This window comes from Mus musculus, chromosome 18 (genome assembly GCF_000001635.26).
Source record: "Mus musculus strain C57BL/6J chromosome 18, GRCm38.p6 C57BL/6J".
Taxonomy (NCBI): domain Eukaryota; kingdom Metazoa; phylum Chordata; class Mammalia; order Rodentia; family Muridae; genus Mus; species Mus musculus.
In genome coordinates this window covers 25,821,057-26,397,772 of record NC_000084.6, presented here as the reverse complement: position 1 = coordinate 26,397,772, position 576,716 = coordinate 25,821,057, and the positions used below count along the sequence as shown (strand labels likewise).

The following is a 576,716-nucleotide window of genomic DNA, read 5'->3' as shown; positions in this document are numbered from 1 at the left end:
AATTTTTAATGATTGCTTTTATTTCTTTTGGGCTCATGAGCCTGTTTAAAGAGTTTACCTGATCTTGTTTTAACTTAGGTAAGTGGTATCTGTCTAGAAAATCATCTATTTGGGTATGATTTCCCAATTTTGTGGAGTATAGACTTTGGAAGTAAGACCTAATGTTTCTTTGAACTTTCTCAGAGTCAATTGTTATATCTCACTTTTCACTTCTGATTTTGTTTATTTGGAAACTGTCTCCCTGTCTCTTGGTTAGTTTGGCTATGGGCTTGTCTGTATGATGATTTTCTCAAAGAACCAGCTCTTGGTTTTGTTGATTATTTGTATTGTTTTCTTTGTTTCTAACTGACTGATTTCAGACCTGACTTTGATTATTTCCTGCATCCTACTTCTCTTTGGTCTACTTGATTCTTTTTTCTTTTCTTTTCTTTTCTTTTTTTTTTTCCTAAAGCTTTTATATGTACTTTTAAATTGCTGATAAGAGACCTTTCAGGGCCGGGCGTGGTGGTGCATTCCTTTAATCCCAGCTCTTGGGAGGCAGAGGCAGGCAGATTTCTGAGTTGAAGGCCAGCCTGGTCTACAGAATGAGTTCCAGGACAGCCAGGGCTACGCAGAGAAATCCCATCTCGAAAAAAACAGAAACCAAAACCAAAACCAACCAAACAAACAAAAAAGAACTTTCTATTTTGGTTGTTTGGTAGGTTTTTGGGGTTTGGGTGGGTATTTTTTGTTTAGTTGGTTTTCTTTTGTTTTTTGGGGGCCACTTAGTTCTATGAACTTTCTTCTTAGCACTGCTTTCATTGTGTCCCATAATCTTGGGTGTGTTGTGCATTCATTTTCACTGAATTCTAGAAAGTCTTTGGAAAATCTTTAATTTCTTTCTTTATTTCTTCCCTGACCCAGAGATTATTGAGTAGAGAGTTGCTAAGTTTCCATGTGTGTGTGGCCTTTCCAGTGTTTCTGTTGTTGTTAAAGTCCAGCTTTAATCCATTATGGTCTGATAAGATAAAAGAACATACAAGACATTATTTCAATTTTCTTTTATTTGTTGATGCCTGCTATGTGACCCAGTATATGGTCAATTTTGGAGAAGAATCCAGGAGGTGCTGAGAAGAAGGTATATTATTTTGTGTTTGGGTAAAATATTCTATAGATGTCTGTTAGGTCAAATACAACATAGTTATCAATTTTCTTTATCAATTCTTTCTATAGGAACCTGGGATGATACCTAGTTTTGGCCCTTAGAAATAGTATCACAATAAAAATAAATGTCCATTGATATAGCTGGGTGGTATATTTTCTCTCATATGCAGAATCAATATTTATATGTGAATATATATTTATATAAATAATTGACATGGAAACAAAAAGATTTGAGAGGAAGATGAAGAGCTTTTAAATGAAGTATTCGTAGCAGTGGATAATGGAGGAACCAATGAAAAATACATTTTGTTAAATTTGCTTCATCTAACTGTCCACACAAATGTAAGTGTATATACTGACATGTAGCATAAGAGCTGGATTTTGGGGAAGGAAAGAGACCTCCATGAGATAGGGAGAAGGGACAGTAAGAGTACAAAATAGTAAAATATGCACAAAGCACAAAAAGAAATATTTATTAAAATGCTAAAATTAAGCTCCATTTATTGTTTACCAAAGTTTATTTTTAAAATGTGGAACTTCATCTTTTTTCCACTTCAAATTCTTTCTTCCAAGTTTATTAGCATGAATACCATTTCACTGATCAGATTAAAATACATCACTGTTGGTGAATCAGTCCACAAGCCCAGTACACACTAGGCAGATGCTTACAATTGAACAAAATTCCCAAAATTTCTCATTATTGAATTCTTCTTGGTCATACACAGCCCAGTAAGAGCTTTGTGATGTTTTTATTTCTGATTGGATACTTATTTCTTTGAGAGAAAAAGCACCACACACAGGTACACGCCTATGTATAGAACAGCTGCTCAAAATATCTTCATTGAATTGATAGAATTAAACTGAAGTCAAGAAAGTTCTACACAGGAGGAGGTCTTAACAAATAAAGAAGCTGAGCAGCAGCTGTTGGGAGTTATAACGTTAGCATCGATCTGAAGGTTGTTTGGAAGCTTCTTTCGTTTTATTGCTAATGGCATTAGGGGCTCTGCACCAGATAACAGGCGCTGACATCAAGACCTTAATCCAGGCAGTCTGCAGAAGCCTTGACCTTCTAGGAGTGCAGACATTGATCAGCACAGAGAGGGTGGAGGGTCAGAGATTGAGAGCCATACAGAACTGAAAAACACAAAGCTGCTGACCCTCTACCTTAGGGAGAGCCATATTCAGTCAAGCTTCTGAAGAGATACGTGCAGAGGTGGCCTGTGGAAGAGCTACATCAACACCCTGGATCATCTCTTGAAATTTAATGAGACCTCGGCGTCTTCAACATCAGGCCAGCCCTATCATAGGGGAATCAGACAAATACTATGATACCACATTAAATCTTTCCATGCTTATCCAATATTTTGTTTCTGCAGGTGTGAAGTAAAAAATAAACAATTGGATTTTAGCTTTTAAAAATTTAAGTCATTGGAACTTAATTAGCTTTTATGAAAAATTGTCTTTGCCCAGATTTCCTCCTTAGACTTTCCTTTACATGGACCAGACTGTCTAATTTAGTGATTCTTTCTTATTAATTGTTTTTCTGTGTCAGAGAAGCTCACAGAAGAAGGGGACTTCCTGCTATTTCTTTTGAGATCCCTGTTATTAATTGTAATTTTCTTTGTCAAAGTCTAACATCCCTACTAAATCTGAAAGGCCTTCATTTTAATTTACTAAGGTAATAGAGTACACAGGTTGAGGAATTATTCCCAAAGAGAGAATGTCATTGATAAATATTATTTCTAAGAAACCAAGACCATGGAAAAAGTAGAAATCTAATCTGAATGTCTATTGCAGTTGTTGCATGAATATGTTACTTATATATTAACATTTAATTATAGAATAAGTAGTGACCCACATCAAATATACTTCCTTTCAACAAGCTGTGGATATTTTGATAAGGTATCACATAATAATAATAATAATAATAATAATAATAATCACAAAGTCTTACTAGACAGTAATGTATATTTTTCTTTATTGCATTCTCTCACACACTCACACATGCACACATACACACAGACTCCTATTTATTTAGAATATTTAGATAAGATTGTTGTTAAATGAGCCTATACTGAAGGCAGAAAGAAAATAGTTATGGATTTATTAGAGTATTTCACAAAAGTAGCATATTTAGGCAAGCCTTGTTTTGTGTGTGTGTGTGTGTGTGTGTGTGTGTGTGTGTGTACATAAAAGTTTACAAACAGTACATTAAACAGAATACTGCTTAATACTCCATTTGAGCCATGGTCAGTATATAAGAACCAAACCCATGAGAGTTGTGATGTTTGGGAAAAGCAACAACTAAAAGGTAAATACAACATAAACAAATTAGAGAGTTCACCAAATTGTGTTAAAAACACTGCTAAATGAGAATCATCACATTTTTAAAATAAGAAAGAAATTGTATTGATTGGTTATAAAAGCAAGGCTTAATAAATATTCCTTTTTGAGAAACCCAAATTTATTTTAAAAACACACAAAGCTAAATGGGTCAAGCAAAGTTCACCCCAAATCAAGAAAAAGTCCTGACTTAGCAAAGAATATTGTATAATGATAAATAAATCAGTGAAAGACCCGACAATCACAAATATATGTTTTTAATAGTTTCTTAGCCATGATGTTTAACACAATTTACAACACTAGACCTGGAATTTTCAGGATTAGGTAGCAAAAGGAATCCCACCTAACTAACTTCTAAATGCTATGCTTATGCCCATGGACAAATTGTTACTCTCAGAGGAACTTGTCTTTGTAGCAAAAGACAGCAAATGCAGCTGCCAAAGATAATCAGTGTAAGCAATGGTCAGAAGTTCAGCTCTAAACAAGTTGTTCTTATCACATCTTTAAGTATCAAGAATGGGGAAGAACATGTCCCATGCTCTGAAACTCAAAGAATCTTCTTTGTCCAGTGCCCAACATATTCACTACAGAGCCTAAAAACTGAACAAAGAGATGAGAATAAATACCTATGAGTACTCAACAGTAATTGGGACATCTGGGGCTGGAGAGATGGTTCAGAGGTGAAGAACACCAACTGCTCTTCCAGTTGCCATAAGTTCAAATTCCAGCAAAAACATAACAATATATAATAAGGTCTGGTGCTCTCTTCTGACCTGCAGGTATACATAAAGGCAGAGCATTGTATACATAACAAAAAATAAATATTTTTTAAAAAATAAATGGGACAAAGTGTCCACACTTTGGTCTTCGTTCTTCTTCTTAGAATTGGAAGGAGTTACAGAGACAAAGTTTGGAGCTGAGATGAAAGGATGGACCATCTAGAGACTGCCACACCCGGGGATCCATCCCATAATCAGCCTCCAAACACTGACACCATTGCATACACCAGCAAGATTTTGCTGAAAGGACCCTGTATAGCTGTCTCTTGGGAAGCTATGCTTGTGCCTGGCAAACACAGAAGTGGATGCTCACAGTCAGCTATTGGATGGATCACAGGGCCCCCAATGGAGGAGCTAGAGAAAGTACCCAAGGAGCTAAAGGGGTCTGCAACCCTATAGGTGGAACAACAATATGAACTAACCATTTCCCCGGAGCTCGTATCTCTAGCTGTATATGTAGCAGAAGATGGCCTAGTGGGCCATCATTGGGAAGAGAGACCCCTTGGTCTTGCAAATTTATATGCCTCAGTACAGGGTAACACCAGGGTCAAGAAGTGGGAGTGGGTGGGTAGGGGAGTAGGGGGGCAGGGTATGGGGGACTTTTGGGATAGCTTTTGAAATGTAAATGAAGAAAATACCTAAAAAAACATGTATTTGTGGTATATGTGTATATGCTATATAATATACATAAAATAATAAAAGCCTCTATAAAGAAAGTCTACTACTAAAAATAAATAAATCAATAAAAAATAAAAATAAATGGGATGTCTGAATCAATTCCTGCCCAAGAAAAGCTTAGGAATACCTTACAAAAGGGGAGTAGAAATGATGTAAGATGTTGAGGCTGGGGAGGACTGTTTTGGAATGCTTTCTTCTGGACATGACATGGCTATTGCATTTATGAACTCACTGATTTTTGGTTACCTAAGATCTCTACAAAAGTAATCCCATCAACATGCAACCATAGAAAGGAAGGGCAATAGCATGGTTACACTTCAAGATAAAGAGTTACTGGCAGTTAATAGTACTTGGAGGAGAATCAATTTTCTTTCATTTTATTAGGCTCTTGTCAGCAAGTTCTTGTTGGCATCCACAATGTTGTCTGGGTTCGATGGTCATTTATGGGATGAATCCCCAGTTTGGGCAGTCTCTGTTTGGTCATTCCTTCTGTTTCTACTCCACAATTTGTCTCTGTATCTCCTTCCATGGGTTTTTTGTTCCCCCTTCTAAGAAGGATCAAAGTGTCCACACTTTGGTCGTCCGTCTTCTTAAATTTCAATGGTTTTGCATATTGTATCTTGGGTATTCTGAGCTTCTAGTCTAATATCGACTTATCAGTGAGTGCATAGCATGTGTGTTCTTTAGTGATTGGATTACCTCAATTAGTATGATATTCCCCAGATCCATCCATTTATCTAAGAATTTCATAGATTGATTGTTTTTAATAGCTGAGAAACATCCCATTGTGTAAGTGTATCACATTTTCTGTATACATTCCTCTGTTGAGGGACATCTGGGTTCTTTCCAGCTTCTGACTATTATAAATAAAGCTGCTATGAACATAGAGAAGCATGTGTCCTTATTACAAGTAGGAGCATCTTCTGGGTATATAACCAAGAGTGGTATTGCTGGGTCCTCAGGTAGTACTATGTCCAATTTTCTGAGAAACTGCAAAACTTATTTCCAGAGTTGTTGTACCAGGTTGCAATCCCACCAGCAGTGGAGGAGTGTTCCTCTTTCTCCACATCCTCTCCACCATCTGCTGTCACCTGAGTTTTTGATCTTAGCCATTCTGACTGGTGTGCGGTGGAATCTCAGGGTTGTTTTGATTTGCATTTCCCTGATGATTAAGGATGTTGAACATTTTTTTCAGGTACTTCTCAGCCGTTCAGTATTCCTCAGTTAGGGAGTGGGTGGGTAGGGGAGTGGGGGTGGGTGGGTGTGGGGGACTTTTGGTATAGCATTGGAAATGTAAATGAGCTAAATACCTAATAAAAAATGGAATAAAATTAAAATAAAAAAAAGAATTCTTTGTTTAGCTCTGTATACCATTTTTAATAGTGCTTTTTGGTTTTCTGAAGTTTAAATTCCTGAGTTCTTTGTATATATTGGATAATAATCCCCTATCGGATTTAGGATTGTTAAAGATTGATTCCCAATCTGTTGGTTGCCTTTTTGTCTTACTGAGAGTATCCTTTGCCTGACAGAAGCTTTGCAATTTTATGCGGTACCATTGTAGAGTCTTGATCTTACAGCACACACAATTGGTGTTCTGTTCAGGAATTTTCCCCCTATGCCCATGTATTCAGAGCTCTTCCCCACTTTCTCCTGTATAAGTTTCAGTGTCTCTGGTTTTATGTGGAGTTCCTTGATCCACTTAGACTTGAGCTTTGTACAAGGAGATAAGAACTTATCAATTTGCATTCTTCTACATGCTAACAAGCAGTTGTGCCAGCACCATTTGTTGAAAGTGCTTCCATTTTCCCACTGGCTAGTTTTAGCTCCTTTGTCAAAGATCAAGTGACCACAGGTGTGTGGGTCCATTTCTGTGTCTTCCATTCTATTCCATTGATCTACCTTTCTGTCACTGTACAAATACCATGTAGTTTTTTGTTTTTTTTTTCTTCACAATTGCTCTTTAGTACAGCTTGAAGTCAGTGATTCCACCAGAGGTTCTTTTATTGTTGAGAATAGTTTTGCTATCCTAGATTATTGGTTATTCCAGACAAATTTGCAAACTGCCCTTTTTAACTCTGTGAAGAATTGAGTTGGAGTTTTGGTGGGAACTGCTTTGAATCTGTAGATTGCTTTAGGCAAGATTACATTTTGACTATATTATTCTTACAAAATCATGACCATGGGAGATCTTTCAATCTTCTGAGATATTTGAATTCTTTCCGCAGAGACTTTAAGATCTTATCATATAGATCTTTCACTTGCTTAGTTAGATGCACACCAAGGAATTTTATATTATTTGTGACTATTGTGAAGGGTGTTGTTTCCCTAATTTCCTTCTCAGTTGTTTATCCTTTGTGTAGAGAAAGGCCACTGATTTCTTCAAGTTGATTTTATATCCAGCTACTTCACTTAAGTTGTTTAACAAGATTTAAGAGTTCTCTGGTGGAATTTTTGGGGTCACTTATGTATACTATCATATCATCTTCAAATAGTGATATTTTTGACTTCTTCCATTCCAATTCATATCCCCTTGATCTCCTTTTGTTTTCTAACTGCTCTGGCTAGGACTTTAAGTACTATATTAGATAGGTAGGGAGAGATTGGGCAGCCTTGATTTTAGTGGAATTGCTTCAAGTTTCTCTCCATATAGTTTAATGTTGGCTACTGGTTTGCCTTATATTGCTTTTATCATGTTTAGGTATGGGCCTTGAATTCCTGATCTTTCCAAGACTTTTATAATGAACAGGCATTGGACTTTGTCAATGCTTTCTCAGTATCTAATGAGATGATGATTTGGTTTTCGTCTTTGAGTTTCACTATATAGTGGATTACATTGATGGATTTCTATATATTGAACCATCCCCGCATCCCTGGGATCAAGCCTCCTTGATCATGATGGATGATCGTTTTGATGTGTGCTTGGATTTGGTTTACCAGAATTTAATTGCCTATTTTTGCATCAATATTAATAAAGAAAATAGGTCTGAAGTTCTCTATCTTTGTTGGGTCTTTGTGTGGTTTAGGTATCAGAGTAATTTTGGCTTCATAGAATGAATTGGGTAGAATACCTTCTGCTTCTATTTTGTGGAATAGTTTGAGGAATATTGGAATTAGGTCTTCTTTGATGGTCTGACAGAACTCCCCACTAAATCCATCTGGTCCTGGGCTTTTTTTTGGATTGGAGATTATTAATGACTGTTTCTACTTCTTTAGGGGATATGGGACTATTTAGATCATAAATCTGATCCTGATTTAACTTTGATATCTGGTATCTGTATAGAAAATTGTCCATTTCATCCAGGTTTTCCAGTTTTGTTGAGTAATGGCTTTCATAGTAAGATCTGATGATGTTTTGGATTTCCTCAGATTCTGTTGTGATGATGCCCTTTTCATTTCTGATTTTGTTAATTAGGATACTGTCCCTGTACCCTCTAGTTAGTCTGGCTAAAGTTTTATATATCTTGTTGATTTTCTCAAAGAACCAGCTCCTGGTTTGTTTGATTCTTTCTATAGTTCTTTTTGTTTCCACTTGGTTGATTTCAGCCCTGAGTTTGATTATTTCCTGCTGTCTAGTACTCTTGGGTGAATTTGCTTCCTTTTGTTGTAGAGCTTTTAGGTGTGCTGTCAAGCTGCTAGTGTATGCTCTCTCAAGTTTCTTTTTGGAGCCACTCAAAGCTATGATTTTTCTGCTTAGGACTGTTTTCATTGTGTCCCATAAGTTTGGATATGTTGTGGCCTCATTTTCATTAAATTCTAAAAGGTCTTTAATTTCTTTATTTCTTCCTTGACTAAGGTATCATTGAGTTGAGTGCTGTTCAGCTTCCAAGTGTATGTGGGCTTTCTATTATTTGTGTTGTTATTGAAGATCAGCTTTAGTCCATGGTGATTTGATAGGATGCATGGGATGATTTCCATATTTTTTTATCTGTTGAGGCCTGTTTTGTGACCAATTATATGTTCAGTTTTGGAGAAAGCACCATGAGGTTCTGAGAAGAAGGTATATCCTTTTGTTTTAGGATAAAATGTGCTATAGATACCTGTTAAATACATTTGTTTCTTAACTTCTATTAGTTTCACTGTGTCTCTGTTTGGTTTCTGTTTCCAGGATCTGTCCATTGATAAGATTTGGGTGTTGAAGTCTCCCACTATCATTGTGTGTGGTGCAATGTGTGGTTTGAACTTTAGTAAGGTTTCTTTAATAAATGTGGATTACATTGCATTTGGAGCATAGATATTCAGAATTGAGAGTTCATCTTGGTAGATTTTACCTTTGATGAGTATGAAGTTCCCCTTCTTGTCTTTTTTGATAACTTTCAGTTAAAAGTCAATTTTATTTGATATTAAAATTGCTACTCCAGCTTGTTTCATGGGACCATTTGCTTGGAAAATTGTTTTCCAGTCTTTTACTCTGAGGTAGTGTCAGTTTTTGTCTCTGACATGTGTTTCCTGAATGCTGCAAAATGTTGGGTCCTGTTTACATAGCCAGTCTGTTAGTCTATGTCTTTTTATTGGGGAATTGAGTCCATTGAGATTAAGAGATATTAAGGAAAAGTAATTGTTACTTCCAGTTATTTTTGTTGATAGAGTTGGGATTCTGTTCATGTGGCTATCTTCTTTTAGGTTTGTTGAAAGATTACTTTCTTGCTTTTTCCAGGGCAGAGTTTCCCTCCTTATGTTGGAGTTTTCCCTTTATTATCCTTTGAAGGGCTGGATTCGTGGATAGAATCTTACTACCAGAAACCAAGACCACTCAGCATCATCAGAACCCAGTACTCCCACCACAGCAAGTCTTATGTTTGCCTTTCGCCATCTGGTAATCTCTGGTGTTAGATGTTCTAGCTTTCTCTGGTTGGAGCTTGTTCTTCCTGTGATTCTGTAAGCCTGTGTCATCCCTTCTGGGAGACCAGCTCTCTTCTGGCAAGACCAGTGCATAGAGTGCTGCGGAACAGTCCGACCTTCTGGCTGCAGATATAGATCCATAGGACCCTGTCCCAGCTGCTCTGCTGCTTCTGTGGCCTGTATTCTCCTGAGTAGACTGACTTTAGAGAGACACCGGAGAGAAAAATAGTGATTTTTCCCTAAGTCCCGTGGTCAAGTGCAATTCCTGGAGGCAAGCTCTCCTTTGGCAGGGAAGGTACACAGAGGACTGAGGATCAGCTCCCCTTCTTGGCTGCAGATGTAAGCCTGTTGGACCCTGTCCAAGAAGTTCTATTGCTTCTTTGGCTGTGCTCTCCTTAGTGGACCATTCCTATCTCCTTGTACAAAGCTCAAGTGCAAGTGGATGTGCACAGGGGAAAACTTTCCTGAACAGAGAGTCAAATTTCTTTGTGAGTGAAGTCATTGGTCTGTAGACAGGTTGCCCATAACCTAGTGGATCACTCTACATTCATGTGAATATGAGCAGCACAAAGTAGATAAAGAGGGAAGAGAAAGGAGAAAGTAGGAGAGATGAAGTTAGAAGAGTAACATGATGGCTGCCTATGAGGAGCTCGAAGGGAGAGCTGTGGGGTAGCTGTGACAAAAATAAACTCATACCCATAAGGTATTCTCAAAGACTAGATACAAGAGAAAAATATACATTCACACAATAAAGTTTACACAAATGTTTATAGTAGCACTATTTTAAAGCCCATAATACAACTGATAAATAGGAACAACAAAAGCACTTGTTAATTAATTAATGACAATTAAACTCTGTCGTATTTATTCAGTGAAATATTGTTTGGCAATAAAACTCATGATTTAATTTACATAATACAATATGGATGTGATTGAAAAAATGTTTGCTGTGTGAAAAAACTGTTGTAAAATATTGAATACTACATACTTTGGATCAGGTGGAATTGAAGGAACAGGCTATATCAACAGACGCAGAAGAAAAAGTAGCAACTGTCTATGGCTGGAGACTTAGCAAAAGAAAATAGTGAGTGACTCACTGGTAATGAAGGTGTGTGGTGTGTGTGCATGTGTGCGTGTGTGCATGCATGTGTGTGTGTGTGTGTGTGTGTGTGTGTGTGTGTGTGTGTGTGTGTAATGTAGATGGTAGGGATGTGAGAGGTACATATATGGTGGTGTGCAGGTATGAACAACTATGTACATATGTGTGGAGACCATAGCAGGACATCAAGTGAAAAATGGTCTGTTTTTATAGTTAATTATGTATGAGTACTTTTTTTAATTCATCATTTTATTCATTTACATTTCAAATGATTTACCCCCTCCTGGTTACACCTCCACCAGTCCCCCATCCCATGTCCCCTTCCCCCCTCCCCTTTGCCTCTATGACAGTGCTCTTCCACCCATTAGTACACCTCTGTCTCACCCCTCTAACATCCTCCTATGCTAGAGCATCAAACCTTTCTCCCCTCCATTAATGTCAGCTAAGGCCATCCTCTGTTGCATATGTATATGGAGTCCTGGCTACCTCCATGTATACTCTTTGGTTGGTGGTTTTGAGATCCCTCACTGAAGGAGAAGCTGTAGTTTTCAGCTAGGCTTGGTGGCCAGAGAGGTATCAGGATATAATATTATAGTATGCGTAGCCATGCCTAGTTATTTAAGTGAGTGGTCAGGATTCAAACCTACGTCTTTGTGTTTACAGTGTAAAAGCGTCCACTGAATCATTTTCCTTCCTCCAAATGTAGCATTTGAAGAGGGGATTGTTTTGGGCTATCACACAGTCCTGGAGCACTAAAAGTCAATTAGTTATACACTCTAAATGGTAAATTTGACTATATGAACATAAATCTAAAACATACAAATTTTATCATGTTATACCTTAGAAATAAAAATACAAACATTATAGCATAGTGAAGCATAAAGCATTAGAACTGTAGCTAAAATATGCATAAAGCTTACCTCTGAAAGTACTGTGACTGCCCATGTGGAATACTTTACATTCTGAAAATTCTAACTCTCGGAAAAAAAAAAAACTGTGTTTGATTCAATCTCAGTTACAGTCATTTATCAAATGGTGAAATTGACTCAAATTTTTGTGGATAGGTTGATGAAATTCTTGAAAAATTCCAATATTTATAGTTATAAGATAAAACTTAGTGAAATAAAGTAATATGAAATAAGTGTTGAAAGCTCAGGTTAGACCATCCTGAGATAGGAATGCATGTCCACATTCCATTGATTTCACACAGGCTACGCTGGTGAAATGGATCTCTCATAGGCCTAGAGCTACTACATGCCAGTTGTAATGCACAAATATTAACAACTACATTTGTCCTAAAGACAAAGTCCACAGATACTGGACTGGAAACTCTGACCAGGATAGACATAAGGCTTACAGTTCTGTAAGACTTGACTATCAAAATGTTCTATAGGTATTTTAAATAATTCAACCTAGATTATCCTACATATGGGTGGAAACAATCTTCACATGGCAACTTACAGAGAGCACCTACTATGGAGATATAATGTCAATTATATATCATAAAATATTTTCGTAAGCACATATTAACATTGAAATAAACAGAAAAGGATGACAAGGAAATAGAAAATAAAGCAAAACGTAAAATGAAAACGTTTAACCAGATTTTATAACAAAAAATTAATGACCAATAAAATCATAATAAATTGTATGGATGGGCCCAATTAAAAAACTGAAGGTTAGGCAGAAGTTAAACTGATGGTAGGAATGATCAAGTATTAACAATAGAACAAAAAGAAACTTTCAAAAATTAACAAAGATAGTGGTGGCTCAACAGTTAAGAGCACAAATTGTCTTTTCAGAGGACAAAGATTCCAGTATAGAACCACCATATTGGCTCACGACCAACCACAGCTCCAGTTCCAGAAGATCGGAAAATGTCTTCTGCCCTTTGCTTCTGGTGCACATATCTACCTGTGTGAAAACAGTTAAACATAAGATAATTTTAAAAGATGAATCTCTAAAAATAAGTAAGCAAGTAAAAATGAACATATTACCAGCAGATGCATCTTTGGGGGTGCAGCAAATAGATCCAGTAAATATATTTAAAGTAATTTTTGTAGAAAGTTTCAAAACTTGTCATGAGGCATAAAATTATAGATCTGCAGAGTTGAAATGGGCAGTTACAGCATTGTGGAAGTGAGAGCAAGGGGCCTGTGGACTGGTGAGCTTTAAAAGGAGTTTTACATTGCATTTGAATCCATAAACTACTGACTATAAACATGGAACTTGTGTATTACAAAATCTAGAGCACTCATTAAAATAAAGTCTAAGAAATATAGCAACAAATATATAACAACTAAAGCATTAAATATGATTCCAAGTAACGTTAAAACACACACACATACAAGAAACAAAAACAGGAAAAATTGAAAAGAAAACCACTAAAGCAAATGAAAGAACAGACAGAAAAAATACGTAAATCTAAACATCTTAATTAATATATAAAATATAAATTATGTAAATATACAAAAATCACTCAGTAGATTAATATGCTTATCTGTATACCAACCAGAAATCTACCAAAATTAATAAAAAATGACAGATAACAAGGTACATGCATAAACACAAAGAAAGAGAGAGAGAGAGAGAGAGAATTTGCATGTAAACATAAAAGAAAAATAAGTTATCAGGAAAAAGGGGACATTATTTAATATTTGCAAAAGCAAGTCACAATCCTAAATGTATATGTACCTATCAAGAGAGCTTAAAATCATATAATGTAAAATACAAAAGAAATGTGGGTCACTCTTAGCAACAAAAAAGTAATAAATAAACAGCCCATGTATGAATAACACCACTATCTAACAGACACTAAAACAAAGTTCAACTGATCAATATAATATACTTGAAACAACTGTCATAATTGGTTGTATCGTAAATAATTTAACAAACCTTAGAAAGCTACAAAATTGAAGAAAAAAACTACTTTTTATAAAAACAAGATAAAATTTGAAGTCCATGTCAGAACGTTAAGATGATAATCTGTATGTACTTGGCAATTAAATATTCTGATCATAAATTATAAATGGTTTAAGGAAAAGCAGACAGTAATTTAAACAATGTTGTAAAAATATAAATATAACGTATCAAAATTAATTTGATGCAGCTGAACACATCATTGGAGTACTTGAGGACAACAGGTGTTTTGATTGGTCAACAGCTGCCACAATACAGATATGCTGGTTCATACCAGCCACCCACACGGTTGGGAAGCTGCGGCTGGAGAACTAAGAGCACCAGCCTGGATTCACAGTCAGATGGAAGAGGAGGGGCAGGGAAAAGAGAAGGAGGAAGAGAAGAGAGAGAATTGATGAAGAGTATCAATCCTAGAAATGAAAGACTGCTAAAAGCATCTTTCAATGAAAGGCTGTGTAAACCACCTGCAAATCAACACAGAGGAAGCCTCTGCAACAAAAGGAAATAATCTTGCCTGAGCAAAAATTTTTTTATAGACCCTATCAGGAGTAAAGTCAAAGTTACTCTCAGTTTCAAAGTAATATCAATGCCCTACATACGAGTCAAAAATAAAGCACATTTTCATCTTTTAGATGATCATGTCTTACTTTTCTCTCCAACTTATTACTATTTTATTTTTGTATTAAAAAGAAAACCAATTATTTTTTGTTTTTGTACTGGCTGGCTTTGTGTGTCAACTTGACGCAAGCTGGAGTTATCACAGAGAAAAGAGCCTCCCTTGAGGGAATGCCTCTATGAAACCCAGCAATAAGGCATTTTCTCAATTCTTGATCAAGGGTGGGAGGGCCCATTGTGGGTGGTGCTTATTAGTTTGAAATATCCTATTTTTCTTTAGATTTTTATATGCTATCTCAAACAAATTACAATTTTTTTATTATTTGCCTTTTAGTTTTCTAAAGGAAGTTTCTGCTGATTTAAATGGTTTTTGACTCATCTAATTCTTTGGTATTTTCTGATATCTCTGTGTTTATCCCACTTGAGGTGACTTTCATACATCAGTTGTGTCACTGGGGTTTCCAGCGTCACTGCCAGCACTACTAGTATGCTTACACCTGTGCTGATTTCCATACTTTGGTTTGTTTCCTATGGGCTGCCTTTAATGATGTAAATATGGAGCCTGACTTTTCTTCCAAATGAGCTTGCAAATATCCTGACATTCTTTTACATCTTTTTACTTTTCCATGTGTATTCAAAATAAGAGTTGTAACTAGACAAATGTCTGCAGTCCTGAGGCTAAGGACTTCCTCTTCCCCTTCCTCTACTTGCTTACTTTATACCTATATGACTCATGTCCATCAAAGCTGTTTAACAAGTGTGAATATCAGGAAAATTAATTGACCATTCACGCAGTCTGCAGTAGATGGCAAAATTCCCTAGGCAGGAGGTCCTGCGCTGTATAAAAAATTACCTAGTACTATGTCCAGTTTTCTGAGGAACCGCCAGACTGATTTCCAGAGTGGTTGTACAAGCCTGCACTCCCACCAACAATGGAGGAGTGTTCCTCTTTCTCCACATCCACGCCAGCATCTGCTGTCACCTGAATTTTTGATCTTAGCCATTCTGACTGGTGTGAGGTGGAATCTCAGGGTTGTTTTGATTTGCATTTCCCTGATGATTAAGGATGTTGAACATTTTTTCAAGTGCTTCTCTGCCATTCGGTATTCCTCAGGTGAGAATTCTTTGTTCAGTTCTGAGCCCCATTTTTTAATGGGGTTATTTGATTTTCTGAAGTCCACCTTCTTGAGTTCTTTATATATGTTGGATATTAGTCCCCTATCTGATTTAGGATAGGTAAAGATCCTTTCCCAATCTGTTGGTGGCCTTTTTGTCTTATTGACAGTGTCTTTTGCCTTGCAGAAACTTTGGAGTTTCATTAGGTCCCATTTGTCAATTCTCGATCTTACAGCACAAGCCATTGCTGTTCTGTTCAGGAATTTTTCCCCTGTGCCCATATCTTCAAGGCTTTTCCCCACTTTCTCCTCTATAAGTTTCAGTGTCTCTGGTTTTATGTGAAGTTCCTTGATCCACTTAGATTTGACCTTAGTACAAGGAGATAAGTATGGATCGATTCGCATTCTTCTACACGATAACAACCAGTTGTGCCAGCACCAATTGTTGAAAATGCTGTCTTTCTTCCACTGGATGGTTTTAGCTCCCTTGTCGAAGATCAAGTGACCATAGGTGTGTGGGTTCATTTCTGGGTCTTCAATTCTATTCCATTGGTCTACTTATCTGTCTCTATACCAGTACCATGCAGTTTTTATCACAATTGCTCTGTAGTAAAGCTTTAGGTCTGGCATGGTGATTCCGCCAGAAGTTCTTTTATCCTTGAGAAGAGTTTTTGCTATCCTAGGTTTTTTGTTATTCCAGACAAATTTGCAAATTGCTCCTTCCAATTCGTTGAAGAATTGAGTTGGAATTTTGATGGGGATTGCATTGAATCTGTAGATTGCTTTTGGCAAGATAGCCATTTTTACAATGTTGATCCTGCCAATCCATGAGCATGGGAGATCTTTCCATCTTCTGAGATCTTCCTTAATTTCTTTCTTCAGAGATTTGAAGTTTTTATCATACAGATCTTTCACTTCCTTAGTTAGAGTCACGCCAAGATATTTTATATTATTTGTGACTATTGAGAAGGGTGTTGTTTCCCTAATTTCTTTCTCAGCCTGTTTATTCTTTGTATAGAGAAAGGCCATTGACTTGTTTGAGTTTATTTTATATCCAGCTACTTCACCGAAGCTGTTTATCAGGTTTAGGAGTTCTCTGGTAGAATTTTTAGGGTCACTTATATATAGTACTACCGGAGGATCCAGCAATACCTCTCCTGGGCATATATCCAGAAGATGCCCCAACAGATAAGAAGGACACATGCTCCACTATGTTCATAGCAGCCTTATTTATAATAGCCAGAAGCTGGAAAGAACCTAGATGCCCCTCAACAGAGGAATGGATACAGAAAATGTGGTACATCTACACAATGGAGTACTACTCAGCTATTAAAAAGAATGAATTTATGAAATTCCTAGCCAAATGGATGGACCTGGAGGGCATCATCCTGAGTGAGGTAACACATTCACAAAGAAACTCACACAATATGTATTCACTGATAAGTGGATATTAGCCCCAAACCTAGGATACCCAAGATATAAGATATAATTTGCTAAACACATGAAACTCAAGAAGAATGAAGACTGAAGTGTGGACACTATGCCCCTCCTTAGATTTGGGAACAAAACACCCATGGAAGGAGTTACAGAGACAAAGTTTGGAGCTGAAATGAAAGTATGGACCATGTAGAGACTGCCATATCCAGGGATCCACCCCATAATCAGCATCCAAACGCTGACACCATTGCATACACTAGCAAGATTTTATTGAAAGGACCCAGATGTAGCTGTCTCTTGTGAGACTATGCCGGGGCCTAGCAAACACAGAAGTGGATGCTCACAGTCAGCTAATGGATGGATCATAGGGCTCCCAATGGAGGAGCTAGAGAAAGTAGCCAAGGAGCTAAAGGGATCTGCAACCCTATAGGTGGAACAACATTATGAACTAACCAGTACCCCGGAGCTCTTGACTCTAGCTGCATATATATCAAAAGATGGCCTAGTCGGCCATCACTGGAAAGAGAGGCCCATTGGACTTGCAAACTTTATATGCCCCAGTACAGGGGAACACCAGGGCCAAAAAGGGGGAGTGGGTGGGCAGGGAGTGGGGGTGGGGTGGGTGGATATGGGGGACTTTTGGTATAGCATTGGAAATGTAAATGAGTTAAATACCTAATAAAAAACTAACAAAAATAAAAAACAAAAAAAAATTACCTAAATATGGACCAGTGAACCAGACAACAAGAAATGCTCTTCTACGGCTTCCACTGTCCCTGTACTGTGCGTGAGTTCTCCAGTTAGAGGAAATGGTGCCTGGAGTACTAAGCAGATATATCTTCAAGTTCCTCTTTGACCTCATTTAATTTCCTTCCCATCCTTCCTCCTCCTCCCACCCTCCTCCTTCTCTCCTTCTTATTTTATTATATGTTTTAACTCTTATTTATTTATTTATTTATTTATATTGGTTATTTTATTTGTTTAAATTTCAAATGTTTTCCCTCTTCCCAGTCTCCCCTCCACAACCCGCCCCATCCCATTCTGCCTCCTCTTTGCCTCTAAGAGTTTGCTTCTCTGCCTACCCACCCAGTCCCACCTCACAGTTCTAGTATCCCCCCCATGCTGGGGCACCAAGGCTCCACAGAACTATGGTCTTCCCCTCCCATTAATGCCAGATAAGGCAGTCCTTTGCTACATACCAAGCTGGACCAATGGATCTCTCCCTGTGTACTCTTGGTTTGGTGGTTTAGTACCTGGGAGCTGGGGTTGGGGAAAGGGTTAGGGGCAGACATAAGGTGAGTTGATATTGTTGTTTTTCCTATGGGGTTGCAATCGCCTTCACCTCCTTCAGTCCTTCCCTTAATTCTTCCATTGGGTTCCCCATGCTCAGTGTGATGGTTGGCTATGAACATACACATCTGTAACAGTCAGGTGCGGGCAGAGCCTCTCAGGGGACAGCTATACCAGGCTCCTGTCAGCAAGCGCTTCTTGGCATCAGCAATAGTGTCTGGGTTTGGTTTCTGTAGAAAGGATGGATCCCTAGGTGGGGCCGTCTCTGGATGGCCTTTCCTTCTGTCTCTGCTCCACTTTTTTCTTTGTGTTTCCTTTAGAAAGGAACAATTCTGAGTTAAAAATTTTTGAGATGGGGACTGCCTTCTTTTAATGATACGTTGTATCATGTTGGCAGAAATACTCTTTCCTCTCCTAGGCTACTTTCCGTCTTGGCATTTTTCACAGCCAACAGACTAAAACTAGAACATACAAGCTTGCAGACTTGTCAAACTCAGTAAAAATGTTAAAGACCATTAAGTTTTTTCTTTGACAGTATAAAATTTTTATACTAATTTGGGGAATCAGCATCAGTAACAAGTCCCAACTTTCATCCATCTTCTTGGACTTGGCTTTCTTGGCTGATCTGTTATTCAAGTACCTGCCCTTTCCCCTAATACAGAAGCTGTCATTAAGGCACTTGCTACATTTTTATGGTCCCTCCCACTGTTATAAGGGTGTAATGATGACATTATCTTTCTCTTTCTAAAGCCATTAATAACTCATAGGTATCACACTCATCATTAATTACTATAAACTTCATAATATTTCACACCTAACAGAAACACTAGTTCAATAACCATGGCTTTAATTGGGAATGAGAATAGTAAGTAATCAGAGTAGGATTTAATAACGGAAAAGCTGTACTTGTGTTCCATGTGTATAAATGGAGTGACATATGAGGTAAGAGAAAAATACTTAAATACTTAAGGTCTAAGATTATATGAACTTTCACGATCAGCCTGGCTTCTTATACTTAAATCAGTATTTCAAAAAACAAACACTTTTATTAAGCGATCTCTAACCGAAATGGAATTATATAATTATACCATGCATTTCCTCCCTTCAGCCCCTCCCATTCTCCCAGTCATCCTCCTCAAAATTCCTTTCATTTTCCAATAAATCACCACTCTTTGATATTTGTTTCATGTATCTGCATATATATGTACACATACACACACATATATCTATACCTATATCCCCTGTTTAATCAATTTTTGTTGAACATATATATTGAAAATGCATTGAACAATTTTGTTTAGTATATATATGAAAATATATACTCGTGCATGCAAATATATATATATATATATATAACTGGGGTTTTATCCCTCATGAACTGTTGATCTAGACATTTTGTCCACTTGTGGTTTTCTATGATGGTCTCAATTTTATTTAAAAAGAGGCCTCTTTAATGATGAGTGGTAGCTACACTTACTTGTGGATATAAGAATAAGATTTAGAATATACAGTAAAGAATTATGCCAATTTAGCCAAGTGGCAATAGTAAATTCTTTTTAAAGTCCATGAGAACACTAGCTCTGGGAAGCTGGCTAGATACCAGTAGTGGGCATACTTTCCCGTCTGATAACTGAAACATAAGTTCAATTAGACAGCTACTGGTTGCCAACTTCATATGAGTGCAACATCTTATGCTTTTATGAATATCTCATATTGCTGGTAGTATCTATAGTTCATAGGTATTATACTTGGATATTAATCTAATTATTTTTAGTTGCTTCCCAACATTGGCAACTTGTATAGTGTTATATTCACTCCTGAAGTGATTGTTGGAAAGAAGCTTTCAGATCCAATTAGAATCACGTATTCTAAATATATCTGCTTCAATGTGGGCCTACCCTCATCCTTAGAGGGGCAACCTAGGTCTATGTGATGCTTTGGAAAAGAATGCCTCATATAAACTCCTATATTCAATTGTTTAGTCAACATAAAGTGGGACTAGGATATGTGGATTTGTTGGAAGGAGTGTGTCCTTGGATGTGATCTCTCTCTCTCTCTCTCTCTCTCTCTCTCTCTCTCCCCCTCTCTCCAGATCTCAGCGACTGCTCCAGCATCATGTGTTACACCAGCACCAGCATGGCAGTGCTCTGCCATGACAATAATGGAATAACCTGCAATTGTAAGAAAGCCCCAGTTTAAATAATTTCTTTTATAAGAATTGTTTTGATGTCTTGACCCTGCTGAGTTTTCACAGCCATAGAACACTGACTAAGGGAGTCGTTAGTAGTCACTGTTCTACACGCCAATCTACAATTCATACTGTTTCAGGTAACACTTGGAATACACAGTTTCAAAAGAAAATCACTATGGAGAACCCTCAAGAAACTAAAAGTAAAAATTGTACCATAGGATTCAGCTATGCTACTTCTTGGCATATGCCCCAAGGACTTGATATTCTACTCTACAGTTACTTTCTCAGCAATGTCTATTGCTGCTGTTTTCACAGTATTCAGGAAATGTAAACAACCTAAATGCCCTTTAATGAGAAAATAGATAATGAAAATGTGCTATATATTCACAATGGAATATAAAAAATGAGGTTAAGGAAGGCACACAGATGCATATCTGTGTGGTTTTGGTAAAACGTCTCTGAGACTGTGACTGAGATTGTATGATCATCAGTTGGCAATGGCAGGGATAAAACTTGTCCCTAATCAGCAATGTTGCCATACCAGTGGACAATGTGGAGATGGGAAATCATGGCCTCCATGTTATACAGATCCTCACGAGAGAGCTGCAGCCTGCATTGACAAGCCTGATGCTGGTCTGCCTTTCAGCTTGCTTTTTCCAACTGAGTGGCCATGAAATGGGATGACTGAGTTCTAGGATCTACAACAAAAGTTAGAGCAGATTTCACTTAGTTCTCCAGGGAATGCTCTAGCCGATCAGTGTGAGTGCTGAAGGTGGTTAAGGAAATGATAAGAATCTTTAGGGACAAAGAAAAATCATTATCCAGGTCTCAGCAATGTGCATGAGGACATCATAGACATCTCTACTGTGCTAAGTGCCACCTGCTGACTTTAACCAGAAACAAGTCTAAGTTTTGGTTATTTGCTGTCTTTGAACTTGAGACTGGTTCATGCTTTGTAGCTCTGCCTGACCCTGAATATACAACATTCCTGCCTTCATCTTGTGAGTTCTATAATTATACCATTACAAAAGTACAATTAATGTTACTTCTCATTTTAAAATTAATTTAAAGGAAAAGCAAAATATTAATATACTTCAAAATAAGTAGACATGTGCTAGAACACCAATTCCATGTGGTTTTCAAATCATGATTAAATTGCAAAGAAATACACATAACCAGCCTTATATCCCTCTAATCCAAGGCCTATTACATACCATCTCTGTGTCCCAGCGCTCTGTGTCTCACCTCTTCCCACTGATCTCAAGGAGATAAAAATGCTTTTAATTAAAAATTAAAATGTGAAATAAAATGAAAAGTGATAAATTCTATTTTTAAAATTTTGTGGTTTGTTTTTGTTTTGTTTGTTATTTTGTTTGTTTGTTTGTTTGTTTGGTCAGGTTGGCACAAAGAGCCATTTGGGAAAGGAGAAACTCAATTGAAAAAAATAATGCCTACAGCAGATTGGCTCATAGGCAAGTCTGTAGTTCATATTTTTGATTAATGGTTGATGTGGGTGGGCCTAGACCTGTGGGCAGGTAGGCCTGGATAGTTAAAAGAAAGGCTGAGCAAGCCATGGAGATCAAGCAAGTGGCCTCTGTTTCAGTTCCTGCCACCAAGTTCCTCTCTTGAATTCCTTCCCTGCCTTCCCATGTGATGGGATGTTAACTGGAATACTTAGATGAAATAAACACTTTCCTCCTCAAGTTGAGATTTGGTTTTGTTGTTTGATCATGGCAATTGAAACCTCACAAAGGCATACACTGTTATCTTCCTCTGTATGTGGTTAAATGTTAAGAGGTGCTATTGGGTTTTGATAATCAATGTGCAGTGAGTCAAACATCGGTGGTGGCACATGCCTTTATTCCCAGCACATGGGAGGCAGAGGCAGGCAGATTTCTGAGTTCGATGCCAGCCTGGTCTACAAAGTGAGTTCCAGGACAGCTAGGGCTATACAGAGAAACCCTGTCTCACAGCTAGTTCTGAACTCTGATATCACTTCTACCTAACCTGCAAAGGAACCATTTTAAGCTGTTCACATTAGGCAGCATTGGCTGAACTTGCAATGTTCATAAACACAGCCTTATAGAATGACAAAAAACCTAAAACAAGTTTGCCTTTCTCCCAGGATCGTTTCTGAGCTCTATAGTCCATTACTGGTGTAAGGGTCCAGGGTGAGGTCTATGCCTGATAGAGTGCCTATGTCCAGCCACAGATGCCCTGTAACTCTCCTTGCTGGGAGAGTCACAACCACAGCTACCTTTTCCATTCTGTTCCTTCATTATCCTCCTTCCCTGATTTGTGCTTCCTCTTCCCCCAGTTTCTTTCTCTGGACCTCATTTTCTGCTGTCGTAACTTCCACATTTAGTTATGCACATGCTCCATCAATAAGTCTTTCCTGCTCATTTATCTCTCAGAGTATCTCTGATTCCATTTCTCCAAGTCTCAACTCCAGGAAGCCCTTCTTCCACGATGTGTTTTGATGTCCAATGGAAATTAAGTAAATGCTATTTCTTTCCAATAGCCAACTTGTATATGCTACTTCTAGTAATAAACATATTAAAGAGAAGTCACATAAAATGACAAAATCAACTATGAGGAACTTCCATAACAAGAATTCTGATGTGGGTTTGAACCCAGCCAATCATTTTTATAAAATATATACAGATCTGGTGTTGGATAGTTAGATTAGGAAATTGCTCCCTTTTCTGCTGTCATGGAATATAGTTGCTGGCCAGTATGTCAGAGATGAGGCAGTGAAAATCTTCATACATTTTGATTCTACTAATGGGACAAATTTAAACAAATTGCTTAGTTGTTGGGCTTCTTTCCTGGACCCAATGTCAAATTCCAAAAACAGACTTCCTGAGGCAATGGAAGTTCCTGGAGATAGGTGGAAATTGTACTGGTGAGAAAGCTAAGCTTTTTCTCTAGAGAGACTGTGTTAGACAGACAGACGACAAACAGACAGACAGAGCTGCAGGAACTCCACCTGAGAGTGTGGGTTGTAGAGTTGATTTGTCCCACCTGTAAATTGAACATGATCTTTCATGAAACACAGACACACGCACAAGCACACACACATGGCCAAGTATGTATCTTGTCTCCTCTCAGTGTTGCCTTGTATACCACACCACCATCAATCCTGCTGTCCAAAATGCCTTTAAATATTTCTTAGTATTTCTTTTGGACTCCATTTATTTCCCAAGCAGCAGCTACTTCCCACTACCTACCTCACTGCATGGAGTTAAAGAACATGGAAATCATGGCTCACTCTCAAACATTCCAGTCTTGATCATCTTTCACTCTTTGTCTTCCTTCATAATCTACATAGCTTAACTTCCGAAGAATTTCATTATGCTCCTTTGATGAAACCCTAATTCGTCTGCCACTCATGCCAGAACTACTGCTAGAAATAGTTGCTGTCTTTAAAACTCACATTGATTGTTATAATGGGGTTAAAATTGAAGCCAACAGGTGTTCACATTTTTGATGGAGAGGTGGATGCCCTGAACCAGACCCAGGTTCCAGGCCAGCCTGTCCTCCTAGCATCACTCTGTTGCTGAAGGGGGAAAAAATCCAAATAAAAGGATTTTATGTTTTCAGGGCCACCACTTTTATGAATAGAACTATCCATTATAATAATATAGAGATAAATGAGTGGGTTTCATAGCATTTGGCTCCTCATGTCCTAGTTTTTCTAGCCTTCCCTTCTTCCTCCAAGAAATGTGGAGCATAAGACATATCCAAGCATTGTACTTTTAGACTTGTCAGCTTCAAGGAAAGAGCAAAATAGAATTGCATTTATTATAAATTGTTCAAAATCCAGCATTCTGCTAGATCTGCAGAAAAAAAAGTCATTAGCATTTTGGGCAAACTGTAATCTAGAAAACTTATCTAGATTAACATATGATTTTTTTTTTGAGACAGGGTTTCTCTGTATAGGCCTGGCTTTCCTGGATCTCACTCTGTAGACCAGGCTGGTCTTGATCTCAGAAATCCACCTGCCTTTGCCTCCCAAGTGCTGGGATTAAAGGTATGTGCCACCACCGCCCATTGTGAACTATTTGTTACTGGATATTTTATTTACTTACATTCCAAATGTTATCCCCTTTCCCTGTTTCCCCTACAGAAACCCCCTATCCCATCCTCCTCTCCCTCCTTCTATGAGGATGCCTCCCCACCCTGGCATTTCCCCACACTAGGGCATCGAGCCTTCACAGGACCAAGGGTCTCTTCTCCCATTGATGCCCTACAAGACCATCCTCTGCTCCATATGCAGCTGGAGCTATGGGTTGCTCCACCTGTACTCTTTGGCTGGTGGTTTAGTCCCTGGGAGCTCTGGGTTGTTTGGCTGGTTGATACTGTCTAACCCACAAGAAACAATCTGGGGAAGAAGGATAATTTTTGTCACCAATTTGGAAAAGACTTTGGCATTCTCTTTAAACGTGTGTCTTCTCAGAGAGGTATCCATTTGATTCTTAGGTGAATAATCTAGAAATGGTATCTATTCACCAAGAGATAAGCAGGTGAATGGCTATGGAACATTTTTGTAATAGCCTAACCAGGGAAAATCCACCCTGCAAGTAGAAACAAATAGATTACAATTCTCAGCAACAACACAAATATCGCAAATAATTACCATGTGGAACAATGTTAAGTCAAAAGGGAACATGTGCAATACATTCACAGTCTAAAGCCAGGCAAAGTGAGCAATATTTTGAGTGTCTACTCAGAAGACTGAGTGCAGTTCATGAAAGGGAAAGAAATGAGTCTATATAATCATTGGAAATATCAAAATCCCATTAGCATCCTTATTGGTTTCAATGTAGTATATGGCACACTTAGTAGGTGTTCAGCCCATGGCACAGATGGTACCAGATTTATCTAATTTTCCTATTTTAAGTTGAATGCACAGCATTCCTCCATTTCTTTTCCAACAAACCACCAACATCTTTCTCTTCCTATCAGCTCTGAGAGACTAAGCATTAAGCTGACTTGAAATTTTCCTTTAAAAAAGTCATATGTTTTAGTTTTTTCGATAAATTAAACCCTCCATAGAATCCGGGGTGCACAACCCTACCACACACACAAGCAATCACAAACACAGAGTGAATTTGAAATGAACAATGCTTAGGTCAGTTTTAGCTGAGTTGGTAGAGTAAGTGGTTAACATGCACGAGCCCATTGTTCTATGGTAGAACCATGGCATGGTGGTACATAACTGTAATCCCGTCTCTCTGGAGGAGGAGGCATGAGCAATATAAATCCAAGTTTGAGGCCATCCTCAATTATACAGGAAGTTCAAGTGTAGCACACTTGAGGACCTGTCTTAATGAGAAAAGTGTCGTGTGTGTGTGTGTGTGTGTGTGTGTGTGTGTGTGTGTGTGTGTCTTTTCTGAAATGAGCAATCAGAAGAGAAAATATTTCCCCCTAGACATTTTTATTGTTTTGTTTTATTTTAAAGTGTGTATGTGTGTGCATTGGTGTGTGCATATGAATGAGTTCAATCAGCCAATGAAGGCAGAAATCTATGTGTATCCAGAGTATATAGTTTTTTGGTACAAGATGGTAAGAATACTGTATTAACTATTTTATTTTTCTAAGATCTTTGTGTACTTCTTAAGATTATTTTAACTTTTAAGTTTAATGAACCAAACTCTAAGTTGTTTGATGAGCTCCTGATAAGTAAATTATTCATAGATTTTTAAAAAATAATATTGAAAAACAAAGATAAAATTTTCATGCCTACAGGAGAATATAAAGATGGATGCCATGTTTGGGGAGTTTGTCAAATAGTTAATCAGCTGCTCATGGACAATGATCTATGAATTTGATTTACATTAATTTCCTAACTTCCTATTTTACTAACTTCTTGATATAAACACACTTTCTGACTTTTCCCTCTTCTCTCATAGATAAAGAATCAGCTCTTTGATTAGGGATCACAGCTCATTTCATCCTATTTTAACTGAGGCTCTTTGTGGTGACTATTCCTGGTTGTCAATTTGACTATATCTGGAATGAACTACAGTCCAGAATTGGAAAGTTCACCAGTGATCCTAATCTGGAGGCTGGGAGATATAAGTTTCTGACCTGGATCCTGGCATGGAGATCTAGAGGCATAGTGGCAATGAATTCCAGAAGGTTAAGACAGGAAGATCTCTGAGTTCAAGATCATCTGGGATTAAAGGTGTGGTGGGCTCACACCTTTAATCGAGGCTATACCTTCTGCTGGAGACCTACATAAGGACATTGGAAGAAGGAAGATTCTCTTTTCTTTGCCTCCTTGCCTTGGGGGACTGAGCAACTGCTATATCCTTGGACTTCCATTCACAGTTGCTGCTGACCATTGTTGGGAGTTGGACTACAGTCTGTAAGTCATCAATAATTCCCTTACCCATAGAGACTACCCATAGATTCTGTGACTCTAGAGCACAGTGACTAATATACTCTTCTAACAAATAAACGGTAATCCACTCTCCCAACAATATCTTTGAAAGCACAAATCTTCCATGGTTCTTGGTCAAGACATGTGAAACTTTAATGTAATAAAGGTATAGTGTTTGATCATAGTTAACTCTCCCCAAAAGGCCTCAGCTCCTCTGATATCCCAAGGTGGAACTGCCAGCAGTGATGATATACAGCAGCTTAAAACATATGTAAGTAAAATTTGGTATGTTAAAATGCCTTTAATTCCAGCAGCAAAGAGGTGTTGCAGGAAGATAGAGGGTTCAAGTAGTAGTTATGAAAGGCACCTAAGATCCATTCATAATTTGTTTTGTGATTTTAATGTTTTTGCCAGTCCTCACACATAGGACCGATGCTGGATTTCATAAATGCCTTCATCCAAATGTGTAAGGTGCTTTAACTCATCCATCCCCTTTTCTCCACCCACCATGTGTCTGCTGTTTCCCCTCCTTCCAGCAGAGAGTTTCTTTCTACCTCGACACCATTTGTAGTGTGTGTGTGTGTGTGTGTGTGTGTGTGTGTGTGTGTAAATTGAATTAAATGTGTATCAAAACTTGAGTTTCCAGCTAACACCAGTCAGAATTGCTATCAAAATAAAGAAATAATAGCACATGCTGTGTAAGATTCAAGAGTTGGGTTTGAGAAGCCACACACCAATGAGTCCAGGCACTATGGAAATGGATGTGAGGGTTCCTCACAGTATTTGAAGTACAACTAACATATCTTCCCTTTAAGCAATCTGGGGAAATATTTCAAGGATTTTGGAAGAAAATTTTGAGTCAACCCATCAATGTATGTGTGTGTGTGTGTGTGTGTGTATATATATATATATATATATACATATATATATGTATATATATATATAGTACATTACCACCTCATACCCATGATCTCACTCTTTTTGAAGTGACTCAGAAATGAGCAACATTTAAATAAAATTGCACCTACGTAATGGGACCTTGCTGATATATAGCAGCTTAAAACATATGTAAGTAAAATTTGGTATGTTAAAATGCCTTTCATTCCAGCAGCAAAGTGGTGTTGCAGGAAGATAGAGGATTCAAGGCCAGCCTGGGATACACAGTACGATGCTATCTCAAACAACCAAGAAGTAGATTGTCTATAGTTGATCCAGTATTAGGAAGAGAACATGAATAACAGAACGGTACGTCAGAGAAGCTGAATTGGGGGTTGGAGAACTTGGGTGGAAAACATGACTGACAATCTTTACTAAGATTTTTTAAAATGACAAGAAATTGCATTATCTTCTCAGAGCTGCAGTTTGCAGAGTGGAAAGGAAAGCTGGGTAGCAAATTTGTGAATGTAATTGGCTCTGCAGTTATGGACAGGGGCAAGGGCACCTCAGGTGGGCGCCATAATGAGCAGGATTTGTGATTCTGTGCAGGCAGGTATTCCTGATGGGTGAAGTTTAGTAAGTGCACATACTCTCTGGTGTACAGCCAATTAGAAATAAGAAATAAAGTCTGCCTCTTGACTTCCCTGTGTCCATTAGAACTGAAAGATTAGAATGTATTAGTGTGATACTACTACTGCTTTAAAAAAAAAATCGTATAAACTTTGCTCAGACGTCATTTTATTTTGATTGTAAAAAATAACAAGCTAAGGGGGACAAAATAAAACCACAAAACTTCAACATTGGTTTCGCTCTACCAAGCATTCTTAAAATGATTTCTCCTGATAGGAGATTCTAGGATGAATGCACAGGCCCCTCAAAGCTACTGATGACCACCAAACCCAAGGTCAAAATACAAAATTATGCAGTGTCTTTCCTAGTGGTTAGATTTACTTGAGAGTATTTTGTATTTTATTTGGGATTCAGGGAAATAAACTGCAGTCTGTAGCAAGAGAGGGGTGACTAAACTATTTATATAAGTCATCATTTAAGCAGGGACATGGTCCGTTGGAAGTTAGCCACTTAGGCAGCAGGCATGGGTCACTTTTGTTTTGAAATGTCTGGAAGTGTTTTATGGAGTCTGTAAAAGCCCATCACTGCTATCCTTGACTTGGTTCCTGTCATTCAAAACACTAAGCGTTTATATACCTTGCCTTTTATGGGTATTCCGTCCCTGTTCATTGAGTGGTTGCATGAATGAACACATGAATAGATAATAAAAAGCAAAGCCCTGGGACCTAATCAAGCAGATAAGCAGACTACATGGAAACTGCCTTTGGTTGATAGTCTGTTTGGGGTGAAGAATCCTCTTCTCTCCCCGAGGTTCCAGACTCACTGAAGGAACATGATGCTCTCAGCTTCTTGGCTTCTTCACAGGAATATGGGAGTTCTGTGGGTTGTTAAACACACAAAAGAAATAAAGGCATCAAATCGTGTGCAATGACCTTGTGTTTCCACTTTCCTGCTCAGATGGAGTTGTGTTTAACATCTACCTCTCAATAAGCTACAGCTGGCTGCAGGCAGAGTTCCACTGGTAAAAGGGAATTGAGCTCAAATTCAGCTCGACCTGGGCAGGCCCGGGCATGTCTTTTCGGGGTGGGAAACCGTGAATATAACTTACCTCGGTGTTTGTCTGGGTTTGAAAAAGAAAATATGGAAAGGGAAGTGGAAAGAATAGTTTAGATTTACACAATGAAGAAAGGGACGCTTGAGTACTGTACCAGTCAGGGGTCTCTAGAATCACAGAACTTACAGAATGTTTCTATCTTGTAAGGGAGTTTATTGTAATGACTTCCAGGTCACATTCCATCTAACCCAACAATGGGTGGTTGTAAATGGGAAGGAAATACAAAATTCTAATAGTTGCTCAGTACCACTAGGCTAGTTGTTTAAGCTGGTCTTCTGTATAAGCTGAAAACTTGAAGAGGTAGGTTCCAACAGGCATGCTGGCAAGTGTAAGCTAGAGAAGAAGAGGGCGTTTTCCTTCCTCCAATGTCCTTAGGTAGGCCTCCAGCAGAAAGTGAAGCCCAAATTTAAGTGTGCCGTCATGCGTGGATCTAAAACTTGCTTTGTCCCAGGCTGACCTGGAACTCAGAGATCAGCTTACTTCAGTCTCCTAAGATTAAAGGTATGTACTACCTTGCCTGAGCCCAAGCTTTTCGTGGCCACTGTGCCTCAAGATCTGGATCACAGTTGTGCCATCCATTTCTGGATTGCAGTTCATTCCAGATATAGTCAAGTTGACAACCAGTTATAGCCATCACAAGCACACAGACCTGCTGCTGTCTTTTTGTTTAATTTTTATTAGATATTTTCTTCATTTACATTTCAAATGCTATCCCAAAAGTCCCCTATACCCTCCCTCCATCCTGCTCCCCTACCTACTCACTCCCACTTCTTGGCCCTGGTGTTCCCCTGTACTGGGGAATATAAAGTTTGCAAGACCAAGGGGCCTCTCTTCCCAATGATGGCCAACTAGGTCATCTTCTGCTACATATGTAGCTAGAGATACGAGCTCTGGGGTACTGGGTAGTTCATATTGTTGTTCCACCTATAGGGTTGCAGACCCCTTCAGCTCCTTGGGTACTTTCTCTAGCTCCTCCATTGGGGGCCCTGTGTTCCATCTTATAGATGACTGTGAGCATACATTTCTGTATTTGCCAGGCACTGGCATAGCCTCACACGAGACAGCTATATCAGGGTCCTTTCAGCAAATCTTTCTGGCATATCCAATAGTGTCTGTGTTTGGTGACTGATTATGGGATGGACCCCCAGATGAGGCAGTCTCTGGATGGTCCATCCTTTCGTCTTAGCTCCAAACTTTGTCTCTGCAACTCCTTCCATGGGTATTTTGTTAGCTATTCTAGGAAGGAATGAAGTATCCACGCGTTAGTCTTCTTCTTCTTCTTGATTTTCTTGTGTTTTGCAAATTGTATCTTGGGTATTCTAGGTTTCTGGACTAATATCCACTTATCAGTGAGTGCATATCAAGTGACTTCTTTTGTGATTGGGTTACCTCACTCAGGATGATATTCTCCAGATACATCCAGATACATCCATTTGCCTAAGAATTTCATAAATTCATTGTTTTTAATAGCTGAGTAGTACTCCATTGTGTAAATGTACCACATTTTCTGCATCCATTCCTCTGTTGAGGGACATCTGTGTTCTTTCCAGCTTCTGGCTATTATAAATAAGGCTGTTATGAACATAATGGAGCATGTGTCCTTATTACCAGTTGGAACATCTTCTGGGTATATGCCCAGGAGAGGTATTGCTGGATCTTTTGGTAGTAGTATGTCCAGTTTTCCGAGGAATCACCAGACTTTCTCCCTACCTATTCAATATAGTACTTGAAGTCCTAGCCAGAGCAATTTGACAACAAAAGGAGATCAAGGAGATACAAATTAGAAAGGAATAAGTCAAAATATCACTATTTTTAGATGACATGATAGTATATATATAAGTGACCCTAAAAATTCCAACAGAAAACTCCTAAACCTGATAAACAGCTTCAGTGTAATAGCTGGAAATAAAGTTAACTCAAACAAATCAGTGGCCTTTCTCTACACAAAGGATAAACAGGATGAGAAAGAAATTAGGGAAACAACACCCTTCACAACAGTCACAAAAAATATAAAATATCTTGGTGTGACTCTAACTAAGGAAGTGAAAGACCTGTATGACAAGAACTTCAAGTCTCTGAAGAAAGAAATTGAAGATCTCAGAAGATGGAAAGGTTTCCCATGCTCATGGATTGGCAGGATTAATATAGTCAAAATGGCTATCCTGCTGAAAGCAATCTACAGATTCAATGCAATCCCCATCAAAATTTCAACTCAATTCTTCACTGAGTTAGTAAGGGCAATTTGCAAATTCATCTGGAATAACAAAAAACCTAGGATAGCAAAAACTATTCTCAACAGTAAAAGAACCTCTGGGAAAATCACCATGCCTGACATTAAGCTGTACTACAGAGCAATTGTGATAAAAACTTCATGGTACTGGTACAGCAACAGACAGGTAGATCAATGGAATAGAATTGAAGACTCAGAAATGAACCCCCCCCCAAAAAAAAATGCTTACTTGTTCTTTGACAAGGGAGCTAAAACTATCCAGTGGAAAAAAGACAGCATTTTCAACAAATGGTGCTGGCACAACTGGTGGTTATCATGTAGAAGAATGCGAATTGATTCACTCTTATCTCCTTGCTGCTGTCTTTATATCTCTGGGTACTTTTCTTGGACTGTTCTGCTCCTCAGATGCAGAATTTATGACAGGACTTAGAGAGACATTTTGGGGGATCAACACTGACTCAGCAGCTGGATTCCATCTGGGGGCTACAATTTCCTTGTGTAACAGGAAACCAATCCATTGTACTATAGATGGTGATTATCGAATGAGTTTCCTATGGTGCAACTGGTCCTGATTTGCTTTGAAGGAACTCCATCAACTCCCTCTAGATCTGATCCAGAGACAGCTTTCTCTCCTTTGCCATTACTGAAGATTGAACAAGTTGCTTCTAACAAGTTTAAAAATGATACAATCCTCTGTGTTAGGTATTTTTCTCATCACTATGAACTAATCTATAGCAGTATATCATAAGCAGGGGAAAGGCTTGTCTTGGCTCATAGTTGGAGAAATACATTTCATCCTAGTGGGACAGACGTTGGTTGGAGGCTCCATGCAGACAGGAGCAGACAGGAGCTGGTCCCTCATGTCTAAGGACACTAGGAAGCAGAGACATAAAAGGAGGTAAGCTGTGGCTGCAAACCTTGAGATTAGCCCTCTTCTTCAAGAAATACACTTGCTCCAGCCAGGCCCCATTTCTCAGTTTTCTACAGAACCTTACAAATCTGTGGCATAAGCTGTAGTCTAGATTAAGCACAGGGTCCTATGACAAATATTTCATATATAAACTCTGGCACTGTCCAGATGACCCTGATGTCACAGACAAATCTCACAGGAGCATCTTGCTTGTGGCTTCCTGTTCATCCTCATTTGATAATAATAAGTAAATAACAATTGAATGCTAAGATGGATATCTCATTAAAAACAGGCTACCTTGTACTCAAGCCTGAATAACTTCATATTACCTACAAACCAGTAAGTTTTTATACTATAACATTGAAACTACCCTGTGTTCTGATATTGCTCTTATGACAACCTATCATTTCAAAAATAGAAATAAGGAGTGTGAACTCTTCAGCAATTATTAAAATAGCAGAAATCACATCTGGACACTTGACTCTTAGACATCATAGCTCAGTATGACCCGAAATAATGTTTATTTATGGCCAATTCTAACCAGGGTAATATTTTGTTTCTCTCTGTGTGTCTCTTTGTCTCTCTCTCTTTCTCCTCCCCTCTCTCTTTTTCTCTCCCCCCTGCTCTGCATTAATGTGTATGCCTGTGTGAATTTAGGTATACTCTTCCAAAATCATGCATGTAGAGGTAATAGGAAATCCTCAGGTGTTGGTTCTTATCTTCTGCCATATTTAATAACGATGTTCTTGTTCACTGACATATATGTCAATTTGACTGGCTGGCAAGCTTCCAGGAATTCTCCTGACTCTGCAACTTTTCTTACCATAGAAGCCCTTAGATTGCCAGACAAAGCACTGCTGTGTGTCATGTTAGAATTTGAACTCTGTGTGTATATACTTGCATAACAACAGTAAGCAGTTTTAGAAGAGATCCAATGTCAGTGATACTGAAGAAAGTTAGATTATTTGGCTCTCAAAAAGCCAGAGGTTTCATGACAGCAAAGCTCTTCCTTCCACTCTCATCTTCTTTGAGATCAAATATCAACTCCTACAGAAACCCAGGCAATCTCAGATGGAAATGCATTATGCAAACATACCAGGGAAACAGTTGTTCTATCTTCTTGTTATTGACTAAGGATTTGCCAAGTTTCACTAAATGTATATCCAAATAAGTAAAGGCATAGTTGGGGCATAAATGTGACCTCATAAAATGCCAAATTTCAGGATTCTGTGGCACATGTACTAGTTTGTTTCCTGTTGTCAGGATAAGCACCAGACCCAAGGAAAGTAAGAAGGAGGAAAAGATTTATCTCAACTTAGAATTTGTAAGAATTCTAAGAATTTGTGCCATCAAGGGGCACAAGTGCAGAAAACACTGAGAAATGCTTTTTTTGTTTTTGTTTTTGTTTTTGTTTTCTTTTCTAGGCCTGCTTTCCCTGGCTTGCTCAGCTTTCTTTCTTATACAACCCATGCCTACCAATCTAGGATTGGTACTGTTCATGGTAAGCTACACTCTCCTACCTCAATTCGAATTAAAGTAAATGCCTTCCCACAGATGCATGCAGGGCAATCTGATGGAGATAATTTTTCAGTTGATATTCTGTCTCTCTGAATATGTCAAGCTAATGATCTGATATTTCTTAAGAAGGTGAGTACATAGATTGAATCACCCCATATCTACCTTCTTTATATAACTAGTCACCTGCTGAGGATTGGCACTGCCCATAGTGGGCTACAGCCTCCTAACTCAATTAGAATTCAAATTAGTGCCTCTGCTCCTCTCACTCTTAAAACTGTGGATCATGTCACATTACTATCTAAATATTACCATGTTATAAACTAGAGTCTTCTCTCAATCTCTGTTGGTTCAGTCACCAACACTTGAAGTTAACCTTGCTTGGTTGTACTACGAAAAAGAAAGGATATGTTTGCTCTAACCTACAGCACTCAGTCTCCCAAAGTTGCATACTAACTCTTGTGAGCAGATATCCTTCAGTGTCATATCTGTCTTCTGTTCTCTACAAGAACCTGACATATGAAGACTATGTCTCTTTCTCCTCTTTTTGTTCTATCCATCTAAGCTTTGAGCTTGGGACATAGATGACCTGCAATGTGCCAACTGGCATGAAATTACCCTTAACAATATGAAAACTAAGCTCGGAAAGCAAGCTCTTTGTCAACTTAGTTGTTCCCGACTTGTCCTGGTTGATTCTAGCAATAAGTAAAGGCACTCAGCATTGGCTGTAGAAGGCAATGGGAAGTAATGGACAGAGACAGAACTGTCCTTTCTTTATTTTGTTATAAATAAACTCCCACAGTGGAAACTTGTTAACCTCCAGTCCTTGCCTTCACATCTACTTATATGCAAGACCTCCCTCGACAAATCAATCTTTACACTGCAGTGGCAGTCTCTTGACAAGATATGTTTGGCTTAGCTACTGTTGATATTTGTTCTGGAAATCTCAGTTGTGTGGTGTGGCACACTCTAAGAGCTCAAATGGAGATGCTTAGTTGATATGCACGGAGGACATGCAAGATGCAAACGGAAAGAGACGGTCCACAGCAGGGCAGCCAGAATGGCTGGAGCTGAGCAGCACTTAATTCCTTGTGATGTATTGAATCTACAAGACACTGTTCAATACCTAGTCAAAGTAAATTTAGAAGGACACAAGAAAAGGATTTATTTCTCATCATTGAAAAAAAATGTTCATTATTTTCTATGTTGTTGGTCACAGTCCAGTGGTGTCCTTTTGAGGTCCAGGTGCCCTTAGACACCTAAACATTCCCACAGACAGAGTCAGGTGAGGTTTGCTCAATATGTATTCAAGTCCCCAGGAAGTTATGGCTTTATTGTTCTTTGGGATTAGCCTTGCCTGCTGGATTTTGTTCTCTGAAAAGAATACAGTAATAAGCTTGATACTCCCCAAAGTTAAATTGCTCCATCTTTTTTGTTCCCTTTTAGTGTATAGTATGATGGGAGCATCTCCTAGATTTGGCTTAGATGATTTACATAGAGGTCTGTTTGTCTCATCACACTGCACTTGAAGCAGATTAGGCATCTTTTTCCTTTATGTTTCCCAGAAGAGTGGCCCAGTGCGAGCACATAGGAAATACTCACAAAACGTTTGCTGCACTAGAAATATTCATATCCATGAAAAATTGTCAATGTAAGAGAGGAAACAAAAAGGTAAACAAAAGCTATTTTGAGCCAACATGAGGGAAGCACAGATCCTATTAGATTATTAATTAAATTTTAATTTTGCTGGAAGTAGTCCCCAGAGAAAAAGCTATTCAAGTCTTGTGCTCTAGAGCAACTACCATGTAAACATTTCCCAGGGGGCTAGTTTGATGCTAGATTTTAAAGCAGAAAATTTAATCAAGTTCACTATGACAATAGGAAGACTGGACAATAAGGACAGAAGATTGGGACAAGAACCCACAGTTTTAGTGAGGTGTGGCAAATCAGATGGAGGAGTAGACACAGGATGTATTAAAAGAAGGCAGGATGGAACACAGTCCCATGAGTTACTGGCATTAGGGGGAGCTAAGAAGTTCATTGCTCTGAAGGCCTAGTTGATGGATAACTGTGGGTTAGCATAAATTGACTCATGCTGCTACTTTATATGAGATTAGAAGAATGGGAGATTTCTTTGTCCCTGTGAAGGAAATTCTCTTTGGTGCTTGTGGAGAATCCTCAGGCCATCGAGGTTCTCTTCTATGTTAGAGTGGACAAATTGGCTAAAGGGGAACAGATGGGCATGGTGGTGCAAGTCTAAAATCCCAGGATTCACATCGATAAAGGTGGCTTTTTATGGAGACACTGATTTTTGAAATATGTAAAATATTCTTCCCCTCTTAATTTTGTTCATATTTCCCAATCAGAAATTATTAGAATGCACTTAAGCATTTAGTCATGCACATTTCAACATAGAGAGCAATTTTATCCATAAGTAGAAAATGGTGCAATCTATTGAGGTAATAACTATGAGTAAAACACGGTTTATGGCAATTGCCTTTGGCCATCAGTCTTTCAACTTGGGAGGTCCCCAAGCCAACACAGGTAGAAGAAAATTCAGCTATCATGGAAGAAATATGACATAGTTATATGCCTGATTCAGTATAGACCTGTTGAAACTGTTCAAAATAAGCCAAGAGAAATAAAAGTAAGGTGTGGTCAGAGTAAAATATGTCACCAACCTCACCATTCAAAGGTTAGAAAAAATGTGAGGATGAGAATGAAACCAAGATCGAAGGCTTCTGTAACTCACCTCTACACCATCAAGAGAATGAAACTTTACAGGAGATGCAAAAATGTATGTCATTTCCTATAGAATGTCAGGTATCTAAAAAATGAAGGGAACAATGATTAATAAGATAATATGGATGACTATGTTCTAAACCAAAGTTAAAAAGCACAGTGCAACGTGAGAAGAAAACAAGTGATCTTTAATAGTCAACATGTGATGGAAGATGCTTGATAAACTGCCACAGACGGCAGTGATTAGATCTGAATGACACCTTGTCTTAGAGAGGGAATCCAAGACATATGCATGCCAAGAAGGTTTAAAAAGGCAAAGAACAATGAACACAGATTAAAAATATGAAAGACAACCTGGAAGGCAAGTCATCCATCAACACAGAAAAAAACAACAACAAAACAAAAACAAACAAACAAACAAACAAACACAAGTACTTTTATCAGTCTACAACTTAAAAAAATTGTGAAAAAATATGTTTAAATCCACATCTAGCACATCGTGTCTTAGTTATAAAACTAAAGAATAGTAGTAAATGTAAAATGATCAACATTCAAAGATACAATTTTTTGTTGCCATTAAGTTTATCATTTCTAAAGAAAAGTGTTGAAGATAGGGTAACAAGGGTACATTCATACTACTGTGATTTTTGAGAACCCCCAAATTCACATGCCATTAGGTTTTCTTTCATTTGTAAATGCCCTGTTAACCAAGCATTTCACCTCTCTGGAAAGAGTAAACAATACTTAGAAATATGACTATTGAGGGATTTTAAATGGAAGAAAGGAAAAACCAAAAATGTTTTTAAAAAATGAAAGTAAAAAAGTAAGCAAAGGGAAGCCATTTAAAGTGAAATTATTAGAATTAGTAACAAAAGAGATCCCTGATATTACTAACTTGACTGATAATAGGATGAACAATATTAAAAAGATCTTTAGTAGGTATGATTAATTTGGGTGCTTTAACAAAAACCTGACCAAGTAACTCAAATGATAGAATGAATTTCTTGCAGTCTTAGAGGTGGAAATCTGAGATTAACAGTCTGTATGGATGGATGTTGAGCAGTATCTCTTCCTGTTACAGACTGACCCCTCTTCCTTCCTTATATGTGAATGTGTATAATAGCTTCCTAGGCAGGGACCCTACCCTCATGACCTAATTTAACCTTAACTCTATCCTAAAAGCCTTATCTACCAATACAGCTGTAAGAGAAGTTAGAACTTCAACATGATAATTTTGATGAGAATACAATTTTGTGTGTACCAGTGTAAAATCCTTTAGTAAAAAAGACTGAATGAAAACAGTTTATAACTTCCAAGGGGTGAATAACTCATGCCTTTTCTTGTTTAATTATATACCATAGAATAAGATGTATTAAATAATAATTTCATAAAAAATAAAAGTCACTGTTATTTATTTATGGTTCCTTTACTGCAGGAACTGGGAAAACCTTTGGACTCCCTTCCCAACATTCCATTGGATCTCAAATAGCCAGATGTGACACTGTTTCTTTCTCATTGGCTCGCTCCATTGCCTGATCCAGTATCAGTGGTCTTTAGCCATGCCAGAAGATACTTGGTTGGCTCAGGGAGGAAGCATCAGTGGTGAATGTGCTAACATTGTGGTCTGGCCCACTTGGCTAAGTTCCCGCAATAATTTATGCTCAAACATTCCAAAATACATGAAAATTTTTATTATTTTGTTTTTGTGGTTATATTGTTGTTACGTCTCTCATTTTCTCTTTCCTCTCTTCATACCCATTCTTATTCTCCTTCAAAGTCATGGTCTTTCTTCATTAATTGTTGTTACATGCATGTATATGTGTATATAATTGTTTTTAAATATAACCTACTCAATCTGCATAATGCAATTTTATTGGCTTGCTTTCAGGGCTTAGAAGGAATATATAACACACCAAAGTTTAAGAACAAATAAATAGAAAAGTACACAGACAAACAACCTAGACGAACTACCAATGAATTTAAATACAATTGACTTAGATCAAACATGTAATCATAATACTGAAGAAAACTTTTACGTGAAAATAGATAATGTATGCATTTTGTATTATAATACTTATAAAAAAAGATGCATCAATGTTAAAAAGCAAGAAAGTATTTGAAGTTAAAAGGATGAGCAAAGGCATATGTAGTAAATGGAAACAAAGTGAAAGGAAGGGTGAGATTAATCAATTCGACCTCAAAATCAAGAGATTATTTTATTGTAAAATGCAATTCACTTTGAAGATACACTGGAGGGGAATTCATATGCATTAGAGTAGGACTTTGACACATATCAACCAAATTTCCAAATTGCAAGAAATATTTTACAGAAATGCAGGTGTCTTGGGAGAGCTTAACAATATGCACAATCTTTTATATATCCAAAGGGCAAAATAATACAAAGAAGATCTAAAAATCATAACATCTGTTTCAGTGAAAAGTACTCATATACCAGTCACAAGAAAGGGAGATGTGCTAGCTTTCAAACAAACACTGAACTTTGTAAAAGCCAACGATGACTAAGAATCATAATGTGGTGATTTGTATTGGGCAGAACCACAAAATGACAACATTGGTTATCATATCACCAGTAAGCAGTCAGTATTCAGAGTGTACCAGTAAATTCATTAAAGACTTTATGTATATCAGGTTATTTTTTTTCTCCTAGCAACACTTTTATTGAGATTGTGCTATTATCTGTCTTATATATGACAGCACACTGATTTCAATTATGCTTTTCCCAGGGTTGCATGGATGGTCACAGATAATTTCTTTGGCTATCAAACAGGGTCCTATGGTGGGCTTGCAGACTTCACACCCAGAGGCTCTAATTCAGGAATGGAGTGTTAGGGAGACATAGCTTGCATTTCTAGCAGTTGCCAGGTGACGCTGATATGGATGGTCCAGGACCCTGAGCACAGAGAAGCTTTGGCCAAGGTGATGCTAAGTACAGTGCCTTTATCTCTTATACTGCTCAGAAACAGAAATTTCAGAAGCCAGGTTCTGACAAAAATGCAATAAATTTAGAAATTTATAATTAGCAAAGCTAAAAAAAAAGTGGTGCTTGAAAATTTAATTAAAAATAAAAAGCAATCATTGCCAAGTTAATCAATTTAATGCATTTCCAATTAAAATTCCAATTGGATTTTTTTTTCTTTGAACATGACAAAATGATTCTAAACTCCATGTGGTTGAATATAATGGAAAAAATAATAACCAAGACAAATTAGAAAGGAAGAGTATTTGGGGGTGACTTATTTCACCATATAATAAGACATTATAGATTGCCATATAAGATTGCATAGCCAGCAAATTTTCATTTCATGCTTATATGAAATCTCCACTGGAAGAAAGCTTTGCGGTGTGACAAGGAATATGTCAACAACACAGATGAGGAAGGGGCACATCAAAGACAAGAGAGTGTAGAGTCTTATGGAAGAAGAAACTGCCTAAAAATGCTAACAGGTAAAATCAGATGAAGGAACCCTGTGTGGCCTGAGTGAAAGTACATGGGGATGCATTGTATGGAACCTGGTCAACATATCCAATGCTGGAGAAAGAACTGGAGAATCAGAGGTGCTTAAGTACTTTGTAGCATGTGGGAGAAATAGAGCTGACAAGAATAAAGTTCTGTGAATCAAGGGTATGAATTAGATAGAATTTCCACATCTGACTTTCTGACTTTCCTTTTCTCTATTCTTCTCCTTCTGTATGTCACAAGCAACCTGATACTTGTCTCTAGAAACAATATAAACATGTGTTATTTTTGTTTTTGTTTTTAGCCAATCAATAGGGAAATGCGATGCTGAAAGCATTCATGGGGGCGATGGATGAATCTTGGACTCATTTAGGGTGCATTCTGACAATGTAAGGGTCTTCAGTCTCAGAATAAACGCTCGATTTGTTCTCAAGGTTGTCTGAAAAAGTTGACAGTATAAGAGGCAAAGCATCACATGTTGTCAGGGAAGTTTTGTTTTTTTTTTTTAATTGACTTTTTTACACCCCATAACCCATTCAAAAAATGGGGTATAGAAATAAACTGAGAATTCACAACTGAAGAATCTCGAATGACTGAGAAGCACCTAAAGAAATGTTCAAAGTCCTTTAGAGATCAGAGAAATTCGAAGCAAATTTCCTGATTCCTGAGCTTCCACCTTACACCAATCACAATGGCTAAGATCAAAATCTCAGGCAAATGACCTCAGATACCTAGTTACTACTAATGGAGGATGGAGAGGCTGATAAAAACTGAGCTCTAAATCCCATTTGTAGTAGCAGAAAATGATTGGATAGTACTTAAAATCATTATACTATAAACAGTAAAGATATAGTTTCTAGGCTAGAGAGATTAATTTAAAATATATGTTAGACTCAGTTGCTAAGTTCCTTGACACACCAGCCTAAGAACTTGAATTCAGACTCCAAGATCCACATATAAGCCAGGACCAGCACCAGATGTCTCTAATCTAAGAACAGCCGAGGGAAGTAACATTGGCATTTGCGGATCTCATTGGCTAGCCATCCTACTTGAATTAGAAAGCTTTAGATTCAGTGTGATTCAGTGCGAGAGTCTATATCTTTAAAAAAACAAAAACAAACAAACAAAAAAAAAAACAAAGGGGGGGGGGAGAAAGGTGGAGAGAGAGAGAGAGAGATGGATTCACACTTAGGTGCTTATCTGTATCTTTCCTCAGTCACAGCTTTGTATACAACACACATACAAACACACACACACACACACACACACACACACACACACACACACACACACACACACACTGCTTTAAAAGTACTCAAACCAACTGTTTGCAGAAACCAGAACTGGAGGGACTAAAAGTGACACCAGAGTGCGCACACACACACACACACACACACACACACACACACACTGCTTTAAAAGTACTCAAACCAACTGTTTGCAGAAACCAGAACTGGAGGGACTAAAAGTGACACCAGAGTGACTGGTTGTAAATACTGCTTTTTAAATGCAATGTCTCCAACTGTTCTGTTTCCCTTAATGTTTTCATGAAAAGCTAAAAGCCCATGTGGTTAACAAATCATGTTGTATTCCCATTAGCAATATGTTAAGTTTCAATTCAACATAAAAAGTGTTTTGGGTTTATGGTTGTGAGCAGTTCTACCTCAAAATGACTTTCCATGTCTTTAAGCCATCTTTTTCAAGGCCTTGGAAGATTTTTGTTGTTTCTATAAAGAAACACATGGGCATTTGAATGAAAACAGAAATAACATGATTAAGAGTTTGTACAAATAAAATGGCAAATCAATGACCAAAATGGATCTGTTACTCTCAGTAAAGTTTTTGTTTGTTTGTTTGTTTGATTGATTGATTTTTTTGTTTTGGTTTTTTAAAGAGTAAGTTCAGAGGACCTGAAGAGATGTTTCTAAGCTTTAGAAGCTCTGCCAGAGGGCCTGTGTTGTTTCCTATACCCATGCCCATCATCTGTCTTCTCCTAACAGATCCAGAAGAAGCAGAGACAGGTTCTCTGTCCTCTGAGAACACCTGAACTCATATGCATAAACACACACACACACACACACACACACACACACACACACACCTTTTTAGGAAGCCAGATAAGTTCAATACTTTCATTGTTAGCAGAAAACACCCTCTTGCTTTAGATGACAAAGTCTCAAGGTTCTGCCTACACAGCAGGCATTGTTCATAAGAGTAGATATGTGGAGTTCAAGGCAAAGACCATGAAAGGGGACAAAACTGAGCATTCTTTGGTGGCTGCATAAGAAACATACAGAAAAACTTGAAAGTTTTCTTTTGTCATGCATAGGCATGAACAAATACACTCACAACATTCAATGAACTGTGGCTAAAATTAACTTCTTAGCAGGATGCCCTTGCTTTCAATTCAGTGGACCCATGCAACTTCTTGACAAAATTGCAATTGCTCGCTCCCAAGCTCAGTAGGACCACCCACTTGGTCACTAAACCCTGAAGAAGCCCTGCGTGACCATACCCATGGTAACCAGCATTTATGATACAGCTTTCCTCGTTTTTACTAATTCAATAAGGATTAAAATGATAGTTCGTGTTCTGTGTTTTATTTTAGACTTACTGCTTCTAATAAATCTGGGTGTTTTAATAATTACTTAGCTCTTTTAGAATATGTAGTATCTCCAAATTCTTGTCATTGCCTAATAGGATTAGAGTTTTAAATTTCATTAAGAACATATTATTAGCATCCGGCTTTTTGTTTGAATTATCCTGTAGACATCATTCCAACACTGTATGTACCTGTCTTTCATTTTGAAATTTTGAACAGTTTTGTATTTTTATATTTGAGATTATAATATTATTACATCATTTTCCATTCCCTTTCCTCCACCCAGAGCTTCCCACATACCATTCCTTGCACTCTTTCAAATTCATAGCCTTTTATTTTTTCTGAATTGTTATATACATGGAAATATGTATGTACACACACACACACAGACATATATATATGTAACCTGGTTGGTCTGTATATTTTAATATTTGGTATTGGATAACCAATTGGAGTGCTGATTCCTGTGGAAAATGGTTTCTTCCATGGGGAATGCAGATTCCTCAATTTCTAGGGGTTTTCTGTGTGGATTTGAGGTCTCCTGGACTTTTCCTTGGCTACTCTATCGTGTTAGTCACGTTTGATCAATCATATAGGTGAAACTTGAAACTTTTATGAGTGTAGGTTCTCATGTTACTAGAAGATACAATCTCGGAACAAACTCCCTAGTCCTCTGACTCCTATAATCTCTCCTCCTCGTCCCCAAATTCCCTGAGACTTAGGTGTTAGATGGTTTGGTATACACATCTATACTTTTGGACTGGACTCCACAACTCTGCATTTTGATTGGTTGTGGTTTTCTGTAATGATCTCTGTTTGCTGCAAAGAGTAGTTTTCTTTATGATGTGTGTTAACTACATTTACCTTTGGACATAAGAACAAATGTTTGGAATATAGTTAGAGATTATACTGGTTGTTGGTTCTCTTCTGAGATAAATGGCTTTACTAGCTCAGAGTATTTGTTGAAGTTTCCAGTTACCAGGCATAGTTTTCCTGTTTTCGTCTGGGTCTTAAATCCAAATGAGAGGTAGTGGTTACTACCAATGAGTCATACCAATACTATACCATTTGGGTTGCCATGCCATACTGGTCATTGCTGTGATTTGTAGGGATCAGATTGGTATGATTGTTGTTTCCATCATTTGGAGGCTTTCATGACACCTTCTGGTACCAGAAAAGCTAGATCTTAGGGGAGGAAGCAATCAGATCAATTCCAGCTCAGGACATCTCAATCTAGGTCTATAGTGGGGCAATAAGTGCAGTTGCTTCAGCATAATGTTTTGGGAGTCCATTGTCAACTCTGCTAACTCAAGAAGAGGGCTGGTTTCTCATGCCTGGCATAGGGATTTTTGTTAGGTGGTCTTTGGCTCGTAAAATGTGGCAATGTCAGTGCAGTTGAAAACATTTCATTTAAGCTTTACATATTTATACTCTAACATGAATTATGAAAGGTAACTTTTAGATAAACAGCAAATAGCATGATTCCTCATCAAAACTTCAAACATCCTTATGCTTGTTTTACCTTTCCCTATCCTTTTTCTGTGTTTATCTCCATTCCCCATCCCTAAAGAGCCATACCTTTTCCCATTTCCACGCCAAGTCTCCTATACCCTGCTATTTCCTTCAAAATTTCTCCCCAACCCCTCTACCTAGCAATGACCTCAGCTTACTCTCCTGCTTTCTGTAGTCATTCCAGAATATATACTCACATCTGAAGATTTGGAGTTAGAAGCCTCTGATAAGTGAAAACATGCCTGAATTGTATTTCTGGGTCTGGGTTATCTCAGTCAATATAATCTTTCTAAGTTCCATTTATTTCCCTGCTAAAGTCACGATTTCATGACTTATATCTGAAGAGTTTTTGGAGAATATATGAACCACATTTTCATTATTCGTTCACTGCAAGAAGTAAGTTTGTGGTGTTTCCATTTCCACTGTTGTGATGAGAGCAGCAATGAACACGGATAGGATGCCATATCCTTTGGTCATATGCTAATGAGTAGAATACTTAGGTAGGTCATACGGGAGATTTATTTGCAGGTTTCAGAGAACTCTTACCGATTTCCATGGCAGTTGCTTCAGTTTGCAATCCCACCTATAGGGTAAAAGGGTTCTCTCTGCTATGCATCCCCTCCAACATCTGTTGTCAGAGGTTCTGTCACTCTTTGCCATTCTGATGGGGGAAGAAGAAATTGCTTTTATTCTAATTGCTGCATTTTTTCTAATTGCTAGGACTATGAACAGTTATAGAGCAATTTGAGAACACTTTCTTCAGGTTGCAGGCTCATTTTTTCAAATGGATCATTTTTCAATTGGTTTTTATATATTTTGCTGTTTTTTTTATTTTTTCTGTTTCTTTTTAATTAGATATTTTCTTTATTTACATTTCAAATGTTATCCCCTTTCCTAGCTTCCCCTATAAAAATCCCCTATCCCCTTCCCCCAACCCTGCTCACCAACCTACCCTTTCCTGTGTCCTGGCCCTGGCATTCCCCTATACTGGGGCATAGAACCTTCACAAGACCAAGGGCCTCTCCTCCCATTGATGACTGACTAGGCCATCCTCTGCTGCATATGTAGCTGGAGTAATGAGTGCCACCATGTAAACTCTTTGGTTGATGGTTTATTCCCTGGGAGCTTTGGGAGTACTGGTTAGTTCATATTGTTGTTCCTCCTATGGGGCTGCAAACCCTTTCAGGTCCCTGGGGATTTTCTCTAGCTCTTTCAATGGGTGACCCTGTGCTCAGTCCAAATGATGGCTGTGAGCATCCACTTCTGTATTTGTCAGGCACTGGCAGAGTCTCTCGGGAGACAGCTATATCAGGGCCCTGTCAGCAGGCTCTTGTTGGCATCTGCAATACAGTCACCAAACTCAAACACTATTGTGTTTTTATTTTTGTTATTTGACTCTCTCTCTCTCTCTCTCCATATATATATACATATATATATATATATATATATATATATATATATATATATATTCCCAAGAGGCTTAATATCCTGTATATTTTTTTATTTAAATATAGTACAATAGGATCATGGAGGTGTATAGAAGCAACAGAGAAGAGAATATCAGAGAACAAGTAATCTAAAGGAGAAAATGGGAAAATGCAGGCATTCTAATTATGGAGGTGAGGGAAATAAAAACACCAGGAGAGAGGAGGATAAAATAACAGTGAGAATGTCTGGAAAAATAATTTTTTAAAAAAGCATGTTATTAACAATCTGGCTCAAAAAGAAACCTATAATACATGTAAACAGGTTTACAAGTAAAAGATACATAGTTTAAAAGAAATTTTTTTATTTGTAAATGTTCTATTGCTACTTGAGACTGATGGTGATTCTTCTCTCATAGCAGCCTTCTGTCATAATGATTAATAGCTAGTAAAACGGAGTTACAGTTCAGTTCCAGCTTGACCTCTCTTTAGCCTATGATAAAGATGCAGGACCTATCTAGTTCTGAGGTACAATGAGGAACACTGGCATTCCTTTGATGACCCTTCGTTTTGATTTGATAGGGTCCTTTAAATGAGGATTTACAAAATTTATGCTTGGATATGTGCCCTCCCCCAGCCTTGAGCAGGCTAGTTCAGACCTTGTTTGCCACAGTAAGGAGCCCACCTAGGTTGGAGTCTTCCAACATAGGTGAAGTCTATTGTCCTGCCACATCTGCAGCTTCCTGCAAGAAGCCATTACCTGCTGAACAGTTGAGCTTGTCTTCCTGAAAAAGCAACAAGACCCTGGCAAAGTGGGGGATGGGTTTCTCCCTTTAAATTCAGGCCCTAGAATTAAACACTGGGCCTGATCAGAGAACTTTGTTTTGGCTCATTATTTCTCTTGTTGTCCTTCCCATCCATCCCCAGCTTTCTTTTCAAGAACCCAGTAACCCGTGGCCACTGGCGGCTACAGGATATGCTTACTTTTCTATGATAACATTTGGAAAGAGCATATTTTTGCAGTTTTATTATAAAACAGTTCATTCTAGACAGTATCTCCACAGCAACATGTCATGTGACATCCTGTTGTCGATTAACAGTGCACTTGTAGCTCTTACATTTACATTTATGAAATATTTTAAGTAAAATCTTATATGTGTTGTGACATAAAGGCCAAGATTCTCTTTACTAAGGAGACAAACCTAGGAATTCTAATTTTCTTTGTCTTTCATCCTTATGTTCATTACTCAGGATATTCTTCCAATGTCGGCATATGTTCATGTATACAAATAGAAGTTGTTGCTCAGGCTTATATACATATGAAAATATTGTATATATTTAGCCAAAATGCATATGTATGGAATATATATATATATATATATATATATATATATATATATATATTTATATATATCTTAGTCTTTACCAAAACCATCAGATTCTTAATCAGTACAGGTTACAGTAAATTTGAAATCAGGCAGATTAATGTTCTAGTAGAGCCTTTTGTTAAAATCTCTGGGCTACTACAGGTATTTTATATGTTTATACAAGATATTAACTGTGTTGTGGGCAATCTGTGCATAGCTCTGTAGATCATACACTTCTTCTTTTTAATTTTTTTACTAGATATTTTCTTTATATACATTTCAAATGCTATCCCGAAAGTTCCCTCTACCCTTCCCCCACCCTGCTCTCCTACCCACCCACTCCTGCTTCTTGGCCCTGGCGTTCCCCTGTACTGGGGCATATGCACGTCTTACCTGGGTGGGATCTGCTAGTCCAAGAACACAGTAGGACTTCAGATCTGAGTTTTCCTTAATATATTTTCTTAATTGTTGCGGCCGACCAGCAGCTCGCAACAAATGGTTCAACTGAGATGGCAACTCGGGCTGAAAGAGAGGAACTAGACGGGCGGAAGAAAGAATGGAGCCAAGTCAAAGTCACTCTGATCAAAGCTCAATTTTTACTGTTCTGACACTCAGTTATGAAGGAAGGGGGAGGGGACCCAATTCCCGCCAAATAATCTCGGAGTCCAGTAGCAGGGTGAGCACATGTGTGGCTCCAAACAGCAAAGCAGCACGGTCCAGCAGTGGGTGTGGCAGAACGAATGAGCAGGAAGCTCCACCCCTGAGCAAGTAGGTTTCAGGCTGGGGGAGGGGAGACTACACTTATTATTATATCTGTTTGAGTGTTTGTAAGCTTACAGATATATGATTAATTTTTCCTGAAGTATGAACCTTTTAATTTTAAGGATTCATTATTGATTTAATTTTAATATTTTGTTGAGTAAATATATAGAAATCTAGGTGGTATTTATATTGATGCAGTATTCCGAGACTGAGATAAAATTCCTATACTTGGCTTTTGTGTGTTTCTAGGATTTTGTAAGTGAGCAATCTGTAAGCAGGCAGCTTAACCCCTTCCTTTCTCATGTGAATGTTGCTTATTCTGTTTGCATGCTACACAGTAGTGATTAGTACATTCTCTACAATATAAACATCAGGTCCAAAGAAGTTGGCATTCTTTGCTGTCATCTATTGTATTTTCTGGGGATTTTTCATATTGTGGATGATCTCTTATTCCTGACATACAAAATTTGTAATACAATATCTATCTATCTATCTATCTATCTATCTATCTATCTATCTATCTATCTATCGATTTATCTATATATGTAAATAAAATTATATATAATAATAGAATATATAATCACTATATATAACCTAATATAATATCATATATAATTATTATATGCAATATATAATTATTATGTAATACATATATATAATTTTGAGTGTTCAACTAACAGTAACTTCTATAAAATATCTCTATGTAGTCATAACTTTATTTTTATCTATATTTTTTCTTTCTATCCACAGTGGTTTATGTTCTCAAATTCTTGTTTCTGAAGTCACTGTCAAATATAATCCAGCAATAAATAGACCTGTATATTGTAAATGTCTTTTTTAGAAATGGGTGGTAGAGATAGAGCCTAGATTCTCACATATTAGGCAAGTTTTCTCCACTGAGCTACGTTTGTACACCTAATGTGTTAATAAACATGTAGCAGCTGTCTTCTGCTATGTTCTCATTTGTTTTTGTGCATATGATAAACCAGATTAACATTTTTTCTAGCTTTTTTCAGATGTTTTGTGATGAGATTCCCACAAAAAGTGCTTTGTCAGACTATTTTGTACTTCTTAAAAGAAAACCATTTTATTTTATTATTTTGCTTATGGCTTTGTGTTATCTCTTATTTTCTCATGTGAATGCATGTAGGGTTTTTTTCTGACTTCACATAATTCTTCCTGATTTTTTCTCCTTTCATTTAAATTTTGTATAAAATGTATCCAGTTAAGGAAAATCTAACCACATATTTAAGGGTAATAAAACTATAATTATAAACTAAATGAAGGAATAGCATATATATATATATATATATATATATATATATATATATATAATGTTTAATTACTTCATCTAGAATTATAGGTTTTTCATGTATTGAGATTATCTTCAGTATACTTTTTGACATTCTAAGTTTTCTGATAAGTGATAATACGATATGATTGAGTCTAATTCTTACATACTTTAAAGGTTTTATTACTATCGGGGATTGTATTTTTCTTTTTACCTATGATTTCTGATTGGCTGTTGCAGGTGCTATTAAATTTCTACAAGTACTTAAAATTTACCTTATGTTAAACATTGTCAGACTTGCTTAAAATGATGGTTATAGGTGTTTGTTCAATGGCCTTTTCAGAACGGTAAGCATCTCATCTGAAAATAATGACAGTTTTATCTTCCCTAATTTCCTCTTTTTCTTTCCAATGCATTAGCTCCAATCTTTAAACTTTTCTCAGTATCCTTTTACCTGCTTCTGAACAGTCTTGTTTAAACAAGCAGGACTCAGATCAGTAACTGAGTAGTCCATCCTCCATCCTCACCTTATTGCAGATTTTCCTCCCTGCACTGAGTACAGTCACTGCCCTTTTTTTTGCATGCTATCTTCCTGTCCCAAGAGTGTTAGATGTAATCATCTTTCCTGCTTTCTGGGATCTCTGGATCCTTTGCTAATTCTCTTCTCACATCACAAGTACCTGTTAAGTGTCTCCTCATTACTCCACTGACAACCTTTTTGGTAACTAAAAGAAGTGTTATTTAAATGGGTAACCCTCAAATATATTTATGAAATCACTTGTGCCCAGAAATTTATGTTTTAAATTTTCAAATGAATGATTTTTTAAATTGGACAGAGTAACCACGTATACAATTACTTTTGAAATGTTGAAAAACATAGCACGAAACATATTATGTTCTAGATCTCTTTTGAGATGGGAGTGAACAGATATCTCATTTTCATTTACTTTGCCAGACACAATCTTGCCTTCTTCTAGGCTCCCATTTGCATTTAGTTGCTCTCCTTTATAGCCTCTACCATTTACACTCTTGGACCCCAGATCAGGTTCTTTGTCAAATGGGAGACACGGGTCAAAGATCAGCTCATAAAAGGCTCATTTCATGCTCCATCCTCACCTTATTGCAGATTTTCCTCCCTGCACTGAGTACAGTCACTGCCCTTTTTTTTGCATGCTATCCTCCTGTCCCAAGAGTGTTAGATGTAATCATCTTTCCTGCTTTCTGGGATCTCTGGATCCTTTGCTAATTCTCTTCTCACATCACAAGTACCTGTTAAGTGTCTCCTCATTACTCCACTGACAACCTTTTTGGTAACTAATATTTTAGGTGTAATAACAATTTTATGATGATCTTTTTAAAAGGATAATTTACTTATTTGTATTTGTTCGTGTTCACCTGTATGTCCATTTCTATGATTCTGTGAGTATTTGTAAACCTATGTGCGCAATCATATTTGCTCATATACATACAAGGAAGCTGGATATGATGTTAGGTGTTCTCTTCTACCAGCCTCTGCTTCTCCTTTAAGTCAGGACCTTTGTTTAAATTTGAAAATCATATTTCCTTGGCTAGACTGGAAACCAACAAGCCCCAGTGATCCCCTGTCTTTTCTTTTCTCAAAAGTTGAGTTACAGCAATGAGCTGGACACCCAGCTTTTTATGCAGATGCTGGGATTCTAACTCCAGTCCATTTGCAAAATAAGTTCTTTTAAATGTTTTCTCTGTTCAATCTTCTCTGGCTTCTTTTCGTCTTAACACCAGGTTCCTTTCCAAGCTTCTGTGGGCTCATGCTTCTCCTTCTAAAGATCAAATAATAATAATAATAATAATAATAATAATAATAATAATAATAATAATAATACAAGCCATGACATGAAAATTGAGAATTACTAAGAGCTTAATTTGAAACATTGCTGAGTATGTGTGTGTGTGTGTGTGTGTGTGTGTGTAAGAGAGAGAAAGAGACAGACAGAGTTCCACCAGCTCTCCACTTAAACCTTAAGATTGTACTACACATGTCCCAAGCCCCACACCTTGGCCTTGACAAGACATTAAGCCACCAACATAGAAAACATGCAACTCTCTCTGCTGTTTGAGTTAACATGATATATATGAAATCCTAAGAATGGCCCTGTGTACACTTATTGGCCCAATCCATTCCTCTAAAGTCCAGTATTCCTGTGGCTCATTTGATCTGTTTATTGCCTCTTCTTACAGCCATATTTTGATACAATGATTAGAACTCAAAGGCCTTTGGTCCTGTGAAGACTCGATGCACAAGTGTAAGGGAATGCTAGCACAGTGAGGTGGGAGTGGGTGGGTGGGGGAGCATCCTCTTAGAAGCAGGGAGAGAGGGGATGGGATCAGGGGTTTGTGGAGGAGAAAATGGGAAAGGGAATAACAATTGAAATATAAATAAATAAAATAACCAATAAAAAGAATTCAAAGTGTCACAGCATTAGAGCAAAAGAACTTGGTAGGAGAGGGTTGAGAGAAGAAAAACATTATAGGACATTATAGTCTGCTTCCAAGGTTTTCACCAGTTGCTTCTTAGCAGACCTTATTATTGAACATTTCATAATGTATGCAATAAAATATGACCATATATGCCCCTCATTCACATCCCAACTCCTCCAATACTCCACAATTCATCTGCCCCTCCCCCCACCCCCCGCCCCGCCACCAACTGCATGTCTTTTTGATTTTCTTTGTTACTCAAAGGGAAGACTGGATCACTTAGATTATGAAAATATATTTGTCCAAAGGTTTACAATGGCTCTGAATTTTCAAGTTCATTTGCCCATCCATGAAGTCTTCATTTAAACTACAGATGGGGCTGAAGAGATGGCTCAGTAGTTAAGAGTGCCTACTGCTCTTCTGAAGGTCATGAATTCAAATCCCAGCAACCATATGATGGCTCACAACAATCTATAATGAGATCTGATGCTCTCTTGTGGTGTGTCTGAAGACAGCTAGAGTGTACTTACAAATAATAAATAAGTAAATCTTTAAAAGAAACTACAGATGATGTTCTTGCCCAGTCAGTGCCCTGGCTTTGTTTTATAAGCCAGCTTTGGGGTCTTTTTCAACTCTAAAACATGTCCCTTCAGACGTTATTTGAAGATAGCATGGTAGGGCTTCCAGATTTCTATTTAGTCTTAAATGAGAGCTATGCACATATTTTTAATTTTTATTATATTATAGACCTTTCAATGTAGTTGAGCATCTGCCAATGCTATGCAATCATAATTCATTCTTACTGTAATCTCATCCACTGAATCTTTAGTAACTGACCTTCTACCCGCAGTTCACTTCATCTTCACCAATGATATGAGCAACTAAAATTACAGATATGCAGTGCCCTCACAGAAATTATCTATATTACTGAAAACTGTGGACAAACCTACTCCAGAATTTATCTTTTAGAGTATGGATGATACTAATATACACAGCACCAATAACTCTATTGGGTCTCCATAGAAAAGCAATGGCATATTGTGCTGTCAGAAAGGTTAAATATCAACAAGAGATGACCAAACACGCAGAAAAGAAGATGGGAGCTATGTAGGGAATAAAGTGCTAGTTACTAAAAACTAGTGAAACTGAGACAACTCTTCCACAGGAATCCTTTGTTTAGAAGAATTCAGTCCTGGTAGTCCCATAAAAGAAAACAGAGATTAAGAAGAAAACCTATGTTGACATGAAAACTCAGTCTTTCTCTATCAAATCTCTGGTCTCCTATGTGTTCCTCTTCCAATGGTGAGATTTGGCAAATAACGTGTGATGAAGGGAACTAAGTGGTCACTAACTCTTATGTCTGCTTCTAAGGATACTAAAAAGACAGAACTGGCATAAAGTAGGCATCGATGGAAATGGTCTCTGTTTGTTCATCCTTTATGGTAGAATTTGATGGCCTCTGTTAGTGATATGTAAATGTATTTAGTATTGGAAGCAGTTAGTTACCACCTATAGCAGTGCCATATATCTAACAATCAGGCTTCTGAGCAACATATGTCCAGACAGGTATTTTTTACTCTACCTAGACATTCCCATGTACTCATTATTTGATTTTCTCCTTTCTTAAGCTTCAGTGCTCACAAGGCAATTTCACTGATGTCTAAGATTAGGTGATTTTGCAGTGTGACCAACAAACTTGCTTCTGTAAAGCACCTGGCTGATGAGCCTGTAGGTATGTGGTATAGTTTGAATGAAAAAGATACCCATTGGCTCATATAATTGAATATTTGTTCTACAGTTGGTAAAACCGTTTGAGAAGAATTAGAAGGTAGGACCTTGTTAAAAGAGGCATGTCACTGGGAGTAGGCTTTGAGGTTTCATAATATTTGTACTATTTCCAGTCCCAGTTCCAACATGCTCTCCTTCTTCCCTACCCCTCTCATGTTCCTTCACTCCCCATGACCTATAGTTATTTATGAATATGTAAATTATTTTTTGTTTAAACAATTTTTATTATATATTTCCTTCATTTATCCCGAAAGCCCCTTATACCCTCCCCCTGCCCTGCTCCCCAACCCACCCACTCCCGCTTCCTGGTCCTGGCATTCTCCTGTATTGGGGCATATAATCTTTGCAAGACCAAGGGCCTCTCCTCCCAATGATGGCCAATTAGGCCATCTTCTGCTACATATGCAGCTAGAGACACGAGGTCAGGGGGTACTGGTTAGTTCATATTGCTGTTCCTCCTATAAGGTTACAGACCCCTTCAGCTCCTTGGATACTTTCTCTAGCTCCTCCATTAGGGTCCCTGTGTTCCCTCCAATAGCTGACTGTGAACATCCAATTCTGTATTTGCCAGGCACTGGCATAGCCTCACAAGAGATAGCTGAAGCTCCAGTACCATAATTCTATGCCTAAAGCCATGTTCCATGACACAATGATCATGGACACCAACCCTTTGAAATTGTATGTCACAAATTAAATGCTTTCTTTTATAAATTGGCGTGGCTTGGCTTGCCATGGTATCTTATCATAGCTATAGAAAGGTAAAACAAGGTGATTCCATCAGCACAGTCCTTCTTTGTTGGCCCTACTTCTGTCACAGAAAATCTGATATTTTACTTTCAGCCTCTATAGGAGGACTTCCTTAGCATGTACTCCAGTATATTCCATCCAAATACATCTCCATGTCTACCTTCATTGATGTACTGATATTGTATTTTGACACAAATTTCTTCCCTCCCACTTTTTACCAATGATAAATTGTGGTATGTGTGTGTGTGTGTAGTGATGTGTGTATGTGTGCACATTATTTCTAGGAAATATTTATTTAATAGTATTTCTTAGAATATCCTTACTATATGATCTATATACTAAAGGCCTCTCCTAAAATTTGGTTGTAATAAATGTAACTTTTAAAATCTCTTTTTGTTTATGTGTAAATTTCTTTTTGTATGTACACAACCAGCATGTATGGAATTTCCATGAGAGTCCAATAGAGGGCATTGGAGCTCCCAGAACTGGAGCTGCAGAAGGTTTCTGAGCCACCGTATGGGTCCTAGAAACCAAACACAGGTCCTTTGCAAAATCAGAATGTGTGCTTAAACACTGAGCCATGTCTTTAGTACCATAAGTCTGTAACTTGGCCAAAAGACAAATGGCCCTGTTCACAAAACAAAAACCCTATGATCAGAACACACACTCTTCAAACTCATAACTGTCATTTTTGTCTAAGTGCTCTTTTCATGCTAATTGGAAGCACATCAATAAGGGACATTGTTAACATAAAATGAGATCGCCTCGTAGAACTAGTACTTTTAACAACTACTTGTGAAGCCATGTGCTGACTGGATAGAAGGTGGCAATTGCTTTACCCTAGAGCAATTCAAGTGGGAGATGATAATGTTTTGTTAAGCAAACCTCTCAGGGGACTAAATGTTTCATAACCTTAAAAATATAGAGTGTGCATATAAAGTTTAAGGTAATCTGCTTGCTAGCATAACTTTTTACAATTTCTAAAGCACATGTGGGCAGTTAGTTTGTCACATTCATTATCAATAATTAGGACAGTTTCCCATATTCCAAAACCTATTGATAATAAATGTAAGATTTTTTTGTAGATACACTAATAGCCTGTCAAGAGATGTTGCATATCTAACAGCAATAAGTCCACTGAAAGGTGTTTTTTCTATTCACATTTCCCTCCCTGAATACCTATATATGATTCAGGGTTGCAACAGATACCTACATTGTAATCCTCATTATCTTAGGAATCAGAGATAGAAACAAATTCCTATAATATAAAGTCTTAGAAAGTGTCAATGGAAAGTGCACATCTTGTTACATTCTTACTTCAGATGCTTCTTCATAATTGTCTAGGACAACTGACCAAAAGCTTCTGTTCAGGAATTTCTAGATGCCAAATACAATTTCAAAACTATCACTACTTTCTGCTGATGATACACTTCTTGGTTGTGGCATGCCAATACTGTGTAATTCTTTGTATTATTGTACCTTTCACAACTTGACATGATTATCTTACATTATAAACTTCTGAAAAATAATCATACAGCACCTGACATACTGACTGTATACAAGAATAGTCAAAACGCAATGAACCATCTAGTTCTCTAGATTACAATCTTTAAGAACTTTCTCATCTTTGCTTCTACTCTTTCTTCTACTACTATTCAAAGCTTTAGATGGCAATTGAGATTTTCACTCTTTAACTGCAGTATTGGGTTATTGTCTCCAAAGACCTCTTAAGAGAGTCAACTTTTACTTTTATTTACATTCAGTACAATTTACCATAAACTCTGCATTTCTAGAATCTTCCACTAAATTATCAATAATTAATTTGATCATTCTTTCATATCTGAGATATTGAGGAGTTTTTGAAGAAAGGGAAGTCCTCCCACTTCCAGGGGTCTCATTTTTTTACCTATCAGATATTGAATACGGGGTAGCAGTTATTTTCCTTTGCAATTTGGCTTGCATTTTATATTCTACTCAAAGGTACTTGATGGTGTGAGACACAGTCTCACTATGCAGCTTATGCTTGCATAGAACTCATGAGCTTCCTTCTTTAATTTATCTAGCCCTAAAATCAGAGCCATATAACACTACTCTTAGAAGATGCTCAAAATTTTATTAAAAATATGTTAAGTTCATTTTGAATGTTTTGATTTAGTTAGTGTTAAATGTTTCTTGATGAGTCGAAAGTCTCATGTTGCATTTATTCATTTCCATTGACTCTTCTATACTCACTTTAAATATGTGGATTAAAGGGGAGCAATACTAATGCATAAGTACACATTGTCCATAACCAATGCAATAGAAGAATTTTTCAGAGAGCACCTACAGATTCATTTTTAGTGAATATAAATTCTGGAGAAACTGTATCTACAGTGACAGGGTTACCAGTTTTCTATGGTATTGAATAAAGAAATCTACTCCTGCCTTCATTCCTTCTACCTTTTCCTTCTTTTATTGGATCCTTCCTGTTGTCAGGAAGTCACACTCAAGTAGACATTCATATGGCTGAAGTTTCTGCTTTGAGGATCATAAAATTGTCATCCAAATAATTTAAGGACTTCTTTACAGCTATTTGGCCAAAATATGTAGTTTGATTAATAACAAAAGGGATGCTTTTTTCAGCGGGAAAGAATGTGAGAAAAATGGGAACATGGGCATTTGGGGGTTCAGAATCATTGTAGATCTTTATATAAAATGACTTCGTATTCTTTCTAAAACTAATCTCATAGTCAACAAAGGCATGGTGTTGTGATGAACAAACTCACATAAAGAAAGCTATTTATCCAGAAAAATGGGATTTTCTAAGAACCTGCCTTCTTGAACCTTGCTATAAACACACTGTTCCATGAACACACAGAGGTCACCATGCCTAGGAAATAGTTCGTGATGGTGAGTCAAAAGCACAGGCTTCTCACTTGCTAGCCAGAATATTATAGCCAAAGCCATGCTTTTGGGATTTTAATTAGTTTTCCAAACATACGACAAAACTAAATTGAATAAATCAAACTGACCTTTAAATTTCTAGAGTTATAGCCTATTTAAATGTCCATAATGTTGTGATGATAACCCAAGTTAATAACCATTTCACTCTGCTACCAAAGAGACTCTGGGGTGATACAATGTTATTAATTTTGGCATGATTACAAATTATTCCTATAGTTCAGGTTTAATGCAGTATTGATGCTGTTATTAATATGGATTTGTCAGTAAAGATACAAAACTGAGTTAGTCTCAGCTAATGTCAGTTTTAAGACTGAAAAATAAAAAGTTTTAAAAAATCCACTTTATATGCAGGCAGCTAGGCCAAACCTTTAAAACCACAGCTTCATTTAAAGGATTTTTACTTCATTCTAAGAAAGAATTCAAAATGATAAAACAGAAAAAAAATACCATAAATCTGTCCGTTAACAGATAACATGTTGTAAAATTATATATTTGTCATGTTTATATACTTTTAAAATTTCTTAGGGGACTGATAAACCTCTCCTGATAACTTCATGAAGTTTATATAAGGGAAACTTGAGTTAGTATTCTGCATTTGATGAAGAGTATAATTTTGTGTGAGAGTCATTTCTTTTGGAAATTTCCCAGGTAGCATTTCACTGTGGACTAACTATTATGTGTGTTCTGTAGAGAAAGAGATCAATCACCATGTGTAGAAACTGTTGTGGCAAAGCACTTTAGCACCGTGGTGGAGAGTTATGGCTGGACTCCAGTGTGACCTAAAATTTAACTTGCCTATCTGTTTGCCTGGTTTAATAATTGCTTCGTATATTTATACTGAATATTTCATCTGAGGTATCATATTAAAACATTATTTATCTGAATGTTTGCAATGGGCATATGAGAGGACACATGAGATGTGTTCAATGGTGTAAGCACAGGGTCAGTGCTCAGTATGCATTAGCTTTAGTTAATACATGCAATGGACATGATAGCTTTCTCATGCAACTCCTATACTCAGAGAAATAATTTCCATAAAGACTCTCAGCTATTAAGCATTTGTGATGGGATTAGAGCCACATTGCTTTTAGTTACCCAGTCAGTCATCAGGCTGGTCAAGCTGCTTAGGGTATTTTCTGAGGTAAGATCCTAAGTAAAGGCTCAAAGTAAGTCAAATTTTTTGACATAAAAATTATTTCTCCTAGAATTTTGCTTTCAGTAATTTGAGTAAATCCTTAAAATAAGACAAATAGAAAAGTTGGGTAATATCTCCTGAACCTTTTATTTTAATTGGATATTTTGTTTATTTACATTTCAAATGTTATCCCCTTTCCTGATTCCCTCCCCAATCCCTCTATCTCATCACCCCCCTGCTTCTATGAGGGTGTTCCCCCATGCATCCACCCACTCCTGTCTCCCTGCACTGGCATTCCCTACACTAGGGCATCAAGCCTTCACAGGACCAAGGGCCTCTCCTCCCATTGATGACCAACAAGGCCATCCTCTGCTACATATACAGCTAGAGCCATGGGTCCCTCCATGTCTTCTCTTTGGTTGGTGGTTTAGTCCATGGGATCTCTGGGAAGTCTGGTCGGATGATATTGTTGTTCTTCCTATGGGGTTGCAAACCCCTTCCACTTCTTCAGTCCTTTCTCTAACTCCTCCATTGGGGACCATAGCTAAGTGCTTATCCATGGACAAGGAGTAATTCAGAAAGTCCAAGGAAACACTGGTCCTTGACTTACCATTACATATCTCCCCTAATGTCAGAGGAAATGGGTAAAAGTATACTGATATGAATTTTTCAATGCATCTATATATTGAAATGTTTCTTAGAGAATTTAATTTTTTTTGAAATTAACATATGGCAAAGAGAATAGGTGCTTCTTATAACATCTCAGCCTCCCCTTCCTGTTCCACTCTTACTGTCTAATCTCTGCCAGCCCCTGTTTGCTTTCCCTGTTGATTGTTCAGTATTAAAAGGTATTTTCCCTTAGGGGATGAGAAAGTGGTGTAGCCACCAGAAATTCCCAAATGCCAGGAAAGCAAGAGGCTCCGAGGACTCTACAGAGTTGACATTAACTGAAATACCCAACAAAGGGGAGGGAGAATCTATAGAGATCATATCCAGAGGTTAGGCAAGACCCTTGGTTGAGGGATAGGGCCACCCACTTACCTCCAAATTTTTAACACAGAATTGAACCTATCTAAAGGAAATATGGGGGCAAAGTGTGGAACAGGGCAAATAACAGGGAAATAACAGGGCAAAGTGTGGATTCAGAGACTGCCACTCCTAGGGATCCAACCCATATACAGACACTATTGCTGACGCCAAGAAATACTTAATGACAGGAGCCATATATAGCTGTTTCTGAGAGGCTCTGACAATGCCTGAATGATACAGAGGTAGATGCTCATAGCCAACAATTGGACTGAGCACAGGGTCCTCAATAGAGGAGTTAGAGAAAGGACTGAAGGAGCTGAAGGGGTTTGCAACCCCATAGGAAGAACAACAATATGAACCAACCAGACCCCCCAGAGCTTCGAGAGACTAAACCACCAAACAAAGAGTACACATGGAGAGACTCAGGCCTCCAGCTGCATATGTAGTAGAGGATGGCCTTATATGGTGTTAATGGGAAGAGAGGCCTTGGTCCTCTGAAGACTCGATGCCCCAGTGAGGGGAGTACCCTCATAGAAGCAGGGGGAGGGGGATGGGATATGGGATATGGGGTTTGTGGAGGGGGAAACGGGAAAGGGGATAACATTTGAAATGTAAATAAATAAATATCCAATTTAAAAAATCCTCCAAATTCACTTGGGTGAGATAATCCTTCCAAAGAAAGTGATCTCAGTATGGTCACCTGTCACTATCTTTCCCTTCCCTGTCCAATGAGTATATTCTCTTTTATGTGCTGTGCATTTGCATACATACATGTATGTCACTCTACACACACGAGGTTTGGGAGTTGGAGCTTTGACTGTCTTGTGTTTTTATTCTCTTCTGAGTTAAGTTCTGTGAGGCTGAGAGCACACACAGGAACTCCATAGGGCAAATTACAAACCTGGGTGAATGGCTTTTGGAAACTCTTGTTAAAGAATTACATCTCAAGAATACTATAGTGACAACATTTTGGGACAAACAATAGACACAATCTCTTTGCTTTTGCTGAATTACATTCTTATTAAAGGATCTAGTTCATCTTTCACTTAAAATGTTTTCTTTGAGATGTTTGAGATATTTTCTGTTTTATATCTGCTCCTCGAAATGGTGTGAATTGGACAAGGTGGTTCCTACATTCTACATCCTAGGGTCACTTCTTATTCTTATGGTTTTGGTCTTTTAAAGGTGATTAAGTCACAGATATGAGGCCAACCAATGGAAATTGTTCCAAAGAACAACAGAACTACAATCATGGCTAAAGAAGGTAATGATTTCTTACTTATTTATTACTTACTTATTATTATTAATGATTTCTTTCTTATCATTGTCTGATATGAACTTTCATCTCCATCACCCCTTTTCTTCATTTGCCCCGTATCTGGACCAGATGACATTTGCTTTTTCCTTTGGATTCCATAGAATATTCAAGCAATGGATATACCTACATAGTAACATATGTGAAGCTCCATTTTTGTTCTACAACCACAATAAACCCAAAACTGATTTTTTAAATGTATTTTCAAAGCATCATCACAGCAGCTTGGAAATATGATCTCAAGAGAATCTTATCATGTGAGTATTAAACTTCTTGACACAATATATAAAACTCATCTCGATATTCAGTTCAAATTTTAGGGAAAGGATTTTCTATCTCATTCTCATCACATCATGAGAAAACTTGCTCTTGATTACCATAGAAAGCTTGATGGAGTCTAAAATACATTCATAGACTAGACAAAATTGTGCCTGAGAAGATGCCTGCTGGGAGCAACAGGTTCCAGACTAAACAAAGTATTTTACCCTGAATCCACTGAATTTAACTGACTGGGAAAGGACAGATTTGAAGTAGGACAATGTGTATGTTGATATTAGTGAGAGAAGTGACAACAAGAAGAATACAGTATGGAAAAATGACTTAGTGGTTAAAAGCCCTCACTTTTCTACAGGACTTGAGACTGACTCCCTACACCCACATGGCAGCTCACAACCATCTGCAACTCTAGTTAGAGTGGATCTGCTGTCATTTTCTGGCCTCCATTAGATACGGGGACCCATGTGGTACATAGACATGAGTACATAAAACAACCACACACATAAAAAGAATGTAAGTATATTCACACACAAGAGTGAGGAAGGGGGCTGCAAGATAAGAGACAACTTACTCTGCAAAGACAAGGTGGTTCAAAGGAATATTATGTGTAGGTTAGCTAGTGTTTCTTATATAAGAATGGGATCAAGAGAGTAGCTCAATTAGTTGTTGTACACAGTTTTAAGCATATCAGGTCCAGCATATATGCAATATATCCCATATAATGAACAGTAAGGCTAAGCAGAATCCAATTGGCTTTCTACAATTCAAAGACTATGTTCTGAATCCCCACTTTAAGGTTTATATCCTGCATCATGCCCAAGAATCCATGTAAGATAATCACTGAGGAAAGATAAGTACTTCACTAAAATGAACTAGACCAACAGAAGAGAAACTGAAGATGCATAATTAAGGGGTATTGGTAAACTTGCAAATCTGGGTGTTTTTAAATGCAGATAGTATTTCTGAAGGTGCAAAAAGTCATTAAAAGACTGAAGGTATAATAAGTTACTATATGAGTAATTTATTTTAACTATTATTTTAACTGTAACAAAATCAGAGTTCTGGTTATTAATTTTGACCACCAAGACATGAGTTCAGGAAGAAAGGCTACAGTTTGCAGGTTTTTTATTGTATTCTCCAAGATAACTGAGTAACAAGTCTTAACATTATAATTGGAGGGGGCAGGAGATAGGGGAGTTTAGGAGTGGAAACTAGGAAAGAGGATAACATTTGAAATGTAAATAAAGAAAATATCTAATAAAAATTTAAAATGAAAAATAAATAAATAAATATGTATGATTTCTACAAAAAATATAATTTTATAAAATTTCTTAAGATGATGTCTATCTATAGATAACTGCATCTATCTATCTATCTATCTATCTATCTATCTATCTATCTATCTATTGATTTATTTAACATAAAAACCACAAGTTTCTTGAACATGGCCTCTGTTATTATATCTTTTATGTTAGAAAAGATTTCATAGAATGGAGCAATGAAATTAGTCACAACTCCATGACACTGCTATTACTGTCACCTAATGAAAGAGGAGTCTCAAATAACCATTCCAGTATTCCTTTGCACTTATGGGAAGATAAGCATTTGCTAAGGTGCTAGTGTACATTCTACCAATGGATGCATTAATAAAGATGTCTAACAGAATAGTAAACCACAAAAATTTAAGCAAATACCTGTTTACCTTCTTAGTCACGGGAAAGCTGAGTACTGCTCAAGGAAAGACAAAGCTCTGAACTGAAAGCAGTCAATCCCTTGTCCTTCCCTCCAGGGTCACTGGTATATGGAGGAACTTCTGGTGTTATCTTCTTTTAAGACTCCATGCAAAGTCATGGATGGGGCAACTATGTCACATTATGTGGCTATAACAGAGAAATCCAAAGGCTTCCCGAGGTCTTCTTTGTTGAATCTTCATGTCTTTATCCACATATGAATGACCTAATTTGTCTGATGACCCTAATCAAAACTAGACTGTACTGAGGCACTATCTGCTATGGAAGTGAAAATGGAGAGTATTCTTTACACTTCCCTTCTCTGTGGCAGCCAATGCTTCAAGTTAAAAATTCCAAGTGATAAAAATTACTGTTACAATGGCTGGCCAGAATGAAGGCTAAACTGGGGCAGTGAGGCCTACATAGCTCCTCTCTTCAGTATCCACCATCTGCTCTGTCTCATATATATACAAATGAAGACAAATCTACACATTTTAAAATATCTTCTTAGAATTGGTGTTTTCTGTCCATCTTTCCAAGAATTAATGTCTGTCTGCTACCTTTGTCTGTCTAACTGCCTCATATTCTACAATGGGGTGCTGCTTTCAGAAAAGATAAAACCCTTCATTTTGCCAATAAGCATAGCCTCTTCTTAGGTTCTCCTACTCAGTCATAAACATCAACAAGCCACTCTGTTGTTCAAGAAACAGTTAACCAGTCAACATTATATATGTGTTCTTAGATATTCTACAGATATTCAAAAATATGCTTAGGTAACTAAATCATTAGAAGAAATAATATCGTACTTAAATATGACGCATAGTGGAGGAGATGAAAGGCTTTTTTCTTCCCCCTCCTTCAAAACCCAGCACCTATTAGACATTGAGTACTGTTCAAATCTCAGAATAAAGTTTCTGGGTACCATTAATTCACATTATTAATTTAAATGGAATAGAAAGTAGAAAAGAAGACCACAGTACTGTTGTTCATCTTTTTGTCTTCCCCAGTTCAATAATATATGGTGATCAAGGATCAAATGGGCAAATAAAAAATGAAAGTTGCTTTTTCTCTAAGAGCTGCTCCTAGTGGAGAGTTGAATGCCACCAACTCAGCTCAGGCTTTCTCTATACTTTCAGCCAATAGACATATGGGTTTCCCCTGAGATGCACATTGTCTTGGTGGTCTTGCTGGTGATTGTCTCTTTTGTTCTGATTATCATGGCTTGAACTAGATAATGGGTGCTCAGTTATTCCCAAGACCGTATGAAAGGATCATCCTATAGAGAAACCAATTTGCCTCTGTTTTCTCCAGGACAAGCTAATGAGTTTTACTGTTCTTCTATAAAATAAACCAAGTACAAGCATATGGGTAAAATAAAGCAGTTAAACCAATTATAAACACAAATACAGCTTCCTTAATAGCATCAAATGACTGAAGGAAAGTTGAGCTCTTGGCCAGCTGGCATGCCCTTAAGACTGCCACTGAGGCATTATTACATCTTGAAGTTTGTTGTTTGACTACTTTTAAATTGCACACTCACAATCTAAAGATGCTTAAAGGAACTATATTTTCTGCCATTCATTTAGAGATTTAGGCAGGAGTGATGGTCTCCTCGTGCGAGAAGGGATATTCTACAATAGACCTCAAGATTTCAGGAACCATTGTGTACTTTTTGAAGTCTAGTACATAGAAAAATAGAAAAGAAATGGTTCAAGCTATGCCCTACCTATGTCTCTGTCATTGCCTAACACCCCCATCTCATTAATTTTGCTTGAGAAAAGTAAGGAATCCATAAAATATTAAAAATGGCGTACTTTGAAAATAATTTCATGTAATAGCTTATATATACACCCCAATAATTTTACTCCAACTTGCTTGACACTCCTGGATACTTTTATTTAAACTCACATTATGCCTAGCTCCTTCCTCTCAACCTCATTTCTTTATATATCAGAATTTCTTTCTCCCATTAGCAAAAATAAAATCATGTAGGTGCAATTTTGTTTTCTTTATTCTTTGGGGACTAAATTTAACTAATTAACATTTTAATAACATTCCACCATTTGTTCTTGCAAAATTAGGGGACTTGCTGAAGATAGATTAAGATATACTCTGAGCCATCTGGAATTCAAGCAGCTTTGATTTTAAATAAGTTCTTGTTTCTCTATGTGCTCCTGGACATTTTGGAGTGATTAACATATAGGCCATAAGGTAAACTGTGGAAAGAATGAGATTTATTTATTTTTATTACACTTCTCACTCTCAAAAGATTCTGAATCGTTTCCCTAAATGAGATTTAGATATCAGTGTGTTTCCTGGCAGAGCAGACACTTGAGGTAAAGCTGTGTAATCTCTGATTCAGAGTCATCAGAGAGAGCTCAGTCCGTATGGAGAGGTTTTTGAATAATATGCTTGTCAAGAACAAATATTTTCATTACTTTTAAAAGTATATGCTGTAACTCAAAGAAGGTAAAGCATGGTTTTTGGCAGCAGTGACATGGCATTGGTTTAATGATTGACTCAAGGTTATTTCTGTGTAAAGTACATGTTGAGGACAACTGTTTGAGTGATGCAAACCTTTCCTAATAGGAAAAATGGCAAATATATCTTTGCCTAGATTGGAACAAAGGAAAAAAATCCTTGTAGGATGCTAGGGTATGCAAGCTACACATTAAATGAGTATGTTCCTAAGAAAGATGTCTAGAGTCACTGGACTTTAGACTACCAATTAGATTTTTTTTCATTACAAATATGACAGTATGGGGAAAAAAATGATACTTGTAGACACAGAGACAAAAGGGTTTCAAAAAAGCTGAGAGTATGAAAGGGTTCGATGAAATAAAATGTCAGTCTTATGAACCTATGTTCTGGGGCCTCTCCCAGGTTTACCATCATGCCAAGTCTACAATGGCAAATACGTTGAAACAAAATTCTACTCCCATGGATGGCTCAGAGCTGACTCCATGATTTCACGCATAGCTATGCTTCTTTAAGTCTCTCTGCTGATTCTTAATGATATGCTCAATGGTAGCTCTTTAAGTCTATCGTTAGCACACATCTCTAGGACTAAATTCACTCTTCCTCTCCCTCCTTTTGATGCCTTCAGGTTGCTCATATTTTCACTGTTTAGTTTACACCCTTGTCTGTCTGTGCACGATTGAAACCAGGATAATAGTATGTCCATGAGTTTATGTTTGTGGCAAAGCTTAATCTTCTCAATAACATTGAACTTACATTTTTTTTTTTAACTTTTGTCTCCATTTGTTACTCTTTTGTGTCTGTTTTGCCTGCATGTGTGTCTTACACCATCTGTAGGCTTGGTGGTGCCTTTGGACGTCAGAAGAGCTTGAATCCCCTGGAACTGGAGTTACAGATGGTTATAACCCATGATGTGGATGCTAAGAACTGAACCCAGGTCCTCTGAAAGAGAAACAAGTGCTCTTAACGCTGTGCCACCTATTAAGCCTTGACAGTTACTTTTACTACCCATTCATAAATTAAAAAAACAAAAAACTGAAGCCCAGCAACTTAAGAGTCTTGCATAATATTACAAGGACATTTTCTGATTCAATGTATTTGTACCTAGAAAAATATAATTCAGTATTAGAAGTTGTAAAAATAATTAACACCATCCATATTAAAGAATAAGTCTTCTAAAAATTTTAAAAGTAGATCTAAGGGTAACGGAGTTGTAATAATAGTTAAATAACAATGGACATATTATAATAATGACTCTTAAAAATTGCTCTATTGAAAATGTAATTGTAAAGAACACCAAAACTCTAAACCAGAAATGTGAATAAAATTTCTGAGCCCCTTCTTTTTCTTATTTATTATCTTTCCAAGCATAACTGTTTCTGTTGTAAAAAGGGATATGTTTTCAAAATAAAGCAAGGTGAATGGAGAGTTAGAAAGACCTCAATCTTAGTCTTCAAACCAATTATTCATTTGTTTCTGAGTGAATTGACTCAAACTTAAAAGGAAATCCAAATAACAGCCAATGGATATTGTAATGAAAATGCAGACGCTACCCTGCCTAGTGCTGGTTTCCCAGCAACAGCTATTACATCTCTCTTGAGTCAGAGATTCACTGCTATTTTAGTGGACTGGACCACACACTTTCTACAATGACTTACCAACCAAAGCATTCTGTTATGAAAGTAACCTTGGACAACGTAAAACTGACATTCAAACCTATGTTCCAATAAATCTTTATTTACAAAGAAGCCATGCTCCAACTCAGATTTAACTATAAGCAGGATCTTCTCAACTCATAACTTTACTCCATGTTTGAAAGGAATCTGAGACAAAGATAATATATGTGTTAGAGGGGTCTGGGAAATGACTCAGCCAGTGAAGTACTTACCAGACAATCATGATAACATGGGTTCAAATTTTCATGACTTACACAAGAATTTGAGTATGATAATACATTCCTATAATCCCAGTACATGGGAAACAGGCAGAATTCCAGGAGAAAACTAGTGAACTAGGCTAAATGAATCAGTGAGGGACCTCATCTCAAAAAATAAAAGACTAAAGAAGGTGTCTTGAAATCAACTGCTGGCCTCTATATGCACACATGCATATATACATCCATAAAAGCATGCACATTGACACACGTATATTGTATACATACATGCACATTCACACGTATGCACACAAGGAAAATGTGCAACAGAGTAGTGAAATTAGTCTCATCCCCAAATACACTTTAGCAACTCTCACTCTCGATATGATTTTAAAACACTAAGAATCTTTATCAAATGCCTGCCATTTTCTACTATAAATTAATTGCATCTGGGTTAATACAAACTACCCCTGATTCCCTTGACTTTAGAGTCAGTGTGATTAAAAAGGAACAAGAAATAAAGTGACGACAGCACAGGCTGTGAGTTAAGTCAGCAACTTTCATGCAGAGCCATCTGTGGACCACTTCCTAGCAACAGGCTAATGTTAGCAAATCTTTTCTTCGGAGGTCACCATGGAAAAGAATAATAAACACCCTCCATCTCCTACCATCCGCAAATGTGCCCCAGAGGATGGGAAGCTCTACCACACAACTTCATTAAGCCTGAGATGCCTAACCACTTCCCTCTCTAAACAAAAACCGTGTCTTAGGATTCAATTTCTGGTACAAAATATCTGACATAATGATTCAAGAAAAGGAGAATTTATTTTGGCTCACGAGATCTGAGTTTTCAGTCCATGGTTAGTTGGCAGCATAGCTTCTTTGTCACAGTGGAGGAAAACATGGTTGTATTGATCAAGTTATTCTAGAGAACCAAATGCATCAAATGAAAATGTATCAAAGGAGGATAGATTAGATTGGCTTACATGATATGGGCTGGGTATTCCAGCAATGACTGTCTGCATCCTAGAGAGACTGGAAAGCCAGGAGAACTCAGTGAATGCTCAATCCATGAAATTAGGTGACACAGCAGTCACAATCTTTCTAGATTCCACTAGTCTTCATTCCTTCCTGGGTGGCTGAGGAAGATGGGTTCCGGGGTACATGAAGAATGGTAATGGCAGTGTCATAATGTCACACTACAGGGCAGACAAATACCAGAATAAGATATAAGACAAGCAGAAAAAAAGAAACCTCAAAAGACTTTGTGTTTGTTTGTTTGTTTCAGATTCCCCTGTAACCGAGCAGTTTCTGAGAAGGTTATATTCACACTTAGTTTGGGTCTTCATTCTATAAATTACATAAGCAAGACAATCTTCACAGGTGTGCTCAGACATTTGTCTCATTGGGGATTCTAGCTTTTTTCAACCAATAAACAACATTACACAACAATTGAAGTGGCACAAGTGTTGTTTCTTAGCCTGTGGTAGCCAAGAAAGATAAGGGAGAACCACACACACACACACACACACACACACACACACACACACACACACACACACCAAAACAAACCAAACATGTTTAAAGACATGTTTGCCACTAGTCTTCATTTTAAAGACATGTTTCCCCTACACAGACAGCAATTTTTAAGTTTCCACCCCCTGCCAATTTTCTGTTCAAAATTTGAAGCTGTCAGTTGTTGATTGCACTAAGGAGGGCAGAAACCTGACTATTCAACCACTTTACAAAAGCCACACATCTAAGGACTCGGTGCATTAGAGACTAAGCTTCTGTACTTTTACTTTTGTAGGAAAATACTCTAATTTCCAGGAGTTATCATGTTCTTTATATCACATATAACAAATGTTGACTTACATTTTCTACAAGGGCATAACCTGCCCTTGCCCTGTAATATCACTGTCTAAACAGCACTGTTTTAATCCTTGGTGATATGTAGATGGTTTCAATTATATTCTATAAGTGCTGACACTCAAATTTAGCTTAAGGCAAGCATTTTGGCCACTTCCCTCTGCTTAGGTTAGGAATAGAAGCATGGCCTATCTTTCAAATAGCATTCATAGATGGAAAATGGTCTTCTATATCCTACTAGGGTTATTTTCACTAGCTCTGGTAGTGCTGAGACAGAGCCTAGAGGACACAAAGGTTCACAATTATCTCAGCAGTCACGATTGCTGAGATTACAACCATAGTTCCTAGCAGTGTAAGGAGAGAATAAGAATCTGTAGAAATAGTTTTGTCTCCTTTTAACTCATCATGAACAGGGAGACGCTCATCAGTAAGGCATCTAGTATTGAAGACAGGGGTATGCATCAGTGGCATCAACCCATCCATCCTATGTACACGTGAGGGCACAGATCAGGCTTGAGTTAACGTGGAGACTGGTATGGAGGTCTTTTTGTGTAGAGTCCACATGACATGAATGTGTCAATGTCTGGCTTTCCAAATAGTCTACTGAATGTACCTGTGTTTCCATCCTCTTAACCACGTCTCCCTTCAGAAAAGAATTTTGGTGAAAAAAAAATGAACTGTGAAGATTTCTATAAAAGTTTTAAGGCCTTGCCATTACAAAAGGAATGTTCAGAGCAATGACTTTGCCATCACCTATCCAACTTCATAATCTTAAGTAACTGCGAAAAGTGATTACCAAATTGTATTTATCAACACTTCTTAAAAAAATCAAAAGCCTTTCAACATTTTCTATCTTTGGTTTATTAAAGACCAAAAGGCAGTTGTTTTAATTGATAACTTGTTTTCATACAGTAAATTTGAGGTAAAAATATTATGTATACTATCAGATTCATACAGTAAGCATTAGAAATTATTTTAAAACCCTCTCCTCCTACTGAACTCATTAGAGGAAGTTTTCAACTTTCTCTGGGTATTAACACTTGATCTTTGGGTTGCAGGCATTCATAGTTACTTTGTTTAGTTCTCAGTATATACTTCCTAATTTCCTAAAGTACATTTGAGAACATTTCACAAATTCTCATTACTTAATTATAAGATTTTTTTTTCTTGGTATATGACTTTTAAATGTCTTACTTTATGTCTAATATTCTTTCATCATAGGTCAGGAAACTAACAGAGAGGAATTCCATAAGAATATCATTTTTTCTCCTATTTTAGAAGACTAGGTTTATTATAGATTCTATATGCTTAAAATATGTTCAGGTTATAAAACATCTTCTCTGGAAGGAAAAGTTAAGTATGTATGAAGGTTCTCAACCTTAGTTAAGGAATTACAAAGTATCTGTAGAGAAGGAGGAAGCAGAGGCAAGATACATTATTCACCTTAAACTTTAGACATGCCAATCATCTCATCTTGTGAAATACATGCAAATGCAGAGTGCTCAGAAAGCAAGTAGGTTTAGGAGGTAAGGAGACATAGCCCTTTGAATGAGGAAACCATGCATGGCAAGTACTGACTTTTATAAGATTCTCAAGTAATATGCATTCTATTACCTTCTGGGATGACGATACTCAGCGTGACAACTGGATGGCTAGTCATGATACTAGAATAGGAATCAGAAAGCTAAACAAGATAGATGTCTTCTAAGGTGGTCTTCATAACATATGCCCTAGAGAGGAAAGGGTTCTGAGCATCATCCTCCCTGCAAGTGTTCTTGGTCAATGAACTAGAAAACACCAGCTGCTACAGTACCCTCTTGAAGATTCAAAATGCAAACAAATGGTAAGCATCCTAAAGTAAAGAGTCTCAAGTATGAAAGGTGTTAAATATGAAAATGTGCATAATACTAAAAACAATCCCCTTAACACACACTTCAGATTAAGTAACACCATGCTTTCCTGTTTAAGATGCTTTTCATGAGGATAGAAGCTTTCCTGGTGCAATTGAACACTCAAAACAATCTTCCCAACCTTCTTCAGAGGCTACTGACTCCCAAACATGTTTACTCACAAAACTTTCCTTTAAAGTCACATGTATTAACAGTCTGTGGAAGATCTGAAAGGAGCTTACAGTTGTGAAAACACTAATTTAATATTCTTATCTGCTTTTTAAAAAACAAGCTAGTGATTCTGTTTCATCAGAGAGAAATAGGTCAGGAAAGAAATAAGCTTGGGGCCAGAATGTACAGTGATTCTTGAAGAAATGAAACCTGAAGTGTCAGAACTCACCTGGAGATGCTAGAGCACAAAGGATGAATTTTATGCGAAAATATGAAACATCCCTGATCCTCCCAGGGACGCACCAAAGATCCAGGAAGGCTTAGTCCATGTTGGAGAGAATATTCTAAGATTCATCTTCAGATAAGTAAGAAACAAATTCTGAGAAAAGGAAAAAAATAAAAACAACTTCTAGAACTAACAGCATCCTGAGTGGGTTTACTACAAGTAAACTACCAGGTCTACGATAATCCCCTACATAGACAAAGTTCCTGTGAGAGACTCAGTTCTATTGACACCTAAATCTAGGACATGTTTCTGTGTCCCTTTGTGCCCTCCAGAAACCAAGAATTTCTTCCATATTTCATGAAGCCTTAGTAATTTTGTTTGATGTTATTGGTTTGGATTTTTGTCCATCTTATTCCCTCCACAGATACAAGGAATTGGCCATCCCCATCCATCTCAACTGAGTCCAATTTTCTTTTACCAAATTGAAGGGCAGGGGAGCAATAATGACCGAGGTCTGCTGAGGGACTGAAGCTGAGTTACACTTCCAATAACTTCACACAGAGAGATGATATACACCCTGAGCTATGCCGTGCTCTTTAGATCCTTCTGAAACAGAGCCAATACAGTTGGTGTGGCTAATATATTCTCAGAAGTATGTTTTGGGAATTTGGGGTAGCTCTGTGGACTATTTTAACTAGCCCATCATTGGTATATGTGTTTTCCTCTAAGGAAAACACTCACTTAGCACTTCAAGAGTCTAGGGGTGATGGACCACTTTTCAGCTTTTTGACCCTAGAAAAGGAAAGCCCCTTTTGAAGATCACAAACTATCTATTTACGGAGAGGTACAATGAGCTAAGATGCACATTGCATGTGTCCTAGTATGGAGCAAGTTATTAAGCCTCAAAACTAAATATAATTTTTGTCTAGATATTGTTATAAATAACTGTGAAACAAAACAAAAGCAAAGTGTGATTCTTTTGAAAGGTTTTAAAAGAATAAAATCTGCTAGAAATATTTCCAGAGAGAAAACCCAAGTAGAGAACAATGAAAACAGACAAGATGAGCAAATATATGTGATCTAATAAGGTCAGGAAAGGGAGGAGCTGATATATATTTAATTGACCTTTCACTAGCCTAGAATAGATATGTAATTCCTGGATACTATCAAACATAGCTTATCCCAGATCTTTCTCCTCTCTGAAAACTCCTGCCCCACCCTCCTAATATGCTCCAATGCTATGGAATAATGAACTTAGGCCATAATCACACATTTAAAAGGAAACCACTGATTGCATTCCATTCAATACTCCACTGTTGGTGGGATTGCAAGCTGGTACAACCACTCTGAAAATCAGTCTGGCAGCTTCTCTGAGAATTGAACCCAGTATTACCTGAGGACCCAACCATACTATTCCTGGGCATATACCCAAAAGATTCTTCAACATATAATAAGGACACATATTCTACTATGTTCATAGCAGCCTTGTTTATAATAGCCAGAAGCTAGAGGGAACCCAGATGTCCTTCAGCAGAGGAATGGATACAGAAAATGTGGTACATTTACACAATGGAGTCCTATGCAGCTATTAAAAACAATGAATTCATGAAATTCTTAGGCAAATGGATGGAACTAGAAAATATCATCCTGAGTGAGGAAACCCAATCACAAAAGAACACCAATGGCACGCACTCAATGGTAAGTGGGTATTAACGCAAATGCTCGGAATACCCAAGATATCATTTGTAAACCACTTGAAGCTCAAGAAAAAGGAAGGCCAAAGTCTGGGTGCTTTGGTCTTTCTTTAAAAGGGGAACAAACTATTCACCTGAGCAAATATGGAGACAAAGTGTGGAGCAGACACTGAAAGAAAGGCCATCCAAAGACTGCACCATCTGAGAATCCATCCCATAAACAATCACCAAACCCAGACACTACTGTGAATGCCAAGAAGTGCATGCTGACAGGAGTCTGATACAGCTGTCTCTTGAGAAGTTCTTCCAGAGCCTGACAAATACAGAGGCAGATGCTCACGGGGTCTCCAATGGAGGAGTTAGAGAAAAGACTGAAAGAACTGAAGGGGTTTGCAACCCCATAGGAAGAACAACAATATCAGCCAGTCAGACCCTCCAAAGCTCCCAGGAACTAAACCACCAGCCAGGAGTACATATTGAGGGACCCATGGCTCCAGCCACATCTGTAGCAGAGGATGGCCTTGTCCGGCATCAGCAGGAGGAGAGGCCCTTGATCTCTGAAGGCTTAATGTCCCAGTGTAGGGGAATATGATCGAGGGGAGGTCGGAGTGGTTAGGTGAGTCAGGGGAATGCCATCATGGAAGCAGAGGGAGGGGAAATAGATTAGGGGGGTTCTGGGGTGGAACCGGGAAAGGGGATAGCATTAGAAATGTAAATAATTTATCCAATAAAAATTTTTAAAAAATAAATATTCTCTTTGGTTGCATATAAAAACTATTAACAAAGTCTTATAGTAACCAAGGAATGTATATCAGGGCAGGTTCAAGTGTTCTGGACAGTCCAGAAGCTCACCTTGCAGTGGCTCTGTGGATGCTCCATACACATCTGTCTTTCAGTATTCTGCAACTCTTGTGGAGCACTTGTTTAGCGTACCTATTTTTTGTTATTTATTTATTTGTTTGTTTATTTATTTATTTATTTGCAGTAGAATTTTATCTCCACCCTCACCCCAACCCACCCTCTGACTGTTCCACATCCCATACATTTTCCCCATTCCCTGTCTCCACAAGGATGTTCCCACTCCCCCAACCCCCACCTAACTGAACATCCAAACTCCCAGGGGCCTCCAGTCTCTTGAGGATTAGGTGCATCTTCTCTGACTGAACACAGACCTGGCAGTCCTCTGCTGTATTTGTGTTGGGAGTCTCACATCAGCTGGTTGGTGGTCCAGCATTTGAGGAGTCTCAGGGATCTAGGTTAATTGAGACTGCTGGTCCTCCTACAGGGTTGCCCTCCTCCTCAGCTTCTTCCAGAATTCCCCTAGTTCAACCACAGGAGTGATCGATCAGCTTCTGTACATTGGTTGGGTGCAAATATCTGTATCTGACTCTTTCAGCTGCTTGTTGGGTCTTCCAGATTGCAGTCATGATACGTCACGTTTTGTGAGTGCTCCATAGCCTCAGTAATAATATCAGGCCTTGGAACCTCCTTATTCTCTCCCACACCCTGTTTGTCTGAGATTATTCTATGCCACATTGTAGCATCTGTGCCCTGTCTTCTACCACCTCTTCACTGAGTCCATCAGTACTAGTGTAGGTAGTACTGACATGACCAGAGTAACCACAGCTGAGTGTTTAACACTTGTATTGTGCTAAGGTTACATGATAATTCTAGATGTGTCACCTTCAATGAGACTGTAAGGTCCTTTGGGGTACAAACCATGCCTTCTAAATTTCTTTAAGATGCTATCTTAAAAGTGAGCAGATGAAAACTAATAAATGCCAGAAAAAAAAAAAAGAGAATGCTTTCACAATCTAAGTTTAAAATGCACCTTGATCATTCTCTAGAGACATAAGTAATTTTATAGAAGTCCAAGTTCAAATGCATTTCACCTCTGCAAATGCAGTTTGGAAGGGTCTCCACTGCTGCTCCAGAGAGCTGTGAAGGTATCTGCCAACTGAGCATGAAATGTAGTGATGTCATTCAGATGGAAAATAGAATCACTTATGAGATCAGGGCTCATTGTCAATTCTCTATATATTTGCATTTATTGTGACAGATGCTGTCGAATTTCATCCTAGCTCTATTATTCTACAGAAATAGATTGGCCCTCGTGCTATACAATAATAATTAGAATAATATCACCCATTAACTCTCCATGCTCCTTTCTATCTTGAAGGCTCAGAGAAAGCTTTGATGATTTTAAGCCTAAACTCTATTACCAATTTCAACTGGACACTCACTTTATCCAAAAATTTCATTTTTGACTGAAATATTTCATGGGCTATTCACATCCCAAAGGGGATTTTTTTTTCAAACTTTAAGATAATGGGTTTCCTCCATCTTGACTTGGAGTAGAATGAATAAATGCATTTTCTCCACAGAAAATTCATAATGCCTTAAGGTGAGTTTGTGCCTATGACATATTCTTAACCACCTCCTGAATTGCTTTCTCTTCATTTCTAAGGTTAAATGGGATGTTGGCAGCTTCTAGGAGAATTCTACCTTATGTGCGGATGGAATTTTTTTATAAATACTAATAAAGAAAAAAATAGTATTATAGGTATTGGCTGCACAGAGAATACAATGAAAACTATCCAGCAATTTCCAATAAGATGCTCATTGCTTATTACTATCCACAGACATCTCACTTGCAAAATTAGATGTCCTGTGCCTTAAATATAAAATATTGTTTATTTTTCCATTTTAAAAGCATTTATATTTTAAGAACAAAGAAAGAATGAGTGAAGTCTGTGTTTTATCGAGAGCATTCTACTTGGAGGCATTAGGAATGTCGGAACATTAATCAGCCATGCAAGAGAAACCAGCCCATGCTAAATTGAAGAGGGTGGCCGGAAAATGTTGACTGTGTTTCAAAGGAAGTTAAAATAGCGAGCATATTAGGGGCTATGCCTTTAACATTAAATTAGTTAAAGGTGTTCACAACTGGGAACTTAACATTCTGACATCTTGAAAATTGCATTTAAGAATATTTTGCTGTCTGAGGAAAAAAAAATCTGGCCATGGATTTAGTCCAGTGATCATAGCCATCAAAAACTAAGAGGACTTAAAGGTGCCCCAGCCATTACTTTGCCAAGTAGTTTAAATATGAAAATGTGCCCTAATAACAAAAGTGAAAATTGACCCATGGGCATATGGGGGTAGTAGCCATGTAGAAACATCCTGTGAGGCCTAGAAGCCTCAGGTTGAGTTCTGAAGCACAACCAAACCATTACAGGTTAACTGATGAAATGCTTATATCTGGGGGCCTATGTCTAAGAAAAATGGCCAGAGCTGATGTAATTTATGGACCTTCCATTCAGGTATGAGTAATCATGCGTCTCTTTTTTTCAGCTCAAATGCTAGATTTTGCCAAAACATAAAGGCCTATAAGAATAGGGGTCATGAGGAATGATAAGATCAGCCAGGAGGAAAACTTTGGGTTCTGATAAACACTTGCAGCATGAGACATCCACAACGTTGACTTAAAATATGGACACTAAATTGTTTTTAACTCTTTATGAATTAATATTAGAAATATGCATTGATAATTTTAAAACACAAGCTATCTCAAACCCTTAAAGTAAATACTAGCTCGAATTTCTTCCCTCTGTCCTAGCAGAAATCCCGTTTTCTAGAAAAAATAATGCAGACTCTTTCCTATATATTGTTAATGTTATATATTTGAAATACTGTTCATGACGTCCTATTGCATGTTTTAATTTTCATGCATATTTTCAGTAATTAATGTGTCTCTGCACTTATGTATGTTGTTTACAATGTGTCATAGGTGTGGTTATCCTTCACAAGGAATGGGTTGGCTCCACAATGTCTCCCTCTCTTCTTTATCTCTTTACAGTGCAACTCTTTATTAAATTATATGGAACATACACTTGTCTTCTAGCTGACACCAGTGAATATTGAGTTCAAATTGTACCAGGCATATTGGTTACTCTATTGTTACTTCTTCGTATTCTTGATTTCTGAAAACTCTCATGTCTGGACATTTCTGACTGCGTTTATACTAAAGGAAAGATATGATCTAATGAAACTCTGGCTGTTATGTGGGGCTTCTCTTATGATAAATCTTTGGACTAAATTGGACAAGTTGCAAACATAATGATTAAAGGTCATTGCCTCCCCCGACCCCTGAGGGGGGGATATTTCTGTTCTCCTACTTGGGGACAATAAGGCAATTCATGTTACAGGAGGAGAAGCAGGAGAAACATGGTGAGGGTTTCTCACCCCAGCTGCCAGGCATTCAGTTTTCTAAAGTCTATGGATTTTGCTCTATTGGACATTTCAGTGTTCACATCTATCTCTCTGATGAATTTCTCCAAAGGCCAAAGATGAAAACTGAGTTCCTTGCCACATAAAGTAGGAGAGAAGCTGTAGATGAAGAAGTTCATCTCCACTAGTAGAAAGGAGCAGAGTTTGAGTGTTTCTTTGAGCACAGGGCATGTTTCTCTGTGCATAGGGCCTACTGGATCTGAGCTATTCTAGGGCTTTAGAGAGGGAATAGTTCCCCTACTTACTCAGTCCCTCTCACTAAGCACATGGTCATCTCCCCCTTTCCTCTATCATGCCAGTTACGGCTCTATTACCATATGCACACCCCAGTATGATTGTGAGAGTCAGTCTCTACTAAACAACAGCTTGTCATTTTAAAGAGAACTCAGGTATTTTCATAAGTCTATTAACCTCTTTTTATTTATTCCCAAACAGGGTATTCCTGGATGCACACTATTGACAGAATTGTTGGACATTATTATTCCCCAGAGATAATCTAGATTAACGTTTATTCTATTCCTTTTTATGTTTTCACGCTGGCATGAAAACAACTGAGGTCTGGACACAAGGTAGGGAAACTGTTCATTTCCCACAGATTAGGGAGTACCCTAGTTGATTCTATTTTGTTTATCTTCAATATCCTAACTGTGTAATGTTGTAGAGCTCATTCTAAAATAAGTTAGACTAGAAAAGTTTAGTCTGAAGATCAGAAAACCATGAGATGCACACTAGGTTCACAGAAGCTGTGAAGATGTTTGAATGCAAAAGGGAGGTCTATTTTAGCTTCTCTCAGTAGAAAGGCCAAAAGAGGTGATCATGTCTAAGTGTCAGCTGCAGTATTCCCGTAGAGCTGGATTTCATTCTGCCTTAATCCACTGTTGGCGTGATGTTCATTGGATCTTTTCTATGCTGTTGTTGTCTTTACATCATAGTTTGTGTATCTAGAAGAGTAGATAAGGACGTTACACTTTAAAGCCTTAATGGATTTCATTTTCATTGGAAAAGAAATGTGAGCATATTACTAATGGATCTGAATTCTTCCAGAAAAGAGGAATTAGATACTGCACAAATCTATATACTTTATTTCAACTAGGTTTTCAGAGTAAAAATTTTGTATTTATTTATAATGTTTATCATTGCTGTAATGTTAATTTAATCTCTTGGAGAAAAAAATTCTTCAGGCTGGTAATAAATGATATACTGGGAAACAGGGAATTGATAATACTTACTGATTTCAAACTGTCTGAAATTATAGCTTAAATTTACACTTAGGAATTATTTATATGCTCTTATGTCATCTCAATTTAAATAATATGTCACTCACTGGGACATAAAAATAACGCTAATATTAAAGTTTTTAAATGTTTGCTAATTGCATATGAAATGCTTAAATCCCCTGCATTTAGGGTGTTTTTTAATTGAATATTACTGTATTATAAAATCTATGAAGTTAAGTATGTTGAAATTATGAAATTTAAATATTGAATAATACAAATATAGTCCCTAAGATCCATCCTGAATTGTGTGTCTTGAATAAGCCTTTCTGACACAGGAGGTGTGGAGGTAGCAGGGAGCTGGTCCTGATCTTGTTGTTAGAGAAGAATGATTTACTCCCCTTTGAAAATACCAAATCTCCATTTAAATAGCCATTTTATTCATGAACATTGTGTTGCAGAATCAATGGTGTCATAGATTTTGCAAAACTCAAACCAAAATGAAATAAATCTTAATACAAGAAAGGTGAATCTGGTCCTAAAGGCATATATAGCATATATAGCAACTCTTAGTAACCTATTCCACATTCTTAGGTTGACTCAAATATTCAGAATTCCTCTACACAACTTAGTCAGGCGATTTGATATTGGGGCTGAGAGGTGCGCACAGAATGTCGTTTATGACCAGACATAACCACACAGCTGCCCAAGCTTTGTGGCCTTAGTACACTGTGAACCTTCTCTGAGTCTTGGCAGTAAGTGGAAGATGCTTCTAAGGTATATTTCATTCCCTAAAAATACAAAGATGATTGAAAGAATAAAAAAATTAAATGGGGGAATTTATACATGTGAGGACCTGAGTTTAATCCTCAGAATCCATGTAAAAATTGCCAGACCTGGGGAAAGATATTTGTAATCCTAGTACTGGGAAAGCAAAGCCGGGCATATTTCTTAGGCTCCAAGGCAGACATTCAAGCATATTTAGTGAGTTCCGTGACAATGAAAGAACTCTGTTTCAAAAAAAAAATAAGTTTAATGGCATTTTAGGAAGGATGACTGATGGTAACTACAGACCTCTACATATATGTACATACAACTGTGTGCACCTGAATCCACACACATGTTCAATCACAAACATGAGCTTACATACACACAAGTGCACACATGCTTGCACATTAATTAACATATATATAGAAAAGAGATTTATCAGAATGAGTTAAAGCTGTGGTTCAAATAATCCAACAATGGCAATGGCTGCCTAGGTAAGACAGTCCAAGAAGCCAGTTCAATCTATGAGGCTAGACGTTTCCACTGGTCTTCAGCATATTCCAGAATCTTGAAGAAGTCGGTTCTAATGCCAGTGAATGCATGAACTAACTAGTGAGAAGAAAACCAACAGGTCAAGATCAAAACTTTCCTCCTTATACAGTTTTCCAGCAGAAGGTGTCACTCAGGTAAGAGGTAGGTCTTCTCATCTCAAAAGATTGGTCTAAAAGGTATGTCTTCACAGCAGAAAATCCAAACATATTGGAGATGTCAGTACCATGGAATGACCATGAAGAACAACAGCAACAATGGACTGGCTCTATATGGAGGTGGGGTCTTGTTGGAGGAGGTTTGGCCTTATTGGAAGAAATGTGTGACTGTGGCATGGGCTTTGCCATCCTCCTCCTAGCTGCCTGAGGACAGTCTACTTACAGCTTCCTCTGGATGAAGACATAGAATTCCTATCTCCTCCAGCACAATACCATGCCTGCTTGAATACTGCCATGTTTCCTGTCTTGATGATAATGGACTAAATCTCTTAACCTGTAATCCAGGGCCAATTAAATGTTGTCTTTTATAAGGAAAATAAAGGTATGTCTTCCTACCCCAAAGATCTGGATTAGAAATGGATCTTTTTATTTCAAATTAAGTAAAAAGACCTCAGCACACTGCCCCTCCATTCTGGGTTATAGGTAATTTCATATATAGTCAAGTTGACAACCAAGAGTAACCAAAAAATGTGATTATTTCATGAGTGAAAATTTTTACTTACCCCATTATTTATTCATTAATTACTTATTCCTTCTCACGTATCAAGCATACCTCAAAGTTGGATTAAAAATTAGACTTTTGTTCTCAGTTGTAAGAAAGAAACAAATATTTTCATAGGTTTTGCTGCTTATGGATCTAAAATGGCCACAGTAAAATAATTTCAATCGCATTATATATCATTGTCACCTGTTCCTTCAGGTTTCTGGTTCCTGAAATAAAAATGTTCCAGCATCCGTAAAGAGCTAGTCATTCAGAATGGCTAGCCAAACACCAGTCTAACCAATTCTGTACCTGCCCTTCCCATTCCTACTTCTGTTGCACGAACATCCACACATAATATGGGGTTGATAGGTCTACACTTGACTTTGTTGAATCTCATGACAATACTCATTTTCCTGTTTGGATATTCCTTAAATTATGGAAAACACTCTCAGGTTTCTTAATCTCATTACGATATCCTCTGGATCACGATGCAGGAAAGACTCTGGCACCAGGTAAGTACCTTGTCTAGCTACAGTGTAGTCAAAAGCAGACAGATATTTTCTACTGAGGAAAGGAAGCAATATGCAAAAATAGAAATGCTCGAGGAAGATTATCCAAAGCAAGCAAGACTTGAAAAAATGCAGTCTGAGAATGCTTGTCCTGTGAGCATGAAAGCTTGAGATCAACTCCTCAGCCTCTGTGTAAGAAAGTTAGATATAGTGGCACACATTTGCAATCTCAGGACTGGGGGATGGGGGATGGAGATAAGATGATCACTGAGGCTCACTGGACAGATAGCATAGATAAGCTAATTGACTATTTTAAGTCTTTCCCTTCCCTTGACTCCAGCACACACACACACACACACACACACACACACACACACACACACACACACACACACATACAGAGAGATAGGGAGGGAGGGGGAGAGAGAGAAGGAGAGAGAGAGAGAAGGAGAGAAAGAGAGATGCACACAAACACACACACACAGAGGGGATCACAAAATTATGCAAACCAAGTTATAGGACACACAAACCTTTTTTTGAAACTATTTGGGGAAACAGGGAATGAAAGAATGGTTTTAGGTATCTGTATAAAATGGCAAAACTATATCTGCATGGAAGGTTGTAACAAGTAACTCTTTAGCATGAGTAATGGTGAGAGGATAATGTGAAACAATGAAAATAGAGGAAGGATAAATAACAGTGGTGGATATTGCTGAAGGTGGGTGATGCTGCTGATACTAATTGTAACCACGGTGATGATACTTACAGATAATGTTGATGATGAGGATGCCAATGCTACTGATGGTGATATTGATGATATTGTAATGGTGATGCTAATAATGTCAATGCTATTGGAGGTGTTGTTGATGCTGACAATGCTGACTGATGACTCTGATGAAGGAGATGATATTGATGTAGATGTTGATTATGCTGATAATATTAATGACATCAAATAGTACATACACTCTGGTTTAGCAGCAAAACCATACATTTCCAACATCAAAATTTATTTTTTTTACACAAAATTTGTGTAAAATAACTGTCCACAGTTCCTTTTATTATGCATAGGTCATATTTAAAGCACAATGTTGTAGTTATAGCTAAACTACTCTAGACATGGTTTTAGCACAATGGTATCCCATGATAATACATCCCACCCTTATTATTTGCTATTAATGCCACTAAAGTGACAGGGAAAGCCTTTCCAGCCATGGACTCTCTTTCTAAACTTTGTGTACTTTGTAAATTTTTAAACCCTAAGGACAAGAAAGGGACCAGGTCCCCCTCTGAGGGAGCTTCAGGAGCCAGGCCCCTCTCCTAGACCTCTGTAACTGTAATGGCATTGCCAGCCTCTATAATTTTCACAAAGGTCATCTCCAGCCCCTCAACAGAACCCTTCCCAGATTATGCTAATTTTATATAAAAAATCTGAATGAAAGTCCCCAATCCCTGAGTAGGAAAGCCCACCAATTCCTGATCTTCCCACAGAAATCCACCAATTCCTGAGCAAGAAAACCCACCAATCTCTAAATAGGAAAACCAACTAATACCAGAGTTCCCCCAAGCTCAGCACATAGAAATACCACCAACCCTCACCACAGAAAACTCTGCCATAGAAAGCACTGCCCCTCAAGAAAACCTGTATAAACTCTGCCCTTTGTCCAATTCCTTCCTGTTTTCTCCCTTCCAGGAGCAAGGGGCATCCATCCCTTGATTAGTCCCTCCTTTCCCTAAACCCTTAAATAAATCTATTTCATGAGATTTCCTGCCTGGTGTGACTCTCTCATCTGAGGAAGCCAAGAAGCAATGCAGAAAACAAGGGGTGGGACAAAGTGAAGAGGACAGTGCTGAGGCGCCCATGCTCCTTGGTTCACCTGTAGATATACTCCTCTGGGAGCTGCAACCGCTTTGTTGAGGTGGATTCCTCTCAGAGCTATGTGGTTCCTGGGTCCTCATGTCTGAGGAAGCCCTTCCGTTGGTACATGGTTCTGACTCAGAGCTATGTGGTTCCCAATCTCCTGTGTCTCAGGATACTCTTCCACTGGGACAGTGTCCAATTTCAGAGCTCTGTAGTTCCTGAGCTTCCAAGTCCCAGGACATCTTCCCATCTGAGCAAGAAGAGCAACACTTGCCAAAAGACATAGAAATTATGCCAGTCATATAGTGTGAAGCAGAGCTGACATGTCACTCCTTAAGAGAATGATTATCATTTCAATTTTCCTGTTGAGAAAATACTCATAGTATTTTACTATTGCAAAATTTATAATGTTGTAAATTTTATCATTGTTATAGTTTAACTATAGACTGATATTTCATATGTATGGCATTTGGGGAATCATACTGGCCCTACTCTCCAAATACTTCTATCTTGTAACCAAGACATGGGAATACATGTGATTATTAGAACATGGTTGAACAGTCAATGGATTAGACAATATCCCCTATGTGTCATTCCTCTCCTTAGATCCTACCTCGATGTCTACTATTCTCCAGAGATGGAATCACTTTCTGACAAAAACAATTATAATTTTTTGAAAATTTTGTACATGCACACAATGTATCTTGGCAATGTCCATCCCCATTACTTCTCCTCCAACATGTCTTCCATATCCTTCACATCTTTATGTCTTTGTTTATGACACACCTAGTCCTATTTACATTGGCCATATGTTCATGTGTACAAGGCCATCTATTGGGCTACCATCCACGAAAAGAACCTTCCCTTCCTCCTCAGGCAGTGGTGAAACTTCAGGAGCCCCTCACCCATACAGAAGTTTTTAACTCTTGAACATCTGGATTTCTTCCATGGGTAACCACTGTTGCTGTGATACTATGTGTTCCTGTATTTCGTAGCCATTCACATGCAGAGTACAGCATTTTACAATATTCCTTCCCCTCGGTCTTAAATACTTTCATCAATTCTTCCAATGTATCCTCAAGGCCTGGTGGTAGCAACGAATGTAGATTTCCACCTAAAATAGAATAGTCAGAATCAATTGTTCTCATAAGTTTGAACAGGTATGAGTCCTATGAGTCCTTACATAACCTTCATCCTTTCTAATAAGCAACTTCTCTGGTCAGAGATCAGAATAAAACAAATATATGGATACAAATATAAACATAGAATGGAGTTTGATTCCATGACCTTTGAGCTAAACAGCATCAGTAGGTTTTTCCCTAGGGCCTAAGACTTTTAACCATGTTCACACTTTCAGCCTTAAATTCCCTCCTGTGGAGGAAGCCTCAGAAACACCCAACAGGGTGAATGGGTACCACTGTAAATACTCTTACCTTCTTTTAACACCAGTGAGTACATATGACCTAGCAAGTTCATATTGTAGAATTGCATAGTGCTTCACTGGGTAAAACCATTGATGTCTTTTTGTCCTTGGTAGCCTAAATAGCACCTTCTAGAACTATGAAAGTTAGCAAGCAAGTAGAGACTTTTATGGCCACTTCAAGATTTATTTCTCTAAATCTTGCAACTGAAGTTTGTGGTGTCCTCAGCAACAGCATATTACAGTACAGTGATGATGGACAACCAGAAGCAATGACAATATGCTAATGTGTTGTGTGTCTCTGAGGCATTCTGACCAATAACTTATACGGAAATAACTTGTATTGGACACTGAGATTTTTCCATCTAATAACTGAATTTTGCGAGCAGTATTGTCTATCTATCTGGAATACTTCCTGCTTTTGAAATTTTTTTCTTTTATCAGTTTATGACCAAGTGTAATTTGATGAGACCTTTTCATAAACCCTCTGATTTACATCTTATTTTCTGCAACTCTCTGCCTCCATTCATACTTAAAACTTTAGGGCCCAGAATCTATTTCCCATTCTCTAGTACCACATGTCCTCTTTTAATTTAGTTTTTACTTTGATTGCAAAATAATTGCAACCCTGTAGATTCTTCTCCATAACTTACTTTGGGTAACTTATCTTCTTTCCCTGCATTCTCCTATCAACATTCTTATTCTCCCTGAACAAACTATTCTGTCTCTAGTATTCCTTTCTCATTCTAAGAAGTATTCTTAGTTTCTTGTGTCCCTGAACATTTCCAAGAAAAAGAAATCAAGTTGCTAAAACAGCTCAATAGTTAAGAGAATGTGTTTCTCTTGCAGAGGAACTAGATGTGATTCCCACAACCCATGTAGCTAACGACAACCACCTGTACTCCAGTTTCAGGGCATTGATATACCCTCTACTGGTCTCTACAGGCGCTTTATATTCATTGTGTACAACCATATATGCAGGCAAATACATGAACAAAATAAAAATGAAAATGTTTTAAAATAAAGAAAAATGATACACCTCATATGCTAATTTTGCTTATGAAAGATTACAAAAAAGAAATTCCTGGATATATAGCCCCGATAACACAATTATGTGGTAGCAAGATTATCATGTAAATGCCTGGGTAAAAAATGTTCTAGAACAGTATTTCTCAACCTGTGGGTCACAACCCCTTTGGGGATTGAATAATCTTCTTACAGGGGTTGAATAACAGACATCCTGTCTATCAGATATTTACATTATGATTCATAACAGGAGCAAAATTACAGCTATGAAGTAGCAACAAAATAATTTTGTTGTTTGGGATCACCACAGCATGAAGAACTGTATTAAAGTACCATAGCAAAAGGAAGGGTTAGAAACACTATTATAGAAGGTTAGGGGAGCTTTAGATGTTGGGAGATCCTTCACAATAATGATTCAATGAAAATTCAGCAAAAATATTACTATCAGATAGGAAAAATCTTTGTATCTGGAGAAGCCTGTGCCAATATTCCAAACAATAGAAAACAGAGAATGTCTGTCATGTTTAGGACAAGGTTGATGGCCATGGGTCTCCAATACTTACCTCTAGCAAGTGTATAATTATCATACCTTGAAATGTTCTTTACAAACAAAGAATGTTGCTACTATGTGTAGTAAACTATAAATTTACAGGCCATGTTGGATGAATGCTTTTGTTCTTTGAAACTAAGCATAGATTTCTGGCTAATAGAATCAAGCTCCTGAATATATACAGGGACAAATTTATAGTTAATATTTTTTAAATAATTTAATTTGGAAGGTTGTAGTTGACTGATGAACAGTAATGCCAGTTTAATAAATGCAGATATTGACTAACCAAGAAATCAATGGCCTCTTAATGCATTCAAAGAAAATACAAATATATCATACTTATTTAAGTAGATTATATATTTCTTTTAAATTACTTACAAAAAGTGAGATTTGTTAGGCAAGGAAAGAACACCAAATGTTTAATTAAAAATATATTATTAGTGCTGTCATCATTCAAAATCAACCAGAAAAAAACGAAAATGAGGAGAGGGAGGGAGGGAGGGAGGGAGGGAGGGAGGGAGGGAAGAGAAAAAAGAAAAGATGATAAACATATTTGCTTTTCAGCGGGGCTCATACAAAGATGATGAGGAATGCAGAGAAAGGCACAACAGAGTCTTCCCAGGACTGACAGTGCAGGTGACCCCTCATGGCAACATAGTGCAAAATCTTGAGAGCATGTATCTCTACACATAAACACAAATATTATGTAAGGTCAAATGTTTGAGTACTTTACCAATATATTAAATTGGAACTAGAAATTTTTTACTGCTAAATCTCAGTTTTCTGAAACACTGTTCTGAAACACTGCTGAAAAAACAAAACCTAACATCAAATTCAAAAAAGATCTAAGTGCAAAATGGATCTTAATATCTACCTGTTAATTAGTTTATCAAAATAATAGTAATCAAAATGAGTTATAGATTCAAAATTGATAGTGCAGAGGAGGAAATGCAACATTGAACCACATGTACATTTAGCAGACAATATGGCACCTAGTACATGCTGCTCATAAAGTCATTTATTTCAACATTTTGAGCCACACTTGATCTATGTCATAATATCATTTTATGTCTAGTATTCTTCAATGACTTGTAAATTTACCTCCAAAATGTAACTACTTTCTGATTGCCCCATTACAAACAGTACTGCCATCTTATCTTGGTGCCCGACTCTCTCTCTCTCTCTCTCTCTCTCTCTCCCCTGAATCTCATTTCCCACCAATCTATGCCCTGCCACACTCCATTCTATTTTCTGCTATCAATTATCCACACTCTCATCATTTATCATTTGGATTATTGCTTCCCTTCTTAATTTCATGCTGTCACCAGAATGATCTATTTAAAATGCAAATCAAGGAACTTTATTACCTTGGGAAGAAGAAGAAACAGTTTGGCTGACATAATAATGGTGGAGGGAATAATGATGGAGGTGGTAGAAATTTAAAGAGAAAAGTTAAACATCAGGTTTGAGAATTACCACATACAGAGAAATCATCAGCTGGAATTCCATACTGATGAGTTTGGAACAAACACTCAATGGAAGAAAATCACAATGGGCAAAATGTTCCCACTTGTGGGTAGCTGTTGATGTTCCTGAGACCCCGATTCTTACATGTCTGGGAAACCTGGACAGAGGCACTTGTGATGTAATTATAGAATATACTTTTGTCTTCCTATCTGCCAAGCCAAGCTGCAAATTAGCAAAAGTGGGCAGTTTTTAGAAAGAAAAAGTTGTTAGGTCTACAGATCAATATTTTCTAGAATAGAAGAAAAGAAAAAATCCAAACTCTATCTTGCTTTTCCTAAAGAACAAGACGGTGCTCAAGATTAAGAACTGAAGCCCCAGAGGAAAGTCCGAAACTTGGTACAGTCACCTGACTACTAAGAAATATGACACCAAGAATGCTACTCTACACTCTCACTACCTTGTAATGTTTCCTAATGTTTCCCTTCTTTGGTCTTTGGCAAAAAAAAAAAAAAAAAAGCTAGAAGATATGTACAGAGGGCTTGGGGGAAGGGAGAATAAAAAACCCAATGTTGTTAGTTATCAAACAGTCTCTATCCCCAGGCACCAAGAGCTACCACCCACTGAATGTTTATACCTCAAGTAGAGACAAGGACATACAGGAGTCCATTCTGATCTACTGGTAGTAAGCGACTCAGTTCCCAAAACAGTTATTCATGGTCTGGTTTTCCTTAGTAATTCCATTTACTATATAAGAGATTAGAAAGGTTAAGCATTGTCAGAATGAAAGAAAGATAGGAGTAAGGATGTACATTATTTTGAATATTAAGAGAAATAGTTTAATCTAGGCAAAGAAGACATAGTGGAAAGACTCTTTGGACACAACAATGTAAAAATCAATAGGCAGAAGGCATATGTCTAGGCATGTGGCATGATTGAAAGAATGGTTCCTGAATGAATAGTCTTCAAAAATCAGCCAGGAAGGAAGATACTAGATAGAGAGAATAAAATCAACATAATTTTAAAATTTTACACTTATATCCACAGATAGTTGTAGTCCTCATCAAAGAAACTTCTCTTTCCACACAGAGACTATTACAGAAAACTATGTCTAATCAAAATACAGAGTTGTGGAGTCCAGTCCCAATGGAAACATCTATAAAACATGTCCACACCTAAGGCTCAGTAAACTTTGCACAAAAGAAGCCAGAAAGGTTGTTAAGAACCAGAATAGGGAGATTGCTCTGAGGTTGTCTTCTAGGAATATCAGAAACTATATCCATAAATTCATCCCAACTGTACTCCCTAAACAGGAGCTGAACAAAACAACAATAGCCATTGTAATATGAATGGGGCAGAGACCTTAACCTTAGACAAAGAACCAATAAGGAGGGCTGGGTAGGATAAATAGCCTTCCCCAGTAAACTGAACACCAAATGGTTATCCAATACCTAATGGTCAGCCCTGAAAACATACATACAGGTAACATTATACATTCTGAACAGGTTGTCTTCACGAATATATAAGTATATACATATACACATATGCAAGTAACAACAACTAATGAAAAAGATTTGAAAGAGAGAAAAGGGGGTATATGGGACAGATTTGAGGGAAGAAAAGAAAGGGTAATAAGATGGAATTCTGTTGTAATCTCAAAAATAAATAATTTTAAAACCACAGGTTTGAGCCAGGCAGTGGTGGTGCATGCCTTTAATCCCAGCACTTGGGAGGCAGAGGCAGGCAGATTTCTGAGTTCGAGGCCAGCCTGGTCTACAGAGTGAGTTCCAGGACAGCCAGGGATACATAGAGAAACCCTCTCCCTGTCCCGAAAAACCAAAAAACAAACAAACAAACAAACAAACAAACAAACAAACAAACAAAAAGATAGAAAAAAGAAATAAAACACACAGGTTTTCTAGCTACCATCATAAATCCCAGAAAGAGTGACAGCAGGTTGTCCCTCTTAGAAGTGGTACCAATGGGCTCTGCAACCCTTACGTTCAGCCTATCAGCACTGGCTTTATCTTGAATGAGTGATGTCATCCCAACACAGGGACCCCCTCTACTTCATTCTGAACTCGCACATAAATATTCCAGCAGCTTCCAGTTATACAAAAATACCTCGAAGCCTTTATACTACTAGGCACAAAATGACTGAAGTGCTAGCCATAGTCCCGTGAGAACTGAGTTTTCAATCTCTCTGTCTAGGATGATGACTGAATTGAAGTCTATTGTCATGAGATGACTTCAAAGACAATAACAGCTCTGGTGTGACTTGTCCTACTCCAGTTTATTTCTTAATCTTCCCATTGGCATGTATACTTTGAGGTCATGTGTAATTCTTCTTTGTAATGAGAGTGTAACTTTCTCCTGTGAGGAGTCTGGGTTGGAGTGATTTGGGCCATTCATGTGTTGGTATATGAGGTACCAAAGAGCAGACACTGAGATAGGGACAGGAATCCATCAGAGAAACAGCTGAATGGAAAGCAGTGGTAGGGACAGAGAAGTCAGATGTCTTCTTTCGCATTCCCTGAGGAGTACAGCCATCTTATTCTTTCAGCACAGGGGCTTCTAGACTCATATCAGTTTATCCTGGTTAAATGGCAACATTTCTGTTAGACAAACCAAGAAGTTTGTAGGAGGAGCGCTTAGTCAATAAAATCAATATCCATAACTAAAATTTAGTTTAGTCATATATTTTACTTCAAATGTATATGGAATAATCTATCTCTTGGCATATAACCCCAGTCTCAGAAAGAGTAGACCATGACAAGACCTTCTCTCACACTCAGAGAAGCACAATAAAAATTTCATGGTCATCATACACCTCCTCGGCCTTCTTGGTTCTTTGTGGTTTTTAGCTTGTTTTACTTTTACAAACTAATTCTCACAAAACAAACATGAAGAACTCTAAACAAGTCATTAAAAGTCCCCATAAAATAGGTGATAGCCATGAAAACATGATTTAATTAAAACATGAATGAATTAATATGAAGGAGTGTTATAAAATATTTCATATCCTGACCATAACAAAGAACAATTATTTATGGTCTCTTATTACAAGCTTTTAAGCATCACCTCTTATCCAGATACCCAATGTGTTATCATCATGGAGAAAAAAAATAGTTTCATAAAATCCTTGACACTAAAGTGACAAGGAGCAAATGAATCAGATTTAATGGAGAATGCTGCTATCCAGAAAGGTGATGTTTTGGAGTTTGGATGACCCAGTGATGTCTAACTCTAATATACATCAGTTATGGGCTTGTATGCATAGCTCTCCAATTAATATTTACAAGGTTAGAAATTCAATTCAAACTTGTATGTATAGAAACTATTATATTTGTCTCCTGTGGCTAAAACTTTTCAAGGGTCAGAATTATTTTTGTTAGAGCTGTATCTAAGAGCTCAAAGCAGTCATTTATTCATTCCACAAATACCAGCTGAGGGCTACCATTGGATCTAGAGCGGTTTCGGGTGCCGAATATATAACTGAAAAACTGGCATGTCTCCAGATATGTCAGGGCAGAGATGAAAGAAATCATAGCTGATTAAGTACTTGTCATGTACTTGATATGGACCCGAGTTTGAACTCCAGGACCCTTGTAAAAACCTAGGTATGGTGGTATGTTTGTAGATCTGAGAAGACACAGTCTACATGAGGCAGTACTATTTCATGAGATAAAATCACAGACTGTATATAGATGATATCTCTCTCTCTCTCTCTCTCTCTCTCTCTCTCTCTCTCTCTCTCTGTCTCTCTCTCTGCATCCTGACTGTGTTCCAATGTAATTATCTGTCTCTTGTTCCCACTGTCATTCTGTGCTTACCTTAATGGACTGCATTTGCTTGAACAGTAAGTGGGAATAAAGTGTCCCTCCATTATGTGGCTTCTTGTCCAGGATTTGGCCACAGAATCATGATAAATAGTTAAAACAGATACATATCTAAAACTGGAAAGCAGAAGAGGAACTCAAAATGTCTATGAGAGGCCATTTTCATTATGACGACTTAGTTTGGCTCAACATTCTTTCTGTGCCTAGGCAAGGAAGTCTTTAGAAGAAACTTGTGATGACTTGTTAGACTGAGTAAAGTAGATAGACAATTGATTGAAGTCCTTTATAGAAAATAAATGGAAAGACTGAATCTTCACTCTGTCTGATTGGAGAAGCAGAGGTGTTCATTTCCTTTAACCTCAGTGTTCCTGCTTCTTATACATACTTTTTATGAAGTATCTTTTAATTACTTACACTCTGCCTTAATAACTGTCAGATCCACTACAAACTCCATTCTCTCTCCCCCTGACATCTCAACATGTCCACTACCCTACCATATTTATTATTTTTAGAAGCACTAAGTTCATGACTATTGAGAAGGGTGTTGTTTCCCTAACTTCTTTCTAAGTTCAGTTGGCACCACCTGCTATAACACTGACTGATACCATTGGGCTGACATTGTGCATGTAACAATAGCTACAGGCAGTTCACTAGTACAATGGCCATACCGTATCAAAATGACCTCATTTCACAACATATCTACCTGTCCTCTGAATCTCAGATTCTCTCACTATTCCATGCATCTTTTGGGGGATAATAAAGACCTCACATTTAGAGGTGAGTATATTTGAGTCGCTAATACTTAGCAATTTAATCTGTTTGAGTCTCTGCATTTTCAAAGACAACCAAAAAAAAAAAAAGTTAGTCAAGGCTAAGAATAGCACTAGACTGTAGACATAAACATGAATGTTTAAAAGATGGTCTGTCAGCACATTAATTTAGTAATTTGTTTCCCCCAGGGCCTTTGGCCTCCTGAACCACAGGCTTTTAACCAGGTTTATAACACAAGACATGAATTCTGTGAGCAGACCTTAGGTCTAATAAGTAAGTAAGTGGTTACTTGTCCCAGTAAGCTTCATGCCATTGTTGAGCTGGTGCTCACATATTTCCTGGCAGTGTTGTATTGTAGAAGTCATTGTCCACAGATGGATAATGCTATGTATCTCCCTTCCTCAAGAGAAACACTTGTAGAACATCCTCCAGCATTGTGAAAACTATTCAGACAAAAAGGGTATTTCCAGAGCAGCTCCAGTTACTCCGCTCTGTTCCATAACCAACATGTACTACGTCTTCACCTGTGGGATCCCACCATTTAGTTATGGTGGGCAACCATCACCAGTTGTTCTCAAACTCTTGAATAACCACAGGGGCTTTGATCATCTTCTGTTTCCCAAATGAAAGTGAAGAAACACATTAGCCACTGTAACTACATAAAATATGTATATTTCTTGAAATATATATGCATGTATATGCATAAGGAAATTGTACAGAATGGAACAAGGAAAAACACATTGGGGGAAGTTTAAAGTCATTAGTCCTTGTAAATCAGTGATGTAGGTTGTATTAGGCCTGCAGTTAGACAGTGTTAGGAGCAGTGTAGAAAAATAAAAAGATTACCTCATGGTACCTCAGCAGAAGAAGTGGGACCACAAAGGGAGAGAGTGATTTATCTGGCTTAAATATTTACTGAGAATAGATAATTTTATACAAAATTATCAGGAACATTCCAAACCTTGACATGGTTGGGCTTCTTTTTCACATCTCCTTCCTCACCTTGAAATACCATAGTACAATGTTCCAGGAGGCCCTAATCCTAATATTTAACCTATAATTCTCATAGGATTACTGCTGTCCCAGAATACCATTTCTATGTTTGCTTGATTCTTTGTTTTTAGATTTTAAGCATAGTATATGTATACAGGTCAGAGATCAACATGCCTGATTCAGCTCTTTTCTTCCACCATGTGGGTCTCAGGGATCCTAGGCTTGGCAATAATAACCTTTAATTGGTAAACAACTCACCAACTTCAGCATGGCTGTGTCTTATGTATGTACTCATAGGTCAGTTTGCATTTTTACCTCTGAAATACTTTTTCCCCTCACTATTCTACTAATCTCTACTCAGCAGCCCAGCACCTATCTCTGATTTGATTTTCACTATGTAAGGGGTAAAGTGAAAATATATGTTAAAGAGACATCTCAGAGACTCTCACATCCCATATTTGATGATGACTCTTCTCGGTCCCCAGTGAACCCACTCTTTGATAGACCTTAGTCCAAGGATAGAGTGGATGTAGCAGCTACATGAGGGGCTGAGCTAAGGCCAAAGGGAGATGAATAATCCCAGGCATTCTAGCCTAAATCCATTTATATTCTAAATGATCATCTCCAGTAAAGTCACCCTGGCACTTGTCAGGGAATGGATGGCTTGGCAACACATTGCAGTTTACGCTGTGGGTGATGACAATCGTTTTACATACCAGTACTATTTCATGACTATGGTGAATGGCTCTATCCAAATGGAAGGAGAAGGGTGTGATTCACAGTGAAGCATGGCCCAGGGATACCTACGGGACCTGTTCTGCTTCCCTCCTGCAAAACGTCTCCCCTGGGCTTGAAAGTGACGTTTATCTGCAAATAGTTATTATTACTGTTTTATTATTGCCTCAGTTAGCATTTATATAACACTTCATATTTTCAAGGTGCTTTTCAATCATTTTTATTAGTGAGAGAGGGCATATATCCAGGCACAGGTGGAAAGAACTAAGAGCCTGGATTTTCTTGAGTAAAAGAAAGACATTTCTGCGAGCAGACAGGCATTCTACTCTCTAAATTTGACTTTTCAAATGGTGGTTGTAAGAAACAAAAGTAATTTCTGCAGCAATTATCCATTAAAGAGCCACTAAGCCTTCTGAAACACCAGGGGACAAATTATAAATGCCATTTGGCTATGTAGTCCCTGGGAGAAAGATTCATGTGAGGACGCATACAATTTGGTCCTCAGAATTCACTAGAAAACTAATACTTTTCTTTCAGACACTGTCTAGGTACCACAAGACATGCAGAGAAGTCAACCCATTGCCTGGATACTTAAGGATTTTAAATTATTAATATGGAATATAAAACATTCCAATTAATTAAGAACATGAAATGAATAATGCCAATTTAAAATGCAGAAGGGTTTAGAAATGAATGATGGAAATGTTTGGGCACATATATTCAAACTGGGTTCCCCGAAGAAAACTGGACTTTAGTCAGTCTTCACAGGGTAAGTAGACCTTGTAGAACCTTCTGGACAAGGGAAGGCAAGAAGATGTGGGTTTTGTCACCTAAGACTGATCAGTGCAATCATGAGAAATATTCGTTTTCATTTCTAAAGAACAGAAGGGTTCTATAAGCAGCTACTGTGACTAGAGGGAGAGAGACCATTCATTAAGAGTTCAGAATAAGATGGTATCCAAACTAAGGTGAGTGTCACAGTATGAGACTGCTTTCTGACAAAATGCAATGGGAAAATGTTTCTAGAAAGAGAGATCAACACAGCTAAAGAACAATGTACTTATTTAAGCTTGTTTATACCCCTTTAGGAAGGAAATCTTCACTCAGTCATCTGAACAGGGACAAAATTCAAGATATCGAAACAACACATATATCCTGAGTGTCAAAAATTCTCCACTCATACACGTTCACATTCCTTTCAGCACTGCATAAAATTCTAATATGGAATTGTTCTGAAGACATACAATGGTCCAAACTAAATCTAATATTTGATATAAAGAAAGAGGCATTTATGCTAATTCACAGTCCTAGTCTCTTTAATACAACCCACCTATGAATATTTATCCATTAGCTTCTGTACTCCCAGTCTTGGGCTAATATCTGAAATAGAATTATGGGAAAAGACCACTTCTGGTTCTTAGAAAAATCATTCACTTGTAAGTGGCAGCTTACTTAGAGTGTCAAGAGAATAATATAAATGGCTCAAAGACAAAGAAAATGAGCCCAGGTATGTAGTGTAGTTGGTAAAGTGCTTACCTAGCATGCACGAGGTCCAATATTTGATACCTAGCATGACAAAAAATAAGATGAAGTGGTACATATCTATAATTTCATCACTTAGGAAGTAGATGTGGAAGTATCAGAAGGTGAAGGTTATCCTTGACTCTATAAGGAGTTAGAACAGTCACAAAGGGCTACATAATGTTCTGTTGCCTCAATAAGGATAGAGATAGAGATAGATAGAGATAGAGACAGAGACAGAGACAGAGACAGAGACAGAGACAGAGATAGAGATAGAGATAGAGATAGAGATAGAGATAGAGATAGAGATATATTGAGGTGGGTTTTCTAGGAGGAGTTGCAGGTAAGAAAGGGAAAAGAAAAATAATGGAATTAAATTATAGTGTCAAAACTTAAAACAGCAATCAAAACAACAAATAGTGAATGACATTGGAGAGTAAGGATAGAGAAGATAATAAAAGCCAAGACATCTACTGCAGAAAAAGACTCTTGGATGAGGGTTTAGAGATCCACTAGCATGTGGATATAGCAATAAGTCATTAGGAACACATTAATACTATGATGATTTAGTAGACTAATAGAAATACATTCACCTATAGGTCTTATAACCTGTCTACACAGATATACTGATCAGTATCTAAAGAATAGATACTGTGAAATGTACAAATATTAATATATATTATGTATTAATATGCATACTAAGACTCTTCCCATCTACATGTTTTGTCTCTTTCTCCCAAGGCTAGGGGATTACTGCAGCAGAAGAAGCACCCATATCCTAAGAACAAGAGGCAGTGTATGACTATGAGGAAACTATTTTCTACACAGGGAAATGCAAAACAACACAACACTGAGATTCCACCTCACACCAGTCAGAATGGCTAAGATCAAAAATTCAAGTGATAGCAGATGCTGGTGAGGATGTGGAGAAAGAGAAACACTCCTCCACTGCTGGTGGGATTGCAAGCTTGTACAACCACTCTGGAAATCAGTTTGGCGATTCCTCAGAAAATTGGAGATGGTACTACCGGAAGATCTGGCAATACCTCTTCTGGGCATATATCCAGAAGATTCTCCAACATGTAACAAGGACACATGCTCCACTATGTTCATAGCAGCCTTATTTATAATAGCCAGAAGCTGGAAGGAACCCAGATGCCCCTCAACAGAGGAATGGATACAGAAAATGTGGTACATTTACACAATGGAGTACTACTCCGCTATTAAAAACAATGAATTTATGAAATTCTTGGGCAAATGGATGTATCTGGAGGATATCATTCTGAGTGAGATAACCCAATCACAAAAGAAGTCATTAGATATGCACTCACTGATAAGTGGATATTAGCCCAAAAACTTAGAATACCCAAGATACAATTTGCAAAGCACAAGAAAATCAAGAAGAAGGAAGACCAACGTGTGGATACTTCATTCCTCCTTAGAAAAGGGAACAAAATACCCATGGAAGGAGTTACTGAAACAGAGTTTGGAGCTAAGACAAAAGGATGGACCATCCAGAGACTACCCCACCCGGGGATCCATCCCATAATCAGCTGCCAAACGCAGACACTATTGTACATGCCAGCAAGATTTTGCTGAAAAGACCCGGACATAACTATCTCCTGTGAGGCTATGCCAGTGCCTGGCAAATACAGAAGTGGATGCTCACAGTCATCTATAAGATGGAACACAGGGCCCCCAATGGAGAAACTAGAGAAAGCACCCAAGGAGCTAAAGAGGTCTGCAACCTTATAGGTAGAATAACAATATGAACTAATCAGTACCCCCAGAACTCGTGTCTCTAGCTGCATATGTAGCAGAAGATGGCCTAGTCGCCCATCATTGGGAAGAGAGGCCCCTTGGTATTGCAAACTTTATATGCCCCAGTACAGGGGAATACCAGGGCCAAGAAGTAGGAGTGGGTGGGTAGGGGAGCAGGGCAGGGGGAGGGTATAGGGGGACATTCGGGATAGCATTTGAAATGTAAATGAAGAAAATATCTAATAAAAAATTGGGGAAAAAAGCTTTGGAAAATATGAAAATAAAAGAGAATGTTTGCACATATGAACTTACTCCAATTGTGACAGCATCTACAAGACTTTTATAAGCTCAAGCCAGACAAGGAAAGGGGAGCTGGACACAAAGTCTTATTCCTATGTAATGAGTTGTTGGTAGTTGATACTTAATGGGTGAGGGAGAGGCAGTTTTCTTTAAGGGGTTGGGTCTTCATGGGTTGACTATTCTCTTGTGGAAGGCCACAAATCAAAGGGTGTATGGGTGTCACAATCTGGATTTGGTGTATTTTTAGAAAACAAGAGACTACAATGTTGGAAGTGTGGTTAAGGAGTGAGTCCAAAAGTTTGGGCAATGGTAAATATTATCAAAAGATGCTTCATGACATTTACCAGGAACTTGTAAAAATAAGGGGTAAAGCCAGTATGATTCATCCATGTAAGAATTTTTTGGAAAATGGAAACTTGGAGATTTTTTTAATGCTGTAACACAATGTGCAATAAAAAAGGTTATTTGAACACAAAAGGTAAGAATCAGAAAGCAATGCCTGAAAGAGAAATGAGAGGAGAGGGGAACAGAGTTAGGTGTTTCTCCTTAAATGAGTACATGCTCTTATTTCTTATTCTCCTTTTGTATAGTCTTTATAAACCCAGCACTGAGGAGCTGTGGCAACTACAATGCTCACACTGAATAAATGTGACTGATAGAGGCACTGAAAACTACTTGTAACCAATGTGTGCCATAGAAGGAATCAATAAATTGATAATAAGCACTGTACTCTGGTCACAACTATCCAGCACAGCTAATTTGAAGATGAAATAAAAATCTAGAAGCCACTAAGTGTCTTCTTTAGTACACAGTACCCACTCAACAATATTATACTGTGTTTCAAATTTATCCAAAGCTTATGGATTTTGCTCTATAAAGTTCTTTCAGAATTCTAGCACCTGACAAAATAATCAGAAAAATAGACCTTAAAAGTCACCGTCTACTAAATCTCTTGGCTATATTTACAAGGGCTTACATTTACTTGTTGCTCTTGCCTTTTTTTACACGCTCTCAGTCCAACATTGGGTGAATTCTGGAACCAGAAAGAAAGACAGTTTTCCATAGAAGTTAAGTAATTGACCAGCACAAATTTCTAAGTATTGCCCACACTTGAACTTGGGTCTTAGCTCTTCTGTAACTTTAAATACTGCCTACTGAATCTTTTCGTGTATTAAAATGGACTTGCTTTAGAGATGAGCGAGTCATATAAACAAGCCTTCCTTTACTTCTTGGGAAGGCATAGTTCTGCACAATGGAGCCTATGTTTATGACTCTAAGGAATGTGCTGTAGTCATTACAATTGCATTATTTTTTCAAGAAAAATGGAAGACATCATTTAACCAATTATTTATATACAGCAGCTTCTTTTGTAAAGTATGGTAGGCATTTGCCTTGTGCCGAGAGAGAACCTGGCTTTATGAAGGTCCTGGCCCTGTTCACAAGGAGAGGAGAGGGTTGAATGTGTGATCTTACCTGGGCCCAGGCATTTTGAACTGTTTGAAATTAGGAAGAATGAGTATCCCAGAAAGAAAATAAAAAACAACTGCTAACATTTCCACTTGAAAATTATAGTTATACTCCATGGGCCAATCAATAAAGTTGAGTAGAAGCCAGGAAATGAAGAATTTCTGTTTGCTGCAAACTTTTTGATTTGTTCTATTATCATAATTGATGACCTGAAATCAAGAACTCACTCAGTTAGAATATCAAACATCTCATTCTCGCATAGACAAATGCCTCTGGAAACCAATTAGGAAAATGTAGATTGACCTAGCTCCTCTCTTCCCAGGCAAATTCCTCTTTCGTTCTTTGCTTCTCCATCTGACTCGAGTGCTTGTCCTTGGGAGTATGTGTGTTGAGGAAGCAGAGTGCTCTGTTGGACATATTTTGCTCAGAAAATACTGCTTGTGTAGAGCAAAACTCATTGCCTCTATGAAGATCATAACCAAGATGAGCTGTTAAATATCCTTTGACTCAAGTGGGCTTCTTTTACAATTTCAGCAGAGAAGTTTCCTTATTCTATTGGTCAATTTGTCAGTTATAATAAAATACCCAGGACAGGGTAACTTTATAAAGAAATTAGTTAAATTTTTATGATGTAGATCATGGTTCAGGAAATTAAAGTGTATGGCCCCAGGGCTGCCAACCATCAGCTCTTGATGACAGATGATTTTACAACAGTTGGAACATGTGTGAGAAGACATTATATGTCCAAACATGAAGTTAGAGAAAGATGGATAGGGTCAGATTTGGCTTTAAAAATAAAACTATTTTGCTGTTAAATTATAACTGCAAATCTTGTTTATTTGTGGTATCCAAGGTGATTTGTGATCTATATATACTTTAAAGGAAAAGTTTGGTCAAGGCATTAGCATATTCATCATCCCACCAACTGACAGGAAGAAAATATCTACTCTTTCAGAAATTTTGTGGCAATCATTACCACTACCAGTGGACAGAATGTAATAGAACAGATGATTAAAACTTCTCCTTCCAGGCTACCTGAAAGCTGGACCATTTCATCAGTATGCCTTTCCTCATTTGCTCTCCCTCGGCTTCTGGCAGCTTCCTTTCTTCTTTGTTTGTTTGTTTGTTTGAGATCATCTCTTTCACATTGCTCACAGAAGCTGAGATCATGCAGTATTTGTCTTCTGTACCTGACTTAATTCATGTGTCATAATGTCCTCCAACTTCAGACTCAAAATGTTTTTAACAACTTATTCTGAGGCCAGCATTCCCTTCTAATGAGAGACTGCCAAAACCTGTAGCCTTCCCAGAAAGTCTCATTTGTTCCCAAGTCATCATACTGGGGACCATGTTCTCAATTTAGTCTATGTCAAGAGACAAAGAGCATCTGAATCAATCCTGACCTTGATAGCTACATTTTATCCATACACCATTTTGTTCATATGATGCTTTATGACTTTCTTAGTAGTTTTCGCTCTCTGCAATTTCTTTGTTGGCTCGCCTGTTGATGGTAATCTATTTCCCTGAACTTGGGCAGAAGTTACACAGAGGCAGACCTACTTGTGGACTTCAGGACCCATCCCCAGCTCCTAGAGTAGTGTATGACATAGAGAAAGTGTCATTTAACATTTGTGTAAGTGCACAAGCAGGAACAGCACCCCTGATTTGGTTCAACAGGATGTTTTTGCATATCTTTGCACTTACATCATGTTACTTTGAGATAATGATGATTTCTTTCATTAATTAACTCTTCTGAAATTTCTGTGATTTCTCTGTCTACTCTGTCTCACATGACAAATAAACATAAGACGAGAAAAGCAGAAAATGTGCAATTCAGATATAACCATCATAAATCGGACAAAACCAGTAGATAAACATTCACTTAGGAAAAGAAGTAATTTTTATTTTGCTGCAATTTAGTTGAGTGAATATGAAAAGAAAATGTACACATGGAAAATTGTAAGGACAGAATGTTTCTCCAGAATTCACACATTGGAGTTGAGTCTCTGATGTGATAGACTTAGAGCTGAATTCAGAGCATAATCAGGTCCAAAAGGTAGCAGTCTCTTGTTAGAACATGTATCTATGTTGGAAGAATTGGGACAGAGATTGCTTCTCTTTGCTTTCTGTCCTATCAGACAATATAATGTGAGCTCTTGTTTTATGTTTTAGTTTGACAAGAGCTCTCACTCAATTTCCCAGTGTGGTCTTCAACTCATCCAACAGCCCATTAATTTGTAATCCTCCTGACTCAGTCTTTCAGTAGCTGTGAGTCTAGGCCTGTATCACCAGCCTCAGTGATATAAATGGTAATTACACAACCACTCATTCTACTTGTTACTATAGATTAAAACTAAGAAGGTCAAAGACAAAAGCAAATATTCAAATGATTTCAGCAAGGAAGATTGCATGGCTGTAAGGAATCATGAGGATCATGGAAAACAAAAGAATGCACTGGGTCGCTGAGAAGGCAAAACTGAAGAATGGAAAGTTCTTTGACCCACAATCAGACGTCAAGGAGAACATCTCATTCCATTTGATACAGGAACAGAAAAGATTTTAGTTTAGAAATTTTGAACTCAAAACTGTGAGAAGCACAAGGAGACATACCTTTCTGAAATGGAAAATAAAGCCTGAACTAGTAATGAAGATAGTGATTCAGATTTGGCTAGCGGCCATCTTTGCTTCTATGAGAACGAGTTAATACGTCCAGAAAGAGGATGAGCGGTTGAAGGGTAGGGAGTCTTAGAGAACATGGCCACATATGGAATTGAGAAAGTCTGAGGAGTGAGAGGTGAACGAAGGTGCGATAGACACAGGACACAAGGAAAATACCATGGAACATAGAAAGAACACGTCTCTGTTTATTGAAAAAGGAGTTGTTTCCTTGACTGGAAAATAAAGGCTAGCTCCGAATGTGTTTGATTCTATGCTAAGTATTAGAGGTATGTGTTAATAAATTAATATATTTACTTAACTACTTTAATGTGTTTAGTTCTGTGAGTAAATGGATGTGTCATAAAACAAGATAACAGGTCCCTCATGACCTGTGTTCTCCCTACACCCTGGTACTTTTTTTAGATAGAACTATTTTGTTTCTGCCAACCCAATACTTCTCTATGAACTTTAAAAGGTAGAAATGTATAGTTTGGCTAGTTGGCTTATTGTGGCAGCAAATAATCTTATATTATAGGGCACATATGTCACTTGTGAAAAAAAAAAAACTTAAACATACATGTTTTGCTAAACTGTAGGGACACCCAAAGTGTAACAGGACAGATGCCTCTCTCAACTAGAATTTCTGTCCTCTGATGAATTTTCTATGCACATGTGTGATCTTCCTGCTTAGACATGCTGTAAAGTTCTAGTGTTAGCAAAGCTCCATCATCTTCCATTTCTTTCTTTAAACTCCCAGGGCCTAATAGAGGTAGACCGGAGAATAGGATGACAGAACTAAATGCTGACTGAATTAAGACCCCTGTAGCTAGTTATTTGCACAGGTCTTTCTCTCCATTTCAAATCACCAGCTCTAGATTTAATTGAAGGCTCAGAGGAGGTCTAGAGTGACAAATGTCAGCCCAGGTTTTGACCCACTGAGTGGCAGTGGTGGCCTGTAACCTTGGATCTACACTACTGATCACAAAAGAAAGCACAGAAACAGTTCATAAGAGAATTTGTGCTATTCCATATTGTTGAGCCCCCACAATAGGAAAGAAATGGTCTTCCTAGCCACTAACCCTAAAGGAATCACAGCACCAACTTGTCTCCTCACTGACACACTCACACATCCACCACACCCGGCACACTGGGACTTCCACTTGGTCTCATTCAGTCCATGTGGTGTTGTGAAAATATGTAAGCGGAGAATAAGACTCCACTATTTTCCTCTCCTTATGAAAATGGCATTTAAAATGAGGCTCATGCATATTCATTGTCTTCTTCTTTCTCTAAATGCACACCTATAGATTCACATTTAGTCCTACCCTTCTCTAGATCCTTGGTTTGAGTTGGAAAACCTACAATCTGAAATATTAACCAAATCATTAAGCTACATAGAACCAGATTCTCTTTGGGAGCCCGGAAAGACATGGAGACACTCTCCCTCCAAGTAATTAACAGCCACAGGAAGGCACTGATCTATAAACAGAATGTTTATGGAGAACAAGAGATTGATCTACGATGTCCAAGTTTTTAACTTAGAATCACACATCAAAATTCAAGCTAGTGAATTCTTGGGTCATTCCGGATTTTGCCAAAATGTCTTAGGAACTTCATGACTTATGTATACTGGTCCTACTGCACTCATATCCAAACAAGTCCAGTACAGATAAACTCTATCCAAAAAAAAAAAATCATTAATTTTTCTTTTTGCTTTTTCCTTAAAAAAATAAAAATAAAAAGAAAAGAAAAGAAACTGAGCAGGAAATCTCACTTAAACAAGCTGTCTCACGACATTTCTGGCAAACTCTGATTCCAACGAAGTTGAAAATATCTCAGGAGCAGCCTGTCACACAGAATTTCAGTGCTTCTTCTCCAAGGAAATGCAGAAATAGACAACATGTGGGATTCCGGGGATTTAGATCACTTAAGAAAAAACATCATAATGTCGACTTCAGGCTGCCCTGCTTTAAGCCAGAAGCATATGTCGCCCCCATGCATCGGTTAGCTTCTACTGCGTAAGAAATCACCCCTCACACACATTTCAGTGGTTTAAGCATCACGATTTTTGTTATTGTTGCTCAGAACCTGTTTACAGTTTGGGTAGGTAACTGTCTTGTCTTTATCTGGGCTCAGCTAGGTTCAGCCTAGTGAGTGAACTCTGCTGTCCATGATTAAGTGCTCTAGAACATTTGAGGCAACTTAGCTCTCCTCCATGTGGTCATTCACTCTTCATCAGACTATCCTACAATTGACTAGATTGTGACATCAGATACATAGTTACACAGCCTCTCAAAGCCTAGTCTTAGAAGTCCTATGCCATCTTTAACCCTCACTTTCTTTGGTTAGAGCGGATCACAATGCAAAGTAAGTCCTATGACAAAATAAACCAATTCCAAGTCCTGCTATAAAGCAACAACAAGTAGGGTTTCAAAAAAGAGAAGCCATCACGTAGGTCCATTAAATCCTCCACCCACCATACTTCACTTTTCTGGTTAACATCGTCTGGCATCCTGTAATGGTGTATAAAGTGTCCTTTGCAAGACTCATCTGCCACAGCCTCTTCATCAAATCCTCAAAACAACAGCAGCAAGCGAGATCTCTGTGTATAAACATTCTGCCTGCCACAATTTGGAGAATGGAAAATAGAATTTAAACTCTGCACTCTTGTGCTGAGAGCTAGGAAATCCACAGGAATTTACACATGCTGCCTCCCTGTTTCCCCCCTAAGCACTTCTGAAATGAGTGTTGAAGGAGCTTCCACCCATCACTGTGTTCTGTCTTCAAGCATGGCTGAAAAAACTGTATCATATCAGGTAAGTTCAACAAAGGGTTTTCAGAAAAGTACCATAACTCACATTCCTTTGTAATGCACTGAGTCAAACTCAGAGACACTCTGGTTGCCAACTGACACCACGAGAAGCATAACCATGTGGGCATCTGTGCCTGTGGTAGCCATTGGACCTGTGTTTCCCCTGACCCACAACAGTTATTGTCTTCTATCGTTTATGACATGATTCCAGAAATGTTAAAATGTGAATATAATGAGCGCATTTCAGTTGATATAATAACTGTGCTCATAGTATGCAAAAATATGTTTCCAGAACACACCCAGCATTTACATTGCATGCTCCCCAAACGGTTATATTACCCTGGAAGTTTTTCAGGATGAAAAGTATTCCTTAACTTTATCCATTTTTGTCTAATTACAGGATCTAATTAAAATGTAGTTTCTATTGTTTCCAAGGGGGATTGGTTTTCCTTACAAAGCTAGTTGGCATTACCGCTATGTGACATTGACTCTATAGATGAACAAATCCCTTCCTGAGAACTATTCCTTAAAATATTGGAAAGTATGGTTTAAGAAAGGACACACGGACATGGCACTCGGGGCACTTTCTGTCCTTTCACTATCATTACCTTTTCAATAAATTAGTGTCTCCAAGTTTAACCTTCATCTGCAATCCATCTGGGGCTCCGGCTCATAACTCACTCCAGAAGGAACATCAGTGGATCTGCGTTTTCTCCCAGGGATTCTCCCTCCTTCTGTTTTAAATCAAAAAATGCTTTTGCAAATTAGCCAAAGGAGACAGGCTATAAGCTTCTGTAAGAATCCTTCAGTGTGCCCTCTGGACTTTTTGCCTGCCTGTTCTCAGAAGTTATGCAAGTTGGGATGGACATTAAAATCTACATGGAACGGGTAAACAGCTCGTGTGGGACACACGACTTCCATAAAAACAACAGGCCTCTGCAGAGTGGCTGTTATTGAATCGCATAGCACACATGCTCACCAATCAGGAGCAAACAGCGACATTCTCATTTTATGATGGCAACAGCATTTAGAGACCATGAGAGTGCCATCCCCTCATTTTACCTAGGAGGAAGCGGAGCTTAATTATTTGTCCATTCTAAACATAATTATTAAGTGTCTACAACCAGACAGGAACTTTTTTAGCTCCAAAACACAGAAGAGCAAAAATCCACTGACTTATCAGCTGGAGCAGAATAAACTAGCATCAGGCCTACACTGGGACTGGAGAGCCCTGTTCCTTCTCCAGAATTCTAAGTCAGTACCTGTGTCTTTAATTGACTTAGAATATTTGGCAATAGGGACACAGAAACAAAAAGTAAATCTTAACTTCCAATGCCCTGACCAAATATTTGTTCTTCTCCAGTTATTCACTTACCTTCAAGAGAGCAACAGAGAGTCAGTAACACGGGGCTAAGTGGCAACCTCAGTAACAGAACTGCACTGCCAAATCAGCACCCAGAGGCCACTGCTCTGAAAAGGCACAAAGAAAATGTGTGTTTCATTCATTTGTGCCATAATTTCCACTGTACTGGCTTGGAGCAGAGTCCACAGCAAAATGCAAAAGGGACTATAAACCAGAAAGACGCAGCCCTGCTCCTCATAAAACTGCTTAACTACCCAACTAAAAACAACAAGAGCAAAAGGCAGCCTAACAATTAGAGGCGAGATGCATCGCAGCACATACCCATCTGTGCCATAAGAAGGCAGCAAGTTCAGGGTGGAGTGAGTCAGCAGCTTTCTGGAAGAGACCAGTTTCCAGCTTGTTCTTAAAAGTAAACAAATTAGTGAATAAAATGGAGAACTTTTGCTTTTGAAAAGTGTTCTCTCAGCTTCTTTTTGGGACTTTCAGGGTGGCAGTCATGATAGGTCCCTGTCTGTAAGGAGGACACAGTCACCAGAGCATTAGGAACAGGAACCTTGGGGCCTGCCCCTGAGCTGGATCTCAATGTCGGCCTGTCACTTGACCTCCTTTCCCTCAGTCGCTTCTCCATTTTTGTCCCTGCAGTTCTTCCAGACAGGAACAATTCTGGGTCAGAGTTTTTTCACTGAGTGTTACCATCCCTCACTTGATGCCCTGTATTTCTGGTGGAGGTGGGCTTCACAACTTCTCTCTCCCCACTGTTGGGCATTTCATTTAAGATCCCTCCCTTTGAATCCTGAAAGTCTCAGTACTCCTGGGTCTCTGGTACATTCTAGAAGGTCCCTCCAACTCCTATCTCCCAAGGTTGACTGTTTCCATGCTTTCTGCTGGCCCTCAGGGCTTTAGTCCTGTTCTCCCCTCCCCACCCCCCCACCCCATACATGATCTTGTTTTCATCTTCCTCTCCCTGTTGCCTTTTCCACCAAAGTCCCTCCTTCCCTCCCCCAACCCCCGGTCCTGTGATTGCTTTCTTCTCCCTCCCAAGTGGGATGGAGGCATTCTTACAAGGCCCTTTGGCTTGTTAGCCTTCTTGAGTTCTGTAGATTGTATCCTGGGACTTCTGTATATTTTGGGTTAATATCCACTTATCAGTGTGCACATGACATGTGTATCCTTTTTGGTCTGAGTTACCTCACTCAGGATGATATTTTCTAGTTCCATTCATTTGTCTGCAAAACCCATGATGTCCTTGTTCTTAATAGCTGAGTAGTATTCTATTGTGTAAATGGACCACATTTTCTGTATCCATTCTTCTATTGTGGAACATCTGGGTTGTTTCTAGCTTTTGACTATCAAAAATAAAGCTGCTATGAAGATAGTGGAGCACTTGCCCCTGTGGTGGGTACATATTTACACCCAACCAATGGACAGAAACTGGTGACCACTGTGGTTGAGTTAGGGAAAAGCTGGAAGAAGCTGAGGAGGAACGCAAACCTAGAGGAAGACCAGCAGTCTTAACTAACCTGGACCCCTGAGACCTCTCAGACACTGAGCCACCAACCAGGCAGCATACACCAGCTGATATGAGCCCCCGAGTACATATACAGCAGAGAATTGCCAGGTCTGGACTCAGTCAGAGACAATGCACCTAACCCTCAAGAATCTTGGGACCCCAGGGAGTGTGGAGGTTTGGTGGGGTGGGGGGTGGTGACATCATCTTGGAGATGAGGGAAGGGGGAGGAGGTGTGGGATGTGGAACAATTGGAGGTTAGACCGGGAGAGGGATAAAGTTTGGACTCTAAAAAAAAAGATCAAAGAATAAAAAAGAAAAGAAAAAAAAAAAAGAAAAGAAAAGTCTTCTTAATCTTTTCAGTTTTGTAAACTAGTGTTTACTTCCTTTCCTTCAGGGACAACAAATGCTTTACATTCAAAGCCATCTTTTCATTTTTCCCATCAATGGTTTTCATTCTTTCCAAATTCACCCTAATTAGTTTCTTTTGCTCACTGTTACCAATGAAGCTAACATCTATACATCCCAGCAGCTATTTCCTTTTTCTTTTCAACTTGGCATATTATATTACTCAGGTATTTCTGGAGGAACAGAACGTGTGTGTGTGTGTGTGTGTGTGTGTTTCAATGGAATATATAAGAGTGGTTTACCGGCTGTGGTCCAGCTAATCTAAAAATAGCTGTCTATCAGTAGAAAGTCTAAGAATACAGCAGTTGTTCTGTCTACAATGTTGGATGTCTCAGATGATCTTCAGAATATGCTGGAATCTCAAATAATGTAGGCTCTGATGCCAGAGAACTAATGACATTCCCTGCAAGGCAAAAGATCCTTTCTCTTGTTCCTTAGACCGTCAAAAGAATGTGTGATCCAGTTTAAACAAGAATCTTTCAACCTCAAAAATACTGTTTTCCAGAGGGTTTTCCTAGCTTAGATGATCTAAGTAAAAAGAATACCTCACAATACTAAGTAAAAAGAGTACCCAGTGCCTTGGGTTTTTAGCTAACTCCAGATATACTCAGGTTGACAAGCAATCATAGCCACCACATATGTGTTCCTTAGGTTTTCCTCATCCTTGATGCTCATGTACATACTTCATTTGAGTATAATTTTTTCCTTTTCTTTTTATGTTCTATGCCATGTCATGTGATCTCCACTTTTGCACAGAGGCAGCCTCTGTATCCCCTCCCTTGGTAAACTTCCCATGTGAGATCTGTTACATGGTGTGACTTTATGACATCTGTCACTTATATCATAACAATTGCACAATGTTGACTGTTTTTCTTCAGTTGACCAGGGACATGCTTTCTAGAACTTTGGGCTATGTGCATGAAGCATCTTGATGGCTTTAGAATTACCCTCAAGAAATTCTATGCAAGTTCACAGTAGCTTTTGGAGGGGGCAAGGTTAGTTCCCTTGCTTACTGAAGCAAGATTCTCCTGAGCACACATCCACAGATACATAAATTCTGAAGCTTTTGTCTGAGCTGGTAGGAACAGGAAATCTCAAGACACGCAGCCCAGACCTCTCATGCCTTCAGGAATTTTTCTGAGTTCTTTATCTGACCGTGAATGGTTTCCTCACAAAGACCTAGTCACTACTGCTGGGTTTATCATTCAAGGCTTGTCATCTATGGTTTTTCTCTCTAGGTTGACATGTTCCTAATTAATCCTCCCTTCAAACTTTTCCATCTTCCCCATGCTCTACAATAAGTGGAGTCCATCCACTAAGGCCCTCCTCTTTAAGCCATACCCTGACATGTAAGCAGTAATTCCACTAATACGTGAGGCTTACTTCATAATTTCCCATCTTACAGAGATCACTGTTAGTTGTTAAAAACAAAAAACCTCCATTTTAAAAAGTGTGCTGTTATACCTGAGGATGCTACCTCGTGTGGCTAAAATATCTGATTCAGAGAAATAAGAGCTCTGGTGTCATTCTTTGTTTAGCCTAAACTTGCTCCCTTCTACAAACATGCTTCTAACAGCAACCAGGTGAGCTCACCCTGATTTTGCTGCTTCCAGCAAGCATGGCAGGTTTCCTTATCAGAATATGATACTTAGACTGAACTCCTGTTTTCTGCCTTCATGGTCTGAGACAGTCCCTAGGAAAGTTTCGTCAGCATGCTGCACAGCTACTTAACATCATTGCATGTGACCAACCCTTTGTTGCGGGAGCAATACCCTTCCTCAGTGTGATGGAAAAAGTAGCAGTTTCCCTGGGTGGGTTGTTTCACATGCATTCCTCTTCTGTCCTCCTTTATCTTTGGGGGAAACCATTATGCTGAAAGATTTCCCTCTATCTGATGCTGAGCTCCCAGTGGGTGAGGATTGGAAGCCCAAATTCATGGAGTGAATTTTGTACCTGGCATGAAGTTTGTACACGGGGAACTCTTAAAGGCCATTTGTTAATGATGAAGAGGAGAAAAAAAAAAAAAAAAAACAAAAAACCCATGGATTATGTCTGAGAAAGAGGCAGAGAGAAGGATAAGGCAAGGCCAGAGCAGAACTAATGTAGTGAACAGATACAACCACTGTGGGCTTCAATTTAAATTCAGTCTAACTGCATACGATGAAGCATTGCAGTCAAAATATATACATTCTTAAATGTTTTAATAACAAACATTTACTAATGGCATGGCGCAGGGCCAATAGATGAAGGAAGAATAAAATACTGGCAGGAACAGGCTACGTAAAATGTGAATGTGACACATAGTGTTTGTTTGTATTTCTCAGAATCTCAATAAGAGAAGTAACTTTCTTTCTCACTGTTGCCTCTTATCTTGAACTTATGGAACACTCACTCATGAAAACAGAAATGAATCAAAACTTTGAAAAATGTAAGAATGTCCACTGCACTTAAAGAAAAAATATAATTACTTAGTCACTCTAATTACATATGCAGAGTGAAACAATTGCTTACTATTTACTGCTGTGTGCCAGAAACAACTTAATATTAATAAATATTTGTGAGAAATCACTTCATAAATTTTACATACTTAACAAAAGCAGTAAAATAATTTTTAATTAAAAATTATGTGTTCTCTAAGCAAAATGACCCTCTATGTTTCATTATATAGGCTTCTGCTGGAGCCACAGAACAATATTTCTGATCGCTAAACTATACAGAATCCATGAGAGAAAAAGTAGACTCAATATTGTGATATTGTCTTTGGCCAATGGAAAATTGAGAAAGAAAATTACTGAAGAATAAATGTTGGCAGGGGTTATATAATCCCCTCATTGCCTAATTCTCTATAAAGGTGAATCCTGTTTATCTATTCCAATAAGGTACAAAATCTACAGTTTTGATGTTTCAGAGGATAATTGATAAACCTGGTGTCCTGAAAGTGATGTTTCTCTTATTATTAACAGAACAGTCACTAAAGAACAAAATCCTCACAATTCTCAGACACTGTATTAGCCAATATTTCCTCAAGGGAAATTTTAGCTGGTTTGTGAAAATTAGGACTGATAATTTTTCTCAAAAGAAATACATATTTGTTTAAATCTTTAAAAATAATTCCTGCCTCTCATCAACTGCAACCAGAAATCAATAACGTGTAAGATAGAATGGAGGATAGTTCCCGGATGATCCCTCTGCCTATATCAGGTAACAGGTATCCTGATATTAACAGAATATCCTGTCTGAACCAGAGAGTCTTCACTCTTCTAGCATTCTCCATGTGGCTATAGGGACCACACAGAAATGCAGCTTCATTTCTCATTCAGGTAGGCCAAATTCTGCCCTTTGCTGATATGAGACAAATTCCCTTCATGATTAACACATAAATCTTTAGAATGGGCAAATTCATGTCTGCTATATGAGTTTAATAACTAGACTATCTGCTGCACTTTTTTTTAACTTCAGAAACCCTGGGGAAAAGTTTCCTTAACTCTTATTCTCTCTGATGGGTTCCTCTAACTTTTATTCTCAGGCTGGATCAAGTTTGCAAGGAACAAGGGAGGACACTCATTAAATATTTTCTGAGACATGATTCAATAAATGAATTCCTTGTACTTTAGTCCCCCAACTAATTTCAGTCTGAATGGGGAAGTAAGGTCAGACCTTACCAAAGAGTCACATAAGAGTCACTCCTCTGGAAGCAGAGAATTATTCCTGTAAGGAATACATACCAGGCTGAGAACTTCATAAAAAATTTAAAATTTACCTAATTACTAATAGTAGCTGATTCAAGATAAATAATTGCCACAACTCACAATATCAAATTAGAGGCAGTTGATGATCATTTCCATTAAATGTCTAAATCAGTTGAAAATTCCTTGTAGATTTCTTTCTTTCTTTCTTTCTTTCTTTCTCTCTTTCTTTCTTTCTTTCTTTCTTTCTTTCTTCCTTCCTTCCTTCCTTCCTTCCTTCCTTCCTCCTTCCCTCCCTCCCTTCCTTCCTTCCCTCCCTCCCTCCTTCCTTCCTCTCTTTCTTTCTTTCTTTCTTTCTTTCTTTCTTTCTTTCTTTCTTTCTTTCTCTCTCTTTCCTTCCTTCCTTCCTTCCTTCCTTCCTTTCTTTCTTTCTTTCTTTCTTTCTTTCTTTCTTTCTTTCTTTCTTTCTTTCTTCCTTTCTTCCTTCCTTCCTTCCTTTCTTTCTTTCTTTCTTTCTTTCTTTCTTTCTTTCTTTCTTTCTTTCACTTTTATTGGATATTTTCTTCATTTACATTTCAAATGTTATCCCCATTCCTGGTTTCCCCTCCAAGAAACACCCTGTCCCTATTTCCTCCCTCTCCCTCCTGCTCACCAACACACCCAATCCTGCTTCCTGGCCCAGGCATTCTCCCAAACTGGGACACAGAGCTTTCACAAGACCAAGGGCCTTTCCTCCCATTGATATCTGACTAGGCCATCCTCTGCTACATATGCAATTGGATCCATGGGTCCCACCATGTGTACTCTTTGGTTGGTGGTTTAGTCCCTGGGAGCTCTGGGGATACTGGTTAGTTCATACTGTTGTTCCTCCTTTAGGGATGGAAAATGCTTCAGTCCCTTAGGTCCTTTCTCTAGCTCCTTCATTGAGGACCCTATACTAAGTCCAATGGATGGCTGTGAGCATCCACTTCTGTATTTGTCAGGCACTGGCAGAGCCTCTCAGGAGAGCTATATCAGGCTCCTGTTAGTAAGCACTTGTTAGCATACACAACAGTGTCTGAATTTGGTGATTGTATATGGGATGGATCCCCAGGTGTGTCAGTCTCTGGATGATCATTTCTTCAGTCTCTACTCCACACTTTGTCTCTGTAAATCCTTCCATGGGTGTTTTGTTCCCCCTTCTAAGAAGGATCAAAGTATCCACACTTTGGTCTTCCTTCTTCATGAATTTCATGTGGTGTGTGAATTGTATCTTCGTTATTCAGACCTTCTAGGCTAATATCCACTTACTAGTGAGTGCATATCATGTGTGGTCTTTTGTGATTGGATTACCTCACTCAGAATGATATCCTCCAGATTTGTCCATTTGCCTAAGAATTTCATAAATTAATTGTTTTTAATAGCTGAGTAGTACTCCATTGTGTAAGTATACCATATTTTTGTATCATTTTCTCTGTTGAGGGACTCTGGGTTCTTTCCAACTTCTGGCTATTATAAATAAGGCTGCTATGAACATAGTGGAACATGTGTCCTTATTACAAGTTGGAGCATCTTCTGGGTATATGCCCAGGAGTGGTATTGCTGGGTCCTCAGGTAATACTATTTCTAATTTTCTGAGGAACTGCCAAACTGATTTCGAGAGTGGTTGTACCAGCTTGCAATCCCACCATCAATGGAGGAGTGTTCCTCTTCCTCCATATCCTTGCCAGCATCTTCTATCACCTGACATTTTGATCTTAGCCATTCTGACTGGTATGAGTTGGAACCTCAGGTTTGTTTAGATTTGCATTTGCCTGATGACTAAAGATATTGAATATTGTTTTAGGTGCTTCTCAGTCACTTGGTATTCCTCAGTTGAAAATTCTTTGTTTAGCTCTGTACTCCATTTTTAAGGGTTATTTGTTCTCTGGAGTCTAACTTCTTGAGTTCTTTGTGTATACTGGATATTATCCCTAAAGCAGGTATAGGATTGGTAAAGATATTTTCCCAATCTGTTGGTTGCCTTTTTGTCTTATTGACAGTGCCTTTTTCATTACAGAAGCTTTGCAATTTTATGAGGTCCCGCTTGTCTATTTTGATCTTACAGCACAAGCCATTGGTGTTCTGTTCAGGAAATTTTCCCCTGTGCCCATATAGTCAAGGAACTTCCCACTTTCTCCTTTATAAGTTTTAGTGTGTCTGGTTTTATGTGGATGTCCTTGATCCAGATGGACTTGAGGCCTATACCTAAACATAGTGAAAGCAATATACAGCAAACCAGTACCCAACATCAAACTAAATGGAGAGAAACCTGAAACAACCCCACTAAAATCAGAGACTAGGCAAGCCTGCCCATCTCTCTATACCTATTCAAGATAGCACTTGAACTCCTAGCCAGCAATTAGTCAACAAAAGGAGATCAAAGGGATACAAATTGGAAAGGAAGAAGTCAAAATATCACTAATTGCAGATGATATGATAGTATTCTTAAGTGACCCAAAAAATTCCACCCGAGAACTCCTAAACCTGATAAAAAACTTCAGCAAAGTAAGTGGATATAAAATTAACTCAAACAAATCAGTTGCCTTTCTATACACAAAGGATAAACAGGCTGAGAAAGAAATAAAACAAAAAACAAACAAACAAACAAACAAAAACCATCGTTCACAATAGTCACAAATAACATAAAAATCCTTGGTGTGACTCTAACTAAGCAAGTGAAAGATCTGTATGATAAGAACTTCAAGTCTCTGAAGAAAGAAAGTCTTCTCAAAGAAGATCTCAGAAGATGGAGAGTTCTCCCATGCTCATGAATTGGCAGGATTAATATAGTAAAAATGGGCACCTTGTCAAAAGCAATCTATAGATTCAATGCAATCCCCATCAAAATTCCAACTCAATTCTTCACCAAGTTAGAAAGGGCAATTTGCAAATTCATCTGGAATAACAAAAAACCCAGGATAATAAAAACTATTCTTAAAAATAAGAGAACTTCTGATGGAATCACCATCCCTGACCTCAAGCTGTACTACAGAGCAATTGTGATTAAAAACTGCATGGCATTGGTACAGTGACAGGCAGGTAGATTAATGGAATATAATTGAAGACCCAGAAATGAACCCACACACCTATGGTCACTTGATCTTTGACAAAGGAACTAAAATCATCCTCTTTGTGCTTTCAGAAAACACTTCCCAGAAGATGTCACCTCGATGATGCTGGTCTCTTCTTAATCACCGCTAATTTCTTAGCTCCAGCTAACTAGCATCAATAGTTCCAGTAATACAAAGGTTTTGCTTTAGTAGTTTTGGTATCTTGTTAATCATAGCTGATTCTTCAGACCCAGCTAACCAGAACCACAGAATCTTCACAATCAAAATATCAATGGCCCTGAAAAGAGTCTTTAATCTTCCCTCTAAAATTTCACAAGCCAGGCCTCCATCTTCTGCACTGTTCTCAACATTATCTTCCAAGTTCCTACACAACATCCCACAGAGCTCTTAACACCGAATGGATCTTCTGGCCCAAAGTTCCAAAGTCCTTCCAAAGTCCTCTCCAAACCATGGTCAGGTTGTTACAAGAATACCCCACTATGCTGGTACCAATTTGTCTTAGTCAGGGTTTCTATTCCTGCACAAACATCATGACCAAGAAGCAAGTAGGGGAGGAAAGGGTTTATTAGGCTTACACTTCCATACTGCTGTTCATCACCAAGGAAGTTAGGACTGGAACTCAATCAGGCCAGAAAGCAGGAGCTGATGCAGAGGCCATGGAGGGATGTTCTTTACTGGCTTGCTTCCTTCCCCTGGCTTGCTCAGCCTGTTCTCTTATAGAACCAAGACTACCAGCCCAGAGATGGTCCCACCCACAAGGGGCCTTTCCCCCTTGATCACTAATTGAGAAAATGCCTTCCAGTTGTATCTCATGGAGGCATTTCCTCAACTGAAGCTCCTTTCCTTGTGATAACTCCAGCTGTGTCAAGCTGACACAAAACTAGCCAGTACAACTACCTAGCCTCTTGAACCTTACTTAGATGTCCAGGACCCACAGGGAATACCTGGTCTTGGAGGCACATTTCTGTCACCTCAGCACCAGAGGCAGAGGGAAGATGATCCTGGGCTCCATGGACAGCCATGCTCATCAGATAAGTCTCTCAGGTTCCATGGGAGACTTTCTCAATAAACAACGTGGAGAAAAATAAAGCAAGATATTCCATCTCTGACATTCACACATATGCACGTGAACAATGCACCCTCACAGGTATTCCAAACATACAAATAAATGAAATAATTTAAATGCATTATTTGTGGCACATTAAGAGTGGGCTTTATCAACCCTTCTTTTCTCACAGATTTGGCACTAATTATTGTTAGACCAGGAGTGCACACATGTCCAATTTTTTTCTTTTTGGTATGAGGGCCTATAGAATTAAGAGTAATATAAGTTTCAAAAAAATGTTGCTCAAGATGGCTACATACAAAATGTCTTGAGATATTTGATGAAAACAGTGGAAAGAAATCAGGGAAAAGGAAACAAAATCTCATTTATCTTTTCTTTTGGACTCTGGATTTTGGAGAACAGGAAAAGGAATTGTATTATTTTTGTTTGTTTGGTGTGTGTGTGTGTGTGTGTGTGTGTGTATGTGTGTACACGCGCGCATGCACACTCGTGCTGAACTCTTAGGAGAGAAATATATTTATTTCCCCCTATGCATTATAGTCTATCATGATAAGAAGTCAAGGGCTGGAATATGAGGTAGAAACCATGGAGAAATACCAACAGCTTTCTTGTAGTCAGGGTCCTGTCAACTACCTTTCTTATAAACCCTCAGCCCACATGTGTGCCTGCTGGAAGTAGGATTGGCCTTCTCACATCAATTAGTTATCAAGAAAATGTCCCACAGATGCACCCACTGTGAAGATTGACAGAGGCAACTTATCCACTGAGGTTCCCTCTTGCCAGACATGTCAACATGAAAACTAAGATTGGTATCAAAGAAAATACATTTTTTTTCTCTATTCTTGAACTAAGAACATAATGTGTGTAGATAGCAAACACATGTGAGATAAGCCACAAATCATGGGCCAAGAGAATGTTTCTAATCATGGGAAAGTCCATAACTGAAGAGTAAGAGTTGGTGGTGAGGAGAATTATTTCAAGTGTTTTGTGAGGAGATCTTGGAGATTTGAAGGGTACTGAGGATTAGGAACAATGTATGAGGTAAGAAAAGTGGGAAACCAGATCAACCTGGAAGCATTACAGAGAAGCAAATACAAACACTCAATTTGTGCAGATCCGTGAGACAAAGCTCAGCCCCTACTTATCTCCAATTAAGACCCCAGTTGCACTTTGTGAAAAGTGAGGATGATGCCTTATTCCCCTGGCCCTTCCTTTGTCTGTTCTCCTAGTGCAGAGTCCAGGATGGACATCAGAAAGCAACGAGGTTAAGCCACAAAAGACTCCAGCTTGCTTAAGGAATTAGACAATCTTTATCCTATGATCCTGGAGGAGATGAGGCTCGCTCTGTGCTTGTACTATTTAGCTCCTGTGCCCTGTACTTGTCTAAGGCTTGTACTTTCCCCTCAAAGGACAATTACACATTCCACTTCAGCATGAGGAATTCTGAGGTTCTAATGGTTCTGCCTCTTGTCAATATTGAAACATGCTTCTGAAGAGAATCTCTATAACAATGCTGATATTTAGCACATTTGCACTAAGACAACATGTTCCTTTTGGTTGCCTTTCAGGAATTCCCATGTCTCTGCTGTGCCATCTGTTCAAGGCAAGGTGTAATCCTGTGGCTTTGGGGGTATTCGGGCCTCCCTATGGTTATTTTTGAATTAGAGCCCATCTGTATGCCAGATCACAAATGTGTTTCCTTTAGGTCCCAGAAAAGATTTAGGGAAAAGAGCAGAAAGTAGGTGTCCAGGCAACACTCTTGTCTTCAGCATTGTCCAGGACATATTCTCTAGACACGTTAAGGCTGACATTATAACTTCTGTGTTCTGTCTTCTGGTATAGTTAACATTTCAGAGAAAGTACTTAAGAATAAATACAGATGATTCTGTTTAAAAACTATGTTACTGAAACATGTTCATGAGAGTAAGGAAAAAAGGTTTTGATTAAGAAATTAAAATAGGAAATAAGACAAGAAATGAGAAGACAGAAGAGTCAATGAGTTGTTTCTCATGCATCTGGGTCTGCATTCTATAGCCAGAACTTGGGTTAAAGAAAATAGCAGGCATAGGGTCACATATATAATCGCCATACTGGGAAGAAAAGGCTGGGTATCCTTGGAGCTTGCTGGCTAGCCAGAATTTCAAAATTAATGAATACTAGATAGGTGAAACAACTCTTTCTTCAAAAATAAGATGGATGATACTTTGAGAAACCTCTCCTGAGGCTGACTTTCAGCCTTCAAGTACACACACACACACACGTACATGATCATCTGTGCAAACATATATTCACAGACCTCTTAACCCCCACAAAAAAAATGTCACAAAATATACTTACTACTGGGCTGAAGAAGTGACTGAATGGATAAAGGACTTACCACCGAGCATGATGACCTGAGGTTGATCCGAGGGACCTACATGAGGGAAGGTAAGAACCAATATCCACGGTTTTCTCTCTGACCTTATATATACATGCTTGATGTTTGCATACACTATACATACAAAATAAATTAAAATGTACACACACACACACACACACACACACATACACACACACACACCAGGAACTAAAGATAAAATAATGACAAAATGTCTTGCATAATCAACAATAAAGGACCTTGGCTGCTTATCAGCCTATAGTTGGCATATTTACATCGCAGGTGCTTCTACATTGGTTACTGAGAGGTATCACCAGGATGTGATACAAGAAGAGTAGGAATCTAAAATGACTGAGTTGGAACCCAATGCAAAATCCTGATTGACAAGGACTGACTGATATGCTCTTCAAATCTGATAGCAGAACCTTTTTTCAAAGAATGACTCTTCCAAGAGTGTTTGCCTATATGCAGCTCAGAGATAATGCCTGCCGATCATCTCAGCATACACAGGGTCTCTAGGAAACACAATCCTGTGTTATCAAGGGGACTTTTCTTACAGTTTCTGGTTTGGTTTAAAATACAAGTTTCTCAATATGTATATCTTTACATTGACTTACCACTGGACACACTTTAGAGTGACTAATGATTTTATTGCAGAAATATTGCTAGGTACAGAGGGGTCCTAGGAGTATGAAAGAGGTAGAGGGGACAAATGAGTGGAATAGCAATACCAAGTAAGAAAGGCAGGTCGAGAAAGGCACAAACCCACCTGTCATCTCAGCATGTAACAGACAAAGCCAGGGATATTAGTCAATTTCAAACTCTTCATAGTTTGTTCTAGGCCATCCAGAGTTACATGGTGAGGTCCTATCTCAAAACTAAATAAAGAAACAAATGGAAAAACAATGAATTTTCCCATTGTTTTGACTGAATATTATTTAATTATGCATAGGCATTTTGTTCACTTTTCAGCTAACAGATGTCTGATATGTTTCCATTTTTGTTTGTATTTTGAGTCCTTCTACAGTAGATATGGGGTGAGAATTTGTTTGTGACACTGTGATTTAATTTCTTGTATGTTATACATCCTTTTGTGTTTTTATAACAGCTATCAAATTTACATTCCTACCAACAGTATATAGGTGTACTATCTCTCCACGTTCTGGTTAGTATGTTTGTGAGTTTTTATATTAGTCATTTTAATTGGAGTAATATAATAGCTCATTATTCTTTTGGGCTGTATTTCAGCGGTGATCATTTATACTGAACATTTTCCATGTACTTCTTGGACATTTTTCTGCCTTCTGAGAGATGTGGGTTTATGTTTACTGACTACTTTTCAGTTAAATTATTTGGCCCTTTTGTTCTTGAGTTGTTCTTTTTTATGTTGATATAAACTCTTTAACACATGTATAGTTTGTAAATATCTTCATTGATTTTGTAAGTTGACTCTGAATTACAGAATAAAAATATGTCACTAGCAATAACACGGCTAGAACTCAAGGTCATTACACTAATTCAAATAAGCCAGGCTCCAAACAACAAGTATGGCAGGATCTTGGACACATGTGGAATCAAAACACTGGATCTCGCAGAACTCAAGAGTAGAAACTACCAAGTAGTAACGTGGAAAAGATGAATAAAGATTATTTTCGTTAGAATGTAGTGAGTTACACTTGAACATTAGAGGTAAGCTCTTCTATTGAAAATTAAAATGATACAATAATCCACTATGAATTTTAAGAAAATAATTAATACATTTATTGAAATATCATATGGTACCTCAGAAATCTGCACCATTTGAGTAAATTAGTATGCCGTCTTTCTGGGTCTAGGTTACTTTACTCAGTATAATATTCTTCAGTTCCATCTATTTACCTACAAATTTTATGGTTTCATTTTTCTTTACAGGTAAATGGAATTCTACTGTGTATATGTAACTCATTTTCATTATATGTTCATCAATCTGAAGGTCATTAAGTTTGTTTCAATTTCCTAGATGGTATGAGCAGAGCAGCCTCTATGCTCTGCCCTGTATTTTATCCTAAACAAATATCACAAATTCTTCATCGTGGCTCATCATTCCACCTCTGAAAGGCCCTTTCCTTGCCAATGCTTCATTCCAATCCATCTGTCTCCCATGCATGCACAAGGCTCTTCCTTGATATAACTGCTCTGTCAGTCAGCTGTGATGCCTCGGACTTCTGAGTAAACATGTTAGTGTGCCCACATTTCATATGTATATTATATGTCATGCTTTTCCCACTATGTACTTCCTGAATATAGACTATATCTCACATACTGTCTTCTGTGTTATTACTCTAGGCTTCTCAATATTTAAGATCATCTTATCCTGTTTCCATAAATTTGCCTAAAGGAGAGTCACTGCAATCATCTGTATTTTCTCTGTATTGCTTCTGCACATAGAAGATATTCAACATGAATTAAATCCATGTTGAAGCAAATAATAAATTAATTAATTAGATAGTTAATTAATGGTAAACACGTTTGTTTTCCATTGATAACTCAGATGTAAGAATCCTCAATTTTGTTAGGTAGAGTGGTTACCTGCAAGAAAAAAATATATGATTAGGGTGGAACATTTACCCCTCTGGTCAGAACATCGTTATAAGATTCATAAATGAACTCATGGTGACTGTGTGATCTTCCAATTCTGCATCAACTCTGAAGGACCTACAACTCTGCAGTATGTGACAAGGGAAAATTGTTCTTAATTTTGACAGGAAATCTACTGGATGGAGGCACCCTGTTTCCACTTCTAGCATTTCTCTGGGGCATTGATTTTCTAGATTGAGGGGTGATTATCTACTCTCAACCATTGTCAACCAGGTGATGGTGAAAATTAAGAGCTGTGAGCTAATTGTGGCATAGATGCCATACCCTCCCTTATATTCAGTCTCATGGTGGCCATGGTATGGGGTGGTACCTGATGAGCACTGGTGTGTATGAGTTAACTCATGAATGAATAAAATAAAAAAGTTGTTCTAGATTCCTAAGTAGAACTCAATCACCAACCAGAACACATCTTTGGTCTATTTCAAGCTTCTCCATTGATGGGTACTTAATGATGTCACTTGCGAGCCTGCAACTCTACAATGTATACCACGAAAGGAGAAGTTTACTCTCTTTTGCTTATAGTTATTTTCTTAACTAAAGCTTGGTAGGTAGAAGTAGGCAGAGAAACAAGAAACAACTTATGAGCGTGTGTATAGTGTGTATCCCAGAAACTTTATTATCTCTCTCTGTTTAAGACAAGGTTTTTCTCTGTAACCTTGAATTTTGTATCCTAGAATACCCTGGGTAGACCAACTTGGTCTCACCTCACAGGGATTCAAATGCCTTTGCTTCTTAAGTGCTAGGATTAAAGGCTTACACCACCACCACCCAGCTTATTTCTACTTTTCTGAGATCCGTAATACTTTAAATCCAATCAACTGTGTCTTTATCATCATGTGTGGCCCAGATATCTTTAGACATTTCTCTATTAATATAATATTTTATTGATTATTAAGGAATTTCACATAGTGCTTCCCTATCACCATAAATTTCTAGTCCTCCCAGGTCTGCTCCTCCCCACACTTGTGGCCTTTCCCAAAAAAATATTTTTAAAAAATCCATTATGTGTTGCCACTAAAGCATTTTTTAACTCCAAGTGGCCAGCCACTTAAAGAAAAGTGAGGCCTTCCCCACACCCACCCCTTGAGTAACCCTCTATTTCAGAAAACTATACTTCAACATCTTTATCACAATTTTTAAGAGTTCTCTTCAATGGCTTTATTTTTAAGTTATTACGTTTGGGTAGTTGAGGACAGAGGTTGTCACAGAAGCTTTCTCAATCTCTCTCTCAACTGTGAGTCTACGGTTATCTATATCACTGTGGAGGAAGATTCCTTGTCCTTTACAGTCAGCCAGAGCTTACTTAGATCATGGACTTTTACACAGTATCTGGGTCCACCACGGACCATGGACATCCACTTGCCTACAGTGTCAGTGCATACTATGGACTTCAGGCTGGTCTTCAGTGGCAGGACAGGCCACAGACTCAACATGCCTTCATGCAGCAGCACAGAACATGATCATATGCATGGCTTTTGGTAGTAGCATGGGTCTCAGACACCTTTTATTATTATTATTATTATTATTATTATTATTATTATTATTAATTATTATTACTAGATATTTTCTGTTTTTACATTTCAAATGTTATCCCCTTCCTAGTTTCCCCTCCAAAAACCCCCTATCCTCTCCCCTCTCCCCCTGCTACCCAACCCACCCACTCCTGCTTCCTGGCCCTGGCATTCCCCTATACTGGGACATAGAACCTTCACAGGACCAAGGGCCTCTCCTCCTATTGATGACCGACTAGGCCATCCTCTGCTACATATGCAGGTAGAGCCACAAGTCCCTCCATGTGTTTTCTTTATTGGTGGTTTAATCCCAAGAAGCTCTGGGGTTACTAGGTAGTTCATATTGTTGTCCCTCCTATGCGGCTGCAAACCCCTTCAGTTCCTTGGGTATATTCTCTAGCCCCTTCATTGGGGACCCTGTGCTCTGTCTAATGGATGACTGTGAGCCATCTGTATTAGTCAGGCACTGGCAGAGACTCTCAGGAGACAGCTTTTAAGAAATGGTGGCTTGGCTTATAGAGGAGAGGTGAGTGTTGGCCTGCCATTGCCTCCTCAGTTGAACAGATAAAAATGGAGAGAAGAAGATGAAAATCAAAAGGCTTGGTGGAAATAACTTTGCCTGCTCTGCCATCAGGGGCCATGTCTAGATCCATGGTTCAGCTGGAGCTCTAAAACTATATTTTCCTCAATTATATTCATATAATCTATTCATAAAATTAATTGGAAAAAGACAGAGGGCACAAGCAAATTTAAAATAACCAATATATACTGTGTTCTCAGATGCTGGCCTCATAAAATTTATGATTATAGGCAAATAAATAGTCACATAATTAGTATAAGGTAAAATATGAAAATATCTGTGCTATCATCTGTTGATTCCATCAAAAGCAAAAAAAAAAACTATTCTTGACAGTAATTCAGACCTACGTGTCTCTGAAATCATGCCTCTAAATTTTACTTCACATAGGCTTATGATTTCTAATCATTTGACTTAGCCAACTAGCTCAAAGGTTATTTGTAACTTGTATTTATTGGTCTTGATCTATATTTCTCACACGTGGCTTTATTGAATACCTCCTTGTGAATATTTAGGTGAATGAGTGAATGCTTTGGTTATTATATTCCCTCCAATTTAATTAAAGAAATTAACTACTGACTGTGAGATGCAATTCGTAAAGGCTTTGAGGAGTTGGGAGTCTCTCACTGTTTCCATATTCTCAGCCTTTCTAATGCTGTAACTCTTTAATACAGTTCCTCATGCCATGCTGACCAGCAATTATAACATTATTTCATTGTTACTATTTTGAATCATAATTATGTAAATATCTGATACTGAGAATATCTGATATGTGACCCTAGTGAAAATGTTATTCAACTACCCCAAAGGAGTCACAACCACTGATCTAAACCATTATGCTCACAAGGTCATAATGACCAAATTCTAAAAAGGTTGACATGCATGCTACAGACTTCATGGAGCTCATTATATTCCAACATATCAAAACACAATCATACTTCTTTAGCTTTAGATTTCTAGTACATTTATTCTTATACATCTTCTCTTAGAAGAAATTTTATAAGATCACATGATCAAAGTGTGTTTCAGGTTCCCATGGCTGCTGTACTAGATTTTAAGAACATAGATAACTTTCTGAAAATAAAGTATGAAATGCCCTCTTAGCTCTGGTAGTACAAGTACTGTCTTGCAGCTTAACATAAAAATTAACTTCTCAAGAATGGTTGTGGGACTGAGTGAGGTCCCTAATGTAAAACAGGATTTCATTTGTTTTTCTGTATTTGTCCAAAAACAAAGGTATTGAAATTCAGAAAATCCTAGGGTATCATCTGCAAGACCCAACGAAATGAATGAGAAACATGAAATATCTACTGGTGCTACTGTGGGTCATAACTCATTAACTAGGACTTGTTATTAACTGAACTGTCCCTGTAAACAATGAAAACTAACAGAGCAGAACTAACTAAACATATAGAGATTTCTGTAAGGAATAGCAAAAGTGGAATATTCCAAAAAGGTTCCAAATAAAGGTGAACAGTGGGTAAATAAGTAATACAGAAAAATATATGCACTTTACCACCCATAGACATAAGAAATACAACTGGTCAATACTAAGTTGTTCACTCAGGATACACAGGCCATTATAAAACATGTAAAATTATGCTCATTTGGCTTTATAATAGTTTTTTAATTAAACCTCAAGAACCAGTGAAAAGGCTGGTGACTAAAGTCACTACATGTCAAACCTGTCAACTTGAGTTCAATCCATAGTACCCAAAAATAGAGGGAGAGAGCCACCTCCCAAATGTTCTCTGACTTTCCATACAGGCATCATGATATGGGCAACTACATGCACGTGCACACACACACACACTTTAATTAAATGAATTCTTAAATGAGAATAGTTTCTTCCATTTACAAAAGTTTTCTTCCATTTAAAAATGATTTTTAATGACACTCTGCTATACTCATAGATTGGCGACTGGTTTAATCAAAGAGATTCCCTCTGGCTGCTGATGGGAGCAGATGCAGAGGCCAACAGCCAAACATTAAGCTAGGCACAGAAAAAGCCCCAATTAGAGATTTCCACTGGGTTCTCTCAGGGCTCGGGAACCCTGCAGAAGTCAGATAGGAAGAACTGTAGGACCTAGAGGAATTGAGGACACCAGGAAAACAACCCACAAAGTCAACTAAGAAGGGTTCATAAAGTCTCACAGAGACTGAAGTGGCAATTGTGCCTACATGGATCTATGCTAGTTCCTCTGCATATATGTATTGACTGTTATTTTCATGTTTTTGTGGGATTCCTAATAATGAGATTAGGCTTCTCTGACTCTTATGCCTGCTCCTTGGGCCTTTTTGTTCCTACTTGGTTGCCTTGCCCAGCAATTATATCAGGGTTTGTGGTTTGTGCCTACTCTCATTGAAACTTGTTATGCCTTGTGCAGTTGATATTCCTGGAAGGCCTCCTCTTCCTCTCCCTCCTCCTCTTCCTCTTCTTCCTCCTCTTCTTCGTCCTCTTCCCCCTCCTCCTCCTTCTCCTCCTTTTCCTTTTCCTTCTTTTTAAAGGTAAATTGAGGAGGATTTTTCTGGGGAAGAGGTGAAGGAGAGAAGGAGCTTGGAGTAGTAGAAGTAGAGGAGAAAACTGGGAGCAGGATGTACATCATGAGAGAAAAATAAAAAACTGAAGCATTAAAAGAAACTGTTCTCATGATGCCTAGAGAGAAGACATTCAATGCATTTTTTTCCATTTTTTATTAGGTATTTAGCTCATTTACATTTCCAATGCTATACCAAAAGTCCCCCATATCCACCCACCCCCACTCCCCTGCCCACCCACTCCCCCTTTTTGGCCCTGGTGTTCCCCTGTACTGGGGCATATAAAGTTTGCAAGTCCAATGGGCCTCTCTTTCCAGTGATGGCCGACTAGGCCATCTTTTGATATATATGCAGCTAGAGTCAAGAGCTCCGGGGTACTGGTTAGTTCATAATGTTGTTCCACCTATAGGGTTGCAGATCCCTTTAGCTCCTTGGCTACTTTCTCTAGCTCCTCCATTGGGAGCCCTATGATCCATCCATTAGCTGACTGTGAGCATCCACTTCTGTGTTTGCTAGGCCCCGGCATAGTCTCACAAGAGACAGCTACATCTGGGTCCTTTCAATAAAATCTTGCTAGTGTATGCAATGGTGTCAGCGTTTGGATGCTGATTATGGGGTGGATCCCTGGATATGGCAGTCTCTACATGGTCCATCCTTTCATCTCAGCTCCAAACTTTGTCTCTGTAACTCCTTCCATGGGTGTTTTGTTCCCAAATCTAAGGAGGGGCATAGTGTCCACACTTCAGTCTTCAATCTTCTTGAGTTTCATGTGTTTAGCAAATTATATCTTATATCTTGGGTATCCTAGGTTTGGGGCTAATATCCACTTATCAGTGAGTACATATTGTGTGAGTTTCTTTGTGAATGTGTTACCTCACTCAGGATGATGCCCTCCAGGTCCATCCATTTGGCTAGGAATTTCATAAATTCATTCTTTTTAATAGCTGAGTAGTACTCCATTGTGTAGATGTACCACATTTTCTGTATCCATTCCTCTGTTGAGGGGCATCTAGGTTCTTTCCAGCTTCTGGCTATTATAAATAAGGCTGCTATGAACATAGTGGAGCATGTGTCCTTCTTGCCAGTTGGGGCATCTTCTGGATATATGCCCAGGAGAGGTATTGCTGGATCCTCCCTCCATTGTTGGTGGGAGTGCAGGCTTGTACAACCACTCTGGAAATCAGTCTGGCGGTTCCTCAGAAAATTGGACATTCAATGCATTTTAACTATTTAAAAAGTAACTGATTATGATTTCAGAAAAACAATGAGCACAACATCTCAGCATTTTGAATTAATAGTTGTTTTCTAGGTTACGTATTCCAATACATATAGCACCGATGACTTTTTCACCTACATTATGCTACCTCTAAAATTAAAGTGAGTTGCGGGGCAGATGGGAGGCCTTACAATAATTTGTTGCAGCTTGGTCTTTTCTCAAATAACTCCTTTAACTATTTGGATCACTAGAAATTTTATACAGCAAGGGTGATATCCCTGACATGTACTTAGCCTATGTACATTATGATCAAGAGGGATGTCACACACTGGACACATCAAGATGATGACCAATAAATCATCCCACCATCATCACCCAGTAGAGTAAATACCAGATGCAGAGCTGGGTTTTAATTCCTGGTCTTATAAGCTTAAGCTTAGCAGCTATCTCAGTTCTTATTGTTTTTTATGTAAATGAGTACACTGTCACTGTCTTCAGACACACCAGAAGAGGGCATCAGATCCCATTAAAAAAGGGTTGTGAGCCACCATTTGGCTGCTGGGAATTGAACATCTGGAAGGGTAGCCAGGGCTCTTAAGCACTGAGCCATCTCTCCAGCCCCCCTCAGTTCCCATCTCAATGACACAAACATGTCTCTAATATTGTTTCCAGGCACAATGCATTCTAAAGCCAGGAGAGATATGTAATCATTTACTTATTTACTTACTTACTGAGAAAGAGTCTTGTTCTATAGTCTTTCTCTGGCATTGTACTTGCCATGTAGTTCAAGCTAGCCTTAAACTCAAAAGTAATTCTCTTGCCTCAGCCTTTTAAAAACTATGATTACAAGCATATTACTATCTCTGGCTTAAAGGAAAGCAAGAGCATTTTACTACTTGTGTCTGAGAGCTGGCTTTACCTCCTCTCAGACACTGTGCATTCTGAAGGTAACCATTCCTACTGAGTCAGGGAAAGATATTGGGGTATGGCTCAGCTTTCAATGAAGAGAGGAACAGGGCTTGGTTCCCATCATGAAAAGAAGAATATGAACACTGCTGAAAAATGACCATGGATTGACATGTTTATTTGTTTATTGCATGCTTATCTTGAAAGAAAAATCAAAACCCTGTCAAGACCTATTTAGCCTACTTGGGGAGACAAGTATAAAACATTAAAATTAATGTATATTCTAAGACTTCATCCCCGGGTATAGACATGGTTATGTGCTAATGGGGATGGGGAATGTAAACAGAGCTATCCATGCTGGGAGTGCACAGGAGTCATTGAGCTTGTGCTGTCCCTGGAAATGGCAGGTAGAGAAGCTGGACATGCAGAAGTCAGGGTAGGAGTAATAATGCTGTCTGATAGCAAGATGATGGTCTTTCTTGGGGACAGTGGGACCATGATAGGTCCCAACCTTGTCAGAGGAATTTAGCCTTAGTGCAGGTAGAAGCAAAGGTTATGAGCTAGAATAGCCTGACAATACAAAAGCTCATGAAAATACAACAGGACAGTCTGTCTGAAATGCTCCCCAGTGGGAAGATTAATTCAGCTCTGGTGGGTTATATGTGTCCCAGAGATGGGCAGCTCTTCAGCCTGTACCTAGAGAGGGCAGATGTCCAAGTTCCAGCCAATGACAGGGTTGCAATGGGACCCAGTTGTTAAGGCCAGAGTTATGGATACTTGAATGACTTGTAGTTAATACTCAGAACAGCATTCTTGAACTGGTAGAAATTTACAAAAATTCTGTTCACCTTTTAAGCCAATTAATTCAGGAAAGATTGACCTTCACCTTGGTAAAAATCCATGATAGTATGAAGCACAAACTCTACAACTAGAGCATTTGGGTTTGACTCCCAACTTTGCTCCACACCAGCTGTGTGGCCTTAAATAAACTTCTCACTTCATTGTATTAGTCGTCCTATTTCTAAACTGGGATTTTGTTAATTTTTATGAGTACATGGATTCTGTTCAGGGATGTCAAGTTGGCTCAGCAGGAAAAGGTCCATGCTGCCCTGTCTAACAACCTAAGTCAGCTACTTTGAACACACAAGGTATAAGGAGAGAATTGACTGCCAAAAGCTGGAGCAACACAGTGAGGCAGGAACAACAGAGCATCCTTGTTCTCCGTGCTCCTCTCCTGGTGCCCATGGCACTGCTCTGCTGAGCTATTCCTCAACAGCTATTGTGATTAAGTTTACAGACTGCAAATCCTGACATAGTAACCACAGAATTAAATCAGGAAGTGCTCTATTCCTTCAGTTCAATGCAGAAAGAGACACCAGCATTATTATATGTCCACTCCTTAGCCACGTGGGGTGTTCTGAACAATGCTCAAAAACAACAGCTCTAGGGAGAACTCCGGTAGCTACAGCTCTCAGTAAAACTTCCCAGAGGTAACCAAACCCAAGCCTATCTTGAGGCCTAAGCAGGTTTTGATGGACAGAAAGGCATTCCTTTAGATGACAATGAATTCACATGAGTACAGTAGAGGAAATTTAGCTTTCTAGACAACAGTGAGGAATTTTCCCTCCATGTGCAGTGGCTTCAGGGGACAGAAGAGAGGGAATGATTACTGAAGACAAGAAGTAAATGTGGATAAGAAGGATACGACTATGTCTCCCCGGAGTGGGGAAGAGTCACATGTGCAAGGCTTCCATGCATGGACCAAACTACAGGAAATGGGTGTTTGTAAATGCCGGAAGGTGTCAGCAAGCAGCCAGATTCCATCAAGGAAAGCAGAGAGAAGCATTGTGGAGGAAAAGGGCCTTCTGCCCTGGAGACCAATGTGTATTGCTCAAGCTGCACCATCAGTGTGCTTCCTGGGAAAGGTGGTATTTAACCTAGCAGCAGTCATCAGTTTGTACACATACACAAGCAGGGGATTTGTTGCCATCCCGTGCCATTTGCAAGCACAGCCACAAGCCAGCCTTCAGCTCGAGGTGGGGATTCATATTTACTTAACTATCTGGGTTTCTTTCTTTCTTTTTTCTTTTGGATACTAAATTATACATGTAAATCAATATGTATCTAGAATTTACATTCCAAATGCAAATGGCGTGCCTGCAGCTTTGCCTTTCTCCTGTTCCATATTTGTTCTCTGCAGGAGGAATACCATATGCACTTTTCAGTGAGCCACAATGGGCCTTTGCCCTTCTTGCTTCTCAGGAAATCATCACAGATGAAGTAGAGAGAGAGAGAGCAGTTTTACAGGTTTGTTACTTCAAACAAAACAAACAGGTAGTAGGTCTTACCTGGAGATGACAATTCATCCAAGTCCATCAGTCACAGCCGTTACCATAGGAAGCCACGATGACTTCTGAAAACTAGATAATGAATACCACTCCTCACTATCAGTTGTTACTTTAAAAAGTAATTAAACCTGTAAGAAAATGAAGACCCCCAACTAGGCATAAGTGTCTAAAAGTTATTCATAGGGTATCGCCACACGAACATGTGTGGCCAGTCAAGAGATACAGTTCAGGTCTTCTTTTCATTTTACTGTGAAATGCCCTTCATATCTTACATGCATGTTTTTCTTCTGTTCATGCATTTGTGGAAGGTTCTGGAAACTTTGAGAAATGGAGGTTACCTGGAAGAAGTAAGTCACTAGGAGTAAGTCACTAGGAGCCATGTTTCTCTCTCTCTCTCTCTCTCTCTCTCTCTCTCTCTCTCTCTGTGTGTGTGTGTGTGTGTGTGTGTCTGTCTGTCTGTCTGTCTTCTTCCTGCCAGCACAAAGTAAACAGCAGTGCTCTACCATGTTCTTCTGCCAAGATGCTGCTGTGCTGGGCAAATGGAATTAGCTGAACATGGCCTGAGCCTGTAAAGCCACAAGTAAAAGCAAACACTTCCCTCTCTTACATTTTTTTCTCCTGGAATTTGATCACACTGACAAGAGAGAGAACTGATAACAGGCCTTCATCACTAATAGACAACTCTTCCCCTGCTTCTCAAAACGCTGTCAAGAACAAATTCTGGAAGCCCTAAAAGGCTGTCTGTAACCCTACATTCTTTCACAGTCTGTCCTTTTCCACGACCAACCTCGACTCCAGTCATTTAGCACCTGAGACAACACTGGCTCTTCTGGGCAGAGTCCAGGATGCTTTCTCTTCTTCTGGTCACAATATTTTCACAATGACTCTCAGGCAACATGTTCCTACAGAAATCTACCTTGCTTCATTGTTCATGGAAAAAAAATTCAATTGATTCCAAGACATGATTTCTGGAGATATTTGGCACAGAAGAAAATGAGCTTCCTCTGCCACCTCGTTCTAATTCTACATATAAAATCATACTCTGCTATTTCTGACACTGTCTTTTCTCATGTAAAATAATTTTGGCTATTAGCTGCACAAAATGGGCAAGATTAATTTTGAGGGATTTTTTAAAAAAAAAACTAAATTTGAGTTTTATTCTTTTTACCAAATGCCATTCCATATATTTTTTCCCCCTAGTTCAGTACAGTTTCCCATTAAGAGCTATCAAATTCAATCAAGGTACTCAGTTGTTACAGTTCAACTTTCCTGAAAGGCAGGGCTCTTCTTTCCTCCCTGATGAACTTCGCTAACTCCATGTATCGAGTTGTCATTCAACCTTAGTAGCATAGAATGGATGCATTTCAAGTCTCTCATATCTAAGACAGCAGCAATAAGACCTTAATCACTTCCAAATGGAAACACAGTTCTCTGATCATTGACAGCTGTGCTGTGTCAGCAACATAGGCTCTCCTGTCATGCCACCCAACGGGTAGGGAGTGCTCTCTGCCTGCTTGGTGTCCCACCCCCATGCTTTAAACACTGAAAGCCTGCCTTTGTATTTCTTGAAATGCAATAGCTAATTTTAAAGACTGAAACTTTTCATAGTACTTGCCACTATCTTCAAAGGTGAAAGTTATTGCTCCAAATATCCTAAAATGACTCTGATTGTTTACTTCCTTCATGCCAACATGCACAGATATCATATTGCTGTCCTTGATATCATTCATAAGAAAGAAAAACAGAAAACCAATGTTCCATGTAACACAGCCACTGATGGGCTATAGCTATCTAGAAGCCATTTTACAATGCTGTTCTCTCTGTATTACAGTTATACCTTATGATGCGTGTGTGTGTTCATGCGTGTGTGTGTTCATGTGTGTGTGTTCATGTGTGTGTTCTTGTGTGTGTGTGTGTGTGTGTGTCCAGTTCTTACCCTTCTTTCCAGCACTCTCTTCTTCCCCCAACCCTTTTTTTGCATCATAATCCAAGAATCACCTTCCCTCAGGAACTGACAGATTCAAATGTTCACACATATACATGAGCAAAGGCTATACTTGAGACTCCTGATTGAAGAATTAATTAGCTAGGGGATGTATATGACACAAACTCCCCTTGTACGTGTGTACCTGATTCCCTAATTGGACGGTGAGCTCCTCAAGACCAGGATTAGGGGCAGCTTTTCATCCAAGGATTGAAGCTGCAAAAAATAAATGGACACTGAGGATCTCTTTAAACCATTGGAATAAAACTCTCAGAGCATACTGGCTTCAATGAAAGGGCAATGTCACCCAAGGCAACTTCTCAGCCATTGGGTGTCTAAGCCTTGGATGGACATCTGACATCATAAAACACATCACCTAAGAGAGGCCAAATGATTCTGCCAACAGTGTAACTGAAGAGGTCTGCTTTGTAGATAAAAATGAGCTGGCTCATATGAAGTGGTCCTCAGAGGTAATACTACACATTTCTCACAGTCTGGATCCTAGGACATGCAGTGATACCCATTCCTGCTATCTCTTCCATAAGCTGTTGCCAGACTTCAAGCAACACTATCTGAAGCAGAGTATCAATTTCCTGGTCAGAGAGATTTTATTTGCCTGTGAAATAGAGGCTTCTGTCCCTCAATATCATTTCTTTCTTTCTCTTTTGTTCTTATAATTTGGGGATTTTTTTTTCTTCTGAAATCATCTCCAGACCTGCAATCTCACAAACTACTTGCCCACAATTGCTCTGCTCTCCACAGGAGGGAATCATCTGTGGAAGGGCTGTCCCAAATCAAAGGTGATCTTCACCACATGACTTCTCTGGGATAGGTCTTAGGATAGCTGTACTCAGCTTTTGCCTGATCTTTGAATTCATTCATACCACATCCTTCTCTAGACACCTGGGAGTCAGTCAGCATTGGTTCTGTGTACAACTAGCAGTTTCCTTCCATTTTTGACCTCTCTCCTCCCAGCAAGTACACACTGTCCTCAAAGACACTACACCTTCTTAACCTTTCACATCTCTACAACACAAAATCCTCTCCAGCCCTTTGCCTTACAAAGCTGTCCTCTTCTACCTAGAATGTAGGGAACTCTTTCTTCTAAAATTCTACCCCATTTACTTCCTAGCAAGCTTCTTTTCAAAGGTCTGAATAATCAAGTTAGGTAGAATATGTAACTTTTCTTGACTTGCTTAGTTGCTTTATGTGACAGCTAGTAAAAGCTGTGCTACATTTCCTCTATTCCATTATGTGTAGTAGTTTCCTCATAGTATATAGGGCCATGTTTTTATCAAATCTATTTGGATTATCAAGGCAGAGGTTCATAACACATCTCTGTATTACAATATTGCACCCATGGAGAAATCAGATTACATTTTGACTCCTCATGCCTCAGGAATTCTGTTTGTACTCCACTTCTATTTTTCTGTAAAAGATGCTATTGCAGCACAAAATTTCTGACAGAAGACAGTACTCTAAGCAAGGTGAGATATGAAATTTAAAAGTTAAAGAGAAACAGGAGGCAAAGTGACATTTTAGTAAGAAGAGAAAGAATTAAGGAAAAAGTTTTTTTTCAAGTTAACATTCATAATTACAAAGAAAAAAGACAAAACAATATTCTTGTATGTGCTTATCTTACCAACTATCCAATCCAGTGATTTCCTTGAACACTTAGAAATCTCTAGCTTTGCATATTTCCCTGAATTCTACCCTACAGAAGCTTCCTCAAATGGGGACACACACACACACACACAATGTTTGATTTATCAGTAGTGTGACTAAAATCTTCCTACTAGACAACACACAACACAGGCTAGCAAATAAAATGGTCAGAGTCTGGAATAGGCTACTTATTTTGAAGTGGTTGACCTATGAGATCCCTCAGATTCTCAAACATTACAAGCTATTGCCAAACATATCGATCACTCTCTATAACTTGATAATAAGACCTTCTTACTGGAGACACTGCATACTTGAATAATAACAACACATGGGGAAATAGTGCTGGTGGTCATCTTGAAGTTTTCTCCCTACTAGATACCTTCCTAATGCTTAAAGTGGTTATACATGCTATCAGAGAATAAAAATAATTATCAGTTTCACTCAGGTGTGTGAACCTTGTGACCTACAACAATGACCAAAGACATGCCTACTGATAAAATAGTGCAAGGACTTAAGAGGAATAACCAAACTCTGTTGGTTAGATTTCAGGCCTACTGGAGAAATTGAACCTTCATACCTGGCACTGTTATCATATCCAAGAATACACATGGACAGACAGATCATAGTCCCTACGTTAAAGCCTATTAGTGCACAAAAGGGACTCATTAGGAAGCACAACCCCTGTGACTTATTGTTACACACATAGACTAGTGCATCTCTGTCTCTACCTTTACCAGAGAGGTCCTCAACTTCTTGTCTGCTGTCCCACTGACTTCCCATTGATGTGATGACATACTTGACAGAAACTTTAGGGAGGTAGCATTTCTGTGACTTCAGGATTTATTGTTCAGGATACGATACTATACACCGTGCAAAGAGAGCATGGTGGTGGATGTGACAGATGTCTGGTTACATCCTGTCCTCTGTTAAGAAGGAGAAAGGTATGTGTGTTATATTCAGTTTATTCAATTTACTGTCTTCCTTCCTTCCTTCCTTCCTTCCTTCCTTCCTTCCTTCCTTCCTTCCTTCCTCTCTCTCTTCTCTCTCTCTCTCTCTCTCTCTCTCTCTCTCTCTCTCTCTCTCTCTCTCTCTCTCTTTCTTATTCTAAGACTCAATCTCATCTCATGAGATGCTATCATTTCCAACCAGGGTGTGTATGTTCTTCTGGAGTCATGCCTCCTAGGTGATTCCAAATCTACTCAAGTAATTAAAATAAGTTATGGCATCCACAATGTTTTAATATTGATGGAGACCCCTCTTCATATACCAGTGCTGTGCTGTTGTAATTTATTTCTCTGTAAAGTTTACAGCCTTGGCCATTTCGTGATATGGTTAAAATGGTCACTTAGGGCAAACATCAAAGCCTGAACAGTGGGTGCTTATGCACAGAGAGAAGAAGCATGGCCACGTGAGGGAGGTCTAGAATGTCACAAAGTTATTGGGGGAGGATTCTTCTCAGGGACATTGGTTCAGAGAGCAGGGGACAGCTCATGTGCCTGGCCAGCGAAGTAGAAACTCTCCAAAGAAGCACCAACTGCAGGCTTCCCCCTCTTAGCACCTGGAAGCTTTAAGAAAGCAATGGAGCTCCAGCAGCCAATTACAATCAGAAAGGGGTTTGGGGGTTAATGAGTTTTGTTAGCATGTTACTTTAATTGCTGCCGTTATTTCTGTACATACGCCTAGAGGCTTGCAGTGAATGCATTTTATTATTAATATTAAGCATTTTGTACAGCGCTTTCTGTTTGCAAAGTGCTTTACAGTCATTAATTAGTTATTCCTCCTGACGCCCCAGTGAGGTGATCCAGGCCCCATTTGCATCCCTGCTTGGTTCTAGGAAAAGACCCCAGAGTATGGAGGTTAAGTGACTAGGCCAAGGTCACCAGGCCATTCAGAGAAAGGCTGAGCATTCCCTTGCCTCCCTTCAGTCCAAGCTGCTGCGGCTGCAACCAGCAGCATCCCCAGACAGTGCTCATAAACGTTACAGTAAATAAATACATAAAATCAGAGACAGCAGGAAAGATGGTACTAAGGCCTTCTTACTAAAACCTAGGTGCAACTGTGTCATGAGCAGGAAGTAGAAATTGCTGAGAAGACCAAAATGGAGCTGCAGTAATAACCTTCAGGACGTTCATATCTAGTTTTAAGGCAGCCTACTGGGGACCCTGTCTGTCCTTCCTGGTAGCTCCTATGAGTCCATTTCCTTGCACATTCCATCTTAACTCTGAAGATGTTTACAGCCCAAAAGGGCTCTGAGATGTATAATAACGTGCTGGTGCCTGGAAGAGCACCGTGTCAATTTAATTTGAACCAATTTGACAAGTCCGATATACTTTCAGGACAGCAGCCCACCACGAGACGACATCCAGCGCCTCTTGTTAGGTTCTTATCCCTGCCATTTCTCTTGGAGGTAATTACCTTAGATCAAGAGACCGATTGTAAACGCGTTATGTTGTGCTGACAGCACAAAGCTGGGGAGAGCCAGAAACTCCAGTTCCAGAGGCAAGGAAAATGCAACACGATGTGCAACCCTCTCTAAGCCCCTCTGCAGCAAATGAAATTCAGTATTGACAAACGCACATTAATGCCATTGGCCCGGAGAGGGGTAGCCTGAAAAGTGCTGACCTGCAGAAGAAGTGTCGCTGGGCTATGCTATTGGGAAAATCACAGAAGGAATCAGTGCCATGAGTTTCCGGGACTTATATTTGTTTTTTAAAATAATTCATCTTCTTAAGAATCAGCGACCCTCTCCCTCATGGAACCATTCTAGCCCTGCAGTGCCCCTGTGAATCTGAGACACTCTTAAGATTTTTCCCCCCTAGGGATTAGTGATCAACGCTGACATCCTGTGAGGAAATAGAGACTTTTTTCTATTGCTAAAAACAGGAATACTCGATTTAAATCCCCTTATGGCAGATGTTTTTTTTTTTTTCCTCTTTTTCTTTTAGCAAAACCTATTTTGCCTCCGTTTAAGCAGGACAAGCACACTCTTGATTTATGCTCATTACTCCAGAATTCTGCTTTTCAGATGTGAGAGGGGATCATGACTGTTCAGTTCATAACACTTTTCTCACTTTCCTTTTAATGATATTTCCAGAAAAAAAAATGTCACAGAACCAGATGGGCCACCTTCCTCCGCAGCACCCAAAGTTAGCTTTACCTTCCAGGAGAAGGGAACACCGCCAGGCACAGCACAGTCTTCACAACGCTTCCTTTTTTGGTTTGTTTACTTGTTTAAAACAGTCTTTGCCTGAGCTAAAATGAGTACATACTAAGAATCCTTGCTGTGTGAGTACTGGGTGGTTGGGCAGGTGCGGGTAAAAGGATCCTGGCAGGAGAAGAAGGCTGATTGTGACCATCAGGGTCGGTTTAGAGCTACCTTGGGTTACAAAGTGAGAGCTTGTCTCCAAAAGACCAGAAGAGTCACGGAGGGGAGGAGAGAGGAGGAGTGAGGATCTACTAGAGCTATGGATGGATCAGTTGCCAACCAAAGGTCATAAGCATTATATGACTACAAAGGACAGAGGTTAGTAGAGATACTCCTCAGAGCTCACAAAGGAGCAAAAGTTGAACAAGTCCTTGAAACCAAGTGGGTTCACCCGCATAGCCACATGTAGGAGAGCATACACACACACACACACACACACACACACACACACACACGTGTGTGTGTGTATACATATACATATAAATATATAAAGTACATATGTATACATATACATTTGTGGTTTTATAAATTACAAATGTATACATATATGCATATATATATCCCTTAATGAAAACTTCTCTGATAACAGAATTGTTAACCAGTGCTCTTCAGAATCTACTCACTTCCCCCAAGGTTCTAAAAGCAGAAGACTTTGATTTGGGATTTACATAGCTCACAACAGCTTGGGGCTTCATTCCTGGATACAAAGTATCTGGACCCCGTCAGGTTCCTTCTGTGTCACAGCAAGATTCTCTGTCCCTGTATCTGCCCCCTTCAAGCTCACACTGCAAACCTGGGCTCCCAGAGGAAAGACAGTCATGATTCTTCCTGGGAAATGATTGCTTATCCGCAGAGCCCCTGGCAGGTGGCAGGCTTTCTTGGTCATTTTCTTTTCTTCCAAAAACACGGGCCACTATAGATGCCAAGTCTTTCAGGGAGTCACAGCCTCACTGCCCAGATTCTCTTTTAGTGCCTGCTATGTGCCAAAGTGTCACTTGTTTGAGTAGTCCTCATTGTAATAGCCTGGGAATCATATCTAGTATTAATTAAATGCCTATTGTTACTCTGCGTAATGTGCTATGCTAAATGCATTGCTGTATTACTCCATAGAATCCCCATAGCATCCCGGTGAAGAAGGTATATCTATTATCCTCATGTTTAACATGAATAACCTCAGGCTTAGAGAGGTTGCTAAGAATTTCAAGATTATATAGCTAATAATTATCTGTGCTGGGGTTGAAGGCATCTCTGGCTAACTCCCAGCTTTCTGCTCTTAATCTCCACCTCCCTGTGTGAGCACAAGACGATGACAATGGGGAATACATGCAGAAGTGTTCTTCCAGCTCAATTGCTTTTAACAGTGACAAAACATGGAGTTAAGGTAGAATAAAAGATATATGTACAGCCAGAATAGATTTCAAAAGTCCCCTGAAGCAACGGACATATGTTTGGCTCTTAGGAAGATCATTTGGTATCATTCTTCTTTCCCAGATAATTATTAGCTAAAAAGAACTGACACTCTTATCCTTGACCCCTAAGGAAATGAAGCTGGTACATAATATAGCTATGTTTCCAGATAAGATGCTGGCAAGTAAAGACATTACATGTTCTAGTCCATGAACTGATTTTTAGCCACTCAAATGATGAAAACATCTATAACCACAGAAAGCTTCCTTACAGTGTCTTAAGAGGCTGTACCATGGCTCACATAGATTTGCATACCCAGAGTCACTTTTAGTCTCTTGTTCTAATTAGGTAGCTTAAGAGTTAGTGTAAATACCACATTGTTGTACATGTAGATTGAAAATTGATAATAATCATGTGTCAGTGAACACAAAAGAAAACACTGACAATTAATGAGACAAAATGCATAAGTCTTTTACAAATTAGTGTCTGTATCAAATAGTTTATTAAAATCCTTTGTAAGTATTCAGACTAAAATTGTCTAGCAGAAGCCCTCTTATTGTCACAGTGAATAATATGTCTTTCTGTACTAAAGCCTTTTCTCCATGTCATCCTTCAAACATGTTTTCAGTACAACACACACACACACACACACACACACACACACACACATTCACACATACACACACACTTTCTTCAAGAATTACATTTCTGCTACTAAAGCAATGTAATTTCTTTCTTTTTCTTTTTTATAATTAATATATTTATTTATTGTAAAGTCCAGATTTTATTGCCTTCCAGGTCCATTCTGAGACTGTTCTCAAATCCCATACCTCTTCTCTGTACCCCCTGTCTCCAGGACAACCCCATCCCCCATCCCACCAGACATCCAAACTCCCTGGGGCCTCCAGGCTCTTGAGGGTTAGGTGCATCCTCTCTGACTAAACCCAGTCCTCTGCTGTGTATGTGTTCTGGGCCTCATATCAGTTGCTGTATGCTGCCTTGTTGGTGGTTCAGTGTCTGAGAAATATCCGGGGTCCAGATTAATTGAGACTGCTGTTCCTCCTACAGGGTCACCCTCCTCCTTAGCTTCTTCCAGCTTTCCCTTAATTCAATCACAGGGGTCAGCTGCTTCTGTGCATTGGTTGGGTACAAATATCTGCATCTGACTCTTTCAGCTGCTTGTTGGGTCTTTTGGAGGGCAGTCATGATAGGTCCCTTTCGTTTAGCGCACCATAGCCTCCATAATAGTGTCAGGTCTTAGGGCCTCCCATTGAGCTGGATTCTACTTTGGACCTCTCACTGGCCCTTCTTTTCCTTAGGCTCCTCTCTATTTTCATCCATGCACTTCTTTCATATAGGAACAAATATGGGTCAGAGTTTTGACTATGGGATGGCAATCCCATCACTCACTTGATGCCCTGCCTTTTTGCTGAAAATGGGCTCTACAAGTTCCCTCTCCCCCATGTAGGGCATTGTATCTAAGGTCCCTCTCTTTGAGTCCTGAGAATCTCTCACTTCCCATGTCTCTGGTATAGTCTGGAGGGGCCCTCAACCTCTTACCTCCCAAGGTTGCTTGCTTCCCTTCTTTCTGCTGGTCCTCGGTGATTTCGGTCTTTTCTCCTACCCAATACCTGATCATGTTCTCCAATTTGTACCCCCATCCCCTTTCTGTCCCATGTCCCTCCCTCTCCCCTTGGGATTGGTTTCTTTTTCCTCCCAAGTGGGACTGAAGCATCCTCACTTAGACCCTTCAGCTTGTTGACCTTTTTGAGTTCTGAGGGCAATATCAGGTATTTGGCACTAAAATAGCACACTTACAGGCACTTGATCTTTGATCAAGAAGCCAAACATATACAGTGGAAAAAAAGAAAGCATCTTCAACAAATGGTACTGGTCTAACTGGCTGTCGATATGTAGAAAAATGATAATAGACCCATATTTGTCACCTTGAACAAAGCTCAAGTCCAAGTAAATCAAGGGCCTCAACATAAAACCTGATACACCGAATCTAATAGAAGAAAAAGTGAGAAAGAGTTTCAACTCATTGGCACAGGGGGAAATTTCCTAAACAGAACACCAATGGCTCATGCTCTAAGATAAAGAATTGATAAAAGGGACCTCATGAAACTGGAAAGTGTCTGCAAGGCAAAAGACATAACCAGTAAGGCAAATCAGCAACCTACAGATTGGGAAAAATTCTTTACTAACCCCACATCGGATAGAGGGCTACCATCCAAAATATATAAAGAATTCAAGAAGCTAACCACCAAGAAGCCAAACAACCTAATCAAGAAATGTGTTTTAGAACTAAACTGAGAATTCACAACTGAGAAATCTCAAATGGCTGAGAAACAACTAAAGAAGTGTTCAAAGTCCTTAGTGATCAGAGAAATGCAAATCAAAATGGCCCAGAGATTCTTACCTTATACCAATCAGAATGGCTAAGATCAAGACCTCAGGTGACAGCACATGTTGGTGAGGATGTGGAGAAAGAGAAACACTTCTCTATTGCTGGTGGGACTGCAAACTGATACAACCACTCTGGACATCAATCTGGAGGTTCCTCAGAAAATGGATCTACCTGAAGACCCAGAAATACCACCTCTTGGGAATATACCCAAAAGATGCCCTGCCATGTCACAGGGACATGTGTTCCACTATGTTCATACTGGCCTTGTTTGTGATAGCCAGAAACTGGAAACAAGCCAGATTTCCCATGATAGAAGAATGGATACAGAAAGTGTGGTTCATTTACACAATGGAATACTCCTCAGCTATTAAGAATGAGGACATCCTGAATTTTGTAGGCAAATATATGGAACTAGAAAATATCATCCTGAGTGAAGTAGCACAGACACAAAAGCACATGCATCTTATGTACTCACTAATAAGTGGATATTAGTCAAAAAAGCAACATAATTTCTAATTGCAGTCTATATATTTGTTCTTATACACACAGGTAAGTGTAGTCCTCACCCTTTCTCAAAGAAATGCCTATTTCTAACATACCATTACAAAGAATTACAACCAATCAAACTGTAGGCTTATCGAGCCCAGTACCAGTGGATATTATCTACAGCAGAACCCTTGCACCTAAGGCTCAGGAGTTATTACAGAAGAGGAGATGGAAAGATTGTAGAAGCCAGGGAGTAGAAATTTTGCTGTAAAATTACCTGAAAATGTCAGAAGATACATCTGTAAAGTCTCACCATTGAGAGTACCCAAGCATGAATTGAACTAACCCAACTATAATAAACATGCTAAATTTGAGGGGGGAAAAGACCACAGGAACTCAATCCTACACAAAGAATTACTGGCATCTATGTAAAACTGGGGATGGAGAAACAGTCTTCCCCAGAGAAGACACTAATTGCCTATCCAATGAAAAATACAAATCCAAGTACCAATATACACACATTGAGAAGGTTGAATTTATGTATTTATGATTGTATAGGTGTGCACATGCACACACATGCACACATGACGACAACAACAACAATATATGAAATAAAAAGCCATGAGTTTGAAAGAAAGCAAAGGATTGGCTTTGATAAGAGTATTTTGAGGGAAGAGAAGGAAGATGTAAATAATGTAATTTATTATAGTCTTATAAAGAAAATGATTTAAAAATAATTATTTCAGAGTACATTTTTACTGTTATTTATCTGAAGCTTTTAAAAATTCTATGTCAATACATTTCTAAATCTATGAAGCTCATATTAATGATATACTAATAACTAAATTCATTAAAATTTAGTCTCAATAAATGAATAGATAGCACTTACCTTTGGCTCTGAAGGCATGGAGGATATAAGACATCCTCATGGGCCATCTATGTAATAGCAAATACAACTTTGAAATCTCCAAATTTAATTCTATTTGACTAAGAGTATAGAAAGTATTAAACACAATTTCTAGTTAAGGAATACAGGCGAAAATTGGGACATATTTTGGTGGGGGTAAATATAAAGCTTATCCAAAAATGAAGAACCTGCAGTTCTAAAAGAATTTATCAGCGAAAGGAGAAAGAAAAATTCAAAACCAAAGTGGTATAACCTTGTGTATAACCATACAGATAAGGCCATTGGAGAAGAGGAAATCAATGTTGGGAACACTGCTGTCCTGGGATATAAAGTGTCTGGGTTTCTGCCTAAGCCATTGTTGTAAAGTGGGGCATTCATAAAGGCTCATGGTTTGAATTTTGTTAAATGTGGAAACCATATTTTGAACACTGTATAGAGAGAAGATGTGACTCTCACTGATCTCACTGATTTGAGAGGCCCACAGGACAAAGGAGAGACAAGGCTGGAAGAGGTTGGCTGCCTGTTCACCTCTATATGCAGATGAGTGACTATATCATAAGATGTTTTCCTGTTCACAGGAGGAAAAATGAGCTCCATTTGCAACTCAGAGGGACTGGTCAGAGCTCCCTGCAGATTCTCATTGAAATATTTCTCATCAAGAGGACATTTAAGACCACAGAGAGAGGTACAAATGGCCAATAGAAGGCCTGACTGAAATGAAAGGAGCAAAATAATTTCCCAGATTGCCAATGACTATTAAAATGGGCCATGAGGGTCCTTGGTTATTACTTTAACAATTAGTTAATTTTAACAGCAGGGAAGCCATTAGCTGACCATCTCACTCTTCTGCCCAGCATATTCTACCCAATGAGCTGTGATTGGGGCAATAAAAATGAGATTGTGCCCAGACAATAAAATATTTAGACTTTAATATGTTGGTGTGAATGGACTTCATTTAAAGTGGCAGGGCACCATCTTTGGCCTTATTTATTTTTTCCAAGGCTTTGGTGAATAGCTATACTTCACTTTTGTTTTCAGATAGGCTATGTGTAACACTACTGTATGAATATCAAATTGATTTAATTTACAAAGAAGATGGGAATTAATGGTGTAAACATAACTTTATCTGTGAATAATGTCTATGGGTAATGTCTTTACCCGTAAATGCTACCCAAACATAAACTAATTACAGATTTAAATTCAATCTACAGAATGCATGCAGATAATTTAAACACAGTATATGCATGTTAGTGTAAATACCATAAAACCCCTGAAAATGGAAATGAGCATGCAAAACTTTCTGCCCAAATACAGCTAACATTCATATTACTGTTTTCGCGCATCAGGAAGGTTTGTTTTTCTATACCAAGTGGTAAGTACAATTTACACTCAGATTTTTCTTGTGATGAGCACTCTGAGTTCTACTTTCTTGAAACCCTCCTTCCTGTGCACATGTAGGACCACCTGGTACCTCACTCTGTCTCTGCCCATACCCATTCTGCACTGGAAAGTCCTTTGTCTTGTTGGAAGCCCACTTGCCACATCCTCTCCTAGCCAAATGTTGAAAGCCATTATGTCTGTCTTGAAACATTGAGCTCCTTGCTGAAAATAGAATATTGCTTCTTGTCCTATTTACAAGAATCAGATCCCAAACTGAAACTACATCACCTGCTTCCATGAGGAAACACTGTAAAAGAAGAGTCAGAAAGACTGTTGGCCCAGGAAGATGGGGATGACTGTTACCAAAATCTGTCTTCTGGATGTGACAGGGTCAATGCAGACATCAACCCCTAGAAGCTGTGGATACTTGAATAAGACTTGCACAAAGTGGAGCTTGTTAATATCTCATTAAAGAGTGTTAGGAGGATGCACGACTCCATGAGGAACTACCGGTAATTAATGGTTGCTAGGGAATGGGGACTCATTTTCCTTAGTGATTTTACTGGTAAGTGGCCTGTGCTCCAGAAATAACACCCTGCAACGCATTTATTTATTTATTTATTTATTTATTTATTTATTTATTTATTTATTTATTTAGATATTTTCTTTCATTCTTTCTTTAGGTATTTTCTTTCTTTCTTTCTTTCTTTCTTTCTTTCTTTCTTTCTTTCTTTCTTTCTTTCTTTCTTTCAATATTTTCTTTATTTACATTTCAAATGCTACCCTGAAAGTTCCCTGTACCCTCCCCCAGCCCTGCTCCCCTACCCACCCACTCCCACTTCTTGGCCCTGGCATTCCCCTGTACTGGGGCATATAAAGTTTGCAAGACCAAGGGGCCTCTCTTCCCAATGATGGCCGACTAGGCCATCTTCTGCTACATTTGCAGCTAGAGACACGAACTCTGGGGGTACTGGTAAATATGTATAAACATCCAAGAACCCCAAGTAAATGCAGTGGGTCATAAAAAAATTACATGAAATCACAGATCTGGGTGAGAGAAATAAAGGGGTCATCAGGAGTGGGAGGAGGAAAAGAGAGGAAAAAAGGGAGAGTAAACAGGTTCAAAATGGATCCTATCAATGTATTGTCACAAAAGAAAGTAAAATTTAAAACACAGAAAGGAAAATATTTATAGTAATTGAAGTCAAGTTTTCATGTGAAGCAACTAAAGAGGCTTTCCAGTGAAGCAAATAACTGAGAGACCTTTGGATGAATAATAATGCTTGTAGGGAAAGGAGAAAAAATCCAAACCTTATATTTTACTCACAGTACCTTGATGGTGAAGAGCTTAGAATGCACACTTGCTTCTTTTCCCAAGGCAAAGGGGATTTGATATGACAGGAGACTCTAGTAAACTGCAAGCACAGATCGGCCTACACCTCCAGAATCTCCCTTAGATTTCAAGCCAGATAGTATACCAGGGCTAGGCTCTCTAGCTCACGTTCCATGAGTTCTCTCTGTCTCCATTGTGATTGGTGGCTTTCATTGTCCTCCAGCCATGGGATCCTTATTGATGCAATGGTCAACTCCCCATTGTTTTACTGGTATTATATCATCCTAGAGTTCTTGGCTCATCCCTTAACATTGAATTCACTAGTATTTCTTATTTTCTGAAGTGGGAGGGAGGGCAGAAAAGAAAGAAGAAGAATTTACATTTCCTGATTCAAAGCCAGGCTCTATTCATCATTGCCTGCACATCTCTTACAAAGATGATAAATGAATGTATAGTAACTGAACCCTAAAACAAAATAATGTGTTTTTCTTAAAGCTTCACGGGGCTGCATTTCCGTTGTAATTAGTTTACCATTTTTTTAAATCAAATTCTGTTAAGCAGCAGTCAAAATGAAAGCTGATATTCAGGATGCTAAAACCAGTCCCCAAAAGAGAAAACAAGAATATTTTTTCATATTTAATGGTGCAAAGAAATATCAAGGTAATTGCATAACTCCCAGGAACAGCAAGAATACCACCATCTTTCTCTGACTGAATTATATTCAAATCTAGGATGTTTTAAGAGAAAAGACCCCTTATTAAAATTCTTAAATAACTTGCTATTTCTCTTTTGGATGATTCTTTATTTCTCTAATGCCCACTGGGGAGAAAAATTAAATGCTATCATTGTAATCTCAATAATTCATTCTAAGATGATTTTCTTGCTAGGAATTATTTTTAAATGTGTATGTGTGTGTACGTGTGTGTGTGTGTGTGTGTGTGTGTGTGTGTGTGTGTGTGTGTGTGTGAGAGAGAGAGAGAGAGAGAGAGAGAGAGAGAGAGAGAGAGAGAGAAAGAGAGAGAGAGAGAGAGAGAGAGAGAGAGAGAGAGAGAGAGAGAGAGAGAGAGACTGTTCTGTCTGCATTTATGTATGTGCATTATGTACATGCAGTGCCTCCAGATACCCAAGGAGAATATCAGGTCACAGGAAACTGGAGTTATAGATGACTGTGAGTCATTACATGAATACTCAGAACTGTATCCACATCTTCTACAAGACCAGCCATTGCTCTTCACTGGTGAGCTTTCTCCTCTACATCCATGGATATAGATTCTTACTCGTTCTCTGCCCTATCAGATTTTAAAGCTAGTTTCATATATAAAAAATAAGCAAACAATTATTTAATAATAACACTCTCTAATGTATATTCACATTAAAATTTTCCTTTTGTTTCTCAATGCTTATAATTCATACATTGTATGTTAGTTACTTTCAGGATTGTTATGATAAAATACTAAGAGCAACAACAATTTATAGATAATGGAAAGTTGATTTTGGCTTAAATTGGAGAGAGAGAGAGAGAGAGAGAGAGAGAGAGAGAGAGAGAGAGAGAGAGAGAGATGTCTAGGGGAGGTATAGCAGCAGATTGCCTGACCAGAAAGCTGAGAGATTAAATCTTCAGATGGAAACACAAAGCAGAGAATGAACCAGAAGTAAGGTAAGTTATAAACTCTCAAACCCCAGTCCATGTGATATACTTCCTATAGAAAGGCCCCACCTCTGAAGATTTTTGCAATCTCCCAAAACAATATAACCAATCAAGCATTAAATTAAGAATCAAGCATTGAAATAAATGAGTCTATGGGGGTCATTGGTTTGTTTTTCTTAATTCCAACATTTGTGAAGTCCCCACCAAGTGCCAAATGTTACTATGTATTTGCAGTTATAGCCTCCCACTCATGCACTGCTGTATCAAGGCACTTAGGAGACAAGTTGTGCAGCAAGTGCTGTACCTGTGTTCCTGGTATCTCTGAATGTTGCACCTGATACAAATACTATTCACAGTAGAAACCAAGAATATACTATGTGTACTACAAATATGTGCACAAATAAATAACCAGCACTTCCAAACGACTTAGTATTCTACACGGAAGAACCACGAAGAGTGTTTTTTTTTGTTTGTTTGTTTGTTTTTGTTTCCCAAGTAAATGGACCACAAGGATGTTATAATGTTACCAAGTCAAGGACATAGCTTTGATTCTGCTTCAGAGCTCCCAGTGATTATAAGCACTCATTTCTAAAATTTGTCATAAAATTACCATCGGCAAATATGCACGAGCTAGTTGAAGAATGGTTAGTCAACATGTGTTTTACCAGAAATCAAGGTAATCCGTGTGACATATTTTATTTCATCTCTTTCACAGTTAAAATCCTTCGTCATTAACAAGACAAACATTGAATTTCTTAGTATGAGATAAAAATCCTTTCCAGTCTTTTCTAAGCCATTGGTCTCAGTTCTTTTACCACCTTCTTCCCTTACTGGGGACTGAACTGTGTCTCTCACTATATGAGGTCACAAATTAGAAGTTCTGATTTGATCCCCAAATGAAGTCATAAAGCTGAAGTTCTAAGTAGAATTAGCACCTGTATAATAAATACCAGTTTTCTTTCCTTTCTCTTTCTTCTTCTTTTTCTTTTTATTCTTTCTTTTATTCTTTCATATCTCTCTATCTCTCTATCTCTCTCTCTCCCTCTCTCTCTCTCTCCCTCCCTCCCTCCCTCCCTCCCTCCCTCCCTCCCTCCCTCCCTTCCTCCCTCCCTCCCCATCTTCCTGGTAACTTTCTGTTACCCCTGCTCACTAAGTACTTACACTGAGGACATTCTATGAAAATAGAGAAAAAAAATGGTGACTACTTATGCATCTTGAAGCAAACCCTCTCGAGAAAATTATTTTCATTTATCATAGACTTCTTTGCCAAGAATGCTTTAAGAAAATAAAATTAGATAAAAAAATAAAATTTAAAAACAAAAAAATACAATATATATTTTCATCTTCAAATTGGTTTATTTCTGACCCCTTAGTCCATGAGTTATTATGACATTTGTGACTTACAGGAGCTTCTTATCTAACTAACTGGGATTGACTCCTTGAGGTATCCTAGTATGTCAGATGTATTTTTTCTTTTTTCTTTCATTTTTTTCAATTGGATACTTTATTTATTTACATTTCAAATGTTATCTCACTTCCTGGTTTCCCCTCTGAAAAACCCCTTCTTCCATTCCCCCCTTACCCTGCTTCTAGGAGGGTGCTCCCCACCCACCGACTCCCACCTCATCACCCTAGCATTCCTCTACACTGGGGCATCAAGCTTTCACAGGACCAAGGACCCTGCCCTCCATTGATGCCAGATAAGGCCTCTTCAGCTCCTTCAGTTTTTCCCCTAACTCCTCCATTGGAGTCCCTGTGCTTAGTCTGATGGTTGGCTGCAATCATCCATAACTGTATTGGTCAGGATCTGGCAGAGCCTCCTAGGAGACAGTTATATCAGGATCTTGTCAGCAAGCACTTCTAGGCATCAGCAATAGTGTCTGGGTGTGGTGTCTGCCCCAGATGGGGCAGTCTCTAGATGTCCTTTCCTTCAGTCTCTGTTCCACTCTTTGCCCCTGTATTTCCTTTAAACAGAAACAATTCTGTTTTAAAATTTTGGAGATGGGTGAATGGACCCATCCCTCAACTAGGAGGGCTATGGCTAACCTCTGAATATGTTCTCAACTGTCAATAGCACAAAACAAAAACCAACAGAATGAGGAAAGATTTTTACCAGTCCTACATCTGATAGAGGGCTAATACCCAATATATACAAAGAACTCAAGAAGTTAGATTCCAGAGAACCAAATAACCCTATCAAAAATGGAGGAACGGGGCTAAACAGAGAATTCTCAACTGAGGAAACACAAATGGCCAAGAAGCACCTAAAGAAATGTTCAACATCCTGAGTCATCAGGGAAATGCAAATCAACACTGAGATTCCACCTCACATTAGTCAGAATGGCTAAGATCAAAAACTCAGGTGACAGCAGATGCTGGCAAGGATATAGAGAAAGAGGAATACTCCTCCATTGCTAGTAGGATTGCAAGCTGGTACAATCACTTTGGAAATCAGTTTGGCAATTCCTCAGAAAACTGGACATAGTACTAGGACTCAGCTATACCACTCTTGGGCATATACCCAGAAGATGCTTCAACATATAGTAAGGACACATGTTCCACTATGTTCATAGCAGCCATATTTATAATAGCCAGAAACTTGAAACAACCCAGAGTCCCTCAACAGAGGAATGGATACAGAAAATATGGTATATTTTAAAAACAATGACTTCATGAAATTCTTAGGCAAATGGATGGATCTAGAATATATCTTCCCGAGTGAGAAAACTATGTCACAAAAGAACACACATGGCTGTATTATTTTCATTAATGGCATATCATTAATGCTCCCTCTGTCCTAATCTCTGTTTAATAAAATCTACCTTTCAAAAAACAAAACAAAAAGACCACAAATGGTATGCACTCACTGATAAGTGGATATTAGACAAAGAGCGTGGAATACCCGTGATACAATTCAAGGACCACATGAAGCTCAAGAGGAAAGAAGACCAAAGAGTGGATGCTTCAGTCCCATGTAGAAAGGCAAACAATATAATCAAGGGAAGTAGAGGATGGGAGGGGCTTGAGAGAAAGTGTGGAGGGGAAGGGGATAAGAGGGGCAGAATCAGGTATGGAAGGAGATGGAGGAGATGTTCAGAGGGTCGGGAAATTGAACAGAAGTGTGTAGCAATAGGGAATGGGGAACTGGGGGCAGCAACCAGAAAAGTCCCAGATGCCAGAAAAGCAACAGCCTCCCAAGGCCCCATGGGTATGACATTAGCTGAAATACAATATATTTTGTAAGAAAACATGTCTGCAGGGTTCATTACCACACTCAAGTAAACTAAGAGAGAATGTGTATTGGTGAAGAATGGAGAGAGGAGAGAGAGGGGAGGGAGTCTATAGTCTGCAGTCTCAGGATTGGAAAAAATGGTGTTCCAATCAAGCAGTGGGGTAGAGTAAATGCTCCCTTACAATGTGTCTTCGCTATATTCAGTCCCTTAGCAGACTGGATAAGACCAGATGGCCATTGACTCTCCCTAGTCTTCAGACACAGAGTTAATTCATCCAGAAATACTGTCATAGATACACAAAACTGAGCATGTCACCAAATATTTGGGCACCATGTGAGCCAGTTAAATTGAGACATATTACTAACTCTCAAAGACATCTTATGCATTTACTTTGCCCATGGTACATCTTATGCATTCTAATTGCCCTTTCAAAAAGCAGATGAGAACCCTCCATTAAGTATTATTATATTCTTTACATAAATAGAAGACTTATTTTACACTGGATGAAGTCCTTTTCAGAATATCATTTAAAGTTATTGCAACTCAGAATATTGTACAAAAACAGACATCAGGATAGATCTGATGATGTAAGTCATCCTTATGTGAAAAGGAAATTAAGGTTAGTAATCAAAAGGCAAGAGTCTGAGTCCACAACAAGCCATCATAGGTACTACTAGTTAGGGGGATATAGCCAGGACCCCTGATGGCAGAGCATAAGGGAGCCTCCTGTTCTTTGCATACAGAACACTCCATCCACTGTGCAGAATTATCCTATCATTCTTCTGTTCTCATTTCCTTCCATTTTTGCCAGGTAATGGATAGACTCCCCTCCGAGATCTATGTAGGAGTCCTCAAGAGTCAGAGCTCCAGGCATCTAAATATATTTTCCCTAAATACTTCTATGTGTAAGGAGATGGGATGCAGATGAGAGTCAAGAAGATGATCCTAAGTGCCTCATATTCCTTTCTCAGGCCATGTTGAGCACAATTCCTTCTGTGGTCAAATAGAAGTTGGCTTTGGATAACCAGTGAACCAGGGAAGTTGAAGTCTCAGAAATACAGACAATGGCTTTCTCAGTCTTGTCAATTAAAATTCCAGGTACAAAGAATGATATCCTCAAAGCAGCCTCATTGTCAAAATTAGAAAAATTCCAGTACCTACATTCTGAGGGATCCTTCTAAGGAAGCATAGTGGTTATTTGCATTTCTAGAACACAGAAAATCATGTAGGGTGATGTTACATATATCAGTATATAAAAAAGGCCAATTTATCCGACATTGTTCACCAATGACAAAATGAAGAAATAATTTCACAAAGGTCCAACTTGATGAATGTGGTGGTTTGAGTAGGAATCCCTGACCCCCCTCCCAGAGGTCATATCTTTGACAGCATGATCTCAAGTTGGGGAATTCTTTGGAATGGATTGGTAGGTGTGATCATGTTGAAGGAAATATATTGAATGATTAGCACACATCACTTCCAGTTAGCTCTATTTATGCCTTGTGTTTGTGAATCAGGTATAAGCTCTTAGCTACTGCTCCAATACTATGCATGCATGCATGCCTGCTGCCACACTCATGGATCTAACTGTCCAAAACTGTAAGTAAATGTCTAATAAACTTTCTTCTATAAATTGTTTTGATCACAGCGGCTCTCCACAGCAATAAAGAAGGGACTAAGACAGTTTGAATGAATGAATTGAGTGAATGGATGACTCAGAAACAGCTACATCCAACATAGCATGGAGGAAAACCTCACAGAAGAGGTATCATGGAGTCTCACTTCAGATAGCATTCTCCATGCCTTGTCCATGCAATTGATAGAGGTCTAAAAAAGTGATGGCTAGAATCTCTGGTCTATGACTGTCTCTCTTTCAATCTTCCTAATAGAGATTCCTAGTAGTTCCATTACTGTCAACATAGAACTATTCACAAAATCTCCTACTGATCTAATTGCCATGGCAACTGGGTCAAACACTCTGCAGGTCAATCAAGAAACCTCCCCTCTATGGGGACCAGTAATCATGTCAGGACATCAGGCAATTATATTACCTTAATAAATAGGAGACTGAATGGGGTATAAACAAAGCCATTGACAGAACTCTTTGGCACAGTGGTGGATGAGTCATGAGATAGCACTCAGTGGGAAATTTCAACATCTTCTCCTGACTGTGTTCTGCTTGATGGCAATGTTGTCACAGAAACCCTAGTCTATCTAAGGTACAAATCTATATTACTACATGCCAAAAATATAAAGGAATATACTGGTGAGTTTTAATATATTCTTCTCTCTATTAACTTATTCCAGATCCTCATATCTACATACAGGAAGCACGTACCTACTTTTTTTTCCATAAATGAGAACTGGCCTCTCTTTTCTGATGTGTCCAGTTATTTTTTTCCTGTTATTTTTTGTAGACTTGTATACAAAATGGTCTACATGGTCATAGTAAGAATAACCCTTCTGCTTGATTGCAATACAATACTTCAGTAACCTAAGGGCTTTGCATAAAGATAAGTTACCCTCACCCCAACATCCATGCAAATATGTGTGTTGGAATATGGAAGAAGAATTTTCAATAGCACCTCAATGAAGTATTGAGTTTATAACTATGTCTATTCTCGAGCTCAAAATGACACAGAGTAAAGCTCATCTTGCCACAGAATGAGTTTAATTTTGCCAGTTTATCCTGGAGCTGCTACTGTTTCTGTATGGAATGCTAAAATATGGTAACACTGGCCCTGTCAATCTCTGTGCATTAAAATTAGTTTAATTCTCTAGGTCAGATCTCTGAAACCCTCAAGTAGCCAGTGCAACTAGACCTCCAGTTGTTGCCTTAGATAATACAGTCATTAGATTTTAAACCAGCTGAGAAATGAGTGCTAAGATCACTTGTCTTATCTGAAGATGAGTGTTCATTAGAACCAAAGGATTAACCTACTCTTTTTTTATCATTTAGTCTGTTTTTACAGTCCAGTCTTTATTCCCCTCCCCATCCGATCTCTGGTTGCTCCATATCCCATACCTCTTCTTAATACCTAAGTGGTTTGTAGAAGTGGCTAAGATGTTAGAGCAGTCTTGTTTGAGAGAAAAATGAAAGAAAACACACACACACACACACACACACACACAGAGAGAACCATAAATCTGTACTGTGTCTGCTTTTATGTAGAGTCAGATTTAGTTTTTCTCCATTAATTAGTTTAATTTATATCTTGATTGAAGATCCCCCTTTTCTTTCTAGTTCTTCCAAAGCCCCTCCCTCACTGCAGTCCCTTTCTCCTTTGAGAAGAGAGAGGCAACCCCCTGGATATCAACCCACCCTGGCACATAAATTCACTACAGGATGAAGCATACCCTTTACCACTAAGAGCAGACAAAGGAGGCCCAGTTATGAAACCATATTAACAGGCAGGCAAAAGATTTAGGGACAGATCCTCTCCAGTTGTTGAGGGATCCACATGAAGACCAAACTGCTACGTATGTGTACAAGGGGGGAGGGGAGCTAGATCCACCCCATGCTTCCTGTTTGGTTGGTGTTTCAATCTTCTGGAGATTGCAGGCTAGTTGACTCTATGGGTGTTTTTATGGAGTCCCTAGTCCCTTCAGGTCTCTCATTATTTCTTCCAACTTTTTCACAAGCCTCCCCAAGCTCCATCAAATGTTTGGCTTTGGGTCTCTGCATCTGTTTCCATCATCTTCTAGGTGGAGCCTCTCAGAGGACAGTTATGCTAGGCTCCTGTTTGCAAGCATGACAGAGTATCATTAAGAGTGTCGTGGAACGATTCTTGCCAATGAAATGGGTCTGGCATTGATTCAGTAATTGGTTGTCCATTCCCTCAGTCTCTGCTACATCTTTGTCCCTGTACATCTTATAGGCAGGACACATTTTTGGGCTGAAGGTTTTATTCTTCCATTAGGAGTCCTGAATGGCTACAGGAGGTTGCCACATCAGACTGCTTATCTTCTACTGCTAGGTGTTTCAACCAGAACCACCCCTATAGACTTCCTGGACCTGCCCCCATCTAAGGTCTCTAGCACATCCCAGAGATGCCTCCCTTCCCCTTCTCCACTTGCTGCCAATTTTCTTTCTCTCTTCCAGACTCTCCCTGCATCTGATCCTATGTTTCCTACTCCTCTCTCCATCCCCTATCCCACTAGTTCTCTTCGTCTACCTGTCTTGGATTATTCAGCCTTCTGTGAGCCCTTCTTATTGGTTTCTTTGGGCCTATAGATTGTGGCATAGTTACCCAGTACTTTATCACTAATATGCACTTATAAGAGTATGTACCATGCCTGTCTTTTGGATTTGGGCTACCTTACTCAGCATGGCACTTTCTAGTTCCATCCATTTCCCTACAAAGTATATGAAGTCCTTGTTTTTAATAGCCGGATAGTATTTCATTGTGTAAATGAACCACATGATCTTTATCCATTCTTCAGTTGAGAGACAGCTGGGTTATTTCCAGTTACTGGCTGTTACAAATAAAGCTGCTATGAGCATAGTTTAGCAAGTTTCCTTGTGGTATGGTAAAGCATCTTTTGAGTATATGCTCAGAAGTGGTATAGCTGGGTATTGGGGTAGAACTATTCCCAAATTTATGAGAAACTGCCAAATTGATTTCAAGAGTGATTATACAAGTGTACACTCCCACCAGCAGTTGACAAGCGTTTGATCTTAGCCATTCTGATGGGTATAAGGTGTAACCTCAGGGTCATTTTGATTTGCATTTCCTTGATGACTTAGAAGATTGAACATTTCCTTAAGTGTTTCTTAGCCATTAGAGATTCCACTGTTGAGAATTCTGTTTAGCTCTGTACCCTATTTTTAATTGGATTATCTTGTTTATTGGTATCTAACTTCTTAAGTTTTTTATATATTTTGGATATTAGTTCTCTATCAAATATAGGGTTAGTGAAGATCTTTTTCCTTTCTGTAAACTGCTGTTTTGGATAGATTAGGGATACAAGGCACATACCTAAACACAATAAAGAAAATATACAGCAAGCGAATATCAAATTAAATGAAGAGAAACTAAAAATGATTCTAATAAAATCAGGGACAAGACAAGGCTGTCAACTCTCTTCCTATTCCTTCAACGTAGTACCTGAAGTCCCAGACAGAGCAATAAGACAACTAAGGAGATCACAGAGATACAAATTGGAGAGGAAATAGTCAATCAGATTCACAGATGATATGACACTATGTATTAGTAAGCCCAAAATTCTACCAAGGAATTCCTGCAGCTGATAGCCAACTATAGTAAAGTGCCTGAATACAAAAATAAATGTAAAGAAATCAGTAGTCCTAGTTTATGCAAATGATAAATGTCCTATGAAAAGAATTAGGAAAATAACTCCCTTCACAATAACTACACACAATATAAAATATCTTGGTATAACTGCAACCAGGCAGGTGAAAGACTTGTATGACTAGAACTTCAAGTTTCTGAACAAAAAATTAAAATTAATATCAGAAATGGAAAATCTCCCATTCTCATGAAGTGGTAAGTTTTACATAATAAAAATGGCCATCTTACCAAAAGCAATCTGAAGATTCAATGCAATTCCCATCTAAATTCCAACAGAGTTCCTTACAGACTGTGAAAGAGTGAGATTTCTATTCTAATACCAACCAACTTTTAGCTCTGTATTCTGTTAACAGCCATTTAACCACTATTCAAGTCCTGTATTTGAATGGGTCAAAGTCCAGTATCATACTGTAGGTTCAAATCTAAAGAACTGAGACTTGCTCAAAGTATGCTCACAGCTTGTTCCCCCTTCCCCATTAAACTTCAGGTATTTCTGTTTCTGAGGAATCCACCCTAACCTTGCCTTTCATCACCCGTATTCAAGGGTCTTACATGTGAGACCTAACTGCGTGCCCATAACAATCTTATATGATAACAGTAATATAACTAGTATTTCTATTTTCTGATTAATAAAAATGGAAGCAGAAATTTACATATTTCTTCCAGAGCAAGAAAATGAAGTAGCAACCTAATGTCAAATAAAATGATCAAGATAAGTAGACCAAAACACCTAATGCAGTTTCAGAGGAAGGGCACTCCCATCTCCTGTCCTGCCTATCCCCAATCAACCCAGCTTTGCTCTATCTGTGAAGCATAAATAATGACCATGTCTATTCTCAGAAGCCCTACACAATCCTCTAAAAGCAACTTGCTAAGGTCTTACCTTACCAAAGTGACATTTTCACTGTGTGATGAATGGCCTCTTATATGGACAAGACATCTTGTCACTGAGTCTGTGCCAGTAGTAAAACAGAATGACATTCCTTATTTAATGCTGTTGGTTCTGTCTTTGGGTTCTGTTTGGTTCATGGACTGAGAGTGAAACCCAGGGTATCATGCATGTAGGCAAGTGCTCTACTGAGTGATCTACACACAAGCCTCAACACTAAGGTAGGCTCCAGATACAGATAAGTCTATATAACCTTCCCACAACCTACTGACCATTCATTCTTGTCTTCTCCAATGCTATTTCTGGCTCCTTTAGATGTATATACCACTTCTCATGCAGCAATGTTCAGTGTGTAAAGGAGACACACATTTCAAATTCTGTTATTAGAGATAGCAATCTACTTTAGGGTCAAATATGGTAGAATGGGGGTGTTTGTTTATATAAATGAGAAACATACTTTATGTAAGGTTTCCAATCCAATTTTAACCTCTTTATGAACTCAGTCAAGGCATTCATCTAACTCTGAATTTCAGATATTGGCCAAAAGTCTTCCGGAACACAATAAAAAAAATCATTGAGGTTCAGACTTAAGTGGACCAAAGTAATAATCATAACAGAATGTTTCTAAACCTTGGTATAAATTGTGAAGGCCACATTTGTGACAATGGTAATCATAGTGAGGGCAGCTATTTTTCTAAGGTATTCTGGGTGCTGTATGACCTGCCTTAGTTGTCCAGTTGGAAACTGTAGGGACACATAACCTGAGAAAACATCTAATGTTAAACAAAAATTCGGAGGCTGGGAGGCTGAAGAACAGACTCATTGTACAAGAAATTTTATTGCTGTAAACTTTCCCATCGTTGAAATCTCCTCCCGATTTATCCACTAATTGCTGCACACTTGAATATGTCACTCAATATTAATAAAAGAACACAGATGTGCTAAAGATGTGGACACAGACAAAAATATTAAGATAAGAAAAAAACCCAGATACCCATAATTCTTGGGCTGAAGCTGACATTAATATAGGGGGTGTTGGAAGCAATGTAGACAAGATTTGAAAAATAAAAGATTTTTTTTTTTACCTTTAGAAAAATAGCAATTTTATGGTGGCACACATTTACTAAAAGCCACCAATGAACTCCCAATCGGTAAATTTTAAGATGAAATTATATACCATATGCTCCTGCCAATGACGGAGAACATCGACAGCAGTGGATGGCCACAGTACAGAGAAATCCAGGTAACTGTGTGTGCATCAGTGAAGTGGACTTGAGGGTCACAGAGTGAAAATATCTAACAAAGCATTTCTCAGATCATATCCTTGCCATTCAATGAGGTATTAGTGTACCTAAATCACAATCACAATTAGATGAAGTTGCATATGCACACATACACACACACACACACACACACACACACACACACACACACACACACACAAACAAACCCAAAAACCCCACACATCAGAATCCAAAAGAAAGTTTAATAGTGCTAACTAAAACCATTATTGTTAAGAAGGAATTACAGATCTGGTAAGAAAAGAAAAAAGAGCTACAGGGTACTGGTTAGTTCATAATGTTGTTCCACCTATAGGGTTGCAGATCCCTTTAGCTCCTTGGGTACTTTCTCTAGCTCCTCCATTGGGAGCCCTGTGATCCATCCATTAGCTGACTGTGAGCATCCACTTCTGTGTTTGCTAGGCCCTGGCATAGTCTCACAAGAGACAGCTACATCTGGGTCCTTTCAATAAAATCTTGCTAGTGAATGCAATGGTGTCAGTGTTTGGATGCTGATTATGGGGTGGATCCCTGGATATGGCAGTCTCTACATGGTCCATCCTTTCATCTCAGCTCCAAACTTTGTCTCTGTAACTCCTTCCATGGGTGTTTTGTTCCCAATTCTAGTACAGGGGAACGCCAGGGCCAAAAAGGGGGAGTGGGTGGGTAGGGGAGTGGGGGTGGGTGGGTATGGGGGACTTTTGGTATAGCATTGGAAATGTAAATGAGCTAAATACCTAATAAAAACTGGAAAAAAATAAAGAAAAGAAAAAAGAGAAAGAACAAAGATAAATATGAAGATGCCATAATTTATTACAACCCAGCAAAAAAGCCCAATAATATATTTTCTGATATATCACCATGTATATATGGTGATAGGCAATTGAATTCTTTCTTGGAAAGTGACCCAAGACCCGGTTGAGCACATGAAAACCACTAGTATAGACTTACACTCACTCACTCGATAGCAAAGCCAAACAGATTAAACATTAGGCTACTTACAGGGGGCAAATTTTCAAAATTTCACTGCAAAGTTTTACTGCTTATACATGAATATTTGATTATGTGGCATCAACAGTTTCAGGTAAAAGATTTTGGGTCTATTTCACACTGCAGAAATGTTAGCATCTTCCAAGTTGTGAAAGTAAGTGCCCCAGCTTTGTGTAAAATGTGCATTCAGTTTCAGAATCTCTACTCATGTGCACCTACACAAAAACACATACATACACACACCATATAAATGTTTGTGTGTGTATATATATATATATATATATATATATATATATATATATATATATACATATATATGCACAAACGTACACATATGCACACATACCATACACACTGATAATCTGTTTTGGAGTTTGTGTGTGTGTGTGTGTGTGTGTGTGTGTGTGTGTGTGTGTGTGTGTGTGGTGTTGTGTATGTTCATGTGTGTACAAACCTGTATGGAGGCCAGAGATTAAAGTCAGATATCATCTTTAATTTCTTTTCATCTCTGTTTTAAAAATAGTCACTCATTGAATTTTTAGTCTACCAATCTGGTTAGCCTGGCCAGGAAGCTTCAAGGATTCTCCTTTCTCTGCTTCTTCTAGCACATGAAATGTAGGTGTATCCCACAGAATCCAATTATTTACATGAGTACTGAATTCCAGAACTCAGGTCCTTATTGCTCACATGGCAAGTACTTTATCAATTTTGTCAATTCCTAAAATGATAGATGAACATTGGATTAGCAAATTTCATAGTAAAATCTAGGAAGTAAGATAAAGATATAAATAGGGGTGATGGAGTGACAGAGTAATTCAGGAGCACAGGAGGAAAATGTCAGATTTAATATGGCTCTTTAAAGAGCCATGGTTTGCACCTAAATACCCAAGAGTGATGGATTCAGGTGGGAGAGGTAAGGCACATTTGGGCTTGGAATCATGACTTTACATGTCAGTTATGACTATAGGCACATGCAGTATTTGATCTTATTCCCAGTGGCTTTTAAGGCAGATCCAGTCTCCACCATGATGGACAGGGTCTAACACTTCACCCCCAGCAAACAAAGTCTCTGTGCTGTTCTCTGTCAGTACTGTCACTTCAAGGAAAGAGATCAGACTGGAAAAAGACAAACAAAGCTGACAAGTATGGCAAAAAATGACAGAAAAGAGAAATTGAAATAATAAAAGATTAATATAGCTGATACTAAGAAGTATATATAATATAAATATGCATATATTAAATATACATACACATATATAAACACATGCATATACACACCAGATTTATATTATCCATTATATTATACAAATTTGTCAGACCATATAGAATCATATACATATAAAATTTCATATATGCATCAAACACTGTGTTATATGTTACACATCAATTGGTTTTATATTGGAGATTGTTATTTTGAGACACGGCTGCAACAAAACCAAAGAAAATAAATATGCCCACAAGAAGATCCCCATCCAAATATGCCCACCCATATCCTCGAAAAATGAACACATCATTTTCCAAAGAAAAAGTATCAAAGTGATAGGAACAAAAGATGAAAAAATTGAGTATGCTATAGTTCAACACAGGCTTTACAATTATCATTGGGACAGGTTGATAACTAAATGAATTTGCAAGTTACAAACAATGTAATTATTAACTCTGGATCAGCAAGACTATATAAAGCTGTCTGAAAGTCTGCATTTTGCCGGCATATTAAATGAATATTTACCAAATTTTGAAATTATGACTCTAGATTCTCAATAAAGTTAAAAATCATCTTTAATTGCCATCTACACATGGCTTTGCACATTCATAATGACTATAGATCATAGGTCCAACATCTCAAAAGTTGCATTTCTCAACATAATATAAGAAAACAATTAATGGAGTCTGTCTCTTTGCATTTCATGATAATACCAGTACACCTGGTCACCAATAGCCTTATTCAGATGTTCACACAGTCCCCACATATCTACTTACTCTGTTCTACAGCTTACTATGCTAGACCAACATGTATTAGAACAATTTTTCTGAAACACAATTGGAAAAGCCCGCTGAAATACTAACAAATAATATCTATTTGAATATATTGAGATCTTCTGAGGCTCACAGGACATAATAGGCCAAGGTCTCAGCTGGAAGCAGAGCTTAGAAACATGCAAGATCTTGATTATCTATGTAGGAGAACATGAACTTGAACTTCAGTATATCTTGCCTACAGAAGGCCAGGGATGGAGCCACAGCATAGAGAAGGAAAGGCTAAATCTATATATGACCTATGAGAGCAGCTGGGTTTAGTTGGCTATGGTCCTTAAGAGCATGGTGGGTAGAATAGTCTGGCATCCTGTACTTGGGAGGAGAACTAAGAAGTTCAACAGAGCTTCTAGCAGAATGTGCCTCTATGAAGTAAAAGTGGAGTCCCCAACCTTCCTAGGAACAGGTTCCTGAGTGTCTTCAGGATCTTAGTAGCACCTCCTGAGTTGCTACAACTATGTGTGGGAAAGCAGTTAAGAGATAGGTCCAGACTAAGAAAATCTTAAAACATACAGTTAAGCGAGACCAGCTGATCACAAAATTGTACTCATGCGCAATATTTTACTGCATGCTCGTGCATGAAGCTTGTCATCTGTGAAGAGGACAGCCAAAATACAGAACCCTTCACAATGTTTGCTTTTAGAAGTTAATCACCCCATTGAAAATTACTGTGCAGTCTATGGAAGCAGAGGAGGAGCAAATCCAGCTATAAACCCGTAGTTACCACAGATGCAACAGTTGTCAGTCAGGTGTATGAAGACAAATGATTGATTAGTTCAGAGAGACAGAAGACAATTTGAAGCATTTCATTACAGAACCCAAAAATCTGACAACACAATGGACATTTTGGAAATGGTCCAATATGTAAAATTAAGAATTCTATAGATAAGGTTAACAGCTATTAAGTTACTAAGGCTTAGAGTGAAGTGTAGAAAGAGAGAATACGCTTACTACAACATAACTGAGGCAGAGATAAATGAGAGAGGGAGAGGGAGAGGGAGAGGGAGAGGGAGAGGGAGAGGGAGAGGGAGAGGGAGAGGGAGAGGGAGAGGGAGAACCATAAAAAACAAATAGAAAAAGATACAATACAGAGAGAGAAATGAGGAAAGGGACTTTGGGAGTGGAATAAACAGAGGGAGGAGAAGGACTGCAAGAGGTGGAATTGCTAAATGTTTTCTGGGAAAAAAAAATAAAGTCTCCTGTGAGACTCTATTAGTGCCTGGCAAATACAGAAGTGGATGTTCACAGCCATCCATTGAATGGAGCACAGGGTCCCCAATGAAGGAGCTAGAAAATGTACCCAAGGAGCTGAAGGGGTCTGCAGCACTATAAGAGGAACAACAATATGAACTAACTATTACCCCCAGAACTCTCTGGGACTAAACCACCAATCAAAAAAAAAAAAAAAAAAAAACACACATGGACTCGTGTCAATCTGCACATGTAGCAGAGGATGGATTAATTGGCTATTAATGGGAGGAGAGGACCTTGGTCTTGCAAAGATTCTATGCCCCAGTGTAGGGGAATGCCAGGGCCAGGAAGCGGTAGTGGGTGGTTTGGGGAGCAGGGGGAGGAGGGAAAGAATAGGAGATTCTCAGAAAGAAAACTAGGAAAGGGGATAGCATTTGAAATGAAATAAAGAAAATATCTAATAAAAAGAAAAAAGAAAATAGAAAACAATGAAGCCATAATTAGAAGCTCTACAGACTGACTGTTAAGAAGTAAAACTACAAAGACCTGGGTATAGAAGAACTCTGAAAACCAAAGACCAAAAAACACAAACAGAAGATATGGTGGCAGCAACTTTGAATAAAAACCAGTAAAATGATCCCTAACTTGGAAAACATAGAAGCTGAACACATATAAGATGTGACCTGGGAGTGCCAGAAGGAAGACCTGGCAACTTAAAACTCTATGTTGAATGAAAATGGCCCTCTAAGGGGAAAGTTTCAAAATCATAATGTCAAATTCTACAGATGCTTGAAGAAGTGCAGATGAACACCTGCACCAATAGATTTATGAAGTAGCATTCTGGAAAGCAAAAGAGGAACTCTGGACAGCAGAGTGGCAAGGGGGCCATCTCTGTTCACAGAAAAGAGACCTGCCCTTTCTCCATCTAAGACCCTCTCACTTTCATTAAGCGGGACGTAGATTTTTGGTGATTTCTAGGCTCCTGAGTATGCTGAACTACAGTTGCCCACATTGTCCTGAAAAGGGAAAACTAAAGCACTGGCAGATCTAACTGGCATGTGTGATGATATGGAAACTACCTTTTAAACACTTTTTGTATACAAGAGTTGTTTATTAAGTCAGGACATGCTCACAGTTGCTGTTGGGTAGGTGATCACCTAAAACACTATATGTTTTAAATTCAACAATGCCTATCCTTTCATTCCTCTACTGCATGTAACCTCTTGAGTCTCTTCTTACTGGTATAGTTTACATCTTGACCATCTCATGTGATTAAACGTCATGAATATCAATTTGCTCTTCTTTTAAATGGAATGAAAAAACAATTGGGTTCATGTTAGAAATCGTTATATAGAGTTTTTGCTGACATTCACTCCCCACTTTATTTTTCTTCCCTAATATCCCCAGTAGTGGTTCCCTTTCTTTCCTCAGTATGGTCCTCTATACTGACACTCCTTCAGTTATCACCTTTAATTACAACTCTCACCTTTATCTCTGCAACCTCCTTTCTAGTTTAATGACTATACACATGCACACATATATAAAAATTAAACTCTAAGAACCATTTAGGTAAAATTTTTAGTTTGATTCTCTTTTTTGCATTTTTATTGGATATATCCTTTATTTACATTTCAAATGTTATCCCCTTTCCCGGTTTCCTACCTCCCATAAACCTCCTGTCCCATCCTCCCTCCCCCTGCTTCTATGAGGGTGTTCTTCTACCCAGCCACCCACTCCCACTTCCCCAACCTCCATTCACTTACACTGGGGCATCGATCGAGCCTTCAAGGACCTCTCATTCCATTGATGCCTGGCATGACCATACTTTCCTACATATGCAGCCTGAGCCATGTGTACTCCTTGGTTCATGGCTTAGTCCCTGGGAGCTCTGGTAGGTCTGGTTGGTTGATATTGTTGTACTTCCAATGGGGCTGCAAACTCCTTCAACTCCTTCAGTCCTTTCTCTAACTCCTCTATTGGGGAACCTGCATTCAGTCTAATGGTTGTCTGTGAGTATCTTCCTCTGTATTTGTAAAGCTCTGGCAGGGTCTCTCAGGAGACAGTCATATCAGGCTCCTTTCAGCATTTACTTCTTGTCATCCACAACAGTGTCTGGGTTTGGTAACTGTATATGGGATGAATCCCCAGGTGGGACAGTCTCTGGATGGCCTTTCTTCTGTCATTGCTCTACACTTTTTCTCCATATTTGCTCCTGTGGGTATTTTGTTCCCCTTCTAGAAGGACCGAAGCACCAACTCTTTGGTCTTCCTTCTTATTGTACTTCACATGGTCTGTGAATTGTATCTTTGGCTTTTGGAGCTTTTGAGCTAATATCCACTTATCAGTGAGTGCATACCATGTGTGTTCTTTTATGATTGAGTTATCTCACTCAGGATGATATTTTCTAGTTCCATACATTTGCCTAAGAATTTCATGAAGTCATTGTTTTAAATAGTTGAGTAGTACTCCATTGTCTAAATGCACCACATTTTCAGTATCCATTCCTTTGTTGAAGGATATCTGGGTTGGTTCCAGCTTCTGGCAATTATAAATAAGGCTGCTATGAACATAGTGGAGCATGTGTCTTTATTACATGTTGAAGCATCTTCTGGGTATGTGCCCAGGAGTGGTATAGCTGGGTCCTCAGGTAGTACTATGTCCAATTTTCTGAGGAACCGCCAAATTGATTTCCAGAGTGGTTGTACTAGCTTGAAATCCTACCAGCAGTGGAGGAGTGTTCCTCTTTCTCCACATCCTTGCCAGCATTTGTTGTCACCTGAGTTTTTGATCTTAGTTATTCTGACTTGTATGAGGTGGAATCTCAGTTGTTTTGATTTGCATTTCCCTGATGACTAAGGATGTTGAACATTCCTTTAGATGCTTCTTGACCATTTGAGTTTCCTCAGTTTGTTTCTCTATTATTCTGGGTTATTTTGCTTAAAGCAATGATTTTTTTGGGTTCCATACACTTTCCTGGAAATATTATGGTTTTATTTGTCTTTTCACCTAAATTCCACTTTGTAAATGTCATATTTTCTTTTATCTGTTCATCTATTGATGGAGACTGCAGCTGTTTTCATCTTTTAACAGCAATGAATGGCAGAGTAATAAACTTGCATGTGAAAACTTCCTAAGGTATGTTGCTATAAAATCTTTTTTGTATGTATGAGAGGCTTGTCAACATGTATGTCTGTAGACTTCTTAGATGCCTAGAGTCTGTGGAGACCTGTATATAGTGTCAGATCCACTAAAGTTAGAGTTATGGATTATTGTGGGCTACCATATTGGTGCTGGGAATGGAATCCACGTCCTTTGGAAGAGAAGCCAGTGCTCTTAACTGCCCATCCATCTCTCCAGCTTTGATTTAGTTTTATTACATGGCCAGAAACTACATGACTGGGCCATATAATAGCTCTATTTTCAATTTTCATGATTTCCACAGTGGCTGAGCCATTATGTACTCCCACCAGCTATGCAGATATGTTCCTCTTTCCCCACACCATCACTAACAGACGTTGCATTTGTTCTCTTACTTTATGCCTTTCTCAAAGGCACAATGGAACTAAATAGACATTTATTTGTATTTTTATGTTTCTAAAGAACACTGGATTCTTTTAAAAATAATTATTGATGATTTAATTAAAATGTATTTAAGTATTGAATAGTTCTCACCCCCTATTGGAAGAATGAAATTTCCCAAGACTTGTATGACAGAGTTTTCACATCTTTCGGGCATATGCTCTGTCGTCACTGTCCTCTTTGTCTAAGTGATGAACTTTCATAATAAGGACTTTTCCAAGTGCTAACAAACTGTATAAAGAATAACTACTAGTTACTGATATAGTTAGTGTCTTTTTTCCACACTTTGGTGTTCCTTTCTTCTCTGTAAGACTCAGATTTGGTGACTATAAATGAAAATTTCCAGTTTCCTCTGCCAATCAGTTTTCTATTTACTTTTCCTAAAATGAAATTAGATGTGACTAGTACTTTTCTAAAACTATTATTATTGGGAAGTTCTGTGTAACACCACTGAAATTGGCTAAAGGGACATTTGGAGACACTGCAGTTGAGGAAGTGTCCAGACTCTCTGTTCATGCACTTCCCTTAGGGTTCAGACCCTCAAGCCATAAAGATAAAAAGAGCCATGGAAGAAGAGATATTTTCACATGACTTCCCTATGACTCCTGTAGCATCTTTGGAAATACACGTCTCTGCAGTAGCCTTTGATCTTGCCAGATAACAACATTTGTACTAAGAAAGTTGATACTTGCAGGAAGCAACAGTTCCAGCATGCTGCCATCTAACTACTCTTCCTACTCTCCAGAAATAACTACATACTGGTAAGTGACTTTAAATTAGTGCAAAATAAGTCAGCCTGTAGCTCAGAATGCAGCTTTTTTCCTGATGTGGTATTTTTGCTTAAAAAGAGGGGTAAGAACATCTCCTGGTATCAACTATACATCACTTGGTATAAGAATTGTTTCTCAAAAACAAAGCAAAACAAAACAAAAGACCAAGTTAAGAGATTTTATCTTATGTTTCCTACTATTCTGCCTTGGGATTTTGTCCTCTAGACTATAGTAAATATCTCCATATTGGAAGCTCTATGCCATGGTAGAGCTACTCTGATGGAATTGAACAAACTGATTTTGACAAATAGGAATTTGAAAGGACATCAGAAGATTTGCAAGCATTAAAGGTAACACTGTTAAGGTGAAAACCCTTAAAAATACAAGTACATGATACATTAATACTTCTAGTATACAAGAAAAAACATACTGAAATAGGTGTACATAAATTCCCTCTTTTGGATTTTGAGGGCATTGTCCTCAGTTGTACAGATGACTGGCTTTCCATTGTGAGGGCCTCCGAAGCTGATTCAGAATGTGGCAAATACTGTCCTGCTATGGAGTCTTAAGTATCAAGTTAAACAAGAGATAGAGAGGAGGGAGACAGAGACAGAATCCAACAAAGACAGAGAGAGATAGAGACAGACAGACAGACAGACAGACAGACAGACACACACACACACACACAGAGAGAGAGAGAGAGAGAGAGATCTTGAAATTGAATGGACAGGAAGTTGGGAAGGATTTGTCAGGAATTGGCAAAGGGGAAAACATTATTGAAATAAAATGTACGAAAGAAAACATTTAAATGTGACAAATATAAAAGAAGAAATGCTAGATGGGGTCAGTAGACACAACCCACGTAGTATCTCAGGACTATGGGGGTGGGGGGGGATGCAGCCTTCTAGAATGCCATTTGTACCAAGGGGAAAAAAAAAGTCTTAGCTTAAGATATGTGTTCTGATAGACACTTAATATCTGATTACAGATAGTAAATTCATCCTGAAATGGGTGCTTTCTCATTTACTAAAAAATAATTTAGGGATATGCAGTATCACTCCATCAGCAAGTGGAAGCCACATACCAAAAGAAAATTTACATTTTCAAGGGATCTGCAGGACCAGATGCTCTTGTGTCCTGGTACTTCCCAGGTTCTTACCTGTTTTTCCATGTTTCCTTTGTCCCTTTACAACAACCTAAATGACAGGCTTGCAATGCAAAAGAATGAATAAGAGAAAGAAAGAAAGAAAGAAAGAAAGGAAGGAAGGAAGGAAGGAAGGAAGGAAGAAAGAAAGAAAGAAAGAAAGAAAGAAAGAAAGAAAGAAAGAAAGAAAGAAAGAAAGAAAGAAAGAGAAGACAGGGGAGGGGAGGGGAGGGGAGGGGAGGGGAGGGGAGGGGAGGGGAGGGGAGGGGAGGGGAGGGGAGGGGAGGGGAGGGGAGGGGAGGGGAGGGGAGAGGAGAGGAGAGGAGAGGAGAGGAGAGGAGAGGAGAGGAGAGGAGAGAAGAGAAGAGAAGAGAAGAGAAGAGAAGAGAAGAGAAGAGAAGAGAAGAGAAGAGAAGAGAAGAGAAGAGAAGAGAAGAGAAGAAGAGAAGAGACAGTACATAAAAAGTTGTATATGGAAGACAGTGGTGATGGGAAATCTTTCTATCTTCCTAGCAGGTCCAATTTGCAATTAAGGACATATGACCAAAGATACAAATCTATACTCACTCAAAAACACTCCACAAGTGTGGTTTTGGACTCCAATATATAGGGAGTTAAAGGTTTAAGTATTAAAGGAGTTCAGAGAGAAAATTACTATGCTCACATTTGGAGGGTCATAACAAAATAGGACATATTTATTCTGTTACTGATTGGCATGGAGTAGTCATGTGTTCCCAAAGGTTGGGTAGACAGGCTGGCCCTTTCTGTTAGTACATACCAGCTTCCTTGCCTTCCCACCTACTCTTTTGCAAAGGGCCCAATACAGGCACACATAACAGAAAAAAAGAAAATTATATATAAATCAAGAATGCCTCATTACATCACCAAATACCTGCTTCTTTCAATGATGAGCACCTAAGCCTATCCCTGGCCCTTATGAAACATCGGAACCACCCCTGTCACTGTCTTACAGTATTCAAAGCAGTGTTATACCACTAATATGACAGTATTCAAAGCAGTGCTACACCACTAATATGACAGTAATGCTTTTCTTTCCTGATCTAATATTTTTATGCACGTGCCATCACTTACAGATTAAGAAATGCCTCACACTACAACTTAAAAACAACAAACATTCCAATAGAATGACTTATTTTAACATGATAGTGTGGCGATGAACTAATTCCCAAACAGTCTTTCTTTTTTTCTTTGCATCATTAATACATGTCTTAGATATACTTGGATAATATAAATAATGAATTGGCCAATGAAAGATTGTATTTAGAAAGCAATATGTGGTTTGAATGAAGGATCAATATGGTACTATTTCTTTCATATCTGAAATTCATGAGTTTAGAACTGAGTAGCAAAAGTGGTATGTCTGCTCCCTCCTCCATAGGAAATAAACACCACCATCCTTAGGACTGTTTCTCATACCGTAAACTTGGTCTATAGTCATCTAAGTTTCTTAATACTCAGAATGCTATTAATAATGACCATCAGAAGACTTTCTTGGAGCTGGAAAGTGAACTTACTACCTGGTCATTTGGGGCTTCTCACATCATTAATTCAAGAGACATAGAAGAGGTTACTGACCGTCCAATTAGATTATTGAAGTGAAACAAGGTTGTTACATGATGAAGTAAGGAAATACTGTTCCTGCAACCCAGGGGAATCTCTTACTACCTCCAAGAAACTCGAAATCAAATAAAAATGTCATAGAAGGCCATAGCAATCCAATATAGGCGTGGCTCTGTGCACTGAGGGTGCCCTTCAGAAGCAGGCATGTGAATCACCCTAAAAGATAAAGTATTTCATGAGTGAAGATTGTGAATGAAGGGAACGAAAACCTGGGACAGGTAACAGAAGGAAGAAGTTCAAAGAACCAGCATTTCCCTTGTCAGAAGATAGCACATCAACAGCTGCTGCAACAGGCACCAGGATGTCCTTAGCCCTTCTCGTTACACACACACACACACACACACACACACACACACACACACACAAGCACACTCACATGTACACACACACACACATGCATACTCACATGTGCACACACACATACAAATACCCATTTTTCCTCTTCTTTCTGCCTATGCATGGTTTACTTTAATGGGACAGTTTTCATTTTTTTATGGGGGGAATTTTGGCTGTCAAACTCATTTAATTATTCACATGGAAGACACCCCCCTGGACACATCATATCTCTGCATACATTCAAAGAACTGAGTATGCAAGACCCACTCTGAATGTAGGCAGGTGAATCCCTCTGTTGGCAAACACAATGGACCCCAGCTGCCTTACCTGCTCTGTGTCCTACATCCCTACCATGGTGGTCTATGTTCTTAAACCAAGAGCTATAGGACACGCTTGCTTATGCTGCTGTTTGTTTCTCCAGGTATTTTATCACAGGGATGAGGAAAATAACTGATACAGTGTTTTAATTATAGAATACCCAGATGGCTGAGGTAAAAAGGGATCTTATCCAAAAAGTGTCAAGGGGAAGTAGATTTTATTCAGCAGTAGCCTGGCATTTACCTGGTTTGATTCCAGGTATGTGTGCATAAATAAACAGCCTGGGTCAGTTATTGACTTCTGCTTCTGAGTGTCTTACCTGTCCTTTCTCAACTGTGCTCATTAAGGCCAGAGTTAGTGTGGGTCTTCGCAACCAGCTTCAAGGGTGGGAGTAAGGGAGAGAAGGATCTTTGTTTTCCCTCTATGTCCTGTGGTACCTCAGGAAGTCTCGAAAGCCCTGCCTTCCACTCTGACAAATCACCACAGCTGTGACGCTCCACTTCATGAAGTCATCTCTGGTTATGTAGCCTTTGCCCAGCACACTTGCCCATCCTCCTTCACCTCTGCACAGCCTGAGCGTGCATATAGAAAGTGATTGCTTGTTTCCCAATTCCTAGTCTCTGTCTTTTCCAACCAAGTAAGATGTTTTCTTCACCTGCTGGTCAACTATTTCCTTAACTTGTTCTGTCTCTCCTGGACATTTGAGTGCCTAAATAAACAGTATTAACCCAAGTTCCTGCATACTTAAGAATAACCAGAGCCTTCTGCTTTGAGAATGACTCTGTCCACTTGAACTGCTTTTCCATCTCTGTATGCTTTGCTCCAATTTCTCAGAGGGATTTCATCAGAACAAAGACTTTTGCTTGATATGAATGGATTTTTGCCACTGGTAAACATGTTAAATAGAATTTGAAAAAGAATAAAAATCAGTCCCCTGCCTCAGTAGACACCCCTTTGTTCTAACCAGAAGGCAGAGAAAACACATCATCTGAACCCAAATTTCCCTCTTCCTGTCTCCAATTTCTTCTAATCAACTGGGGCTTGATTCTATGGCCCTGGCAGTCTGCCCCTTGTTTCCTGAGTATTCACACCTCCTAAAAGCCGAGCTGAAAAATTCCCTGAACATACTGTGTATCAAAAGAGTGAATGCATCCAGAAAACTTGCAATAAAAATAACCCAAACAAATGACTACCACATCACATGTCCTATTAGCAAAGTACTTGTGTGGGAACAAAATGTTGTTGTTGGTTTTGTTTTCATTTTTTTAATACAGTCAAGGCCCCAGTGGGGCATGAATGTGGAATATCATCCCATTTTATAATATATGCACCATAGTCTTCTTAAAATGAGTTTTCACTTCAAGAAACATAAGGACTTAAATATGAGCAGCCTGTTTTGTGCGCCTGTGTCTTTGGCATCTCATTACACTTCAGACCATTTTGTCTTCTTACAACAATTGAATATCATTAGTGGAGGCATATTTTGTTGCCAGAACTTGCTTGGTTGTGATTGTGCTCATTAAAATGTGTCCATTTGCCAGCTGATGGATGGGAATTCTGAAGGGTGCCTGGTGGGTGAGCATTTGAATATCAGGACTTTCATCTCTTCCTTCCAGAAAGAAAAATAGCTTTGCCACCAACCAACACAACACATGAACTGCCCTTGACTTCCCCTCCTTCCCTTCATCTTCTTTGTATGACATTCAGTTTAGCTCTCTGGGTTTCTTTCAGGCACCCAGAACACTTACAAGTCCAAGTATCAGATCTAGACAAATCAGAGGTAAATTCAGGCTTCACCCCTGCTTGATTTGCCTGGCGACCCTGAACAAATCTCCAGCCTCTTGAGGCTTCAAGGTTTTTATTTGCAAAATGAGCTTCTAAATGTTTACTTTTCAGGGTCATTACAAGGAAGATCCCAAACTCACTTGGGGCACATGGTGCAAACTCAGTAGTCAAGTATGATCAAAATGCACAGGAGCTGAAAAGACTGTCTGTCTAGCATGTATGAAGGATAGGGTTCAAATCCCTAGCATGACATGAACTATTCTTGGTACCACACACCTAAGGTAGCAGGAGAAGTAGAAGTTCAAGCTCATCTTTGGCTTTTTTTGAGTTTATTTAGCTTAGGCTACAGAGAAACATAGAGAAAGTAAGCATGATTGACTATGGAAGTGAGGGAGGCAAAAAGGGGGAACTCAAAAGCAGATATGGTAGTATGACATTATAATAGAGTTGGCACGAAATATCCTGGAGAATCTAAGGGGCTCAGTGGATGTATCTCAAAATAAAAATGTCAATGCTACAAGTCCACAGAAAAATTAACACTAAATGGAAAACAAAGAAATTAAACTACTCCTCTTTGCAAATATGATTTTATGCATAAAAGAGCGCATAGACTCTGCCAGAAATTTTCTACAGAGTATAAGAAAGTCAGGAAGGTAGCAGGATACAAATTTCTGAATTAAATTAAGAGAATTTTATACTCACTTGATCATCACCTTATGAAGTATACATTTTCAGTTGTAAAATGTACAAAAGAAAAGAAGAGAAACCTGATGGTGTGCACATTACAGAGATGAAAACTGAAGGTAGAATTCTGCACAGTGTTCTCTCAGTAGCAGGCACTGTAGGTAAAGTGCGGTTGTCTAAATAAGAAAGAAAAACCACTAAGTGAAAGGTGAGGGATATGTGTGGTAGAAAGGGGACTAGAGCAAGTTCTAGAATATTAATTTTGTGTTTTCAACATGGCTATACCACTTGTTTATCCCACCTTCTTTCACATCACCACTCTTCATTCACATCTCAGCATACAAACTCTTCCTCTTTGCTCAAAGGTTCCCCCAGTGAAATTATTGGAAGCATTATCTATAATTATCTACATGTTATCAACTGAAGTTTCTAGTCAGTGCTTTTGTCAACTTCAGTTGAATCTGCAATCTCTTGAATGTGATTTAAAGAATATTCTGGAAGCTTTCTGCATGATGAGCATCACCTAGGTGAAAATATTGAAGAAGCTTTGAGGTGTGAGGGCTTTCTAATTTCTACTGTACCTGAGAAACTTAACAAAGTAAGCAACTGTCAGTTATTAATACTTCAGTGTAAATTAGCTTATCTTGGATTGCAAAGTAGTAATCATGTAATTCCAAACTATAATTTTATAAAATGAGAAAGTTGAGATCCATAATGGGAATATATTTTATAACTAAGTCAGAAATGTGAGACAGGACCAAAGCCCATCTCTCCTGACTTTTTGTTAGCAATGGCATTCTGTTTGCAAATATTTCCAAATGGATAAGATCATATCCTAATGAAATTTTCAATTAGCCAATTCTTGTGGGGAAAGGGTACAAAGCCCTCAATAAAAAGCAAATATCATGATTGAAAAAGTCCAAATAACTTGAAAAGATTTTTCTCTTCAATTGGTTTACCCAATTAGCTGTTCCTAGGCCTCAAGTCCTATGGCCAATCTATCATTCCATGGAGGATAGACTGAGAGGATAGGGAGACTCCTATCTCCAGTAAACATGAAGTACGTGAAATTCAGGTTGTTCATTCCACCTTATGGTACAGGAAACCTTCTGCCTCCATGCAAAGGACATTTTAAACAATTATTTTTAGATGTTATTGATACACTTTGACAGAATTATCTTTCTACATCTCTCTCTCTCTCTTTTAACCCACTTGTGCTCTCAACAAAGGCTGCTTAACTTCTCTGGAGTATTCAAAGACTGCTAGGAAATGTGTGTCCTAACCTGAAAAAGATGGAACAAGTATTCATCTGTTTCAATTTAGTATGAAGGAACATACTTTTGTTACAGATGAAAATTGACCCAGTGAAGGTCAAATTTCTAACACTAGAGCAGGCATGTTAGCAAAATCCCTGAAAAATCAGAATCCTTTGGAGTCAATTTCCACCATGACTCTCTGTACCCATTCTCCTCAACAATTGAACACAAAGATATGATAGACTGTTCTTTTTTTTTTTTTTTTTTTTCCATTTTTTATTAGGTATTTAGCTCATTTACATTTCCAATGCTATACCAAAAGTCCCCCTTACCCACCCACCCCCACTCCCCTACCCACCCACTCCCCCCCTTTGGCCCTGGCGTTCCCCTGTACCGGGGCACACAAAGTCTGCGTGTCCAATGGGCCTCTCTTTCCAGTGATGGCCGACTAGGCCATCTTTTGATACATATGCAGCTAGAGTCAAGAGCTCAGGGGTACTGGTTAGTTCATAATGTTGTTCCACCTATAGGGTTGAAGATCCCTTTAGCTCCTTGGGTACTTTCTCTAGCTCCTCCATTGGGAGCCCTGTGATCCATCCATTAGCTGACTGTGAGCATCCACTTCTGTGTTTGCTAGGCCCCGGCATAGTCTCACAAGAGACAGCTACATCTGGGTCCTTTCAGTAAAATCTTGCTAGTGTATGCAATGGTGTCAGCATTTGGAAGCTGATTATGGGGTGGATCCCTGGATATGGCAGTCTCTACATGGTCCATCCTTTCATCTCAGCTCCATACTTTGTTTCTGTAACTCCTTCCATGGGTGTTTTGTTCCCACTTCTAAGGAGGGGCATAGTGTCCACACTTCAGTCTTCATTTTTCTTGAGTTTCATGTGTTTAGGAAATTGTATCTTATATCGTGGGTATCCTAGGTTTTGGGCTAGTATCCACTTATCAGTGAGTACATATTGTGTGAGTTCCTTTGTGATTGTGTTACCTCACTCAGGATGATGCCCTCCAGGTCCATCCATTTGGCTAGGAATTTCATAAATTCATTCTTTTTAATAGCTGAGTAGTACTCCATTGTGTAGATGTACCACATTTTCTGTATCCATTCCTCTGTTGAGGGGCATCTGGGTTCTTTCCAGTTTCTGGCTATTATAAATAAGGCTGCTATGAACATAGTGGAGCATGTGTCCTTCTTACCAGTTGGGGCTTCTTCTGGATATATGCCCAGGAGAGGTATTGCTGGATCCTCCGGTAGTACTATGTCCAATTTTCTGAGGAACCGCCAGACTGATTTCCAGAGTGGTTGTACAAGCCTGCAATCCCACCAACAATGGAGGAGTGTTCCTCTTTCTCCACATCCTCGCCAGCATCTGCTGTCACCTGAATTTTTGATCTTAGCCATTCTCACTGGTGTGAGGTGGAATCTCAGGGTTGTTTTGATTTGCATTTCCCTGATGATTAAGGATGTTGAACATTTTTTCAGGTGCTTCTCTGCCATTCGGTATTCCTCAGGTGAGAATTCTTTGTTCAGTTCTGAGCCCCATTTTTTAAGGGGGTTATTTGATTTTCTGTTCTTAACCGTATCTATAGAACTGCAGGTGACTCAATGCAATGTGTAGATACTACTTTGAAGGATTTGTCCTTCTCATTTTCAAGATGGATTATGTTGCCATGTTGGGGAAAAGGATGATACTGACTGATCTAAACCCCAAACCAGCAAGCATTGTCTTCAGGCCAAATTGGAACACAGTGGTCTGATAAACATTTGTCACTAGGACAAAGCTACATACACTTATTTACATAAAGCCATGTAGTAGTAAAACAGAAACAAGTTGTAACAGACATCATATGACCCACAATGCACACAATATATTTTCTATTGTTCTACACAACAGAACATTTGCTAATTGTTGCTCTTAACCAGCATATCAAGTTTTTTGTTTGTTTTTAAATTTTTACGATATATATATTTTTTTTTTAAATTGGGTATTTTATTTATTTACATTTCAAATATTATCACCTTTCCTGTTTTCCCCTCCACAAACCCCTATCCCATGACCACTCCCCCTGCTGCCCTACCTACCCACCCACCCCGTCCTCACTGCCCTGGCATTCCCCTATTGGGGCTTCAAGGCTTCACACGACCAAGGGCCTCTCTTCCCATTGATGCCAGATAAGGCCAATCTAATAAAGCTTTTCAAAAAGTCCTGCTGTCTCTTCTTTGATCTGAGAAATTCCACATTGAGTTTTTTGTGTGCCAGGCTTCAGGAAGACTCTATGGTTTAGCAGAGATGAGGTATATTTGGAGATTGTTGCCCAATGAATGGGCTCCAATGGAACCTAAGACATACAGTTTCCTTCTAACCTTTGAGTTTCATACTTCCTCCCCCTTCCTGATATAGCCTTATATGTGCTGATAAGTATTTCTGGTACTTTTCCACCTGGTTCTTCCAACCCTCATTTCCAGCAGCCAGTATTTAATCTAGGCATGGCTCTTACCCATCTGTGTGTGTGTGTGCGCGCGTGTGTGTGCCTGTGTGTGCGTGTGTGTGCGTGTGTGTGTGTGTGTGTGTGTGTGTGTGTTCTTGCTTCACTGCCTACTCCAAGCATCCAATTCCAATTTCAGTGTGAGTACAGTCAAAACAACAACCAATGTTCATCTCTGCCAAATGAAGTATACCTCTGGAGATCTCTAGTTCTTAATGCCTAATGCCAAGACAAGTGGGAACTTTGGACATTCAAACTGCTTGTTCCTCTATATCTCAGGGCCATTTAATGCTCAAATACTTGCTTTCTGGGATCAGCCAGGATACATTAAGTCCAGGGCCCAATAAATACTCTGCCACAATGAAATGCCATGAGATTGCTTGGTGTGCTGGTTAAGTTTGTCATCAACATCATTTTAAGAAGGCAATGCTTTCTAACTTTAACCTTCAAGGCTGGAAGGAAGATCTACACTTAGTTTACCTGTCAGTTGAAAAGCATAAAAGGTAGCAACTTCTCCATGAATTCCCAATTCAACACAGTGAGATTCAATATTCTGCCTCCCCCATAGCCATTGTGTTATCTATACATTTAATCTGACAGAATGCTGTGTTACTAAAATTTATAACATTGAAGCATGGATATTGGAAAATTTAAAATCTTGGAATTTGGTTGATGTCTTTATTTTATAAATTGGGATAGGTAATAAAATGTTTACATACCCATATATACACACAAATTATATGTACATGTATTTTTACCTCTTTAATGTTTTTAATTACACACTATAATCAAAAACAATATTATATTATTAAAGGTCCCATATCATTATATTTTGCAGTCACTTAACAACACAGATACCCAAAATTATTCTAAAATATTCTAGTAATATCAATAGATATAAACTAAGATATATTTGTTAAATATAAAGTTGAATTAAATTTAAATTAGGATCAGCATCTTCTCTTAGAAAGCCAAAACATTTATAACAATATTTCAAACTTATCTAATGTATTAAGATGTGTGTGTCCCCTTCAGTAGAACATGACCTACCTTTGGAAACTAGCACCCAAAAGTCTCTCAAGGTCAGGAGTTTCATGATAGGCATTTACATGAAGACTTTGTGACCTTCTGAGATCTGCATGAGACGTTGTCTGTATCTGTTCAACACTATAGCATCCTTGTGTGGCATGTTCTAAAAAGTCCTTGTGGCTTTGTCATCTTGGAATGGGTCCCTTGGGTTTAAATTTGTATAGAATAGAAATATTGCTCAGAGTTGATCTCTGGCTTTGGGGACTCAGGATCAACTGGATTGTTCTCAGTCCTAGTCCCTATACTGCTTGGCTTCTGGTCAGTGAATGTGAACAATCCTCACAGTTGTGCTTATTCAATATATAACAACTATCCCTTCTGTAAAATTTACATAGGCCAGTTGTGACAGAGCTGAGAAAGCATGAGCCATTTCCACAGTCTTTTCCAGTTCCCTGGAGCTCCTCTCAAAGAGATAATGAAGATGTGTGTCAAAGTTAAGTGAGAGTCAACCCCAGGGGTTAAGAGTTGATACAGCCATTGAGAGGGACAGAAAAGACCAAGGCTGAAATACAAGTGAGAGCAAAGCATGAGGAGGGCACAGGATGAGGAGAATGTTTGCAGGATCCTCAAGTGGGAGAAAACATAATACAACAAAAAGGTACTAATGCCAAGAGAAATTGATGAACATACTCACAAATAAGGGATCATGGGGGTGAAACCCTGACTTTGTAATTTGTTTTTTATTAGATATTTTCTTTATATGCATTTCAAATGCTATCCTGAAAGTTCCCTATACCCTCCCTCTGCCCTGCTCCCCTACCCACCCACTCCCGCTTCTTGGCCCTGGCATTCCCCTGTACTTGGGCATATAGTTTGCAATACCAAGGGGCCTCTCTTCCCAGTGATGGCCAACCAGGCAATCTTCTGCTACATAGGCAGCTAGAGATACTAGCTCATCATCCTTAGTGAGGTAACCCAGTCACAATAGAAGTCATTAGATATGCACTCACTGATAAGTGGATATTAGCCCATAAACAGAACACCCAAGATACAATTTGCAAAACACAAGAAAATCAAGAAGAAGGAAAACCAATGGGTGAATACTTCATTCCTCCTTATAATAGGGAACAAAATATCCAAGAAAGGAGTTACAGAGACAAAGTTTGGAGCTAAGACAAAAGGATGGACCATCCAGAGACTACCCCACCCGGGGATACATCCCATAATCAGCTACCAAACGGAGACACTATTGCACATGCCAGAAAGATTTTGCTGAGGAGACCCTGGTATAGCTGTCTCATATGAGGCTATGCCAGTGCCTGGCAAATATAGAAATGGATGCTCAAAGTCAGCTATTGGATGGAACACAGGTCCCTCAATGGAGGAGCTAGAGAAAGCACCCAAGGAGCTGAAGTGGTCTGCAACCCTATAAGTGGACTTTGTAATTTCTCTGAAGGAAGGTTTTGTATGAGAGTGATAAGACATTTCACAAGATAGGCACGATTTGTCAAGGAGTAGTAGTACACTTGACCAAAGTAAAGATGAAAAGATAGAGATGTGAGTGCTATACAAGAATGGTAAATATGTTTTCAAGAATATATTTTGATTATTTTTGGTGGACCTTGTTTACCTAGACAGCTAGTTCCCATTGAGCAATGACAATCTTTTGTGTTTACACAAATATAACATAAACGAAATTTTATCCAAATTCACCAAAAAACTAGAACAAACTTACAGGGCTTGTAGATACCAGGCCATTTCAGTGTGAGAGTTTTTTAGCCTATATGAATAGATATTTTAATAGATACATATTTAGATATACTTGATTCTTAGATGTATTCAAAATATCTTCTGGTGTGTATTCTTCTTTCATTCCTACTATATACTAGAGTTTCTGATACTCTGGAAGCCATCTTGTATTCTTGCAAGAAAAAAGATAAATATAAAATTAAATTAAATGACACACACACCTTATCATTACTATTGTTTCTATATGATAGTGACACTGTGTGCATGTGTATTTCCTGTTTTTTGAAAACATTTATACTGTATGGTCCTGATTTTATTAGCCTGCCTTAAATCTCTGAGGCTCCAGAAAGAAAATTTTAATCTTTACATGACCCTGAGCAAGATTTTTTGAAGCTAAACACATGCATCATCCCTGAAGGCCCAATTTAGCATCTTCCTACTCCAGATCATCTCTTTCACCATTCATCTAAAAGGTCAAGGACACAAGGTTTTCAAATGTAGTATTTCTGTTCTTTACCGTAGCTTCATTTAACCTTATTATTGGGAGATATTTTGGTATAAAGAATGAAAATCAACTTCAGGGACCAAAATCCACAGAATGACCAGCAGAGTCAACAGACCTGGACCCTTGAGGCTCTCAGAGTCTGAAACACCAACAAAAGAATATATTCGGACGGGACCTAAGCCTCCTGCTCATATGTAGCAGATGTGCAGTTAAACCTTAATGTGGGGCCCAAACAACTGGAGCAGGAGCTATTCCAAAAGCTGTTACCTGTATGTAGAACATCTTCTAGCAGCTGGGCTGCCTTGTCTTGCCTCAGTGGGAGAGGAAGTGCCTAGCCTTATAGAGACTTGAAGTGCCAGGGTGTGAGAGGGGAACCCAGTGTTCTCCCAACAACTCAGAGGAGAAGAGAAGGGGAATAGGGGAAGGATTTTGGGAGAGGTGACTGGGAACAGGGCAGTGAGCGAGGTGTAAAGTAAATAAGTAAAAAATTAAATAAATTAAATTTAGAAAAAGAAATGAATTTTTTCCCTGTGCCCATATGTTTGAGGCTCTTCCCCACTTTCTCCTCTGTAAGTTTCAGTGTCTCTGGTTTTATGTGGAGTTCCTTGATACATTTAGACTTGAGCTTTGTACAATAAAATAAGAATGGATCAATTTGCATTTTTCTTCATGCTAATTGCCAGTTGAGCCAGCACCTTTGGTTGAAAATGTTGTCTTTTTTACACTGGATGGTTTTAGCTCCTTTGTCAAAGATCAACTGATTACAGGTGAGTGGGTTCATTTCTGGGTCTTCAATTCTATTCCATTGATTGACTTGTCTGTCACTGTACCAGTACCATACAATTTTTATCACAATTGCTCTGTAGTACAGCTTGAGGTCAGAGATGGTGAGTATACCAGAGGTTCTTTTATTCTTGAGAATAGTTTTTGCTATACTAGGTTTTTTGTTATTCCAGATGAATTTGCAAATTGCCCTTTCTAACTCTGTGAAGAACTGAGTTGTAATTGTAATGGGGATTGCATTGAATGTGTAGATAACTTTCAGGAAGATAGGAATTTTTACTATATTAATCCTGTCAATCCATGAGCATGCAAGATCTTTCCATCTTCTGAGATCTTCTGAGATCGTCTTCAATTCCTTTCTTCAGAGACACTATTTTGGATGCCAACAAGAGGTTGCTGACAGGAGCCTGATATAGCTGTCTCCTGAGAGGCTTGGCCAGTGCCTGACAAATACAGAAGTGGATGCCCACAGCCATCCATTGGATCGAGCATAGGGTCCCCAATGAAGAAGCTAGAGAAAGTACCCAAGGAGCTGAAGGGTTTGGCAGCTCCATAGGAGGAACAACAATATGAACTAACCAGTAACTCCAGAGTTCCCTGGGAGTAAACCACCAACCACAGAAAACATGGTGAGCCTCATGGCTCTAGTTGCATATGTAGCAGAGAATGGCCTTGTCAGTCATCAATGGGAGGAGAGGTCCTTGGTCCTGTGAAGGTTATATGTTCCAGTATAGGGGACTGCCAGGGCCAGGAAGGAGGAGTGGGTGTGTTGGTCAGCAGGGGGAGGGGGGAAGGGATAGTGAGTCTTTGGAGGGGAAACTAGGAAAGCTAATTGTTTCACCCACCTCATCCTGCAAGGAAAACGCAACACGGTCAGATTCTTCTCAACAGCTTTATTACAGGAACGCCTTGATGCTACGGGAATACCAGGAACCCAGGGTGGACTGCTTATATACACCCCAGCACTGGGGAGGGCTATGTGTCCTCCTGGGATTGGTCAGTCTGCCAGCACCTTAATTTGCATGAACCCGCTCGGGAGGGGTTGGCGCCAGATTCGGGCTAGCGCCTGCGCAGTGGTGTTGTTTACGATGACGGTGTATCGGAGACCGGCGCCATCTTTTAGGCGCCGGCTGCCTACAGTTAATATCTAATAAAAAATTAATTCATTTCATGTTTTAAAAAAATGATCATTGATATTTTTGAGGTAAACTTGTTTGCTTTTGTGTATAATACCTGAAAGTTTTTTAAAGAAAAATGTATTTTTGTGAAAAAAAATGAAAATAAAAAAGTAATGAAAATCTATGGTTCCTTTTGCTTTTCATTTTATATATTTTTGTCTTACTCTGGGTTTGAATTATATTTAAAATGGCTTCCAACTCCATATCCTCCTGCATCTTTCTCCCAAATCCTAGGACAGCCACTCTCCCAGCTTGAAATTGAATATTTACATTACCATTGAATATTTAACTACAAATGAACTACAACAGAACTCCATTCATTCTAAACTATCCAAGTTGCTCTTGGGATATGAGTTTCATATGTAAGCACAAGATAACACCTCAGTTTAAAAGAAAAAAAATGACAAAAATCACATACTGAAGAATGTAATATCCAAAGCAAATGAGAATTAATTGCACAAATGATAAATTATTAAATTTTTAATGACTGTTTGGTCTTATTATATTGTAGGCACAGCAGTGAATGGAGGGATTTTGAGGCATAATTGTCAAAACAAAAAAGACTTGAAATGTTGAAAATATAGTGAAGCTGGGAGGAGAGCAAAATCAGTTATGTGCTTTTCATGTTATATACACATATGTGCAAGTTGTGAATGTGGGTACACTGTGTGTGTGTGAGTATGGATATATGTGTGTGTTCATGTGTGTGCATTGTATGTGTATGTGTATGCATGTGTGTGCATGTGTGTGTGCACATTGTATGTGCATATGTGAGCATGTCTGTATGAGTGTGTGTGCATGTATGTGAATGTGGGTGCATGTGTGTGTGCATATGTGTGCATGTGTGTGAGTGTGTGTGCATATGTGTGAATGTGGGTACATGTGTGTGAGTGAGTGTGCATGTGGGTGAATATGGGTGCATGTGTGTGTGCATGTGTTTGCATGTGTGTGTGTGCATGTGTGTGAATGTGGGTACATATGTGTGTGCATGTGTGTGCATATCTGTGTATGTGTGTCAGTGTATGTGCATGTGTGTGTGCATGTGAGTGTACATGTGGGTGCATGTGTGTGCATTTGTGTACATATGTGTGCGTGTGTATGTGCATTTTGTGTGCATATGTATGTGCATGTGTGTGAGTATGTGTGCATGTGTGTGTGTGCATGTGTGTCCCTATGTGTGTGCATATGTACACATGTATGTGTGTCTGCATGTGTACACTTGCATGTGTGTGAGTGTGTGTGTGTTTGTGTGTGTGTGTGTGTGTGTGTGTGTGTGTGTGTGGAGAGAGAGAGAGAGAGAGAGAGAGAGAGAGAGAGAGAAACTTTGAAAATTAATATCTGTGTATAGATTTTTTTACCTGTCTAAAGAGAGGGATTGTGTTCTTTCTAAATAGAAAGGAGGTATTCTGAATACTTAATATGCTTCTTGATATTATACTGACTTATTTATCAAAGTAAATTAGAAACATTTGGAAATTGTTCCTAGATTAAGTTGACTTAGCAGAGGAAATTCGTTCTCTCTTGCATATCCATTGAAAACCCAAAGTTACCCTAGGAAAGTGGCTATGGGTCTCTGCCCAAGCAGGCTATTAGTGTTTGCACTCTGAAAGAGGGAGCATTAGTATTGAGGTAGGTATTTAGATTTTCCTTTGCTGGAACTACAGATTTTTCTCTTGGGTCCAAAAGATAATGGGAAGAAGAATCAGTATTTTTTTTTATCTCTGTCATTGTTCCTTTTCTTCCTCTTATACTCTGGCTGAAGGTACAGTGATAACTTGTCTTTAATCTTTCCTATTCAGTCAACTTAGATGACAAACATAGCAGCATGTCAGAGCACAAGTATCATCTGCTAACTAAGGGCATTTATTCATGATGGTGATGCTCTATCTTGGAATAGAAGGAATCTCCGCATAGTAACCAGACTGATATCCCCAAGTGATGACATTAACAGAACTTCTTCAAATAATCTTGGGAAAGCAACTAGTACAGAAATTGGTCAGACTACATTTGACCAGGATATCATACTCTTCTTACCTATTCTTTCCCTATTCTTTCCTGTTCACTCTAAAGCACATGCAGGTGTTGCAAAAACATATCTAGAAACTTCTATTTATCCTGCTTTTCAGTGTAGCCACATCTAATGAGTCTTTTCTTTCAGTACATTTTTTTTTTGAGAAGGTGCATACAAAGTCTTTTGTGGGACATGCACTGTGTGGAGACAAGTGTTCCAGCATTCAAATGTAAGTAATGAACCAGTGGACTACGTATTTCCTTTTGGAAAAGTTAAAGTCTTCAGGAATCATTGATTTGAACAAACCTGCAAATAAATAATATCCCAACTGAGTCTTTTGGTGGATTGAGTAAATATACAATCTAAAAACTCTGATTTTATACAAATAAATGTTATCATTTGTTGTTAGGTTGAAAGAGATATGCTAACACTTAAGAAACAAGTTTTAAAACAATAACATAAAGTAGGTGGTGGTGCAGGACAGCAAATACTAGCACTTCGGTAGCTGAGACATGAGCCTCCAAATCAATCCATAAAGTAAAATAATCATATCAACTAATTACCAATTAAATAGTGTCTAATTTGTCTTCTTCATGTAAATCATGTGTGTAGATATGTGTGTGTATGTGTGTCTGTGTGCATACACATATGTATTCATATCTATGCATGTGACTTTCTGAATATATTTATATTTATGCTACTATGGGTGACCACAGGTAAATACATTTAGTGTTCCCACAATTCCTGTCTCCACCTTCCATCTTAGTGTAGAAGAACTAAAATTACAGACATTTACATCTGCTTCTAGCTTTTCATAGATCCTTTGGATCTGAGCTTTGCTCCCCACACTTGGCTACACCCTCTGAATCATCTTCTCAATCCCTGTTTTTTCCTAAAGTTATGCAAAATTTGATCATGGAGAAAGACTATGAGATTAACCCTCCCTTTAATATGTCTTTTTGGAGAAGACCTCTTTATGGTGGATCCTTTGATACCCTGTGGAATGTGCCTTATTGTCTCTCCTTCAAGCTTCATGCCCTTGGAAAAGTGTTTTCTTCATCTGAAAGAATCCAAGAAAACTAACTCTTTCTCTCTCTCTCTCTCTCTCTCTCTCTCTCTCTCTCTGTCCTGTCAAACTCTTTGAAGGCATTGGGCTGACAGTTCTGGGTCGGACTGAGTTTAATTTTTCTCTTTCAAATCAAATTATGGGGAAAATGCCAGGGAAATGGCTCCCTAACAGCTGGCATTGTTCAGAAATCACCAAGCTTGGTGAATTTGTAAGATAAGTGTCTAAATTGTGGAAAAAGGCAGACAGCTTCTCCTCTCAGGCTGATATCTGAGGAACTAATGACTAAATGACTCAATTTCCCTCTCCACACAATGGTCTGCCTGCAAGACTGGAGAGGCTCTTGGAATTCAGGGACCTCTCCAAAAAAAAAAAAAAAAAAAATCAGTTGCAAAGCTGATTCAGAGTCTCCTCCACTGCTTTCATTTGTTATTTAATAATCTTGCAACTTTTAAAGCTGATCAGGCTAGAAGAAGGCAGATTCCTGCTTTAGGTGACCTGAGATCCAAAGAAACTGTACCATCAAGGTACTAGGAGAAATTACCTCCCCCGAAAGTAGGAATGGGAGTGTATAAGCCAAAAAGGAAGAAGCAACTCCTAAAAGTATTATTGGAGAGGCACCTTATTCACATTAAATACTAAAATATTAAAATTGATAGAGGTGAATAAATGAATTACTTAGTCTCCCATGCATTAAAATTAATTTTTCATCACCTTCTTCAGGTCACTTCCCATTGGGTTTTTAAAGCCCTCTTAATATTTTATTTGATAAAGGAAACAGGGTTCCTTTTGACATATTTGGGATTCCAGGATTTCACCAACTATCTTCACAAACAGGTATCTCAGTCCCAATAGAGACATGACAAAGAATAGCTCTATCTCTAACCTTGAACTAGACACAGTTCTTCTAAGCAGACTTCCCCCCCCCCCAATACTTCTGCTCATGGATCCATTCTCTTCTGGGTGCAGTGCCACGTTTCCATTTTCCTCTGCCACCGGCAACCATTGTCCTCTTGAAATTTTATATTGAAAAACCCGAAAGAAATTGTAGGGTCTTTACATTTGAGATTCTTTGGCTTGATCCTGGGTTTCATGGTAATAAGGGACAATACTCCCCAATTTCTGGAGAAGTTAGGAGGGAATTTTAAGACAATAACAGATAGTAAAGTAGATGATAAAACCAGAGTGGACAAATTAAACAATGAATCAAGCAAGCACCTTACAGATCTCCAAAGATAAACTTACCAAGAAACTAACAATGAAGCCCTCCTCCCCTTTTCTCCTGCCACTCTCTCATGCTGAACCTGAACTCCTTGTAGTAAGGAATGCGCCAGGATTTCACACTACTATCACTCCTTCCTGTGTCCCTTCTTTCTTACAATCATCACCACGTTGATGCATGTGTGCATGGAAAGGATTTTCACAATAAATTGTAGAATAATCAATCTCACTTTGTCTAAAATATGTCTTCCAAAGACCATGAAGTAGTAGCAAACAGAAGGGAAAGGACTTGTCTTGGGCAATATATTCAACTCCTGAATCCACATCAGCACCTTGTGACCTGAGTTCTCATTTTAGGACCTTTATACAAGTGCAAAGGCAACAGCTCTCCTGCCTTTCTGGAGTTACTGATTCTGTACAAGTCAATTAAACTGATGAAGAGAATAATCCCTGTTTGCTGATAATCGCATTTTTATCTCCTTGGAAGCTACCCAGAAAAGTGATGTCCAACTGCAGAGGCAGTTAGCTCCATGGGCTGGTGATTTGGGAAGTGGTAAAAGATAGACTGTATTATGGATAAAGATTATTTATCTCAGCATGTTATGAACACTTGTTTTATCCCTAGCAAGGAAAATTGTTCTCCTATTGTCCACATGGGGGAAAGGCATCTTTGCAAAGGAAAACATATGGCCTACCTTTAGACAGAACAGAGATGAGATGACTTCCTCTTATATCTTCTGCATCTCATTGGTTTTAACTCAAAATAGTCAATAGGCCAATGTCACAGATCAGGGGTAATGTCTCTTAATCCCCTAGCTAAACAGCTATTTTGCATGTTTATCTAGGCCAGCTAGTGACTAGACTCTGTTTCCATATTCCTAAAACATGTTCTTTTTTATCATATCTATTAAGACTAGAGGAAGTTGTAAAGACATTCTATTTAAGATCACATGTGTCCAAAGGCAAAGGTACAAATAAATTATGCAATTGCAATGCTGTCACGGTCCTGACAGTACTCAGATAAAAACATCAGCTTACAAACCAGTTCACCATGTTCCTTTTGATCATCTTAGAAAACAAGTCAAACACCGAGAGCCTCACTCAACTCAAGGGAAAATGCTGATGACACTCTGTTATTCACCTGGGTTCATCTTCTTAGTCAGCTCCAAGGGATGGAGGTCAGTTTTCCAACTGCTAGGTCTGAGCTCTGTCTACATAATATTCTCTAATGGGAAGAGAAGACACACAGAGATGTTTACTTAGTAAGAGGATTTCTTAGGTGGAAAATTCCCAAAGCTTCCAAAGAAGGGAACATAAAACTATGCTATATTGATAGTGTCCCAGAAGAGATTGCAGAGGAAGGGTCAGCGGCTAAGAACACTGCCTGGTCCATTAGAAAATTGAGTTAAGTCTCCAGCATCTTTGTGGCAGCTCAAACCATCTTTAACTCCACTTCTAAAAAACTGATGTCTTCTTTTAACCTCTGCAGATACTTCCATAAACATTGTGTGTGTGTGTATGTGTGTGTGTGTTTTCAAGGTGCATGCATAATTAGAAAGTTTCAGTGTTTTTAAAAATGTGTTGAGTTTTGCAAATACTTAAAAGGTATATATGCTTATATGCAAACATGTATGAGCCTGGATGACATCCACTGAAATGAATTTAAAGTCGTTAATGAAACACACCTGAGGTTTAATGCAGTTACTGAAAGACACTTAGGAAACACATGTTAGTGGCTTAGAACCCCACTATTCTCTATCAAATTTGCCAGGAAGCCAAAAACTTAGTGTTCAGTAACTGCTTTGCCTTCTTGATTGGAGAGCCCCATAGGTCTCAACTCCAGCAGTTACAAAGTTGCTAAAACTGTAGTATATACTTGCTCATCCCAGAGCAGAGCAATCATTACTAATGAACCCCTCTAACCTATGCACCATGTAACAGAAATGCATGTTCTTCACCTTAATTGCAGTCACCCTCTTTACTCTTATCAGACTCGCTCATTTTCTGCTCCCATAATAACCACAGCTCTTCTAAGATCTTGTCTTTGCTTATATTGTCCTTCTTATCTGTAATGAATTGTTTTATCCTTCCTCTCAGTCCTAACACAGTCCTCATCAAGATGTCCTTACACTCTATCTCCCCTTTTGTCACCTCTGTCTCCAATTCAGAAGTGAAGTCGTCTGCTGTAAATATTCACAGTATCATTTCCTCTCTGCATGGTCTTGCTAGTTATATTTTACAGATTTGTGTTTCTTCTGACACTTGGGTAACACGGTCTTTCACTCATCTTTGATTATCACCCCAGAGGCTGGTGTCTGGAATATAAAGTATTTCATAAAGTAACTGATTATTAGATTTAAGGGAAACATAGGAGTAAAAGTCTTATCCATAGGTTGCGATCAGGTTACAGGGATCCTTGAAAGATGCAAGGATTTGGGACTCAAACACAGATATTTGAAGATGTTCTGTATTTGTGCTGAAACAAAAGACATGATTTCAATATGAAATGCCCTCTACAGATTCATGTGTTTGAACACTTGGTCCTCAGCTGTGCTGTTTAGGAAGGTTATGGACTATTTAGAAGGCAAAGTTTCATTGGCAAAAGTAGGTTACCAGAGGTGGGGCTTGAGGCTTTGTAATCCATTCCCAGTTTGTGTTCACTTACTGTGTTCTGTATGTAGTTACTATGTGACCAGATAGCACCACCTCTTTTACAGCCTCGTGCCTAACTGCATATTTCCATTCTGTTTCCATCATAATAGACTTCATCCCTCAGGACCCATGAGCCGAAATCAACCTTTTTTCTCTAAAGTCACTTTTGTCAGGGTATTTTATCACAGCAACTCAAAAGTGACTAAAATAGATTTAAGATGAGAAAGACCATGCCTTCTTGGGTAAACATGTTATCTTGGTGGAAATATGAAGGTATTCTGAGTCACACCCATCAGGGCTAATTCCCATTTCTGTTCTCTCTCCTCTGTGACTTTAATAAGAGCAAAAATATCTCTTTAGATGCTAAATTCTTAATTTTAATGGGGTCCATATAAATCCCTCACAGCTAGGCCTGACAAGTAGTGAGCCCTCAAGAAATATTAGCCACCATTAAATTAGCTACTTAGAAACAGAAAAAAATAAAAATAAAAAAGCACCTGAGAGCCTGGGCTCTGAGATTCTGGGATATGCTGCAATTTAGAGAAATGATACCAGTGTGGTCAAATAACAAAGGTGGAATATTCAGACTGGAACTCAAGGAATAAAGGGCTAGGTTTGGTAAGCTCACAGATCTCTACACCAGGTTGACAATACACCCAATGTATTCATCAAGTTTAGAGGAACAATCTATAAAACTCAGAAGCCTGACTCATTCACTTGTAATAAGAAATAGAACTATTAAGGAGATGAAATGTCAGTATTTATGGACAAGCATGTGCTCAAGTTGTGGACAAATGAGTCAGCTAGACAAATTATAATTCATAGATCATTTGCAAAGGAACATAAGTAGTCTCAAACTTGTGACAAAGATTACACCAAGACTATCCTTTCTGCTGAAGATGTATATCTACCACTGCATGGACTACCATATCCTCCCAGTGTCAGAGAGTACTCCTTTGCTCCTGAGCTGTCTTGAGCATTATTATTCTTCCTACCACCGTTGCCTGCTTACAGAATGCTTACTTGTCTGATGGGTATTTTTGAAGTGTCACCCAACGTTTCCACAAGTTTTGCCTACATGTTATGGTTTTGATAGTCAATGAGAGTTTTTGGAGTGTGCATATGTGATTCATTGTGTATATGTGGGACTCATGTGCTTGTTATGGTGGATATATAAATGCACATATGTGGGTGTGTCAACATGTGTCTCTGTGATCCTGCAAACCAGAAATCCATGTCAATGGTCTATATCATGTTTTATCACTATTTTGTGAGATATGCTCTCTCACTGAGCCTGAAACACATCCAGTTCACTAGGCTGGCTATCCAAAGAGCTGTAGGTTTCTGTCTGTCTCTGTCTACCCAAAGCTTGGAATACAAGTGCCCTGATTTTTATGTAGATTCTTAATTTTTGTCTTCTTATACAATAGGCACTTGACTAACTGAGACCCTTCCAACATGACTTGTTTACCAAGATGACTTTAAGATTACCTCTTTAAAACTCTTCTGGTGGCCTTCTTGAAAATCTGAGAGATTCAGAAGGAGAGATTTCACTCTCCCTCCTGCTAAGGGCTTTCCTGTATTTGTCTGCAAGCTATTTGATCATTAACATGCATTTCATAATAAATGACTCCCAAAACGTTTGTATTAAAAGTTTATTTTAAGCTCCTTTGTTTGCTAACCACAGTGTGTTAGTATTTGCGGCTAACTTCACTTGAGTTTCTCTCTCCTCTAGCCATCATGGCTGCTGTCAACATTGGAACTTGGCTATGACTTAAAGGATCATGGCCTTGTACTTTTAGAACACATCAGGAGTTAGGATGGGGAAACAGACTCTACCTCTTGAGAAGAAAAGTGGCAAGGATCCTCTGGTCAGATTTCCCAAAAGTTACTATGGATAAATTACAGCAGAACAAACTAATGAATGATTGAACAAGCCTTCAGAGAGGTGAGTAATGACTAATTGAAATGGACACTTGAAATGAAAGTTCTAAAACCTAGAAGTTCAGGAAATGTATACATCTACAATGCAGAGGTTCCTGAGTGCTCAAGGCAGTGCAAGCCATGCAGCCTATAGTATTAGCATAGGTGTGGAAAGCTTTGAGTGGAGGGTGACATTAAGTGAGCCTTCTTTAAGAAGCTGACACTGACCACTCCTGCCCAGTGATCAAATTTGATGGGTTTCATCATCTTCCTCCTGCATCCACAACACTCTATTGATTATATTGACTTCAATACCTCTTTTGTGGTTAAAGGCCTCTCCGGAGGCTGCCCTGTCTGAGTTACCCAGTTTTGTCAATTTCAATTCAGCTAGATATCCTTCCACCCGTTCCTAGGAAAAAAAACAAAAAACAAAGCCTTGTGGTCGATGTTGAAAAGAAAAAGACAACCCAGAAAGGTAAGAAAACTTACAGAAGATTTAGACACTACAGGAAATCTTCTGCCCTGCTCCCCCTCCTCTGAAACATCTCTAGCCTGCCTTGGTTAACAACCATCAGTTCACCTTTTCTGAGAATAGCTAAAATTTAACTTTTCTCTTATCCTTTCAGTCAGACACAACAGACACACTTCTTCAGTATTTTCTTCCATTGTTTTCCCTTTGGAAAATTAAGAATAATTCATTAAGAGCTTGTTAGATAGCTCAGTGGGTTGTGCTACACAAGCAAAAGAACCTGAGCTTAGATTCCCCCAAACACATGTTTAAAAATAAAATCTTGGAGATGTATACCTGTAACATGAGCATGGGGGTGAGGCAGGGAGTAGATCTCAGGGGATTGACAGGCAGAGAGCTTAGCTGAAACATCCAGCTGCAGGCTCATGGAGAGAGGCATAGACTAAGGGGAAGAGCCAGAAAGATGGATCAGTGGGTAAAAGTGCTTGCCATGCAAGCCTGACGGCATGACTTCCATTCCCAGAACACACACAGAAGACAGACTGACTTTTGAGAACTCTTGACTAACCTGTATGTATCACCAGCTTTGCTATGCTTGCACCTGTACATGTTTGTGCTCTGCTGTTCTCATGCCCTTCCCTCTATCATACACATATACAATAACAACAACAACAACAACAACAACAATAAGAATAATAATAATAATGCATTTAAGACAGTGGAAAGTCATAAAAGAAGACATTTTATGTCAACCTGCCAACCTCTGGCTTCCACATTACAACACACACACATACCACATGTTTAATTTACTTCGAATCTAACCTGTGCTTTATAGCCTTATGCTTGGGCTCCATCTCATTTTCTAGATCAGAAACATACTTGCAGAGAATTATCCTGGGACCTTGTGATGGTTTGTATATCCTTGGACCAGGGAATGGCACCATCTGGAGGTGTGGCCTTGTTGGAATAGGTGTGACCTGGTTGGAATGGGTGTGTCACTGTGGGTGTGGGTATAAGATCCTCACCCTAGTTGCCTAGAAGTCAGTCTTCCACTAACAACCTTTGGATGAAGACAGAACTCTCAGCTCCTCCTGCGCCATGCCTGCCTGGATACTGCCACGCTCCCTCTTTGATGATAATGGACTGAACCTCTGAACCTGAAAGCCAGCCCCAATTAAATGTTGTTTTTTATAAGACTTGCCTTGGTCATGGTGTCTGTTCACAGCAGTAAAACCCTAAGACAGACCTCTACTATGAAGCATGGCATTTATGGGTTCTGAGCCTCAGATACTTTGTGTCATTTTAATAACAGTGAGTACTCCTGACTTGAGCAATGGCACTAAAATCCTGGGAAGGATGTTGATGCTGTCAGGTCTCTCACAGCATCCTAGTCATAACTCGATAACCTCTTAGTATATTTTACACAACACAATGTTAAGTCTTAGAACCTAAATATACCCCAAAGGCCAAGGGTTGAAGGAATAGTCACTGGTCCCTGTTTTGTTGCATTGATCTTATAATGTGAACAGTCAGGTCATTACAGTAAGTCTTTTATTTTATTTTATTTTATTTTATTTTATTTACCTTTCAAATGTTTCCCCTTTCTTGGTTTCTCCTCCAGAAATCCCCTATCCTATCCCTCCCCTGCTTCTATGAGGGTGCTCTGCCACCCACCCACACACTTCTGCCTTCCCCACTCACATTCCACTACACTGGGGCATTGAGCCTTCACAGGACAAAGGACCTCTCCTCCTATTGATGTCCTACAAGGCTACCCTCTACTATATATGCAGCTGGAGTCCTGGGTCACCCCATGTGTACTTTTTGGTTGGTGGTTTAGTTCCTGGGAGCTCTGGGGGGTCTGGTTGGTTGATATTGTTCTTCCTATGGGGTTGCAAACTCCTTCAACTCATTCAGTCCTTTCTCTTAACTCCTCCATTGGGAACCCGGTGCTCAGTCTTTAGAGGGCACATTGAGACTCTACCTCCTGACTCTGAATTTATACTTCACATCCAGAAAAAATGAACATCTCTGCTCTATCCATAATCCCTACCTTATTCTTCTTCTTCCTCAAAGTCCACAGAGTCAAGTGACTAATGAATGATTCCTCAGAAACCATGAGTCAAGTTAAACCTTTGCTTCTTTGAACTGTTTCCCTGAGCATTTTATCGAAGGAGTACAGAGCTGGCAAATACACTTAGCCTTTGTCCCAGAGAATTTGCCCTTTCAGGGGGCTTGTATTTATCAAATTTAACTTTGTTTTTATAGCACATCTTTTCTACCCTCTCTATATCCTATTTCCCCCTTTTCTCCTGACAACACTCTCCCTCAGCATGCTTCTTTTAGATTATTAACACGGTCTCATTGTCTCTGCACTGCAGCCTCATTTATCTCTCCTTGCTCCTTCATTAAGCTCCCAGTTCTCCTCTACCTGGGCACCTAATTCCTTAAAAGAATAGCTTGCACCTGCTGTCTCTGCTGAGCCATTTAGACACCCCTGACTTCTCTGCAATCTGGTTTTTACCACTCTGGATTCATTTGCCTTAAAAGAAAAGAGTCATAAACTATTTGTTTGCCAAAATAACTATACTTATGCTAACATATAGACTATACTATACAAATATAAAATGTTAAGCAATACTTATCCTTACAGTAGCATCCCTTTAATGATCCTCGAGACTTCATCCTTATGAAATTGTATTCTTCAAATTCTATGGAGGAGGAAAAACAATGAGTCATAGTATCAAATGCTTCCTCATACTTATGGTTAGTTGGTATTCTATCATGCTCAGCTCACCCTTTGTGCTTCTGATTTGAAGTGAAGTCTCTGGTTACTAGTCATACATACTTCTCTGTCAACTCACAAATTCCATACTTATTAACTCAGCCTGATTATAACCAAAGATGGTTTTTCTATTTGAACATTACTATAATGACACATTTTAATTAAATAATATATCAACCAATAAAATATGTATACAAAGAGTTATAGTCATTTCTTTCATGAGATCTAAATTGGAAAGATTTGATGCAGGCAATTTGGAAAGAACAAAACACAACAAGCCCTATTAAATTAAAGTGAGGCATTGGTTATCAGAGAAAGAGAAGTCATAAAACTAAGAGCTGTTATTCATAAGACTCATCATCACTTTACAGAAACCAAAATGAAAAATCCAAAATAAGGCAGTGATATGGCTCATGAAGACAAAATAAGCAGCAGGCCTCTCTGCTGAAGGCAAATGTTGAAAAAGGAGACTCAGAGATAATAGAATCCAATGATCATTTACTACTGGAAAATTCATTTAAATATTTTGATAAGTCTACAATGGCCAATCCTTATCATACTTCTTGTGAGGGTTTCTGATGCAGGGAAGGGCTTAGTAGCTCCCATCAAATGTGATATTAAATCCAGCTCAACCATTCATTGTCTATGCATCTCTGGGCAAATTACTTACCTTCTTTAAGCTCCTATAACCTTAAATAAAATAATTGAAACAGTAATACTTAATTTATACTGTTGTTAGTCAAAACACAAAATGCTCAATCACATAAAAAATGATGGTTAATCTTTAAATTATGTAAAGTTTTTATATAAAGTCTATCACTGAGAACTCAGTGTTGTTTGAAAGTTCTTATAAAATGTTCTATGTATTACATCATCATCATTATCCTTATGAATGGTATTCATTAATTTTCCCTTACACACACACACACACACACACAACATTATAGATTGTATACATGATCTACCCTCAACTCAATCTTCAGAATAAAATTCTGCTTTATCAAAAATGCTTATACAATTACATTAAGGTACAGTTATACCAACCATTTATTTTTTTGTAAGGTATGGCTGAGGTATGCATAGCCCTGAGAGTATGTGTAAAATGATGTCTTTGCCACAAGGAGGATATCTTCCAGGCATTGTCAGGACAGACCCAGTTACTTCCCATAGCTCAGGGAGTACTGTCAATTTTTTCTTGTGCAAACCTCATGACATTTCTCACACATTCTTAACAGAAGTCTTTATTTTTACATAGACTGTCTTTACTTTGGAAGCATGAACTGTCTAGCCCATCCCTAGACCTCACATCTTCCAACATCCCTTCCTAACATGCTGTTTTCTCAATATGAGCATGATTCTTTCCTTCTTCTGCAACAGTCTTTAAATCACTTCTTATCCCACCCTTTAAAAGTCCAATCATTCTTGGTCTGAGTACATAAAAAAATTAATTCCTGCCATCTCTGTTGTGCTATTAGGCATTCCTTATTATTTACAATCCAGTCTGTAATATCATCACTTCTGTTTCACTTCCCTTCAAAAGGGCCATAAAGTATCTATTTACCAAAAGAAAGCACGCGCACGCACAAGCACACACACACACACACACACACACACACACACACACACACACATACACACTACATTTATACATTGAAAAATTCCAACTATTTCAGAGAGTGAGGAGTATGTTTTTACTCTTTGTCTTCTAGACTTCTTATATTGAACCCTGCTTAAGTTCAAGCTTTATGGCTTGTAAAATTCTTCTCAAAACATAACATAGGTACATTAGCTCTGAAAATTCTAGACACTAAGATTACCATGGAGTGGTTCCTGCACCAGAACCAGACAAGACTACCATTTTATTTAGAGGTTCATGTCTATAAATACTCAAGACTATGAGGTAGTACTTCCTAAGCAACCACATATCCCACATAGTCCCTCCTGTTTGTTCCCATTGTGCTTGCTCAGCACAAATGGCTAGACCTTGGCTTAGTTTCCTTAGTTAGTCCCTAAGGCATAAAGCTAAAGTCTCACTGTCTATTTGAAATGTTCATACATTATCTTCACTTGTGTTTTGCAATGGTGGTAGATGTATTTATGTGGAATATTCCAAAAAGAAAGTAGATTCTGACTTCTTGAAATATGTTCCAACTTCTTCACAATTCAATCATTTTTAGTAGACCAAGCCTATAGAGCATTGGTTCTGACATAAGTATGGAATAAAGCCATTGTTATTTTTTTTTTTTTTGGAAAATGTTTGGAAGCTGGCATTATGTCTCCCTTCATCAAGTGATGCTCCAGATGATAGTCTATGCTATCCCCAACTTCTCATCCTTGTTTCCATTTCTTGCTGCCTTTGAGGGTTGAGATTGAATCTTATCATTTTCATCTTATTCTATAATACTTACCAGATGGAAAATTATTGATGATTGATTGATTGATTGATTGATCTCATTAAATCGACCCCAAGGGTAAGTAGTACACAGAACAGTGACATTGAAAAGCACAGGGACCAGAACTTTTGCTTCAAGTTGCATCAAACAAAAATCCATGCCCTGGATCAGCTCATAATGTCCTTGAGGTCCAAGAAGTAGAAAGCTCAAGGGACAGCAGGTGTGAAACACAGAGCAATGCCAGCAAAATCAAACATCAGTACAAAGCTAGGGTATGGGAGGTACTAACTTCACATTAATAGAGCGACGAGGAAGAGGGAAGAAGGGATGAACATATGGAAAACTCAGCAGGGAAAACATAGTGATTCTTTTCTCACAAGGAGCTGAATAATTGATAGGAGAAAATAAGTGTACAACTGATGAATCAAATAGAAAAAAAAAAAACTTACGGAATGTGTCAATGAGGTCAGTGACAGGATATGGAAGAAATTCATAATCAGCCAAGATCCTTGTGGACATTATCGTCAGGAATAAGAATTTAGGAATCACACAGAGTGCAATTATGTGTGATAGTAACAGAAAAGGAAAAAGCAATCTTTTGGGGGTGCTTCACACAGTGAGTAATTGACTCTGAGTTTGGATTGTAATTGCAGCAATGGCACCTCTGGACAAAATGATGAGGCTGTGGGGGGCTGCAATCAGGCAGGTCCCAGATCCAGTAGCTTCCTGGGGGACCTAGTGAAGTCAGAAGAGTAAAAGGGTACATTGTCCTTATTTGTCTTCCTGAACCTTGACACAGCTCCCCAAAGTCAAGAAAGACACAAATGGCAGAGGTGAGTGCCCCGTAATGAAGTGGGTCTGGGACAGTCCTCACAGAAGCTCAAGCAGACCCAGGTATCTTGTGTTCATAATCTCTGCCTTTGGATGACAAAACTGGCTGCCGTCTGCAGGCCTCTTAATACTTGGAATGACATCATTCTTCTAAGTTTAAAATGACCCTGCATCTCTCAGCATCCTTCTCCAAGCAGAATCTTCTCTCCTTTGATAATCCCTCTCCAGCTTGTTCAGACTACAGAGCCTCCCTTTTTCTGTGGCTTAGTCTGTTGGTCTAATAAGCAGTGGTGATGTCATTGATCGCAGTTTGAGTCTTATCACTCTTAGAGATCACATAAGCTTCTTAAAAGTCAGACTTGTATCCACAATAACATCCAGCACAGGCCAGAGACGTTAATTGCCTAGTGAATAGTATTGATTAATTGATTATTTAGCTCACTTCACACTTGTGTCTCTTGGCTTAGGTCCCTGATGTTTAGAGAAAAAAATTCAGCGAAATTCAAACTGATTTACTTCTAATAATAAGGAATATATATAATAAGATAAATGAATTACTGAGAACAATACAAATAAACTTGAAAAATAAAATGAGCAATTACCCAAATTATGCTGAATTTTGCTGATAATAAAAAAAGGATATATCTTAAAACAGTAGTGTAACATATCAGTGTTATACATAGATTTCAAAAACAAAAAAATGATAACTGGTTTAAAGATTTGGGAATTATATACATTCTAAATTTTAGTGGAACAGAAACTGAATTTTCATATTATTCAAACTAATTGCTCTTTTCAAAATCATACTTTCGCTAACCTGTCCTACCTAAAAAGTATACTTTGTCCAAAGTTGTAAGTACTGGAATGTTTATGTATTATTACTATCTATTTTAGAAAAAGCAGCTGTAAACATCAATGTGAATCAGTAATATACTGTATAAATTTATCTATATATATCAAGGTCTCCTTATTACCAGACATCATAAGATAAAAGAAAAGGAAGTGAGAAGGAGGCATTACCAAGACTGTGTGTACGCACAACAAATAAGCAACCCAAGAGAGCCATGCTATGTAAAGCATGATGGTCCCTCCAAATCCTGAAGATATCCTAAGTTGAACACCCAGACACCATGGCTCTCCATCAACATGATGCCTACTTAATGCACCTAACCAAGCAAGGATCCCAGCTCAGAGTCTTCCCTAGCTCGTGAACTGGAAATTGTCACTCACTCTTGGTGGAACACATCACAGGAACGTATATCACATATCACTAGGGAAGACAAAGGTGGCAATTCAAAGAAGAGTTTCTGTAAGTGAGTATCACATTTGCACCACCACAAAGCCACAGAAGCATCAGTCAAGTCATCATAAATCAGGGGTCACCTATATGTATACAAATGATGTCATTTACGTTTCAAATATGCATGAGTGAATATATCCACATTAATTGATCTGATCTACTCCGATGACAGCATAGGAAGAGAACTCGAAAAGAATTAACCAAAATGGCCATAGCTACTAACCCACACCTTCTAGAGGAACAGAATTAGGGAGGAGGGGAAATGAAGGTGTCCTCGATGTGTTTTAGCATATAAATGACTAAACATGAAACAGAAGAACTAACCCAGGGGACTTCACCTCAACCTTGAGTTGTATAGCTACAATGTGCCTATGCACATATACAGAACATCCTCTGATCAGGCACCCATTAGCATATGCACTGAGGGAGGCAATTCAGAAAGTATGAATGTCAAAAATGCAGGGGTGTCCTTGCCTTCCTGCCTTGACAAGGGCTTTGTCTTCCCTCTCACACTTCAGCATTATTCCTCCAGTCTCTTTGTGCTTCCCCAGTCTGCATTGATCTGACCCTCTCAGAACTTCTCTAATCAATTGATCATTAATAATGAATGATTTTGTGACTTTTGAGAGTAGCTTTAAAATAATATGGTTTTCCCCTGTTGTAATATTTAGATTTTACCTTGACTCTTTAACAGGTGGGAAACTGAGAGGAGTCCCTTCTCTTTCTTGGGGTTCCTCTTTATGTATGTGTTTTTCTTTGATTCCCTCTTTTCTCTGGTCACTGGTCTACAGAGTAAGAATCCAAACTCCTTATCTAGGTATACAGCCTGGATCCTTCTTTCTCCAAGCTTGATGCACTTCAGTTTCCACCAAGGTACAAAGGTAATATGGCACTTTAATTATCATAAAGGTTTTTTTCTCTGATGGACCTCATGACAATTGAGTAACTGAACACCTGCCCATAGCAAAATGACCTCCACAAATTAAAGAGCCTAAAATCTCACAGTCAAACTCAGCTACAGTTATGTAACCATATGAAAAGCTAGCATTGTAATAACAGGAATCCCATTTCAATTGTTGATTCTAGGTATTGGGTATTGTGGCCTGTGTTGTAAAATTTGGGGAAATAATTCTTAAATATTAGTCAATCAACTTGCATCCATTACTTGGTCTCCATTCAAAGGAGGTCAAGCCAGCAATTGGTCCCAGTGCAGAGTGGCCTCTGTTCAGTACAACTGGTCCCCAGGGCTACTGACTTCTGCTCTTGAAAAGGAAAGGAACTGCTAAAAATTCCCAGGGTCCTCAGGGTAATCTCTGTTTTCCTAGCCTCTGGGCTTTTACTCAGCTGTCTTCATTCTCCCAATTTCCTAACTCCTAGAATTTCATAATAGATGCACAATACATTTTTAATGAATTAAATTAACATTTTTAGTAACATCACAGAAATAAAAGCTATGCCTCTGGCTGAATGTAAAATAGAGTTGCTACCTAAAATTTAAGAGGCGGGAGAGAAAAGAGAAATGAGAAAGAGAAACAAATGAGAGAAAGATTTTAATTCAATCAGCATATACTAGAAGCAGAAGAAGAAATGCAAAGGCAGACATGACGAACTCATGAAGGCTTCTTCATAATATACTGAAAGCATGTATAACATATAAAGAGCCCATGAGAAGGTTTAAAATTAGGAGAGTGCTATGAACAAAGATGGGATTTAGATAGCTGAGTTTATAGCAGTAGAGATTATAGGTAGATGGCCAAAAACTTCTGCTGGGAGAGACCCAGCAGCTGTACTGATAGATGATCTGGGAGATGTTGGTTAGAATTTTGGATTCTGGAGCCCAGAGGCTGCAGTGACTCAGATGGTATTCCAAGGGCTGAGTGGATGTCAGTGTCCTGCACAGAGAAAGAAAAATCGAGGGTTTATTAGGCTGTGCTAAAAACCTAGATCTGCTCAGGACATCACAATTCTGAGGTACCTTGGGTAGCTTCAGGGAAACATGAGGTGTGGAAAGGAAAACATTGAAAACACATGCTCAGAACTTCAGCAAGGGACTCAGGATTGTGAGCTACTGATTTCTCTACAGGGCTGAAGCTCAAGGCCATTGAAATGGTGACATGATAACCCAAAAGCACTCATGATGAAGAAAATACAGAATCGTCATTGCCTTCCCATTTCAACACCTTTATCAAAGTTTAATTGCTGTCTTGGGTTGTGTCATTCAAGATGAGTCAGGTATTTTTTCATGTGTCCATGCTCACTTCATACCCTGTCACACTAATTTTCTCTCTTTTATGAATATGCATCAAGTTACTCTGCAAATATCTAGCTTTCTCTGGTGATGTTCTTAAGAACAATGTAGGACTGGGATCTTTGAATATGGGGTCTAAAATGAAAACTGTAGTCTCCTTTAAAACCTAGCATCAGTTAAGAAACTTGTCTGTGTGGATCTGCTTCTGTGGTATTGTAGAATCCATTGTCAAATTTTTAGCTGTTATACAAGTGTCATTATTCTGAAGTCAAAGGTAGATTACCCTACAAGTAGAAACCTCAAATGTTTCAAATATGGTTAAAGTTTTGACATAACTTCAACACATTCCCTAACAAATGAATGATAATTTGTGTGAATTTATAATACTATGATTAAATCACTAAGTAAGGCAACGTAATATTTTGATGTGACATTTTTTGTTTCAGAACATCAAAAGGCATCCAGAATAATCCAATCAAAATGTATCCTATGCAGGACCAGGTATACAACACAAACCTCAGTCAGGTACAGTGTCAAAACTATTCATGTTAACTTCCACCCTTGTGAATACTCTCTCTCTCTGATTCTCCAAGTGAGGAAGGATGTCCTTATGTCTGTCATAGCTAGCTTTAGTCGTCACCTTGACATACTTGAGAAGAAGTAGACTGAAGGAAGGAACTGTCACCATGAGATCCGCCTGTGACCACTTCTGTAAGCTAGTTTTTAGAATTGCTAACTGATGGTGAAGGGAAGATTTCATTTGGAAAGTACCATCCCTGGGCAGGTGGTCCTGGGCTGTATAAGATAGGTAAAACAGCAAGACAGAAGAAGTTATCCAGTAAATATTGTTCCTCCATGGTCTCTGGTTCAGTTCCTGCCTCCAGATTCCTCCTGGTTGAGTCCCTGCTATGTTGACCCCAAGATGTTCTGTGATGTGGAAATGTAAGCCAAAGAAAGCCTTTTTCTTCCCTCAATGTTTCTTTGGATCATGATGTCTATTATAGTAACAGAAACCAAACTGGGACAATGTTTGCCACAAAAAGCAACAAGTATCTAAATGTATTATTCTGAACAACTTTCTTCTCAGATGGACAAAGGAAGTACAGAGAGGACTGGTCAGTCAGAAGCTGCAACTAGAGTCAGCATTGGCACTGTTTGACTGGAAGGAAGAGAACCAGAAATGCTGCAACAAAGAATGACATGTGACACATACAGAAGGAACGGAGAGAAAGCAAGTGAAATGAGCAGAGTCCCTGAGAATTTGATGTGAGAAAAACCACTCAGAAATAATTTGGGTTTAGGTATGGGACAGAAAGATGTTTGTAAGGACTCAGAGATGAAGTTGCAGGCAAAGACGTGGAAATCATAAAGCACTCAATATTGAGAAAGGGGAAATAGGGCATGTGTGGGGTATAGTCACTTTGAGCCACAGAGAGAACTCATTCAAGATCTGTCTCTCCTTAGTGCCCCCTTTCTCATTTGGAGCCACCTGTCAATCACACCCCTAAGGGAGCACAGTGGTGTGAACAGGATCTTCCCAAGAAACTCCTTCCATTATCCTCGCTAAAACTGCTTCCGCTGTGGGGATGCACACAGATTGCTCACATTAAGAAGCAAATTGATTGTGAGCTGAGTTTTGTCTACCAACAATTTTTAATATGTAATCTTGTCATGAGTGAACGAAAGTCATTAATAATACAGTAAGCAAAATGTGCTACAGTTAACCTTAAATTATAACTTACAAAGAGCATTCTTGCAGTTTCTTCTTTGATTTATGAGCTCAGTTTATTCTATGCAAATTCATGCACAGTTTCTAATAAGAGGGAGGAGGAAAGATAAAGGAGCTTTGAATATTTTATAAGCTTTTTCCACTTACCTTAATTTAGAATTATGAGGTTGAATATGTAAGTAGAGAATAATTACCTATTACCAGTCTCCTACATAGTCTATCTATTTCAGCTCTGAGCATCCTGAGCAATGCACAACATAACTGTTTTACTACCTCTACCCCTGTGAATATGATAATTAGGCCTCCTTCAGTGTTACTTGTTGCTGACACATGAGAAGACAGACATGGTAATGTAATCAGTCAGTCCTGCAGTGTTGTTTAATGTCGCTTTTAAAAATAATATACCAATTACTCAATATTTCATTCAGTGCATGTGTCTAAAGTGTACTTTTTAAAGATGTTTTCTACACTGAAATTTTGCAATGTCTTTCTTTTCCCATTGTATTTAAGTAAAGAAGATGCTATAGAAACAAGTACATTGGTGGTCTAGAAAATGGGGGGTTCATCACAGAAACAGTGTGAAAGCTCTGCCCTTTCATCCACTTCCTCACACCAATCCACACCCTCTCACGTATCAAGATTGTGTCCCCATACCTTATCCCTAGCGAAGACATTCTGGCTTTTGATCATAGCAATGCCAAGGTAAGGTGGATAAGGAGAGACAGAAGAAAAGCCCATGGGGAGGCCTGATGGAAAAAACTGAAATGGATGAGTAGAGTAAAGGATGCCGTGGGTTACAAATATGTTCAGGTGTTTATTGACTAGAACAAAGAGTGTCTCTTACAGGGCTTAGGAGAAATTAACTGCATCACAAGAATGATGTGTTGACAACTTCAAGCCTCCACAGGAATGTAATGTTTCAGAAGACAGTGATTTTGAGGAAAGGTTTGGAAAAAAAAAAAAAAAAAAAAACAAAAACAAAAACAAAAACAAAAAAAAAAACCTTAAAGGCAAGCCCAGAAGCCATAGCCTAGACTGAGAGGACATTAGCTTTCTCTTTCTCTCTCTCTCTCTCTCTCTCTCTCTCTCTCTCTCTCTCTCTCTCTCTCTCCCTCTCTCTCTCTCTCTCTCTCTGTCTCTCTCTCTCTCTGTCTCTCTCTCTCTCTCCCTCTCTCTGTCTCTCTGTCTCTCTGTCTCTCTGTCTCTCTCTCTCTCTCTCTCTGTCTCTCTCTCTCCTCTTATAATGGTAACTTTGTTTCTAAGAAATCTGGACCTGGGTAGAATATTGAAACTGACCAGCTCATTTAATCTAGGAAATGGGATAGAATGGTTGGGCAAGTACGCAGGGCTAAACACTCAAATGGATTTAGAGCCAACAGACAGACTGAGGCTCCAGCCCCTACCTACTCTTCAACAGCCTCAGCCAGACTCCCCTTTGGAAAAGACATGGCATCTCAGATCTGTTTTGTCTCCTTAGATTACCAACAGAAACTCTTAAGCAGGCAATGATGTGCTGAATTATCTGAAAAATAACATGGATTGAGAGTGAATTGTCCTTTGCATTAGCTAGGGCTGATGGCAAATGTGGAGCTGTGGTCTTCTCACCCATCACAGTAAATGCTGATCAAATTTAACAGAGGAGCAGGCAGCTTCCAATAAAAAGAGGAAAAGGTTTTCCTCTCCTGGTAAATTGTATCATTGGATTTTGTGATAATTAGCACTTCATATTGTATTATAGTGATGGTGTCAAACCAACAGCCAAACAGAACTAATGAGTTAAATATCTGTCAGCAGGAAGCTTCAGGTCTGATTAAGGCCACTGCAGGTGTATCTGCCTATTTCTCTCCTCTTTTGTTTCTCCATGATGGTCAGTATATTGAATTGTCAGAAACTATCAACTATTAACATGAATTACAAATGAGTCAAGAAAATATTACCCATTCTCTGGATCATAAGAACATTTTAGGTACACTAATAATTGATATACTGATCAAAGAAGGACCACAAAAATGAAAATATACAAGTCCTTCATTAATGCCTCGTTTAAGAGATTAAAAAAACAAAACACAGCATAAATCATTCTCTCTTGCCCAGCTACTGCATCAAAACAACCACAGAGCTTTTTGATATAGGTCTTCATTAGAGAGCTAGTCCTGGGGATTATGAGTTTAAAAAGATTTACCAAGTACCAACTGCTTCACCCTCCATTTTATTTGTGTTCTTTATATAATCCATGTGTCAGCCCTATGACAGGATTTAGGTATTCTAATTGCTGGTGAGGAAATCTAGCATCAAATGTCCCTCCCTGGCCTATATTTTAACAAGTAATAGTTACCAAACCCTTTCTCTGCATCTAATTGTATGCTGAGTACAGATTAAAGAAGAGAACAAAAGAAGGGAAGTCTATCCTAGCCATAAAGGGCATTTGAGTGAAGCTACAGTTATCAAGTCAAATGCAACCGCGAATAGATAAAAAACTAAAAACAGAAGAGGGAAATAATGATATGGCACAGTGTAATATCAGAACTGTCACAATGCATTATATACTTGATTGTCAAATGAGTGGCAGAAAAAGAAACTGCTATTAGTTTAGAAAGGAAAGAGGAAATTGTGGGATGAGGTGTTTCAAGAAGATTGAAGAAGAGGGGAGCTGACCTTGGTCTTGAAGGATGCCGATGCTCTGAACACCATAAAGAGGTCAAGAGGGTAAAACAAGGCATTTCAGATAGACCACAGAGGAGAAGAAGTCTAGGTGAATGAAATCCTGCTCCGTTCAGGAGGCAAAAACACGGGAAGTTTATTCAGGTGGAAATGAAAGCTCATTTGGATATATAATACATGGGATATATAATACATTAGAAACTGTTAGGCAGCAGGGTCTTGAGGTGGAAAGAGCAGAACTTTGGATTGCATTCTTTAAAAGAAATTGAAATGTGTCATTTAGGTTACATATTTTTGGCAGCTAATTGCTAACACCTCCAAGTGATTAGTTTGGTCACCATCTTCGTACTTGCCTCGCAGAGAGCTTCATCTACTATGTGGAATAATTACAAAAGCAATTTTGCATGTTCTAAGTAATCCTTTGCACACCTTCAGCTTCGAATCCAGTGCTCCTCAGCAGTTCTTCACACACACACACACACACACACACACACACACACACACACCCTACACACCTACACACACAAACACATGCACACACACACTCATGTACTCACATATGCTTCTTCTTGTATGTTTCCTTTTTATGTAAAAACAGCAAGTTCAATTTTCATTACACACAAATACATATAAATTAATATGCTACATTTGTAATAAAAGTGAATGTTAGATATAAATTCTAGAAATAAAAAGCAATGAAATAAGCAAAATTTACAATTTTATTTAATTGTGTAGTCATAATTTTATGTGAGTCTTATTGATGAAATTGAAATTATTTATAATAGTAATAGTTTCAGTAGAACTTGTGAGGTTGTGGCTGCTTCACATTTCTGACACCTCATGATAAACTGATTTCTGGACCTCACTGATTTTCTAGGTTTCTACTCCAGTTCTAGGTATGAGAGATTTCCCCATAAAGACCACTGCCCAGGAATGAATCCAGTCTTGTCAGTTAACTTGCTTCAGTCCACGATTTTCTCTTTCCTCTCTAAACTAAGAGTTTATTTCTCTAACATTCATTTCACAATCAACTTTTTAACTCTCATGTTTCCATGGAACAAGCATCTCTGGGATTTTTGCTTAATAAATTTGTGTTTATTCAACATCTGGAAGATTAGATTATTCTTCCTGATATTTCCAAGATGCAATTATGATATTTCTATCATTGTTTTTTGCTAAGATGTCACAGTGGCCTTGAAACATCCTCTATATTTCCTCACTCTGAAAACAGCGTTCACTTTCCTGCTCACTGACTTTCTGTGGTTTGCTCCATGTTTGAACATCTGGCCTCCAGCAGTGGTGCTGTTTTGAGAGTTTATGGAACCATCCTGGTGAAGTATAGGCTCTTAGAGTAGGATTTGATAGTTATGGACTCATCCTGCTTTGGGTCTCATCTCTGCTTCCAGAGCTAACCACATATTCTTACCAGTATGTATGCTCTATCCAGTATGCTTTCCTCACCAAGACAGACTACACACTGAGTTTCTCCCTTCATTGTGTTTTTTCTTGTTATACAGTTTGTTACAACAAAGGGGGAAATAACTAATGTATTGACAGAGGATAGAGACATCTTTGCCTAACTTTTATTTTACCTGGCAATAAGTACGAGGAAGAAAAGTGTTGCCTCCACCATAACAAAGCCACAATCCTGATGATGTCTTCAACACAGCTTCCTTCCGAAATCTTTTTACATCTCCACATACAAACAAGTAAAAGTAAACCATCTGTGCTGCCCCCAACAAACTCTTTACATTGCTGAATCCTCACCATCCAAAAGCTTCAAGTCTTCTGGGCACAATGACCACCTGACAGAGCAATGAGTGGGATTTCAAAACAACTTGGGATTTGAGTATTAACATTTAACAACTCACTCGCCAGTGCAAGTTCTAACTTTTCTTACTCTAACTCTGGTAGTCACCCTCTGTTGGTAAAGAATCACTTGAGAAATAGTAACTGTGTTGGTGGTATGACACCTCAAAACAAAGGAGTTTTAATTTGACGCAAATACCCAAGCCATAGATTATATGACCATTTGAAACCCTTTCATTAGACACAGTCAGTGTGCCCATAAGTCCAAAGCTGTATGCCAAGCAACCCAAGAAACTTTGCACAATTAGGACAGAAATCCAGATGAAGAGTATTGGCTATTTCTATAATTTCCTTCCCAATGCATTTCCTGATCACCTCTCCCCATTATAATATACAAACTTATCTCCAACTTTTAGTATGAATTTTACATTTTAGATTTCAGTTTTACTCAAAGTCATTGTTCCTGGAGTGACCAAAATAAAGTCAGAGATATATTGTAGGTGCAAGTTGTTGCTTTGACACAGAATCAATAAAGGGGACCATGACCTGAATATGACTAACCTCGAAATGCATGATTGAAATGTTACAAAAAATTCTCAGCAAAGTGCTTACTTTTATAACTTTGGAAAATTCTTAATAACTTTGAGAATTTAAATACTATATTTATATGTATATAACTTCCGTACTTCCCCTTCCCCTCTTCTTAGTTCTCCCTGTATCTCTACTCCCTCTTCTCAAGTTATTGATCTCCAATTTATTACTATTGTGGTGTGGAGGAGGAGGTGGTGGTGGTGGTGGTGGTGTGTGTGTGTGTGTGTATGTGTTTGTGGTGTAAATACAACCTGATAAGCCTATTTCTCAAAGGTATGTGAAAATGGCTGACCATTTGGACTTGAAGATGTTATCTTGGACTCACTCATGGAGAAAATGTATTCTCCTTCTCTCTTAGCAGCTCTTAACTATCTGAAATACTTCATCTGGCGATGAGGACTTGTGAGATTTTCTTATCTACACTGGCATGTCAACATATGTTGTTTAAGAGACCATGTGCTTGAGATTTAGGATTGATGCTTCCATATCTTATCATGTCATACATATAAGACACTATTTTGTAGCTGACATCTCTGTCCTGTTGGTCTTAAAATCATTTCATGTGCTCTTCTGCAATGTTCTCTGGGCCTCAGGCTGTGTTGTAGATGTATTGATTACAGTTGGACACAACCTAGTCTGTTGCTCTCTGCATTTTTATCAGCTGAGGATTTCTATAATGGTCTTCACCTACTTCACTCTAAAGAAGCCTCTTTAAGGATGGGTGAGAGCTGCACTTACCGATGGGTATGAGGATTGGTATTTAGAATAACGTTAGTTTTTATGCTAAGAAAAGTGGCAGAATCCTGTTCTCTCCTAAGGTTTGTACCCTCACCAGCCATACATAGTAAACTCAGCTTGTGGTACCAGACAAGACTTTCATCCTTTAGAGTGGGCCTTAATTCCAATGAGACAGTTAAGGAATACCACAAAGATAGAAGTTTAACTGCTGTATCACTGGAGATATATTATAGAACTGATTGTTGCTGCACTTCATAGGCTTTGCATCTGGGATCATGGATTGCATTTCTCCCTTAGCAGTTTGCATAGCATCTTTGGATACTGTGAGAGCTTGTCCTCAGGTCAGTTCCAACTTAACTCCTCCCACTCTTTTGTCTGACGTTTCAGATGTCTTGGGAAATACAGTCCTCCATTCAAGTCTAGTGGAAGCTAATCATGGTGGTATATTATTTGGAGAGTCTCTTAGACTCTTCTGACTCAAAGTATACTTGAATATAATATATGTCATGTTGAAAGCATGTTACTGATACCAATAGAATATTTAAAATGTGAGGTTTGTTGGGTTATATTTCAATTGCCATAAGAATTAGATAAAATAGATATGGGGCTGAGCATAAAACTCAGAAATATGTATACATAGTGCCTAGCTATAAACTTCTAGGTTCAATCCCGAGCATGTAGAGAGGGGGATGGAGAATTCTTTATTAGTAAGGGAACAAGCGACCTGTGTCTTATTAGCTATGACTGGACATTGCATGGCTAATAGGAAAAAAATAGTTCCAGCCCAAATAAGCAATTGTTTTGGTGTGTGTGTGTGTGTGTGTGTGTGTGTGTGTGTGTGTGTGTGTAACTGAGGTGGGCTAGGGGGGAACAGAGGTTGAATAGATCAGGATTAGCCCTGTGAGTGCCAGTGTGCTGCATACTTGCTGAGGTCATTTCTCTCAGCAATATATTTTCTGGCTATTCCAGATGAAAATACCCTTCTGCAAGTGTCAGGTCTGTCAACTGAATTTTCATATCTCCCCATTAAATAATCAGGATGTGATTGGGATGTTACATTTATGAGGCAGTTTTTGAAACCTCTTTGAAGATAATTGTCAGTTACTGCAGTAAGAACTGTGCCCTTCATGTGACATTCCCCCCCAAAGTTCTCCAACTTCACAATCTGGTGAGCTCACAATTCTTATCTCTATCATTGCATCCCATATAGACTAAGGCAGAGGGTAATTTTAAAAGGCTCTGAGATGGGCACAAAATAAATATCCAGTTCCCTAGCTGCTATTTAACACCATAGAATTAAATGGAATAAGGATATTGAACCACCCCTATGCATATGCAGTCACCCACATTCTGAAATTTTCTCTGACTCCTTTGAATATGTTCAGATGTAATCCAGTTTCTTCTGGAAAGCTGAAGTATCTTAGAAGTAACCTTTCCTATAACATTGTTAAGCTGGAATTTCTTCATATACAGAACTCACCACCACTACCTTCTCCTCAGCTTTGAAAATAGTCTATGCAGCTTTTATCTTTATCACAGTATGCTCATAGACAGAGCAGCAGACACTGTCTCACGACAGTCCATGTGTCTTACATCCAAATCTTTCAGAAAACCAAGTGCATGTGACTGATACACTTGGGGAAAGCTGCCTCCAAGGTGTCCAGGGGAAAGAGTTTTAATTTACAATTAACATAAACCAATAAAAAGGACCCACATTCTCTAGGTTATAGCAAATTATTCTGCTACTCCACCTTGGATTAATTCACACCACAGTGTACAACCATTCATGAGAAAAATCTCTCAGTGTCAGGTAGACTTCTTAAGACTGCTGATGTCTACATTCCCTCACTTTCATCTTTCCCCTGAGTCTTTCCTGTGCTGTATCTTCTATAATCCATGTTTTCTAAAGACACACACAAGTTCTCTGTTTGATTTGTATTTCTCTTGTTCAAAAATGTACCAGATACAATATATCAAAGAAAGAGAGAGAGAAGAAAGAAAGAAAGAAAGAAAGAGAGAGAGAGAGAGAGAGAGAGAGAAAGGAAAGAAAGAAAGAAAGAAAGAAAGAAAGAAAGAAAGAAAGAAAGAAAGAAAGAAAGAAAGAACAAAAAGAAGGAAGGAAAGAAGAAAGGAAGAAAGGAAGGAAGGAAGGAAAGAAGAAAGGAAGAAAGGAAGGAAGGAAGGAAGGAAGGAAGGAAGGAAGGAAGGAAGGAAGAAACCCAATCAAAGATCCCAATACCATGGTGTTAAGCATGTTCTATGATTAAATCAAACTGTTGGTAGCATAGAAATAGTGAGTTCACCTTTTCATATGAGAAAGAAATGACCCATTAGGCATGAGGGAAAAGTTTTATAAATCATCTAAATTCCACCCCTTCATAAATGTCATATTATCTGTTATATTAACAAATAACTTTCTTTTAGCAGTATAACATTGTACATGCAGCACAAGCAGGAGCTTGAGACAGAGGAAATGAAGCCTACAGTCTTACAATGCATTCAATATTATGTTAAGGGGCAATTTTTTGGAGATATACAATGTACATGACAGTCAAACTATCCACCCAGGTATGAGAGGCCATCTAAGACCACCCAGTGTTCACCAGCTAGAAGATGGATACAGCAGAGCCATGATGGGAAAATCTGTAGGGAAACCATCCATCTGGCTTAAACAAACAAATGTTAACATGCAAATAATAAGTTGATATGTGAATCACTTAATTTCAAATGGTCTTTCTCACAACAATGATAAAAATTGCATATCTTTTAAGCTGTCTATTTGCATGATTTAAGTCAGTAAAGTATCTCTCTGCCTATTCTATATGGAATGTGATTGTATAAAGGTCAGAGTGGACAAGAGTTCTTCATTTATAAAATAGCAACAACAATGAGAAAAGTGATGATGTCTAATGGATTTTTAAGTTAGAAATTTAAGTATTTTACTAAGATACATTCTTATACTCTTTTCTTCTTGATAAGCTGTTAATATCATGTGAAGAAGAATGTTGAGAGATGTCTATAGAAAACTTCCAGGTTATCTATGTTCATCTGTCCTGAAAAAAAAGCCTCTAAGTTGTCAAGTTACTATAGACAGCATGGGTTGCCAAGAGTAAACCAGTTATAATAAATATTTGCTGATCTAGAACGCAGACTGGCAGTAAACAAAGTGATGTTACTGCAAGCAGATGTGATTATGAGTATTGATGATAGAATTATATAACTGGTAGAAAAATTAATAGCAGGAATGGTGTGCTTTCGTTGTAGACTTTAAAGTATGTTGTGTTGGCCGGGAAGTGTGTTGTAGATTGAACATGAGAATAAAGTTTTAAATTACACAATACAAAAATTTTAACAAAATTATTTTAACCAGGAATTGAATCATAGAAAATGTGCTTAATGATTTGCACTTCTAGGAAGGCCTCTGGATAAACTGTGAAAATGTAGAATGAATATTTCAAACTATGCACATGTAGAATAAAATGTGGATAAGAATAACTTTTCAGTACATATTAAAGACATATGGAGCAAGTTGTACAACAGAATGGCAAAAAAATAACTTCATATCTCTGGATGAGAAAGAAAATGGTGTGTATTTGTGAGTGTGTCTTGTATGTGTGTATGTGTCCTTTCTTTGCTCTGTACATTTGTGTGTGTGTGTGTGTGTGTGTGTGTGTGTGTATGTGTGTGTGTGTGTGTCTGTGTGTCTGTGTGTATGCTATATATGCTCATGTTTGTATATACTACATATATTTGAGTGTGTTTTCTCTACATGTTGTATATGTTTCTGAATGGTGTATATGTTTGTGTATGTGCATGCTGTGTACAATATTATTATATTTATCTGTGTATGCCGTGTGAATTTTTGCGTGTTGTATGTGTTTTTATATATATTGTGTATGTTTTGTTTGTATGTGTCTATATGTACTATGTATGTGAATAACTTTGTATATCTATGCTGTTTATGTTTTTATTCATGTGTGTCAGTGTGTATGTGTGTGTGTGTGGAATGATATGACTGCAACATTGCTTGTTAAAACTTGTAAGACACCATTAACACCAGAGAGATCTTCTGCAGTAGAACATATGTATCTAGGAATCTAAATGTGTCACAGTCAGCATAGCATATCCCAAATACAGATTTATCGAAACAGAAAATAAATGCAGATTTGTCTTTTCTAACAGAATAAGATTGATTTCATACATAAGAATCACACAACATTTATTTGAGAACATTTCTGGGTTGAACAACACAAATAAGAGGTCTTTGAAAATTTTAAAATAGCCCCTGATTTCTCATTGTAAACATGCTTAAACCAGAAATACACATTCATTTACAAACTAGGTAGTTTTTATATGAAAGGGATTATCAAGGGATAAAAACTGCAGCCCAGAAAGAACAGGTAGAAATTTAGGTGAAAAACTTGCAAGAATATTATTCATAGGAATAGAATTATTCTGAATTAGGAAAATCTGTTGCCGATTGTGAGGACGAAGGCAGCATCACAGTCAGATAAGTTTTTGGCCACATTGCACCTTGGCTTCTAAACCACTGGTAACTTGAAATCAACGGTACTGTGAGGACTAACACAACAACTCTCAACCAAGGCTACAACGTAGACATGTTCACCTGACTCCAGTAACCCACTGGTCAGCGTGGAAGGTGGCCATGAGAAGGCCCATGTTGTTTACTGGTATATATGAATTCACTTAGGAAGAGATGATTGTGTTAAGACGAGGACCACAAAGATCATCAGGTTTCTAAATACAAGATGTAGGACAAGACATCAGGTATGTGACTTTTGCTCCCCTATTAATGAAAACTTGTATACAGTGATACAAGTGGCTCCCATTTAAAACGCCAATGCTGTGATTGTTTGCTCTGTAACTTGTAATGTGATCACCTAGCCTAGCATGCCACCAGACACTAACTTTCCTGCTTATTATCTTCTGCCCCAGATCTCACATGCTTGCTTTACACTGGCTTCTTACAGAAAACAAAACACAACAAAACAAAACAGAACAAAACAAAACACTTTGCAATTTTTGAGAATTTGCAATTTTTGTTCTTCTGTTTATTTCTTCTTGGAATACCCTTCCTCCTCTCAGTTATTCACAAGGTTCCTTCTTTGTGTATATTTTTGTGCCAAATTTGCAAAAAGAGATCATGTGTATGTCAAAGAAAATATCACTAAGTGAAGTCAAAAGCCTGTACGAAAAAGCCAAAGCAAGCTCTGTTTCTTAGCAGAAAGCCATTCCTTAATGACCCTTTGCAAAATAGACACCTTAGCTTCATTTTTCAGCCCTGTATTCTTCAGTATATAATATATGAGTGCTTGTACCATTATATGTTATATATTCTCATATACTGTGTATATATTGGCTAATCAATACAGTACTGCAGTAACCTACATGACGTTGTATACTATACAACATGCAATTATATGTATTTATTTATCATTTATCTTCGACCAAATAAAACTTAAGTTCCTTAATGTAATAAAGGAACAATGCTTTCTTTGCTCTCTTCTTGTCCTTATGAATATCCTTATACCTTGAAGGTGCATAGTAAACATTTTTTAAATAAATTACTTTAATTGAATGCATTCGTTATGAATTGGAAAATTACAGAATTCTTCCAGGCTCTTGCAAGAGAATATAGAGAACAAGAAGTGTTTTGATAATATTGATAATCATCAACACACATATGCCACCATTTGCACCTCTCACTGACCTATGTGCCTTTTATGTATCAACCCATTGGATCTTAACATAATTCTGTGAAGCATTTTCAGCATTGCTCCCATTTTACAGATGAAGTAAATGAGTCTTCAAGGAACAGGTGCTCTATACATGCCCAACTTCCCAAACTGATGAGCCTTATCAGATTCTAACCCAGGGTATAATCATTCATTTTATCACATTCTTTATATCTTTCAATTAATGTCTGGCTTATAGCAAACAAACTATTATCTTTAAAGGATAAAATGTATGAGTGGGGAAACATGAAGCTTGATGCCCTGAGAGAATTTTAAAGAAGTCAGGTTTTGGATGACCTTGGGAGCCAGTCATGAGAAATGGAAGCACTAGCTGGCCTAGTAGAGAAGTGGAAAAAACAGATCAGGTAGACCGGGAGAACTTTTCAATGACAGTGGAGAGTTGACAATTAGCCTTACTAATGGGATTGGATGACTAGAGCAACCCTGAAGGAAAGATCAAGCAGAGGATAAGTGTATGAAGGATGCAGTGAAAAGATCCGTCTTCTGGTTGCTAAATTCCCCACTTAAAGTATCACCCAATGGGCAGGATAGACCCCTTCTTGTGCTTCAGGGAGTGTGAAGCTATGTGAAATACAATCTTCAGTCTAGTAAGGTACATCCGAATCAGGGAGCAAGGCAAAGATGCAAAGGCCTCTGCGGAAGGCAGATGCACAAGCCAGTCTTGAACAACTCAACAGGCTTCAGAAAGGTGAATTCCCTCTGCAAAGGAGTTTGGGTGAGAAGTGTCACTCTTCATACTTTATAGGATAGCTGGATTTGTGGCTCAGTGGCTTGAGAGAGGGAAGATTCTAGGCAGGACAAGAATAGGATTGCTGTGCATGTGCTATTTTAGCAGTGGTGGGAAACGAGCTTGAAGAACAATAAGGAGACTGAGTTTAAAAACAAAAACAGCATGTTTAAAAAAATATGTTCTTGAAACACTAGATTCTTGGGCTATTAAAAACCAAACAAATTAAAAAAATCATTCCCTTTTATTGTATAGGTGTATCTACATATGTTGGATATGCAGGCACTTTGTTGCATGTTTCATACATATATGTTGAGAAAAACTTTGAGCATGTTAGAAAAGCCAAGTAGAAGATGATTAGCTTACAAATGGCTGCAGTGGTTACTTGAGAACAGATTGTAAAGTCCTTGGAAAGACTAAAGTGAGAAGACATAAAAATAGCAGCCTTCAAAGATCCACCTGGGTTGAGAGACTAAAGAAAAATAAGATGCTATTTAAGACACTAGCTCGGAAGCAACAAAGGTTTGTTTTCCTAAATAAGTTTTAAGTGCCATAGTGATGCAGAGAAGTCTGTTTATGTTTTATCTCATTTTTATCATCTCAGGTCTTTTTGTTTTGTTTTGCTTTGCTTTTTTTTGCATGTAAATGAATGTATTGCATGGGATAGAGAGGCATCTTAAATTCTCATTGTATAGACTCTTGATTTTCTGAGAACTCAGAATTATTTGCAGTGGGAAACAGTGAGGGATACCCTGTAGAAATATTGGTGAGAAAGATGGCTAGTTTCTGCTCTGATGGCTTGCGCTCTCAGCTCTGAATATCAGAAATGATGTTCGTGGCACCTGGACACAAACCTACAAGAACGTCTTGTTCTTTTGACTTCTCATTCTCAGCTGGTTCTTGAGATGATCTCATTTTCCTCTCTGAGCCATTAGTGCTATCACCCTGAATTCCGGTTAAAGGGCATCCCTTGCATGGCTTGGCATGCTTCCCAGATACGTGTTTCATCGAAATATAGAGACCAAATTACCAATAAAGAAATTATGAGTGACTGCCCTGCTCTGTCTCTGTCATCCTCCTCCACAGTTGAATACTCTTCATTGTGAGAGACTCGTTTTTTCCTGCAATTCAGCTTAAATTTCCCTTCACTTGACTTTCCCCCATCACTCCTAATTATAGTCTAATAAAGCCCTTGGATTACTGTGAGCTATTTCCATCCCTTCCTGCTCCAACCTCAGTACTTCTTCAGAGGTTTCCAAGACCCAGAACTGGATTGTGCAAAATGATGACCATAGCCCAAAAGTTTATTTCACAGATTAACATTTGGGATGTGAGACTCCATGTACAATAGAGTCTTCTCACTTTCAATCATCTCCCCTTTCTAGATTAGGAAAACTATTGTAAAGTTGTGGTGGGGTACTAGCAAAAAGCAGAAGGCATTGATACGGTTCCATAAACTATGTCTCCAAAATGCATTTCAACACATAAAACACTTCTGATTTGGAAATCCCAATCCTGAAACTTCAACATACCCTGTCTGCCTACACATCTAATACGTTGAGGTTCCTGGCTCCAGAAAGAGTTATTCAAACTGTCCTGATTCTGCAAGCCAGTCCCTATACCACTGCAACTCACATCTCTAATGAGATCTCTTCTCTTCAGGAACAAAATGCCCTTTTAAAATATTGAGGTAGAACTTTGGGACAATCACAGATGTGGTCTAGAGAAAAATACTGAGTTGTGTTATTTTGTTTTGAACTTTTCAAGAAAATGTTTAAGAGCAGCTCATTAAAGTGTGATAGGTGAAGTGTGTCACTGTTCTCAATCCATATGCTGTTAATACCATGGCATCAGTTCGAAAAAGATGAGCAAAAGTATCATATGAGAGGTTCTCAAGAGGAGAGTGGGCTTCCAATGAGGTTGGACTTTCAATGAGAGATTGAACTTGAGGTGCAAATCCTGAAAGATGACATACAAGCTAGTAAAAACTTAAAATTAAGGCTTAGGCTGTCTAGACATAAAGCCTTTATTTACACTGCCTTTGTCTTCTATGTGTATCAAACATCAAGATGTGAGTTTAAATATAAAAGCCTCAACTTTTAAGGGCACCTCCAAATTACTTGCCTGTGAAGTTATATTTTTTACCTTGTTGCTTATACTTCAGCATTCATAGATTATCCAGTCCCTTCCTCCCAGCCCTCTGCCACTATCCCCATCTTGTTGTGGCACTCTACCTCACTGAACCCACTCATCAATAAATCATGAAGACCTGCTTAAGTAGCACTTTGTAGAATGGATAACTAGAGACAAATAAAGTTAGTTTTATTAATGACCTCAGGTTAGGGACAATGACATGAGCTTTCCAGTGTCGTGGGAATCAATCAGGACAGCCTGACTCTAGGGACATTTCAACTGGCTTGCAGACACCTCCAATGACAGGAGAGGGGAGGTGAAAGCCCTTCCATTGGCTATGGCTAGCCTGCAAATCAAACATGATTTATCTACATTAGCGGGCTTCTTCGTTGTCTTATTATCCCAGCCACAGCTTGTGACCCAGGCTGGCTCTCCTGCCTTTTAATAAACAGATTTAATAGGACTGATAGTTTGGCAATTTGTAGAGTAAATTAGATTTAATTTGGCCTGAATGCCACTGATTTCTCATATTGTTCAAAACAATCTTACCCAGGAAGGCACGTCACCCAACACATTATCCTCAGACCTGCTGGAAACAGCCAACTGCCATGCTTATATGTGAGGATGTTCTCCAACAAAGCTATACTTACTTACTTGTTTCCTGTGGACTAAGCATGGTGTAGAGATTGTAAGGAATTGAAGCCAAGCAAATGACAGCTCCATTTTGTCTCCACTATCAGTCTTTTCTAAATAAATAGCTGAAGACACTGTTTCTTCTCACAGAAAATATCAATATTGTAGGATTTGGCATGAAATAATTCTTAAAATGTGGTATATAATATGGAGCTTTCTCAAAGTATGCACAATTTTACTGATCAGGATGATTGGAGCCCAGATTATTATACTGTGCCAAGGAGCTGAGACTGGTTCATGACTATGGATCTTACCATCTGCACCTAAACTAAGTGGCCCAATATTTTCTTTCTTTTTTTTCATTTTTATTAGATATTTTCTTCATTTACATTTCAAATTTTATCTCCTTTCCTCATTTCCCCTCCCAAAACTCCCTTATCCCATTCTTCCCTCCTCTTGTTCACTAACCCATTCACTCCTGCTTCCTTACATCCCCCTACACTAGGACATTGAACCTCCGCAAGGCCTCTCCTCTCATTGATGTTCCACAAGGCCATTCTCTTCTCTACTACATATTCAGGTGAAGCCCTGAGTCCCTCCTTATATACTCTTTGGTTGGTGTTTTAGTCCCTGAAAGCTCTGCAGGTACTGGTTGGTTCATATTGTTTTTGGGTCCATTGTTTACTCCCTCAAAAAGAGCTACCACTTTTTAGTGTTGAGGTGAAAGAACTCTACCAGATATTACCATCTTTCATTTTTGAAGTTCTCTTGTGATCACAGTGTTCTGGCTCTGGATGCTTTGAACTTCCTGTGCATGCCATGGGTAGTGAAAAGTGTAAGACCCCATGAGGCCTTTTCTCTGCTCTCATAATTGGCAATATTCCAAAGCAAATTCCTTTGCCATCCAGAATATCCATGGAAATATCAGGAGGGAAAGAGGATGAAGAAATATGACTTTGTGGTTATTTGCAACTGCCGTGTAGTTATTTCTACATTCCAGAGATTTCCTCCACCATTATGAAATTTGAACCTTCTGATAGTACACACATTTCAACATAAAATAGTAACTCTTGTATTTCCTTGTTTATAGTTGTAAGTAACCTCATATCTCTAGGCCAGAGTCATCAAAATGTATCAAATCTATGCCTTCTGTAATTGATGCATATAATTTGTTTTGGAGGCTATGTCTCATACAAGGGTAATCCATACAGGCAGTGTCTTTTGCAGTAAGAACAATGAGCCCTTGTTTCCAAGATGGAAGCAAGCCAATGCAATCAACCTGCCTCCGGGTAGCTGGCTGCTCACTCTGGGGACTGGTGCCATGTCAGAGTTGCTCTCTGCTGCGAGCAGATTGGCCACTCAGCAGTGACTGTAGCCAGGTCAGATTTGTGAGTGGGAGCACATGTCGCTGTACCTATGTATTCTCTGCATCCTTGCCACCCTGGCCATTTTGTTGATGAACATATTAGATAATGACAGGTGTGGCTGGGAAAATAAGTCAGCTAGTAGCTACAGAACAGATCATTCTAAATGTATAGTTATAGAAATCTTATATCGCTGGGTTCATCCTTTACTGACCATTCACATGAGACAATATTTCCCTTTAAATACCCATTCAGATACCTATCCACACTTGCCTCTTCCCCAGACCTATGTTGCAACAATTTTCTACACATGTTCTTTTCAAGTCTGAGGCAATCATGCTAGCTTATTAACATTGCATAAACTGGTATATATTATATATATCTCACTACCAATCTTTTTGTATATCATGCAATGTACTTCAGTTAAAAATATTTGCATTAATTATGTTCTTTCTGAGTCATCTAAAGGGGGCTTGTCATGCCATACACTTACATTTTATAGTTGTGCCTTAACATCACACAGAATCATTTGTGAGACACAAAGTCATGATTTTCTTTGAAGTTAACTAGTAAAAGAGAGTTTCCTAGAAGCCAGTAAGTTGATAAATAGTACAGCAGCAGTAGGAGCCATGAATATCTGCTACACTTCATACAACACATGAGTCCAATGTCATATATATCATTCCTATTTAATAATGGGAAAAATCTGTTCGGGCTCAATGTCATGACTTGGTAAGGCACACCTGCTAATTTATGATGGGAAAACTGGGTTGAATGATAACTTACTGGTCCAAGGGCAAGCATTAGTCTCTCTGAAAGCCCACAAATAAGTCAAAATTTATACATCAATGGGAGACTAGTTAGAATGTGAAAATCATTTGATTCCAAAGTCCTAAGGAAATAACTAGCAATAAACCTAGACATCTCTTCCAACAAATGGGACTTCTGGATCTCATGGTTCAAATGAAAACCCTCTTTAGGTCAACTTAGATCTATTGCAAACTCATCTCTCTCTCTTTTTTTTTTCTGAGCTCAAATTCTGAATTAGCAAACAATTGATGAATAGGAACAGAGGGCAAGAACCATCTAAACGTGCAAGCATGAGCTTCAGACTATGAGGATTAAAACCTCATGTGAGCGTCTGCTGCCTTTGACCTGGAATGAAACTTGAAGAAGGCATGATCCTTCATCTGTAAACTAAGCGCATACATCTGATAAGCACTTAGGAGAATAAAACTCCTATAAGATTCCCTTTAACAACTCAACCAAACCAAAACCACAAAGGAATTAAATTCAATCTGGCTGGAGTCTCCTATTATAGAACCATCCCACCCTACCACCAGATATTATGGCTGAATGGTTCCTCCTCTTCATATGAGTTCATCAGAAAAGACATGTGATCAAGGTGGCTTGTGCTCTCTAGGAAAGTGGCACACCATTTCATATTGTAAACGTGGCTTCCATTATGATCTTAAAGGACAAGTTCCTTATTATACGTTTTAGCAAAAGCCCGTGTTTTTCAAGTGGCCAACAAAATCTCCATCACCCATCTACTATATTCAGTTCTGCAGACAAAGGGAAGGAAGAAATTAACAGCCTCCAGAATCTCTAGGCGGCAAAGCAGAAGGCAAAATCCTTGCAGAATTAACACCAAGAACAGGAGCTCTTCAAGAGGGGAAAGGAAGAAGAAGGCACAGAGAAACAGAAAGCAAAAGAAAAAAATTCAACAAGAGTATATATGATTCTAGCCAAGTATTTTTCAATTACTGAACAAGAGTGCTTGTTGAGTATGACTGGTGATTGCTTATAAATGTATTATTCCTCACCAAATAATCAATTATAGAATATAATGTACAAAGGGCTCAAAGATAGGATGGTCTTCCATAATTATATGAATCAATTCTATACCAACCTTGAAGGGTTTAGAGACACACACCCCTTGAAAATAAAAACAGGGATTTAAATTAGGCCTATGGGCATCTAGACTCCTGTAAGGCTAGCACACACAGTAATTAAAGCTACTTCCCCAGATCTGCCACTGACCTTTCTTTGGACGTGAAGAATGTCCTGCCCTACTCCTTGCCCTGAGGCTCCTTACATGAAAGCAGTGTCCTGATTACAGATCAGTGATATCAACAAACACTGAAGGAATGAGCAGAGTCCCAGAGGAGGCCCACAGGAGAAACCCATGGTGAATCTCCATCTCTCAGCAGGCTTCCCTGTACTACAATGATCCTTGCCCAGCAAGGCCTTTGATCATCTAAAGAATGGCAAGCTATCTTTTCCTTCATGTATTTACTAGGAAGAAGAAAAAAGAACAAAACATTAAATACGACCGAAAATGAAAGGCAATGTTTACTTTTGAAGCAGTTTAGAATAAAATTGGGGTTTCTTATACTTTAGTACTTAGCATTCTGCTGTCTGAGAGATTGGGTTCTGCACAACCTTTTCCTCTCAGCATCCTCAACTGTGGAGGATGGCAGTAACTGAGGCAGTACTGCCTTCCTCTGTCACCACCTCTGCATGACTCACCAACATTATTCCGAATACCAAGTGTTATATTGTGGTGTCTGGAGGGAAGGGCTGAGGCAAGCCACTGAGTGTTATGACTAGAGAACACTGGGCATATTGCTGGACTGAGACTACACAGATGAAATAGACCATCCTGGCAGGTCTGGGACCTTGAGCCACAGTGAACAGGACTCCTCAGCCACTCTTGTGTCTCTAGTCTCTTTAAATACTAAGTTCACTTTGGACAGACTCAAGGATTTCAAACGTTTACATCCAGTGTAAAGGTAGACACAGATGACCCCACTTCAGCAAAATGCTCAGCATGCCCCTTGCCTGCCTGATCCTGCAAAAGGAAGTAGAGGACTTCTCTCAAGGTGCCAGCACTTTGCTACCTCTACTTTGAACAACTCACAAAGGGCAATCTTTTTGTACTTGCAAGCAGTGGGTTTTGAGAGTATCCCTGAAGGCAGAGCTCTAGAAAACTGCTTTATTTGAAGTGGGGGGAAGGTTGTAAGAGACCAAACATAGAAGGTGATTAAAACAGAGACACCATCTTTATTTCTCTCCTTCTACTTTCAGCCGTTTGTGTTCTCCTGAATATGTGTTTTCATAGAGTTGATGTACACAACAGACCTACCCAGAGGAGACAGTTAGTAACTGCACAGAAATAATGTAGAGAATCTTCCTGGTAACCCATCCCAAGGGACAGTGTGAATTCACAGGTTCTGAGATTCCAAAGTTGTCTCAAGCTGAAATAAAGAGAAGCAGCTGGGGCGGGGGCGGGGGGGGGGGGGACAAGCAGGAAAATGGCTGCCCATCAGCCACAGTGAGTAGAGATCATTGGGAAGACATCTAGAAAAAATAATAATAATAAAGCAAGTCCAGGTCAGACCTTCCAGACTCTCAAGAAAGCAAGCCCTGGCTGAAACTGTGCTGCTGAACGAGATGCACCTGCTCTGTTTATGATCCAGCTCCATCTGGCTGTCATCTCAGGGCACAGCTGCTCACGTAATCCCCAAGGCCCACCCCAGACAAGGAGGAGTAAGTAGCAGCCAGCCAAGGTGCCATGAAGGTGGCACCCCACACACATATACACACACACAAGCCTTTCTACATCCAGGTTGCTAGTCTAATCTGCTGCCAGTTTCATCCCCTTCTTACTCTGAAGGTGCCAAAGAACCAAAAGGCTAGGATGAATTTGTCAATATTTTTCATAGTACAGCCAAGGATGATCAATTCTCTTCATTGGAAAATGCTTTGAAACACATAAGACGATGACTGGGTATGTGTGTCTCTCTATGTGAGAGATACAGTGAGATAGAAAGGAACAAAGGGAGAAATAATCATACTCAAATATGGAATACATCTCATAGGCAGATGAGAAAATACCTACATTCTCATGATCTAAAACTGTCAGAGAATGAGAGACCCCAACACTGATAGAAGTTGTATTGATTAGTGACTCAGGGTAAGGCCCCTGCCTCATGCCTTTCCTGTTTCCTAGGCTTTCGGTGCAATAATCTGTATGTAAGTACACTAAAAGTAGGAAAACTCAAATAAATAAAATGAATGATTATCTATTACCAGTAATAACCACTAACATTATCACCACCATTATTACCATCATTTAATCCAGATGGTGACAGGCAACATTGGAGAGAAATAGTCTCCATTATAATTACCTAGAAGATATAGTCAAAGCACATGGAATATCTTCAACCCTCTATGACCACTAAATAATGTGAGCTTTTTTTTCATTATGCATATATTAGTGGAGTAATTTGTTTCCTTGCTGTTTTTCTGTTTGTCTTTATTCACTGATTTTTTTCCCTAACTTTTGTTTCCTTTGCCCTCTTGTTTAGGGAATTCTCTTGAATTTATTATTAATCTAACAGAGAAGTGATCAATTTGAATATTGAATGAAGAGGCATGTAAATTTTAAGTAGCCTGTACCCTCCCCTACTTATCTCAACATCTATCAACTTTCAGAAGTCTGGGTTCTGCTTTGGTTTTCTCTCTGTAATTCTGTAGATACAATATTTCTGTGTATATTTGTGTGGTTCTTTGTAAATAAAAAAATATGGTTTCTCTTATTTCCAATAATCCATCAAATGTACACTTGCCTTGCTCTGTAATTATCAAAACTGAGATCCAATCAATATATGTCTAGTCTGTGGCTGTTCTAACATTACCAACCCTTCCTCTTTTATGGATACTTAATCTCTGCCTTTTGCAGGGTGAGTTTCTAAGGATTCTTATTTCTAGCATGGATTTGGTTCTTTACCTTCTGATGCCCACCCACATCTGCTTAGTGCTTGGAAGCCAGATTTTTTGGTACATTTTACAGCTAATGTTTACTGGTATCCAAATAACAAACGAGATATTTGTGTTTAACTAGGTAATGCACAGCATTTTGAGAGAGAAGAGACTGGTTGGTTACCAGTGCAGAGTTTCTGCCATGAACTGATGCTGCTACAGTTGCTAATCAACTTTGAATAAGGGACAAAACCCAAGTAAGCTAGGCACCCTCTAAATAAGGCTTACATGAGGCTACCTTTGGAGCTGATCTACCTGTGTCTGTGTGCTCAGATATGTGAAGGGAGGGTCTTTGCACAACTGGAAATTATGGTCTGTTTCTCTGAAGCTCCATGACTACAAAAGTGACACTGCCCCTGTTCCCAGCAAACCAAAAACAGGCATAGTCATAGATAAAGATAAGCCCCAAAAGGCAGGGATGGCATGGTTTTCTGGGGTGCGAGACAACTCTGGTAGCCCATGATTTATTCCACTATGACTCTTTATTGTAGTCAGTAATCTTTATAGTGATGTCTCCAGTGTTCCTACAAAAGGGTGCTGTTGAGCCCTTCCTGTGCTCATGGGTCTTCACTAAATCAATCAATTGAATTTCCTATAGAATATTGGTCTTTCCTGTTTACATGCTTTGGTATCTGTATTTATGAGCACGTGTGTACATGTGAAGAACAGCAAACAACTAGAGAATGTGAGTCCTGTCCTTCTAGCATGTAGATGCCTAGAATTTAACTCCAGTCATCAAGCTGGTCAGCAAATATCTTTACCCATTCAGCTGTCAGCATTTTTTAAATGACTTTTTATAGATGTCTACTGCTTAACATACTCAAAGTAATCTTCCTTTGTTATCCAGTTATAGGGTGAATACATGCATACACACAGACACACACACAAACACACACACACAGACACCCACACACAGACACACACACACAGACACACACACACAGACACACACCCCACAGGGAGGTGGGAAACAAGTAGAGATGGGGGAGAGAGGGAGAAGGAGAAGTAAAGAGAGAAAACTTTCAGGGCTCTCACACACAGAACATCTGTAAATATTTGTCTCCTGTAGGCTTTGTGCTACTAGACACACTTGGTCTTTGTGCCTACCCATATCTTTATCTAGCCACCTATGTCCAGCTGATGGGTTCTGTATGTCTATATGGGCATTACATGTCTGTGTGCTTAACAGGTATGTTTCCATCACAAAGGCCTATTCCACATGTATATTATCTCTAGCTCTGTCCAATTTCTGTATGCAACATTCCTTTTCTATGTTTTAAACCAATTTTGGGGTAAAATGGACTCTCCCTTCTCATGTCCATGAACTGGAGACAGGCATTTCTTCTTGTAGTTGTTATTTCCTCTCTCATCTGATATTTGATATTTGAAATTGTTAGTCTATGTTAATCCAATGAGCAGATAATGAATTCATGTTTATGAAATAAATAGAGAATTTCATGAATGAATTAGACACGGTGGATAAGATACAATGAGATCCTGATGGCAGAGGAAAAAGACTGGATGAAGAGGGAAACTTTGCATCTATTGGGGGCATGGAGCTGCAGCAGCCTTGGGATGAAGGAACTATCCTCAACGCTTGGATTAGAGATGTAAATGAATGGAATGATTAACAACAACAACAACAACAAAAGCAATAGCAAAGGGAGATCTACTGGACCCCTGGGTTCATTGACCTAAAGTGAATCCATCTCTTGGAGAGGGTGTCCTGCAGGCCAAGAAAGCAGGTTACATCCCTTCTCTGTGGGCTCTCTGCAATCTACCAGTTAAAGGGCTCATAACAGTGTAAATCATAGGCTCTTGACCCATGGGAGACTTGTTCTGTGTAATCATGAGGGTCAATATCCCAGAGGTTGTATCCAACAGAATAGGAAATTCAAAATATAACACTAAAACTGGAAAGAAAAAACTTTAAAACCCTTTATTTCCACTTCGTTTTTTCCTATAATTACCAATAACCTACTATTAGACTTCAAAGACAAAAATAACTCTTAAAGCCTTAGTCAGAGGCACAAAACCAGTGTTTTTCACCCTGGAATCATTTGAGGAAGATGATTCCTAGGGTCTCGAGGGTCTCTCCTTGTCGACATCCTCCAGCCATTCAGGTAGGGGGTCTCTACTCTGCCATTCTGCTTTGTCGTGGATATATACCCCTGGGACTGTCACTTTTTGACAATGTTTGCTAAGAGACCAGGAAATCAAATGCATGGAAAGTCAGGGCAGCCCAGAAAACTGAGATGAGCAAGAGACCACAGAAAGAAAATCTGCCATGAGTAAAGAAGTCAGGAAAGTAAAGTCAGAAGGACAATAATACTCCAGGAAAAAAAACCAACCTTTATCTACCTCATGGACAGAAACAGCCATAGTATGCTGTCCACTGTCTGCTTGCAGTGTGGCCTGGACAGCCTCTCAGTCACTGATAGGGAATCCCATCTGCATGTTGGATTGAGAGCTACGTTATCACCACACCATAAGCAAAAACAAAACCCCTTGCCTTTAAATTTTCATGCATAAAATAGCTATTTTCTCTTCATCTTAAATGCAGGTCTTTTTTAACTGTCAAGTACAGATAAATCTTGTTCAATATAGATGTGCATGGACTAGGGTTAGAACATGGTAAAATCTCTAGTTTCCATCCACAATACCACAAAACGGAAGAGTCCAATTACAAGATGGCTGATTTCAGAGGGTTGGAAATTAGATGTGAACAGAATGTCCACAAGTGATACCCATGGCATTTGAGAAAAGCAGTGAAAATCTGTGATCCTAAGTGTGGTACCTTGGGGGACAGTGGATGCTTTGTCAATGCCTGCACTGTTTCCTGTTCCCCTATGCTTGGCAGCCCTTTGGCCAGATCAGTGAGGAGAGAATGCACAGAGGGACGCAGAATCCCCGCCTGGGCTGTGAAAATATATCTTGACCATCTGTGAAATACTGCTTCTGAGAAGAAATGCATGAACTCCAGTGTACCAGTTCCACTCCAAACAAAGAGACAGAGTATCCAGCAAAAGGCAGAACATAAGGCAGGCAGATCTCAGTTCCAGGTATTTGTGAATGACGTTGAAGAAAATCAGTAACAAGGTAAGAATTCTTCCTTAGAATTAAATATGAGATAGAGCAAGGGCTTCTATGAGAATTCTAATATCTCTGGCTCTGGTTTGCAATGACTATATAGTGCTTTGCATTCCTTCCATAAAGAAGCATCTAATATAACGAAGCATAAAACATAGTAGCTACCACCCAGGGTCTTTTAGAACAAGGACTCTCTTTAGAATATGAACACTGACAACAGTTGGACTTCCTTCATAAAATCTATAGCCAATGGAGTATCTTCCATTCACTAATGTACTGATAATGACACAGAAAAAGCAACATCCATCTATCTCTCCTTAAATCTAGAAAACCCTAATGTGCTTATCTGAACGAGAATGGTCACCCAAACACTCACTAACTCACTAACTTCTTTGTTACCAGCTAGTAAAATTACTTGGAAATAACACACACACACACACACACACACACACACACACACACACACACACACGATTGACTTTTAAAAAAAAAAGTTCTTCTGATCACAATGAAGAAGCATACACATAGAAAACAGAAAAGGGTCTTACTACTCAGACAAACTGGTTGAGTCAGCAAGCATTGCCTGAGCTGGATATGGTACCTTGAAAGCATAAATGATGCTACCCTAGCCCATAGAGACTCATTTGGTAAGGGGTTTGCAGAAATACATAGGTATAAAGGGATGTGGGCATAAATAACTATGAAATTTTAAGGTTTTTACATAGCTTTGATATATAATTTTAAAATTCTATTGAAAAAGAATATCCTGTTACATATTTCAGATTATAAAACCAATATTTATGCCCATTGCTCAGCACATTAATGTAATCAAAAGGAATGGGTTTATGACACTGGTTTAGGTTTTTTTCAGAGAAGCCTTTACACCAAGTCATTCTCTGGCTTAGCTAAACAACACTACATTGTTTATTAAGAAAATGCCAAGAGTGGGTCTGGGTGCAGATCAATGGGCATGGGCATACTTAACATACATAAGAGAGTGTATTCAGTCTTTAGCAATGAGAGAAAGGAATACCATAGGATGATGACATGATGGCATGGAAGGGAGTAAAATGAGAAACTGTGAATTCACAATAGAGGTATGATCAGTGATGCTCAAACTGAGTATCCCTATATCACCCATCTGCCTTTACTAAGACTTTGATGGAATGGTTGTTATTCCTTGCACTTAGTAAACTAGAAGCTCAACGTGTAGACTTGGAAGGTACAGTAATCCCTGAAGTTCATTAGGATATATGCCAAGGTAAAATACATAGACTAAGGGGCAAGAAATGAGGATGCCTTCACTGCCATTCCTGTTCAAACTGTCATCGGATGAGGGAGGGAATGAAGAGAGCAGTCAAGACAGTTGTCTACAATGGTAAAAGAGACAGAGGATTCTGCACACAGTATTGTGGTGGGTTTCTCAAGGGGTGGATGCATGAGTATACTCTGTCAAGACCCAACTTTTCACTGTTTGATCACACCTCATTTGCATTTTTAATAGCCCCCATTAGACAGCCTCTGAGCTAATTAGGCAGGCGTCTATAATAGAAAACTTCTGTTTCCTGTTTTCAGAACTCAGAAACTAATGGCTGGAGCACTGCTAAAACAATTAAGTAATAAGAAAAATACTGTGTAAGACTGGCAAGTGCACAACTACTGTAAATCATTGCAAATGGCTTGCAGCTCAAAATCCTTAATTGGAGAAGAAGTAACCTATCACATGTTGGAGTGGCAGGGAAATCAGGGGGCACGAAACCCCAGAACAGGGAATTTCCCCTTCTCCACTCAGGGATGTAGTATGGGTTGGGAATCAGGGTTTCTAAGTACGGGCAACATTTCTCAAGCCTCGGGGGATTCATCTACATCTAATGGTAAATGAAAACTGTAGCAAGCCAATCAAATCTAGACTACAAAAGACTCAGACTTATTGGAAAGAAAATGTAGGTTAGCCACTGGGGAATAACCCTTACAAACTGAGATCTCAGACAAAGCCAAAGGAAGCTTGGAGTGTATGAGCAATAAAAAGAGGAAATTATAAATATCCACTATAGACTTATGAGCATTTTTCACAACTGAGAATCATAACACTCGAAATCCTCCTTCTTTTGTGTGTCTATATTCATCTCTACTTATCTATAAGGATTGATGGTGATGGTGAGTCTGGTGATTTTATCTTCAGGTTATAAAATATCCAAACCTGAGTATGCCTAGTCCCATTTAACAATTTAACTAACACAATGATTTGATGATTATTTGTGTGTTTGCTTTTAAGGAAAACCATTGTCAGCATAAAGGATCGCTTGTGTCTCCTATGTGAAGGCAAAATTATCTTATCATTATATAGAAACTTAGTCATCCATGGTCCATGTTACTGCCAAAGTGCGTTTGGTTGTTCATGGTCCGTGCTGCAATCTGAAGCTGTGTTGATGTCAGTGGGCCTTGCTGCCTCAGAAAACCATATTGATATGAGAGGCCTACGCCATTACCTAGATCCGTGATGATATCTGGGTCTGTACTGCCACCAAGGACCGTGTCTGGGTCTATGGTACTGCTGTAACTGGAGTATGTGTTGATGTCCATGGCCCATATTTCCCCCAACAGCCCAGAGTATGTGTTACAGCCTAAACCTATGTTGATATCTGTGGCCTTACTGCTGCAAGGAGCCATGCTGATCTGAGTAGCCTGCACTGCCACCTGAGGCCTGGTTGAGATCTGTAGTTTGGGCTGATGTCAGGGGTCTTTTCTGTGTCTATGCTCATAGTACAGCTGGGAGCCATGTTGGTTGTCATGAGAAACCATGTGGAGGCCCATGGTCCATGCTCCACCTGACTGTGAAGAACAAGAAGGCTACTTTTACTGTGATATCAATGACTGCAGATGCATAGTTGAGAAGGAGTGACATGGAAGGCTTCTACCACAATCCCGACTCCCACTCCAACCCTTCTCCCAAAGTAAGAGCCTAAACAGGAAGCCACTGGAAGAGAACTCTTAAACATGTGATTGGATACTAAAGTGTGAGTCTCCACAATTGATGACCCATTAACGATTTTTAAATTAAAAGAGAAGTCATCCTATAGTGGATATACATGTTAGCCTACTAGATAGCTAAAAGGCAAAAATGCCTAGTGCCAGGATGGTTACCTCTTTTTGAAGATGTTGGACAAGACCCTATTGCTCAAATAACTACAAACTTGAGTCATAGAACATAGTCATAGAAAGCCTGGAGGCTTCATCCCTACTGGTTAAGTTTAATAGTGCTGAAGGTGCTATTTGTGTTAGCTGGGTTGGTGGTGGTGGTGGTGGTGGTGGTTATTAGTAAGAATCTTCCCCAGCTGTGAATCTTGCAAGCTTCAGTAAAGACTGGACTGACAGAAAATAATTAGCTATGGGGAAAAAGTTATGTATGGAGGCTGAGAAGCAGAAGGGTTACACCATAGAGTCTCTCTCATCCTAAGCTTGACACTTCATCCCATATTCTTATGTCTTTACTGTGACACCAGAAAGTAAAGGAATATATTCAACTTCTCTTATTCTTCTGAAGTAACTGGAATGTTTTCTTTTTTTCTTTTTTTTTTTTTTTTTTTTTTTTTTTTTTTTTTGACTCAATACTGAATGATGCCCTGGGCTTGATTAACTAGAACAAACTCTGACACAAATGTATTTTATTTGTTAGTGCCCCTTTAAACAGGGTCATTGCTCAAGCCTTTCCCATTTGTACTAAGTATAAGTGACTCTAATGCATAGAGATTAATTTATAATTTTATGTGTGTTTGGAACACATTTTATAAAATTATATTCAGAGTAGGATTAAATAATTGAGAAGGAACCCAAATTTATACCTATTCTTTTATATATTACTATATATTTATAGATATAACGTATGAAACAGGCTACATATCAAACAGGTAACAGGCTTCCTCCTCAGCACTGTTCTGGAACTTTGAAAAATAAGGCAGAAATGACGAATTTTCTAGTCTCAGTGCAAAGTGATAGCACAAGAAAGAGCCGTTTCAACAAAAATAAGGTAATTTATTAACATCTTTGGTATATACTTGAGGCATTAAATGATCATAGCAGAAACAGCAGTGTATTAGAGAAACGTAAAACAAACTAAATCTTGTAGAGGAGTCTAGAAAACTATAACATGGATAAAAGGATTTAACACTTTCTGTTCCTCGATCTTCTCATCTGAACTATCCAAGTTACCTCCTGTCTCATTCTCTGAGTTCATGGCTTGTAGCTACCCAGCACATGAAAGGGACAACATGGTGCTGCTTCTGTTCTCTTCTGGTCCTCAACCTCACCAGCTTGGTTCCAACAACCCCAAGAGGCTAGCCTCGGCCACTTATTGGTCCAGTACACTTATTAAAGAGCTAGCGCTGGTGAACTTGGAGGAAGGAGAGTTCACCAATGTGACACTGAGAAGAGGAACAGATGAAGAGGTGAGTTTAGTCACCACGATGGAGAAAGGAATCAGATGAATGACATATGAGTGTAGATTTCTGGTTATTACACCATCTAATGATATTAAACTAATGCTGTGACAGTCTCCAAAAGTGGCTACACAAATCCTCCATTTGCTTATAAACCATGACATTTTCTACATCCAAGAGTGGATACTAGTTTTCTTCTTGAGCTTGTGAGAACCTTGAGAACTATTCTAATGAAAAGAATAGGGCATAAGTTTATCCTAGCATAGTAGAGCCCAGAGAAATTATAGCACTAGCCTTCTTATTCTTGGACACTTACCTTAGAGTATAAAGACAGATCTTAAACACTTTATAGAGCCAAGTCCTCCACTAAAGTCTGCTGTGTGAATAAGTCTTGCTCACATCAAATGGTGTGAAAGGTCTGCCTAGTTGAGTTCCACCTGAGTAGCTGAGCTACAGTATTAAGAAAAATAATAAACTGTGGGTTTCCAGGCACTAGATTTGATGATGCTTCACTGTATGAAAATGGATAACCAAATTTTTATCTTTTAAATGAAAATCTTATAAAGTAACATTGTCAGTCCCTACTAAGACGGGAAAACCCTAACACAGTTTGAGTTATATCAGTGTACCAATTGATGTTAATAATGATGACATTAAGCAGCAATGATGGCCTAAATGCTATTTAATAAAACGAGATACACTGCTAAAACTTGAGTGATATGTTTTAGACAAAATTCTATTGGAATTTGTTAAAATTGTGAATATCAGTAGATCAACTTTAAGGATCGGTATCAGAAACCTGGCCAATCGACTTGCTTGGGAAGCTTCATCCCTGAGGAAGCTAGACAAATGATTTGTTGTTACACAGGAAAATCACTCCTGCCTTGAGATCAAAACACTGGAAAAAATAAAAACAGTTGAAAGATTATGGCTTGCAGACAAAAGACAACAAAACTTAACCTAAAAAAATGGAAACAGCTGAAGTAGAAGGTTTGAACAAAGAAAAGACAAACTTTCTGAGAACCTTAAATGCATTCTAATTGGGCCACCTATCTAATGACCTAATGACCCATATGGCTTTAGAACAGGAAACCTTAAAAGGAAGTCTCTGCATACCAACCACTGCACATCCTTTCATTTTCTGTGGGATGTAGAGAAAATGTCTTAACCTTTCTTGCACTCTAGTTAAAGATCAAGCCCGAATCCCCACTGAGTAATAAAGAACAAGTGGAGTTTCAGTGATCCTGCATTCAAATAGTCTCTAATAGTCCCCTTGGCAACCAAGTGACTCTTTGACAACATTGAGCAAGTCTGTTTAGGTGAAACATCCCAAAAGGTAATAAAGTACCACAAATGAAACCTAGTGGACTAGTATCTAGAAGGCAAATATCTAAGATAAAGATAAAGACAGGGCTCATTTTTCAAAGACTGGGGGAAACCGACTTCATGTATCTCCTCTAGATGCATAGCCATCTTTGGCACTCCATAGTTTATAAAAGACTCTTCGTGACCTTGTCTCTAACTCATGCTTCATGTGCATGTCTTTATGCCACTCCCCCTTGTATAAGGACATTGATCATTCTAGATTAACTCCCACCCTAAGGATATGAGTTTCCATTCGATTACTTCTGTGAAGACTCTGTTTTTGAGATACTATGGTCATGACCTTAACACTCTGAAACATTTTTGGATGGGACATAAGTCAAGAAATAAGACCTGATTATCACACTTAGCTTCAGTTGTCAACATGAATGGGGTTCAGGAGAGGGAACCCCAATTGACACATTACCTCCATTACATTGGCCTAAGAACATGTCTGTAAAACAATGTCTTAATTGCTAATTAATGGAGAAAGTCACAGCCCACTTTAGATGCTCTCATCACTAGGCAGTAGACCCTGCCAGCACAAGGAAGGTAGCTGAGCAAGCCAGTAGTCAGTGCTCTCCCATTGCCCCTGTGAAGTTTCAGCCTCCACTCTTCTGTTTTGTCTTTCCTCAGTGATAAGCTATTATCTAAAATGTAAGGTGAAATAAGCCCCTTTCTCCCCAAGTTGATTTTTGACCAGCACTAGAAAGAAAACTACAATAGAACCTTAGTTAGCATATGACAACCTAGCCTAGAGAGTCAGAGCCTTAATACTTTGACAAAGGGTAGTTGAACAAGCATCTCAAACCTGCTCAGTATCTTTTTTTTCATCATGAGCTATAACTTCCAGAGAAAGATTCCCTTCACTGTCCAGGTGGGATCTGGACTCCTATTCACTCTATTTGCTGTTTCAAATCCTACTCTTACCTCACCAACATCTTCTTGGTGTCAGTGTACTCTAGATTCTGCAAACCATAATTGCCCTGTATCCATTTAGACCCTGATATGGAACCTGTAGTGATTTAAATTTATTTTTTTCTTACTAAAGCAGGGGAAAAAACATATATAAATGACAAATGTGTCTGCCCCTTGCTGAAAACTCTTAATGTTCATAAACTAGTCAGGAGCAGCCACTTAAGGATTCAGTGACTGTCTTAGTGAACATGCCTCCCTCCTAGTTAATTCTTTCACACTAACAACTGCTTTGGGCACCATAAATTATATACCTGCTTTGACTAAAAGGAGCCACATGATGAGTGGTAGGGCTTATCAAAATCGAGTCAACATTGAAGCGCTGTCAGCATGATAGACAGAAAGGCAAACTGTAATCCCAAGGACTCCCTGGTGAAACATAGATGGAGGCTTAGCTTAATCCATGAAGGAATGACAGGAAAAATAAGGTGAAAAACCTATTAGCCTCTCTCGTTTAATCCTCAACTTATTGGTTGGCTCTTTTCAAGTCTTCTGCTAAGAGAATCACCAGATAGCAACCAGGAGGTAATAATCCAGTGTTTCCTTGGAGGAGTTGTTAGATACATTTTGGTAAAAGAATTACCTGAGTTTCCTTAGACTGAAATTGTATCGTGTCCAACCTCTGCCTTTCTTTATTAGACTGTCAGAAAAAAAAAACAAAAACAAAAAAAAACAAAAAACACGCATTCCCATGTTTTGTGATGTGAGAGCCTAATTATATGGGGAGAAATAGTGATTTGTTGATGTTTTGTGTTAGTGATTGGGGGCTAGCTTTGTGCTGACCACTTGTTGGATGTGGAATGTGCAGGAAAGAGAGACAGTTGTCTATGACCTCTGGCATTTAAAATCTTGTTTGAGAAAAATGTAGATAAAACGTTGCTCTCCAAAGCTTGTTTTCCTGCTGCTGCTGCTGCTGCTGCTGCTGCTCCTCCTGCTGCTCCTGCTGCTCCTGCTGCTCCTGCTTGTTTCTTTGTTTACTGTGTTTAGTGTGACTGTGTGGGCAGGTGCTGTTGCTTGTTTGGGTTAGTTGGTTAGTTTTTACTATTGTGATGCAATTCCCTCCTCTCTTATAGCAAGACAGACATTATTACTATTGGGGTTTTATCTGGCTTTGGGGATGGTGAGCCCTGAATGTTGATCTCTCAGCCCCCTCCTCCTCCACATCAAAGGCACCCATTACAGATAACTTCCAGTTGGCAGAAAAATATGCAAGGAATTTGGGATTACAAATTAGTGGCTAAGACTGAGAACAACTGAGAACAACGAGCATGCAAATGAGGTTACTGAAGAGGGATTAAAAGAAAGCTCCAGAAAAATACATTCTTCCCTTGATGGCAGCACTGCTTGATCTCAAAGCACAGCAATGCACCCAGACTCCATTTCCTCTAACTAAAATTTCCCGGTAACCTGGCCTGAAGGAGTTAATGAAGCCAGTGAGGTGTTTCTTCCCTCTAGCACAAGACTTGGACTCTAAGGGTCTTCAAAATCCCCCCCCCCCAAACTAGGTCCACTTCCATGATTTGGGCTAAGTCCATGTAGGGGGAGAAGCCCATGTTGACTACTTTGGCTGCCATTTCTCTACTACTCTTTTCTCCCACATGCCATGACCCCCCCCCCAATCAACTGCAATTAAATTTAACATAACGGAGATTGGTAATAATTATGGTCACCCTGTGAAAGGCAACAAGTTTCTCTATTCCCATAGTGCTTTCTGTTTCATCTAAATCATTGTCACACAAGAGTGATCTCTGTGAGCCCCAGCAGCTGAAAAGAGCTAGGGGTTGCCAAAAGTAAGATTTGTATACCCACTGACTTCCTGGGGCTCTTTATTGGTTTTGGTAGTCATCGGGACTAAACCAGAGTGAAGGCAACAACTTTTTTTCTCAAAGAAGAAAAATATGTCATTGCCCATTTTGAGTCCCCTGTCACCATTTTAGCACAGTTCATGACTGCTTGGATCCTCCAGGATTCTTCTCTCCCCAAGATAATGGAACTCTTCTTCATAAATGGCCTTGCTATCTTTCTACTCCTACTTGTATCCTCAGAGCTTTCCCAAGATTGCATTTTGGCTCTTGGCTGGGTTTCCAACTCCTCCCAATTTAGCAACATCTGAAAATTTAATTAGCAGGCGGTTGTCTCAGTCTTCCACATAATTAATGAAGATATTAAAATAAAACTGGATTAAGAATTTATTACACTATAATTTGCAAATCATTGCCACGGTTCCTGGATAAGCTCTAACTAGGCAGGAGGGAGCAACTTCAGCGGGGGCAAGGATGACTGAGGTATACTAGTCTGAGCCGAAGGTTGTATGAGAGAGGAATATAGCTCAAGCCATGAGTTAAGAGCCATGATGCTAGCTGAGAATCTGTTGTTAATTAGTAGAAAGTTGCTCAGTGTGCGTTAAAGAATGCCAAGGAAGTCATAAGTCACCAAGAAACGAAATGTTGTGGCAGGGGTTATGTGGACATGTCTAGCAAGTGCAGTGGTCCATTACAAAAGGGACAATAGAAGACTGAGAAGACAGTAGGTCTTTACCTAATGTAGCAGCAAAAGAAGCTTTTCTTGGTAGTTGTATTGATGGTATTAACTCAAATCACCTGATCCCAGCTCATTCTAGATATCTCTTTTTGTCTAAACAAACAAGGCCATCTAGGTAATAATAGTTAATAGATAGATAGATAGATAGATAGATAGATAGATAGATAGATAGATAGATAAGTAGGTTGATAGATAGATAGATATATAGATAGATAGATAGATAGATAGATAGATAGATAGATAGATAGATAGATAGTCTGAGTGATCCCCAAATTTCTCACTGCCTCTGTTCTCACATTCTCCCAACTTTGATATTATTCTCATTCCCACTATAGGAGAAGGCACCCTTGTTCGCAATGAATTCTTTTTCTTGGAAAATTTTTACTTAGATGCCAATAATTTTCCATCTTTCAGGCTCCTCCAACAGCTTTACTTTCATGGGATTACTAGGGAATGCACTTCCTGTAATAACTAAACCAGATCTCTTAACAGTCCCACCAGGATTACCCCTGGTTCCTAAGACAACCTGGTGCTGAAAGGTTCTACTTTGCATCTTGAAGCTGCCTTTTCTCCCCATGTACAGGTCAGAACCTCAGCAGGGAGCCAACCTTGAGACTTAATTAAAAAAAAAAAACAGATAGTGGACAAACAAAGAATGAGGTAGACAAAATCTGTAGCATTGTTAAAACAACATTATTGGCTTTACAGAAAATATCAAAGACATCGCTACATTTGTAGACCCTTTCCAAAAAATAAATGTTGAATAATATAGTTTATAAACTAATTGTATTCCAAGGACATTTAGATACACCCAGCATACAATCTTCCTAATTATGCATGCTGTTAATCTTTTACAAGCCCCCTTTTCCAACTTCTGGAAAAAAGTATGGTACTGATTTGAATATTAAAACCCTAAGATTTCTTGCCTTCAGTGTGCTGAAATGTGAAATTTGTTTTATTTTTATTTTTTAAAAGGAAAGACAAACAAGACAGGAAGGAAGGAAGGAAGGAAGGAAGGAAGGAAGGAAGGAAGGAAGGAAGGAAGGAAGGAAGCAAGGAAGGAAGGAAGGAAGGAAGGAAGGCAGGCAGGAAGGCAGGAAGGCAACAGGAATAAAAGACAAAGTAGTGATTTACACAAGGATATATGCTGAAACAGGAATAATTTATAAACCAAAATACCCTTAATATGACAGCAATCAATTTAGCCTGATATAAAATAGCATCTGTGTTTTCTTTCATTTATATTTTTATGATACATAATGTCTTTATAATTTCACCACTCCACATCAAAGCCACCAACCGCTGAGTGCTTAAATAAGTAGCATGTGAAGAAAGTGAATGAATTGCTAAATGTTCCACTGAGTCCATAGAGAATGCCCTTTTATTTTGGATTCAGGAATCTTAAATTGAGACAACAAATGAATGGTTTTCACTCCAATGAAGGCAGAGTGTGGCAACTTTATTGTGTTGGGCACTTGAGTTGGAATAAGGGGGAAATACATGAGAAGCGAAGTTTTAAAAAATAATAAGTGTTACTGGTGTCTGAGTTCTGGCACGGAAATGTCAGGTCCTCTGTGAGACAGAGTGATGAAGACAGTAGGGGGCATAACACATGCATAAAAGCTCCAGGGAGATGGAGTGAGGGCCTGTCACTGGTGTGATTTCACCAGCACAAAGAAGCTATTTGGAGAATCTTAACAAGTTCCAACGTGTTTGGCCCAACACATTAGGAGCTGACATCAAAAATTGAAAGGAAAAGAATGTGTCTCAAACTGGTTAAAGGAAATCCCAATGATCAGCAGCTCTTAGTTCACTTAACCACGGATGCCCTGGGATCCTAAGGCAGGAGAAAGAAGGCAAGCTAAGAGAGACTCCAGCACCACCCAGTGTGCCTCAGAACAGGACGGTATTTTAGCAAGACAATAGAGCTGCCACAGAAAACACCACCCTCACAGACCCCATTTTCCTGTAATGCAAAAGCATTTTGGAGCTAATTTTCCAAACTACAAGTCTCAGATGTTTTTCTCTTACCATCTGCAGAAGCCCACATATACTTCTTAGCATGGCATTGCATTTCATCCTTGAGAGCAAAGAAGAAAGGGACTCAGTGAGGTCCTGGGGTAGCTTCTAGGTCATGACTGGCATTTTCTAGTTGAGATTTTTTTGCTTACTAGACTAAGGGACTAAACCAAGGGACACAGAAATTACACAAACAATGTGTGGCAAGGGCCCTTTATTTTAAGTGCTGAGGTCATAGTACCCAGTGGACTGACAACAGTTAAGTCAGGTGTTTTTGTTTTAAACTGTAATGGAATGAACATGTGGGGGTATACAAGAACAGATGTGCTCTGTACTGCACATGCAAATAGAAAAAATGGCAATTGGGAAACTCTGAGTTTCACCTTATACACTATACTTCCATACATAGTGAAATACTTTATATACAGAGGCAATGTGTTGTTAAATTGTGAATTAGTATATGTAGTTATCATTTGAATTACATTAAATTATTAATTTGTACAAGAAGGCCACATGAATGCATGAAAGTCAGAGGATAACTTTAAAGAGTTGAGTCTCTTCACACAACATGCCTATCACAGCAATCAGACTCGGGTTTGCAAGCCTGATGGCAAATGTCTATTCAGTGAGGCCCATTAGAGGCTGAGGATACATAATTCAAATCATAAACTTTGAAGGTTGAAAATTGTTCTTTTTGAAAGATTTAGCTTTGTTTTACTTTTATTTGTGTGTGTATATATATATATATATATATATATATATATATATATATATATATATATGCCTTGGCTGTGAGTCCATAAACCCATTTATGTATGGGTGCCTGAAAAGGCCAGAAAAGGTTGTGGGAAACTGCTAACCAGAAGTTACAGTTGGTTGTAAGCCATGGCTGCTGGCAATGGAATCTAATCCTCTCTAAGACTATCAAGTCCTCTTAACCATGGAGCCATATCACCAGCCCTGAAGTTTTTAAGACAAAGTAAATAATGATAGGCTAATTTCTTTCTGACATCAGAATTTTAGTTGCACTTAAAAAGTTGATTAGATTATATAACTTATAAATTCACATTTAGTCTCAAATAACAAGGCTATGAACATAATTTACAAAGTTGTAGCTGCCCAGTAGCAAAATCATCACCAACAGCATTGTCAACAACCATGACTGATGCTTAAGAGGTACTCTGCTAACAGATTTTTAATCCACAAATAACTTAATGGAAGAAGAATTGCTAATCTCTTTCATAAATGAAAATTACTTTGCCAATATTATATAGTGTGTGCATTGCAGTACTAAAATTCAAATTCCTATCTAACTGTGCTCTTAATATAAAAATGTATTACAGAGTGTTTTACTTTTAACTAGGATGATGGAAAAGAAAAGCTAGCTACAAGAGGAGGAATGTTTTCAGTGTTTGTAATATTCCAGGAAAGAAGAGAACAAATGGGAAAGAAATAATCATACAGTGGTGTGTGTGTGTGTGTGTGTGTGTGTGTGTGTAAGAGCCAGGCAGAATACAGCACACAGCAAGATTTCAAGAAGAGGAGAACATTACTAGGTAGATGCAAACCATCAAGCTTAGTTGGATAGGATTCTGTGTTAAACTGGATTTCAAAAGAAATGAGGCAGAAAAAAGGTTGGGGGAAGGTTTTTTATTGGTTATTTTACTTATTTACATTTCAAATGTCATCTCTCTTCCCAGTTTCCTCTCCACAAGACCCCTGACTTATCATCCCTTCCCCTGCTTCTATGAAGGTACTCCCCACCCCCACCCACCCACTCCCACCTCACAACCCTAGCATTCCCCTACTCTGGTGCATCAAGCCTCCACAGGACCATGGGCTCCCATCCCACTGGTGTCAGATAAGGCAGTTCTCTGCTACATATGCAACTGGAGTCAGGGGTTCTTCCATGTGTACTCTTTGGTTGGTGGTTTAGGCTCTGGGAGCTCTGGAGGGTTCTGGTTTGTTGATATTATTGTTTTTTTTCTATGGGGTTGCAAACCCCTTCAGTTCCTTCATTCCTTCCCCTAACTCCTCTAATGGGGTCTCTGTTCTCAGTCCAATGGCTGGATGTGAACATCTGCCTTTGTATTGGTCAGGCTCTGGCATAGCCTCTCAGGGCACAGACATACCAGGCTCCTGTCAGCAAGCACTTCTTAGCATCAGCAATAGTGTTTGGGTTTGGTATCTGTGGATGGGATGGATTCCAAGATGGGACAGTCTCTTGGACGGACTTTTCCTTAAGTCTCTGCTCTACTTTTTGTTCCTGTATTTCCTTTAAACAGAAGCCATTCTGACTTAATATTTTTGAGATGGGTGGGTGGCCCCATCTCTCAATACTAGGGCCATACCTAACCTCTAGATATAGTCTCTACAGGTTCTCTCTCCCCTTTGTTGGGTATTTGAGCTAATGGCATCTCCATTGGGTGCTGGGAGCCTCTTGCTTTCCTAGCATCTGGGACTTTCTAGTGGCTACCCCGTTTCCCACCCCTGACTGCTACACACCTCCATTAAGTTTCCATACCTATACTTTTCCTCACTCTCCTCCCACACCTGATCTTGCCCTCCTTTTTCTCTTCCTCTCCTCTCTTCCTCCCAGGTCCTTCCCTCCCTAAACCTCCCATGATTATTTTATTCCCCCTTCTAAGAAGGACTTAAACATCCACACTCGTCTTCCTTCTTCTTGAGCTGCATATGGTCTGTGAGTTGTATTGTGGGTATTCTGAGCTTTTTGCCTAATATCCACTTATCAGTAAGCATGTGTGTTCTTTTGTGATTGGGTGATTTCCCTCAGGATGATATTTTCTAGTTCCATACATTTGCCTAAAAATTTCGTGAAGTCATTGCTTTTAATAGCTGAGTAGTACTCCATTGTGTAAATAAACCACATTTTCTATCTCCATTCCTCTGTTGAGGGACATCTGGGTTGTTTCCAGCTTCTGGCTATTATAAATAAGGCTGCTATGAACATAGTAGAGTATGTGTGTCCTTGTTATATGTTGGAGCATCTTTTGGGTATGTGCCCAGGAATGGTATAGCTGAACCCTTAGGTAGTACTATGTCCAATTTTCTGAGGAACTGCCAAACTGATTTCCAGAGTATTTGTACCAGCTTGCAATCCCACCAGCAATGGAAGAGTGTTCTTCTTTCTCCACGTCTTCACCAGCATCTGCTGTCATCCGAAATTTTTATCTTAGCCATTCTGACTGGTTTGAGGTGGAATCTCAGGGTCATTTTGATTTGCATATCCTTGATGACTAAGAATCTTAAACATTAGGTACTTCTCTGCCATTCCAGATTCCTCAGTTGAGAATTCTTTGTTTAGCTCTGTACCCCATTTTAATAGGGTTATATGGTTCTCTGGAGTCTAACTTCTTGAATTCTTTGTATATATTGGATATTATTTCTCTATCAGATGTAGGATTAATAAAGATCTTTTACCAGTCTGTAGGTTGACAATTTTTCCTCTTGACAATGTCCTTTGCCTTACAGAAGCTTTTCAATTTTCTGAGATACTATTTGTCTGTAGTTGATCTTGGATTAGAGTTTGAGCCATTGGTGTTCTGTTTAGGAAAATTTCCCCTGTGCAGATGTGTTCTAGTCTCTTCCCCACTTTCTCCTCTATTTGTTTCAGTGTATCTGTTTGTATGTGGAGGTCATTTGCTACATCCACTCCAGTAGTGACAAGTGCTACAGGCCCCGAAAACCTGGGCACTGTCCTGAAGCAGAAAGTTCACGGAAACTTAGTCTCCTGGAATCGTGGCATCCTGTGTAAAGAATGTTCCATTGTCCTTGCTTTTAGTTGTAAACAGATCTGTGTGCTTTCCCTTAATATTGCTGTATTACAAGTGCTCCTAAGGATTGATTTTTTGACATATAGCTAAATTCTAGGCAGTCCTTGATCCGACCTTGGGCATGGATAGCTAAGTCACTGCCCTACATAGGAATTTATTATTATCTAGGAAGAAGGAAGTTTGTGATCTAAGAAGGAACCAGAGTAGATACTTAGAATTATAGGAGAGTCTTGCCCAACACCCGCAAGAGAGTCTTGCCCAACACCTGCAAGGGCCCACACGGGACTCCCCACGGGACCCTAAGACCTCTGGTGAGTGGAACACAGCGCCTGCCCCAATCCAATCGCGCGGAACTTGAGACTGCGGTACATAGGGAAGCAGGCTACCCGGGCCTGATCTGGGGCACAAGTCCCTTCCGCTCGACTCGAGACTCGAGCCCCGGGCTACCTTGACAGCAGAGTCTTGCCCAACACCCGCAAGGGCCCACACGGGACTCCCCACGGGACCCTAAGACCTCTGGTGAGTGGAACACAGCGCCTGCCCCAATCCAATCGCGCAGAACTTGAGACTGCGCTACATAGGGAAGCAGGCTACCCGGGCTTGATCTGGGGCACAAACCCCTTCCACTCCACTCGAGCCCTGGGCTACCTTGCCAGCTGAGTCGCCTGACACCCGCAAGGGCCCACACAGGATTCCACATGTGATCCTAAGACCTCTAGTGAGTGGAACACAACTTCTGCCAGGAGTCTGGTTCGAACACCAGATATCTGGGTACCTGCCTTGCAAGAAGAGAGCTTGCCTGCAGAGAATACTCTGCCCACTGAAACTAAGGAGAGTGCTACCCTCCAGGTCTGCTCATAGAGGCTAACAGAGTCACCTGAAGAACAAGCTCTTAACAGTGACAACTAAAACAGCTAGCTTCAGAGATTACCAGATGGCGAAAGGCAAACGTAAGAATCCTACTAACAGAAATCAAGACCACTCACCATCATCAGAACCCAGCACTCCCACCCCACCTAGTCCTGGGCACCCCAACACAACCGAAAATCTAGACCCAGATTTAAAAACATTTCTCATGATGATGATAGAGGACATCAAGAAGGACTTTCATAAGTCACTTAAAGAATTACAGGAGAGCACTGCTAAAGAGTTACAGGCCCTTAAAGAAAAGCAGGAAAACACAGCCAAACAGGTAGAAATCATTAAAGAAAAACAGGAAAACACATCCAAACAGGTGATGGAAATGAACAAAACCATACTAGAACTAAAAGGGGAAGTAGACACAATAAAGAAAACCCAAAGCGAGGCAACGCTGGAGATAGAAACCCTAGGAAAGAGATCTGGAACCATAGATGCGAGCATCAGCAACAGAATACAAGAAATGGAAGAGAGAATCTCAGGTGCAGAAGATTCCATAGAGAACATCGACACAACAGTCAAAGAAAATACAAAATGCAAAAGGATCCTAACTCAAAACATCCAGGTAATCCAGGACACAATGAGAAGACCAAACCTACGGATAATAGGAATTGATGAGAATGAAGATTTTCAACTTAAAGGGCCAGCTAATATCTTCAACAAAATAATAGAAGAAAACTTCCCAAACATAAAAAAAGAGATGCCCATGATCATACAAGAAGCCTACAGAACTCCAAATAGACTGGACCAGAAAAGAAATTCCTCCCGACACATAATAATCAGAACAACAAATGCACTAAATAAAGATAGAATATTAAAAGCAGTAAGGGAGAAAGGTCAAGTAACATATAAAGGAAGGCCTATCAGAATTACACCAGACTTTTCACCAGAGACTATGAAAGCCAGAAGAGCCTGGACAGATGTTATACAGACACTAAGAGAACACAAATGCCAGCCCAGGCTACTATACCCGGTCAAACTCTCAATTACCATAGATGGAGAAACCAAAGTATTCCACGACAAAAACAAATTCACACAATATCTTTCCACGAATCCAGCCCTTCAAAGGATAATAACAGAAAAGAAGCAATACAAGGACGGAAATCACGCCCTAGAACAACCAAGAAAGTAATCATTCAACAAACCAAAAAGAAGACATCCACAAGAACAGAATGCCAACTCTAACAACAAAAATAAAAGGGAGCAACAATTACTTTTCCTTAATATCTCTTAATATCAATGGACTCAATTCCCCAATAAAAAGACATAGACTAACAGACTGGCTACACAAACAGGACCCAACATTCTGCTGCTTACAGGAAACCCATCTCAGGGAAAAAGACAGACACTACCTCAGAGTGAAAGGCTGGAAAACAATTTTCCAAGCAAATGGACTGAAGAAACAAGCTGGAGTAGCCATTTTAATATCGGATAAAATCGACTTCCAACCCAAAGTTATCAAAAAAGACAAGGAGGGACACTTCATACTCATCAAAGGTAAAATCCTCCAAGAGGAACTCTCAATTCTGAATATCTACGCACCAAATGCAAGGGCAGCCACATTCATTAGAGACACTTTAGTAAAGCTCAAAGCATACATTGCACCTCACACAATAATAGTGGGAGACTTCAACACACCACTTTCTTCAAAGGACAGATCGTGGAAACAGAAACTAAACAGGGACACAGTGAAACTAACAGAAGTTATGAAACAAATGGACCTGACAGATATCTACAGAACATTTTATCCTAAAACAAAAGGATATACCTTCTTCTCAGCACCTCACGGGACCTTCTCCAAAATTGACCATATAATTGGTCACAAAACAGGCCTCAATAGATACAAAAATATTGAAATTGTCCCATGTATCCTATCAGACCACCATGGCCTAAGACTGATCTTCAATAACAACATAAATAATGGAAAGCCAACATTCACGTGGAAACTGAACAACACTCTTCTCAATGATACCTTGGTCAAGGAAGGAATAAAGAAAGAAATTAAAGACTTTTTAGAGTTTAATGAAAATGAAGCCACAACGTACCCAAACCTATGGGACACAATGAAAGCATTTCTAAGAGGGAAACTCATAGCTCTGAGTGCCTCCAAGAAGAAACGGGAGACAGCACATACTAGCAGCTTGACAACACATCTAAAAGCCCTAGAAAAAAAGGAAGCAAATTCACCCAAGAGGAGTAGACGGCAGGAAATAATCAAACTCAGGGGTGAAATCAACCAAGTGGAAACAAGAAGAACTATTCAAAGAATTAACCAAACGAGGAGTTGGTTCTTTGAGAAAATCAACAAGATAGATAAACCCTTAGCTAGACTCACTAGAGGGCACAGGGACAAAATCCTAATTAACAAAATCAGAAATGAAAAGGGAGACATAACAACAGATCCTGAAGAAATCCAAAACACCATCAGATCCTTCTACAAAAGGCTATACTCAACAAAACTGGAAAACCTGGACGAAATGGACAAATTTCTGGACAGATACCAGGTACCAAAGTTGAATCAGGATCAAGTTGACCATCTAAACAGTCCCATATCACCTAAAGAAATAGAAGCAGTTATTAATAGTCTCCCAACCAAAAAAAGCCCAGGACCAGATGGGTTTAGTGCAGAGTTCTATCAGATCTTCAAAGAAGATCTAATTCCAATTCTGCATAAACTATTTCACAAAATAGAAGTAGAAGGTACTCTACCCAACTCATTTTATGAAGCCACTATTACTCTGATACCTAAACCACAGAAAGATCCAACAAAGATAGAGAACTGCAGACCAATTTCTCTTATGAATATCGATGCAAAAATCCTCAATAAAATTCTCGCTAACTGAATCCAAGAACACATTAAAGCAATCATCCATCCTGACCAAGTAGGTTTTATTCCAGGGATGCAGGGATGGTTTAATATACGAAAATCCATCAATGTAATCCATTATATAAACAAACTCAAAGACAAAAACCACATGATCATCTCGTTAGATGCAGAAAAAGCATTTGACAAGATCCAACACCCATTCATGATAAAAGTTTTGGAAAGATCAGGAATTCAAGGCCCATACCTAAACATGATAAAAGCAATCTACAGCAAACCAGTAGCCAACATCAAAGTAAATGGAGAGAAGCTGGAAGCAATCCCACTAAAATCAGGGACTAGACAAGGCTGCCCACTTTCTCCCTACCTTTTCAACATAGTACTTGAAGTATTAGCCAGAGCAATTCGACAACAAAAGGAGATCAAGGGGATACAAATTGGAAAAGAGGAAGTCAAAATATCACTTTTTGCAGATGATATGATAGTATATATACGTGACCCTAAAAATTCTACCAGAGAACTCCTAAACCTGATAAACAATTTGGTGAAGTAGCTGGATATAAAATAAACTCAAACAAGTCAATGGCCTTTCTCTATACAAAGAATAAACAGGCTGAGAAAGAAATTAGGGAAACAACACCCTTCTCAATAGTCACAAATAATATAAAATATCTTGGCGTGACTCTAACTAAGGAAGTGAAAGATCTGTATGATAAAAACTTCAAATCTCTGAAGAAAGAAATTAAGGAAGATCTCAGAAGATGGAAAGATCTCCCATGCTCATGGATTGGCAGGATCAACATTGTAAAAATGGCTATCTTGCCAAAAGCAATCTACAGATTCAATGCAATCCCCATCAAAATTCCAACTCAATTCTTCAACGAATTGGAAGGAGCAATTTGCAAATTTGTCTGGAATAACAAAAACCTAGGATAGCAAAAAGTCTTCTCAAGGATAAAAGAACTTCTGGCGGAATCACCATGCCAGACCTAAAGCTTTACTACAGAGCAATTGTGATAAAAACTGCATGGTACTGGTATAGAGACAGACAAGTAGACCAATGGAATAGAATTGAAGACCCAGAAATGAACCCACACACCTATGGTCACTTGATCTTTGACAAGGGAGCTAAAACCATCCAGTGGAAGAAAGACAGCATTTTCAACAATTGGTGCTGGCACAACTGGTTGTTATCGTGTAGAAGAATGGAATCGATCCATACTTATCTCCTTGTACTAAGGTCAAATCTAAGTGGATCAAGGAACTTCACATAAAACCAGAGACACTGAAACTTATAGAGGAGAAAGTGGGGAAAAGCCTTGAAGATATGGGCACAGGGGAAAAATTCCTGAACAGAACAGCAATGGCTTGTGCTGTAAGATCGAGAATTGACAAATGGGACCTAATGAAACTCCAAAGTTTCTGCAAGGCAAAAGACACCGTCAATAAGACAAAAAGACCACCAACAGATTGGGAAAGGATCTTTACCTATCCTAAATCAGATAGGGGACTAATATCCAACATATATAAAGAACTCAAGAAGGTGGACTTCAGAAAATCAAATAACCCCATTAAAAAATGGGGCTCAGAACTGAACAAAGAATTCTCACCTGAGGAATACCGAATGGCAGAGAAGCACTTGAAAAAATGTTCAACATCCTTAATCATCAGGGAAATGCAAATCAAAACAACCCTGAGATTCCACCTCACACCAGTCAGAATGTCTAAGATCAAAAATTCAGGTGACAGCAGATGCTGGCGAGGATGTGGAGAAAGAGGAACACTCCTCCATTGTTGGTGGGAGTGCAGGCTTGTACAACCACTCTGGAAATCAGTCTGGCGGTTCCTCAGAAAACTGGACATAGTACTACCGGAGGATCCAGCAATACCTCTCCTGGGCATATATCCAGAAGATGCCCCAACAGGTAAGAAGGACACATGCTCCACTATGTTCATAGCAGCCTTATTTATAATAGCCAGAAGCTGGAAAGAACCTAGATGCCCCTCAACAGAGGAATGGATACAGAAAATGTGGTACATCTACACAATGGAGTACTACTCAGCTATTAAAAAGAATGAATTTATGAAATTCCTAGCCAAATGGATGGACCTGGAGGGCATCATCCTGAGTGAGGTAACACATTCACAAAGAAACTCACACATTATGTATTCACTGATAAGTGGATATTAGCCCCAAACCTAGGATACCCAAGATATAAGATATAATTTGCTAAACACATGAAACTCAAGAAGAATGAAGACTGAAGTGTGGACACTATGCCCCTCTTTAGATTTGGGAACAAAACACTCATGGAAGGAGTTACAGAGACAAAGTTTGGAGCTGAGATGAAAGGATGGACCATGTAGAGACTGCCATATCCAGGGATCCACCCCATAATCAGCATCCAAACGCTGACACCATTGCATACACTAGCAAGATTTTATTGAAAGGACCCAGATGTAGCTGTCTCTTGTGAGACTATGCCGGGGCCTAGCAAACACAGAAGTGGATGCTCACAGTCAGCTAATGGATGGATCATAGGGCTCCCAATGGAGGAGCTAGAGAAAGTAGCCAAGGAGCTAAAGGGATCTGCAACCCTATAGGTGGAACAACATTATGAACTAACCAGTACCCCGGAGCTCTTGACTCTAGCTGCATATATATCAAAAGATGGCCTAGTCAGCCATCACTGGAAAGAGAGGCCCATTGGACTTGCAAACTTTATATGCCCCAGTACAGGGGAACACCAGGGCCAAAAAGGGGGAGTGGGTGGGCAGGGGAGTGGGGGTGGGTGGATATGGGGGACTTTTGGTATAGCATTGGAAATGTAAATGAGTTAAATACCTAATAAAAAATGGAAAAAAAAAAAAGAATTATAGATAGCTGAGTTACACCCATACACAAGTATTTAAATGGCCTAGGGGGAAAGGTGGACTATACATTAGACTAGAATAGGAACTATGACAGGGGCATGAAGCCCTTGACCCTGGCTTCTAAGATTAAGTGGACCTTAGGTGGAGCTGTTTTTGATCCCAGTTGTTAAACATTAAATTTTATCCCAGTTGGTACCTGCCAGTCCTTCCATGCTTGCATTCCTGTTTTATGTAAGAATCCAGTAACCAATTTGTACCTTGCCGGTGTGTAACCCAACTTTCCTATTTTCTTCTGAATAAAAAGTTTGATGCTCAATTTGACAAATTACATTCAAATCCATCACTCTCTCATGTCTTTGTCTGTCTGTCAGTTCCCACCGACTCTATGCCCATCTGTCTGAACCCCTGATTCCCATGGGTTGAGGGGGGCTGATTAGGTCTGGTCCATGGCAGTCCTTTATCCACTTGGACTTGAACTTTGTACACAGAGATAGCAATGGATCGAATGGATCGATTTGCATTCTTCTAAACCATTTGTTGAACATGCTGTCTTTTTTTTTTTTTTTTTCCTGGAAAAGAGCGGAAGTTCTCTTATTTTTGAGAATGTGTTTCCCCTATCCTTAGTTTTCCACTTCTTTTGGTTTCATGTTTCTCTATCACTATATTACACACCATTATTCATTTGTATACATTCTTGAGTGGTTGGCAATTTGAAACTAATGTGACTAAAATCATTATGAGCTTCATTATGTAATTCATGTATAGAATAATGCTTTTGTTCCTCTTGAATAAGTAGGATAGAGGCTGCTGGCCATGCATAAATCTATGTTTATCTTTATAACAAGGGAGAAGCCCATGCTTTTAAGATGTTATATTAATTATAGCTCTACCAACGATATCTGACAGTGTTAGCATCTCAATATCCTTGTTTAAATTACCAAACTTTTAAATTTCATTTCCTAAGGCCAACAGTTTCGATGGTTAATCCTTATTTAGTCCATAAGTATAAATTTCAGTATTGTTATTATGATTCACTCAAAATATCATTTAATTTCTCTTATCTCATATTTCAATTATGGGTTGTTTTAGAAACATATTCCTTAATTTCATAATATTTGTATATTTTCTATACAACTGCTCTCATTAATTTTTAAATTTAGTGCTATTTTCCAGAAAACATACTTTAAAAGATTTCAATTCCTTGACAGTAATGCACTTTGCTAGAAACTAAATTACTACACTTTACCTGAATATCTATGCTCAGTAGAAAATAATGTGTATTCTGTAGCTATCAAGTGGAGTAAGATAATTTATTAATTTGAATAAAACACTGTTGCTTACATAATCCATAAGTATGTAATGTTAACTACTGAAAGGATATGTTAACACTCACCTGCGATTACATTTCTAAGTACTTACAATCTTTTAAAAATTCATCCTATTTATTTATTTTTAAATTTCCTTTTATAGACAATGTGTATTTTATATCTACATCCAACCTAGTGGTTTAATTTTCCACTTTAAGTATTACTACTCATTTTGGGGTCTTCTTTTCTTTTTCTTTTTTTTTTTCTCTCTCTGATTTGGTGGTCTTTTATTTTGTTAATTCACTAGTTTTAATATTCTGTTTTATATGATTTTAAAGTATGTTGTTTGTCATTCTTATTTTTACTGTTGCTTTAAAATTGAAATCTGTATCCTTGACGTATCAGCTTTTCCTTAGTATTTTCATATTACCAGAGAACTCCTAAATCTGATAAACAGCTTCAGTGAAGTAGCTGGATATAAAATTAACTCAAACAAGTCAATGGCCTTTCTCTACACAAAGGATAAACAGGCTGAGAAAGAAATTAGGGAAACAACACCCTTCACAATAGTCACAAATAATATAAAATACCTTGATGTGACTCTAACTAAGGAAGTGAAAGATCTGTATGATAAGAACTTCAAGTCTTTGAAGAAAGAAATCAAAGATCTCAGAACATGGAAAGATCTCCCATGCTCATAGATTGGCAGGATCAATATAGTAAAAATGGCTTTCTTGCCAAAAGCAATCTATAGATTCAATGCAATCCCCATCAAAATTCCAACTCAATTCTTCAACAAATTAGAAACGGCAATTTGCAAATTCATCTGGAATAACAAAAAACCTAGGATAGCAAAAACTCTTCTCAAGGATAAAAGAACCTCTGGTGGAATCACTATGCCGGACCTAAAACTGTACTACAGAGCAATTATGATCAAAACTGCATGGTACTGGTATAGTGACAGACAAGTAGACCAATGGAACAGAATTGAAGACCCAGAAATGAACCCACACACCTATGGTCACTTGATCTTTGACAAGAGAGCTAAAACCATCCAGTGGAATAAAGACAACATTTTCAATAATTGGTGCTGGCACAACTGGCTGTTATCATGTAGAAGAATGTGAATTGATCCATTCCTATCTCCTTGTACTAAGGCCAAATCTAAGTAGCAGGTCTCATAATATATAACCACTGTGGACTTTGCAAGCATAGTACTGTCTATTTCTGTCTTTTATAGCTACCAGTTTATACTGTAACATTGCAATATCATCCTTACTTTCATTCGTCCTTCTAAAAAAAACAAGAAAAGTTGTAAAATTATGTACATGAATGCCTGCATTAATCACTTTACACCTTTCATTTCTTTTTGTGGACCCAGACTTCCATTAAAACTACTTTCATTCAATGGGACAAAATTCATCTTTATATTAACAAATATGGCAATTCATTTTCTCAAACTTACTTCATACGCAACATCTTTATTTGTCTTTATTTTTATTTTTGAGATTGAGAATATAGTATCATATATAAATTTGCATAATATATAATAATATAATATAAACTCATGAGATTTTGAGATTATAATACAATTATATATTTCTCCTTTCCCTTTCCTCCCTGAAATTCCTCCCATATATTCCTCCTTAATATCTTTCATAGCCACAGATAATTTTTACATGGCTACATCATTCTCAGTCTGTGTGCTGTTACTTGTTTCTATATATTCAGGGATGACCATTTGATAGTGAAGTTATGTGCACTTCTTTGTGGAAGGCTATTATCATTCTGCTCTTATAATTCCTTAGTTCCCCATGGCTCTTTGTGTAGGGTTAAGGCTTCTTGATTTCCTTCCATCCATTGTGGCATGTGTTTTGTTGCTTTGTGTTTGTGTAGCTCACATTTAGGTAGTCACACTGGCTTATGAGTGTAGCTTCTGACATTTTAAAAATTGTTTTCAGTTTACACATGTGTGTTTTTCTTAGGTGTGGAGATGGACATGTGAATATCTGGTATCCACAGAGACAAGAAGAGGGTGTTGGATACCCTGCAGCTGGAGTACAGACAACTGTGAGCTACCATGTAGGTACTGGAAACTGAAGCCAGATCCTCTGGAAGAGCAGCAAGTGCTTTTATTTACTGTGCCATTTCTCTAGACCCTGATTCTGATGCTTTTAAGGATCTTAACATTATGTACAAATTCTTAGCATATTCTCTGTCGTTTTTCTTTCTGTTATAAAAGATTGAGCATTATATTGTCTTCTATTCATCATTGCTTCTGATGAAAATTCACCCACCTTCCCTATTGACCCATTGTGTTTAAGGTGCTATTTTTGCCAACATTGAATAAGCCACTTTGACTAGACCGTCCACTGGTAGAGTGTAGTGTAGTTCAGTAGAATGTGGTGTAGTGTAATACATTGCCATTTAGTTTCCCATAGACTTTTCTTATCATTGCAAACTACTGATTATTACCCCAGACCTTTTGTAGGCTAGCAGAACAACAAGGTAATAAATACCTGAATGCTTCTCAAATGAATTTTATAGATGCTTCAGATTACAGAATTGCTAAGCACAATCTGTCACAATAATCTCTGACCTTAAAACAGATTATAGATTTTTTAAACAAACTTAAGCCTCATGTCCTCAAAATTTGTTATCAGAATGCAGACTATTACATAGTAGTACATATAATTTGCTATGAAAAAAATCAAGAAAGTATAAAAGTAAATGGTGAAAAACAAAACTACATTGGAAGTCATGGCATTTAAACAAAATCTTAAAAGATAATCGATGGTTCTATTTTAAAAATTGGAAGTAATAGCCTCAATTTAAGAAATCACATCAGGGTGCTTTCATAAAACACAATTATACTACCTAAAACCAAAATTGAAGATCGGGGGAAAATAAAAAGATGAGAAGTCTACCTAAGGGAATCTTACTGAGAAATTTAAATCTGCGGTGCCTTAAATGAGAGACAGCAATGACCCCACCAACATGCAGCAGGTGATAACCTTTAGCTTGGCAAATAAAGAGCACTAGCAGACTTCCAACCATTAACCAAATGCAGAGCTTCTTATCTGTCTAATGCAACATAGCCTGGATGTCAGGTTACATTAAGATGCCTTGGGTTACGATGACATAAAGAGTTCAACATAATGAAACATGACACTAAGAAATATGGGCATCGATCTGCACCGCTAATTTAAACACGCACTGGGTTTTGCCTTGATCTGTTTTTATGTCCTCAACCAGGAAATGACACGTGGATAATAGGTATTGTCTGATTTGTCATTCCCAGGACAGGGTGCAGAGCCGAGTTTTTTTTTTTTTTTTTTTCATTATTGACACCTCCTTGGTATTGACAAAAGGGTTATCATAGTCTTTTTCTCATAGACTCTTGCCAAATACTCATAACTTACATAGATGAGAATGACATCAGTCTAAAGCAGTCTTCAGAACCATTATATTCCAACCACACCTTCCTCACACTTCAGTCTGGATTAGACATAAACTTAATTCCTTTACACAATTAATGAATTATGGGTGGAGCAATATGCTGGAACATGGACACAGAAAGGACCAAGACCCAGAATTATATTGTCAAGAAATGTTATCACATGCAGGCATAAACAGTGTTTATTTTGTACAGTGTTGTTAAACTTGTAGCATAGACTGAACTGATTAGAATTGTGAGCCTTCCATCCACTCTGCACTGGATGAACACTGTTTTATACATTAGATGGAGAGTTAAAGAATTACATAGCCCAAGGGGGAGAAAATAAATAATCAAGTGCTATTTTTCTTTAGGCTATCATCATTCAAATTATATTAGATACTCCATTCTGCATTAAGTATAAATAGGTTTCACATTTATTTCTGTGGGATAAAGACCCAAAACTATGACTAAGTAGAGAATTGACCCATAGTAAGTGAAGACTCAAAGTTGCAAAATATGACTCTGTTATTAAAGTATATTTCCAGAATACAAAAAAGACTGGGTCTCAGCAGGAAACAAATTCTAAACTATAGATAATAATTATAAACTAAAATCTACTTGAATCTTCATTAGAAAGAATGAGTACATGCAAGAACAGAAAAAGCAAAGGGGATTATTTGAGACTTGCAAGGAGTTATTAAAATAGCTATATAAATCAGTTTATCAATAATTTTCTTAGTGCTGCTGACTTACCGTGTTTAACAACTATCTGCCCACTTCAAGGTCATGAACATACTTTTCTTCTAATCAGCATTTTTGTTTTTCACCCTAGTGAAAAAACAGCGTAAAATCAATATTTGAAGTATGAATGGTCATTTCTCAAAATAATTTTTAAGTTTCTCAAAATAATCAAGAGAACAGACCAATGAACTAGTACACAAAAGATATGAACAAGTGCATCTCCAAAATGGACATCAAAATGCTATTTTGTTGCAAGTATTTCAGTAAGCATGATATCAAGATTTATCACGGGAATAGTGATTGAAACCTCTGGATGGATAAGACTACGCACATGGAAAGAAAAATTTCAACTCTTGTCAGTTTCAAAGTTTGACAACGATTTGAAGGAAATAAGATGCTATTTTAATAGACAGGATTGCAAAGCCTTGTAATCACATCAAAAATCACTTTAGTGATCTGTTTTAAAGCTGTAACTTATTAATCAAGAGTCCCATTTATAAATACCTACTCAATAAAAATGAATAGTGATGTCTACCTAAGATATATAGAAGACTATTCATCACAGATTTATTCAGGGTAACCAAGCTGGAAACAATCAACATATGAATGAACTCTAAGTAAAATGTTTTGTTTTTTCTGTTTTGTCTTTAATGTCAGGGATAGAGAGATAACTCAGAGGTTAAAGCACAGGTATGGCTCTTGCAGAAGACCTGAGTTCAGTTCCTATAATCACACAGCTCCAGTGCACCAAAAAAAAAAAAAAAAACAAAAAAACAAAAAAACAAAAAAACAAAAAAACAAAAAACCTCTTCTGGAAAAAGAAGGCATATTTTATTTCTGTGCATATACCCACAGACAGATATGCACATAATTGAAAATTAAAAATAAATCTTTAAAAGTGTGATATATTTGAAGCATAAATTGCTACATACCTGTGAGTGAAAATGAGTGAAATACCCACACAACAGTACAGTTGAGATGTATGAGCGTTAGATGGATCAAAAGAAGTCAAACAATACAAAGTGTGTTACGCTGAGGAGGCCACCACTGCTCTGTCATTTTATCCATTTCCTTTGTTTAAACAACATTCCCAATCCTATGACATAATACAAAATAGTGTGACTATTTCATAGGAGAATGTCAGACTCATTGTGGTTCAAGTGGGCCATCTGCAAAGCTATAGACAAAGTGCTAACAGGGGATAGGTGTCTACGTAAAGACTCAATAGACAGAGAATCCACTTCTACTTTTATTCAAGCTGTTGATGTGTTCCTTTCATCCTCCCTACCCAACCCAGAACCCCATCAACCTCCTAGTGGTACTTGGAGTTGAAACGTGGTAAGCAAGTACTTTGCCACTGAGACATCCTTCCATGTCCAAATTCATTTCCTTACAGTTATAAGATTAAAATTCTAGGCCTGCCCCTTGGTGGTTGGCTATAGGATACTCTACACTACAGAAAGCTCTCTGGAACTATGTGTCTCCTAGTCTTCAATGCAGGTTGCTTTAACAAGCCAAGAAAATAGAAAGATGGGAGTGTGCAAACAACACTGTGGAGAATTGTAACTTGAAGATGAGTCATGAGACACATCCATGGGCATTGTGTCAAATGTTACCTATGGGTCAAGATGAAAACCACCAATTTCCATTGGATTGGGCATTGACATATTGCTGGCTTGATTAAAAGCAGACTCAATCGTGATGTAAACAAAGTCTGGCTGAAGAGAAGTCAGTAAGTCTGGGGAAGAGAAAAGGAAGAATATATAGTTAAGTCGTCATCATTTCTGTAGGACAGTTTCAGTTACAGAAAAGTGGAGCGAGTCTACTACCCCACAACCTCATAAAGCTTTCCCTATCAGCAACACCATTGGCTTAGAGAGAAAACTCACTAGGATGGGCATAGAAGTAGATTTTTTAAATGGATAGACTTAATTAGCTATGCATAATAAACAAAGTTAACCTTTAGTTTAGAAACTAAAAGTATCATTTAAATTAATAATTAGAAGGGAGGGTTGTTCAGGAAGAAATATGCCATGCTAAAACTGACAGGATTTTCAGAACAAATGACTAATATATAATTAGAAAGGAAAATTTAAGATGGATCTGTCATGAATTGACATATTAAAATGACAGTAAATCTTTACAACATGGAGGTTTTGAACAATGAAGTAAAAATATTTATTTGATCGGCATTGGTATAATTCTGCCTTGTAAAATAAGTAAAAATACAATAAATTTTCAATGGCATTCCAAACATGTTTAACTTTATGATATACAAATGAAAATAACTATTATAAAGCCTCAAATACTCAACATCATTAATTCCATATTGATTGATGATGATGGCCAGACATGTTGCCACACAGGAACAAAGTGTTTAAAAAAAAAAGAGAGAGAGTTCAAATTCCTTTAAAGAGTGCCAAATTACTTGTCAATTAAGAAGAAGGAAAACAATAGAAATTATAACATGTTTAAAAACTAACACTTAACTATGAAGGTATTAATTAAAAATAATGATTGAAATTGAATGAATTAAGTTTCAATTCAAATCCTTGTTAACCAAAGTAAGAAACTGAAAGTCGAAAGAAATAACATTGATAAGATCAGAAATTAATGAAACAATTGGCTGCTGTTTCATAATGTTTATAATTAAGCAGAAAAAACAAAGAAGCAATAAAGAGAATCAACAACTTTTTTAAAGAAAGTGTTTCTTTAGAAGAAAATTAAAAAGTGAAATAACTTGAACAAATAAGAAATAAATATTTAAATAGACAAAAATAATTAAAAGGCAACATTGCTAATTAATAAGAGAGTTAATCAACAGATATATGAAATTAAAACAATAATAGGCTAGTTTAAAAATATTTTGAATAACAGGCACATAAACTAAAATCCAAGCATTATTTATTCACAAAATAATAATAATAAAAAATAATAGTTAAAATGTTATAACAATGAACACAAAGTATAAAAGACAGAAAGTACACAGCAACCAAGGAAAAATAAATTGTGCATAAATTGCTTTGAAGAAGCCAAAAAGAGTAAAGGGGCTATTTTTTAAAAATATTATCCTAAAACAAACCAGGGACATTTGAAAAGTTAAGCTGTATATTAACTTCTTTATTAGAATGGATATAAAGCATCAACAACACAAATTTTTAAAACTTCGAATTTGATGTGAATTTTAAAATGTTATATCATTAGCCAGTAATATGTAAAAGGTTAAAAATTATCTTCAAATCTTAAATGTGAAAGTATTAATATATTCATAGTTTAATGAAAAAAAAAAGTCTAACCAAGTCCCAATAGAAAATCCATGAGTTTATTCATTTGGGAAAACACTTATGGCTAACTGGGTTAATGAGAGCTGTCCTTAACTTGATAAATATTGTTTATCAAAGGCATACCACTTGCAAATAACTTAAGTTATGAAGGTTTAGATTAAATTTCATTAATGCTAGAGTAAATTAGTGAAGCATGTTTTTGTGTTTCTATTCAACATTGTAGACCAGGCCAACTCATTACAGTAAGGACAAATGACAGGGCTTCTAAGTCTGATGGCAAACAAAAAGCTGCCTCTTACACAATGAATGAATGAGCACAAAAAGAGTATAGACTGAGCTGCTGTGGTAGTCTTACCTGCAATCCCAGCATTTGGGAGGTAGATAGAGATTAGCAAGTTTAAGATCATCTTTAGCTACACACTAGGATATAAGCCAGCCTGAGTTACATGAGACCCTATCTTTAAAAAAAATTGATAATATCAATATTAAACTCTATTGTTATAGTTGGAAACACTAAGGACAGAATTAAGCCACAGTAAGAAAGCAGCCTGGAGCAACAGTCCCACATTGCTGTCACTGGCCTAGGATCACAGCAGTAGCCAGGGAGGTACTCCCCTCCATGTACTAGCATAGTAAGACTAGCAGAGAGATACTGCCTGGGCTAAGACGTGCATCTGGGGGGTAGATAAACTGTGGCTGGAGATGCAGCAGGGTGACCAGGCTGTGCAGACATAAGCAGAATCATAACATGGGAACCCAAGGCTAGACAGCATCTGAAGGGAATATCTTGAAAAGATATCACACATACCCTGGGCCATGACATATGTGTTGAACAGTCTTTCCCAGGATCAGAATGAATTCAACAGCCAGGCAGAGATCAAGAGATTATTAAGCAGCATAAAAGAGGGCTTAAATCTTTACCTCAAAGCCTCAAAACAAAACATCATTAGGTTGTTTGAATCATACTAGAATCCCACTTCTTCCCTGTAAGACACTGAGTAAGGAGGCATATATATATATATATATATATATATATATATATATCAGTAAGAAATATTGACTATGATTATAGTATCAATTTTTTTATTTTACTTAGAATTTTGTGCTTTACCTGAGGATTTATTTTATTTTATTTTTTGTTGTTGTTGTTTCAAATTATTTCTCCGTGGAATAGGCTTTTAAGATAGATTTTCCTTTGCAGCCACTCAATCAGTGTGTGTATTTGGGGGTGGGAGAGTTCTTGTGAGATTGCAACAAGCTCATAGCTCCTTAGTATTGGAGAATAATGAAAATGAGATGGCTGGAATGCCAGAGAAAGATTTCTTCACCAAACTAGAAAATGGTACATTTATACAATGGAGTACAACTCAACTATTAAAAAGAATGAATTTATGAAATTCCTAGGCAAATAGTTGGACCTGGAGGGCATTATCCTGAGTGAGGTAACCCAATCACAAAAGAACTCAAATGATATGTACTCACTGATAACTGGATATTATCTCAGAAACTTAGAATACCTAAGATATAAGTTACAATTTGCAAAACACATGAAACTCAAGAAGAACAAAGACCAAAGTGTGGATACTTTGCCTCTTCTTAGAATTGGGAACAAAACACCCATGGAAGGAGTTACAGAGACAAAGTTTGGAGCTGAGACAAAAAGATGGACCATCTAGAGACTGCCATATCCAGGGATCCATCCCATAATCAGCCTCCAAACGCTGACATCATTGCATATGCAAGATTTTGCTGAAAGGACCCGGATAAAGCTGTCTCTTGTGAGACGATGCTGGGCCTAGCAAACACATAAATGGATTCTCACAGTCAGCTATTGGATGGATCACAGGGCCCCCAATGGAGGAGCTAGAGAAAGTACCGAAGGAACTAAAGGGATCTGCAACCCTATAGGTGGAACAACATTATGAACTAACCAGTAACCAGGAGCTCTTGACTCTAGCTGCATATGTATCAAAAAATGGCCTAGTCGGCCATCACTGGAAAGAGAGGCCCATTGGACTTGCAAGCTTTATATGCCCCAGTACAGGGGAACGCCAGGGCCAAAAAGGGGGAGTGGGTGGGTAGGGGTTTGGGGGAGAGGCTATGGGGGACTTTTGGGATAGCATTGGAAATGTAAATGAGGAAAACACCTAATTAAAAAATATATCTGTTAAATAAAAAACAAAACAACAACAACAAAAAAAAAAAAGAAAAAGAAAATAGCTCTAAACTTTGGATTTTAACATCGAACACCCCAAATCGTCAAACCAACCTAGGTAGGAAGAGCTTACTAGAGGTATCACAGTAGCTGATTTTAAATTCTACAACATGATCAAAGTAACAAAGCCAGCATGGAAGCTGGCACAGAAACAAATATGTACACTAAGGGGACTCAATTGAAGACCCAGAAAAACTTACACAGGTACAGCCACCAAATTTTGGGAAGAGTATCCAAGTCATACATTGGAAAATAGCCTTTAAAAAAATTCTAGTAAAACTGAATATTCACACTTATCAGAATGAAATGAGATTAATATCTCGCATTGCACACACACACACACACACACACACACACACACACACACATACATGTGTGTCCACACAGTCATATGAGCTTATGTTAAAACAACGTAAGACCTGAAATTACAAGAGAACAATAACATAGAAAATTACTTCACAATATAGGCATAGCTAAGGATCTTTAGAAAAGATTAGAATGCCATCAGAAATTAATCCCAAGAATTGACTAACTAGATCATCTGAAATCAAAATGGAAAGGAATCTATCAGAAACAGATACAGAGAGAGACAGAGATGGGGTAGGGAGGCAGACTGTGCTTTAAGATGTATAAAGCCCACTCCCATTGACACATCCCCTCCAACAAGCCATACTTTCTAATCCTTTCCAAACAGTTTCACAAACTGGTGACAAAGCATTCAAATATATTATTCTATAGAGGTCATTTTCATTCACCACCAGTTCCCTTTTAACTTTCTTTAATTTTCTACATAGATAATTATGAAATGTAAAATAAAGGCAATATCTTTCAAATCCTTACGTCTCCTTTCCTTTCCTTTTTCTTTTTGCTATTCTTTTAAACAGAACTGGATGGTGATAGCTCCTTTTTCTCTCAATTCAATGACAATGACTTACAGTTTCTCCCCAACATAATATTGCCATAGGTGTAAAAAGTTTAATTCCACTGTCATTGTTCATGCTTAAAATTGAAAACAGGCTTCTAATTTATTCAGTTCTTTCCTTAATTTATTGAGTTGATCTTGTAGAGATTTTACTCTAACTTTTAATGTGAAGAATTGCCACGATATTTTATAACTACACTATTTCCACATCTTATGACAACATTTTTGTGGTTGCTTTTTCAAGTGTTGTGACAGTAAGAGCTAGCTTTATACACTGGCCAGTCTGATTTCCTAATATTATATTTGAGGTGCACATGTATATTTTAGCCTCATACATTTTCTGTCTCATGCTGTGTTCATCCAGTGTTAAATTTACATTAGCCACCTAAAATGAGTTTAGTATCTCTTTTTAAAATTAGTTTGCTTATTTACTTTAAATCCCGATCCGAGCTTCTCCTCCCTCCTTCCAATTCCACTCTCTCTTCTCCCCTCCTTATATGCCTCCTCCCTTTGTCCTCAGAGAAGGGGAGGCCTCCAATGGATATCAATTCACCTTGGCACCTGATGTTGCAGTGTTTCTCTTCTTTGTCCACTCTTTCTCTATATAAGTTACTTTTATGTAATAGGTATGGAGTATTTTGGCAATATATTTCCCATGTATGTGCTTGTTTCATAGTTAAATGAAATTTTGTTACTTAATACATAACACACTCTTTCTTGTCGAGACTTTTGCCAACAATTTATGTATATAAAAGTATTCATTTTTGTTCAATTCTTAAGCCAGATTTCAGATTGGTTAGAATAAGAAACTCATATCACACATATATAAAACATGGTATATATGCTCTTATGTGGATTAAACTTCATTTGTGTATTTTCCAGTATTCTCAGGACCAGAAACATTTCTTTCTGTGAAACACATCAAGTTTGGTGAATTCTCTTATCTATGTTCTTCCATCTCATCAGTTTATGATTGTACCTCCAATCTTCCTATTTGTTTTACTTTTTTATTCCCAAATTTGGGTGTCAAGAACATTGACATCATGTCCCATTTTGATATCTGCATACCATGTTATAGATTTCAGACTTTCTCCTATGTTAATTACTATGAAAAATTAATTGAAAGAAACTGTTTACAATGGGAAGGATGGTTTGAAATCATATTTGCACATTGTAACAAAGTACACACACTTGTTGGACCTGCCTTGTCCCTGGCAGTGGAAGCTTATACCACAACTGTTTCTCATCTATTAGATCTTGAAGTGAAGAATAAAACCAGAAGAAGAGCAGGGTATAATCCTTAAGTAGCCTTCAGAGTAGACTGTCATTCAGCTATACGCCATGTCCCACATTTCCCCTACCCTCCACAGCACCAGCGCTGACAGTCAACTGTTCATATACATGAGTTTAGGGGATATTTTACACTCAAACCAAAATACCCATTTAGGGCAGGATCCTTCTGGTGTGCCATATGCACCCGTGAGCTGAGGCAGTTCCACAGACCACTGTGGACGGTCCTGCCAGAGGAGATCTGGTCTCTCAGGAATACTAACACAGGCTTACAGACCCACAAGAGGAACAAGCTCCAGTTAGAGAAAGCAAGAACATCTAACACCAGAGATTAAACAGTTGGGGAAAGGCAAACACATGAATCTTACCAGCAGAAACCAAGATTACTTGGCACCATCAGAACCCAGTTCTCCCACCACAGCAAGTCCTGGATTCCCCCAACACACTGGAAAAGCAAGATGTGGATGTAAAAATCATATCTCATGATGCTGATAAAAAATTTTAAGAAGGACACAAATAACTCCCTTAAAGAAATACAGGAGAACACAGCTAAACAGGTATAAGCGCTTAAGGAGGAAATACAAAATCCTTTAAAGTATTACAGGAAATCATATCCAAACAGGTGAAGGGATTGAACAAACCATCCAGGACCTAAAAATGGATGTAGAAACAATAAAGAAATCACAAAGGGAGACAACTCTGGAGATAGAAAACCCACGAAAGAGATCAGGAACCATACATGCAAGCATCACCAACAGAATACAAGAGATAGAAGAGAGAATCTCAGGTGCAGAAGATACCATAGAAAACACTGACACAACAGTCAAAGAAAATGCAAAATGCAAAAAGATCCTAACTTAAAACATCCAGGACCCAATGAGAAGGCCAAACCTAAGGATAACAGGTATAGAAAAGAGTGAAGATTCCCAAGTTAAAGGGTCAGTAAATAACTTCAACAAACTTTTAAAAGAAAATGTCCCTAACCTAAAGAAAGAGATGTCCATGAACATACAAGAAGCCTACAGAACACCAAGTCAGAAAAGAAATCCCCATTGTCACATAATAATCAAAACACCAAATGCACAAAACAAAGAAAGAATATTAAAATCATGAAGGAAGAAAGGTCAAGTAACATATAAAGGCAGACCTCAGCTCCTTGGGTTCTTTCTTTAGCTCTTTCATTGGGGACCCTGTGCTCATCCCAATGGTAGGCTGTGAAGATCCACCTCTGTATTTGTTAGGCACTGGTGGAGCCTCTCAGGAGACAGCTATAACAGGCTTCTGTCAGTAAGCACTTGTTGGCATCTGCAATAATGTCTGGGTTTGGTGGTTGTTTATGGGATGGATTCTCAAGTGGGGCAGTCTCTGGATGGTTTTTCCTTCCAGTCTCTGCTCTGAACTTTGTCTCTGTAACTCCTTCCATGGGTATTTTGTTCCCCCTTCTAAGAAGGATCAAAGTATCCACATGTTGGTCTTCCTTCTTTTTTTCACTCCTTTCCATTCACAGAAGATTTGACTAAAAGCTTTTTATAAGACCTAAATATACACCCAATTTATATATTTAATTTTGGTAACTACCAAGAAATAAATTATGAAGAAAAGCATTTTGAGACCTGTCTCAGGAAAGAGTAAAACAAACAAACAAACAACAACAACAACAAAAATCTCACTTCCACGGGAGAGAAAAGTCACTCTAAAAGAGAATGTTGAAATTTTAGCAGCAAACTTTGATTAGAATCTGCAGATGGTAGAAGATAGCAGGACCACAAGGACCTGAAGGTTCATGTTTGTTTGTTTGTTTTCTGCCTGTTCAAAATATAACATGACACTGTATTCCAGGCCAGCCTGGCTTTGAATTTGTGGCAATCTTCCTGTTTAAACCTCTCAGGGCCTGGATTACATGAATGTACCACATCTGGACTAAACTTCATCCCTGAAGCATATTTATGATGAATTTAGAAAAAAAAACTTAATAAAGGAAATTTTTACAAGTAAATGTAACAAAAATTTGTACAGTGAAGCTAAAATAAATGCATTGACCTTAAGTGACTATGTTACCAACCATTTCTATAGAAAATGATACATTTCTTTTGTTAAATTGTTTACCGAAAAGACAGATCTTTCTCCACTGAAAATCTTTTATACCTTTGTCAGATATTAAATGGTCATATTTTATGCAGCTATTTGTTTAATTTATTTTTACCACTTACCAATATTTTGACTGTGTGAGCAATGTATCATAGTATTTTAATTATCAGAAATTAATATTAAATCTTTAAATATGGTAGTGTAACTAATCTAGCTATTGTTCTTCTAATTGTTTTAACTATTTTAACATTGTATTTTTATACATTTTATGATTATACTGTCATTATCTTGATAAGATATTGTTGCATGTAATTTTAAAAGCACTCTACACCTTCCCCGGAGCTCGGCCTTTGCTCCTGGCTTCGAGTGATGCTCCTGGCAGCCCAAGCTATCTCTTTCCTGGGAGCTTGAGCCTTCCTCTGACCTCTCCCCATTTAGCTCCAAAATCGGCTGCCACTGGCCTCATTTCTAATTTGTCTGTTCCTCCTGGTTAGCTTTGCCAAGTCACCAACAACCACCCGGCTGTCTTCTTTCTCCTCCTGCCCACCTTAGTCCCACAGGTAGAAAACACTAGATAGCTTTATTGCTTTAAAACAAACCAGATAACTCAATAGCTAGGTGAAAAATGTTTTGCCCTAATCTTATCAACTAGCTCCCTCCATCCTCTTTGGCTCCTACTAGTGGTGGAGGCTACAAACTCTAGGTGCCCACAAGACTGCAGCTTCCACATACAAAGCCTAGTTTGAATCCTCTTTCTCTGCATCCCTTTTCTTCTTCCTGGGACCCAGAAGTCCCACCTTTTTCCCTTCGCCCAGCAATTGGCTTCCACCTCCTTTATTGACACAATCAATAACCAATTAAAATGCTTCCCTCTACAAAATAACCAAGGCAGATTTTGATAAATATTGGTATAATTGATGTCTTTATAATTTCAAACCTCTGGCCTATGCTCAAATCATTTTTCTATTTAATTATGTCTATCAACACTAGTATATTGCATTAGGTTTTCATTACTTTACCTTCAGAGCCTGTACTAGTTGTTGTTACATTTACTTATAAAGATTTCCTTTACTGCCAGGCACGATGACTCATTCTTATCCTCATAGCACTCAGGAGGCTGAAGCAGGAGGACCACTGTGAGATTTCAACAACATGGGCTACAGTGTAAGACCTCAACTCAAACAAAACAAACAACAAAATAATTTCTTTTGTTGATTGCTCTAAATAAAACTTACTATTTAAATGTCAGGATCTATTCACATGTTGCTGATGCATACAAATTTAATTTGTTAGCATGTGAACCAATATGTAGGTATTGTATACCTTTGTTAATCTTAAAATTTTTCAATGTTTTGTGGGTTGTTCTTGAGATTTTTCTAGATTGACAATTATATCATCTGCTAATCATAGCAATTGCTTCCTCCTGTACCCTTAGTAGTCATTGTTACTCTTAGACCCTGTGTAGATTACTCTTTATCTCTCTCCTCCATTCTTGTGTCTCTCCACTCTGTGTGTGTGTGTGTGTGCACGTGCACGCCTGTGTGCCTTTGTGTCTGTGTGTCTATATGCCTATGTACCAGTTTGTCTTTGTACCAGTGTGTCTGTGTGTCTAAGTCTTTGTGTGCCTGAATGCCTTTGTGTCTGTTTGATCCTGTGACTGTGTGCCTGTGTGTTTTTGTTGCTGTATGTCTGTGTGCCTGTGTGTCTGTGTGCCAGTGTGCCTTTGTGCATGTGTGTCTGTGAGTTTGTATGCCTGTGTGTGTACATGTCTGTGTGCCTGCGTGTCTGTGTGCCAGTGTGCCTTTGTGCATGTGTGTCTGTGAGTTTGTGTGCCTGTGTGTCTGCATTTCTGTGTACCTCTGTGTCTGTGTTCCTGTTTGCCTGTGTACCTATATGTCTGTATGTCTGTGTGCCTGTGTGTCCTTGTACCTGCAATAGAAAACATTCCAAATATGATAATGAGTAAGACAGATAAGGTAAATATCCTCTGGCTCCAAGTCTTAAAGATAAATCACTTAATTTTCATCATTGAGATAAAGTAATCTGTAGGATTCTTATAACGTCACTTTATTCAAGTAAAGATGGTTTCTTCTACACTTGTGCATATGGGGTTGTTTATCAGGTTGATGGTTATATATGCTTATTTTCTACAGCAATTGCAATGCCAATGTGCTACTTCCTTACAATGTTAGTGTAGTGTATTACACTGATTAGTTTGGAAATAATAAACCATTTTTGCTTTCTTGATATAAAAACATTAGTCATTGTTAACATTCCTTCTAGGCTCCACCCAATAGTTACCTAGCAACAAGCCAGATAAACCTGGATTCCTACAAAAGGGACTTGTTTGACCCATTCTCTTTCTCTCTTACTCTCTTACTCTTGTACACGTTTACCCTCCCTGACCCCTTCTCTTTTTCTCCCTTGTTCCCCTCTCTTTCTCTATTTCTATCCTTCTCTGCCTCTACTCCTTTCTCAACTCCCCTTCCCAGGCCTCAAATAAACTCTACTCTACACTATACCTGTCATATGGCTGATATCTCAGGGGGAAGGGATACCTCAGCATGCTCCTGCCAAGGTACCTTGCCAACCTCAACATACCTGCCTCTACAAAGATATCTTTGGCTCCCTTTTCATAAAACACAACAGTCATGATGCTTTTATGTATTTGTGCAGATATTCTGCCAACTGGGTTACGTCATATGTTCTTATGCATTGTGATTCTCATGTTTCTCAAAGATTGAACAGTATTGGTCTTCTTTCCTTGGACACTCTGTGACATTGCCAAATGTTACTGTACATACTAATGTACATTCTTTCTAAAATGTATGTGTCTTTTTCTTCCACACTGACACTTCAAACTTTTTATTAGTTACTCCTAACATTAGGTTCCCAGGTCACATAACCCTAGTTTGGTCCCTTTGAAAACCTATAATGTTTATCTCATAACATGGGTTCAGAATTATACAGTGGAACATAGATTGAAATACTATAACATTAAAGTTACGCAAAGTGATCATTAATGAAAAAATTCACAAAATGTGACATGATTCTTCAACTGAATATTATGAAAGCAAAAAGAACCAGTTGATAGACAGACGATCATACAAAGACATGATTCATAGATAATTCATAGACGACAGACCTCACAATCATGCTACCTTTAAAATTTTATAAACATAAAGCAAAATGTCTTGTCCTTCTGTAAATTTCAAAATGAACACAGAGCTATAAATTGCATGGTTTGTGGATTTATCCTTACAGATGGATATTTGTAGAGGAAAGACGCATAAGTACACAGTGAGCGGACGCACAGCTTGTAGGACACACTTTGTACAAAAAGTGACACTGGCAAGGATGTCAAGTGGAAACAAATGATACTTCTATACTGCACATTGATTTCTTTGTATTTGTGTATTTAAAGCATATAAAAGGGAATTATATACTGCAAAGAGACATTGCTTCCGTGTCTTGTGCTTTTAATTGTCTCAGAAATAATCACAACAAAGAAATAATTCACCTTCTCTTAGACAAGACCAAGAAGTAGTATATAAGGTTTTTAATGTAGAACATCTGGTACACCAAGAGGAATACCGACTTAGTCTTAAACAGAAGGAAAATTATTTCTGTGTCTTCTTATTCAAGTCACTCTGTCTTTTATCTTTCTAGGCTTTCCTCCAGACAGAGTTATGAAGTGTGGTGAGTCTGCATTCCACTCAGCACACATAGACAGAAAGGTATTATACCCCAAGCACCAGCAATAAAGTGTTTTATGGAGCCCAGGGCCTAAAACTCTTTGCATCTATAATTCTTTTCTCTGTCCAGAGGAGATAACAGGACATGTCCTGATAGCTTTGTTGTGAGAATCCAGTGTGACAAAGAAGTGTTTGGACAAACAAAAGATCTACATCAGTGATTCTCAAAAGCAATCAATTTGCCACTTCTTTCTGTCTCCCCACATCCCAGAAACATTTGGTAAGGTCTGGAGACGTGGAGATGTTTTCCTGTTGTCAATACTGTGAGGCAGCATCACTAGCATCAACTGAGTAAGTGTCATGGCTGCTGTGAAACATCTTGCGATGCTAAAGACAGCCTTGCATTATACTGTGGACCACTGGCTAGACCATAATGATAGCAGTTCTGGGGCTGAGGTTAGAAAGCCCTTACAGGCAAATGTAAGACCTTATATAATTGAGTAAATTGTCTTTCAATAAATCTTAAGCTACTCATCTTTGGCAAAATACATAATTAAAAAATAAAAGCATTAATTAAAAATACTCATTCCCAGGTTACCCATATTGGATTATAGATGTTTTCTATCACTCTAAAATTAATACCTGATAAGAAGGAACTAGACCTAGCTCTCTGCCTTCACATTTGTAGCAGATATGCAGATTGGTCTTCATGGGGGATCCTCTAACAATTAGAGTGAGAACTGACCTTCAGAGTGTATTGCCTTCCATTGGATCACCTTCCCCTACCTGAACTGCCTGGCTTGGTCTCAGTGGGAGAAGTGGTGCTTAGATCTGCCAGGCCCAGATGTCACAGGATGGGGTGATACCCAAGGGGGCTTACCCTTCTCTGAGAGGGGATAACGGGGAAGGTATTTGTAAGGGCGGGACTGGAAGGAGAGAAAGAAAGGGGCTGTGTTTTAGATGTATTGTGAGTAAAAAGTAAATCACAAAGAAAAAAAGAAAGGTAATGAGAAAAATTAAAAAGACAGGAAGGAATTTAATGGGAGATGGGTTTGTCAAGTTTGAGTGTGTACATTCTGTCATGGCAGATGGAAACCATGGCAGCAGGTGGTTCTATGACAGCTGGTTCACCTCTCTGGGGACCAGTAAACAGAGAGAGCAAACTGTGAGATGTAAGCTGGCCTAGGTTGTAATGCCTAAGACCTCCATTCTCAAAAACACACTTATTCCAACTAGGCTCCATTTCTCAAAGTTCTACAACCTCTTTTAAATGTTTAATTTCTACTTTATGTGTGTGAGTGTTTTACCTGTGTTTCTGTACATGAATCGCAGGTACACCAAGTGAGCACAGAGGTCAGAAGAGGTCCTTGGCTTCCCTGGAATTGGAGCTTAGGATGATTATGAACTGGTTCTGGGAAGTGAACTGTGATCCTTTGCAAGAGAGAGCAGTATGTGCTCTTAAGCACTGTTCAATCTTTCAGTCCTTCCTTGGCATCTCAAAACAGTATCACCAGCTGAGGACTGTGTGTTCTATCATATACCAGCCTATGGGGCACATTTCACATTGTAACTGTGATGTTCACCAAAGCTGGAGAGTGTGGGGAGTTCTTCCTCTGTGAAAAAGGCTAGTTCCCAGGCAAAGAAAACTCGCTAAACTCGATGTCTTCTATTTTCTAGTGAATGAAATTCACTTTCTCTAACAAAATAAAACATAATTCTATTTTCCTTCAGAGGGTTTCTTGACATTTAATCAAGACAATGATATCCCAACTGCAGCTCTCAGATGTATGCCTAGAGTTTTCTTCAGACAGTTCACACTATCTTGGGACATCTACTGGTCCTTGGGTTGCTAACTGAGCAGTTTGCCTCTATCTGTTTTAGGTCCAGGTCACTTGGAGATTATTTTAAGATCATTGGCTTGATTAAACTTCAGAAAGCTCTCTGATGGAAAACAGAATCATGCTTTATTTTGTTGGAGAAAGTGAGTTATGTTCATTAGGGTCAAAAAGCAGTTGGGGTTCTCAGAACATGTGAATTTTTCTATTAAAAAATTTGGCCACTACATGCACTGAATTGGGGTAAATGACTAATATAAATGGGGAAATAGAAAGTGTTTGGGACAACAAAAATGTTACACTAACCTTTCATTTCTAAAAGTATATTTGCAGCTGTGTGTCTACTCTCTGGAAAAAAACAGAGTAGAAGTCAAGTTTAAGAGTTTGCCCACAGTGATTAAATTAGGTCAGGCCATGATGAATCCAGACAATCAGATGCTCATACCAACCACCATGACCATCTGGTAAATGACTTCCTCAGGTTGACTGCTTCACTGTCAGCAGGAGGCAAGGGTCCTCTGCTCTGTGTGGTTCACCCTACACAAATATTTAACTGGAGCACGAAGATCAGAAACTTAACGAAGGAAGGGATACAGTCAATTTCTGTTTTCAAAATTAGTGGGCCTTGGTTTGCTGTCTGAGGGTTGATAAGTGTTTAAGCCAAATTATGTAGATTCCTAAAACTGTACATGGTCATTTTTAATTCACACACAGTATTGGAATACAGCTACTTAAATCTGCTAGCTTTATAAATAGCTGTGGATTATTCCAAATTTCTTTGAAGTGTTTTTTTTTTTTTTCTTGGAAAATTGAGATGTAAGGAAATGTTTTTCATTATGGCCAAAGTATGTTCCCAAAGAACCATATATTGTACATGTCTCTGAAATACAAGGCAATTACACTGCAGCATTCTGCTGACAGCTGAGCATGCTTTGCTTTTGAAACACCAATCATCCCACTTTGGACTTAGACAAGAGGGAGATAATTTCAGCAATTTCATTGCAAAAAGTTTTAAAATTGTGTTGTGTTTTACACAACAGCTTTCCTGGATAAACTTGAAGATGTTTGACAAAGAGTTTACCTAATCCCACAAGGTGGGAAAAAAAAATCTCTTTAGGAAAAAAAAAACTGTAAGAGAAAGAAAAGGTATATATTCTTAGATTTGAGGCACAAAAGACAAAAGCACATTTAATATGAAAGAAATAAAGAGATACTAACCAAAAATAAGTACAACTAGAAATCACCAAGCATTAACAGAATTTCTCTGGTTTTTCTCACATTTATTTGCTAAAATTCACCCAAGGAGAACAACACACTGAAGCAAGTTGCTTCGCCAGATCCCTTTTGCTCTTGAATCCAAGCATAAACTGCCCCCTGCAAGTATGGTCTCCTAAAGTGTGCCGGAAAGTCACAAGTGTTGGCATTGCCTCTAGGAAAGGATTGGTTCCTTCTTGGTTCCTAATCTTCCTTCAAAAATGTAATATATATATATATATATATATATATATATATATATATATCACTTTATAGATGTTTCTTGTTGAAAAAGGAAATTTTACTGAGTTTGTATCTAAATATTTCTACATATCAAAAAGTTGTTGTTTATATTTACTGTGTCAAAATTCAAGGAAAACTTCTTTGTTACGATATCTGGAAAGATTGAGAGGAAGTTCTCCAATGATTGTTAGACATAATTATCCTAACATATTTTGGATGTATTTATTGAAGCAGGTGTGGGGTGTGCAATGTGTCTACCACAATGCACCCTTGGAAGACAGAGGACAACTTGGAGGAACCAATTTTCAGGTTTTTTTTTTCTTGTACTTTATGAGTTTAAGAGATTAAATATAGGTCCTCAGGCATAGCACAAAATACATGTTGAGCCATGTCTTCAGACATCAATTTAAGTTTTACAAAGACTCTTCCTTGTATTTTGAATATGTAGTATAATCCCAAAGTTTTACTCATTGAATCCTTGATTTATCACAAGGCTGTCTTTACCAATAGAAAGTGAATGCATTTGTGATCTGATGGCATCATGAGACTTGGAAGGTATTGACAGTATGCCCTGAAAATCCCTAGTCCCCTTTTCTGTTGACTCTCTGTTACTTGGAGTGAGTGACTTTACTCATGCCCCTAGCTATGATGTCTACATCACCACATACACATAAGAAATTGAGCCAAGTGACCATGAACCAAACCTCTGATGTTATAAACCAAGATAAGTGATTCTTCTCATAAGTGTTTTCATAGATACTTTGTCCAGAAATTTAAAAAGAGCAAAGTTACCCTTGCACATATATATTCATTACTGATCACAAACACTGCAATAGAATCAAAATCGAAGACACTGTGACCTTCATCTGATTTGATTTGAGGACTCTTGGAGAAAACAGACCCGTAGGTATACTGGTTCCACTGAAGAATAAGCAACATCTTGGCCAAATGTACCATGGAATCAGAGTACCATATTGACTACTTTTAAAGGATGGTCAATATAGAGTAGGTTAGAGGAGTTTGATGAAGATTAGTTTTAAGGAAAAGTAATGAAAAAACTATAGTTTATGGCAAAAATTGAAGGGAGTGGTGGAGAAGGTGCTATTACAGAAACAGATGTGGAAAGAAATGGTATATGTAACAGGAATGTAATAATGGTTAGAAGCAGTTGATATGAAATGAGTGAATGATTCAGTGCCTTGCCCAATGTTTGGGTTTAGAACCAAAGTCAACTGGAAACATATACCTAGACCATGATGAGTTTTGTCACCTTGGGCAGATCACCAATCTGATCTGACAAATGGCAGGCTCTTACTTGGGTACTTAGACCTTCGGGGCTTTTAAAATAGAAATGAGGTTGAGAGTCTATTTTCAGCCAAGTTTCAAAACACTAGATGAGAGATAATCAAATTCGCAGTCATAGGGCTATTTGGTCTAGTATTTCTTTCCTCTGCATGGGAATAATAGGAACATTAAGTAGATAGTAAATTTAATCATTGCATTCTTAGTCAATAATCTGGTGGCAGTCAGGTGGGTCTCCAATGAAATAGCATGGAAAAAACAGACAACTACTATATAATACAATCCACCAGCTAATTAAAGCCCTCTAAACATGGAGGCGACAGGGAAAGACGAAGTTCTTATAGATGACTTTGACAACACCATTTGTCAGACAAGATTAGTGACTTAATAATCCAGTCTCCATAAACTTGACCAAAAAAAGGACTATTCTCAAAATATTGAAAATAGCTCTCTCGGTTTATTGGAAAGCTGGGAAAAATTTCTAAAATTTAATGCCAATATTGAATGATGAATGATTGACTCTAAGACATGATGTCATATAAAGGAAAAATCATGGAATTGTTCTTGATATGTTAGCAAATGAATAAGAGAGTGATTCTTCTCAAAAACATGACCAAGTATAGTCAATGATAACTGACAGGTTAAGGGACCTTCTGTCAAGCCTGAGGACATGAGTGCAATTCCCAAGACGAACATGGTAGAAGGGGAGAAACAAGTTCCATAGTCTGATGATGTGACCAGATGCTGTGGTAGATGTATGCTTTTTGCAAGCAAGCATGCAAACAAACAGACAAATTTATGGCCTAATAGGAAGTTACTTCCTCCTCTTGCAAAAATCCTTATGCTTTAATGCTATCTTGAATTCCCTTTTGTATATTCTTCAAGTTCCCTTCAAGTCAGGGACAGACACAAAGGTTATACTTTCCTATATATTACACATCAGAGAATATGAGGGCAGTGGCAATAACAGACTAGAATCAGATATTTTTCCTACTTCTTCAATACAATGAAAGAAATGCGCTAAAGAAAACACAGGTAAACAAGACTTCCTCTTTTAACCAGTGACTGAGCCACTATAAGATAGTAAAAACAAATAGTACTTGAGGTACAACTGTAACCCTGGGTATGAGTATTCTGGTACCAAATGAAGTAGTAACAGCCTAAAACCCAATAGTCAGGTTCTGAATTAAACAAGAGAGCTGAGTAGTACTCCACAATGTAAATCTACCACATTTTCTGTATCCATTTTTCTGTTGAGGAACATCTGGATTGTTTTCAGCTTCAGGCTATGATAAGTAAGGCTGCTATAAACATAGTAGAGCATGTGTCCTTGTTATATATTAAAGCATCTTTTGAGTATATGACAAATAGTGGTATAGATGAGTCTTAAGATAGAAATATTTCCAATTTTCTGGTGAACTAACAGATAGATTTCCAAATTGGTTTAACCAGCTTGCAGTCCCACCAGCAATGGAGAGGTGTTCCTCTTACTCCTTTGCCAGCATCTGCTGTCACCTGAGTTTTTGATCTTAGCCATTCTGATTAGTGTGAGGTAGAATCTCAAGACTGTTTTGATTTGCATTTCCCTAAGGACTAAGGACTAACATCCTTAGGGATGTTGAACATTTCTTTAATTGCTTCTCAGCCATTCAGGATTCCTCAGCTGAGAATTCTTTGTTTAGCTCTGTACTCGATTTTTAATAAGGTTATTTACACAATGAAATACTACTCAGCTACTAAAAACAATGGCTTCATGAAATGTGAAGGCAAACGGATGGAACTAGAAAATAGCATACTGAGTGAGGTAACACAGACACAAAAGAACACTCATGGTATGTACTGACTGATAAATGGATATTAGCCCAAAAGCTCAGAATTCCCATGATACAACCCACAAACCATATGGAGCTAAAGAAGGCAGATCAAAGTGTAGATGTTTCAATCCTACATAGACAGGGAACAAAATAATCACAGGAGGTAGAGGCAAGGAGGGACCTGGGAGAGAGAGAGAGGAGGGAAGGAAAAAGAAGGGCAGGATAAGTTATTGGAAGGAACAGGAGAGAAGTACAGAGGGCCAAGAAATCAATAGTTATATGTAGCTGTGGGGGATGGAAAACTGGGGATAACCACTAGAAAGTCCCAGATGCCAGGGAGACTCCCCAAACCCAGTGGTGTTGATTTTAGCTGAAATATGAAACAAAGGGGAGATAGAACCTTTAGAGACCATCTCCAGTAGATAGGCACAGTCCCCAGTTGAGGGATGGGGACACATACGGAGCTCAAAAATCTTAACCCAGAAATATTCCTGCCCAAGGGAAAGTTAGGGACAAAAAATAGAACAGAGACTGAAGGAAAGGCCACCCATAGACAGCTCCACCTAGGTATCCATCCCATCTGCAGACACCAAACCCATACACTATGCTGATGCCAAGAAGCGCTTGTTGACAGGAGCCTGGTATGGCTGTTCCCTTGGAGTCTCTACCATCACCTGACCAATACAGATGCAGATACTCACAGCAACCATTGGACTCTAGTGGAAGTGCTAGGGGAAGGACTGAAGGATATTTCAACCCCATAAGAAGAAGAATATCAACTAAACAGATCACCCAGAGTTCCCAGAGACTAATCCATCAACCAAAGAGTGTACATAGAGGGATCTATGGCTCCAGATACATATGTAGCAGAGGATGGCTTTATGTGATCTCAATGGGAGGGAAAGCCTTTGGTCCTGTGGAGGCTTGATGCTCCAGCAAAGGGGGATGCTATAGCAGTGAGGGGGGAGTGGGTAAGTGGGTGGAGGAGCACCCTCATAAAGGCAAAGAGGAGGGGAGAGAGGGAGGACTGGACAAGGGTTTGTGGAGCGGTAACTGGGAAGGGGAATATCATTTAATATGTAAATGAATAAAATGATTAATTAAAAAAATAAACTAAAGAGCTGAAATATTTAAGAATAAATACTAGAAACTGGTATATAAGTATGTGATTCTATACTGGAGTTCCCCCTTGTTCAAAAATTACCCTCAGAGTCTATATTTGAATATAATCTTTATTTATGTAATGTGTATGATTCAATTCGGTGTGTTATTTTATAATAAACACTATGAAGTTTCTCACTGTAATCTGGGTCATTGATGAATCACCTGAAATGAACATGACAGGCAGTTGCTGCTATGTTGTGTGTAAATCATGAACTCAGCTTTACTTTTTTGTTTTTACAACAATCAACTTGTTTTTAAATTAAGTCTATAAGTATGAAACTAAAGATCAATGACAATAAAGGAATTTTAAAGGAATTTATATGCAAGCTACTTAATTAGTATTTTTCATTTGCTTAGACTGTTAAGATCTTCATTCTGTGAACTACTACCACTTTAAAGGCGTCAGTTCCCTACTGCTTACCTGTGACGTGCCTCTAATCTTCCCAACAGTAAAGGTCTCCTCACAATATTAACAAAACTTTGTAAAAGAAACTTGACCAGCCTTTCCTTGTCACTAGGCAGCCAGGAACTTTAACATTTAATTAGCTTTTGCTTTCAATATAATAAATGCAGAGAGCAATAATACCATTCCTTTGAACTTCAAGACAAAAGCGTGTGTGTCTGGCTGACAGTGTCAGTCCAGCAGGATGAATTTCCATGGAAGATAAATGGAGAGTTACTCTCATCTACTAGAAGTGTTTGTTAAAGCAATAATGATCACAGTCTAAGCCATTGCCCCTGGGATTAATGAGAGTCCGGGAGGAGTTGATGGTCCAAGACGCACAGAAGAGTCATTAAACCCCAACTGACTATTAAGTCCCTGATAATTCTCTGTAGCTAAAGACTGTGGATAGTGATGTAGGGATATCATAGATATGGGCCTGGGAGGGACAGCAAGAGATGGGTGGTTTAGTTAAGAGGTGAATTTTCCAGTTTCCCCAATAATGACTGCTATCTATAGTTAAATACTCAAAGAAATTCTACCTCTCAACTGTACAGAGCAGTAAAATCTAGAATATTTAACCTTGTAGTAGTCAGAGGACCCACTGTCATGGAATCTGTTATCTTCTCTGTGTATCTCTCCATTCCCTCCTTTGTCCTTGGAATTCTTTCTCTTCAGCTTCTACCTTGTAAAGTCCTACTAATTTCGGACACTTGAATGCTTGGCCCTCCTGGTAATAAACAAGGAACAATTAGAGCATGTGCTCTAATGTCTCAGGAAAGATCTTTAACATTGAGATAAAGATGTGAAAAGAAAATATGAATCACAGGGAACTCTGGAATTCATGGGTAGTACTGATAAACCCACACACTTCAAGAGGCCACAGTCCAATGAGAGAGCTCTGAGGACAAGTGTAAGGGACCCAGGGAATTGAACAGAGACTGAAAAGCAGAGTACACACTCTTCTTTCTGATTCTGTGGAATTCATTCAATGTGATTTCAAACAATTTATTGGGTTGGTGGCCATGATATGCACAAAAATTATTATCAACAGATTTAAATTTTTGTTTTTAATCACTTATTTCTGACAGTGAAGTCCCAGAAAACATTTGACTTTATAGTCATCGCCATCATCATCATTACTACTATCATCACCATCATCATTATTATTACTGTACCCATCACCATATCATTATTACTATTTTCACCATCATTGTTACCCAGATGAGAAGAAGCTCTGATATTTCACCCTGTGAGTGATGGGTAATGTCACTATTGGAAATATTCACTTCCTTGCTCTCACATCAAACATTTATCATCAGGTAGGTTTAAAAATAATTATGGTAAACTCTAATTTTATTACCCCGGAAATATATTAAAAATGTAGATCTTTTATAATTCCTTCAATTAACTGTAGACACTTCTTGATTACTTTCTAATTAAATCATTTCACTCTAAGACTTGGTAATTACAACAAGAAGTTATTAAAATTAGAAAACATTTGCTAACTCAGTACTTTTGATTATTAAGCCTTTGTCATTTAATATTGCCAAACACTCTATGAAGATATATGAGCCAAGAAACTGATTTTAATGTCTTTAGCTGAAATAATTAACTACAGGTGTCCCAAACAATGAAGGCTTCTTTCTTATCACATATTTTCCTGTAAAATCTATTGTTATTATCACCAATTGGATTTTGTTTCCTTTGGTCTATTAAGCTGTGTTTTCCCATATGTTATCACTGTTCTTCTACTGGAATAGAATTATGTCTTTGAATCTCCACTGCTTAGAAATTTTATTTCTTCGGGGCCCTGATAAAACTACATCCTCAGCTTATTATCCACATCAGAGTTACGCTGCCTTTGATGGTTTTATCTGACTGATCACTGCATTTAAATCTATAGAACAATATACTGCCCAAATCAGATACCTTCCTAGAAGGAAAACCATCCATATCACAGGGGCCAGGAAAGTGTACTGTGCAATTTGCCATCTCAGTATGTCAATGGGGTGACAATTTCCTTTCATCAGATTTCTTAGGAGGTGTGATATCGTTTATCTTCAGTGGTTGGCTCTTATTGGGATGTGGGGGAAGAATTGGAGCAAGAGATTGTTCTTTCTTGTAGATAAGACTCAAAGAAAATCAAAGGAGTCCTTTCTATTCAGCTCTTTACAAATCAGTGTGAGCAAGGGGTATACACATCTCTGATAGGAAATGGTTTTGAAACATAAGATTGGATCCATAGAAGCAAATGATCCCTGCAAGCTGTGATCAGTCAAAGTAAATTCCTCCAAATGTGACACTGAAGCACAGGGTGAGGTGCTAATGGCTGTCTATTGGAATATTGGTTTGACAAAATGCACCTAGAAAAGATATTGACTGGCTCTTCTGTGTTCTAGCAGGAAAGAGATTCATGAAATCAAGCCCACTGCTCCTCTGCCTGCCTTCTGCTAAGAAACCACGGAGAGGATTGAACAAATCCATCACCCCTTAACAAAGCAATAAGTGGAAGCTGATGAGTTTCCCTGCCTGATGGAAAGGTAGTATTCTGCTCTTGGTAGACAGCATCTCCCTTACATTGGTACACTGGTCAGAGAACATGTGGGGAATCGTGTTCTATTTGGGGTTCAATGTTTCCCAAGGACAGTGAGAAATACAGAGGAAGGGACACACTGATGAATGAAAGAAGGAATAGAATTGGAAAGCTGAGCTCTGGTGATAGAGGACAAGCATAGAAGGAACATCAGGGTTGTCTTCCACTATGTAATAGGTGTCATTGTATAGGTAGCATTCCAGAGAGTATTGGAGGACAGATTAGAATGGAGAATTATAGGGTTTCATGAACAACATTCTTATAACAAAACTGGCTATTTCTGATTTCCACAGGGAACCTCATCTATGGTAAGTATTCAAGAAGATACCAAGGAGATATTGGGAAAACAAAAGATGGGGAAAGACCCCACCTAGTTTTCAGAGACATAGCAGTCTGAGCATAATAAATACCTGCTCTGTACCCAGCTCTGAAAATCTGTTTAGTGACAAGCCAAGACTTGGATTGACCTCATTCTGTGACTTTGGATAAAGTACAGCCTAAAAAAACAGCAGTGTCAGTTTCTACACAAATTGAGAAGAAGATCTGGATGGCATTTAATAATTCATTACAGGTATCTAAAATGCATTTTTACCACCATGTATATACAATAGGGATGAAAAAAATTAAATAGAGACATGATTATACATTACCTCAATATCAGATGTTCATGCCTACAATATCTACATCCTATGGAGCAGTCAGAGGAAAGAAACAAACAAAAGGTCCAAATAATAGCTGCTATACTCCTCCATTTTCAAGGTTTTGCTTCCTTTTAATTACTTAGGTGGCTTTAGGCAACTTCTCTTTACTGGAGCTTTGTAATCTCATCTGTTTTCAAAGAGAGCAGAGGATACTATCATTAATTTCTTTTCTGTTCCTTTTATTGTTGCTATTTTTAATATATGGGAAAACTTGAGATCATCAATATACATGCATAATGCATGTACATATCAGCATGTCACCTGTGATATGAGAATAAATGCCACAGACAATGACATTGTAAGAGTATAAGCTTTGCTAATGTACACTAAATTTTTATCCCTGAGACCTTAGAAGATGAAAAGTGTTGAAGAAGAGCCTTGGTAAATGCTTTGATTCACTAAGGAGATTCTCAACATAAGCTTGATATTTCTCGACTTTTAACCATGCTGAGATAAACCCAATATCTCAATTTCTGCATTACAGTTATAAAGAAAACAATGCAAATCCCCCAAATGGCTTATTTACATGCCTTTGAGATAGAGACTGAGAGAATATTACAACCTCAGTGGGGTCTGGAGGCCATTTAATCCTACCCCCTTCTGTTTAACAATGAGGGCCCTCAAACCCTGAAATCCTAAATGACTTAGAAAAGGACACAAAGTTACTTTAGGCCAAGGCTACAGACAATTATAAGGGCTTCTCACCCCTCATCAGAACTATATACATAATCTGTGTGTCTCTGAAAGACAAGCTTTGAAAAACCATTTAGGATACTACAAGTGGGATTATTTGGTTTCCTTGGAGGAACAAAGGAGAAATGGGAATGTGCACATCTCTAAAACACTTCAGCATCGTGTCATGATGTGTTTGCCCAACACAGAAGAGACTTGACACACGGAGAGAAAACCAAAATTGTTTATCTACATAGGGCTCATATGCCATTCAAATAGAACTTTTATTGTTCACTGAAAGAAAATGTGTGGAAGTCTAGAAATTCAAAGCAAAATGTCTTGTAACCTAAAAAAATACCCAATCAAAATATTAACTAATCTAAATTTTTTTCTCTGATATTGTCTTAATCTTCAAGAAGCAAGGAAGCAAGATTTGTCTCAGTGAACCAGTCAGATATAATAACCAAAACAATTATTAACAGATAGAAAAACCTGGAATTGAGCAGATGGTATGTCCACATGTAAGTTCAGCATTTGACGTGCCTCATTTCAAAGAAATTTTGTGCTCGTTGGTTGGAAGTGACCTGGGGTGCTGGGGAAATGATGTGAGGTTTGGATCAATATAGACACAAATCAGTTTCTCAGTATTTCCAACAACTTGTGACCTTCCATCTGGGTTGAGAATAGACAGAATGATTGTGGAAACAGAGCAGTTCTCCGTCTGGCCTGACCTGTTGACCGCCTGGAGGTTCTCCCATCTCTAACTCCAGTCTCACAGGTAAAGGAGAGGAAGGACAATAAATAAACCGTGTTTGTAAGTAGACCCCTGGCTGGTCTGAACACCTCCCTGGTATGGCTAAAACTGTAATACTGCCAAAGTGAGAGTCTCAGAAATGTATTCTCTTGCAATTTATTGTATGTCTCCAGCTGAGTCTCTGCAGACATACCACTCCTAGCCTGAGGATTGAGGCTCCCCTATTAATGTAGCCAAATGATACAATTGCCCCTAGTTACTCATCAATCCCAATTATTTGATGTGATTTTAATTAACCCAAACAAGAGGCTCTGAAGTTATTAAAACTCCACTGTAGAAAGAGGAAGAATCAACTCTTTGTTTACTTCTGGTGCCTGGGATGCATGAAGACACACCAAAATAACTGCTATTTATTTTACAAGATGGAAAAAATATTGACTGCCCTCTGGTCATAGAAGCATTTTCTTTTGGGATTACAAGTGCAGAGATGAATTAGGTACACTTAGGATCAATATCTGTTTCTCTTCTTGGCTCAAGATGGGATTTGTCAAAATTTGAAAGCAGCTTCTATTGAGTGTCAGCTACAAATCCTTCCACGACTGAGTCACACACCTATTCAAGTTGAAATATAAATGGCAAAAGGGCTTTTGCAGATACAATATCTGGGGTCAGGGTGCTGAGTCACCTCTCTGCCTTTTCCCTTAATGAGCTTTGGTTTGACAAACTGACCTTACCAGCAGAGAACGGAAGGGAGTAAAGGGTCAGAGCTAGCAACGGACAGTGGCTTTGGGGGTTAGCACAAGATGCAGGTAAGAGCACAGACATTCGATTTGGGGAGAGAGTGTGGAACATGGGTAAACATTAAGCTGGTGAACTACTCTTACAGAGAACAAGTGGACAGAGAAAAGGGAGCACAGCCTCAATCTATAATGTGGGTAAAATGCTTTGTATTAGTTCTGCTGGAGTTCAGGAACAACGGCAACAGATATCTTCCATGTTCAACATATTTACTAGCACTGGGGACTTAGAGATGAAAATATGAGGTCCTTATGCCTAGCTAAAGGTTGGAAAGGTTGTCAAACCTATCCTGAATACAGTTTTTAAGGTTTTTGTTTCACAAGCAGGGACTCTGATGGTCACAATGACTCAAGTACAGAAAAATATTAGTTTTGTACATTCTGAACTGTGTCTCTTATGGAATAGAGAATTTTAAAAAAAGGGAGAAGGTGAAAGTGTGAGACACAAGCTTTACTTAAGGCAACAAAGCAGGCATAATGGTGTACAGAACAAAACATGATAAATGTCAAGTATGTGTAGTAAAGAACCATTACAAATATGGGCTGGAGAGATTCCTCTGTGGTCAAGTATATTCTGTACTCTTCGTGGGGACTGAGTTCAATTCCCAGCATTCACATGACAGATCACAACTCCTGTCTGTAACTCCTGTTCCAAGGAATCCACCACCCTTACATAGACACACATGTAAGCAAATGACTAATGTACATTAAAATAATAAATAAATAAAATTACTTAAGAAAAAGAATATGCAGATGCTACATGAGTTATGTAAATATGGTTGTGGTGAAAATGGTCTTGTGAAAAGATGCAGCTTGAGTTAGACCTACCTCAGCCCCAGAGAAATCTGTCAGTACATGCAAAACAAGGGGAGACTCTGAGCTAGGGGAATAATAACCCAAAAGAAGTACAAGAAGAAATAATCATGGTGATGGGCACATAACAATAACGTCATCATAACAGCCTACTGAGGGCATGATGGGAAAAAAGGCAGTGAACCTGGCCATTCATTTTCTAAGGTATGTTTTCCTATTTTCCAAACTGAAGACATTAACACCTATTGCTTAGCAATGTTGAGGAATTAAAGCAATCCTATGCATAGGTCACCCACCTCAGCTGAGAGCCCTCATACACAGAATTCCCCTTGCCTGCACTCACTCTTACCTCAAGCAAGGGAGCCATTCTGAGGAAAATGGGCCCTATTGCATTGTGATGCCTTATGAAAATGTGAATGTTTCAATACAAGGTCACTGATATTTGAGGGAGTCTTGACGCCAGAAGCAACACTGGGCCCTGCTCTATTGTATACCATAGTTGCATCCCTCCAAAACAGTTTGCCTTGTTTTTGTAATTTTCCCTTTTCTATTTCTGTTAGTCCATCAAGCTGCCACTGTCTGAAATTGCCATTTCTGCCTATCCTGCTGTCAGGACATGGAGCTACTGAGAGAATGCACCATATTCATGGAGTTCTTAAATGAATGAATTAATTGTGAAAAAATTAGAACAACCTGATTGCTTTAAGTAAACTTTGGGATACCTGTACTTAAAATATTGTTTTTAGACTTCAGTCAGCAAAGGCATATTTTATAGTCACTGGTTCTATCTTGACTCTAAGATAGAACCCGAGAACCCACATAAAATCTAAAGCTGGAAAAGCAGAGAGAGCAGACCCCTAAAGCTCTCTTGCCAGACTGTTATCCTACTCTGCAGCTCCAGAAAAAGGAAAGATCCTGCCTCAATAAACAAGATGATTAGAACCTGAGGGGATAGCAGCGAGGGTGTCCTTCAGCCTCAGCATGCACATGCATTCATGTGTACTCACAAACACACATGTGGACCTACATACACACCAGCACACACATACACAAAAACTAACAAAGCAAACAAATTCTTTTCTTTCCTTCTGGGAGACACCAAAAGCTTTGCTTTGTACAAAGTATTTTCCAGTTTTTCAATGTAATAAAACTTCATGTAATCGTAATCAAAGTTTAAACTTCTGCTCAACATTGACAGTGGCCAACTTGTCACATCTATTTCATACAAAACTGTCAGTCTGATTGATATCTTGGGCTTCTTCCTCCACAGTATGTTCTAAAAAACCTGGGTCTTACTGCAAGATAAAGAAAAGGCACATTTAAATATGGCACTACCTAGACTGTTCACATGTAAACAGGGAGGTCTTAAGTCACAAGCAGAATCTTGGGGACATTGCGTGAAGCACAAGAGACTTTTGAAGAGGATTAGGTTTCCACACATGACTACAACATGGTAATGCATGCTTCAGGACAGCTTGTTAGTAATATGATTCACTGTCAAATATTCTCAGGGGAATCAACTCTTCCACTTCTCATAGACTCAAATTCCCCAAATGGACACCAGAATAATTCCCTTCTTCATGTCATGTGGGCCTGAAAAATAAGTCTTTATTTTCAAAGTAGGATTTAGAATACTTTGGAGAATAATGACATTGAAGATGGAAGGTGATCATGGCTTCCTGGTCTCCCAGGCTCTCTCCTCTTAGTATTGTACGGTGAAATTGACTAGGGCATTTCAAACTGAAAAAGACATGTATTTGGGTTAGTCTGAACCATACATGAGAATTAATATAAACTGGTAATGGTTCACAGGCCAGCTCATTCCTCCTTGAAATTTCAGTGACTGGAAAAATTAGTCTCCTGCTTCTTTTCAGCTTCTTTTTTAATTATAACTTGCTGAGGCACTAGCTAATACCCTTTAATCTCTTTTAATAACTACCCTATCCTCAGATTCTCTAAGCATCCTTCTCAAGGCATCCACAAATCCAAGAATGCTCTCAAGATTGACTGACTGGCTGATCTCTCAGCTCTGTTGATTTACTGTCACTGGGTTTGTTCCTGTAGCCTTGGCTCAGGGGGATGAAAGGAAAGGCATAGATATGAATACTTTCTAGGCACAGGAGAGGGCTATACAGCAGGAAATTTGGAGACACGGGCAATGTATTTTTAGGCATCTGCACACCACACTCCTTAATGTTGTCTGTTTCTCACAGCTCTTTTCTCTCCTACCTGGCATTTTCTTATAGTCTCACTTCTTTCTGGGGTGTGAAAATAATAAATGTTCCTTCTTTCTGGGATCCTACATTTTCACAGATGATCAAAGCATAAAATGAAGTATATGTCTAATAGAGAAACCAGGAATACTTGTAAGGGCACACAGTAGAAAATATAGGTCAGCTACTCCAGTGAGAGCTGAAAGACATGGTGAGTGATAAGCTATTGGTCCCTCTTCTTGTACCACTTAGATACATTAGGACACATGGTATAGATGTGTTCCTCAACTCAGAAGGTATGATATCTGACTCTAAGATGCTTGGTAATTCATCTCCATAGAGGAGAAGCACATAATAAAAAGTTATGGTAAGGCATATACAATCACATATCTGTCAAGGCATTCATGCTGCTTAGCCCCATCAGAGCTAAATCATGATCTAGGAGACAGGACTTCCACCTGGGATGTGAAAGAACAATGGGCAGAGTATGTGATCGAAGCTACTATTTAGGAACTATAAACAGAAGAAAGATAAAGTCAAGAGATTGAGGAAGCTTCCTATATTGGGGACAGTTTTGTGAATCTTAATCATTTACTACGTCAAGGAATTTGACAGTGAGTACTGTGCAGAAATGGCCACTCACCTTGTATCTGGGAGCTACACTGGAAAAGGAAGAGTGGCCCAACTGTAGTCTGGGTAGTATCTGTACAATCCACCGAATGAGAGTGAGACTGGAGTCATGGATTTGATCTTTTAAAAAATGTTGGAAAGAGTGCACAATGGTTCTTAAGGCAAATTATATAAATGTATAGAAACATAGACTCAGTACAGAAAGCTATGTCAACTTCATGTACATCTCTTCATGAGCCTCTCACAGCTATCTGACCTTAAGCAGATTATTCAGCTTCCTAAATCTTGGTTCCTCAAATTAATCTGAGGTAATAAAAGCAATCACAGTGGACTGTTACATAGATCAAATTTATTTACTAGGTCCCTGACATATAGGATATTCAATAAAATGTAACTATTGAATAAATTTAGACTGATGATAGATAGATAGATAGATAGATAGATAGATAGATAGATAGACAGACATATAAATGGTATTAAACAGGTGATAGATAATAGCTCAGAAGTAAAGTCAGAGAATTAAGTGACACAAGGTAAAATATAAATACAAAACATATATGTGTGCACACATGCTTTTTATATATGCATACTCATACCTGCAGGAAACACATGCACACTCATACCCATAAATATAAAAGCACCATGTAAGCACATGTACTCCTACCCACAAGTATGTACACATAAAAACACAAGCATCCATGCATAGTCTAGCCTTAACTGTCCAATACTGAGTATATCAACCTTAGTCTTCAGCTCCTTTTCCTGTAGCCAGTAATTTTCTGTTTCAATTCCACCCATCCCCTTATAACCTCATTGAGTACAGCTACCTCCCATGTGCCCTGTCTCATATTCTGAAAGGAGGGGGAAAAAACTGTGACCTTGTCAGGAATGGGAAACTTTAGCCTCCCTCTATTTTGTATCAGATACTTGACTCTGTGATCACATGATCTATTAGGAATTGACTCCACTACTTGTATATAAAATATGGTGTCCCCTCTACAGTGAACATCTAAAATTTACTTAGTAGAGACAGTAAATTATTATTGGTTGAAAGGTCCTGGTGCCCTTGGAGTAATCAAATTCTCTTTCCTCTGTCACTTCAAATGCTGAGTGAGCCATGCTTAATTAGTGCTGCAACTAGATGTGCTGCTGCATAGAATTTATACCCACAAAACACGAGAGTGTATAAAATTATCTGTATCAGAGTAGCTTAGTATGAGGTTGACTGACTCACCTCCTGTAAAAGGCATCAAGAGAAGCAGCACAGAAGAAACTTACTATAGCTAGAATGTAAAAACAGACATGGCAATGTCCTCTTAGAACCAAAATGCCCAACCCATTGTAAGCTCAGAAAGGAACTCTACTAGGACTGACTGCTGGAGAGCAATGCTTGCCATGCATCTGACTCATTGCTGAGGCTTTGGCATGTGACCCAATCAAACAATAAAGACTGATTAAATGTTGTCACACTGTTTGTAAGTGAGAGAACCAAGCACTAGAAGGTAGATTTACTCACCACATGCAACATGATTGTTTGCCCACAGACTCTAGAAAAAATGACATGGTCAACATATTTAGCTTAGAGAGCCAAAATCATCCTTCCATGCGGTCTCTTCCTACTTCAAATCCAGTCAATCTTTCCCATGCCCGCCTATTCCCTGCTCCCTCATGAACTTTCTGGAATCTGTCTTCTCAGACATCTTGCCTAAATGTTTCTTTGTCTGGCTGTTTAGGTTCTTGTTCTCCAATCTTTATGTCAGAAGAGAGCTCAACTGTTCCAGAAAGGATCCTGTTTATGTATGACACCCAGATCACAGAACTTCAGTTCAGTCTTTCACAACGATGTTGACTGAGTGCCTGTAACTACCCATGCTATCCAGGAGACAGGCTGAGTCAAAGTCCGTACTGTGAAAATAAGAAAGGGGAGAGCAGAGAGCATGAAGATGGACGGGATATGGAAAAGATCAATCAAATATCCCAGTAGCTTTAAGGAGCCAACATTAAGGATAAATTCATGGAATTACCATAATGAATAACTCTGTAATGTAAATGTTATATTGAAATGAAATGTAGGAAGAGTAAAAAAATTCAGACAGAGGTATGTGTATAAAGGAAGGAATCTGCTCTGGAATTTGAAAGCCTATGGCTTCACTTTTTAAATATCTGCCATTTCATATACAGATACATGTATGTATATATGGGCAACTGACTTAATCTTGATCTATTGAGTTTTATATAAGGAAAGCAGGAAAAATATTCATTATGATTTGACTCAGATGTGTTATGTTTACCCTTCTGAAGCTATTTCATTTCTCAGGTCAAACCATCTCTCTCTCATTATCATCATGATTTCCCCAGTGCCATCTTCAATGAGGTGGGCCAATCATAAATGTAACTTGACTGTCCCTGGGGTGATGCTCACTAGTTTCTAAGTGCCCATTGTCCTTAAGATGATAGAATCAGCATGTCCCCTTCCAGAGTGGTGATCTTGGCTCTATTCTCTCTCCAAGTACCACTAATAGGATGGGAAAGGGGTGTTTCTCACACTGTGCATGGCTGTCATCCACTTCTGTCAATTGCTCTTTGCCTTGGTGTAGCCACCTGACTCTCCAGCTGTGAGGCTCCCCATGGTGTGCAGCTGGCTTCTCATTTGCCTTCAGTGTTTGAATATCTGGCTGTTGTCACTACTACTGCTGCCAGTGTCTAGGGCCTGAGGGTTTGGAAATTAATGCTGGATAACTCATCGTCTTTCCTTACCTCCTTTATACCTTCCCTTTCCCCCTTCCTACCTCCCTCCTTCTTTGTATCTCATTTCTCTCTCTTGTTGGCTTTTGCCAGGCAATACCCATGGTTCAAAAGGTTTGTCTTTCTATTTCTTATTTCTACAGAGTTTGGCTGAGGAAACTCTGAGGCATTCATGGCACTTAGGATAGTCTTGTCTACTGGGAACACAAAAAGTCTTTCCAGCAGGAGGTGTTGATCAATGCTGTTCTTTTATCTGAATGTTGGAGTCCTGTTAAGAGTCCCTCCTGTGATCCCAGGGAGGATATAACATCCTACATGATTAAATCATGAAAGAGCAGTCTCCTATTCTTTTTCTTCTTTTAGAGCTATTTACTTTTATGTGCATAAGTGTTTTGTTTGCATGTGTATAAATGAAGCAAGAGTGTGCAGTACCTGTGGAAACCCAAAAGTGCATCAAGCTGCCCTAGAACTAGATTTACAGATAGTCAAAAGCTGTCATGTGAATGTTGGGAACTGAACCTGGGTCCTCTGCAAAAGCACAACATGCACTTACCTGCTCAGCCATCTCTCAGGAAAACAGCTCATGATATTTATTTTGTATATGAATACATACACTGACAAAAGGATTAAGCTACTAGGCTCCATCCAACAAATACGTGCAAAGTAAGGTGACTTCCGTGTTCAGAGAAAGTGACAGAGGGAAAGCAACCATAGACAGGGACAGGAATTTTTATGCAATTACAGAAGAAACCAAAACAAATACTTTCACAAAAGCATTTAAAAATCATGTAATCAATTTATTACTAATAATAACAAAATATTAAATTGTACATTGTTTTCTACATTGGTGGTTCATTAATAAGCTATTAGAGTTTTGAATAAAATTCTGAGTAATAGAAATAATAGAAATTATCAGCGGATGTACTAGTATGTGTGGTAATGAGTTTTCTCTTAAAGAAGGGGTGATGAGCTGTAGCCTGGAAAGGAGTTAGAGAGGTGGGGTCAAATTCAGCCACAAACAGGGACAGTACCTCAGGGGAGAAACATTGGATATAAGCCGGCCCCAACACTTCATGTGACCACAGTCATAGAGCAGATATTCAAAGTAATTTTAGAGCAAATTCTCACTAATTTAGAGTTCAGAGACGGACTGTATTTGCAAAACATGATATGTAATCACTAAGCAATATTCATAAAGCATTACTACAAATGTCACAAAACAAAAGTCACTTGGGACTCTTACTAAAATGTAAGACCTCACTTTTTGTTTCATCTCCTACAAAGGAGATAATCTCAATCTATAGACTAAGCATCTGGACCTTTCCAACTGGGAGTGGAACATTCTCAGGTAATCCTGATTTGCAGTTAAGTGTGGGAAACTGTCACTCCGCCCCCATCAGTAAGCCTGTCCCATACCATCACTGCTCTGAATGCAGGGATAATAAGATCTTCCGTATAATTATTCTATGTTTGGAGCACTCTGCTTTGATGTAGCAGATAATGAATCAAAACACTCCTTTTCATGGTGACCTCTGCTGACCCAGGTATAATCCTATTGACACCACATAGTCAGTGTCTCTTTAGACTTCCTGTTCTAAAGTTATGATTGACAAGAGCAGCCCATCCCAACTACTATTTTTCTTATTTGGACTCCAGTTCTTCTCCTTTCCTATAGCCTTCAAATTCCTTTCCCAGAGCTTTCCTGTAGCAGGATTACAAATCTGCACATGGACAGGAAATCCAAAAGAGAGGACCTTTCTGCTGATGCCACTTTCTGTGCCACAGAAAGAACAAGCTGTACCTAGTTCCTCTTTGGATAATGATTCTTGGCTCTCTCTCCCTCATGTGGAGCAAAACAGCAGGACAGGAGACATTCCCTATCCCCTTGCCACTCTTCACTGTGTTTCATTCCTTCATAATGTGAGCTTTGGCCTTAGGTAGCAATGGCATAAGCAGCATATGAAAAAACATATCCCATGTTATTGGTCCAATATGCAAAACAGATTTTTCATTTACATCATTAGGCATAAAGCATGGAAATCTAATAGTGCCACAAGTTTTTCACTTGTACCACAATTGCCTTTTGGGAATGCATAAAGGTGTTTTTAATTTGCATCACTTATCCCAAACTATCAAGCCTTACAAAGTCACACACAAGGTCTATAGAAAATGGTTATGTTTGCTTTTCAAAGTATTCCAAACTCCATGCAATGCCTCCAACATACAAAAGCTAAACTAAAATCCCTTTAGAAAAGTGACAGATGTTTCTGCGAGCATACCACTCAATATATCAGTGAATATATACTATATGAGTCAGTCATGTGTGTTCACAATATAATAATAACTGAAAGAGATGTTCAAGTTGCTCAGCATGTTTGCAAAGAACTTTATAAATCAATCAGGATTTACACTCAAACCCATAATACTAATTCATGCTGCTTCTCACAGGAAATCCACTCCTCTACATCCTGGAGTGCATCCCTTCACTCCTAGCAACTATTTTCTAGCTCCATACAGGTCCAGCCTTGCCTGTGTACAGATATTTCCCTGATGCTCTGGCCCAAAGTCACTCTCTGTCTGTGTCCATGCCACTGAGAAACACCCTGACTGTCCCTTTATGGCTTCCTCATAATTTTCTATATATCTTCAAATTTCTAGCCAGGCTTGTCTATCTGCATAGTTTCTTGTCACAGGGCACAGCATGTTCTCAACCTGTCTCATTCTGCACAGAATTCAAGACAAGAAAAAGCAAGAGTACACATGGATAAATCCTTGGATTTCAATGCACCAAAACATGTTCACATATGCCTAAATTCAAAACTATATCTGAAAAAAATTAAATAATTATTATAACACTGTATTTTGGAAATAACATCCTCTCAGAGAATTGTGGAAAGTAAATGGGATAACACACTTAAGATGGATGACAGTGGAGAACACCATAAATACTACCTTATTTCACCCTCTCTTACCTTCCCATTCATGTTCTGCCCAGGGTCTAGGGTTTATCTATTCCTAACATGATTTAGTCATCATGATCACACCTTGCAATTTTATGATACTTTATGATGTATAAACTACTCCAAGAATTTTTTTCCTCTAAGACATATAGTAAGTAGATGTTGTAGGTTTCGGTTGTTTTTGGTTTTGTTTGTTTTATTGTTTGTTTGTTTGTTTGTTTGTTTGCTGGTGAGAAAATAGGACCTAATGGAATTAAGCCCAAGGCCTCATCCAATAATGTCTTGAGTAGAGACAGTACATCTAAAGAGACTGTGAGGTAGAAGAAAAATCAGCAGGATGAGTTGTTGCTGTTGACTCTACCCCTCCATCCCTTCCTAGGAAAACTTTGCTAGCCCATTTCAGTGCAGCTAATGGCAAGTACATAATGATCTAATGAATGAAATCATATGAAGGTGCACGAGGCTTGGGATGGTTTCATCCACCTACAGCCTATGAGTGTTGATGCTTTAGCAAGGATACACTATGATCAACACTTGGATGTGGGAACTGAAATGGATTTTGTCCCCAATACTAATGAGCTTAGAGAAAGCTCATTATGCCCCATTGTCACTTTCTGACATAGATGTGGAAGTGCTAAAAAAGGCAGGCTTGACACATTGCTCCTCATCCCTCACATGTTCTTTGTATATACATTCTAGGGAATGTTCATTCTACCATTTTTCCTACCTTGCCTTGATTCTCCATGAAAGGTTATAATGGGAAATGAGACAGGGATGGAGCCCCTTTGTAAGTCTCAGCAGCTCCCGAGTTTTTCACACTGAACATTAAATGCGATACCTCATGCAAAAACCCCCTGCAATTATGAATGCCATTCAAGAGATACACAACGACCCTAGTTTAAGCACTACGGCCAGCAACATTCTCCATGTGGTCTTGAAAATAGGATAACTTACTTGGCCAGAATGAAGAGGGTTTGTTTCTCTGGGGTCACCTTCATACTTGACTGCCTCTTGCCGCTTCAGGAGACGAGCTAAGCAGGCTGCTGGACAGGCAGCATCTCCTCCTCCTTCTACCAAGTTGGGTATTGGCATCATTATCTGAATATCAGCAATAATAGATAGGAGCAGCAGATACCGATGTTTCATTACCTTTGGCGCCTCTGGGGATTGCTGCCCGGATATTTGGATTCACGTGTCTTTTTCTCTGTGAGACTGACTTTCAAAAAAAATGTGAATTTTCCTTGATAGGTTAACAACTGATGGTCAGAGGGATGGAGCCCCCTTTGTCCTTTTATTGTCTCATACTTTTTCTTGGGCTTTGCTTTCTGTCACTCTTCTTTCCATAGCAATACCAGAACGATATCTTTAGTCATCATTTCACTTGTTTTACCAAAAGTACCCATACTACCCTAGCATATATGGCCCGGTACACTTCTTACTATCTTTCCAAATTATTATCTTCTCTCATTGTTCCCCAGGCTACATGTTGGTCTTTAACAGAACCCAGGCACCTCTAACCCCCCACTGAGCCCCTCAGGTCATCTGCCATTCATATAATTGGCAGCCCCATGTCTCCATCTGCTAAGCCCTAAATTTTCTCAAAGTCTACCACATAAAACACATTCACAAGATACTCTATAGAGCCTTCCCCTTATAGGTCATCATCTCATGCATTGAAATAAACCTCTAATAATAGATAAAATAACATTATAAGTTAGATTCCTCCATTGCCTTTAACTTCAGACCCATAATCTTAGTTAATTCTCACAATAATCTACATTTAGACACTATTATTAGTCCAATTTTATAGGTGAAGGGACAGAAGACAGAAATGAAAGAATTCACAGACAGTAAGACAGCTGTTAAGCTCTGGAGATATGTGCCCAGTTTCCTTTCCCAGTGTCCTGTATGTACCCCATTCTATGAGGTCTACAGATTGCAATACTAAACTCCCCAAAACATCTCTTCTGTTGACATAAATTATATTATGCTGAATGTGAGAGATACAAACTCTCCTGTCATCAGAAAGAGGCCATGCCTTCCTTCTTCAACTTTATCTCCCTTGCACAGAGAAAGTGCTGATCAACTCTAGATTTAATGAGGCATCTCTGATGCCAGTCTCTTACTGTGTGTGCGCTCAGCATCCCAAACTTACCTTCGCACACCCTGTCTTCTTACAAGCTTCACCTGACTTGGTCTTTCAGCAGCCTCTGCCAAACACCATGCTATTTTCCCTCTATCTTCCTTGTTGTGGTATGCTAGTTTTACTATCTGTCCTGAATCACATATGTCCTTCTGAAAGAGTTTCAAACTTTAAAAGTCCACATGGAGAATCTGCCTTCTCAGGGATTCCATTCCTAATGAGTCCATGCTGGCCCCTCCCTAGGCTGAGTGAGTCACTAATATCAAGCTAACTCTATACTTCCATCACCAACCAATGATTAACAATGTCCCCTGTGTGTTTCACTCCATGTTAAGCACAACAAAAATTCAAAACCATATGTCATATGTACAGCCCATAGCTTTCCAACATCAAATACTTTAAAGACAAAAGATACACACACAGGAAGCTAACAAGAATGCCCAGTGAGTGAACTATCATGTTTAGATGGAAAGTTAAATATCCAGAGAAAAAAATGAGAAAGGAGCACGGAGGAGGGCAAAAGCACAGTGAATATTGCTGTGTGATAAAGGTAGAATACCTGGAGGAGGCTGGGCTTGGGGGTTAAGTCTATACAGACCAAATATAAAAGAAAGTACAAGCATTTGTGGAAGACAATAGTACAATCACTTGGTGGGAATACCCACCAGGAATAAATGTGAGACAAATTATGAGATTAAACAAGTCAGAAAGCATCCATGAAAGTCAAAGGTAGTCAAAGGTAACAAGGAATATTCTTCACTTGATGTCTTATTCATCACTGGGGATCACAGAAGCCAAAGGTGGTTATGTGACTCAAGAACAACCAAGCTGGCCAGTGCTTGCCTTAGTGTTCTGACCACAAGACTTGAGGTTAAGTAGTCCCTGCTGACAACCCTGTGGCTGCTTTTGCTAGGACAGAGATTAAGTTTCTACATCTCCTAAAGATGGTAGAACACGAAAGCTTCCGGTGATAGCTGAATCCCAGAATCCTGGTAGAATTTAATGAGACAGTGCTTAGCATAGCTCCTCTCACACAGGAAATTCTCTACATAAATTACCTTTATATGAAACACAGGGATGGAAGTGCTTCTCCCAAAGCAATATGTAGTCTGTGCAATTAAATAACAAAGGAACCCAAACTAAAAGTTCTGTGAAGCAGAAGTGCATTGCTACTGAAATCCATAGCCAGCAACACTCCTGCCTGCCTGCCTGCCAGCCACAAAGGCGTAACTCCTGCACTATCTAGCCCAGGGCACCATCCATCCTAGATATTTAATAAAGGTTTCTGAGCTGAATGGATTTAAATTGGATCAAATTTAATTGGATCCTTTGTTTAAAATTTAAAAGTCTGCCTCTGAGAGGAGGCTGAACCAAATACTTCTCGGGTGTGGGGATTGTTAATTCCAGCGATCAGACCTGACCTGTCATTCGTTTATATTGATAACTCCCGACAGAACGTCTTTACTGTGCTTCTTTCCTCTGCTAGTCAGAGAGTTGATTGAACATGAAATCCACAGCTGTAGTTGAGGTTTTCAAGGAGTCTTTGCCTGAGATTACTTCCATGGGACAGAGACCACACAATACACCCTGCAGAGAAGAAAATCAGCCTTAGGATTTCAGGAGCGATCCACACACCTCTGTGAAATTCTAAGTCCCACTTCCAATGAGAAGCTCAAATGCGTATGTCCCAGGTGACATTAGTAATTATACTGATATGCCATCAAACACCACAAACACAAATTTGTATATGCTTTGACAGGTACATTTGTGCATTTGTATATTGGCATATGTAATTCCATGTATATAAACACAAAAAATCATGTTTTTTTCACACAGACATGTGTACTCGCTAAGTCTTTTAAATAGTCCTTACCATTTTATTGAACTCCCTATTATGAGAAGGAAATTGCTATAAATGTATATAGCATAAACCCCCCAAAAATCCTTTTATATTTTTATTTGATTGTCACAACTCAAAGAAATTCTACCTATTGATGAATCTTAAGAAGCTACTGATCTTTCTTTTTTCTAATTTAAAAATCAAGGAATAAATCCCATAAGTGTGGAGGGCTTGCCTGACGTTACCCAGCCAGTTAAACGCAGGAGAAAGATTCCAACTTGAGGCTTCCTGGTCACCCCTTTGATGGTCCACTCCTAACCTGTGGACTTATAGATGTTGCCCAACTTTCATGCAGTGCTCCTGGGAGGTTCACTCTCCTCAGATAAGGATGTCATCTTACACCCCTTGTCATGCACTCCCAGTGCACAAGATACTATTGCCCCGTGTTCAGAACTATTTCCACCATGCTTTGTTTTCCGTCCTTGGGACTTGGAGTCGGGAAACCTTGATACCCAGAGTCCCTGACCAGCTGCTTCTGAAAAATGCTTGCTGGAGAGTAGAAAACATAAGGCATGGAGAAGCCGTGTTCCTCCCAGCTTTGCCAACAACCATGGGGAATTGGATGTAACTGCAGGCTCTGCCAATATTGCTGAGGGTTTCACTATCCAGTATGGGAGCCTGTGGGTTCCTGCTGACAGAGGAGGATGGTGACTCAATGACAGCAAAGTCTGCCTGCTGTGCAGCTCAAGCTCTGTCAGCACAAGTGAATACATTTGCAGGCTGCAAACTCGCTGTCAATTTCTCCTGCCATCGCTCCAACGTATGTGTGGCCAAGTGCCTATGTTAAATCCACACCCATATGAAATCCCTGGAGTTTTCTCTTTTCACTCCTGAACACTGAATAGTATTTTCCAGAAAACCTTCTATAATTTAATATAAGTTATATAGATAAAGTTTCTTTAGTGGCTCATGAGTAAACTATCAAAGCATCTTTTTCAGACCTAGGTCTTTTTAAGAAGCTGAAAGGGAGAATCCCTTAATATAGATGAGAAGTTTCTTCAAAATAACATTCAAAATAGGATGCTTTGGTCCCTGGTCCTTTTCCCACACCTGGATCAATTAAAATGGAAAATGCCTCTGTGCCCACAGCACAAATGCCCCAGCAAGGAAACAAATAAGCACCAGTAAAGAGGAGGTAATGATTGTCTGCCACATGTGTACAGACCCTGAGATAGACAAAGAGGAGACAAGGAATTTTTTTTTCTAGTTCATTCTACAATCACTTGCCAGGTAGCACAGAGAACAGCTAGTAGTCCATTTGGAAAGCAGAAGGTCTCAATGGGAAATCAGTAAGCAAGGATAGAAGTGGAATTCTGCTGTTTGTGAATGGGTCTTGAGTGATGTATATATTCCTTAGTGTGATTGCTTGCACTTGAGTGTGTATTTACAAGAGTGGGCACCTGAGGGCAGAGGCCAGAGGTCAGGGGCTGGCATCTTTGATCACTCTCCACCATTGCCTTTTCAGATAGTGTCTCTCACTAAACTTAAAGTTCATTGATTCTACTAGGGTGGATGGCCAATTAGCTTCCGAGATCTGCCTGTCTCTGTCCGCACAGCCCTGTGCAGCCTCTCATTTAGGTTCTGGAGATTCAGACCCTGGTCCTTGTACTTGAGTGGCAGACACTTGACTGTCTAAGCCATCTCTCGGTTAGGTAGAATTCCAATCTTGTGCCAAAACAGATGGTAAGACTGGGATGAAGCAGAATGTAGAGTCCAGACCAAGTAGTAAAGAAGATGTGCAAGGAGCATGTCTCTTTTAGCTTGCACAGCTGCTGTAGCCACTTAGGAGGCATCTACTTCCTAAGTCCAGAATCACTTCTATCAGCACTGGGGATGCTTCTCAGGTAATACTGCAGATCCTAGCAAGATCACAGCTTTGAAATGATGCATGCCTTGATAATATTGCTTTTTTTTTCATACATTGTTTTGTGTTTAGAGGAAAGAAAGTATCAACAACAACAACAACAATCCAAACCTTTAAGAAATCTAATTATATGTTTGAGTTATAGACTGGTTTTAAACAACAACAAAAAATTAACAAAAAAGGGGGCTCATTAAGAGTCTTTTGTCTCCAAAACAAGTGTGTTTTCATAAGCCATAGAGCAAGCAAATTCTAATTGCTGGCTTCATTATACAGAAAGTCTAAGTGTAACAATCGGAAGCCTTATTACACATACATAATTGAGTTTCATTGCAACTTATGAAAACATAAACTCTCTTAAACACACTTGCAGAAAATGTCGCATCATCAAATCAACACTTTTATTATACAAAAGTAATTGTGTTTAAAGATACAAAACATATGTTACTTGTACAGAAAAATGAGTTGTGCTATGATTCAGAAGTCTAAAACTTGAATCTGAGAGCAGTATTTTGTTTGTAAATGTGGGGAAGAAAAAGGCAAATTATAAACTTTACTAATGAGAACTAAAGTGACTCGATTGGAACTCTACTCTAGCGATCTTAAATTCTCTTAAATTCTTTTCCTTCTTTTTTCTTTCTTTCTTTTTTTTTTTTTTTTCTGGTTTGCTCATCCTTCAAAATGGGCGTTCCTCCAGAATCTCAGCATTTTCTTTCTCATTTGAATTCTTTCTCATCTGTCTAATGGAGACTTAAAAATTCCCATCAACACCTGTAGATTCATTATCCCATTTTTACACTCACCCCCTTCCTAAAGCTACTCTGACTCTTCCATTTCTGCCTGTGGGCTGAGGGTCTCATATGGACATCCTTGTCCTACTTTCTCTCCATAAAACACACTGATATCTCGTATCCCATCTAAAGCAGCCTTCTGTCTTTTCTAGAACCTTCTAGAGCCTTCATGTAGTACCATGTAGAACTTGCAGAACTCAATACAAAAAGAAAAAGAAAAGAAAAGAAAAGAAAAGAAAAGAAAAGAAAAGAAAAGAAGAAAAAAAGAAAGCAAAGCAAAGGAAAAAAAAGAGAAAATTCAAGTCACCTGGTGTAAATAGCAAATGGAAGTAACAAGAAGAGACCTAGTCTGGCCTTTTATGGTAGAAGAAGGCCTGTATTAGAAAGATGGGTAGGTGTGATCTTTCTGGGAGAGTTTATATGTTTTTTTCACACATCCAACAACAAATGGAATCCAATCCAAAGAATGAAGAAATAGAAACTAATCACAAAGTTGTAGTTTTGTAATCTCCTGGAGCTCTAATGTCCACTGTTGCTCTTCTTGATAGAGCATACGTTCTTGCTATTGTTCCCTCCTTTTCATAAAGACATCTGCTTGGGATGTGCTTGTCTGCCATCCAAGTCCACTGCCTGAGTACTATCATCTCTCCAACTTGTCTGTCAACCTTCTCATGAGGATTTCAAACTCTTTCAGATTGTATCTCATAAAACTCAACATTGAAATATCAGGGTTTCATTAAAGTGCTGACCCCCTGAATTCTCTGCCTTGATGAATAGGATTGATATTTGAAGTTGTTCTTCCATCTGCTTGTTGAAATGTCCTTAGGGACTCTATAATTTCTCAGGATGAAGATGGAAAGTTTTCTCCAAATTACACAGGCTGAAGACAGAAATTTTTCTGCAGATCACACAATGTTCTTCATGACCTGATCCTTGTCTAATGAAAGCCTTTAGCTGGACCAGCTGCTTGAGACATTCCAGCACATGTTAATTTGTTATTAACCTTGATGAATAACTACCTACTGGGTGTCTGCTTGTGCCAGGCTCTGTGCAAGGTGCCTTGGGCTATGCTTGTGAAGAAAACCTAAAAGATCATCATCTTTGAGCATACAATACACTGCAGGCAGAAAGGCAGAGAAAATAGTAAAACTATAATGATTTCTACGATATATAACAATAAAGATTTAAAAAGCAGAAGAAAGCAAAGTGGAGGGAACTCTGATGGTTTACAACTTAATAACATTCACATTGAGAATGGAACATTTGGAGACAAAGTGTGGAACAGAGACTGAAAGAAAGGCCATCCAGAGACTGCCCCACTTGGGGGTCCATCTCATATACAGTTATCAAACCCAGACACTATTTTGGATGCCAACAAGTGCTTGTTGGCTGATGTAGCTATCTCCTGAGAGGTTCTGCCAGTGCCTGACAAAGTGGATGCTTGCAGCCAACCATTGGACTGAGCAGAGGATCCTCAATGGAGGAGCTAGAGAAAGGAGCTGAAGGGGTTGGCAGCCCCATAAGAGGAACAACAGTATGAGCCAACTAGTACCCCTAGAGTTCCCAGGGATTAAACAAGCAACCAAATAGCACACATGGAGGGACCCATGGCTCCTGCTGCATAGTTAGCAGAGGAGAGGCCCTTGGTCCTGTGAAGGCTCAATACCCCGGTGTAGGGGAATGCCAGGACAGTGAAGCGGGAGTAGGTGGGTTGTTGAGCAGGGGGATGGGCTAGGAGGTTTTTGGAGGGGAAAACAGGAAAGCTGATAATATTTGAAATGTAAATAAAGAAAATATCTAAGAAAAAAGAAAAAGAATAAATCATATTATGCTTTGTACCAGAGAGAGAGAGAGAGAGAGAGAGAGAGAGAGAGAGAGAGAGAGAGAGAGAGAAAGGGGGGAATATTTGATCAGAGACCTGAAACAGTTGGAGGGAGCCTCTTAGACCTCTCCAAAATGACGAAAATAAAAGATAATGCAAATCCCCTTAACAAGGAGTGGAACTCAAAGACAGCTAGATGTTACTGGAGCAACGTGGAATTAGTAACAAGGGGAGATCAGAGACAACTATAAAAGATTAAAGAAAAATTAAAATAAGAACTTGAAGTATTGAAAGTTTGGCATCACTTTGAATGAACTGGAGAACACTTGTAGAGAGGAACCTGCTCTAAGTTACAGATTTTAGAATGTGTACTTCAGCCTCTGTCCACTGGAATAAAGCAGACCATATATAAGAAATGTCATAAAAAAGGACACAAAAGACTACTCCAGTGATACAGGCAAGAGACCATGGGACAAAAGAGCAAGATATGAACAAAATATGTGAGGTATGTATATGAAAATGCCATGATGAAACCCAAAATGTATACTGTCAACAAGGAGTAAAGACTCAGGAGATGGAGCAGATAATGAGGGAATGGCCAACCAATAACCAGCCCAACTTGAAACCCTTCCCATGGGCAAGCACCAATCCCTAACACTATTGATTATGCTCTATTATTCTTGCAGACAGGAGCAAATTGTCCTATGAGAAATTCCACCCAGCAGCTGACTCAGAAAGATGCAGACACCCACAGCCAAATAGTGGATGTGACTTGGGGAGTCTTATGGAAGTATAGGAGGAAGGATTGAGGCCCTGAATGGGATACGAACTCCACAGAAAGACCAACAGTGTCAACTAACCTGGCCCCTTGGGCTTTTAGAGCCAAACCACCAACCAAATCATATACATGGGGTGGAACTAAACCTCCCACACATATGTAGTAGATGTGAAAGCTTGGCCTTCATAAGGGTCCTTAACAACTGAACTGGGGGCTATCCCAAAAACTGATACCTGTGTGTGAGATATGTTCTTCTATCTGGACTGCTTTGTCTGGCCTCAGTGGGAGAGGAAGTGCCTAGCCTCCCTGAGAATTGAAGTGACAGGGTGGGGATATACCCAGGGGTCTCAGAAGAGAAGAGAAGAGAAGGGGAGATGGGGAAAGGATCATGGGATAGGGTGAACAGGAGGGGGACAGTGAGAGGGATGTAATATGAGTAAGTAAAAAAAAATTAAAATAAAGAAAATGCTGTAATGAAACTCATTATATTCTATAAATCTTTTGTGCTGATAAACTAAATAATTTCAAAAGGCAGGAAGTAAAGAAAAGGGGTTATAGCAATAAAGTTTGTAAGACGGGTCCAAACACCAGTACATGGTATGTCAAGGGTCTAGAATATTCTGCCCAGTTATATATGTACTTTTCTACTCTGATCTTCAAAATATCCACTTGGAAGACTGAATCTTATATTCTTGAGTGAATTCTGAGATTCTTTTAATATTTCTCTTGAGAACTTCCATATATTGCAGCCATTTCATGTTTAGAGCGCTTAACATCTCTACATTAAAATCGTTGCTCTTATTGTCTGTTTTCCTTCCAGAATGTGGGGACCACCAAGCTAATATGCTCTACACTTCTTTGCATGTTCAAAATTGTGGTTTTTTAGCTGCTGGATAAAAGTCATGGTTGAATGAGTGACAGTTGTATACAGAATAGGATAGACTGTTTCCATACAGATATCACATTTATCCCAGTAACATGGAGTTGAGACAAGGGTCACTCAAAAGTAATCATTAACACAAGATCCATGCTAACTGAAGACAGATATCAAGACAAGTAGAAAAATCCTACCAACTTTCCTCTGCCAGAAAGTTAATAAAAGTCATCACAATCAAAACACTAGAAAAGGGTGACTTTGGCTCTGAATTCTTTTTATTCATACAACACATCAAGGAGTGATCCCTCAGACCCACTAGTAATAAATGGCCAAAAACCATGCATGATACACCCTGGATAAATGATATTGGTAGTAATTTATTAAATAAATAAGCTCACAGTTTTGGAGAAGGAAGATAAGACTGCTTACGTAGGGGTACAGAGGACCTGTATTCAGAAACAAGCTAAATAAGGAGCTGTAAGAAGTACATTTTTTTATCATCATAAATAAGGAGTGATAATCTGCAGTTTCTACAGATATATATTACTGGTTGGCTTGAGTAATGTCATGGGTTGGCCCTCAGGTAAAGACCAGGTAGAGAGTAGTAAGTATTGCTAATAAAGGAACCAGCTTGTTACCATCATTCCTACTAAACCCAGCTAGAACATATTCCACATACAGGCAACAGCTTTTGGGATAGCCCCCATTCCAGTTGTCCTGGATCCACATGTAGACCAAGGTGCACATCTGCTACATATGTGGAGGAAGGCCTAGATCCAGCCCATGTATGCTCTTTGGTTGGTGGTTCAGAGTCAGAGAGCCCCAGCGGTCCATATTCCTATGGTCACAATCAATGAAGGCAGGAGAATTCATGATTAGCCCTTTAGGATTCTGCAAGACCTACAGTTGTTAGAGGAGAATTTTAATAATATTTAAAATTAATTTCAGGACTTGAATTACATCGCTGAATTTCAGATCTGAGATTAGAGGAAGAATGGGAAATATGATAACCAAATAATAATAGTTTGTGCTCTAGGTGCAGGATCCAGAATACAGATGATAACTGAAGACAGTCTGGTATAGTATATGATCATTTGGACCATGGTTCCAGATGTATGTTGACTGAAGGCAATTCTATATTCCTGAGGAAGGAGGCAGATAGAGTTCTTGCCTTCATTTGTGATTTCCTGGAAATACTAAGCAAAGCTGAGCTAGCAGTAAGTAGGATAATTGTGAGGATGCTGCAGAATGGCTGACACAGTTCCACCTGGAGAGAACCCATTATACATTTTAATAACATGTTTAGTATAATACACCTAGAACAGTTGAAACTGCCTCCGCCAGGGTAGCCATAATATTGCTTCTTCCCCCATCTCCTGTATAATGAACAGTAAATTCTCCTAACTCTTGGGTGCCCTGAAACAAGCCAATTCTATCTTCTCACCGCTGCCTTTAATTTTTCAACTTTCCTTTCGCAAGTTCTTTTTTCTTTCAAAAAGCATCAATCCTCATGGTGATGAATTTGGTAATTCTTGTACAGTTGTGAGAAAATAAATCACTGGATACAAACTAAATGCCAATACTGAGTTGAGGTGACATGAAGAGACACATAAGGAAAAGTCTGCTTTTCAGAGGACTACACACCTGAGAAGCTGAGCACATTCTTAAGTCAGCCTCTTAAGTCAGCCGTAGTAATCAAGTTTGAAAAAAGTAGTAAAGCATGAATAATAATGAGAAGATAATATCCTAAAGTAGTATTTGTAATGTAACTTGGGAGAGACCAATAGGATCTATGTTTTTGCCTGTTATTCTTCCTTATATGTGAAATAAAAAAACAGCAGTCTTCTACTTTTCTATAACTAGTGCTTAATATCATTTCTTAGATTGCCAGTTGTTTGGCTGAACAATTAGCTGACATAGAGATGTTTGCTGGCCCCTTTGGAATCTTTCAAATATGTCTGTTTCTGCTCTATCATATCAGTAAATTTCAAATTAACTCATCTTAAAGGGTCTTATCACCCTTGGGAAATTTAGTATTACTAACTTAATATCTTACTTTCTCATGCTGAGAGGTGGGTATTATTGCTATCATAATTAAGACCATATTAATTAGATTTTTTTCAGTCACCTGGATTTCATCAGACTGCATCACTAGTGGCTGGGGAGCTATGTTATAGGACATGAAAGACAGGGCAAAAGTCTTCCTGACTCAAGCACATAGCTGGGCTCCTGCAGTGGCTCACATTGGCCAGCACACCAGTCTAGTCAGATAATATAACTCTTCCCCATGCAGCATTTCGTTTGAGATTTTGAACGTCTCTGGTATAGATGGAACAAAAGCAGTCAGTAAGTGTGGTTGATTTGTAAATCTTTTCAAGAGCATTTCCTGTGCAGCAGATGTTTTGGACACCATGGAGCTATTAACACTTCCCAAGTTAAGACTCCTTCTTTAAGTACTTGTAGCATATCTGCAACAACTTGGTCAAGTAGTACATATCTGCGAAACAAGAACACATAGCTAAATGACTATTATAAGGCATTGGAAAAGAAGAGTTCAGATCCAGACTAGACTGTGCCAATAAGACAAGCTATGACCTTCTATACTGCGTAATGGTGCACCCCAACTCTGTTACCCTGTAACATCCCTTAGAATCTCTTAGCATTAGAAAATGTCCAGAGAAATCCTTAATGACATCAGAGAAGAAAAAGTAAAAACCTGACACTCTGATACACTGCCTGATAGACACGCACCGTCTTGGTTCCTGACACTGTTTTAATCCCAGACCCAGAGAAATTGAGATGAGTCTCTTACAGAAAAGAATTGTCAAAAAAACAAAAAACAAAAACAAAAATAAAAATAAAAATAAAAACAAACAAACAAACAAAAAACCAGTGAGCTGTGGAATAGATATGGGAGCTCCAAAAGGAAGAGATATACAGATGGTCTCCAAATATAAGAGATTTGGAAAGATTAGATTAGATTACATTACAGTAGTTAGTGAAACCAGGAAATGAGTCTACCATTAATCTGCTATGAGTGATTTTGATCAGAAATAACCCTTTCTGTGTGATGGCTGTCAATGACTTTTAGAACAATAACCATCAAAACTTTATAAATGCTGATTTATGGGTAAAACTGACACAATCACAGACACACTTGATTTCCTATGAGTCTACTCTGTCTTTGCCCATTCCTGCTGAAGAGGAGAAGGCACTTTCTGGAAGAGCAGCAAAGCATTGAAGCCTGGATATTGGTCTCATGTCTCAGACTTGTTTTAAATCCCATAGTCTCTTCACAGATGTAGCAGTCCTGCTCATGCTCGGGGTCTCTTGTGATTCAGGTCACAAATAATCGCTAAGAGGGAACTAAGGGTCGTTCTTTTTCATTGCCCATGGGTTACCAATCCTGTTGTGTTTTTATTCCAGGGATAGATACATACCAGGTACAGAAAAAAAAATATTTTGTGAGCACATCCTGTTATACCTGAGATGGTATACTGGCTTCTCTATGTTGGGTTTTCCAATAAGCATTCATCTACTAACTTCATAGGCGAGGAAAAGGAGATCCCATGAGACTGAATAAGTATCGCAAGACTCCAGATAGGGAACATTGTGCTAGATTTCAAGCCCAATGAATGGAATTAGTACTAGCACCAGCACTCAATGCACAAAGTTTCTGCTGCTCACTATGCTGACAATGCTCCTAAACAAACCTGAGAAGGGATGTTTTCATTTATCTTTGTCTTGTCCCTGCTTGCAATGCTGACTGGCTCCCAAAACTTTTTCTTTATAGCACAGACAAGCATGCACACACACACACACACACACACACACACATTCACACAGGCACACATGCATTCATTCACACATGCTTATTCTATGCTAACTTATCCATAATCATATGAGCTCCTTAGAAGCCCATAGGGAGGTATGATCCCTAAGGAAGCCAGGCCTATGATGCTAATTCATAAGTGCATGTTAATCAAGATCTCAAATGATCCTCAGACAATGCCTAGTGACACAATGAAGTTGGCTAACCATATATAGTTATAGTCAACCATAACTGTTCCTGGATGTATCCATAACACTCACAAGCCCATGTCATGCAGCTAAATCTAGAAGGAAAATGCTAAATCAGAAGCTATGAACACATCAATATATATAAAGCATCAAAATGTCTGCCAGAAGAGGTGGTATCACTGCTGTCACATCCCAGACACCTGGTAGTCCCTTTAGCTTGTACCCATGATACTATAGCTTTCCCAAAAGAAGACTGCTAGCTCATCAGGATGGCCTTAAATAATTCAGGGCAGTCTCTGAACCACAGTCCAGATCCACTTCATAAAGAGACACAGCTTAAATGCTGGGAACAAAAAAGATACTCATGCCAAAAAGCATGTTGTGAATATTAGGAATACCGGGGATGCCATTAAGCCAGCACAGAGGGGCTATATTAAAGAGCTAGTACAAACATGTTCAGGCAGCATTAAGCCTTTGTTGACAATGGCACCAGCTTGCTGAAAACCTACTTTCTGCTACACTGAGACTTGGAATGCACAAAATATATCAGCTTACTCTCACATGAGATCCATGACCACCTCTGTAATGTGGGCTGGAGGCATCAGTTCACAATGCTGACTTAGGACCAATATTAGAGTCAGCATTAGGCATAGTTGCTGTTATCATTACACAAAGTTGTCTACTCAGTAACTGTGCATGACAGAACATTTGGAGCAAATACAGAGGCCAACATATCAAGTATACAAAATTTAGCAGTGCATATTATACAGAAATCTATATCTCTCAGCTCTGCCTGCCACCTGTCTATTAAATCTTGCCCCAGCTCTCCTGAACACATAAAGAGTTTTATCCTACCATTGTCTTAACACATTTCCATTCCATGGCTATGCATGCCTTGAGCCTTGGCAACCAAGAGCCAGATATAGGTTAGTTATTTGTAAACTAAATCAACCCATCTAAGTGTCCATGAGTACAGACAAAAAGCTTCATCACAATGAATATGTGCACATATCTTAAGGTACTTTCACTATCAAGTAAATTCTAAAGTGTCTCAGAGATCATCAAAACCCATAAGAACATATAATCAAAATGCAACCATAGTAAGGCTTGGAGTTTTAATCCAGCTAGAAGTGGGCACTGGAGAGCTCTGTTTTCAAAGTCTGTTTCAGAGACTTTCTAAAACATGAGAGCATTATGTATACTTACAATTTCCCTTTTAAGTTCACCAGGAAAGACCTAGAGCTGATAAACACTTTCAACAAAGAGCTGGATACAAAATTAATTCACAAAAATCACCAGCTCTCTTATATATAAATGACAAATAATCTATAAAAGAAGTCTGGGAAACAACATCTTTTAAAATAGCCTCAAATAGCTGGAGAGATGGCTCAGCAGTTAAGAGCACTGAATGCTCTTCCAGAGGTCCTGAGTTCAATTCCCAGGAGCCACATGGTGACTCACAACCATCTGTAATGGGATCCAATGGCCTCTTATGGTGTGTCTAAAGATAGATAAAGGGTACTCTTATACATAAAATAAATAAATCTTTTTTAAAAAATAGCTTCAAATAATATAAAATATCTTAGGATACCTCTAACTAAGCTAGTAAAAGACCTGCATGAATGACTATAAGTCATTGAAGAAAGAAATTGAAGTATCAAAAGATAGGAAGATCTCCCATGCTCCTGGATTGGTAGAATTGGTATAGTTAAAATGTATATTCTATAAAAAGCAATCTACAGATCCAATGCAATTTTCCTCAAAATTTCAACACAATTATTCTCAGATCTTGAATGGACAATTTTCACCTTCATGTGGAAACACACAGTGAGAGAGAGAGAGAGAGAGAGAGAGAGAGAGAGAGAGAGAGAGAGCGAGCGCTAGAGGTATCATCATTCCTGTTTTCAAGTTGTACTACAAAGCTATAGTAATACAAAACACAAGACATTGGAATAAAAACAAACACATTGATCAATAGAATTGAACTGAAAACATGGATATAAATTCAAATTGCAGTGGACATCTGATTTTTGATAAAGAAGCCAGAAATAAACATTGAAAGAACAGACAGAATCTTCAGCAAATGGTACTGGTCAAACTGGATGGCTGTTTGTAAAAAAGAAACAAAAATAGATCCAAACTTATCCTGTACAAAACTGAACTTTAAATGGATCAAAGACTTCAAGATAAAATCAGATACACTGAATCTGGTAGAAGAGAAAGTACAGAATAGCCTTGAAATCATTGGCACAGGAAAAGATTTTCTGAATAGGATGCCATTACCACAGGCACTAAAATCAACAATTAATAAATGAGACCACATGAAACTGAGAATATTCTGCATAGCAAAGAACACTGTAATTTGGATGAATCAGCTTCCTCCCCAAATGAAAAAAGATTTTTACCAACACAACATCTAATAGAGCACTAATATTATATTATATGCAGAACTATATTAACTAGATATCAAAATTTTTAAATTGTTATAGAGGAAACTCAAATGGTTGAGAAACAAAGAAATGTTCAACACCTTAGCTGTAATGGAAATGGAAAAGTATTTTGAGATTTCATCTTATACATGTAAGAATAATTACGATCAACAAAACAAGTGGCATCTTATGTAGGTCAGGAAGTAGGAGAGGAAGGGGGACACTCATACTTTATTGATGAAAGTACAAACTCATATAGTCACTACGAAAAACATTGTGGCAGTTCCTCATAAAGATGGGAATTAATCTAGCTCAAGATCCAGCTATGCCACTATTGGACATATACCCAAAGAATACTTTATCCCACCAAAGGGGCACTTACTTAACCATATCCATTGCTGCTCTGTTCATAATAGCCAGAAACTGGAAATAACCTAGATATCCTTCAACAGGAGAGTGGAGAAAAGATGTGGTATATCTAATCAATGGACTATTTCACAGCCATTAAAAAAATGACATCATGAAATCTGCAGGCAGGTATGGAGAACTAGAAAAAATCATTTTGTGTGTGTTATCCTCTACCCAAAAAGATCAATTGGTATTTGTTTGTTTATATGTAGGTGTTAACTCTGAAGGTAATCATAACCAAGATACACAATCTATAGGACCTCGAGTGTAAGTATACAATAAGATACTATAGGGAACAGCTGGGTGTTGTTAAAAATGGGAAATAGAATAGAAAACTATGGCAAGATGGGGCAAGTGAAATGGGAGCACCAAGTGGAGACAGGGAGGAGAGAGGGGATTGTGGGAAGAAAATAAATGGAGAAATAAATAAAATTAAGGGGCTTTTGAGGGGTAATATGGAAACCCAATACAGGAGAAACTTCCCAAAATACGTACATATATGAATGTCTTCCTAATTAAATAGCCAAATATTGTGACAGAGAGAGTCCCAAACCAAATATCTCTTGTCACCAAACAAAGCTTACAGTACAGAAATTGGATTATATCTAATTGAATTGTTGGTCAAAGGGGTCCCCAAGAATATCTAAGTATCTCGGGCTGTTGCCAAGATTGTATGTTTCTCTACACAAACTGACTGCAAGACTTCATTGCTGAACACTTACACAACAGTTGGAAATATCAAGTCAATACCTACACAGAAAAGTATTGGAAGAAATTATTAATTTTTGGCTCACAGTTTAGGAGGTTTCTCTGTTGGACCTGTTGATACTGAGCCTGTGGTGAGGCACAGCAGCAATGGTAGTGGAATATTTGGCAGATAACCACCTCTTGGTGGACAGGAAGCAGAGAGCCATATAGGAGCTTGAAGGCAAAGGCACACTGGAGTGACCTACTTCCAGCTAGACCTTACCTCTTAACTTTGCATCGTTTCACAAGCTGTGAATCAAGACTTTAATACGCATGCCTGTTCAAATGCTTGAAATTTTCCTACTGTGATCCTAACATATGGACAGACAGAATATATGCTTAGAAGACATAGACTAAGCAACATTTAAGGGAGTCAGCAAAGACAAGGGATTTCATAAGCAAGATGACTCAGTGCCTTAACACTAGCTGAAGAAATTATTTTATAATCCTATTGAACCTACTTATTTATGTTGAATATGTAATTGACACATTTTCTTTGGTACCACTGAGGAATTAGCTATAACATAAATTACATTGTTTGTTCACCTTACTCATGGAATGCAGGAGGCCAGGAAAATGCTTTAGGGCCCTATGCATACAATTTTGCCAAGACTAAAACAGCTCCCTGCACTCTGGTATCACACACACAATTGGGGGTGGTGTTAGCCTCCTGTCAAAATTTAATTTAATCACACAAGTGTTCTCATGCACTCAAGGGGAGGGACAAGTGTGGATTCCCAAGGCAGATGAGGGATGTTAGGAGTGCTGCCCATCCTCTGACAGCTCTCAGAGAGCACTGCAGGATGCAGCCACACCCTACCCAAATCAGACTTGGGCATACTAAACTTATCATAAAGCTGGTTAGGCCTCTGTTTCTTTGCCAGAGAACCGGCTTCTCAGAAATCATGTGATCAGTAGTTTGCTAATCTAGCTGTACACTTGCAAGGCCCTCACATTGCCCTCTCTCCCTGCAGCACCTCTTCCCTGGTCCTTTTTATTCCCCTCCCCCCAGACTCAAGCCATATAAACTCGCCCTGCTATTTTAATAAATGAGCTGTCCCAGGCACAGCCTCCCTTATCTCCATCACAGTCTCCCGAATGGGTTCTACCCACCTTACTCACTGCTGCCTGATTCCTAGCTTCTTTCAATCCTGAGATTGCAGGTGCACAACAGCTGATGAGGGTGAGAAGGGAGCCCACAGACAACAATACCCATGTGATCACCTCCAAATTCACAGGTTGTGAAAGGCAACAAGGAAAGAAGCTGATGAGAGCTACTTGCCCCTTTCTCTAGGCTAGCTCTGTCCTAAAAATCATAGCGCAGACCTCCTTCCCCAGGTTTCTCTGGGAAATGGCTCCACTCCCCTCCTATTTTTATACACTTTTTCAAAGTGCCCAGTTTGGGCTACAAGTCCACAAGGTTGCTCTCACTGTGAGTTGGCAAAGACATGTGTTTGACATATTGATGGATTGTCTTCAAGAAACCTGTTATTTGGATGACATATTGAGAACTCCTGTATGCCAAGTATTTTGCTTTTGGTTTTGGTTTGGTTTCCAGTCACTAGGCCCTGACTTTTCTCAAAGGAATAGCAAATAAGTTCTTCTTAAAAATATACTTCTGGTAAATTTAGCCTTCTTACAGGTGATGCTTGAAATTAATAAACCAGAATGCCACCTGCAGCATTTGGAGAACATAGATGGTCTAACACCACAACTATCTGTGGTGTTACAACACTCACCAGCTCACATCAGTGCATGAGTTTCCAGATGGCGCATTGTTACTCTCTGTGCAGTGTCAGGTAGATGGAAGAGGGCTATTGGGTTGTGGCTGATATGAAAATCCAGCCCTTAGCCCTGGCCCTTGTTAACCATCCTTTAGCTCCCAGGCTTGTGTGTGTGTGCGTGTGTGTGTGTGTGTGTGTGTGTGTGTGTGTGTGTGTGTTAAGCCTAATGAACCAGCTTTTAAATTTCCCTAGCTGATGCAGTCTATACAGCAGAGATGCCTCTCCTCTTAGCTCAAGGCCTTTAGGCTCTACTTATTGAGTTGAATAATTTGGTTTAATAAATCAAGAGAATTTGCAGTGAGTTTTGGATCCTTTTGTTAGAGAAGATGTATGTGTTATGGCTACTATTTGGTCAGATGTTTAATTAAATTAATGAACCGGTATCTTTGCTGGTGAGGATTCCGGACACCTCCATTTTTAGCCTCTAGGCTTTGCTATGTATTTATAGCACAAATAAATATTGAAGAAAAAGCTGAGACTTTTCTACTGTTCTTCCTCCAAAGGAACAAGGCCTAGTGACTTTATCAGCTTCTGCTTCTGACATTGACTTTGCCTGGCCCACCCACGCGTGAGACATTCATCTGAACCCTTACCACAGTGCCTTGACTCACCGCTCCTCCTCCTTACACTCGCTTTGATTGACTCCTTCCCACAGGGGATACCACATGAGGACAGCTTAACTATGGAGCTTGGTATAGGGAACTTTTCAACAAGGACTTACAAAACCTAAGAGATGAGTTTGTAAATGCAGTCATTCCATCATCATCCATCAGAAAATCTCAAAGTATAAGAAGCTGTGAAATCTCAAGTGTCTATACAAACTGGCATGTGGTTTGCATATAGTATGATCATCCTACATAAATCATCACTCCACAGCCTGGAACATCTAATACAATTTAAGTGCTACACAAATGGTAGTTTGGATTGCATTGTTTAGGAACTAATGAGAAGGGAAAACAGGCTGCCCATGCCTTTCATGGGCAGGTTCCTTCAGTGCATGTGCAATACTATCTTAGCTAAGTATTCTATTGCTGTGATGAAACACCTTGAAAAATAGCAATGGGAAGGAAAGAGTGTTTTTGGCTTACATTTCTGTATCACAATCTAATGTGGAAGGCAGTCAGGGCAGGAACTCAAACAGTGTAGCAACTTGGAGGCAGAAGATGGTGCTGGCTCAGTCTGCTGTCTTATAACACTGAAGATCACCAGTCCAGAGGTGGCACCACCCACGGTGTGCTGAGCCATCCATTGGAATCAGTAATTAAGGAAATGATTTATTGGCTTACTTAAATCCAATATTACAAGTATTTTCTCAATTAAGTTTCCCTTCTCTTTAAAGACTCTAGCTTATGTCAACCTGACATAAAACTAGCTAGCACAAATATATTTCCCAACTATTTTGAGCTGAGGTTGACTGAATCTATGCATGAGGAATGTGTGGGTACATAAGGATGATCATACATGAAAATATAATAAGACATAAAAGGATATCAGTCAATTAGTAGATAGATATATGCATAGTGTATAAATATAAGCATAAAACATAAAAATGTTATATGATATATAAAATGGAGATGTTATAATATATAAATACATACATAATATTAAAGTACAGGACAGGAATGGCCTCTGTATAGGTACAAGATCGCAGGAGTCACAAGATCTCCCTTTACCAGTTTACAAGTTATGCCCAATGAAAACAGTGGGACCATGTAGCTGACCTGATATCTTCCCTGCTAGCTCTGCCCGACTTGTTGGGTCTATTCTCCTGATTTCTGTGGCTGAAACTGGATTCTGAAGTTCTGCATAAAGCTAATGAGGTTGTAATCAAGGTCTTTGTCCCTCATCCACATTTGCGTGGGGTAAGTGCTGCAGATTGCATCAGTTTCTCAGTGTGTTCTGAAAGAGCTGTGTCCCCCCCCCCAAGAAACAAAAGGGAAGCAAAAAAAAATTAAGAATCTGGGGCTCTATGATATCCTAAAACCTCCTTAGTTTGTTTTGCAAAATACATTGGACTCAAACCAAGGATGAGGCTTGTAAACAGAAGGAGGCCAGCTATGCTTGACTAGTCATGGAGGATCAGCTGAATGAACACTGGGCACAGCTCCACAGACAAGCATGCATCCCAAAACTTAGCTCCAGCATCAGCCTTCATAAGCCATGGGGGTGTCCTTCAAGAAGAAATAGCTGAGTACAACACAGTACAGACACAAGGATGAATGCTTTGGAGTTCAGATGCACTGCTGTAGAAACATCTGTGTCCTGTCCAAAACACACTCATGGTTTTACATTATTTCAGTAGCACCACTTGGATTTTCCTAAGTGTTACTAACAGAAGCATCAAATTCATGTGAAATGCAGAGGAAACAAAGGGAGCATGTTATTCTAGGTCTTTCCTGCCATGAACCCAGTTCTTCTTAGACCTTTTCCTGGAGATACTCCTATGGAACCTGTATGAGTCAACTTCCTATTACTATAATTAACATGCTAAGGTAGTTAACTTTATGTAGAGGGGGTTATTTAGCTCTTGATTTGGGGAACTCAAATGCACAATGTCTTTATCAATTTAGTTCAGTTGAAATCCTTCAAGCTATAGCCACATCATGGCAAAGGAGCATGTGTGAGAGAGAGCTTAGTGCCCAGCAGCAAATCAGTAGGGAAAACTGAATTTCTACAAGTCCTTCTGAGGACACACACACAGTGACACAATGTTTTCCCAGAAGGCCTCGCTTTACAAACTTTCCACCATATCCCAAAAACACCACACTTGAAACCAGGCTTACAATCACAATGGACCCCTGGAATACCCAAAGCACAAAAGCACATGCCAGCCATAGCAGACTCTCTCCAGAGATACTCTCAAGGTCACTGTTTGATGGATTAGCTGGAAAGTAAAGTTCTCTCCCCTATAAACAAGCTATAACTCTGAGAAGTCAGTCTGTGATTCACAGAGGGAGTAGAAATTCTTGGATGATTCTAAATACAAAGGGAAAGAATGGCGATTGAAGCCAGTCCCTTGTGATAGGAAGATACACATTTGAAATCACTGTCAACTATTATGCTTCCCAAGAAACGTACTCACCACTGTGGGGTCCAGTCCCACTATCTGGAAAGTAGCTCTATATAGCTGCCTTTGGAACATTTGGCAGGATAGTCCCTCTGCCCTTCAGTTGTAGTCAGCTGAGATATTGGCCAGTCCTGGAAAAGGAACTGTACAGTGTGTGAGCATCTGAACACTAGTGCAAGATCCAGATATATTCTCTGCTCTATAGTGTTTGAAAGATAGAATCTAGACTTTGGATGACTGCTTTGAACAGTAACACTTCTCCCTCCAATGACTCATGAGGTCTTAGAATCCTTCCACGCATCAATGCCTACAATGCCTACAATTTGAAGGTTTCTTTAAAATGGTGTCCTACATTTCCTTTGCATTGTGTGTGTGTGTGTGTGTGTGAGAGAGAGAGAGAGAGAGAGAGAGAGAGAGAGAGAGAGAGAGAGAGAGAGAGAGAAAGAGAGAGAGAGGGAGAGAGAGAGATATTTTCGAGTTCCTTGGTTTTGGGTTTTGTTGTTGTTGTTGTTGTTGTTGTTGTTTGTTTTGTTTTGTTTTTTTGGTCTAGATCTTAAACTTCATCTCCAAGTCTTGATATTTTACCTTCTCCTTGATTCATTGTACTTTTAAGACTTTCTTGGAGTTTAACATATTGGATTTTTCAATTCTCTCTTCATTTTGGCTCAATTCCTCTTCAATGTTTCTATCTTGTTTCTATCTTTTTTGTTGAAGTCCATATCCAAGTCCTGCATTCAATTCCTCATTTTTGTCACATTTCCATTTGTGTTTTCTTGGGCATCATTCAGGTGTTTATTTTCTTCAAGTTCTTTCTCCTTCACTAAGCTCCATCCTCGAGCTGTCTTTGAACTGCTTGAACTCTTTAGATGAAGTTTATTTTTATTATTTTTCAATTCAGTGTCCTTGGATTTATATAAGAAATGCTCATTGCAAATATTTTAGAGACCGGTATGTTTTAGAGAGAAAATACTGGCTAGATATCTCAAATTGTTGGCATTTTTATGATGAGATCTAAGCATAAGAACATCTTTTGATAAGGGCAGAGTTGGCTGTGGCAGAAGAAAGCTTCTGTGGTGGATGGGTTGGCCTAATGATTGGAAATATCATTGGTAAAATGAAGTCATGAAGACAAAGGGGCTGGATTGGTTTGTGGGATGTCCCTTCCAGGCCTGGCCTCGTGTGAGGGTAGATCTGGCTGAAGAGAAAGATTGGATGTACCATAGAATGGGCCTATGAGTTGAGAGGTAAATAAGTGGGCCAATCTCACAGAAGATAACTTGATGCTCATGCTTTTATAATCTTGCCATTCTGTCCTTTATTATACAAAGCTGTAAATAAAATTAAATTGATTATGTTGGAACGAAATAAAATCTAAATATAATCCAAAGTAAAAAATTGAATCTAACAATATAATAAATAACACAAGGACACTAACTAGAAAAACTGGGGGAAACTAGTCTAAGTAACTTTGAAACCAAATACTTACTCAACCTTTCCTCACTGCAGTCAGAGGTATATAGACAAATCACATACTCTACTAAATAAAGTGTCTTTCTGCAGTGATATAGGGGTAGGAATTCTGACTTTAGTTTTTGTATACTGTTCTCTGAGCCATAGGTATAGGGTTGTATTGTAGATGTATCAGTGGAGTTGGGACTCCCATGGCCAGTCATTTTCTATGTTTTGATGGGTGATTTTATGTAATCCTGTCTGTCTTAGTTAGGGTTCCTAGTGTGATGCTAGGAGTGACTTAAGAATGAATAAGATATTTTCATCACTCTCAGGTCAAATTCCATCACTGAGGAAACTGAGGGCAGGAATTCAGTGAAGAACCTGGAAACAAGAACTGAAGCAGAAGCCACAGTGGAAAGCTACTTACTGGCTTGTCACCCAGGTCTTGCACAGCTTGCTTTCTTAGAACACCAGGAAAACCATCCCAGAGGTGGCACCACCCACAGTGAGCTTGGCAGACTCATCCCAGAAATCAAGCAAGACAATGCACCACAGGATAGCACATAGGTCATTCTAGTGCTCTTTCCAAATTACTCTAGGTTTTATCAACTTAAAATAAAATTAAACATTGCCATCTCCGTTTTCAGCAAAAAGAAACTTTCTTTGATGAGGAATGCAATAGACACTTAGCTGTAGAAATAGGGATAAATGTTAATAATTCAGTCAGAAATTAAATGGCTTAAGAATGTGGCAGCAGTTGGTTTTCCTCTCGGTTCCAAAACAAGAGAAATGTTTAAGGTGAAATAAAGTCATAAACATTGTTCTGGTCAAATAGGGGTTGTGGCCATATAAGACACAACATGACTGTAAGCATAACACCTAGCGAATACAGTCTCCAGGCCAGGAAGAGGGCTTTCACTTGAAACCATTTCTGCCAGGTCTAAACCTTCCAGACACTAGACAATTAACACAGTAGTTTTCTGTTGTTTATACTATCCATGATATGATACTTTTATTATGATAGAGTGCCAGATAAAAGGAGACTTTAGGCTAGGCTTCCAGAAAAAACTTCTAAAGGAGGTAGTACTTGCTCAAGAAGCTAAGAGTTAATGCCATTTCTTTGCATCCATTATCTCTTTTCATTTTTAAATGCTTTGATCGACACAAAATACTTGCTGTATGAATATGTATGAGGTGCAAAGTTATAGTCAGACAGGAGTCTGTTCTGTGTTCTGTGGTAACAGGATGAACACAGTTAACAATAATACACTGCATATCTCAAAATAACTAGAAGAGAAGAGTTTGAGTGTACTCGCCACAAAGAAACAATAAGTGTGATGATGGATATACAGATTACCATGACTTGATCATTATTCAACATATTCATGAATCAAAGTATCACATTGTCTTCCTTTTTAACAATTCTACAAGGTAAGACCTACACCGTCTATTGAGAATGATGCTGAGGAGGTGGAAGCTAGAATATGTACCAGATCTATGCTTACCCTGTTCATTTTGACTTCACAGTACAGGATGGATGGAGTTGCTCTCACAAGGTCAAGAGAGCTCTCGAACTTCAGAATTGCATTTTTTTAAGAAACAGAACGGGACATTGAACAAAGAGTACTTACTCAAAGTACCAGTGGAAGAGACATTAGGACACAGAGACTGTACAGAGATTATCACCTAATTTGGGGTGCTCTTTTTCTCATTGTGGGAGGAGATAATTAGAAGTCTTCACAGAAATATCTAAATCAACCACGTTTTATGTGGGAAGCCGCCCCCACATTCGCCGTTACAAGATGGCGCTGACAGCTGTGTTCTAAGTGGTAAACAAATAATCTGCGCATGTGCCAAAGGTAGTTCTTCACCCCATGTGCTCTGCCTTCCCCGTGACTACAACTCGGCCATGGGCTGCAGCCAATCAGGGAGTGATACGTCCTAGGCGAAGGATAACTCTCCTTAAGAGGGACGGGGTTTCGCTTTCGCTTTGGGCTTGGGGCTTTTTGGTGGCTTGCACTCTTGCTCCTAAAGATGTAAACAATAGAGCTCTTGCTCTGCGCTCTGGCGCTCTGGCGCTCTGGCGCTCTGGCGCTCTGGCTCCTAAAGATGTAAGCAAGGGGGGGCTTGCACTCTTGCTCCTGAAGATGTAAGCAATAAAGTTTTGCCGCAGAAGATTCTGGTTTGTTGCGTTCTTCCTGGCCGGTCGCGTGAACGCGGGTAAGAGTTTTAAGTTATGATCTTGGTACTCTGAGCATCAGTAGACATTTTATAATAAGATTTATTTCCTAGTTATCTTAAAAGATCACATGTGAAACTGCCCTACAATCCCCTGTCCACTGTTTTTCAACAAGATTTATTTCATCATCTTGGCACAGCTTTGTACATGAGTCTCATTCAAGAAAAACTGAATGTCAAGTTGGCTTGTTTTCAGACAGCTAATCTAAGAGACAGGGAAAGCATGTAAGTCAAAATAATGTCTAAACCTACTGCCCTAAAGTCCCTCCAAACAAGCAAGCATAGTGGCCCTGATTGAGACTTTCCCAGTGTTTAGGAGTGCTGGAGAGAGCGGGTTCACCTCTGCCCAACAGCTGGCTCAGCCTTCTGGCTTGCTGCTTTTAAAGACCTTTAGGCAATAATCTGTTTCATTAAGACAAAACCCTAAACCCTTTAAGCCCCAGCAGAGAGAAACTTCAAAATTAGCCACTCCAGGTGGCTATACAGAGCCATTGAAACAGCTATGTCTAGTAGTCCATTACTTCTAACCTCCCTCAGGACAGCAGCTACTGACTTGCAAACAACTGAGCAGAGCCAGCCTTCCCTAGTCTATTAGCCTTTGAAATTCATTCAAAATACTGAGTAAGTATGCAGTTTTCCAGAGAGAAAGTCTGTGACAAAATCATATCCAGAGGAGGTCTAGAGCTATAGAAGTCAAGGCTCTGAGGAAGAAGAGCCTTACTGTCAGACAAAAAAGAGTACAGCCACCACAGCGGCTCAGGAGAAATGATATCGAAATACGAGGTTAAGAAAACCTGGATGCCAGCCTTGATTTTACCATGGCAGATGGTGACCTTCTTCAAGGGATAACAATGCTCTTACTACTCTTTCTGCAAGCCTTGGATATTTTTCTTTCAGAAGGATGCTAAAACAACATAGCAGCAAAGTCTATACCAGGCACTCAGTAAAACTATCTGTACTTACCCAGGCCAGAATTCGATAACTCCTTTTAATCTGAAGGGAGACTGTTCACTTCTTCACAAGCCTTTCCACATATAACCCAGTGAACTGGCATTATTTCGGTCTAGAGTGGCACTCATTGTTACTCTAGAATATTGCAGTTTTCCATGCAGTTTCCATTCTTCCACATACCCCCACCCCATGTATCTGGTAATAGATCCCAACAGTTGTATTTTTCCTATTGTTGGGGCTTGTGTAAATCTGATGCATAGAACACATTTAACTTAGAAGCATTTGATGCTTAGAAAAGCTTTAACAGTAAAATTGCTAGCCATAGGCATGTTTGGTTGAACACTTCATTAAGCCATAGGACCCTTTGCCTGTGCTTCAATACCAACTAGGTCAATGTAGCTCAAACATAGTATTGAACAATGCCAGGCCACTACATGGTGGTTATAGAGGCTTTTTGGTCTATGGTGGAAACCCTTGCTGAGGTTCCTTTCTAGCCAAAGACCACATCCAGCTTTATCTTTTCCTTCTGTACAGGACTCAGAAACTCTCATCACTACATCATCTCCTTGCTAATCAGGTATCTGGAGCATGCGGTACTTTTGGGGCAGCCTGTGTTGCTTTCTACTATAGGCTTGCCCCTATCCTCATCCCTCTTCCGAGTGCCTTCCAGAAGCACATTTGTTAATCTTAATGACTACTCTCTTAGTTCAGGCTGTGACAGCAGGGTCTCAGAGATTGCTGGATGGCTTATAAGCAAGAGAAACATTTTCTCACAATTGTGAAGACTGGACATGGGAGATCAGCATTCTGGTGATTTGGCCTCTTTCAGGTTGTAGACTATTGGTTCTTACTCTTTTCCTAAGACAAGAAGGAAAGCAAGAGATATCTTGGGGACTTCAATATAAAAGCACCAATCCTATTCATTAGATTTGTACCCTAATGATTTAATTATCTCTCATAATTCTACCTTCGATATCATCATATCAGGTGTTAGAAATAAAGTTAAGTCTTTGCCATGAGGATTTTGGAGGAATGTGAGCAATCAATCAGAGCTGTCAAAGACACGGAAGCATCTTTGAAAATTCACACACGGCAGAGTCTCCTGTGCCAAGGCTGAGCTGTGAGCAACGCTGAGGTAACAGAGAAGCCAGATTAGACTGAAGCAAGAGCCACCATTCTTTTACTGAGAAGGTCAAACCAGGGAACTGACCAAGAGATGAGAGGGGTGACCTGGACACAAGATCTCATGCACTCTGTCCATCACTTACCCCACGGAAGAGATCACTCTATGGCAACCAAAGCCCACTGGTTCACAAGATCAAGGGTCATTTCCTAGTGTACCATATCAGCTTGTGCCCTCATTAAACAGGAAATTACACATATGCATGGGGTCACCAGTCTATCCATTAAGGAAAAATAGGTTTTCTGAGAAAACGAATATCATTAATTTACCCTGAAATTTTACTGGGGGAGATTCTGTTGCATTTGAATACAGATGGGAGATAAAAGATGCTGGAGCACTCCACTCACACTGTTATTAATGAAGTAGGATACATAAAAGGCCCATTAAAATTCCATAGCAGCCTCATAAGCATCTTTCACATCTTAGTCACTTTCATGTCTTAAGAGCAGCATTTCCATAAGGAGGTGCTGGCTGCTTACATGTACAGACACACACACACACACACACACACACACTTGATTGTTAAATAATTTTTTCTTATTTGTTGAAAATCGTTTCTATACATTCTATTTTGACCATATTTCCCCTCCTCCTATTCTCCTCAGATCCTCCCTACTTCCCTACCCATCCAACTTTATTCTCTCTCTCTCTGTCTCTCTGTCTCTGTCTCTGTCTCTCTCTCTCTCTCTCTCTCTGTGTGTGTGTGTGTGTGTGTCTGTCTGTCTCTGTCTCTGCCTCTGCCTCTCTCTCTCTTTCTCACACACACACACACACACACACACACACACACACACACACACACACGAATCATAAGCACACAAAACAAACAAATCCCTACAAAAAGTGAAACCAAATATGCAAAACAAAGACCATGATTATACAGCCTCTCTTCATCTATTAAGTGCTTAGGTAGGTAAATCCTGAGCACAGCGAGTGGGCCAGGCACTGTCCTAGTTACTGGATAAATTAAATCTGGGAAGCCTACACCTTTGTGAAGAAAATAATGGGGCAAATAGATTGGAGAATGGAGTCCTGTGGTCCTGACAGTGCAAGTTAAGAGTATTTAACCCAAATATGGAACAAGAGAAACAGGCTAAGATTCTAAATGAAAATCTGAAGGAAAACTGAGACTTATTTCACAAAAAAAGGATAAATAAAAGTAGACAAAAAGAAAGAGAGAAACAAATGAACAGGGTGATACAGCTTCAGGGAGCTGCATCCCAAAAGACTTCTGGAAATCCTGATAAGATAAGTCTTCCTGAAAGCAATGAACTTTGATCTGGGTGTTGAAAGCCATGTTTACAGAGTTCCTTTAAAAAGGTAAGAGACCCAGGGATGTACATTCCCGACAAATGGCTGGTGCTGCTTACTTCTCACAGTTTATTATTTACTCTTCCATCTCCCTACGTTCTATATTTTAATAGATCCTCTAGTAACAAAAGTGCTATATTAAATGGCTTAAGCCTTCGAGGAGTCCTACATGAATTCGTCCTATTTTCACAACTTAACGTTTGAAAACTGACCTGTGATTAGAAAGCAATTCAGATCATGCATCCAAAATATTGGTGGGAAATAAAAGCCCCTCTCTGGCTTCATAAACCATAACTTTGAAAAGGAAGTAGTGGAATCCACACTTTAGAAAAAGGAACAAATTGAGCATTTCCTCAAGCCAAAGGCAGACCAGGCACTACCCCAGTCTCTCTCTTACTGCTGGAGACTGTACCTGGTCACGTGCTGCAACCTGAGGTTGTGATGGTTGGAGATCAAGTCTGGCTGGAATGTACACTGGCTGTATAATGTAGACATCTGACAATCTTGAACTTCAGCTATTTAAATGAAAATTGGAATGCCCACCTTACATGGTAAAGTAAAACATAGTAAGTGATACCTCGGTGTAATCATTAACTCTTTTCAAATGAAAGAAATTGCATTGTAATGTGTGCCAAACACTTCTACAAACCGTGGTGGGGTGGCTGTGAGCGAGCAGAGCAGTGGAAAGGTTTTAGGAGAAGGCAAATGTTACCCAGTACCTGTTAAGCCTTGGGGAGACCAACTTTATGGATTTCTTTTTACTTAAGTGGAGTCTCCCCACCTAATTCATTCATTCCTTTAGAAAAAATGGCAGCATTGTGCTTGATAATTATGCTCACATTGCCTAGAATATCTCTTTTTCTCCTCAAAGCTTTGTCTTTAGCTAAATCCATCTTTTAGCACTGAGAACCTTCCATTACCTGTAATAAAGTCATTTGCCCACTCACTCATTCATCTTTGTTGTGTGGTAGTCGGAGACTTCACCTTATACCGAGATCATTTTCCTTTTGTGTATCTGATTCTTCCTGGAAAATGGGGATCATATCTGCTCTTTATAAACACATCAACAGGAAGAGGAAGCCTAATAATCTAATAAACATTTGTTGAATGAAATGCATGTGCTGTTATGTCACTTACAGCATGATCAGTGATCACAGTCTCAGGAAATCTGAAGTGTTCCTCAGAACAGCCCTTGATGTAAGTAGAAAGGAATATATTTTAATTAAAATTTAGAAATATGGGACCAAACTAAAAATGCCATGTAGACTTCAGTTGCTTCTCCTGATCAAGGATATTTAGCTCTCCAAAGAAGAGTCACTAAATTTCCACACTGAGAAAGAGATGAGGTAGAGAAAAGATGTGGTGTTTCTTGTAAGAAAGAAAAGAGACAAGAGTTGCGAGTCGCAGTGTTCTCAGGGAAGCTTTAACAGAAGAGCTGTGGCACATGCCTTTAGTCCCTCCTCCAGCACTCAGGAGGCAGTGAATCTCTGATTGACACCAATGTTGCTCTTGTATTTTGATGCTAATTCGACTTTGGAAAGGGTTGTAGAAGAGGAGTGAATCATGTATACAGGTGCCTTGTGAATATTCTCCCCACCTTAACTTTTCATAAAAAGGCTAGAGCCAGTCAGTGATTGGGCAGTAGAAGGGAAGGTGGAAATGAAAAGTTTGGAGGAGAAGGAAGAGGAGAGGAGAGGGAGGAATGATGGAGGAGGAGGTAGAAGGGAGATGGAACAGAAGCACAGGGTTGGAGAAACCGGAAGTTATCTGGAATCTCATAGATGAAAAACAGAGTAGTGTAGTGATAGATCTGCTGAATTGAAGTGTGTAGCTTGTCTTCCTATTAATTGAGGAGTTGCTTCCTTTGACTGGGCCTTTTTGGGTTGGAGATTTAACGCAACAGACCAACATGATCTACAAATCGAGTTGTAGGACAGCATGGGTGACACAAGAAATGCTGTAATTAAATTGCAATTTCAAAACATTTAAGGGACTACATGTTATAGATTATGTTTTTATAAAATATCCTTAAATATTAAAATACAGTTTTTATCCATTAAAATATACAATGCTTTCTATTTATCTGTATGTTTTTCACTGTTCCTCTCTCTCTTTGAAAATGACAAAGACACACACACACACACACACACACACACACACACATACACACAGGGTGAAGGGAAGGCAAGAGAGAATGAGAAGCAGCAGCAATTTAGCTTAGTCTTATTTATCAACAAAATGAAGACATTATTTAACTAGACTGGCATATAAAATATGTACAACTAACTCTCATCCTTGTTGCTTGCAGAAGTTTGTAGTCTTCTCCCAGTTGCCTTTGGAATAAAATGTAGAACACTCAGCTGCTCCAGCACCATGCCTTCCTGGATGCTATCATGCTTCTCAACATGATGGTAATGGACTGAACCTCTGAATGTCTGAGCTAGCTCAAATCAAATGTTGTCCTTTGGTAAGAGTTGCCTTGGTCATGGTGTTTCTTCACAGCAATAAAACCCAAACTAAGATAGAAGTTGATAACGGGGACCGAATACTGCTGTGGTAGGCCTGACCATGTTTTTGATTGGATGAATGTGGATTTGGTGACTTTGAATTCAGAAATCAGTGTAATGTTTACATGAGGCTTAATAAGCCATCTTAGTAGAAATATGGAAGATATTGGAGCTGATGGTTATTTGAAGTGTAGGATCCTGGATATAATGTTTCAGAGGAAAAGAATTTTAGTGTGTGACCTAGAGACTATTTTTTGATATTTTGATGAAGAATGAGGCTGCTTTTTTGCCCTTGTCCAAAGTGTTGGCCTGAGGCTAAGGTGAAGAGATTCATATTAATTGCAGTGACGAATTACTCACAACAACCCAGTTTAGACTGTGCCCTATGGCTCTCTTATGAAGAGAGTTTTGATCAAGCACAGAAAACTGAGAAAGGAAGAATATAAAATGTATGGTTCAAAGATTAAAGGGGCATCAGGAAGTGAAATGTAACTAAATCCTGTGTTCAAGGGTATTAAGTGGAATTAAGTGAGTATTGGCCTTGGGGCAAGATCTCACCCAGCTAAGCTTATTGTTCATATTTTTAGCTTAACAAGGGACAGTTATATCATGTTTAGTGTTATTATTACCTAGCTGTTGTTTTTATTTGGACTTTTAATCTAAAATGAACTACAAACTAAAAATGGAAGTCACACCTGTGATCCAGATCTTGAAGCTGGAAGACCCATGACTTTAATTCAGATATTGAAGAATAGTGCCTATGAAAAGCTTAAGTTCTGGTATGGTGGTAAACAACTTTACTCCTAGAAGACAGAGACATGCAGCCCTCTGAGTTCAAGGTTAGTTTGCAGAGCAAGTTCCAGAACAGCCAATCTTAGACAGTAAAGGATATAATAGAACAAGGTGTGTGTGTTGGGAGGGGGGGGGCATGTTCCAGCCTCAGCAAGCAGCATAACTTGGCAGTTTCAGTCATGTTGCTCTGGCTTTAGAGTCAAGAATAGAAGGGACTACTGGGACAATTAATACTAGTTATGGGAAGCTAAGAAATTAGCAGTGATTTTGAAAAGACCAGTATCACTGAGGTGAAATCTTCTGGAAGTATTTTCTGAGAGCACAAAGAAACTATGTTACAGACATAACCAAAGCTGTACACAAACTGCAGCAGACCTTGGTAATGGTAAGCATCATGCAGGTGGTACTGGTTTTGAAGGCATGAAGAGTTCATGGAAAGTAGCTGAAGCTTAGAGCTATGTTGGCCCAGAAAGACCATTGGAGAAGATGCAGACTCAGTTGCAGTTGATGGCCCAGGACTGGAGGGTTCATACAAAGAAGTTGAGGCTTGGCATCATGAAGAGAACCTATGAGAGGCTATTGGTGATGCTTAGTTATTGTAAAACACCCCATCATATTGGAGATGCCAGTACCATGGAATGACTACCAAGAACAGCCGTGACAGTGGAGTGAAGTCAACCAAAGCATAGAGTGCTAAAGAGAAAAGAGATGGCGAAGTGATCCAAGCCTTTTAGAGAAGCCCAGAAGATCATGTGTGAATCCCAGGCATTGGAACAAGAAGATATGAAGTTGAACTTGCCATGGAGACCCAAAAGTGGTAGAGATTCTAGAACCAAGGTGGAACTGCCCTGGAAAGTGGCTCACAGGGATAGGAATTAGCCCAAGAGGAAGTACTGTGTTGCAGTCAACAAAGTGAGTTGGACATCTGACAAGGAGATACAGAGTTTGGAGTTAGCCCAGAATTCTTTCTTTCTTTCTTTCTTTCTTTCTTTCTTTCTTTCTTTCTTTCTTTCTTTCTTTCTTTCTTTCTTCCTTCCTTCCTTTCTTCCTTTCTTCCTTTCTTCCTTTCTTCCTTTCTTCCTTTCTTCCTTCCTTCCTTCCTTTCTTTCTTTCTTTCTTTCTTTCTTTCTTTTTTTATCTTGATTTTGTTCAAAATTTCCTCATTATGAAGTTTTGGGATGGTAATATATGTCCTGTGATGTTGGAAGTATGTAGTCTGCTATTTTTATTTTTTTATAAAATCCCCTATTTTATAGAGTATTACAGTTAAAAGATTGCATGGATCTCAGAAGAGACCTTCAACTTTGGACTTTCAACATTGTTGAGACTCCTATAGATTATGAGAACTTTTAAAGTTAGACTAAGTAGATTTTACACATGGCTAGGTATGTCTCTCATAGACTCATGAGTTTGAACAAACCTATTGGGGCCAGTGAGTGGAATATGCTGGTTTTAACATGCTTGGCGGATAGGAATTGGCACTATTAGGAGATGTGATCTTGTTGGAGTAGGTGTGGCCTTGTGGGGGAAGTACATCGCTATGGGGCTGGGCTTTGAGATCTATGCTTAAGCTCTGCCCACTTTCAGGACAGTCTCTTCCTGGTTGCTTGCAGAAGTCAGTATTTTATTCTCCTGCTTGCCTTTGGAACAAGATGTAGAACTCCTCCAGTGACATGCCTGCCAGGATGCTGCCATGTTTCCTGCCATGATAATAATGGACTAAAACTCTGAACCTGTAAGCCATTCCAAATTAAATGTTGTGAGATACACACACACATATGTGTGTGTGTGTGTGTGTGTGTGTGTGTGTGTGTGTGTGTCACCTTCAAATAGATACAACTTGCCATTCACTATCCTTCCTTTGGTAATTAGAAAGTAGAAGGTGGGGTATTTTCATATTGAAAGTAACTTAGTGAGGGCCATGTACATACTATTTTAACTAAATTCCTGTGATTGATCTGACATAAATGGAAACAAGAGACATTTCCTGGGCTAGAAAACCATTTAAATGGATGAAGTGCTTGTAAATTGAGGAAGAGAGCTCAGATCCCCCAACACTCACATTCATTTTGAGTCGGCATGGTGGTGAACCTGTAATCTTGGCACTGGGAAAGTGAAGATGGGGGATTCCCAAGGAAAGTGAGCTAATCAAACCAGGCACTTTGATGCCCCAGTGAGGGAGGATTCCTGATGGTCACCCTCTCAGAGGCGAAGGGGTGGGAGGGAAGATGGGGATAGAACTCTGAGAAGGGTATTGGGAAGGAGCAATATTTGAGGTGTAAATGAATAAAACAATTAATTAATAAAAATAAATAAAATATGATTAAGAGCTTTTTTTTTTTAAGGAGGAGATTTGGAAGCAAATACTGAGCCAAGAAAACCAAGGAAGCAGGTTGTTATAATATCTGTGAATCAAAAGTATTGAAATGAAAGTATATGTATGTCTTTTGGCTAAGTGCATTATCATTCTTAACTTTTGTCAACATGATGTAAAGCTAGACAGACATGGAAAAATGAGAAACTCATTTGGAAAATTGCTTCCATCAGATTGGTTCATGGCTATGTCTGTGGCTATGCCTTTTTACTTACAGTTGAAGGAAGGCCCTCCACCATTGGTGGTGCCATCCTTGTGCAGGTGATCCTGAGCAGCATACGAAAGCTAATTGAACAAGCCAGAGAAATCAAACCAGTAAATAGCATTTCTTTTGCCTTAGTTGTCTTAGTTGCCTTCTCTTACAAATGAATTCTTTCCTTCCCAGGTTGCTTTTGGTCAAAGTTTAGCACAGTAACAGAAAGTGAACTAGTACATTTGTCCAGGCACAAGTATGCATGTGTGTAGGCTTGTTTATATGTATACACAAGTTTATATATTATGTGTATGTTTCTGTATCTATAAAGCACACACTTGAAGTTGACTAGAGGAGCCCTTAGAGTACATGATACATATGATGCTAAGGGTTGGTAACATTTGGGAAGCCTGGGACAAAATACTTGCAGGAAAGGAGAGAATTGTAAGCACATGGCACACTGAACTTAGCAGAGATCTGGGATTGAGACTAAGGTCAATCAAAAGTGAGTTAAGTAGAAGGATGCCACAATGATTAGAAGGGGAAGGAAGACCCCTGGGAACACTTTTCATTTGCTTGGATATGGAAAGGAGGATTGAACAGTAAGGTAGTCAGTAGTAGAATAAGGGGAATCAATGAAGAGTTTATAGATCAGAAGAACATGGTAAGAACCAATGGTCAACCAAACTAGCATTTGAAGTTGGTGGCAATGGATAGAATCACTTTGAAGTTACACGTTTAATTTCAACATTCACTAACACACACACACACACACACACACACACACACACACACTCCTGGTCATTCTACCACTAGAAGCTTATTCTTAAAATCTCCTTTGTTCCTCAGAGAGCTTCTCTTTGAAATCAAATATTGGGAGAGAGCTAGCACCTTCATCTTAACCAATGGTCCAGGGAAGAAGGGATGTTCATGAGCCATGATGCCAAAAAGCTCTCACAGGAAATCAGGCCCCTACAGAGAGGGATTTGTGTGAGAGCCTTAAGAAAGATGCCAGAAACGTGCTGCTGTGCTCTGGGGGCAGCCAAGGAATGATCCAGAGCCACCCAGGCAATCAGAGCTATCCCCATGTGGTAGGAGCATTTAATCCAGGGCAGAGAATGGCTGGGAGAGGAGGCAGGGGGGGGGGGGGGGGATGAGCGTGAAGGATTTTGCCCAGAGCCAACCTGAGCACATCAGGGACCAACAAAAGAGCAATTTCCTTAATCTCCAGCACATTCTGCAGGGATATTATAAATACTGTAATGGCTCAAGACTGAGGCCCACGTGGAGATACATCATCTTCCTGCCCAGAGTGAATGGAGCTCAAAGCCACAAGCCTGCTTTGCTTCTTGCTTCCCTCACCCATCAGGTTACAGTCAGCATTGATGTCAGTACCACTTTCCCTGATGGATGAATGGACCCCTGATTTTTTTCAGCAGTTATTCTATCCATCAACACAGGAGAAATACAAGGCCAGTTTCAAGTGACTCGGCTCCAGGGCCAATTACAAAACTCCAAACGTTCTGTTAAAGGCCCTCATTTAAGGGATCCATGGGTGACAGTATCCATATCCCCACCCTAGTTTCTGGGGTTGCTTATTTCTTAACAAATCATGTATAATTATGTAACACTGGGGGCCATGCACTACAGATCTGCAAAATAGATCGCTCAACAACACCATGGTAAGGACTCAGTTGCACATTGCTGTTCCAGTACTGATTATGACACAGACAACCTCTTGATAAGCACTGCTCACAGACATTCTAACTCTTCTAGTCAGAGCAGATAGCCCCACAATGGTTTATTTTGAGATCTAGAATGATTATATGATTTTTATGGGAGAATTAATTGTTTTGGTCTGTATTTGAATGTACCCCCCATGTGTTCTGCATTTGAACATTTGGTCTCCAGCTGGCAGTGCTATTTGGGAAGGTTGTGGAAGCTTTAGGAAGTAGAAATTTGAGGTTCCTAGAGACATGTCTCGAGGCTTGATACTCTACCTTCTGATCATTCTCCATTTCCTGGATATAAATACAATGTGATCACCAGGAAAACCTGTCCCTGTAACCATGTCTTCCCTGTTCACTGCCATGCCATGTCTTTTCTGTCTTTTCTGCCATGATGGAAAGATCACGCCAGAGTGAGAGTCAGGTCAATTCCCTCCCTTGAATTCATTCTTGTCAGGTGTTTAGTTTCAACCAGAAAAGTAGTAAACTCATAAGTTATTTCTCAACTTTATTTTGTTTTATACAGAGTAATTATCTATTTATCCAAATGCAATGTCATCGAACACCTATTATGAACAAGTAATTTTAGCTATTATTATGTAATCATCTCTGTATTAAACAAAACTATTTTACAAAAAGACGAAAAGTCATACTAACTAGACATACGATGGCAAATGTCGGAGTCTAGGAAGCACTGAAAACGTGGCCATTTCGGCATCTGTTCTATAACCTTAGTGCCTCTTATATTCCTCCTACAGGAAGGCATCATCAATTCCAGGACATAAGTCATGCTCTTTCAGTAACAGTCCAAGTCTTCCAGACACTTGGGATCCAGAGAAGTTCCGTCATGGCCCCTTAGAGCTTCCCAAAGTTTCTTTCCTGGAGTTGTTCCATCTGGAAGGGAAAATGTGTTTAAAATAATATTTCAAAAGACAATGTTTCCTCTGCTCCATATAACAGCTGGTGATATTTGCTATGACTTTCTCGGTCTCCCTAGACTTTCTTATTTCTTATTAAATAGCCCCATATCTTTCATTTTCCCCATATGTTGAAATATATTTAAAAGGCTAAGTTTGAACCCAAAGTTCAAGCTGTTCCAAACTGGTAGTAATAGTCAGAACTGCCAGTCACATGGAAGTAACAAGGATTTATTGCCCTCAAGAGATCTAAAGTGAACAGTAGATTCGGAGCTTGTCAGGAGACCCAACAGCCCCATCTAGCACTTTGTAAGTTTAGCTCTTGAGTCTATCTAGCTATTAGTTTGTATTAATGTACTTTTTTGTGTTTTCTGCTTTCTTAAAACTATATTGTACTATATTCTCCAACATAAAGCAAGAATAGGAGAAAGAGGCTGGCTTGGTGGCTATCCTACTTCAAGCTACTCCAATAAAGTTTCATAGCCAGTGCTACTTATAAAAGCATACAAATTTATTTCTCATAGCTGTGAAGGTTAGAAGTTCAAGGTCAGAGTGACCCTGTACTTCAGTTGTTCTTCTGTGTGTCACACTGAAAGCAAAAATACCTTCTTATGTCTTCTCAAGGAGAGAAAGGAAACTGTGTTCAGCCTTTTAAAATGTCACTAATCCAGCTGAGGAAACCTAATTACCTTGCAATAGCTCCACTTCCTCATGACATCATTTCCGTACTTGGGAACTAAACTTAAGGACTTAAGGGAGACACTTTCAGTCAGCAAGTATTTGCCGTATTTGCTGAACTCATTCAGACCTCTTCCATGACATACAGTTTGCTCTATAATTAAATTCACAAATAATGCCTTTCATTCGTTGGCTGATTCTTCACCTCAATGCATAGCCCATCCTAATTATGTTTTGATTATTTTCTGCTGAAAAGTTCTATGTTCTCTGATTAGGAACAACAACCTCATAATTATTATAAGAAAAGATATAAAGTCTTTGTGATAGGATCACATTTTATATAGAATTTTTTGAACACTCAGAGCAACAAAAATATCACAATCAAAATAGAGAAAATTCAGAGATAATTTTTAGCAAGGACAGTTAACTCAGATTCTGAAGAAACTAAGTGTGGAAATTCTATAGAAAAAGAGGATGTCAGAAGTATGAATATGGAGACGGTAAGTGAGAAGAATTTATCCTGATGGCCACTGTCATGAGATGTCTACTTGGGTGGGAAACCCTGAAGCCAGAGCTTGACTGAGGTGTTTACCAACATTCAACTCCACCATGGTGAGGGCCCCAGTAGAAGAAGGAAAGAAAATAAAAGGGATTAGTAGGTTTCAGAGATCATCTCTGTTAAGAATCTGAAAGAAGATAAATGCTAGCACTTTCTTGGCCCAAGGATAGGTAATTAGAAGAATATCAATATGTAAATACGCTGTTGATTTGTTCAAGACAGCTACTTTCTCCTGTCAGAGTCATGCTGTTAGTGCAAAATAAATTTAAGCACACAAAATAAAGCATACAATGCTGTTCTGATCATTTTTAGGGTAACAGGGAATATCCAAATGTATCTATAAAACCAGGTACTACATGACAGAAGCATAAAACTCCTATGAAGCAAGTAGATCTTGCCTGGAAACCTACATAGGTCTGTCTGTTCCCACCTCACAAGTAATACCAGTACAATACAATGGTAATATGATCTACTACTCTCTGGATGGGTAGAAAGTGAGTGTCTCATAAGGAAAGAGAAGAAATTGAAGGTTACGTCTTCATGGTAAGCAAGGATGAGGCAAAGTCAGAATGTTTCCAGGGCCAGGCTGTCTAGCATCATCTTATAGAAGATACCAAGAGCTGCACATGGATCTTGAAACTCTTGGTTATGCCTACCATGAAATAAGACTGATTATGCCATTCTCAGCTGATGCCTAAGCCAGTAGTTTTTTCTTGTTAGGGTGAAAGGAAGAGGAAGGAACTGGTAGTAGGAGGCAGGATAATATTGGAAGAAAGTTGAAGGAAGACAGGTGGTCCTTCCCTATGCTAAGCATTCATGGAAGCAAGAAAATCTTCCCTGTCTAATATACCTAAAAGCTCCTCCATTTATGAAATAACGGAATTCCAATGGATCCCTATGCTATTTTCTATTTTCAAATTATTGGAAGTATTTGTGTGGGGTGTTTTTTTATATAAAATATGTAAGTTTCTTAGAGACTGAATTTGAGAGAAGACATACGTTAGCAACTCTTAAGCTGACCCATGGATAGGTAATTTGGAGTATGTAGGATGACATCTTATCTTTCCAACCCCTCTTCTCTGAGGCACATGATGGCAGGAACACTTCCCAGTACATAATGGCTGTGAGCCTTAGATAGAGCTTCCACACCTCCAGGACATCTGCACAGTGTACACTGGAAAGGGTAGAGGGCTGTACTGAGAGCAAAATTGGATAACCCTACTCAGACAGAGCAAAAGAGAGAAGATGCTCCTCTAGCTGTCAATCAGCTGAGACATTAAGATACACACACACACACACACACACACACACACACACAAACAAACAAAAATAACCTTTAAGTTTGGAGGAAGATTTACCAAGTAGACCTCCATTCAGCATCGAACGCTGTATCCTTGAATGAGATTCAAAACTTAGAAGCAAGAATGAACAAGGAAGCTCATGAGGCTAGAGCTGACAGAGAAATTACTTCTCCAGATGGAGGTGAACACTAAGAATAGAAATGTCTATAGCTACTCTAATGACATTGTGAGTTTTTTCCCCATGCATTAGTCATTATACTACACCATGAACCTAGGTTTTAGGCACAGTAAAGGGAGTAGAACCAAGGAGAGAATTCTGTGGTGCAGCTGGGGATTCAGCCACAGTGCAGAAAATGCAGAGGAAAGAAGCCTTATTCACCAGTATTTGTTTGCCTAGGTACTTCTCCAGTGTACAGGGTAATACAAGCAACCAGGGCTGTGGAGTCTTGCCTAGAAGAGAAGGAAAGGGCTAAATACTAAATTAATCACTTGCTAAAAACTTCTTCCTTCTGCCTAAGTTTTTGGGACACTAAGTATATATGGGAAAATAAATCTCTCTCTCTCTCTCTCTCTCTCTCTCTCTCTCTCTCTCTCTCTCTCTCTCTCTCTCTCTCTCTCTCCTCTTCCCCTTGTATGTATGTATCTGTATCTATTTCTGTTTCTCTGTGTGTATTTTCCCTAGAAACAAGCACAGAACTAGACATACCCTCTACTGTTTTATCCACAACCCAATGTGATTTTTTTTTAACCTCAGTTTTCCTAAGTCACTTGAAATAAACAGATTAGAATTGAATAAACAGAATTGAGCTTCAGAAGTGACCTGGCCATACACACACTAAAACCAACTAAAGAGACAGAACTTTTAACCAGATTAAATTAGCTCTTGCCCAATTGGTGCTATAGAGTTGAACATATACATCAACTCCAGAGAAATTCCTGTGATCAAAGAAAGTGTATGAAGGCATGTGACATCGAGATGTATCCTCTAGGGTTCCAGCAGTGAACATTTCCCTTCACATCCCCTCACATCTTTCCAGATACTCCTATGGACATGTGCTGTTATCTCCCTGTGCAACTGATATTCCAGGTTTTATGTATGAAATTTAGAGGAAAGGCAACGAGCCATGTGGTAGAGGAAATGAATTCTTTTTCCTTTTTCCTATTTGCTTTATCTATTTGGACTTCATGAAGAATACTTAACATTGAAGAGCTAACAAGGAAATAAAGAATTACAGGCCAACAAAAAGAAATGGTAAAAGGAAAATGGCTTCCCAGTTCCTACCTTGGCCACAAGGCCAGCATAGTGGCTTCAGGTTAAGGATCAGATCGTGGAGGAACAGGAAAGAGACCCAAAAGAAGGGCTTCAGAGGAAGGGCAGAGGGCCAGAAGAGCACACAGGGCATGCTCAAGAATGAGAATCCTGATTGGAAGTGCATTTGCCCATCTGATGGGGCCATAATTGCCGGTGGATTGAACTCTTGAACCCTGTTTGGAAGTGCGTGTGTTTTACCTATCTGATGGGGCCATACTTGTAGGAGGATTGAACTGATGAGGCAAGGAAGACCTTTTCCACTTACAGTCTCATCTTTCTTCCATAATCATCTGTGAGAAAAACATTAACTTAGAGATGGATAAATGGCTGGAAAACTCAAATCATCTGCTCAGTGAGTGTGGAGTCCTTGCACAAGAATCATTTATGGAGAGCATCTCACCACCAGAAAATCTAAATGTCCTGTGTATGCACTTTTCCAGATGCTAGAACAGATTTCTCTGACAAAAACATGGCAACTGAACACATCTCCCCACAGGTCCCATGTATAATGTATATCCTCTTCTAGAACACAGATAGACAGTCCAAAGTTAATTATGCAAAAGAAAGGCACCTATAGTGTTACTGGAGAGAAAGAGTTCTCTATGAACAAGTAAATTGAAAACGTTTCAAGGTGGGTATCTTGGCCTCTAGGTGCTCAAAAACATGAAGTCATGCTCTCTTGAAATGGTAGACACAAGCTCACTGGGAGAACTAGGATTTCCTCTGCACATTAAAAACTGGAAGAAGCCATGGGCTGGGTCTTCTAGACATTGTGATAGTAAAATAAACTAAGGACCAATGATGAAATGAACATGGCATGAGACAGGGTCACTGAGAACAAGTTATACTAATAGTTTCCTCCATATTTTGAGACTACTCCAGGCCCTGATTCTCACAGTCCACCCCTCCTTAGAGACTTCAGTAGCATCTTTAGTTTCCTTTAATCTATATTCCACTCCTGCACATTTCTGGGCATGCAGCATGTATTGACTTCTGCAAAGGTTGTTTGTCTGACCTAAATTCCTTAATAGACTCTTAACTGTGCCATGTCACTAATCAGCATGTCCTCCATATTAAAACTTTAGTGTGGGTTAGTTAAATTAACCAATTGAGTAATGGGAAAAGGTGTACTTGGACTACCTGTTACATGTGATTAGAGTGCCATTTTAAAAAATCTGAATTAGACTCAGAAACTTGTTAACATTTGAGAGCCCAGAGCTAATCTCACTGTACATCACTGGCCAGCACTCTCTTATCCCATAGAATTTCTCTGCTCTTCTGTTTCCTGAAAGCTGGGTGCAGCCCTGATCCAGCCTTCTCTCCTGTTTACAGAATACTTTCATTATTAGGCTCTCCCTAATACAAACAAATAGAATACTATGTAAATTCAAGTTTGCCTGTAATATACGGAGTATTTTTCCTTTATTTTGATAAGGTACATACATATCTATTCATGTCTACACATGTGCATATATGTACACACATATGTAGGACCAGATTCATCAGATGCTGTCTGCCATTTTTTGAAACATTGGCCTAGAATTTGCCAAGTACATTAAGCTGGCCCTCAGGGACATACCTGTTCCCAGCACTGAGATTAAAAGCATGAACCACCACATACCTGGTTTGTCTTAATATGTGTTCTGGGGATTGAACGTGGATTTTCATGCTTGCAAAGTAAGTGCTTTTGAGCTTTTAAGCAAGAATTGAGCCATCTTTATAGCCCAGTATGTGGGGAATTTTAGAAGTAGGCTCAAATAGGTTATGGACCTGATGTATAAAGAATAATTCAAATATAATGTGGAATAGGTTTTCATTTCTTTCCCTTTTCAAGCATATTTTCCTTTCACTAATATCAGTTGACACCAGCTGGTTATCCTGCATTTACCCTGCTAGCTCCTCCCCTCATCCTCTGTGCTGCTCCAAGCTGTCCAATCTCTGCTTTCCTGAAGCCCTGGCAGAAGATGGGAAAGAGAAAGACACAGCAGTCAAGGCCTGTTCCTGCAGCTCCTTTCTTGCAGCTCTGGCTTGGCAGTGCTGAGTTTTTCTACCCAGGGATCATTCCTCTTTAGGAGGGTATTCTCAGACCTTAAACTGGAAACATCTCCAGCTCTGGACCAACTTTGGGGAATGTTAACAACTTTGGGTGCTTTTACTTAATGTTACAAATCTCTACCCATTGGACAGAGTCTTCCCATCCTGATTCCCTTCAAGGATTCCAAAGAGCACACGTTTTCACTGTCCAAAGGCAGACTCAAGGAGCTTAAAGATGACTTTACATTTGTTTGCAGAGCCAGAATCAGTTTGACAGTTGAGCGATGCAGCGACACCTGCATACCTGGGCCAGTTAGAGAACTGTGTCAAAGTCCTAAGCTTCTGCTTCACTGACCAAACTGACTCATGCGAAGTTCCATTGAGAAGACTCTGATGAATCAGGGACAAATCTTATAAAAGGCAAACCCACAGATCCTGCCCAGTGGCGCAGGGAAAAAGGAGGCTCTTCGATGATCTTAGCCCTGATCTGTGCTTTTTGGAACTCACGCCAATTTCAGAAAGAGGAGTGACTATAAGAAGGTTTTGTTGTTTTGGGTTTTGTCTTTTTTTTTTTTTTTATTACTCTGACTTTTTCAAGAGCAAAAGAACTTGAATTCAACAGGGAAATTGAAGATATCTCTTACAAAGTCTCTTATTTTCATAGCTGAAATTTCAGGCCATAAACACAACTTGGCTCTTAGTTACTGCCATCAGATAGGTGATCTGTTATAAGGTTTTGTGGCAGTCATTTTCTCAAGCATACTGTTCCCTAAGAGAGATGCAAACCAGGTGTACACAGCTCACCAAGAATCGAAGCCTCCTGGTTCTGGATTTGTGTGAAAAACTCGAGTTCCCATTATGCTTTTAACTCTGTATACTCCTCTCCCTAGGAAAAAATGTTCTCTTCCATTGGCTCTTGATGTCCATGATAAGCAAGTTCATTCTTCAATGACTGGTTCTATATGCACACTGGTTACTTCTAACAATGACTTGTAAGTGGGTTCTTCTTGGGACTAAATAATGAAGCATATAGATTCCAAGTAGTGGGTCCCTTGACTTTTACATCACCTCATGCAAAGTCTAGGTAGAAAGGAAAGGATGCGTTTAAGACTTGGTGCTACTTTGAGAGCACTACACAAATTCAGATGATCCCATCCTGATTAACAGAAAACTGTAATGACACTGGTGACAATAATCAGGAAGTATTCCATCCTCTACCCTCCTCCCTTTAGAACCCATGTCTCAAAGGTTGGATGTGAGCTGCACATTAGAGTTCTGGATAAAGGCGTCTTAGATTTCCCTGAGCTTCTATAATGAACACAAGAACTCTGTGTGTGTGTGTGTGTGTGTGTGTGTGTGTGTGTGTGTGTGTGTGTTGCCTCCACACATGTATTCAGGCAAACACTGACTGCCTTCTGTCTGCAACAGGAAATGACTCCAAGGTAAAGCCCAGGGGGAGGCTTTTGCCGGCTGCAGGCTCCTGGGGTATAGCCATAACCATAAGGGCTGAGAGTTTGGGGGAAATGGCTTGCATTTGGGAGATGTTCTTGCATTTGAGGGGAGCATTTCTTCAGGCCATCATGGACCAATAAACAGTTCAATTTTTTCATTGTTCTAATTAATTTAATTAAGTTAACTTCCAAGGTGTGTTAAGAAGCAATGCCTTGGGTGATTAACTGTTCCCATATCAAGGTGTTTTCACAAACACATTTACTCTGATTAGTGTACACATTATTATGTAATTAAATACCTCACACAGAGGAATTTATTAGTGCCTCCTTGTCTTCTAACAAATAAAGCAGTCTTCAGAATCTCTTGGAAAAGTGATTCTGTTTGCTAGGAGAGAAGGACAGACCGACATGGTGATCTACATAGCTCAGGACTAAGAAGGCAGTTCCCTAAATTCCCACAAGGGTCTGGGCAGGACCAGGTTACCCTTTCCAATACCATAGCACCTCCCATGGTTATAGCCTGGCCTGTTTTGAACCATTTCTCTAACTTGCCTTTTTCTCTAACCTTTAGTCCTAAGAAATACATGTAGTAAACCAGAAGAACCCCTTTTACAAAGAAGGAAGGACTCTGCAGAGTAGAAACAGACCACCCCCCTTGTGCTCAACCTTCAGAGTTGACCTTCAGAAAAGTCGTGGTTCTATCCACTGCACGTTACATTTTGTTGACACCTTTACTGTGAGGCTCTCCCTCTACTACATGGGACTCATTTTGACAGATATGGAAACAAGTGAGTACTCATAAGATACTGGACTCCAAGACAAATTAAAACAGTGATTCTTTCTAGAAAGACCACCTTCTTAAAGCTTTTTATTTCACAGCTAGCAACTTTATTACCTCCATAGTCAGTGCTAGAAATTTTGTGTCCTCATTATCGCAATGTTATAAATCATGCCTACTGATCAGTCGGCTTCCACACCATGCAAGCACCATGGCCATCACAGAATTCAGTGCTACAACTCCATGAGACAGGTTGCTTAGTGTCATTATTCCACAGGTGAAGCTGCTGAAGAGCAATGTGTATAGGCCCCATTCTTATGGGCCTTCAGCCAGGAAGTAAAGTCTTGAAAACAACAAGGCCATCTGACTGGGATGCCCTAATCCTGGCCTCTGTTCAACCCACTGCTTCAGCCTGAGTGCAGGAGTATGCACACAGAGGGGTCCAGATTTCAGGCCTAGAGGCTCCAAGGTCCACATACCTTTGATGTGAGAAGCCAGACATATTTCCCTGCTTGCCTGAACCACTCAATGCTGTGAAACCCAGGCAACTTAGCTACCTCAGAGAGGATAAATTAAGTGACATTTCTGGGGAATGTAGAAAACACTACTGAAGGCCAAGTGAATCAATGCTGAACGCAGAACAAAACAGTTCCCACCACTGGGATCAGACTGTTCAGGTTGGTGGCAGGGAGAGAGAATTATGTGAGCCAGGGGCTAGCTCCTGAGGGAGCCAGGATTGATTCTGTATGATTGATGACTCGGGGACAGAATGCCAACTCATCAATCGCCCCGGCTCATGCCACGGACAGCATCAAGATCACTTTTCCCCGGTGCCCAGTCTGAAAGATTTCTCTTCTGTTAATGTTTGTTTGGCCTGGGGCAGGCGCCTGCTGGGCTCAGCTGTGGAATGTTACCAAGACCTTCTAAGGAAAGACAGCTGGCAACATCTGGCAGGAGGGCTCAGAACTTGGAGGAGAAGTTGCAGGATTGAGAACTGTGGTAGAGCTGTGTGTGTGTGTGTGTGTGTGTGAGAGAGAGAGAGAGAGAGAGAGAGAGAGAGAGAGAGAGAGAGAGAGAGAGAGAGAGGAGAGGAGAGGAGAGGAGAGGAGAGGAGAGGAGAGGAGAGGAGAGGAGAGGAGAGGAGAGGAGAGGAGAGGAGAGGAGAGGAGAGGAGAGGAGAGGAGAGGAGAGGAGAGGAGAGGAGAGGAGGAGAAATGGTAAATATCATTTCTATGTGACATGTATAGCATGTGACAGGAATAGATATTTTCTGTGACTTAGCCTCTTGTCATGAACCACAGTAATCAAAGCTCTACCTTCTGTGCTACTAGGGTATTAGGAAAATATTTCATTACTTCCACATTTGCTGATGGTTGGAGGTTAATACTTATCTCCTTAACCATAAGCAACACTATTTGGGGGGGGTGTAGTTTGCCTTCTTCAATATCACTCTTGAAATTATACTGTTATGGGGTCCATTCCAACTCCTTACATAGGTCTTGCAACCCATTTAAATGCATGCTTCCTGAGAGAGGACTTTACTACACACTTCTCTAAACTTTCTAGTCTGAGCCCATCAGAGATTTCATGCTCATCAACTAGTTATCCTGGCAAACATTATATCATATATATGATAAAATATAGTAACACTATAAATATGAGGTTTACATATTCTATTTGTATATGCATGTTTGTATGCTATGTATCTGTGTACATGTTTATGTATCTTTCTTTCATTTTATTTTGTGTGGATGAGTATTTGGCCTGATCTATGTATTATGTCTGTGCCTACTCTCCATGGAGAGCAAATGAGAGCACCAGATTCCATGTAATTGGAGTTATAGGTGGTATTGAACTGCCATTTGAGTGTTGGAAACTGTTCCTGGGTCCTCCTTAAAAGGAGCAAGTATTCTTAACCACTGAGCATCTCCCCAGCCTCTATTCCATTTTGTAAAACAGGGCTTCATGCAGCCCTAACTTCCCTTAAACTCATTCTTCAGGAAAGGATGATTCCTGATCCTCTGTTTCCACTCCACAACTTGTGGAACTAGAGCCATTCATGCCACTCTGCCCCATACATACTATATGTATACCCCATAAAGTCCACGGACCTATGAAAATATCAGAAGAAGGGTCCATCAGATAAGAGAGTAAAGTCAATAAATCTTTCCACAAAAACTGTGGGTGTGAGGCTTGAAGACCCTGCAGAGGCGTTAGTAAATGTTTCATGTAAGACAATATCATTTTAAGGATTATTATTGAAAGTTTTCTCTCCTTTACTATTGATTTTATGCTGTTTAATCTGATCACATTAAAAAAGACTCTGTTTTTTACAAATAGGATAATAAGATTCATAGGTAATGAAATCACAATTGAAATAAAAGCCTGAGATAAACAGTATTCTCTGTCTAATTATAACACAGGTAATTCATACACATTAACAGTTGAAATAAAAGAAAATCATAAATAAAATAACCACAAACTGCCATTTACTGCTGAACCTTAAGCATAAGTAATATTTCCCTATTGCTCCATCAGTCCATGTATCTGAGTACATTTGTACATTTAATTAGAATCTTAACACTTAGCCCCTTTATGATATTTCAAGTTGTTGTGCTTAGACTAAAATCCTACTGCTGGATGGAAAAAGCAGCAGGAGAACCTTATACAGAAAACAAGCACAAAGATCCTGTAGAAACTTACTAAAATAGAAAAATGTAAGTCTCCCTGCTTAGAGAAAATTTGTTTTTATGACTAATTTAACAAAATAGCTCACGTTCGAGATAAAACAGAAAGAATGAAATAACATCAAATCCAGGTGTGCAGGAAGCACATTCATGGATGAATGTGTTGGCCTCTTCTGTGGTGTCCAGGTGCCTAGGAAGGTACTTCCACCAAGTTACGCATCTCCATTAACCCTGTCAACAATTCTTCACCAAGGCCTCGCATACCCACAGTGCCCTTGGAATCAGGGACCCAAGATACAGAGACCAGAACGAATTCACACAAAGATCACTTGTTTCATCTCGGCACAGAATGGTCCCAAAGAGGTTGTGACAGGGTGGGCAAGAGAATCCTAAACCAACAGTACAGTATATAGATTAGCAAAAGAAGCAGAAGTATATGGGTATATTGGCTAGAGGCCAGTATTTGTTATTTTCCTCAATCATATTCCATGTCATTATTCCTTTATTGACTTAGTATTTTGAGACAAAGTCTCTCACTGAACCTGGAGCTTGAGGATTCAGGTAGGCTGCTGGGCCAACAAACCTTCCAGTGTCTTCCTGTCTCCAGCTCCCCAGTACTTCAATTACAAACATGAGGAGCTTTTTATGTGAGTTCTGGGGATCGAAACCCATGTCCTCATACTGTAACATCAAGCATTTGCCAAGTGACTCATGTTCGAAGTTCCCACCAACAACTAACTGAGCATAGTGGTGCATATCTGCAATCCCAGAACTCAAGAGATGAAGGCAGTAGGGTAGTAGTTCAAAGCTAGCCTCAACTACATAGAAAGTTTGAAAGCAGTTGGGACTACATGAGACTGTAGTAAATGCATAAAGAAACAAACAAATGAATAACAAATGCAAATTTAAAAAATCCTTGTGAAAGGAAGTGGAGACGAGTGGAATAATTACCATTCACATATAGGAAGACAGAAATATGCTTAAGCATATGATCATTCCTTCCCATAATAGCAGAGGAGAGCAGAGATGTGAGTTTAGCACAGCTCTACTCAATTCTGAGCTGAAGCTTTTCATGGAGCTGTCCCAAGCCGGGAACTGTATTCTGTAATGAGGATTGAAATGACCTTGAAATCAGAGAGGAAAGTAAAATCACAATGCCAGCTCACAAAGCCAGCCAGGAATAGGGAGTGATCCCAGAGGGATCCAGAGGGACAGAAGCAGCATTTGAAATCCCTCGAGAGATTGTTGGTGAGAATGCCATATGTAGGGATCTAATCCTACATGGCTTTTGGGATAACAGATAGAAATGGGGTTCTCTGAAGTTCTACATCATCAAAACAGAGAACTCATGCAGGGTGCCCCAAAAATGGGGCAGTTTTGTGAGATCATATATATACTTACCAATCTAAACCTTATGAGAAACCATTGTTTAAAATGAAACCTAGGCCCAAATAAATAAGCAAAATAAAAACAGCAATGCTAAGCATAAATAAAATTAACTTTGGCAACACTGGTTTTCATTTTAAAAATTAAAACAAAACAAAATGTAGGAAAATCCACCACAACCATTTAGAAATGGACCTGTTTATGTGATAAGGCACAAAAAAATAATGTCTTCAGAATAACCAATAATTGTTGTTCTTATTTCTACCTTCTTTAGCTCTTTTGTGCTAATAATCTAGTCTCCCTTCTGTTCATGTTAGGCCCATTTGATTGATAACAAGATATTGCATCAATTCACAAGTCGCCAACAAAACCCAAGTATTTCCTTAAAACACATTTGTTGAAATTATGTCTCAATTTTTTCTGTCAAGAATATAAGCAAAAATCAAAGTCACTGTATTCTTTGAGACTCTCAAAATGAACAGAACTATTAGAATTTAGGTATTTATTAGAGTAATTTATAGCTGTAGTTTAGGTGGCTCAATAATGATTCTCTCCCATAATGGAAAGGCATAAGATTCCAATAATTGCTCATTCCACAAGGCTAGATGTCTCAGTAGTTCCAAGCTGAGGCTGAGGATTCCTGGAGAGTTCCTAGTCTTCAGTCTAGTTTAAAATCCAGAAGTTTTGATGCAGGTAAAGGAATACTTCCACTAGATAGATTAACTTGCCAACAAGAGGAAAGGCAAGCAAGCAAATATCAAAAACTTCCTTTTTATGTCCTTTTATGGGGGCTGCCACCAAAAGGTGTGGCCCATATTTATGGTTGGTCTTTCCCAAATCAAATAATCCATCAAGAATCCTTCACAGGTTTTTCCAGCTGTTTGAATGTTAGTTAATTCCAGATATTCTCAAGTTGACAAACAAGAATAACACATGACCCCTGTGTGTCAGGATAGAAAAGAAGAAAACACATGCTGATCACATTGGAGTCTATATACCAAACAGCTTTTCTGTTAGTTGATCCATGTCTCTCTGATAGCTACAGCTCAGGAGGACACCAAAGACTAGAATAATTTTGCATCTTTTCCCCCAGTTCTTTCCCAAATGCTATGATATTCTGACAACACATGTTGCATTCAAGAAACTCATTCTCCAGTTAGCTAACTGATAATAGTGTGTCTTCCATTGATGAAAGACTCATCATCTGGATCATTCATACATCCAGTAACTTTACAGTTTAAACCAATATGCTCAGCTCCTGTTGGTAGGCTGTTAATCATCAGACACAAGTGAACAGTGTTTTTCTCAGGGGCAAGGGTGTCACATCCTTACATGCTGCCTAGATTGTACTGGGGTGGGGGTGGGGGGTATATTTGGCCATGGCACAAAGGCAAGTGTAGTACCTGGTCTCTTAAACCTGATAGCTCCACCTCTTAAGTAAGGTTCTCTAGGACTGCTCTGGACAATCAGTCTCCCTAGTTTTTCTAAAACTCCAAATCAGGTTGCCTCCTTAAATCTTTTGATGATAAATCTAATTAATGGAAGACCATCTGCTCAAAGCAATTGCTAAATCAGATACAATGAAGACACTCAGGTTGAAGACCACAAGCCCTTGAGTTATAATAGAAGGGACTACGTGGCAAAGATCTTTCTCAAATGAAGTATGACCAGAACCCATAAATTATCAAGTAGAAATACTTCATCCTTCCTGGAAGAGGTAGTTGAAGAGGACTAAAGACAAGAGTTCCACATGATTCATTCCTTGTTCTCCAGGGGAATCCCAAGAACCCGCTGCATAGTTTAGTTTGAAGAACACTTGTGGGCATTTCGGATGGGGCAAATAGCTTAACTTCTGGGCATGAATTTGACTTTTTGTAGATAGAGTGTCAGCAATTTTAATCAAGAACAACTTTTCTTGGCCAAATAACAGTTTTAGGTCCATAATATTCTTTTTTCTCTTCCTCTACCACCATTTGTGTGTTGAATTGAAAACGTAATAACCAGCCCAGTCAGAAACCCATTCTTTGGGCAAGCACCAAACCCTGACATGAGTAATGATACTAGCCTAGCCCTGCAGCGACTTTGTATGCCAGGGTAGGAGTACATTGAAGGGGAGATAGATAGATAGATGGATAGATAGATAGATAGATAGATAGATAGATAGATAGATAGATAGATATTATATATTATATATTATTATTTATATATTATACATAATATTTATATATTATTAATATATATTATATGTAATATATAGATATTAGATAGATAGATAGATAGATAGATAGATAGATAGATAGATAGATAGACAGACAGACAGACAGACAGACAGATAGATAGATAGATAGATAGATAGATAGATATTATATATGTATATATATATAAAAAGGTGTGTGTGCTTTCCCCTCTCTCTTCTCTTTGTCTCATGATTGATCATTTTCTTGCCTAGCTTGGTAAGCTAAAGCCTGTATAGCCTGTACCCAAAGACATGTTTCTGGAAAGAACAGAAAGATTCCTTTCCCAAAAACAAATGGTTGGAACTTACCCCATTTCTTTGTTGTCTGTGAATGTTCATGTCAACAGACTTTCAGGTCCATAAAATGTAAAAAGTGTTCTGTGTTTCTAATGATCTAACAGGACTGGGCATATAGTTAGCACACAGATAAGAGTAAGTAAATGCTTGAAGATTTGTTACTATCAAGGTCACTATCTAAGGGTTTCTACTGCTAGAACGCTATGACCAAACTGTGGCCAAAAGCAACTTAGTAAGGAAATGATTTATTTCATTTTACACTTCCAGTTAACAGTCCATCAGTCAAGAGAAATCATGGCAGGAACTAAAGCAGAGGCCATAGAGGGGTGCTGCTTACCAGCTTCTGCTCATGACCTGTTCAATTTTATTTTTTATACACTCCCAGGACCAATTAGTGGAAGATGGCACCATCTACATGAGCTGAGCCCTCCAATATCAATCACTAATTTTAAGTATGCACCACAGCCTTCCCTGCAGGCCAATCAGATGAGAGCCTTTTCTCAGTAGATGTCTGCTCTTACAAATGACTCTAGCTTGTTTGAATCTGAAGTTAAACTAGCCAGCATAGTCACCATGCTACAACCACTATACTTAATTTGGTCTCCTTCTCTTCTTAATCTCTTTCTAAGCAGAGCCTTTGCCAAGTAGTCCTCTTCAAGCCTTTTACTTCATCAGAAGCATGAAAGAATATAAACATGTTCACTGTATGTATCTTGAAAAATTAAGTAAGATGATATAGAAACAAATAAAGCAATCCCTAGATGTTTCTTCCTGATTCTGTTTTTCTCCTCATCTTCCCAAATCCTACCTATGTAGGTATACATAAAGGTCTATGCCTCTCTGTTTAAGGAAGTGTGTTCTAGCTTTCCAAAACACGTTGTCAGTAGTGATAAACTTGCTGGGTCTACCCAGAGGAATATGTTTGAAACCTTGAATATTCTTCCAAAGATGATATACAACCAAACAGGAGAGAAAATGTTCTTAAATATAAGAGGGAATCACTCTAGAAAGTGGTGTTGAGAACCAAAAAAGAATCCATGGCAAAGTCAGAGCCTTTCTTTGGAAGGAGACAAACTTTTCAGATACCCACCTAAAGCCATCTTCACAGCACAAAAGGAGAATGGTATCACATACCCATTGTATTCACAGTCAAATTGCCCATAGGTACTTTTGGTCAAAGATCCATGAACACATTAAATTCTGAAGGGATTTGAAATACCTGGTGTTCTAAGACACTCTTGCTCAAATCTAGATTCTGCTCTGGCATCTGTGATAAAGGATAATTGAGTGTCTGCAGGACACCCTGCAGGAACAGCAAGCTCATCCATTTACCAGGAAGCAAAGGGGAAGAGGTGTTCTGACTTCTAAATGAATCTTGCCACTCTTATTACTTTTTCTGTTTGGAATGTCTTTAACTTATTCATTCATCTTATCTCTATCGAGAATGGGATGTTTTAGAAAAGAACTTCATTTGTATTCATCATGATCCAAACCAAACAGCTATTAATAACTTGACATACTTGCCTCATATTATTCTTTCTATGAGAACATAGATGGGTGCCCGTACAACTGAAATACCTTGTATAGCTCCTAACAGTCTCATTCACCTTGATATCTACTGAACACAGCGAATCATTCCCTCCCTGAGATTTTACTATCATTACAAGTGAAAAACCACAAAAACTGGTTTTGTTGGTGAGTTTTTCATAGGTGTACACAACATCCTTTATAATATAAAGGATTTTCAAGTGATCCTACTGAACACATGTCCTGGGGTCTCTGACTGTAATGGCTATAAAATTCATTGAATGTGCTTAATGCTTACAACCTTGCACAGGAATGAACATGTACGTGTTTTCCAATTTGCTACCATGAGCAGAGCTGAAAGATATCCTTGTTGACATCCTTCCTTCATCTGAGGCTGAGTTGCTCTGGACCGTATAGTAAAGGGTGGAAATGTGGACTCATAAACTATTAGTATTCTCAACATTAATATGCATTGATAAATAGCTCTCCAAAGTCTTCATTCATTACCTATTGATTCACCCATCAACAATGTATAAAGACACATTTCTCTCTAACTCTTCACCAACATTTAGGATTATTAAACTTTTTTCCTGCCACATGTAAAGAGATTTGTTCCAAACTGCTTAGACTTAAGCATCAAAGTGTTTGAGCTACTGTTCAAGTGTGGTGGCTGGCCAACCTCTCTTACTGTGAGTGGCAGCTCACTTAACCCTGGCACCTTCTGTTAGCTCCTTTCCCTGTTAACTGGCTCATCCTTTTGTTCAAGCTAAAGCTGCCATGTGTCTTTTGATTAAAACTATTGCAAGCATCCTTTTTGTGTGCACCACCCACCTTTGAAATTCACACAATGTCTCTCAGGCATACAGAATGCTCATGAGTTAGAGTGAGTAAATACAAGATTTTTTTCATGATTTCTCCTTACATGTCTTGTTGATGAAACATTCATTTCTCTTAAAAATACACACCTTTGTGTATTAAGCCATTTCACATTGCATTTGTAATATATGTGTCTATTTCCATTTTTACTATGAAGCTTGTATCAAATTCATTTCACATGGAAATCAAATTCTGGCAATTCAATTTACTGAATAGCCTTTCATTTCCTAACTACTTTGTGATAGCATATACAGAGTTTCTTATGTATTTGCTTTTGGATTGTTGTTTTATTTGTTTTATTGTATGTTTACATATGGGAGGTAGAGTATATAACATTTATGTACCCATATACTTGCTGGTGGCCAGAGGAGGACAACGTTCATCTTCTGTTTTCCCCGGTTGTATTTCTGGGCAGGGTCTCTCACTGAATCTGAAGCTCACCATTTCAACTAGGCTGGCTGGCCAGTGAGTTTTCAAGATCTTTCTGGTGCTGTTTCTTAGGTCAGGGGTTACAGGTCATACAGCCACACTATTTTTTTTTTCAAGTATGCTGAGAAATTAGACTCCATTACTCTTGCTTCACAACTGGTGCCCTTACCCTCTGATCTACCTCCTTAAATGTAACTCCAGCTCTAACTCTAAACTTTGGTCTATTTTTACTTTATCTCAGCACCCAAACAGTATGATTTTAGTTACTAAAACTTTGTCTTACATCCTAATAAGCTAAAGATTCACAATTACTCTTTAAAAGGAATAAGCCTGACTCCTTTACACACAAACAGTAGTAATAACTAGTTGAGTTTCAAGAACAATTCCATTAAGATTAAAACTGAAATTAACTTAATATGCCCTGTTAGAAAAACATTTTTAAGAACATAGATAGGTGATAAATAGATTGAGTGATAGATAGATAGATAGATAGATAGATAGATAGATAGATAGATAGATAATAGATTGTGTGTGTGAGAGAGAGAGAAAATAAGAGAGGCAGAGAAGCTTTCTATTGGTAAAATTTCTACCCACCTCCTTTTTGGTCTAAAATTTGCAATTGCTTAATTTGCTTAAAAAATAAAATTATTCTGTATTTATTTAGAACTTCCTTTTATATGACTTAATTTTGAATTTATTTTCATTATAAAAATAAAATCCACTTTTTTCTAGTTAAAATCATGTATATCTGAGACTTTGTTTCTTCCTAGTCAATCTAGTGATACCTATTACTTTTTCATTTACAACCATAAACTTCATTTTCCTTTTTCTCACATGATAATTTTCAAAGAAATTTTAATAGAATTTGGCATTGAAATTATTTTTAAAGACATATTTTGTTACTTTTTTTGTGTGTGTGGAGGGGAATGAGTATGTGAATCAGTGTTTGTGAATACCTGCAGAAGCCAGGTGGATCTGAAGTTATATGCAGTTATAAGGCTGAACAGACTATACAAGAGCTCTGGGATTCATGAAAAGACTGATTTGGTATTCGTATGATGACTAGAAGAGCACTGTAGCAAAGGCATAGAGAATATTTTCAAGAAAATCATATCAGAAAACTTTCTCTCCATGTACAAGAGGCTTCAGAACACCAAGAAGACATGGCCATAAAAAAAGAAACAGACACAATATAGCTAAACCATTTATGACACCTAGCATCTATTAGGAGGGTCCTAGGAATTAGACTCTGGTTTTCATGTTTGCACAGATAGTATTTTACTAAGGAAACCATCTCTTCAGGCCAGATGTTCCAATTTTTAAAGTCTTTTGTTTTGTTAGTTTTCAAAAGTTAGAACTGACAATAAATTTAAATTGTGGTATAATATAGTCTGACCATATGCATGTGATATTTCTAATATCTGTGGGGCTTTTAGTAATTGCCTCTCTTTTATTCCACTTTGGGGGCTGATATATGAAGAATTTACTCATACATAACCAACTGTGGTTCATCTTCTCCATCACTTATTCACTTCATACTTTGTTCATATTCATCCTTATCTTCATCCTCTCTCTTCCTCTAGCATTTGTCATAATTTGCTCTTCTTTTTCTAGTTTCTTGATATGGATGGGTAACCAACTGCTTTTTTTAGCATTCTTTTCCTCTAATATAAGCATTTAAATTTATAAGTTTCCCTTAGTGCTATCTTAGCTACACTTCATAAATTCTGACATATTGGATTTCCATTATCATTAAGTTCATTTTTTTAATTCTGAAGTTTATTTTTAGCATATGGATGATTTAGATGTATATTGCTTAATTTCCAAATATTTGTCTGTCTAGATATCTTTATGTCGTTGATTTATAATTTAATGTGTGGCCTTCAGGGAATGTACACTGCATGATTTCAATTCTTTGAAATTTATTGAGACTAATTTAATTAGCTAGCATATGGTCATTCCTGGTATATGATTCATATGTGATTGAAAAGAATGTATAATCTGCTGTTGCTGAGTTTAGGGTTCTATAAAAAGCAAATTAGGCCAAGCATTTGACAATATTACAGATTGTAGCCTCAGTGCTTTCTTTTTATTTATTTGTTCTGTCAATCATCCAGCTTGTGGATTTTCTATTTCTCAGCTTAATTTTGTCTATTTTCACTTTGCATGTTAGGTATTTTCATCTTGGGGTTTATAAACTTTACCAGGGTTATATTATCCTGATAAATTTAGTCTATGATCCTAGCTGATACTCTTAGCAGTGAGGTATATGGAGACTGAAGTGGCTACCTCTTGAAACCAAGAGGGGTTTTCTCTGGAGAGAGTCTAACCACAAAGCCTTTGATCCTAAATTTCTCCTGCTTACAAGATGCACAGGGATAAGATGGAACAGAGATTGAGGAAAAGGCAAACCAGTGACTTTCCCAACTTGCGACCTGTTCCATGTGAGAGAGCCAACCCCTTGCACTATTAATGATACTCTGCTATGCTTACAGACAGGAGCCTAGCATAACTGTCTCCTGAGAGGCTTATTCAGAAGCTGATAAAAACAGATGCAGAGATCCATAGACAAACATAAGGCGGACCTCAGGGAGGCCTGTGGAAGAGTGGGGGATGGATTTTAGAAAGCCAGGGGTGGAGGCAAATGGGGAAGAGGATCAAGGACACCACAAGAGGTCCTATAGATTCAACTAACCCTGGGCCCAGGGAAGCTCAGAGACTGAAACACCAACCAAAGAGCATGCAGTGGCTGGATCTAGCCCCCCCCCACACACACACACACATTTGTAGCAGATGTTCAGGTCTGTCTTCTTGTGGGTCCCCTAACAATTGGAGCAAGGCTGTCTGACACTGTTACCCGCCATTGGATACCCTTCTCCTAGCTGGATTCCCTGGTCGGGCCTCAGTGGGAGTGGATACACTTAGTCTTGCTGCAACTTGATGTCACAGGGCTTGGTGGTACCAAATGGGGACTTCCCCTTTTGTGAGGAGAACCAGTGGATATAATGGATGAGGGATTTGTGAGGGTGGGACTGAGGAAAAGAGTGAGCAGGTGTGCTACAACGTGAATGTAAAATGAAGAAAGAAAGAAAGAAAGAAAGAAAAGAAAAGAAAAGAAAAGAAAAGAAAAGAAAAGAAAGAGGGAGGGAAGGAGGGAGGGAAGAAGGAAGGAAGGAAGGAAGGAAGGAAGGAAGGAAGAAAGAAAGAAAGAAAGAAAGAAAGAAAGAAAGAAAGAAAGAAAGAAAAGAAAAGAAAAGAAAAGAAAAGAAAAGAAAAGAAAGAGGGAGGGAAGGAGGGAGGGAAGAAGGAAGGAAGGAAGGAAGGAAGGAAGGAAGGAAGAAAGAAAGAAAGAAAGAAAGAAAGAAAGAAAGAAAGAAAGAAAGAAGAAAGGAAAGAAAGAAAGAAAGAAAGAAAGAAAGAAAGAAAGAAAGAAAGAAAGAAGAAAGAAGGAAGGAAGGAAGGAAGGAAAGAAAGAAAGAAAGAAAGAAAGAAAGAAAGAAAGAAAGAAAGAAAGAAAGAAAGAAGGAAGAAAGAAGAACCCAAAAACACGCTGTTATTTTTCTCTTCTTTAAAAATATTCTTTTGGTCCCACACTTAGTATGTTATTCCCATATTTCTCTATTCTTCTTTGTGATACTTCTTGAGAACATTCTGAACTTAATTTCTTCCTCTCGACTTTTTGGTACAAACTAATTCAGGTTTTATTCACAGTATTCTAATAAATATGCTCTCAAGTATGTCAGTGGTGTTTATCTTGTTTTTTAAAAGAATAAATACATAGTTAACTCTCGATCTTTGTTTTAAATCTACCTGCAGAGCTCAACAATACTGAAAACTCCCTCTTCTTTGAAGTAATTTTCTACCAATTATTTTACTGATGTTCTTCTCTGTCACTTTCTTCTCTTTCTAAGTTTCTTCTCCTGGGGTGTTCTGAAGTTTTCTTCTACTCCAGGGCTCAACTATGGAGTGACTTCCCTACTTGCCATTCTTTGGTGTCTGCACACACTCCTGTGGCCCAGATGCTGACTGATATTACAGACCAGAGCTCCTCACTGAATGCCAGTTTCTTGCATCTAATCACAATGTAGTGACGTCACATTAACACAAGTTTGTTATTCTAAACGGCAAGCACAAAACTGAATTTGTTAAAATCTCCATGTCCCTAAGTATCTTCCCACCACCATTACCACATTTGTTTGCCAGTAAATGGCAGCACATTTCTTACTGTTTCTGAGGTTAGTGTTGAATTTTCAAATTGATTGGATTGAGAAATACCTGGACCATAAGTGGAATGTACAGTGTGTCTGAGTGAGTGAGGATGTTTCCAGAATAGATTCACCAAGAGAAAGCTAGGATGATCCATACCACCATGAGCAGAGATGGCAGGGAGGAAATAAAAACCAGCTGAGAACCTCATTCCCCTTTCCCTGCTGATCCAGGAAGGGGTGAACAAGCAGCCTCCTGCAGTCACGGAAGGATACAGTTCCCACTGCTCCCATGAAGTCACCCATCATGATAGACTTTATACTCAGAACTGTGAACTCAAATAAACCACCTTGCTCTCAATTTTCTCTTGTCAGATATTCAGTCTCAACGATGAGAAGAGGAACTGCCTGAGTTGGAATCCTGAGATCACATTTGCTTTCTCTTTCACTCACATGCCACGTAATCAGAGGATGCTGTGGCATCTGTCACTCTCTATCCTCACTTGACTATCCACCGCTACCATCTTTGACAGAACATCAGCTCCGACCACAGTTACAGTTGCTAAATAAGTCTACCTAATTCTTTCCTCTTTAACCATTTATTCCTCACACTGAAAGTAAAGGAACTTCCTAAATTTAAGTCCAAATCTGGTCATTTACCTGTTCAAAAGCCTAAAAAAGTCAATTTTTGCTTTCTCAAAGTCTCTCTCTCTCTCTCTCTCTCTCTCTATATATATATATATATATATATTCCGGCCACTTTGGACCTGGGTGCTCTGTTCTTTTCCTCTGTCTTCCTCATTGCTTAGAATTCTTTCCTTCATTCCTTCCTCTCCATATCTCTTGGCTCTGTCACCTTTTCCCCCAAAATGTCAGGCAGGTTCCCAAATCTGATTTGTTGTGCTTTGCTTTTCTCCCTGTCTGAATTGCTGTTTCTGCAAACACCTTCTTGCCTCATTTCCTTAGCTATTTATTAAAAGCCTCCTTCCCAGTAAAATCTTACCCCTATATTCCTATTTCCACACAGCCTCATCCTTCCCTGCGTTAGTCAGGGTTCTTCTTGCAGAACAGGACCCATACAATGGCTGAAGAGTTGGAGCAAAGAGAGAACTTATGGGGAATGAGTCACATGATTATAAGGGCTAACATACCCAGTGATATATCCACTGCAGTGGGTGACTTAGTGATTTAGCCCCTTTCTGAAGGCCTCAGAATGAAGACAGTCAAAGATGGAGACTGGAGGAAACTGGGTAACTGGTATGGATATGGGAAATATGGATATGGATACTTTGAGAAGTTCAGTCATAGAGATATGTCCTAAGGGCGTGGGGGATCATCACTCCACCCTCTCCACCATCTCACTTGGGTGTGAGCTGAGAGATTTGGTTCTCCCAGTGCTACTACCGAAATGTGCTTACCTGGCCACAGGCCCAAAGCAATGCTGCCAGTCAATTGTGAACCTTGAGTTTTAATAAGCACTCTTTTCTCCTTAAAGTTCATATCATAGGCATTTCGTTACATTGACAGAAATCAGACTATGACAGAAATTTCAGGCACTTTACACCAGTTATACTTTGACTCACTACTGACCTCCCACAGAAGGCAGCACTCATTTCTAAGTTCATTTCACAGTCAGAACCGAGTATCAGAAAAACATTCTTGAATTTTTAACTATCAAGTAAGGACTTGGTTATAAGATTGTCCTATTCTAAACTGCAGGGTTTCAACTAATTGCCGGGAAAGTTTTTGTTACATATTCTCCAGTCTTAACGTGTTCCGTGTTCCTTCTCATAAGGGCAGCCACATCGGGACTCTACCAAGCCCTGAGGACTTAGTGTCCAGCATAAGTACTAGTTTACAAATTTGTTTATTATTTTCATATTTTCTACCCTTACCCACTCTCCTACCATTCTCCTTCCTTGCCTTCTTCCCCTTGATTCTCTAAGGCCTCTCGCATTCTCTCTTAAGGAAAGGGATTGGCCTTCTTTCCAAATCTTCCAGAGGAAAAGCCCACTTGACAACTTTCAGGATCTTAAGCTAAAAGTCACTTTCTGTCCCAGTCAAATCAGGGCGTGGCATGAGGTTGAGCTTTATTGATGATTCTCAAATGCATTCCTCATAGAATTATAGCTTCCTAAGGATCTCCTTGGGCCTCTGACTACAGTCCTGAGGTGAAGAAATCTGTCACATGTGGAGTACATGTCTCTAAGGATCTCTGAAAGCTTCTGGTTGCAGTTCTGAGCTTGAGCTACCTGCTGGATACAGAGAACCCATCTCCTCCCTAAGGTTCCCAGGTGTAGCTGCTAAATGGGATGAAAGGATGAAAGAATCACTGGCTCCATACCATGCTTACTTTCAGCAGTACTTTGTTAAATGAAGGTTTGTAGATAAATGCATAATGTGCTGACACATAGTAGGTACTGTGTAAGTGCTGATGAAGTATTTTGGTCTTCACTATGCCTCTTAGGCAAGGATTTTGGGTCCACTGTTCTTTTTTCAAACCTGCTTAGTAAAGTCAAGTTCTGAATAGAAATGGTGATGGAGTGTATTGCCTAATTAACTGTGCTGGTAATTAAACTGCAACAGAAACAGCCTATATGCACTTAACTAGACATTTATTATAGCCTAATAAGGTAACGATTGTATGATAAATACATAGTGCTTGATTACAAGGAATAGATGCTCTTAGGATTAACAAATGCTGGTAGATAGGAAAAAAACACATAATTTATAGTCCCTTTCACTAAGAAAGAACCACATTAATTCTTATAATGACTTTATACATTTATTATATAAATATATTCAACAGATTAGACAGACATAGTGAAGTATTCTGATTATCCCATTACACCACATTTCACAATGCACTTAGTTTTGTGACTAAATGTGGCGGAAAATAAAGTTGTATAGAAAGGTAACAGATCACCTTAGAGGCCAGCAACTGGTTCGCTCCTTCATGATTAGCTCAGACCAAAGAAACAGCCTGATTCAAGGTTCACAGAGGTGATAACCTGAAGAATAAAATAGGCCTTGTGACTTCTTCTAACAGGTTCGTTTCCTTCTACAACATGATTGTGTGTAGGTGTGTGTGTGTGTGTGTGTGTGTGTGTGTGTGTGTGTGCATGTATGTGATTTTGTTTTAAAGTATGCCTTTCCATCTTCTGGGTGTTACCTTTTTCACCTGGTCAATGTCAGGAAAATAACTATTTTACTTGCAGAGTAGATAAATATAAGTCCCAGGTGGAGACCAAAGATAAATTAATTTACATAAAATTGCAAGCCAATAATGTACAACCCTATGGAGGTAGTGGGATTTGAACCAGAGGGGAGGAGAAATCCTCCCCATAGCATCGGTGTTTGTGATGTGCAGAAAATGAATTCACAAGCCTTCCCCCTGCTTTATGGAGACTTGGTGGTGGTGGCCTGAAGCCAGCATTTCACTAAGTTTGATACTGTATAAAATAGTCAACATTACATATGACTTGCTTGACCATCGTGATGGTTTATATTGATTGTTACCTTGACAAGATCTAGAACCACTGAGGAATATCTGTTTGGAAATTTTTAGATTAAATTAATCGAGGCAAGAAGTCTACCCTAAACGCAGGCTGTACTACCCCATGGGCTAAGCTCCAGGAGTGAAAAGGGGTAATGTGAGCTGATCACCAACAATCTTCCCTTTTTTGTTTTCTGACTGCAGCATATGCAATATTGATCAACAGCCTCAGGTCCCTGCCTCCAGGTCTTCTCTTCCATGACAGATTATGCCCTCAAACTGTAAGCCACAGCAAATGTTTCTTTCCTTAAGTTTATTTCATCCGTGTATTTTGTTACAGTAATGGGAGAGGTTACTAATACACTAGTTTAGTAAAAACTCCTAGTTAGGGTTTTACAGGTCCAAGAGCAGTAAGTGATAAGGAATGAGGAAAGGGTTAACTAAGAGTGTGAATTAAGCAGTGTTTGGCATGTTTACAGTTTTCCCAGAGTGCTTCCTGGGCATGGCTTCCATGCCCAGATCTTTCTCATCCAGATTCACAGGAATAGACTTTTGTTTCCACTAAAGAAAAGAACTATACACACAAAAAAGAGATAATTCTGGTGATAAAGTAGGAGATGATGACTGATCAGTGCTAATGAGTATGCATCGGTTAGATATGAAACATAAGGTTTTCCAAACAGCATTATAGATTTTTGAGCTTTGTAAAAGCAAGATATAAAATACCAAAAAAAAAATGTGGCTCTCATAATCACCAGTCACTTAATTAAAATCCAATAATGGCCATATTCTATCAAAGAAAATCCTTTTTGGATGCATACAACAGACAAAAGAACCTGAACTTAATATTTTTTTTATTGAAATCGTGCCACCTGATTCTTTGTTATACTACAAGATGAAAGAACATAATAATGGTATTATCCCAAACATGTGAGCCAGCATTGCAGGGTAGGAATTAGAAATTAGAGGAGTTCTGTATCAAATGAGAAATCATACATTTAAACCAATTACTCACCTACCTTATTACTGACACACATTAGGCCAAGGGGATTTACAGAGCTCTCGGTGCTGGCTGTTTTTTCTTCTTATTCCCAGGATGTGTTTGAAGGTAAGGTCCTTTGTGGGTGAATTGGCCTTTCTGCGTCCTATGGACCCACAATGAGATTTACTTCTCTAAAAGCAGGAAAAACAGAATCTCCCTCACCAAGCCACAGAGGTGATGGCTACCTGACGCTAAAACCCTTGACAATGAATCTCCTGTGGCAATCAAGTGCATCAAGTGACTTTCATGCATGCCCAGGGCCAGGAGCCACCGATCCAGGCTCTTGTCAGTCTGATTGCATCTAGTCCTCTCACAGTCAGCTATTGGATGGATCACAGTGCCCCCAATGGAGGAGCTAGAGAAAGTACCCAAGGAGCTAAAGGGATCTGCAACCCTATAGGTCGAACAACATTCTGAACTAACCAGTACCCCGGAGCTCTTGACTCTAGCTGCATATGTATCAAAAGATGGCCTAGTCGGCCATCACTGGAAAGAGAGGCCCATTGGACATGCAAACTTTATATGCCCCAGTACAAGGGAACGCCAGGGCCAAAAAGTGGGAGTGGGTAGGTAGAGGAGTGAGGGGAGGGTATGGGGGACTTTTGGGATAGCATTGGAAATGTAAATGAGGAAAATACCTAATGAAAATTTAAAAAAAAAAAAGAGTGTGCAGGTCTCCCCTAGGGATCATTAAGAGCAAATGATAACATAAATGTCTCTCCCTCCTCCCAACCCCAAACCTATTAAGAGTAATGTGCTGATGGATGCCAGCATTACCCCATTGGTCATTCCTCCAGTATATATTGTTTGTAACTCCTAAATGACAGTGAAAAAGGAATGAAGTGTTTTTACTCACATTCCAAGGAAAATACCTGGGAACTTTTCTCATAGTAAGTAGTTCTCCAACTCTCCAAATACTAACTAGATAGATGCCTTACATTTCAATTTAACTTTGACACTAATTCCCTGGAGTTAGTTCTATTTTACAGCTAAAAGATTCAAACCCAATGTAGTTCTTCATCAACAGCATGAACCCCATGCCCCAGCTTTGCACCTCAACTTTAGATATACTGGTTATCAATTGCAGGATTATAAAATTCAATGGTTTGTTGAGGAATTACCCTATGGTTACCTGCAGTAGTTGCTACATTTAAATTCCCACTAGCCCTGCAGAAGAATTCCAGTTTCCTCTTAATAACTGATAATGTGCTAGCATATTCATAGAACTAAAGAAGGCACTACATTTACTGTGACTTGTGTATGGTAATACATAAATTTGAATTGTCAAGTGGAAGAAATGGGGCTTAAGGCAAGCTGTCTGTAGCTTTGTGCCTATGAATGTAGCATCTTGGTGTAGTCACCAACTTTGAAACCCATAATTTATCTATTCATTTTTATTAAAGGCTTTATTACATTAGTATGATCAATTAAATCATTGGCTATTGGTGACTAATCTCAGTCAACTACCCTTCTCCTGTTTTCTGCAGCCCGAAATTGAGATGGAAATTATCAAACATCTAAATAACCAGCATCATCCTGGAATTATTGAGGGTCCCTTCAGCAAACTCTATAGCAAAATCAAATATAAATATATATATATGTGCATACATATATGCATATATAATAATTGTTATTATTATTATTAACATGTTTGGTTAAAAAGTGTTAACACAAGGACAACACTCAAAAATGTGCCATGATTTTACCTGGATATTCCTTTCTGAAGACTCAGAACCCTTCAGCCTCAATCCTCAAATAACGTAGCTTCTGAATTAATCAGTGGGACCAAGACATCAATAATTCTTGTCAACAGTTCCAAGAGAGATTTTAGTGTGCCACCAGGACTGAGAATCATTGAGATAGAACGTGTAGTCGAAACTCATGGCTCAGTCTACTCAATCATTAGATAAAGGCAAATTAAAACCACAGTGAAACACAGCTTCACATTGTTGGGAGGATTGTTATCAAAAAAGAAAAAAAAATGAGTATTCAGTAAAGTGTGAAGACATTAGAACCCTTGTTCATGGCTATAGGGAACATGAAATGGTCCAACCAGTATAGAACACAGCAACCCAATAATCAAATCACTAAATAATACACAATCATGCTGTTTGAAATCCCTAAAGAATTTAAAACTGAGACTTTAAAAAGATATCTGTCTGTATGTGTTAACATCAGCATTATTCACTAGAGCCAAAAGGGGGAAGCATCCCAATTGTTCACTGAAAAGTGAATAAACAAATATAATGTGTAATTCTTTTTTTTTATTTTTTTATTAGGTATTTAGCTCATTTACATTTCCAATGCTATACCAAAAGTCCCCCATACCCACCCACCCCCACTCTCCTACCCACCCACTCCCCCTTTTTGGCCCTGGCGTTCCCCTGTACTGGGGCATATAAAGTTTGCAAGTCCAATGGGCCTCTCTTTCCAGTGATGGCCGACTAGGCCATCTTTTGATACATATGCAGCTAGAGTCAAGAGCTCCGGGGTACTGGTTAGTTCATAATGTTGATCCACCTATAGGGTTGCAGATCCCTTTAGCTCCTTGGGTACTTTCTCTAGCTCCTCCATTGGGAGCCCTGTGATCCATCCATTAGCTGACTGTGAGCATCCACTTCTGTGTTTGCTAGGCCCCGGCATAGTCTCACAAGAGACAGCTACATCTGGGTCCTTTCGATAAAATCTTGCTAGTGTATGCAATGGTGTCAGCGTTTGGATGCTGATTATGGGGTGGATGCCTGGATATGGCAGTCTCTACATGGTCCATCCTTTCATCTCAGCTCCAAACTTTGTCTCTGTAACTCCTTCCAAGGGTGTTTTGTTCCCACTTCTAAGGAGGGGCATAGTGTCCACACTTCAGTCTTCATTTTTCTTGAATTTCATGTGTTTAGGAAATTGTATCTTATATCTTGGGTATCCTAGGTTTTGGGCTAATATCCACTTATCAGTGAGTACATATTGTGTGAGTTCCTTTGTGAATGTGTTACCTCACTCAGGATGATGCCCTCCAGGTCCATCCATTTGGCTAGGAATTTCATAAATTCATTCTTTTTAATAGCTGAGTAGTACTCCATTGTGTAGATGTACCACATTTTCTGTATCCATTCCTCTGTTGAGGGGCATCTGGGTTCTTTCCAGCTTCTGGCTATTATAAATAAGGCTGCTATGAACATAGTGGAGCATGTGTCCTTCTTACCAGTTGGGGCATCTTCTGGATATATGCCCAGGAGAGGTATTGCTGGATCCTCCGGTAGAACTATGTCCAATTTTCTGAGGAACCGCCAGACTGATTTCCAGAGTGGTTGTACAAGCCTGCAATCCCACCAACAATGGAGGAGTGTTCCTCTTTCTCCACATCCACGACAGCATCTGCTGTCACCTGAATTTTTGATCTTAGCCATTCTGACTGGTGTGAGGTGGAATCTCAGGGTTGTTTTGATATGTGTAATTCTAACAAAATAATGCTTAACTTCAAAACAGAAATTCTGAGAGGCTGGAGAGATGGCTCAGAGGCTAAAGTGTTTGCCACAAAAGCATAAGACCCTCAGTTCAAATCCTTAGAAGCCACTTAAAGCCACACAGGACAGCAAACGTCTGTAAGCCCACGTGATCCTAAGATGAGATGGTAGGTAGACAAGAGTATGCCCTGAATTTACATATCTGCTAGGCTGTTCTACACAAATACGAGATTCTATCTTAAACAAGATGGAAGGCAAGAACTAATACTGAAGGTCATCTAACCTCCACATACATGCGCTGGCAGGCTCTCTCTCTCTCTCTGTCTCTCTGTCTCTGTCTCTCTCTCTGTCTCTCTCTTTCTCTCTGTCTCTCTGTCTGTCTGTCTGTCTCTCTCTCTATACACACACACACACACACACACACACACACACACACACATTTCTGTCTCTGTCTCTCTCATACACAGAGAGAGAAAGAGAGAGGGAGGGGGAATATTGGCAAATGCTATGATATGAATGACCCATAAGAAAAGTATGCTGTGAAATTAGGTAATCACAAAGACAGTGTGTCTCCACTTATATGAAGTCCCCAGAGGGATGAAATTCTTATGGTGAAAAGGAAAAATGATAGTTGCAGAGGCCACAGAAAGAAGACTCAAAAGAGTTAACATGTATAGCTTCAGCTTAGGGAAATGTAAAAGTTCTACAGCAGGGTTGCAGAACAATGTGAACAGCAGACGACTGAAATACATACTCAAAACGATGAAAATGGCAAATGTTATATTCAATATATCTTAAACACAATTTTAAATTCAACTGGAAAGCAAAAACTGCTTCTGACCAAGCTCCCAACCCTGCATGTTCAGACACCCATGTGGGAGACAGGCAGCTAAACACAGATCCCTGTTGAGCATATACAGAGGTCTGGGATTCATAGGCCATCGTTCTCTCAGGAAGCAGCACATGAAAACACACCCAAGCTGATTAAAGTTTCTCTCTGTCTTATGCAACTGTATCTGAATACCCAAGAGCAAAAATGTGTTTTCTCATGGCTCTGAAGCCTGGTAAGTCTAACATCAAGGCATTAGTGAATTTATTGCTAATAGGTTATTATCTCTACCTCCAAGATGGTGCTTTGAATTTGTGTTCTCCTGAGAGGAGGAACTAAAAGTTGTGTCCTCACATGGTATAAGGCATGAACTCCCTCTGTTAAGTCCTAATCCCGCCGATGACATTAAAGGGATGCCTCTTAATTGTCCCATTTTGCGCTGGTGTCACATTCACAGCAACTGAACAGGTGGAGCACATTTGAGCTACAGTGCTGTGTGTGGTCCCAGGAGCCCATTCTTTATTCTTAGAGCTACTATGGGTCAGAGGAGAAAATCAAGTGCAGATCATAAGCCTGGAGCAGGTGTTCACAGAAGTAACTGACTTCAACTCTGCCTCAGGATGAATCTTCTCATCCCCTTTCCCTCTAGAACTTGACCCTACATTTTGCCCACTGCCTAATCTCCCAGTTTGAATTTGCAGGGGATCTCTATGGAGTCCCAGCTCCTTTCAATAACCCTCACACACCAGGTTTCCAGCCTACTCAAACACCTTTCACTGTGTTTCCGATTAAAATGAAATGCATCTGGGGTTGGAGGGATGGCCTAGCCCCTATGTAAAAATTCTGGTCTGGGCTTGGCACTGAGTATTTATAATCCTAAAACTATAAAGGTGGAGAAAAGATAGAGCCCTGGAGATTATAGGCCAGGAAGTCTAGTTTAATTAGTGGCCTTTTGGCCAATGAGAGACTCTATCTCATGGAAGGTGGGTAACATGGTCATCCTCTGGTCTGAACATACACCTAAACACACACACACACAGAGAGAAAGAGAGAGGGGAGAGAGAGAGAGAGAGAGAGAGAGAGAGAGAGAGAGAGAGAGAGAGAGAGAGAGAGAGAGAGACCTTATTGCTCAGCTTTAAATAGCAATACCTACTTCACATGTCAGCTCCTTTGAGCTAGGAAAGACAGGTCTGTGGACAGATGTGCTGCTCACCCACATATACACTGCACCCAGAGTGGTGACTCCAAACCCAAGCAACCCAAGAGTGAGCTCTGGGTACAGGCAACTGATTCCTCCAAAATAAAGATACCAAAGAGCCCTTGAACCCTGGTCTAAGCATAAGCCAGTGGCAGATCATGCCACCTTTTGTTCATGGTGTCAGCATAGCTGGGATGCTGAGGAGTGTGCTGATAGGCCAGGATGTATGTGCTCTATCCCTGTGATCTGCCTCTAGAGGCCTGCATGCTTTTAAGATGGGGATGTTGACCTCATGGAATCTTAGAAACTAGTTAGTCTAAGTTCGGTCATTTGGGGATTTTTGATGGTTTTAATTAGGTGTGAGTGTGTGTATGTGTATGTGTGTGTGTGTGTGTGTGTGTTCAGACCAGCAAATAACAGTCACATGTGTGTACAGATGTATGCATATGTATTTGTGTGCATACCTGTAGAAGCCATAAGCCAACATTTGATGTAGTTCCTCAGGTACCATCTGCCTTTTTAGAGTCTCACTGGGGCATGGACCTTGCTGACAAGGCAGTGCCAGGAATCTACCTGCCTCTGCTTCCCAGCACTGAGATGACAAGCGAGCTCCACTGGGCCTTAGAAACAAACAAACAAATAAACAAGAAACCTAGTCACATGACTGCTGGGATGACACCAGACCCTCACGCTCACAGAGCAGGCACTTGGCTAATTGAACCTTAAGCACAGTCTCCTTCAAGAGCTGTACCAGAATTCCTAGACAGCAGCACTTGTCAGCCTGGCAGAGTCCTCATTCCCCCTGGCAAAGAGTACTGTCTGGGTACCCCTGCTACTGCCCTTGCTAAAAAAAGGACATCCAGGAATTCAGAGCCTGGTTGTGTCATTTTAGAAAGAACAAAAAATAGAAAAAAAAAAGACAAAAAACAAAAAGGCTGAACACACAAGCCCAAAGAAACCCCTTCCTGAAAACCATTCTCTTCCAAATGCCGAGTGTATGGAGGTCAAACACTTTCTTCCCCAAGAGAGTTTGCTACAGGCCTGGCTGCTTCACAATTTAGGGGAGCTGTAACCCAAGAAAATCTACAGGATGAGAACATCTCTAGGATTTTCCTCAAGACATTTTCCAAAAATTGTGATCCCTGTATCCAGAAGAGTGGAATCCAGAAAACCCTGGCTATCATGTCCCTCTTACCAGGCTAGGCATCATTAATGAAGTTTTATAAATGTGCTGGGCCTCAATAAAACAGACTTAGTCCATGTCTATCATGAGGAGATAAACTTAGTACATTATTAAGGAAACACACCCTATGAAGGACTTAGGAATAAGTAACAAATCCCACAAACAAAAACACTTTTCACTTTCTACCACACCTGTTATCTTTCCCTGAGGTCCCCTGTATGTCTGTTGGGGGGAAGGGGGTAGTGAAGAGTGGCTTGTGGCATTTGGCAGGGATTTACACCTTGCATAAATCCACCCACCTTGACATTTTCAAAGCCTGGCTCAGGGAAAAATGTCCCTTTTCTCTAAAGCATTAAGTGAACACGTGCATGGTTATCATCTATCTAAAAAAAAAAATGGGGAAAGAGAGGGAGGGAAAAGAAATGCAGCTGAACCGACACGAGAAACTCACCATTTTATTCTGCACAATTGAACTTCATTAATCATAGAAAATCAGAGATGGAAAAGACCTATTAGGTCACCCCATCTATCCCTCGGAAAGCATTAAAAGCTTTCAAATGAGACAGAAATCGGAGGTCCTGATTGCTGATGGTCATTAAAGATGGTTTTCGTGAAGAAAAATGTTAACCTTCGCGTCCCTGACAAATTACACTCTGGGTGGTTATGGCTGCCTTTGCCAGAGTGCCCCAGTTCCGGGGTTGGAGGTCACCGCCCCTTAGCATGAGTGCTACTAAGTGGCTTCATCAGGGGCCCCTCTTCAATAACCACCACTTTCTGATGGAAGGGGGCCTTGTCGGAGAGGAGCTTGGCCAACTTCCAGGCTCTGCCCCTGCTTTCTCTGCAGAAGAGAAGTGTGCCATTTCCCCTTCCCAGACACTTTTACTTTCAAGTCCCACCTTTTCCCAGGGAGCCTTCCTGCTTCTGGTCCTCTCCACCTGTGCCCAGTCCTTCTCTGCACACACACTTGGCTCCCTTTGTTGAGCAAAACATCCACAAATTCTGGGCCGCCCCCAGAGCATCCTTGCCTCACAAGTACAGTGCCTGTCAGAATCGCTCAGACTTCTTTTCCCCGTCTGCTGCATGATGCTGTATTTTTCCAATTCATGATGCTCTCGTGGGACAGGAGCTCATACGAGAAGAGGAGTTCATAAGAGAAGGTGTGTGGCTCTGCTCTGCCCATTATAAGAGCCAAACATTCTGTGAAACTAGGAATGAACCCATGATAGACAGGCATCTAGATGGGTCTGTGAACTCTAGGAGGGAGGAGCTTTCTCTTGCCCTAATGTCTCTAAGGTGGATTGTAATTCAATCCCAAACTGTTGCAGCCACTCTAGTGCTGGGAAACAGCTCAGCCCATCAGAGTGGAACATGGTCAACCAATCCTGCTCTTCTCAATCTTATCTCAATTACATTCCCAGTAACTTTCTCTAAACTGCTCGAGCAAGGTTTTTCTCCCTAGCAACGTGGCCACTAAACATCCACCAGGTACTGCCTCACTGCTCCGCCTCAGGCATAATTGGTTCCTGAGATGAACCACAGCATCAACGGAACAGAACACCATGCTTTCTGCTGCCTTTTGGGCCTGCAGCCCCAGCTTTATCTGGCTAGCTTTACAGAAGAGTTCATTGTGCTGTGTCCTTTTGCAACACGACCTTGCCTTTTCTTCCCTACACATAACCCCCCTCCCAAGTATAGGTTATAATGTCTGGATTGGCTTAAGTGCTCTACCCAAAAGGTCACTCTTAGTCTCTCCTTCCCCAGGACATCTTGTTCTGAAGATTTTGGTGAAGGGCTATGCATTTTACATATGACATGTGATTTTACTCACAGCAACCGAAGACTGGTTTTGATTTGGTTATGTACATGAGGATTTTTTGTCAACATACATGTTGGTATGCCACATGCATGCATAGTGCCCATAGACGTCAGGAGAAGGTAACTGATACCCCAAAACTGATGTTACAGAGAGTTGTGGGCTGCCATGCAGGTCCTGGGAATCAAACCCTAGACTTCTGCAAGAGCAGCAAGTGTTCTTGTTTAACTGTGGAACCGCAAGACATATTTCTCTGCTGTTTCCCTGTTATATTTTGTTGTTGTGGCCATCAAGCAGGCCCTGTTTGGATGAATGAGCTTCAGAGCTGTCCTTGTTTGTTTGTTTGCTTGCTTGCTTGTTTGAAACTTGGGAGAACAAAGAGTCAGTTCTGCTTATAACTCCACGTTATAGTCCATCATTTAGGGAAAGTCATAGAGGCAAGTGTTTGTGATAGCTGGTTACATCATAGTCACAGCCAGGAGCAGAAGGTGGCAGTTGTACCCATGCTGCCTCCTGGCTTGTGCTTTCATCTACTGTTCTTCTACCATTTATAGCTGTGGGCACTGCCTAGGGAATGGTGCTCTTCAAACTGGGCTGAGTTTTCCTATGTCAATTGACAATCAAGGCAGCCTGCCACAGACATGCCCACAAGCCAACCTTATCTAAATAGTTTCTCAGCTGAGGCTCTCTACCCAGATGATTCTATGTTGTGGCAAACTAGCATTTAAAATACTAGCCACCACAAGGTCCAAGAAGAGACCTTGGCAAGGAGAACTCTTAATGAAAGCAAAAGAGGCAAGTTACACCAACAGACCCTCTACCCAAAGGCATGTGAGAAAAGATACTTGTTTTAGGGACACATAATAACTTACTGATGCTAAGACTTCAGATAAAACCCATAATACTAATTCTTTCACCATATCACCCTATTTCAGTGTTATAGTGTCATACCCTCCAGAAGGTCTTCAACCTTCCTGATGTTGTGACTCTTTAATCCAGTTTTTAGTATAGTGGTGAAACCCAACATAAAATTATTTCAATGCTACTTCAGAACTATAATTTTCTACTGCTATGAATTGTCATGTCAATATCTGACATTCAGGAGATCTGATATGTAATCCCCAAAAAAGTCATGACCCACAGGTTCAGAACCACTCTTCAAGTGTGTCTTTGTGTGTGGTTATGCTTAAAGACTTATCAAACCTCAATACAGTCAAGCTCAACCAGGTACAGCTCACCTAATAATACATATTTTGTTTTAAGTTTGAAAGATAACACAAGACAATGGGCAGGTGATTGGGGTTCACATTATAGAAGTAAGCAGCTACAGAGAGTTGGAACAGGAAGCTGATAATAGGTAAATGAAGGGAGACATCTCTGTCCTGTAACATATACCAAGTGAAAGAGTGAGATGTCAGGGGACCCAGACATAGACTGGAGAAAGACTTGAACCACTTCTCCCAGCTGTAATGACTTCAGGCTGGCTGTAGGAAGTAATTGGTATGGCTGAACCCAGTAGAAGGGCCCAGGCCAGGAAATAAAGAAGTCAGTCAGTTATAACTCCTCTGGAAAAGGATTTTACAAAGAAATATAATATGAATTTCAAATAGTAATGCATACAATAGTTAGAATGTGGGAGTTCCATATATTATAATAATAAATTATTTTGATAATCTTAATTATCCTTAGTGAAACACATGATTTATATTTAATTGCTTTACTGTAATGAAATAAAGTGATTGTAGCTGTAATTGTTACATATAATGTGGAATTCACATTATAAACTAAAACATTTCTATTATAATAAACAAATGCATGATTTAGTTAACAACTGTACATTGCAGATGTTTGAGCTGGGAAGTCTTAGAGTCTTTTCTTTGCTTTCAGGTTGATTTAAGTTTTTTTCAGATAATGGAATATTTTCTAAGATTCTGTATACTCAGTCTCCAAGACTAGAAGCTCACAATCCCCACCTTGGTGACAGGTAGGTGAATTATTAGAAAGGACCCATCATTCACTAGAAAGTGTCAATGGAATGAAATCTAATGTTCATCCTTTTACTTTGTTTTTCTTTGTGAGCAAATTGTCTTATTATGTAGCCTGAGATATCCTCAGTGTTATAATTCTCCTGGAGTAGTCTCCCAAGTGTTGACACCAGAAGAATCAAATGAAAAAGTCCCCCCTTCCATCTGTGCTCTGGAGTAAGGCTGTCCCACAGCCCACCTTACCCAAATCCCATCAGGAGAGAGCTGGTCTCCAGGAATGTTCTCACTCCTAAGCCCAGAGGTCAGATCATCAATTTTGTTCCAATAACTTCCCAAAGAGGGACCCCACTCAGAGCACACAGGGCACAGGAACAGCTGGGGACCTGGGGACAGGATCCTTCCAGTCTCCATCGGATAAGGGTGCCCTCCATAACCAAATCCCTCACAGGAGAGAGCTGGTCTCCTTAAGAGTACTGACAAACCTAAGATCACAGGCTCACAGGCCCAAAGGAGGGACAAGCTCCAGTCAGAAACAGCAAGACCAACAACCAGAGGTAACCAGATAGTAGCAGGCAAGTGCAAGAAACTAAGCAACAGAAACCAAGGCTATGCGGTATCATCAAAACCCAATTCTCCCACCATAGCAAGTCCTAGATGCCCCAACACAACAGAAAAGCAAGATTCAGATTTTAAATCACATCTGATGATAATGATGATGGAGGACTTTAAGAAGAACATAAATAACTCCCTTAAAGAAATACAGGAGAACACAAGTAAACAGGTAGAAGCCCTTAAAGAGGAAACACGAAAATCCCTTAAAGAATTAGTGGAAAATACAACCAAATAGGTGAAGGAATTGAACAAAACCATCCAGGATCTAAAAATGGAGATAGAAATAAGAAATCACAAAGGGAGACAATCCTGGAGATAGAAAACCTAGGAAAGAGATTAGAAGTCATAGATGCAAGTATCACCAAAAGAATACAAGAGATAGAAGAGAGAATCTTAGGGGCAGAAGATACCATAGAAAACAAGGACACAAGAGTAAAAGGAAATGTGAAATGCAAAAAGCTCCTAACACAAAACATTCAGCAAATTCAGGACACAATGAGAAGACCAAACCTAAGGATAATAAGTAGAGATAGATAATAGAAGAGAGTGAAGATTCCCAAGATAAAGGGCCAGTAAATATCCTCAACACACTTATACAAGAAAGCTTCCTACCCTAAAGAAAGAGATGACCGTGAACATATAAGAAGCCTACATATCTCCAAATAGACTATACCCGAAAAGAAATTCCTCCTGTCACATAGTAGTCAATACACCAAATGCACCAAACAAACAAAGAATAGCAAAAGCAATGAGGGAAAAAGATTAAGTAACATATAAAAGTAGACCTATCAGAATTACACCAGGATACTCTCCAGAAACTAGAAAAGCTAGAAGATCCTAGACAGATATCATACAGACTCTAAGAGAACACAAATGCCAGCCCAGGCTACTATACACAGCAAATTCTCAATTACCATGAGTGGAGAAACCAAGATATACCACGACAAAAACAAATTCACACAATATCTTTCCACAATCCAGCCTTACAATGATAATAGATGGAAAACCCCAACATAAGTAGGGAAACTATACCCTAGAAAAAGCAAGAAAGTAACCTTCTTTCAACAAACCCAAAAGAAAATAGCCACACACACATAATCCCATCTCTAACAACAAAACTAACAAGAAGCAGCAATTACTTTTCCTTAATATCTCTTAACAGCAATGGATTCAATTCCCCTAATAAAAAGACATAGACTAAAAGACTGGATATGTAAACAGGACTCAAAACTTTGCTGCATACAGGAAATGCACATCAGTGACAAAGACGGACACTACCTCAGAGTAAAGGGCTGGAAAAAAAATTCCAAGCAAATGATCACAAGAAACAAACTGGAGTAGTCATTCTAATATTGAATAAAATCAACTTTCACCAAAAGTTATCAAAAAAGGTAAAGAAATCCATTTTCTTCTCATCAAAGGAAAAAATCTACCAAGAACTCTCCATTCTGATCATCTATGCTCCAAATGCAAGGGCACCCACATTCATAAAAGAAACTTTACTAAAGCTCAAAGCATACATTGCACCTTACACAATAATAATGGGAGACTTCAACACCCCAGTCTCACCAATGAACAGATCATGGAAACATAAACTAAACAGAGACATGTTGAAACTAATAAAAGTTATGAACAAAAAGGATTTAACAGATATCTGTAAAACATTTCATCCTAAAACAAAAGAATATACCTTCTTCTCAGCACCTCATGGTAACTTCCCCAAAATTGAGCATACAATGGGTCATAAAACAGGCCTCAACAGATACAAAAAGATTTAAATAATCCCATGCATCCTATCAGATCACCACAGACTAAGGTTGGTCTTCAATAGCAACAAAAACAACAGAAAGCCCACATACACATGGAAGCTGAACAACGCTCTACTCAATGATAACTTGGTCAAGGAAGAAATTAAGAAATTAAAAACTTTTTAAAATTTAGTGAAAATGAAAGCACAACATACACAAATTTATGGGATACAATGAAAGCAGTGGTAAGAGGAAAACTCAGCTCTGAGTACCTCCAAAAAGAAACTGAAACGAGCATACACCAGCAGCTTGACAGCACACCTGAAAGCTCTAGAACAAAAAGAAGCAAATACCCAAGAGGAGTAGACAGCAGGAAATAATCAAACTTAGGCCTGAAACCAAACAAATAGAAACAAAAGGAACTATAAAAAGAATCAACCAAGCCAGGAGCTGGTTCTTTGAGAAAAACAAGATAGAGAAACACTTTGCCAGACTAAGCAGAGGGCACAGAGACAGTATCTAAATTAACAAAATCAGAAATGAAAAGAGAGACATAACAGAAACCAAGGCAATCAAAAAACTCTTCAGATACTACTACAAAAGCCTATAGTAAACAAAAACAACAAAAAAGTCTGGATGAAATGGACAATTTTCTAGACAGATACCAAATATCAAAGTTAAATCAGGAACATATGAACCATCCAAACAGTCCCATAAGTCTTAAAGAAATAGAAGCAATCATTAAAAGTCTCCCAACCCAAAAAAAAGAAAAAAGAAAAGTCCAGAACCAGATGGGTTAAGTGTAGAATTCTATCACACCTTCAAAGAAGAACTGATACCAATACTCTTCAAACTATTCCACAAATAGAAACAGAACATTATCCCATTCATTCTATGAAGCTACAATTATATTCATACCTAAACCACACAAATATCCAACAAAGAAAGAGAACTCCATACCAATTTCCCTTATTAATATCGATGCAAAAACACACAATAAAATTCTCAAAAACCAAATCCAAGAAGACATCAAAATGATCATCCATCTTGATCAAGTAGGCTTCATCCCAGCGATGCAGGGATCATTCAATATACAGAAATCCATCAATATAATCTACTATACAAACTTAAAGGAAAAAAATGAGCATTTCATTACATGCTGACAAAGCATTTGACAAAATTCAACACCCCTTCATGATAAAAGTCTTGGAAAGATTAGGATTTCAAGGCCCATACCTAAACATAGTAAAAGCTATATACAGCAAAATCAGTAGCCAACATCAAACTAAGTGGGAAGAAACTGAAGCAATCCCACTAAAATCAGGGACTAGACAAGGCTGCCTAATCTATCCTTATCTATTCAGTATAGTACTTGAAGGTCTAGCTAAAGCAACTAGACAACCAAAGAAGGTCAAAGGGATACAAATTGGAAAGTAAGAAGTCGAAATATCACTATTTGCAGAAGATATGATAGTATACTTATGTGACCCCAAAAATTCCACCAGAAAATTCCTACAGTTGATAAACAACTTCAGCAAAGTGGCTGGATATATAATAAACTCAAACAAAGCAGTGATCTTCCTCTACTCAAAGGATAAACAGGCTGAGAAAGAAATTAGGGAAATGACACCCTTCACAGTAGTCACAAATAATATTACATACCTTGGTATTACTCTAACCAAGCAAGTGACATATCTGTATGACAAGAACTTCAAGTCTCTGAAGAAAGAAAATGAAGATCTCAGAAGATGGAAACATTTCCCATGTTCATGGATTGGCAGGATTAATATAGTAAAAATGGCCATCTTGACAAAAGCAATCTACAGATTCAATGCAATCCCCATCAAAATTCCAAAATTTCTTGAGTTAGAAAGAGCAATTTGCAAACTCATTTAGAATAACAAAAAGCCCAGGATAGCTGAAAAACTATTCTCACAATAAAAGAATTTCTGGGGGAATCAGCACCCCTATCTTCAAGCTATGCTACAGAGCAATTGTGTTACAAACTGCATGGTATTAGTAGTGACAGGCAGGTATCCAAGTGGAATTGAGTTGAAGACTCAGAGATGAACCCACACACTTTATCTTTGATAAAGGAGCTAAAACCATCCAAAAAAAAGGACAAAAGGAAAAAAGGCAGCATTTTCAACAAATGTTGCTGGTTCAACTGGCAGTCGGCATGTAGAAGAATGTGAATTGATCCATTCTTATCTCCCTGTACAAAACTCAAGTCCAAGTGGATCAAGGACTTCCACATAAAACCAGATACACTGAAACTAATAGAGAAGAAATTAGGGAAGAGCCTTGAATACATGGGCACAGGGGAAATTTTCCTGAACAAAACACCAATGGCTTATGCTCTAAGACCAAGAATCAACAAATGGGGCCTCTTAAAATTGCAAAGCTTCTGTAAGACAAAGGACACTATCAATAGGACAAAAGAGCAACCAAGAGATAGGGAAAAGATCTTTACCAACCCTACATTCGATAGAGGGCTATTTACAAATATCTCGAGAAGTTAGACCCCAGAGAATCAAATAACCCTATTAAAAATGGGGTACAGAGATAAAGAGTTCTCAACTGAGGAATACCAAATGGATGAAAAGCACCTAAAGAAATGTTCAACATCCTTAGTCAGCAGGGAAATGCAAATCAAAACAACTCTGAGAATCCATCTCACACCAGTGAGAATTGCTAAGATCAAAAACTCAGGTGACAGCAAATGCTGGCAAGGATCTGTAAAAAGAGGAACACTCCTCCATTGTTGGTGGGGTTGCAAGCTGGTACAACCACTCTGGAAATCAGTCTGGTGGACATAGTATTACCTGAAGTCCCAGCTATACCACTCCTAGTCATATACCCAAAATATTCTCCAACATATAACAAGGACACATGCTCCACTACGTTCATAGTAACCATATTTATAATAGCCAGAAGCTTGAAAGAACTCAGATGTTTTTCAGCAAAAAAAAAAAAAAAAAAAAAAAAAAAAATGGATACAGAAGATGTGGTACATTTATACAATGGAGTACTACTCTTCTATTAAAATGATGAATTCATGAAATTCTTAGCAAAATAGATGTAATTAGAAAATATCACCCTGAGTGAGGTAAACCAGTCACAAAAGAACACACATGGTATACAATCACTGATAAGTGGATATTAGCCCAACAGCTCAGAATACTCAACATACAATTCACAGACCACAAGAGGAAGGAAGACCAAAGTAAAGATTCTTTACTTCTTAGATGGGAAATCAATATACTCATGGGATATGGAGACAAAGTGTGGATCAGAGACTGAAGGAAAGGCCATCCAGAGACTGCCCTACCTGGGGGCCCATCCCATATACAGACACCAAACCCAGACACTACTGCTAGATGCCAAGAAGCGCTTGTTGACAGAAGTCTGATATATCTGTCTCTTGAGAGGCTCTGCCAGAGCCTGAAAAATTCAGAGGCGGGTCCTTGAAGCCAACCATTGAACTTAGCATGGAGTCCTCAATGGAGAAGTTAGAGAACAACAGGGAGAACAACAGTATCAATCAATCGGACCCTGCAAATCTCCCAGGAACTAAGCCATGAACCAAAGAGTGGTTCCTGGAGGGACCCATGTTTCCAGCCCCATATGTAGCCCCATATGGCTTTGTTGGATATCAATGGGAGAAGAGGCCCTTGGTCCTGGGAAGGTTTTATGCCCCAGTGTATGGGAATGCCAGGGCCAGCGCCACAGTCTCCGACCTGCAGAGACAAAAACGACACAGACACCAAGACGGGTTCACGTAGCTTCTGCAGCTTTCTTCTTACTTGCAGCTTATGCATTTTATTTATTTATTTATTTATTTATTTATTTATTTATTTATTTATTTATTTATTTTACTTAGGGCAAGGGCTATATTTATACAGTAGCGGCAACTGACCTCATCTCACTCCACACCACCTCATCCAATCAGAATCACACATGCTCCAGGCACTAGCTCAGGTTCGTCACAGATAGGCTGACAGACCCGGATCACGAGGAATAATCTAACTTGGCAGGCAGCTTACGCATGCAGTTTCACTGCGCATGTTCGGGCAAGGCAGTAAACATGTGGGTTTCACGGGGCCTGACAATGGGCCAGGGCACCATCTTGGCCCATGCGGCCACACCGGGTTCCTGAAGGATGCACCCTCATAGAAGCAGGGAAAGGAAGGATGGGATAGGGGGTTTCCAGAGTCACTGACTGGTCTCTATCAGACTTGCACTCTCTCTCTCTCTCTCTCTCTCTCTCTCTCTCTCTCTCTCTCTCCCCTCTTCCCCCCCCACATGTGTCTGTGTGTGTGAGAGTGTGTGTGTGTGTTTGTGTGTGTGTGTGTGTGTTAGCAGATTTCTCATTACTGTGACAAAATACCTAAGGCACAAAGTTTATTTAGTCTTCCAGTTTCAGTTCCTGGGTGTTCAGCCCTCTTTTTTATAGCTATAATAGCATAGGACATGACAGCGGAAACTCATGGCAGGGAGTCTTATTGACCTCACAATGGCCTATACTGTCTCCCATATCTGCTTCATTGACCTAACATCTTTCTGCTAGGTCCCATTACCTCTCAGCAGAACCAGTGGATAGTGACCAACCGTATAACACGTGGGCACTGGGGAAACACTACAGATTCAAACACTATGGATGACTGGATGACCCCTTAACACCTTATCATGGGAGTCTGGATCCTCAAAGGTCAAGTGTTCTCTGCATAACCAATGTGACTACAAAATAAACCCAAATTGTTGAGTACAGTGGGTTTAAATGTCTATCATCCCTCACACCACCAATGCTTTCTCTCAGTAGTCTTCAATTATGGGAAAATCTTAACCCTGTGGTTAGGTTTATTTTGGGAACCAGAGACATTTTCTGCCAAAGGCCAAGAGTGGCATGCTCCATTTGGATCCAGCAGTTAAGTGCAGCTGTTTTCTGAGAGTGTGCTTCCTACATGATGAAAAGATTAGCTGCCTCTCCTGAGTCAGGGTGCAAAGACAGCAAGGGAGTCAGAGGTAGTTCAGGAGATAAACTGTGGCCCTAGAATCTCAAGCTCACTTAATGTAGCTCAGGTGATGTTACAGCCAGAAGAGCCAGAAGAACACTTTCTTTACTGACATCCTCGTGGGTTCTACTACTTGAGTCTTTGACTCCAAGTTTGTTTTTGTCATTCTCAGAAGATAGATTTTATTGTAAACTATTAAGTGGACATCAACATATTATTATTAAATATGTAGTAGAACTATGTTATAAAGAAACTGATATCTTCATTTAGACATGGTGATGGAAACATAGATGAGAATAAAAGAAACAGTCATAAATGAAGGCGTCCCAAGGTTAGTAATGTTATGTTCCTTTTATGGATTGATTTAGAGGGAATTTATAGTGGGACCTCCTGTTTTCCTTATAATAAAGAGGAATTTAATTTTTAAGCCAAACCAATTTTTCCTGCTTGAATTTTCTTACATATGGCATTGCATAGGTATGGGAAGAAGCTAGTTAGTAACCGACTTAACAAATCCCTAAGTTCCTAGAAGTGAAAATTTCTTTGGGGAAAGAAAAAGAAACACAAGTTCTGTAGAGATTCAATTTTTGTATTTTTCATTGATTTTTTTTCTAAACTTTAAAAGCTTTTCTTGGTATCCATAGCTTCTAAGTGTGGATTTCCTGATGCAATGAATTTGTGTTCCTCAATACTCGGCATGCCATTCCCTGGAATTCTCATACTCCTACGATTTGCATGACAAATGATCTTACAAGTCTGTGGAGATGGTACCATGTGGCAGGCAGTAGACAGAGATCCAGCAAGAATATTAATACCCTGACTATACCACAGCTTTAAAAAACTTCTATCGATGATAGTGAAAAATCAAACAAGATAGTATCTATCACTTTTTCCAAAGGTGATCCACACGATGTGTTAGAACTGCTACGCAGACACAAGCTCAGTACTGTAGATCTATGCTGTTGTGAACAAACTTAGTCTGCCTGGATGCTCAAGGGTACATATCTGCATTCTGTATTTTCCGTCTAAAGTCATCTAAGATCAACACTTCTGAAAGTGCGTATTTAGGAGCTATTTCATTAACAGGGAAGATTTTCGCTGATCCACAGTGTCAAACATGAATCCTTGGTTCTCTCTTTTTTTTTTTTTTTTTTTTTGCAGTGAAATGACTGAGACTGCATATTTACCAATTAATAAAAAATATCCATCACCCTAAAGTTCTCCCTTCTATAATTCTTTCAGTTACAAGTGGTACTAGTATCCTTTGAAGGTAGATGAAGTACCTATGACTAGTTCTAGTTATCAAAAATTAAGCTTCTGCTGGAGTAGCCATTTTACCCAGTTTTTGCTGAAAACTTTCCCATTATATAGTCCCCAGCAAGCCAACTAACCCAAAAGATTCATCAACAAACAAGAAAAATGTACACACTGCCCACCTAGAATGTACATAAGCCAAGTCCCTACAGAACTTTTAAGTCCAAGCACTGTTATAAATGTAATGGACACTTTTTGCTCCTCATCTCTCAAGAAAAATGTCAGTATTATGTACTTGAATGACAAAATTAATTCTAAAGAAGTCACAATATATCCTGCCAATGTATGAATTCATTATTTTTCCTTAATATGCTGTGAAGTCTTACTCCACTTTATCATTGCATTCCTATTCTGGCTTTTCATTGTCATTTGTTTCTGTTTATTGTAAACTCGAAGAGCTTCAAGATTGTCTTTAGAGCTCTCTACTGCTCATCAGGAACAGCCCATACATTTTCCAATGTGACCTAAATGACATTCATCAACATACATACAACTAAATTATCTTGTAATTCCTATTCTTCAACTACATTTTCTTCATAAAAATACCCACATCATTAAATAACATTAAAATAGCCTTCAGCAACCCTAGCTGCCAGCTACTGTCTTACTTGCACACTGTCTCTTTTTATTGTTGTTCCTCCTGCCCCCTTTCTTGCTGTCAGATTGGATCTTGATAGATTCTATGTTTTAACATTCTTCATCATCCATTAAATTGTTGTTATTGAGTTTACTGGAATGAGCATATCTTCATATCTCTATAGCAGAATGTGTCGAGAACTATAAAAGGCCTAAAATGTTGTCCATCCTAAAAAATAACCATTTATCTTATTGCAGTTTTATGGGTGGTGGTAGAAAACTCATAGATAGGGACAACTTATGAATAGCATTGTAAAAGCCACAGTAACAGCCAATACTGCATTTCCTGATTTCTCTAGGCCTAGTCAAAGGGAACTAAGAGGCACTGATCAACACCACAGATTATGACATTGGAGAAGAGCTGAGCCTTGAAAGACAATTGCTTACAATGCTCAAGAAGGTCACCTGCCCTTTGTAGAAGAGATTGTATCAAGAGTGTTTATAATGCTAACATCTTTGAAAGGATCATCAAAAACGAAGAATTAGGACCTCACTTAAAAGCAGACTGGGAAGATCCGTCTTCCAACATCCTGAACATGACACAGTCACAGTTTTTATAACACTGAGTTCTTGTTACCCCTAAAACCGTCAATCTCTGTCACTGGGTTTTGAATTTCTTGACAATAGAGACAGAGTTTTGTTATTCTGGGCCTTGTATACAGTGCATGACACATAGTTGAGAAATCAAATGTATCTATTTCAAGAAAGAAAAAAAAAACCCGTCATTATGGTGTTGGTGATATGTGTGCAATGTCAAGTGTATCAATATATGTTACATACATTTAATTATGTGCATCAATTATACTTCAGTATAGCTTAAAGTAATATAGTAGCTTTCAAATTCTTCTTTCTAATTCACATTAAATTCATATTCTTCTATACTTAAATGCTTCAGGTCCTTTCTCTTCTTATTTTGCTTTATACGGTGGACACACCAAGAATTGCTTCCCCTGATATCTAAGGAAGGGTGTGTTGTCCTGGAGCTAGAGCATTCTGGAGTTCATGAAAATGATTGTGGTGTTTCATTGCCACTGTCCACTTGCTGGATCAGAATCCACCTAGGAGATACATCTTCGGTGGCTCAATAAGGATGTTTCCAGACAAGTGGAACCAAGTAAAGAAGATCCAGCTCAATATAGACAGCAACAGCTGATAGACTGGAGTCCAAGACTGAATATAAAAAGATTAAAAGTGAGAAGGAATCCATTCTAAGTCCTCATGTTATCTCCTCCCTGCCAACGGGTTATAATATGTCCAGGCAATTCATACTTCCACTACAATATTGATATCCTTGGGCTTTTGCATATTATTTTACAAGCTTCCTTGGCAATCCCTTCATTTTCTATCATTTGTTGTGTTTTCATTTAGCTTTTTTAAAAAATTTCTGTAGCTACTAAGAAAGTTAACAACTTACATTTTAAATTATGTTAATAGATAATATTTCAATTGTTTTGATAAAATAACACAGAGAAAGGGGGCATTAGATAGATATTTTTAGAAATTCTAAACCAGAAGGTTCCTTACTCCTACCATGACCAAAAGAAGAAGAGAAAAAGAATCTATAGACAATAAGAACACACACAGTATTGCCCATATCTTAGACAAACCCTCTTCCTTGTTCTTCATTTTAGTCTCTGACTCTGCAAGGCTCACTGCTCCTCTAGTTTTTAAAAGGGTAGATAAGTTTTATAGTTTTATATACATGGGATTGCCCATCATGCGTGCCTTTGGGTGACTCCACACTATGCTACGGTGCTCATGCTGCTGTGTGTGGTGAGGTGTCTTCATCTTCACTGCTGTCTAGTAGTCCTCTAAATGGACAGACTGCCATGTACCTAGCACTTGATTATTAATGGGAATTATAGTAGCTTCAGGCTTGGGAGCATTAGGACCAGTTCTACTTCTGCTTTCAGCTTCACAGTCAGAAAACCAGAAGGAGCCTTACTCTTACCATAACCAAAAGAAGAAGAGAAACAGAATGCTGCAGGATCCACAGATTCATGTTTTCTCTCGAACCCATAGGAGGTAGGAGCCTACAAGACAAAGGACTAATCTAAATCTAAGTAAACCCAAGTGTCTGTCAAAGAGAAAAGCAGCTCTTGCTCACCTGGGACAATGCTGTCAGACACTGGCAAGGACTCAGCAATAACTTTTATCAAATTGTTAAGGCCACGTGCAGAATTTTGTCAGAATAGAGATTTCTTGAAGATACTGATGTTGTAGGAATGTACAAGTGTCCTGGGTTCCTGTAGACGCACCTTACTGGTAATGATATGAAGGGTCTGGTGAAGGTCCCAAAGGAGTGTCACTTGTCATTTAGGCCTGAAAGAAGAGAAACAGCAGATACATTCTGGGGGAAGTGAAACCCCAGCCATATTCTCCTTGCCTCAAGTTCTTCATAAAAGAAGACTTTAAGATGAAAGAAAAGAGGGTATAAGAAATGTCAGCTTATTGCCTCATGGTTAATAGTTAAAAGCTATCGCGTCTGACAAACCCCAGTCTTCTAAAGGCCTATCCATACTTTGGTGCTGTTTCTGCTCTGCTCTTAGGGCTAAGCCTGGGCTGCATTAGGCAAAGTTGTCTAGCAGATCAGACTTCATTGAAAGAATATATACATGCATATATATTGAGCTGAGTAAATCCTTACTCCAAGGGCGGGGCCAGGAATATAAACTGAGTTCACTGATAGTTTAATTATTAGCTTTTTAGGATTATATGATTGTCTTGATTGCTTTAACTGAAGTAGGAAAACCCACCCCAGATGTGGGGAGGCACCTTCTAGTAACAACCCATATAAGCAAGAATGTGGGAGGAGGCTGGTCATTCTCTTCTTGCTGGCTCAGCCTGTCCTCTGGCCAGAGGTGATTTTCCCTGTGGATGCTGCCCAGGCCCTCTTGTATGATATTTAAGCATGTTTAAGCATGTTTCTAGGCTTCATATGAGGACTGAGAAACAATGGCTCACCAGAAACCCTGCAGTTTTTTTGGCAACAGTCTGAGTATGTTGAGGCACCCAGCCTCATAAACTGTGCTGGTTTCAAGTTGGCAGTCAGAAAACCAGGAGTATCATTCACAACCTCCCCAAAATAAAAATGCTGCAAGATTCACAGATTCATACAGGAGATGTGAGCCTACAAGACAAAGGACTAATCTCAAATCTAAGAAACAGAAGTGTCTATCAAAGAGAAGAGGAGCTCTTGTTCATCTGGGACAATGCTGCCAGACACTGGCAAGGACTTGGCTATAATTCTTACTGAGTTTCAGCCTCTCAGATGTGAGACAGCTGTGGTTATTATTTTCAACATGCTATGTAAGCTAACTTAAATTATTTCATATGAATATATATACATGTGTGTATGTTCACTTAGTTGGGTCTGTTCCTCTAGATAATCTTGACTACATAGCTGCAAAAGAAGAGCAGCAGCAGTAGGAAAATCTCAACACCGAAGCACAGACAGCAAGCACATTTATAAGACTGAGGTCAGACAAAAGAAAAGAGAGTGGTGATTTCCACTACAAAGCTAAGAATCATTGAACAGAGGGAACAGATTGCAGAGGGATGAGAACATGAGGAAGCCTATCTAGTTAAAAGGGGGAAGGTCTGACACTGATGGTGTGTTAGATGTTAGCAAATGAAGTCCCGGGATCTTATAGGGCTTGAGGAAGTCAAAGCAGGCAAAGCGTTTTGGTAACTGCCAACAATGAATTGAAAACTTGGCATAATACCCAGGTAGGTTTGTGCAAAGCTTCAATCCAAGGTTTTGCTAGAAGGAAAGTCTCATTCTTTTCAAGTATATAAACCACTAACCTTAGCCTCAAATATCTTATGCAAAATGTATGTCTTTCAGCAAAAATTATAAATCATATGCAAAAGATTTAAAACACACTTTAAAGAGATAGCACCACCAATAGAAGTGTATGGATGAATAGATGATAGATAGATGTGATAGGTAGATGATAGATAGATAGATAGATAGATAGATAGATAGATAGATAGATAGATAGATGATAGATAGATAATGATAGATAGTTAATGATAGATAGATAGATAGATAGATAGATAGTTAATAATAGATAGATAGATAGATAGATAGATAGATAGATAGATAGATAGATAGATAGGGTTCTGCCATGCATACATCCACAAGTGGGGGGGACAGAGAGACAAACAGACAGACAGACAGAGACAGAAACAGAGACAGACAGAGACACACAGAGAGAGACAGACAGAGACAGAGATAGTCAGAGAGAGACAAAGAGACAGAGAGGAGAGAGAGAGGAGAGAGAGAGAGAGAGAGAGAGAGAGAGAGAGAGAGAGAGAGATTTTGAAACTTCCAGAAAAGAAATTAGAAAGACAATTTGGACACCATGCATATCAGATTGGCATTTTTATCAAGGAAATATTAGAAATGAACCAACAACCAAAAACATCCCTCTTTTGTGTTTTTTTCACCATAGTTAAGGAAAGAAGCTATGACTATGGGTCAAACTTAAGCAAACAAAGGAAACAAAATAGGAAGAGGAGAAGAGAATGAGTAAGACAGGGAAAAGAGGCAGGGAAAGGAGAAAGAAGAATGCAAAACTATTGTGATACCTGAAAACAGAAGACCATACACATCACAGGACACTGAAAAGGGAGGAGAAGCATCTAAATTAATGACAACTATCACACAAAGCAAGGAAAAGGACTAACTTTTAAAACAAAACACATTATATTTAGGCTAATAAAAGGCAAAAGCAAGGACAAACCTCGAAATTGACAGAGGGAAAAAATTTGCCTCATCTGTAGAGAAACAAAGATCCAACTTATGCATTTTAAATTTCTTTTCTGAAACCATAAAAACCTAAAGAAATGAAATATCATTTTAACCGATTGGAAAGAAAGGCTTTAATTCAGAATTCCATACTTGGGAAATAAAATGTCTTAAAAATACTAATGAAACCCATTTTATCAAAGAAAGACAGAGAACAAACACCCTGTCAGAAGACCTTTACTTGAAGAAATATTAAAAGCTTTAAGAGAAGAAAAGATTTGGTACCAGACTCACTATGCAGAAACTAACACTGCAGAAAAATAAAAAGAACAGAGGTGGCAATGACATTAATGAAGAAGAGATAAAATCCCACTCTTATTTGTTATAGTGTTGAAAGAGAACTGTCTAAAGCAAAACTAGGGGCAATACATTGTGCTTATAACATATGTAAAATGTATGAAGATGATACAGAGGCTATAAAAAGAAATTGGGGCTGACATTTATGTGAATATGCAGTTATTCTTATATTTACCAAAACTCTTTAACTCCATACTTTCTAGTCCCCTGAACTGTCTGGGCTCGTGGGTGTCTAGGACAGTGTACAACATGAAGAAAAGGCAAGAAACTCCCTGCCCACGGCAGGCACCCCAGATGGACAGAGCAAACCTTGATCACTCTCCAAAAGCAAAGAGCACCAGGTCCCCCACAGAGCAAGACCAGACAGATCAGACAGATGTTACAACTATTTTTATATATTTCTATAGCAAACTAGGGTGGGACAGATTGTTTTTCAGAAATTAGGAGAAAATGCTGTCCAACTTCTTTTCATTCTATTCTAATTTGTTCTATCCTGGTGTACTTCATCACAGCTCTTTGGATGGAGGCATTTGTGGAGAAGGAGTGTGGGAGAGAGTTTGCATGTGTGTATGTGTGTATTAATGTATATGCAGGTATGTGTGCATGTGTAGGCCAGAGTTCCACCTCAGGAGTCATTCCCAGAAACTTTGCCCCCTGTCTGCTGAGACAAGGACTATCACTTGCCTGAAACTTGTTGGTTTTCCTAGATAGGAGTGAGCTAGTGAGTCTCAGAGACTCTCTTTTCTCTGCCTCCCCAGCACTCAGATTGCCCAGAAAATGCCCCTTTCAGAAGCAGTGAGTATCTTTAGGTCACACTGGAGTTAGAAGGAGCACTTACATATGAATGCTTCTCACCCCCAACTCTCTCTTCTACCCTACTGAGGGGTCCACTTACAAGCAACAGAGAATGTGAACCCAATCTGAACCCAGCAAGAAAAAGCTGGATTTTATAATTGCCTAGTAAGGTAGAATCTGAGATAGGAATCACTGCTTTTTTGATGATGTCAGCTCTGCAATGGCTGAGTGAGCTTTGGAAGGTTGCCTGGTTCTACTTAGCTCCAGGATGCCACACTGAGCTAAAGAATTTGGCTGGTGGCAGTGGAGACCAGGCAAGATTGAGGTGGGCAGCTCCTGACAAAGAGCAAGGGGAAGGTGGGAAAACTGACAGAGAGCCAGTCTTACCTTCAGTGCTGCCTGCATCATTCTAGCATGACTTGGGAATGCAAGGACCTGTCACAACCACTGTCAGAAAGCAAGGAGAAGATACCTGGAGATATCTGTACCTAAAACACAGCAGGAGCAAAGCCTCTGGTAGTGACTACTTTGGACTGGATCAGATCTAGTTAATATGTGCTTGATGTAGTAATCCTGAGACCCTGCCAAGGCAAAATTGACCACATCCACAGCTTCAGATCTGAAGTATCTGGAGCTTCCGAAGTAGCTCCCTATAACACCTGCCACATGTCCAGCAGATGATTCTAAATGACAATGAAGGCAGACAAGTGAAGGCACTTCTCTAAGACTAAACTGTGCCTATCTGTGTCCATGGGAGACCATACTTCCAAGTTCTGAGCCTCAGCAAATACTGTTCTCGTAATGAGTAAGTTGGGAACCTTCTGCATGCAACTCAGTTGGATAAAAGCTCCAATAAGATGGCTGGTGTGGTTCCACTCTTCTTAAGAAAGCAGAAGCCTGCTAAGACAAACTTGATTGTCTTTTGCTGTTTTCCCGTCACCAAGCCTTCCCTGAACTTGCCCATCAAATTCTCTGTCCAGCTCTTACTGATACAATGTGAGGACACATGTTCTGGCAAAGTTGAGAGGCAATGGGGCATCTGAGCACGGATACAGAGAGACAAAGCCACCTCCTCCATAGGTGCAATGGAGGCTGCAGAAACCTCTGGACTTGGACTTGTCTAAGATTTTCACAGTAGGAACATGTTTGCACACTTATGTTCATATAGGGTAAATTCAGACCATTCTAATTCTGTTTCCTGGCCCTGCCAGTTAGAACTACCAAAGATTTCAGAATCCAAGGATTGCAACTCCAAACTGAGACCACAAAAGGGCTGCTGTGAAGGTAAGAGGACAGATTGCAGGGTCCCTTCAACAAGGTGATCCCAGTTCCTTCACATGTTGTCACTGTTACGAAGTTCAAATGCTTTAAATAAGTTTGCCTAACCATCACCAGGACTTGATTAGACACACTATGATACTATGATAGAACTTCGGAATTGAATACTATATAGGCTTTAAAAGAATAAAAGTATCTCCACAAACATACTGAATCAAGAGAAAAAAAAACATTTTCTCATTAAAATCTCAATGTCTCTGTGTTCACCTAAATGCTATGTAGGTGAGTGTCTCTGTACGTCTATGCTCTACATTTCTGTGTACGTGTGTGTATGCACCTGCCTCTGGTGTGTATATAGAAAGCATGTGAGTTCTAGGTATAAATCTATAGTGTGTTTGTTTGTTTGTGCTTTCTGTGCTTTCATAAGTGTGTGCATGTGTGTGTGACCATGTACATTTTATTATGTGTATTTGTGCTGTGTAAGATACATATATACATGTGTGTTTGTCTCTATATATACTTGACTATTCTCTCTCTCTCTCTCTCTCTCTCTCTCTCTCTCTCCCTCTCTCTCCCTCTCTCTCTCTCTCTGTGTGTGTGTGTGTGTGTGTGTGTGTTCTCTGTATGCCACTGATATATTTCTAAGTTCACAGCATGATTATGGATCTCTGCAGTTGTGGATTCTGTACCTGAGTTCACTGATTGCCCTGCAATTATATGGGATCCCTATGTGTCTGAGCATGTGTTTGTTCAATGTTTTCATGGTATCCGCATGTGAGCAAGCTCCCTCTCTGACCATGTGCTGTGTCTGCAGGTGAGCTCAGTGTCTCTCTGGCCATGTGTTGTTGCATGTCTGTGCTGTGTTTGCATGTGGCTCCATGACTCTAACGATTCTTTTGAATGTAGCTGGAAAACCCTTAGTTCTGACCTAGAGAATACTGATGTGGGTTCTTCCTCTATCAGACAGAATGTTACCCTAGACCTTCACTCTACTCTCCCAGCTTTTGTTTCTTCTTCAGTTTTTAACATCACTTCCTTCCTAGGAGACATATGATAATGAGATCACAAAGTGAATGAGGGGAGATCAGGCATGGCCCACCATGAGACGTCACTGAAGTTCAATGTCACTGTACATCACTGCCATGTTTATGGAGAAGTGCAGAAAGCCAGGTACCAAGAATCTCTGCTTTTTAAATTTTCCTTCACATTTTTCCTTAGTTCATGAATATTTTGCCTGCATCTATATAGTCATCATAATCCAAAAGAAAGAAACTCATGCTCTTTCTGACACTACTCACCCCTGAGACAGGTACCCACAGTACAGCAAAGAATCCTTCAAACACCTGCCCTAGCACCCAGCAGCTCTGTCTCTCAGAACATTTTCTCCTAGGCTGGACAGTAGGCTTGGTGTTAAGATTGAATTGCAGAGGATCTGTAAGCGAGAGAGAGACAGAGACAGAGACATAGACATAGAGACAGAATTTAAAATGAAAATAATGTTTTGGTTAAAAGGAACACTCTTCCCTGAGACTTCCATCCTGTGTCTGGATCAAAAGATGAGGTAGTGATGCTGGCACCAAGGGCCCTGCTTTCAGTTCCTGTGTGCCTGGCTTTAGACACTGCAGACCCAACTTATATCCTCATTACACAGACTGATTCTTCCACTCAGGTTAGCCTGCTCTGCCTCTGGAAGGAGGGTAGCTCAATGGAAGGGAAGAGAATCCTGATGCAGCCAGTCCTCAGCTCCAGAGTGGTTTGGAAGCTGCAATTTTTGCCGAATCCAGGAGGCAGCAGGTAGTAAAGGGAGACAAAAGGAAATGCACGTCATGAGATGACTCAGGTCAGGTTTTCCCATCAGAACGGCATTCCTGTTCACTTGGTAAATATTTGCAGAATCACCTGAGAGCTTCTTCAAGCCGTCAAATTCCAAGCATGAATGTCTTTCCCCCAAGAGATTCTGACAAAGGTGAGGGTAGGGATCAGGAATGGAGCATCCTTCCCAAGGGAGAACGGGGCTACTTGAGATGAAGCATTAAGAAGGTTCCATGAGATTACATAACCCTGTCGAGAGCTATGTCACTTTCATAGCTGTGTGGTTTCAGTTCGGTGATTCAACCTCTCTGGGCTGCCCATGCCAACCCAACACGTGAAAATGCAGAGCACAGCAGCGCTGTTAAGCTTGTAGAGGCTGTGTGGTTTCTAGGGGATTATGGAAACTGGCTGACCTGAAACCAAGGCACAAGCCTCCCATTCTGAGAGAAGTCTGGGGACTCAAAGAATGGTTCCCCTGCCTCGGAAGTTTCAACTAAAGGCTGCTCCTGGTGCTGCAGTGAGCTCCACTGCCCCCTGGTGGCTGCGTCTGGGAACATAAGTAGACTCTGAAAAGCTTTATTCGGGTCCATGAGTAAAGCTGAGTCCACCCAGCCACAGAAGCAAAGGTAGTGAGGAAGGGAGGAAGCTAAAGGAGAGAATTTCTAAGTCTGGGGTCTGAAATGCACTTCACTCCTGCTTGCTGGCACTGAGTTATTTCTGTTATCACCGTGGTCCGCAGCTCCAGTCTTCCTAGCATTATCTGCACAGGCATTCTAGTAGCTAGGCAAAGAACGACGGATGCTAAAAGAGATGAGTCTGACCCACGTGATCATTATGCGTGTGATGTAGTCATGAGTGCCTCAGCATTGACAGAAGTTAAAAGCCTGCCTAGTACTCTGTCAGCTCTTGGACAGCATGCACCTCTCTGAAGACAGATCAGGACATTGAGTGACAAATGTCCAGCCTGATTGTGACTACAATCTAATACTAGGGTCTGGACAGAGATACTGCCATGTGCATGGCTGGTGATAGTCACAGGCGTAGGTGGAAACAAAAAGATGAGTACCTCCCTCCTGCAGTCATCCCAGAGCCTCAGACTCACCTACCCAGCCTTCCCTTTCAAGTTTGAGACACACCACTCCAGAATCCCCTCCCTAATACATGTCACTGGGCCATACCATGGGGCAGAGATACTTCTATTTGCACTTTCTCAAGGGAAGTCCCACTTTAGGCATATGATACCATAGTGGCAATGCAGGGGTCTACTAGAAAGTATGATCTGAAAGGGGAATAGTATGAGGAGTCATTTATGGTAGGGCACCATCCTCTGATATGGTTAGACCACAGAAAGCAGACATCTTAAGATGTCCTAGCAGGAACATGAAGCTGAATCTGGACATAGAATGTATCAACTAGAGGAGCACAGTCTAGTGTGCTTGCTCACGATGACTACCATCAGCAGAGAGCACACAGACTCTCCCATGAACAAACATCCGCTGCCAGCATCCATAGGCATCAGGAGGGGAAGAGGGAAGCTGTGGCTCCTAAGTCACCTCTCTGGGCATGGGGAGATAAGCTGGATATCTGCACTGGTAGATATCTGCACTGGTAGATATCTGCACTGGTAGATATCTCCACTGGTAGATATCTGCACTGGTTGTTTCTCTGTTTTATCCTGATGAATTCTAAAGTCGTCACCACCTCGGTTTCCTCCAGAGCCACTGCCTCCGTATAAAGGATGCTGGAGGCTTCCTACGGTTGCAGACACGTTCTTATTTTCTTCTGAAATTCTCTAAGTGCCCCCTAACCAGTGACTGCTTCCTCTGCTCCTTTTCCTTTTCCTATAGTAACCAAGTCCCCTGTCCATTCCTGTTTAAGTAGGAAGACATGACAAAACTACAAAGATGGAGGTGGTTGTTGTGGACTTCTCTAGTGACTCACTCCCTATAGTTGTCTCTAGCATAACTCACTCTAATTCTTACCCAAGCTAGAGGAAGTTAGAGACTGATACTGTGCGGAAAAGGACAAAGGCTCACAGAGGCTGAGCCAGTAGGAGGTAGAAGCTAGATCTGGCTTCTGATTCTAGGCCTAAATTCTCCTCAATAACCTACCCAGAGACTCTGGTGCCATCTCTCCTTGCCTCTTATAATTGGGGGATATGGTGCATGACCTGTACAGTTGGGAATAATAAGCTCAAAGTATGTGACTCCTGGGGCTGGGAAAGTCACCTAGTCTTTGTGGTGGCTTCTCTGTGCCCAGATATGGGGGGTATCTTCCCATAGTCTGTCCTCCCTCCTTTCCACGCTCTATCCAGAACACAAATACTCGTGATCCAGCAGTCTCTCGTGTCTCAGGCTGACATCTCTTGGCCTCTTTTTCTACCCTACTAAATATGCTACAAGTCACTGTCCCAGTAGACAAAGCCTCACAAACACTTCAAATGTTTTCCTGTCTCTATATACTATTGTTTGCTTTATTTTCAGAGAGAGGGTCTTATATATCCCCGGCTAGCCTTGAACACCCTATGTAACAAAAGGTGACTTTGAATATCAGATTTGCTCACCTTTACTTCCTGAGTGCTGGGATTATAGATGTGCACCACCATCCCCAGGACACTTGGTACTGGGAATCAGACCCAGGATTCATGCTAGGTAAGCACTCTAGCAATTAAGCTACATTCCCAGCCCTTCTGTTCTTTCATGACCCTGTCTCCCAGTGCTGTTCCTTCTCATTTGCACACTGTGTGAAATGACTTTACCCTTGTCCTCGCCTTGTCTACACTGGCTCTCTCGGGGATCGGCTTCCTCCAGTCCTGGTCTCCAGTGCTGTGAGCATACCCCAAGGACCCCTATTGTACTGCAGCTGGTACCAACACTCAGGGACTGGTGTGCTCATCGGATGCCGTATGGATTGAAGCAAATTCCTCTACTTCTCCTCACAACCTCCATGCACCATAACAGAGGCCATGCTCTTTCAAAGCTGCTGAAACTCAGCTCCGTTTCTCTCTCATCCCCTCCACTTAATCTTTCAGTAACTCCTCTTGGCTCCAAAGCCAATATATGTATCCAAATTCAAGCTGCTTGGCCTGATATGCTGCCTCCTCTTTTCTTGCCTGAATCACCAGTCACCACCTAAACCATAGCCCTACTTCTACTTCTTAAAAGATTCATGAGCTTGACACACACACCCCATTGAAATTTGGATCACACCACATCTCCACTAGCCCCAGAACCTCATAAGCACATCACCCCTGTCCCATCATCCTGATATGCACCACCACCCACCATTCTCTATAACAATTGCATCCCACTTGACTTTGATGGACCCTATGCATCCCAGCCTGCCACAGACCCTTTTGGATTTACATACTTACATCCCTTCCTTCCTTACAAAGTTCCTACACAGTGTCATTTCTGCACATCTACACTTCTCCACTTTGGTCTTTGTTCTTCTTGGCCCTGCATCTTACTTCTCCTTGTTTGTGCTATGCTATGTTATAACCTACCAGCTGTGTCCTCAGTCTGGTGGACAACTGCCTTCATTACAAACTATATACAATACACAAATTGACACCAACCACTCCCACTCACTGACAAGCTATGTCATAGAAAGGTGTAGCCATGGAAACAGAAACTCGGAATGGAAACTCAGAAAGAAGCACAAGGACCCTTCCTGGGTGTTACCTATGGGGTTATCTGCAGATTCATGAGAATAGAAATAGCCATTCAACTCTACCCTGACTTAAATGTCTACCTAGCCACCATGAAAAGCTCCTTCTTTAGAAAATACTGGCAGGAATCAAAGGACCAAGCCATAGAATGCAGGGTCCTTTGCTTTGCCTCCTGTTCTTGAGTAGCCTTTTTTCTTAGCAACTGTCAGCTCAAGTGCCTGGACTGTGATGGGCACATGACAAGTGTATGTGGAGCAGACCAGAACATGAAGAATCGAGTAAATGAAGCACACACACTCACATACAGAGTGTGTGTGTGTGTGTGTGTGTGTGTGTGTGTGAGAGAGAGAGAGAGAGACAGAGAGACAGAGAGACAGAGAGACAGAGAGACAGAGAGAGACAGAATTCTGATGTCCCTTCCACCCAATCAACCTGGGCTCTATCCTTGGTGACCGGGTATTCATCTTCTCAGAGCCACTATGACAGGCTGGTATGGGTTTAGATTTTTCAAAATCTACTTTAATAAGGGTCCTTAAACTCTTTAACCTCTCTTCTAGCCCATCAGCCTAGTGGAAAGGAAAGATTAATAGGGCAAAGGGGGATGTGGACCTGTTTAGAAGTAGTCCTTTTGGGTGATTCTAACCTTTGTTGTCAGGATATCAGCAGAATGGTAGCTCAATCCTCCACTAGCAAACACTTTTCATGAATCAGCAATGACAGAAGAAACTGCAAGGCTCTGCTAATCGGCAGAGTCTACAGAAACAGCAAGAAGCTGCTGGAATCACACACACACACACACACAAAATCTTTGTTGTGTTTCTCTCTATGAAGTCATGACAAACAATGATCAGTGAAAAAGGCAAGCCAAACCAATGCCATAGCAAAGACCAGTGTCAGCAAAGCCCAACGAAGACCAGCAAAGAGTGGCAGGGCAGGCCACACAGCATCGTCCACTGTCTGTTGGGTTATACTTGTATCCTTTCCAAACATCACTGTCCTCTCAAGTGTCCACTCTAGAAAAATGTCACATGTCCTTTTCCAGGAAGCTTCCAGAAGAGCACCACATGTCTGCCTCAGCCAAAACATCCTCTCGTAAGACAATTTCCAGGAATACATTACATGACACAACTGAGTCTCCAAAGAATCCAGAAATGTCCACTTCAGTATGGCTCTGCATGGTACCAGGTCATCAAAACAAGCCTTAGTCCAGCATCTGTTTAAAACTTACCTCCTGCACCTGTGAAGATGCTTCAGTGAGTACAGTGCTTTCTGTGCAAGCATAAAGACCTGAGTTCAAATCCACAGAACCCACACAGAGGAGGATGTTGGGATGCCTGTCTGTTATCTCAGTGTTCTTTTAATGGAATTGGATGTGGAGACATGCAAACCCCCAGAATCTCATGTCTAGTCTGGAATACACAAAGGTAATCCACATGAAGGAGACCCTGTCTCAAATAAGACTGATATTCTATGCTATCTTCTGACATCTATACTCATCTGGAAAATGAATACTCACAGTGAGAGAGAGAGAGAGAGAGAGAGAGAGAGACAGACAGACAGACAGACAGACAGAGACAGAGAGAGACAGAGAGACAGAGAGGGAGGGAGAGGGACAGAGACAGAGTCACAGAGACACAGAGAGAGAGAGACAGAGAAAGAGAGAAAGAGACAGAGAGACAGAGACAGAGACAGAAACTGTTCTTCTCTGTCATCTCTGCCATCATCACCCTCCCTGCCAGCCAGTAATGCACTCCTGTACTCTGTCACCAAGCCCAGACTCACAGCATTACACATACTCTAGTCTGTAATCAGAATCTAGCAGAATCTATTTTAAATACATGGGGACTACAGTACATATGAATATGCTAATCAACTAAGCTTAATAGTTCTCGTTTGTATTAATGCAAATTAGGCAGCTGCATTTCCCACCAAATATTTTCCTTGGTATTTACTGACGAAATCAAGGTCCTTCTAATAAGTTCTAATATTTAATCTAAAAGCTCTAAAGAAGGTGCTTTAGTTGAGTATAATCTAATTTCACTGAACAAAATTGCATCTAAAAGCAATATAAAGTTACAGTTTGTTCCTTGTCAAATAGTAAAAATGGCCTTTAAATTTTACACGGCTTTGACCTTTGGTTTTTGCATTTCAATTAAACTTCTTCCAGAGCCTGAGGATCAAATGTTCCCTAGGTGTGAATTGAGTCCTGGCAAGAGGTAGCTGCGTCCTCTTTCCTTTTTTCAAACCAATGTCTGTCTCCCTTTGGACAGGGCAGAAATTTTCTCCCTCGGTAGCTCCAGCAGATATAAACAAATATACTCAAACTGGCCAAAATCTTATCTTTAGATGTTCAGAAATTTCTGTGGGTTAGCCTTCAAATTTCATTATTGGATGGACATGCCATATAGCTAGGCATCCTATGAGTGATTGCAGAACAGCCCAACCTCCTAGGAAAGTATGGGATTAGGGGTCTGACAGGAACCAGGGAGAGGAGTAAATATGATCAATATGAAATTCTCAAGGAACTAATAAAAATGGAGAGCACAAACAACAATGAACAACCTAACCTCTGCTCTAGACCAATTATTCCTCAATCTTTATGTGTATAGGTGTTGTGTCCCCATGTATTGTCTGTGTACCACCTGTGTGCAGTACCTGAGGAGGCCAGAAGGTGGTTTCACATCCCCAGGGACTGGGGTTACAGACAGTTATAAGCCACCATTCAAGAACTAGTAATTGGAGCCGGGCGTGGTGGCACACACCTTTAATCCCAGCACTCAGGAGGCAGAGGCAGGTGGATTTCTGAGTTCGAGGCCAGCCTCGTCTACAAAGTGAGCTCCAGGACAGTCAGAGCTATACAGAGAAACCCTATCTTGAAAAACCAAAAATAAAAAATAAAAAAGAACTAGTAATTGAACCAGAGGCCTCTAGAAAAACAGCAAATATTCTTAACCACTGGCCTTCTCTCCAACTCCTTGTCGGTCCTTTCTAGTACATCTTTGACCTGAGCACCACCTGTTGAAGACTTGGATTTTACTTGTCCTTGTAAAGATTGAAGTAACTAGAGATGAAGTCATCTTTTGGCTTCTGAGAGAAAGAGGAGCTCAGGTCTCTGGAGGTTATAATACTCAATGTTCTCTCTCCCCTTCTTTCTTAGTAACATGTTTTATTTAGGGAAACAACCTTGCCAGAAATACTACATTGAACACTTTATCCACATATCACTGAGACCATGGCTGTTGGCTTCAGAAGTCGTTGCCCATCTGAACAAAATCTTGATTACTCTTTGGTCTGGGTTGTTTCAGGAAAATTACATTGGCAGAGTTTAGAGTCAATAGTATAGGAGCCTCTATGATCCTTTAACACATAGATGGCTAGTTAGACCCAAGGTTCCCGAACTCCCATAATATACCACCAAGAATAAGACCTCAGTACAGCTCATCTTTAAAAAGGTCTTGTGAGTTAGAACATTATTTTATGCAAACACACTAAGAAAACAAAAATATTGGTTGTTTTCACTCATCCAGATTTAAAGAGTCTTGCATGTACTGGGCATTAACTTATAGGGCTGTATTGAAATGTGTGATTTAATACTTGAAGGGGCCCAAAGGCTAGTAGAGGAGATAGATACTTAGATAACTGAATGCAGGTCATGGCTGTCACTGATGCTATAATGAAAGTAAATATCAGATGCTGGGATAGTCTCTGGCTAGGTGCTAGGAAAGCAGGCAGAAGAGAAGACAAGAGGAAGGCCCTCCAGGAAAAAGTGAGTTCCATGAACAATACTGATAAACTACAGTTGTATAGGCAGAGTCTAAGTGTGATGTCTGCATAATGGGTCCACTGGGTGAACTTAACTACATCACCCAGAATTTCTTTCCTTGATTTTCTACTAAGGAGAGCTACATAGATTTGATGAATGAATTCACGACATAAAGAGGCAGAAAAGAACAAGGATCTACCGCACAGTTCAAGTGTGCTGCTGGCTGGCTGGTGCATTCCAATGAAGAATGAAAAATTACTGGCCTCTTGTAAGAACATGAACTTTTTACCTCGGAGCCCACCCCCTCCCATCTAGAGGTTGTTCTCGGAACACTCCTAAACTTTTCACCCCAAAACTCCTCATCCTCCAAGAACATTTTTGAGATAAAGGCCTCCTGGAACAACCTCAAAATAAATGAGGAGGACATGGCTCCTTAGTTACGTAGATTCCTTTGGCAGAACTCCCTAGTGATGTAAACTTGTACTTTCTCTGACCAGTTCTCCCCCCTTTGAGTTTTACTATATAAGCCTGTGAAAAATTTTGGCTGGCCGTCGAGACTCCTCTACCCTGTGCAAAGGTGTATGAGTTTCGACCCCAGAGCTCTGTGTGCTTTCTGTTGCTGCTTTATTTCGACCCCAGAGCTCTGGTCTGTGTGCTTTCATGTTGTTGCTACTTTATTAAATCTTACCTTCTACATTTTATGTATGGTCTCAGTGTCTTCTTGGGTACGCGGCTGTCCCGAGACTTAAGTGTCTGAGGGAGGGTCTCCCTTCGGGGGTCTTTCATTTGGTGCATGGGCCGGGAAACAGCGCGACCACCCAGAGGTCCTAGACCCACTTAGAGGTAAGATTCTTTGTTCTGTTTTGGTCTGATGTCTGTGTTCTGATGTCTGTGTTCTGATGTCTGTGTTCTGTTTCTAAGTTTGGTGCGATCGCAGTTTCAGTTTTGCGGACGCTCAGTGAGACCGCGCTCTGAGAGGGAGTGCGGGGTGGATAAGGATAGACGTGTCCAGGTGTCCACCGTCCGTTCACCCTGGGAGACGTCCCAGGAGGAACAGGGGAGGATCAGGGACGCCTGGTGGACCCCTTTGAAGGCCAAGAGACCATTTGGGGTTGCGAGATCGTGGGTTAGAGTCCCACCTCGTGCCCAGTTGCGAGATCGTGGGTTCGAGTCCCACCTCGCGTTTTGTTGCGAGATCGTGGGTTTGAGTCCCACCTCGCACCTTGTTGCGAGACCGTGGGTTCGAGTCCCACCTCGCGTCTGGTCACGGGATCGTGGGTTCGAGTCCCACCTCGTGCAGAGGGTCTCAATCGGCCGGCCTTGGAGAGGCCATCTGATTCTTCTGGTTTCTTTTTTGTCTTAGTCTCGTGTCCGCTCTTGTTGTGACTACTGTTTTTCTAAAAATGGGACAATCTGTGTTCACTCCCCTTTCTCTGACTCTGGAGCATTGGAAGGAGGTGCGGGTCAGAGCCCACAACCAGTCGGTGGAGGTCAGAAAGGGTCAGTGGCAGACCTTTTGCGCCTCCGAGTGGCCAACGTTTGGAGTAGGCTGGCCACCTAAGGGTGCTTTTGACTTGTCACTAATCGCCGCCGTCAGGCAAATTGTTTTTCAGGAGGAAGGGAGTCGATGTGGAATCTGCCCCCGTCAGGAAATAGCGTTTGGCTTGGCTGGTTGTACAAGTCCAGGCGTGGACGAGTGTGCTTAGAGATACTGGTGTCTTCTTTTTCTCTGTTGCTATCTTGTTTTTGTTTGTGGTTTTTGTCATGAGACACAGACACTGTACGTCAGAGGTAAAGTGAGATCCCTCCCTGTCTGTATGTCTGTGTGTCTGTGTGTCTTGTTCACTTGTGTGTCCTCCATTGGACCACCTTCTGATTCTGTTTTGTTTTTGGTTTGTCTGGTTTCAGGTCTGGTTTTGGTCCCAAGGAGTTGACTGATTATCTTGGTTTGGTTTTAGGCCGGTCTCAGGTTCTGGGGCCTTCCCATGGAGACAGGTCCATTTGGGTTGGTCATAGTGACAGTAAGCTTCTCTGGAAATCGCATGTAAGATGCCCTGTATTGGTCTTGCTTGTGTTTGTCATTTCTGTGGTACTGTGATTCTATAGTGGTTGCCTGAAAAACGGTTTCTGTGTGTGTCTTTTTTGTCTCTTTGTGTTCGGACTTGGACTGATGACTGACGACTGTTTTTAAGTTATGCCTTCTGAAATAAGCCTAAAAATCCTGTCAGATCCCTATGCTGACCACTTCCTTTCAGATCAACAGCTGCCCTGCCTCCCACTCCAACTCCAGAGAGCAGCCAGCGGGTCACAGTGGTCCCGCCCATGGACCTGGAGCCTAGGGAAAAATGAGCTCGGAAATCCGGAGCAAATGAGGAGTGGTCCCTGAGAAGTCAGTGGCCTAGATGTTGTGGCTGCTAAAAAAAAAAAAAAAAAAAGAAGAGGAGGCTGTTCGAGTAGCTGCAGGTTCCCAGGCAGCTTCTCATTCCCCTGTCCCTCCCATCCCGTCTCTTGTTAACAGAAAAACTGCTTTCACTTTAAGATAAGTGCCGGTTGCAGCCAGCTGTGAGAGCTGCACTCCCGTCTCTGCTCTAAAGTTCCCTCTTCTCAGAAGGTGGCACCACCCTGAGTTGCTGGCAGTGAGTCTGTTCCAAGTTCCAGTGAGGGAGGCATCCGCCCACTTGGGGCTTCTGTCCAAGGTAAGGAGCACCTGTGAGTCTAACTGCCAGGCTCTGATGGGGGTCTCGTCTCTGTGGGACTAAAAAGTGTCCCAACAATCTGACCAAGGTAACAGGAAGTTAAGACAAAGACAGAGACCAGAGTCAGAATCAGAGCTGTGCTGTGAGACAGAAAAATAAGAAAAATAAAATGTTGGCCACAAAAGTCAGGAAAACTAGAAAACTTAGATAGTACAAGGCAACAAAAAAAAGCTTTTGGCTGAAGATCAACGTGTTTAAGAGATAACAAAAGGGGTGCTAATACAGAAGCTGAGTCCTTAGAAGAGGCCGGTGGCCTACCTGTTGAAGCAGCTAAAAAAGAGACTGTGTTTCATACTCCTCCACCGACCAGTGCAAAACAAGCTAAAAAGTTCCTGGACACTGCGGGCTTTTGCAGATTGTGAATTCCAGGTTTGCTGAGTTAAAGAGATAAACAGCCCTTCGTATATAAAAAAGAGAACAATCTTAGATGGCCTTAAATGCTCTTGAGACTGCCCTGATGTTATCCCCAGCTTTGGGACTCCTAGATGTGACTGAGAACAAAGGTATTGCCAAAGAAGTTCTTACTCAGAGATTGGGACCCTGAAAAAGACCTGTGGCATACTTGTAAAAAATTAGACCTGGTGGCTGTAAGATGGCCTGCTTGTCTGCACATAGTGGCTTCTGGTCAAGGACGCAGATAAATTGACTCTGAGACAAAACTTGGCACATGTCACATTATCCAACCGTCCCCCTGACCGATGGACACATTGTCAGAGCTTTTTGTTGACTGAACGAGTGACCTTCGCTCCCCCTGCTATCCTCGATCTCACTACTGCCTGAGACTTCACCTACTCATCATTGTGCTGACATTCTGGCAGAAGAAACTCATACTCGAAATGATCTGAAGGATCAGATCAGCCTTGGCCCGAGAGTTTGAGCTGGTACACGGATGGCAGTAGCCTCGAGGTTAAGGGTAAGCGGAAGGCGGGGACAGCAGTGCAGTGGTGGACAGAAAGCAAGTGATCTAGGCCAGCAGCCTCCCTAAAGGGACTTCAGCCCAGAAAGCTAAACTTGTGGCTTTAATACAAGCTCTATATATACAGACAAAGAGAGCTGTTGACATCTGCAGAGAAAGACCTAAGATGCTGTGGCTAAAAGAAATCAGGTGGCAAATCTAACCGCCCAGGCATCCTAAAGAGCAATGATCCTGACAGTCTGAAGACTATCAAGTTATAGACAAATTAAGACTGGTAAAAGAAACCCTGTATAACATAGTAGAAACTGAAAAAAGAAAACTAGTCCTCTCATGAGAAGACAGACCTGACATCTACTGAAAAATAGACTTTACTGGAAAAAATATATGTATGAATACCTTCTAGTTTTTGTGAACGTTCTCAAGATGGATAAAAGCTTTTCCTTGTAAAACTGAGACTGCTCAGATAGTCATCAAGAAGATTATTAAAAATTTTCCAAGGTTCGGAGTGCCAAAAGCAATAGTGTCAGATAATGGTCCTGCCTTTGTTGCCCAGGTAAGTCAGGGTGTGGCCAAGTATTTAGAGGTCAAATAAAAATTGTATTATGTGTACAGACCTCAGAACTCAGGACAGATAAAAAAGAATAAATAAAACTCTAAAGAGACCTTGACAAAATTAATCCTAGAGACTGGCACAGACTTACTTGGTACTCCTTCCCCTTGCCCTATTTAGAACTGAGAATACTCCCTCTTGATTCGGTTTTACTCTTTTTGAGATCCTTTATGGGGCTCCTGTGCCCATCACTGTCTTAAATGATGTGTTTAAACCTATGTTGTTATAATAATGATCTATATGTTAAGTTAAAAGGCTTGCAGGTGGTGCAGAAAGAAGTCTGGTCACAACTGGCTACAGTGAACGAGCCAGGTACCCCAAGGACAACTCACCAGTTCCAGCCAGAGATCTGATCTACGTACACCTGCGTCATGCTGAGACCCTCAAGCCTCACTAAAAGGGTCCCTGCCTAGTTCTGTTTACTAATCTGCCTTATTCTGTTTCTGTTCCCATGTTAAAGATAGAGTAAATGCAGTATTCTCCACATAGAGATATAGACTTCTGAAATTCTAAGATTAGAATTACTTACAAGAAGAAGTGGGGAATGAAGAATGAAAAATTACTGGCCTCTTGTAAGAACATGAACTTTTTACCTCGGAGCCCACCCCCTCCCATCTAGAGGTTGTTCTCGGAACACTCCTAAACTTTTCACCCCAAAACTCCTCATCCTCCAAGAACATTTTTGAGATAAAGGCCTCCTGGAACAACCTCAAAATAAATGAGGAGGACATGGCTCCTTAGTTACGTAGATTCCTTTGGCAGAACTCCCTAGTGATGTAAACTTGTACTTTCTCTGACCAGTTCTCCCCCCTTTGAGTTTTACTATATAAGCCTGTGAAAAATTTTGGCTGGCCGTCGAGACTCCTCTACCCTGTGCAAAGGTGTATGAGTTTCGACCCCAGAGCTCTGTGTGCTTTCTGTTGCTGCTTTATTTCGACCCCAGAGCTCTGGTCTGTGTGCTTTCATGTTGTTGCTACTTTATTAAATCTTACCTTCTACATTTTATGTATGGTCTCAGTGTCTTCTTGGGTACGCGGCTGTCCCGAGACTTAAGTGTCTGAGGGAGGGTCTCCCTTCGGGGGTCTTTCACCAACAGCCAAAGGCAGGCGCTGAGTGGCCAGCTTTTCTCCCTTTGTTCAGTACCACTTTGTACCTTGAAGGTCATGCATTTAGGTCTAAGACGGAGGGCTCTGGCTTCTACATGATAATCCCATCACTGAAATTATTGGCACGAAGGGTCAGCACAGGGCTGAGTCCATGTTGTGAGGTTTCAAACTGTGTTTGTGGGCTCTCCTGTAATAATGAGTTTCCTTTCCAACTACATCCTTTAGAGAGATGACCATTGACAGCCTTTGAGGAAACTATGGCATCATACAGACCACTTCATCAATTTCTGTGGCGTTGTGACATGGCAATAAGTCTTATAACATACAAATATGTTCATGTCTCTTACAAGTTCTGCTTCTCCCCTGAGCCCTGAGAGCATAGGATTCTGAACCACGACTGTGTATTGCTGAAATAAACACATGAAAATGTGGGGGTAGGCACTGGATAGAGGCTGGGAGCATTCTAAGAAGCACAGAAGAGAAAGAAAAATTTCTCTGAAGAGATAATAGACCTTAAGAGTCCTGGCAGGAGGGACTCAGAAGGGACTGAGGGTTGTACTCTAGACAGTGGGGCTTAGCAGGTCTTGTGTTCAGGGGCAGAAAGCTCTGCCATGTTTCCATATGTGTAAGGGAATATACAGCTTCAGTGATATGAAACTGGCTACCCAGCTATTGTGATTAATTAAAAGTTGACAGGATCAGCCGGGCGGTGATGTCGCACACCTTTAATCCCAGCACTTGGGAGGCAGAGGCAGGCGGATTTCTGAGTTCGAGGCCAGCCTGGTCTACAAAGTGAGTTCCAGGACAGCCAGGGCTACACAGAGAAACCCTGTCTCGACCCCCCCCCCAAAAAAAAAGGAACTAAAAAGGGTTTGGTGAGATGGCTCAGAAGATAAAGATATTAGATATTTTCTGTGTCAGCCCAGAGCCCATGGTGGCCAGAGAGAACCTGACTCTTGGCAGTTGTCCTCTGACCTCCGTGTGTGCTGTGCTACACACACCTTTAATCCCAGCACTCGGGAGGCAGAGGCAGGCAGATTTCTGAGTTCAAGGCCAGGATCACCAGCCTCCTTCTTTCTCCTTATGTTGTAAGAAGAGAGAGAAATTCAGGGAAGGACTACTAACCAAAAGGATGGGCATTTAAAGCTTAATTGATGGCTTGCTTACAGTCTCAGTTTAGTCCATGATCATCACGGAGAGGACCATGGAGCCAGGCAGGCAGGCACAGACACAGTGCTGAAGCAAGACCTGAGGCTTATCCCTTATCCACAATCAGTAGATTGAAGGGAAGAAGAGTGGGAGGTGCGGAAGTGGACTGGACCCGGTGTGAGCTTTTAAAGTTCATTCTCGGTAGCACACCTTCTCCAGCGTGCCACACTACTTAATCCTTCCAAAACAGACCACCAACTAAGAATCCACACACAGGCAAACTCCCAAAGCCGGATCATGGAAGCTGAGGAGAATGTCAGAGAGAGGCTGACAACTCCTCATCTCTGCCCTAGTCTTAAGGCATTGTCTCTGTGCCTTCTCTGATGCCTGTGGTTTGGCCCACAGTGTCTCATTCACCTTTCCTGAGAGCTTTTGTACCATTTTAGGCCTTGCACATTGACACCTATTACCTGGCATTATAATCCCAGTTTTTCCCAGTCTTTCTGTTTCCCTTTTTCTTTCTCTTCCTCTCCCTGTCCCTTTGTCTACATCCCCCACCACCTCCATCCTCAGACATTTTCCAAAAGTGGCAGATATAACCTGTTAAACTAGACCACCAGCTTTGAGGCCTGACTCTCCCACTCTCTAGCTGTGCCACCTTGAACAAGAATATTTTTTCACCCCCTTGTGTTCCAGCGTGCTCCCTTTGGATCTGAAGTTAATGTTTCTTACCTCATTAGGTTATTGAGCCATAAGGTCTCCTGCAATTTGCCTTGTTGGGTTTTGGATTTGCTGAGACCCTGTTACTTTTTCTTATTTTCCTATTTCCCTCACTTAGAGATGAATTTTCTGTCCCTTGTCTGTCGCACCACCACATTTTGAAGGCCAACAACATGCTTGATTTCACAGGTTCATACTGGAGAGGAAATCTCACTCAGAATAACTCAGACTTACAGTCTCAATCATATTTGATTTGGATTATATTTAGATGATACTTTGGACTTTTGAATTAATAGCACGTAAGATGTGTGCAATTTTGAGGAGGTCATGCTGGAATGTTACAGAAAGTATTGGTGTTTCCTCCAATTATATGATGACCCTCTAATCACATATGGTAATTGGTGATGAGCCTTTAGAGGAGATTAGTGGCTTGTGGGTATGAGTAAGCCCATATGAAGGAAGCCCCAGAGGGTTCCCTCATCCAGGAAGCCCACTAGACTTCAAATCCATCGACTTCTTGATCTTGGACTTAGAAGGAGCATGACTTCCATGTTTTAAGGCACCCAGTTCATAGCACATTTGAAACAGTATCATTAAAGGCCCACTCTTTCCTTCTGGTTCAAGAGAGTGAACTCTCTGGTCCAGGTGGAGACTTAACATTCCACCTGCTCTGGCTAATGACCTGGCTCACAGCACACCATTCAGGAGGATAGAACCTCTCTAGGAAGGCAAGTTCAAGAATGGTAAGCCATGCGAAAGAGACAAACTTTCCTTCTCCCTAGTACAATATCACAGCCATGTCACTTTGCAATTCTGCCTACTTCTTGGAATTACTCTGAAAAACACAATATGTCTTTTTCTTCCTTTTTCTTCTGTTCTAAGCATTGTTGTCCCTGGTACTTTGGGCTTCTTTACTTCACTGATGACACTCCCCTTCCTGTGCAGTGTTTGATTATCTGTCCTGTGGCTGATGTCCATGATGGCTTAATTCAAACACTTTGACTTCTTTTCCTTCTCTCATTCCTTCTCCTTTGGTCATTTGAGATTTACAGCTTACCTACCATAGGGTATGCTTTCAAACTCTAATAAAATTGTCTTCCTGGTTTCATTTGAGTTTATATTTAAATACTTTAATTAATTAATGAGATTAAAACCCTTAAGAGGAAACCCTGACTTTCTAAAATTATCTGGTGACTCAGATAGGAGTTCTGCAAAATTTTGGCAAGGCATTTTAACCAACTGAATAGACTATGATGGCCACTGTAGTCTTCAGCTCCAAATTCAGCATTGTATGGGTAAGATGTTTTATAGAATCTTGGGTGAGATAAGATAAAGAATGAATTGAGCTTTGGCTCTAGGCTGCTCACAGGACTATTCCTAACTAGATTCTTTTTTGCTTTCTTACAAGTCAAAGGAAACTAGGACCCAGCCTTATAGCTAATCTAACCATTGGTCCATCTGTTAAAGTTCGGGTCTCCATCACCAAAGCTAAACCTGAATACTATAATGGAAAAGCTTTCAAGCTATAAGGTTTGAGAGTCTCTCTCTCTCTCTCTCTCTCTCTCTCTCTCTCTCTCTCTCTCTCTCTCTCTCTTTTAACCTTCCAAAAAAAAGTAGTCAAGAGGCTGTCAGGCAGCTCAGCATCTCCATTAGAATTCAGAGTATTCCACGGTAATTACAAAACAGCTGTAATGGAAAATTGGTAGTCAAACCCATTTTCCAGCGACTAGAACGGTGAATGGGCTCCATTATGCTCCTAATTCTCATTAACTTAATTTGCATAGGAAACAATGAAGGAATACATAATGAAGTACAGTGGGCCAGCCGCCCAGCCCTCACCCCCACAATGCTGGGTTCAACTTGCAGTGACCCACCCCTCAGAAAGGGAGAAACGCAGGGCTCCCTCTGGACTGGACCTCACCCAGGTGACCTGAGGCAGCCTTGGTGGAACACAATGGAGGGACACCACTTGTCTGTAACTTGTTCAGGATCCCTTTGCCTCAACACACACCATGCAAACCCTGATCCTTCTCCACACTCCTGCTTGGGTGAGGCTGAAGAACTGGAGCAGAAGAAAAAAGAACTTGTTTTTAAGTAAGTAACCCCAAGCCTGGTTGTGCGTGCTTGTGTGTGTTTCTTCCTACAACTGACTTTAATGACAATTGGTCCTGGCAAAAGCAGGATAAGATCAGCATCTGGGAGCTGAGTGGGCCTGGGGTGTAGAACTGAGCGTAAACCAAGTCCTGGGCTCCAGGAAGAAAATGGAGAACAGAGCATTTGCATTTATCCCAGTTTTGATTTCCTATGTAGTGAGTACCAGGTCAGATAAACTTTCTGTGGTAGAACAGAAAGAATTAGAATGGAGACCACGGAAGCTCAAACTTAACCACTAAGTTAACTTCTAACTCTAGCCACTGTGTGGACAGCAGAAAGCCAGAAACCACTTGTTTTCCTTAAAGAATAAAATTCCATCAGCTGCCTAAATGAACATGATGCATTCAACTCACAGTACAGAGGATCTGTGACGTTTCAGACACTATCCTGCATGGGCTCAGTGACTCCTTATAGCAAAACTGCAGGGCAAGAATGATTCCAATTTTGCTAATGGGGAAAATGAAGCTCAAATAATACATCAGATTAAGAATACTTGATATACGAAGGCAATGCTAAAGCTGAAACTACCCCATGAAATAGCTTTTAATTAGGCCAGTGCCCCAGCTTCCCTACCTCGTGGCACACATAAAAATTATCATATTTATATTGTGCTCTTATTAAAGAGAGAGGAACTTAATGAAAACTTCAGCCATCAGTGGGTGAGAGGGTGTCAATGTTTTAATCCTCACTAGATAAAAGAATAATCAATGCTTCATCCTCCAGTGGGTGAGGAAATCAATGTGTCAGCCCTCTGTGAATAAGAATAGCAATATTTCCATCTATAAGAATTGAAAACCTCAAGTCTACTCCATAAAAAACATGGTGACCCCTTTGGTAAGATAATACAAGAGGTTTCAGGAAGGCAGCCATATTGCAAGAGCATCCAAACATTTTATAGCTTGAGAGATGACATTCCACTCCTGGCTTGGGTTAATCATTGCCCCCCCCCCCCCCCACACACACACACATTCCTCTTCCCAAATATGTTCTCTGGGGGTAATGCATGTCCTTCCTTCCTTCCTTCCTTCCTTCCTTCCTTCCTTCCTTCCTTCCTTCCTTCCTTACAAAATGCAATGTTGGAAACATTGATTTTGGAGTAAGAGACAGACCTGGCTCCTAAACCTCTTACATCCTTGTTCAGCTCACTTCAAGAGATGGACATGGCTCCTAAACCTTCACCATCCTTGTACAGTTCACTTCAAGGAAACTGAAACAGATGGACTTTCTTTGAAAGCTCAGCCAATTGACAATAGTCCTGGGGTGGGACTAGCCTAGTGCTGTCCAGCATGAAATAAGCAAGAAAAAAGCAGGCAGGGTGAATAGACAATAGCTAAGACTTATCAACTCTCTTACTACCAGTGCAATTATCGGCAATTTCCCAAGGACCTACTGCATTCCAGATGTCACTTATATGTGTTCCACAATCCCTGTAAGGACATAGTGACATGGATTTTGTTGTCACTGTTAGACAAGGACCTTTCATGAAGAGAAGTTAAAACCTAATGGAATGGTGCAGTATTACCCCATAACATACCTACATAGCCACTAATCTCAGTGTACTAGAGGCTAAGGCATGAACATTTTGAATTTGAGGGCAGCTTTAATTAACAGTGAGACCTTGTTTCAAAGAACCTGAAAGCAAGAAAAGGAAAATGGTTCAGTGCTCCCATGACTTGTGCGGTCAGCTCACATCACCTTAGGAATAAGCATTGTGTTAACTATTTGTTGCTGTAACCAAATAACTGACTGAAACAATCCAAGAAAGAAAGCAAAGGTTCATATTAGCCCATAGTTCAATAAGGTACATGGCACTGTCATGAGGAGAATATGTGGCATCAGGAAACACCTACTGGTCACACTGCAACCACAGTCGGGAGGCAGAGAGAGATGTAGGTGCTCAGCTCACATCCTCTTCTTTATTCAGTCTCAGATCCAAGTCCACAGGATGGTGCCATTCCCCCCCCCCCCCAGTCAGGATGAGTCTCTCTCAAATTAAACCTCTTTGAAAACACCCTCTAACTATTTCTTGATTATAAATTCCTATTCCCTACAAGTGTCCTGGTGCTTTTGATAGTATCACTACATAGAAAGGAAATTTTTTTGCCTGAAAATATGAACAAGATATATCTATCTAAATACATATTTATATACTACCTATATGGATATATAATAAAAATAAAGCATATTTACATGCCAAAAAAAGGAAAGAAAACACGCTCTAAATGATTCTAAGTGTAGTCAAACTGGCAATAAAGATTAAACCTCACTAACCTCTTCCTTTAAAAAAAAAAAGAAAAGAAAAGAAAAAACAAACAAGCAAACAAAAATCCCTGCGTCTTCATTCATAAAAGTCACTTCAGCATTTCAGGGAACACTCCATGTTCAGAAGAAATTGAAGAACCTGGATATATCACATTCCATCTGCCTCTCAAGAGAGGCTGCCTGTATCCAAGAGACCTGGAGGGAGTCTAAGTGTCTAAGCAGAATGCTTGGTTGACCTGACCAATGGGATTAGCTCTTCAGGTGCCATAGCTCTGCAGCCCAGAGAGAAAGCACCTTCTTAAGAAGCAGCATGCTGGTCCCTGTGTAGGAAAACCAGATAACTCTCCATGTGTAAAACACCTTCCTTTCCCTGCAGCCAGTACTCTGTAAGATTTGATGGCCAATGCATTGGTTTGCAGCATTTCTAGGTTATTTGCTAAGTATCTAATATGTGTCATCATTAGAATTACACTGAATTTTGTCTCTCTCCAGTTCATAAAATGCATCCAGACTTCTTAACTAAGTCTTTGGATTGTTCTCAAACACATTTGACTGTGTCTAGGCACCAAGAGATGCCCATCCTGAATTTTAAACTCACAGCTTAGCAGTAGAGTTAGGGCGAAACAGTAGACCAAGAGATCAAGTCCAATATTCTAGTGTCCTAATTCACTCCTGAGCCTAAACACAAATACCCATTGGCCTATTTAACCAAGTATCCATTCCGAATCAATTCCCATTCTCAATTTAGATTAGTTTTCTTAAAGGTCCTTCAAGCCTGCTACCTCATTTCAACCTAGGAGAGAGCAAAGCTAAAGATGTGCAAAGAAGATTCACAGCTAGTTTATTTGTTCCTTGCTTAAGTCCACTCAATGACACTTACACACCCAGAAAGCCCACTTGTGGCTGAAGTTTCCTGCACTGAACTGTTGTAGGCACTCAGTGTTCCCGAAGTGAAGGGCCTCTTTCTGAGTTCCCGGGAAGCAGCACCACACCACGCAGCTCTGCCAACTACATCACTTTTAGATTCTGGGCTTTGAAGCTAAATAAAAATTGATATGTGTGTAATCACATTTGTTTAATTAAAGTAACACATCTGTGCTGTAAATATTCCAGCACGAGCTGGTCAATAGCAAATCCTCGGCATGTACGGTAATAATTGACTAATGTAATTAAATGCATGTCAGAGTTTTAAAAGAAAATATAATGAGATTTCATCATTTTATATGTACAGGTAATTAGTTCTTAGGAATGTGAGTAAAAGCAAATTATCTACAGATTTGAACTATCAGCAGATAATTCAAATGACCTAGTTTGAGAGAGAAAATGGTATCTAAAAAACCAGAGAAATTCAAATCAGAATAAATGTCTTCCACTGTTGAATCTGCAAGCTGTAGTAACGAAACTCACGTCTGATTTTGCTCAACCTGCTTCTAGCAAGCTTTCCTTGTGGGTGACATAAGCCATGGAAAATACAATGGGTCAGAGTTAGGTTTCTCTCTCTTCCTCCAACTCCTCCTCCTCCTCCTCCTCCTCCTCCAGCTAGAAGACATTCGGAAACATTCTAGCACCAAGATTCTAGTCATGCTTCTGAGGTGATAACTAAAGTAACATGCTTACCATGCAAGTGTGCGGACCTAAGTACTGTCCTCAGCATCCATGTAAAACACTAGGCAACTGGTACCTGCTTATAATCACGGCACTATGGAGACAGAGACAGAAGGATCTCTGAAGTTTTCCGGCTAGACAATCTCACCTAATTGCTTAGTGCCCAGCCCCAGTGAGAGACCCTGTCTCAGAAAACAAAGTACACAGTGTCTGAAGAACAACCCTGAGATGGAAGTCAAGCCTCCATGGGCACAGGCACACACACGAATTTTGTACGTGTGCACACAAACACACATAGGCATGCAAACCCATGTATTCATACACAAAATTCCAGTCAATTGAAGAAATATTTCATTTGTTTTGTGTCCAAGCAGACCTTGTGTTTGTAAAAGTTCCTATAGCATCTTTGAAGTTCCAGTTTATTCTAAGTATTATCATGCTGAAGTTGGATAACTTGTGCACAGAGAGAAGTGGGAAGAGCATCCAAGAGTAGAAGGTAATATGAACAGATGCAAAGAAACAGGAAATATGTGGGCTGTTTGGGAAGCAGCAAGGAGCTCAGTCTGACTGGAGAAGATTTCACTAGAATAGAGGAAGATGTGGCTGTCAAAACAGGCTAGAATATGATGGACAGGAACTTGAATATCTGCCAAGGGGTTTGAGCATCCCTCACTAAAGACAACACAGAGTTGCTGAAGATGCTGTTTTAGTTACTTTACTCAACATTAATCATGCCAAATGCTTTTAAAATCTCAACACTCAAATATACACCAGCCACTTGCAGAATCTTCAGTGTGGTCATTACCCACATGCAAGCCAGTTGAGGCTTCGGATCAGTCCTCTTCAGTACATATCTACCTGGAGTCTTCTGCCTCATACAACATGCTGCTTGTGCTTCTCCCACCTCGCTAAACTTCTTTTTAAAAATTATTAGATATTTTCTTCATTTACATTTCAAATGCTATCCCAAAAGTCCCCTATACCCCCCCACCCTGCTCCACTACCCACTCACTCCTACTTCTTGGCCCTGGCTTTCCCCTGTACTGGGGCATATAAAGTTTGCTAGACCAAGGGGCCTCTCTTCCCAATTATGGCCAACTAGGCCATCTTCTGCTACATATGCAGCTAGAGACAGGAGCTCTGGGGGTACTGGTTAGTTCATATTGTTGTTCCACCTATAGGGTGGCAGACCCCTTCAGCTCTTCTTTAAGTGACAAAGTTGGCTAGATTGCTGGCATACTTTGGCAACCATGATCATATACTATGCTTTCTATCCCATGTGAAATGTGTTGCCTTAGCCAGAACAGTGATGGACAGGAGCATCCTTTATATACTCTGTACACATAAATTTAGAGTTTTCATATGTTCAAATTAGCTGTGTGAACTTGTTTTGGCTATTAAGCCTTGTGTCCTGAAGCAGTGGTAACAGGACAGATTGTTAGCAGGCAGAAGTTCTACCTGTTGATACTATTAATGACTATACATTGAGTCATCACTACCTAATTCTTGGTTTGCATCTCTCAAGGCCAGAGCCTTGCTACTATAAAAGAGTCTGTGGCCTGAACTGAAGGTTAGTATGGCCCTACAGTTAATTTAGTAGCAACCAAATAACAGTTTCTACAAGGCAACAAAGGTGTACAAAATCGATAATGACAAACAGGAAATCTGTAAATTTAAAAAGACACATGTACCATACTACTGAGGTACACACACTTAACAACTAACAAAACACTCACAAGGCTATTTTTTGCTATTAACGTTTGCTGGTGGATAAGGAAGAAGACATTCATGAAGCTTCCTGCTACCCTGGGAAACTATTAACAGTTGATGGATGCTGAGAGAGAGGACCAGTAAAGGCCCCATGCTTCAGTGAATAGCCCATGCCCATGTTGGATGTCCTGGTTAAATTCAATAAAATACAAATAAAAAGACAGGGAAGTGGGAGGGGGACTTATAGAGAAAGGGGTGATAAAGAAGAAGAATAGAATATGGGTTGACTATGACAGAACCCATCACATACATATATGAACTTGGCAATAAATAAATTTCATTTTAAAGAATTAGAAATAGCTGCATATGAAACAATTGGAGAAATGTGTTCACTTGAGAGATGTTTGTGTACCATGAATTTGTATTATGTTTTATGTGTGATACAATGTCTTATTTATAACTTGTTAATCTTTTTCAAAACAGCCCTCACTTTGGAGCTACTGCCTACCATGTACACAGACAATAGGGAATGACAATGTCTGTTTGCTTCAGGAAAAAGAGAAGGACAGGAGAGTAAATGTGATCATGGCTAAAGCACGAACCATGGTGTGTTAATTGCTGGGAATGAGAAAGTACCTAGGTTGGAAGGTGTCAGGTTCTTAGCTTCTGTGTGTGTTTAAACTGTTCAATTTTTTTAAAAATCTGTTCCTGGTTCTTGCAATCTTTCAAGTTTATGGTCAGAGCCTGAGTTTGGACTGAAGCTGGCAGCCTGCGTTCCATTTGCGAACAGAGTTTACACGTACAATTTGTCAGAGCTATCCTTGACCAAGGAAAGAGTCCAGCAGTGATCAGAACAAGGTAGAAATTGTGTGACTGTGATTATAGTGTGACTTTGGGTCACAGCGTAAGATCTGTCGGTGGCTAGCCTTAGGGGTTAATTAGTCAGTATTAGGAAGAAATTATCTATAGCCAAGATAACAGGTCATTCTTTCTATAACTAAAGATAGTCTATGCCCTCTGGAAATTATATATTTTCAAAGCTAAATTTTTTTATCTATAGTCAAATGACCAGAAAGTTGAGGTCCTTCACTGTGACAGAGTGGGCTGATGGCAGGATAAATCTGATTGACATCCTGTCAGCAAATAGATATAGCATCTCAATGATGTCAGGGTAAGAGGTGACTGACTTAGGGCCTTTATTTGTGGCTGGAGTTTAGGAAGTCCTTAGATCAAGTCCTAATCGGCTAAAAGGGATTCTCCAAGTTAGCAGTATTTCCCATGGACAAAGGCCAGTGCCTAAGAGGAGTACAGGCTACAGCTGCTTATCAGTTACTACTCTCATCCCACAAACCGAATCCTAATTTAACCCAGGAAGGAGGGAACCCATTTTCACAGACTAGTTTCTGGTCGTATTTGCTGTTCACGGTAATCATGTAGCACAGTGTCACGGAGCTCTTGATGACATTTTTCTGGAGGAATACAAGAACATTTCTACCCTGATCCATACGTTCTAAGTCTCAACCACTTCTCTTGGTTCTTTGTTAGTGGTTGTAATCACACAGAGGACCTTGCTGCAAGGGCTGTTCTGCTGAGGGTATTATACATTGAGCAATCCCAAAAAACAAGCATCTGTGGTTCTCAGTTTTGAAGGATGTGAAATCTAAGATCAAGTTGCCAACAGACCCAGTGTCTGGATGAATCTTACTTCCTCACACATAACACTGCCTGACTCCATCCTCGCTTACAGGAGAAGCATGGAAGCCTCCATCTGGCCACTTTCCTCAGGAGCCTACACCCACTCACAAAGCAGAACCACGATGGTCTGATCTCTTCCCAAAGGCCTTTGCATCTTTTTTTTTATTGGATATTTTCTTTATTTACATTTCAAATGTTATCCCCTTTCCTATTTTCTTCTGCGAAAATCCCCTATCCCCTTCCCCGCTCTCTTTCTGCTCCCCAACCCCACTCCTGTTTCCTGGCCCTGGCATTCCCCTATGCTACTAGGGTGTAGAACATTCACAGAACCAAAGGCCTCTCCTCCCATTGATGACTGACTAGGCCATTGGGACTAAAGCACCGATCAAAGAAAACACATGGTGGGACTCGTGTCTCCAGCTGCATATGTAGCAAAGGCCTTTGCCTCTTAACACCATCACTTTGACAGTCAAAATTTCAACCTGAGATTCCAGAGGAGTCCATGAAACAATGAACCTATGCTGGAGTCTGGGGCAAAACTTTGACCACACCATGCTGGATCAGGCCATACAGCCCACCTTCCAGACCTTCTTCCCAGGAAGCCTAAGCAACAAAGTCAACATTTTACTCCATTTCTCCAACCACAGCAACACCAGGAACGGAGCATGAGTTGCCCATCTCCCACTGCACTTTGGAGTTTGGAAAGGGTACACAGGTGAGCTGTAAGACTGGGTTACAATGGCTGTGATGGGGATCTGCAAGAGCTGATTATTCTGGATTCTTAACGCTCCCCAATCTTCCTTTTTATTTTTTAATATTTATTTATGTACTTTGATGTTCTTAGGGGTTCTTTTTTTTTTAGCATGCTCTTTACTGATAGAGCCATTTCCCAGTGCCAAAGCTTTCCATTTTAAATGGCAGCTATATCTAGGTAATTATCAGGAAGTTCAAGTAAGGAAGGGAAGATGGGGAAGACTGTTTTGTTTTTGAGAGGGCGAGGGTCTTTCAAAGGGCACGAAGGAAGAATCAGCTTTCAGAGAAGGAAGTGTTTCCTAGAATTCGTTTGGAAGATGTTACAAACAGTTCAGTGCTGAGAGCTTGAGGCAACCAGGACTAGTATTGCTTCACAAATATCATTGGTGTCTGTGAATGCAGATGAAAATGCTGAAGATCTTCCAGATAGATTATGGTTCACTAGGGGAAGAAAGAAAACTAAAACCTGGGCTGGATATCCAAAGCTCATCTTCTTTATTCTTTTCTGGGAATGGCATGGTGAAACAAACAAACAAAAATCCTCTCTCTCCCTATCTCCCTCCCTCCCTCTCTCTTTCTCTCTTCCTCTCTTTCTTTTTCCCTCCCTCCCTTCCTCTTTTTCATGTGTGTATCAGGAGAAGAGGGCAAAGGGAAGGCAGAAGGTCGGTCAGGAGAAAAGGATGGTGATAACGCCATAATAGATAGTCCTGATGCCTAGCTGAGAACTTCTCAGTTGATTTGACAGTAAAGAAGATCCATTTTAACTCCTTGAACCAGGGCACAGACCATACAAAGTGTTGTTTGGGGATGCTTAATCTTGCGGGAAGAATTGAAAGATGAAATCTCTAGGAGCAAAGCAGCCAAGCTTCAAGGATCAGGGTCAGCCACATTCCCTCCTTGGCCACAGAGTCACGAGTAAGCAACTAGTTTCTTTGTCAGTTTCTCCCTGCAGACACGTCCCCCATGTTTAGGAAGGAGCTGAGGTCATCTCCTTCAATCATTTACACTGGCAATCGTACCTCTGAAAGCGGTTTTTCCTTAAAAAAACAAACAAACAAATAAACAAATAACCAACAAAACAAAACAGACACACACACACACAGACACACACGAACAAGCAAACAAACAAAAACCACAGGCATGTGTTTAATTTCCACTGGTCTTCATTGTATTTGGTCAGCTGTTTGGGACTGAAGGTTATCTTTTACCTAAAAAGAAAATCCTCTTGACAGTTGAGCCTCGAGCTTGGAATTAATGCTGCCAGTCTCCTCCAATTCCCCAATATTATGAGGCTGACATGGTAATATTTTTAATGTGTTGAGTTCAGTCCTCTGCCTAAAAAAAAAAAAAAACCACTCCTGGAGGATGCTCAGCTCCTGGAGCTTGCCAAGGCTTCCTGCTATCCAGGGATTTGGCACATGCCATTTTCCCTTCCTGGACAGCTCTTCCACTCACTGTAAAGCTGACCTACCATCTTCCTCAGGTACTTGCAGTGAATGTACTTTAACCAGAGTGGCTCTCTCAAATATTGCTTAAATGGATCACCTGGCTTTTCCTACTCATTTTAGCAACGTGTTTATCTTCTCTGTGAGTCTTACTACACTCAGATAATGTCATACATTTACTTGTTTTCTTGATTTTTTTTTCTCCCCGAAACAATGCTGTGGTGCTTTGAATAGAAATGACCCCCACAGACTCATGTGTTTGAATGCTTGGCATATAGGAAATGGCACTATTAGAAGGATCACCTTGTTAGAGTAGGGGTGCCCTTGCTGGAGGAGATGTATCACTATGGGGGCAGGCTTTGGGGTCTCAGAAGCTCAAGACATTCTCTTCCTGCTGCCTGGTGATCCAGATGATCCAAATTCTAAGCTCCTTCTCCAGCCCCATGTCTGCCTGTATTTTGCCATGCTTCTCATCATGATGATAATGACTAAACCTCTGAAAATGTAAGCTAGCCTCAATTAAATATTTTTCTTAAGAAAAAAAAGAGTATGGAATGCCCAAGATATAGTCCACAGAACTCAAAAAAGTCAACAAGCTGAAGGGTCCAGGTGAGGACTCCTCAGTCCCACTTGGGAGACAGAAGAAAGCGATCACAAGTGGGGAGGGAGGGAAGGAGGGACCTATGAGGGAAAGTGGATGGGAACGGGGAGGGGGATGGGATAGGGGTGGGGGAGAGGAGTGGGAATGAGAGAGGAACCTTATCTGGTATTGGGTGACAGAAAAGGACTGAAGTCCTGAAGGCCAGCAGAAAGAAAGGAAACAGGCAACCTCGGGAGATAGGAAGTTGAGGGGACCCTCCAGAATGCAACAGAGACCTGGGAGATGAGAGACTTTCACTACTCAAAGAGATGGACCTTCGCTGAAATGATCAAGAGTAGGGAGAGGGGATTTATAGAGCCCACCTTCAACAGGAAGACAGGACATCAAATGAGGGAAGGGGGAGCATCCCACAGTCATAACTCTGACCCATAATTGTTCCTTTCTGAAAGAGCTGCAAGGATGGAAACAGAGAGGAGCCTGAGGAAAAGAATTCCAGAGACAGGCCCAAAGTGGATTCCAGCTCAAGAGGAGGTCCCAAGGCCTGACACTATTACTGAGGCTATGGAGCGCTCACAAAAGGGGACCTAACATGACTGCCCTCCAAAAGACCCAACAAGCAGCTGAAATAGTCAGATGTAGATATTTGCACCCAACCAATGGACAGAAGCAGCTGACCCTGTTGTTGAATTGGGGGAAACTTAAAGAAGCTGAGGAGGAGGGCTACCCTGTAGGAGAACCAGCAGTCTCAATTAATCTGGACCCCCGAGATCTCTCAAACACTGGACCACCAAACAGGCAGTATAAACAAGCTGATATGAGGCCCTCAACACACATACAGTAGAGGACTGCTGGGTCTGTGTTCATTCAGAGATGAAACACCTAACCCTCAAGAGACTGGAGGCCCCAGGGAGTTTAGAGGTCAAATGGGGTGGCAGGCGGGGACATCCACGTGGAGACAGGGAGTGGGGAGGAGGTATGGGATGTGGAGCTGTCAGAAGGTGGACAGAGGAGTTGGAATAAAATATGGAGTGTAAAAAATAAATTAATTAATTTTTAAAAATGTTGTCATGATCACCTGTCTTTCACAGCAATAAAAACCCCAAGGCAAATGCCTTACATATTTTTTTTCACGTTGGATGTATTTGGCTCAATATCTAGCACACAGTGAGTATTCAGGGAATAATGGGTAGTTTGATAGGTGTATGGATGATGGATGCATTATGAACAAATGAGTGGGTATATTGCAAATGGCTAGAAAAAATATTTAAGTGCCAATGAAAGGAAGGTTCCTAGTTCAACTAGGTTTAGAAAGTATGTTCCTTCCTTTATTAGACATCCATGTGACTCATTAGCAGTTAGAATGGTATGAAAATTTCCCAGTAAGAAAAAAAAACTACTTAATTTCCTTTAACCAGCATTTTCTAAACCTGTTTTAACACAAAATACTTCTTTCCCATTGTATGCTTACTTAGTACCCTGCCAACTATTGCTTGCTGGAGCTCCAGGTTGGGAAAACTTTTCCTCTTTAGTCATAGCCACAATGAATAGTAATTATTTTTAAGTCTCTTTCCAGGTTGGAGGGTCCCTGAGGATATAGATTGAAATTCATTTCATCATTATGATTTTGTGTATAGCACAGTATCGGACTCATAAGAATATGTAGAAATAACTGGATACCTGAGAAGAGAGGAAGGGAAAGAAGAGTGGAGATGCAGGTGGAGTAAATGCTGTTGGATAGCCAATGACACTACTTTAGTTGACTTTGAGGAAAATACTAAAATGTTATTGGTGACCTTAATATTACTCAGGATTGCATTGGCCATTTGAAGAAATTTTAAATTAGTAACAGCCCTATGGTCAGAATCAGGTTTATGTCACACTTACCATCCTGTTCACCATCAACCTCAATACACATAGTATTCTTATACTAAGCTCAGCACTCCTCTGGGACTGAGAATCCAATAATTACTATAGTTAAAGAGTCTTAAAAATGGTATTACTTTGTTAAGAGTACAGATTCTGAAGTCGAATCCAGACTCTATCATTTACTAATTGTGTGGAAGAGGTATTTAAACCTGCTAGACTCAGTTTCCTCCTCTGTGAGATGCTGAGTATAATTACAGAGGTGTGAATAACGAAGCATGCTATAGCATAAGGTGGAATCTGGCAGGAAAGAAAGTGAGCAGCAGGCCACTGATATCTAGTGGGTGAGGACTCCCATCCAAATGACACCAGGAGCTAAACGGCTTGTAGAACATCTAGGAAAAGGCAGAACTTGGATGCCAGTGTTCTGACTGTAGGGTTTCAGAACCACAGAAGGACAATTTCAGAGGAAGCAGCTTGTCAAGTCTTATGCCAAGAGTTGATATTCCCTTTGAATAGCCTGTGAGATGGCATAGAATCTAGTTTCATCTAGCACTCCCAGAGGTTCTCTACACCATGAAACTGGTGGGAAGTTGAAAATAAACACCTTTTGCTAGATAAGACCGAGCTCCTTCCAGTCTGTGGGAATGCACTTGGAGCCAGCTTAGTCCCTCTCTCCTGTTGTCATATGGAATCCATTCCCCTTTTCTCTGCTATTCTTTAAGGATTATTTAGCATAAACACATGTAACTCTCATATGCACAATGTCTGTGTACACCAAGGAATAAGAGGTTTACAAAAAGCTACAAGAAGTCCAACCTTAGCTCAGGAATGCAATTAAGAAGGTGTGGGTGGAATGAAATAATTGGCAACTATCAGGAACAAGTACAGATGTGCAGAAAATGTTCTAATGTGGATTCAATATATGCATATAGTCCATGAATTATTATTATTATTATTTATTATTTATTATTATTAAAAATTTTATGTTCAAAACAAATACAAGTCTTCGTTCTGACATCAAATGTGCTCCAGTTTCAGCCTCAACAGAAAATCTAGTTGCTCGAAGTGAGGAAAGGTCTGAAGAGAGTGCTAAACCCACCCTGCCTTTGAACATTCAGCAGATAAATCACTTCAAATAACCTTTACCTCCTTCAAATACACTCTAAACTCATTAGGATAATCATAGACTGTTAGAGGACAGTATGACTTCCTTCTGAAACCAATATTTTTTGACAGACGGCTGTATGAGCTTGGAAGAGAAGGAGTGGGTTCAAGATCTGCAAGCCACACCTCTAATCCTCAGATATTTGGTGCTTGTGTCAAGCTAAAATATGCTTCACTGTAACTTCAATCTGTTCTTGCAGATATGTCATGTGGAACCACACAGGACAGGTCTGCTCCCATTCATCCCATGTCCGCTTATTCATGACCCTGCCTCCCATCATCTTGTCACTAAACACCCCTTTTTCTTTAAATGTTCCCTGAAAGCTGTCATTCCTTTATCCCTTACCATACAATGCCCACCCCATGAAGCCACTGTTTGAGCTTTGCCTATCTTAACATGTGGAGTCTATCAAAATCACAGGTATGTTCAGAGCCACACAGGCCATCAAGACACTCACTGCTTGGAAACTGTTTCTGTAGTATGACACTCTCCTCTAGCCTATATCCGATGTCTGCATGCTGGGGCAAGCTAACTCTCAAAATCTACGGTTAGTACAAAGTAGTTGATGGTCACAGTGAATGCCAGTTCAATATGTTATTGGATATTATAGTCCAAGGTTAGTTTATATTTCTTTAGTAAATGTCCATGTTGCTAACTCATAATAGGTGTGGAAAAATACAATATTCCCACAAATTCTTGTATACCTAAATTATTTCTCTACCTTTTACTTATGAAACTTGTAATTTGAACCCAAATTCAAAATGTGTTCATGTTTATCTTGTCTCATTGTTCCAACTTACAAACATTAACCTTCATGGGTTAAAATGAAAACTCCTACTCTTGGCCCAAAACTATAAGGCAAGTGGGGTCTGAAAGCTTTTCTAACATAAGCTAGACACTGCCAGAGTTGACGTCATGTCACATCATTTGGTATCTAATATAGATGTTCACTTGGCAAATTGAAAGCATTCGTTGAATGTCTCCTTTGTGAGAACTATCTTCATTCAACTGCAGACAATGAGACAAACAGGACCTCAATGATCACTGAACATACATTCCACAGGGGATGATGGACAAGCAGGAAAGCTGCCCACTATAATTGTAGAGTATGGTAAGTGTTAAAATGAAATAAGAAAGACAACAAATGAAATTGGCTGTGGGTAGGGAGGGAGCCACTCAACTTGGGGAATCTATAACCTATCCACCCTAGAGCAAGAGGACACAGCACATGCAGAAATCTCCACTTCTTTGTTCTTTTAAAAGCATGAATGCCGCCATTACGTATATCATACAAGTTAGTAAATTGTTCTGTCTCCCAAACTCCTAAAACTCTGGCTCAGGTTTCTACCCGCAGCAAGTTCTCTGGGCTCATGAGACAGCTTCCCCTACAGTTGCCAAGAATGACAGCAGCTTAGTGTGGTAATCTGAAAATCACATGCTCTTCGGAAGTTATGGGAGCAATTAAAATGGGAAAACATGTTCTCACTAAATTGGCTCACTTGGGAAACAAAATCTTATGGGATCCCTAAGAAACTGGGCACAGAAGGTAAACTAGGTAGGAGAATTCTAGAATCTGTTCTTGAGCTCAGACAGGGCTCATATTCATTCTTTGCCTCTCTCTGACACAATGACAGCCCTTTCTCATCACCAATCTGGCCTCTCTTGAAAAGAGTCATCCCTCTTCCTTTATCAAAAGACTGGAAGTACACTGGGGAAAAGCTTGTTGTTTCATTACTGGAATCCTGGCATTCCAGCAGCCTGCCTGTTTAGGGCAGCTTGTCCTAATTTCTCACCAGGTTTGCTTGTTTGCTTCTTGCTATGTTGTCCAAGTTAACTTTCTAGTGCAATGGCAAACATCATAAACAAAAGTCACTTAGGAAAAGGGGGTTTATCAGGTTTATTTGTAAAGTCCACATTACAGTCTGTTATTGGGGGAAGTCAGGGCTGGAACTCAAGCAGAGTTCTTATGCAGAGATCATAGAGGAATGCTGCTATGGCTTACTCCGGCTGCTCTCTTAAAATGCTCAGGACCCCCAGCCCAAGAGAGCCACCACCCATAGTGGGCTGCGATCTCCAACATCAAAAAAAAAAAAAATGTCCCACAGACTTGCTTATAGCTCAATCTAATGGAGGAATTTTCTTAATTGCGGTTCCCCCTTCTCGGATGGTTCTGCTTGTATCTGCTTCACAAAACAAAGCAAAACCACCAAACCAAAACACAACAACTCTTATATAATTAAATAATTTTATTTTCCAAAATTAGACTGAAAAAAAAGAGGAAATGATGAGGAGAGAACTAAGAATACCAAGCAATAAATTTATCTTAGTAAGAATCCGCATTGAGAAGAATTTCCACCAGTTTCATGAGCTCTAGAGCTGAGGTAAAAATTAACTGTATAGATGAACCTGATGAGAAAAAAGCAAGGCAAAAGCTTGAAAAGGTGTTCTCACCCCCTCCTGTGGGAAAGGTCTACTTGTCATATGACTGCCCTCAAGCTTGCTATTGTAATAGCAATATTTCCTCATACATTATATCCTTCTCCCTACATTCTTCCACGTCCCTCTCTACTTCCACTACCCCCTACCCCCGCATCCATTCTCTTTCTCTCATTAGAAAAGAACAGGCTCCTAAGGGACAACAACCAAACATGACAAAATGAAATCTACTCAGAGGAAGTAAAAACTATCAATATCAAATTTAGACACATCAATCAAGCAGGAGGAACACAGTCCCAAGAACAGTCCCAAGATTCAGACATGTTTGTTTTCACAGTCAAGAGTCCCATAAAAGTACTAAGCTGATAGCTATAATATATACACAGAAAACCTAGTGCAGACCAGTGCAGGTCCTGTGGCTGATGTTTTAAGTGTCCGTGAGCTCATATGCATCTTGCTTAGTAGATTCAGAAGACCTTGTTCTCCTGATGTCCACCAACTCCTCTGGCTCTTAGGATTTTTCCACCTCCTCTTCCTTGGGATTTCCTGAGCTCTGAAAGGAAAGATTTGATGGAGACATCCCATTTAGACTGCCTCTCCATGTAATGTCTAGTTGTGGACCTCTGCATCTTTTCTGATATGCTACCAGAGAAAAAAATCTCTGGTGATGACTAGATAAGGCACTGATGCATGAATATAGAAGAATATCATTAGGAGTCCTTCTACAAATGCTTTTTTATGCTCTACTGTTTGGTTTTACCCTAGGTCTATGGGCTATCTAGTAGGTGGTTCTTAGTTACCCAAGCAAGGTCAGGTAAGGGTTCCTTCTTGTGCAGTGGACCTTAAGTCAAACCAGATATTGGTTGGCTACTCTCACTAGTTCTGCACCACCATTACCCTAGTATATTTTAGAGGCAGGACAGATCGGAAGTCAAAGGTTGGTTTCCTTATTTTCTTTCTGTAGCCTACAAAGTACCCCCCTCGCCAAAGAGACTAGAACATAGGAGTAAAAGCTCCATCTAGGTACCAAAATAACCTCTGCGTGTTTAATGAGTTTGAGGGTGTTGTCCTTAGCAAGCAGGTCCCACGGTCAGTTTTTGGAGAGCAACCATTTGTATTAGCAACAGCCTGAGTTGTTTAGGGATTTCCATAGGGATCCCTTGGCCAACAACTCAAGTGAATGGCACACAACCCTACTACTGGAAGCCTTTCCAGGCAACAAAAGAAAGCCTATTGAAAGACTGTATCTCCCATTACTAGGAGCCCTCATTAGGATCAACTTCATAGATTCCCAGAAGTTCTCACTGCACTAGGTTTCCATTCTTCCCCACAAAGCACCCCAATTTCAGCCATCTCTCCCTATACTCTCTTCATCTACCCAACTTCCTTCTTCTGATTCCTCTACTCTGACTAGCCCCATCTGTCTGTAAAATCTATTTTATTTCCTCCTCCTATGGAGATCCTTGTGCCCCCCAAGATAACTCCTCTTTACCTACTCTCTCTGGATCTATGGACTGTCGATTTGAAGTCAAAGGTTGTGAGGCTATGCCAGTGCCTGGCAAATACAGAAGCGGATGCTCACAGTCATCTATTGGACTGAACACATGGCCCCCAATGGAGGAGCTAGAGAAAGTACCCAAGGAGCTGAAGGGGTTTGTATCCCTATAGGAGGAAGGACCATGCAGAGACTGCTTCATCCGGGGATCCATACCACTTACTTACTTAACAGCTAACATTCTCTTACAAGTGAGTCCTTACCACTTTCATCAGTCTAGGTTTCGGTTACTTCACTCAGAATGATTATTTTCTACTTCCATTCATTTGCCTGCACATTTGAAGATGGCATTGATTTTTTTTTTAATTTTTTTATTAGATACTTTCTTTATTTACTATTCAAATGCTATCCCAAAGTCCCTTATACCCTCCCCCCACACCCTGCTCCCCAACCCACTCACTTCCACTTCCTGGTCCTGGTATTACCCTGTATTGGGGCATAAAATTTTGCAAGACCAAGGGCCTCTCTTCCTAATGATGGCCAACTAGGCCAACTTCTGCTACATATGCAGCTAGAGACTCGAGCTCAGGGGGAAACTGGTTAGTTCATATTGTTGTTCCTCCTATAGGGATACAAACCCCTTCAGCTCCTTGGGTACTTTCTCTAGCTCCTCCATTGGGGGCCATGTGTTCCGTCCAATAGATGACTGTGAGCATCTGCTTCTGTATTTGCCAGGCACTGGCATAACCTCAGAAGAGTCAGCTATATCAGGGTCCTGTCGGCAAAATCTTGCTGGCATATGCAATAGTGTCTTCTTTGTTTGGTGGTTGATTATGGTATGGATCCCCGGATGAAGCAGTCTCTGCATGGTCCTTCCTTCCATCTCATCTCCAAACTTTGTCTCTGTAACTCCTTACATGGGTATTTTGTTCCCCATTCTAAGGAGGGACAAAGTATCCACACTTTGGTATTCCTTCTTCTTGAGTTTCATGTGTTTTGCAAATTGTATCTTGGGTATTCTAAGTTTCTGGGCTAATATCCACTTAACAGTTAGTGCATATCATGTGAGTTCTTTTGTGATTGGGTTATCTCACTCAGGATTATACCCTCCAGATCCAACCATTTGCCTAAGAATTTCATAAATTCATTGTTTTTAATAGCTGAGTAGTACTCCATTGTGTAAATGTACCACATTTTCTGTATCCATTCCTCTGTTGAGGGACATCTGGGTTCTTTCCAGCTTCTGGCTATTATAAAAAAGACTCCTATGAACATAGTGGAGCATGTGTTCTTATTACCAGTTGAAACATCTTCTGGATATATGCCCAGGAGAGGTATTGCTGGATCTTCTGGTACTATTATGTGCAATTTTCTGAGGAACCGCCAGACTGATTTCCAGAGTGGTTGTGCCAGCTTGCAATCCCACCAGCAATGGAGGAGTGTTCCTCTTTCTCCACACCCTCGCTAGCATATGCTGTCACCTGAATTTTTGATCTTACAATGGCATTGTTTTTACAAGCTGAGTAATACTCTATTGCATAAATGTATCACATTTTCTTTATCCATTCTTCTGTTGAGGGACATCTATGTTGTTTCCAGTGTCTGGCTATTACGAAGAAAGTTGCGGTGAACATGATTGAGCTAGTGTCCTTGTAGTAAAATGAGTATCCTTTGGGTATATTCGCAAGAGGGTATAGGTGGGTCTTGAGTTAGATTGATTTCCAACTTCCATATTGATTTCCATAGAGTATTATAAGGTTGCATTCCCAACAGCCATGGAAGAATGTTCCCCTTGCTCCACTTTCTCACCAGCATGAGATGACACTTGAGTTACTGATCTTAACCAATCTCATTGGTGTAAGACAGAATCTCAAAGTAGTTTTGATTTACATATCTCTGGTAGCTAAGGATGTTGGATATTTCTTTAAGTGATTTTCAGCCTTTTGAGATTCTTCTCTTGAGTTCTCTGTTAAGATCTTTACCCCATTTTAAATTTTTATTTATTTAATATCTAGTTTCTTGAGTTCTTAATATACTTTGGATATTAGTTTTCTATTGGATGTGGGGTTGGTAAAAGTTTTCCCATTCTATAGGCTGCTGTTTTGTCCTATTGATAGTATCCTTTGCTTACAGAAACCTTTCATGAGGTCCAATTAATTGTTGCTCTCAGTGCCTTTGTTCTCTGTACTCTGCTTAGAAAGTCATCCCCAGAGATAATGCACTGAAAGCTATTCTCCGGTTTCTTTTTGACTGAGTTCAGGGTATCTGGTTGAGGCATTTGATCTGCTTGGACTTAAGTTTTGTGAAGTCTAATAGACATGGATCTCCATAGGTTCTACATACAGCCATCCAGTTTGATCAGACAATACATTGACCATGCTTTCTTTCTCCATTGTGTATTTCTAGATTCTTTATCAAAAATCAGATATCTATAGGTGTGTGGATTTATATCTGGGTTTTCTATTCAATTCCATTGAACAACATGTCAGTTTTTATGCCAATATCATGTGGTTTTTCATTACTATGTTTCTGTAATACAGTCAGCGATGGTGAGACCTCCAGAAGTTCTTATATTGTTCCGCATTATTTTAGCTATCCTATTTGTTTGTTTGTTTGTTTGTTTGTTTGTTTGCTTGTTTTTCCATATGAAGTTGAGAATTGTTCTTTCAAGAACTGTAAGAATGTTGGGATTTTGATGTGGATTGCATTGAATCTGTGGATTGCTTTTAGTAGAATGGCCATTTTTACTATGTCAATTCTATAGATCCATGAGCATGAAAGATATTTCCATCTTCTGATATCTTCTTCAATTTCTTTCTTCAAAAATCTGAAGTTCTTGTCATAAAGGCACTTGATTTGCTTGTTTAGAGTTACACCAAGATATTTTATATTGTTAGAGGCTAGTGTGAAAGGAGTTGTTTTCCCAATTTCTTTTTTTAGCCCATTGTCATTTGTATATGGGAGGGCTACTGATTTTTGTTGTTGCTGTTGTTAATCTTGTATTCAGACACTTGTTGAAAGAATTCATCAGCTGCAGGAGTTTCCCAGTGGATATTTTAGGTTCACTTATGTATACTATCATATCATCTATAAATAATGATACTTTAAATTCTTCCTTTCTAATCTGTATCCCCTTACTCTCCTTTGGTTGTCTTCTTGGTATAGCTAAACTTCAACCACTATATTGAATAGATAGGGAGAGAGGAGACAACCTGTTTTATTCCTGATTTTAGTGGAACTGCTTTGAGTTTCTCTCCATTTAATTTGATGTTGACTAAAGGCTTGCTGTAAATTTTCTTTATTATGTTCAGCTATGCCCCTTATATCCCCAACCTTTCTAGAACTTTTATTATGAAGGGGTGTTGGCCTTTTTAAAAGAACTTTTCTGTATCTGATGAAATAATTATGTGGGTGTTTTTTCTTTCAGTTTATTTATATGGTTTGTTTACATTGACTGATTTTGAGATATTGAAACATCCCTGTATGTTAGGGATGAAGTCTAGTTGATCATGATGGATGATCTTTTTAATCTGGTCTTGGATTTGGTTTTTGTGTATTTTATTATTTTTGTATCTATGTTCATAAAAAGTTGGTCTGTAATTTGCTTTTTTTGTGATTTGGTTTAGGTAACTATGGCCTCATAAAATTAATTGAGAATTTTCCTACCGTTTCTATATTGTAAAATAATTTGGGGAGCATTGACATTAACTCTGCTTGAGGATCTTCTTTCTTATATACTCAGTTTACTGTGGACTTGTTTCTCATCCACCATAGAATTTACTGCTGACACATTACATGTATATATTCCTACTCCTTTTCACCTGTAATAACACTATAGTTATAATGATCTGAAATTGCAGAAGCAGGAGTTCCTCACCTTACCTTAGAGCAAAATCTACAATAAATAGTGCACAGTAAACAGAAAGTACAATAAGCTGAAAATGTGTTTAATACCACAAGCCAACCCAATATCATGAGTTAGCTTACCCTAACTTGAATATGTCTACCCTAGCCTCCAATTGGGCAGGCTAATGCAGCAAACACATTTACTTTGCATTTAAGTTCTCTAATAACATATTTAATTATGTACTTATGAATAAAATCCAGAACAGTCACATGCTATATTTACACTATAAAACAGTAAGGTTGTTATCTGAGACTATAACAGGGTGTGTGTACAAATTAATAGATTACAGTGTGCAAATATTACTCAAAGCTTTCTTCCTTTGTATCTGGGTAAGGTTAGTTCTGGTATTTGATCAAACAGAAAGTTTTTGAAATCCATATGTTTTTAATACTTAGAAGGAAGATATTGTCAGTAGTCACTTGAGGGATAACAACTAATTGGGTAAAAAAAATACACTATGAAACTTTAGTCTAAACAAACAATATTATTAAAAAAGAAAACACTAGGCATACAAAGTACTAAATACTCAAAAACATGGAAGAAACACTTATACTATTTTTCTCAGAAATTCTACAAAATAGTTACATGATTATTGTATAAAAACAGTGAATAAAAATGACCTAGAACATATTAGTTAATGCAATAATAAATTATAGTAAATAATTTAGAACAAAGTACAGAGAGGTTCAAAGGGATTAGTGGCAAGTTCCAGAAGTATGGCTGAAGGAAAATGGGCTCAAGACAAAGTGAAAACAGTATTAGTTGGAAGAGTATGAATAATGTAAAAATGTTTAATTATTAATCTACTAGTCCTGAAATTCCTCAGTAACCACAGAAAGAGCAGGAAGTGAATGAGAGCTAATAGCACACGATGAAGTAAAACTTTACTGATTTCCTTATCTTTAGCATGCAATGTTGACAGTTTCTTCTGTATTTGGGCAAGACACTTTAACTTGCATCCTGGGGTTCTGAGACATCAATGAACACAAAATAAATGGGGCCACACGCATTGTTTAGTGAGGTTGCCTGGTACAAATAGAGTTCAACGTGCTTTCTATGGCTTTGATCTCTATAAACAAAACAATTCATCTATGCAGCAGGATGCTGAGTGTTTAGCAGAAGTACAAGCCAGATGCTACCCAAGCAAAGAGGACATGCCTGTCGCTTCAACACTCAGGAAGCTGAGTGAACAAACTTGCAAGTTTGAGGACTGGCCTGGGACTATATGTGAGACTTTGTTTCTAAATAAATAAATAATAGCAAGCACAAATCAAATGTATGGATAGTATCTCACCAGAGAAAACACTAGCAAATAAAGCACCTTATGCATCTGACCCCAGGGTTCATGTGAGATCGCCATCATGTATCCCTGGGCTCTCAGAGACCAGTCCATGCAGGAGAACATTCAGGCCGAAGAAGCAACAGAGCTTCTTGGACAGGGCCCCTTCCGGCCTTCATCCTCAGCCAGGAGGCAGAGCTGAGACCCAGACCTCTAGGCACCTTCCTCACCAGAGGACAATTAGCCCCCCAGGGAGGGCTCTGACCCCGGGGCTCAGGTGAGATCACCATCTTCTAACCCAGGTCTCTCAGAGAACAGTCTGCACAAGAGAGCATGTGGACCGAAGAAACAACAGAGCTTCTTGGACAGGGTTCCTTCGGGCCTTCATCTTCAGCCAAGAGGTGGATCTGAGCTCCAGACCTCTATGCACATTCCCTGTAAGAGGAGAGCTTGCCTGCAGAGAATGCGCTGACCACTGGGACTCAGGAGAGAGTTGGACTCCCAGGACTTCTGACAGAGGCTAACAGAATAACAGAAGGAACAAGCTCCAGACATAGACAGCTAGAACATCTAACAACAGAGATTACCAAATGGAAAAAGGAAATGTAAGAATCTTACTAACAGAAACAAAGAATTTTACTAACTTGGCATCATCGAAACCCAGTACTCCCACTGGCAGAGAATCCTGAATAACCCAACACACTCTAAAAGCAAGATTTGGATTTAAAATCATATCTCATGATGCTGGTCATGAGGATTTTCAGAAGGGCATTAATAACTCACATAAGGAAATAAAGGAGAACACTAGTAAACAGGTAGAAGTACTTAAAGAAGAAGCACAAAAATCCCTCAAAGGATTACAGGAAAAAACTGCTAAACAGATAGAAGTCCTTAAAGAGGAAACACAAAAAAATCCCTAAAAGAATTACAGGAAAACACAACCAAAGAGGTGATGGAATTGAACAAAACCATCCAAGATCTAAAAAAGGAAGTGGAAACAATGAAGAAAACCCAAAGGGAGATAACTCTGGAAATAGAAATCCTAGGAAAGAAATCAGGAATCATAGATGCCAGCATCAGCAACAGAATACAAGAGATGGAAGAGAGAATCCCAGGTGCAGAAGATTTCATAGAAAACATGGACACAACAATCAAAGAAAATGCAAAATGCAAAGAGATCCTAACTCAAAACATCCAGGAAAGCCAGGACAAGATGAGAAGACAAAACCTAAGGATAATAGGTATAGAAGAGAGTGAAGATTCCCAAATTAAAGAGCCAATAAATAGCTTCAACAAGAAAACTTCCCTAACCTAAAGAAAGAGATGCCCATGAACATACAAGAAGCCTACAGAACTCCAAATAGACTGGACCAGAAAAGAGATTCCTCCCAACACATAATAATCAAAACAACACATGAACTAAATAAAAATAGAATATTAAAAGCAGTAAGGGAAAAAGGTCAAGTAACATATAAAGGCAGACCTATCAGAATTACACCAGACTTCTCACCAGAGACTATGAAAACCAGAAGATCCTGGAGAAATGTTATATAGACTCTGAGAGAACACAAATGCCAGTCCAGGCTACTATACTCAGCAAATCTCTCAATTACCATAGATGGAGAAACCAAAGTATTCCATGACAAAACCAAATTCACACAATATCTTTCCATTAATCTAGCCCTTCAAAGGATAATAAAGGGAACACTCGAATACAAGGAGGAAAATTACACCCCAGAAAAAGCAAGAAAGTAATCCTTCAAAACAAACCTAAAAGAAGATAGCTTTAAGAACAGAATCCCAATTCTAACCACAAAATAACAGGAAGCAACAATTATTTTTCCTAAATATCTCTTAATATCAATGGATTCAATTCCCCAATAAAAAGACATAGACTAACAGACTGGCTACATAAACAGGACCCAACATTTTACTGCTTACAAGAAACCCACCTCAGGGACAAAGACAGATACTACCTCAGAGGAAAAGGCTGGAAAACAATTTTCCAAGCAAATGGTCCAAAGAAACAAGTTGGAGTCACCATTCTAATATCGAAAAAATCGGAACCCAGTTATCAAGTTATCATAAAAGTAAAGGAGGGGCACTTCATACTCATCAAAGATAAAATCTTCCAAGATGAACTCTCAATTCTGAATATCTACACTCCAATGCAAACGCATCCACATTCATTAAAAAAAAAAAAAAGCTTTAGTAAAGCTCAAAGCACACATTGCACCTCACACAATAATAGTGGGAGACTTCAACACACCACTCTCATTAATGGACAGATCTTGGAAAGAGAAACTAAACAGAGACACATTGAAACTAACAGAAGTTATGAAAAAAAGGATAAAAGGATTTAACAGATATCTACAGAACATTTTATCCTAAAACAAAAGGATATACCTTCTTCTCAGCACCTCATGGTACCTTCTCCAAAATTAACCATATAATTGGTCACAAAACAGGCCTCAACAGACACAAAAATATCGAAATTGTCCCATGCATCCATCAGATCACCATGGACTAAGCCTGATCTTCAACAACAACATAAATAATAGAAAGCCAACATTCACGTGGAAACTGAACAACACTCTACTCAATGACACCTTGGTCAAGGAAGAAATAAAGACAAACTACAGACTTTTTAAAGTTTAATGAAAATGAAGCCACAACATACCCAAACTTAGGGGACACAATGAAAGCATTCCTAAGAGAAAAACTCATAGCTCTGAGTTCCATCAAAAAGAAACTAGAGAAAGCAGCTTCACAGCACACCTATAAGCTCTAGAACAAAAGGAAGCAAATTCACCAAGAGGAGTAGACAGCAGAAAAAAATCAAACTCAGGGCTAAAATGAACCAAGTGGAAACAAAAAGAACTATACAAAGAATCAATGAAACTGGAAGCTGGGTTTTTGAGAAACTCAACAAGATATATAAACCCTTAGCCAGACCAACTAGAGGGCACAGGGACAGTATCCTAATTAACAAAATAAGAAATGAAAAGGGAGACATAACAACAGAACGTGAGGATATCCAAAACATCATCAGATACTACTACAAAATGCTATACTCAACAAAACTGGATGAAATGGACAATTTTCTAGACAGATATCAGGTACCAAAGTTAAGTCAGTTTCAGATTAACGATCTAAAGAGTCCCATATTCCCTAAAGAAATAGAAGCAGTCATTAATAGTCTCAAAAAATAAAAATAAAAAGCCCAGGACCAGATGAGTTTAGTGTAGAGTTCTATCAGACCTTCAAAGACCTAATTCCAATTCTCCTCAAATGATTCCACGAAATACAAACAGAAAATACTCTACCCAATTCATTCTATGAAGCCACAATTACTCTGATACCTAAACCACACAAAGTCCCAACAAAGGAAGAGAACTTCAGACCAATTTCCTTTATGAATATCAATGCAAAAATACTTTAAATTCTTGCAAACCAAATCCAAGAATACATCAAAATGATCATCCATCATGATCAAGTAGGCTTCATCTCAGGGATGCAGGGATGGTTTAATATATGGAAATCCATCAATGTAATCCACTATGTAAACAAACACAAAGAAAAAAAGCACATGATCATCTTCTTAGATGATGAGAAAGCATTTGACAAAATTCCAATACCCATTCATGATAAAAGTCTTGGAAATATTGGGAATTCAAGGCCCATGCCTAAACATAATCAAAGCAATCTACAGCAAACCAGTAGCCAACATCAAACTAAATGAAGAGAAACTTGAAGCAATCCCACTATAATCAGTGACTAGACAAGGATGCTCATTTTCTCCCTACCTATTCAATACAGTACTTGAAGTCCTAGCCAGAGCAATTAGACAACAAATGGAGATTGAGGGGATACAAATTGGAAAGGAAGAAGTCAAAATATCACTATTTGTACATGATATAATAGTATGTATAAGTGACCCTAAAAATTCCACCAGAGAACAACTAAACCTGATAAATAGCTTTAGTGCAGTAGCTGGATATAAAATTAACCCAAACAAATCATTGGCTTTTCTCTATACAAAGGATAAATGGGCTGAGGGAATCAACACCCTTCACAATACTCACAAATAATATAAAATACCTTGGTATGACACTAACTAAGTAAGTGAAAGATCTGTATGATAAGAGCTTCAAGTCTTTGAAAAAAGAAATCAAAGAAGATCTCAGAAGATGGAAAGATCTCCCATGTTCATGGATTGGCAGGATTAATATAGTCAAAATGGCTATTTTGCTGAAAGCAATCTACAGATTCAATGCAATCCCCATCAAAATTCCAACTCAATTCTTCAACAAATTAGAAAGGGCAATTTGCAAATTCTTCTGGAATAACAAAAATCATAGGATAGCAAAAGCTATTCTCAACAATAGAAGAACCTCTAGTGGAATCACCATACCTGACCTAAAGCTGTACTACAGAGCAATTGTGATAAAAAACTACATGGTACTGGTACAGTGACAGACAGGTAAATCAATGGAATAGAATTGAAGACCCAGAAATGAACCCACATACCTATGGTCATGTGATCTTTGAAAAAGGAGCTAAAACCATCCAGTGGTAAAAAGACAGCATTTTCAACAAATGGTGCTGGTACAACTTGCAGTTATCATGTAGAAGAATGCGAATTGACCAGTCTTATCTCCTTGTACTAAGGTCAAGTCTACGTGGATCAAGGAACTCCACATAAAACCAGAGACACTGAAACTTATAGAGAAGAAAGTGGGGAAAAGCCTTGAAGATATGGGAACAGGGGAAAAAATTCCTGAACAGAACAGCAATGGCTTGCGCTGTAAGATCAAGAATCAACAAGTAGGACTTCATAAAATTGCAAAGCTTCTGTAAGGTAAAAGACACTGTCAATAAGACAAAATTCTTAAGCAAATGGATGGATCTGGAGTATATCATCCTGAGTGAGGTAACCCAATCACAAAAGAACATACATGACATGTACTCACTGATAAGTAGATATTAGCCCAGAAACTTAGAATACCCAAGGTACAGTTTGCAAAACACATGAAACTCAAGAAGAAGGAAGACCAAAGTGTGGATACTTCGTTCCTCCTTAGAATGGGGAACAAAATACCCATGGAAGGAGTTACAGAGACAAATTTCAGAGCTGAGACAGAAGGAAGGACCATCCAGAGACTGCCCCTCTCGGGGATCTATCCCATAAACAACCACCAAACACAGACTCTATTTCCTATGCCATCAAGATTTTGTTAACAAGACCCTGATATAACTATCTCTTGTGAGGCAATGCCAGTGCCTGGCAAGTACAGAAGTGGATGCTCACAGTCATCTATTAGATGGAAAACAGAGCCCCCAGTGGAGGAGCTAGAGAAAATACCCAAGGAGCTGAAGGGATCTACAACCTTATAGGAGGAACAACAATATGAACTAACCAGCACCCCCCTGAGCTTGTGTCTCTAGTTGCATATGTAGCAGAAGATGGCCTAGTTGGCCATCAATGGGATGAGAGGCCCTTGGTCTTGTGAAGATCATATGTCCCAGTACAGGGGAATGCCAGGGCCAGGAAGTTAGTTGGGTGGGTTAGGGAGCAGGGTGGGGGGAGAGTATAGGGGGACTTTCAGGATTGCATTTGAAATGTAAATGAAGACAATATCTAATTTAAAAAAACGGAAAAAAATACCACATTATATGAATGGTAGACAACCAAAAAACAAACAAACAAAAAAAACTAAAAGAAATGAAATAAAAAGATGCACGTTCTAGTAAGGTATTCGAACTGAAATTCTCATTTTAAATGACATAAAAACAATAAAGAACTTCCTACTTTTTAATTTTTTTATTCTTAAGAATATAATTATGCAAAGAAATACAATCAACTCTATCCCTTTTCTCCACTCCAATAATCCCATACCCAAATCTCTATGCCAACCTCATGTCTTCTTATTTCTTTTTCTTTCTCTTTTACTTTTACTTCTCTTTCACCCTCCTCCTGTTCTCTCTCTCTCTCTCTCTCTCTCTCTCTCTCTCTCTCTCTCTCTCTCTGACCTACTAATGCCAATTAGTGCTACCCTGATGAAAGAGGTTGTTGATCCACCCCATGAAGCTTTGGAACTCCCAATGGCCACATCCTCAATTAGGACTGGTTATCCAACACCTATTTTGGGATGCAAGGTCCTCAAAACACTCCTGGACATCACTTCCCTACTCTATATTCATTTCAGCTAGCTTGATCTCATACATATCTTGTTCATGAGTCCAGAAGACAAGGTTTATCATCATTTGAATGCTTTTCACCTCCTTTTCTGAGATGTTCCCTAAGCCTTGGGCATGGAAATGACAGAGTTCTAGTTTAGTGCTAAGCATCAAGAACCACAGGTTTTCACCCATCTCTTTTCTCTACCATCATATGAGGACTCCATTCATAGACCGTAAGCAAGCTGGTTATCAACCACATTTCCAGAGGTGATATCCAGCAGCAATGCCATAAGGTGAAGCAGTCATGAGAACTGCCCTTTCCTGTGACTTGATTAAGAATCACAAAGATCCACAAATTTTTTTCCTTTCTCGGTGTTTTGTCCATAATTGAGATCCATGCCCATTCTATACCTAAACACTGGTACAAAATGGGACTGGGATCTGGGAAGGAGTTAGCTTCTCTTTGTATGTCTGAATGTCCCTGAACATGCTGGGCTCCCTTAAGAAAAAGCAGGAGGGAGCAAACACAGATTGTGAAAGAATGATGTCCACTGTAAGCAGCCATTTAGGAAATCACCAACAATGTGATTGACTCCCTCATTCATAGAAAAAGGCCTTTTTGCTTAAAATACAAAATATACATGCTACAACTCAAGCAGGGCCAGGAATAAAGGTTAAACACTTAGCCAAGATGTATGCATGCAAAAAAGAAGTTGAGATGGAGATTGTAAACAAAACTCTGAGTAGGCCAGGGGAGTTCAGATGGATTACAAGAGTGATCCACAATTAAGATCAAAACACACATTCTTCATCCAGAAATCACAGTGAAATGCCTGACAAACAAGAGAAGGTCCACACATTTGTCACAGAATATCTGTCTATAGTTCTCCCAGATTTTGGCTTGTCATATTCTTAAAAATATAGAAAACTCTAAATAATATAACCAACACATCAGATTTAAATTTCTTCTAAACGTGTCAGTCTTGCTTACTGTAAAATCCCATTGACTCCAGCTATGACCATGATAAGCACCCATTTGTACTGGCAGGTATGGTCCCCTCTAAGTGTCTTCCCAATGTTCTTTGCAGCCCAAGGGCTCTTCCTATCCACAGATATCTCATCAAAGGAAGGGCCTGACCCATCTTTTCGAGAATCCCTCTACAGCTATGAGGCTGCCATCTTCTTTCAAATGTGTCTAGCATGGGTCAGTTGACATGCCACCTGCCTTAGCTGAAGCCCCATCTGTACTACATAGGTCTAGATGAGACATTTCTATCATGCACCATAGTCTTGAGCAGAAGACAAGCTAAGTTAAGCAATAGAGTTCATTAAAAAGGGAAGAAGCAAACCATTATCCTTCCACACACAGAGATATCAGACACAAGCCAGGCCCCAGAGTCCCATCAGCTACCCTCCCTTCTACCACTAAGAGTGACCTTGATGCCACTTTAGGCTTAGGTATTTCTACCCAAGTTAACATTGGTGTCCCAACTTTGAGTACTGTATCAGATGTTAACATACAGTGTAAATAGGTGCCATCCTCAGATGGAAGTATTCCATCTCCAGCAGGTTCTCCACTGAGATCTGAACATCCTGTTAATGATATCTGCCTGGAGTCTATCTTCCACATCCTCAAGGCTAAATTTTACACAGGATGCCATTGCAGATATATCTCTCATACTAGATCCCAGAGTCCTGAAAAACATATCCTATGTTAAGCCATAATGTATATGTGAGTAAACAATGACCAAGAAAATACAATTGCCCACAAAACTGAAAGCTTTTCTAAATACTAGGGTTAAACCTTTTTAAATGACTCTTTATAAGTAGGCTGTTTAGAAGTAGAACTTATCTATAAATTACATGTAAAATTTTGTGTTACAAAATATACAATATTTTCTATGTTAAGATTTGGATATTATTAAATATGCAGTCAAGTTAACAGTTATTAAAGAGCTGGCACAGCAGTTCAGAATGCATACTGCTCATACAGAGAACTGGAGTCCCATCACCAGCACCCATACTGGGGGTGGCTCACAACTAACTTCTTATAACTCTAGCTCTAAAGGACTGTTGACTTCTTCTACCCTTTTTTGAGGGGTGCTATACTCACATGTATTAACCTACACTCTGAGCCAGGCATGGTGGAGCACACCTTTAATCACAACACTTGGGAGTCAGAGGCAGGCAGATTTCTGAGTTTGAGGCCAGCCTGGTCTACAGAGTGAGTTCCAGGACAACCAGGGCTATACAGAGAAACCCTGTCTTGAAAAACAAGCAAACAAACAAACAACAAAAAACCACACACACTCTGATGCACACATTTGCATATAATTTAAAATAAAAATAAAATCTTTTTAGATAAAGAACAAATCATCAAAGTAGAAGAAAAATAAAGTAAACCAAAAGAAAGATTACCTTTTAAATTCAGCTAGAACCATAAATTAGATATGAATAAAACTGAAAAACTTAGAAATAGGTCATTAGAAGAAAAAGCCAAATACCAAAGTAACTCACAAATGTGTGAGTGTTGACAGTAAAAAATACAATAATTAAAAATGAGGAAGCAAAATTATACAGAAGCACTTCTCTAAAAGCAAATACAAGGTAAAATGAGCACATTTTAATTTTTAAAGTAAAATTAAATGCATCAAAATTTTACAAGGGAAAGATTATCCAAACTAATCAAAAACACCAAGAAAAATTCCAAAATGTAAATATTTATCATCTCATAAATGTCACAGATGAATATGCAAGTTGTCAGAAACTCTCAAGGAATAAATAACTCTCACACTAAGTAAAATATACCAGGATTCACTTGTTTTGCTTATGAGGGAGTCACATTATGTATGCCTGGCTAGCATGGAACTGAGAGAGTCACCTGCCTCTGCTTCCTAAGTTCTAGGATGAAAGGTGTGCACTGCCAGGTACAGCACCAAAGTCCATCCCGATATACTAATTCTGTGTGTTCTTCATAACCCAATATTTTAAATTGGTAGAGAATGCATACATGTTGTATTTCAGGCACTCACATGCATAACACAGACACACACACACACACACAAAATTTACACACATACTTAGACCCAAGTTATGATAAAACAAATGCAAAAACTCCCAGCTATGATATCAATGCAAAATATAAGTACACTGAAAAGAAATACAAACAAACTAGATAAAAGCAACTCTCTAAAATAAGCATTACTTAAGTTTCAACAAAGGAAAACTATTGTATTGATTTGTCAGAAAAGGTATTTACATTAAAGGTATTTAAGTAAAATAACATTCCTGCTTAAAATTAAATTGTAAATGTGTGCATACATGTAAAAATACATATTCAAAAAACTCTTTGTTCTTTAAAGAAGTCTATGCTTAAGTTTGGACATTTGTCATGTGAGGAAACTCTGGGATTCTGGATTGTGGATATAGATTTAAATAATGTGACACTTTACTGCTTTCTATTGTATTGAAAGTTATGTAACACAAAAAATAGATCATATATGCACATTTGAAAGGGGAGGCAAAAGAAAAAATTAAAAGAAGCAATTAAAATATTAGTACCCAAATACAAAATAAATACATGCAAACACAAAGACATTAAGATGGCTTTCTACAAAGACAGCTAATACAGGAACTCTCCAGCAACAGCTACAGAGCTAGATAAGGACTGCTACTCCACTAAAATAACTTCTATCCAGTAATATCCCAAATAAGTCATGATGTTCAGTTAATTTTAATCAAAGTTAGCAAATAACCTTGAAAGAGATATAGTAATCCTGAAAAAGAAGGAAAGAGCTTGTCCCAGAAAATAAAGACTATCTGTTTATGGAAGGAAATCCATTTTTTTTTTATTTTTTTTAATTAGGTATTTTCTTCATTTACATGTCAAATGCTATCCCAAAAGTCCCCTAGACCCTCTCCCCCCCGCACACACACACACTCCCCTATCTACCCACTCCCACTTCTTGGCCCTGGAGTTCACCTGTACTGGGGCATATAAAGTTTGCAAGACCAAGGGGCCTCTCTTCCCAATGATGGCCAACTAGGCCATCTTCTGATACATATGCAGCTAGAGACACGAGCTCCAGGGGTACTGGTTAGTTCATATTGTTGTTCCACCTATAGGGTTGCAGACCCCTTTAACTCCTTGGGTACTTTCTCTAGCTCCTCCACTGGGGACCCTGTGTTCCATCCAATAGCTGACTGTGAGCATCCACTTCTGTGTTTGCCAGGCCCCAGCATAGCCTCACACGAGACAGCTATATCAGGGTCCTTTCAGCAAAATCTTGCTGGTGTATACAATGGTGTCAGCGTTTGGAGGCTGATTATGGGATGGATCCCTGGGTATGGCAGTCTCTAGATGGTTCATCCTTTTGTCTCAGCTCCAAACTTTGTCTCTGTAACTCCTTCCATGGGTGTTTTGTTCCCAATTCTAAGAAGGGGCATAGTGTCCACACTTTGGTCTTTGTTCTTCTTGAGTCTCATGTGTTTTGCAAATTGTACCTTGTATCTTGGGTATTCTAAGATGCATGTAGTATGTATCAAAACAGAGAGACAGAGAGAGAGAGAGAGAGAGAGAGAGAGAGAGAGAGAGAGAGAGAAGGAGAGGGAGAGAGAGAGAGAGAGAAGGAGAGGGAGAGAGAGAGAAAGAAAGAATGAGGGCATTTGTAGATCATTAGGATATAAGCAGACAACTTACAGAATAGAAGCAGAACATAAGCACAGGAGATAAGAATGCATTTATTAGTCCCTTAGAAGACTACTTTCTTATTGTTTACAATTACCATCCTCCAGTGCTGGCAACAAACATTGCATCGCAAATGTGCACCCCCGGATATTATAAATGGGAGATTAAATTGATTCAGATCTCCTGGAGTATATTATAAAGTTTTAAAAAACAACTTTCAGCAATATTTGAAAGGAAATAATTTGAAATTTGCCCCAAGATATGTGCATTAGTGTGCTCGTACATGTTGTATGTCTCATTTAAATATTAACACAGAGCAACGTTCATGCCCTGGAAACAGGACTTTGGTTAATACGCTTCCAAGATTTTAACAACGATGCACACAATATATTAAATAGAAAAAGTTGAATCTGTAACTTTACCATGAATTTAAGCTTAAATTTATAAAATAATCTGAATATATGGCCAAGAATAGGAAAAAGCAGAGAAATGCGGAGACAGAATGAAGGGAGGAAGAGGAGAGGGAGGAAGACAAGGAGAATATAACCCCCCAAATGTTAGCTAAGTAGCTGTGTGATGAGAATGTAGATGTGCTGTTTCCTTACATCTTCCTGGATGTTTGCTTTCTAGTTCAATGAACAAGTGTTGCTTCTAATATCAGGAAAAGGATGTCACTTTCAAAACAGCCCATGTCTTATTTAGGTGGAAATATTTGGATTATCCACAACTAATTTCTTCATCATTCTGCTCATGCAGATGTCTTTGTTAAGACCCTCTTCCTTTCAGAGAGTTGGAATATACTGGAGACTCAGATATGCCATAAAACCACCATGACACCCATACCTCCTACAGGGCACTCAATGTCACAGTCAACCCTTTACTTGTATTAAGTTTATTATTTTAACTCAAGGGTAGAAACAGTCCTGGTTTTCCTTAGGAAGAGAAATCATAACTTAGGTACAAAATGACTCTTTGCAGGCTATGGAAATGTCTCAGTGAGTAAGCACGTGCCTTTCGAGTGTAAGGATCTGAGTTCAGAACCTATGTAAAACGGGATCTTTTTCAGTGGCCAAAAATATTGGATCTGGTAGCATATATCTGTATTCTCAGCAACCGTACAGAGACAAGGGACATGGTAACAAGAGAATTCCCCAAAGTTCATGGGCCAGCTAGCCTGGTGTACACAATAAAAAAGAGCAAGAGAACTTTTCAAACAAGAAGGAAGGTAAAGGTGGACTTCCAAGATTGTCATCTAACTTTCATACATCATAGTCTATGTGTGCCCATACAAACACTCAAAAACACACATACTAACTGAGATACATACATACACTCACACACATGGACACATGCATGGAGACACATACCATACATACACACATAAATAATAAACAAATAAATACAGAATAAAATAAAAATATGGGTCCTTCCCCTATGGTGGCTAATTGGCCCATCATCACAGAAAAGTCTCTCCATGGGCCATTTGTATTTTTACTTCTAACAAAGAGAAAGCACTTCATTCTGTGGTGGCCCACAAGAGGAAAAGGTGCAGTATAAAAAGACCATATTCCTTCCTAGGGCTTTACAGGGCAATAAAAACAAGATAAGCCAGCTAAGTTAAGCATCTGTGGCCCAAGTTCCTGAACCAGAAAACAAAGCTTGACCTGACTCTCCCTAAGGAGGGGAACTGTTTGCACAAAAGACCTGTGGGGAAGACTTCTTCCCTCCCTGAGAAGATGACTTTGCTTGCTGTACATATTTATTAAGGTTATCTTTAATAGGGACATAAATGTGGGAACGGACTGCTAGCTCAGCTGGTAAAGTCCTTGCCTGGCACACACGAAGACCTACACTCTATCCCCCAGACCCACACTAATGGATGTTGGTTATGGGAGTTAGAAAGATTGTTCAATGATTCAGAGTACTGACTGCTCTTCCAGATAGTCCATATTTGATTCCCAGTTGTGAGTGTCAACTTACAACTTTCTGTAACTTAAATTTCAAAGAATCTAATTTCCTCTTGTGGCCTCTACTGGCAACAGACATGCACGTGGTGCACAAACACACATGCAGAAAAATGTCTATACATATAAAATAATATTTCTAAAGTATAAATATTGTTGGTATGGTGACACTGATTTTTTTTTATCCTAGCCCTGGAGGGTGGAGAAAGATGGGACCCTGGGACTTGCTGGACTAACTGAATTGCTGAAATTCAGACCAAAGAGAGACATTGTCTCAAAAAATACAATAGTTGTCACCTGAGAAGTGACAGGTGAGATTGTCCTCAGGCCTGCACACCCATACACATTCACATACAATTTAATGCATGTGCCCACATACAAACTTAAATTTGGAAATCAAATGTCATACTTAGTAGTTTACACACCCAAAGGATATGGAGATAAACTTTCTGACAGCAAGCACATTTGATAGCAGACAGTAGCTTCAAGCCAAGCCATTGGCATCCCCGGTATAGCTCCTCCTTAAAGACTGCTTTATGTTCTTTCTGGATTTTGCACACCATAGAGATTTAATTTTTTTAAAAACTTTCATAGATTTAAAGAATGGAAAAAAATTCCCATAGATCAAGGCACATAAACAAACCAAACAAACAACTGTTGTATTTCTACAGAGCAGTAAATGGCCACACCTCTGTTCATTGTGCTTCTTGCTTTAGTTGGTCTCTGCCATATGTTTTCAGTGTGTTTATTTCTCTTCATTTCAAGGACAGTTATCCAAAAATGTACATAAATACTTTTACCAAATAGAACTTGTCACCACAGACACCATTTCCTTTTCTTTTCTTTGTTTTCTAGGTATTTGATCATCCTGTTTGGATCCCAAATGGGAAAAATAATGACGGATGCCTGATTCATTCCTATGAACAAAACTGTTTGAAGTGGCTTCCTGTCCGTGACAGAATGATCTGAGTGCAACTGTGTCCTGTTGATAAACTATGATGAAATGTTATCCTTTGGACAAAGTTAGAAGTCAAGAGAAATTGCTGTGGATGTCTCAGGATGTCTCTTCAGCTGTCCTTCATTTTTGGCATTTGATCATATCATGCTCCCTTTTCTCATCATACTGAGCTCTATTGTCTGTTATTAATTGAAGCATGGCTTTCCTTTCAAAGCTAAATCCAAGAGCATAGACTGTGGAAGTGGAAGAAGTTTTTGCTCTTACGTTTTCTAGCTTCTCAGCACCTGTTTCTCCCCTGAGTCGCTTTTCTTCCTTATTGGTAGACTTCAAATATCACAAACAGATATGTCCAACTTTCAAAGATGCTTTGCATAAAAGGAAAATTCCTACAAGCTGACCTTATTCAATATGTCTTCAAATGGCTTCATGGCGAGGCAAAGCTTACAATAAAACACCCTTGCTAGGAATTAAAGACACTGAAAAGCGCTGAGAAATGAAGACGTGATAATCGCATCACAGCATGGCTACATTTCACCAGGATAAGGTTGAAAGAAAAAAGCCAGGCACAAAGTATGTATACAGTGTGAGTCCATTCATACAAAACTTAAAATCAAATGAGACTAATCACTCATGTTAGAAGTCAGAAGAATCACAACCCTTGGGGACAGTGACTGAGACAGTAGAAAAGGTTTTTAAAGCCTCGATTGTTTTGGCATGGGCAGTGTAAACTTACTGGACACTCAGCATCCATTGTTCCATCCTGCCTTGGGGTCCACCCTGTTCAAAAAGAGATGTTACTCTCAGAGCCTGCCTTTTCACCCACATATCCATTAGACAGTTGCATCTACTTTCCCCATTCACAGTGGAGCTTCTTGCACACATTTGATGAGTGAAAGTCTAAAAGAATTCCTAAACATATTATACACCTATGGAAGCTTTTATTACTACTGCTATACAAGGCCATTTTCATGCCCAGTAGATAATATATTCTGAGCATATTCCTCCCCCAACACTTAAATTGCATGTATATTACACTGTAATAAAAATGTACTAGCTGTAGATACAATTAAGTATTACTTTGAAAGGTTTTCTGTCATTCACTGACAAGATGTGGAATAAAGCAGAAGCAACTGCAGACCCATCTCCAGGTTCCTATTTTGGGACAGAAGTAGTTATATTGATAATTAGATCACCCTTTGTGACTGTTGAGTGTTGTTTTGGAGATGATGGATTTGAAGTACCTTCAATTTAGGGACCCTAGACCAAATGCAGAATGCTCAAATGAGATAGAGAATATATTCAAGTGCTGTCAGTCCAGCAGTGATAAGCAGAGAAGATGGAATTGTCAGAAGAAAGGGCAATGTGAGCAGAGGCAAGCTACAGAAAGAACAAGACAAGAACCTTGGCTACATATGTCCATTCAATGGATATGAGCTGGGTAGACTTCTTGGACATTCAACATCCATTGTTCCATCCTGCTTGGAGCCCACCTGCTCTCAGAGCTGCCTCTTTTCCCACTTATTCATTAGACCTTGACTTTCAGTATTCACATTTACATAGGAGAGTCTTCCATATATTTGATGAGTGAATGGATTCTTAACAGTTAGGCTCTGAATCATAACCCTATCAACAGGCTTTCAATAAATGCCATAGATGAATGTAATGTATCCCTGTGTGTGCTAGAAACTAGATAAATATCTTAAAAGTGGAGCAGGGTACTTGGTGGGTTAAAAAGTGAAGTTTCCTATTAAGTTCAGGTCAAGCAGCAGTATTGAGATGAGGACAGTTACTGATTCTCTCTCTCTCTCTCTCTCTCTCTCTCTCTCTCTCTCTCTCTCTCTCTCAATTCCCCATTCTCCTCCTCTCAGTTCAGTTCAATAAATATACCCATAAAACAAGTTCTCTTTATTTCTGTAGGCAGTCAATAATATTTGACAACAAGCAGGTCAGCAAAAATGCAGTTGTATCCACAATATGGAAATTACCAAAGAAAACCACTGTTTGTTTTGAAATAAATGCCTCTACAAATCAATAATACATTGGAAAATTGATATTGACTACAATGTGTTTGTGGGTGGCTTTCAACAGGGTCAAAAGGTTCACTGGCTCCCTTTTCTTACCACAGTATTAGCAAACTGCTGAATATAAAGCTTATAAAGTCTATGTACATCCCAGTTAAAATTGGGGGAGGGGTCATACCTGGAATCCATAAAGAGGAATATTGCCAACTACTTGTTAATTGATATTTTGAGTTCTAGTACTTAATTATTAGTTGTTTTTTAAAGTCACATAAATTAATAACAGTAACTACATTAAGGATTTATTGCATGTCTGTCTATACTTTTTGTCTAGCTCCTGTCCCAGTCAGGAAGCAGACAAGGATGACAAGGGTGAACCGTTCCTTTCTCCTCCATCCTAATTAGGGTTTTGATTGCCAAAATGAAACAGTATGACCAAAAGCAAGTTGAGGAGAAAACTGTTTAGTTAGATTATACCTTCATATCAAGAACAACTGAAACCTAGAGATGGGAGCTGTTACAAGAGGCTATAGAGAGGTATAGCTTACTTGATCATTCTCCATGGATTGTTCTGTCTGTTTTCTTACAGATCTAGGGACATCAGCCCAAGGGTAGCCACACCCATAATCCAATCAGGTTGACGAGGAAGAATAACCATGGAAGTCATTTTTGGTGCTAAAACATAGTCTTAGTTGATAGGGTTTAGACAGCATTCATACAGATCATCTTGTTCCCCAGAAGAGGGCTTTAGTACCCTCAGATATAACAGCTCAGTTTTCCTGAATCCTCATTTAAAGAATTTCATGCTATGGTATCCCATCCTTCTATACTGGGAATTTTCATAACTGCATCTAATAAAATACCACAAATCTACCACTGTGATTGCTAATGTCTTTGTGATTTAGGGTTCATGCTCTGCCAGAGATACTACTCAGAGACATGTGAGGCCTTTTGGAATTATAATGCAACAGAAAACAGAAAATAGGAGTGACTAAAAGGTCAAATCCCAGCTCTGCCACCTACTAGGAAAATGTTCTGGGCTTACTATGTAAGTCCCAGGAGATGCTACAAAACAAAGCTTAATTGCCTTCTCTAGAACAAGCTCCAGGAAAGAAATAAAATGATGCATGTAAAACAACTAATAAAGGACAGCTGACAGTGTGGTAGCACCTTCCCTTGTTTCTTTGTTTTGGGGGACAGTCATCTAGAACCTCACAGGGAATATGTTGGCTTAAGGAACCATAAGCTATATGGATGTTTCCTTTTTTCCTTGGACCACACTGTGTTGTGGTTTGACACCCCATAGTCATGGTTGCCTCAAGCCCCAACCTGTGATTCCAAACTCCACGGTCATTTTTACCTTGATTCTGCTATCCAGGTGTAAGATCTTCCAGATGCTCAATAGGATCTTTCTGTAGATCTCAGGCCAGTTGAAAGTCAAACAATCAAAAATTAGCTCTCCTAATATGGCAGCTGCCTAAAATGCAAACCAACACCACAAAAATCAAAGACTCTGTTGAGGTTCTAATCTTTAATTCTTCATTCTAAGACATAAGAAACGTCTTCAAGGAACCTTTGAGAAAATCTGCATGTCTTTCATTTATGCAAAGAACAGTTCCTTCAAAAATTAATGAACCAAGATGAAGCTCACTGACCGTACCAAGCTGCCTGCAGGAGCTTTCTATACCATGCGTGACTGTGCACAGACTTATCACCATGGCCTGCATCAGACTCCTTCTTTTACTAGGTCAGCCTCTGATGACTCTCTCCTCAGAAAAACAGAATTCTTATTCATATTAACAGCATAACTCCTCCAGCCCCTTTTCTCTTGGATACAGATATTATCAAAATAAAATCATCATCAAGGTAGCTTTTAGTACCCAAAATTGCTGATAACAAGATATGACAGAGCAGACTGAGGCTGAGGATGTAGCTCAGTTGGTAGAGAGCTTTCCTGGCATGTACACAGCATTTGTTTTAATCTCCAGCACCACATAAATTAGGTGTGATGCTGTGTGCATGTAATTCCAGAACTCTGGAGAAGAAGATAGGAGGATCAAACATTTACAATCATCCTTGGATGTACAGAGTTCAAGACCATCTTGAGCTACATGAGATCTGGGAGAGAGATCAAGAAAGAAAGTGAAAGAGTGGGGATGGGGAGAAGCAAAGCAATTCACAGAGGCAAATGGAAAATGTTACATGTGCCCTACCCCAAACCCAATCACATTCCCAAACTCATGGGTGTGTAAAAACAGGAAAATAGGTCAATACACAAATCACGGCATATACAATTCTCTCCCACATTGTTTTTCATGGGAACATACTCATATTTCTTCCTAAACACACACACACACACACATACACTTATACTCACACTCATGCAATATACACTCATATACATATACTTATACACACTCATAAACACACACTTATACACACTCATAAACACACACACTTATATATATACTCATACATATACACTCATAAAAACGCACACACAGACATATACACATACTCATAAACACACACTTATACACACATTTGTGCATATACACTCACTCACACACACAGTTATCATGAGGCCACCGTAACTTTGTACTTTTCTGTGTCTACTCAGGGGCCTTCCCTCCCCCCATTTTTCTACTTTCCATATTCACAGCAGATTAGTTTGGAACTGGAATGAGAACAGAATTTATCCTAAGCAGCCTGCCATGTGATCATGTAAGCCTCTTTTTCCCAACTGTATAATGGGGGGGAAGGAGTGGTACTAGCAGCTTCTACCTGGCAAGGCTTCCATGAGGTTTAAGTGGGTGATGTATTGGAAGTGCTTGGCACATTGCCCCCCAAACAGTTAATGTTCTATAAATGATGTAGGTATTAAAGCCCCAGTTTGGTGTTTACAGACTCCTGACCTGGAGTGACTAGGGATCATGCTCATCTATCCCACTTAGTAACAATAGCCCTAAAGTCAATTGCAACAGTGTTAGTGTTTGGTTAGATCCTGTCCCACTTACCACTGGAGTTTAATTATAAATGGTGTCCATTAATTTATCACGAAGAAAATTGAAAATTCTTCTTTTGTAAACCATTATGGTCTCAAGGATTTGAACAGAGAATTGGAAACAAGGAATTGTCGATAGTTATACTATTACTACCTTTAGTTTCTGTAGAATAATGCAATGGGGTTTGTAATAATAACTGTACTATAATTACCCAGTACTAGAGTGATATTGTGTTACCACCATTAAACCTATCCTTTCTACCTCTTAGTACACACATCCAGATGTGCACTGTAAGCTGAAGTTGCATGTGGTCCACATCTTGTTCACATCTTGTCTTCCATGCCCCTCAACTGTTGGCCTAGTTTGCTTTCTGTTGCTCTGATAAACAATATCCAAAAGGAACTTGGAAAGAAAAAAAGTTTACATAGCTTGCAAGCTATAGTTTGTTCTCTAGAGAATCTGGAGACAGAAACTAGAGTAGAGGCCATGAAGTCGCTTTGTCATGCTATCATTTTTTTTCTATCTCAGGTGGAGCTGTAGCTTTTCATATCTCAACATCTCAGTGGAAGAACATTGAATTTGGACTTGATCTTGCCTTGAGCCACAGACTTCCTAAGATGTTGCAGCTATAATGAACAAACCTCCCCCGATGCTCCAGTTAAGAATTCCACATAAGGAAGACACAATTTCTTAGATGACAGGGCTAGGAATAAGTTAGCATCTGAACAGTAAAGGTCTCAAATCTAACCATCTGAAACCTATCATAATCTTGACAACTGACTAAGCTAGCAACACAGCATTAGACTGCTTTGGCTTCTCTGCCCTCTTGGAACCCTGGGCACACCCAGTGATATACAGCCTTCTCTAAGCCTGAGATAGTTGAGACCCCAGACTGGGATTTGTATCAATCTACACAAGTAGCTCTGACCCTTAACCTTTCTCAGTCACGGGAATCATGTTGAGGTAATGTTTGTAAATCTCACTAGCTGCGCCAGACCCTAGGTTTGTTGATTTCAGATCTCTACTCTTCAGATTCAGCTGTGATTATTTTTTGCTAAACTTCTGGATATGCCCAGTGTAACCAACACCAGGAGTCACTGTTCTCCATGAACCAGGAAGGAAGATCGTACCTACATGGTTACCAAGTCCCACCATGGGATATTGCCTAGGTGATCACAGAGACCAGAGACTTCGATCTAATGCCACAAAGAGAAGAATCTCCAAGAGTCCCCTGAAGAGCTTCCCTGGAACAAGGGCCTAGGAAAAATCAGTATTACATCCAAAGGAGAGAAGGCACCCCTGAAGCCAGAGATGGACATGCATTCACGGACACACAGTCAAATTGAGGGCTCTAAAAGGTAAAGCTGCCAAGTAAAATCCAGGGCACTCAGCGAAGTTCGAATTCTACCTAAATTGTATGTAATTGTTTTAATTTAAACATTAAATATTGCCGGGTGTGGTGGCACACGCCTTTAATCCCAGCACTGGGGAGGCAGAGGCAGGTGGATTTCTGAGTTCGAGTCCAGCCTGGTCTACAAAGTGAGTTCTAGGACAGCCAGAGCTATACAAAGAAACCCTGTCTCAAAAAACAAAAACAAAACAAACAAACAAACAAAACATTAAATATTGTATGAAGTGTGTTTATGCCAAAAATCAGTCTTTGTCTGAAATTCAAATTTATCTATACATTTTATTTTAATTTTGCAGATTTGGCAGTACTCGGGGTAGGGTACTCACCATGGCTGCCTCCTGCCTGTGTCATGAAAGTTGATGCAAAAAGGAAAGAATCATATTATACCAAACAACATTCATTCCATTCTTTCAAATAAATATAACTTGTACTTTGCTTTAACAACAAAAAAAAATTAAATCAAGCTTTCAAGGTTTTTTTTTTTTTTTCCTTTCAGAGATGTGGTTTTATGTATCATGCTGGCACTTCTACTTCCTGTCAAAGGCCTTTCCAATCTGTAATGCAGAAAATTCCAGATGCCTTCTTTTTCTGTCTGCATTGCATGAAAATAGGATTGAGGGTTCTCTGGCAGAAGCCCTCTCAGCTGCCTCCCACCTGTCTGCTGCTCTCTCTGCTATTCCCAGAAGGATCCGGGCCTCGGGGTGGTTGTCTACCTCAAGTCCAGGGAGTTTCACTCTAGGAAAAGAAGGCAGAAAGAACAGGGCTGCAGCACAGACGGTGCTAATTGGAGCAAAAGATTTGCCTATCGGAAATAGTAGCTATGGGCAAGCTTTGCTCCCTGGAACCATGGATGCTCCAGGGGCTTGACTCCAGAATGGTTCCCAAGAGGAGCTGGGGGGGAACCAAGAATGAATCCCTACAAGGAAAAGCAGAAAAAGACTCAAAAATAAATCAATTAACAGCAATCATAATAAAATTAATGTCTGTGCTTTTAAGGTTAAAGGCTTATTTAGAGAGAAGAAATGTTGGTTTCCCAGACCCAGGACCTGATGATGAGGTCACTTCAGGCTCTCCTCCCATCACTCATTAGCACTGTGCTGGCTCCTGAGTTGGAGAGTCTGCAGATCCCTTTGTTAGGACCAGTGTCTTCCAAATACCATCTTCCCCCATCTCAGAAGCCTCGTTGGTGTGAGGTTTCTTCTATAAGCTGTCACCTGTATGCCCTACCCCTCCCAAGCACATGGTTGGGACAGAGGCCCATTATATAGGGAAGTGATTTGCTCTGAGATATTTTTTAAAAAGTAGTAAAATTATGACCTGTGAGTAACAGCCATTTCCTCTTAACTCTAACTGTTGTCCTCTTCTTTAGCTTCAAATTGCCTCCTAGGGCAAGGAAGACTGCAATTTTTGTTAGCCTTGTGTGCTGGTTTGAATGAGAATGGTTTTGTTTCTAACAGCCCCCAGTTAGAGGAACTGTTTGAGAAATATTAGGATGTGGCCTTGTTGGGGTAGGTGTAGAATTGTTGGAGGATATTTGTCACTTGAGATGGGCTCTGTGTTTTCAAAAGGCCAGACAAGACTCATTGTCTCTTTCTCTGCCTGCCTATCTACAGATCAGGATGTAACCTCTTATCCCCATGCCTGCCTGCCTGCCTGCCAACATGCTTCCTGCCTTTGTGATCATGGACTAACCTTCTGAAACTGTAAGTGTCCTATTTAGTCCTGGTTATGGTGTCTCTTCACAGCACTAGAACTTTGACTAAGACAACTAGAGAATAGGATGTGGAAACAAGACACCGTAAGTGGGTTCTACCTCATCTGGGGGACCTCTGGCCTTCAATCCTGCCTTGCTATCTTTGCTATAATATTACATATAGCCAGTTGCTGAGAAGAAGTTAAGTGGTACCAAATTTGAATGGTGTCATCACCAATGATGGGAGGATGAGATGAAATCACCTCTCCAATAATAAATAAATTCCAAATAGTATCGCTCATACTGAATTAGTAAGGTAAGTAGAGTAACTTAAGCAAATGTACAGTCTGAATCCTGCAGAATGAAAAATGAGTCTAAGACACATTTCCAGAAAATAAAATCAAAGTATTCCAGATCAGGCAGCTCCTCTGGGCCTTCTTATTTATTTAGCATTAAATAGACTCCACGCTCTGTTTCATTCCCTGGGGCTGGAAATGGCTAGTCAGAGAGGTTCCCTGTCTTCTTGTAGCTTCCATATGAAGAAGCCAGGGGTGGGTTAAAGCCAAGGGTAGAGCAGTTCTCCCATAACCCCAAATCCCTTGAGGTACTACATTAAAATGGATGTGAAGGGAGGCCTGTCAGCGGAGGTGACATCAAACATGAACACTGAGCCGGGCATGGTGGCGCACGCCTTTAGTCCTAGCACTCGGGAGGCAGAGGGAGGCGGATTTCTGAGTTCGAGGCCAGCCTGGTCTACAAACTGAGTTCCAGGACAACCAGGACTATACAGAGAAACCCTGTCTCGAAAAAGAAGAAGAAGAAGAAGAAGAAGAAGAAGAAGAAGAAGAAGAAGAAGAAGAAGAAGAAGAAGAAGAAATGAACACTGTCCAAAGAAAAAAAAAGCCAGTAATGAGGAAACAGAGGAAAAACAAAGATCAGACTATTAGAATAGGTGTAGCCTTATTGGAGGAAATGTGTCACTGGGGGTGGGCTACATGTAGGCCTCTGTAGAGGCACAAGGGTTAGATAGCAAAGGGGAAACTGTTTGAAAGGGTGTGTTAGTTACTTTCCTCATTGATATGGCAAATAGCTGACAATAGATCCTTGAAAGGGGAAAGGTGTATTTTGGCTCACAGTTTAAGGATACTACTGTTCATCATGCTGGAACAGGTATGGTGACATGGCTGTGAGGCAGCTGGTCACGTTACCTCCCCAGTTGAGAAGCAAAGAATGATGAATGACAGTTCCAACTGGCTTTTTACTAAGCACAACATGCCTGCTCTTGGAGTGGCACAATCTCTAGTCATCATGGATATTCCCAGAAAATGACTAGAAAACAGGAAGCCTAACTATGTGATGGCCTGGCAAGCCAAGGTTTCAAGTATGTATCTTATTCTCAGTGTGAGTCACTGGGAAGGGGGCCTCTGGGCAGAGGAGTAAATGACTTTACTTCTAAAACACCCTTGTAGATTTGTGAACAATTGATTTAGGTAACAGGTGGAGGCAAGGAGATAAGTTGGAAGGCTGAAAACATTTCCAGATGTGAAGATTATAAACCATCATGAGTGAAGAGAGAACAGTTTAGAAGGATGCAGGATATGTTTCTTAAGCAAAGTCAGTAGAATTTTTCCAATAAAAGATACACAAGGAATTTTAAAATGAGATAATTTAGAATTAGGCTTCTGCTCCACTGGAGAAATTAAGTATACAAGAAGGCCATTTATTGAAACAGGAGAAAGAGAGATTAAAAGAAGAAATCAGTCTGTGAGAACCCTGAGATCCTGCTACATACCCAAAAGGAAGTGGAGGGAAGAGAGTGGGATGTAGACATCTCAGAGTTGTGGGAAAAGCTGGCCCTGTACCTCTCAGTTTGGAGTCTTTGCTGTAGCGTTAGTAATCTTAAACACAAGGTGGGGGAATTTGCCTCAAAAGAGGAAAATGTAGAGAAAGGGGAAAGGAGGGACTGGACGCTGCTTCAGCCTGTCTAACATTATTGTGGTGAAGAGGAGATAGTGAAGGCGGATGACATAGGAGCTGCAAAGCAGGCCAAGAATCTGGAGCATCTAGAATCTGCAAGTACTTCAGTTACCGGATTCAAGGTTTCCTGGAGAAAGCGGTACATTATCCCAAACCTTCGGGTTAGATGGGGATGCGATCCAGGACGAGGCAGAGGTAATGATGTATGAACATGACTGCCCATGCTTTAGGACCATGAAGGAGAATCAAAGTCATAGGCTGTAAGGTAAGGGAAGTCCATGGCTGAATAGGCTGAATATGTCTTCACTGACTACTCAGGGTCCAAGACCCTTCAAATACCCAAGGGGCAGCTGCCAGCACTACTGATCCGCCTCTTCAGCTGAATCAGCAAATAGTCACTAAGATAGCCATTCTGGGCCTGGGTCTCTCTTCCCACTGTGCAACCAGTCCATCAGTTGATCTGCATCAACCCCCCCCCCCCCCTCTTCACTGCCTTCTGCTTCAAGGGAGGAATACCTCGGGGAGTCTTTAACTCAAGAATTCAGGAAATGAGCTCCACTTTAAGCTCCAATCTCTCCAGCCAACTTTCTGCAACAGCCCCCACCCCACCCCACATTAAGATGTTCTTAATTAAGGTCATCTCCTATTCCTGCTGTATACAGATGTACCTGGTTTCCCAACGTTCCTTCTTACCTAATTTTAAAAGTTTGATAAGCAGTTTGGTTTCATCTACATTTTCCACATCCTGCTTATTTTTCCAGGAAGCTTACATTCCTCTAAGACAAAGAATCTGGGTTCCAACCTGGACAAGTCCACCCCTGGTCTGCAGAATCTCATGACTGCTGTTAAATGGTTAAAGCTTTTAAATCAAATATATTTTAAAAGCTTCTTATCCTGAGGCTAAGGGCAAGAACGGATCTTAAACTAAGCCCAAAAGCACTATGTCTTGAAGTGACCAGAGATCCAGGACCTCAGGAGAGGACTAGCTCTCAACAGGAACACTTTGTGGAATCAGAGGTGGCAAGGGCTGGATCATTGGCCTGTGAGTATTTTCAATCTAATTCCAGGACAAATGATGCTCCCTTGAGTATGGAGAGAAAGAGAGAGGTGGAGAGAGGGGAAGAATTAGAAAGGATTCCACATGCAATCATGTTTTCAGATCAGGAGCTCATAAACCTAAAGTATCCAGTTGATGCAATTAGAGGACCCTCAGGGGTCTCCCTTTTACATACATGTGTTTCTTCTACTTTCAATAGAAGAAAGCACTGGTATATATGGTGTGGGGTGTGAAGAAGGCTCAGCTATTAAGAGCACATATTGGTCTTTTAGAAGACCCATGTTTACTTCTTAGCATCCACAACCACCTATAATTTCAGTTTCAGAGGATCTGATGGTAGGATCCAGGAATGGCCTCACAAAGGATATGAACACCGATCTCAGACAGGAATAGATTATTGAGCGTAAGCCTCAGAGCAACCATGGCTACCATCCAGACTCAGGTGACCATGAGTTAGGAATCAACAGGGTTTTTAAGCCTGAGATCTTCAAACACCTGTGCCAAGCTATTATGCCAATTAGGATTTAGAGATAGGAGAATTTCTTTAGGAAAATGTCTTTGTTGTATATTTATCCTGCTTTGTGAGGGTATTCAACTATGGCAGGGGACTTGCCTTGTCTAACATTCATGTCTTAACTTGTCTACCAGGATGAGACGTAAGATGTCAGTTAGCAGTGCACATGTCTCTTTCTGCCAAGTAAGGTGCCAGTTCTCAGGGAGGTCTTGGGAACTTAAACTTTACTTGACCCCTACTCAAAATGAAAGTCTTATTTTCAATAGTTGCTTATATCTCTTTTGTTGGGGTTCATCCCAGGGGCAGCTTATAAAAGCAGATACCATAAAAGCTAATATACAGGTGGAGGAAATGCTTCTGGCTGTTGGTTCAGGTTTAAGCTTATTGTGAGTAACTATACAAAGCAGTCCCATGATTGGTTTCCAAGGGCACAAAACATAAGAAAATATGTAATCAACTGGGCATTAGAAAGTTTTCTAGTAACAGCAGAAACATATGAGAAAAGTTTCCTTATAATGGCAGGCTAGCCAGTAACAATTACCTAGGCCTTAACATTTTACATAGGCCTTAGCATTTTACCTAGACCTGATTATTTTGTCTAGGCCTTAACACTAATGTCCTCTTCTGTTCTCCATGGACACTGCACAAATGTGTAAATAGATATGAATTCAGGGTAACATTCATATAAATAAACTAAAACTAAATGAATCTTCTTTAAAGAAAAAAAGCTTTGGGTTTTCTAACAACTTACCGTGTGCCTAGACCTCTCACCCATATTGCCACCTGACTTGACTGTAGGCTGATGAGCTGACTCCATGTGTCAGGGACATGCTGCACAAGGTTTTGCCTTTTTGTCCTGTCTCTTGCCTCTAGATATTTAGCTGTAACCATTTGCACATGTTAATGCCTTATTTGTGTCTGTTCTTAAGCCTTTTAAATATGTATGTGTGTCCTAAATCCTGGCCCTTGGCAGAAACCACATCTCTCAAATTAGGCCAGGAGGTCTGGAGCTCCCCAGGGCACAGACTGTCTTCCCACTGACTCGAGACACCTGGTGAGGGTGTGCTTGTCAACCTACTTAATCCAGAGACTACTTGAAGACTGGAACCTCAGCTTCTGTTTCACTAGGATCCTCTAAATTCATCTAAAGACTCAGCACAGAGGAAATTTTCAGTAGACAAAGTAAGACTGCCTGGCGTTGGACTCACAGCCTTCCATCTAGCCCCTGAAATTATGGTGATTTGAATAAGAATGGCCCCTGTGGGCTCATAAAATTGGATGCTTAGTCACCACGGAATCATATTATTTAAAAGGCTTAGAAGGATTCAGAGGTGTGGCCTTCATGGAAGAAGTATGTCACTAGGGATAAGATTTGACATTTCAAAAGCCTTTCCAGTCAGGCCAGGTTCATGTACTCTTCTTCCTCCTCCTCCTCTTCCTCCTCTTCCTCCTCCTCCTCTTCCTCCTCCTCCTCTTCCTCCTCCTCCTCTTCCTCTTCTTCCTCCTCCTCCTCTTCCTCCTCCTCCTCTTCCTCTTCTTCTTCCTCCTCCTCCATCTCTTTCTCCTCCTCCTTCTTTTTGTTTCTCTGCCTATGTATCTAAATGCAGCTCTAAGGTACTATTCCTTTGCCATATGTACTGTCATACTCTCCACTATAATGATGATGTATAAGCCCCCAATTGAAGGCTTTCTTTTATAAGATTTGCCTTGGCCAGGGTATCTTTTCACAGCAATAGATCAATGACTAGGAGAAAAGTGTTGGTCAGTCCTCTGTTTAACCAATATACACAGTAGAGCAGTTAACACATAGATCCAACCCTGACTTGTACTCTAATGGCTGGGGTGCAAGGCACAGAGATAAGTGACTATCTTCACAATTAGTGTCAGAAGCACTAGGAAAACCCCTAACACGTACCTAGACCTTGCCCAACTGCTATTTAATGTATGCTTTCTCATTTATAAAATAAGATTCCTGGGGGGGGGGGAATCTCCTCTGGAAGGTGACAGACTGACTCTGACACTGACATGCTAGTCTATAAAATGTCAGTGTCTGATTCTGGAGTCTCCTTAAGAAGGGTCTACCATGTAAGAAGATCTAACCTAAGTAATGGTATATGTAAAGAAGCCTAAAGGAAAGAAGACTATATAACACTCAGGAGATCAAAACTTAAAGAGTATTATTTAGAGACTTCAGTAGAAATGGAACTCATAGGAGATAGGTGTGTAGATGATGATAGGTACATCAGTATGACAAAGACATGATGAGAGAGAGAGAAAGAGAGAGAGAGAGAGGAGAGAGAGAGGAGATGATAGGTCACACATACATTACATATATATCATATTCATATATATATATATATATATATATATATATATATATATATATACAAAGATAAAATGATTTAGTGCCCCCAAATAAGCTTTGATCATCTGGAACTCCTTTATTACCATTAAGTAAACATCATCTTTGTAAAGCATCATCTGCTAGTTTATGCCTGGGCATGCTTAGTACATCAACAATCCCTCCATTACAGAGAAAGAGTATGTAAGAGTTTTATGGGGACTTTGGGATGCCTCACACCCACTGCAAAAGCCACAAAAGGGGATGAGAGAATGGAAAATTACATCCTAGCAAAAAGAGCTGGAGACCCAAATCAGATGCCCTGTGTTCTAGACATTTGGTTTTATTTTTTTTATAAACCTTGTGAAATTCATCAATCTTCTCTAGCCAACAATTTCTTTATTTATAGGATCTGAATGTGGATTAAGTCAGTATATTTATGACTGTTGGCTTCACATTAAAATTACTGAAGAAGATTTTAATTACCAAATTCTGGCTTAGCAATTGAATCTCAGTGATTGAAGGACCAGGCATCAGTGTTTTCAAAAACCTTTCTGGTGATTGAATTGGGCAGATAGCTTTGAAAACCAATGGAGGATAGATGCATGGTCCATTGAGACTCTGCTAAATTGATTTCTAATGTCAATGCTATGTAGGCAAGAGTAAGCCCTCTTTGTACAGAAAGAACAAGGTCATTTCTGATTGCAGAAACCTTTCAAAGTTCTCTCCTTGTTTGTTCTGAATTGTGTCTTTTTCCAAATTCACATAGTGAAGTCCTGACCCACTTACCTCAAAATGGGACTTTGTTTGAAGATAGGACTTTGAAGGAAGTAAGAGGTCATTAGAGTAGGCTGTACTACAGTCCAACTGTTCTTATAAGACGAGTGTAGAATATAGGTATTTAAAGGAAAGAAGCTTTGTGAAATCACAGCTGTTTAAAATGTATGTAGAGAGGCCTCAAAAGAAACTAATCTTGACATCACCTTCATCTTGAACTTCTAGCCCCCAAAGTCATGAGAATATGAATGTCTGTCGTTTAAGCCACCTACTCTATGATATCTGTTATGACTGCCCTAACAAACACACATACTTATCAGCCCCCTTCCTTCCCTCAGTCTCTCCTCCACATTTGTTCTTTTATTTCATACAGAGCCAGGAGTTCATGAATACTCTCTAAAGCAACCTCTCCACATAGGCTCAAATGCTGTTGGCACAGAGCAAAGAAAAAAAATCACATGATCCTCTCCTTGGCTTGCAGTTTTAAAGCACAGTCCATCATTGTGAGAAAATGGGATGGGAACCTCAGGCTGTCATGTTGGGACTGTGAGGCAGATGGTCACACGGTGTCCATAGTCATGCAGCAGAGAGATGAAGAATGATGCTGCTATACTCATTCTCTTTCCCCTGACACTCATGCCATCTTTTCTAGTCTTATTGATTTCAGGACCCCGGGCAAAGAGATGGTTCACCTATATTCAGAGTAAGCCTTCCACATGCAGTGAAACCTCTCTGAAAACACCCTCATGGACAATCACAGAAGTGTGTTTCTTAGTGATTCCAGATGCAGTCAAGCTGACAAGAAAGATCATCCATCAAATTGGGTTTGCTCCAAGTCTGCTCATAGAAGGATTTCCAAGTTGGTCCAGCTGCACTGGGAGGGAATCTTGGTCTGTGTTTGTGTTTTAATACAACAACAGAGTCCTGTGGTCTGAATAATTGATATAATAATAATAATAATAATAATAACAATAACAATAATATCTTTCTCGAAGTTCTAGAGGCTTGGAAATTTATCATCTGATAAAGATATTTCTGCATTGTCACATGGCAGAAGACAAATGAGCATACATGAGAGTCAGAGATCACACCAAATTAGTTCTTTTATCAGGAGCCCATTCTGAGGTGAGTAACATACTCTCCAAGCAACAACCTTAATGCATTGCTGAGGGTGCTCCTTTAGATGACCTATTTGACAATGACAATGGGCCACCTCTCAGCACCATCATGATGGCAATTGAACTTTGATATGAGTTCTGGATGGGGCATTCAAATCATAGAAAAGGCCATGGGCCTTTGCTTTAAAAAGCAAAGGTTAATCCACTTGAAATCGTAGCACTTTGGAGGCTGTGGCTGTGGAGGGGCAGTGGTGGGGGCTGTCTGTTAGGTCAAGGCAGCCTAGGGCATAGGATGAAACTATGCAAAGGGAAAAGTATAAGCTGGGGAGAATGTTCAGAAGCTGAGTCCACACTCCTCTTGCAGCTGAGGAGTGCTCATTCCCAGTGCTCATGTCTGGCCACATACAATCAGCTCCAGGGGATTCAGCCCTCTCTTCTGGCTTCTATAGGTAGTACGCTCATATATCATATGCACAAATACACACAGAGTCATATAATTAAAACCAAAAATAAACCCATTGTCTTTAAAACATAAATGAAAAAATCAATAAATATCAAATAATAAGAGGAACGTCTGGTCAACAATCCATGGTAAGGAATCCCAATGACCAAAAGAATCCTAAGGTGTAGCCTGGTATTTCCAGGGAAGAATTTTCCCTGGTGCAGCGTCTTAGTCACTGATTTCCACAAGCTGGCATGAGGTATGAAAAACCTCATAAATGTTCTGAATAAGATATACAATTATTTTCAGTTTCTTCCTAAAGGAAAAGAAAACATCATCCTGAGATAATTTTCTGTTTACTTCACTTCCTCTTTGTCTCCTCTTCTTCCACCCACAGTTTAATGATCCCTAGAATTTTCCTCCAGAGAACTTTTCCCAGAATATTACACAGCTTTGGAAACAAACACTAGCTCCAATTGTATGGCCTGAAAACATCAGTGTGGTCCTAGAGGAAACAAATCCACCCTAAGGGGGTATGGTGAGTCTGTGCCAACAAAAACTAGGAAGCTTCTGCTTTTATTCCATCCCCTAATTCAGGTGTTTCCCACCTTAAGAAAAGATTTTAAGCTGATGCCCAGTATTGCCTGGAATTTGGACAACTGGCAAGTAGTCCCAATATTGTGTGGCAGAATACTGTTAGCTTTAATTAATGTGAACCAGCCTTTGACCCAGGGAAGCTTTTGCCTAGTAATGACTACTGCCTTCTTGGTTTGTTTCTGCATGTGTGTGTCAAGTTCCATCACCAACATAGTGTCCACCCTGGAATCTGATTCAAAGTGTACTAAGAGCTATGGAATGTGCCCTACTGATGACTGATGCCTTCTGGCTGAGCTGGCCTAAATGACCTGGCAGATAGGTTACTCAGCTTCAGGACTCCCACAAGACCCCACTTTGCAGAAAATCAATACAGACAAGTAAAGAACATGAACTTGTGGAGCTGGCAGGATGGCTTAGGAGATAAAGGTACTTGCTGCCAAACCTGACAACCCAAGCTGTATCCCCATAAGCCATGTGGTTGAAGGAGAAAACCAACTATGCCACATGATGATTGTCACACACACACACACACACACACACACACACACACACAACACAATAAGCAAATAGACAACTGTTTTTGTTTTATTTTGTTTTGTTTTATTTGGTTTTCTCATGGTCTTAGGCCATTCCTGTGAAAACATCATTCAACTGTCAAAGGAGTTGTGACCCACAGGTTGAGAACCATTGTTCTACTATATGATTCCCTACCAACAACAATATTTGTTCCATACAGTTAAGCCAATCTAATTACCGGTGCTGCTCCCTTGATGAGCCACAGCTTTACTAAGATAATAAAAAGAAAACCATCCTTTTGTCTTAGCTCCAAACTTTGTCTCTGTAACTCCTTTCATGGGTATTTTGTTCCCTGGTATAGCTGTCTCATACGAGGCTATGCCAGTGCCTGGCAAATACAGAAGTGGATACTCACAGTCATCTCTAAGATGGAACACAGGGCCCCCAATGGAGAAGCTAGAGAAAGCACCCAAGGAGCTGAAGAGGTCTGCAACCCTATAGGTGGAACAATAATATGAACTAACCACTACCCACAGAGCTCATGTCTCTAGCTGCACATGTAGCAGAAGATGGCCTAGTTGGCCATCACTGGGAAGAGAGGCCCCTTGGTATTGCAAACTTTATATGCCCCAGTATCGGGGAATGCCAGGGCCAAGAAGCAGGAGTGAATGGGTAAGGGAGCAGGGATGGGGGAGGGTACAGGGAACTTTTGGGATAGCATTTGAAATTTGAAATGTATATAAAGAAAATATCTTTAAAAAAAAAAAATACAGAAGTCAAGCCATCTCAGCCAGAAAGCAAACACTGAGTACTTACTGTGTGACAAAGAGCATCCTGTGAGTATCAGGGTATACTATAAGAAATTTACATTCTCTTCTCAAGGAGAAAGAACCCTAATAAATTTACAGAATATCTATGCAATCACAGTGGAAAGTAATCAGTAGACGATTCTTTTTTACCTCCAATATATAATCATTACACATCGTTAAATCTCAAACTATCTCCAGAAGTTTTTGTCTCTAGCTTCTAGGATTAGATTCTCTTGATCTGTTGAGACAGAATGTGCTGGATAGCTTTGTGTCAACTTAACACAAGCTAGAATCCTTTGAGAGTAGATAAGCTGAATTAAGAATGTACCTCCATATAGATCTGACTGTAAACAGGCAGGCTCGTAGGGAATTTTCTTAAGTAAAGATTGATGGAGACGGGCTCAGCCCGTTGTGGTCGAGGACAACCTTAGGGTGGTAGTCTTGAGTTCTAGAAGAAAGTAGGCTGAGGAAGATATAAGGAGTAAGCCAACAAGCAACACTGATCCACCGCCTATTATTGAGCTCCTGCCTCTAAACTTCTGCCCAGTTTGAGCTTCTACCTTGGCTTCTCTCAGTGGACTCAGGAAATATAAGACAACTCCCCACCCCAGGTTTCTTTAGATCATGGTATTTTATCACAGTAATAGAAACCTTAGTTAAAATATGGGGTAATTAGACCGCCTTTCCATAATCTTATCACATGCATTGCCAGGGTTGAAGGACAAATAAGTGTTCAGGGAAGGGTCTTAAGGGTGAGAATCTTTGGTAGTAGGTTGTAATAGCACTCTGGGATATAGAATCTGTTATGAATGTAGAAATTAGTCCATGTAGTGATCCCTGGGGATTGGAGAGATGTCTAAGTTAGTAACCATGAGGACCTAAGTTCAAATCTCCAGCAGTCACATAATTTAAAAAGCCACAAAATATCTGTCTGGCCATACGTGACTCTGTAACCCCAGCAGTGTGAGGGACAAAGACAAGAGAATTGTTGGGGCTCTCTGGATGCCTGCCAAGCTCCATGATCAAATAAGAGACCTTTTCTGAAAGGAGTAAGGTGGAGAGTGTCAGAGCAAGGCACCCAACACCTTCCTCTGGAATCATTGTGTTCATGAGTGTGCACACCACTCTGCATATTCAACACACACACACACACACACACACACACACACACAAAGAGCTAGTATCCCCTGTCTCTTTTCCAGTTCATCCCAGGATGTCTCAGTTCTTTCATTATTCATTAATCTTCAGTAGTCCAGTATGTCCACATTTGTTCATGCTTGACTTCATTCTTCCTATCAGAAATAAAAGGTTTTGCTGTGAGCTTGGTCACTCTGTGGAAATGACTTAAAATGGGTTTCCTGTTCTGAAGCCTTTGACCAGCACAAGCTGTGGTCTACTTGGAGTCTGCTTATATGCTATCCTGCATACAGTCTATTCACAGGTTGAGCATGTATGCATGGTGCTATAGAGAATAATAACAATACAGAGGCAGCACAGAAGCTACCCCTCCTCTGCCCGTAGAACTTAGAGGTCTGCCTGTTTAGTGCATTCATCATGCTTCCCATGAGGAGCCCTGACTACCCTGAGGCAGGGCAAGAGGAAGTCCTAGAGAACTTCCCACATAAACACAAATGTATAAATTAAACTCAAAGAGGATCCCAAAGAGGGAGATGTTTAACCCAAATGATATAATGTTAAGCCAAGCAAGAAATGATCCTCAGGCAGACTTGGAGGCAGCCAAGCTAGAATGATGGGGAGGAATGTGGAGCGGGGAGACTTTGCTGGTGGCCACAAGCCTTACCAGGAGGAAGCTGCTCTGCAAAGATGCTTAAGATAGCCCTAAGAACCAGTTATGTCACTAAATGCCGAATCAGAGCCCTGAATACAGGAGCTTTATGAAACTGGATTTCCAGGCCACAACCTCCAGTATTCCCTATAAGCCACTGCAGATAGATGCTTATGTGATGGGATAGCCTAAGTCATCAGTGTGTCCTCCCCCTTCTACTGCCTCTCTGCTCTTCTTTCCCCCAGCTCTGAAGTGAGGAGGGTGTCATCAGGTGGAGCCTCACAGGGGGGCTCCTGTATGATAGGTATTCCAGAGGGTGGAGATTGGTTCAAAAGAGTGAGACGCTAAAGCGCTATCTCTTCAGGTCCCATCATTATCTTTTAAAATCACATTAAAATATGCCTGTCCCAGGAAGCCTGTTTTTGGAGCATCAGAATCAAAAAGCTATTTTCCAGCCTTCCTAACATGTTTTCTGAGACACACGGTAACTCCCAGGAGTGAGAACTGAACTGCTTCTGTGATCTCTGCATGCTATGTTGTCGACGTTAGCACACACATACTCACACCTTCTAAGTCTCCAAGTTGCCCACTCACACCCTCAGAGTAGGCTTTTCTGTTGATCTCAGTCCCGCCACTCTTCCCATTCTTTGCACTGTTTAATACTGATTATTGACCTGGAAGGATCTAGAATCACCTAGTAAACAACTTTCTGGGCATGATTGGGAGGGAGTTTCTAGATTAGGCTACCAAGATAGAATGGCCCCTGTAAAGGCGAGCAATACTGCCCCATAGGCTGGGATTCCGGATAGATTCAATGGAGAAAACAAACTGAGCACCACCATTTCCCTCTCTCTCTGATTCCTAACCAGGGATGCAATATGATCAGCTGCTTCCCTCTCCTGCTACCATGCTTTCCCTATCATGGTGACCCTTTAACTGTGAACCATGATGAATCTGTCCTTTAAGTCACTTCTGTCAGGCATTTTTACCAAAGCAATGAGAAAAGTAATAAATATGCCCTCCCATCACTTCTTCCTTTTTCCAGATATTCTTATTTGACTATCATAGTACATTGGAAGTAGTCCTTTACATGTGAGGCTCCATACTGTTTCAAAATCTGCCAACTACACACCAAGATGGAAGTAAATATAGATGCTGGGTAAGTGACCTTTAGTCACTTCTTTCAATCTGTCCATTAAACCAGCAGGTTGCCAAAGGCCATACACTAATGTCTTGGCTGACAGTCTGTGGCACTATTGGGTGGCAGTGGAATCTTCTAGAAGTAAGCCTTAGTTGGAGGAAGGCAGTCATTGTATCTGTACCCTTGAAAGAGATTGTGCTGGAAGTTTCTTCCCCCTGCCCCTTTATGATTTTCTTTCTCTCTGCTTTTAGAGGCCACAAGGTAAAAAGATTTGTCCCACAGTAGTGGGTTCAAGTGCCATGGACAAGAACATCTGTAACCAGAAACAAAATCTTTGTTCCTTTGAGTTTCTCATGTGTTTTTCAATGGTAGAAAGCTGACTAACACAAGTTATCTTGTTGTCTAACCTTGTAGAATATATCTCTAGCACCTAGCACAGAGCCAGCACATGGACAGTAGAAGTTCAGTATTTATGGGATAAATGGATGGATCGATAGATGGATGGATGGATGGATGGATGGATGGATGGATGGATGGGTAGATGGGTGGATGGATGGATGGGCCTTCCATAGTAAGCAGATCGCTAGAAAGTGTAGGTATCATTCATCTTACTCTTGAACTGCCTCCAACCAGTGATCCTTACACAGTTCTGCACAGAGATATGGACTTGTTAGTTGATAGAACTTGAAATTTTATTTGAATGCTTTTCTTTAAAATAAGGCTGTGTTCTGTCTCCTCCATTTTATTAAATTTCCTCAATGTCCACCCCTCCCACAGGTGCCACTTCTCTCTTCTCAGTCATTCTCTGTCCTTCCACAGCACTACTTGAGATGTGAGCAGTCACACTCTGCCACCATGATTACTAAGACTCTGGGCTTTTGATAAAAGTTCAAGCTGTTTCCCTTGCACAGATGGAGCCCTCAGGGAACACAGCGTATCTCAAGTATTCATCTGTCTTGCAGGGTGTATTGGGTTTATCATAAATCCTGAAAGTTCTGGTTGGTCTCTCTTGAATCACACCTTTAACCTACTTCCCAGGTACCCTGTCAGGAGTGTCACCACCCTTGCCATCTGAAAGGATGTGCCCTTCACATCCTTGGCTCTTAACCACCACCCTTTGTCAACAAACAGCTCATAGTGCACAAAGTTAACTGAAGAAGTCAGCTGGATTCTTCCCAGTGCGAGCATTCTTCAGACCAGAAGCCATAGGTAAAGGAGACTCTGTAAGTGAATTAGCCTATAGATCTTCAACAGTGCTTTCATTCTTATACTCACAAATTCAAGTTCTTAGTCACACTCATGCTTTGTGTGACATTAGAGCATGATGCCTTCATTTTCCCCACTGTCTATCTGCTCTCACACATCCTGGTTCTTCACATCCTTTGTTTTGTTACCTTTAAAAGGCAAACACGCTCATTACCAATCTTCTCAGATCCCAGAAGTCCCCCTTGATTCCATAAGCAGAATTTTCCTTTCCTTTTCTAATCCCAAGCTTCTTTGTGTAACACATTTTCTCATTTGGTAATTGATAATAGGTTTGGGGAATATAAGCAATAGAACTGAAAAGTAATCTTTGAGTTAAGAGAAACTGATATAGAATCCACCCTCTCGGTTCTGATGTAACGCATATGACCATGGGTAACAAAGTTAAAGATTCTCACCAGAGAGCACAGGGAGATGGTCACTTGGACATCATACCAACTGAGCCAGCTGGTCATCAATGCACTCACTGTACCATGTTCATCCCAATCTAGCCCAAACAAATCTCACCTTAATTCTGTCCAAACTAGAACTTACCCAACTTAAGATGAGCAAAGAGAAGGCAATTAAGTAGAGAGTGTATATATCTGGGTGACCTGACCAAGAGGGATGGTGATGGGAGTCACTAGAGCTCAAGGTTAGAGGTCACCTCTGGCTCTGACACAAAGGCTAATTCAAGTGTAAAAAGATCCTTACATGTTCCATGGATATGAGAACAAAGGTCTTATGCCCTATGAAGGAGTAGATTCTCCACATAAAATTGATGATATGTGCTGCAAGTAACATTTAGTATATATGTCTTTTCCTGTGACTTTAAGGGACTTCCATGTATAATAAATAAAGTCAACAGTATCTAAAAGAAAAGCATCATTAAAAGACTACTCAATATAGAATATAGACAGACAATATATATATATATATATATATATCACCTACAGAATTAATAAGTCGGGTATCATTATGCTATGTTGATCGGTGGAAACCAAGCCCCCTCCTCAACTCCTCCTGGCAGGGTTGTTATTGGCTCATTTAGAAATTGTCCTTTTTGGTGTTGATAGGCTCTACTCTAGGAGCAGAGCACAGAGAGCTGATCTGGACCACAGACCTAGGAAATTATCCCCCACAACTAGAAAACTTTGGACCCAGCAATGAAGATCTGTGAGAAACACACAGGAAAGGACAGCTCTTTCTCCATTTATGCTTTTCAGCATGCTGAAATGAGCATATCAAGACATATTGATCACATGCCAGCCCAAACATGAAAGTCTGAGCATCTCAGGAAGGAAGGAATATGAGAATAATGGTCAAAAAAAAACTGGCAATTATTACCTATGTTCTAGAGAAAGAGAAGAAATCAGTTAAACCAGAGAAAACATTTATTTTTTAAAATAGGTATTTTTCTTAACCTTTTTACAAATAAATTAAATATAATTTACTGTTCCTCCACAAAGAAGGCCAATCTTTCCCCTTGGAATATTAAAATCTACTAAAAGATGAAAGACAACATTTGCAATGTGGTCTTGAATATAAAATCGCTGCCAGTCATGAGAACAGACTTGGGAGATGGGTTCAAGGAAGATCATATAAAATAGCATGTAAGGTCAGGATCATATCATAAGCTCTTTCGCAAGACTTGAGAATATTGTCCCAGGAACAAGTCCTCTGGTATGGCACACAAAACTCTTAGGTACTCTGGAGGAGGCAGGGAATGCCTTTTCAGGGAAGATATACAGATAAGGGACAGCTTCTGTGATTGTTGTGGTTAGAGAAACACATTTTCCTGTCTTGGTGATATATAATAAATGCTGGGGCAGGGAGTGATTCTGAGCATGTCTCAGCATTTCCAAGTATGTGGTTTATGGTTCATTGGTGAGCAGAGGAGTCATAGAGCCAAGATTCTGGCTCATATTGTAGAATGGAAGGGAGCCTATAAGATGTGCAGGATGTGACCAGAAAGATCTCTTCCTCAGTTTCCCTCTTTGCTCTTCCTCATTTGGTTACCTACTAAAGATCCCAACTTCACACTTAGCCTTCCTAGTCAAAGGCACAGTACAAGTAAACAATGAATGAGAGATGTGCACAGGGTCCTGATGCTCTCCTATGTAAAGTATAAGAAACAAAGGTTGGTCCTGCATCCCAGTAAGTGAGGAGTGGAACCTGACTGAGTTGGATGACCCAGAATCACAAATAGTTTAAATGACCAGCATCATGTATGTAAATCTCTTTGCTCAATAACTGGCAGAAATAAATTAGATTTTATTTTGGATCATTTACCAAAATAAATCTGAAGATGAATAACAGGCTTTATGCTTTTAAAAATAGAAGAAACTCCTGCAAAATGTATTTATTCTACAAGTAAGCAGAGTCTATTTATGGGTAGAATACAAAACCAAAAGCTATCAAAAAACAAGGTGATGTAATTCAAATGAAATGAATAAATGAAGCACGCGTATATGACAAGAAGCAAGTAATGAATAGGGAGAAAACTCTGACACCAAAGATAATACATAAAGGGTTATTAACCAAGTAACATTATTGTAAACTCCAAAAAATAATTAAGAAAATGAAAAATGACTCAATGAAAATAATAGGCAATAAATACAGTTAGCTCCCCAAAGGAAAAGAACTGATAGACATCATTGCAAACAAAGATTTGAGGTTCTTAGGAGTAGCTTCAAGTTCAAGCTAGGAGTCTACTTCAAATTAGAGATCAATCAAATTCTACATTTTATTATACTTTAGATTGTGAAAATTAGAGTTTTGTAGTCTAAAATAATGGTAAAGTTGTGATGAAAATGATGTGTGCACAGTTGATAGAAGTACAAGATTTTTAAATGCAAGGTTGGTGAAGTTTTTTTCCCATTCTATAGGATGCCATTCTGTCCTGTTGACAATATCCTTTGCCTTGCAAAAGATTTTCAGTTTCATGAGGACTCGTTTATTAATTGTTGATCTTAGTGCCTGAGCTATTGTTGTTCTGTTCAGGAAGTTGTCTCCTATGCTAATGTTTTCAAGGTAATTCCCCACTTTCTCTTCTATTAGATTTAGCATGTCCAGTTTTATGTTGAGGTCTTTGATCCACTTGGACTTGAGTTTGTGCAGGGTGATTAATATGCATCTTTTTGCATTCTTCTACGTGCTGACATCTAGTTAGACCAGCAGCATTTGTTGAAGACTTTTTTCCATTGTATGGTTTTGGCTTCTTTGTCAAAAATTAATTTCTGCAGGTGTGTAAATTCATTTCTGGGTCTTTGATTCTATCCCATTGATCAACCTCTCAGTTTTTATGCTAATACCATGTTTTTTTATTGCTGTTGCTCTGTAGTACAGCTTGATATCTGAATTGGTGATACATCCAGAAGTTCCTTTATTGTATAGGATTGTTTTAGCTATCCTGCTATAATGTACAGGATAACCATCTATAATCCACAGACCCAAAATAAGTAACAAGGGTGGCCCAAAGTAAGATGCTTGAATCAATCAGAAAGGGGAAATGGATATTGGAGGTGAATAGTGGGAAAGAACTGGGTAGAAGAAGAGGTGAGGAAGGGAACATGGATGGGGATCAGGTTTGGAGAGTTGGGGCAGGGGAGAGCTCGTAGAGAGAATGGAGATTGATGAGGGGGTCATCACTAGGATGAAAGAACTTGGGACACGGGAGGCTCCTGGGAGTCTATGGTGGTGACCCTGGCTGAGATTCCTAGCAGCTGGGGATATAGAGACTAAAGTGGCCACCTCCTGTAGTGAGGCAGGACTTCCAGGGAGATACCAACCTGCCCACAATAACTTTGACTCAAAATTTGCCCTTCCTACAAGATGTGCATGGATAAAGACAGAGCAGAGATTGAAGGAATGGCCAACCCATGACTAGCCCAAAATGAGACCCATCCCATGAGAGAAATACAACCTGACACTACTAATGATACTCTGCTTTGCTTGCAGATAGGAACCTAGCCTAACTGTCTCCTGAAAAGCTGCATCTAGAAGCTGATGGGAACAATTGTAGAGACCTACAACCAAACATTAGACAGAGCTTGGGGAGTCTGGTAGAAGAGTGGGGGACAGGATTGGGGGAGCCAGAGAGATCAAGGATGCAAGAAGACCTACAGAGTCAACTAACCTGGGGGTTCACAGAGACTGAACCACCAACCAAAAACCATGGGCTGGACTTTGGCCCCCTATACATCTGTAGCAGATGTATAGCTTGGTCTTCCTGTGACACCCCTAAAATTTGGAGCAGAGGGCTGTCTTTAACTCTGTGACCTGCCATTGGATCGCCCTCCCCTAGCTGGACTACATGTAGGACCTCATTGAGAAAGGATGCATTTAGTCCTGCTGCAACTTGATGTGCCAGGGTGGGGATGGTAGCCATGGGGAACTTCCCTTTCTCTGGGAAGTGTGTTCGTGGAAAGACAAGTTTGTGAGGGAGAAACTTGGAGGAGATGGAGTGTGATCATGAGATAAAGTGGATTAATTAATTAATTAAGAGGAAAAAAGTACATGATTGTGCAACCACTTTATAACTGGAAAACCTTTAAGACAGTACCATGCATGAAGACAGTCATGAGGGCATTATAGCATCATGCTTTGACCAGAAGATCCAATGACAAGAATTAAAAAGCTATGTATGACTCTATAAATATAATATTATGGAGCCATAAAATAATGGTACCAAATGTGAGTGGTACCATCCTATGTATTGGGATCCAAGATTGAAGAAAGAAAGAAAGAAAGAAAGAAAGAAAGAAAGAAAGAAAGAAAGAAAGAAAGAAAGAAAGAAAGAAAGAAAGAAGAGAGAGAGAGAGAGAGAGAGAGAGAGAGAGAGAGAACATACATACATCTTCATGATGAAGTGTGAGGACTATACTTATCTTCATGATGAACTGTGAGGACTATACTTATCTTTGATTTTAAAAGGAGGTCAGGGAAATTTCTGTGACTGCTTCCTATGAATGTCAGCAGTTACACCCATAAAGTCTCACTAACATGGCTGTCTAAACCTGAGCTGAACAAGGTCAACAACAATAAATATGCTCACATGGACAGGGGAAAGCCAAAGAGGCCTCAACTCTATGTAAAAAAGAAAAAAAAAAACAAAAAAACAAAAAACGAAAAACTAACTAACATTAAAAAAAAAAAAAAAACATAACTAGCAAATGCTGAGAGTGGGAGAAATAGTCTACTCCAGGAAAGAAGGTCAGCGATTGGCTGTCTGACACCAAATGGTCAGCCCTAAAATCATACATATAAGAGTCTATTGACTAAGCAGTTTGCTTTTGTATACTTAGGTATATATAATATGTGTGTATGTACATAAAATTTGAATGAGAACAAGAAAGGTTATATGTGAGGACTTAAAGGAAAGAAAAGGAATGAGAAAAGATGTGATACATTATCTCAAAATATATATTTTAAAAACCACATTTTAAAAGGGACAAACCAAAGCAAATTGAGCACCCACATTCACTTGTCTCTGCTTCCTTACTGAGGATGTACTTTGAACAACTGCCTCGTTTCTGATGCTGCAACTAAGGATGCTTGACTTGATGCCTTCCCTTCTGGGATGGACTATCCTCAAACAAAGATCCAGAACAAAGCCTCCTTGCTCTTGCTCTTGGTCACAGCAAAGAGAAAATTAACTAATACAGACACCACAAATACATTATAGTTAGATGAATAAGCCATAGTAGATATCTTTCTATGCTCTTATCTTTTACAAGCATATATATGAACACATATCTTCTGTTTTAAAATCTTTTAAAAGGCACATAGAAAACTGAAAGCTGGTAAGTGATTCAGAGAGTTTGGGTAGACCAACTAGAATTTGTTTTTTTTCAGTGTCACATTTTGATTTTGATAAGAATTCATGCATCAATTCCTTTTATAATTAACAGGAATTCTAATTGAACAAACAAAATGTAATAAAGCCTATGTCTCACCATAAACTTCATATTCTGATCTAAAATATTCACAATTGTTTATGTTAACAGAGATATTGTCAAATGCCAAACAATACCTGTTCTGTGTGATTTTCATTTATGTTTATTATGTTAAAGTGTTTCTGTGTTTTCATCTTCTTCTTAGAATAGTGCTATGAGTAAAGGCTGTTCTCATGCCTCTATGTATGAAGGCAAACCAAAAGACATGAGTCAGCCATCTACAGCAGCAAGGAAATGTTGGGAGTGGACAGCCTCTCAATACCTTCTGCTTCTCCAAGTGGCCAAACTCACCTGCAGATCTTGCAGCATGTACTAATCACTATGTTTAGTGCTTCTATACGGGACATGATTTACTCAAAAAAATTAAAATAGAAGGAAGAAAAAGGCTTTTGTATAGAAAGTATGACTCTTACAGACCCTACTACCCAGTGACTTACAAGGGCTAGAATGAGGCATTTAGCACAGGGCAAGAGCAGTTAGCAAAATACAATCCAGCCCTGTCTAGAGCCCCAGGTCACTGAGAACCAGGCCTTTCCTAGACTATTGTCCACCTGCAAGCCTGAGATTGTTCCAAATTAAGTTTTTAATGAAGGTCTCCTCTGGAAACAAATCTTTATGGCAATGAGCAGAAGTTGGATGCACATTGGTGATTCATGAGTCAATACACAAGGAAGTCCCAAATATGTCTACTACATTCAACATTTCTGCCATCAGCAACTCCCAGATTGACTGCAGAAGGTTGAGGCCATTGATTTAAGAAGTTCCATAAAAGGGGACCAGTGCAATTTGAGAGGCTAGGACTATCCTGAGCAACCCTTTGAGATATCTCTGGAGTCATGGTTTTAAAACCTCTTTTGAGTGCTGATAAAGGGATGCCTGAATGTCTCACCTCAGTTATTCCTCATTACACTATATATAAAGCTGTCTCTGCTATCACCATCTCTCCAAAGAAGAAACAAAGGTAAGAGAGGTTAAGAAACAATACTAAACACATGCCATTAATTTGTAGGAGTCAGAAAGAGAAACATTGATGTAATCCACTAAGTCCTGCTACCTCTCAACCACCCAAAGTACTATTAAAGTAGAAAGTATAAGAGGGGCCAGGTAATATGCATTCTGCTAAGCTCCTTAGCTAGCTCTCATATACCCAAAGTAGGGGCTTTGGGATAGAGTTTATTTTGGAGAGGCAAGAGATTTCTTTATAGAGCTTCTACCTAACTCATCTCACTAAGTAGACTTTGCATTCTTTGAAAGAGCAATAGCTCCTACTTGATACCTTCCGTACCTACTTTCCCCAAGAATAATCCAAGCAAAAAAAAAAAAAAATTAGGTTGCCCTTCCAGTTGGCCCCAGCACCAGGTCACCATGGGCACGGAGTCAGCGGACACCCCCTAGGTCCTCAGAGCACTCTCCACGGGATCTTAGGACCTCTGGTGAGTGGAATGCAACTTCTGCCAGGAGGCAGATTCAAATGCCAGATATCTGGGCACCTTCCCTGCAAGAGGAGAGCTTGCCTGCAGAGAGTGCTCTAACCACTGAAACTCGAGAGGTAGTCTCACAGGTCTGCTGATAGAGACTAATAGAATCACAAGAGGAACAAGCTCTAACCGGAGACAACTACAACAACTGACTCCAAAGATTACCAGATGGCGAGAGGCAAACGTAAGAATCTTACTAACAGAAGCCAAGACCACTCACCATCATCAGAACACAGCACTCCCACCTCACCGAGTCCTGGGAACCCCAAAACACCTGAAAAGCTAGACCCGGATTTAAAAGCATATCTCATGATGATGGTAGAGGACATCAAGAAGGACTTTAATAGCTCACTTAAAGAAATACAGGAGAACACTGCTAAAGAGTTACAAGTTCTTAAAGAAAAACAGGAAAACACAATCAAACAGGTAGAAGTCTTTAAAGAAAAACAGGAAAACACATCCAAACAGGTGATTGAAATGAACAAAACCATACTAGACCTAAAAAGCAAAGTAGACATAATAAAGAAACCCAAAATGAGGCAACGATAGAGATAGAAACCCTAGAAAAGAAATCTGGAACCATAGATGCAAGCATCAGCAACAGAATACAAGAGATGGAAGAGAGAATCTCAGGTGCAGAAGACTACATAGAGAACATCAGCACAACAATCAAAGAAAATGGAAAATGCAAAAAGATCCTAACTCAAAACAACCAGGAAATCCAGGACACAATGAGAAGACCAAACCTACAGATAAAAGGAGTAGAGGAGAATGAAGATTTTCAACTTAAAGGGTCAGCAAATATCTTCAACAAAATAATAGAAGAAAACTTCCCAAACTTAAAGAAAGAGATGCCCACAAACATACAAGAAGCCTACAGAACTCGAAATAGACTGGACCAGAAAAGAAATTCCTCCCACACATAATAATCAGAACAACAAATGCACTAAATAAATATAGAATATTAAAAGCAGTAAGGGGGAAATGTCAAGTAACATATAAAGGCAGGCCTATCAGAAATACACCAGACTTTTCACCGAAGACTATGAAAGCCAGAAGATCCTGGACAGATGTTACACAGACACTAAGAGAACATAAATGCTAGCCCAGGCTACTATACCCAGACAAACTCTCAATTACCATAGATGGAGAAACCAAAGTATTCCACGACAAAACCAAATTCACACATTATCTTTCCATGAATCCAGCCCTTCAAAGGATAATAACAGGGAAAAAAAAAAAACAGTACAAGGACAGAAACCACGCCCTAGAAAAAGCAAGAAAGTAATCCTTCAACAAACCAAAAAGAAGACAGCCACAAGAACTGAATGTCAACTCTAACAACAAAAATAATAGGAACCAACAATTACTTTTCCTTAATATCTCTTAATATCAATGTACTCAATTCCCCAATAAAAAGACATAGACTAGCAGACTGGCTACACAAACAGGACCCAACATTCTGCTGCTTACAGGAAACCCATCTCAGGGAAAAAGACAGACACTACCTCAGAGTGAAAGGCTGGAAAACAATGTTGCAAGCAAATAGTCTGAAGAAACAAGCTGGAGTAGCCATTCTAATATAGAATAAAATTGACTTCCAACCCAAAGTTATCAAAAAAAGACAAGGAGGGACACTTCATACTAATCAAAGGTAAAATCCTCCAAGAGGAACTCTCAATTCTGAATATCTATGCTCCAAATGCAAGGGCAGCCACATTCATTAAAGACACTTTAGTAAAGCTCAAAGCACATATTGCACCTCACACAATAATAGTGGGAGACTTCAACACACCACTTTCATCAATTGACAGATCGTGGAAACAGAAACTAAACGGGGACACAGTGAAACTTACAGAAGTTATGAAACAAATGGATTTAACAGATATCTATAGAACATTTTATCCTAAAACAAAAGGATACACCTTCTTCTCAGCACCTCATGGTACCTTCTCCAAAATTGACCATATAATTGGTCACAACACAGGCCTCAAGTGATACAATAATATTGAAATTGTCCCATGCATCCTATTAGATCACTATGGAGTAAGGCTGATCTTCAATAACAACATAAATAATAGCAAGCCAACATTCACCTGGAAACTGAACAACACTCTTCTCAATGATACCTTGGTCAAGGAAGGAATAAAGAAAGAAATTAAAGACTTTTTAGAGCTTAATGAAAATGAAGCCACAACATACCCAAACTTATGGGACACAATGAAAGCATTTCTAAGAGGTAAACTCATAGCTCTGAGTGTATCCAAAAAGAAACTAGAGAGAGCACACACTATCAGCTTGACAACACACCTAAAAGCTCTAGAACAAAAGGAAGCAAATTCACCCAAGAGGATAGACAGCAGGAAATAATCAAACTGGGGGGCGAAATCAACCAAGTGTAAACAAGAAGAACTATTCAAAGAATCAACCAAAGGAGGAGCTGGTTCTTTAAGAAAATCAACAAGATAGATAAACCCTTAGCCAGACTCACTAGAGGGCACAGGGACAGCATCCTAATTAACAAAATCAGAAATGAAAAGGGAGACATAACAACAGATCCTGAAGAAATCCAAAACACTTTTAGATCCTTCTACAAAAGGCTATACTCAACAAAACTGGAAAACCTGGATGAAATGGACAAATTTCTAGACAGATACCAGGTACCAAATTTAAATCAGCATCAAGTTAAACACTCCCAGACCCCCTAAAGAAATAGAAGCAGTCAATAGTCTCCCAACCAAAAAAAAAGCCCAGGACCAGATGGGTTTCGTGCAGAGTTCTATTAGACCTTCAAAGAAGATCTAATCCCAGTTCTTCACAAACTATTCTACAAAATAGAAACAGAAGGTACTCTACCCAACCCATTCTATGAAGCCATGATTACTCTGATACCTAAACCACAAAAAGACCCAACAAAGATAGAGAACAGCAGACCAATTTCCCTTATGAATATCGATGCAAAAATACTCAATAAAATTCTCGCTAACCGAATCCAAGAAAACATTAAAACAATCATACATCCTGACCAAGTAGGTTTTATTCCAGGTATGCAGGGATGGTTTAATATATAAAAATCCATCAACATAATCCAGTATATAAACAAACTCAAAGACAAAAAGCACATGATCATCTCCTTAGACACAGAGAAAGCACTTGAAAAAATCCAACACCAATTCATGATAAAAGCCTTGGAAAGATCAGGAATTCAAGGCCCATACTTAAACATGATAAAAGCAATCTACAGCAAACCAGTAGCCAACATCAAAGTAAATGGTGAGAAGTTGGAAGCAATCCCACTAAAATCAGGGACTAGACAAGGCTGCAAACTTTCTCCGTACCTATTCAACATTGTACTTGAAGTCCTACCCAGAGTAATTCGACAAGAAAAGGAGATCAGGGGGATACAAATTCGAAAGGTAGAAGTCAAAATATCACATTTTGCAGATGATATGATAGTATATATAAGTGACCCTAAAAATTCCACCAGAGAACTCCTAAACTTGATAAACAGCTTCAGTGAAGTAGCTGGATATAAAATTAACTCAAACAAGTCAATGGCCTTTCTCTACACAAAGAATAAATAGGCTGAGAAAGAAATTAGGGATACTACACCCTTCTCAATAGTCACAAATAATATAAAAATCCTTGGCGTGACTCTAACTAAGGAAGTGAAAGATCTGTATGATAAGAACTTCAAGTCTCTAAAGAAAGAAATTAAAGAAGATCTCAGAAGATGGAAGAATCTCCCATGCTCATGGATTGGCAGGATCAAAATAGTAAAACTGGCTATCTAGCCAAAAGCAATCTATAGATTCAATACAATCCCCATCAAAATTCCAACTCAATTCTTCAATGAATGAGAAAGAGTAATATGCAAATTCATCTGGAATAACAAAAAACCTAGGATAGCAAAAACTCTTCTCAAGGATAAAAGAACCTCTGGTGGAATCACCATGCCTGACCTAAAGCTTTACTACAGAGAAATTGTGATAAAAACTGCATGGTACTGGTATAGAGACAGACAAGTAGACCAATGGAATAGAATTGAAGACCCAGAAATGAACCCACACACCTATGGTCACTTGATCTTCAATAAGGGAGCTAAAACCATCCAGTGGAAGAAAGACAGCATTTTCAACAAATGGTGCTGGAACAACTAGTGGTTATCATGTAGAAGAATGCGAACTGATCCATTCCTATCTCCTTGTACTAAGGTCAAATCTAAGTGGATCAAGGAACTCCACATAAAACCAGAGACAGTGAAACTTATAGAGGAGAAAGTGGGGAAAAGTCTCGAAGAGGTGGACACAGGGGAAAAATTCTTGAATAGAACAGCATTGGCTTTTGCTATAAGATTGAGAATTGACAAATGGGACCTCATAAAATTGCAAAGCTTCTGTAAGGCAAAAGAGACCATCAATAAGACAAAAAGGCCACCAACAGATTGGGAAAGGATCTTTACCTATCCTAAATTAGATAGGGGACTAATATCCAATATATATAAAGAACTCAAGAGGGTGGACTCCAGAAAATCAAATGACCCCATTAAAAAATGGAGCTCAGAGCTAAAAAAAAGAATTCTCACCTGAACAATTCCAAATAGCTGAGAAACACCTGGAAAAATGTTCAGCATCCTTAATCATCAGGGAAATGCAAATCAAAACAACCCTGAGATTCCATCTCACATCAGTCAGAATGGCTAAGATCAAAAATTCAGGTGACAGCAGATGCAGGTGAGGATGTGGAGAAAGAGGAACACTCCTCCATTGTTGGTGGGATTGCAAGCTTGTTCAACCACTCTGGAAATCAGTCCTGCGGTTCCTCAGAAAATTGGACATGGTACTACTGGAGGATCCCGCAATACCTCTCCTGGGCATATTTCCCGAAGATGTTCCAACTAGTAAGAAAGAAACATGCTCCACTATGTTCATAGCAGCATTATTTAGAATAGCCAGAAGCTGGAAAGAACCCAGATGCCCCTCAACAGAGGAATGGATACAGAAAATGTGATACATTTACACAATGGAGTACTACTCAGCTATTAAAAAAAATGAATTTATGAAATTCCTAGGCAAATGGTTGGACCTGGAGGGCATTATCCTGAGTGAGGTAACCCAATCACAAAATAACTCACATGATATGTACTCACTGATAAGTGGATATTAGCCCAGAAACTTAGAATACCCAAGATCCAAGATACAAAGCACATGAAACTCAAGAAGAACGAAGACCAAAGTGTGGACACTTTGCCCCTTCTTAGAATTTGGAACAAAACACCCATGGAAGGAGTTACAGAGACAAAGTTTGGAGCTGAGATAAAAGGATAGACCATCTAGAGACTGCCATATCCAGGGATCCATCCCATAGTCAGCCTCCAAACACTGACACCATTGCATACACTAGCAAGATTTTACTGAAAGGACCCTGATATAGCTGTCTCTTGTGAGCCTATGCCGGGGCCTAGCAAACACAGAAGTGGATGCTCACAGTCAGCTATTAGATGGATCACAGGGCCCCCAATGGAGGAGCTAGAGAAAATACCCAAGGAGCTAAAGGGATCTGCAACCCTATAGGTGGAACAACATTATGAACTAACCAGTACCCCGGAGCTCTTGACTCTAGCTGCATATGTATCAAAAGATGGCCTAGTCGGCCATCAGTGGAAAGAGAGACCCATTGGACTTGCAAACTTTATATGCCCCAGTACAGGGGAACGCCAGGGCCAAAAAGTGGGAGTGGGTGGGGAGGGTAGGGAGGAGGGTATAGGGGACTTTTGGGATAGCATTGGAAATGTAAATGAGGAAAATACCTAATAAAAAAAAATTTTTTAAAAAGAACAACAAAAAAAGAAAAGAACTTCAAGTCTCTAAAGAAAGAAATTAAAGATGATCTCAGAAGATGGAAAGATCTCCCATGCTCATGGATTGGCAGGATCAATATAGTAAAAATGGCTATCATGCCAAAAGCAATCTATAGATTCAATGCAATCCCCATCAAAATTCCAACTCAATTCTTCAACAAATTAGAAAGAGCAATCAGCAAATTCATCTGGAATAACAAAAAAACCCTAGGATAGCAAAAACTCTTCTCAAGGATAAAAGAACCTCTGGTGGAATCACCATGCCTGACCTAAAGCTTTACTACAGAGCAAATGTGATTTAAAAAAAACAAACAAAAAAAAAGAAAGTTAAAAACAAACAAACAAACAAACAAACAAAAAACAAAACAAAAAAACAAAAACAAAAAAACTGCATGGTACTGGTATAGCGACAGACAAGTAGACCAATGGAATAGAATTGAAGACCCAGAAATGAACCCACACACCTATGGTCTCTTGATCTTCGACAAGGAAGCTAAAACCATCCAGTGGAAAAAAAGACAGCATTTTCAACAAATGGTGCTGGCACAACTGACGGTTAACATGTAGAAGAATGCAAATTGATCCATTCCTATCTCCTTGTACTAAGGTCAAATCTAAGTGGATCAAGGAACTCCACATAAAACCAGAGACAGTGAAACTTATAGAGGAGAAAGTGGGGAAAAGCCTTGAAGAGGTGGACATAGGGGAAAAATTCCTGAATAGAACAGCAATGGCTTTTGCTATAAGATTAAGAATTGACAAATGGGACCTCATAAAATTGCAAAGCTTCTGTAAGGCAAAGGACACCGTCAATAAGACAAAAAGGCCACCAACAGATTGGGAAAGTATCTTTAGCTATCCTAAATCAGATAGGGGACTAATATCTAATATATATATATAAAGAACTGAAGAAGGTGGACTCCAGAAAATCAAATAACCCCATTAAAAATGGGGCTCAGAGCTAAACAAAGAATTCTTACCTGAGGAATACCAAATGGCTGAGAAGCACCTGAAAGCATCCTTAATCATCAGGGAAATGCAAATTAAAACAGCCCTGAGATTCCATCTCACACCAGTCATAATGGCTAAGATCAAAAATCCAGGTGACAGCAGATGCTGGTGAGGATGTGGAGAAAGAGGAACACTCCTCCATTGTTGGTGGGATTGCAAGCTTGTTCAACCACTCTGGAAATCAGTCCTGCGGTTCCTCAGAAAATTGGACATGGTACTACTGGAGGATCCCGCAATACCTCTCCTGGGCATATTTCCCGAAGATGTTCCAACTAGTAAGAAAGAAACATGCTCCACTATGTTCATAGCAGCATTATTTAGAATAGCCAGAAGCTGGAAAGAACCCAGATGTCCCTCAACAGAGGAATGGATACAGAAAATGTGGTACATTTACACAATGGAGTACTACTCAGCTATTAAAAAGAATTAATTTATGAAATTCCTAGGCAAATGGTTGGACCTGGAGGGCATTATCCTGAGTGAGGTAACCCAATCACAAAATAACTCACATGATATGTACTCACTGATAAGTGGATATTAGCCCAGAAACTTAGAATACCCAAGATCCAAGATACAAAGCACATGAAACTCAAGAAGAACGAAGACCAAAGTGTGGACACTTTGCCCCTTCTTAGAATTTGGAACAAAACACCCATGGAAGGAGTTACAGAGACAAAGTTTGGAGCTGAGATAAAAGGATAGACCATCTAGAGACTGCCATATCCAGGGATCCATCCCATAGTCAGCCTCCAAACGCTGACACCATTGCATACACTAGCAAGATTTTACTGAAAGGACCCTGATATAGCTGTCTCTTGTGAGCCTATGCCGGGGCCTAGCAAACACAGAAGTGGATGCTCACAGTCAGCTATTAGATGGATCACAGGGCCCCCAATGGAGGAGCTAGAGAAAGTATCCAAGGAGCTAAAGGGATCTGCAACCCTATAGATGGAACAACAATATGAACTAACCAGTACCCCCTGGAGCTTGTGTCTCTAGCTGCATATGTATCAGAAGATGGCCTAGCCGGCTAGCCATCAGTGGAAAGAGAGGCCCATTGGTCGTGCAAACTTTATATGCCTCAATACTGGGGAACACCAGGGCCAAGAAGTGGGAGTGGGTGGGTCGGGGAGTTGTGGGGGGTGGAGGGTATGGGGGACTTTTGGGATAGCATTGGAAATGTAAATGAGGAAAATACCTAATTAAAAAAAAATTAGTCAATATGAGCCAAGTGGGAAAGCTGTGGATCCAAAGTATAGAGGCCATTGTTCCTTGTTATTATCAAAGTTGTACAGGCAGGTTTCTGCAGTCAATTCGGTCACCCTCAGCTTTATTATCTGTTAGATGGAGATACTGTCAAAGGAGGAATTTTAAAATAATAATGTCATTTAAATAAATGATACTTCTGTAGGTTATTCTGTGATGAGCATCCTGCTGTGTCTGAGCCTCTGGCACACACTGACTCAGATCCTCTAGGAATCTTCTAGGTAGATACTTTCATTACCCTGTCACAGATAAACAGCTTTTCAGAGAGATTGGCTGCTTGAGTAAGCAATGATAAGGAAAAGTCTTATAACCTAGGCACCTTGTATCCCATGTCATTTGCTATTTCCCTCACACCTGCCCAGTGTGATCAGCCTTTTCTCTATCCTGAGGATATAATGAGTCAAATGAGATGACAAATCTACTAGTAGATACAGGCTGGGCTAGTTAGTGATTAAAACAGTTCAAATATCAGTGCCTAGAAGTAGCAATCCTTTATTTCTCATTCTTTCCACAAACCCTTTAGGAGTCAGCAGTGTGGTACTGTGTAGAATGACCATTGAGGACCTGAAAGGAACATCCACCACCTTGAGTAACTCAAGAGAAGCAGAGCCAATCCAGGGAGGTTACAGGCAATGCATATCACATTGACAAACATTCCAAGGACCAGGGCAATTCAGGGCCACACTTTGAGTTCATGAGTGGTAAAGCATTCCAGAGCAGAGAGAAAACACTAATAGTGAGCAAATAATTAATCTACACAGAACACAGATTCAAAGAATACTTTGGACAGTGCTCAACAAAAACAGCATGAAGAATGCTTCTCCCTGTGGAGGCATGGAGGCAGCTCATGCTCCAAGCTGAGCCTCCACATGCTGCAAACCCACCAGCATCTCCTCTGCTATCAAGAATCTAATTATTACTCTGCTCTCTGCTCAATTATTAAAGACAAGGCAGTGAAGAGCCACGGAAGAGGGGAAGTCTGTTTTGTAGCAGTGACAAACCGTATTTCATATGCATAAAAGACCATTGCTTTTGCTCTTATAATTGCAATTTCCTGCTCGTTTCCTTTTCAAATTAGTGGATGTAATTGTTTGGTAATAAAATATCAGCATAATATATTAGAGGCAGAGAACAGACGGGCTTAAGGGACAGTTGCCAAGAACAGGAGGGAGAGAAGAGATTGACTAGAACGGGAGTGCACAGACCTTGCAGGCCTTTTTCAGAGCATGGGCTTGATTATATCCTAGCTTTTCCCTTGCCATCCTTCTAAACAATTCTGAAACCATGTGTGAGTGACACAAACCAATATTCTCATGCTATCTTAAAATTCACATCTATCCATGTCAAAGCAAAGTTGGGGTAGGGGGATAGAGAGCTGAGCAGACAGAATGTCTGTAGGGCAGAACAGCTTTGGGATAATACTTGAATATAATACCAGATTCACACCAAATGGTCATGTCACTCTGGAAAGATCATTGAACTCTGAGTCTCCAGTTTTTCACTGGAGTTTTCACTCCAGTTTTTACTCTTGATGTAGTCAGAATCTTCAGGGATGTGGTCCCCAGGTAGGTTGCACCTTCTCTATTGAATGGCCCTTTATGCAGAAGATTTGTCATCTCATTTGACTCATTACATACCAGCAGAAGTAACTGGACTCAATGACTTAATAAAAGACAATGTGAGGTTGAGAAAGTATTTAAGTGTCCAGAAGTTAGAAATAGAGTATAGAATAGACATGATCAAAATGTAGTACCTACATGCATGAAATTTTAAAATAAATAAATACAATATATTTAAAAATATTCTGTGTCAAGAGGTGCTGTTCTATAAATAGTAGCTGTCAATGTTATTATGGTGCTGATTTGCACCTTGCAGTAGGGAACTGTGACAGGTCACTGGGGTCACTCTTGGTAAAATGTCAAAAGTAGAAATTATTTTCTTTGTTGACTTCATATCTAACGTCATTTACCTCTGGCTATCTCCTAGAATTCTACCCTGGCTGACCCATTTTTTTCAAAGCCTAGCTCTTGTCCCAGCATTACTTTCAAGCGTATATGACATAATGCTTTCCACAGCAATGACAAGAAAAACACTTCCTGGTTACGTCCTGGATGAAGCCTATGGAGATGGGAAGGCTGCTGGGAACATACTGCCACCTCCCACAATGTACCAAAAAAGAAGTCATGGTCTTTAATGCCAGTCCTAATTGAGTGGATGGACCCCATAGGTGAGCCCCAAATTGGGAACCATGGGAGGTTAGAAATTAAACAGCAGCTTCAGTCTGCAAACTCAGAAACCTTGCAGGCTGGTGGGAGGAGGAGAAGAGCCAAAACTGGTTCTGTATGCTGATGATCTGTGGACACACAGATATAGTCACCTGGTGGTGAAATTTCAGGGCTCTCCAAAGATAGAGCCACTCCAGATTATCACAGGAACTCTTAACATTTCACATACTAAACTATTTCTTTATACAGCTAGTGATGATGCTGATGGTCTGGAGAAAGTATTTCCATTTACACTAAAACTATACCTGTTTTGTCCAAGGGAAAGGAGGACCAGCAGACCCTGGTGAAGTGGATCAGAGCAGGAAGAAGCTTAACAGAATTCTAAAAAGGAGCCTGGTTTGACTCTGAAAGTGTTCCATGGGGAGAGAAGCCTCACCAGAAATTAGCCATGTGAAACAGAACCAGAAATGGAGAAAATTGCTTCTAGTTCCAGGTAGAGAGTCCAAGTAAGTGCTTAAGCCAGAACTTTCTGGCGATAACAAATTGAAAATGTAAAACTCTGAAAGTTCTTGTTTAATCTTTCCATGGCCAAATATTTGTCACTGGTGATAAAAGTGGAGAGAGAGAGAGAGAGAGAGAGAGAGAGAGAGAGAGAGAGAGAGAGAGAGAGAAGAGAAGAGAAGAGAAGAGAAGAGAAGAGAAGAGAAGAGAAGAGAAGAGAAGAGAAGAGAAGAGAAGAGAAGAGAAGAGAAGAGAAGAGAAGAGAAGAGAGATTACGACATAATCCTTCCCAAAGAGGAGAAGTTAAACTAATTACTGAAATGGTCTAGGTGAGGAAAACTACCCAGAAGAGCCAGGTTCTTGAGGGACATTTTTACATTGTCAAGACCAGCTCTTTTCACTCCATATTATCTTCCCTACCTTGTCCTATTTGGCCCCAACCTAGTCAAGGGACATCAATATGACCCTCAAAGCTATCTTTCAGTTTCTCATTCAAGAAACCTTGAGGATGACCCACCTTTACTGGGGAAAAATTATAAGCATAGCATAAAACATCTGAAAGTACTGAACTACTAGATATTGGGAGTAGTCAGAAGCCAGGCCAACATCTTGGGAAGTGGTGTATATGATCAACATTATGTATTCAGGAAGCCTAAGGACCAGGATTGGGCACACCCAAGAAGCTAATGCCTAGTGAGATGGTGACTTTCAGAAGCAGACTCTGCTTCATTTTCTTCTTTCAATAAAGCCTCCTTGTACTGTAGAAACAGAAAGGCATCTTCTATAATGCTTACCTGGAAAGCATTCTCATTCCCCTCACTTAGATGTAGTAATGCACTGTCTCATGCAGTAAGTCCAAGCACTGGCTGTGCATTTCTCATCTCTTGCATTACCTGAGAAATTTTACCATCTCTCACAACTTTTGCAACATGCTCTTGAATAGTATGAATCATGGTATTTGTATTTACATATTGAATACATGTATATATTAAAGGAAGAGATGATCAATTGGCTTTCTGAATGCTTCCTCAAAGTAAATACTGTTGACCCAACCTTACCTCTTCTCCCATTAGTGAGTATCTCAGGAGCATTCTAGAATTGGCCCAAAACACTTGTAGGCTAAACAATGTTCATATGCATATGGTGTGTAGTATAGGTTATATATTTTATCATTTTAGCTCCCCCACCCCCACCAGAGGAGATGCCTGGACTTGCCATACATTTTCTCAGCCAGTCATTTCCAGCCAGGAGAATCTTGGTTCATCAACTCAATGTTTGAATCTTGAATTTCAAGTAGAAAAACAATAAGCTGAAGCTGAATGCTATGAGCTCACATCCTTAAGACTCTATTTCATGCCCTCTTTTCTACCAGTGTCCAAATCAACCTGAAGCACAGTGATAATTGTCTGGGTCATTGAAACTTGGGAACATGTGTCTGGCAATGACTTTTATGACTTTTTAACCTCTTCCTTATTAGATCTAATCACCCCTGCAAAGTCTAAGTTCATCAGGAGGTGCAAGAATGAGCCACACAGCACAGTAGGATACATTAGATTTCAATTTTCAGATCTATCCCTTTAGATATGATTAACAAAGGAAAATAAATGAAGTAGTTTTGCAATTTTTAGATTTCTCTACTCAGGTAAATATTTGGGGAGAGTGTAAAAGAGCTATATATTTATCTCCCTAGCAAGAGATTCCCCAGTGGAACCATTTGCAGAAATCTGAAATGTATTTCTGCACTTCAAAGACACAAAAGATTGTCATGTGGATCACTCCTGGGAAGATTAAGGGCATTAGGACCCAGAGTCTGAACCCTGCTTGGAACTCCACAGAGACTCAATGGGACCATGCTGAGAGCTATCCTACCAGGACAGGGCTTCCCTCCTAGAATAGAACAGGGAGGCATGTGTAAGTATTCCTCAGGGACTAACTAGATGTGGGTCATCAGAAAGAAGCAACCAATATGTTCTCTGGCTCTGCTACTGGCAGTAAGGAACTATCAACAGAAAGGTTGCATCATAGCAGGCTCCCCTAAACTGCAGATATGGGGATGCACTCAGCTATCCACTCAGCCTAGACCTGCAAACAGATCACCCTCCTTGCCCACAAGGATCACTATGCTCAGTCCACAGACAATTCTGAGTTCTCCTATCTGCATCTCAGCTTTATAGCTCAGGGGCCTCAGATGACTTGAAGATGAAAGTCTGGAGGAAGGATACTTTTAGACAAAAACTCCTACATTGAATTATAGTGGGAGATAATCTTCAAAAACAAAAGCAAACTGCCAAGTTAAACAAAAGCATGTCAAAATTGTCTGTCAACTGGTCTTGTATGACAACACTATCACTAACACCAGCAAAGCAAATTGCTTTTTAATTATTCTTGGCTTTATTTTTTTATCATTTCAACATTGAGAGGACACAATCTGAATTCATAGTTAATAGAAACTACTCTTCCTACTCAGAATAAGGTTCAGGTATAGAGGAATTTTAATCCGTCAACATGGCTGCATTGGAAAAGGATCACCTCCAAAGACCTTCTGTGTCTTTCTGACTAGCCATTCAACTTTTGCAATACACACAGGACAACATGATTGACAAACTGGGGATTTGTGGAATAGGTCACTAGAGTTAAAGGTTCTTCATACTCATATGAGAGAAAAAGAAAAGAGAAAAGATGCAAAGAAGAAATCAAAAGACCACTGAGTCCAGTCACCCACAAGAAAAGTGAGATAAGTAGCCCAGAGGTTGAGGAGACCTGGGGCTCTGTAACCGAATGCAAATCAACCCTCAAGAGAACAACTGTAGAAAGCAATAGAAAGGTAGATAGAGGAAAGAAAGCAGAGATTTCTGTAGCATTTACTTACCTGTGCAGCACTGACTCTGGGTAGTCTCTAAGTAGAACCGATGGCATTGCAAACACAATAAGCAGTTCTAGACAAACTGGAATAGCAATCAGTTCGGGAGCCTGGAAGCAGTCACACTTTTGCTGTTGTCAACGCTTTTGGTGCCTTTAATTTTCAATGGTAAGCACAACTTCTATATAGTGTTGTCAAAACTGCAATGAAGTTATGTCACTGAATATTAAAGACCCAACCCTTGGAGTGCCAACATGTAGATTTGAGTTTCATGCTTGCTCCTAAACATCAAGATAAATATGTCTAATTTCATAAAAACCTGGCCAGCTCTAGGGAGGCTGACAATTACATCTATTGTTACCCAAGAATGCTAGAATGAATTCTGGCTCTGATCAATGTATGAGAGCAAAGAGAAGGAAGAAAAAGGGTAAAAAGGAAAAACCACAAGAATCATCAGAGAGGCAGTTCAACTTAGCTAGCTGGGTTTATAAGCTTCTTGTCAAATATGCTGATTAATGGGCCATTTGATTCCAGAAGGATGGAGCCTAATGAACAATTTTGAAAAAACACATGGATAGTTTATAGGTGAGTTTGAGAAACTTGAAGGAGGTAGTACTACCTAGAAGGGATAAAGAAACAGACCTGTGAGGTTCTCCTATTACAAGCCAGGGCATTTGGGCCCCATCCTGAAGGCAGTAGCAGCCCCAGCAGGATTCTAAGCATGAGTGAGGTCATACTTGTTTCTTAGAAAAATTACTTTGCCTTCAAAGTAAAAATTGGATCAAGGCAGTAAAGCTGGAACTACATAGAACAGTAAAGGATCAAATGTCTCATGAGTCCCTGAACTGGGGCAGCTATTAAGGAAACAAAACATGCTCAGCTCTGAGAGGCAAGAGATCAGTATGCTTGCCATTGCTTTGAATTATAGGGTAAGGAAAAAGTAGTGGTAAGGGAAGACAATTAGATTTCTTGGTGTGATGATAGTATAGTCAGTAATTCACGATTTTGAAGTATTAATGTGCACTATATTAATGCTAGATTTCCAATGTACAGACACTGTAAGGCATGTTAAGATGTGTAATTATGATAAGGGGAGTCAGAGATGCTCACCCTGAGTCAATTCAGTGAAGAGTCTACTCATCTACTCAATGGATCATTGTGGTGATCAGAAGTAAGCCCTTAGTGAATGAGTAGGAATCAAGTGGAGTCCTGAGTGAATGTGTGCTGTTGGCATGATGTCAAGGACCCCAATGCCCCAGAACCATGGAGATTTAAAGCCTTCCCCAAGTTACACTTGGGTAAAGAGCAAAGCCATCTTCTGGTCCAAGTGTGAATGCTGACAGTGTATGTAGACAGCACACTGATAAATGTACTGAGTTCCTGGGTTGTGTAGTTAGCAACATCCATCAATGCAAGCACAGTCCACAGTACCTTCTCTGTTTGTGTATCTTTCATTTCTTCTGTGTGTCTTGTTTTTATTCCTAAGTTACCCAAGTCAGGTTTCCAGAAGCAAGCTGTGCAGGACACAGCACATCATGTGATAGAGAGCTCAATAGACAAAGACAATTAATTCAAAGTTAGGGATCAAATTAGAAAAGGAGTATAGGGAGACCAGAGAAAGAAAAGGAAGGTGGTTTGGGAGAAAGAAGGAGAATGCAGGAAAAGTAGGATGCTGGAGATCACAGGGGCAAAGAAGTCAAGCAGAGTCTGAAGGAAGAAGGAAGGCAAGACCATAATGCAGAAAACAGGAGAAGACCTGAAAACCATCTACGCATTCAGCCATCTGGAGGCCACTGAAGATTTTGGCATCTGAACTTCCTTCCATGCATTGACGCAAGGACTGCAGTGGGGTAGGTGGTGAGAGGGGTGTCACACCGAGCAAGAAAAACAATGTGACAATGTAGAGAGAGTAGGGTGCTCATAGGAAGTAGCTATCTAAAGAAGAGTGACAAAGGTCTGGAAGGACCGCCTTTAGGAACAAAAGAGCACCACAAAGTTAGAGTGAGGTGTGAAGAAATTACTGAAACAATTGTGCCCCCCCCCAGTGACATGGGAGTACTACTCACCATCATAAAAGTATATTCTTATTCATTGAGCTTCTCACTTGTGTCATGTATTGGAGCGCATAGTAATTATATATAGGTACCCCCAATTATGATTGTCCCCTTACAATGTTGATATAGTGAACTTCATCATATATACAAGTAGCTTGAGTACAGGGATATGTACAGTTTCACAGACCAGGATTTGCAGAATAATTTGAGTATAGGCATATGGTTAAAATAGGAAACTGAACCTTAGGTAGGTGCACGGAAAATGGCAGAGCAGAAGGTAGCAGCCTTCTTTCTGAAAGGAAGTCAACTCTGAGATGACTAAAGGTTGCCTTTAAGTGCAGGTAGCCTTAGGAAAGCTAAGCTGTGGAGCTACATGTGATACCCTAACCCAGGGCAGCCCTGTGGTCCCGAGAAGACAGATGTGGCATGGGTAGCCTCTTCCTAAAGCCGTGGTAATTAGCTCTGGACTGAGCCCTAGTATTTATGACCTCATTTCTCCTCTTCTCTTTCTCCAATTTTCTCATTTCTCTCATTCAACTTGCAAGTTTCTTGCTTCCTTAATGAAACATGTCTTGTCCTACATTACTCTTCTACCATACAAGAGTTTGAGTCATGTCCCATGTGAGCCCTGAATCACATGAATTACCTGTCTAGTTTTCTCCTTCATGAGTCCATGCAGCATAAATAAAAGAATTGATCTGTTTTGGAACCAATCAGACCTTATATCTTATTGTCAAGCTACCTGTGTATGAGTTGGTGATTATGTCAACATTGTCAAGGGACAATCAGAATTGGAGAAACCAATGTATAGTTACTATGTGCTCCAATACCTAGTATGAGATGCTCAGTAAGCAACATATTTTTATGATCAATTGCAATTGTTTTATTTTAATTTTACTTATGTTTTTATTCATTTGTACATGTGTATGTCTGTGTGTCCGTGTGTTCATACATACACATGCCACAATACAATGTAGAAATCAGAGAAGAGCTTATAGAAATCAGTTCTTTCCTTCTATCAGTTGGGTCCTGGGGGGGGCAAACTCAGATCTCCAGCATAAAAGAAAAGCACCTTTTCCTAACGAGCCTGTTAACTAGCCCCATATTTGAATGACAGAATATATATCCCCAGAAAATTTGTGTACCCCCTGAGATGGTAACATGATCTTTGCATTTCAACTCAGTACCTTGTCCCTTTGTTTTAAACCTACCTACACTGGTATGCCATGATTGGCAGACAGTGCTTTTGCCTATCCCTAAGTGTGACTATAGAGTGCTTTAACCAGACTGTAGCACCAGAAAGGGTGAACATAGAACCTCTGGGTGAGGGGACAACACAGGGAGATCATAGATCTAGAACAGAACCTGCCCTCCTTTCAGAGAGAGATGTCCATTAATGAAAAGCTAGAAAGAAGTAGAAGATTCAAAAGCTGGGTTTGGACAATAATTTAGTGTCAAAACTTCTGCAGGTTTAAGGAAGCCCACAAGAAATTGGCTGTTGCCAAATCTCCCAAAGCACCCAAAAGTTAGTATGGCATTGAGACATTGCCACCCTCGACCAAAGAATCAAATAAAGAGAGGAAATGGTGTTACTAGAACCAAAAGCTAGGGCTCTGAAAGAGGGTTCAGCTTTCAGGAGGACTAACATTCAAAGAATGAAGAAAACAGGGAAAGAGAACTGTGATCTCCCTCCTCCAACCCTTACTTGGGATATTGCCTCTATTAGCTGACCCCAACAGGAAGGGGGCTGCAAAGGAGTCTGGAGGATATATAATAGAGTTCAGCATCCCCTGGCAGAAATCTGAACATGAAAGGGCAGACAAAGATAGGGATAGGCATAGTAGATAGAATGGTACAGTACAATTTACAAACACAGGTAGTAATTGGAGGAATGTTTGCAAGACATTCATCCATCAAGGTGCCAACATACTCCATGCTACCTATCTAGTTCCTATTGCTGATTGTTTGCTCAGTATTTGGAGGAGGGGATGAAAACCAAGACGTGCCCATTTAGGCCAAGTAGGAGCAATATCAGCAAAATATGGTGGTCTCTTGATTCTGCATTCAGTAACACATCAAAGGGCCATTGTGCACCCATCTATCAGTCATACTGCTCTGATGGCTACCACTATCACATGACAGTACCATGAATATCTCAGCTGAGGCTTACCCTAGGAAAGAAAGAAAAAAGTGAGTGCTAGCCAAGAAAACAAAATTCCCAGAAGGATGTACTGAAAGCTCTCATCTATGGAGGTCTCTGGTAGCATAGTACAGGCAGAATCCATATACGTGCTGGTGGCATTGGAAAGAGATTCCATTTAGCTCACACACCAGTGGTTATTTTCTTCCTGGAAGAGAAAGCAGTCTAGGAAATAAGCAATGGTGCTCAGGGGATTAACTGTGCAGCCCCTGCCAGGAACAGGTGGTAGCTCAGCAGGCTGGAAAGACTGGAGCCCTATATTCCTTCCCAAATACTACTGTGAGTTTTATTAAGAGCCGCTTAGATTTGATGAGAGTGTGGATTACATAGAACTCGTCTCACCATCATTTGACTCCATTGACTACGTTTCTTTTCCCATGACCTTATAATGTGAGTATTGTAGAGGGTGGGGGTGGGGAGAGACTGGTTTCTATAAGCCCCAACCACTCTTAGGTACTAGAGATTGGGGAACTTTTCATGTAGGACTTGTACCAGTAAAGGTCTCCATAAAGAAAGCATGTAGGAGGGGGATGATAATAATAGGAGCCCTTCTGGCTTTGTCCTTTGGGTTTTGCAATATAACATATGAAAAAAGGACTCTAAAAAGACAAATGTTAAATATTATAAAATAGGCTAAAAATGTATCTTCAGATACTAGCAAACCAGCAAACCATAAAGGTAAATTTTTCTCTTTGGATTAAAATATAAATATTCATAACACATAAAGATACCACATGTGTATAATACATGGTACATTATATGTTTGAAAGTACATGTGTTTTATATTTATGCATATATAAAAATGTGAGTGGATTTATAGTTTAAAATATCTTTCTTAAGCCAGGCAGTGGTGGCAAACACCTTTAATACCAGCACTAGAAGCAGGCAGATCTCTGTGAGTTCAAAGCCAGGATAACCAGGACTACACAGAAAAACCTGATCTCAAAAAACATGGATGGGTGGGTGGGTGGATGAGTGGGTGGATGGATAGATAGATAGATAGATAGATAGATAGATAGATAGATAGATAGATAGATAGATGGAATGTCTTCCTTGTTGGTGTCCTCCTGTTCTGAACATCATCCTTGGATTGTTGTTTTAACCTCTGAACTGACTTCCCAGATTATACTCTTGCTCCCTTCAATCAGCATTCAACACAGGTCACGATGCTTGTCTTTCTGTGAACCTTCAACAGTTTTCCATTTCATTCACAGAAAAAGACCAAGTCCCCTATGGTCCTTAAACTCCTGTCTCTCTGAACATCTCACGCCTTTCTCACGCTAGCCATACTACACTCATCCTTATCGTTTGAACACACCGCACCTCCAGATCAACTAGCCAATGAAACATGAGTAAGAACACATGCCACATGCAACCAGAGTCAGCAACAAGTATAATTAATCCCTGTGTATGGACCTATGATGACCTGTGCTCCAGGTTATAGATCCCAGATAGAATGCTTTCCCTTAATCTAATACCTAAAGACACAGTGTACTCCAGTTGCTTGGAAAATTGCCTGGACCTGCAACTGACACTAAGAATACTAGATAGATAGATAGATAGATAGATAGATAGATAGATAGATAGATAGATAGACAGATAGATAATGTTGACCTTTGGAAATCTTCTGTTCCTACATCAGCTGGACATTTCTGATAAGCATAAGCCAGAGGGCTATGCAACTAGAGAACAATGGGAAATCTATTGTTTAATAAAGATAGATGTGAAAAGTAAGAGCAAGTGGATATGATCAGCAAGTGAAACAGAGAATCTTTAAAATGTATTCTTTACAAAGTGGTAGTAGGCTGAGCATGGTGGCACATACCTTTAATCCCAGCACTTGAGGGAGAGGCAGAGGCAGAGGCAGAGGCAGAGGCAGAGGCAGAGGCAGAGGCAGAGGCAGAGGCAGAGGCAGAGGCAGAGGCAGAGGCAGAGGCAGAGGCAGAGGCAGAGGCAGAGGCAGAGGCAGAGGCAGAGGCAGAGGCAGAGGCAGAGGCAGAGGCAGAGGCAGAGGCAGAGGCAGAGGCAGAGGCAGAGGCAGTGGCAGTGGCAGTGGCAGTGGCAGTGGCAGTGGCAGTGGCAGTGGCAGAGACAGGCAGATCTCCATAAGTTTGAGGCCAGACTGGTCTACAAAGTATGTAGACAGCCAAGTTTGCTAATACAGAGAAATCCTGTCTGACAAAACAAAAACAAGACAAAACAAAACAAAACAAAACAAAAAACATGGAGTTGAGGATAGAGAAAGGGCTCGGCTCTTAAAGGATAGGCTAACAACCAAAAAGATAAGGAGTGGAAGTAGTAACTTAATGAAAGAATGCCAAGTGTGAAAGGAGAGGCAAAATTTAGAAAATTAGGTAAAACTTTTCTTTTTTAACTTGGAGTGATGGCTATAGAAAAGTGTGGCAATGGTCCTGATGATGGTGATGATCACAATGGTGTTGTTGATGATGGATGGATATCACAATGGTGACGGTGATGACAACCTTAATGATGATAATGGGAATGTTGATAGTGTTGGCAGTGCTGGTGCTGCTGCTCACAGTGACAATGATGAGGGCACACTATTAAGGGAAGGCCTTGCTCAAATTGAAACTAGTTAAGATTATAAAGACAGGCTGATCAGGCCATCAGTCAGTAAAGCCAACTTACAGAAGTATAAACATTAGACAGGTCCCAAGCATAAAGGGCATTTCACAGGAGCAGGTGTTGCTTAAAATTCTATTTACCCTCTTTTTTAAAAAATTGTTCTAAGGTGTCTGTTTAATTAGTTTTTAGCATCGCATATGGTTTATGGTCATCATTTTAACAGAGTTAAAAGTAAGAAAGTTTACCACAGTGTTGATTTGTAGACAAAAGGTCTAACTGCTCCAGATCTCCCAGCTTCTCCCTTGCCACATTCTGATTTAGCAGTGTCTCTGACCTGGAGGATTGCTTCTAAATCATATCACTAGGTTCCTTGAACTTGTACTGTGCAGAACTTCTCCCATAAGACAATCTCACTAGAGCTGAGAAATCACAACTTTTCCCAGAGTTTCAGGTGTTAGATCATCTGATAAGAAATGAAAGACAAAAAAGAACATTATTAGCCTGGCAGTGGTGGCACAAGGTTTTAATCCCAGCACTTGGGAGGCAGAGGCAGGCGGATGTCTGAGTTCGAGGCCAACCTGGTTTACGGGATGAGTCCCAGGACAGCCAGGGCTACACAGAGAAAGCCTGTCTCAAGAGAAAAAAACCCACAAACAAACAAAAAACAAAAAACAAAAACAAAACAAACAAACAAAAAGAACATTGTTTTCTAGAAATGACTTTATCCTCAATAATCAAAACAATGCAAAAATGGAAGCTAAGCAGCTCACTTTTAGCCTTACTATGCCTCGTCCATGGTCAAGACTACAAGTTGAACATGAATATAACCACACTGAGAGAGCCCCACAGAGACATAGCTTCTTCTTAAGCTGTGGGTCTTTGGTTAATATGCACATGGTAACTAGCTGTGGACTTTGTACCAGGCCCTGTGTGTCACCACCTTCCTTGCAGCTTTTTCTAAATATACACAGTTAATTCTCATGGAAGACAGGCTGACAGTGGGGCAGCTGTATTTATACCATCCTTTCCAATAGTATCACACACTCTGTGTCAGCTACATTAGAAGGGAAAAACTCGGAGATTACTGTCAGAGACTTCATAATGTAGGCAACTAATGGAAAGTAAATATTACCTAAAGTTCTAAAAATGTGGTGAGGCCGAAGTGGATACAAACATAGCATATGAAGAAATGATCTATTTTAGGGACGTTTCTATTTGTGGGAATTGCAATAAGTTGGAAGAGGGTGTGCCCTTTGAAAAAGATACTTTCTACAAAACCCTCCAGGATTTCATTTCTAACTTCTCTAAAAATATGAAATGTCTACCCTGCCAGGTGTCTCTTTCTCTCTCTCTCTCTCTCTCTCTCTCTCTCTCTCTCTCTCTCTCTCTCTCTCTCTCTCTCTCCCCATCTCTCTGTCTCTCTCACATACAAGCAAAAGACAGAAAGAGAAAGAAGAGAAAGAAGCTAAGAGATGCAGAAAAGAGAGACAGAATAAAAGGGGGAGAAAGGACAGAAGACAAATAGTAATTTAGAGAGACAGAAGGAGGGGAAGAAAGGACAGCAAAACAAAGAACCAGATTGAGAGACATGGAGAGATGGAGAGAGAAAGATGAGAGAGAGAGACAGACAGAGAGAGAGAGAGAGAGAGAGAGAGAGAGAGAGAGAGATTGAGTTAAAAGCTTAGTTTGACACATGAATGCTCCTGACTTCATTTTATCCAGTGTGACATGAACTACAAAATCATTCAACCTTCCTTTGATGCCCTTGACTTAAAGTGTGGGCAAACTGTGGCATTTACCTCCTAGGGTTCTATAAGTATTCATTGTGGTTCTGTGTGCCATATGATCTTACTGTGTGCATTGTATTTCAGTAGTTAGATAGAAGAGTTGTTGATATTATAGGCCCCTAAGTGCCAAGAAAAGTATTTTCCATTTGCAAAATACTAAGTCCTTGATGTTTATATTTTTCTTGGAAAAGGTAGACATACATTTGAAACACATGATAATAAGATTGTGGGTCTATCAGTACTTTAATACCATATGTAGGTCCTTAGTAGTTAGACACCTGAAACTCTCTACTTCTATATTGAGATCTCACTTCTTCCTATCCCGAGTGTAGTTTGTCAAACATGGAAACAGAGTACATATCAGAGCATCACACTGTGCCTGGAAGCATGACCTCAACATATTTCCCCTCTGATACTGAGGCTTCCTGTAGTCATTGTGATATTGGGACAATAGAACCAGTGTTTGCCAAGTGGCTCCCTCTTCTCTCAGAGCTGTTTGTCAACAAGAAACAACTCTCAGAATAGTTTGAACTGCTTTATGAGCCTAGGGCTTCCACTCTATGTGTGATTGTCTCTAAGGGAAGGACAGACAACTGCATAGTGGTGCTGATCTTCACCCATACTCATGGTAGAATGGGAAATTCTACAGGCATTTTGTCTAATGCCACTTATTAGAATAATAAGGAACAGTGACAACAAAATCATTCCTGATCATTTCAAAACACAGTCCCATCTGTGCTTGTATTTAAAAGTAATTCGCAGTTCCTGTGCAGGGTGAGAATGGGGAGGGTTAGTCATTCTCTTCCTTCAAGGAAATGAGTGATATCTGGGAAATCCTGAGATGTTTCCTGATGGGTTCGACAGAGGCCGGAGAAATCATTAAGATCAATGCACAAGATGGTCAGAAATTGAAAAGTAGATCAAATGTGCGTATGATCAAAGGCAAAGTTGTAAAGGCAATGGATGCTGGTCTTGAGGAAGACCTTTCACACCACAAATGTGTGTATCTCATTGCATAGGTTAGGTATATGAGGCTCATGTCCTTAGGAAAAGGAGAAAACAACTTGCTTAGTTTTTTAAATTATTGTCGATCTCAACTTGAATTGTAGGCCCCTCAACTAGGTTGTAGGGCCCTGTCCACTTTTTCCCTTACTTCCGTTCTTTGGCTGCCATCTTCCCTCAACCCCTTAATTCTTTTCATTTTTCCATCTTTTTTATCCTCCCTGGGATTAAAGAAAAACTAAACATATAGGTCAAGTACCTATAATGGGAGAAACCTGTTCTCTCTGTCTGTCTCTCTCTGTCAGTCTCTCAGTCTCTGTTTCTCTCTCTGTGTCTCTCTCTGTGTCTCTCTGTGTCTCTCTGTGTCTCTTTCTCTCTGTCTCTCTGTGTCTCTCTGTGTCTCTCTGACTCTCTCTCTCTCTCTCTCTCTCTCTCAGGATCCTTTCCATAGGTGCCATCTGTTTTCTGCCCTAGGACTGGAATCTTTCTTAGGAAATCCATCTGCTGGGTCATTGCTGCACCAAGAACATGAAATCCCAGTGTAAAAAACAGGAAAATCAAAGAGGAGGGAAATGACCAGAACTACAATAAAGAAAACCCCAATGTGGCTGGCTTGCTTGAATTCAGGGCTCTCAGTGCACATACAGTGCTGTGACATTAAGTAAAAACAAATACAAAAGAATGGAATCACTGAGGAGGAAAATGTCAGGCTGCATATGTAAATGCCACTTTCAGATAGGCATTCCTGGCTACTCCTTCCCAGCTGGCCCAGCAATGCTCACAACAGAGAGATTTGAAGATAAACAGAAAAACAGACTCTGCCTCCTGGGCCATCCCCTCTTCCATGAACCTCTATAATCTTATCAGTTTGAATACCTATAGGAATGCTGGATGCCACTCCAGGAACTACATACACATTATGGGTTCACACCAACTCGAACTTACCAAGGTAATCCTTGGACAACATCTCTTGTTGATTATTGCTTATGATAAATTTTACTTGTTTAGATGTTTTATTAGTTTTAAATTAGCATAACAAAGTAGTGGGTTTTGTTGTGGCATGTGTGCATGCATGCGTGTGGACACTCATGCATGTGTGTGCTTGGTTATACTTTGTTCTAATTCCTGCCCTCCCCCTCTGTCTTCCCCAGTCCTCCTCCTCCCTCTTTCTGACCCCTTTCCCAAATCATCCTTCTGCTTTCATGTTATCTGGTTTGTGTTACCCTGTATTATTTCTCTCCACATTCCCTTTAGTACTTTCCATTTTTCCCTTTCCTTGTCTCCTATCTACCTTCATGTCTTACAAATATGTGTATGTGTATATGTGTACCACATACACATCTATATGAATGTAAAACTACATTCTTCATGAGTAAAAAACATGCAGTCTTTGTCTAAGTTTAGCCTATTTGCTTAGCATAACGATCTCCAGTTCTATCCATTTATCTGCAAATACCATGATGTCATGTTTTACAGTATGTAGAATTCTGTTGTAAATTTTCTGTTTTTCAAGATGTTACATGCAAAGACTGTAAATCTCATTACAATATAATATATTGGCTAGTTTTGTAGTCAACATCACACAAATTAATATCATCTAAGAGGGACTGTCCATCAGGTTGACTGGATTCATGTGGGAGGGTCCAGCTCACTTTGAGCATTGCCACAACCAAGGGGTATGTGTGAGCAAGTCATGGGTAACATGGTCTCTGTTATTTTTCCTGCCTCCTGGTTCCTGTCTTGTCTGAGGTTCTGCCTTGGCTTCTTTCAGGGATAAACTATGATAGTTCCAGAGAAAGAAATTTTCAAGTATTCATCCATATCATGTCTATTAGATCATAGAAGGGGCTGGCTTACAGGGCTCTGCAGAATGCATACATAGTTTCCTTCTAACATCCATCAAAGAGCTGTAGAAAGCAATGAGAAGTTCTTTCCATGGATCAACCCTCACTGGGAGTGCTCAGGGTAAAGATAAGGACTATAGCTCCCTGTATCCCACTACAGAGTGCAGAGCTGAGGGCCTAGAATCATCACACGAGAGGACCACCTCTAGGTCAAATAAAGCATCAGTAGGCCTGGTGCATTCCCATCTCCTTTTATACTCCAGACTCTGGCTTCCCAAGGTCCACATCTTGGGGAAGATGCACTTGAGCTTTGTGACTCACATGTTCCATAACACTCTTACTGGTCACTAACTAACACCAGCATCCTTCAGAGCCCCTTAAGGAATCCTCACAACCTTTGAGTTGGTTTCTGCCTCATCTTTTAGTCACTCTTCTGTGCTACAAGCTGCCATGTGGTTTCTTCCCTTTCAAGTGTCTAGAAACACCCACATCTAGATTTTAAGAAATAAGTCATCTTTCTTTCTAACTTCTGTCCCAATCTCAAGCCAAGATTTTCTGGCCTTCCATTTGGTTTGTTCTAGGTTTTTATTGTTTTCTTCCTTCCAACGTAACCTAGAACGTTTACTAGTTACTTCCAGAACTTTACTGCTCTTTTGTTGGGAGGATATTTTAGTTAAGATTTTACTGCTGTGAACAGACACTGTGACCAAGGCAACTCTCACACTACGAACTCTGCCTTGGGGTCCTTGCACCATCATGGCATATTCCATCCATGAGGATGAACCTAATGGCTGAAGACTGATGGTCAGAATTCCAACACTTGTATCTGATTAAACATTGCTTTGGGCTCTATGCAGTGTCATTACAGCTCCCACGCCTTTTTTTAAGGTAAACCACATCTCTTCTTTTCATAAACCTAGCTGCTCTTAGACGAAGACTGTGAAACAGTTCCTCTCACTTGCTGCTGCCCTGGCCTCTAGTGCAAGTCTAAGTGCCCAGTAAGGAGCTCATTGCCCTGTAGGGAAAGTCACATTTGCACACAGACGACCAAACCTTTAACTTCAGACCTGTCTAATTCTCTGCTAACTTTGGAAATTTCCTCTGAATTCCTTCTCTTTTTTTTAAATTAGGTATTTTCTTCATTTACATTTCCAATGCTACCCCAAAAGTCCCCCAAACCCACCCCCCAATCCCCTCCCACTCCCACTTCTTGGCCCTGGCATTCCCCTGTACTGAGGCATATAAAGTTTGCAAGACCAATGGGCCTCTCTTTCCACTGATGGCCAACTAGGTCATCTTCTGATACATATGCAGCTAGAGGCATGAGCTCCGGGGGGGGGGGGGGGGGGGGGGGGGTACTGGTTAGTTCATATTGTTGTTCCACCTATAGGGTTGCAGGCTCCTTTAGCTCCTTGGGTACTTTCTCTACCTCCTTCATTAGGAGCCCTATGATCCATCCAATAGCTGACTGTGAGCATCCACTTCTGTGTTTGCTAGGCCCTGGCATAGCCTCGAAAGAGACAGCTATATCTTGCTAGTGTATGCAATGGTGTCAGCGTTTGGAGGCTGATTATGGGATGGATCCTCGGGTATGGCAGTCTTTAGATGGTCCATCCTTTCCTCTCAGCTCCAATCTTTGTCTCTGTAACTCCTTCCATGAGTGTTTTGTTCCCAATTCTAAGAAGGAGCTAATCCAAGAACACATCAAAACAATCATCCATCCTGACCAAGTGGGTTTTATTCCAGGGATGCAGGGATGGTTTAATATATAAAAATCCATCAATGTAATCCATTATATAAACAAACTCAAAGACAAAAACCACATGATCATCTCCTTAGATTCAGAGAAAGCATTTGACAAAATCCAACACCCATTCATGATAAAAGTCTTGGAAAGATCAGGAATTCAAGGCCCATACCTAAACATGATAAAAGCAATCTACAGCAAACCAGTAGCCAACATCAAAGTAAATGGTGAGAAGCTGGAAGCAATCCCACTAAAATCAGGGACTAGACAAGGCTGTCCACGTTCTCTGGAGTCCTTACACTTTTACTTTCACATGTATAACCCAGGATTAATAGTACTTCTATCTCAAAAGCATCATAGTACATTTTGATGCCACCCATTATCAATGCTTGCCTTCCCTGCTCTCTCATCTTCCTTGGGCTGTTACAGCATCACCTAACCTATCAGGATACTCCTTCTACATGCCCCCATGGACAGTCTTTAAGATCATACTGATAAGATCTCTAAAAAACTCCCATCCTTCTCTTGTCTCTATTTTCCTGTCTCTCCAGCAACCCCAAAAGACAGCTGACTCCCCGAGGACAGTCCTCAGCCATGGGCACAGCCGTGGAGAGTATTGCATAAATATTTGTAGACAGAGTGAGCAATCACTGTACTGCGTTTGTTGAGAGAGGGAATTATACAGGACTGTGCTTTTTGTGGGTGAGATTCACAAAGGCCTCAGGATATAATCTCACAGATGTCAAAACCCTCTCGCTCTACAATAGTAAATAATCCATACATATTTAATTGTATATGGAAGTGAATTGAACAATACCTAAATCCACATTTTCAGACAATGCCCAGAATATATGTTCAAATAAATCTGTGACTGTACACTGAATCATGAGGCAGTATACGTAAGCCCCTAGAGGATCAGTGATGAGGAAGGATCAGACAGGGACAGTTGCTCTTTTGGGCTGGCCAGGGAAGAGCACTCATTACCACCCACATCGTAGTGGATCTGCACCCTACAACTGCCTGAGAGAGTATGTTAATTTCTGTGGGACTTCAGAGGCCCCATAACTCTTGGAGATTAATAAGAATCTGGGAAGTATCTGTCTTTGCCGGCTGCTTTCATTTGCGCAGTAATAAAGCTCGCCTTTCTTGTTTAATAAAAACAATGTGGAAACAAATGGTTCTGTGCACAGAGGAACTTTAGAGAAATGAATTCAGCCGCACGGAAGGAAGTGCTCCATCACACTGCCAGCTCCCAAACCTTCAAAGGAAGCCATGCTTCCTCTTCCTCCTGCCCCCCATGCTCACAAATGCCACCCCACATTTGGGTGGTGCACCTATTCTACACTATTTTGGTGTACTAGACCAGTGGGCAGAATGAACCAGTCCTCTGCCTCTGCTGGAAGGCACTTGTAATGTAAAACAGGAAGCCAAAGCTAGGCTCCTGAGACTTGGGAAGCTAAGAGATTGGGAACAGCCCAGCCTCTGGCTAGCCACAATCACACTGTGGAAGAACCAGTTTTTCTAAAAAGTAAAAGCTGATGGAGGGGGGGGGGGAAGAGGGGCTCTGAAGAACAGTTCACAGGCACCACCAAGGCAGCGATCACTAATGGGTTCCAAAGAATAACTGCAATTTCATCCCTCGTCCACTTGTTCATTCATTCTGTTTAGAAAGAGTCCAGAAACATCAAGCAATCCCACCCTACTTCCTCAGCCCCTGAGCTCAAGCAATCACTTAACAAGCTGCATTGGCTCAAACAGGGTTCGAATGTTTCATCTCTTTTCTCAAATGAAGATGCTGAGGTCCTAACAAATACTTATCATAGAACATGAGGCTGGTTAGAATGCTTTATTTCCTCTTTGAGGTCCTTTGTGATCACCTGGCAAATGGTACCAATGCTGATGGGGACTGCATGGCATGTAGAATTGGAAGAAAGAGTACTTGAGCAACCCCCCACTATGGGAGAGCCCAGGAAATATAGGATTTATTAACTGCCTACTGTGTGCCCTGCCCTGTTGGCCATCATCCCCAGGGGGACACATGAATCACAGTAATGAATTAGAACCTCATTAAATTAGACAAGTCGGGGGTCTGGCCTATCTGCATTAATGAAGATCTGATTTATTAACTATCTTTAAAGAAATGCAGTTTTATTACTTTCAAGTATAAGCATTGATTCATATCAACTGCCAACAAGCATTGCCAAGTGGAGGTCCTGATGGCCCTGCCTTAACGAAAAGATAAGATTAATTTGTAATTAACAGCATCCATTTGCATGGAAACAATTAATGGGCTAAAGCCCTCATAAAAACAGTGCAATCTATTAACTAGATTAATAATGCACCCCTTAGAATCTAGGATAACTTATTAGTTTTTTTCCAGAGAAGGCAAAGGTCAGATTTCCAGGGGCTTGAGAGCTCTGCTGAGCCCAGAGAAAATTATAAAGATGTCCAAGCTTGTTTCCAGGGTCCCTAGTTCCCTTATCTCTTGCCCCTCTCAGTCTTGCAGCTTGTGTTTATTAGGGAAATGGCAAGGCACTTAAAAAGAGACATATGTGTATGATGACCTTTGACCTCCAGACACTTCCAAGAATGCTAGGAAGACAAGACATGCTTACATTGAAGTATAAGTAAGATGAGCATGCACTGGATGAGGGAAATGATTTAACTCCCAAGGGCTACCTAGTTATGCTGGCCACTGTGCTGAATCTTCTCGTATTTATGTTACAAGGTAAGCAACCCTGCAAAGCAGCCATTATAATTTTCCTACTCCATGAATGAAAAGATTGAGACACTTGTCCCTCTTGTTTTGTCTTCATGTACACAGGTGATAGCTGAACTTACAAAAAAATGGCCCCAAAATGAACCTGCTGTGTGGACATTCTCTCTTGAATTAAGTTTCACTCTATGGCTTACACATGAACAGCAAGTAGAGCTGTGACTTATATGTCTATGTCACAAGAAACATCTGCCAAGACATCTTAATATGCATATTCTTCATGGAGTAAGCCACTGTGTGAAGTGCGACTACACTGGGACTTAGACTATGTGGGGAAGCCCAAGTCTGCCATATGGAAATAAGTGAAGAAAGAAATGTGCCCAGGTAGTTATCAGTGATTCTAGCAACCTCTGTGGAAATAGTAGGTATTTCCAAAGACTATGTGTAAGCATGATCCCTGTTGTGCCAAGTTTCAGTAGACTCTAACGCTGGTAAGTACATGACTATAAATATAAGAAATGCCCCCCAATAGGCTGTGATTGACTCTTTTGCCTGTCTTTGGGACCCTTTTCCTCCTACTGAATTGCCTGATTCAGCTGTAATACGAGGGGAGGTACCTAGTCTTATTGCAACTTGACATGCCATATTTGGTTGATATCCATGAGAGTCCTGTCCTTTTCTGTGAACATTAATGGAACAGAAGTAGGCTGGGGAGCAGAGACAAAAGGCAGAGATGGGAGGAGAAACTGTGGTCAGGATATCACATATGAGAGAAAAAAAAAATTTTTTTTTAAATTCAAAATAAAAGAACCAGTTTTAAAAAACAAAACAAACATTCAAAAACAAAACAAAAGGGAAAGGAAAGGAAAGGAAAGGAAAGGAAAGGAAAGGAAAGGAAAGGAAAGGAAAGGAAAGGAAAGGAAAGGAAAGGAAAGGAAAGGCCCTAACCATGGCTCACAACCACCATCCTCTCCTAGCAAACCCATATGTCTGCTGTTTCTTGTGCTTCTCCTCCATAGACATGTAGAACTCTCCCATCAGGACCACATTCCAAGTCAAAAGCAGAGCCATCATACCATGCCAGCAGCTAGTGCTAGCAACCACTGATGTGAGTTCAAGTCTCTGCATTGGAAAGCCCCAAAGAGGCCTATTCCTTCATTCTGGTTCCTATCCTCTAACGATGGAATTTAGCATGTAAGCAGTCTCTAATTACTAGGATCCTCTCCAGTTTCACAATCAGAAGCCATGAGAGAAAAACCTTCAGAGAGAACAAGGAGAAAACCTAATACCCTCAAAAGCCACATCCATGCCTATTTGTGGCTGTTGTGATTCTTAGTCAGACTTCTTTCTTTCTGACATGAATCCTAGTAGCAGTGTCTGCTCTTCAAGTTCATGTAGTGCCTTTTCTCTGGTCTCCTACTGCCCTCTGCATGTATGAAATTTGGACTTGTGAAATATTCTGGTGCTAAATTTTATTTGAGACCTAGGCAAGTGTCATGCTGAACTTAGCCTACAGAATCTATGGGCCTTTAGATGACACTGCCTCCCATCAATGAGTTTCTGTCTTTAAATTCCTTTTTGGTTTCCTTTCCCAACCTTATCTGGTCCTAATATTACCAGCCAAAAAAGCTGAGACCCATGTCCATAAAGGAGGACAGAAAGTGATAAGTCTTCAAAAATCTTATACTGTTACCACTGCCACCCAAAAATTTTGATTTTTCTCAAAATCTATCACTGATGAGATGAAGCATTTATAAAGATACTTGAAATCCTTGCCCTGAAGTATAAGTATATACAGTGAGCTTCCTTTCAAAGTCTTGCCCTCTCAATGAATTTAATGATCACTTTACACACACACACACACACACAAATACACATTATGAGGTGACCTTCCCTTAAGTGTTCACATCCTTGAGAGTTTATTTGGTCCCCTACTATGTCTTGGAAGGCAATTAGCAATTCAGTTAGAGAAAAGGCTGTAAGAAAGAGAATTTCACTTGTTCTCCCTCTAAGCTATCTATGGCATCCATCACCAAGAACTCTAAAGAACCTACAGATAAGAAACATTCCTACTAGAAACAGCAGGCTACCAGCCAATCTACATATCACATGGAACACATCTCCTTGGACACAACCCTAGGTCTGATAATAAAATCACAAAGCCAGTGGTCCGGATTCCAGGTCTGGATGCAAAACCTCATGTGTAAGGTTAGACTTGCTTGTGCTGTGATTTGGTGAGATGAAGGATGTTCTTTAACATGGAGAGCTACTTTGTTCTCTTTAAAATAGGAGCAGTGTATATGTGTGCGTGTACACATGTGTGCATGTGTCTATGTCTGTGTCTGTCTGTGTCTGTGTGCATATACCCAAGTGGGTTGAAGGTACTCATGGGGCCTAGAAGGTGTTGTATGCCTAGAGCTGGAATTTCAGGTGATTGTAAGCTGTCTGATGTAGATGCTGAATTCAGCTCATGTACAAGAGCAGGAAGTACTTTTAACTACTGAGTTATCTTTCCAGGTTCAATAACTTGTATTTTTCCCCCCAGGTTAGCAAGTTTAGAATCTTGGGTTCAGAAATAGTGATGTTTTGGCCATGGTGCCAGAGGCTTTGAAAAAATGTCAGGTTAAAACCCTTTGATTAAACTCCAAACTGGACTCTAATGATTCATCTGTCTATACACTGACACTTGTTTGAGCACCATTAATGGATCAGATAAAGGGATAAGAAGCTGTGACCTAGTAGGAGACATGAAGAAATAAAAGCATTTACTTAACTTCCAAAACAAAAATAACAGGTAATACTTGGGAGACCAATATGAGGGGCATATTTCAGGAGCCCTCCAAAAGAGCTTAGAACACTGGTTTTTGCAGAACTACTTGCCTAGCCATTAAATGCATGGTTTTGTGGATCTAGGATGCTAGGAAGAAACACCCTCTCCAGATCCTACATACAGATATGAGCTGTTGTAGGGGAACTGGAAGGATTTGTTTTGCATCTTTCACACATCAGTGTCTGCCTGGTCTTTATTTTGGGAATCACTGTCCCACTCTACAGATGTAGCCTACAGAACCCCAGAAGAACCTTCCACCATTGCTTCAAGAGTCTTGGAGCAGAAGCATATCTCCATTTTTATCTTCAGCACTAACTCAAGACTTTATATTGGGATTTCTTGAAGTCTCTGGATGGTGGGAGTGCAAATGTGTAGAAAAGAGACAAGATGGAGATAAGAAAAGAAACATAGAATCTCCCCTAGAGCTGAGGCTGGGGGAGATGGAGGCCCAGTGATTATCTCAGATCTCCACACTTCCCTTCACAAACCCCTAACCAATAGTCAGTTAGAGGTAAGGATGTTGTCCACCAATAATGTAATGCCATCAGAGCAATTCTACCATATTCATGCTTAGACACCTTGGGATTGGGTCAGACATGTCCATTAAACACTCATGGAGAGAGACAAAAGACTAGAGTAGTATGGAGAGAGGCAAGAGAATTTCTCAATGATTATCCTTATCAAACTCAAAAGATGTTCTTCCAACAAACTGTGTCTTTCTGGCATAACATGAAGTGTTGTTAAAAAAAAAAAAAAAAAAAAAAAAAAAAAACAGAAAAAGAAGACTAAGGTTAATCCCCACTAAGGACAAGACTAAGTAAAAGCAACTCACTGTTAGAACCATGGAAAAACAGAAATGACATGAAAATTTATCACAAATATAATAGAAACTGAAGAAGGAGAAATGGAGATATTGTGAGAAACAATGAATAAATTATGTTTGCATGAGATGAGAGGGTAGATGAAGGCTTTCCAGGTGGAGAGACATCCTATATGAAGGTCCAATGGCCAGAATAAAAAAGTCCTATGTCTACAACATGGAAGACACAACAGTGCCAAGATACCCTGTTCTGCTCACATCACAGATATGGACATACTAGCAGTGCCCAACATACAAGGAATCTGCAGTCTGGGGAGCTTTGTTCTCTGATGCTACTGGGTTGTGACCAACTCTAAGGACTTAGGAGTGATGAGAAACCAGCCAGACCCCTTTCCCCAAACAAAGATTCCTGATAAAGAACCCTGGGTGCTTGAAAGCTAGGTTCTGTCTCCATATTGCCCGAAGGAGGATGGCATGTTTCACCTTTATTTTTCCTCGATAGAATATTATCTAGTAATCATATTGTTAACACTAAGTGATTTATTTTCTTGCGGTTGTAATCATCATTGTTGTAAATACAGCACACTGTTCCTCCAATAATTCTCTTCTCTGTGAACTCTACCAAGCCACCATAGGACTCCAGTGTGTAGGGGCCAAAGTACTCCTGAGATGTGCACTAATAGTCTCTGATTTCTCATGTCCCAGGGTTGAGCTACCACTTGCTTCCAGAATGTTGGCTTCTTTGTTTTGACCACAAAGGAAAGCACATGAGAAACCCCAGTCTAGCCACACATCACACAAATTAAATGCAAGAAGTGTCCTTACCCACAATTCTTCCCTTTCTCTGCCTGTTGACACAATACTTTGAAACCTGTGGGAAGTAGGAAATTGCTCACATCCTTTTAATCAAGGATCCTCTTTAAGATGCTTAAGTACAGTACTATTTAAAAATGGGCAGTTTTATATAAAGGGAAGAAGAAAAAGTACAGCAAGAACGTACAGTATATCAGATTGAATTAGTTTTTCATGCCACAACATGTAAACAAATCTGTTTAATTAGAACACCTTGTTTTTATTGCATTCGGAGCAATTTTTCAATGATAAGAAGAAAACAAGACAGTGGGGAAGGGATTCAAACATTTTCTCAGGCACATCCTGAGATAATTTCTACCTCCTCTGATGACCCCAGCTCCTGGGGTGTTCTCTTATATTCTCCGTAAGTTCCTCCTTGTGACCCCGCTGATTTTCTCTGATTTATCATTCCTTCCTGGCTGCCTTCAAAGCAGTATTTGCCAAAATCTCAGACTATTTTAAACACAGAGAAAATGAGATGTTTCCTGGAACAATGAAAGCCTAGGACTCCAAAAATTGGATGGGAGGAAGCCTGCAGACCCACAAGAGCCCCAGGAAAACCATCTGGAAGAGGCAAGCTCTGGGCCAGGACTTGGTTCCACATCTGGGTTGTCATCTCCATTCCCTGAGCGAATCTCTGAGTCCTCATAAGACAAGCCCATCATATATAAGTGGTGTATTGATCTCCCGCCTCACAACAGATGTATTGGCCTGTGTGTGAGCCATCACTAAACCACACAGACTCACCTGTACAAAAAACTCACATCAAGAAATTAGAGAATTTGTAGAAAGCATCTGATTTCCCAGCACCCTATTTGGAACACAGGGAATGTGCTGGCCTCCCACACATTCCTATGGCGGTTCTCACCTCCCTAGAGTAAACACTATAGGGTCCTTCCATCCACCCCCAGCATGGCACAAATACCTACAGGGGTGTGTGTGTGTTTGTATTTTTGGTTTCTGGTTGGTTTCCTAACAAGCAGAAGATTTAGCTTTTAATCCATCTGCTGGGTGCAAAGCATAATATATTCTGGGAGTGGATTAGGGGACTAAATTTGGGAAACGTGTTGTCAAAATGTGGGCTTGCAATGCAAGCTTGTTGACGAGAGTGTCATTTGGTGTCTGAAGGCCTTTTTGGCGTTGCCGTGTGAGGAGGGTTGAAGACTAGGAGTTCAACAGGTGTGGGGAACAGTCCCTCTTCAACATAGTGACAACAAAAGCCTTTCTGTGAGGAGATGCTCTCATTGAGGCTCTCTGGTCTCTCCTTTCCTTCTTTCTGTCTCCTACAGGGGAATCTTCTATGCTGTAAACAACCCTGTCTGTCATATATTTTAGTCACTCACAGAAGTGGTGGTAGCTTCTAAAATATTCCTTGATTATCTTTCTGAGGTGTGTGCATTTTAGAGATGAGCAAAGCTCTCACATGTCAGAGCTATAGGTGTCAACCAACAGAATAATTCTGAAATGGATAGATGGGGAAGTCAGAAGCTCTGACTCAAAGACACAGAAGTAAGCACTTGTTGGACCTCAAGATCAGCATAGCCACCAGGAATCAGGTTAACTGGTGAGTGTCTGAGCATAGCTCCAGTTTTCTTTCTTTCTGACACAAACAGCTGCATCCCTCTCAGTAGCTCTGAGCCAAAAATGAGACAAGGGAAGTGTCTCATTCAGGTGCCAGTTAGAGACTTGGGACAGGAAAGCAGCAGCAGCAGCAGCAGCAGCAGAGATCATATAGTAAGAGATAGGAGGTGCCAGGAGATAAGTTGCTGACACCGTACCAGTCACTACAGCCTCACAAATATTCAGAGAGCTTGACTACCACTGGCTAGGTATGAACTGAGTGGGCAGGGTGAGAACTGTCAATGAGGAAGGTCAGATTCCTCCTCCATAAGATGCACTTGCTTGATACTGAAGGTCAGGATGGACTCACGCCATATAACTTATTGCTCTTCTCCTAGTTGTCTTAAAGATGAGGCTGAAAATTGAAACCTCTTCCAATTGGCTGACAGCTCCTAGGTGAACCTCCAGGAGGAAACTGGTAAGTGCTAACTAACCTGATGTTATGTTCTAGATCGCTGTCTATACATTGAAGCATATAAAATATACAGTCCTTGGCTTTGGAATCTCAAAACCCATTTTTGCCATGTGGATGGCTGTAGATACACTTCAGATAACAATTGATTGGGTGGTTGGTTGGTTGGTTGGTTGGTTGGTTAAGCCTTTAACAGAAATCTGGAGCCAGTAGTGACACTAACTTCTCCCGCAGTACACACTTTGCTTCTGATAGAACAGCCCTCTTCTAACCCATTTCTCATTAAAACCTGCATAGTAACCCATTGTACTTCTCTCTCTCTCTCCCATGATCAATGTGCCTCACTAGGTTTGTCTTTACCACCTCATGAGCTAGCATTAGCATCAGGAACCTAATTTTGTTTCATTGTGGTCTTCTCTGGGCACCAAAGGAAAACACAGGAAATGACCAAACATTTCCTATTTATGAAATAGAAGAATGTCCTGGTGCTGTGACTTCTGAGTAGAGGAATAATAGATGACAGTAGAGAAAACACTAAAGCTAATGGTGGGTCTGAAATGACTGCAGGATGCAATGCAATCACTACACAGGAGAGAGCATGATAATGGAGTGAATATCCCTATTAGGGGAAGGAATGTCAGGACTAAGAGCCGGAAAAAGCTCATTCCGCAGCTCCTTTGCTGGCTCCCGCATTACTTCCATATCATTCTCTTCTGCTCCCCTGCACCATCAGTTTTCACTTATGGATTCTTCCATCAGTACATAACCACACTTTATCTCTTACTGCAAATGAAACTTTCTTTATGCTGCTTCTGTTTGTTTTAACCTATTTCTGTACTCACCTTGGCACAGACCACCCCAAAGAGTTGCCTATACATTGTTGATTCCCCTTAGCCCACTCCCCTCTTGTATCCACTCTTATCCACCTTCCATGCAGACTTTGTCACCAGAACTGTTCTTGAGCTGCATATTTCTGTGTCTATCTGTCAATTCCTATTCCTCATCCTAGCCTCCCCAAAGTATTTAATATTGGCCACTTTCCATCTTCCCTCGTGCCCTCCACATAACCTCTGGTTCTCTTCCTACCAAAGCTCATCCCCTTGGTGAAAAGACCAGAACATGCTCTATAAATACTGATGTGGGCTAATGAATTTCAAATTTATCCTTCCAGCCTGGATTGAATTTTACCGGTGTACTTGAAATATGTATCTACAGCTACCTGTGTGACAATCTCCACTTGAATACCTAAGAGCCCTCTCACACACATATCCAAAACTGAACTGCTATTTGTTTCGTTCACCAATCTAATTTTACCAAAACCATTTTTTATCTCACTGACAAGGGCTAGAAACCTTGAAGGGATTCAGGACTTATTTTATCTCATCAGGCCAATATCTGATCTACCAGTGGATTCTATTGGCTCTACCATGAAAGCATATCCAAATTTTCTATGTTCCAGACAGCTGCAATGAAATGAAACTTTTAATTCCTTCTAGTTTCAGAGAGTTAGTCCCTTATCATCGTGACAGAGAGATGGCAATAGACAGGCAGGCATGGTGCTGTAGAAGCAGCAGATGACTCCCAACTGAGCCACAAGTTGCAGGTAAAGAGAGAGACTGGGCCCTTCCATGGTCTTCTTACATCCCAAAGCCCAACTTCAATGACAAGGGCACACCTATTTCAACAAGACCACACCACCTAATTCTTCCCAAACAGATTTACTAACAGGGAACCAAGCCTTCAAATATGCCAGCCTAATGGGGCCATTCTCATCCAAATCACCACACTCTTGCAATGTCCTACAAGGAAAGCTATTCATTAAGTAGCTGCTTCCACCTCAACTCATTCAAAATCTCTGGGAACATCCTCCTCCTCCCTGCTCCTAAAAACGTACTCCTGAGGACTCTATAAACGCTCTGGGCTCACCTGCACCAGGATGTTCTACCCTGCCCAATGTCCGTTTGGTTCCTTTAATCACTGCTTTCAAACTATTCTTAGTTCATGAAGGATGTCACTGGATACCTATTTAAACTGGCAACTTACCTGCCCCATAATGTATCAGGTGCTCTCTACAAACTTAACAAGGAATACATCTTTACCCATTTCCAGTACTTCATTCAGTAAGAGGTATATTAAAATGCATTACTACAACAAATATTACACCCCCATCTCTCCTGCAGCAGCCATATCCTTGTGGTGTCCCATAGTAAGTATGAGTGTCCTTATGGTGAGTGTGGCTGTCCACAGTGAGTGGGATATCTCCACAGTGAGTGAAGGTACCCCATAGATTGTAAGGGTACCAGACAGTGAGTGCTGGTGCCATGTGGTGATAGTACGCTATTGTGAGTGAATGTGCCCTTTGGTGACAGTGCCCTATAGTGAATTAGAGTGCACTATGGTAAGTGAGAGCACCCCATGGGGAGTGTGAGAGTTCTCTGTAGTGAGTGACTATGGGGTCCCATGGTCAGTGGGAATGTTTCATGGTTAGTTAAAATGCTGCTCCCCACCTCTTTCTTTTGAGTGTGGCCAATGTTACATCAGTGTTACAAGTTAAGCATCAAATTCTCAACCTGTGAACTAGAAGTGTACTGGCTAGTTTTGTGTCAACTTGACACAGCTGGAGTTATCACAGAGAAAGGAGCTTCAGTTGAGGAAATGCCTCCATTAGATACAACTGTAAGGTATTTCCTCAATTAGTGATCAAGGGGGAAAGGCCCCTTGTGAGTGGAACCATCTCTGGGCTGGTAGTCTTGGTTCTATAAGAGAGCAGGCTGATCCAGCCAGGGAAGCAAGCCAGTAAAGAATGTCCCTCCATGGCTTCTGCATCAGCTCCTGCTTTCTGACCTGCTTGAGTTCCAGTCCTGACTTCCTTGGTGATGAACAGAAGTATGGAAGTGTAAGCTGAATAAACTCTTTCCTCCCCAATTTGCTTCTTGGTCATGTTGTTTGTGCAGGAATAGAAACCCTGACTAAGACAAATTGGTACCAGAATAGTGGGGTACTCCTGTGACAACCTGGCCATGTTTTGGGGAGGACTGTGGAAGGACTTTGGAACTTTGGGCTAGAAGATCTATTCGGTGTTAAGAGCTCTGTCGGATGTTGTGTAGGAGCTTGGAAGATAACCTTGAGAACAGTGCAGAAAATGGAGGCCTGGCTTGTGAAATTTCAGAGGGAAAATTAAAGACTCTTTTCAGGGCCATCATTATTTTGGATTGTGACTATTCTGTGGTTCTGGTTAGCTGGGGCTGAAGAATCAGCTGTGATTAACAAGATACCAGAACTACTAAAGTGAAAACTTGGCCTTACTGGGACTGTTGATGCTGGTTAGCTGGAGCTAAGAAATTAGCAGTGATTAAGAAGAAACCAGCATCATTGAGGTGACATCTTCTGGGAAGTGTTTTCTGAGAGCACAGAGGCTGTGTTCCAGAGATAGCCAAGGTTGTACCTTGTGCTATGGCTGGACTTGGTAATGTGTAAGAGTCACCCAGGTGGTACCGGTTTTGAAAGCATGAAGGAGTCACGCAGAGAAGCTGAGGCTTGGCACTGTGAGAGACCATCGAAGGCCATTGGTGAAGGTGCAACCTCAGTTGCAATGGACAGCCCAGGACTGAAGGGCTCATGAAAAGGAGTTGAGGCTTGGCACCATGAGGACAGCCTATGAAAGGCTATTGGTGAAGCCTAGTTACAGTAAAGACAACAGCGTTTTGGATATGCCAGTACCATGAGATGATCACCAAGAGCAGCAGCAGCAGTGGAGTACAGGCAGCTGAAGCCTAGAAGACAAGCTGTGTGCTACAAAGGACAGGGCTGGAGAAGTGACCTAAGACCTTAGAGGAGCACAGAAAATCGTGAGTTGGACCCCAGACATTGGACAGTTGGAGTTTAATTTTTGCTTTTGATTGTGACTATGCCCTGATACTTTTCCCTCTTGAAGGAAGTATTTTAGTGGAACAGTTAAGAGACTTTTAATTGTAAAGACTTTGGATTTTAAGAGAGATTGAAATTTTAAGAATTTGCAAAGACTGTGGGACTTTAAAAGTTATTTAGATCTTGGGGATGAATAAGAAATAAGGGTTGAGGCTTACTAGTGATGTGTTTGTGTGTCAAGTTGACAAGGGATCAATTGTACTGGCTAGTTTTGTGTCAACTTGACACAGCTGGAGTTATCACAGAAAAAGGAGCTTCAGTTGAGGAAATGCCTCCATTAGATACAACTGTAAGGCATTTCCTCAATTAGTGATCAAGGGGGAAAGGCCCCTTGTGAGTGGAACCATCTCTGGGCTGGTAGTCTTGGTTCTATAAGAGAGCAGGCTGATCCAGCCAAGGAAGCAAGCCAGTAAAGAATGTCCCTCCATGGCTTCTGCATCAGCTCCTGCTTTCTGACCTGCTTGAGTTCCAGTCCTGACTTCCTTTGGTGATGAACAGTAGTATGGAAATGTAAGCCGAATAAACCCTTTCATCCCCAACTTGCTTCTTGGTCATGTTGTTTGTGCAGGAATAGAAACCCTGACTAAGACATAGGAGGATCTGTGTGTTTCTTCTTGGCTTCTTATCCTTCATCATCCTCATGAGAAGAATGTGTCAAGTCTGGCATGTGCACACACACACACACACACACACACACACACACACATATATATATATATACATATATATATAAATAATATATATATATATATATATATATATATAATATATATATCATATATATGCCTAGGTCAGACACATCAGACACATTTACCCAACTTTAGCTTCAAGAATAGTCAAAATGGGGGTTGCTTTCTGTCACTGGGTATTGAGATAATTTGTTATATAGCCATAACTAAGTGACAGGAGTGTAGTATCACCATGGCTCTCATTTCAAGGACAAGGACAGATAAAGCTTAGAAAAGGTCAGGCTTCCACTCCACATCTCACAGCTGCTCTGTAGTGAGACCAAATTGTCTAGCTCAGGTTCCCAACCTAAAAAACATGTGCAACAGGCAATACACTCTTCCTCCTTCTTTCATTCTTTTCTCCTCAGTGTAAGCCCTAGTGAATTTTAAATATCTCCCAAAGCTACACGTTTTTTCATTCATTAATTTATTCAGTCATAATTTCAAGAATAGCTTTATTTTCATTATATGCACATATATATATATATATATATATATATATATATATGTGTGTGTGTGTGTGTGTGTGTGTGTGTGTGTGTGTGTGTATATGCACAAGTGCTTGCATGTATGTATGTGCACCACTTATATGCCCATTCATATTCTTTCAAAGACTAATAGTCTGAGTATCATATTGTAATAATAACTTGTAAGTTGCTGGAAATGTTAAGATAGACTCTGAGATGTTTCAGAAGGAGGCCACAGGAAATGGAATGGTACACAGGATGGAGGGGAGAGTGTATGAGAACAGATTAACAAAAAGAAGTTACATTTGAAAATGTAACTAGTGTTATGTATGTTAATTTTTGGAAAACAGTAGAAAGGCGGTAGAAAGAAGAAAACATGGAGTTTAACTGGAGAGGAAGATATACCCAAACGAAGCTGAGAACAATCACAAAATAGACAAATAGACGGTGCTGATGACAGTTCCTGCAGGGGCTTAATGAGTGATGCTGGTATAACTTAGAACATATAACTTTGGGTCAAGGTGCCTGAGGTAACTGGACAGCTTCTATCCTGGTGCTACCAGAGCACAACCTTACCTCTACAGATACTCCTTCAACTGCAGACACTTCTTAATCCACATGACCTGTCACTTCCCTCCTCTGAGTAAAGAAAAGCACCTGATATTATTAGCTGCCATCATTTGGTGATAAAAATAGATAAGCCATTTTCAGCCTTCACCAAAACAATACCACCATGACTCACTTATTTTTTAGAATTGTGAATATCCAGAAAATATTAAAAGGTTCTCAAGACTGCACAGCAGCCCTCGTTGCAAGTGACTGTGATCCTTTTAAAGTTTCTGGTTGCACTGTGCCTTCTCAACAATAAGAGGTATAACCAAAATAAGACCCAGGGTATTGAAGAACAAATGGTGATGAGAGTGGAGAGGAAAAAATGGAGAAACGCTTTAAATTTGGAGAAATGGTTAACCTTTCTGGATCTCTGTTAATAAACCTGAAGTAGAAGTATCTGATTTATGATACTTGGGTAAGACAGACAGACAGAAGGTCACACAAGTCAATGAACTATAATACTGTCCATTCAGTAAAATTACTGCTCTTGTCATTATGATTCTCACCTTTTTTTTTTTTTTGAAGCAAACTCTCACATTAGTCCAAGGTCTGTCACTCAGTTTGGCTCCAAACTGCAACCTATATTCCTAACACAGCCATTAGCTACCATGCCAAACTTCCATTTGATAAACTTTCTATGAATATCTACCACACACCAAGTTCTATATCCTGAAAGTATAGAAGCACATAAACCAGTTTGGACCATACTGGTCTTGGAAGTGCACCGTGTGAGAAGGGAGACAGACGAATCAAGCTAACATGTGGTCTATGGGACGCATGTAGATAGATGAGAAACAATAACCACTACTCAGCACTTCAGAGTTACAGTGTGTAAGTCTGAAGCATTACCAAGATTAGAGAGGAGGTTTCAAATACTAGTGTAGATGACATATTCACCAGGATCCAGGCATCCTCTAACAAGATGGGAAAGACCCTCTCCAGGAACTGCCATGAAATAATAATGGAGCAAATGAATGGAATGAATGACTTCCAACCCAAAAGGAAATGTTTCTGCACTATTAAAACTCAGTGAAATATGCTGAATTACATCCAGCCAGGAATGATGGTTGCCCTCATTCTACATTAATCCCACTAATACATGGCCTCATGGAAGCTTCCATAACATCACTTATAACTACTATTATCTTCCCCCTTTCATAGACTAATCATCCCTGACTTAGACAAACCCAGGAACTTCTCCAAGTTTACACAGCCTAGAGTTGTCAAGTAGGAATCCACAGGACATGGATTCAAACCCAGAAACACTCAACCAATTCAGATCTGTGTCTGATAAGGAAGATAGATTCTCCACAGACATTCTTCAGGGATATTCTTGATGGAAATTGGACCACTTTTGATTGTTCATTTACAAAGAACCACATGACCAAATTAGAGTTAGAAACACAAAAGCTGGAGGTGGTATGTGAGAGATGTGATATTGGGGGAAGACTGTGAAACAGGTTGGATTTCACTTCATGCCTGAGTAGAGAATGAAAGTCATATCCACTCTATAATTCTTTTGATAAAAATGTATGTTCTGTGCAATGAGCTGGAGTTTATTTCTTGTCTGCCTTTGTTCTTTTTCTTAGAACATCTAGATGCATAAAGAAGAAAAACAACAGAGCTGTTCTATTACTGTAATCACAACTAGACAGGATTTTGATTAAAGGATAAACCACCTTGGGGGATAAGGAAAAGAGGGCCAAATAGCAACGAAGTCAGGCAGATCTGGGATAGGGCAGGACATTAATTGCAACCAAGAGCAAAGTCTTCTGATGTGGTAATCTTATCTATTCCTGCTAGGAAATCCAACATGGCCCTTATAAACGCTTTATTAACAGTTGTGATGGTATGTCCTCAACCTCAACCTCACCCCTAACAGGAATCACACTCTCTCGGTGGAACTCCCCATAACTTATGAGTAGGCCCCTTTGAGGATATGGCACTTTTCATTTTGTATATTTGTACACAAGCTGTTTATGTTATCATTGCTGCTGCTGTAGTTGTTGTTCACCATCAGTTTCAGTGAGGGAATGGCTCTTCTCTGATGTCTCTTCTGGTTCCTCATAGTTGGCACTTTGTTCATATTTACCCATGAATACATTTCCATCCTTTCAAGAACATTCCTAATCATGCTGGCTTCCTTCAAGGACCTAGAATATAGGTCCCCTTTTTCAATTTTTTTCTTAAAATGCCGAATCCTTGGAAATTTCTACCTTCCAAAGATCATCTGGTAATGTCCTGATGAAGACCAAAACCAAGATTTGAGAGGGCCATCGGCTATTTAGAGTTAGAGGGAAGACAAAGGTACATAGAACCTAATGAACTTCCCTCTTCATTATACTCTGAGTCTCTCCTTTTCTCTCAGCAACTCATGGCCTATTTCCCAAATACACTCAGACCAACTTCTCATCCCTTAGATTTCCAGTAGTTGGAGAATGTCAGTGCTACTCCTCATCTATTCAGTATTTCTGGATTAACTTACTAAATGTCTTACTGTAATTATAGTACGAGATGAACATAAATCACGGTCGAGAACTGATCCCTGGAGATAGCCAGATTTGGACTCAATCCCAGACCTACCACTTACTCAGCCTCTGCCACCTTCTCTCTACAATGAAAATGATATTAGTAAATCTCTCATAAGCAGTGGTGGAGATTAAATGATCTAACAGATCTTTCTCCAAAACTGCTTGGCTCCTGACAAGCCCTCAAGAGATGTTAAAGTATAGGAAAGACAATTTCTGTACTGGTGGATCTGAAAGTGTACCTCCCTTGTCCTGTCTTCCAGGGCCCCCAGGTAACCAAAATGCCAGGGGAGTCACCATGAGGCTCTACCACCTTCAACTGTCACAAGATTCCCTCATCCTTCACCAAATTCTCAAGTAAGACTTCTGTACTGGAGACATTCAAGAGATCTAACTTTCCATCCACAAAACTAAATCTTCACCTGATAATCAGGGTAAATAGTTGGAAAACAAACATTAGGAAATTTCCATCCAAGATGTGACTTAAGACGAAGTCCAAGTTTACTTCAAGAATTAAATGCTTTATGTTTATATACATATGTGAATGTGTTGTGTATAGAAACACATTTTAAAAAACAAGGTAAAATTGTCTGTTACCATTATGTTTAAGGCCTCTCAAGTACAAGTGCAAACGAAAATGAATAATTCAAATATATTAATTCATTTGATTAGGCAAATGCAAAAATCTCTACATCTGCAAATAAACCATAAGCAGAGCAAAAGAGAGAAAGAAAAAGGAAGAAATAAAGAAAGAGAGAAAGAAAGAAAGAAAGAAAGAAAGAAAGAAAGAAAGAAAGAAAGAAAGAAAGAAAGAAGGGGAAGGGAGGGAGGGAGGAAGGGAGAGAGAGAGAGAGAGAGAGAGAGAGAGAGAGAGAGAGAGAGGGGAATGAAATGTCAACTCAAGGGGGAAAATGTCAGAAACATGTACACTAAACAAAAGGTTAATCATTTACTAAAAACTATTACTAATTAATAAGGGAAAATATTGATAGAAAAAGTAAACAATGTGTTTAAGGTGGTAAATCATGGATGTGAGGGAAATACTTAGGGAGAACCACCTCTCAAATTATTATATAAAACCAGAGTGAGGCCCTCCTTTATTCATCAAACAGGAGCCCTTCTTTTGTGGTGACAATCAATACTGTCAATCATGCAAATAAACAGGGTCCCTCAGCCCATCAGGATAATTAATTAGAAAACCTGCCCTGGAAGCCTCTATGTTAAAAGCTCTGAAAATATAGGTAGCATCTAACTGGTCATCCAACTGTACAAACTCATCTGAAGAGAATAGGTGTTGATGAAAGTCATGATCTCTGAATAAAGACTTTCATAATGGTGTTTTTGCAACTGAAGAACCATGGACCAGCATAAGTTTCCAACAATGAGGTTGAAAAATAAATGATAGTATATTTACATAACAGGATGCTACATGTAGAAATTAAATTATATTTAAAGGAATAATTCATTATTAAGGAAAATAGTCTGATGAGATCATAAATAAAATACAGAGGATTCTGAATTTATAATTTCTAATGCAGTCCTGAGTGGAAGAAACCAGGGAAAAGATATTTTCTACACATTGAAATGTTAAGTATAAATTTTATTATTTTTCTAGGGGTAGAGATTAATATAAGTTAAACACAACTGAATGGACCCTAGCCAAGGCTCATAAATCAATTCAAGGTCCTAGTTCTTCCACAAAGTGTTCTTTGACTACTCCAGACCTCATTAAACAGCTCATTCTTCACACCCGTCTCCATTTATATCCCTGCTGTAGTCACCCATTTGCTCAGTGGCTTGCTTGTATTGCTACATAATTATGTCGGGTTTAGAAGCATTCATTCCTTGGTAATATTTCATTCAAGACCCCGTCGTGGCTAGATTTACCTTACTCATAGAATATTATTTCTCAAATGACTTCAACAAGTTATCCCATCTCACATTTTATTCCTGATATTACATCTCTCTTATGAAAACGCAGGACATATACTCTGGGGGCTTGAAAAGGAGTGGTCCTGAGCTTCAGAAGAAGTGACTCTGTCATTAATAAGGGACTTTGGTGACTGGAGCATGAAAGGAGATAGAGCATTCTTCCAGTTCCCCTAGAATACTCCTTCTTGGAACCAAGCTGCCATTCTATAGAAAGGCCAGGGTATATGACATGTCCTTAGGTGGGCTTTCTCCCTAGGATTCTGGAGAGAAATTCTTGACAGAGTAAGTACGAACTACTGATATATAAATAAGAAAGCCATTGAGAGCCAGGAATGGTGGCTCTCAAACAATCCCAGTAATCAAGAGGCTGAGGTAAGGGAACTGACATGAGTTTGACAGTAAACTGAGCTATATAGTGAGTTCTAAGCTAACACATCTCAGGTTTTGTGCAAAGTGCAACATGGGCGAGGAAGAATGGGAAGAGGAAAAGGAGAAGGGGAGGGAAGGGGAGAGAAGAAGAATGAGAGAGGAGAGGAGGGAAGGAGAGCAGAGAGGGATGGGAAGAAGATTGTATGCTGTGAGCAATACAGAAAACTTGAGACACTCAGAACAAAGACTGCCTCAGTGAACCTAGTCAATGGCCTGATCTTTCAGACATTTCTTAATTTTAAGGCTTTAAGCTGTCAAGTAATTTAATGCACAACCTCTGATAACTGAAAGTTGCTCTTCTATCTCTATTTATCTACCTTAGAGCTCTTTTCTTTGGAATATTTTCAATTCTCAGCCTCTTCTACTAAAACTAATCCATGCACACTTCTTATCTAAATGATTGGGCCAGTTGGGATACTAACCTTCATTCAGTTTCTTAGATCCAAACTTGTACATTTAGTGGGCCTTCTTAAATAAATAACTCCTTGATGGAGAGAATCATCAAAACAAATTCTTTTTATGCTTGTTCTAAACTTTGTGTTTCTTTTCAAATACATCTCTAGTTTGTCACCATGCTGAAATTTTTATTCACTCTAAAAATAAAAATGATAAATCGAGAGGACCTAGACTGTTTTTTGTTGTTGTTGTTTGTTTTTGTTTTTTGTTTTGTTTTGTTTTGTTTTTTCAAGTAGCCACCATAGTAGGATACTGCTATCTCCATACCCTTAATAAATGTGGACCAACAGAACTTTGTCATCTGAAAGCAAATATATCCATGATTCTCATGGCCCCAACATAGGTGCCACCTCTGTGATGACTTGGAGAAAAAAGCCTGCTATATACTAACTCACCATTTCAGATGCCTTTTCAGAATGAACAGTGTCCTCTCCGCACTCTTTCTTTAGAACAACAGCCCCATGGAAAGGATGCACACGCTCACTATGTGGCAGAACCAGCAGCAGCACCATCATGCTCCCCTAATTACAGCAAAGCTGAATATGTTTGTGAAAACTCCCTGCACTGGAGCATATAGTTAGACCCAATTGAGGCAGATAGACCTGGATGATTTCACCTTAGAAACAACAATCTAAAATAAGGAGAGTCGAAGAACAATATAACAGACATCTTCCATTTCACAACTTCACCCAAATTGTTGGCATTGTCTGTTTGCTTGGTAGAAACTGCACACGTTTTTAAATTAATATTCTTGTCAACCCATGAGTTGGAGATGCTGGAAACATTTGCCCTGCCAGGCTTTTAGAAGGCTTGTCTTACACTGCTGAGGATGTAGCCAAAGTCTTCAGCAAGAGTCTTTGGGATTGCAAAATCTCTTTAGCTTAGTCCTGTCACCTCTGTCAGCTAGACATGGTGACCAGAAGAGGCAAGGCTCACTGCAGGAAGGAGGGATAAAGAAAGCAGACATGTGCTGAGCATGGCTTCATTTGAATGGTTTTCAGGGCAGTAGGGCTGTCTCTGGTCCTGAAGAAGACATTGATGATTGCTCTTCCCAACTAGCCTCTAAATACTGTTCAAATCAGAAAGGTGTTCATCCATCTGAGGACCACATAAGAGTATAAGTTAGGACATCTTCAAGCATTAATCTGAGTTCCCATTATAACCCACCAAAAGCCAGAGGGACTGTGCTTGGTATGCTCAACACCAAGCTTTTGGGTTGGAAAGAACTAACCACAGGCAAAAAGTAGTTTTTCCCTTTTCTCAGAGATACATTTGTTTCATTTTTGCCACTTTTGCCAGATAAGGAAATGAGGTTCAAGTTAGGGTTAGTTAACTCTCTAGATTGCTCACTTTTCTAAAATCAAGCACTCTGCCACCATCTTCACCACTACAGTTTCCATTCTCACCATGAGCAGACACATCACCTTCTAGCACCTAATCAGGTTGTTCTATTTCCTTTCATCGTTTCCATCACTGGATCTAATTAATCATCACCATTAACACTCTCAGGATAATGGCCGTAGCAAGTCCCACCTGAGACAGACTTGTTCCCATCACTGCAGGAATTTTCATATTAAGACTTTCAAGCTCCAAAGCTCTGGAATACACTAATGGGAAGGAACCATGCTGGAAAAGACCCCTGGGAGAATCTGAGAGGGAAAACATGCCCTAGTCGCCTCTCAAAATATCCAACACGCAGCCATCAGGGAGCATGTGCCCGTTCTTTGAACTCCTTCAAAGTACCTCTCCTCTGTTCTAAATCCAGGATCATCTTTGAACAGGGCTTGCTGTTTCTGGATAAATCTTTGGCCTTTGTTCAAGTCCTGGACTGTGTCATGAGGTTCACAGACCCCAACCAGCAAGCACTGCTAAATGAGGCTTTCCATGGGACCCTTTTCTGTGTCCCTGCCCAAAGCCTCTAGGTTCGTTTATGCTGTGACTGGCAGTGTCACATTGCTTTCGGGTCCCATCTTCCTGGATTACGTCCCCATACCACCACAACCTAGTGTGGTAGATTGTTCTCTGAACCACTCAATTTTCAGGTTCATATCATCTCATGGACTTGTCTTCCCCATGGAGCAAAGCTGGCAAAACATTTTTTTTTTCCTTGCCTAAGCATTTGCTTCATCTCTGACTCAAATCTTGAAGTTGGCAACCAGGGGCAGAACAAGCCAAGAAGGCTCAGGAAGCAAGTCTCTTGCTCAGCCAGCAGATTGTACGTCTGTCCCCTGACTTGCCATGTGGGGCTAAATGGATAGTTCCTCTTTCTGAGCCCCCATTTCCTTCCTGTTGTTGGGAAAGCGCTTGTAGCATCTGCTCCCCTGGGCGTGGCAGTAGACTACGACTATCTTGCTGAGTGCATTTGCAAAATTTAACACTTTTTCCTGGTAGATATTTTTCTGGTTGTCATATGAACCTTGACTGAGATATTTTTATTTTTTACTCTAATTCACTGGCCATGCCTTAATATCAGTTTACATCAGCTACAATACAACGGATGTGGTGGATCATCAACATTGCATCTGTAGAGTTTTCTACATGACAATTGAAACTGCATCTGTTGGACATTATTGACATGAGAAAAATGCAGGGTTTCTACTGTGCTTGGTGCTTATCCAGCTTCTTGCTATCTCTGGCTAGCTTTTTGTAAGATTCTGTGACTGGGCAGGGACTGAAGATAACACATCGATCTGAGCACATCTATTCTGAATGTCCGACTGCAGTCCTTAGATCCTTGTCATCAGTTGACAAGGTGATGTTAATACCAACCTATGTTAGCACAGACTTGGGGAGCCTAAGGCATTTGTGGCACTGTCTTCCCTGTGGTGCATCTCAGATATAAAGCTAAATCCTACTGGGTTCAAACTGAGGTAGCATGGTATATGTCACTAATGTCAAATGATCACCTATTATGGGAAAACTGAAGAAAGTTTTAACATGAACTCCATCAAATCCAAGCAGAAAGTATCTCTGATATTTTCATCATTTTCATAGTGTGTGCTATAAAATGCATCACATTCCTGCATCCCGCCATCACTCCATAGCATGGAAGGCCGGGAGCACTCAGAATCAGACACATACCCTTAGTGACATGCTGTGGGAAGACTTGCAGATGAACTCAGAGGACGCTTTGACTTTACAAATGATAAGAAAGAATTTCGAGAAGGTGCTTAGAAAGACATGAGAGGACACAACGGTCCATCTGACGCTCCCCTATCAGACCCTTTCCCTGCCTTCTGTGGGAAGGACACGACCTCTTCACAGTGGTAGAGACCCAGCATTTCACTTTGCGTCAGGAAAGCTGGCCCTCAGCCACAGACACAGGAGGATTGACTGAACACTCAGCCAAGGAAACTCAGTGACTAGAAGGTGAGCCTTGACATCATTCATCTCTTCAGCCGCAAGCTTGGATACCTGAGATTCCTCCATGGGGTGCCTGGAATGCAGTATTACAGTGAAGAACTGCCATCCAAATGTAGTTGCCACACAGTATTGTGGAGGCCCAGGACAGCTTTTAGTCCTCAATACCCTAATGTAACTTAACCAAATGACTGTTGGCAGAAGGAAGAGCCCAAAGAAGACAAAATGAAAGGCAAATTTGTTTTGACAAGAAGAATAAAGAAGAAGGTGACTCCCTGCCTGCACCATGAAGGTCTGACTAAGGAGAGCTTAGTCAAAGCCCTGAGTCCTCCACCTCCTGGAGGTCAGCCATGGACACTCAGGATCTGTGGAAGAAAAGGTGATAGAGACATGATAACCCAAGTAGGAAAAGACCATGCAAAATGGCTGTCCTATAGCATTCTGTGCTGCTATGACAGAATACTTGAGACTAGATCATTTATAAAATAACAGACATGGGAAGAATATGGTTGATTCTATATATACTGAAGGCCTTTCATAATGTGTCATCCCATGAGGAAGTGAAAGAGCCAAATTGACACACGTGTTTGCATGGAACAAAGGGGAAAGAGCTGAAGTCATTCCCTCACTGGGAGCTCCCATCGGATAAATAATCCACTTCTCCAATAGCAGCTTTAAACACTGCTTAAACATGAGAACTTTGTCACAGTGAGGATTAAATTTCCAGCATGATAACATCAGGAAACATATTCAAACCATGTAGCACTGGTGTTGGGATTCAAAATATATAAATATCAATAAATGAATAAAAATATATAAAACCGGAATATACTGACTTACAAAATTTAAACATAGAAAGGTGTTCTGGCTTAGGCCCAGCTGGCTTCTTTCTCTGCCTGGTTCTGACTTTCTCAGGCTGACTTTGCTCTTCTCAAGAACAGTACAAAACATTCAGGCAGGACCAGGCTCCCCAGCCAGCAGCTAGGCTTATCCAGCACCAAGAGACTCCTCCTGCATAAAGTACATCTTTGGTTGGTCATGCTGAAATTCTCTGTTCCTCCTTAGCTAATCGCTGAGCTCTGAATAGTCCAAGCCCCAGTGCTTTCCAGAGATCCTTGGACTGACAACCAAAGCTGTCTGCTTTAGTCAGGACAGTTCCATTAGCCACACCTCCCAACCCTTTAGAATGGAGAATGATGGGTGTTCTTGAAGACTGCACATGCTTGAGATCTCATACTACAGGAATTCCTAAAGAAGAACATGGGTCCTTTCATCTTTGAACAGAAGTGCCCCTCCAAAAGAGACCTCTTTGTTTTTTAATCTGAAATGCACCCCTAGTACTGCATATTTTGACTGCTCAGTCATCAGCACGTGACATGATTTTAAGGTCATATAACATATACATGGTGCCCAGCTTTGAAGATGATAGCCGCTTCTGACTCCCACCTGCTTTTCTTGCTTTCTGTCCACCAATATGTGAACAAGCTGTCTTCTTACACTCCTGAAACCACACAGTCACTCTGCCATGCCTTTCCTGCTGTGTGCTTTGGTGGACTGTTTCTGAAATATATGACCACAAGCTGAAATAAACCTCTCTTCCTGTAGGTTGCTTCTATCAGCTAATTTGTCCATAGTGATAAGAAAAGAAACCAATACAGAAAAGCCATCAAATTATTATTGGAAGCCAGATGTGGTGGCTCACACCTTTGGTGGATGAGGCAGGGGGATGGCCATGAGCTCAAGACCAGCCTGTTCTATGTAATAATTTTGAAGACAGTCTGGACCACAGAGAGAAGTCTTGGCTCAAATATAATAAAGTAATAAAATGATAGCAATTAATAAATTAAACCAACAATGATTGTGGTTATTTGTCTTCTGTCACCTAATTCCCTCCTTTAGTGAAGTCATTAGCAGTGGAGACTCTGAGTGTTTCCTTGTTTACTGCTCTCCAGCTTCACATAGCTGGAATGTGGGACAGACTAAGTCAACATTTACAGTTGTGCATTTGAAGCCCAAGGTGTCCCTGAGGTTATCGTCTGAGGGTCCCTTCTGCTCAGTTCTTATATTCCCCTTTGCTTCCAGCTATAAATAAGTCCTATACTACTTCTTCCTCAAGTGTCTGTGCAAGTTAAGCCATGGATACATGTCAGAATTAGATGTCCCTAAGAGGATGTCAGCTGAAGCAACTGCAAGGACCTGTATGGCCCAGGTCACAGGGCACTCAGTGAGGCAGCAGGAGCCATTGCATCAGGAAGATATGATGCTTAGATTCAAGGAAGTCCCTATGGTAGGAGAAGAGAACAGGAAAAATACTGGAGATACAGCAAACCATCTAAGCATAGATCTGCTTCCCTTGTCCAGAAGTCCAGCTTCCTCTCTCCAGGAGGGGAAGAGAGGTGAAGGGAGGTGGCTGCTGTTGTCTTCCTTTCTGCACAGACACCTGTAATCACAGGCTCCAACAGACTCCCTTTCCCTGCATGAAAGCAGCTCACCACAGTGAGAACTTCAGTTCCAAACTGGAGTTGCCTAGCAACTCAGAGTCCTGAAAAGAAAGAAAGAAAGAGAGAAAGAAAGAAAGAAAGAAAGAAAGAAAGAAAGAAAGAAAGAAAGAAAGAAAGAAAGAAAGAAAGAAAGAAAGAAAGAAAGCCAAGCTGAGGAGTGAGACAGAAAACAGCAGAGGGAGTGGGGCTGGCAGAGAAGTAATCAGGAACAAAGAGCCTTGGGGACAGGCTGAAAACACTGGGCATCGCCACAAGTCCTCAGGACCCCTCTGCCCCAGCTTCCTGCTTGCTCTGTCAGGTCACCTGATATCACAGCCCAGAAGGTTCTTCTTTCAAACCATTAACTTCTAATCTTTAGGCAGGAGCTGACCCACTGAGGCATTCCACTACAGAGCATTTAAGGTCAGAGGGAAGGGGTAATGGGAGTGAATTGTAATCATGTGTTGCTTTATCCTGTACACTTCACACTGGTGTGTACCGGTTCAGCTCATCCCATTCTTCCCCAATGAAATGTGCCCACTGAACAGACAAAAAATGTCAATTCAGAAAGCTTCATGGTCATCATGTATAACAGTATAACAGCTGGAGAAGACTGTTCACTCTAGAAAGCCTATCTGTCTAAAATAATCCCCAGCCATTATGAAAGTTAAGTAAAATAATATACTCTAGAAAGCTGGTATAATATAGGCCATGTGAATAGCACGATGTATATGCTGGCTTCCCTTTCTTATATAAGGTAGTCATGTGCCAGAGCCACCAGCATGATGAGGTCTGCCTGGCCCTTCCACTTTGATGCAAACTAAACAAGCTCTAATATAAGGGATGAGATTTAGGTCTAAGTCTACAAAACCTCCTACAAGCTAGCCTTGACTTCCATCCTTGCCCTCAGAGAATTCATTGTCCAGTAGGCAACACAAAACCACAACTGGAGGAGGAATAAATAACTGGAAGCTGACCCAGTGTGATGTTTCTGTAGTCACTGCTGTTTTTTCTATTGTATTTTTCCCAGCACCATTGTAATTCTTCTTCTCCTCCTCCTCCTCCTTCCTCTCTCTCTCTCTCTCTCTCTCTCTCTCTCTCTCTCTCTCTCTCTCTCTCTCTCTGTTTGTGTGACTGCTCTGTCAGATGCAAGTGTACTTGTGTAAGCACACCTGTAGAGACTGAAGAACAATGGAACAATGTCTAATGTTGTCCCTCAAGTGCTGCCCACCATGGGTTTTGTGACCAAGTCCTTCACTAGCTTGGAACTTGCCAAGTGGGCTAGGCTGGATCTCCAGGGATCCTCCTCTCTTTTTCTCCCCTGCACTGGGATTATAAGAGGCCAACTACGCCACCTTTATAAAAAAAAAAAAAAAAAAAAAAAAAAAAAAAAACATGGGTTCTAGGGTCCTAATGCTTACAAGGTAAGCACACCTCACCAGCTCAACTATTTCCCAAGCCTCCATCTGAATGATTTGATGAGTCTTTTAGTTAGTCTGGAGTGTGGTGACAATGAAGTCTATCACCATTACAGGGATAAACTAACAACTCATCAAGAATATGTTTCTTATTCTCTGGCCCGTGTCAGAACTCTGGAACTTTGGGTGCAAATTTTCTCGTATGGGTTTGTATGTTCGAATATCTGGTCTCCAGTTGATGGCACTGTTTTCCCTGGGGGTGTCATTGAATCCTTAACTGGCAGTTGGTGCTTTGGTGGATAGTCATGGAGATTATATGTTAGCAGTGCTCTGTGTGCAGTTCTCCTTACTTCTAATCCTACTTACAAGTGAGGAGATGAAGCTTCTTGCTGCCAGTACCAGGAAACTGCCTTCTGCTATGCCTTTCCCACTGTGGTGGGCTGTAGGCAACCCAGATGTGAGCCAAAACAAAACCTTCCTCCCTTATGTTGCTTCTGTGGGGTATGTTATAGCAACAGTAAGACAAATAACAAACAGATCCAGCCAGAGCTTAGATTCTTACATGAAAACAGTCTGGCAAATAGAATGAGTTTCCAAATTAATAATCTTGTACTATGCATCTGCCTATCTTCCCTGTACTTACTGAGCTGGGCCTAGATCTGAGCTAAGTGTTAAGACTTTGTGTAAAGAGAAGAAAATAGCTTCTGCCTGTGTTTTCTGCTCAGGAGAGGAAGGATCTAAGACAACTTGGAGAAAACCTTAGGAGGTATTTATGGGAAGAAGACTGGGAGAAGAGGTCCATTTCAAAACTCTACACAAACTAGTGAAAACAGTTAATAAACAACATTACCAAATCCCACATTCCTAGACTCAAATGAATACCAAAAAATGTACACCCAATCATAGAGAGAAAATGACTGGCAAGTAAGGACCCCAAAATTATATTAGGGCTGACAGAAAAATGACAGGAGAGGGAGTAAAGGGGGACAAATACACCCTAGAGTCACGTTTTCAGCTACCTGTTTGGGCATCTGATTAGCAATTTTATCAAAAGCCTTGGCCTTGAACCTTCATTCATTCATTCATTCATTGCTCTCAAATGAGAGCAGTTTTCTCTACATGCTAAGGCATGTGTGGTTTTTGAATGTTCAAGTGCATATATGGATGTGGTGTGTGTGTGTGTGTGTGTGTGTGTGTGTGTGTGTGTGTGTGTTGACAGAATATCTGTTTGTGCTGCTGGGGAGGTTAAGGAACACACACACTCATGCAGCTAGAGCCCTTTGTGGGCACGTGTGTACAGAATATTTGTGTGTGCTGCTGGGTGTGGTAGATATAGACATAGAATATGTCTATGTGTGCTTCTGGGTGTGGTAGAGGATGCCTGTGTGTGTGCTGCTGGGTGGAGTTGAAGGTGTTTGTATGTGCTACAGGGTAGGATAGAAGATGTCAGTGTGTGCTGCAGGGTAGGGTAGAGGAGTCTGTGCTGCAGGGTAGAGTGGAGGAGTCTGTACTGCAGAGTAAGGTAGAGGATATCTTTGTGTGCTGCTGGAGGGTGGTGGAGGATGATGTGTGTGATGCTGGGAGTGGGGGATATCTGTGTGTGCTGATAGGGATGGAGGATGTCTGTGTGCTGCAAATGAAAGAACATCTTGCAAGTAGAACCCAGAGAATATATATGTAAGGTTGCATAGGTTCATATGGACGCATGCTGATTTTAAAACAAAACAAGCTTGAAGTATTGAAGTCACTTTGAAAATATTTGGCAATCTCATTCCAAATAAGATTGGAGGGAATCTCTATCCAGCTTTATTCCTAGGACAAATCTCTACAGTAGATGGATGACCTTGACGGCTCCTATTTCCCTGAGCTTCTTAGAGTTATCATGTGATTGTCACATATCCCCAGCCTGTCTGTGGTCTTATTTCATACTTATTTTGAGTAAGCTGTTGTCCTCTTTGGTAAGAGACTTTCTTTTAGGGGTATTCAAAGCTTGGTCTCTGATAGAAAGATACTGTGCAACACCCAAAGGCCATTTCACCATGTTCTTCTAGTCTGTCCTAACCTCGAGGCTCCTTAATACCCAGAGTGTGTGGCCTTCATTTCTATTCTCAATCTTTATTTTTGCCACCCCTTACCAGGAACTCTATTCTATTCTTCCTCCTTTTAGATGGTCTGATATTCAATGTAAACTATATCTTGGAAACACATGTTCTCTCTATATTGAAATTCTGCAACTAGTCCCAATTATAATTTGTGTTAAGTACAATACAAATAAACATAGCAGTTCTAGAATGGTAAGAAAAAAATCTTGCTGATAAAAATCAAAGTGATGTTATGCTGAAGCTAGAATGATTTAGCTATATGAAATTACATTTGAAAGTTTAATAAAATTAGTTTCACCTGTTTCTTTTTACATTGTCAATGGTTTTACCAGAAAAACGTTAAATTTCACAAGGCTCTTCCTTGTGGTCTGTATTATAGTTCTACTAACCACTGCTTATATTAACAAATAGCCTTTCCTAGTACTTTAGATGTTTCCATGTAAGTAGCTGTGGAGTCAGGTGATACTAGACATCCTATCAACTGCAGAAATAAAATTCAAAACTTAATCACTTTAGACAAATGGGACCTCATAAAACTTCTGCAAGGCAAAGGACACCGTCAATAAGACAAAATGGCAACCAACAGATTTGGAAAAGACCTTTACCTATCCTAAATCCGATAGGGGGTCTAATATCCAATATATATAAAGAATTCAAGAAGTTGCACTCCAGAAAAACAAATAACTCTATTAAAAAATGGGGTACAGAGCTAAACAAAGAATTCTCAATTGAGGAATACTAAATGGCTGAGAAACACCTAAAAAAAATGTTCAACATCCTTAATCATCAGGGAAATGCAAATCAAAGCAACCCTGAGATTCCACCTCACACCAGTCAGAATGGATAAGATCAAAAATTCAGGTAACAGCAGATGCTGGTGAGGATGTGGAGAAAGAGGAACACTCCTCCATTGCTGGTGTGATTGCAAGCTCGTACATCCACTCTGGAAATCAGTTTGGTGGTTTCTCAGAAAATTGGACATAGTACTACCAGAAGATCCAACAATATCTCTGGGCGTATACCCAGAAGATGCTCCAACTTGTAATAAGGACACATGCTCCACTATGTTCATAGCAGCCTTATTTATAATAGCCAGAAGCTGGAAAGAACCCAGATATCCCTCAACAGAGGAATGAATACAGAAAATATGGTACATTTACACAATGGACAGCTATTAAAAACAATGAATTTATGAAATTCTTAGACAAATGGATGGATCTGGAGGATATTATCCTGAGTGAGGTAACCCAATCAAAAAAGAACACACATGATATGTACTCACTGATAAGTGGATATTAGCCCAGAAACTCAGAATACCCAAGATACAATTTGCAAAACCCATGAAACTCAAGAAGAAGGAAGACTGAAGTATGGATGCTTCGTTCCTTCTTAGAAGGGGGAACAAAATGCCCATGGAAGGAGTTACGGAGACAAAGTTCAGAGCAGAGACTGAAGGAATGACCATCCAAAGACTGCCCCACCTGGGAATCCATCCTATAAACAACCACCAAACCCAGACACTATTGCAGATGCCAACAAGATTTTGCTGACAGGAGCCTGATATAGCTGTCTCCTGAGAGGCTCTGCCAGTGCCTGACAAATACAGAAGTAGATGCTCACAGCCATCCATTGGACAGAGCACAGGGTCCCCAGTGAAGGAGCTAGAAAAAGTACCCAAGGAGCTGAAGGAGTTTGCAGCCCTATAGCAGAAACAACAATATGAACTAACCAGTACCCCCAGAGCTCCCTGGGACAAAACATCAATAAAAGAAATCACATGGTTGGACTCGTGTCTCTAGCTGCATATGTAGCAGAGGATGGCCTAGCTGGTCATTAATGGGAAGAGAGGCCCATTGGTCGTGCAAACTTTATATGCTCCAGTATAGGAGAATGCGAGGGCCAGGAAGCTGGAGTGGGTGGGTTGGAGAGCAGGGCGGGGAGAGGGGATAGGGGGATTTTGAAGAGGAAAATAGGAAAGGGGATAAACATTTGAAATGTAAATAAAGAAAATATCTAATAAAAAAAAGAAGGTAATGTTGCCCCCTCTCCCCCCCCAAAAAAATGGTGCTGTTTTCTCACAAAAAAAAAAAAATCATCCCCAGCTGTCAACTTTCTGAACTACTCAGTGTTGATAGTCAAGCCTGACACAGAAATAGGCAGTGACCCAGCTAAATCCAAATAGAACTCTCCCAGCCACACTTATACCTGGGTTGCAGTCTTTTGAACACCTCTCTTCCAGCACACTTTTGCATGGTTCCCAAGGAAGGACAGCAATCAGAATCATACCCTTAAACTGCCAAAGTTTCCATAGGTCCTGAGACACTGTGCTCTCTGTGGAATTTCCAGTGTCTTCTGAGACATTGCTGGCTCCAATTAGCTAAAGGTATCAGAACTAAAGACAGTTTAAATCAAGGTTAACGTCATTTGTTTAAAGCAGGACCTACAGCCTGCATTGATTGGGCCCTTTGATTGAACAGAAAAGCCATCTCCTTTAAACAGTGCAATCTAAACTTCCCAAGTTGTCCCAAGGGAAAGAGAATCTACTTATAAAAGGGCTACTTCTACTAAGGGTCTCAGGAAAAGCTCCAACATATATTTTTCCCTGGGGTGGTGAGTTGACTCACTCAGTGCAGTGTAAGCATGATGACTTGAAGTCTGGTATAATGGCATGGCCTCCAAATCAGTACTGGGGAGCTGGAGAAAGAAGATTTCCGGGACATTAGTCAGTCAGCCTATCCTAATAGCAAGTTCTAGGCCAATGAGGGACACTCTTTTAAAATAGACAGCACCTGCAAAACAACAATGGGGGAGATTAACTGATGACCTACATGAGTGGAAATGAATGTGCATATGTGTCCATGCACACCTGTCACACAGAGAGACACACCTGGTACACAGACACATAATGGTGGACACACATGGGTGCCTACACATGGGCATAGTACAAACACACATACATACACACACACACACACACACACACACACACACCTGCACACATATATACGTAGTCAGACATATATACATTCATCTTTGTCTTCAAGGTATAAATATCAATAGTTGTTGACTGAAGTAAACCACTACTTTCTCTTTAATACTTGAAGAGCATTATGGTACACTTAGAGTGAGTTTGGGAGTACAAAGGAGAACCAAAGTCAGTGGTTTAGATAACAAACCAATAACAAAGCCACCTCCCTTCTCCTGTTCACCCATGCATGGGACAGTACATGTTAGTTTCTGCTCACATATCTTTTTTGCCTTTCAAATGAATAGACTGTCCCCAGAATTACAGTGCCCAAATTTTCCCCATAAATTGAAAGAGGCCCTCTGAGACCACTACTGGCTAACCCAGGAAACATATTGCCAACCATTCTCTGATAGAGCACACCTCCAGCTTCCTAAAACATGACCCTACTAAGCTAATCAATTCTGGGGGTCCCAGGCTGTCCTTCAGTCCAAGCAGGAGGTAAGAGGCTCATAACAATTACATTTCATGTGATTAAAAACATATTGCATAAGTGGTGCCAGGAAAATAGAATAAAATATAAACTTAAAATAAATGGTTAAGTCAACTCATCTTTAATGCTTTTCTATGTAACATTTATTTCATGTAATGGAATACGACTTCCATACTCTGTCTGCAAATTTAACCTTGGCCACAAGTTATGATGTACATTACAATACACTTTTATTATGTTGCACAGTATTGTGGTGTTTTTTTAATCTATTGCTGAGCCCCTAACAGTATGTCTGTGTCAGTGAAGCCCATCTGTCACAACCACAGTGGAGGCATTATTATGTAAATAGTTCTGGGGCCTCCTTTTGGGGGAATTTAATATACTGTCCTAATATTCCAGCCAAGAAAAAAATGTTTATGGGGAAAAAAAAAACTTTTTTTTTGTTTAGTTTGTTTCATTTGTAGAAAAGAACAAGACTACTTGCTAAGGATTTCTTTTAATAGTCCAAATCCCTTTTCTTCTTTCTTTCACAATGTCTTTAAAAGCTAATGTTATGGCTTCTAATAAAATAAAATAAAATAAAATACATGAGAGACTTCTTTTAAACACACCAGCTGAAGAATAGGGCATTAATATCATGCAGCCCTGTGCATTAGCCATCTTTCTCTATATTACAGTCATATTTCAATAAAGTAAGTTTTCTTAGCAGGTGCCATCTTAGATTATTTCTTTATTAGATGGTGTTATAAAATATGCAGAATGGTATGCTGAATTTTTTGTTATTTATTGCCACTTTTAAAGCTTTGCCAAAATCCACACATCTTCTTCCATAGTGGTGCAGAGAAACACCTGGAAGACAGGAGACTCTGTCCTTACAGAGCTGTGAAGCTCAGGAGGAGGGGTGAGGGCCATAACAGGACTGATTTGCAAACAGAGGAAACCAGATCCTCACACTTCCTGCAGAGTCTTAATGAACCAAGGTGGAATTTAGGGTCAGCACAAAAAAGGGGTTAATCCCATGCGGGTAGCTAGACTACCTGCACCCCCAACCCTGATATGAGCCAGACATCCAAAGTTCAAAGTTGAGAAAAGCAAGAGATACTAATTATACAGTGAAGGGCATCTGGGGCAGCAGGCAGAATATAACCAGGAGATGAAGTCGTCCCATAATCCTCTGGGTGGTTCCCACCAGAGATCTAGGCATTAAACTGTGCAGACTGAATTATCAAGGAGCACTTCTTGAAGCAACGAAGGAGCCACTGGACCCTAAAAGAGAAATAGGGCTTTTCAGTGGCTGCAGAAGTGGGAAGGGACACACATTTTCCCTGTCCCAGATGCAATGCAAGAGAAAAGACTAAGTGCAAACCTGACAGCAGACAGAACAGAAGGAATGAGAGGCAAGAGGGCTGATGTGGGGGCTTCTCCACTGTAGCCACCTGGAGTTAAGACAATTCTGGAAACCTCGTGGAATGAAAATGAGACGGTCCAATTAGACATCTATCTCATGAGGGACTGAACAAATTCCTGCAGAAGCATCTGAAAATAGTCAGTAATCCATGACTGGTCCAGAGTAAAGCAAGAGTAGTCCATGAAGGATGAGCTCTCTAAAGCCAACAGGACACTTATTATAACTGTACCTCCATCCCAGCCATGAATCATATTTAAGGTAGAACTGGGCCCAAAAGAAGATCCTGAACAAAATTACTGGCAGCCATCACAACACACTCTTCTGCTTCTGACCCTACCAAAAGCATATCCCACACGGGAGATGAGGCATTGAATGGCATGTTCCTTTGGACATCATGTACCTTCCAGGCTTAAGAATCACCCTGGGAGATACAAAGTGCTCATAATGGCACACTCAGGAAGACCCTATGCCCAATGGCAGACTGCAAGGAGCCTTAGGTAGGAGACATGAAAAGGGATATAGTGGCTCAGCAATGAAGCAGTAGCAAAACCCACAAGAGACCACTAAGCAAACAGAAGAAATTGTATGGGAAATATCATCTGAGAAAAAAACAAAAGAGATGCTCATGCCAGTCAGCAAAGAGTGAAAGAGAATGAGTCCAGGTTGACACCAGTGCCAGGGTATATAAACAAGGGTAAACTGAGAAGTAACCAGAAAGTTCTCTGGTACCTAGGTTGGGGATAAGAATGTTGGACTAAGGTCAGGGACCTGGCCTCTGTATTCATGTGGGCTACCATCCAATACTCCATACTCTTCTGTACTCCATAAGGACCTAACTAAACCCTGGCAGAAAAATTCTGAAGTTCACCTTTCTCCTGCCACACCCTTCCACCAAGTTTGCTTATGTCAGAGTCATGCAAATAGACAGCTCAGAAATGTCCACAAGGCATAGCCATGCTGATAACCCAGTGACTGCTTCATCATAGACTGTGACAAGGATATCAGAAATATCTTACTTGGTTTATCCATGCATGTTACAGTAACTCAAAACATGTGGCAGAAGGGAAAAGGTATGAGAAGGTGCAATCTTCCTAGTAATGGAATCTGGAATTTGCTATGGTGGTCCTATGGAGAGCAGAGAAGGAGCCATGCCCTCATTTCTTCCCTTCAATGGGAATCAGAACTCCACCTCAGAGAAGGTAAGATCTAAATATATGACTTCCCCTTATCCAAGTCAAAGTTTTAGCCCCATTATTTGTATTGAGTGACCTCAGGCCATTTTCATGATCTTTCTGAACTTGGTGTCCTTATTGGTGAATAGAATAATATGGTATACCTGCCAGGATTTTTCTGAGAGAAAACAAGTGGGCCAATTCTATATAGTATATTTTCAACAAAAGATAATCCCATTCCTGCCTTGTAGGTCAGCTGATATGAATTTATGCTAAATTACACTCACTGTAGTGTGGGGACAGTGAACCCCACACTGACCTACCTTGGGCATTTTCTCAAGTCTGACTGCCTGCTCTTTCAATACTCTCCCACTCCAGTTTCAACTGTTCGTCTAAGAAGCACATAAATGCCCTTGGCCAATGGGCACCTTTGGGAAGGCCAACTCAGAGATTAAATACTGGTTAAAAAAGAGAGAGAGAGAGAAGAGATTTAAATCTCAATGTATTGGCGGAGACCCCAAATTTCCAGGAGAACCTAGTGTTTGGTTTAGATAAGAAGAAGAAGGAGAAGGAGGAGAATGAGGAGGGGAAGGAGGAAGAGGAGGAGGAGGAGGAGAAAGGAGAAGGAGAAGGAGAAGGAGAAGGAGAAGGAGAAGGAGAAGGAGAGAGAAGGAGGAGGAGGAGGAGGAGGAGGAGGAGGAGGAGGAGGAGGAGAAGGAGAAGGAGAAGGAGAAGGAGAAGGAGAAGGAGAAGGAGAAGGAGAAGGAGAAGGAGAGGAAGAAGGAGAAGGAGAAGGAGAAGGAGAAGGAGAAGGAGAAGGAGAAGGAGAAGGAGAAGGAGAAGGAGAAGGAGAAGGAGAAGGAGAAGGAGAAGGAGAAGGAGAAGGAGAAGGAGAAGGAGAAGGAGAAGGAGAAGGAGAAGGAGAGGAAGAAGGAGAAGGAGAAGGAGAAGGAGAAGGAGAAGGAGAAGGAGAAGGAGAAGGAGAAGGAGAAGGAGAAGGAGAAGGAGAAGGAGAAGGAGAAGGAGAAGAAGAAGAAGAAGAAGAAGAAGAAGAAGAAGAAGAAGAAGAAGAAGAAGAAGAAGAAGAAGAAGAAGAAGAAGAAGAAGAAAAGTCTGTCCCCACCCCCAACAGTTGCCCTTTAGAGAGGTTCTTGGCAGAAGCAGGGAGCCTATGAGAGGGTTTCTTAGGATTTCTATTGCTGTGATGAAATGTCATGACTAAAAGCAACTTGTGGAGGAAAGGGCTTGTTTCATTTATGCTTTCATTTTACAGTTCATTAGCAAAGGAAGTCAAGTCAAGACTCAAACAAGGCAGGAACTTAGAGATGGGAGAAGATGCAGAGGCCATGGAGGAATTCTCTTTACTGGATTGTTCATTATGGCTTGCTCTTCCTACTTTCTTAAAGTGCTCAGGACCATAAGCCCAGGATTGTACCACCCAGAATGGCCTTGGTACTCCTCAATTAATCATTCATTAAGAAAGTGCCCTACATTTTCCTGACATGATCCTGATATAGCTGTCTCCTTTGAGGCTATGCCAGTGCCTAGCAAATACAGAAGTGGATGCTCACAGTCAGCTATTGGATGGAACACAGGGCCCCCAATGGAGGAGCTAGAGAAAGTATCCAAGGAGCTGAAAGGGTCTGCAACCCTATAGGAGGAACAGCAATATGAACTAACCAGTACCCCCTGAGCTCATGTCTCTAGATGCATATGGAGCAAAAGATGGCCTAATCAGCTATCATTGGGAAGAGAGGCCCTTGTTCTTGCAATGATTATATGTCCCAATACAGGGGAATGCCAGGGCCAGGAAGCAGGAGTGTGTGGGTTGGGGAGCAGGGCGGGGGGGAGGGTATAAGGGACTTTCAGGATAGCATTTGAATTGTAAATGAAGAAAATATCTAATAAAAATTGTTTAAAGAAAAAAAGGAAAAGAAAGAAAGAAAGAAAGAAAGAAAGAAAGAAAGAAAGAAAGAAAGAAAGAAAGAAAGAAAGAAAGAAAGAAAAAGAGAGAGAAAGAAAGGCTTGCCTGTAGCCCAATCTTATGGACATATTTTCTCAACTGAGGCTATCTTCCATTCAGATGACTCTAGTTTTTATCAAGTTGACATAAAACTAGCCAGCATACCAGTTTAGCACCTTACCAAGACAGATCGTATGTTAAGGAAAGTCTAGGTGGGGCTAGATGGTGCTCTTTGTTGCATAGCTTTCTCCTCCAAATCAAGGCATTCTCTCCTTGAGGGAGGAGAGAGATTCATAAGACTCAGAAGTACATGAAATTTACAAGGCTCAGTATGCTTGTGGGAGTCCATCCCAAGGTTACGTAAGCAGTAACAAGTGCTAGGGAGAAGAGGCTATTCTATCATCATCTGAGCTGGCTGCTAGCTGTGCAGAGAGTTGCAGAGATGCATCTATCCTGAGTCATCACTATGCTGGGGAGGGTTTTTCAGTTGATACAGCTGCCCATGAGTCACTCATGCTTCTGTAGATAACCTCAATAAAATCGCTGTATCACTAGGTTAGACCTGTGTGGACTGATTTCTTTCATCTACCATCAGTGCCCTACCTAGAGTGAATGAATATGTGTTCTTTTCTCCCTAGAAAAAAATCACATGACATCTAGCAATTTGGACCTGGAAAGCCAATAGAAAGTATATTACAGAAGCCCCTCTAGCATGAGGTCCAACAGTAGGCACTAAGGTCTGTTCTAACAAACTGAGTCAATTTCTAGCATATGTTCTCTGCATAGAGCCTGAGTACTTCTCTATATTCACCTAGCACCTAGCACCATGGTGAGGTAAGACCATGAAAGGTAGTGTATCTTGACTCCTATGTCCAGGACAAACATCTTCCTGGATGTTTGGCAAGTCAAGGTAGCAAGATGGGGGTGAAAAAAAAAAAAGAATGGAAGATTAGCCACCTGCAGAAGGGGAGAGAGGCCATTCCAGTGTAACATCTCAGAGAAGAGCTGACCAAGAACATTTCTCCATCTGACTGGAGATTATCAGAGGTTAATTACACTCTACACCAGCTGAGAAGCCATGGGGTGTTGGCTGATGGTGATACCCAAGGACAGTGAATCCTTTGAATCATTTGAAGGGTCAAACAGACACTAGGGAAGCTAGGATGGTTGGGACACGAGGCTTTTCCTCCTTCTGAGGTTGGAGGTTACATCTGGAACCCCCAGTCCCACTCCAGTCACAAAGATGGGACTCTCTCCATGATCCATCTCAAGACTAAAATGTTGAAAAATGGTATCAATCTAAATTCTTTCTACCTAAATCTAGAAGTCAGCGGGGGGGGGGGGGAGACAAAATAAAAGTGTTTGATTTTTCTGCCCAAATAACCAGTGAGCTAGTCCCTAAAATACAGTAGCTAGGATTGGATACAACTCAATGATTCTGTCCACTAAACTCTGACTCCATCTTCCCTGATCTTTCCATGGGCTTAGAATTATTCAAATGAAGGTCACAGGAGCAAGATGTAGCTGGTCATCTGCTCCTGAGCCTGAGTTGTGAGGCCAATCACAAATGTTTCTTCTGGCTGCTCCTGGGGTTGGCCACATCCATTGCTGATTGGGCTGTCTGGGCACCAGTGACAGGAGGAGGAGTGAGAGCTGTGGGTGGGTGTGAGTGGGCAGGTGCCCTGTGGATGGAGAGGTTCAGGGAAGAGGCATCTTCATTTGGAAACACCCCACCAGGATGCAGATGTTGAAACAGCCGGCCAGACTGCAGGCCTGGGAAGCTGCTCTGGCTTGAACCTCAAAATCTACAGCTTTCCCCAGCTCCCTCCTCTCCCTTTCACTCTGCTCTTTTCCCTCCCTGCTACAACACTGCCTTTTCCTCTTGCCCCTGGGACCCCATTTTCTTTCTTTGATGAATTTTCCAAGCCTCTACCATCAAACTCTTGTACATTGCTTTTCCTGGAACCCTAAAATGTGCCCCCTGCCTGTCTGCTCTTAGTCCTTTTCTTCCTCCTCTTCCCTTCTCGTGTTCTTTTTTCATGCTAGTATTGAGTAGCTCATCTGGAAAGAATAGCCAATCTGGCAGCCAGTGCCTTAATCTCTCTTTCCCAAAGCCAGGGAATGCAAACACAAGCAAAATGTACTCAAGAGGAGAGGAGGAAGAGAAGCTTGTCTAAGTACATGTTCCATTTTCATATTACCTTCTGCAATAGGAGACTGGAAAGGGGGGAAGAGAGCTAACCTGATAACAGCTGGAATTCAAGTGACTTCCTTCTACCCATTTTCAAACAGATTCACTCAACTTGCCTTTCTTCTGCTTAAGACCCACCCAGGCATTCCTCACTGCTACCTACCTCACCACTTCTGATTATGAAAACTACAAATGAGCCACACTTCATTTAGAACATTGGAGTTCCCTAGTTGCTTTTCATTGTCTCGTTCTGTGGAGAGTATGCACATTTCTCCCACAGTGGAACATTAGCTATGTCTGTGTGGGCATGGACACAGATCCCCTTCAGTGTCTGCTTAAGAGGATGTGTCAGATAAAATGCTGCCACAAGAAACCTTCTTCTTTTGTGGATCAGTCATGATCACTCAGGACTTGAGAATGGACAATTTGGGACTGTCTGTGCTCATGCTAAAGATAGCTTACTCGATGTATACTCCATCAAAGAGATAAAGACTTCCCTTTTGGTTTCTGGAAAATAATAATATCTTATGAAGGTGTGTGCATGTGCTTGTGAGTGTGCCTGTTCATGCATACACACGGTGGGGTGTCGAGGGGGAACGCATGTATGCAGAGGCTGTCAAAGTCAGGTGAACTTCCTCACCTAGCCTCCACCACACTTCTTGAAACATGTTCTTTCCCTTAACCTGGGGCTTGGCAGTTTCCCTAAAGAAGATGGATTGTGAGTCCCCGGCTTCCTCCATCTCCCTGTTACTGAGATTAGATGTGCACATTGCCACACACAGATTGTTTCACACAAATTCTGCGGGATCGAACTCAGGTTCTCAGGCTACTGTAGCAATCACTTTACCCACTGAGCCATCTACTCAGCCCTCTCTCTGTGGTAATTTTGTTTCCTAAAATCACAACCCACATTTCAACCACATGAGCCATTTCCAGGAGATGAATCAAAGTCTGCATTATCATTCTCCTACCACATTTTGGGGAATTAAAGAACAGAAAAGGAATTGCTTTTGCTCAAGGTCACACAATGTCTGGATCAAAACTTTCTTTGTCCCATAATTAGTCTACTGACCAAATTGCCTCTGAAGCAGTTTCTTCCTCTCATGGGCCATCTCTGAGGCTCTGCCAGAAACAAGGACAAGAGATCTGAGACCTTGTGGAGGCCTTGATGTTCTCTTTCCAAAATGGTCAGACTTTATGAGCCACCAAGCATCCTCAAGAGATATGCAGAGTATGGGAATTCTGAGGTGCAAAGCACCCAAAACATTCTCCATTCTTCTTGGGTTCTCCATAAAGACAAATGCTGTGAACCTCAGCTTAGTAAAAGAATTCAATAGTACATTGACATTTTCTGTAAAATCATGGAAAATGTCTCCATCCAAAAGCCATGGTGGGATCATGAATTCAATGTAAATGAATGAGAAACAGATGGATTGAGTTTCCCTTCAACTCACACGTGCTAGAGAGTTGCAGCTGAGAAAATGCTTAGACCCATGCATTTCCAGGCACTGGAACTCCGAGCAGAGTGGGGTGTTTTGCTGAGTCCCAAACACTGGCTTCTCCTGTCCCTAAAAATAACTAAGCCGTCCAGCTGTTGGATGGAGATTTTTCTCTTTCAGTTTTGTTTCATTTGATTTTTCCCACAAAGCACCAAGGTGATAAATGACTTCAAAACCTGCTAGATGTTCTAGGGGGATCAGCGGCCAGAAAAGTAAAAAGTTAAAAAAGAAACTGTCACAATATCCTATCATTGCCCTCACCAGCCACTCTGTCCCTTGAACCCCTCTTGTCATTACTCACTCATCCATCAATGTCAACCCCAAGATCTATTTCCTCTGAGAACACTTTGGGATTATATTGGTCCTCATAGATACATAAATCAATCACAGAAACAATTTTTTGTGTACCTGTTATGGACCTACAATGTTCAAAGCATCCAGTGAGTGTCTAAGACATGGCCCAGGTCTTCAGCAAATTTTAGTTCAAATTCAGAAGCTTCCACAAACTTGTGAAGCTATTAAGAGACAGTAGCAGATAGTGGAGGTAGGTCAAAACGAAGGATACAGGATTAGCTGGCTTTCAGGATTCAGAAAATGTGGAAAGATTGTGCACATCAAAGTGGTCAGAATTTATAATAACCACCATTACTGCAGTTTGAGGACTGTTTTTGGGTCAACATGGAAGGATGTTTTACAGATGAGAGATAGGAACTCAGGAATATGAAGTGTCTTTGCTGTTCAAGTTCTTACCCCTACCAGGTGGTGGAACAACCTTCCCAGGCTAATGGCTTCTAATCTAAGCATAAGTGTCTTAGGCTACACTGATTCCAGGAAAGGAATGTACAAGTCGAATAGGTGGAGAACTATGCCTCCAGTGGAGACAACTATAACCCTTCGGCGTATCTCTAACCAAATCTGAAGTTGGCTTCCACACTCTCTTCTTGGCACCTTGTGGCCAGTGGAGTACACTTACTTGGGAGTATCTTGATATTTTCCCTATTTTTAAAGATCTCTGCAAAAGTCTATGTTTTGTAGCCTAACATGCTTTATCCTTCTTTGTGAGAAAAGGAACTTACAGTGTCTAACTTGTCTACTGACTTGCTAAGAACGCATGTGCAGCACAATTCTTCAACTGTTTCAACCTTCTACCTAAATAATGCCAGATTATTGTCTAACAAACCAATATCTCACCTTTTGGAGAGATTAGCTATTCCCTGAAGAGAGATTTTATGTCCAATACATGATCCCAACTGTTTTGAGAGTGATCCAGTTATCACTGGTTAATGAGTGGATATGCCCTGTGATGATAATTCCCACATCTTCAGGACAAGTTCTTGTGCTGCTCCAGAATGTTCCACTTAAAACCTTGAGGTCCTTACACTGAATATACTTCATCTTCTCCTAAGACCAGATTCTTCTCATATGTCTCTCCTGCTGCCAGATGAGTTATAGCTCTCCCAGTCTGGCTAAAGTTGACCGTGAATTTTGACACTGAAGCCTTGGATCCTTGCAAATTGTTCATTTAGAGGTTCTAAGTAAAAGACATTCTGTGCTCTGGGGAAGGGAAGAGAAGAAAAGAGGAGAGGGAGAGGGAGGGGGAGGGGGAAGGGGGAAGAGGGAGAGGGAGAGGGAGAGGGAGAGGGAGAGGGAGAGGGAGAGGGAGAGGGAGAGGGAGAGGGAGAGGGAGAGGGAGAGGGAGAGGGAGAGGGAGAGGGAGAGGGAGAGGGAGAGGGAGAGGGAGAGGGAGAGGGAGAGGGAGAGGGAGAGGGAGAGGGAGAGGGAGAAGAGAAGAGAAGAGAAGAGAAGAGAAGAGAAGAGAAGAGAAGAGAAGAGAAGAGAAGAGAAGAGAAGAGGATTTCTGAGAGTCTCCTGTGGAATAAACAAGACCCAAAGAGAGACAATTTAATGGCAATGCAGTCACAATCCCCTCTTCCCTGCCCTGTGCTATCAGCTCATGTTACCAATGCCATTTCCATGTGTGGTGTCTCACCATGGCAGTACAGTAGGATTGTCTTTTCCTGGCCATGGTGAGTGCTATGCTATATACCTGAGCATGTGGAGACATAAACAGCACAATTATGGTCCCTACTTTGTCATGAAAGCCTCTCCATTCCCCCAGAGCCTGGATTCAGGTGTGACTTGGGGTGCCATCACAAACAGAAACCTCAGGACAAACATCCTTAAGGACAATGAAAAGATCTGAGCAGCTGGAGTTCTGTCCTTTGGGTTTGGGAACTGGGTTATGTTCATTCCTCAAGGCGATGTTTAAAGATATAGGAAGAATTCAGCCAGCAATTAAGTTCCCCACCCAAGGGAGGCATTGGAAACTATACTCAGAATCCCACCTCTCCTCTCTTTCCTCACTATGGCAACCATGAAACTACTGAGAGAGAGTCACAGGGAGCATAGATGGCTGCGGGCCCAACTCCTAAGGTTTAGCATCCGTCTCGATTCTCACACTGAGTCGACAGCTCCCACGCACTGTTCCTCGCCAGGGAGTGCGCATGGCAGAGACACGAGGCAGACACGCTTCTGGGAAATAAATAACTCTTGTGCCAATAGAGTCTGATGCACTGACTTTCTGGGTGTAGTCAAACCTTCCTTGGACTCATGTAGGGTATTCCAAGCCTATGTTTCCACTGTCTTATCAGTAAGTCAGATGTTCATGGCTGTCAGATGATTTGTCAGTTCTTTCCTGGTTCCTCGCATTTTCTGTCACCTTCCCTAGGACTCAGAAGGTAGGAGAAGAATGTCAATGAGTCAGAAGGGCCAGGCACCAAGCATGTTTCTAAACAGGCTCCTCCCAGCAGAGACTTAAAAAATGTGAACAAAACCAGTAAGACTTTCAGGTTTGCTGGCATGGGTGGAGACTTCGTGTCCTCTTAGAGGTTTGTGGGAGTGTATCTTATTTTTCCAAGGCCTTGGAATGAAGAAATATGTGATGAACCTACATTTGCAAGTAGGTGGGGGTCATAACTAGGGTTTTATTGCTGTGAAGAGACACATGACCACAGAAACTCTTAGAAAGGGAATGATTTCATTGGGACTGGCTTACAGTTCAGAGCTTTAGTCCATTATCACTAGGATAGGAAGCATGGCGTTGTGCAGACATTTTACTGGAGAGGTAGCTAAGAGTTTGACATCTGGATCTGCAGGTAGCAGTAGGAAGAGACAATGAGCCACTAGGCCTGACTTGAACTTCTGAATCCTCAAAGCCCAGCCCCCAGGAACAGACTTCCTCCTACAAGGCTACACCTCCTAATAGTGCCACATTCCATGGGCCTATGGGAGCCATTTGTATTCAAACAACTAGAGTAGGTACTATCACCTAATCCGGGAAATGCATGCAACACCATTATCATTATTAAGGAGTACGTTCTTTATTCACTGACTCTGAAGCTTCTAATCCCAGTGTTATTCCCTCTACCCACACAGTGGCAAAAACAAACAGAATATGTAATTTACCACAGAAAAGCCCCAAGGGGACAAACAACTTCAGCCAGTTCTTTCTTCCCAACACCTGCCCTCCACAGTACTTTTCTTTGGAGAATAAAAGAGGTGGGGTTTGTTTGTTTGTTTGTCTGTTTGTTTTTGTTTCATTTTGTTTTTTAGAAAAGAAAGAAAGAAATCTTGAGGGAAGGTATTTATTTTATTTTTACATGAATTTGTTTTAGGAAATATTGACCTAATGATACTAAGATCGAAAACAGAAAGAAAAAAGTAGAAGACAGAAGGAATGAAATGGGGGTGAGTATTCCTTGTCTCTGAACTTGGCTTCACCTGTTTTTTGCTGCGAAACCATGTCACAGAGACAGAAAAGGAAGTACAGTGTACACTTTAGCAAATATTACTACCTGAGCCAGGCAAGGCAGCGCATTCCTGTAATCCCAGGTATGACAGAGCTAAGGCAGGAGGATTGAAAGCTGAAGACCAGCCTAGGCTACACAGTGAAACCCTGTATCAAAACTCAAAAATGAAAACTTGACATGTAGGTCAGTGGTTCAGCACTTGATTAGCATCCCAAGCAGCGATTTTAATCCTAAACAGCCTAGAAAACAGCAATAGTAATACTCATAAAGTGAGCCCTTGTGTGACTGCCCCCAAGTCAAGGCAAACACTTCCCAGATCCAGCAGCCTCCAACAGCTCCTCCCTCCCAGCTTGCAGAGAAAACTCACTGGCAAAGGTTTAAGTAGTTTATAATTGTGCTGGCTGGTTTTATAGCACCTTGACACAAGCTAGAGTCCTTTGGGAAGAGAGAACTTCAATTGAGAAAATGTTCCCACCAGACCAACCCATAGGGACATCTGTGAGTCCCTTTCTTGATTGATATGGGAGGGCACAGCTTACTATGGGCAGCACCACCTTAAGCAGGTGGTCCTGGAAGGTATAAGTAGGCTGAGCTAGCCATGAGGAGCAAGCCAGTGAGCAGTGTTCTTCCTTGGTCTCTGCTCCAATTCCTACCTCCATGATCCTACCCTGTGTTCTCTTGGTGATAGACTTGTAAGTTATAAGGTGAAATAAACCCTTCCTCCTAAAGTGGTTTTGGCCATGGTGTTTATAATAACAGGGGGGCCCTAAGACAGTAACCAACTGCTTTTCTTTATGGTCCTGAGACCTAATCTGCATTCCTAAACTCTAGAGATTAACTCTGCCTGCTTCAGAAACTTGTATTAGGTGAGTCACAGATTAAGTCTTGTGCTTGGACCCATTTACTTAATGTTCGTCTTTGAAGGGTCTTTGGCACTTCGGATGGAGTAGCTGTGTGCTCGTTCCCATTGCCGTATCATAGGGCACCATGTGAACATAACAAATTTCATCTCAAACATTATGAAAATTCATTAGTAACAGATTTGAAAATTAGCAAATCTACCATTTTATAGTGTTATCCCTTCTTGGTTTTGATTTGTATTTTCACACACTTGTTTATTGCTAATAAAAGTGGGATGTGTCATCCTTGGGTAGAATTTCTATTTATCTTTTCTCCATTTTTCCATTGGACTATCTTTTTTATTGATCAGTAGAAGTTCATTATTCAGGAAACTGGATTTTGTTACATATATTGCGAACACCTCTCACCATTTAGCTTATATCTTTACTCTTTTGATGGTTTGTGATAAAGCCAGACATTTTATCAAGTTTATAGATAAAGTGCCAATCTTCCTCTTTGTGATTATTGTTGTTTGTTGTCTAAAACTTTTTTCTTTTTCTGAGATTGGGATAGTACTATCTAGCTTATTTTCCATAAGGTTTATTATTTTGATTGTGATCATTTTATTACATCTGTAATTGATTTTTTTAATGAAGATAGGCAGGGGTCACGGTTGCTTTTTAAAAACATATGGCAATCTAGTTTGCTTTCCATGCATTTAATAAATGCTTTCTCACTGCAAGACAGCAGCATAACTGTCCTAAATCAAGGTCTATATTTGTGTGGTTCTGCTTCTCTTAGTCTATTACTGCAGCCATGCCATTCCATCATAACTGTTGTCCCTGTAAAAGAAAAATCACAATATTCAATGGAATAGATCTTTTCATTGCTCAAAAATGTCATAGCTATTCTTATCATAGTTCACATCATTCACATTTTTATTTATTCATGGAATTCCATCTTTTATCTTTGATGCTACAATAGGTGATACATTTTAAATTTTCATTTTCCACGTGTATGCGATTGTACATGTTGTTCTAAAATGTTTTTAATGCAAAGTTTTGCACAAAACTTGCTAACTCATTTGTAAATGCTGATAAGTTTCAAACTTGTTTAGATATTCTTACATGGAAAGGAGTATAAACTATGAATAAATACGATAATTTTATTTATTGATTTTCAGTGCAAATAATAGATTCTTCCCTACTTTCTCTACTTGTCTGGGACATCCAATATAACACTGAGTAGAAAAATGTGGTAGCCACTCAGCTCAGCTTTGGTAATGATCTCTGAGAATCTGTCCACCTTTCCACAGATGCTATAGTAAAGATACAGTCTCCTAGATTAGCTTTACAGAAAGACAGTTCTTTAAGCAAGGAAACTTACGCTTAGCTTTGAAGCTCCTTGTCATGAACTTCATCAATCACTTTCCTGTGTTTCTTAACCTGAAGAATTTCCAGTGCCTTCCACTAATGTAATGAAATACATTCACTCATTTCCCAATTAAAACATTTGGTAGTTGTAGAGTAAAAGTGGCTCATTGATTTCCAAACAGTATAAGGTTCAGTTGTCTCCGCATCCTCAGAAGCATGCAGCATCTTTTGTTATCTTGACAGAAGTCACTCTGACTTGAGCAAAATCCAACCGCACTGGGGTTTTCATTAGCATTTCCCTAGTGAGTAAAATATTGTGTAATTTGTTATATGTTTATTGGACATTTTTCTTCATCTGCAAACTGTGTGTTTGGGTCACATGTTGGCTTATTGATCAAACTATTTGTCCCTTAATATTTAATTTTTATGTATTTTATGTGTGTGGATACCTACTCAACATGAATAATTAGAAGTTATTATGTCAAGATTTGAATATTATTTTTTGCTTTTTACTCGTTCTTGTTTCTTTGGCTATTCAGAAGTAGTTGATGCAATTCCCTAAGCCCGGAGAATCTGCCCACGTTTCCACAGTTTCATAGATTAACCTTACACATAGACAGTTCTTTAAGCTTGTTGTTTCCTGAACTACTGGAGTACTATCAGAAAGCCCTTGCCTGTGCACATAACTTGAGTACTTCCCAGTATATTCTTCTAGAAGTTTCTAAGTTTGAAATCTTAGTTAAGGTATTTGATGCATTTAAGCTGAGATTAGTAGTGTTATTATTAATAGTGGTGGTGGAGGTGTGTGTGTGTGTATGTATGTGTATATGTATGTGTGTGTGTGTGTGTGTGTGTGTGTGTGTGTGTGTGTGTGTGTGTATGTGTATGTGTATGTGTATGTGTATGTGTATGTGTATGTGTATGTGTATGTGTATGTGTATGTGTATGTGTATGTGTATGTGTATGTGTATGGCAAGTGGAAAGAGCATATACCTATGGAGTCAGTGGAATGAGGTTTTACTCTTTCCACTTGAGGGTTGAACCTGGTAGGTCTTCAGGCTCCATGGAAATCCCCATAGCCCACTGGGCCATCTTGCCAGCCCTTGAGTTGATTATTGCACTGTTTCAAACTTCGACTTCTTTCATTCTCTTACATGTGAATATTCAGTTTCCCCAGCACCAGTCACTAAAATGACTATTTTCCTCCAGTGTATATTCTTGGTATTTTGCCAAAATTCATAGCTCTAAATGTACGCATTCATTTCTGTGTATATAGAATATTCTATGGCTGCATGTATCTTTTTTCATGGTAGAGGCATACGGTTTCATTACTACTGATGTATTAATTTAGGGTCAGGTATTATGACCTTAGCTTACATCTAGCATTGTTTTTTTTCCCCCCATAAAGATTGTCCAGGCTGATTGGAAGCCTTTGTGTTTACATTTGAATTTTAGAATTAATTTCTCTACAAAAAAAATGTCATTGGAATCTTGGTTGGGATTAGATTGAGTCAATAAATTACTTTTAATTTTATTAATTCAAGAACACAGAATGTCTTTCTACTACCTAATTTCTTTGGTTGTTTTCTTCAATATAAGATATATTTATTGTAGAAGCCTTTCAAAAATATGTGATTGGGTTTATTACTAGGTATTTTAGTCTGAAGGGAGCTATTGTGAATGGGAATTGTTTTCTCAGTTTCATTACCATCTAATTTGTTGGTGGTATCTATTGATTTTGTATTTATCACCTCTAAGAGTTTTCTCAGGGAATTCTTGGGGTCAATAAATTGAGGATCCTATCCTCAATGAATGGAAATAATTTGACTTCCTTCTTTCCTACTTACTTCCATTTATTTAACTCTTGTCTTACAACCCTACCCAAGCACTATACTAAATAAGAATAGTGATACTGAACAACCATGTGTAGTTTCTCATTTTAGAAACAATTCGCATAGTTTTCCATATACACATATGTTGGTTATTGGAATCTGTAATACATAACTCTTGTTATGCTGAGGTGTAATCCTTCTATTCCTGGTTACTTTTCTCTTAAATGGACTTGACTTAAAATTTTTCAAGATGTATTGAAAGTTTTCTGATTTTTGTGCTTCATTATGTTTATGTACTGTATTGTGTGGGTTGGTTTGCATATTTTGAACCATCTATGCATTCTTGATATGGACTAACTTCATCATGGTGTTAAACTTCATGGCAAATATTTGATTGGAGATTTCTTTACCTATGCTCATCAATAAAAAGGGATAGTTTAGACGATTCTCGAATTCATTGTAGCCCAGGATAGCCTCAGATTTGCAATAGCCCTCCAACTTCAGTCTCCTGGGTATTGGTATTTTTTCTCTCTCTCTTCTTTTTTGTTTTTTGGGTTTTATGTTTGTTTGTTTTAGCATAAGCTACCATAACCTAGTTGGGTATCCTTTTTTTTTCATTAGTTTGACTAAGGTTTGTCCTTCTTTTTAGCTTTTCAGAAAGCCATTTGTTGTTGTTGTTGTTGTTGTTGTTGTTGTTGTTATTTCACTGGTCTTTTTTATTTTTCTTTTCATTTCTACTTCATTCATTTTGGTTCCAAGCTTTATAATTTTTCCCTCCTAATTTTGAGATATACTTGTTTTCATGATTATTTATCTGAGATTTAAGCTTCTATTTATCTGAGATCTCTTTGGTTTTTAATGTAAGTATCTATAGCTATGTTTCCCTCTTCAAAAATCTTTTTATGATTGTGCTTTCATCCTATTCTGATCTTAGTGTTTTCATTTTTATTTAATCTTAGGAATCTTCCCCTTTAATATCTTCAATGAACTACTAATAATTTAAATGTATATTATTCAATTTCTATATGTTTATTTATTCTTTGTAGTTACTCTTGCTGTTAATTGAATATTTCATTATGGCCTAATACAATGGATCATTTTCTTGTATTTTTAAGACTTACTTTATGATCTAAAATATGTTATGCTTTAGGGAAATCCTCATGGGCCATTGAGAAGAATGCACCCTTACAGCTGATGGACAAACTATTCTGTAGATGTCTGTTAATGATGAGTTTTATTTGGTATACAGTGTAAATTTATTCTGATGTTTCTTTGATGATATCTCTGCCCCTCCTTACATATTGGTGAGAAAGAATAACTAAAGTAACTCAGAATTATCTTATATAAGTTGATTGGAGCCTTTGTATCTGGTTTATAAAATTGGGTGCACTGAAATTTAGTGTTATATGTTTGCAATTACATTGATAAAGGAAATTATATTTCCTTTATCAATATGACGTGAGTTTCTTGATTTTTTTCTGTCTAATTTTGTTGTGACGTCTGCTCAGTCATACATGAATATAGATATGTCTACTTGCTTTGCAGTTCTCTTTGCCTGAGTTGAATTTTATCTATCCTTTCACTTTCTGACTATGTTTAATTTTGCAATTGGGTTGCATTTCTTGCATTCAGCGAGCAGTTGGGCCTTCTCTTAATCTAGTCTGCCAGTCTGTCTTTTAACTGGAGAATTGAGATTCTTGATATTTAGAGTTATCACTGATGATATATATTAATTCCTGTCAATTTGCTATTTTGTGTTAATTGAGTCTGTTTTAATCTTTATTTGCTTATTTATTATTCTAGTGAAATTGATTCTTGGTTATAGTCTCATGCTGAGCTTTATTTCCTCTTGTGTTTGTAATATTTCTTTAAGTATCTTCTTCAGTGGTCATGAATTCTTTCAGGGTATGTTTATTATAGAAGGTTTTTTTGTTTCTCCTTCATCTTTGAAATATACTTGTACTAGATGCTAGTACAAGACTAACAATAATTTTTTTTTCCAGGACTAGAAGTACATCAGCCCATTCCTTTCTGGATTTTAGTTTTTGTTAAAAATAAATAAAAGCAAACAAACAAACTCTCCTGTTATTCCAGTGGGCTTGTCTTTGTAATTGTCTCTTGCAGATTTAATTATTCTTCCTGCAGGACTAGGTAGTCTTTTCTGGTCATATCTCTTTGGGATTGGATATCTCTCTGATATTGTATCAAGATGTGAGAAAGCCTTATGATTTTAACTTGTTTTTTTCTTTCTCTTCTGTGTCCATGACTTACTAGTATTACCTTTTGATGGTATCTCATAGATCTTATGTATTCTTTCCTACTTGCCGCCTACACAATAGGCCAGTGTCCCCTGAGTTCTGGGTCTCTCACTTTCTGCAAGTTAGCTCCTGCATGTAATCACTATCAGTAACTTGCTGATACTGATACATCCCCTATCTCCTTTTTCTGACTTTGACTAGTTTCCCACATGCACGGCTTCACCTGTCTCTAACTCAAAACTTTTTCACTATAGTTATAATACATCTCTAAACCACTGAATGATGGATGGGTAGCTGACCCTTTCTGGGAGTTCCCAGAGACAGGGCAACACAGAAACCTTTGGCTTTTAAAGCTACAGACTCTCCAAATGGTTTCCGGCATTCCACCAAACCAGATGCCAGGAAGAGAGTATTTCCTCAGTGCCAATTAGCTATGCAGGCTCCAGGACTCCTGTCAAATTAAACTCCAACTCTAATCAGTACTGAAACCACTGTTGTCCTCTCTCTCTCTCTCTCTCTCTCTCTCTCTCTCTCTCTCTCTCTCTCTCTCTCTCTGCCAGTACTTGCCATCTCTTGCTACATACTCTGTTAAAGTAGGATTTTTCTCTCCTTCTGTATATCTCAAGTATAAGGGAGTGATGTACAAGAAACTTGAACTGATAGAACTCATATTATAAAGGATTTAATAAATTACTAACATGTTTGCTTAGTAGACATTATGTCATACAAGTGAAATTTAGCCTACAAAATATCCCAGAGATAAGTAGTATGCTAACCAGGTCTGTTAGAGATAAGTGAAATTTAAGTTACAAGGATGTAAATGTTCAACCACCAGGATTGTACAGCCATTAGACTCCATCCCCATAACAAAGGAAACAATAAAGACAACCAACATAGGTGCAGTTCTCATACGGAAGAGATATATCTAAAGAGCAGTGCAAGCTGGGCAGCTCAGGAGACATAACCATCATTAAGCCCAAGTCTGCCCTTAAATTCTCTGTGCTCCATACCGCTAAGTGGACAAGATGATGCTGGGTATGAACTATTCAAAAAGAACAACGTTGGTATATTTAAAATATCTGGCAATATGTAGTGTCTTTGTTATATAAATCTATCTGCCTAAGTGAACAGTCTTTGAAGTTTCCTGTTCAAAGTGTCACCTGGGACCAGGCATGAAATGGAGTTAAGGGTGACAGTATCTGTAAAAATAGAAAAGCATAACGTGTATATAAGTTAGTAAAGTCTCTTCAAGGCCAGCTCTTACTTGAACTTTAACCAAGATCAGTCATGTGTTAGTAAAGAGATTTCTCCTCAAATGCCTAAGTACAGGAAGTGATTTCTCACTGGGGTGGGGTGGGGATTTGGGGAGGTAGGGAGCATGGAGCACATGCTTGTAACAGGAGAGGCATTGACAGAGGCAGTAGAGAAAGGATCGGGTTTTTTGTTGTTGTTGTTGGGTTTTTTGGTTTTTTTTTTTGATCTTTTAAGTTTGGATATTTTCATATCTTAGGATAGGATTTTGATGGATACAAATTTAAGATTGCTATTTCTTCCAAAAGAGTTGAGACTTTAATGACTAAGAAATTCTGTCTTTAATACAACTAAAAAACAATATTTTATCATATTTATGTAGTTGTGCCCTTTTATACTGTTTTATTATCCCTCTTTTCAGTTGCATCTTTCAAAAACCAAACATAGTTACTTGAATGCAGACTAATGATCATTGTCTTTTTTTTTAATTAGGTTTTTTTTCATTTACATTTCAAATGCTATCCTAAAAGTCCCCCAGACCCTTCCCCCCCCCCACACTCCCACTTCTTGGCCCTGGTATTCCCCGTACTGAGGCATATAAAGTTTGCAAGACCAAGGGGTCTCTCTTCCTAATGATGGCCAACTAGGCCATCTTTTGCTACATATACAGCTAGAGACACGAGCTCCGGGGGTACTGATTAGTTCATATGTTGTTCCACCTATAGGGTAGCAGATCCCTTTAGCTCCTTGGGTACTCTAGCTTCTCCATTGGGAGCCTGTGTTCCATCCAATAGCTGACTGTGAGCATCCACTTCTGTGTTTGCCAGGCACTGGCATAGCCTCACACAAGACAGCTATATCAGGGTCCTTTCAGCAAAATCTTGCTGGTGTCAATGTGTGTCAGCGTTTGGAGGCTGATTATGAGATAGATCCCCGGGTATGGCAGAGGAATGCTTCTCCATTGGTGGAATTGCAAGCTTGTACAACCACTCTGGAAATCAGTCTGGCGGTTCCTCAGAAAATTGGACATAGTACTACCGGAGGAGCCAGCAATACCTCTCCTGGGCATATATCCAGAAGATATTCCAACTGGTAAGAAGGACACATGCTTCACTATGTTTATAGCAGCCTTATTTATAATAGCCAGAAGCTGGAAAGAACCCAGATTTCCCTCAACAGAGGAATGGATACAGAAAATGTGGTACATTTACACAATGGAGTACTACTCAGCTATTAAAAAGAATGAGTTTATGAAATTCCTAGGCAAATGGATGGACCTGGAGGGCATCATCCTGAGTGAGGTAACCCAATCACAAAAGAACTCACATGATATGTACTCACTGATAAGTGGATATTAGCCCAGAAACTTAGAAAACCCAAGATACAAGGTACAATTTGCAAAATGCATGAAACTCAAGAAGAACGAAGACCAAAGTGTGGACACTTTGCCCCTTCTTAGAATTGGGAACAAAACACCCATGGAAGGAGTTGCAGAGACAAAGTTTGGAGCTGAGATGAAAGGATGGACCATCTAGAGATCATTGTCTTTCTAATAGAATATTTATTCCATTTACATTAACTACTTGTGTAACTCTTGAACTTTTGATACATAAATCTGCCACATTTATGCTGTCTTTTAATTTTATTTTCCTTTGTTTGAAAGAAGCATCATTATTTTTTGTACAATCATTCCTATTTAGTTGTATTTTACTCTTCACTCTTTCGCAAAGAATGCTGTTAGATTTCTACTTAGTGTATGATAGCCAAAACCAAATTTCCTTCTGACTGTGTTAAATGTCTTTACTTTAACCTTAGAATGATATTTTTCAGTATGTAATTTTTATATGGGCAATTATGTTCCTTCAGCATGCTATGAACATCATACTAACTTTTTACTTTTTCTTTTCTTATGTTAAAATTCACTCTATTAATCTCAGTTGTTATGCTTTCAAAGTTATCTATCAGTCCTTCAAATTGCTAGTCTTTGATCATCTATGACCTTGAAATGATAGGATTCATGAGCTCTTGCTTTTGGATTTATGGTATTTTTAAGTCTCTGGTTAATTTATTTTATAATTGTTAAAAAGTAATCACAAATTTCTCCTATTTCTTTCCCTCCCCTTCTAATTTTTTCTTTCTCTCTCTCCTCCTCCTCTTGTATTAAAAATATGGTAAAGTATACCAATGACTACTCTGAGGATTTTTACCTCTTTTCTATTTTTTGCTTTCTACTTCTCAGTCTGAAGTGTTTTCTAACATACATTCCAGGTAACTGATACTTTTTCAGCTGTGTCTAGCCTTAAGCCAAGTCATTCAATAGAGTTCTTATGTTTGAATATTATAATTTTAGTTATATAATTTCTATACATTTAGTTTTTCAGATACGTTATATCAACTCTATAACTTCTTATTTTCTATTAGAATACTCGTCTTGTTTTAATAACTTCAAAATTATACATATATTTTAGGCCTGTGCCTGATATTTTTAATATGGATTTAAAAATGAATTATATATGGATTCTGTGATTCTTTTATCAAGTAATGCTCATTTTATTTTGTCTTGTTACATGTCTAGCCATATTTAATTACGTATTATACACTATACTTGAAAATTTACTAATTTGTAGAAATAATTGAAGACCTAGAATGGCATTAACTTCCCCCACAAGTGATATTTCCTATTTAATATTGTCAAAAAACTGAGAATAATGTCTAGAACTATCTAAAACAGCTTCATGTACTGAGAAATGCTGATCTACTCAGTGTCAGAAATAAGCTGGAGTCTTGAGGGTTATTTTTCTTCTAATTTACTCATTTCCCTACAATACAGCCTTCTAGAACTCCAATCGAAGTTGGAAATGATTTGCCAATGCTTATAAGTCTGTAATTTTTTTTAACCCTCTTCTGAGCACTGTATTCGTAATTATCTTTCGGATGCCTCAGGCAGCCATTTCCTGTCATTGTTTGCTTTTCCAGTCCGCAGCAGAAGTAGTATCCTTAAATTAATAGTTAGCAGACCAATTCTGACACCTAACCACACCTAACACATGAATCTTCTTCCACCTTGTGACTACAGAGAGACCACACCTATCTTTTCCCTATAGACAAATGACTAGGAGAGAGAATCAAATGAGTTATAAATTACCCAGCCTTGGTTTCCTGGCCCAGCACTACTAACTATTATTTCTGCAGCTTACTAATACCTCCTCAGTTATTGCGAATTTAGTCTGTCATTTCCTTTGCACCCATAGATATCCTCTGCTTTTCATGACTTTTAAGAATGGGTGCTGTCTCTCCTTTTCGTGTAGCTCTAGGCAGTGGGCGTTCTGCACATAGAAACAAACCTTAGCATTTGCTACTGTTCTTTGGGACACTTTTACTGGACAGGTTCAATTGGCAACCGCCACACTATCTCCTCTTTTTCAGATATTCTGCATCCCTCTTAACACATCTCCAAAACTAACCATCTAACAATCATCTAAATATAAATTATTAATATTGCCAAGACACCATTAAGAAATCTCCTCCACATTCATCAAGAGACTCTCCTACAAAACTGCATTTCATCCCAACCTTGCCCTTTGGTTTACCCATGCAAAGCTGTTCTACTGCATAGCAGAACTCAGCTCCTTGGGTTTGCCCATGCAAAGCTGTTCTACTGCCTGGCAGAACTCAGTGCTAGCCAAGCTTATCCTTGCCACTTCTTCTCCATGTCTCCTTCTCTAGCCCTGTGAGAAGATGACCTGACTACAACACCAAGTGAAGAACCTGAATCACATGGAGGAGAGGCTGTGGTCCATTTCCTTCCTCATCCACTGACTCATTTCTGACCCTTCCCTCCGAAGTGAGGGATGAAAGTAAAACATAACATTAAATATCTAACGCTCAGTGAATTATCCACTCAAGAAACAATTGGGTTTACTCTTACCAAGTTGTCTTTTCAACATTTACTGTTTAGTAGTAATACTAGATCTAAGAGAATAATTTGTATAACATTGGTATACAAATGTGAAACCTTATTCCTAGTATAATCTCTCTTTGTAATGAACACAGGGCTCATTTTTATGTAAGACTGTTTCTGTGGAAGCTCTCCTTTATTTATTCACTGAACAAACATTTATTTAGGCAGGCTATGAGCTGGAGATACAGAGAAAAGGGCCCAGAGGTGTCTTCCTCGAGGGGTTCCTATCTATTGCAAATTGTTTACAATGTACTATGCTAAGGCTTAGGAGGGAGAGGAGCACGCGCCAAATTGATGCAAAGCGGGTACAAGGGAGTGAAACGGTGACAGAAGCCTTTCTGAACATCAGAACTGGTCAAGATGTGACAGCCAGCAGTCATCCATTTCCTTCTCACATTGTTTACTGGCTTTATAGGAACATTTTTTTCAAAGAACAAATGCATATCTCAGCCCCATGGGGCGGAATGACTGCTACCTGAATTAGTGGAGTTTGTATGGATGAGATTCAGGACTGCCATGTTTTTCTTTATACTGAAATAAATCCATGCTTGCTTGTAAGGCCTCTAATACAACCATTTTGTGATTTGTTTTCTACCCCACCTGCCAAGTTTCACATTAAATGTAAATACATAGATATATATGTAATTATTATTAATATATCATATATAATGATGTATGTTATTAATACTGCATAAGTTGCTCAAAGACTTCCAAAAGTCCCATTAGGAAACCTGTCTAGACATACCCTGTATTTTCTATGACTTTTCTCTGTTTACTTACTAGAGAGTAAATCAATGGGCATTTAATCATATAAAACTATGTGCCTGATCCTTGGCTATTTTATATTTTTATAGAGTATAACCTTTTTAAATATACTTATGATGTACATGAGTGAAAGAGGATATTTTGATGATAATATAGGCAGCATATATTGATTTACTCTATAAAACATCAGTGGATCTTGAGGATGTGCCAAGAACTGCAATAAACACCAGAACCCCTGAGCCAGCAGGACAGATGGACAAGCCACAGAAGGCTACAGTGTTAGATAGAAGGCAGGGAGCTAAGATTTCCTTGGCAACAGCAAGTGCATGACCACAGACTCTGACTGTCCTTGGAGTTGCTATTATTGTGGTGAAGTTGGTGCTTGTATGCCTTCTTCCATAACAACCACCCTTTTCAAGGGGGTCTTACTACCTTCCGTCAGCTAACTGGATCAGTTCTACAGAAAGAACTTTGTTCAGAGGACAAAACCAATCTCTGTGTTGGTCACTATCCTTCAAAGGGATCACAATCAAATTGGGACAAAATTAGGATGATGGTAATTAGCTGAATATATGATATTTTCTGTTTGAATTTTATGGGACAAAATGAACTAATTACTAATAGTTCCACAGAAATTGTAACAAACGTGTTAAGTTTATCTTGGATTGGTCCAAATGAGCAGAAGTTTCAAGTGTTTCAAAGTTCTTAAACCAGATGAAGAAGAAGCATTGCTCATTAGTAGAAGGAACAAACAGTTCTTGCCAGTCAGGACCAGAGTCTAGATTTGTCCTGGATTTTGAAAAGACTCCCCAAACCTCACCCCCTCAAAGCCTCACCTGGCCCTGATCTCTAGTATTCCTGTCTGAATCCCAACTCCCCAATGTTGGTGGAGTATTCCACTTTCACCCTGAAGTCCCAGACTCACGTGAAAAGAAAGGGTGACTTCTAAGGGCTCTGGCCATAGGATCCAAGAATTCAGGAGACCATTATATCAATATGTTCCCGTTTGACATATCCCTGTGGGTTGACTCTTCTGTCCATAAAACCTGCTCATGTGTGCCTTTAACAAGCATGAAGGATCTTGCTGTTAGAAGCAAATTAGTCATTGTAATGAAGGAGTGATTCATAAGATACATGGCTGAAAACAAGGGTTGTGGTGGCCAGGGAGGGCAAGAGGCCTCTCTAGAGGGAAGCAAAGGTCGACCCTACACTGGTAGCCTGGGAGATAAGAATGTGCATCCTTGCCCTCCACATTCCTCACTCACTCTGGTTCCCCCAGGCCCCCAAATCTGGATCGAGAAGAGTAGGCGGGTGACAAGGAAGAGAGGTGCAATGTGACAAACCTCAGATGACAAACTGAGAAAAGGTCATAGGACAGATTGTTCCTCTAGGGGACATTGGAAACTGTGCCCACATTTTATTCAAAAGGAGTCCATGTTTATGCAAATGCACACAAGAGCTCTCTTCCTTGCTAGAGGCAGAAAGGCCACATACACAGTTAAGGGAAGAGGACCATTCTCTTCCATTCTCACCTCAGTTTGAATGCTAAGTCATTATTCTGGCATTGCCCCATCCTCCTTGAGAGAAAGGCTTCAGATCCAAGGCTTCAGATATTGAAACCTTACAAGGCCTCATTTAAGTTACAGGCAACCCTGACTTTCTTCAGAAGGAGCAGGGCTTTCTGGGGAAGAGTCAGCCAAATGGCATTCACATACTGAGCCCATATACCTTCTGAGCTTTCTGACCCTTACTGGCTTTCATGTATATGTATTTCTCCCTTCCCTGATCCCTCTCTCCACCTCAGGGCCCTGGGGGTGGGTAGAACTAATTTGATGCATATTCCATGCTAATATAATCAAAAGTCATGCACATGTGACCAGATACCTTAAATGCATTAATCTAGAGAGTCACAACTAAATATTTTATTTGAAAGAAAGAAAGGTTTGATTTTGAAAGAAGGGAGGCAGATGTCCCCTTTGGGCTTCCAAAGTCAACTGTACAAATAATCCCTTTTTCTTTGTCCCTCTTGACAGTGACAATTAGGACCTGACCCCATTCTGGAGCCACCAACCCATGCTGACTTTGCATATCCTGGGACTCTTTAATTCCACAAGTTACTGTCTCCTTCCCAAATGGCTATGCCCTTTAAGGCAACTCTCTTGAAGGAAAGAAAAAAAGGCAGAATTTTTAGGAAGCATTCTCCCTGGAGGCATGACCAGGGCTGACTCCTGGAATTCGTTTTCCAGCTAAGCACTTTAGTACCCTGTTTCTTGTGGTTATTAGCACAAGTGACAACAGCCTTTTCCTCCCTGAGCCACGCAGATTAAGGAAACCTAAGACTACATTTCTAAAATTGTTTCCATTTCAACCCACAGAGAATCAATACAAGAGAAGAGCATTGCCTTAAACGCTAATGTTATCCTAACTCAAATTCATTTTTGATGGATCGGTGGCTGTGTTTTCTTAAGGCCAGACCAGGATAAATATACACATTTTTTGAGATTCTTTTTCTTTCCCCACTCCCTCACCTATACAGAGAGTGCAGTAGTGAATGATATGCTCATGCCCAGTTGTCCCTGAAGGACATAGTCTGTATGGGGGAATTAGAAGACTATTTCCAGTAAAGAAGCTCTAAAGTTCTGCCATGGATGCAAGTTCACATTGGCCATATGACTCAGGAGGCCCCAGTCTGAGCAGAGTCAGAACACATGCTGTGGAAAGCCTCAGACATGGGATTCAGGAGACTACCTAACTCTACTCCTCCTCCTCCTCCTCTGATCCACCACAGTCTGTACAAGCACAGACTGGACTTCCTGCTCAGAACCAACCATAATCTGAATCAAGAGTGTGCAATCCCCGATTCGCATTTTTCAGGTCTGGCATTCAATCATCATCAGCATCTAACTCTTCGTGTTCCCAGAAAGCCCCATTCTCACCATCTTCTTTGAGAAATGCTAAGGCATTTCTTCCTCAAGGAAGCTCTTCTTTCCATGATCCCCTCTCTGTCTTTGTGTTATGCCCTTGGCATCCCTCCATGCCAATGTTGTCCAGAACATCAAGTAGATGTTTATTGGTATAGTTCTGAGGCTCTAATCTGAACCACCTAATTGCAAAGTTAAGTAGCTAAGACCCTGATGATCAGGGTTCTATAGAGGAATGGAATGGATGGGAAGAACATATATTATAAAAGGCGACTAATTACATGGGCTTCTAATTACATAGACCTTGGTAGTCCAACAATGACCATCTGCAGATGGAGAAGCTAAGAAGCCAGTAGCTGCTCAGTCCACAAAAGCTGAGTGCCTCAGTAGTTCTAATGTGATGCTGAAGCTCTGGATGATAGCTGGAAAGCCACTAGTCTTCAGCCTACTTGGAAGGGCCATTGAACTGGGTTCTAATAGCAGCAAAGCATGGATGCACTAGCCAACAAGAAGGTACTGCCCACAAGTAGCATCGTAATCCCCTCAAACGCCTGAGGCCTGAGCTGCTGCCAGAAGGTTCCACCCACTCTAGAGGAGTCCTCCTGAAAATGCTCTTGCAGCCCCACCCAGAAGTTCATCTCCCAGATGATTCCAGATACAATCAAGTAGACAATCAAGAACCATTACAGACAAAATGCCTAGATCATTTATAGAAGAATAAATGAGGGCAGCATAATAACGAAATGAATGCTTAAATAAAGCCTCGGTTTGCCCCTCATACCCAATTGACAAACAGCGCTCTGTTCTCCTTTCAGGGATATTGAAAAATTAGGCTTTCATATGTTTTGTTTTGTTTTGTTTTGTTTTGTTCTGTTTTGTTTTGTTTTGTTTTTACCTTTATTACAGGGCTTGGCTTCATAATTTGCTTTGGGCAGTAGAACAGTGTGATGTGAACAGAGGCTTCCCCACCTCTGACTCAATAGGACCTGCCTTTTCCTCCTGATGGAGCCCTCTGACCACCGTGTAAAATTACACAGATGTCTGAGAGCTATCTTGACCACATTTTACCATCTGTGTAATTGTCGCACTGGTGAGATAGTGGGCTTTGGCCACATTCCTGACTCTCCTTCTAGTACTTTTTTGTGGGGTAACCAGTCCTTCTAGGTCTCTGCTCAGGATATATTGTGGGCTTGGAGATCATAAGCTATCCTTTCTCATCACAAAGAATGTACACAATATCAAGATAAATCTTTTATATTATTAACCAACAGTATAAAAAGGATTCAACAAAAATTACAAACATGGTACACAATAAAACCAATTCTTTGCTCAGTAGGGCCAAGGCATTATTATCATTTTGATACACTGGAGTCTTTCCTAGATGACCAAATAGCAGCTGAGAAAATCAACACCCAAGTCATATACTATGTAAAACAGAAGCAAATGTAGACTCTACTCCACAACAGTCCATAGAAATTGGGAGGTAGCCTGACTAAGGAGCATGATTCCCAGTGGAGAGATAAGGACACTAGACAACCCATGAAACCTTCAATCCAAAATTTGTCCTGCATATAAGAAGTACAGGGACAAAGATGAACCTGAGACTGAGGGAATGGCCAACCAGTGACTGGCCCAACTTGAGCCACACCCCTTGAGCAAGAACTGATCTCTGACATTATTATGCTGCTATGCTGAGAGGCTCCACCCAGCAGATGACTGAAACAGATGCAGAAAACATCAGCCAAATATTAGGTGGAGCTCAACGAGTCTTGTAGAAGAGTTTGGGGAAGAACTAATGGGACTGGAGTAAATAGGAACTCATCAAGAAGACCAACAGTGTCAACTAACCTGGACCTTTCGGGGTGTCCTTTTCCTTCTCAGAGATGAAGAGGATGAGGTGAGGGAGCAGCTTGTGAGAGGGCAACTGGGAGAAAAGGGGGAGCTCTGATGTACATTATTTATGTGAATGAATGAATGAATGAATGAATAAAAAAATAAAAGAAATTTGAAGGTAGGTAAGTAAGGTTGCAAAGAGATGAAACATTAAATCATCTATCAACAAAGATGACAAGGGACCTCCATTGGGTCACTATCAAGATCTCCATCTGAAAAATATAAAAATTGGGGCAAATATCAGAAGTTGGAGTAAGTGAAATAACCAGCAGCTACACCAGGATCCCTGTGGCATTGTCCTTGGTGAAAACTCATGTGTATAGGAGCCTGTATCAGCACAGGGGAAAGGAAGGAGTGATATGGATAGGGAAAGAGCAGAGTTTGGACAGAGATGTGTAGCTAGTGCTGACCCCAAAACCTATGTCATAAGTAAATATGGCTCAACTGAAGATCAACTGACTTACCAGGGAAAAGACAAAGTGGAGATTCTGGTCCAGCATGGAGCTCTATCACACAATAAATAAGACATGGGAACAATCCCCCACTGTTGCACTTTCTCACTTGATATGGAACATGAACAAGCATGCCTTCTTCCCCCAGCTCTCTTGTTGGAGTGCCATATAATTCTAACCTTGGAAGATATCACATTTTCCTAGGACATCTAGTTAACACATTTTCTAGGTGGATTCTGACCTGCTGTCACTTCTGAAATAGATGACCTGCTGCCTTGGTTCTGCCCTACTGGGTGTTTCTTGAATTAGAAGGTCATACCAAAGTTCAAGGCATTCTATGCTATCTTCCTTCTAAGTGTCCAGCTAGAGAATGATAAATTGTCACAGTGGTCATCATCATGGAGTCCAAGAAGCTCTTGTCTAGCCTTGACAGGCACAGTAGCTAGCGGTGGTCAGTCTGGGCCATCGGCATGAGCTTTTATACAGTCGGAAAAGATCTCAGAAATAACAGTGAATGTTGGAAGGGCATCTTCTTGTGAGTTTAGCAAAAGTTTACATAGCCCACCTTTCTGACGGAGAAAAACAAGAAGTAAGCAAAGAGAAGGATGGAGTATAATAGAACCTTAGCTCTGAGCCAAGGCCAAGATGCTAAACTGAGGAGTAGGACTTCTGGTCCTGGACATAGCCAGACTGCAGCATGCACCAGTGTCCTCAGGAGGCTTAGGAACAGCACATTCACACCCATCTTGGAGTTTTAGAAGACAGTGAATAGTTTAGGCTCACAAACAGCCCACAGAAACACTGAGTCACTGTGCTTCCAAGAGTGCCTGATGACATTGTACTGGAGAGTCCACCTCCTGTCCGACCTCTAACCACAGGAGGGTCAGGAATGTTAGACCTTTCTCAGTTGGTTCATTCCCTGGAGGATGAAGCTAGCAAGAGGCCACGGCATGGACATTTATTAATCACATTTTTATGCTTTAGAGTAACTAATTTTATTAAAGCCAGATCTAAAATGTCTTTATTTTTCCCTGAAGCAGTTTCTCACTGTTCATAATCTAAAAGTAGCTACTAATTCTATATTATAAGAAGGTAAAAGTGACACCTTTTTTAGATTGGCTGTTCTGGGGCATCTGGTCAAGCAAATGGAAGAGCTTAGTGAGGTTATATGAGTGCTGTGACAAGCAAGAATGGGAGTAGTGGCCACATGATTGAAACCCATACTCATTAGAATACCTGTGGAATAAAATAACTTTCATTATAAAAAGTTAATACCTAGGCTCCTAGAGCAACTCGGCTTAGAAGGGGTATTCAAGAGTTAGCTATGTGTTCACTCATTAAACACATTGATTAAGCAGCCACTATGTGTAGACAGAGAGCTATGCCTGGTCACAAAGTCAGTGGTCAAACTGGATAGGAGCTAGACAATCCAAACTAGTGGTGAACATCACTAAACAAATGGATGTAATGAGGAAAGACTTTCTCTGGGTATCACTGCCAGATTCAAATGGCGAATGGACAGGAATGAGACAACCATGGCCCAAACTTATGGTGCACAACTCTTTAACCAACCAGCAAGCCCCAGCCTCCCTTCACCAGGTCATCACTACCCTGAGTTTGTTTAATAGTGGCATCACGAATAGACAGCCACTTGGTTGATAAGACTTAGGGCCAGTAGACATGGAAAAGAGATCAATGCATTCCAGCAGCCTCTGACTTCACCAAGGCAATGTCCGAAGGCAACTACTACTGCCTGCACCACTACCTACGTACACACACACACACACACACACACACACACACACACACGTGCGCGCACACATCCAAGCACACACATGCATGCACATAGGCACATGCACACCTGTACATAGTACACACACAGGCATACAAACACAAGTACACACCCATATGCAAGCACATATGTATATACGCATGTGCATACATGCCCATATATACAGAACACACAAGTGTGCATGTGCGTGCACACACACACAAATACATGCATGTATGCACAGACAAATACATAGGCGCATTCACATATACACACAATGCACACCCGCATATGTCTGCACATTCACATAACCATGCCTGGAAGCCTCCCAGTTCCCCCATAGAACTGCTTCTCTCAGGAGAGAGTGGGTTTGTAAGATAAACTCCTTCAAAGGTTGTGTGCCCGCCAGCCACTAATGCAAAGAGCATAATTAAGATGGAAAACAACCAAATCCTGTGAGGAGCAGAAGCAGAACAAGATTGGGCCAACTTGGTGAAAAGACCTCTCTCCCCTGTGGCTTTGTACTCAAGAGCTCTCCACAAGCAGAGAAAGAAGAGAGGGTGGGAAAGAACACATGAATAAAACAAAAGCTGTATTTATAGTGCTTTCTTGTACAACCCCTATAGCACCCCCTGCTGGCTTGACCCCTGGGTCACCTTCCACTCCAGGACAAGATCACTGTGTGCCACTGTATTCTTTCCCTCAGGCTCTGAGTGTTGTAAGTTTAGTGAACCTGGATGGGAATCATGCTGAGCTCTCAAGTGCAGGGCAGGCAGAAAAGGGAGGAAACCCAGAGGAGGGCTAAGAACAATCTCGTGAACCATAAATCAGGGACTTAGAGTCCTAGAAATGCTGTGATCAAGGATCTGAAGTCCATGGAACCACAGCACAGAGGCAGGGGAGAGCACTGGGGTGGCTCTATCACAACAGGTGCTTTCAAATTCGGGTGTCGGCAGCACCCTGGACTGTTGGTTTCATTCAGAGCTAGGAAGACAGTGTCAGCCTGGGATAAAAAGAGAGGATCCACACTCACAAAGTCCTAGTGAAAACTTGCCAAAGATTCAAACCAAAACCAAGTGGCCTGGACTATAGCATTCTGTCCATTACAAAGAAATGGATGGTGACAATAGAAAAGAACCAGAGAAATGTAGCTCCAGGGCTTGTGTCAGTGGACTTGAGGGGATCAGTTTGGGGGTGAGGTAAGTAGAGCCAATACATCCATCCAAGTTCTCGTTTGAAAAAAAAAAATGGAGCATGAGCATTCTGATAAAACTGTAATGAAGATGAAATGAGATCATGGCAAGCGATTAGTAGAGAGCTTGGCATATATTTACCCCATTGTGTGTGCTGGTGGTAGAGACGGGTGTTGATGCTAAGCACAGCAGTGGTATCTGGGGTGGTAGCTACCTCCACTTGATTACTGGGGTGAAGAAAGGCCAACCTGCTGTGTCAAGATCAATGATGAATGTGGTCCAGAAAGCATCTGAAACTGGCAGTAGCTCTTTTCTACTCCCATGCCTGCCACCACTGGCTCAGCTTGGTGGTTAAGAGGCACACCGACAATTATCTAGCTCATACAAGTTGCCCAAACCACTCACTTTCTTTGTAACAAAGGGTTATTAACATGCTACCAGAACAACTTTAATGCAGGATGATCTGCAAGAAGTATTCAAACCTGACCCCTATCTGGCAACTTGCCCTCACTGTCAGCAGACCTGTCTCTCCTATATTTGGGTAGCCAGCCTCATTAGAACTGGCATGTGCCCATGCAGAGGTTAAGCATAGAAAGCTAAACACCAGAAACTAAAGAGATAGTACAATTTGTAAAGTGCTCACTATAGAGGCTGGAGGACCTGAGATGACTCCCCAGCAAACATATAAAAGGCAGGAGATAATGTCAAGCATACTTGCAAATTCATGATTGGAGAGTCAGACACAAGCAGATCTCCAGGGCTTGCTGGCCACTCGGCCTCTCCTAATCAATGAGTCCTGGCTGCTAATGAAAGATACTCTAAAGAAACAAGTTAATGGCTCCTAAGGGGAAGACAAACATGAAGTTGTCCTCTGGCATCCACATGTATAATGCACACACACACACACACACACACACATACATACACACAACATAAATACCACTTATATATCATAAACCTCAAGCACACAAACACACACACAAATACAAATACACACACCATAAATACCACTTAACCTCAAACACATACACACATACAACCATAAACCTCAAATACACACACACACACACAAATACAATTAAAATACATACACCACAAATACCAATTATATGCCATATACCTCAAAGATACAAACATACACACACAATATACACATGCACAAAAGGAAGTAAGGAAAAAAGGGAGGGGAAGAATTTAAAAAGGAAAGAAGAAAGGAAGGAAGCAAGCTACATGTTGGATGAGAAATCTTACCCTTTCTGGCTGTGGAAGGACTTCCTCCCTAAGGCTTGGGAAGCAGATATAGATGTCATGGGAGCATACCATGAGGAGGCTGACTTTCTTCAAGAATTCCAGTCCTGCGGTCTTTGCCTTCACATCTTTCTTGTTGTCATGGGAAACCAACAAGACTATTCCAAATACAAGACTGGATCTGAACTGAAATTCTTTTAAATTCACAAATGAAAAACAACAGCATTTACATTTGTTATTTTTGTCTAGAATACAAGGGTTGTCTATGAATAAAATACACACAGTTGGAGAGGGGGAGAAAATTCATCTCACATCTCTTTGCCAGCACAAAGGCCGGTAGAACAATCTTCACAACTTTCCATAGCTAAACACATAGTACCAGTCAAAATGAGCTGCTCAGCCCGTGCTTAGGATATTGTATGCAGGTCCCACCTGAGCTGGCTTGCAATGTTGGGCTAAAGTCATTAAATTGAAATTAATTAATTTAACCCCACAAATTACTAGGTTAAAATGAGTTGCTTGGTGCAGAATGACATGAAGTGAATCTAGATTGGTTCATCTTTAGATTCAGTTAACAGTGGTTTTAACACTTGGCTGTTGGTCAGTGGATATGGGCATCAACCTTGCAGAACTGAAAACTCGTAGAGAGTGGCACCTGAACATGGCCTCACGCAAAGGCATTTCTGAGTCCTGAAAGGTAGGTAGGTGCATTTGGAGCACAGGATACCATATGGTGTCAGGATATGGGGGCACTACATGCAACAGCAACTGTGATACTATTGCAATTTGAACTAGAAAAGTTCCCCATAGTTTTATGTGTTATAACACTCGATCTCCAGCTGGGGGAAAACCTTGAAGTGGGTCCTAGACCGAAGAAATGGATCACTGATGAGTAGCCATGAGGTCTCAGCCCCGCCCTGTACGTCTCCTCTCTCTGCTTCCTGATTGAAAATACAACCTGTCCTAAACTTTTACCACTATGTCTCCCTCCCCTGATGTGCTGTATCTGATCTTAACCCATGCACCAAAATAGATTTTCTTCCAAATAAGTTGCTTTGGGCAGATTTTTTGTCACAGCAGCAGGAAGGGAACAAATTGAGCACCTATGTGTTCATGCTGCAAAGATAGCTGAGATGCTGCGGAGCCCTCAAGCATGGGATTTTCCAGTTACTCCTAGCTACGGAGTTTAAGGTTCAAGCATTTCTTGTTCTTGCTGCTATTGTTAAGTTTGGGTTGAGTTCTAGTAGGGATTTGCATATTTTTGTTTTTGTTTGTTTGTTTGTTTGTTTGTTTGGAGATGTTTGTTCCTGGCAGTGGTGGAATTTTTTGTTTTTATTTTTACAGGTTTTGATTGTTTGAGTTTTGTCTTTGTCATTAATTTTAGTAGGATCCTTGTGTTAGTCAGGATTTCTATTGCTGTGAGAAAACACCATGACCAAAACCAACTTGGCTAGGAAAGGTTTTATCAGTTTAAAATTCCATAGCACAGTCTACCACTGAGAGACATAAGAGCAGAAACACAACAGAGCAGAGCCTGGAACTGGAGCTAATGCAGAACTTGCAAAGGAAGGATGCTTACTGCCTTGCTCCTCCTAGCTTTCTCAATTTGTTTTCTTATACAGTCCTGGACCACCATCCCACAGGTGACTCGGCCCACAGTGGCCTGAGCCCTCCCACGCCAATCACCAATGTCCTACAGACTTGCCTACAAGTCAATCTTATGAAGGCATTTTCTTGATTAAGATTCTTTTTGCCCATAAAGCCTTACCTTGCATCAGTCTGACATGAAAACTAGCTATCACAATCCCCAAACCCACAGACTGAGAGGAAAATGAGGACCTGAAAGCATGGGCAAATCCTATAATTTAATGCAATCTTTCCTGTCACAGAAGAATTCAACTTTTTGTCTCAAGATTAAGAGCTATATCCATTTGGTGCTACTTAAAAGAAAACCCACATTGGATGGCCTTCATAATCCTAGAGAATATTTTAGGCACTCCCTCTGTGTTTTCCGCCTTCCTTCCATTGAACTGAAGATGTTCTATATGAGGAATGTTCGTGTCTTGTCTCCTTCCCAACTGAGCCCATGACTCTACTTCTATCAATTCTTCCTTCCAATTCTCATTGTTATATAATCTAAATGTCTTAGAAATAGACACACATCTTAAAAATAAATCCCTGTATATAATTCAGCTGTGAATGTGGTATTCAAGCATTCTCCAACTTAAGAGCAGGCTCTCTTCCAAACACTTGAGTGTATGTCAGTCTTCTAGTATTCAAAATGCATCTTCCCACAGACACCAGGCTGTGTGTGGTGACTAGGTCCCCAGGCATCCCGTTAAAGCCTGCTGAAGCCTGAACAAATGGGGTACAGTGCTATCCTAGACCTAACCATGGCTTTATGGAAAGCAAGCACAGAGGTCTAACCTGAGACTGCCAGACCACACACGCACAGGAAACAACCACAGAGCCTGCCTCTCCCAAGAGGCGCTTTTTTTCCCATAACCTTTCCTGAAGAGAGGATGAACTGAGTTAAAAAAAAAAAAGAAAAAGAAAAAAAAAACCTTTCTGACTTCTACTTTGCCCTGATATATTGTGGAGAAACTATCATTTAACTGTTTACAAGCCAACTGCAGGAAAAAGGATACAATGGATGAGTTCCAATGGAATTGTTTGGATCTTGAGATGCAAGTCCATCCCTCTGAAAAGTTGGTGGGAACTTGTCATCATACCCACTATCAGCAGAGATAGAGAAATCTTACCAAGTCTTCAGCAGCTGGTAAAAATGAAGAAATAAACTCCAAGAGAGTGTACAGAGGGGTCATAAGACTTGATCACTGTCTTAAAAGCACCACAGTTACCTATAATGCAACAACAACAACAACAAAATCCAAGAAGGAACAAACTAAGTCAGTCAAAAGAAATTAGTGGATATCCCCTTTCGGGTGTCAATCACTACTAAGTCCTTTATCGTGTAAAATGAAAACAAAGAAGCAAAATAGGACAGGATAAAGAGAAGTGAATGCAGGAGACAAGTTACCATGAACCTGTCTAATGATCCTCAGTCCATGGCTACTCTGGGTCATGCATATCAGAGAACTTGGTGAGAATCTCTCCTAGCAAAGTAATCTCTCAATTATTCCTGGGAAGCCTTTTAGGAGAGATGGAGGAGTTAACACTTAACTTGAAGTGACCTATTCAATGAAGAAAAGAAGATCTAAATAATGTTTGGTGACATACAACCCTTTCGATCAATATTTATGAACTATATAGTAGATAATGTATCTATACCCTTACAACATTTTTTTCTACTTCTACTTTCTACCATAGTTCTACCTTCTACCATAGCACTGAAAAATAAAAGGTAATTTTTTTATTTACTGCATACGTATCAAAAGATGGCCTAGTCAGCCATCACTGGAAAGAGAGGCCCATTGGACATGCAAACTTTATATGCCCCAGTACAGGAGAACGCCAGGGCCAAAAAGTGGGAGTGGGTGGGTAGGAGAGTGGGGGGGGGGGAGGGTATGGGGGACTTTTGGAATAGCATTGGAAATGTAAATGAGGAAAATACCTAATAAAAAATATTTTTAAAAAATTGGCTTTCCTCAGTTTCTACAGACCTAAAAAAATAAAATAAAATAAAGTCCAGAGATTCATGGTCATCAACAGAGATACAGTGAGGAGACCAGGCTTATCTGTCATTCTACATTATAGAGCTTTGGGTACCATTATTTAAAAGGATCTTTATAGGTATCTATAGACAAAATTCAGAACATGTTTGTGTATCATATTATTGTCTTCATGAAAAAAAGTGCTATGATGAGGATGAACTTTGAAAACATAATAATGAGATAAGGCAGATATACAACAGACAAATAGTGACTTACATATAGCATGTCCTACTTATATGAGGTATCTGGGGTAATCACATAGAAGTACAGTGGCTTCACAGGGCTGGACAGGGCTTAGAAAACTTGTTTAGTAGATTGAGGGTTTAGTTAAGTGATATAAAAAAAATTCTGGAAATTGATAGGGTGGTGGCCCTGTATGTAATGTCACTGAACTAAAAAGAGTGAAATCGGTGGGGTGCATTATATATGTATTTGACCACAACTAAGACTCTTTTCAACACAGACTCATCACAAAAACACACAATGAGAGATGACTGGGTGCCAAGCATTTTTGAGTGGTTGGCAGAAAGAAGGATTAGTTAGCATAAGCAGAAGAGAATTTCTCATGAAGATGAAGTCTAATCAAAGACTTAAAGTGAAAAAGTAAGCCATCCCAATATGTGGAAAGAGCACCCTGGGCAGGAAGGCATCCAGCACAGAAAGCCTTGGTTGTCTGGGGACCAAAGAATGTGAATGGAGCTTTAATGAGTCTGTAAGGTTAAAAACTTCTGGAATGTTAGAAGTTTCAGGTAGCGACATTCTTTGAGGAGATAATTCTTGACTGTGATTGGCTAGAGAGGACATAACCATTCAGAACTAATTCACATAATAGGAAAGAAGTCATGACATAGGCCATAAATCCTCTTCACTTGGTGACTATCATCATTAAGGCACATGTCCCCAGCCTCTTTGTGTATAGTGACACTGAATTGGAAGCTCTGTGAATTAATGTATGGAGTCTGTAGTGAAATTTTTGAATGCTTGAAAAACACAGAAATGTTATGTAAATTTTAATCCCAGGTGTGAAGTGTGGGGCTGCTTTAGATTGTCCACAGCAGGTAACTATGATTTGTCTCATGCTCTGGCAGAGTGTAATTTTGCTAGCTGAAGATAGTTTACATTTGGAATTCTGGGGACAATTGAGAGGGTATAAAAATGCCAGAGTCCTGAGAGGCTAACTACTGATGCTACCCCTGCTGCTGTTGCTATTTGGTTGCTGGTTGGAGAAATCTGAAAATGAAGATCAAACTTTCACCAGGAAACTCAAGGCCCATAATTAGCAGGAAGTAGTCTAAAAACATCTACATGCCAATTCCCCTCTAATCTTCTTTCTTTCATACCAAGTGTTTGGAGGGGTGCAGAACTGTGGAATAAAGATTCGAAAGAAGATAGCCATAAAATCTCAAAAAAAGTAGCCAATAGTCCAGCTACAGGTGTCAAATGCTAGTGACTCCTCAAACAGCATTTCAACAAACCCTGTCTCTAGTTGTAATATCTACCAGGTCTTGATTTCATCTGATGGGGGACTCACATCTCTATTTTACTTCACTGACTCAAAGAATGAATATTAACTATACATGAAATGAAAGAGAATTTATCGTTTATTTAGGCTTGGGTTTTTTGGTTATGTTCTTGCTTTAGATAGAGTCATTCTACATAGATCTGGCTGTCCTAAAACTCACTATGTAGGCCAGGTTGGCCTTGGCCTTGAACCCACAGAGACCCTCCTGGCTGCCTCCTGAGTACTGTGATTAAAGGCACAAGCTACCACTCCTGGCTGAGAACATATAGTTATAACTTGGGGTTCTTTAAAGTTAAATGAATTTTGGATGTCTAGGAACAATATTTTAAAATGGTTGCTGCTGCAGATGCTCTTCTCCATGTGACCAAAGTTAAATGTCTGGAGAGGTGAGAATTCAGCCTACATCTCTATGGACTCATGCTTTGGCCCTTGGTACCCAGCTTCAAGATGTATAGAATGTTTGGGAGGTGAGATCAAACTAGAAAAAAATCTATTGTGGTGTTGGTTTTGACTGTTAATGGAACAATGTAGAGTCAATCACCTAGGAAGGGGGTCTCAAATGGATTGTCTAATCAAGTTGGCTTATGGGTACATCTATGGGGAAGTACGTTGATTATGTTATTTGAGTTAGGCAGGCCTACCCACTGTGGATGTTATCATTCCCTGGGAAGGAGATTTCAAGCTGTATGAAGGTGATAAAACCAAGCTGAGCATGCATACATCAATTCATTCTTCTGCTGTTTAATTATAGAGATTCAATGCAGACAGTTCTCAAGTTCCTGCCACTGTGACTACCCTGCAGTGATGGACTATAATGGAACTGTGAGCTAAAATAAACCTTTTTTTTCCTATAGATTACTTCTATCAGATAACAGCAGTTTATCACAACAACAGAAATGGAGACATGCATGACTGGGTGCAGTAAACAGTGAGGATTATAACAGCCCTTCTTCCTTCCTCGTCCCACTTACTGGTCCTGCCTCACTTTCCTGACAGCACACCTATGTGCTCCATCCTCTTCCATTCCTTCCCTATCAAGGATTTTATCCTCAAACTCTGAACCAAAGTAAATTCTTCTTCCCCTTTATGGCTTCTTGTTAAGAGTCTGGTCATAGACGTAGGAAAGGCTAAGTGACAGTCCCTGTCGGAGCTGAGTTGGAATTCACTAGAATAGAGTGAGGAATCCCCCGAGTTCTACAAATGCTCTCTGTTTTGGTAAGAATTTTTACTACATACATCTGGGTTCCCAAAATGTTTTGTGACTGTTTCAAAACACATAACATAATGTGTTTCATTCTGTTTTCAGACTGTCTCTGAGTGTCCTCTTGAAGATCATGACTTTATCAAGGGAAAGAGACATGTTATATCCATATTCACAACCCATATTTCCAACATAGCAGCTAGTCATAACTGGTACTCAGTGCATCCTTGTGAAATTTTCTACAATTATTATTAAAAACAAAATAAATTTTCAGCATTGAAGTAGGTGATGATACCACGTCCTTTCCTGCCATACTTATGTAGACTGGTGAGAATGCTTCCTTTAACACAGCCACAAAGGGTGTGAGTTTTTGTTATGGAACAGAATACCATAAAACTTAATAGTTTACCGTACCAAGTTATCATTTATTATTATCTGCTTTCTACGTGTCAGGAATTGAGCCATGGATGAACTTGGCCCTCTAATTTAGCCTCTCCCATAAGCTCCTAACCACATGCCCCCTGGAGACAAAGCCCAAATAGATAAGATCTGCTTCCAAGCTACACAATAGTTGTCAGCACAACTTAGTTCTTCATGAACTGCTGGGTTATTCCTGAGGGTCTCAGTTCCTCTCCAGCTAATGGCTGGAGGCTGCCCTCAGTTTCTTGCTGTGTGATCTCTCCACCATGACTGCTTGCTTCATCAAAGCCAGGGAGCCAGGAAAGACAAAGAATGCTAGCAAGACAAAAAGCACTCTTTCTTAGCTGCTATAGTTTGAATATAGATATCTCTCAATGTATATCAGAGTGGAGTTTAATCTTCAGTATTAAGTACTGAAAAGGCAGAAACTTTATCTTAGTGTTAAGAAGTAGAAGGAAGGCTGTTTAGAGAAAGTCTTTGGGGTAAAGTGTCTATGACTGAATCCTAGAGGCACCATAACAAGAGAAACAAAAGAGGGTGGGTCCTGGAGAGGGGAGGGGAGAGAGGAGGGGCCAGGGAAAGAAGGGTAAAGTGCAATCCGGATATAATATATGAAACAATAATATTTTTTATTTTAAAAAGAGAAACCAAAAGACTCATAGGTGCATGGTATTCCTGTCTCTTCTGTAATACCTGAGCTGCCCCCAGAACTCTACTAACAAGAAATCCGTGTCCAAATATAACCCCTTGAATCGGACTTAAAACCATAAACTCAAGTAAACCTCTTTGCTTTATAAATTACCAAATTATAGTATCTGGTTACTAGCAACACAGACCAACATAATAACCTTATCACATAATAACAGCCCATCACTTTTGCTATGACTTTAATAGATGTAGTTCATACTGGGCCTGCACACCATTAACTGGAACCATTTTTGAAGCATGCTAACTCCTTTCAGGTTTCACAGAAGTTGTGTGCCTTCATTGAGCTTCACTTCCATCCATAACAAACTATTCAAAAACAGCATTGGGTTGCATACGTGCAGGGAGGAACAATTCACAGGGTAAACGAAGCAGCCTGACTTCTTATCTGACTGTAGGGACAGAGGAGCTAAGATCATGCCAAGCCCAACAGGACCCTGAGGTCAAGGTTCTGGGTGAGAGGCTGAGCATGCTCATTTCACTGCTTGGTAGTCATGGCTGTCAATAAGGCCCCAGGCAAGCCCCAGACATCAGGAGTGAACAGCCCCTTCTTCAGGACCGCTGGAGTCATCGATTAAGAAAACTGCGGGAGGTGCCAGCCAGTGACGGTACCCAGAGACACTGCCTCTCTGACCAAATCACTAACTGTGCAGTTGCACATATCTCCCTTGCATTGACTGACAGTGAAATCTTTTAAGGAAACAGGGTCTTTGATTTGCTTCGTGGACAGTAGTGATAAGAGAAAAAAAAAAAAGAAAAGAAAGAAAAAGATAAAAGAAACATTTTTCTGTTTCTCACTCAGTAAGGGCTGCCAGGAACCTAGAAGAAAGAAACAGGTGCTGGCAAGAGGCATGAAGCTAAATCCTGACAGGTTGCTGAGGCAGTCAGAGACACAGAGAGTAGGGGCTTTAAAGGTCATGGGAAGGTTTGTTTACACAAGCAGGAGTGGAGATTTCAAAAAAACAAAATAAACAAATGCAAAAGCAAAACTAAGAATGAGGTGGTGGGTGTGGCCACAGGCAGGCCCTTCTGATGAAAGCGGGGCTGGTTCCATCTTGGAAACGGTAGCGTACACGTATTACTGTTTTCTTCTCATGACTATGCAGTAGTAGGATGTGTCATTGTGGCATATTACCAGACTAACCAAGCCTTAAAAATAAAGTTCATGATCACATTCTTTCAGCTAGATTACCCTTTCTGGTTCTTCTCTAGCTATATTGACAGAGCAGGATTCCCCACACCATTTCATAAACTTTAAAACATGGGAGAAGATTCTTTTCACAGTGGACAATTGTTCCTGAAGAGACTTAGAACTGGTCAAAATACAGAAAATAAATAAGCGTTGAGTGTTCAACAGTAAGTGGGACATCTATATCAACCCCTCAGAGTTTAGCAAGCACGGAGGAAGAGTGGATGGGAAGAATGCAAGAGTAGAAGGAAGGAGGAAAGTGCTGTGGGACACTCTCTGGGGGTGGTGTGGCTCTTGCTGACTTGAACTTTAAGCAGCTGTGATTATCTACAGATAATTGGACCATCAACATTCTATCATGGAAGGGGGAAGGCTGCATAATGACCCTGTGCCTTGCTGAGAATTTATAAGCAATTGGCGTTTACTGGAGAAGGGAGAAACATTTTCTTCTGTGGTATACAGTTGCCTATGTGTCTGTAAATTACCCCTTGCTCATGCTCTGTAAACAACTTTAGTGAAACTCACTAGTATAAAACACGCTCGAGAACCCTCCCCCCCACCCCCCACCCCCCACCCCACCCCCCCACACACACCAATGTAAAACACATCCTTGGATGAACTAGGAGAATGGAAAACTCACTGAGAAGCAAGAGACTCCAGGCTGGAGATAAAAGACTGCAGGGTCAGAGGGCACTGGTCTTGGTCACCTGGGAGACACCCTCTGACCACATATGTAGAGAGGGGGGACCCAGAATGGCCGGTATGCAGTGTCTTGCCCTTACAGCTGACTAGAGCAGATCCCTGCTCCGAGCTCTCTGCATAAGCCTGCCACCACCCTGCTCTGAGCCTCCCCAGCTGCCTTGTGCTCAACTGAGTGGGAAGAGGCCATAGAGGAAGCCAGCCATTTGGCAGAGCTCCCACACATCCAAGGCTCAGAGTTGCACCCTGGCAAAGCTCTCAGCCATTTCTGCCTTCTTCTACTTCCCCGAGCAAAAAAGATCCTGATTGTAAACATCACTTTAAAATCATGCCATCCACCAGCCGGCTCAGCTGCAATACATCAGCCTGAATTGTACTCATTTATGGTGAAGCATTGTATATTAATGTTTTCATTGCTTATCACAGACACTGGCTTTAAAGTGCTTAAGCCAGCTGTACTGAGTTATTTATTAGGCTTTCTTTTATCCAAGTTGCCTTTTCCTTAAATAAAGTGTTTGTTTTACTTTCATATATTTAAAAATCCCTCTTGTCTCCTGTGCATCACTTCTCATTGTTGTTGTGCAGGAACCCCATATCATTATAGAATATACTCAGTGCTATTGAACTAGGAAAACTGAGGCTAGGGAAGCCCATGGAAGAACAAGGTACTGGTACAGCAGACAGTCTCTCCGTAGTCAGCTCTCTTCTTTGTTTCCCTTAGTCCCCCAAGTGAATTCTACTTCCACTGTAATATTAAAGATCCTCAGTGGTAATATACTGTCCACTGCTTTGACTTCTGAAATTAACCTATGATCTTCTTTCTTTTCCATCCTGCCCTCCAGCCATTTTGACCATTTTTCTGGTTCCATCATTATACCATCTTCCACAAATGTGACATTCTTGAACTGTCCTCCTCAGTAGGAGCTACTTAAGTTGCTGAATGGTGAGACCTCCCTTTGTTCTCCCTATGGGCCCCCAGAAGGTCATCAGCAGGACAGAAAGCTAAAGGTATGGTCTCTATAAGTTTAACATTCCAGATTTGTGACTCTAATGTTGGGAGTTGTGGGTTGACTTAATACAGTTGACAGGATGTGGTTCCTCACTCTGAAATCTGAACAAAGAGCCACATGACTCTAGCCGCACATGTAGCAGAGGATGGCCTAGTCGCTCATCAATGGGAAGAGAGGTCCTTGGTCCTGTGAAGGTTCTATGCCCTAGGATAGGGGAATGCCAGGGCCAGGAAACGGGAGTGGGTGGGTTGGTAAGCAGGGGGAGGGGGAGGGGATAAGAAAAAAAAATTTTTAAAGAGCCACAATGGCATCTATAGGAATTCTAATAAAAAGTAAAGCAAAAACTTAAAAACAAAAGATTTAAGAGAAAATCAGTCAAGAAGTAAAAAGAAAAAAGAAATAACAACTATAGTTAGAGTCTTCAGAGAAAAAAAAATAGCCATGCAACAAGAACAGGAGGCTATTGTAAAAGAGAAAACAGAAATTTAAAAAAAAAAAACTCTGAGGGTATTAAATATAGAACAAATATATTTTAAAATTGCACAGACTTCCAGAGGATAAATATAACTAATATCTAGGAATTATATAATGGGTAATATGATACAATATAGAAAAGAATGTTGAAAAAAATCAGGCATCAAGGAGATCCAAGAGCCCTTTAAAGGAAATTTTAATGAGAGCTTGGTAAATGAGCCAATTACAAAGATAAAATGCCAAATATATCTCAAAACTAAAAGGTTTTTTCACAATAGCCAGGAAATGGTATCAGCATATATGTCTATCAGCTTTTGAATGGATAATGAAAATGTGGTACATAGAAGAATGAAATATTATTCAACAGTAAAGAACAATGAAATTATTAAATTGATGGGGCTAGAAATAAAAGAAGCACACTGAGTAAGGAAACTATTTTAGTTTGAATGATAATGGCCCCCATAGGCTCATATATTTTCATATATGTGAATACTTGCCCCCTAGTTTTGGTGGCAGTGTTTGGGAAAGATTAGGAGGCATGGGTGTGTTAGGGAAGGTGTGTCACCAGGGATGGACTTTGATATTTCAAAAGACCATGCCAGGTTTTCTCTCTCTCTCTCTCTCTCTCTCTCTCTCTCTCTCTCTCTCTCTCTCTCTCTCTCTCTCTCTCCCTCTCTTTCTCTCATTAATGGGAGTGAAAACAGGGTAGTACTAGAGTCATCAGTAAGAAAGCCAGTGTCTGGAATATGTTGCCTATAAAGTTCTGGCTGAAGAGCTATGCCATCAGAACCCTGATGGAGTGGGGGCACATTTCTATCCTAGAGCACCCTACTTAATCACTACTCTTCTTCTGTTTCTGACAAAAAGCAACTTAGGGGGATTTTTTTCTTATAGCTTAAGAGATACAGTCCATCATCAATGGGAAGGCATAGGTAGGGGCAGCAGCAGAGTGAGGAGAATGTGCAGCTGGACTTCTCAAATGTTGGTGAAACAGAACGTAGAGAACATGGAGGAAGTATGGTCAAGCTATCAAACCTGGCGGCCTGCCCTCAATGACCCACTATGCCCCCGTGAGGCTCTACCTCATAGAAGTTCTGATGCTTTCCAAATAGTGCCCACCAGCTGGGAAGGAGGTGTTCAAATTCATTTTACATTCAACCCACAATATATATCCATCCAAATGAAAAGTCAACTGAGAAGAACAAGAAAAAGGCATTTAGGTTAACAAGGGTTCTAAAATCTCGCCTGCACAGAGTTCCATAAACATCTACAGAAAGAAGTCTTCCTCAAAGTACACGAGTAAAGCAGAAACCCAGGGAAAGGACAGCCACTAAAGGAGTGAAGCTTGGGAGACCCCAGAACAGGACAGAGGCAGAGCGCCCAAGGAGAGCCAGCACAAATGAAATACAAAAAGGGGTTAAGCTAAGAAGACGAACCCACATTGTTCCATCTCCGATGGGCTTGACTCAGTATACAGGACCTCTATCCCTCTGCCAGAGACTGTAAGGAAGACTAGGTGGTACATACACAGGAAACTGGGCAAAATTTCAAACTGGATAATTTCTAGCTCTTAGAAAAAATATTTTAAAAATTCACATTTGTGAATTATTTTCATAGGCAGAAAGATGGAAATGCTACAAATTTGTATAACAGAGAACTTTCCATGGCAATAGAAGAAAGCAGAGGTGATTTATTCACTATAAGGAAGCCTGTGTCCTCGAAGCCAGGTTTGTGGAGAGCATACCTGCACTAAAGCACTAGACATGCTGAGATAGAGTGGTGACAAAAAATGTGAGGCCAACTTGAGCTACATATGGAGGCACAGGAATTATTTAAGGACCCCTTCCTGGCCCTGTGCCATCCAGCATAGACATTCCCTTAATGGATCACACACACACACACACACACACACACACACACACACACAATTTCATTCATGGTCTGAATTTGAAGGAGAAAGTGCCCTTTTTAAAGACTCAGATGACATTTTTAAAAGCCCTACTGATTCTACTTCCTTGCCACCAAAAGCAACTTCAGCGATTGAAAGTTAAGATGAATTTTCCAAGCATTTGTCCAACCAGGAGGGTAGCTGGTCAGCTTTATGGAACGAGAAAAGTGTGAACTAAAAAGAAATATACTGTCCCAAAATATCTCCCACTGGCCTGAAATTTATTCCACTTCATAAACATGCCTGAATTTCCACCAATTAGAAATTCATTTCCAGGCCCCTCTTGTAAAATGTGCAAGAGTGATTAGCTTTATTTGCTGCCATTCTAGGATCTAAAATTAGGACCAATGGCTGGGCCTAATAAAGAAAAATTGATGGGCTTTCTTTTTAAGGAAAATGCCTCTTTTCAGTTCTTGCTCCTTGTTGGGGGACTGGCAGCTCCTACGAATTGCTAGATGGTCTCTGAAGAGGAGACAGTCTTCTCTGGGTCAATTCAAAAGGATAGAAAGTTCCTCTTTGTAGTGGATTAAAAGTTACTTCCTGGCATTCTCAATGGTTTGTCTATACCCTGCCCTCAACAATACAAACATCTACTCTTTGGCACCTTATCAAATATTCTAACCCAGGCTTCCTCATTCCTGGGAACTCCCGCTGCCTGCCACAAGTCTGTCAGCTGAGCAGTGCGTGAGCATTACCTTGGTAAAAATAAGACATGGCATGAGGAGTCATTTTCCACCCTACCCCCAGAATATAGTCTTTATTAAATAGCAATCTTTGATCCAAAGTAGCCCTGTGTTCTCTATCTCTAAATGCCATGGTATATCTCATAATCAGCCACCAAATGCAGACACTAGTGCATATGCCAGTAAGATTTTGCTGAAAGGACCCTGATATAGCTGTCTCCTGTGAGGCTATGCCAGTGCCTGGCAAACACAGAAGTGGATGCTCACAGTCAGCTATTGGATGGAACACAGGGCCCCCAGTGGAGGAGCTAGAGAAAGTACCCAAGGAGCTGAAGGGGGTCTGCAACCCTATAGGTGGAACAACATTATGAACTAACCAGTACCCCCAGAGCTCATGTCTGTAGCTGCATATGTAGCAGAAGATGGCCTAGTCGGCCATCACTGGGAAGAGAGGCCCCTTGGTCTTGCAATCTTTATATGCCCCAGTACAGGGGGATGCCAGGGCCAAGAAGTGGAAGTGCGTGGGTAGGGGAGCAGGGTTGGGGGAGGGTATGCGGGACTTTCAGGATAGCATTTGAAATGTAAATAAAGAAAATATCTAAGAAAAAAAGATTTACATGGCTAGAAGGACTAACTAGACATCATGCCATGATGGGGAAGAAAAATCAGAGTCAAAGTCTCAAATAAGTAGACTTTGGTTCTAGGTGGACAGGACTTGGGGTTTGGGTGCAAGAGAGTTGAATGCATGCTTTGCTGAAAAGCCAGAGGTTGTTACTCTGTATTTCACAATGAAGCTCTGCTCTGAAAATTCTAAAACCTAGCTGTATTTGTGCCCCAACTCCTCTAGTCTAAGCAGACTTCTCAGCACCTGGGAAATCTTACTTCTAAATAAAAACGACTCTCTATCTACCTGATAGTTTTATAAGAAACCAATCCGAGGTGAGCTTGAGAATGCTTGGAAGGCAAAGGACCATGCAACACTCAGAGGTGGAAACCAATGTTGGCTTCAGGTTTGTGGCAATAACCCAGATTCACATCTGGGAATTGCAGCCAGCAGGGGCTCAGGCATGCTGCATGAAACACATTTCTAATTTAAACAAAGTCCAAGGGGCAAGGATTTCAGAATCACAGTCATTGATCTTTGCTTTCTTGTACCTCTTAGTAACAAAACTCTATCTGAAAAGAGTATCCAATGAAACTCCATAAAGCTATATTTTCCCCCAAAATGTATTGATGTCAAACTGGCAAATAAAAATTGCTAACACTTCAAGTAAGCAATGTTGTGATTTAATATGTAGATGTCTCTCCAGCAGCCAAGCAAGATGCCCAAAGGGAAGAAGGCCAAGGGGAAGAAGGTGGCCCCGGCCCCCGCCGTCGTCAAGAAGCAGGAGACCAAGAAGTTAGTCAACCCTCTGTTCGAGAAGAGGCCCAAGAACTTTGGCATTGGACAGGACATCCAGCCCAAAAGAGATTTAACACACTTCGTCAAATGGCCCCACTACATCAGGCTGCAGCGGCAAAGAGCCATCCTCTACAAGCGGCTCAAAGTTCCTCCTGCCATTAACCAGTTCACCCAGGCGCTGGACAGGCAGACAGCTACTCAGCTGCTTAAGCTTGCCCACAAGTACAGGCCAGAGACAAAGTAAAGAAGAAGCAAAGGCTACTGGCCCGTGCTGAGAAGAAAGCTGCTGGCAAAGGCGACATTCCAACTAAGAGACCACCTGTCCTCCGAGCAAGAGTCAGTACAGTCACCACCTTGGTGGAGAACAAGAAGACTCAGCTGGTGGTGATTGCCCATTGAGCTGGTGGTTTTCCTGCCTGCCCTGTGTGGAAAGATGGGGGTACACTACTGCATCATCAAGGAAAAGGCCAGGCTGGGGCACCTGGTCCACAGGAAGACATGCACCACTGTTGCCTTCACACAGGTTAACTCGGAAGACAAGGGTGCTCTGGCTAAGCTGGTGGTAGCTATTAGGACCAATTATAATGACAGATATGACGAGATCCATCGCCACTGGGGAGGCAACGTCCTGGGTCCTAAGTCTGTGGCTTGCATTGCCAAGCTGGAAAAAGCAAAGGCTAAAGAACTCGCCACTAAATCGAGTTAAATGTACACTAAATTTTCTGTCCCTAAATATAATTACAAAATTTAAAAACAAAAATATGTAGCTGTACATCTGTGTGTGTGTGTGTGTGTGTGTGTGTGTGTGTGTGTGTGTGTGTGTACTCATAAGCATATACATACATTGTAAAGCGATTATCAGTACTAATTCAATTAATGCACCCATTGTCTCATCACTGTTTTATATATGTATGGTGAGAACATTTAAATGTTCTCATAGGACATTTTGGATACACAACATGTTTTTACAAAGCATAGTCACCATATGTTTTAGATCCTTTGATCTTACTCATGCCTATTCTGCTCATCAGCATTTTCCTATGTCCCTCATCCAAGCTCCTGAAAAGCACCATTGTCTTCTCTGCCTCCCAGTTTGACATTTTAGACCCCAGGTAGGAATAAGATCTTGCAGCTTTTGTCTTTCTGTGTCTCTCCTATTTTAATTTATGACCTCTGGGTAAAAAAATCTGACCTGACATGTTACACAAAACACAAATGATAAAGTTTGTCCCACACCAGTTGTGTGAAGTAACATCACTTGCCATATGGGTTGTATTCATTACCTGAAAAAAAAAGACACTTAAGAAAGGCGAAATATATCTGGGCTAAGTTTGAAGGTATAGACCATTATGGTGAGAAAACCAGAGTAGCAGAAGCAAGGGCAGCTGCTCTGCTCTCAAGAAGCAAAAACAAGCCAGGCAGTGGTGATGCACACCTTTAATCCAAGCACTCCAGAGTCAAAGGCAGGTGGATCCCTGAATTTGAGGCCATCCTGGTCTACAGAGTAAGTCAGGAAACCCTGGGCTATACAAAGAAATCCTATCTCAAACAAAAAAGAAGAGGAGGAGGATGAAGGAGAGGGAGATGGAGAAGAGAGGGAGGAGAGGAGGGAAAAAAGGAGGAGGAAGAGGAGACAATAAATTTAAAAAATTCTGGTGTTTGTCTTATTTTTTCCATTTTATTCAATCCAAGATTCCACCCCAAGGACTCACATTTAAAGGTCTTCCCAGTTCACATAATGCTACCTAGAAATCCCCCACAAACACATGGTCATAGGTTCTAGATCCTATCACACTGACAAACAAACATAAGCATCACACAGGCACGTAAAAATCACATAGAGATACAAGTAGAAACATGCCTTGGCTGCTCACCCATTGATCCTGAAGATCTTTACTTTGATAGATTGGAGTCAGAGGAGGAGGCAGGTGAAGAGCATCTCACAGGGGAGGTAGAATCGGAGACATAAAAAGGAGGTGTGCTTAATCCTGAAAACACTTTCCACAGTGAACTCACTGAGAGCAGTCTCTTTGATGATCTGGTTCCATGTGGAAATCAAGACAGAGCCGTTAGTATTGTGGTCTGTCTTTTGCCTAAATATAAGAGCGCTTTTGAGCGTCTTGGAGTTCCTACTGTATAGCCTAGAGAACTGTTGCGGTGTTCTGTAACTTCCATTTGTACACTTGTATGCCTTTCCACCCCCGAAACTGTGGAGCATTCTTCATTGATTCAACCTTGGCCTGGGGATATGTCTCAGTGGTAAAGTTCTTGCCTAGCATGCACAAGACCCTTTGTTCAATCCCCGGTACTACAAAATAAATCAATCAACAAATAAAAATACTTAGTCTGAACTTTGATTACTCTAGGGGACCTTTGTATTTTCTCTAGACAAGCTTAAAGTTCCTGCTATAAACTACCAAAGCACTTTTACTCCATTTTGAATGCCCCTTTGAATACTGCGTGGCTGTATTTTTATAGACTAATGTACCTGGGGCAGTTAGTATATAATAAACTAAAAGTGAAAAGTGTAAGAGAGAAACCGGGAGGCAGAGATATCTCTCAGAATGTCAGTGGGAACACTAAGAAAGAGTCAATTGGACTGAAGAACAGATCGACCTATTACTCTAAGCTGTAGTTAATCACAGACAGCAGCAAAGCATCTCCAATCAAGTGATAAAGTTGACAGAGAAACTTTAAAAGTTCCATGACTGTCCCTCAGCAAGCCTTATAGCCTCTGAGGCTGCAACTTTGAAACCATGATAGCATGATAGGTAATGCCAAACTAGTCTGCAGAACATTGAGTCTCCTGAAGAAACACTAAGGCCCACTAATGAACTATATGTGTATGCTTACCTTAGGTCAACAAGCCATCAGGACATTTACCAGCTGATCAAACATTTGAGGATAGCTAAGAGACCAGCTGAACTGATCAGTGAAATGAAATAATCGAATACTGAAATAAGTGGTAGTCATTTTAAGCCACAATATTTTTGTAGCAATTTGTTATTCAACAAAAATTGATGCAAACTTCCCCCTTTGCTTTTTTAAAAAATTTCTTATCATTTTTTCTTTTGTATTTTTGAGATTTTAATAAAAATTAAAATATTTTCTTTCCTCTCCTTGTTTACTTTCAAATTTTGTTTGAAAATGGTCTTGTTTTATTGTTGCTGCATGCATGTGTCTATATATATGAGTGTGTGTGAGAGGGAGTAAGTGCAGAT

General features: G+C 39.6%; 2 long non-coding RNA genes and 1 pseudogene across 25 annotated transcripts; 1 reads left to right on the top strand and 2 right to left on the bottom strand.

Annotated features, from left to right (window-relative positions):
- Window positions 1-67,900: 67,900 nt before the first annotated feature.
- Gm41679 lies at window positions 67,901-129,414 on the bottom strand. Of its 2 annotated transcripts, none has more exons than XR_877254.1 (3): window positions 129,349-129,414; window positions 81,708-83,913; window positions 67,901-68,259 (listed from the first exon to the last, which is right to left on the bottom strand). It is a non-coding gene; the product is annotated as a predicted gene, 41679 (long non-coding RNA). The 2 variants fall into 2 exon arrangements; XR_877255.1 differs by lacking the exon at window positions 67,901-68,259 and having other exon boundaries at window positions 81,364-81,832; window positions 82,816-83,913.
- Window positions 129,415-181,217: 51,803 nt separating this feature from the next.
- Gm33228 lies at window positions 181,218-576,494 on the bottom strand. Of its 23 annotated transcripts, XR_003952589.1 has the most exons (17): window positions 558,572-561,969; window positions 438,178-438,294; window positions 381,431-381,564; window positions 375,057-375,271; window positions 359,108-359,263; window positions 351,544-351,628; window positions 326,602-326,838; window positions 253,777-253,898; window positions 253,093-253,256; window positions 252,173-252,247; window positions 236,276-236,324; window positions 191,946-192,005; window positions 189,631-189,736; window positions 189,141-189,234; window positions 186,402-186,565; window positions 185,392-185,475; window positions 181,218-182,269 (listed from the first exon to the last, which is right to left on the bottom strand). It is a non-coding gene; the product is annotated as a predicted gene, 33228 (long non-coding RNA). The 23 variants fall into 23 exon arrangements; XR_003952588.1 differs by lacking the exon at window positions 236,276-236,324; XR_877240.3 differs by lacking the exon at window positions 236,276-236,324 and having other exon boundaries at window positions 181,218-184,151; window positions 185,392-186,565.
- On the top strand, window positions 573,406-574,216 carry Gm7847 (annotated as a pseudogene).
- Window positions 576,495-576,716: the final 222 nt, after the last annotated feature.